This window comes from Anguilla rostrata, chromosome 3 (genome assembly GCF_018555375.3).
Source record: "Anguilla rostrata isolate EN2019 chromosome 3, ASM1855537v3, whole genome shotgun sequence".
Lineage (NCBI taxonomy): Eukaryota > Metazoa > Chordata > Actinopteri > Anguilliformes > Anguillidae > Anguilla > Anguilla rostrata.
This window is the reverse complement of record NC_057935.1, coordinates 51,270,591-51,847,306: the sequence shown is the minus strand read 5'-3', so window position 1 is coordinate 51,847,306 and position 576,716 is coordinate 51,270,591. Positions and strand designations below refer to the sequence as shown.

Below are 576,716 nucleotides of genomic sequence, written 5' to 3'. Positions count from 1 at the left end.
GTCTGATTATTATTTGGGTAAATGTTTGAGCTTACAACCCGTAAGCACTTATGCATGTCATTTTATTTACAGTTATTATTTTAATATGTAATGTTGAAATTCATAATCATGTTTTGAAATTTTATTTTATAATACTGAAAAAAAATTGATCACCACATGAGGTAATATAAATATGTATATCCACCACATTCCTTGGTACCTACTTGTGAGAACTGTTAAGACAGACACGTTTTAATTGTCTATCAGCACCATTCTAAAATTAGTAGAGATGTTTTCTAATACAGAACTGCAATTATGGCAGACCTTAAGGCTAGTTTCTGTTTTACATGTTAATGTTAGCCCATCTGCATAAATTCCAACATTAAATCTGATGATATTTCTCTTTCTTGTTCAAGCTAAGTTGCCCAGTGAATGCATAACAAAAAATATGTCTTTGGTTTAAACTTGCATTTTGACTACACACAATTTTTATATGATTTAGGTTATATCAGTTCATTCATAATTTGTAAATGGTTAAACGAGTGATTCTTCTCTCTCAATGATAATGAGTGAACATGAATGTGAAATACTAAATTACAAATACAAACATGCTTATAAAAAACAAATATAGATAATAAAGAGAAGTGAGCTTTGAACGTGTCAGCTCATTGTGTCATTAGTTGCAGGGCTTTTTTTTTACTGGTGACATAGGTTTACTTCACTCTGTAAAATGAGTTTGAATAAATAAGGCTATATGGTATTGAAAAACACATTTACATCAGCCACTATCCAATGCATATGAAAACAGTATTGAAATAATGTAGATTATGTATGCATACAGATTATCAAGTTTCATAGGTGCATTGGTAAATTTATAGCATAGAAAATGTGTTTAATCAAATTTAGTGTTGTTTCACCCATGGGTAGGGCAGTTTAGAATTGCAGATATGGATGGACAATGGGGCAGGTTGTGGGTCTACTGAGTTCAAGTTCATAGCACCATGGGGGATCCAGTCAGTGCTTTTTCAGCACAAAAGAACACTTTTCAGATGAATCTGGACTTTTCTTTGCGCTAACAACCCATCTGTGAGATGTTCTCAGATGTTGTACACTGCTATATTTGGTCTATGGCTTTGTCTGAAAAGATCAATCAGTGCTGGCTCATAAACCTGGCACAGAGTTTCCAGGAGAGGGAAAAATAATGTCCTGCCTAATGTCAGTGCCCCAGCTGCAAGGTGAACACCGCTTTAACAGCACAGCTGACAAATTGTTGTTCACTGCTTTGAAAGAAAGAAAGTTTTAAGATTGTATTTAAACCACATTATTGCATTTGCTGATACTGCCATACTGACCCAAAACCATAATATGCATTCATTTCAAGAATAGAGAACATTTTGTCAATGGTAATAAGAGCGGAGGGTCTTCAGGAGGGTACTGAAGAGAAACTAACAAAGGAGAATAATTTGTCCTCTCATTCTGTAGCAAATGCTGGTCAGAGATGATTTGCACCATTTGGCTTTCCAAACTAATGGTTGTGCATGCTCTGATTAGCAAAACGAATGTGGACAATTAGTCTACTCTCCCTGGAGATCCTCCGGGACATATTACTATAAAGTTCACCAAGATGGTCATTGTGGTGAATCATCTCTGACAAGGAAGCAGGGACAACTGATTTCGGGACCAGCAGAACCCTACAGCGCAATTACCACCAGCAGTTCTGTAATTTGGTTATGACTTTTATCGGTCTAATCTAATATGCATATATTTTCCACTTAATCCAAAATGAGGCAGGGGTAATGAAATCTGTTCTTCTGGCAAAGTACCAGAAACGGAGCAAGCTTGAGCATTTCAGGTCATCAGACACCATTGCACAGTCCAAGAGCCTTCATATCCCCCCCTAAAAAAGTGTGTTCATCAGTTTTACATATTATTTTATTGTAATGTTATCGCTGTAGCAATTCTTATTAGAAATGTGCCTATTGTAGACTTTGGAGAGTATGACACATTTTATTCAACTGTTGTCTCATATTGAATAGCTGTTTGTCTTATTTGCAGTGTGTGCTCATTCACTGTATGGTATAATAAATAACACTTAAATAAGATAAAGCTAGACTTTCTAGTGCATGTGTTGTAATGTAAAGGTGGTGTAACTGCACATAGGATAAAATCTAAATCTAAAATCGGTATTATGACAAAGAACTGTATGAATAGCTGGTATTATCAGGGTGTCAGATTTCATTGCATTGAATGTATTTATTATATTTTTAATTTATTTAATTGTATGCCCTTGTACCTCATTCCTTATCTACATCAATTTCTCTCCATCAAAGCAATTAACCAGCAATTACGAGAGCCAGTAACTATGTGTCATGCTACAGGGCACACAGTAGTACACACGAGGAGAGGCGTATCATTCACTGATGACTACTGGTCAGAGTCTGGTGCATTGTTAGGTGGCGCTAATATAATTATAGCTCAACTACCCCCCAGCTCACCTAAATCCAGCATTCCCCTCGTAAAATGAACTTTGTTCCACTGCAGGCATGTGGCTGGCATAATCCCAGGCTTGAATCTAAGACACCTAAGCTTTAGGGCCCAGTCTACCCCCATGAAAACGTGCTGGTTCTTTTACTGACTGAGTCAATCTGGAGCCTGATATAACTCTGCTGTTTTGCTCTCAATATTGTGGAAGTACATTGACTATGATGTGCTTGTCATGCAAAATCTTCATGCCCATCGTTTGTATTTTTTCTTCTTTTTTTTGTTTGTTGCCAAATGTCTAATCTAGTTCCCTGTGCATATAAATGTCTCATAACTCAACAGCTAATAGGTGAGTTCAAAACTAAAGCATAAAGTTGAAAAAAATAATAAACTGGTTTGCTGTTCCTAAAAGAAAATCTGTTTTGCAGCTGTTTTGCTGGCTCCAAGGCCATGCATCTCATCTTGTCATGATATTTGTGTAAGTATATAATAATAATAATAATAATAGTAATAATAATAATAGTAATTATTATTATTATTATTATTATTATTATACACTACTCAGAAGAAAAATCACAGTTTTAGCATACAAAAATTGAGCTCTGATCTAAAAATACAGCCCATTCTATAAAAATGTGTGATGGTGTAGCTCTTTAAATACACTTCTTTTGAAAGAAATCAGGAAGCATGTTCTTTCTGCCTCAGCACCTCTGCTATGGATGATCAACCATTCCTCAGAGAACCAGCACATCTGATGCAGGCTGCCTGAGAATCTGAGTTTAAACTCCACATGGTATACAAGGTGATATTGACTCCTTCTGCCTGACTTGAACTGAGAAAGATTGCCATTTAATGATGAAAAGGAGGTGCCGATGCTCATCATCTGCAGACACTATGAATTCACTACTCTAGCAAAACCTGAGATTCATAAAGAAAAGATAAATACATGTTAATAAATGAACCAATAATAAATGTTCTTGAGAAAAAGGAGAAAAAAAGGAGAAAAAAATCTAAATTGGCACTTTGTTGGTATGTAAGGGACTTAAAGAGAAGAACTTTTGTCAAAATGTGCCACTATCATTCAAATGTGAACCGTGCACATCCAACATTACTTGTTTTAATGTTATTTCCCTTTCCAGCCATCTTTATAATACAACACTGTTCTAAAATGATTTAGATCGGTGGTGTATGATGATCAGATATAAAAGGGCTAATTACAAAGGAGACCAAAGCTGATATTACCATTAATAATGTAATATAATTATTATCATCATATAATTACATATGACAGTAACATTTGCAATTAACATACTGCTGTAATGTTGTTTAAAAAAGAGCAGTTACAACAAAAAATGGTATCAGTAATAGAAAAATCTAACTCATTTGAGAGCATGTATATTTTCATCAAACTAAAAATAAAGCCTATACTGTTGAAACTGGCCCATTGATAATGGGCAAGATTAAAATTTTTAATAAAAAATATTCAGTTGTTCAGGTGTACTACATCACATCATTGTACAAGCTGTATTTTGGTGTTACTTGTAATGTATTTTTGTTGCTTTATGAAACCTTCATGGCAAATGCCTCATAATTGCCATTGTAAAGCCAGCTGGCCCTCATAAACTATACTGTAAATATCAAAATATATTTCATTGCACTGTGTCAATTTAAATCATATACAAAATCTTTTTTCTAATCCAGAAAGTTATCAATTTAAGCATTTTATTCAGAATTACTCTCAATAACAATAACTTGAACTTGAATATCATAATATACTATTACACATAGCAATACAATTCAGGCTTAACACTTGTGTTGGTTAAGTCCATTGTTTTTTTTTTTTTTGTTTCATATATTTCTTTGATCTCCTTGTTTTCACACCAGATTTCCCACATCACATTAGAAAAAAAAAAAAAATTTGGACCACCCATCAGAGTAAATCTATAGCAGATCTTTACAGAAGAATTAAAACTAAAAAAAAATAAATAAAAAAAAAAAAGCTTACGCATAAAAAATGCACATTTTAATGGTTCACATTCAAAGGGTCAACGTCACAGTTGTGGTAGTGGTTACACTTGATTTTTAATGTTTGCATATCTGATCCTGTGCATTTACAGTACACTGAGACAATTTCCATTGCTGTACCCAATGTTCCATCTGATCTGACAACCAGCTCTACAACAGGATGCCTCGTGACTCCTGCATGCTTATTATGGCATGTGATGTGTCAGTAGAATGTTGCTGACATGCTGCAATGTTTAGATTTTGATTCCGACCCAGACTACCTCCAGATGTGACTCAAACCGGATTTGGACAAATCCAAACCATATCCAATTTCTTGTGTTTAGACTATAGTTATTGTGTGGCACATATTCGGATTTGTCTAGAAATCAAATATATTTGAAAAGGCAAGTGTAAACCGGTCTATAATAACTTTTATTTACCTTGGTATAAAGATATTTCAATGGCAGCAGTAAAATTAAAATGCAGCAAAATTATGCTTTTTACAACATAACCACCACTATCTATTTGGCTCAAGATTAAATAGAATGAATGTTTATTCATGCAAACTAGTCCATGCATTAAGGTTTGAAAATTGTTGATTCCCTCCCAAAAAATTTTTAATATATATATATACAGCCCTTATAAGGTTGTAACCTGCAAAAAAAAAAGAAAAATGCATGTACATTTACATTCTGCTCTGACACATTGCTCAATAATATGAGCTCTCCAGCTCACCATGGTGCCAGAGGATCTGACTCTCCATATTGACTGTAGCCTGGCTGATAGAACATTGACCCACATAAAAGCTGGGAACTTGCTGCTCTGAGTCTTGCTTGTTGCCTCAATCAGCATGATTCTCCTTCAGGTCAATCTCTGTGGTAAGAATGTTTGAATCACATCACAAAATTCAGAAAATTCCTGAAAGAAAATATGGTTATTTATATACACTTACACTACACTTTTAGGTACACCTGTTCAACCGCTCGTTAACGCAAATATCTAATCTGTGATGTTCTGTGCAAGGACCCAAACGCAGACCAGGGAAATCCAAAAAACATTGTCTTTATTCAGTCCAAAGTTCAAAGCCAGGTAAGAGAGGACGGTACAAAATCGAGTTTCCAAAAGAATAGTGGTAAACGGGCAAAAAATCAAAAACCAGGAGATCAGATAGGCGAAGGTACAAAGGAACAGGCAGAAGAGAAGTCAAAACAAAGTGAAGGTCAAACCAGAAAGCAATCAAACAAAAGGGGCAGGCAAACTCGAAGTCGTACGGAAAAGGCATCTCAGGAATCTCGATAAACAAAGGCTTACAACACATCGGCACAGTGAATACGATCAACGTTCTGACAGGGAGCTAGAGGAAAAGACTGACATTTATACACTGGGGAAGGTAACAATCAAGGAGGGGTTACGTGAGTGAGGGCGGAGTAACAAACAACATCCAGGTGAAGAACATTAGGATAACTAATTAAATGACAGGGGACTGACAAAACGCGGACTGGAATCACATAGACAACAATGATAACAGACGGCCTGGGTTTAGCAGGTAAAACACGTGCAGAGAGAGAGAGGTGCAGTTAGAGCAAGAGACAGGTGCAGGCAATTGCAGAACTCAGCGTTAGGGCAGACTAGAAAGAAAAGGGGCAGAGCTACAGCGCAGCATGGAAAAGGGGAGAATGGTTAATGTATTAGTATAGTGATTTAAACTATCAAAAACCCAAAACTAGTGTTTGTTAATCCATTAGTAATATTAACATGTTAGTATATTAATGAGGTTAGTACTTTACAATCTATAAGTTAGTAAGGATTAGTATAAATTAGTAAAACTAGATATAAGCAGGAAGTAAGTAAAACGAGACTGGAAAGAAGGGGGGAAACCACGAAGACCCGGAACCACCCGAATAGTGAAATCACGCAAATACAGGGGAGTGAAGCAGCTCAGGGAACACAGACACAGAGACGGCACTGGGGAGACAAGTGACCGGGAGAATGAAAATACTGGGACGGAGGATGTGAAAAATAATAAACTTACAGAAACATAAAATAAACACTAACAGCAAACAGATACTAATACAGACTACAATACAGACTACAACATAATCAGTCAATCACGTGGCAGCAACTCAATGCATTTAGGCATGTAGACATCAAGACTATCTGCTGAAGTTCAAACCAAGCATCAGAATGGGGAAGAAAGGTGATTTAAGTGACTTTGAATGTGACATGGTTATTGGTGCCAGAGTGGCTGGTTTGAGTATTTCAGAAACTGCTGATCTACTGGGATTTTCACGCACAACCATCTCTAGGGTTTACAGAGAATTGTCCAAAAAAGAGAAAATATCCAGTGAGCGGCAGTTCTTTGGGCAGAAATGCCTTGTTGATGGCAGAGGTCAGAGGAGAATGGCCAGACTGGTTTGAGTTGATAGAAAGGCATCAGTAACTCAAATAACCACTCGTTACAACCGAGATATGCAGAAGAGCATCTGTGAACGCACAACATGGTAAATGGTAAATGGACTGCATTTATATAGCGCTTTTATCCAAAGCGCTTTACAATTGATGCCTCTCATTCGCCAGAGCAGTTAGGGGTTAGGTGTCTTGCTCAAGGACACTTCGACACGCCCAGGGCGGGGTTTGAACCAGCAACCCTCCGACTGCCAGACAATCAGTCTTACCTCCTGAGCTATGTCGCCCCACAACACATCGAACCTTGAAGCAGATGGGCTACAGCAGCAGAAGACAACCCGGTACTAGCAAGGTGTACCTAATAAAGTGGTCGGTGTGTGTGTGTATATATATATATATATATATATATATATATATATTATTGTTTTGCTTTGATGTAAATGCAAATTACAATGATCTCATTGAAACCTTTTACAAAGTAAAACCAACCATTCTGAATGTATTGTACTTTCCCATGGTTTACTGGAGAAATTACACCTGAATTCACAGGCCCAGGAAGCCAGGTTTCTTGATACTAAGGCATCCAGTAGGAAGCAGCAGTTCAAATGAATATTTGCTCCTTTTCAAGCCTCGGGAAGTGGCCTACTGCCATGCCCTAATGGCAGCCCACTCTTGGCCAGAACAGGAAATGCCAGCCACATCACACAATGAGGGAGGGAGCTCTGATGGACAGGCAAACATGGCCATGCCGCCGTAATGTTTCACTCCATTATCCGGGAGCCGACAAGCTTTCAGTAATTACTACAGATGATACAGCCTCCGGTGTAATTAAATAACAATTATTTGGAGTGGACCGTGCCAGGCCAAGATCACCCTCTGCTCCCCAGGACCAGAACCTGAGAGAGGGCTGTCAAGGAAAATGGATGCCACTCGCTGGCTGGGGCACAGGGAGCAGAAGGGCCACGTAACCAGAGAGGAATACCTACAACTGTGGATATTCACGGGACACAGCCAGCACCAGGAAAACCAGAAATCAATGCGACTCAGGCCACATTATTTTCTAACTCTCCCTTTTTCCTTGCTGAAGTCAAAGTGATTATGTATTCAGGATACAATGCATGTCTCGGCCACTGAATCACCTCACCCCAATCACATCAACACTCAAATCATCCTTCCTCAAGCACCTTTCTATTGTTATTCCATGTGTACCCATTGCCCCTGAACTGAAAGGCAAATTTGTTCTGTTCTGTGAGCAAACCCAGGTTTTTGTTAGGCTTCTCCTGCAGTTCAGGGCTTATGCCTGCCATATTGATGAGTAACACCTCACTTAAGTTTGGCAGCAAGTGTAGCATACCCATGAAGAAATGTAATTATGAATACGCAAACATTTTGCAAGTCCAGCATGGGGTCAGTTCTTCAGTCAAGGGGCATAGCTGTATTGCGTGTATGTTAAAATTAGTCATTCTGACAGAGCGGCAGGACAGAATCCCAGGAGTAAAAGGCAATTAGGAAATGAGGAATCCAGAGCCATTTGGCGCAACTTACATCTGTGTGCATGAAAAAGGTTGATCTATTGCATTAATTAAACTTTCAATGTGTTTTGTAATGACTGTTGCCCCCTGGGGTAACCACTAAATTTCAAACAGAAGTTGTTGTGGGTGTGTGTATAGCTCCATAATGTTTGGGACAAATTCTGTCTTGATTTGGCTCAATACTCCTCATATGGTTAACGTGCACATTATCAGCTTTTATAAAAGGGTGTTTTTATACATTTTGGTTTCACCATGTAGAAATTACAGATCTTTTTATACACAGACCCTCCTTCAAGAGCACCATAATGTTTGGGACAAATGGCTCCAAATGTGTTTCTGATTAGTTTGGTGTGTTAAATTGCTTCCTTAGTATTGGTATAAGAGAGTTTTTCATGTCTTGTCCTGATTCTAGGCTTTTGATGGCCTTTGGGATTTGCTATTGTCATATGTCAACATGAAGACAAGAGTTGCGCCAAGGAAGTCAAGGAAGCCAACATGAGGCCGAGAAATAAGAAAAAATCCGTCAGAGACATAGGTCAAAGAGTCAGAGACATAGACCAAACTGTGAATTTCGAAGTTGTTAAGTGCTTTTAAAAAGTCAGTTGCTATATTAAAACTACAACTTACTTTTTTAAAGCTCATAACACCTTGAAATTTACTGTTGAGATACTAATGGGTGTAATTTATAGCATAGAACAAAACGTGAAACTTTTCTTAACTGTAACATCTTATTGTAAAGGGTCTGGTAGGTTTTTTCACTAGATACTACGTTTACAAATCACTGGTTCTCAGTGAAATTAAATGGTAAAATGGTAAATGGACTGCATTTATATAGCGCTTTTATCCAAAGCGCTTTACAATTGATGCCTCTCATTCACCCATTCACACGCCAACGGTGAAAGGCTGCCATGCAAGGTACCAATCAGCAAATTATATATCCTACAGTTTGGTTTTGAATACTGTGCACTGCAGCCTGTGCCTGCCAACCTCAGGACAGTGTACAGTTGGCCATAAAGTCACTTACCCAGGGACTGAAGGCTTCAGTCTGTGCTCATTGTGCAAGAGGGTTGATCAGGCACTTCTGCGCACAGTACTTCTCTGAAGTAATAACTGCAAAGCTCTGCTGAATGAAAATAAGTGTTTCCTTGAAGACGCTGTGCAGGATTATCAGGATTGTCATTAATATTTATTCGTATAAATATATTATTACATATGATTTTCTTATAGTTCTAAAAAAGGTATGAGAAGAAACAATGAAGTAGCAAATACGCATTGGTTTTAAAGGCAGTGACAGAAAAATAATATTGTTTTATTAATTATATATATAATATAATTGATTCAACACAAAGCGTGTTGTTGAACGACCCCAGCAGTGACTTGTGTAATACTAATTCTAATTATTAAAATAAATGCTAATTAAAATACAAAAGAAGCACATTTGCCCTTTCTGTTTTAAATGCACAAATATGGTTTGCAGACTATTCCATGGAACTGCCATACATGTCTGGAACCAGATACTGATGTATTGGTTAAAGAGAAGGACTGTCATGAGTATGAACTTATGTCATCTGTACATCTGAGACAGCTCAGGTACAAATAGAGTTAGATAAAAGGAAAAGTGAGTATGATTCACTTAACTTATTTAGCTGTCATTTCTGGCTAACAGTTTCTCAAAATATCTGTTTGTCTGAAATACAGTACAGAGACTTGTAAAACAGCATTACAGAAGTTGATTTTACAATAATTGTCTTGATGGGTACAGACCTGCAGGTCATTTTTTATTGATTTATTTTTTTGCATCTCAATACTACATTTTTTTTTCATTCTACACTTGCTCAAAGAATAATAAACAAAAGTATGTATATAGAGTTTTTTTGTTTATTTCTGGCTGAATATAATTATCTTTTTTGTATCATAGATACAACAAGAAAAGCAAAGTATACTGTCTCCACATTAGGCCTGGGAAATTTACAGCGTTGCTCTTTAGTGCAAGGTTTACTCACTCTTCCTGTCCTCACTGTATCACTCCTTACTGACATGCAGAACATGTCTGCTGTTCAGTTATATATGTAACACACCACATAGCTAGTTGAGCCAAGCAGTTTCTGACATCTCACTGTACCCTAATGTAATATAATATTGTTAGATTAGAAATGGATGAATGGGAAAACATTTATTTATTTGTTTATTTTTAATTTATTGTCACTCTTGAGATGAGCTACACAACTGTTTAAGTATTTGTGTTCTGCCATTTTATTTATTTATTGTTCAGCGGCCAAGAGCCAGAATAAAATGTAGTTTTTCTCCAGTTGTTTGGGGTACAATTAATGCAATTAAATATTACAGAAATAATACAGGTTAGAAAGAATATGCATATGTGTTTCAATTTCTTAGAGAAAGACATGCGTGTGTAACAGTCTCAGAAATATTGCAGTCTATATTCACTTAGAAAAAATCCTTACGCAGCATAATGTTAGATATGTTCAGTACACCCACCTCCTCCCCCCACCCTGGTGAATATTTAGTGACCAGTAAGTCATGTGAAGTGTCTTTCTCAAGACTACATGGATATTGCCTCACCAAAAAATGTTATATACAGTATATGCACCAATAACTCTCTGACGATGAACGTCCACCTCCCTAACCAACATGCACTATGCACCCCCCCCCCCCCCCCCCAAAAAAAGGAGTTAATTTAACCAGTCTTTGTCCATGGCAGATCTTAGATTTCAGATTCATGTTTCCTCTTGCGAGCTGGAGATGCTCTAATGTGTTCCATGTCTAGACAATACCATGACAAAGAACAATTATAACCACTTGGGCAATCAACATAAGTCATGGTAGATAATAAATATGGGATTCCTGTGCCATATAAAGATATTGTGACTACTGTTTCCGTTATTACATTAGCAACTGAACTAATAGAGATAAGTATGTCTGGCTTGCTGATTGTTTTTTTGTTTTTTTCTGGATAGAGTTAAATGAGAGACTTAAGTATTATTCCCTAATACTGCAGTGCAATACACACAGTAAGCTCCACAATATCTGGGACAAAGACATATTTTTATTGATTTGGCTATGTACTCTACAATTTTAAATTTGTAATCAAACAATTCACATGTGATTAAATGCACACATTCAACTTTTATTTAAGGGTATTTTCGTACACTTTGGTTTTACCATGTAGAAACGACAGCACTGCTGTATGCACCACAATGTTTGGGAAATATTAATGCTGTGTAAATGAAAGTAGTCCTGTTTAGTACTTTGTCACACATCATTTGCATGCAAATGACTGCTTTAAGTCTGTGACCCATAGACATCACCAGGTGATGAACATATCCTCTGGCGATGCTCTGACAGGCCTGTTCTGATACCTTATTGAGCTCCTGTTTGTCTTGGGGGCTAGTTGACTTACATTTTCTCTTCTGCATGTGAAACACACATTCAGTTGGATTCAGATTGAGTGAATGACTTGGCCTGTCAATAATTTTCAAATTTTCCAGGAAAATTCCTTTGTTGACATAGCAGTTTGTTTGGGATCATTGTCTTGCTGTAGACTGTCCAGTGAGTTTGTAAGCATAGAGTTGAACTTGAGCATATAAGATGCTTCTGTACACTTCATAATTCATTCTGCCGCTGCTATCATCAGTTGCATTATCAAAGAAGACAAGTAAGCCAGTACCTGTGGAAACCATACATGCCCACACCACAACACCCTTCGCCACTGTTTCACAGATGAAGGTGGGTGGGTGCTTTGGATCTTGAGCAGTTCTTTTTGGCCTCCACATTTTGCTCTTACCATCACTCTGATACAAGTACAAGAATATTGGTCTCATCTGTCCATGATACTTTGTTCCAGAACTCTGTAGGCTCTTCTGGTTACTTCTTAGCACACTTTAACCTGGCCTTCTTGTTTTTGCTGTTAACTAGTGGTTTGCATCTTGCAGTGTAGCCTCTTAATTTCTGTCCACAAAGTCTTCTGCGAACATGAGTCACTGACACATCCATGCCTCACCAGCGCTCTCTTTCAACTTAATGATTTTCCAAACAGCTGATTCTGGTAAGCCAAAGGCTTGGCCGATTGACTCTGACTATTTCTCATCCTTGTAATGGCTTCCATGACTTTCATTGGCACAACTCTCATCCTCATGTTGACAAACAGGGATGTTTTCCACAGGAAAAAAACCTTCATTCATGAACATGTAACAATGTAACTATTGACACATGCATTTGAAATGGAATATTGTATTGAGGGTCCTTGAGCATAAATACATGTGTTTATGAGATGCCCAAAACATATTTCACCACACTGAGGAAAGGTTACTTTGTTGACCCCCAGTCTCCATTGAGGAAATAAACTGCATGTGTTGCAGTGTAAACTCACTATGCAAAACAGATCACTTGCATTGTGGGCTCTGTGAACTTAGAGAGATAGAGGATCAATCAACAAGTAAATTACAATAGTAACTGAGGTACTGCTGGGGAAACAGCAGGGCTGAGACAGTTTCAAAGTGTCACTCTTTTGAGCAACTGACTGTGACCTTGGTGCCTGTCTTAGTATTGTAAAATCTGATTGAAGATAATCAATCCTTGCCACTTGCTACTTCTGAGCTGGATGCAAGCTGCATGCAAATGCCATATTTATTGATTTCAGAAGTAGAGGAGAAGAAAGATTTGAAACCATAATTATGTGCTTATATCTGAGCGAGACTTTGAATGAGCAGTGGCTTACTTGTGCCAGATGCACTGTATGATGCCAGCTCCAGCAAGCATTAATTGCAATTTGAATTGTTTTGAAATGTCAGCAATGCAGTTTACCTTCAGAATCCAAAACCTTAAGAATGGCTAAATCTACCCACAATCCATCATTAACCTCATCTTTAAATCAGTCTATCTCACTATTTTATGACAAACCTTATTAGTGTATCTGTATAATGTGAATTATGTTACTAATTCATTTTAAAGATCTTGATCCAACAAATAGTGTATTATGGTGACCTCCCTGGAAGTCAGAATTGCCTTCCAAAACTGCTGATATAGCAAACATTCAGCTCCCCTGTATAAATGAGCATTTGCCTGTTACATTACAGGATAAGATATATGTAAACAGACACTCAAAAACTTTGTTAGAACTACAATGGAAAATTTTTAACTTAGTGTATGAGTACTAGCACTAACTCTAAGTGTAGTGATACTCCCCACCATAGCCGCGGGAACATGTTTTGAATAGGGGGTGCTGCGCTATCGACTCGACCATTTGAATAAGAGTGAAACAAAGAAATGCATATTACCAGCATGTTAAGTGGACCATATGTGACAGAAAAGAACAAGACCGGATGTGTTAGTTTCCTAGAAGTGAAGCAAGATTGATCAAAAACTGAAAGGCATGACTGTATAATGAGCCCTGTACAACTTAAGAGTCTGAAAAATGTTGTCCTTGGATGAAGTGACTATAACAAAAAATTAAGTGAATTTCAGTGATAAGACAATGTACAAGTGAAATGGCATTCTAGTATTAGTGCTTATAAGCTATGCATTAATATCCCTCAGAGTATTTAATCACATTTTTTAATTTGATATGGCAATATGTGGAGCAGTCACGTGTCCAGACCCCAAGGGGCCAAATATATATTGTATATTGTAGTCAAGTTTATACTTGTATAAATTATACAAGTTTCAGGTAAATTTGTCACTCCAAAAAAAAAAAAAGGAAAATGGCCACTGCAGTAAGAATAAATCTGGACCCTGGCTCAGTACACACTGCCAATAGTATGTCAAGAGTCTGACTATATTGCAGTGTCACACATCATTTAAAAAAATAAATAAATAATTATAATTCAGAACTGCCTGTATCTTCTGGTAATGGGTTACACCGGATCCTTTTTTTTTTTTTCAATTATTATTATTATTATTTTTTTAAATAAATAGCACATCTTATACAACAATTGCAGTTTATTGTGCTATACATAAAATGAGAAAAAAAAGGAAAGGAAAGAGAAAAAGGAAATAAATACTTTCTTTTAAAAAAATAAATATTTATTAAATAAATAAAAAACCTCCCGAGCATGTGGGATATACTAATTATAATCACTTATAGTAGGAACATGTTGGAGGAGCAGCTAATAAGTAGCATGGTAAAACATTTTTGAATTGTCTTTGTCCTGTGGAACATATTTGTGTCATGGTCAGATCCGATTGATATGTTCTACACAGTGATAGGGTGTGGGGTCTGTGGACAGCAAACGCATCCCTGTTTCATCGCTACTTGCTAGCTACATTCACTGTGAGGAGAGACCCTCTTGATTATTTTTTGTGATATAACTAATGGAAAGTCGGTGCACATCCTTGAAATGACATGGGCAAATAAATCCAAAATATATGAAATATGAAGACATATATGCCATGTAGAGAAAGACAGCAAGATCAAATGAAAACCTTGCAGTCCTTCCATGCGTGATGATATTTATTAACATGTGTAGTGGGTACAAAACACCCTTTAAAATGACCTTCAAAGCAGCAATGCTTAATCGCATTAATAAGTCTATTGAATTTGGAGAATGTGCCGACAGGGTGTAGGGTGCTGAAAAGCAAATCTCTCAGGATGGAGAACATTACCTCCAAACAATTCACCTGCATATCATCCTTTTGGCAGTCTCATAAAGAAGACACCTTTGGTGATTTACCAAAAAAATAATAAATCGTCATGCTCTATGCTCTCATTTCAGGGCCCTTGCAAGGGTTATATGTCACTGGTTATATGGCTGGATTCCACAATTGATGTACATAATTTACTTTTAATCTTTTTTTTTTTTCCAATCAGGAAAATGAGTTTGACACATTTAAATGAGAGCTCACACTCCTAAGTCATTAAGCTTGACCATAATGTGAATTTAAATTCTGCTGTTGAAGCCCAAACAAAAGGATGCTGTCACATTTCACTGTATCAGTCTCACTTCTACATGCTTCTATATCCAGATCAGTCTTAGAGTACGTTTTAGTGGACATTTACTGGCATTCCACTAGTCAGGTACATTCCATCAATATCTGCAGTGTCCTACCCTGAATTCATCCTAGGAATTACCTGGCGTGACCGTGTGCCTCACTCTGAAATACTCACAAAGACCAACTGCAGAAGTATTGAGGCTATGATCACCCAGCACCAGCTACGATGGCTGGGGCATGTGGTAAGGATGCCCCCAAATCGGCTGCCTCGCAGAGTGCTATATGGCCAGCTACACCATGGACGACGCTCAGCAGGAGGGCAGAGGAAGCGCTACAAGGACCAGCTGAAGACTGCGTTAAGGAAGTGCAAAATGAGACCCGAGGACCTGGATGATGTTGCTGCTGACCGTAACAACTGGCGGCAGCTGTGTCTGGATGGGATCTGCATGCTGGAGGAGGAAAGGACAGCCAAAAGACCGCAAAGGAGACTCAGGAGGAACACACCCATGGTTGCCACTACTACTACCATCACATATACATGTTCTACCTGCAATATGACTTGTGGGTGCAGGATAGGACTATTCAGCCATAAAAGAATTCACCAATAAAAGACAGAAGTGGACGTCATCATCAGATTCGATGGACAACCGAGAGAGAGAGAGCGTGCGCGCGCGTGTGTGTGCGCGCATTCGTGAGTGTTAGTGTATTGGTGGGGGAAGGGGGAGGGGGATTTTGTGAGGTAAATAAAACAGTAGTATAGGTGGTATATTGCAGATTTGTGAAATCATGAAAAAGTCACGAATGATGTTACATTGACGGAGCTCTAACAGCTGCAGACTGACTGAAGGGACTTTCTTACACAATGTGCTCATGCATTTGGGTGCCTTGGCTCGCAATAACTTTGCAAGAACTACGCTAGTACTTGTTGGACACAGACAGTGTTGTTTGGTATGTTCAAGTAAGCCTATGTACCAATATTTGGTATGTAAAGTGTGTACATTGACAGGGATTGGACTTTTTGGCCATTTGAATCAACCTCTATATACCACAACAGAAAATAGCAGTTGATTAAAAAAAAAAAAAAAAAGATCTTATCCGGCAACTCTGAATTTCAATACTACCCAGAAACAGCAATACACATTAAAATAAATAAATAAAACATTAACACCCCTCTTTGTTGAGCGCGTCTCCCATAAAACTTCAGGATGTCTGGCCCTCCAGCATTGTGGAGCTTGTGATTTGCAAAGTCCATTGGTTTATTACACTACCTACCAAGTTTAGTGTCTTTTTTTAATTAAAACTCACATTCTGTGCTGCCAAGCAATTGCACTGCAGCAACACTGCCTTGTAGCGATATTGTCTTCATCAGAATATTTTAATTTTGAATGCAACCACTTGCCATCGGTGCTTTGTGTGATTAAATGACAATCATCTGCCAATATCTCGGTGCATTAATTAGACTGCACCTGACTCTAGCCTGATAACATGAGGCACAAACGGCTCCCAGAGACAAGTCCTGGAAATGATGTCACTGACTGATGTGCTCAATACACATTAGAACAATCAGAAGGCAGACTTGTCAGAGCATGCCACATCCCTTTGTAACTAAAGGAAGTATACTTAACCTTCGGTCTTGGCAAGGGGGTGACAGGCAAGGGCACACTAACACACTATTTAGCAATTCACACAATACCTCCGGAGAATCAAGTACATGCAATTGTGTGTGCAATCTCTCCAATCAATCTCACTCCTTCAACAACAGTCAAATAATGCAGCATACTCCTGTACACATCTTTACACTCTACCATGGTGGTTTTATTTATTTTTCCCCAATGTGCTCAAATGCATTGTTTTTTTTTTTTGTTTTAGTTTTTATTATTTTTTTTTTTTGATTAATCAAATTTACTGCACAACAGCACACTAACATGATGCAGTACGTTGAAAATGAAACACTGCAGAACAAGGGCACACGAATGATTGTGTAGAAGATTTGGATTCAAAGACAAAAAATTAAATAAATTATTTTAGCCCAACGTCCCCTTTGTTGTAAAGAAAATCAATACGGTCTCTGTTCTGTCTGCTTCCCTTTTGCCGAGTATGCTAAGCTCAAGATGTTCTCAATTCTCAGTGGCTTTTCAATGACAGCGATACCCAGTCACTTGAAAGTCTTAAATTGAAGAAAGGAGCCACAGCTGTGAGCCCCACTAACGGGCAGATAATGGCCATGGATTTGAGAATCAGTGGAAACGGCACAGGTCGATATCAGATAAAAGCTAATACAGTTGAAGTCCATCCAAACATATTGGCTCCCCAAATATTGTTATTTATTTCTTTCTTTAATTTGTGGCTCGACCTACTGCAGTTTTCTTTTTCTGCCCATATGAACACAAAAATGATCACTCCCTTCATAACCTCATAAATATTGATATCTTTATAACTTGTATCCTCCTGGGATCCAGCTTGACCAGTGCAGGCTACTTGTACTGACGATTTCTATAGGAAAGACAGGATGTACAAACTACATTCAGTATGAAACATACCATAAACAGCTTGTAGGTCTTTATGAAAATAATGACATACCTATGTACTAGAATCCAGCATTCATCAGTCATGAAAGTCTTGTACTGAAGTGAAAGGGCTATAAAGTGCATAAGAAGAGAATGCTATTTTCCACGCAGCCTGCAGACTAGCAAACAGAATAGAATATTACATTAAATTTCACAACATTCTAGTGTGCCTTTGAACCTGTCTTAAGTCATATATAACCTTCAGGCACAGGAACAAGGAGTAACAAAGCAGAACACTTGTTGCCATGGAAACTTTTTTCTCACATAAAAGAAGTGAAGAAATGAGGAGGCACCCAAAAGATGAGTTTTTATTTTATTTATTAATTTAATCATTTATTTTTGAAGTAGTATACAATAAACAAAAACAAACAACAACACTGATAAAGTGTACAGTGGGGCAATTCAATTAGGTGTTACATATCCCTGAATAAAAGTGCAAAGGTCAGGTTCGTTGTCGGTAAATGAGACAGAAGAGCCTGAACAGAGCTCGACATACCCAATATTTAATATCACTAGGGACAGTATTCTAAATCAATAAAAGTACCATTTTATTCATTCTTACATTTATCTGAGCATTCTAATTAATCAATTAATTAAATAAATGAATGAATAAATAAATAAAATGTACAATGGGAAAGCTACGGAATAGTTCCATAATGGTGACATATGCCACTTTAAACCAGTTTTCATATTAATTACAATCACAGTTATATGTAAATGTATTTAAACTTGTACTTAAACTTATAGTAAAAACTAATAAAACCTGCAGTCATTACTGACATTTTGCCATAAAGTCAAAGAGGAACCAGCAAAAGCAATTAGTAGCAGGGGAAAAGTATATTTGGAGAATAGTGTTGGTCAGGGGATTTAGAATGTGCAGTACAATGAAACGTAAGTGCGCAATATGACTTTAATTTGTGATGCAGCCAAGATCATACCAAAGCCTTTTGATAGGCTACACATATATTACCGACTGCAATGTACAATGTAATTAAAACCATGAAAGCTGATAAGCTGTTGTTGTATTGCACACAAGATGCAACAGGGAACATGTGGCAACAGTGGTAAATACCATTTTGTTGCAATCTAAGGACTACTTGATAGCAGATCTAAATAAGCACATACATACCTATCAACACGTGGAATGACATTGTTTATATAAAAAAAGGTTGGGCATGACTTGATACAGTAAATCTGGAAAGACCAGAGACAAGACTATTTGGAGCAGGACTGAACTCATTGCACTGTGGTGGAGCTATACCTTCTGCTTGAATGACTGCAGGACTGGTTCCTCTTTGCTGTCATGGTGCGTTTTTCTACATGTCAAAGGCAGCTTACCTTGCAGTTTCTGACTCACTATATACACCACCCTGTCCTGCCAAATATTCTTGTATATGTATATACATATTCTTGTATCCAGGTATACATGTAAATTTTATTTTAGCAGACATTTTTATCCAAAACAAAAACCAATGTAGAGTATGTAAATGCACACATCTTTCAGTAAATGCAACCCTTTGGAATCAAACTTACAACCTTTGCAACACTCTAACAAATGAGCCTCAAGACAACGACTAAGATGACTAAGATGTAATGATACAGTCACTACATGATCTAGAATTATGAGCCAAATGCACTATATTCCACTGTATGTATGTCATGTGCAATTTAAAACATACAAAGCAAACATGTTCCATGGTTCTTCAAAGCTGAATGACTTTGAAATAGACCAATGCCACTTTACTGATTATTATCTTCTATTTTTTAATATTTCCTTTATTGACTGGCTAGTTTTCAAAAGGAAAAAAAAAACCTTTCTGAAGTATGGAAAAGAGCTTGTGTTGCAATTGGTTAAATCCATACTAAGGTCTGTTTACATCAGGACAAGTTATCAGACGTTAAATAACAAATATTTCATTGCAATGAGAAAAATATGGCCATTGCAGTATAGTCTGGACCTCGATTGTGAGTAGGCTCTAAATATGTTGTTATGTCCACACTTCTCAAGGATACCATCTTTTTTCTGAAAGGAAAGTTAATCAGAAAAGTGAATGAACAGGGCACAATGTCTTAATCCAATAACTAAACACACAGCAGGATACAACAAATTGAATAAATGGAAGCTGATGATACAAGTTATCCATTTACTTCACAGTCAGTTCCTGCTGTATGGAAGTAAATACAATTACAAACCATTTTGGAAAGAGCATTGTGCAACATCAGTCGGCATTTGATAAATTAAAAACAGCACATTTTCAAGAATAACAAAATCATTCGGCTTTTTTCACATAAGTCACACAATATATTTAATATTAAATAAATAAATATTCCACTTGAAACGAAATAAACATTGGGAATCAAACTAAAGGTGCTGTACAGGCTGGTACTTATTTGCTGCGAATATTTAATGCTATGTTTAATATTATGTATATTTTAGATATTTTTTTATATATTTTAGATATTTTTTGATATTTTTGCTCTTGCTCCTACGTAGTTGCTGCCTGCCATGTCATAAGAATTTCTTTGCTCAGAATGACCTGTGTTATACTGTGCACTTGACAAATAAAAAACACTTTGACACATACTTTGACACTTTGCATATTCCTGGCAAGTCATTTGCCTCCACCCCTCATTCGGCTCCCAGTAGTCTTGCTATGACATTTTAGCAATGTTAAATTTATGCAGTATTTTGAAGAAATTATACATGCTGGTTGGGTTAATTAGAATATCTGATGTAAACATAATTTACAGTTCTGCTGACAGCAACAGAAAAGATAAAGCATTGTTTGCTCTTAACATTTAAATTCCCTTTGCTGGTGTACAATACATTGGCTAAATGCATTTTGTTGTCCATTCTGCATGAAGCAAGTGCATTTTCAGAAGATTTTTATATTGTATGCAGTATGTACAACATAACTCACAAAAGCCATCAGAACATGAGGTGGAGAGGCAAGTCTTACGGGAATATTGAACTACAAACACCCAATGGCATCGATGTGATATTGCAGTTGAATGGGATCCATTGGTCTGAGGAGCCCCAGGTGATCTGGAACTGTGGAGTAAGAATGCTCCAACAACACCTTAACAGTATGTAACCTTTTTTCCCCCATTTTTTTCCTTTGTTACATTTGTTTTTGGATCAAGGGTGTAAAAAAAAGATTTCTCTGGACACCAAACATTCTAACTGAATGTGTGCATGTGTGCACATACAAATAGTAAACATCCCTCGATGTTTTAAGCAATAATGGACACTCAGTATGAACCAGATACTTAAAGCATTACCCTAGGGCCAATTTCTAGTTACAGGCACTTCCATATAAACAATTTAGTTCTCTTATTTAACATCTCTTAATACAATTTTGTGATTTGATTATCATTATTTTTCATATGGTCAGAATTATAACAGTTAGCTGGCACCTGAATCTCAGTAAAGGTCCAGTGTTAATTCAACTCATACATATGTACATATGTGCATGTAGTACATATGAGTGCAATAGGGCCCACATTTACTCTGTAAGGGTTCATTTAGCACTGGATATTTTATTGTGTAGTTTTTTTTGTTTTTTTTTTAACATACTGTATAAAAAACCACTTACTTTGCATAAAATAAATAAATATTGCTTTTAAAAAATTATAGAGTATTACGTAAGGATAGTAAGATAGTTGTTAAAGATAGTAAAACACTGAATAAAATAAACCTATGATCTCTAGCTGCTTTAACCAGATAATGCAGCCAATTCAATTAGCCTCTTCATATTTAATTGCCATCATCTCTTCGTATCCACTTTGCCTTTAGTGGGAGATAGGACTTTGTCTGTCATGACACTTCAGAACGGAAAGTGTTGCACTTTAAATGGATAAAGCTAATGTGACCTATTTTTTTATTGTTGCATATATTGTTAATAAAGATATCGGGCTCTAAATCCTGCAGCCTAAAGCTGACTGCAGTTCTTTATTCAGGATCTTTAGTTTTGTCTCCCTTTCGAGACAGTGAATGATAAAAAAGGCTTAATGTATGAACCTTTAAATTGTGTTATACTTCTTTCAAGGACTTTTCCTTTGTAATAATATGAAATCTTGGCAATGCTGCCTGGATGGCTTTCAAAAGAATTTAATAAAAAGCAGCAATGATAAAATTAGCAAATGTCCATTGGCATTTTATCTTGGGTTATTATTGAAATAACTATATCCAGTTATGTCATATTTTCCAATGCTGGGAAATGACAGTTCAGTTTTCTGATTCTTTTTTCTAATGAAATATTAGTGATAAATGAACACATGAAGAGTACGCCTTGTGCAAAATGCCTCCACTCTGCCTAGGTGTTTAGAAAAAATTTGGTTAAGCCTGCTTGTCTGAGGGATAGGAAGTTACTGAAATGTGCGGTATTTTGAGGATACCATGCACATGGTGAATATTTCTTTCTTTCTTTCTTTCTTTCTTTCTTTCCTTCAGAGCTTAAAGGCAGCATACTGTGTAAAGTTTAAACATGTTACTTTATTTTTAAGTGAATAAATGTCACTTTTGCTGTCGATATCGTTCTTGGTCAAAACATCATTGCATTCTTCTTCTTCTTCTTCTTCTTCTTCTTCTTCTTATTATTATTATTATTATTATTATTGGCAGTAGTAGTAGTAGTAGTAGTAATTGTAATTTTTAATTGTTGTTTTTTTTATTTCTTGCTTCGCTTTGCTAAAGTAGATCAATATACATATATTTATTCATTTATTTTATTTTGGTTTTTATTTAAATGCTCTGAACTCATCACACAAACTTTAACAATGAAGAAAGATGGCATTCTAAAATGCAGAAGTCTTTTTTTATCTGAAATTCTCTGCAAAATAGAAAGAACAGTAGTGCAAATCATTTGCTTGTTTTACATCATAGAGGATGTCAGCTGTAATGATGGAGGCCCACGCAAGATACATGCAGACAAAGAGTGCCAGCTGTATGTCTTCGTAAGCCCATGAGAGAGTTGGCTTGTGAAGCAAAAACAGCTTTCGCTTTCATGTTTTCTTAAAATGTATTTTACCGAAGTTTTAAATAAATTCAGTATTAGAATAGTATCATGAAACACAGTTCTGTATGTCTCAAGCCATTTGACGAAAGTACATTTGCTTTAATGTTAGATGCATGTGCCTTTCACTTGAAAAGCCAACGTGCAAACACGGATGAAAGTTAAGTTTGAAACAGCACTGCCTTATCTGATGAACATAATATATATATTTTGCTTATTTTTTAATCTAGGTTTTCCCTGCCTCATAAATGACCAAATTTACATGAAGCAGGCTTTGGCTCCAAAAGCTTTGGCAGTTTAAGTGAGACAAACCTGCGAACAAGAAACAGGGGAATCAACTACTTTTGATAAATTCCCTAGATAGCACAACATTAATTTGAGAAACACAGTGTAATGCAATGGAGAACAAAATATAACCAGTTTATAATAATAATAATAATAATAATAATAATTAAAGCCGCAAGCGGCGTTGGGAGGGGTCAAGCATTGGCACCATCACGCCCCCTATGGAGCGATTTTAAAATGGCTTTGTCCTCATGATCGTATGCCTTCACCCAACATATCTACTGAATATCATGATGATCGTATTAAATATTGATGACTTATGGCCAATTTTGTGCTAAGAGACACTGTCGGATGACTTAGTTACGTCGCCATGGATATGTCTTGGCCGCTTCCCGTAAAGACCGTTACTATGTCGTAACACTTAGATGGCATGTCGTAACACTTAGATGGTCCGGCGTGTATGCACAGCTGCAGTGTTTCTGCGCCGCAGCTAAAAAAGGCGTCACACTAGTGTTGTCACGATACCAAAATTTTGACTTTGATACTGATACCAGGTTTAGTATTACGATACTCAATACTGAAATGATACTTAAACTTAAATGAAACTTAAACGATGCTAATTCGATACTCGGTACCTAACGATACTGAAATTACCTTAATAGATCAGAAACGTAATGTCCACAAGGGTTGACCTCATTTTCGAATTCATGGTTTATTAACAACCTGGTTCATTAATAACCTTTAAGTTGAAGCCTCTTCAACATATTAATATGCATAGGCCTATAGTGTTACAACACTGAACAATAGAATGTGTTAAATATGTTAAATATATTTCAAAAATTAAACAGTTGTAAACTAAATAATCTTTAAAACAGGTCTTTCACCTTTAAATAGATTTAAAAACAGCATATTTTAATAACAGTACAGCATCTATCTATAATGAAATATTTCCTAATTGGAACACCTATTGCTACTGAAGTGAACTGAGTCAAAGCTTGCGCTGTATCAAGGAGCTGAGTGCACAAGCGCAAGTCACCTCACTTGGCAACCTTAGTTGCTACTGCCTTATAGTGAAGATTCTGACAAATTACACTTTTCATCCTCTCAATCAGTAATGCGGGAGACAATTTTCCCTGGCTTTTACATTTGACTCAAAACTACCGAACGTCGGAATATTCTAATACCGAACAGTTTCTTTTTTAAGGACCGAAAAAGTGCTGAAGTTTCGGTATACGGTGCAACACTACGTCAGACACATATTCCAATCCATTGCTCAGCTTAGCAGAGAATGCACATTTCAGAGCGCCTCAGAGACAGATAGAATAATAACACATGAATACGCATTTCAAATAAAGACGACATTGAGAAAAAACGAAACAAAAGACGAAAGAGAGCCTACCATTTTATTTATTTAGACATTGGCAGATGAGAAAATGTTTGGTTACGCTGACCTATAAAACGCTATTCCAAAAGCAAAATCAGACATGTTATACATCGTTAGAAAGCTTATACTCTCACCTACGGAATAAATTAATTGTCAATCAAGCCAAATTGCACTAAAAAGGGCGACAATGCCGTAAGCAACAAGTGTGGTATTACGCACAGCTATTTATGAAGATATCCGACCCAGGCGTCACAGTTGCGGATTGTCCAAGACAATATATGACCACTCGTTCGCAAAAGGGACATCTATGCGTAAAACCAATGGTAAGATTGTATATTTATAAAATGTTCAGTCCCAGATATTGACTGTAGAATGACATGGTATATATATATTTTTTAATTGTCTCGTTTATTTCGTTATTCAGTGAGCAGCGTTTTCACTGCTGTATTGACATATTTTAGGGCTAATGTCGGGTTTATCTTGTTGCTACGGAATATTGCATTACATTACATTACAGGCATTTGGCAGACGCTCTTATCCAGAGCGATGTACAACAAAGTGTTTAACCATAACCAGGAACAAGTATGTTGAAAACCCTAGAGGGCAGTAGCCTACCGTTCCATGTGCAGGGAACAACCGCATAGTTCAACTTGGACCCTGTATGTTAAACTGATTAACACTAACACAAACAAGAACAGCAACAATGCAGTCTATGCAAAAATACAAGCAATAGTTAAGATGAGTGCATTAACTAAGTCACCTACGAAACAGCTAACAAGTTACAACCCAAAGTTTATAGTCAATGTAGAGATTAAATTGACAATACGATTTCTCTCAGCATAATAACGGATTTAAAAATTAAACGAACTCACCCGATATTGTCTTCAAATGGATCCATGCCAAAGAAAAGAAATGATTCATCCTCTCAAAGCTTTTACTAACAAACTTGTAGTAGCAAAAAATATCAACTCGCCATCCATGCTAACTGCTTCCTACGCTAAGAGTACCGTATTATTTATTTAGACATTGGTAGAGTACAGCATAAATTGCGTCTTTTGTTTATATTCAATATTAGTAATTGCAGCGAGAAACTGCAGCTGTAGACACAAGATAGTCTGTTATGTTATGGTAGCAACGGAATGAAGCGGACTATATATGTATTACCGTCATTGTTTCATTATACCAGCGTGTTTCAGCGCATTTGCACAGAAACTCAGAACCTATCAATAAAATGGTTTAGCTATTTCTCAGCATAATGACAGATTCAAAGACTAAACGAACTCACCCGATACTGTCTTCAAATGGATCCATGCTCAAGAAAAGTAATTATACATCCTCTCAAAAAGCTTTTACTAACAAACTTTTGGTATCCTAGCATGCACTCTGGGTGGCACTGTCTTCCATTCCTTCCCCGACGGTCAGACCCTCCCCTCACTGATAAAAACTAGACCCTACGGTGTCGGATTACTTGCATCGCCATGGATGTCGCTTGCCGTAAAGAAGTTTACTAGATGTCGTAACACTTAGATTTGGAGCTCCAGCTCTTCCGCACCCCAACTAATAAAAAAGTCCAAATGGTGGGCAAACAATATGGCGGGCATAGGTGCTCCCAAAAGCAAAGTTGTAGAGCACATTCAGATGCATCAGTCGATATATTTTTGTGTTGATCTGACGTATGGTGTAGGAGTTATGGACTTTTAAAGTATGACCCTTTGTTATAGCGCCACCATCTGGTCGACATAGGTGATTTTTCGTGCCTGAGTAGTGGGGGGCCATAGGAACCCACCTACCAAACTCGGTTGGTCTACAACTTATGGTTGCTGAGCCTCAGTCATTTTAGCGGAGAAAACTTCCACACCCCAACTAAAAAGTCTAAATTGCGGGCAAACAATATGGCGGACATAGGTGGTGCCAATGGCAAAGTTGTAGAGCACGTTCAGATGCATAGGTCGATGAAGTTTTGTGTTGATCTAGCTTATGGTGTGGGAGTTATGGCCTGTTACGCATGACCCTTTGTTATAGCGCCACCATCTGGCCGACATAGGTGATTTTTAGTGCCTGAGTAGTGGGGGGCCATAGGAACCTACCTGCCAAATTTGGACTCAGACACTTTTAGTGGAGAAAAATAATAAGAATAATAATAATAATCCTAACAGATACAATAGGGTTCCACCAGCTTCACTGCTTGGACCCCTAATAAATGTATCATTTCTTAATCTGCATAATATTAATGGTGGCTGTGGTGGGTATATGCTTGATAGTTAGCATTGTAGCTGCAGCAAGATGGCAACTGTGCACATTTGCCTGTATTATTAATCGTTTTTTATTAGGGACATTTTTATTATTTGTTGCATTTGTTTTGCTATGCGTGTGTTGGTTGGGATTAACAAATTCCTTGACCATGTTGTTTTACATTGTTATAACATTTTATGAGACTGATTAAATTAACGAATCACTTAATACAAAGTAAGGTGTCACTAACCTATTAACAAATTACCCATCACAGAATTATCATTTCCTGATGAAGAATACTATAATATTATTCCTTATTGTGGCAGAGCTTGGTTTGCGGGAGGAATTCAGGACAATTAGAGGACCTTAAGTAGGCACACACCTGGATCATGAGACCAGGTATCGCCCATGACCAAATGGGAGAGCACGGCACGAGAGAAGTGAGATAGCTGAGCTACGATTTGTAATTAAATTTATTTTGTCTTTGTTGTTTTAGTTTTTATTTTTACTCCGATCTCATGAGGGTGACGGGCAAAGTCTTTGCATTGTTTTATTTGCTTGTATTGAGAACGCTCTATCTCACTCTGTGTTAATAAAAATAACCCGGAGTAATCCGGAATTCCCACATTTGTGTCCAGCTCTTCTGTCCCTACCAGGGTGGTCATGGTGTGTGACACTGATATTATGCAAATTATTGTTTTAAATCAGCCTTAATTCATTATCAAAGCCAATAAATACATATTATTTATTTCCTAACCATCACCATGTCTGTTATTTCACTAAATTGGGCTCTGCAGACTTACATAATTCTAATTGGTTATTGAACTCACTTGTTCTGAATAAACTTCACCTAACCTCAGAACAGATGTATATTTACTTACATTTATCAATCAATGTATGACTACACGTATATGCACTATATGCCCGCCAATGGTTCCATTAGAAAATAATATTGAAATTATTTAACTATTGCTATGATTTCTCCCACAATGTCACTGATTTTTATCAATACCTCCTTGATGTAAAACCTCTAATAACTGCCCATGCTGTTTTTGATTCATTCAAATGTGCCATTGCTTAAAATACCCATGCTTTCCATTCTTTTACAAGGTGAATAATCATTGTTTCTTCCACAGCAGAAGCAACCCATGTACTCCTCTGGACTCATTCACAGAGTGAAATATATTTGGATGACTTTATAAAAAGTGACAGGGGAATTAATTTTGACATTTTGTTCTCTGAATGGAATCTTTGTACATAGAGGTCTGCCACTGCAGTGCACATATTCTACTTCACTCTCGCATTGCATCAGCACTCCCACCCCTGGCCTGGGGTTGCCAGGTATTATTATCCAGTTTTAAACTGGAATGTCAGGTTTTTAAAATATTTGTATGGGTATGGGTTGTGATCCTGACCACTCAATGTAATGATTGGACAATTAAATTTACCGGTAGTTTGTAATGAAGTCGAATGTCAATGACTCCCTGGTCTGTCATCGGCTCCAAGGGACCCCCCACCCGCGGGTCTGACAGCTTCTAGCCTTGTTCACAATTATACTTCCAGCTGTGGATGTTTTGACAAATTCTAGGTCTGGCAACCCTACCCTGGCCCCCACACCACCGAACTTCCCGAGAAAAACACTATATCTGTGAGTCACAAAACAGAGTCAACTTGCTATTTTGCATAGAAAGAATCAGACGTTTTATCCCAGCATGATGCTGAATGAGTAAAGGATGCTGAAGCCTCCATTCTCAGGAGGCAAATGGAAGCGATAACCCCAGGGACGGGTGCTGTGGGCCTGACAGTTTTTCTCAGCCTGGTTGCTTTATGATGGGTAGAAACCATCTGAGATCACCCATTAACCTGTATTTTTATAATTTATCACCTGTCAGGAAACTACAGGACAGTGTTACACACCCAGTAACAAGGCATTCCTGTTTCCATGGACACAGAGAGGATCTGCATACTACATGTTACTCTGCAAACTCAAACTCCGACAAAAGGACAATATTTCCCTGCCCCAACTTCTATTTCTTTGTCTACTAATGTACTCCAAAACCTAGATCTGTACACTCCAGTGAGTCAATGATTACATTAATGAAAGGGAAAAATCTTTTAGGGCATCTAGATGAGTGGAGCAGATGTCCATGTATCCTGGAGGCTGTTATGCTGTCGATGGTAGATTATTTGCCGTAATAAATTGTGGTTTGAAATAAAAGCAGCAGGTTTTGGCCTATGGTGTCTTCTAAATAAGGAGCTGGGATTGATGTATCCACGCCTGCTATAGGGGGTTGGGGGCAGTGTTTGTGTGTGTCTTTGTGTGTGTGATGAGAGGTGGGGTGATGGACTTTGGTGGCTCCACGTACTCCACTTCTGAAGTGAGGTCTGGAAGGACAACCAGTGGATGAAACCTTATGTTCTTTCAAACCCTTCAACTGCCCCCACCCCAAATCCAATTGAGATTTCCCTCAGAGCATCAAAGCGCTGCACCTTGCCCCTCCAGTCAGAGGATCAAATGCATCCTCCCTTGAACAAACATGGAATGGTAGGCCTATCTTAACTTCACATCAAGGCCCAGTTGACCGCCAGCAACTGGGTATTCTGCTTATCTTATCACTTTGTTGGTCAGTGGAAACATTAAAAGTGTATTTATTTTATACATCCCTCCCTCATGACAGTAACAAGATGCCCTGTTTTTTTTTATGCTGGTTCAAAGCAACAAACCCGGGGAAAAATAAAATAAAAACAAACAAAAACATTTTTCTGTTAAATTATTTTTTGGGGAACAGCATATTCGCCAAAAATGCATCAATTTGACCCATCTACTGGCGTAGCATATGTGTGGTGCATCAAAGGTAGAACGCACGATATTAAAGAGTAATTACCTACAGATCATGCTTTTCTGTTGCAGTAAATATGTTTGTACTACTGTAATGAAACATTTTATTCCATGCTCTTATTTCAACATTTCTGAAATCATATTATTTGGCAGAAATAACTGGTAGGAAACATTGAGAATCATGCAAGAAACACTTGTATGGACAAATTTGTTCTTATGTGGCAGGTAAAAACAGTGTCTGATTTTGTGGAATTCACCAAGAAATTTAAGACTGGTAATGATCTCGTATTAACGGCCTGTTATTCACCTAAGCTAATAAATTATATTTTCCTAAACTGGATTGTTCTAGTAGTGATGAAATATTAAAAATAATCATATCTTTTTTTTTAAACTAACAAAAAAAACATGCATTTGTGAATTATATGCCATATGATCTCATAACCATAATGCATTTGTATTGTTGTGATTTTCTTAGTAAAATTATATGATTGAATTATTTAGGCCTATTGTATACAATAAAATAAATTATCTGCAAAAATGTATCAAAATGATATTATTGAAGGTCAATTAATCACAGTGTTTAAGGGCAATGGCCTACATGTCCATGCACAACACCAACAGTCTTCTGCTTTTGGATTCCTTGGCTTGCCAAGCCCAAGGAAAGAACTTACGTTCAGAGATTGAGCTGATCTGTTTGTGGAGATGGATGAATAGTTATTGTTCACATTTTGTTAGCCATAATGTGCACTTCTCAACCTGCACCTGTGTTGGAGCCACAGTTTAGAAGAGAAACATTCAGATTCAACCCTGTGGTACCACATCTCCAGGTGCTCACCACTATTGGCTAGCTAGCCACAAGAACATTTCAGAGAGCGACAGGGGACAGAACGGGTGTTGCACAGTCCTTCATGAGTCATGTGTTGCTCTAGGTCCTTTAAGGTTTCATCAAATTAATACCTCAGTATATCAAATTTCCATAAACCATGGACCAAAAAATGCAAATAAAGAAGGACCTTCATGCTATTTCCGGTCTCTCAAACATCATTTGAGCTAAAGTGCCCTCCCCAGATCCATTCCTCTTCCTACATCAAAAACAATACCACTGCATCAACATCCAAGTTATATCACATGCAAAATACAACCTTTTAAATGTCCTTGCTCACAGTGCGATGAGAATGTGTCTTGAGCAAGGTTCTCGTGAAGACGGATGACTTGTTGGTAAGTGACTTGTCAGCTATTAAACAGGCTACCTCCACACACTGACTAAAACAGTTTATTCACAACCTGGAGACTGCTATTGGTTTTATATTACGTTTTATTAGATTAAATTCTCAGAACTTTGTTTATGCTTTCCAGACTTTTCCCAAGTTCAGTGCATATAGTTTACAGATATTTAACAAATGCTCCTTGATTTCTTAGGACTGCATCAGAAAGTACTTGTGTGTAAGGAGGTTGACGATGATGAGTGTCAGGTGGTTCCAGCTGTGGTGGGGATATGCCATCTTGGATCTCTTGTTCCAAAAATAAAATATATATTTAAAAAAACACAACCATTTGAAAAGGAATATCAAAATCAATTGTATTGAGAACATTTGGCATATATCTGGCAGAAGCAGATATATCCTACCAGAAAAGCATGTAGCGTACTGTAGACTGCAGCTTTCATCAGATTTTGTTACAGTGAGTGTAGGCTACAGTTCAGTTTATTGATATGATGGGCCTATCATGGGTAGATGGGTCCAAAATAAGATAAAATAGTCTTCGGATTTTAGAATATGACAAACCATGACTTTCAGGTGATGCAGCAGCTTCAGGTACATGTAACTCTCTGTCCAAAGGAATGCCCTCTGCCTCAGTATGCAACAGTGCTCCCTTGCGTATTATCGTGACTTCATGCCCCCTACTGTGGCAGTCATGGATGTTGCATTTTTTGTCATCCAATTTCATGTCAAAACATTTATTTATTTATTTTATTTCACACACAGTGTGCCCTTCTGGTGACACTGCATCCGTTTTTTGTTTGCTATTCTTTAATTTGGCTGGTCCTTTAATTCCATTATGCACTTGAAATACATTTTCACTTGGATATCAATAGAGCATCTCTATCTTGAACGAATATTCTTTGCTTCTAGAGTCATTTGAAAAAATTTCGGTTAGACAATCAAACACTGGCATATTGGCATTTTTGGCTTTAATGAATGGATAGATTCACCTACTGTGCATTCAGTTAACCTCTGTTGTCATTTGTAAAAATGTTCCGTCAATCCCCATACAGGGGTTTGCAAATACATGAAGACCATTCATTTAATGTTGATAATAATTAAGGCCAGTAGAAGAAGTTCAAAACTGAAAATAATTTAAGCATTTTTCCTAGATTTTCAAACTTTAAAAAGGGTCAATTTGACCCGCAACATAACGGGAGGGTTAAGAACATGTGGTACTCAGAAAACTTATTTGGGTCTGTAAGAAGGGTTTCTGGAGGTTAAGAATGTTTGATGATTCAACATGAAGCCCTCATACAAACATCTCTGAAGATTATATATGAAAGAAATTTAAGAGAATGTTATGAGAATGTTCTTGGATGAGGCCCATTGTCTCATGAGTATAATAGCACAGAAATTGTAAATGGTTAAATGCATGACATTTTACATATGGTCTACTATTGGACTGATTTAAACAATATCCACCAAAGAAAGTGCTAATATGCATAATAAAAAGGTCAATCGCTTAGGTTTCTATGACTTCGATGAAATTTTTTTATGCACATATTCCATCCATGCCTGTTGGACATGCATAATTCACAAACTGAATTCTTATGCATAAAATCAATGCATAATGTGAAATGTCAAATTTAGCATGTTTTTTCTTCCTTAATCTGAAAAAATATAACTTTTTTTCTTTTTTTGAATCACAGATTTGCAGTATTTCTAGTAACAATTGAACCGTGTAACAACTGTAACACTTTAATTACATGTTGGTTGACATGTTTGACCTTCACAAATAAGAAATTAAATACAATGCCATTTTTAAACCCCATAACCATATATTATCATTGTCGATATGTCAAAAACAAGCAAAGCGTCATTGTACATCACGCTCTGTGTTTTGTCAACTGTATCAAGCAGTTACTACAGACTGCAAGGGTTCATCTCCTTTTTTTATCCTTTTTGTATCCTCAGTGGACACAAAAAAAAAATTGTATGGGCCATGTATTGATGTGTCCTTGATGATGGAATAATAATCATACAAAGACCAATTTTTTCAATGAGAAAACGAGAGAGACAGCAATAACATTTTGCCATTCAGGGCAAATATTGACTGTTCTGTCTCTTTTATTTCTTCTGTAAACCCAAGTCTTTTTTGACCAGGTATTTCAGATCCATTTAACATTCCAAGACTGAAACCATAAATGAAATCAAACAACCTTAAATGGCACTAAGAGTAGGTTTCTGGTCATATTCCCTTCCTTGTGAATAATTACATAACTGGATCATAACAGCCATCAATGCAGTTAAGAGTTAAAAAAGAAATACACTAAGAAAAAAAAAATAAAGACTTTGATTTAGAAAATGTAAAAAATATGGTTACAATGTTAGTTTGTCATAACAGAATGGGCTGCCCATAGCTCAGGGATATAGCCTTCATAATTCTGGGTACATCAAATAGAGCAACACTGAATTTCTTTAAAATGTGTCATGTGTCCCTCTCCTCCACAGCAACCATTTTGGATCTAAAATGGATTTTACAGTGGCTCTGTGCTTCCAATCTGATGTCAGGAGGAAATCATTATCAGGGCCTGCTCATCAATTGACTTGGCAGGTTTACAGGGATGAGTAATTTTAAAACTAGTTATGGGAGTTTTCCCAACCAGAGCAGCAGCTGCTCGTGTAGGCAGGTGCTCCATTCAGTGTGAGGTGATAGATTTACTATCACAGTAATCCGAAAGCTGAGGACGTATTCTACCATTATGTGTCAATGAATCCAATGCTAGTGCTCCCTGGCACATCTTCATAAGTTCCAGCATCCCTTTTTCTCATGATCCTAAATGCGGCATATGAATAATGCCAATAACAACCTGACACCTGCATTCATAGTGACAGGGGCACATGATTGCTGCGACTCAATTTGTTGTGAATGATAATGATACATTTGAACTACTTTCTGTTACTGAAAAAAATACTATATTCTACTCAGTACTCAGTTCAGGTGTTGTGACTTCATACTAGAGTAAACACAAATGTTTCATGGACATTATTTGAAAAAAAAAAGTTTTGTAGTAAAATTTTGTATATTGAAATGTATATTCTTAGATGTGTGGATGAAAATTAGCATGTGTGCACATGCTATATAAAAATATTGTGATGTAATAAATGTTGAAACTGTTCTTAAAAAGACCATTGAGATAATCAAAATCTTGCATAATGACAATGTAAGGACAGGGCGCCATGTTGGATGAACAGGTCAGATGGATGTCAAGATCAAACATCATCATGATAGGGACTGGATGCAATATGTCACTTCCTTTTCTATAAAACAAGCCCTCCCTGCCTCTTTTGCCTTGACTTCTTGATGCTCAACAAGGCACTTTTTAAGGCAATGGTAACCCACCCTGTTCCTGGAGATCAATCATCCTGCAGGTTTTCATTTCAACCCTAATTTGGCATACATGATTCTACTGATTAACAGATCAATGGGATCTCCAGCTGTTGAATGATGTGTACTTTGCTAGGGCTGGAGTGAAAACTAACAGGATGGTAGATCTCCAGGAACAGGGTTGGGTACCACTGTTTTAAGAGCACAAGCCCCAAGAGAGCAATGGCCTGCCTGTAAAGGAACACTCGTAGAGGCGCAATGTCTCTCTTGGGTTATAGCCACGGGCAACAGTTTTAACTCCCAGTAAACATGTTAGCTATACTGCACGTAAGCTAAAGAAACTTCCATCTCTAGAAATGACAAAAGGGTGGGAGGAGCAACAAGGAAACCCAGGATGGAGACTGGCCTTTCTGCAGAGAGGGCAACAGAGATCTAGAGACAGTGCCCAAGTCCGAGGTTCCTTGGAGAAGCCTGGACCACACGGAACCACGTGATCCATCTATTTTCTAATCTACAATTTTTTTCAGTTGACAGCAGCAAATGAGAGTCCAGGCATTTAGACCTAAATTCAACCAATTTAAATGACAGTCCTTGCTCTTAAACAATACAACAGATTTATTCAAAACACATTATTGCTTCTACAGAAGTAGAAAATAAATAAATAAATAAATAAATAAATAAATAAATAAATAATTTTGCATTTGATCCAAACTAAGTGCCATTTAATTTCCGCGCTAATTGCTTTGCCATTAACAAGCAAGGGTTTGCTCTTTTTGGCGTGCTGTGAATAGAGCCATGAACAGCTCCCCCGCTGAAAAGGTACCCATGTGTCCATGTTGGTGATCTGTGTAAATCAATTCTCTTTATTTTTATTTAATTTATTATGAGAATAGAAGACAGTGCAGTTTAGTTTAATAAGAAACATGTGATTTCAGTCCAAAGCGCAACATGCTGAACCTTGCGTTACAGCCGAGAGAAAATAAACTAACCCCAAATATGGTAAATGAGAATATTTACAACACTTTTGATTGACTGTCCTTGAACATTTTTGTTTTAGCCTGGAATCAGTTTTTTAATTTGTTGTGTGTGGAAGTGTGTCCGTTTGGTTATATGTGTCTTTCTCTATTGAACTGTATTTGTTTGACTTATATCCATTTTTGATTGTCAGGATCTTTAGCTTCAAATATGCTATCTCTATTTTTGGTCCGTTAAATTATTGTAAAGGAAATGTCTTCATTGTTACAGATTCGATGAATTAGAATAGTTTGGATTGTTCCCAAATGGCTTATACCTGGATATTTCTTCAAATTGTTCATCTGTTTTGTTATAGTTAGCAACTGTTCTGCACATTGGAGATGTACTATGGAAACACCAGTCACATATGAAAATATTTTATATTGTTGTTTCTTTATCCAAAAATCTTTTATTTCTGTTTTAATTAAAATTTTACATGTCAATGATTCCAATCTAAGACTGAGTAGTAATGGGGACAGGGGGCAGCCTTATTTTCTGTTGCATGTTGTATGAATTATGCCTCATGATGTTTGTAATCAGAGTTTAGGCATAGGCAATATACATGGTTGGGTTCCATCAGTTGATAAACATTTTTGTCATAGTTTCTGTCTATGAAATGAACAGGCAATGTTTTATGTAAATAATGTAATTATGTATGGTAAAGGGCTTTTCGCACATAGCAGTGCATAAGGTATAAGGGATTTCTGCTTGATGTAACAAGCTAAATGGTTTTTTAGTATTACCTGATGAAAAAAAATTTTTTTTTAATGAAGTTAGTTTAGACCAGGATTGATTTGTGCAAGAGTGTATAGTACATAGATCTTATACACACATAATTCTAATATTTTTAACAATGACCATATTGTCATGATCCACGACAGTGACTGGGCAATAGCTTATACATAACAATGGGTCCTTGCCATTTTGACTATTGCAGAAATTTATAATAAGAGGTTGAAGATGCGGTTGACCGTGTTTTATGAAATGTTTCTAGTAGGACTGGAGACTTGTTTTGAAGGCTTTGTAGGATTTTACTGTGTAGCCACCTGGTACAGGACATTTGTGCAAATTATGCATTTCCTGTGAACCAACTGGTTATTTTAGTGGAGCTCTTTCTTCTGAGATGAAGTGATGTCATTTAATGTCCTTGAAAAAAAAAAAAGATTTGAATTTTAAAACATTTATTAATTTCTAATGTGTGTAGATCAGGATCAAACAAAGTAAAATACAAATCAAGAGATGAGATTATGTTAGGTTTTGTCGTGTTCTGATGTGATCTATTCTAATGGTAGCAATGCTGTGTTGGTTGCTATATTGCTGTGTTGGCTGCCAAGTCTTCCTGTCTTTTCTTTCTCTTCTCTGAATTTCACATGTGCTTTGCTAATTCTATTTTCTCTCTCAGTAGGTCACCATACTGAAGTTTTAATTTACACATCTGGACCAATCTGAGTCACTATATTCTTTGGCGGAGGCTGGCTTGTTTGCTTTCACCTCCTGTTTAGCACCACTGCCTCTTTATCCTTTTTTAGCGGCCTATTCTTATTATCACCTCTAAAGCAATGCTTAAGATCTTCCCACACCATCCTGAAATTGTTGACTGCATTTTTTCTTTAAAAAAGTTGACAATATAGCTCAGTTTTTTAAACATCTGTGACGACATGAATGTAAGCTGAACCAGATGCAGTGATATGGAGTGATATGACAATAGGGTTAATGCATAATGAGCTTGAACTGTGTTTTGTAATATGTCAAGAGTCAAATATATAATCAATTCTGGAAAACGTATAATAATAAGAAGAAGAAGAAGAAGAAGAAGAAGAAGAAGAAGAAGAAGAAGAAGAAGAAGAAGCAGAAGAAGCAGAAGAAGCAGAAGAAGCAGAAGAAGCAGAAGAAGCAGAAGAAGCAGAAGAAGCAGAATAAGAAGAAGAAGCAGAATAAGAAGAAGAAGAAGAAGAACGGAAACGCTAACAGAAATTAAAAAGGAGGGGGGTGGGTGAAAATGCATGTGCCCATTATCTAAAAAGGCATTCAACGGTCAAACTCTTTTTGACTTTGTGTGGTGTCAGTAGTTTCCAAAAACATACAGTCTTTCTCTGCTGAATCCAATGCATGAAATAGCTCTACATGTATGTTATATTCACTGAATTTTAGGACATGTTAAGGTTAAGGTTCTTAGATCTTAGATCTTAGTTTCCATTGTCAGGAATGTTTGTCAGCAGTTCCCACAAGGATGAATGTGTACCCATAATGTGCAGATGCATACTGTAAGGCTACAACGTCCAAGTAAAATTCTAATGGGAGTCTTCAACTGAGTTTTCATTGGCTTATGTGTGACATCTGTGGTCATGATGCATGTAGCCTATTTCTAATTAGTTAAATTGTACGCTATTTGTTGTTCTTAGTTCAGGAGCATAGACTCATTAGCTTTCCTCTGGGCGGTCGGAAATTGTCGAATGCTTTGTGCTATTGTGTACTGTTGGGTTTGTCGGCAATGTGGGGTTGCCGTAGTGCTGTAATTCCTGTTATTATGCCTTTCCTATTTTCTAGCCTCTCTATTCAGGTGGCTGATTTTAGGAAAGACTAAATGGTGTGGAATGGTGTTTTTTTTTTCTTTCTTGTAGACAATTTTTTCCTCCTTTCTCATCATTGATGTTTGTGAACTTTCTAATGGGCATTGCTAAAAGAGCAAAAAAAAAAATATATATATATATATATTTTTTTTTTTTAATTTCAATGTGGTGTATTTGTATATATGAACATGAATACAAGGAGACTGGTAAAATACTAAACTGACTTATTCAGTATTTAATTAATTGATGACTTTTTTTCTCCATTTTTCTTCTGGTATTAATACAGGGTGCAGGTTAAGTAGCGCCATGTTTCCTCTGGTAATGGCAATTTATCATTTCTGGTATTTTGTTAGGATTTCTACCTGCCTGGCACCCCTTAACCCAGTGGTAACCAACCCTGTTCCCCTAACCAATCTATCATCCTGTAAGTTTTCATTTCAACCACAATTTGGCACACCTGAATCAACCAATTTGCAGCTCAACGCAGACCTTCAGATGTTGAATAAGATGTACTTTGTTAGGGTTGGAGTGAAAACCTACAAGACAGTAGATCTCCAGGATCAGGGTTAGTTACCACTGCCTTAACCATTTTATTTTTATGCAACACCATTACAACATGAGATCAAAGGGTCCAGAAGTAAATGTCTGGAATTAGTGAGTATCTGTGGTTATTTTACTTTTTCTGTGGAAAACCCTGAAATGTGATGTGTAAGAGCTGAGGTTATGTATGCTATTGGGTAAGGAACTGTACTTGTAAGCTAAAGGTCACAAGTTAGATTCCTGGGTCTGACAATGCCGTTGAGCAAAGCATTTAACCTCCACTGCTTCAGGATCTGGCTGTCTGAATGGATGCAATGTGAAATAAAAAATGTAAAAAAAAGTTGTGTAAGTTGCTCAGGATAAAGATCTGTAAAAATAACTTTATCTTTTCTCTCAACTGTTCATCATACATTTGACATCACTAGCTTTCATATTATTATTTTTATGTGAATAAAAGTTTAGAAGAGAACACTTTTTTTACTTGTATTAATATGCAAATATGATCATCCAGCCTGTCCTAATTATACTGATTAATGTGGAAACATACACAATTTAATGACACCAGCACATTTGTAACATTTTGTGCGCAACAGTCCAACAACAGGCCATTTTCTTTCTCTAGCATACCTTCCTTGATGGTTCATTAAAGCAGATGGATGACATTCAATTCTATGCTCAGCTGATTTGAGGTAACATTTCAAAATCTTGACAAGTTTCATAAAGCCTTGCTATAAAGTCTGGCCCTGCAGGTCTGTCCTTGCATGGAAAGACCAATTAGCAGGTTGAAATGCCTCAGATCTTATAATTGAGCTGATCTTTGATGAGAACATATAAGGGGGACATATCATTTAACAACTTTTAAGGGAAAAAAAAGAAAAAAAAAAACCTTGGTTTTGTAATGCACTCTTTTAATGTGCTGACAAATGTGTCCCTGTGCCTTGGAGGTTTTTTTCTGTTCTATAAAATTAGTAAATGCAGTGCAATAGGCTATCTTTCAAACATTTTGCAATGCATTTACTAAATTACAGTATAGTAGGCACATTATGCAAAGCTAAGCAATACAGATTTTAACATTCAAAACCTGATACGTAGTAAATTATATGACATGCAAGGCTTTTGTTCAATTCATATTCTGCAAGTTCCTATCATACACAAGCATGGTGAGGTAAAGGCTTTTATCGTCTGTCACTGTCCCATCTTTGATGGAGAAATTATTGAAATGCGTGATAATGATTTGTGATTAATAACAGCAGGCATGTTATATGGACAACCACACTAACACACACAAACTATTTCCTGACAAATGTGTTATTCAGGTCATTGTTGAGATCCCTTTTTCAAATGTCTTGATTACTTTCAGAAAATCTACCAGCAGTATCTGAAGGAACAGAGCCAAATTGCAGTGTTGACAGTTGCAACAGTAGTGGAGGACACCAGCCTTGAAGGTTTCAAAGTTCACAAGCAGACCATGTGCGCTAGAATGTGCCCTTCTCACTGCCAACAACCTTTACATATGCTTTGAGGTTTTGGCAAGAAGGTGCTTTTCAGCTGTAACCCACAGGTGGAAAGTGGGGGCAACTGCTGGGGATCAAGTGGGGAATGGACATCTGTGCACAAACCAGCCAGCTCTGTGTGTTAATTGAAGTTCCTGATGAAAGACTGGCAGGGACAGTTTTCACTGTTCTTTATTTATTTTTTGCTATTTATATATTTATTTACTTCATGGTTCAGATACTTTCCCTTTTAGTCCCTAACAATGTAGAGCCATGCTATTTGGATTTACCTGATGGAAATAGGTAGGAAAGAACTACGTTTTTTGGCAAGAGCGAAAATAAGACATTGAGTAAGGATTAGGAAATCCTGTCCTGGATGGATTTTAATTTAATTATTTATATATAATTGTTTAATGCCTGGTGCATACTACAGGAATTATCAAATCCTAACAAATATTTATAATGTGGGAAACCCCAAACATATTGACAGAATTGTTTTCCTTTGTCAACCGACTACTAGATGATATGGCTAAGACTGAGCATCACCCAGTTAATGTTCATACTCATAATCAATCCCAACACGTCAGTACCTGAGATTTTGCAGACACTCACATGATCAAACATAAGCATAAAACAAAAAATTTCAATCAGACACAATTTGTTGTGCTTGTTGTACGTGCATTAATAAGCATTCGTATTGCTTAATGTCTTGCTGTTTTACTGTCTACCTGGCTCTGGAAACAACAGAAATCCTCTTTGTATTTGTCGCTATGTATCTGTAGTGAGTTCCGAAACTTCCAGTCAGCTCAGCCCATATTGGCTATTGCGGATTTCTGTTCGAGATTCCATCACTGTTCCCTTCACACTACAGTATTTCTGTTCATAGTACATTTACAGCTTCTGTCTGTAAGCACCTCATACTACAGAATCATTTGGGTAGATAATTGTTCAGACCAACTCCAATTTTGGAATGCTCTTGCCCCCCATGATTGTCCGGAGGGCCCCAAAATCAGCCCAATTATCCAGTAGTGTGCACCAGGCATAACTCAGCTTGTGTTCAGCATTACACCATGAAATAGTATGCAGGCAGACTTGTAAATGGCAGCACATCAAATGAAATTTTTAGAAACCGGGGGTTATTCCTGGAACACATGGCAGGCAGTGTGGCACTGTGGTTAAAGAAGCTGGATTCACACTCGCACGCATGCACTCATGCACGAACACACACACACACACTCATTATATTTCCCTTATCAGTTGAAAAAATAAATCAATAAATCAATAAATGGCATCCTGCCAACACAATAGACAGACCCCCCCCCCCCGCCCCCCCCAAAAAAGTACTAAATAAATAAATAAATAAATAAAATAATGCAGATGACAATTTGATGCAGCAATTATGACTATGCAGGAAAATAATTAGGGACACAATTCCAAGTACTTCACTTCACTTCACAGATATGTCCTCCTGGTTTCAGGCAATGTATTATGTTCATATTAATTAAAATTTAATTAATTGTAGCCCTGTACGACATCAGAGAAAATCGACTGACTAGCTGAGAATGGGACTGATAAGGGAGGCAAATGTTGAAGTGAGTCTGGAAGTATCAGACTTCAGATCAGTCGATAGATAAAGAAGGGGAGGGGATATCAGGAAAAGAAATGGCCTGTGGGCAGAAAGTCTGTTTTACACTAGCAGAGCCTGCAGGTCGCTGTGGGCAACATCCGCCGCAAATGACAGGTTTTGACTGTTTCCTCCCAGCCACTTGTTAAACTCCAGAGACCCGGCCACTCACTAGGCTGGTGTCAGCAGAAGCTGCCACTGCCCACTCCACCAAATAGGCAGGAAACACCACAGATCTGAGCCTCTTCTCTTCTCCTCTCCATCATCATTGTTATAGTGCTGTTTTCACACATTTATGCCCGAGCATAGTTTCACCTTGAAAAGAGAACATCTCAGCTGCTCTCTCACAGCGAAGCTTGAAATGTGTCTTCAAAAAAAAATAAAAAAATAAAAAAAGTAATGGGAAGAAAAATGCCTGCAAGCTTTTACGTTTTTGTCTTGAATGCATTTAAACTAGTTCTTGCTCAATCAAAGGAAACAGAACATCCCCTCCTTCAAATGAAACAGAAAACCAAAGCAGCTGTCTGGTTTGGCACTAGTCCTGGAGTGATTTATGTTTAACTAGTTGTAGAGAAGAAGGGACACTGACTAGTTTGCCCTTGAAAACTCCCTCCCCCTTTCCCCCCAGAAGAACCTTTCAGCTTTTGTTACAACAAAGGCTGGAAACAGATTATGTAGGTCTATTATATGCATCTTCAAGGCTTTCAGTTGAATTACTGAGTCACTGGAATAAGTGGCTGAAAAATATCAGCAACAAAAAAAAAATGTTTTGTTTTTCCTGATATTTTTCCCCCAATTTATTTATTTATTTATTTTTATTTATTTATTTATTTTTTAATAAATGCACCTCAAAAATAGATTTTGGTATCTTTGTCTCATTTGTTCTGAATTAAGTACTAATGACAGACATGGGGGATATTTAACCCCTTATGGTTTTCTTCAATAAAAAGTGTCTTGTTATTTGTCAACCTGCTATACCAGGACATATTAATAAAGTGATGGGTTATACAAATGATGTGAGGGACAACCAGAAGACGATCTGAAAAATGAAAATTGCCAGTCATCAGTGACATGTTCTGTTTATAAGCAAATGTTTGGAATTATTATACAATGAAAATAGTCCACAGGCTTTAAGGGCTTTATTACATAAAACTGCACATCATCTTTACAAGGGTGTAACATTTATATAAAGAAAGGGGGGAATCCTCTATCTGTTCAATACTTAATTATTTTGTTGCTGAATTACAGCAAGCTCCATTATTAGCTTATGTTTGCAACATTCTTCCAAGTTTGTGTGTGATGTTCTGTGTAAGGACCCACACGCAGACCAGGGAAATCCAAAAAAACGTTGTCTTTATTCCGTGCGAAGTTCGAAGCCAGGTGATCAGAGATAGTGCGGTACAGAATCGAGTTTCCAGAAGAAAAGTAAAAAGACAGGCAAAAAGTCAAAAACCAGGAGATCAGAAATAGCGAAGGTACAAAGGGGCAGGCAAAAGAGAAGTCAAAGAAAAGCGAAGGTCGAACCAGATCAAACAAAACCAAAAGGGGCAGGCAAACTCGAAGTCGGGCAAAGGGGTGTCGCAAGAATCTCAAAAAACAAAGGCTTACAAATAATCGGCACAATGAATCTGATCAGCGTTCTGACAGGGACATGGTGGAAAAGACTGACATTTATACACTGGGGAAGGTAACAATCAAGGAGGGGTTACGTGAGTGAGGGCGGAGTAACAAACAACATCCAGGTGAAGAACATTAGGATAACTAATTAAATGACAGGGGACTGACAAAACGCGGACTGGAATCACATAGACAACAATGATAACAGACGGCCTGGGTTTAGCAGGTAAAACACGTGCAGAGAGAGAGGTGCAGTTAGCGCAAGAGACAGGTGCAGGCAATTGCAGAACTCAGCGTTAGAGCAGGCTAGAAAGAAAAGGGGCGGAGCTACAGCGCAGCATGGAAAAGGGAGACTGGTTAATGTATTAGTATAGTGATCTAAACTATCAAAAACCCAAAACTAGTGTGTGTTAGTCCATTAGTAATATTCACATGTTAGTATATTAGCGAGGTTAGTACTTTACAATCTATAAGTTAGTAAGGATTAGTAGAAATTAGTAAAACTAGAAATCAGCAGGAAGAAAGTAAAGCGAGACTGGAAAGAAGGGGGAAACCGAAAACCCGGAACCACCCGAATAGTGAAATCACACAAGTACAGGGGAGTGAAGCAGCTCAGGGAACACAGACACAGAGACAGTACTGGGGAGACAAGTGACCGGGAAATACAGACTACAACAGTACCCCCAGGAAACGCCTCTTGGCGTTTTCACGGTGGTACAGGGTGTTTGACATGAAAGTCCTTAACCATCTGCTTATCCAAAATGAAGCGAGAGGGGATCCAGCTTCTTTCCTCGGGGCCGTAGCCTTCCCAGTCCACCAGGTACTGAAGGCCGCGACCCCGACACGAACATCCAACAGTTTGTTCACGGTGTAGGCATCACCACCATCAATGAGTCGGGGGGAGGGGGGCTCAGGGGCAGGGCAGAGGGGATGGGTAACAACGGGTTTTAAGCGGGAAACATGAAAAGTGGGGTGAATTCTGCGCATGGTGGAGGGTAACTTTAATATAACAGCAGTGGGGCTGAGGATTTTAACAATAGGGAAGGGGCCAATAAAACGAGGAGCTAACTTCTGGGACTCAACACGTAGGGGAATGTCTCTGGTGGTGAGCCAAACACGCTGTCCAACTCTGTAGGAGGGGCTTTAGAGCGGCGGCGATCGGCCGTCACCTTCATCCTGGCGCTGGCGCGAAGCAAGTTGAGGCGAGCGGTCTTCCATGTTCTCCTGCAGCGGCGGATGAAGGCTTCAGCTGAGGGGACCCCACCTCCTCCTCCTGACTAGGGAATAGAGGCGGCTGGTACCCTAGGCAGCACTCGAACGGAGAAAGTTTGGAAGCGGAGGTGTGTGAGTTAATGGCATACTCTGCCCAGGGTAATTGATAAGACCATGAGGTGGGGTTCTTGGAGCAGAGGCATCTAAGGACAGTTTCGATCACTTGATTGGCCCGCTCGGTCTGGCCATTGGTCTGGGGGTGAAATCCTGAGGATAGGCTAATGGAGGAACCCAACAGTGAGCAGAAAGCTTTCCAGAAACGTGCAGTGAACTGGGGGCCTCTATCGGAAACTATATTAGTGGGGATGCCGTGTAATCTAATAACGTGATGAATGAGTAAGTTGGCAGTTTCTTTGGCAGAGGGAAGCTTGGTGAGGGGAACGAAGTGAACAGCTTTAGAGAACCTATCAACTATGGTGAGGATAGTGGTGAAAGTGTTGGATGGGGGTAAGCCTGTGATGAAATCTAATGCTATGTGAGACCAGGGGCGGTGTGGGATGGGGAGGGGCTGTAACAGACCTGAGGGTGGGTGGTGAGAGGGTTTGTTCTGGGCACAGACCAAGCAGGCAGCCACAAAGTCCAAGATCTCTTGTTTCATGGAGGGCCACCAAAAACGTCTCTGAATAAATGTCCTGGTTCTGGTGGCCCCCGGGTGGCATGAGAGTTGCGAAGCGTGGCCCCAAAGGAGAACTTGAGAGCGGACTTGGGCAGGAACGTAGAGACGATCCGCTGGGCAATTACTTGGACCAGCCTCATCCTCCTGGGCCTTACGAACCATCTCCTCGATGTCCAAGTGAATGGCATTGGTGGGTGGTTCAAACCGGCGGGAGAGGGCGTCAGGCTTGGTATTCTTTGACCCGGGGCGGTAAGCAAGGGTAAAGTCAAATCTGGAGAAGAATAGTGCCCATCGGGCCTGGCGAGAGTTGAGGCGTTTGGCTGTGTGAAGGTACTCCAGGTTCTTATGATCAGTCCACACCAGGAAAGGTGTTTGAGAGCCCTCAAGCCAATGGCGCCATTCTCCCAAAGCCATCCTCACCGCCAACAGCTCACGGTTCCCAATGTCATAGTTCTGTTCTGTGGGTGTCAGGCGGTGAGAGAAGTAGGCACAGGGATGGATCTTATTGTCCCTGGAGGAACGCTGAGAGAGAACGGCTCCCACCCCAATGTTGGAGGCATCAACCTCTACGATGAACTGAGCCGCAGAGTCAGGATGAACAAGGATGGGTGCAGAGGTGAAGTGGTTTTTGAGGGCTCGGAAGGCTGTTTCAGCCTGGGCGTTCCACTGGAATCGGGTCTTAATGGATGTGAGGGCGGTGAGTGGGGCTGCCAGAGAACTGTAATTACGGATGAAACGGCGGTAAAAGTTGGCGAAGCCCAGGAAACGTTGCAGTTCCCGACGACAGTCTGGCTGAGGCCATTCCACAACCGCCCGGATCTTCTGGGGGTCCATCTGAATGCTGCCGGCGGAGATGATGTATCCCAGGAAAGAAGTGGTGTTGCAACTAAACTCACATTTCTCCGCCTTGACAAATAAGCGGTTCTCCAACAGTCTCTGGAGCACCTTGCGGACCTGGATGATATGTTCCTCCTTAGTTTTGGAAAAGATCAGGATGTCATCCAGGTATACAAAAACAAACTTATTTATCCAGTCCCTCAGAACATCATTCACCAGTGTCTGGAAAATAGCTGGTGCGTTTGTGAGCCCGAAGGGCATCACCAAATACTCCCAGTGTCCGGTAGGAGTGTTGAAGGCTGTCTTCCATTCATCGCCCTCTCGAATGCGCACCAGGTGATAGGCATTGCGCAGGTCCAGCTTGGTGAATATGGTGGCTCCTTGCAGGAGTTCAAAGGCGGAAGCCATGAGGGGAGTGGGTAACGGTTCTTGATCGTAATGTCATTGAGGGCTCGGTAGTCGACGCAAGGCCGGAGTGAGCCATCCTTCTTCCCCACAAAGAAGAATCCAGCCCCTGCTGGTGAGGATGAAGGACGGATGATGCCGGCAGTCAAGGACTCCTGGAGGTATTTATTCATAGCTTCCGTCTCCGGCCGAGACAGAGAGAACAATCGACCTCTGGTGGGAGTGGTGCCGGGCTTCAGGTCAATGGTGCAGTCGTAAGGGCGGTGAGGAGGCAGAGAGGTGGCTCGGGACTTGCTGAAGACCTCTTCAAGGTCCAGGTACTCGGGAGGAACCGCCGACAGGTCCGTCGGCTTCTCGGGAGGAGGTGACTCAGGAACAGAAGAATGGGCCTCTCGCAGACAAGATGCTAAACAGAATGGGCTCCAGCCCAAAATCTTGTGCGAGTTCCACTCCAAGGTGGGGTTGTGCTTCTCAAGCCAGGGATGCCCGAGAATGATGGGTGAGTGGGGAGATTCAATGATGTGGAGCCGAAGCTCCTCTTGATGGTTGCCGGAGAGCCGAACCTTGAGAGGAACGCTGGTGTGAGTAATATTCGCCAACCTTTGACCATTGAGCGAGTTGGCCACTAGGGGGCATGACATCTTCTCCAAGGGGATCCCCCATCTCTCGGCGGCCCCAGCGTCCAGGAAGTTCTCCTCGGCCCCGGAGTCGATGAGGGCGGTGGTCCCCTTGGTTCGTCCATCCCACTCAATGTTGACAGGCAGGCAAGTCCGGTGTTTGGAGGAGGATTCGGTTGGAACCATACCCACTAGTGCTTCTCGACACACTAGCGGGCGTTGTCTTTTTAGCGGGCAGGCTGCGACATAGTGGTCTGGTTTCCCACAGTAGAGGCATGACCTGGTGTGCATTCTTCTATCCCTCTCCTCCTTGGTCAGGCGAGCACGGTTGACTTGCATCGGCCCCGGGTCCGACATCATGACTGGAGGAGGTTTGAGATTGGTAGAAGGTGCAGCAGTGGTTCTGGACCTCTCAGTGACTGCTCGGTTGTAGACCCCTTGACTGCGAGCCCGTTGGCGCTCTCGGATGCGTGAATCCACGCGGATAGCCAGGGCAATGAGATCGTTTAGGTCCTCGGGCAGGTCCCGGGTCAGCAGCTCGTCCTTCACGCTCTCAGACAGGCCATTGAGGAAGGTGTCGTACTGAGATTTCTCCTCCCAGCCACTGGCGGTAGCCAGAGTACGAAAGTCGATGGCGAAGTCCGACACCGTCATTCCCCCTTGGCGCATGCGCAGGAGTTCTTGCGCCGCATCATGGCCGTGCTTGGAGCGGTCGAAGACCCGTTTCATCTCTTCTGCGAGCAGCGTGGAGGTCTGCACGCAGGAAGCCCCTCCTCCCAGGCAGCCGTTCCCCACTTCCTAGCTCGCCCGGTGAGCTGCGTGATGATGTAGGCAACTCGGGCCTGCTCAGTGGGAAGGTAGCTGGCTGTAGCTGGAAGATCAGCCGGCACTGGGTAAGGAATGGGCGGCAGCCACCAGGTTCTCCGTCATACTTCTCCGGAGGAGGAAGGTCGGGCTCACGAGCACGTACAGGTGGGATGTCAGGCGTAGCGGGAGCCGCAGGTTGCTGGGGAGCGAAGCCAGGCGAGGAAGCCCGGAGTGCAGATATCAGCTCCGCCACGCAGGAGGTTAGGGTCTGCAGCTGGTGAGAGACCGACTCCAAGTGGGACTGGTGGCGTCCCAACATGGCTCCCTGCTGCCCAAGTACAAATTGTACCTGGGCAGGGTCCGTTGGGTCCATCCTGGTCAGAACGTACTGTGATGTTCTGTGTAAGGACCCACACGCAGACCAGGGAAATCCAAAAAAACGTTGTCTTTATTCCGTGCGAAGTTCGAAGCCAGGTGATCAGAGATAGTGCGGTACAGAATCGAGTTTCCAGAAGAAAGTAAAAAGACAGGCAAAAAGTCAAAAACCAGGAGATCAGAAATAGCGAAGGTACAAAGGGGCAGGCAAAAGAGAAGTCAAAGAAAAGCGAAGGTCGAACCAGATCAAACAAAACCAAAAGGGGCAGGCAAACTCGAAGTCGGGCAAAGGGGTGTCGCAAGAATCTCAAAAACACAAGGCTTACAAATAATCGGCACAATGAATCTGATCAGCGTTCTGACAGGGACATGGTGGAAAAGACTGACATTTATACACTGGGGAAGGTAACAATCAAGGAGGGGTTACGTGAGTGAGGGCGGAGTAACAAACAACATCCAGGTGAAGAACATTAGGATAACTAATTAAATGACAGGGGACTGACAAAACGCGGACTGGAATCACATAGACAACAATGATAACAGACGGCCTGGGTTTAGCAGGTAAAACACGTGCAGAGAGAGAGAGGTGCAGTTAGCGCAAGAGACAGGTGCAGGCAATTGCAGAACTCAGCGTTAGAGCAGGCTAGAAAGAAAAGGGGCGGAGCTACAGCGCAGCATGGAAAAGGGGAGACTGGTTAATGTATTAGTATAGTGATCTAAACTATCAAAAACCCAAAACTAGTGTGTGTTAGTCCATTAGTAATATTCACATGTTAGTATATTAGCGAGGTTAGTACTTTACAATCTATAAGTTAGTAAGGATTAGTAGAAATTAGTAAAACTAGAAATCAGCAGGAAGAAAGTAAAGCGAGACTGGAAAGAAGGGGGGAAACCACGAAAACCCGGAACCACCCGAATAGTGAAATCACACAAGTACAGGGGAGTGAAGCAGCTCAGGGAACACAGACACAGAGACAGTACTGGGGAGACAAGTGACCGGGAAATACAGACTACAACATTGTGTTTTTCTTTTCTACTGATGTGAAATGTTCCTTAATCAGATTTACATTTTCTCAATTAAATTATCTCTCCAAGCCTAAAATGAAAGTTTTATTTATTTTGTTCTTTTCATTTTTTATTTATGTATTTACCTTGTGATCAGTTGTTAGAACATTCGTGTATTTTAAAGACAATTTACCCAGAGAGGGAAGAGTGACATTTAGAATATAAATGACAGCTTTAAAAAATAAATAAAAAATAAATAAAAATCTAAGTTGAGGTTTTCACTGGCTCAACCGAAAAATGACACTGAAACGAATACGTCAATTAAATTTAAAAAATGCAAATTTGTATGTAGGCATAAGGACCAACAGAACCAGTGTTGGGGTGCCCAAGTTTCACCTGTTCCTGCCTGCGCATGAAATCACTCTTTCCAGTTTGTTGGAGGAATGGGAATATCAGATCCCTTATATTTCTACCTTTGATTAAATGTGAGCTTGTCTTTGACTGTGTCACAAGGAAAATGTGAACATCATAAAAGAAAATAGAAAAAAAGGCTCAAATGGGAAAATTGTGTACTCGACCAGATATTCTCAAATTACAGCCAACAGTAACAAAAAGAACACCACTGGCCAGTCCATGCCATATTGTGAGTGATGTTGAGTTGATATGATGAACGTATTCAATGACACCCTGTCTCCTCAAGCAGGAACGAGTTATTTCCATTGAGAAAAACAAATGAAATGACACATGATCAGTAGCTGCTGAGCATTTTGTAGATTTTCAATCGTAATGGCGTTGCATGCTCAGATTACTCTTATTCTTGTTATGAATAAAGTCACTCCTAAATAATTATTGTGTGCTGTTCATCATATCTTTTTTATTCATTTAGCAAATAATGTTATTGGGGGAAAAAAAGACATATATTCATATATTCTGATTTCAAAGGCCTCAGTATTACACCATGAGTAAGATTATCTATTAATCAAAATTAGCTGTCGTTGATCCACAATTTTGAAAAAAAGATTGTGGTTACATCTCAATTAACCAGTAGCATTGAAAGGCCTTGGAATTCATCAATCAAACCTGACTATGATGCATTTGGCTATGCTTGCAGCATGTTGGAAAGCATTGTCTGGCCCATTTTTCAATTACATTTTTTTTCTATAAGGTCCCACAATTGGGAGAGAGTGCCTTTTTCTTTTCCTGCTTAGGCATTGCAACTAAAACCTTAAGAATATTCTATATTGAATAATATTCTTTTATATGGGTTTTCCACCAAAAAAAAAAAAGTTCAATAAACTACCGAAAATGGCTTAGTAGTATCTTTATACCTTTACCTTCATTGAGAAAGCCAGAATATGAAAATTGGCAACGCCACCATGCCCTCAATGCCCCCACCCCCCTCCCCATGCCCCACAGCTAAGCCAGCTAACTGTGCACTTCATTCCATGATGGCAACAAGAGGCAACATTGGAGAAATATAGTCATAGATGTTCAGTCTGACTCAGAGTTTGAAGACGCTACTGTTCACCAAGATTGGAGACTCGTGGATGCATCTGAATTGCAAGTTTATTTTTCAGTTCGTGTTTAGTGATATTGTTCACTATCGGCTTGCAACTGACAACTACTGTAGCTATCTAGATAGTAAGGTAGCATTGGTCATAGGTAGATGGATTTCAATATCAGAGCTGCAAGTGACTCAGATAACAACAAAGACTTTGCTGAGCTTATGATAGTAGATCTATGTCTAATAACTGTTAGCTGCAACAATAAAGCTCTTCTCTACTAACGTTATCTGCACCTTGCTCAGCTTACCAACAGCTCAAATCGCGGTGCAGCTACTGCTATCCAATTTGTGTGCACCTATGACCAATGTGTTTTGTGGGTTTGGTAGCTACTCACCTTTAGTAAACGACAAGGTAAGTGTAGGTATGGTAGTGGGTACTGTACTTCTTGTAGCTAATAGGCTACCGACTGTTACTTGTTTACAGTACCCTAAAGTTGGAGTTATACCTGGTACATTTACATCAGGTATTTACATTATTTGCAGTGTGCAAGGCAAATTGTCACCAACGTTGTCAGTAACATCATTATAAACTTCCCTGAGACAATATTATTCAAAAACATATATGCTTCCTTTGCCGAACATACCATTTCCTGTTTCTGTTTGTCTCGCTGCTACTCGCAGCAGGCATTTGTAGGCTATGTACTTTCGAGTTTTCATACCAATTGAATCTTTCAGTACATTTCATTCATTGAGTCTTTCAGTACATTCAGTACAATCAGTACATTTTGTTACTTTAGTCCCTTCAGTACATTCAGTACAGTTAGTACATTGTGTACGAAACATACGAAAAGACTGGTTTGACAGGCTTGCACTTCAGCACAGTCTACTATGTCGCCATCAGCATAGGGGCGATGTTAACTAGTCGGAGCATGACGAGGGTGAGGTAGTTCAACTCATTTGGCAAACTGAATCAGTCCAGGAGCTGTAATTTAGTTTCAGTATGTTCATTGACCTTTCGTAGTGTACCAAGTTTAAAAAGGAACCGTTAAAAAAGATTTGTTCATTCAATTTGGAGCAACACTACTCCATGTCAAACACGTCCTAATGCAATGTTTACAGAATCACACTGCATTCTGTTATAACCAGCATACAATCCACAAAAGATGGTTTACAAAAGATGTAATGTTCATGTAAAGCACGACTGACCTGGATTAAGTGAATATTGAGGCTCAAAGCTGTGCTGTCAAAGGACTGTCAGGAACACGCATTGTTCTGCCCTCTACCTGGTGTAAGGTCACACTGTCAGAAATGCAGAAGGAATCATCACACTGCATTACTCAATAATGCCTTGCTTGTCAAAAGTATGACGGAACAGACAGAACAGACTGTCACAGACAAAGTTGTGAGAATGTGGGATGAATATTTTTGTGGCCTACCATAGTGATTCTGCTGCTTGCCTGGCAGTACATACAGTATATGCAGAGAAAAGTGAATGCACGGATGAACAAATGGATAGGTACGAATAGATTTATGTATACATTTTAATATTAGTCTGAATCGAGGCCTAGGACACAGCAGCAACAGATGACAGCAAAATGGTGTCAGAAGTCGCTTGGCTACTGATGTTTGTTCCACTTCCTCGATTCAAACAAGAGGATTGTGGTCCTGTACATAAAACTATAACAATGTTAATACAGTGCTGGGAAGGGAAGCACAGCTGTGATGGAAGCAAAGGGCTCAGATGTGCAGAGACGGCAGAGACACTCCATCTCTCAGCTGGGAGGGGAAAGGGGGGGTAGGCCCTGTGGGAGCACTCTGTAAACCACCCCTGAAAAGAATGCACGAATGCACATCTGTATCCCAGCAGGTGTGCCTCCATTTCCCAGGATAGACTCTGGCTCCTTGGGAGGAGGTGGAACCTGCATCCCTGGACACCTCTGAACAGCTGCTGTGCTCGCTACACTGTGGAGCTAAGAGAAGTGATGGAGATCAAACGCACAGAGCCGTGTATTGTTTAACTTTTGTGCCTGCTGTCCGGCGGAAAGTGTTAGAGTCAGCAAGCCGTTATTGCTCATTGCTCATCCAAGTACCGGCTCCTTCAGCTATCCAGGGTCCCTCAATCTCTCTCACATCTCGCCCCCCCTCTCTCAGCCAGTGTGTGTGTGTGTGTGTATGTCTTGTCAAATAGTCTCATCTTTTTCAAGAACTTTGCAACAAACTGTAAACATTAGTGGGAAGGTTAAATCTGCACTGGACTCCAGAACCAATGACAGTTCAAAACCAATGGCCTGGATAAAGTCCATGCTAAAACAATTAGATGTGTATTTATTGTCTCAGATAACAGTTCTTTTTCATGTAATGCACATGTATGTCATAAAACATGACAACCGCACTAGCCATCATTGAAATCGTGCTCTGACACCTTACATTTAACTTATTTTATTGAAGTGAAATATTTGCGTACTTTTCATTTCTGATACAGCTGTATTTCTGATGTTAAGACACTGACTGCTCTTTCAGTGTTTGCATTTTTGTTTCATGATTTATCATAAGACGTGAGAGGACATTTTTTCTGCACCTAAACCCACTTATTGCAGAGGTGATTCTCGTGAGTAGCTAATGATGTGTTTGAAGACCTTGGCCCCATCCTGACTGACAGAGAGGCAGACAGGTTTTATTGACTTTTTAAAAACGAATGGGATTTTCTCACCAAGGGAGATAGGCTCACCGCCACTGGGGACACAATTTCTGTCACAGAACCGAGGAGGTCTGCTTTGATAAAGCTGGAGCTCAGCTTGCCGTCAGCCCAGAGTCATTTGGCCCCTCTGCCGAAAAGGTTATGCGAAACATCCATTAATTTCACTTGTTTCAATATGATGTCTTCCGATTTACTGAAAACTACAAATCAAAATTGAACATGATCTGTCACTGCGTCATTAACAATGAATATATTATTAATAACATTATTTTTTTAAATTTCAGTAGAACTTGGAAGGTATGTGGAGTATATGAGTCTAGATCAAAACTTCAACCAATGAATAGAAGAAAATAAAGGCATTCACTCACCTGAAAACCATTATTTTAGATAGTTATACATGCCATGAAAAATAAAATTTTCATGATAATATATTGCAAACAATACATGAGAAAAGTTCATTTCTTTTGGATGAAATGAAAGATGGGTTAATAAATAGGCTTGTAATTAGGTTTAATTTCTTTCCTATTTATTTATTTTTTTCCTGAAACTTATTAACACATTTCAGGCTCGGCTCATTACCATTTGCTTTGTTTTTGAATTATTCATTGTCTTCCAGATGGTTACTTTTATTGGGCACATGTTCACCAGTAAGGAGCCTATTGATTCACCTCAGTCTTTACTTTGATCAGTTAAAAATAATTAACCTCATTTTTATGTAATTGTTTGCAATGTAGTTCAACAAGTACAATATGAAAATAGTCATTTTAGTCATTATGGCATGCATTGCTATTTCTGACATAATGTGGTTTTAGAGAGTAAATAATCCCTCTGAACATGAAAAGAACCTAATTAAGAAAAGTTAACAGCTTGTTAAAATTCTGGGATTGAAACTGTGATTGGAAGGAAAGCCTGCATTCACTAGGGGGGATCCAGTGCCAAAGTGAAACAGTAATTGATGGATGATGACAATACAGTTACGATAATAATAAGCAGAATTGTTTTGCAAATTTAACTTGCTTCATGTTAGGAAATAAAATGTGAATGATACCCATCCCGAGTCATGAAATGACCTTATGTGTGGTGTGCATGGGAAATGATAGAGAATGGATTTCAGAATTATACATTGATTTCACACAAAATTATGCAGCTGTAAAAGCAATAGTTTGAATGTTTTTGCATATAATTAGTTGGCAAGCAAGCTAGCTTCCACACAAAGATGGCAACTGCAAAGGTAAAAAAAAAATGAATGTCCATTTCACGTGTGTATCTGATATTGTCATTGGCTGATGTAATCTAAGAATCCAGTGGGGAGAATTATTCATGATGGCACTGCAGTATTTGTGATGATGTAATTGGCAGGAAATAAGAAGAAGGAAAAAACACAAAATCTTGGGGCTTTATTGTGTGGACATGTGAAGTTGTTTGTGAATTCACAAACAGGAGATAATGTTCGTAAGGACTGTGGTCATTGTGGTGATTTCTGTAGGAAACTCTTAAAAGTGACAAACTCTCGGTGCTGTATAGGTACAGGGCATGCTGCCCCACCAAGGCATAATTCTGAGCCTGCATGTATTATAAATGGTTTATGAAATAAAGAATTCTCACTAGTTTACATCACAGCCTGGTCGGAACTGCAGCAGCAAGGAAAGGGAGATGACTAAACCCCTACAATTTTTCCATAGATTTAAAAGCATTGGATAACCTTTTCCCTCTAATTCACTCCCCTGAATATATATTGAAGGGCAGGCACTCCTCTGACAAGCTTCATACCTTTATTCCAGACAGGCACTGTCTCAGCCACTATCTATCCGTCACATAGTTTTTGCTACTTTATACATTTTGGAACAGACATATCCACATTGGCAATGCCATCACATAACACTCAAATTATACAATTCAATTCTGAACTGATACAGTTCACAACTCCCCTAAAACATGCTTTTATATTCAAAAATGTGAAAGAATACACACTTTCACTTCTGATTATAAAATGAAGTAGAACATTATTTATTATGAGATAAAGGGAAATATGACACTATATTGACATTGCATGCGACATTGCAGTGCCTCAACAGCAAGGGAGTCCAATTTGCAGGGTGTATTGTGCAGGGATGATGGAGACAGGGGCAAGGAGACAGCCCACATCTTTCAGAAAGGATGACAGGCGACAGCTCAAGACAGTTATAAACGTTCAGGGCCGATTCCCTTCATCAGCAGTTGTTCACAACAAGTTGGCGGCAAACACACAACTGCAACTGCTTCATGTTCCCACGTTGATCTACATTCCATGCGCTTTGAGAAGTATGGACACAACAACCATAATAGGCCAGATTTATGTACATAAAATTAGCAGCACAAATTGTGAGCTGACGAGAGTATGTTGCGTATCAGGCACATCAGAAAAGGTTCAGTTCAATTTTAAAAGGTGCAGTTTTGTGCATTGAATTCTGAGGAAATGTCCAGTGTTAATTTTATTCTTACAGAGTTTATATAAGTCCACTCTGGCCATTGTGAATTCATAAACTCTGTAAGAGTTGATTTCACACTGAAAATTGTACTATGTATCTCAACTGGATGTAGGGAAATGTATGTATCCCCTGGTGCCACGTAAGAGTGTATCCAGCACTATATATAGCGCAGAACAAAATGCGTAAATTCCAGCTGTAGCAGCGATTGCCAATTGAATTTATCCAGATACAATGACTATTGCCAGGATGAAATGCAAATGTTGTGTGGATGGTTCTAGGTCATCTATTATTTCTTCCAGAAGAGTAATTCCAGAAGGCTGAATGTATGAGTATTTTTTTCAAAATATTTGTCTCCACCATGTGACCTGCAGGGAGTTAAACTTGTATTTAAACTGTTATTCTTCAGGGGTCCCCATAGGCACTTCAATGGCACAGTCAAGTGACAAATCATACAATTGAATTTATAAGTGAGACATTCACCAAAACAATTAGTTGATCTATAATGGGGAGAGTTAGGAAGGAATGTACGGTGGCTCTGAAGTGCAAAATACAAAAACAAAAAGAAAACACAAAAACAAAAACTTTCTGCCCAGAGGTGCAGATGCAACATACAAAAACAAAAAGGAGTTGTCCTGAGGTGCATATGCAACATACAAAAACAAAAACATGCAGCCCTGAAGTGCAAAACACAAATACAAAAAGAAAATGCAAAAACAAAAAGGAGCAGCCCTGAGGTGCAAAGCACAAACATACAAAAACCAGCAGCCCTGAGGTGCAAAACACAAACATACAAAAACAAAAACATGCAGTCCTGAGGTGCAGATGCAACATACAAAAACAAAAACTAGTAGCCCGAAGTGCACTGTTGCACTTCGGGGCTACTAGTTTTTGTTTTTGTATGTTGCATCTGCACCTCAGGGCTGCTAGTTTTTGTATGTTTGTGTTTTGCACCTCAGGGCTGCTCCTTTTTGTTTTTGCATTTTCTTTTTGTATTTGTGTTTTGCACCTCAGGGCTGCTCCTTTTTGTTTTTGCATTTTCTTTTTGTATTTGTGTTTTGCACTTCAGGGCTGCACATTTTTGTTTTTGTATGTTGCATCTGCACCTCACGACCACTCCTTTTTGTTTTTGTATGTTGCAAAGTTTTTGTTTTTGCGTTTTATTTTTATTTTTGTGTTTTGCACTTCAGAGCCACCGTAGGAATGTGAACATTGATGGAAGTTTAAATCCTACGAAAAGCATGCCTTTCAGCCAGTGGTCCTCACTCCTGGTCCTGGAGAGCTGCAGGGTCTGTTGGCAGCACTTCAACAGCACAGCAATTTATCAGTTAAAGAAGTTAATTACACAGTTAACTCAGGTCACCTGGTTTCTTGTGCCTGATTCAGTCACTGATCTTAAGGGGGAAAAAAAAATCCAACATAATCTGTGGCTCTCCAGGGCCAGGATTGAGCCACAAGCTTCCATGCAAGTTAAATGTTATATAACTGCTCTCATTTTTAATGTGGGCATTTCCAACTGCTTCTAACAAAATCATTCCCCTGTACAGCACTTAAAAATACTGCAGCATGTCCATGCTATTGAGTAATCAAACTGAATTTAACATGAGTGTTGCTTGTAAACTTCACTGTCAATCATTGTCTGAGCTCTATTAGTGGCAATTACTTTATCAAATTAAATTACTGAGGTGGTGAAAATGGGATAATTGTTTGAAAAGGGGCTTGACGAAGAGACTGTTGTGACCTCTAGCCAGCGGAGGACTAAAGTACCATGCGAGAAAACAAGAGGAGAGGAGACAAACTGGTGGTTCTATTTACGTGTTAAGTGTTTGCTTGGTTGTTCATATTTGGTGAGAGTAATACCACAAATAATTAAATTGAATGTTAATAGTGGGCATGCTTTTAGTGTGTTTTTGTTGGTCCAGTGTATATTTGAATTACCTCAAAATATACCTGCTTGTATGGTTGAACTTTAAAATGGCCAATTTCCCCGAGCAGTTTAATAAGGTTGCTTGGTGTGCTTTGGTGTTTGATAGGTAGTAATGAAAAGAATAAAATAAAAAAAAATTGTATGTCAAGAATTCTGATCTTGGGACTGAGAAGATTAGAACCCATGTAACGCCTACCTTCGCTGATGTTAAGCACAGAAGGGTTTTTCTGAAACATGGATGGATTAGAGGTTAATCTTCTTTGACACAAGGGGTCATTTCAATTGATTCTCATTGATGTGTCAATATGGTGTGGCTTTATAAAATAAAGTCATGCCTGTTGACCTATCTGGATTCTCTAACTTTAGCTCCTCCATCTATACATGACATATATTAAACTGCTAATATTATTATTATTATATCCATTTCCATTTTAAGCACACTTAAGCCCAATTTAGATCATAGATTTGAGACAGAACAAAACCGTTTAAAATGTTGCAGAGAGGAGTTGTAGCAGTGTTATATACCGTCTCAGAATGTCTGATGCTGGTGTTTGCCATTGCAAACTTAACTGCAGGCAGGAAGTTTCAGAGTTCCCAGTTTCAGCTCATCATGTTGCAAATCTTTGGTCTGAACTGGGCTTTATTTTTGTTTTATTTATTCAGATTTTTTCCCCTGTACACAGTCCACCAGCTGACCTGCATAGTCATTTCCATGGAGGATAACCCTTCATGCACAGCTGGTGCAAGCAGGCTGCAGATGTCTGGCCCACCAGGGGAATCCCTGGGGCAAGATGGACAGCCCCATGGACTAAAATCCCCCCCTCCCATGGTGGTTTTGTGAGTAGTTTTGTGCCAGCAGTAAGGGATTGCCAGCCAGCCAACACTGAAATGGTCAGGATTCAATTCCAGACTTTGGTGCACACACTGGAATCCATTATGTTTTTGTTTTTTTTTAAACAGTATACAAAGGTATGAGTTTGAAAAGGCATGAAATGGCAGGTATCCCGACTCAATAGCTGTTTTCAGGGAATAGTCTTTGAGTTTCATTAATTGTTTCCTTGGCTTAAATTATCAATAATTGCTTGTGTGATGGTCCTGTTGTACAAATTGATGTTTAATCATGCAGATTACTTTAGATATGGTTGTATGCTGAACAAACATACACATGGCATATAATAACGGAACATTTCATGCAAAAGCTTGCATAAATACGCAGAGCTTTGGTTTCATGGTGCGTTGTATGGAGCAGTTTCATTTGATCATCTTAAATGTGGTTGTTATTTAATTTATTTTCCCTAATAGGTCAGATGTAGGACTGGCTCTTTCACTACTCCCTGAGAAATGGTAGTAAACTTTACTTGCAAACAACAATTGTCTGCCCCTGCTTGGAGAGGCGGGCAGACAATGGCACAAGATGAGCATTGAAGCAAAAATGCAGCAAGATAATAAGTTAAGAAATCAAAGTATTGACATGCTGGATGGAAAGATTCACAAACACTCAGCATGTCACTCAGACCTACACTTGCTATCTCCCATGTAAAGAGTTGTTTGCAGGTATATATCCTAGCTAGAATCCACCACTAGGCAGAGAATTTGCTTTAGCCATGCTGATGATTTTGCAAAATCAGAAAAATTTTCAAAAAACTATTACACCTCAGCAAGTGCTAATATATTACTGCATAATGATATGGTTTAAAGCACAACTCTGTGCTGAAGCAACCACTCAAGCAGTGGGGCTCTCACTATTTATAATAAAATTTGAATGAAACATTACACACACCATTGGAAACTTGTACTGTCCTCTACACGATAAAATAGCTATCAATCAAATCAGAATTAACTGAAAGGACTTACGACAATGAATTTTGATAAAGACGTGTTTACGTGCAAAACCAACAGTAAGATTGCATATTTATTCCATTTTTAGTAGCAGGTCTTGATAGTAGAATGATATGGTATAATTCCACCAAAATCCATTTTATTGGGATGGCAGCACAGAGAGTTTGGCACTTTTTAGGATTCCCTACAGAAATAACCACAATCACCACATACTCTCAGCCGTTAAAAACATTAATTTCTATACCTTCTGACCCCATTTCAACACAGAATTCACAAACAACTTCACATGTCCACACAATACGTCTCTTGTTACATTGCGTTCTTCCTGTAGTTATGGTGCAGATTTACAACTGATTATTTTGCTAGGTAACAAAATATTTTTCTTCTGCCACTTGATCTTCCTGGTCTTCGGTGTTAACATTATTGTCCATCAGCAGGACCCTTCTGAGTGTGTACTGAACATTGCACCTGGAAATCTTAAGCTTATTTGCAAAAAAAAATAAATAAATAAATAAATAAATAAATAATCACTGAACCAATGACTGGGATATTTAAGATGTTGTCCCCTAGTACTTTGATTCTATAGGTAAGTACAGCTTCCCAGAGAATTCCCTAACTGATTTCTGTTTGATACATCATTATTTTACACTATGTATAAATCATTAACATGCCATAATTACAGTCTCTCTCTCTCTCTCTCTCTCTTTCCCTCCCTCGCTCCCTCCCCTCTTCTTCTCTTCTTTAGCCCTGAAGGGTTGTTTCACAGAGGCATTGGTTGTTGTCTTGAATGAATTAACCTAGTTTTATACAGACTTGCCTAAAGCATATACAGATGTGTGACACTCTTCATGCAATGCTTGAAAAAACAAAATTGAGACGAGATGGATGTCTCTTTATCAGTAAGTAATGTTCCCATAGGAAACATTACCTCGGAAACATGCAAATGAAATCACATATTTCTTCAGCAACATCCCATAAGCTTTCACAGGGGAATGGGCAATATCTCTGCTTTGTGGTTGCTCTGTAATTGGGAAAGCAAAAGTTTATTTTTATTATGATATGATGGATTTGAAAAGGAAACATATTTAACCCAAAGTCAGGACAAACTGAAAAGCTAGACCCCTCCCCAGTTATTTTTATACTTGTCTTGAATCCACATTTTTAATGCAAAATTGAATAGGAAACCTACTCATTTATTATTTCCTTCCCCTCACAGAATAATATTGCTTTGATTATTCCATGACCACACTTTGTTAAACTTATCTTCCTTCCCAGATTTACTCAAACTTTGAAATGCTTGCAGCCATCTAAAATTTGCATTGCGCACATACCCCACTGCACCTTGGGGAAAATAAGGGAGTAACTGAAAATTCAAAGCATCACATATGGGATTTCTGTTATAGCCTGTTAAACATTAAATTGTGTGTGCATGCGTGCGTGCGTGCGTGCGTGTGTTTGCGCATGCGTGTATGTATATGTGCGTGGTTGTGTGTCTGTGTGTGCGCCTGCATGTGCATGTGTGTTTTGTATTATTACTAATGTTATTATTGTTCAAAGCTGAGTCTTGAAGGATTTTTGCACATGGGGTCACCAGACTGCGTCTATAATGAATGCCTAGAAGAAAAACACTCGTCACAATCCACAGAATTTCTGGGTCACGGAATGATTATCTACATCAGTGTTCACTTTTGTGAAAGTCTTTTGATTCTTGCATACTGTGTACTGTGTACCTTTCCTCTTTTTGGTACAGATTCACACATAAAGTGGCCCAACACACAACTGATTGAAAAGTAGCTACTTATTAGCTAACCATTAAACTATTTAGCTGTTCTGCATGGTCAGTAAAGTTATTTTATTAAACTTGGCTGTGTCTTTGCTGTTCAATGAGCTGTAGTAAATGTAAGTCTATGTGATACAAATTGCGCTGTAATTGATTTATTTTTCTTATGAATGGTATGTATTTGCTGCACTAAGTGCATGTTGATGCTGATAAATATAAAAACTGTTTTGGAATGTTCTACAACATGTATAAAAACTACAAATAATCTATTTATAGCATTAATGTAAACAATGTAAAGTGTAAAGAGCGCACATTTTAACTTTTATTCAGAGTCATAAACCAAAATTTTTGCTTCGATATATAGAGCTTTAATTACCCTAGTAATTGCTTTCATTGAATTTAATAATTCAAATGGACCTAAACTTATTCAGCCTTAAATAACTGATAACCATTAACTGCATCAGATGTTCATTTGGGAATTGCCTGAAAGTACTTGTTACAGCAGCACTGAGTTGAAATGGTAGAGAGAGAAAGAATCTGTCTACACTTGACAGGTCAAGGCGTTATGACCATTCAGATGTGCAGACAGCAAAAGTGAAAATGAAGCCTCATGCAGAGATGGTGCCTAAAACAGTCTTAGTTTTAATAGAAGGAGAGGCCTGCGAAAAATCTGAGAGAATGTACGTCACAGTAGTCCTGACTGCTTAACAGAAAACGTTTTACAGAAGACTGCAAACAATAGCATTGCTTTAAAAAAAAATAATAATAAATAAATAAAAAACCCACACAGATATATGCACGATGTGTGTACTTTAACCCATTCACACAGATGCCAAATCTGGCCAATCCTCACCTTTAAGGGGGGGGTGTATAACCACAGATGTGAGCGTCACAGAAACTTGGAAAATGTCATAAATAGAGCACGACACCTGTTTTACATTAGATTAGTATATATTCATAATTAATCACAAAAAAATAATGTTTAAGCAAAATGTTTGCATTTGCTGACAGCCTTTAATGGCAAGAAAAGAAATTGATCTGCCTTAATGCTAAGATCAGCCTGCCCTCCATCATGGTGTATCAGCACAGATCTTTGACAACTACTACAACCCTAAATATGTCTACTGTACTTCAAACAGAAACACTCTGTTCTGGTGTGGATGTGTTTGTGATTACTGTCCACAGAAGACTTCACAAACAAAACTACAGAGGCTACGCCACACGATGCAAATCACTAGTTGGCTGCAAAACAAGATGGCCAGTATGCAGTTTGTTAAGAGGTACCTAAAAGAGCCTGCAGAGTTCTGGAAAAAAAGTTTTGTGGACAGATGAGACCAAGATTCACTCATTGCAGAGTGATGGCAAGAGCAAAGTGTGGGGGCCAAAAGGAACTGCCCAAGATCCAAGACAATGACTCCAAACATATTTATAAAGAAACAAAGTAGGTTTTCAAAGCCAAAAACTGGAAAATTCTTGACTGGCCAAGTCATTCACCCAATCTGAATCCAATAGAAAATGTGTTCAATATGCTGAAGAGAAAACATTAGGTAACTAGTCCCAGAAATAAGCAGGAGCTGAAGATGGAGATACTCAGCACCTGGTGATGTCTATGGGTCACATACTTCAAGCAGTCATTGCATGCAAATGGTATGTGACAAAGTACTATACATGACTACTTTCATTTAAATAACATTGATATCTTCTAAACAATATGGTGCCCTGAAATAGGAGGGCTATTCTAAAAAAGTGCTCCGATTTCTACATGGTGAAACCAAAATGCATTTAAAAAAATGTAATTAAAAAGTTAAAAAATGATAAAATATGTCTTTGTCCCAAACAGCTTACTGTATAAACTGCATGTCACTTTGGATAAAGAAGTTAAAAAGCACATACAAACAGTGCATAAGTGTTTTGACAGTGCATAATATTTGTTGTTTTGGCAGACTGACAATGTTAAACATAAATGTTTATGGGTTAGTGCTATTGGATTGTGCTAGCTACACCATGCATCATACTAGACTCATATAGTGATCAATAAAAGTTAACAACATGCCAGCACGTCTTGTCATTTTGATCAACACTGCAGTGAAGTTAGCTAAAACAAATCAACAAACTACATTTTCTGTGAGAAATATATTGCCAAGCACACATGCACACTCTGCTGTCTACATTGTAAAGCTCCATTTTCCCTCTGTACTATAAATTTGCATTGAAATGGCAGAGGTTCAAAAATATTAGTTATATATTGGACAGCAAACCAATTCAAGCACACTATATATATATATATGTGGGTGTGTGTGCAGGTTAGACTGCCTAATGTGGAATGGAAGGATTGGGCATGATAACTGCACAGCAGCTCATCTTGTGGACTGCAGAATGGAACCAGATGAAAACGAAGAGGAGTGCACTCAGTAGAGTGCAGATCTCTGCCAGGCGTGTTAGCTTTGCTGATGCAACAATAGAGGCTACACAATCAATGCAACCAGACAAATACAATATTACAAGTTTTTACCATGTGCCACTGAAAATCCCAAAAATGCCAATTCAGTGAAGTAACGCTAAAGGTGGTGACATGTTAGCTAATTTCATTCATATCAGCCACGATGTGTTAGACAGAGCTAACGTTGACATCATAGTCTGGCACTTTCATTTCGAATCTGGACAGCGACAATCTGGACAGGAACAATTCCAAAAACCAGTAATGTAACATATCAATTTCAACGTGAAAATGCCAACAAAATAATTGCCACAGATTCAATCATTAACGTACCCAGTTAGTTGGCGGATTATTTTTTTGGCATTTTAACGTTGACATTTTACATCGCTGGTTTTTCATTCCAAATGGAAGCAGCTGTTGATCACTTGCGGCCCCTACTGGCCGGTTAGAAGGAGTGAGGAGTTAGCAGTCAATGTATTTCAATGGACAATGATGGAAATTAATTCAAATAAAATACTTGTCGTTGACCAATTTGCAAGATATCCGAGAATTCAGGTCCTTGGCCTGCTGTCAGCATGCACAACAAGTATTAGGCTGATCAGTCCAGTAGTATGCAAGATTAGCTGTAGACAGATACACAAACACACACACACACACGCACACACGCGACCAAACACATAATCCACACCAGGTTCTCGCCTGAAAAATCTGATATTATCAATTGCATAAATTCATATTATCTATTATACATATGCTTGCTTCAGTAACAGGTTTGGCTTTATTTAATCTTATATTTTATGCTATCTCAAAATACAATAAAAGCAGCTATTCTTGTCACATTCTTGTGCCATTAAAAAAAAAAAAAAAACATTAAACATAAATCTTGTATTGTTATTATGTGTGACCATAACAGCATGTATTTTGAAGCGTGAAGAGGTAAATTGTGTGTTGTGTACAAAACACATTGTGCTTTCCTGTCCAGATATATAACCTAGATAACACTGAATTCCCATTGAAAATCACTGCTCAGCAGGAAGATAATTAAGAAAAAAGCTTTGTTTTACAATAGATGTACTCATGGATTTCAAATGTAACTGGATTGTGTACTGGGTAGTTTATTGATCTGTACTTTAGATGTGCCAAGAACTGTTCAAATAATGTTGGCAAACATGTCTGGCAAACTCTGTGATAGAAGGTGAATTTGAGGCTAGTTTCTAATTTACTGAAATGGAAGAATTGAAACATTGGTGAGTTATGACAACAAATGCAGAGCACAACACTACAAGTGAAGGGAAAAATGCATTAAAAGCATAGTTACCAAGAAAAGTAGGTCAGCAAGTAAATAAAACCCATGTCATGGTCTGAGGTGTTGATTATTTGAAAGGAGGTTCATACCCCAAACTAGTTCTTAGTTCTCTAACTGTTTAAAAATAGTTAAGGCTTATTGTTTTTGGTTTTTAGTTTTCAAAATAAAAATAAAAAATCTAGTAATGTATCAGTGTTTATTTTTAATATTAGAGAAATATGGGTGAAGTCTGCTTGTAAAAATAGCCTAATGCAAAAATCCAGGTGAAAATATGAGTGTAAAAATAACAATTCAATGATCAGGGTGAAAATTTAATTCCAATTGATAATGTACTGCTTTTCATTGCATAATCAGCAGCTTGTTTGTGCTTTCTTCACATTTTTTTCTCCACTCTCTATTTCTGGAAGCTTGTTCTGAGCTGTCTTGTATACCTGGGCTGCGTTTCCCAGAGTCTCCTTAGCGCTACGTGCGTCGTAAGGTATACCTTAAGCTCTTCCTTTAGGTCTCGAGCTGTTTCCCAGCGTCTCCTTAGCTAAGGTATACCTTAATTAAGGTATACCTTTAAAAGGGTGGTCTGAAGCTGTCCCTTAGCGCTGCGCTCCGGTAATCCTGTCACAGTTTTGCCTTATTATGCCAACATTTTGCTTTTCAAATCGACAGTTGTACTACAGTGCGCATCTAGTAGCACATCGGCATGCGAAAATGAGTTTAATATTAACTTTACGAAAAGGAATTATCCAATCAACGTGTCTGTGCATAGCACGTCGTGAATGTTGTCGTTTTACCTGTCTATCCCCATCATGATGGTAACTAAGTATAGGGCCTATCCATGATACTAATCCAATTTGTGAAAAGTAAAAAAAAGTTTTTTTTAATTTATACGTAGTGGCGCTAACTTAGGATATGGCTTTTCTGACTGCATACCCTGTAGTTAGTTTGTTTGTGTGTGAGTCAATGATCACACTGACTTGGAACAAACCGCCGGTTTATTAAGAATATAAAACCTGTGTGTGCAAAAATAACGTTGAGTGAGTCTACTTGCATGACCGAACTAGAGCACGTTGATTGGCCTAGCCATAAACACACATACAGGTACAGTGGCTCATAATGGACAAACATAGCCAAATGAAAAAAGCCAATCTACATCCCCTTCCTTTAGCTCACACCTCCTATATAAAACAAAACAGCACTGGGTAAATATCAACATTACGGAACATTTTTCTTACCATGTTGTTTTACGATTTTTGGTAAACAACCCAATAATGATATTCTTGGTTAAACTTAAGATTATCCAACAGCAAATTAAGGTGGATGAACAAATCACTTTAACAGGTAGACCTATTCATAAGGCACCCGGTATAGAATTCATCATGATCAATTTCCACAGGCGCGTGTTTGCCTTTCATCTACAATCATTTTTGTAAAACTAGAAAGGGTTACATTTGCTGAAGAAAATGTATGTGGGAAGTATAAAGTACAGTTGAAGCTAAAGGTATTCAAACTCATATTTTCACAACTCTGCACGTTTCATGTTACCATACGTTTCTTTTGGCAAGTCAATTAGGGCATCTACTTTGTTCACATCAGAGGTAATTTTAAAACAATCAATTAGAGACATATTTATTTCAGCTTTAATTCACTATATCAGAATTCCAGTGCATCAAAAGTTACATACACCAAGTTGATTGTCTCTTTAAACAGTCTGGAAGATACCCGAAATTGATGTAATGACTTTTTAGAAGCTTCTGATTGGCCAATTGTCATAATTAGTATTATGGCGTCTTCCTTATTCCTCTTTATCTTCTCAAAACACTTTGAAAATGCTTTATGGTAACAAAGATCGTGACTTTCTGTCTCTGATGGCAACTCAAATTTCTATGTCATAGATTAGGCACAAATGCAGGAAGGTCAAGGTGGAATAGTCCATTAAATGTGAAATGTGGGTGATAATAAATATTGGCAAATATAGATATCTAATTGGATAGGCCCACATTTACATGTAGACAGGTTTATTTTTATTTATTACAGATTATCATTCGTTTGGAGTGACAAGAAAAGAAAAATGTTTTATAAATTTAAAAAAAAAAAGGAAACACAAATTCACGAGGCCCCTTCGGTGGACGAGGCCCCAAGCAATTGCTCTTTTAGGTAATTCTTAGCAAACTGTAACCTGGCCATCCTGTTTTTGCAGCTAACTAGAGGTTTTTGTCTTGTAGTCTAGCCTCTGTTGTTGTGTTTTTTTTAAGTCCAGCAGACGGTAGTCAGTGACACATCCATGCTGGCCTCCGGGAGAGTGTTTCTCTTCATTATGGTGAAAATTCTTGGTGATCATCTGTGGAGGTTTTCCTTTGCCTACCCGACCCTTTCCAATTCCGTATTTTTTCAGCCTCATAATTGCTTCCTTGACTTTCATTGCTACAACGCGGGTCATCATGTTGAAAAACACCCATAATTGACTCCAAAGGCAATCAAAAGGCTAGAATCAAGACTAGATACTGAAGGCTCTGTTATATCTGCACTAAGGAAGCCAATGAATATACCTGTCTAATAAGCAACACCTGTGACGCCATTTGCCCCAACCTTATGGTCTCCTGATATGGCCACTTTAACCACATGTGAATTGTTTGATTAAAAGTCTAAAATTGTGGAGTACAGAGCCAAATCATTAAAAAAAACATCATGAACCTCTCTCTCTCTCTCTCTCTCTCTCACACACACACACACACACACATATATATATATATATATATATATATATATATGCAAAAAAGTTATATAAACCAAACCCAGTGAAAGAGAAATATTGTATGATACAAATGAATATAAATTAAATATAATTAAAAGAGTTTATTTCTATTATTTTATACTAATATAAAAACTACAACTATTAATAGAAAGTAATCATGTTCTTTGTCAAAGAAAAGTTCATTTGTTTATTTTTCACGTCTTTGGCCTGCATTTTTGAGAAATGTGCAGGTTTTTTCAATTTGCTTCAAGAATAACTTGACTCATTTGTCAAGGTTCATCTCCTGGGTGAACCAATCAATCCTTTGTTGCTAGAATTTGATTTCAATTCACTTCTTTTTTCAGTCAGTGTGTTTTTTTCTTCTTTTCTTTTCACTCCACTTCTGAGGAGAAACTAACAAAGTCTCACCTCAGGCAACCATGTCCACCCAATCCAGGAAAAATCAAAATAAAGCTGGTGAGGTAGTAGGAAACTCCCGCTGGTAAGTACTCCCCTCTGTTAAAAAGGAGATGAACATCTGTAGGATGCGACTCCAGCTAAAGAATGTCAGCCAGGTCAAACATTGTCAATGGGTTGAAAAGAGACTATCAGGGACTATTAGAGCTGCCTGATGCCAGGAATAAAGGCTTCTAAACTCTCAACGATGGCACTGTTCCGAACATTCAGCTTGCAGGAGCCAGTTCTCCAGTAGTTTCCCTGCTGCCGTTCAGGGGAAAAAAATAATAAAATGAATAATGATAAAATTTGGAATTCAATCATCCTGGAGAGATTAAGATTTGGAGAGATTATTTTCCACCTTAAAATGCAAATTGCATTAACTGATCACAAGCTCTATTATTAAATCAACACCCAAAGGGTACAGTATCAAGTATCTGCAGAAGGCAAAAATGTCAATGAAATATGGATAAAACAGGTCGAGGAAACCAAGCCAGAGATGTGGCCACCATGCACCAGAAAAAAACTGACCCCGTAAAAGCAATTTATATTGCTGTCCATTTCATGATCAGTTATGAGACAAGGTCAGCGCAGTGGTGTCTCCTCAATAACTCACCAAGACTGACCCAAGTAAAGCCAAAAAGTGCTTTAATCCTACTAAGTGTGTGTGTGTGTGTGTGTGTATGCACACACACATACTGTACACCCACCCGCACATTCACACACATATGTGTGTGTATATATATATATACTGTGTATATATAATATTATTTTAAAATAATATGTGTACATGCGGGGGGACATTTGAAAAGCACTTAAAACAAGAGACTGAGCTTAGAAAGCCATTAGGGCGTGGAATTGTGTGAAGGCTCAACTCCTGCCAACTGAAGTGTTTCTCTGTGTCACACAGGCTTATTGGCGTGTTGCATGCCAATTTCAATGAGCTTACACTGCTAGCACCACTGAGGGGCCCTGTCTGCTTTCCAGCATCGTGCGCACAAGCCGAGAGAGATCCGTCCCCGGAGCCTCTGTTTACCAACCAAGTCGGATTTACTGGGCGTGCAGACGGGCAGGCTCACCTTACCCTGGAGCTTTTCCTTTCGTCTCACATCCAGGCTAGCTCGGCTATAGCCTGAATCCGCTCAAGAGCTCCCCAGACTGAGGGGGCTTCTATGCAAATCACTGCACCAAAAATGTGGTTACAAGCCCATTTGATATTCAGACAGCCCGGAAGAACACTTCAAACAGAAACCATTTAATTCTCCCACAACAACATGGAGAACATTTCCATCATGGCTCTAACCCCCTCCAGCTGGTGGCTTATAGAGTTTGTTCATTAGCACTGCAAAGGAGAGAAATGTGCAGCTTTTCTCCTTTATTTCTTCAAGTGGATTTCCATCAGAAAGCATGAGAGCAAGATAGATGTGGATTTTGTTAGCCTGAAAATAAAGGAATATGTAAAGATGAGTTTGCTACATATTGTTATTATTAGTATTAGTATTTTTTTTTCCCAGAAAATACAGTAGATTAGAAAATATTGGAGTTATCATGTAAAAACAGTACAATGCACATTGCATATGACTGCACATTTTAAAGTGTTTGGACAGACCTGAATCTGGAACCAGGGTATGAATTTCCAAAAATGGCCACAAGGGGAAGCCTATGACTTTTGGTTATTTTTTAAAATGTGGTTTGGAGTTCAATACCCAGTTTTTCCACAATGGACAATTCAGGCTTCTGGATTACCCTTAAAGCATTTATTTAATTCATAATTTATATGGCCTTCAAGCTTTCAAAATGTTCTGTCAACGGCCATGCTTGCTACTGAGGGATTCTCTCTTTATGCATAAACTTAATGTTTCAATAAAATTATATTAAAAAAATAAATGCTGTGCAGTTACACACATTTCAAAGGAATTTTATAGTTCTGATGAAAGAAAATAATAAATAAAGAAACTATGCTGAAAGGAATTTAGGAAAGAGCTGATAATTATAAAACTATCATATCACTGTGTTTCAAATGTTAAAATCCAGCTTTTTTCCTGTACAGTCTGAAATGTACATTACCAGTGCTGAAGGAACCTTATATAGAGATGGCACAGCTGATTTTTATTTTTTATTTTTTATTTTTTCATGGTCATTCTCTCCTGGTCTGTCACGGGGGATGGAGAATGAGACAGATCCTGTCACTCTTGGCATAGGCTCTTCTGACCCTCAGACGTGAAATCAATATGGCACGCTCCCCACCTGATGGACGGGTACAACAAAAGACAATCTCCACCGCCGAAAAACTGCGGCTGATTGTTACAAAATTCCTCTTAGATGGATAGACTGACTTAGTCGGCTAAGTCCATCCATCTATCTATTGCCTGTCAATGCTTCAGTTCACGTCAGACAGACCAGGGATATCACAGATTGTGTGTTTTATCCACAGTGTACAAACACTGAGACACCATGAAACCATTTCTCATGTTTGGCATGAGAAACGGCACATGGTAAACAAACAGGACTGTTTTCAGGAGATAAAAATATGTTACATGCGAAAACAAATGTGTGACAACAAAAAAGGTTATGATTATTCATGCTCGTTGTTCTTTAGATATAGGCACATCTGTCGCTCTGCACCTTAATATGCAAATTTATTATAAAGCACATGCACGGATACCTGAGAGGTTGCGTGCATCAAGAAAATAACAACCAAGAGAACACAAACATCCAGATCAAAGTCCTTTCCCAATCCTTTGTGGATTACAGTATTCAGGGAGAAGATAGAAAGGACTGATGGTTATTGCACCATAGGTCTAGCTCTGTCAATAAGGAGTCTCATGTCATCAAAGGTCCCGACTGCCACACAATTTAAATCAGTGATAACAGCGATGCATAGACCATCACATGGATAATTTGATTCTAAAGAATTTCTTTGTAGCAAACTCAGTTTTGGAATTGGTCAATTCCCATATGCTGGAGATGAGTGGAAGTTGTGTTCGCTCTTGACTGGAGGCCAGATGGAATGCCAATCATACTCACATGGCTTGGGAAGTATACTACTTTTTGAAACCCATAGTACTGTAGATCAAACTTTTATTATTAATAATAATAATAATAATAATAATAATAATAATAATAATAATAATAAGAAGAAGAAGAAGAAGAAGAAGAAGAAGAAGAAGAAGGAGAAGAAAAAGAAGAAGAAGGAGAAGAAGAAAAACAACAACAGCAACAAAACAACACAAACGTATTATTATTATTATTATTATTATTATTATTATTATTATTATTATTTCCAGAAATTACATTAGATTAGAAAAGATCTAATAGTGGCAAGGATGCTAAGCAGTAGATGATATTGCAATTGCTCAAGTACCTGCCTCTGAAACATACTATGCAGTATGAGGTTTCCTTGGCCCGGGCCAAACAAGAAACCTATGCAAACAAGAAAAGTATGCACTCCTATGCAGTGGTGCATTGGCCTTAGTGGTTCTGTTGTTTCACTCTCTCCTTTCCCTTACTGAACCTGTCACTGGAATGCTTTCAAACACACTGCTGAATTACAGCTGATGCCCTGAGTAATCTGTTAAATGTTTGCCGCGCACTTGTTGTACCTGTGCCAAAATATTTTTTGAAGGCAGCCTGCCACATGCTGCGCCGCAAAATGTTTTCGAGGGTGTCAGCGAGAAAGAAGTTGCACAGAGGGGTTTTCATCCAACCAGCGTGAGTGAGTTTGTAAGACATGGAATCTGACAGAGCAACATGCTGGGGAAACAACCACGGGGAATGATCTTTATCAAAAATAACAATTTTAAATGCTAAAACATTTTTTTTTAGTTTTTTCTTTGAAATGAACAGATGATATTTTCCTTTTTTAAATGAAGCATAGCATCATCGTATAACAACACATATTTTTTTTCACCCTTCATTACACAGCTCAACTTCATTCTAATGCTATATCTATAACTGCTATATCTATCATTGTTTATTTATTTATTATTTTGTATATACAGATGATTTTAATAAATATAAAACTTTCATCAGTAGTTAAATGTTTTCTCAAACATGAAGAAGAAATATGACAACATACATTCCACAGGTAAAATCACAAGAAATGATGACACAGAAATATATATATATATATATATATATATATATATATATATATATATATATATATATACACACACACACATACAGACGGGTGAGAAATTAAAAAAAAAACCTGAATAAATGAGTGGAGAAACAAAATGAATGTAAATGCTTCCATACAGGCATACTGCATGATACAATTAAGACATTGAAATCCTATCATACTCTGTGGCATGTATCAAAATGCTGAGCAGCCCCAGACCTTGATTTTGGATCACGACAGCAAGAGGAAAAGATCTAAGTGACTTTGAAAGAGGTTTCATTGTTGGGGTATGGGTGGCAGGAGCTTCAGTCACAAAGACTGCTCAATTGGCAAGTGCTTCAATAGAAACGGTGACTAAAGTGACATCTGCATTTAGATCTATGATACAGACATCAGTAAATAGTTGGACATTGTGGTCAAAAGCGCACATTTGATGATCGTGATGCTCATGCAACTCTTCTTCAGTTGACTGAGAATGTCAATGCAGGGTGTGATCAGACTGTCTCAGCAAGAACAGTCTATCAACAACTACATAGAGAGGGATATAGTAGGACAGCAGTGCATAAATCCCTCATGAAGTGAATAATATACTATGGCCTTCACAGTCACCAGATCTCTACCCAGTTGAACACCTACAAGAGATTTTGGACCAAAGTGTGTGACAGCACTCTCCAACACCATCATGAAAACACTGAATGAGGGAATATATTTTGGGAGAATGGTGTTCTACTCTTACAGAGTTCCAGAGACTTGTAGAATCTATACCAAGGCGTAATTCTTTAATTCACACAAACAGTACATGCATTTTTCCTACCTGAAACTAAAACCATGACATACGTTAATTGATATATGTAATTAAATATATTAAAAATCTTAGTATACAGAAATATACAGAAATATTAAATACACACGTCAATCTAATCAAAAGGAAAAAAATTAAATGTCATGCAATGTCCCTTTCACACCACAGAGAAAATGTGCCTATGCAAGGTCTGGAGCAGTCATAAATATTTAAAGATACATTCACTTTCGTATTGAAAAATCTAATACTTTCAGTGAAACTGTGGGTACAACTTCTAAAAATCTAATTTCATTGCGCTCAAGTCTTATAAAGCCACTATCAGTTTTTTCATCAAAAACTCAGTCTGACAAGTTCAGCAATGACCAAAATGAACGCACCAATCAGAAATAGACAAAATAAAATACATACTGGTAAGTCAAAGTCATTGAAATAAAGGCAATGTATATTACATTTTCATCATTTGACAATCTTATTCACAGAAACTTTAAGTGAATTAAACTCCTAGAAAAAATATTTTAGACTATTGGAAAGAATGTCTGAAGTAACACAGAACAAATACAGCATATATATACATATACTGTATATATATATATGCTTAATGTACAGTAACAAAGTTGTCAACAGAATTAGACACATTTTTTTTTATGACACGGGGATCTACCAGCATGGTCTCTGCGATCGACCGGTCGATCATGGTCGACATATTGGACACCTCTGTATTAGCCTATCATATCATCCTAAAAAAGTTAAATGAAATTTTTATTGAATTAATCCACTCTTCATGCACATTAAAATTTATATAATGAAAAGTAGTGCATAAACTGTCTAATTAGGGGGAAGGTATTTATTTATTTATTTATTTGAAGGGTGGAGAAGAGTTTTATTAAGTATGAACTGTATTAGGTTCTCAGACCTTCCATGACGGCTTCAGGCTCCAGGCACTGAACTTCCCAAGGACAGAAAGTTAGTGTGTGTGTGTGTGTGCGCGTGTGCGTGTGCGTGTGTTTCTTTCTCTCTTATACATTCCCATGTCTCCAGATGGGTAAGCTTAGCCCTTCCTCTACCCTGCCCCTTGTTATACAAGGGAGGAACCGTGCCTGATTTCAAGTTCCCTTGTACTCTCAAAACTTATGTTGGATAAAGTCAAAATGCTGGCTCCTCAACATGTTTTGTTCTTATTCAATATTCATGATATGCTAAACATAGCCAATCATTTACTTTGTTAAATTTCACTATATGCTTATGTATTAATTATTTGCCAATCATGTACTTGTACTTTTCAATTTAAAGAACCAGTGACTGCCCCCGGCTTTCAGTTTGGGTTTGTACACTCTGCTGTGTGTAAGTGCTAGACTCTTCCTGCAGAAATAAATCCTCTCGTTTATTGATGTACATTGTTTTCCTGGTCATCATCGGTGGAGTTATGAGGGGAGACTCTCTCCCCAACACTTTCTTTCTAAAATGGTCAGCTGTTCCCTTAGATAATTCATAATAATAATCAAGGCCATTCACCTGGTAGTAATTGCAAAGCTATTGCTGCTAGGGGTGACAAACCTTGGCCCTTTCCTCCAGCCTTCCTGTTATGCAGTTAAACATGGGCCCTGAACTTCTTCAGTGCAGACAAAGAACTTGATAGACATACAGGCCAAAATATACAAAACAGCACATGCTTTACCCTCTTATAATAATTTAAATTATAAATGACCCATCTGCATTCATGTTTAATTAAATATTTGGAAATTAATAACAAAAACTGAGAGCCACAGAATGATATTTAAAGAGGGTTTCTGAAAAGTTTCCATAAATGCCAACTTACTGGATCTCCTTTTCCTGGATATGAAATCTCTGTGTAAATTTTCAATAGCACAGCAGTACAAAGTAGATATTTATCATGGGGCTATTCTGCCTGAAAGAGAGAGAATAGCACCTTTCTTGGCACTCTATTGATGAGGCTCATCCTGGCAGACCAGAGCATATACAGAATCATGTCTTCTTGCACCAGAGAATGCAGAGACAATGAATCCCTCAGGCGAGAGTAAATCTTTCCAAAGGTCATGGAAGCTACCGGGGAAATAAATATGCCATCAATTGCAGAGAGGGAGAGAGTATTTCTTTAGATGATGGTTCAATAATCAGCCTCACCCACTCAAAGTGAGGAGGATGAAAAATAAATAAATATATAAATGAGAAATCCTTGGGTGAATGAAAATGGCTAAGTGCCTTGATGGATTTGAAGGTACCTCCAGAGGCATGGGAATTCTAGCAGATGAGTTCAATAAGGCATCTTAGAATTGCAGTGCAATATGGTATTATGAGAGAAAAAAAATAATGTGCAACTAAGGTATTTTGAACCAGCAAACATATTTAAGGCAAACAAAAGACTGCTTGAATAGTTTTTCTTACTGAAATACATGAAAAAAAAATTATTGTGCTGTATACTGGGTGGCCACTTTATTAGGTACACCTATCGAATACCAGGTAGGACCTCCTTTTGCCTCCAGAACAGCATGGATTCTTGCAGCATGGTTTCATTTAGGTGCTGGAAACATTAGGGATTTTGGTCCATGCTGACTCAATCGCATCACGTATTTCCCACAAATTGTTTGGCCACACATTCACGATGCAAGCTTCCTGTTCCAAAGTTCTGTATTGGATTGTGTTCTGGGAACAGTGCAGGCCATTTGATTAAACTGTCACTGTCATGTCCGTGGAACCAGCTGAGATGATGTGTGTTTTGTCACATGACACGTTATCCTACTGGAAGTACCCATTTTAAAAAAAGGTTGTGGCACATGGTCAGCAACAATGCTTAGACATGATGTGGCATTCAAACATTGTTCAGTTCGTATTAAGGCATTAAGATGCCTAATGTGTGCTAAAAAAACCTTCCTCATACCATTATACCCACAACACCACCAGCCTGCACCATTGACAGAAGGCAGAATAGATCCAGAAAGAAATTGCAAAGAAGCTTAAGGTTTCCAAGTGTAGTGTTCAGTGCACACTCAGAAGGGTCCGGTCGATGCTCAGCAATGTTAACAGAAGACCAGGAAGAAGAAGGATAACATCAGAGGCAGACAAAAATATATTGCTGTGTCTGTCAAAAGAAACCATTGTACAACTGCACCACAACTACAGAAAGAACTCATTTCCATACTTCTGAAATGATTCCGGTGCACGTGTTGCAGAAGAGAAGGTCTATGCTGTGATATTGATGCATTTATTTAATTATTGGAAAATAATGCTTAAAAAAATTCTTTCTTTCTGTCTTAATACAATATAGAAGTTTTACAATTTTATGTTATTATCAAGCAATATAATTGATTTGTGGGAAAAAAACAAAACAAAAAAAAACTAGTTACATGGCCACAACCCAGCAATTCCTTTCCATCCCCCGTAGAAGACATGATTCCTGGTCTGAATCTCAAGAACCATGTATTGTACTGTGCTGAAACACTATAAAAGTCATACTAAAATAAAATGTATTATATTTTAGAAAATATTTTCATAGTAACAAAAATTAGTAAAATGTTTGTGTAACTGACAAACATGTGATGTGGTGAACAGGCCCAACACATTTTACAGGTTTTAAAAACATAGCACATTTCAAAACATAGTTTTTAAAATATATTACATAGACTAAGATATTAGTGGTGCTAGTAGGCAGAAGTGTATTATTATTATTTTTTAAACTGCACAATTTTCAGTTTAATACAGTTTAACTACTTCATATCTTTTATCTATACAGAATGCATGCTTTTTTACACCCGTGCCCTGTAACTGCGCCTACGCAGGTAGCCCAACCAGCATGTCTTTGAATTGGAGGATGAGACCCACACAGACAGGGAGAACATGCAAATTCCACACAGAAATGACCCAGCAGGAATTTAAACTGGCAACCGTCTGGCTGTGAGGCGACAGCACTATCCACTGCCATTTAATTCCATTTAATTCAATGGAAAAAAAATGTTATCCTTACCATTATCTTTGTTGTCTGTTGTCCCTTTTTAGACATAGGTTGGTAATGCATCATTACAAAAAAAAAAATAAAAAAATCATTACAGCTCAGTAATGCTGGACTCTTTCCTTATTCTTAATAAGACATTTCCTTGAAGGAATGGATATTTGCCTGTAACTGTAATTTGCCAATATACAGATGAAACAAAATTATTATCATTATTATTGTTGTTGTTGTATAAAGATGAAACCTTAACACGTGTAAGTAATTGGGAGTTGAGGATAAATGTAAGATAATTCCAGTGTTGATATTTTTCAATGCATTTTTAAAGTATCACTTTCAAATTTGGCATTACAAGTTAATGGCTGCTGTCAGAATTTGCACTTATTTATTTATTTCTAGGTGTGAAATGTTCTTGATATTTCCAGAAGTGGCATACATTGCATCATGGGATTTATGTTTTTGACATAACACTTTTACAATATCAGGGGGTTGACACACTACAAAATTCTCAGGCAAAGCATGCGCTCTCCAGTCTTGTCCATGTGCACTTAATATGATTAAATGTGCAAAACAGAAAGGTTGTCAGCTATGGCATCCTCTTAACACCATTTTAGAGGAGCAACTCCATCATGAATTGCCATCTGCTGACATGTATTACCAGCTTTCACACATGTAAATCTCTGTGGGAGTGACTGTGCTCCAGTGGCTGTATTATTGTTTTTACATTCATGTATTGTATTGTGTTTCTCAGCAATAATCACATAGTAAATACATATGAGCCTCAAAGAGACACTGCTGATGCAAAGGATTGGAAGATTGGACAGGCAGCAAGTTAATACTATTTTTGCAAAGTGTGTGACTGCACAGCAGGGAACTAACTTTTGCAATGTGAGAGCTTTACTCTGAACTGCCATGGAAGCACTTTTACATAGGAATTGTGTCTGAATTGAATGGGTTTTCATTAAAATGCAGAGAGAAAAGAAAACAGGTGTATCATTTCACTTATCTGAGATCTGTTGCATTACATAAAATAGTCACTGTAAGTTATGGGGCAGGGTGAACCCATTGAGCTATAGGAAGAGTTTACTTTTGATTATCTGATGCCACAATGCAACTATACCCTTCACATTACCCTGAATGAAGGTCTCTTAAAATATGAATGATGTTGGGATACATTTGCCATACAGGAGGAATATTTATGAGGAACATGGATTAAGATAAATGTTTTCATAATGTATTTTTATCACAACCAAGTGAGGTGTTTTGAGAGTTTGTCAGATTGGATTCGATTTAGTATTGAATAATAGTTAATGTTAAGGTTTAATGTGCGATTCAGGGATTAGGTTGGGGTTTAAGACTGGCATAGTTTGTATATCCATCCATCCATCCATTATCTATACCCGCTTCTCCTGAGCAGGGTCGTGTGGGGTGTTGGAGCCTATCCCAGCGTTCATTGGGCGAGAGGCAGGCATACACCCTGGACAGGTCGCCAATCTATCGCAGGGCACACACACCATTCACTCGCACACTCATACCTATGGGAAATTGGGCTATCTATATGTCTTTGGACCGTAGGAGGAAACTGGAGTACCCGGAGGAAACCCACGCAGACACGAGGAGAACATGCAAACCCCACACAGAAAGGCCCCAAGCCAAAATTTGAGCCCACGACCTTCTTGTGTGAGGCGACAGTGCCACCGTGAATATGTGAATTTTACAAAAGTTTAAATCTTGCGTTCTTCATATTTATGATGCATTTTAGTGGATTACATAATTCCTTATGTACGGTTATAAGACGAGGCATTATAGATGCAATAAACAACAGCAGTGCTGTGTAAAAATGGTCTGCAGGACCATACATGTTGCAGGTACATGTTGCAGCTTGGTCAGTTTTGTCTCTGTTTCCCTACTGACTGAATGTGACTGAAAGGTATTTTACTATGGTGTCACAACAAAGGATTCAGGATCTAAATGTGTCCACAAAACATCTCAGTCTTATTGACAAATCTGATTTGCATAAAACAACTGAAATTTTTTTTCCAGGAACAAGCAGATTCAACATATAATGTTTATGAACAGAATGCAGGCATTGTTATTTGAATGGAAATTTGCATTTCTAAGTCTTATCCTGAAAATCAAGCACTGATAAACTGTCAAATGGGTTTGAGATGGCTTCAACATTTGGATAAAAAGACAGGGTGGTTGCAACTAAAGAGTATAACAGGCAAATTAGACCAACATGATTAAGCTTAACTCCAGAAAGTTGCAAATTATCTGATCCATTATGTATGTGCATTTATTTTTGGATCATTCAGGGTATTCAGAAATTCTACATAAACCTCAATAAGAATAATAAGGTTTCTTATCATCCATTATAGCTATTTTTTTTATATTTCTTGATATGTCTTTGTGTAAGGTTGCATTTTTGATCAGCCCAGTCAACAACAACAACACATAAATAAATAAATAAATAAATCAGGACAGCCAAACATCTCAAAGGTCATTTTATGAAATAGTAAAGAAACCATTAATGCAGAAGAATATCTATCTCCCTATTACTTTCATGACAGAGTAAATGCTGACAGACATTGTTAGCAACAAACTTGATGAGTGTCAACGGAACACTATTTATTAATATAAGACGCATGTCCCTTCTATTTTCTCTCTATATCATCTAAAGATACAACAGACCTTTCTTTCTGTAGAACATAGATTACATCACTATTTGTAACTATGAATGTGAGCTCAATCTGTAACACGCAGCTCTATTCTCCATGCATGCGCTGTCACTATAAGTATGCATTAATTCAGGAGTCCTCAGTCTTATCCAGAAAGGGTCAGTGTGGGCGCAGGCTTTCATTCCAATCAAGCAGATACACACCTGTTTCTATGAATCGACCACTACAGTCGTTGCTATGGTCCTTCATTAGCAAAACCCTGCACCCACAACCAGCCCTTTCTGGATAAGATTGAGGGCCCTACATTAATGAGTCAAACCCATTTGGATATTTGTTACTGTGTCTATGAGACAAGAAATTCTGGCAACACGCTTCCATCAGAAAAATAAGGTTACTCAGCTAACCACTATTTTGATGATCCCCTGTCAATGGACGCAATCAATTTCTGCAATGGAGGTAGGCAAAATTGTACTATAATAGAGAATGAGTTTCTGTTTTATATTAAGGGTGATTCAAATGCAATGAAGAACCTGAAAGTTATGTTCAATGGCACACCGTGGGCCAGAGCCAATGAATACTTCAAGTGCTCTGAAAGAGAATAGGAAAGGGCTGATTACAATGCACCAATACAAACAAGGAGCTGACAAAATCTTCCAAGTGTTAAACTGGGTTCGTGTCAGCTAATTTGACATGTGATTGACACAGAAAGCAGTTAGATCTCCCTGCTTTGCTTCAAAACAACAAAATGCAGCAAATGAAATCCAGCACTGCACAGCCAGTACATATAATGGGAACACATTACATATATTTTCTGTTTGTCTTCACAATCTTTTTGTTTTTTAATCAAGTGTATCTTTTTGTACAAAATATGAACCAAACCTTTCCACCCTCAATTTTGGGTGAGCTCTGTCACATTGTAACATGCTCTGAAGTGCATTCTGCTGGCTTTCCCCCAGCTATCTGCTGGCAGTTTAGTATAATGGTTAAGGAACTGGTCTTGTAACCTAAAGGTCACAGGTTCAATTCCCGAGTAGGACACTGCCGTTGTGCTCTTCAGCAACTTGCATTCCTTCAGTGTTTACCCAGCTGTATAAATGGATGCAATGTAAATGCTATGTAAAAGTTGTGTAAGTTGCTCTGGATACGAGTGTCTGCTAAATGCCTGTAATGTAATGCTGAGAGGCAGCACAGGTGAAAAATGCAGGAAAGGTGAAAAATGTTGCAAAAATTACTATCTGGTCAAAATGATGTTACCAGAATTGTGTTCCTAACAATCAAATCTACCATTTGCCTCAAAATTTCAATCATTGTGTGAACATGAGAAATATTAGAAGAGATATGTTAAATATTGGGACTAACTCACGATGAGCCTCACAAGTGGTTAAGTGATTGCATACCTCAAGTGAGGCTGCGTGTATCTCAGATGCATCTGAGCCCTGCTCAGCTGGGAGTCTGCAAAAAGCAAAAAGCAATTAAGTTCTTCAAGTCAGAATTATGCCCTGTATGGGTAAAAGTAAAGACACAAGAGGGTGTGCTATATTGTGAATAGTGTCACAGTTAAAGGGTGTTGCTAGGCATAAACACAGCAGAGCAATTCCAATGACAAACTATGTAAAAAGGCACTAGAGGCAGAAGTCCACTCACAGACATAATCTCCCAAGCCTCCAAACCTGAGTCTGACAATTTCTGCACCAGGGTGCTGAAGTGGAAGCGATTAGCACTACTGCACGGCCTGGTGGTGCCCATGGCTTTACAAATCCTGGGAAACATAATAAGGTAATTTATCCCTATAGGACGTATAGTGCAGTGGTTCCCAAACTTGGGTCCTGAGGGACCACTGTGTATGCTGGTTTCCGTTCCACTCACAATTGCAACTACCGGATTTTAACAACCTGACTTCTCTTAATTATGTACTTTTTCGTTAAAGGGACTGTTTACCCTCTTAAACCATATTATGCCAGAAACAGCTATGCATGTCATGTAGAATACAATATCCATGTTCACATTGTACATACTGTGCAACTAATTATACAAAAAGACTAAAAGAGGTGTGGATTTAATCAAAGTTGTTAAAAATAATTCCTCTACACATGGAAAGCACCTAATTAAGGGAAAAAACAGCTTGTTAAAGTTATGGGATTGACATCTTGTTAAAATTGTGGGATTGCAATTGCGGTTGGATCAAAAACCAACCTACACAATGGTCCCCACAGCCGAATTTTGACCTACGTCAGTTTAAACACCATTATTATGATAGCTAGCTGGCTAACACAGGCATTTTGCCTACTAATGTTGTTTATTCAACACACCTCTTCTGTGATTCCATTTGAGGTGCAAACTGGAAATTTTACCTTGGCTTCGAATAGAGTATGACCAATCAGAAAACAGAACTGGAACCATCTGCCTCATAAATGAACATTAAGTCTAGAAGCCTAAAAAAGTAGACCAACGGGAGTTCCACAGCCTCTCAACAGTGACCAAATGTAATGGGCTCTGCTCACAATTCAAGCTTTTAAAAATGAATGTTGTTATTATTATTATTATTATTATTATTATTATTATTATTATTATGATGATGATGATGATGATGATGATGATGAATAATAATGATAATACTAATAATAATAATGTCTTTGTTTAGGCTGCAGCACCTATAAGATGGTTGCAGACGAAAAACCTGAAAACAAATTATAGACAATAAAAATTACTGACAAGGTATAAAAAAAAAAGAAAAAGCGTCACAGTGGTAAAAATTGAGTCTACGGTTGAACAGTGTAGTCAATCCCCCCCGCTCAAACAGGGATAAATGGTGAATGTATCCACATATACTATCAATATCACCTCAAATATTTCACCAATAACTCATCCTCCACCAAAAGCTTTCATAAACGAGAGATGGAACAGTCACCCATCAACATATCACCATCTTGAGTAAAATAAAGCAAGCACTTTGGGAACAACATCAGCTGATAAGAAAGTATTTGGACTCTATTCTGACACCTTTAATTACCTCTTAAAATTGACATAAATCCCATAAACTAAACTGAACAATGACAACAGAGCTGCTGAATCTCAAAAGTCATTACAGAATTGAGATTCCAATGAGATTCCATTCACTACAGGCAGCAGCATGCACTCAAACATTGCATTACAGAGTAAAAGGGAAGCACTGACTAAACTGAGGCCAACATTTCTGAGTTGGAAGAATAATCATTGGCTGGTCGGGCTGGCTGACTCTTCAGAGAGATCCGATTCCATTGGTTTCCTATTAGTTAACATTCCCCAATGGATTACCTCTCTAGCTGGCCATAACATCGAAATTGATTGTGCCCATCACCTGTGTGATGACAGTACCACTACAAGGGGAGTGAGACTGTGCACATCCATTTTCGGGCTCCTGAGATATACCGACATGCCATTTTAAAAGCCATTTTTAAAGAGGGCCAGGGATAATCACCCACTGAGATTTGGCCAAGCAACTTTACTTTTCTTCTTGGACTACAGTCCAGGGACAGAGTCAGAAAAAGTTACTCCGGTAATCAAGGGAATGAGCACCCTTACAGCCATTCCTCACAACCTTGTCTCGATTAAAATTTGGCACAGTGGTTAAAAGTTTACCAGAAACATCTCTCGCAAAGATTTAATCTGAGTGAATTTGTTCTCATCCAGCCATAACCAGAACTTCCTGAAGAATCATGCTGTTAGGGAAATGAATAGTTTTTGTTCAGGTACTAAATTTGTAGGCTATTTCCAGATTGTACATGTTTGTTTTTTGCTCTTCTTCTTTAGATGTGCTTTTTGGCTTTCAATACTTACCAATGTTATTTTTTTAATTTCTTTTTTTTTATTAGCTAGCATTATTTAAGTTTTACATAAACAAAATAACATTGAACTACACCTCATGTATGATGCTCTCTCTTTTAATATATTGAAATACAACATGTTTTATTTGTGTAATCGAAAGGTCATGTCTTACTATCTGGTGACTTTGTGTGGAATTAACAGCCTGTGTTGTAGTAGACAGAATCACTGCTCAGAAGGTCATTATGTTCTACAGGCCTGAAGGAGCATTATTTCCTTATGGTTTGATGTCCTTGTGGCATATATAGTTTTGTAACCTCTCTCTAGTTTTAATTACGAAGATGGCAATAGTTTAATTCAGTATTTGTAGAATTAGCTTCATGTACCCCATTGACAGTAATGGTGATACCTTTTTTTTCTGTCACTTTGTTTTCTCATTGCAGTGTGACAGCATGCCTAGCAAATCATTTATGATATCATGGAATGTCCACAACCTTAATTCACAAGTTAAGGGAACTAAAGGTTTGGAATTTTTCCATTTCAACTAGACTCTATATCCCTGAATCAGGAGTCATGTTTTACGGATTGCAATGTATATAGGCTTCAGAATTGCTGCTACATCATTATACCCATATTTCCACTGCTGGCATTGGTCAGTTTTATACTAGCTAAAATAACCATTAATCAGTTTAACATTGCACTGGTACCAACATATGCTCAGACTAATTTGATTGGGGTTTTCTACCTAAAATTTCACACCCTGAGAATTTTTCGTGTTAAACCCTTAAAGTATGTAAGGATCTGTTTGTGAACGAATTTTAATGTAGGGTTAGTTATCCGCAAAGTTTGGGGGGACAGAAGAAACATTACCCCAATGCCAATGATGTGGCTGTTCAATTTAACTGCAGTAAGTTAGTAATTTTGTAAAGGAGGTAGACATTTTCACTGAAGTAATTTACAAGACATCCCAAAGGCTGAGTTTCAGACATGCATATTAGATGCTTATTGCAGTTCTATCCATACATTATTTTCAATTATTTACTTAAGGATGTCTTCTTTCCTGTGGCTGGCAGTACTGAAGTTAGGGAAATGCCAGAGTGGATGCTTTGTGCTTAAGGGAGACCACTGTGTAGTGCTGAAGTGGAAAAAAAATAAGTGATGGTACTCTGAGCAAAACGAAGAAGTCCTTATACGGCATACTGGCCTGTTCCAGCTCAATTCAAACAAAAGTACTGCCACTGACTACAACAGTCTTTTACTCGGGAAAATATGGTTAGACCGTGGCAGGAAGGAGTACTGGGAGCTTAAAATAAGTGCCAGTACGCAAGAAAAAGTCACAGTACTCCAAATAGCAAAATGTAGAAGTGTTGGTACTGCTTACTGGTGAGTACAGCCCACTTGAAGCACTGCTGCTGTGAGTCACCCCCTCGGTATCCACTGGCAACTGAAATGGCAGAGCCTTCAATGTAGAATTATTTATATCATCGGTTACTTGTAGGGAATGAACTTGTTGAGGTGGGGACTTGGGGGTTCTAGGGGATGTAATGACCATCAGAGGAACAAAGCAGGGGGTGAAAAACGGTCATATGTTATTTCTGGGTTAATTCTATGAAGCATTTGTTTGAAATTTCAAGGAGGAGGGTGCAGTTAAACTTGAATTACTCCAAGAAGCAGGAGGAGATATGGGCCTAAACATGCAGATGTGTGATTACCCCCATCACCCCTCCCTTCCAACATCACCCCCACCCCCATCCCCACTTTAGTTCACTTTCCAGTGAACTGCAAAATCATTATGCATGCTGTGTTGTCAACCCCACAGTTCCATCTAAAGCCAGCTGCCTGTGGGACAAAAATCACCCAGCAAGTACATCCTTCTTCACACGGCGTGCATCGTCCCTCACCCCAGCGTCAGCAATTTACGAGACTCGCCTTCACTTTTATTCATTGCACAATGGCAGAATTTAGCTCAGGCTGATTTGAGACAAAGGAAACGCAGACGCCCCGTGATGCGAATCACAAGCATTGTTTTAATCTCGGTTCATTTCTGAAGAGTCAATAATCACCTTCTTCTCCTCTCCACAGTGTCAGTGGCCACATTTTCAAAAGCTGTACCTACGTGTTAAGAGCTGAAAAATACAAGTCATACCTATATCAACTCATCTACACCCTGCTCTTTTTTTGGGAAATAAAGAAAAGCAAAATAGTCCTTTTTGGCAAGGTAACATGGCAACTTTTTATGACTCTTTTTGGGGAAAAAAATTAATAATGAACATACATGTTTAATGAATTCTCAGCTTTAAACACATGTTCAGGAAAATCCCATATGGATAGAGTATCCTGTGAGGATATCCAATTTAAAACCTTGAATGAGATTCCAAAATGATTAAAATGAGAGAATCCACCACTGACATCAGAGGAATCCCCCACTTTGTTTATATAGAATGCTTCCCAAGATGATGTCCAAGCCATCCTTGCTCAAATATGTCTCCATTAACAGATAATTGCTGCATTAAGATACAGTAATGTGGTGGAACCTGACTGTGCAGGGAGTACCTAAAGCCTGCATTCCTCTGATGAGAAGTTGATTGCTCAGCGCCTTGAAAGCAAATAAATCATAGCAAAACAGTTCAGTTATGGAACAGGGCCTATAAACTTAATAATTAATTAATTTTCAATTATATTATAATAGCAGTCTACCAGATCACTGAATGATTTGAATCTAGACTAAAATATCTAAAGGTTGTGTTTATTTTGTGCAAAATATCAAAGTCCTATGAAAAAGAGTGGTAATTTGTCAAGGAGATCTGGCCATTACCTCAATTTTTGGGTACTTAAGTCACTGTATGGTTAAAGATTAACCTGACACTTATAGTTTACCCTCAATATTTCAAATAATTCAGAGTGGGGGAAATAAGTCACTATCCATCATGAATGTGTTTCACTTGCTATTGCATTTCTTCATTTCAGGAAAATTTATTTTCACCAAATATTTTAAGCCTTATTAAGAACACATATGGATTAGTCCTAAATTCATAAACATAGCAACACCTTGATACCAATAACATGAAGGAGAATCTGCTCAGACAAATTTAAAAAATAAAATAAAATAAAAAGTATTGCTACACAATGTTTATTTTTCTCACTTCCAGAAAACAGTTATATAAATATGTGTGTTTCTATGGATTTTTGATGGTTTATTGGTAGGCTGCATTTGAATAGATGCTGCAAACTATCAATGATTCAAATAACAAGAACTTTACTGACACTTAAAAATGGCTGCCTGCATCATTCGTTAGATTCTGAATCTTTTAACATCCATGACCCAAAAAACATTATTATTATTTAAAATATATTAATGGCCCACATGCACACTGCAGTATAGCTTTTAAAAATACCGTTTGAAATGTTAAAGCATTTAAAAAATAAACCACTATGGGTCCAACTGTTGTAGATATTCCAATAGATGTCTCAGATTCTTGACAGCAAAGGGAATTTAAATTTAGGCTTGAAAAAGTCATGCCTTAAGGACACCACCCACATTATCGATATTATATATTTTAGCAAATTGAATCAATATTTTAATTCATTATATGTCTACACACAATTGTCTTATTAAATAAGCATGATAAAATCCCTTACATCTAAGGGCATGGTAAATGGCATAATGATAAATTTCCTTGATCTGTGTGCAGTATTCCAGATTAAACAATTGCTGGACAATTGGCAAACCTAGCGATTGATGTAGATACTGACTCAGGATGTCTGGCCAGGCTAATGACATTTGTTACCTTATGATTTATGACTTTTCAGTTCATTATTACCTATAGGCATATGGACATGAATGTGGATATGTGATTCCCAGTTAAGTTACATTTTTAGGGCTCCCCTTCTGCCTCATGCAATAGTTTCCATGTGTAGCCCATCTCAACACATACACACAATAAAGGTCAAAGGGAATATGACTCATAGTAGGACACAAAGTTTGCTTTCAGACTTGATGTACATAATAGTATATTTAAGTCATGGTATGTCATGTATGGAAACGTATGAAGTCATGTGTCAGTGGAACATACTACATGTTTATTTTTATTTTTTTAAATTATTATTATTATTATTTTTTTGTTTTGTTTGTTTTTTCCCTACTGCATATAACTAGCTCACAAAATTCTGCAAAAAGGTTTCTGGGATCCTTTTTTTCTGTCCTATTTCAATTAAGAAAAAAAAAAAACTGTAATTGTGACTGACAGCTAGATGACAAGTGAACCCTGGTACATTTTCCCAATCCCCACACCTGATTCAGGTAGGGATGAAATAACTTTATTCCCACAGTCAGAGAGACAGAGCCATCAAAATAAAGAAAACAAACATTTGCATCAGCCTTTGTGTTTCTCAAATGGCAAATATAAACAGTAAACTTTGTTTCCAATATGAGTCTATTGTCCCTGAAGACATGAAACACGTTTTCAAAAAAAGATCTTTAGGTCCTAAATATAGACACATTCAAAATGCCATTTTGGCCAAATTTTACAATAGTGGCATTTGGAACAAAATCTAATTCCAGGAGACCTTGGAAACAAACCATGTATTATGTTATCAATTTGAACATAAAATAGAATGTGTTCACTGTATACCTGAGAACCAGAGCGTTCATCTTCAATTGTGGTTTGTATCAACAGCTGCCCTTACTTAATGAGTAATTTTGTATTAATCCATATATTTATTTTCTTAACTTTACAACACACATTAAGATCATACTAGGTTGGTATACCTAATAAGCAGTTCACACTAATGTATTCTGTTTACCGCATAAGTAGCATGCCTTTTTTTAACACAAGCCCAAGAATGACATATCCTAAAAAAAGAAAAGGTTATTATTATTGAACCCTTTTGACTTAATTCTGGTCTCTTCTGAAAGGTAACACTTGGGAGTTTGTTTTCCAAGAGTTCCAGAATTACACTAAATGCTACTGGAACAAAGTAACAGAAGTTCAAACACAGTGGACATTTTTTTTTCTCACCTTTATTTTCTTCTTAATATAATTAGAACAAAATACAAATTGATAAAAAACTTAGGCTGGGATTCAATCATCATTTGCCTCGTTTGTCCTTGACTAATTATCATCCATCAATCCATTTTCTAACCCGGGGTGCTAAAACCTATCCCAGCATGCATTGAGCGAGAGGCAGGAATACACCCTGGACAGGTTGCCAGTCCATCACGGGGCAGACCATCCACTCACACATTCATATCTAGAAGCAATTTAGACTCTCCAGTGTTTAGCAGTTGTCTATGTACGTCTTTGTACGTCGCTTTGGATAAAAGCGTCTGCCAAATAAATGCAATGTAATGTAATGAAACTGGAGTACCCGGAGAAAGATGTGGGGAGAACATGCCAACTCCACACACAAATGCCCCAGCCAGGATTCAAACCAAGGACCTTCTTGCTGTGAGGCAACACTGCATATTCATATATTTATTTGTTTTGTCGCTCATTGCAAATACAGGTTGGCAATTTCAGAAATAACTAAAATGAAGTTGCCAAACTTTGTTTATGAAACCATCACTTGTGAGCCTTCACTTTTAAGTCAAATACAGTAGCATGAATTTTTCCCCCACAGTAAATCCATATTTTTATTAAAAATGTTTATTTATCAATATGAACAAAAACGTACTTATGATCAAGTACTAGACAAGTGCTGCATGACATTCATATTTTACTGTGTGAACATATACAGGTAACACAGCAAACATTTTTGCTTCCTAATGATCCTATGTCTTAGCCAAGATGAAGTATATACAATTAAAATGTTTAAATTAACAGAATTGACTCTCATACTGAAATTCTCCATGAATCGTGAGGCCAACAATATTCAAGCAAATTAATAAAGTGGCTATGTACTATGCACTACTTTTCCACACGTAATTTGCTTCCACAATGGGAAACAGACTACATTGGAATACTATTGGTGTAAAATGCCTGTAATAGGATGTGTAATTTCATGAAACGAGGCACAGTATCCAAGCACCACTTTCAGTTGTTATCAAAACTTACAATGGATTTTCACAGAGAAGAGTGAAATGAGATAACTCGTGTCTTTCACCAAGCATGCAGATCTCACCCTGATCAGCCCCACAATGAGGACAATTCCAAAAATATAAAATCAAATCATAATTCACAAAAATATAAAATCAATTAGTACCCTTTATCAGTACTTCGGTGTATTGTATGCAAGCATTTGCCAATAAACAAATGAAGCTCCAATAAACAATTGATAAAGTGCTCGCTAAGCGTCCAATCATGCGCTATGCGAAAACACAAAAAAAAAGAAACTGGTTAGAAAGCAGCATAGCTAAGACATCATTTAAGCTAGAAGAAAGTCTTGAACTATGTTCAAATGCTATGTAAATGAGCTTGGAAAAGACGACACTGTAAGGTTATTGCAAAGTATACAGGGTTTCCAAGCAGGGGTATAAGTCATGATAGCTAGATATAGAGATGGTCAATTATTTCAGGTAGTAGCTTGCTTTTTGGTCATTTGCTCGACATTGGAATGTGTAATTGAGATCATTTTCTCGCTGTTTGCAATGTAAGAAGTTATTTTTTTGCTCCTGAAAATGCTTTCAGCTCAATAAAAATAACGCAAAATAAATAATAACTTTTGTTATCCTCTATACAAAGACCAGGGCTACGTTTCCGAGTTTCGATGTACCTTAACGTTTTACAAAGGTTCCTAAGGTATACCTTTCAAAGGGAAACTGCTTTTTTACAAGTGTTTCCCAGACTATACCTTAACAGTTGCCTTAAGGGACACCTCAAAGGTATATCGTAAGTTGGAGCTGGCCTTCACTGTGGTGCTGAAAAGTTTATCAATCGATGCCAAGCGAATCAATTGTCTCACTTGTAAAGGCTTATGAATGACGTTTTAATATAACAAGTGTTGTCATAATCATTTTACATCAATCTAATATTGCAGAAGAGGAAGCTATACCTACTAAAGATCATCTGCTAATCTCTTTAAGAGTCGATTAAGACGAGACCTTGTGATAGTTTCAATAAATACGTACATATAGGCTACAAAGGATAAAATAAAAAGCATCAATCGGGACATATAAGCCATAGTCTGGGACTTTGTGGAAGCCCAGGAAAAAGGATATAGGCTACATATGGGTGAATTATTTTGTTCTTATTGAAACAAAGGTCTAATGTTAATTTGTTTTTGTCACAATATATAGGCAACTAGCAGCATATCCACTGATTCCCGCAAACGTTTCTCTGCAATGCAAAAATGATCGTAGATGAAAGGCAATTTGCGCGTCTGTGGAAATTGATCATTATTAACTCTATACCGGGTATGCCTTATGAATAGGTCTACCTGTTAAAGTGATTTGTTCATCCACCTTCATTTGCTGTTGGATAATCTTAAGTTTAACCAAGAATATCATTATTGGGTTGTTTACCGAAAATCGTAAAACAACACGGTAAGAAAAATGTTCCGTAATGTTGATATTTACCCAGTGCTATTTTGTTAGGAGGTGTGAGCTAAAAGAAGGGGATGTAGATCATTTGGTTATGTTTGTTCATTATGAGCCACCGTACCTGTATGTGTGTTTATGGCTAGGCCAATCAACGTGCTCTAGTTCGGTCATGCAAGTAGACTCACTCAAAGTTGGCTTTGCACACACAGGTTTTATATTCTTAATAAACGGCAGTTTGTTCCAAGTCAGTGTGATCATTGACTCACACACAAACGAACTAATTTCTACAGGGTAGATTTTTTTTTTCTTTTCACAAATTGGATTAGTATCATGGATAGGCCCTATACTTAATTACCATCATGATGGGGATAGACAGGTAAAACGACAACATTCTCATGACGTGCTATGCACAGACACGTTGATTGGGTAATTACTTTTCGTAAAGTTAATATTAAACTGTCATTTTTGCATGTCGATGTGCTACTAGATGCGCACTGTAGTACAACTGTCGATTTGAAAAGCAAAATGTTGGCATAATAAGGCAAAACTGTGACAGGATTAGCGGAGCGCAGCGCTAAGGGACAGTTTATGAGTGCCTCAGACCACCCTTTTAAAGGTATACCTAATAGCTAAGGAGACGCTGGGAAACAGCTCGAGACCTAAAGGAAGACCTTAAGGTATACCTTACGATGCACGTAGCGCTAAGGAGACTCTGGGAAACGCAGCCCAGATTCATTGCTTAGGGATCAGAGTAAGCTTTTAGCAAAATCAATGCCATCACTGTAGTATTAGCAGTTGTTTGACTTGTTGTGGACAGTTATTGGATTATAAAATACCATAATCATCAGCCTGGGGTGTCAATTTCAGCCATCCTTTGGGGAAAGGGACTGCCTTATTTCTTTTGTTATCTCTAGTGGCTTGTCTGATTGAGACAGGGTTTTTTGCATCGAAGTGCAAAGAGTCAAAGCTTTACAATGGTGTAAGTGTTACAGCAGAGCACCTTGAATCAGTGACCGATAAACGCAATAATTGGAGAATGATATTTTTAGATACCACCATCTAATTGGGGCTATAATAAATTGAACAGGTTTATCCAATAGATAACAATAGACTTGTTGCAACCCCTCATTTTTTCACAGGACTTGTCCCTATCTGGAAATGTCAAGTTTAGGCCTGGATATGATATGGATTAGTTGGTAGACCCTACTATAGGAGGAAAAATCATTTTCACTTACAAAAAAAAAAAAATTTCACTTGAGTATATCTTCAAATCCAAACATGCCAGTTCAGGTATATCAACTTAAATTGCAAGAATATGTTGTATGGAGTAAGCACATCATAGAGCCATGCCAATAGGACATAGCATTGCTTTATATTGTATAAAATATCAGCAGAGTACCTGGCAAAAATATGCTTAGAAATTGTTAAATTATATTGTTTTATTTTGATGACACAACAATCAATTAAAACAATAAATAACTATGTATAACAATAATACTGTAAATATTATTCTGTGGTCCCAGTCCTATGTCTGCGTTGGCACTTTCCTCATCTTTTCTCTCTGTTGTAACAATGTCCACAAAAAGCTCTGAGTCAAAGTCCTCATAATCTTTCTCAACAGTGTATATATCTCTGTACCCTGTTCTACTTGGAGTATGAAACTTTGATTTACATGCTCTTGCAAAGTGGTTGAATTTTTGGCACTTTAAGCACTGTTTTCTCTTTGCTGGGCATTTTGTTAGCTTGTTGTGGTGCCCTCCACACGCACTACAGGCTTTGTTAAACGTCTTCGGGCTTTCGTTTGGCCTGCTAACGTTTCTCACAGCGCCTGGCTTTCCCGCCTTGCAGTGTACTGTATGCACTTCATGGCTGTTGTTAGCCATAGCCTTTAGCTGCACCTCTGCTAGCTCGTAGGAGCGACTATATCGATTGCCTTATCTAGCGTTAGCTCCGGTCCCTGACTAAGCAACCTTTCACGCACTCTAGGTGAGTTGGTAGTGAATACTTTACGGTCCCTGACCATTTCTTCACTATTTGTATAGTCACAGTCTTTAACAAGCAGTTTGAGCTCCGTTACAAAGTGCTCAAATGACTCACCACTCCCCTGCATCTTCTCATGGAACTTGTACCTGGGGAATATGGGGTTATCTTTCAGCGGGAGGTATGCAGAAAATCTGTCGTAGTACGTTTTTAACAATTTCGCATTGTCCTCCGTTATTGCCCAAGTGTTACTCATGTCCCGTCCTTTGTCCCCGATCCACAGCAGGAGGAAACTGCATTTCTCCCCCTCCGTTTTGTGTTGAAGCGGGCCTGTGAACATGAGCTCGGCATGTTGTTTGAATCATCACCACGCATCTGGTAGGTTGGACGAATCCCAGTCCATCCGCAGGGTAGGGACACCGAAAGCCTCCATTTTCTTCTTTTTTTTTCAAAGTGGGTTCGTAGTCTAACTATTTATTCTGACACCATGTTGTGACTGACTGTCGAATATAAAAATACCACCAGGTACACACAAATGTCTGGGAGAGTTTTAGTAGCTTTATTCCTCATGCTCTGCATGGACCATTCTGCTGGCAAGGTTGAGTTTTTCTTACCAACTCCGGTTCAAGAGCATTTCATAATAAAGGTACTGCTTATAGCAGTATTAAACATTACAATTATACTTTTCATTTGAACCTCCTTGTATTTGTTACACTTATTAGTCAAAATACTTACAATACAAAAAGCCATTGTTCTCATACTTGCCATTTATAAATTAATTAATAAATGTAACCAAGCCCCTTTTCTTTGTTTCAGTGAAAAGTAGGAAGTTATGGTTGTATAATACCAAAATGACAGATTTATGTCAAACTATTATAGGGACATGACTATTTAAAGCTGGCTTGCTGCCGATACACAGAGCGACAGATGTTTGAAGAAATTAGCAGAAAATAATTTCCTGAACAGTTCCTGTGCAATACGGAATACTGTGTTCTAGAAAACAGGGAATTCTGAGTAGATTTTAAGGGTTTATTTAACAGAGCCTTGCACTGAGCCCCAGTTTCAGAATGCACCCACATTATCACATGCCTATAAGGCTAGGTTTTTAATGCCATGAAGAGAATTTCCTCTACAGAACTCCACCGAACAATGCCATCCTGTTTGAAAAGCAATGATTGCTACAATAGTAAGTATCTTATGATGAATGATGAATAATACATTATAAAAAATATAGCTTTGTAACAATAACCACAATTTTGGGCTGGCACTGCAGTTTCCATGAAGTCTTTTTGATGAAATATAGTCTAGGATGGAAAACATAATTTTGTTCTATACATCTCATTCCAATCATGGCATAATTTTTGCTCTGAAATTGTAGCCCATGTACAACTGTAGATCATGTTTTTTTAAGCTGTAAATGTGTTTGTATGCCCACTTTATAATGAAGCATTTAAATCCATGCCATTATTTCAACATTTCAGAAAGAATAATCGCAAAGAGAAAACTAGTAGAAAAGCATATTTTTACTTCCCTCTAACATTTGAACATTTTTTTCTGCATTCCACTCTAGCCCTGCCTCAATCGTGATGTCAGTATACCTCTTTGGAGGTACTACTACATCATATAAATGTCAATCAAGATATCCAGCCGGAAAATTGTTGCTGCACACAAATGTGTCCATTTACTTTCTAAAGGGTAAGCACCAGATATGGTAAAAAAATGTAATACACTAGCCAAATGGAAGAAGTTGTACTATTTTATAATTCACATTATAAAACAATTTTATTGACAGAGTAAGGAAGTTAGAAACTGTCAAATTAGCTATAGCTAGCTATAGCTCCATTAAAGAATAAAACTAGTGTAACAACCCTAATAGAAAATAAGTCAACATACACTACATTTATAAAATTTAATTGCACAATCTACATCCTGAAATAGCTACTGTAGCAGCAAACATGTATTGGTCGAGTTACTTTTATGATGCATTGCATGTATACCAACTTTCACCTAAATCCTAAGTAAAACTAACATGGACTATTGTTTCACAGTCTGACCATTCTATGAATAACCATTTATAAATGTAAATTTCACTCAGATACACACACAAATGTCATGGGTAACAAGAATAGCTTGTCCCTTTTTACAGGTTGTCACTAAAATGTATTTTCCTCTCGTTCCAGTTAAAATAAGAGCAGCGGTAATTTGACTGTAAGCCACCATTCTAGTTCATTTATGAGTCCTGTGGTCGACGAGTTAACAGCTAGATATGGATTTTAGTGCTCACATGGTTGTGCGAACAATAAGTAATTCCTGTATATTTCTATATGTATATATATATATATATATATATATATATATATATGCAAATTTGCCTCTGCCAGGAAGATCTCTCAGGCGGCAGCACCAAATGAAACCTTCAACCACTGTAAACAGTCCATTGAAATATGTTTCTGAAAACATTTGAGAAATAAGTCATACATTTGATCTGCAATGCCTAGCATTACAGTTTGTTCCGAGTTTCATAAGCCAGGCGCAGTAAGGCTGTACAAAATCATTTGCATGGGGAATACTTTATACAAACGAGATGGACACACCTACTTCACCCACCTAAGGAAGCATTTTTTAAAACTGTGTAGTAGGCAGAGCCAGGCTGAAACAGTGAGTGAAATTACTCTTTAAAGCTCATTTATATTTAAACATTTACCAATATCAGCAGATATGAATTGGAGGTCAGATTGCTGGCGTACGTATACACAACAATACTAATTCCAGCTCATATCAGTGACATACACAGGGATACATATGGACATTTTAATTCTCATGATACATTAAACTTTACCTATAGGAGATGGATTGTGAATTTAACTGATTATGCAGCTGCACACCCCTCCTCCACTGCCCCTCCTCCCTGTGTGTCTCTCTCTCTTCTCTCCCCTCCCTTTTAACAAGCTGGAACACATTGCCTGCATTACCAGAAGCTCAGCATCAAAATTTTTAAATAAACATGATTTTATATTTAAAGAATATATTATGGTAAAACTCTATTATCAGCTATAGCCAATGTTCTCTGGTGCGTTTTTCATTGTTACCAATTTAATCAGCAGCATTTTTGAACTGCAGCGCTCATGTGGATGATTCTCCCTGCTTTCGAGAGACCGGCTTTGTTTGTGTCTGGTGACTGCCCCACAGTGGCACAGCAGAAACGGAAGAAGCTCATGCCTGTTTACTTCAACTGCGTGGTCTGGTTCCAATTTTTGTAATGCATGACCTATCAACATGACCTTGTAAAGCTCTTTGTCTCTCTCACTATCTGTCTTTCTGCTTATCCATCTCAATATGTTAAAAGATATTTTAGATTAAAGGCTATTTGATAAACTTAGAGCTTTTGTCTTAACTTTGCCACACAAAGCAGAATGAGAATGAAGTATTTTCACACAGAGAAATGTTTATTCCTGCTTGAATGCCAAACTTAAATGTATTTTTGTAAATAAGAATAAATAAAATCGAAATGTATGTAAGAGATGTGTTGGTCAGTATTTCCCAACTACTTTGCTGAGGTAGGGTATATATAAATATACACTGTATATAGTTAGTGTAATGTTAGTGACAAAGACATATTTGTTCTTGATTTGGCGCTGTACTCCATAGTTAGATTTGTAATCAAATAATTAACATGTGGTTAAGGTGCATAATCTCAGCTTTTATTTAAGGGTATATTTATGCACCTTGATTCACCATGTAGAAATGACAGCACTTTTTTTACATACTGTAGCCCCACCCATTTCTGGGCAATGCAATATTTGGGATATAGTAATGCATTGTAAATTAAAGTAGTCAAGTTTAGTACTTTGTCAAATATATTTTGCATGCAATGACTGCTCACCAGGTGCCAAGTTTCTTCTCTGATGATGCTCCTGGGGGTCAGTTGTCTTTCTCTGCAGCATATGAAATGCATGTACAATTGGGTCGGGTGAATGACTTGGCCTGTCTCAAACTTTCCAGTTTTTGGCTTTGAAAAACTCTTTGTTGCTTTAGCAGTTTGTAAGGGATCATTATCGTGCTGTAGGATGACATACCTTTCAATGAGTTTGGTGGTATTTTCTTGAACTTGAGCAGATAAGATGCTTCTGTTCACTTCAGAATTAATTCTTTTTCTAGTATCTGTAGCTACATCATCAGTGAAGACAGTGAACCAGTACCTGTGGCAGCCATTCATCCCAAAACCATAAAACCTCTCCCACCATACTTCACAGATGAGGGGGTGTGTTTTGTATCTTGGGCAGTTCCTTTTGACCTCCACACTTTGCTCTTGCCATCGTTCTGATACAAGTGAAACTTCACAAGGTCTCATCTGTCCATAAGTCCTTTCTTCAGAGCTTTGCTGGCTCTTTTAGGCACCTCTTAGCCAACTGTAACCTGGACATCCTGTTTTCTGTGGCTAACTAATGGTTTGCCTCTTGCAGTGTAGCCTCTGTTGATTTCTTTGTGCAGTCTCCTGCGGAAAGTAGTCACTGCCACACTTCCACGCCTGCCTCCCGAAGAGTGTTTCTGATCTATCAGAAGGTTGTTTGTTTTGTTTTTTTTTTTTTTTCTTCATTATGGCGATAATTTTTCTGTCATCAACTGTACAGGTCTTCCTTACTCTGCCAGGTCTTTAGCGATTACTGAGCTCAGCAGTGCTCTCTTTCTACTTAATGATGTTCCTTTTCTTTTTCTATTTCTCAGCTTCATAATGGCTTCCTTGATTTTCATTTGAACACCTCTGGTCCTTAGGATGACACACAAGAATGACAGATAAAGGTAATCAAAAGCCTAGAATCAAGACTAGATACTAAAATATCTCTTATACCTGCACGAAGGAAACAATTGAGCACACCAGACTAATCAGAAATGCCTGTGCAGCCATTTATCCCAAACATTATAGTGCCCTGAAATTGGTGGTTATGTATGAAAAGTGCTGGTTACCACTGCTCTAGAATGGCTGTTATTTGCCCTATTATTTTACCTTATAGGGGTGAAACTGAAACTACACCATATTTCCAAGTAAACTTAAGTTTCACTCATTAACAATCATTCCTTCCTTGCTAACAAGGAGGACAAATATTTAATTTGTTTGATATATTACACTCCAAACCATGTGGCAATGCTAAGGGGGTACAAATGCAGGGTAGCTATGGAGGTACTGAGACTGTGGGGAAAAGAAGGAGACACATGCACACCAAATCACTGAACCAGTGATATTACTGACATGAAGCCATGAATGTTTGGTCCACATGCACAAAATATCACAAAGGCTCCTCTCCAAATGGATAAACTGTCTGCTGATATTTAAAGCATGAAAAAACAACACATTCCATATAAAATTAGCATTGGCGTTTATTTACTAGTTTTGGCTCCTTAGAAACTGGCAACCAGTTAAGGGTTATTTTAAATTTAATCAGTTTGTTGTACAATATTTAGATATTTCTGCCCACTTCCAAAAATGTCACATGGGACTTAACCCCATTTTTAAGAAATAATACTTATAAAAACAATAGCATTTATAATTGTATATTACATTTTCACACTAGTTTTTGTCAACATTCTGTGATGGCTAATAAACAGGCCTGGATGGGCTTAATAAAGGAAAAGGTGACTGGAAATTACAGTACTCTGAGGCCTACATTCTAATTTACCTTTTTAACCCTCACTAACCCTTGACCAGCTGTACCAGACCGATAAGGCTAATTTGTGTGTGTGTGCGTGTGTGTGTGCCTGTGTGTGTGCGTGTATGTGTCTGTTTTCATTTTCCTCCAGTGGTTTCTGTTTTAAGTATAAATAATGAGTCATAGATCCAGTGGGTAAAACTAAAGCATGCAGATTAAAGGCAGCAGAAAGGAACACCCCATTTGATCCTATCTGGCAAAACAAAAAAATCCCTCCAGGTTTATGAAGCACTCATATTGACCTTTTTCCAGCTCCCAGTTCAGCACTTGTTTGGGTTTTTTAAAGGTAGGCGTGAGTCCTTGGTTCTCTGGCTTGGTATTTTAAGAGAAATGTTTAACATGTCACTATTCCCACGATGCACTGTGCTAAAGAACTGTTCATCATGCAGATTGCTTTGGGAATGTTTTTACCACATTGGGATAAAAATAAAAGGGCTACATGTGGTCTCATGCAAGCATGTCTTCTTTTTTCCCAGCAGTCTCTTCAACACATGAAAGATTTGCTTGCTGCTACTATACATTCATGTGTCCCTAGACTTTGCAGTGCTTGTTAATCACAAGTTCCACACTGGTTTATCAAATATACTGTTTAAAGGATGCATCACTTTGATTCCCACGCCTGACATTACTGCAATTACAGTTCTCTATTTAATGGTTTCCATAGCTCTGGTGGATAGAAGAGACAACTAAAGAGGATCAATGTAATCTCTTAAAGGTTATTTCTTATTTTATAATTGTGATCCTAATATATAGGTTACTGTACCATAATTATCATAATTTGTGGTCAACCTCATATTTCCATATGCAATACTTTATACACATTCTGATAGCTCGTTCACCGATCACTCACGTATGCTGAAAACACATGCTTGTGGAGTTCAATCTCTAGGTTTATATATATATATATATATATATATATATATATATATATATATATATAGAGAGAGATCAAACTCCACAAGCATGAGTTTTCAGCATGCAGGAGTGATCAGTGGGCAAGCTATCAGAATGTGTATAAATGTGATCAGGTTGTCTGTAGAAGACATCAGAAAGTGATGAAGGATGATTTTAAGAGTCTTTAAAAATCTTGAATTGTCAGCTTCAGTAATTGCTCATGATTTCCATATATTGGGGGTGAAAGTATCGCAGGTCACAGAAGAGTGCACAGAAGAGAGAGGCAAGTTACATAGGCTATACTTTCAGATGTAAACCTCTAATCAGCTCCAAGATCAGAAAGGCAAGACTGGAATTAGAAAAAAAAATGCAAAGATGATTGTGATGCATTTTGGAAAGAAGTTTTTTGGACAGATGGAATGAAGTGAAGAAATGCACAAGTCTATTAATGCACTTAGTTGTGCTTTTTTGCTAGCGACAACTGACCACTAATTATTTTTAAACTTCAAGAAATTGTTACTGTTGCTACAGTTGTGCATATTATTTCAATCACTCCCCATTGTCGTGCAACCTATGGTTAATTAAATACAGTAATAAATGTAATAAGTTATTGTCTTTTTTTACACACTCTCATTTCTGGCTCCATGATTTTAACAACTTTGCTGTGACCGCTCTGTGAAAATATTTCCCATGACAACCACCCAGCCTTAATTATTGCATGACTGCTCAATCTGTACCATTTTATGATTTCTTGCTCAGGGAATTGAAATAGTGTGAATTTTGTTGCAAAGATTATCTCAGTGTGTCTTTGAGGCCCATACCTGTTTCTGTCTTGCTTTCATTTTGATTTACGCCTGCTAATTAGAGGCAGAGAAATTTCACACAAAAATAAACCCTCATTAATTGCGTGAACATTAGTAGGTTAAATAGAATACATAATCAGATACACTAATATATATGCCTGTCAATTGTATGATTCTCCCTTAAATACATAAGCATTAAGGAGAAACGTGCACCTTGTAATGACTAACGTAGATGACACGTAATCTGCGCTTCCGGACCCATGTGCCTATTTGACAGTACACAATTGTTTGTTGCAGTTTTGTTTGTATTGTTAGTTGTTTGTTGTAGTATTGTTTTTCACTGTTTGTAGATGTTCTACCGTCATGTTTTATTAAGTCAATTACATTTTTCTCAATCTGTGATTTGTTGTTTTTGGTAAGTAAAATGTGAAATTTTCAGTTACGTTTTTTTTTTTTTCTTTTCCCATTTGCACTATTTTCATCTATTATGTTGTATAGTGCAAAGGAATAACTGGCATCCCCATTAAGCTGAATTTGTGCTGAATCAGTAAACATATCAGTAGGCACAATATATCGCTACTGTACAGTCAATAAAACAAAACATGCCCAAACATCCACTTGTAGGTTTGGGTCATAAAGGGTGAAAGTGTTTGCCAGTTTGAAAATATAAACGACCCTTATGAAGGTGTTATGAATACTTTATATGAAGTGTTAGTAAGACCTATGTAGACCCGCTTCGAGTTAAGTGCTATTAAAGGTTGTTTCTATGTGATAACTACTCCATATAAAGATTATCAAGGTCATTCAAGGTGTTATGAATATTTTATGTAAGGTAACGCAAAAAACAAAAAAACAAAAACAAAAAAAAAAAAAAACAGATGTGCCTGCTTGCTACAGCAAAGAAAGACTTCCAAAGTGGACTGATTATTGGAAAAGGTGGAGTTGGAGCACTCTTTAAGACAAAAGCAGAGAACAAAGTTTTCCAGGAATCAGTCCACTTTGGAAGTCTTTCTTGGAATCCTTTTTGTCTGTTTTATGTAAGGTGTCATAAATGATTATGTAAAATATCCCCCCCTTTTCTTCCATGTTGGCGTTCACTTCGATAGGTCTGCTAATTCAATATCCAACGCAAGCTAGCAGCCCCTGCCATTATCACCATCTATGGCTTTTGGTAGATGCTCCAACCTTTTCAGAAATGCATAACTAGTTTCTTACAAAGTTCATTTTCAGATGGTTTCCTGAATTATCCATGAAGCTTGTTGTGACTTTTCATACCTATTTAAGGTTCAGATCTGCATATTTAAGACCCACTGTGAAAAATCCTTCAGTTGCATACAATACAAGATATTCTTCCACGGCCATTTGGGCATATTATTTTACCATTGTCAAGCAAAACTCTCGTTGGTAGTTCTATTTGGACTGTTGTTATGCACAAACTCTGGGCTGCGTTTCCAAGTTTCGATGTACCTTAACGTTTTAAGAAGGTTTCTAAGGTATACCTTTAAAAGGGAAACCACTTTTTTACGAGTGTTTCCCAGACTATACCTTAACAGTTCCCTTAAGGGACACTTCCAAAGGTACGTCGTAAGTTGGAGCTGGCCTTCACTGTGGTGTTGAAAAGTTTATCAATCGATGCCAAGCGAATCAATTGTCTCACTTGTAAAGGCTTATGAATGACGTTTTAATATAACAACTGTTGTCATAATCATTTTACATCAATCTAATATTGCAGAAGAGGAAGCTATACCTACTAAAGATCATCTGCTAATCTCTTTAAGAGTCAAGACGAGACATTGTGATAGTTTCAATAAATACGTACATATAGGCTACAAAAGATAAAATAAAGAGCATCAATCGGGACATATAAGCCATAGTCTGGGACTTCTTGGAAGCCCAGTAAAAAGGATATGAGCTACATATAGGTGAATTATTTGTTCTTATTGAAACAAAGGTCTAATGTTAATTTGTTTTTGTCACACAATATATAGGCAACTGTAGCAGCATATCCACTGATTCTCGCAGACTTTTCTCTGCAGTGCAAAAATGATCGTACGTTGCCATTAATTGCGAAATTGGACATTGAAAATGGGAGGGGATGTAACTACAATTCAAAATCGAAAGAATAATGTTGCTGTTTAGCTGCTTTAGAATGCTGGATTTTGTAGCGCATTGATTTTAGAACTGTTAAAAGGCCGAGGTTTCCCTTTACTGAGAATTAATGCCCACCCTTGGACCAATCAGAGTTGAGTATTCAGCCAAGCCATTGTATAAGCTTCAATAAGGGTGTCAGCTAAGTGCATAAATAATATAATGCAGATGAGTGTAATTTTATTTTCCATTTCCATGGCAATGAGCATATGCCCATAAGAAGTTATTTTATACTTTGGGTACATTATTTGGAGTTTTCTTGTCTTAGTGCGCTTTTAGTTACCCTGTTTTACTATTTTTTTTTTTTTCCTTTGAGTAGCAGGTTTTGTATTCGGAACTGCCCATGCATTCTTCGACTGACATGGTTCCATGACTTTTAAGTGAATTTCTCTGATGGGCTGTCCTAAATACAACCTGCCATCTTTGTAAACAACTTTAGTTTTAATCTGACCATTGGAAGTCTGACAGAGCACTGGAGTATTTTTTCTACAGATGATAGAATTTAAAAAGTAAACTGAACGTTAATATGGCACCTTGAAAGCCAACAGAAATATCTAGAATTTAGTGTTCTATGAGTCATACACCTCCTGTCATATTACCTGTGCAGTCATATTTCTGAAAGAGACCAAACCCACATGGAATCTAGGGTACTGTTGTGCTCTTTCAGAGAGCTTCAAGAAACCATGTTGTCTGAGGATGTAAACAGGGCTTCGTGCATACGGTACAGTAAAATCATAGGTAGATGTTTAGGAATGTTGTTCACAAAATCACAAAACCAATGTGATACCTGATGTTCCAGTAGTGTAGTATTGAGCAGTTGAGTCACTGGCAGTGCGTGGGATGAACTGATAACCCTTGTGGAGGTTGTGACCTTTGAATGACCTCACCAATACACAATGCTATCTTACTGAAATCTCAACATTCCTGAGACTGGAAATCCTAAAATCTCTTAAAACAAAATTGAAGGATCAACAGCATAATACAAATTAAAACAAGTCAACTGCCACTGGACTATGACTTTAATTATTATTAGTATTATAATAATAATTATTGCTCTTCCTGGGCTTTTAAAATATCCTCCTCATCATTTACAGTTTAATAGTCTGAATTTTCATGGCCTTGTAGTTTTGGACTGACATGTCAGCTCTCTCTTTCCACCTTTATTTGATCTTAGTGTTGTCCACTTTTAGTTATGGAGGGCAATTACAGATGGCTATGCTAGATGATGGTTACTATTCGCGGAGAATAAAGCCCTGCCTAATAGACTACTTAATGGACATCTACTGAGAACCCATGGGACATGCTTAACCATGATTACATATGAACATATGAAACGTCGTGCGGATCTTTCTTTATCAACCAAACGTCTTCTTGTTTGGAAGGATAAAGGACTTTCTCACACAATCACTGATAGTCTGAATGTGCAGGGAGAGCAATTACTATTGATCCATTTGCATGGTGGTACAGATATTGTATGCCAGCATAAATTAACCTGAGTAAATATAAGAACCATGTAATTCCACTTTGAAAAAAGAAAGCATTCTTTATATGTAGAAAGCGGCAGGGGAAACATCACTACGCAATTCCGGAAGCACTCACATTAATATAAAACATGGGCTATTATATATATATATATATATATATATATATATATATATATATATATATATATATGTATGACTGTACACAGTTCTGTAACGCTTCTGGGATAGTACCTCTCAGTAAAAAATAAAAATAAAAAATGCAAATAAATAAATAAATCACCATTTATTTGCAAAGCGAACAGTGCCCCCTCTAACTCACAGGCGCCAGTTGCATCTCGCATACTACTCTCGCTGAGACTCAGCGCAACCGGCCTACCAACGGCTAGTGCGGCTTTAAGGAAAAACCCATCATTTGTATTCTGTCCTAGGCTCCTCCTTCCACAATGATGTCAATCGGAGGTGGAGTGGTAGGCAGTACTAAGGGGCTGAGTTCATTCGAACACAACTGAGAGAGCTAGAGATTTGCGCACAGCAACCTCATAACGCGTAATTCAACAACTTCTGAGAGTGATGCTGAACCAAGCCATACTCGCATCCTACTTTTTCGGGGAAGATATGCAGTAACTACAGCCCCCACACATTTGTTTTTTTCTTTCAGAATAACTCTGGGCTGTGTCTGCCTTACAAATTGTTAACGATAATAATACCAATAAACGGCGGCAGTTATTAGCAGCGATTTCAGACCGTAACATTCTTTCCTACATGAGTCGTGGATCTAATACAAGTGTGTTCTAGTAAGAGAGCTGGCAAATGTGCAGATCGATGAAAGGGACTCTGTATGACAGATTTCACAATTTTGAACTCCTAACAAGAATATACAGTTGAAATCCCTCATATTGCGAAAGAGACGACTTGGACCATCGGTGTCATCATTCCGTTGGAATTGCACAGCAGCTTGCCCAAGATATCTGAAGAGGAATTATTCTGTTTCTCAAAAATATAACAAAGTAACTGAATAACAATGTGTTTTTTTAAACGGTTCGGACCACAGACTGCACAAAGCAAGGATAATTTCCAGTAGTCGGATTTAATTTGATCAATACGTTATTATATTTCGGTTACCGGAGGAAATTTTTTTCTCACCCCCCCCCCCCCCCATTCCTTCCTTATCCGTTCGATTCATGGCACATCATCTTCTAAAGCACTGATGTCGCTACGTATCGGGATTTGCTAATAATTTCGCATTTTGCTTCAAGGAATTAAAGGTAAGGTGAATTCGTTTTTGTCATCAAACTGAAAAATAAGAGGCCATTTGACGACATTGCTACACATTTCAGAATGTATGTTTATAGAATGTGGTCGTAAAAACCACCGGTCAATGTGCGTGTGTATGTCAAATTTACTTTAAGATTCCGCTTATCAAAGTTAATGCGCCATTATACCATAACTTCCATGGTTGGAAATTGATTTTCATAAGCTTCGTGATCCACGTAAATGCAAGTAACACTTTTCAGAGGTTATCGACTTATAAGAACAATCAAGCAAAGAAAGTCGTGGTAGGAGTTACAAATGCATCATGTTGCAATGGAAAAAATAATTAAAACCATTATTTATCCTACACGTGATTGTAGGATATTCGGATAGCCTACATCGCAACGCTGCGATACAGGTTAATCGTAAGTGCCGTTTTAATTACTGTAATTAACCATGCATTATGGTATTTTAGGGAATTCATATTGCCAGTCTAAATCATTGCACTGCACTGCGTGTTACAGCCGACAACGCAACGGCGTTTCAGGTTCGAAGTAGAACGAGCACATAGCGACAACTGAAAAACCAGTTTTCGCTCCATAAATTTCAGAGTGTATTACACATGTGATTGTAGCCTACAAGTTGGTTCCGTAGTATCTGTTACAGAAGGCCAATTATAACATTTATCGTCCGGATAAGCGTATTAGCGCTACATTACGCAACAAATACAGACGCACATTCCCAGGTAATTCAAACATGTTGAAAATATATTGTATATTGTTTCCAGTATCCAAAAGCCTTTATTAACATAAAAAATACTGCACGGTCAAACAAGAATGCTTAATTTCTTTTGAACAGTTAGACAGTGCGAGGAAAGGCTATTGACCGGCACTCGCGAGGCAACTTTGGGAGAATAGGGAAGATGATTCCAGTGGTGCGATATTGTTCCTTTTTATGAAGTAGAAGGCGGATTAACGTGCCATTCCATATCATCTACATTCCTAAATTCAAGCAGCAGAAACAGGGAACCATCCACTTGACACGCATACCTAGGAGAGTATGTAGACCGGTGATAAGATGGGGAACAATGTCGGCAGCGTCTTAACACTGAGAACTGTAAGTGCGAATAACCGTGATGACTGATTGTTTTTGACAATTCAGATAGTGTTTCTGACAAAATGTAATTGGCATACTCGTTGGACTCTACTTCAGGGAGATGTACTGGCCTTTTGGCTGCTGAACATGTTTTTGAGCATTGCACGGCAGTGTTTAAGTTGCATGGCCATACTTGTACTAAGTAGGATATAAGGCAACACATATAGTAGGCTATCTACAAGTTAGCATTTTCAGTGCGGTATTTGTGAAGTGCTACGTGCTTGGAATGATGGCAAATCGGATCGGCTTAAATACATATGCAACTTGTTCCTGTTAATTGACCGACAGGTTGGGCAAGGGTTACGTTTTGGTATTGCTAAGAAAATAATTTTGAGCTTACAGCTCAGCTGCACGTGATCTACTTTTGCGTGTTTACTATGAACACAAATAGTGAAATGCACCTTTTTACCATAGCAACTTGCACAGTTGCCATATTTTAGCTCAGTTATTTTGAGAACAGTAAATTTCGGCCTATGAAGAAACTACTAAATTAGTCTTAACTTTGCTATTTTGCTTATCAGGGTTGATTATTTATTTATTTATTTATTTATTTATTTATTTATTTATTTATTTATTTATTCATTCATTAATTCATTAATTCATCATTCATTGCCTAGCCTAATATAATATAAGTACTTGCATTTAGTCTTTAAATAAGTGGATGAAAAAAAAAATCACATATAAAAAAAAATCACAAATAATTACTGGTCTTACAGCAAAGTGGAGTCTGATATTACCCCTATTTTTCTTTTATGTATTCTTAGCATACCCTGATGTTTTTCTTTGTACTCAGACAAAATTGATTGTATTTTATACATAATATATGAGGAACATTTTGCTAAACAACTTACATTACAGCTCCTGAATTCACTGAAATAGATAACCTTCTTTCAAGATATTTTTGCAGGGTCATTTTACACAAATGCCCATCAGGTCAGAAATCCCTGGGTATTAATGTAGCTAGTCAATTTGCAAAATATTCTGTTTCAGATTGCTGATACACTTCTACTTTTCAGTACGGATAATTAAATCCTTAACCGCTACAGTTGTAAAGAAGTAAATAATCTCATGACAATGTTACCTTTTGTCAATTAATCATATTTTCTGCCTCAGTTGAACATCTGAAGCCTGGATGTATTTCATGAGATTGTTCTGTGAAGTGACCTTTACCAGAAGCTTTAATCCGGAATTATATTTATTTGCTAAATGTATTCCAAAACCATGTGTACTTTCACAGTATGTTGATTTTAAATGATACTGTTCTGTGATCTTGACTGTTAATCTCAAAATCTTTGTTTCTAGAGATGATGCTTGTCATTAACTATAAACTGGTAACAAATTGGAGAGGAAAGGCTCCTGGTTGGAGCATTGATTTGCTGCAACTACTTTTCCACTTTTTGTATCTGTAATTTCAGCCGAATTTACGAAGGTACATTCACTTTGTTACATTGAATATAGAAATCAATTGGCCAAGTGGCGAAACACTAAAGTGGTATTATTTTAATTGTATTTTACTCATTGCAGTATAATTTTCTTCATATTCAAAACTTACCGTTTTTACATTGCCCTGAAACACATCCCATGTAAATGACCAGGATTTGAGCAGCGAACATCATGGTCATCTTGGGTTGGTTTTCTTCAAGTATATAAGGAAGGGCTATTCTGCATAGCAAGTATGAAGTAAACTGTGAATTAACACTGTACAAAAATAGAGAATATTGACAACTGGTTATTCCTGGAATATGAAGTATACATTTCAGTTTAAATGGCTTAGTGTGTGGTGCAGATAGCAAGAGTTCTGGAATAAAAAAAATTAAAAGAACATTCGCTTGAATTTAACCCAGCACTAAAATTCACAGTACTTGGATGTGTTTAGTCGATAAATGGATATATGTGGATATGGACAAATTGATACGTTTCATGACCATGAAGTCATAGTTCAGTTCATGCATTTAGTTATTTTATTGTGATTGATCAAGGGTACTGAGGTGTAAAAGACTATGCAATTGTAGTCCCTTGAATGGCAATGCATGACATTTACCAATTTGCATGTACAAATTTGAATACAGACATTATTTGCAAAATGGCATCTCAAGCAAGTCATCCAAGTTTAAAAAACATATTATTTGACTCTCATTTCGTTGTTGCATCGTTTGGTGATGTACTGTACAGTCGAAGGTATACACTGCTGATTTCATGGTTTAAAAAAAGAGTTCAGTATGTTTGGGTTTCTGCATAAATGTCTATTTTGATTTTATGTTGATACATCATTTTCATTGTAAGTACGTCCATTGTGATTGCAGTACAATTTGAGTTAATAATGGCCATTTGAGGCATCTGGTGTTCAGTGTCGCTCAGATATGATGGTAAAGGCAATCTCTATTACTGTAATTTAGTGAGTAGGAGAGAATCTTAATTTTATGAAGCCACTGACTGATATGTCAGTATTTAATGTTCTTGATAAGGTATGGTTTCTGAGCCTGTTGACTTCTGTAATTCCTTGGATTTTACGCATTCAGCCCTTGAGATTTCCTGTCAAAATTACCACTTTTAGACTGCCCTCTAGGGGTAGTATGAATATTGTTGCTACCATTTGGGCGCAGGTCTCTCAAATGAAGGTTGTAGGAGTTATGTGTGTAAAAATGTAACGGCAAATTATTGTATTTGCATGTTTCAAATACATAACGTCTGTCAAAGAGGTAATATAGATTTTAAATTTGAAAGATTTTTTTTATTTTTATCATTGTATTCAGTTGCAGCCCACAGTTGTGTGCCCTGTAACTGGAAGCTGCACCAGTCTTTTGAAGTGATTTCCAGTTGGCTTATATATTTATGAAAGGTCAACACTATTCGTTCTCTATAAACAAATGTGTCTGAGGTAGAATAAGTATGACACATATGACAAAAATCCTAATTTCCTGTGTACTAAAAAGTACTGGCAATGCCACATTGCTGTTCAGCATATTTAGTATCAGTCCTGTTTTGTAAACATAATGAATGCAGTTATGTATAACTGAGGCAACCTTTGGGAAGGGGGGGGGGGGGGGGGGGGGGGGGGAGAGTTGTTAATCAATTAGCTTTTGGCCGCTAAACAAATGAATCAGTGTTTCTTTTTTTTCTGAATATTATTCTTGTTGTTGAAAATTAAAACTAATTAAAATGTATCCCACTCATATTGAAAGCAAAGAAAAATTGAGTGCTCTCAGGACAGGTGGGACCATTGCTGTTGGAAAGTATTCTGGTCTACGCTTCTCAGGCAGATCCCATCGCTGTCTGCCGCAACATTGGTGGCAGCCAGTTTAAAGACCGTGGTCAGTATTACAGAGCTAAGGCAGAACCAGGAATTATTCTTTCCTGACAGCTTGATAAGGCATCTGCAAGGTCATAGATCTGGAAAAAGGATTTAATGGATCACTGTGGTAGGCCTGTCTCTCAGACTGCTTGGAAACACGAGAGTCATCCTCATTGTCAGCCATCGACTCTGAGAAACCCTGCCTTCAGCTGCCTCAATAAAGCAAACCCCCAGTATCTTGCAATTCACATCTGCGTCACATTTCATGTTCTGTGCTCACTAATTGCCTTGTCAGTTTGTGAATCTCTATAAGCAGATTATACCTTACCTCAGACTGACACAGTGCTGTTTGAAGATTTTTCAGCTCATGATAGCCAAACAAACTAAACTGTATGCAGATGCTCCATTTGCAATTAATGTGGATTACTTCATTGTGAGGCCATCATTTTAAAAGAACCCCCCAAAAAGGGCAGGAGTCCTTTTTCTGTGCGTATCATATGTTGGACAAGGCAAATGGGGAAATAGATAAAATTAGCATAATTCATATTTGTCTGAATATACTATGTATCTACCCGCTGGAAAAGAAAAAAAAGTGTACAACATGAGTTGTCATGCACATGAAAACTACTGCAATGCCCATGAAAAGCAAAGCCAGCTCATGCCCACATTCTATCAGAAAAACACGGAAAAATACATTTGCACGCAACTTTAAAATGTGAAGGATAAATACATAGTTTGGCAGAAAAAAGGTTTGGGGCTCCCAAATGTTAAGCTCAGGAGAGTGAAAGGGCGTGCGGTGAGATTAAAGCAAAGCGACACCTTGTTAGCTGCGAAAGGCTGCAACAGGACACACGAGTAGTATGAGAAATTGTTTCTTGGGGCCTCGACGGTGATGCGTCAAGTTAATTCTTTCGCCCTAGGTACATCCTTGCACCCCACGGTCTTGAATAAAATCCTGAACATGCCATTGCCAACTGGGGCCAAGAGTCCTGCCGGGAAATGAACAATCAGCCAGTGTTATCCAGAAAGGGTTTCCATCAGCAGAGAATTTTCTGTCTCACCAACTCACCTCTGACTTCTATAAAATGTCACAAAAATTTCCCTGGAGAGAAACTCCCCAAAAGAAGATCCCCCCCCCCAAATGTGAGTTCAGTACATTTGGTGTTTATTTATGCTGAAAATTTGCGAGATCGTAATACTGCACCCCGCTTGTGCATTTGAGCGTGTAGATTTAAAGACAAACATGGGGTAATATTCACCTACTCTGTGAATCATTCTGCGACAATACCTTTGCTAATGGTGCAATATAAAATTAATATCATTGATTGACTAATTTTGGCAAGTTAACTACATTCTAGGATGGTCATAACATTTGAATATCCCATTGACAGCTATGTCCGCCTTTTTGTCCCTGGGCGTAGCTCTGTCGGTTTGATTAATTTAATTTCATACATTAACATGATTAAACTGTATATCAAATGAACTGATTCTTTTTTTCATGAAGAGGATGAATTTAATACACACACACACACACACACAAAAGCGTATGCAGTATATACAGTAACTATACATTTTCCATCCAGATTGACACCAACCAAACCACCTCTTTCAATAACGGCTGTGTACTTCTTAAAGTGTAAATAGAGTTGTTTGTCCACATTATACTAAAGTAAATAAATGAATAAATGAATAAATTAATTCACATTTTAACTTATATCTGGCCACTTTTCAACCAGCGGTGGGTCACAGAAAACATATTCCCTCATTAAGTGGGCTGTGGGCTCAGACAGGACGGGAATCACTAGCTTAGAACATACTGTAATTAACTTTAATGATGAGAACAACCATTCAGCCCATCTTGGCTCATCGTCTGTTGTCTGAAAGCCCACTTGTGCTCTTTGTTTACATTGCAAAATGCACATGACTGTGCTAAGTACAACTATAAAACCACACGTGGTTTTATAGTTGTACTTAGTACTACACCCACACTGACATGGTTTTTTAGGCAAAGGTATTGTGCTGCATGCAGCTATACTTTTTATTCTTTACCTGTTTTTGGACACAAAACTCTGAGAAAGAATGTGCTGTTTGATCACATAAAATAGAGACTTGGTCCCCAGCGCACTACTTTTGATGGTGTTATTTCAGATTTTAGTGTCACTCGGCTGCCATGCAGGATGCTAAATTGATAAATGGCCGGGATATTTCTCTTTGGGGGTTAGCTATTTTTTATTTGTTTTAAAGTCAGAGCTTCATCAGAGATTGTGGTTTGTAGATTAACAGTGGGACAAAGGTAGTATTTGCATCCAGAACCCTAGTTTAGTAAATAAAGACAGACGGCTCTGTCCATCATTTTTTCGTGTAAAGTGAATTCAGCTTTGGCTTCTATTCTCAGTCCTGACTCCTGAGAACGGAGGCAGGTTTTGTGCCTGCTGGATTAAATCATCCGTCTACGGCTCAAAATAGCCTCCTGGAGACCAGGGAAATGTAAGCATGGAAGATGGCCTCAAAGGCATTTGTGTTTCTTTTCTCTTTCATGCTCCATTCTTCAAAATATGTCTTCCCATACATACCACTGTGCTAGCCGTTCTACCGTTCTGCCGCACAACATGTTTTTGAAAAGGCACCCAGGGTGGTTCCCTGAGACAATAAAAACCTGGTGAAACTGGTCGGATGTATTAGACAGTTATGAATCATCCTCGTAAGTACTGTTGATTTGGTACGTGTTTGATATGTCCAAGTAAGTGTATTCCTGGGGATTCTTAAAATACATACTGACCTTATCTAGGAATGTTAACAATTAAATTAATGTGAAATGTGAAATTACATATAGAATTATGCATAATATATATATATATATATATATATATATATATATATACACACACACACACTAACTTTATTACTGTGCCATTGTGACATGGATGGAAATCTATTCATTTTGTGAAGAGAGGATAACAGGTCTTGCCAACAAAATATCTGTGATGGATTCTACTGAATTGCCATATTACTACACCATTTTTGCTTTGTTTATATTTTTGGATGTTTTTTTTCTATTGTTTTTTTTTTCTTCTTCTCATTTTCATTCTTGTTCTAATTAGTTCAGTATCCAACACACCTTGCAGGACTGGTGCTATTACTTCCATAAATCATGGCATGGCACAATGGCAGGCAAAGCTAGCCTGGAGGCATGTTTAAATACCGTCTTTAAGCCAGTTGTCAGAAAGTGTTTTCCATGAGGGGGGGTCAAAGGGCAGGAATTGCAAGGTTCCTGATTGAGTGAGGTCAATAAATTGTCGACACTGACCAAAGAGCTGGTCACGGTTAGCTGCTTGGGCCACAGGGTGCTGCACCTTTGCGGTTCATCGGCATATGATCCAATACTTAGATTTCTGAGCATGACAATCTGAAACATGGCCTTCTGAGCTGTGAGTGGAGCAGTGTTAACAATAAGATGATTTATTCACAATATTTCTAGGTTCTTTCAATGACTAAGTATGTACAGCACTGGAAAAAATTGTGGAAAAGCTTCTGCACGAAGAAGAAGACTGGTGCAATTAAAACTTATTTGTGCCATTTGCTGTTGTTGCCATTTTTGTCTGTGAAAATATATTTGAAACAGTTATTTTCATGACCACGAGTGGTAATATCGTGACCATCAATAATTTTAAATATAGTATAAAAGCTGAAAAAAAGGTTTGAGTAATGAATATTATCATTTTATGTCAAAGAAATATAATTCAAGCTCATTATAAAATGTCTAAAACAGTAGGGTATATTAGACTGCTTAATGATGTAGTTATTAATTAATACATATAGGAAGGTTGATAATGAATTGTTTAATACCAATGCTAATTATTTCTTTTTTTTGTTTTATGTTGATATTACATTTATTAGATATCACATTGATTGTGCCAAAACGAGAAATTGTTGCAACATTGCATTAATCATCAAACTGTTTATAAATTCAGTGTTTCCATAATACGTGCCAGCAGCATGTGCATGTTTGTGTGCGTTTGTGTGTGTATGTGTGTATATATATATATATATATATATATATGTATGTATATATATATATATATATATATATATAATAGCACTGCTAATGTTGAGATAATGAAGCATTAATGTAATGGTTTTACATTGACATCAATGATAATCCAGTTTAACAACAGGTCAGGTGATTTTTTTTAAATCTGTATGTAACAAACAATGACATATATGTCATATGGCCATAACAGCTCTTATAATACTGAGGCAAACAGTACAATCTAGTTTTAGAAAAATGTTTTTATAGATCAAAACTTTGTTATTCATCCTTACTCTGAACTGCATAGTGTGAACTGCATGAACTCCACCATCACCCCTACCTGAGGGACACTGAAGTCAATTATAAACTGAAAAATTGCTTTTATAATTAAAAAAAATTGTTCCTCATCTTCATTATGAACAATTGTATGCTCTGAACTCCTAATGAAATAATAATAATAATAAAAAGTACAGCATGTATGGCTAACATATTTTGTTGTTTTTGTTTGTTAATACTTTTTTTAAAGTCCCAAAGTCCCACTTTACCTGTATGTTTGATTTGCATAAGCTTGGATAAATTAAAGAAAAACAAAAGCTTCCCTAGGAGGAATACATCTTCAGCTATTATGCTCTTACTCTAACTATCCCAAGTTGTATTTTGTGGAGACAAGCTCCTTCCTTGAGCTGGGAGCAGTCTAGAGCGCTGGGGAGACACAACATCCCCTGCTACACACTTTTTGGGGGGCAGGTCAGATATTTTAGAGCCACATGAGCCAGTGCTGGGTGTGTTATTAGCCAACAACCTGTGTCTGTAATGTTTTAACTCTAGAAAGGCCACGTTTTTTACTACTTACTAACACATCTCTGATGTCAAGCATTCTCAGATGTATCCAGCATTACAAATATTTTGGAAAGTAGAGGAAGGAGGATATAGCATTTACGGCATTGAAGTAATTTGAATTGTTGTCACTCTGTCTAGTGTTAAGGGAAACTTTCACTCTGACTTACTATCTCATTGCATATATGTGCGTGTGTGCGTGTGTGTCTAATTAAGAAACTTAGTGCTGACTTTTGAGCAAATCACATCAAAGAAACAGGGAAAAAAAGATCAGAATCCAAATAATGTTGGCCAAATTCGAGATGAGAACGCATTATCTGAGTGTTGCCGAATACGGTATTTGTATTCAGCACCACCCCTAATATATATTTATGGCAAGAACAAGGTGTGGAACCCCAAAAGGGACAATCCAAAGCACCCCTCATCTGTGAAACATGGTGGTGTTTTGGGCATGTGTGGGTGCCCCAGGTACTGGCTCACTTATCTTCATTGATGATGTAACTGTTGATAGCTGCTGCAAAATGATGTGTATTACAAATACTGTAATGTCTGCATGGTGAAACCAAAAAATACCCTTAAATAAAAGCTAAGCATGTTCAGTTTAATCACATCTGAGCCGAATCTAGAAAAAAATACAATATATGTATATTTATATGAGTTAAAGATGTCCTTGGAGTCATCTCTGTACTTTTGGAGGTCAATCTGACAGCTTCCGTCTCTGTGACTGGCAACACTAAGAAGGATATATTTTGGCTTTTGATCTTATACCCAGCTCGCTAGATTTCTCCTTAGCAAGTGTGTTCTTTTCATTACATATTATATGGTGCAGCAAGGAGTTGCCAGGACCAGTGTGAGCTGTGGAATAGTAATTGCCCACACAATCTTTAAAAAGGTAAAACTTGAAAGTAAGGCAAATAAGGAGCCATGTCTTTTCAAAGGGCAACACAACACTTTGTGTAATGGTGCAAGGAGCGACTGGCACATTGATCACTGTCATGTAAATAACTCTGCTGGTTTTCTCCTGCCCAGTGGACCCATAATGAGTCTCTCCTGAGTTTTCCCTTCTTGAAAGCATTGCATTGTGACAAATGGCACGGCACATGAGGATTAGCATTAACAGTGGATGGCACTGCTTTCACAACTGGCCTAATCAAAACATTAGCTTTTTAGTTATCTCCTTTTAATAAGTTGCTCCTTTAAAAAAGGGTAATGTGAAGGTAAATCACACTGCAAACAGGGCAAAACGTGCCCATTTTCAGTGAGCAAAAATTATATTCAATCCTCAAAAGAAATTATATTACGGTTTTTCTTTCTTCTTTATCCACACACAAACACATACACACACACACACACACGCACACCTACACACACACACACACACAGGAACTAGGAACTACGATATGCTGACAATTGATGATTTTTTTAACAAGGCCGCTATCAACATTAAAAACTGTATTTGATGGTTAATGGAACACCTTACATTAAGAGTTCTGCTCATTGTGGGGTTTGTAATGCCTCATTACCAGACAGGTGTTATTCTAATAAATATGCATTTGTCCTCCCAGAAAAGGCGAAGGCCTAATTTTTGTTTCCAAGAGTTGATCATTTTAATTCTTCTGGAGTTGGCGTTCTGTGTTGTGATAAAAATATTTGACCAGATAATGTGTCATGACTAAAATAAATAAATAAATACAAGTGATGTTTGAGCGTGTCAGTTGTTCGGGGAAAAATCCCTGGAGGTTGAAAAATGCATTTAAAGATGCATAAAGGAAACCAAGTTTAAAAATTTAAATTTCCCTATGTATTTGTTTGCAAGAAAATAAAATAAAATAGGATGGCATTCCAGTGTGTCTTTGGAGATGTCAGAAATGTTCTTTCATCTAAGGATTGATACTGCATTACTTTGTAAAGTAACAGTAACCAGCTCTGGAAAATGCCTGACGTCTCATCCACCATTTTCACAATGACCTACTTCAACTTTTGTTGCTCACTGAAGAATTCAGCCCTTCAGCCATTTTTATTTATATTCAGCCAAAATTGGATTTGCATTGCTGTCGAACAATACAACATGTGACAGCCAACCCTGAAAATTTTTTAATTATGTCAGATATGACAAAAACCTACAGGCTCTTAACATGGAACTTTTTGCACTTCTTATCAAATTTTTTTTTGGCAAACACATTAAATGTGAGTTAATTTCTCGTTTTTAGGGCACTACCCAATGCAATAATGGAGGTGTAACCTACACATTGTAGACTATGTTCTTTTTATGGGTGTTATAGAGTAAGCCTGCCATTGGTTGATAAAGTCAATTATTATAGATTGAACATGAAGGGAAATATGCCAGTGCTAATAAGAAAACACATTTGATCAATACTTAAATACGTGTAAGGTTAATGGTTAATGGCATGTACATGAGGCAGAGTGATCAAAAGTTTCTCTCAAGGAATTCATGTCACATTTTTTGCAGTGAAATTGAATGCACAATGTGTAAAATACATTAACCATAAATAAAAGTGAATAACAATCTCTCATCCTCGCCCATTTATTGGAAAAAGCAGTGTGCACGTGCCAGTGAGCCAATGAGCTGTGTTTCCAATGACAACTCCATATTGCACTGTAAAATAAAGCAGTCATTTACAGAATATCCTTGTGTTTTGCATCACTGATGAGTGTGATGAAGCTGTGTCCCAAGGTAACATAACTCTGAAACCATTTTGTTGTTGAAGGAAGCATAATTCGCAAGTGTGGATTGTTGTCATGCATATTCCCCCAGAAGCCGCCAAAGTCTGTCCACTTTAAAACTGAAACAGTGTTTCCATGGGTACCCTGGGAGAATGAGAGGATGAATAAACATCAGAACGAGCCAGTGACTGAATAAGTGAACTAATTACTTTTTCATGCTGATGCAGTCCATAGTTGCTGGCGGACAACAGAGGTTAATTGTGTGAAACCGCGCCGTAGCCTCGCGCCACAGCCCTCAGTATGCTCTAGAGTGGAGCTGACTGTGACAGAGAGCTGTTTATCATAGACCTAGGGGGGTTCTGGCTCAACACCGGTTTAGAAGGAAGGGGCCAAGGTCAAAGGTCAATCCTGTCACAGACAGGATGTGATTGTGCTGTGGGGAAGCTTAAACTCATTGGAAGAGAAAAGGCAGAACTGTGTTTTAAATGATTTGTATCACATTGGTAACACATTTTGCTTACTCTTTCTTCCTAAAATTTTGTAGGTTTTCAGAAAGAACATTTACCATTATTGTTTCTCTGTCAGTCTTTTTGTTATTTTTGACAAATCAATTTCTCTATTTTCTTTGTCAGAGCTGCAGCCTTACAGTGAAGGTCCTCCCCCATACTGAATATGGACTTAGCCTGTGAGGCGCACCTGCTGGTGGTTCTGATCACCTGCCTGGCCTTGCAGTCCTGGGCCCAGGAGAAGGACTACACGGTGCGGGAGGAACTGCCTGAGAACGTACGGATTGGAAACCTGCGCAAGGACCTGGACCTGGCTCTGGACCCCAGCTTTAAGCTGTCATCACCGTTGCAGTTCAAACCTGTCTACAAGACTGGTGATGTGCCTTTAGTGCGGGTGGAGGCCAACACGGGAGAGATCTTCACCACCTCCAACCGCATTGACCGTGAGAAGCTTTGCTCGGGCATCTTCAACGAGAAGCGATGCTTCTACGAGCTGGAGGTGGCAGTGCTGCCCGACGAGATCTTCCGGCTGGTAAAGATCCGCTTCCTGATTGAAGACATCAATGACAACGCCCCCTTGTTCCAGTCCACTGTCATCAACATCTCCATCCCCGAGAACACGGCCATTAATTCTCGCTATCCCGTCCCGTCTGCTGTGGACCCAGATGTGGGGATCAATGGAATTCAGCACTACGAGCTTGTGAAGGTGAGACTTTTGACAGATTGTCTTCTGGTAAATTAGACCTGTGGATGAGTATCATTGATCCCACAGAACACTTTCAGCATAGACCATCAGGATACCATCACAAGACATCAACAGAACAAGATTGTAGCACAGGTGAACATCTCATCAGTATTTCAACAGAAGCTTTACCATTTGATACCATTTAATAATGGGATGATTTGCTAAGGGATATCATTCATACTTTTGGTGCAGATTTTCTCAATGTCTTGACATGTCAGGATTTGCACCTTATGCATATTCCATGATGCCCTGCGGGTCACTTGAGATGCTTTAAAGGTGCAGCTGTTGTGTTGATCTTATATTCCTGGTAAGATATTGTACACACAAGAGAATAGAATTAATCTTCTTGGATCAAAATTTGTGATCTCTTGTTTTTTCTGATATTTATTTATTTACGCGAACACGGGGGAGGGGCTGAAGGCAGGATTGGGGGGAAAAAAAAGTAACGCTATGGATTCTCACTTTGTGGTTGTCGTGGTGATACTATACTGTGATTAGATTAAAGCATGAACAGTTTTTTTTTGAAGTATTATTAGTGTATTTATTGGGACCTTAATAACAATGGTGGCTGCGTGCAGCCATATTATTCGAGATTCTGACCACCACTGTATGATAATCATAATGCCTCTTTTTAAGATGGGAGAAAGGTCAGTGATAAATGGTTTAAGGTAAGTTTATAATTGGGGCTGAATGGAAAGGAAAAGATAAATAGATGCTGCACAAGGAGCGCATTTCTCTCTCATTGTCTAATTGATGTTTTAAATAGAAAAAAAGTAGCAGAAAAGACCTGGCGCAATATTCTCATTAACTAATATTGTCCAGGAGCCCAGAATGAAGCATAATGCAGTACACTCCCTATCATGAATCGCATATTACACCAGTTTCATTATGGAAACAGAACATTGTAGTTTGACAGAATTCATTCATGTTGGTTTTTAAGTTTCAGTGTACATGGAAAGAAAACACACGTGCACACACACCCACACACACATGCAAACGTGCATACACACAAGCAGACACACACACAAACATTTAAACCCAAGGTAGGCTTTAAGGCTTTTTGAAATAAAGGCTTTTTCAATAAAGGCAAGCCATTTCTGCAATGTTGTACGTCGCTCTGGATAAGAGCGTCTGCTAAATGCCTGTAATGTAATGTAATGTAATGCAATGACAATAGCATATTAACTGAACATGTTAATAGAGAAAAGCAGTTAGTGCTAAACAAATTGCTCACTGCATCCAGTTCAAGACTGCACACTCTTTCCAGGGATGGGTTTTTTTTATTTTGAAAGGAAACAGGGATTCAAGGAAGTTCTGGATGCATCTGGATAAAGGTTTGCTGTAGCTTTTTTGGCCAGTGGTCTGCTTACTATCAAAAATGAATTAGCAAATATATAAATAAGTGCAAGACAAGTTCACTGTTTGAGGCTGAAGAGTTATTTGTACCTTTTTGGGGGGCAAATTAACAGAATTCCCTTGCTTTCTGTGTCTGACTTGATTACCAATTTGCATTTTTAAAGAGGTTTATCTCAGCCAAGGCCTCTGCTGCTCTGACCTGAATTGATGAGAAACCGACTGGAATTGTTTATTGCTGGAAGATGACCAGCTTAATGCTTGTAGCATCACAATGAAGACGTGGCACCATTTCCTCAGCCAGTGCTGTCATTTTATTTAATTATTTTACCCGTCTGTGTCACAAGAGGGCATTTGAGTGGACTAAACATATAGTATATGGCTATAATGATGTTAAAAGGCGATAAGAGAATTTGTGGGAACACGCACAAAAATGTTTAGTATGCATTTGTAATTTTCTGTGCCTTAAATATCATTGCCACCAATAATGCAGCTAGGTGTGCTAGGTCTGTGATTAATGTTTTATGAAACTTTGAAATGTCACAGATAATAAACAATCTACTCCTTGATTTTGAAGCCTATAGTTTTGCAGTTCACTTTTTAAGGTTATGGACTTTCCAATATTTTGAGTTACTAATGTGTGTGTGTGTGTGTGTGTGTGTGTGTGTGTTTGGGTGTGCTTGTGCGCATGGATGTGTGCACGGACGTGTGTCCACATAGTGCTGCTATTTTTAGCAGAGCATAGCTAACTTAAATATACTTTTTCTTTGCTACCTGGAATGGTGCACTTTCTGCACCTCGGGAAACAGCCAAGGTCATCCCAGGGAAAGTAATACCATGCATGGCTAGAGCAGGGCATTCCATTAGGAGAGATTTTATCACTTAAAAAAGAGACCCTCTTTACACCTTTCATCTCAGGGTATGGGGCAGAGTGAAGCTCAGGGCCAGAATTATTGACTGTTTTTGGTCTGTCTTCTCCTTTATGTGTGTGTGTGTGTCTGTGCATGTGTGTGTGTGTGGTTTTAACAATAACTTTCTTATAACAATAGTAGCTTTTATGTACCTGCCATTCGTGTCACTATGTATTGAACATGAAAAGTTGTATTTAGTGGTGAATCTGGTTCATTTCTGCACTTGGGAATGCTGGAGAAATAACAGTTCCATTTGTTACTCCGGCAGTAGTTTTTTTTTTTCTGCTCAGTCGCATCAGCCTGGCTTTGGCAGTAGGATACACCGCAGTGTTCGACTGTGTTGGTAGGTCAAAAATGTTATCCATCAAACAGAGAGAGAGAGAGAGAGAGAGAGAGAGAGAGAGAGAGAGAGAGAGAGAGAGAGAGAGAGAGAGAGGAGAGAGAGGAGAGAGAGAGAGAGAGAGAGAGAGAGAGTCGCAGTAGCTGGCTTGGAGTAGGAAACGCAGGTGACTGTGTGGTAGGTCAAAATGTACATCAGAGAAGAGAGGAGAGAGAGAGAGAGAGAGAGAGAGGAGAGAGAGAGAGAGAGAGAGAGGAGAGAGAGAGAGAGAGAGAGAGAGAGAGAGAGAGAGAGGAGAGAGAGAGAGATAGAGAGAGAGAGAGAATCGAGAGAGTAGAGATTAGAGAGTCACGAGGAGAGAGAGAGAGTCGGAGAGAAGAGTCGAGAGAGAGCAGAGAGAGAGAGACCACAACTATAAGCTGCAGTGCCCCATCGGGCTTGGCCTGTTAATTCACCGCAGCCCCAATCTCCTTTAGCTTCTAAAGGGCACGGATTGATCGAGAGTGCTTCACTGTAAACTAACTATGAAGTGCTGGATGGGCTTTGAGGTTCCGCAAGCTAATGCCACCCAGGCTTCAGCACTGTTGTTCAGAGGGCTCACTGTATCGTCACCAAGTGTAGGGCTTATTGAGTGAAGGCAAATGTTCATTTCAGTTACATTTTATCATAGATCCTTGTAAATTTAAGAGTTATTTTTCTATTTTGTGAGATAAAGAGGGACCTGGTTCTTTGTTTTATTAAAATGTGTCTCATTGTGCTGCAGGTCAATCAAATGTATGATTACATGAGAATTATTTTATTTCTTTTTTTTTAAATAACTTGCTTCTTATTTTAGAAGAGATAATGCTGTCTGTAGTGGCTGTCACTTAACCTTATAGCCAATGATTCATGTTCTCATTCATTTATTTGTAAACCTGCCCAGGAGGTAATCAAAGTTGTGGAGGATCTGTCAGCCTTCTTTGGCATGAATGGCAATTTAAAGGGAGATGATTGATCACAAGCACAGGCTTCAGACAGAGCTTGTATTGGCTAATTAAACGCACCAGGGGTGTCATCGAAAGTCTGTAACTCTGGAAACAAAAACTGTGAAAAATACATCTTGTTACAATGCTGTCTCTCTCACAATGTGAGAATGGGCAAGGTTTTTCCAGCATAATGATGGGTGTTTCTTATTTCTGTGCCAACTTCCATATGGATTGAGTAATATAATCAAATTGTTTTTCAATAATTTTCAGCATGTGGCCAGTATGGGAACTGTGGATTAGATTCAAACGTACCTTTTTTTAAAGTGAAAATGCACATATTTAATCTAATTTGAGAGCTGTACCCAGGACAGGGTAATCTTTTTTAACATTATGTGGCACACGAAGCTTATCTCCTGAGAAAGATGCGCTTTCTTGTTATACCATGGAAATGTTTCTGACTGAAACGGCTTCAAAGAACCCCTTTGTACCATACATGTGTATGAGTCCCATTCACGTTCAGAGCCCTTTCTTCCTTCTTGTCTCAGCCTCACCCTACATCAGAAGGACGGAAAATGTGCCAGGTGCTAGCTTTACCGCATAGTCGGTCTGTAATCGTAAATATTAGCGCTAGTTTTAGGGGGGGGAGGCAATTACTTTGAACAGTCAAAGCTGGTTTCCCATGGGGATTACATATGCATTTGTTTTTCCATTTGCTCAAACTGTGCTGTTGCCTAGCCTGAGCTCTCAGAAGAAAAGCTTCTTTCTTCTTTCTTTTTTAATGCACAATTTTTTTTTCTGTCTCTCCTCCCCCTCCCCACTTTAATCTATGACGCTCTTGCAGCATATTTTAAATTGAAGCTTAGCTCTTTGGCTTCTCTTTCAACACTCCCTCACACATATGACCTGCCCTTGAAATCCTGTGAGCTCCCTCCTGTTCATAGTAGCTGCCATGAGATAGCAGGGGTGAAATGAAATCTCATTTTGGGTGAGGCATTGGAGAGCCAAGTGGAGAAGGTACAGTGCTGAAATCAGTCTTTGATTAAAGGGCCACCATTAGATAAGGTATGGTGGCTTTGTACTGTGATTTGGCTTGGCAAACTCTTTGCTTTCTCACGACAGTATGACATCAGTTTTAACTGCTGTATATTGGACCCTGAAGTGCGTCTCCAGGCATCAGCAAGAAGCTAAATGTATTTCACAGGAGGATGAAAAATGTTCAGAACAAGGAAAGCAAGAATAAACAGCCATACTAACAGATACAGAAGAAAAATAGGACACCAGATATGGGTTAGGTTTAAGATATTTTTCAAAACCCAGATGTTCATTGGGAAACTACAGAATGCACATGCAGTGTGCACATACATGCACACACACACACTCACTCACACACACACACGCACACACACGCACACACACACACACACACACACACACACACACAAACGCACAATTTGTTATGTAGGCACCTACATTCTGGTTAAGTTTAACTTTCTTACATAATGAACCAGCAATACTGGGGACTCAAATATGCCGTTTGAAAAAAATTAAAAATGAGAACAAAAACAACCATGCCCAATAATTATAATTTGAAAAATATGTAAATGTTTAGGACATATTTGGGAACATAAAAATTCACTCTGTTTTCTTGTGTTTCCATCTACTATTACATTTACACCATCAGAGATGTGTATGCAATTTAAAGTAAGCTATACAACACTGAGCTGTACAAATATATGGACCGGCTTTTTTCTGTTAATGCAGGGAACTGTGTGTTCTTTTATAGGGATTAATGTTTGCTTGAGTCATCACTTTTAAGTGGGTAATTTCCTCTGGTTGTGTTCTCTAAGTCAATATTTTGAAGACCTTATGCATCTTTTAATAGGATTAAATAACTTTCACCTCAAAGTAATTTGTAGCAAAAACAACTGTTTAATGCAGAAATAAACTTGAAATACCTCATTTGTTTTGTTTGAAAGGCCAAATAGCTGTTGAGATTAGCTGAAAATACTGAGAAATGTGTTTTTTTAGCTCACATTTTGGCTCAGGTCATCACTAGCTAGTGGATTGAGGTTTGCTGTAGAGTACACATCTCATTCCACATTCAACATATACTGAGAGGACATGAGCTTTATTTACAGCCAGTTAATTTGTATCAGCATTTGTAGCAACACTACTAGCTGACAAAGTAAAAAAATAAAAAAACAGATGAGAATACAAACTTACTCTTTGCCCATTTTTATTGTTTCTCTTTGTAGAGTGTGAGTGAATTTGGACTGGATATCATCGAGACCCCTGAGGGTGACAAATGGCCGCAGCTCATAGTCCAGCAGAACCTCGACCGTGAACAGAAGGACACCTTTGTGATGAAGATCAAAGTGGAAGATGGAGGGACTCCTCCAAAGTCCAGCACTGCCATCCTACAGGTCACCATCTCTGACGTAAATGACAACAGGCCGGTGTTCAAAGAGAGTGAGATTGAGGTGAATATTCCAGAAAATGCACCCGTGGGCACGTCAGTCACCCAGATTCACGCAACGGATGCCGACCTAGGCTCCAACGCACAGATCCACTTCTCCTTCAGCAACCAGATATCCGCTGCCACCAAACGACTCTTTGCAATTGACAGCAACACTGGCCTGATCACTGTTAGGCAGCCCCTGGACAGGGAGATGACTCCAGTTCACAAGCTCATCGTCCTGGCTAGTGATGGAAGCTCCACACCATCGAGGGCAACAGTGACAGTCAATATCACAGACATTAATGACAATGTGCCGTCCATAGACACCCGTTACATAATGAACCCCGTTAATGGCACCGTCCTACTATCTGAAAATGCCCCCCTTAACACTAAAATAGCCCTGATCACTGTGACAGACAGGGATGCTGATCTGAATGGGAAAGTTACTTGCTACACTGACCATGATGTACCCTTTAGGCTGAAGCCTGTGTTTGACAACCAGTTTCTGCTAGAAACGGCAGCTCCTCTAGATTATGAGATTACTAGAGAATATGCAATTAAAATTGTGGCCTCGGACTCAGGAAAGCCTCCCCTGAACACTTCAGCTATGGTCCTCATAAAGATAAAAGATGAAAATGACAATGCTCCCATCTTTCCTCAGCCTGAAATTCAGCTGTCCATTCCAGAGAACAATGACCCTTCAACACAGTTGATAAAAATCAGTGCCACAGATGCGGACAGTGGTCGTAATGCTGAAATAACTTACTCCCTAGGCCCTGACCCACCTGACGGCTTTAACATCGATCGCCGGTCAGGAATCCTTTCTGTTGGGAAGAGGCTCGACAGGGAAAAGCAGGAGAAGTACACATTCATTGTCATTGCACGGGATAATGGCTCCCCTGCTCTACAGAGCAACGTGACGGTGAAGGTGATGGTCCAGGACATTAATGACAATAGCCCAGCCTTCACTCACCCTGAGTATAACTTTTACGTGCCTGAAAACCTGCCACTGTATGGTACAGTGGGCTTGATCACGGTCACGGATGCAGATGCTGGCGACAACGCGGTGGTCACCCTCTCTATTCTGAATGGCAAAGACAATTTCATAATTGATCCAAAAACTGGTGTGATAAAGCCAAACATTACTTTTGACAGGGAGCAGCAGAGTTCCTACACCTTTGTGGTGAAGGCAGTGGATGGCGGTAGGCCGCAGAGCACCTCTTTTGCCAAGATCACAATAAACGTTGTGGATGTAAATGACAATCGACCTGTGTTTGTCATACCTTCGTCTAACTACTCCTACGACCTGGTCCAGTCTACTACCAGCCCTGGGTCTGTGGTGACAAGAGTCTTTGCCATAGACAATGACACTGGAATGAATGCAGAACTACAGTACAGCATTATTGGTGGGTCTCAAAGGGGTCTGTTTGCTATAGATAAAACAACTGGTAACATCACGCTGCAGGAGAAGATTGTTGCTGCTGATCAAGGCTTGCACAGGCTGGTGGTACAGGTCAAAGACCTGGGACAGCCGGAGTCATTGCATGCCATTGCCCTGGTTCACCTATTTGTGAATGAAACTGTGTCCAACGCTTCCTTCATCCAAGAGCAGCTACGCCGGAGCATGGAGACCCCGTTGGACCGCAATGTGGGGGACACTGAGGTCACACCCCAGGCCAATGGCTATGTCATCGTGGTCATTGCCATTATTGCAGGGACAATGACTGTCATCCTGGTCATTTTTGTGACCGCCCTGGTGCGCTGCCGCCAGACACCCAGGCACAAGGTGGTTCAGAAGGGTAAGCAAAGCGGTGAGTGGGTGTCGCCCAATCAGGAAAACCGTCAGATCAAAAAGAAGAAGAAGAAAAAGAAGAGGTCGCCCAAGAGTCTGCTGCTGAACTTTGTGACTATCGAAGAATCAAAGCCAGATGACCCCACCCACGAGCACATCAATGGCACACTGGACCTCCCAGTGGAGCTGGAGGAGCAGACCATGGGGAAGTACAACTGGGCCACCACTCCATCCACCTTCAAACCTGACAGTCCAGATTTGGCAAAGCACTACAAGTCTGCTTCTCCTCAGCCTACCTTCCAGATTAAACCAGAGACCCCCGTCGCCCCCAAGAAGCACCATGTCATCCAGGAGCTCCCCTTGGACAATACCTTTGTGGTGGGCTGTGACTCACTTTCCAAGTGCTCCTCCAGCAGCTCCGACCCCTACAGTGTATCTGAGTGCAGCTGTCAAGGGGGCTTCAAGGCGCCTGGGCAAATCCACACCCGACAGGTAATGCACTTCTTCTCCTGTTTCCTTTTTAAACCCTGCACACTGCTATTGCTCACCCTCACCTCTGCACTATACAGTTCCTCTGTTGAGGGGGGTGGGGGGGGTCTGGGGATTTCACCATCTCCCGCATTTGAAATGTGCATGAAAATCATCAGCACTGAAAGAGGAAGGAAGGAGGTTTGTAGTGAAGCAGTTTTGGCATCCTCGACCGTGGCTGAGAGCCAAGCATATGGGAATATCTGGAAGAGACAGAATCCGTAGGTGGCACTGTGGCACTTTTACCTGCTTTCAGGAAATATTATGAAATATTGAAATGTACTAAATACAAAAAAGATGTTAAAAAGGAAAATAAGAGGGAAAAAATGTTTAAGCCTGTGTCAGCTCTGCCATTTGTATGTGTGCAAGAATTTTAGATAATATAATCAGGCTGCAGAGTAATAACACATTTCAGGATGCATTAGGTTGGTTGTGATGTTAATAGAACAGTGTTTGGCTGCATTTGCCAAAGAAGGAGTTCAACCTCAAGGTCTAATGCAGGCCGACAAGACGATATTAGAAACACATGAGAAGGCTGGAGGGTGACAGAAAGATTACAGCCATGTTTAGGCTTTCAAGAACCGTTTGATTGACACTTTAAAGACAGCCGCTGTCAGACAGATGCAGTAATGTGATTCGACAAGAGACGGCTTAAAAGAGGTACACTTGTTTCTCATGCAAACCGTGAATGCAGTTTGGCGGGACTGACGCTTGCAGTCTCGGGACGGAACAATGCTGACTGCTTTGTGGTGCATTTAGGCGTGCGGCCGAAGTGGGAGATTTATACGCAGGAATCCGTCTGGCCGAGGCACCGGCGGTTTTATGAGAGAGAGAGAGATTCATTTGAATACCTGTGGCACATAGCTCACGCCTCCCTTTGCCAAGTGCCAAATGCAAAGTGGCTAATAAATAAAGGAGGAAAATTAATGTAAATCTGGGATGAGGAGAGTCTGCTTTTCTCAGCGGAGATGAGCGCCGCCACTCCGCATGGTAGAGAGTGAGGAGTGCTACGTATCTCCGGTCACAGGGATCAAGGTGGAGCCAGGGGGACCAAGACACTTAATTAGTTTGAGAGAGAAGATGGAGAATAGGTAATAGCTTTCCGTGCTAACACATGCCATCTGTTTAGACCTTGCATTACTATATTTTTAATGAGCAGATTAATAGCTTGTTGTTTAACACAGCAAATGACAAAAATGAATTTGTTCTTGATATAATCAGAAAACGATGCTTTTGTACACATACCCATGGCTATTCTGGTCACCTTTAACAGGTAAGGTCATGGTCATGTGAATATCTGTGTAATTAGAAAAACTGGAAATGCTACATCAGCCATTAAGTGTGTAGCTAAGTATAATTAAAAGAAAGAGGTTAGCACACAGAAATAAGTGTGACTGATGCAGATACTGTGGAATTCCACAGACACATGGAACATGTACGAGGCCATGTTCTCCTAAGCACATCTGTAGTATGATTGCATCTGAACCCATTACTGAAAGTGAGCTTAGCAATATATAGTATGCATTTGATACATTATAATGTTTTTATAGCAAAAAATTTGAGTTTTTCCACTGCAGGTATTTGTATTTCATTTGCACCAGTAACTGGACAGGGTTCGTACGGTCATGAAAAACCTGGAAAAGTCATTGAAATTTAAAATGCAATTTCCAGGCCCTGGAAAAGTTATGGAAAATAATATTTTTTGAAAAGTTTTGGAAAAGTAATGGAAATATAGCTAAAGTTGCATCAAATACAATTGCTAATTAATCCAATCATAAAAATGGTATGTATAGTAATAAAACGTAAATTGGCACGTAACCTTTGCGGTATTTTGGTGGTGTGAGAAGTTAATTCGGTCTGGCTCAGTCTGTTTACACGCACGCCCAACAGGCACGCTTCTCCTAATGTAGCAGTTAGTAAACGTAGGCCCTACTGTGCCAACAATATGCCAGGGAAGTGCAGCTTCAATAATATATCAGGGCTTGAAATTAACTTTTTTTACTTGGTAGCACTGGTGCTCCCAATTTCAAAAAGTTAGGAGCACCCACCAAAATGTAAGGAGCACCAACAATATATGCAATAGATTTTTTATTGATAAAAAACGACGATATAACAGTACGGTTTAAAAGTAACAGTTAAACTGTCACGCCTAAAATGTGTCGACTCTTCAAGGAATTGCGTGTTATGCATTCAAATGACAAAGCGCTTCTCGTCACATCAATACCGCTAATTAAATCAACCGCCAGTAAACTGCATCGGAGAAATTAGCTGTTTCAACCGGGTCGCTACACAAAACACCGTAATGCCGTAATCGTTCGCTTCAACTTTTCAGCTTTCGATAACGCTAATAAATTGAACATAAACTTTTGTCTTCAGGTAACATAAGTAAACGCATTAGCTCTCTGTGTTGCGTGACAGTGGAGTGCTGCAAAAGGGAGTGATTGAAGGCTAATATTAAGCAATTTAAAATCAGCATTAAAGGTAAGAATGTCAAGCTCACGATTAGTTAGAAGGGTCACCGTCAGCTCACAAGGCACATACTGAGTGTACTAACTAGCGAATGTACAGAGGAAGAGACGTTCGACTGGAAAAAGAAAAAAAAAAAAGTTGTACCAGAACAATTATTTGCACTCGCACAAATGCTCCCAATTATATTTCGAAGTCGCACAGATTACATTTTGGGAGCATATGCGACCAAAATGGTCGCAATCTCGAGCCCTGTTTGAGACATTGACAAAATGTTAAACTATTCGAATTAAAATATGAAAGAATGTATCTAAGTGTGTCTGTCTGGTGTTTATTTGTTTTAGAGAGGCACCATATGTTTCAGATGCAGACCTAATTTTACTTAGTGTTACAATAAATAATTTTAAATCATCCCACTGAGATAAAGTCATTTGTTTTGGTCATGGATATTCAGTTAAAGGTTGTGGAGAAGTCATGGAAAAGTCATTGAAAATCATTGGTGAAAAAGTGTATGAACCCTGCTGGAACAAGGCAGAATATAGTATGGGTCTGGAGGAATGCATGGTATAAATATTTAATTCAACCTACAGTATCTTCTGATAGAAGATACCTTGAACCAAGTGTATATTGGAAGCTAAGTGGTATTCACTTAGTTCAGATATGCGAACCGTGAATATATTTGTGCTTTATTTAGATAAACCTCATTAAAGGGCAGCTCACTCAAAAAATAAATAAAGCTGTTTATACTTACACAGAGTGCTATCTATCCGTCTAAATAGTTGTCCAGATATCTGCTGCAGCTCACCATTTTACAATGGACATCAACAAGACCAATGCACAATGCACTAAAAATTTACATTAGAAGAACTGAACAGCAATATATCTTTCCAAATATAATGCAATGGTTACTCACAAATATCCACAGACCTTTTTGTGCATGGTTTCACAAATGTTGTTTTAAAACAATGTTGACACTATGCCCCAGAATACCTCTGTGCTCCGGTTGAGACTGCAAATATAAACAGTTAAATTTGACAGAAAGTAGTTTTCAATGAAACCATGCACAGCAAGATCTGTGAATGTTCGTAACCGTGTCATTATGTTTGGAAAGACCTTGTTGTTGAGTTGTGCAATTGTAAATGTTTGCCACTTTGAACACCAACTTGGTCTCATTGAGGTCCATTGCATCAGAGCGAGCTGCTAGAAAACTCATTAAAAATCTTAGTTAAACTATCTGGATGGATGGATAGCATTCCAGGTAAGTAGAAACGGCTTTATTTTATTTTAGATTAACTGCCCCTTTAAGCTATTTCAAATTTAGACTGAATTTGTAAAATATAAGGACACAGCTATGATAGTATTGAAATGATGTTGAATATTTTTAAGCTCTGAGTGCCATTGTGACAAATATTGTTTCATATTGTTGACATTTGGGATGAATTATCATGGCAGAATTCGTTTTTGGAAAGCTTCCCTAGGGCCAAAAACATACATTTATATTCAGTATGGATAGAACCTGTAAATAGGAATGGGTAATCAATGTCATTTTATTTTTATGGGCCAGGAGTAATTTAGTGGCATAGAGCTATATAACAGAATGAGATTTTATTGATGAATATCAGCATAAAGCTTAATATAGGTATTGCTTAATAGACCCATAAAAACCAGACCTTTTGCATTACAACCAAGATTAAACTCTAATAATTATGACCTCTAAAGGCAAATGTGATATCATACAACAAACAAGAAAAATGTCTTGGCGATATCTTATCGTAATATTAGGTAGCCTTGCTCTATTTCATGGGATCATTTCCATACAAAATGTAATATACTCAGTCCAAAACTGCCGTCATCTGTTCTTCAGTACTGACCCAGATTTTTCTCTAATGTCTGAATCTACATTTATGTTCAGTATATGCTGTATTAATTAGTGCTCTGCATTGTTAGAGATAAGCAGTGACTTGGAGACTTAATTCATTCATATTTTGTTGTGTGTGTGTAGTACCTGTTAATGTCCACAAATTAATTTTTATTTTTATTTATTTTGTTCTTTTTTGCACCATTTCTGGGTACTTCAATTCATTTTGCGGGGCATTTAAAACTAAATCAAGGTTCAATGAAACGTTTTTTTTTTCTCTCTGTACAACTCACTGAATCAAAACCTGAATTCTTAACTTCTATCCTCTAATTATTCCATCTCCTTGACTTCTCGTGCCTCTTGAACAGTAAATCCTCTGCATATTCCAGCAAATTACACTTTAGCCACTGATATGTTGTGTACATGGTAATTTAAGGTGACACCCACACAGAGTTGAAATTAGTGTACCACATCCACCTTTTATTTTTAAACCATAGCTAAAAGTCAACGCTGTGCCTTGGCACATTACCCATAAGCCTTTGTACAAACCCAGATTATGAAAGAGCAGATGATGTAACTCAGTGTACATTTACTATGCTCCTTGTCAACTTGTCAGAGTGGCTTTCTGCTTCATTTCTATGTCTGTCTTTATATATATATATATATATAAACATGCAAAATACATTTACAATGAGCACACTTGGCACTTTACAATTTGGAGTTAAATCTAAATTTCATAAGATCATTACTAAGATCAATACAAAGACAAGAAAATGGTTTATCAAAATAAATATTGCTCTTCTGAAAACGATTTCCATTCCCTGTTCCCACAAAAGGGTCTGCACTAATCCAGTCAGTTCCAAGGCCATTAGGAAATGCTTTGAGACACTGCTATATTGCTTTTTTATTTGTTCGGTTCTCTTTTTTTCACGTCACCCAGTGGCAATGCCTGCATTTGGGTAAAATATTTAGAGAAAATTTAGAAATGTGTTGCTTGATTTTAACAGTCATTGTTTTAGAGCTTCAGAGTAATATTGAATTGTTGTTAATCACAGTGCAGCGTAGTGGCTAAGTGCCGTAGATGGGTTTGCTTCCAGAAGGTGGCAGTTTAGATTTCAGTGTGTTGCCTTCCCATTGTGCACTTGAGAAAAGCACTTAACCCCTAATGTTTCAGTATTTTCTGTATATCGAGCTGAAAAATAAGTTGAGTCTTGTTATCTACAGTGCTGTGAAAAAGTATTTACTCCTGATTTACTATATTATTGCACTTTTGTCACACTGTTTAGTTTCAGATCTTTAGACAATATGCTATATTAGACAAAGGAAACCTGATTTCCACTTTTTTCTCTAATTTTTCAATAGAACATTATCCCAGAAGACTTGGGGATCATCCAGGTGCTTTTTTTTGGAAATATGAGATAAACATTGATGCTTGTCTTGGTTAGAAGTGGTTTCTGTCTTGCTCCTCTCACATTAATTCCATTTTGCCCAGCCTCTTTCTAATTGTGGAGTCATGAACACTGGCCTTAGCTGAGGCTAGAGAGGCCTATGATTCTTTGAATATTCTTCTGGGATCTTTTGTGACATCCTGAATTAATTGTTGGTGTGCCCTTGGTGAACTTTTGGAGGGCCGGCCATTCCTGGGAAGATTCACCACGCTTCCTAGTGTTCCCCATTTAGAGATAATGGCTTTCACTGTGATTCAGTTGAGCCTTAGATATATTTTAACCTTTTTTTCTCATCAATTCTGGAATTCCCTTACAGCATGGCATACTGTGATTGTAGAAACCTTATGGTGACTACTTCACTCTGATGGTAATGTTCAATATGAGTGAGGTGTAGATTCAACAAGGCTGGATGCAGTCAAGCCTGCATGTGTTCAATCATCTGAATACAAGTTCCAATTAAATGTGGTTAATTGGTTAACTGAGTAACTAAGGCGGCAGTTACTTTTTCACATGGGTGATATGGGTGTTTGATAACTTTTTTCATTAAATAAATGTAATAATTTTAAAATGTGTTTTGTGTTGATATTACATTTTGTCTAAAGATCTGAAACCATTCAGTGTGACAACTATGCAATAACTGAGGAAATGAGGAAGAAATACTTTTCATGATATTGCACTCTAGATGAAGATATATAATAAAATATCTGATTATTATTACTTGATGCATCTTTTTAATAAAAGTGTGATTAATTTCTTACCTGGAAACAATGCACTGAAGGTCGTTATGGAGGTATTCACTGGAGATTTTATTTATACAGTAATGATATCATTCATATATTTCACATCTGCCCAAAAGCTGCAGATTGACAGCAATATATGCTGGACCAATTTAAGTAGTACTGAGTTTACTACTCTGATGACCACCGCATACTATATCACTTACTGTATTCAGTAAATCCCACTTATTGTTGTAAAGCTGTCAAGAGGTTTACAAAGGCTAATAATAGTCAAAGACCTGAAGGGTTTGGTTATAACCTCTGATTTGTAAAACACTAAGAGGGTGGGGACCTCCCACTTCTAAAATGATTCCAGCGCCCTTGTTGAGATGTAAGGTCAGTGCTTGAGTCAATCAGAGACTCAGTTTATCAATGTCAGACTGGTCTGGAGGTTGAGAATTTGCGGGAAACATTAGTAATGGGAGAGTTAGACCCTGTGACTTTCCAGATGTGGGGAACCATTATGTCACGGAATGAGTTTAAATGAATCAGGGTTTTCTTATATGAAGTAAGTATTTACAGCAGATTGAAGCACCACACTTTGTAATGTAGGATTAAGGAACATCAACCTCCTGTCATTTATAAAGATAACCTGTCATGTCCCTGAGCAGTTCCTTTGTGACTCTGAGATTCAATCAGACCACTATTTGCCTTTTTGTGAATTGTGACAAATAAATTGTATGACAACGTACTCCATTAATATTTACAATAGTCAGAGGAAAATGAAATGGTTCATTTGATTTTTTTTTTTTTAATAACACCTGTTTACCTGTTTCTTAAACATAGCAACATATCAACCCTGTAATGGATACTTGTTGGAAGGAGTTATCCTTAATGAGCTTAAACCCAAGCAAGCATACTCCTACAGGAAACTCATTGTCTTTTGGATTTATGTGTACAACTAGGGCTATGATCTTAGAGCCTGTAATTCCAAGAGGTGGATACAGGACACTATGAATTTACATGTTAAGTGATCAACACATTATGGTACCTTAATCATCTCATTTAATCATTCAGTTTCCACAGGGGTGTCTAGTATGATCTAACTGGCTGGTGTGGGTGCAAGCTTTTGTTTAGGCTAGCACGGTTACACTTTAATCAGCAAATTTAGTTTACAAATCAGGTAATGAACTTGATTAGTTGAATCAGGTGTTTTGTTGCTGGAATCCAAAAAAGGGGAAACGTGTTCAGATCGGACATTTTTGGATCGGATGTTTGGTATAGAGTGCCAGAAATCTCTTTTGCTTCTCCACTGTGTAACTGGTCACATTCCTTCACCTGTTTTCACTGATCACTTCAATTAGCATCTATACTAATGCCTTGAAGTTAAGGGCTGAAAAACAGGGTACATTTATCCGAGGACACACTCCTGATCTTTGTTTCATCACCCACTTGGCACACAATGTGTTAGCACTACTGTGCATTTTCAGATGTCTTATATTAATATAGCCATTTGGATTTTCAGTTTTCATAGACCCTCCTCGAGCCATAGAAGTCCATTTTGCTTCCGAGCAAAGTGGCAGAAATCCAGCCTGAGGATGAACTCTTTGTCTCCTTCTGAACTCAGATAATCTCCAGTCCAGCGGCAGCTAAATTGCCTGCTTTTAAGATAGAGTGTCTCAGGGCTTCTTTCCAGTTCAGTATTAAATAAAGAAACCAACTCGCCTTTACAGGGCCCTACCAGAAAGTTCTGCCAACCTGCCTCACTGATTGTAATGCCCCATAGTATTTTATTTTGTATATATTTCAAGGAGGACTGCCAACTGATAACGGCTTCATTGTCACAAAAATCCCATTATATAAAAGTAAACCCTGAGCTATGAGAACAAACCTGCTGTATACCCTGGCCCTAATACTGTATGTGGTTTATTTTTTGAATACCTTTTCTTATTGGTTTAGTTCTCTGCTTAATCATAGTGCAGTTTCAAAAAAAAAAAAAAGGCTATGTAGGCTTTACATGCGATTTTAAATTAGACCTGCCAAGATAGCATCAAAATTTATGCAGACCCCACCTTGCTGGCCAGACACAGGAGAAATATTGGTTTCACACATGCGAAGCCACGTGTGTGTTCTGATGGAAGAAAAGTGAGAGGGAGTTCAGTGTATTTATATGAGATATTTGAGCACTCTCCATCAATGTTTGTGGGCGACCTTGTGCTGAGAGAGACTGAATTACAGGTAACGCTGCATCTTACCCGCTCCTAGTGAAAGCCAGTAGAGGAGGCCACTCAAAGGGCTCTCTTTGGAATTCAAGGAGCATTCTGCTTATTTTTATCATTGCTAACGAGCCAATCAAAAAGTATTAATTCTACGCAGTTTTGTTTAAGCTATGAATAGTAAAGAGCCTGATTTACTGTAAATTGAATTGTACTATACATATAATGAACTGCATTTAATTCACTATTAATATGGCACAACTTTCTACATGGACACTAAACTACCGTGCTTCATTACTTTGTAATTATTGTTATCAACAAATGTATGATCAGATGAAATTTAAATATTATGCATATTTTGAAGGTAGGCTTTTCATACGTATTTGCCCTAAAGTCTATTTATGGCAAGCAGCTTGCTACTATTGATTTAACATCCACTCACAAAAACAAAAAAGAAGAAATCAGGTACGGATATATTGCAACAAGTAATTATTTAAATTAAGACATACGGACAGTAGCTGTGGCAATAGCAATATTTAAAGGGAGAAGACAGGTATGTAAACATGAGAGAAGAAAGAGATGGTTTTTAATTTAGGAAGTGTGAGCGTACAAGGGAACTGAATGTTGTAAAATGTGTTCAGGTTTTCTAAAAGCAAAAGCTTGTCAGAGACCTCAGGGATTCCATATTTATGGCCCTATACAGCTCTCAATGCTATAGGAGTCCATTTGGACCAGCAGCATAGATGTGTACCACGCGCTGCCCCGTTGGAGTGGAGTTTTACAATCATTTCACATAGGCCTGCTTCTTGCTTGATTGGGACTAAGTCCAGACTAACTCCCTGCCCAATTCAGTGCCTGTTGTTTCACTGCTGGGTTTTCTTTTCATAGTCATGGGTAGAAGTAATGTTCTCCCCTTAATAGTTGGACGTGTGGCAGGCTGATCAGGATGGAGGCAGCTGATCAGTATGCAAACTCGTGCTCTGAGTCTGTGAGTGTGTGTGTGCATGTGTGTGTGTGTGTGTGTGTGTGTGTGCTCCCATGCATGCATTGTGTGCATGTTGGACATCTTGTTTATTCTTCCTTATTTATACTCAGTTTGATAAACTCATGTCATAGCATGAAGACGGCAGTAAATTAAGTAGTAGAAACACATTGTTTTTTTCTGTGGAACATTCTTCTTTGTCCTTTATCTTCTTTATTCCATTATAAATACAGCCACATACATTAGGGAAATCTATTGCTACAGCAATGAGCAATTGATAAAAAAATGTGCATCCATAGGTATGTGAAAACAGATGGGAGGAGTGAGCACTTTTGTGCCCATTTCCTGGACTGTGTCTTGGAACATTTGATGACTACCATGATATGTTGGATTGTGCTCCAGAAAAGCTAAATCTTTTCAAACTAAAAAATGCATGTTAGCTCTGACCAAATTTATTTTTTTAAATTGAAAAGACATGGTATAAGCTGCTTTCTCTGTCCCATGTCTTTTAGAGGTCATCATATGAGCCACACTTACTCCCTCTTCTGGCATTTGGCATTGCGTGTATCTATGTGTGTGTATATATACACCGATCAGCCACAACATTAAAACCACCTACCTAAAATTGTGTAGGTCCCCCTCGTGCCGCAAAAACAGCTCTGACCTGTTGAGGCATGGAATCCACCGCTGAAGGTGTCCTCTGGTATATTTGGATTTTTGTATATATTTGTATCTACTCTATATTTGTATCTGATATTTTGTATCTACTGTAAATTTGTATTCGATTGTGTTACTTTGTTGTCTTTGATACTGCAACAGTGCAAATCCCCCCCCCGGGATCAATAAAGTACACTACTACTACTACTACTACTACTTATTACATTATTGGTTTTTATTACATAAAAAATATAAAATGGATTACATTATTTGGAGTTATTACACTATTGGTAGTTTATTACATTATTAGTTGCTACAGGGCTATAAAAAGCTAAGATATTGTTAGAGGGTGATTTATTTCCACATGATTTTAAAAACTCTCGACGGGTCAGAGCTGTTTTGGCGGCACGAGGGGGACCTACATAATATTAGGCAGGTGGTTTTAATGTTGTTTCTGGTCGGTGTATACATACTTGTTATACATTGTCTCCTCATTTCAGGGCAGCATATTGTTTGGGACACATTAGTATGTTTAGCACTTTGTTACATATCCTTTGCATGCAATGACTCCTTGAAATCTGTGGCCCATAGACATCACCAGATGCTGAGTATCTTCTCTGGTGATGCTCTGCCAAGCCTGTACTGCAGCCATCTTCAACTCCTGCTTGTTTTGGGGGCTACTTGCCTTAATTTTTCACTTAAGACTATGCAACACATGCTTATCTGGATTCAGATTGGGTGAATGATTTGGCCAGTTTTTAACTTAGCAAAACTACTTAGTTTAGCAGTATATTTGCAATCATTTTCTTGCTATAGGATGAAGCGCCATCCAATGAATATGAAGGCATTTGATTGATTTTGAACAGATAAGATAAGCTGTGTGCCTAGGGGGTAATGTTACCTCACATTATAGACGATTCTGTGCTTCCCCAACAGTTTGGGGAAGGCCCTTTCGTTTTTCAGTGTGACAATGCCCCCGGGCACAGAGCGAGGTCCTTATAGAAATGGTTTTGTCAGGATGGTGTGGAAGAACTTGATTGGCCTGCACAGAGCTCTGACCTCAATCCCATCCAACACCTTTGGGATCAGTTGGAAAGCCAACTGCGAGCCTGCCAATTGGTGCCCAACCTCACTAATGCTCTTTGGGCTGACTGGAAGCAAATCCTTGCAGCAATGCTCCAATATCTAGTATAGAGCCTTCCCAGAAGAGTGGAGGTAGTTATAGCAGCAAAGGATGGACCAACTCCATATTAATGCCCATAATTTTAGATGAGATGTTGGATGTCAGGTGGCCACATACTTTTGGCCATGTAGTGTATATAGTGCAGTATCAACTTCAATTTTAGGATATTTACATTCTTATTCAGTGACCCATGTAGGAATTGTACACCTTATTATACACAGTCCCCTCATCTTTGGGGACCAAAAGTAATTGGACAGATTAACATAATCTGTATATATACAGTCACAATAAAGAGGTTTATGAATCATTTGGAATTATCTGGATAGTTGCATTAATTACTCATTAAATGTTGTCTGATCTCCATCTATGTCACAATAATAGACTAACACAGTCTGCTTAAACTAAGACCAAACATTGTACTTCTTGTCAATACTGAATGCATCATTTAAACATTCATAATCTAGGTTGGAAAAAGTATGTGAACCTCTAGGCTAATGACTTCTCCAAAAGCTAGTCCAGTGTTCCAGTCAATGAGATAAGATTGGATGTGGGTTTTAGGTTCCCTGCCCTATAAATAAAGCGCACAAAGTTACCATTACTGAAAGAATCTGCTCTTCTAATGAAACATCTGTTCATGTGAATCATACCCTGAACAAAATAATTTTCAGAGGAACTTAGAAGAAGAATTGTAGAGATGCATAAAGCCGGAAAAGGCTACAAAGGCATTTCTAAAGGTCTGGGTGCATCAATCCACAATAAGACAAGCTGTCTACAAATGGAGGATTTCAGTACTGTTGCCACTCTCCCTAGCACTGGAAAGCTTGCAAAGATCACAGCAAGAGCACTGCATGCAAAGCTGAAGCAGGTCAAAAATAACCCTAGGGTAACAGTAAAAGACCTGAAGAAATCTCTTGAACTTGCTGGAGCCTCTGTTCATGTGTCCACTATAAGAAAAACACTAAACAAGAATGGTATTTCTGGAAGGACACCACAGAGAAAACCACTGCTCTCTAAAAAAACATTGCTGCGTGTCTCAAGTTTGCAATGGACCACCTGGATGTTCCACAGTGCTTCTGGGACAGGTGAGACAACAGTTGCACGCTGGGCAGAAATGAACTAGGGAAGGAAAAAGCACTGCTCACAAACACCAAAACCGCAGCCTAACTGTGAACCATGGTGGAGGGAGCATCATGGTTTGGGCTGCTTTGCTGCCTCACAGCATGAACAGGTTGCAATTCTTGAGGGAACAAAGATAAATTGTATCAAGAAATTTTACATGAGAATGCCAGGGTAGCAGTCCGTCAAATTAAGCTTATTAGAAGTTGGATAATTCCACAAGACAATGACTCAAAACATATGAGTAAATCAACAACAGAATGGTTTAAACATAAGGAAATTCATGTTTTGGAATGGCCAAGTCAGAGTCCAGACCTTAACCCAACTGCGTTGTTGTGGCATAACGATGGCTGTTCATACAAGAAAACCAAGAAATGTCAATGAACTGAAGCAGTTTTGTAGAGAGCAATTCTCTAAAATTCCTCCTAACCATTGTGGAAGTCATTGCTGCTAAAAGGTACTACAACTATGAATATTTAGACAATGTGTTCAATAGAGAAATTAAAAATCCAATTGATTGTTATTAGTTTAAGCAGAATGTGTTTGTCTGTTATTGTGACTTAAATGAAGATCAGACCAAATTTAATGAGTAATTAATGCATGGATCCATGTAATTCCAAAGGGTTCACAAACATTTTGTTGCAACTGTATATATATATATATATATATATATGATTAATTTATTTGTTTCAAATAAAAATAAAATTCAGATTAAACTAAAATGTATAAAATTCTTAGGCTTTGTGCATTTATAAAATGTAGAGCAGTAGATGCCTATTTTATTCAGATCTGTCCTAGATAGCTTTGCAAGTACTCAGCTGCAGTATTGTATTTTTTATTTTTTGTGAGAAAAGAGGAAAACATAGAAACGGCAATATGTGTGCTTGAGTGCACAGGATGAAATCACAGCAAGTGTTGGTGCGAGTGCCTAGAATTCAAAGTCAGCCTCTATTATGAATCTCATTAAGAATCTAGCAGATATGCAAATTCATGGCTGGACGGAACACAACTTTAGAGTACAAGAACCCTCTGTATGTTTTCAGAGCATTGGCATTAATTTCCCCTCGGGCCTTCTAGATACGTAGCTTTTTTAGCTGTCTTGGACATGCAATTAAGCACACTGTTTGTTTTCTGATGCTACACTTTAGGGTTCTCCTTTATTTTATTTTGAGACAATTTTCAGGAAACCATATCTGCTTTATTATGGAAAATCGCAAAATTTCTCAGTTTGCAATTATTTGATTTATACAGGGGCACCAGATTAAGTCACATTTTTCAGAGCAAAAGGTGGGTTGTGCAATAGCGTGGTGGATGCAAGACAGAAATTGGAGCACAAAGCAGTAGGATAAGTCTGCATGCTGTCAAACGTAAAAATGTGCAAGCCTAGCACGCATACAGCCTTCTTCAAGGAAACCTGACAAACAAAGTCACCCATATAGAATCAGAGTGCCTTGAAGAATGCTCTATTCCTTCTCTGTTCATGTATCTCTAGAGATTTGTTTTCACTGATATGATTATTTTTTACAGTAGAGAATACACACTCTGCAGCTTAGCAACTACCCAGAGCTCGGTGATAATGTAACCACAATCTCCCTATATCTGTCTGTCTCTCTATATTACAGGAGACGGCACTGAAACCACCACTCTATGGCACACTGTGTGGCACAGGTACAGCTCGCTCCCACAGGATAAAAATCAATCTCTAGCTGCCAATACCTAGAGAGGGAGGAGGTCAAAGACTGAAGAGGTGAAACACACACTATACAGGTTCTACAGCCTCAGACAAGACCTAGAGAGGATCCCCCCTTTTTTTGAAACAAAAGAAAAATAAGAAAAATACCTGAAACAAACATGTCTTGCTGCCTACTTGAAGCTTTTCAAAACTCTTATTGTGAATTCATAGGGGTCTTGAATAGCCCTGTTCAGCTTCCCCTATGCCTCGCTTTCCTGCGCCATATCAGTTGGCACAGGAGAAAAAATAGCCGTTTTGACCAGTGTTCACACCCAGTACAAATCAAACATTACAACCACAATGATGTAAAGATTGTTTATATGTATGTACATATGTTTGTATGTATGTATATTTACCACAGTCATAGTTGAAAACTTGTCTCTCTACCCATGGGTTTTGCTTTTTAACTTTGACCTCTTCACCTGCCTTATAGACACTTTGTTTTTGTTTTTTCACCTGTCCATTCCCATGGGACTGGCACTCTAACTCTTGGATCACATGAACACATGACCAATGATGTCACACATGGCCCACATGACTGCTCTGTCTGTATGTGTAGCCCCACTCTCACTATTGGTGACACTGTTCTAGTACTAGTGGATGGTGCGGTTAGCATTAGTATGCATAGCTTTCATTAGGAAGTAGCAACTGACTACATTAACCTAACTGCTGTGCCACTGGTGGTCAGGGAAGTCTGGTGGGGACTCACAGGGATGAAAGAAGTTGTAATGCTTTGAGCTAAGCCATGTTTTGAAGCACTGCAGGCTTGACTCGGAAAACAACGGATGTCAATATATGACAGTAGAGCAGGTTTCCTAGTTCTATGTCTTCACAGTATCAAGAAGGTGCTTCTTGTACATGTGATGTAGACAGCCGCCAATCCAATTGCCAAAAATAATCTAATTCAATCAGCGTGATGTTTTTAATGATATTCAAGATCAAGGCATTCATTCTGAATGGAAAAACTCAGGCGGTCTGTAATGAGATGCTGTATGACTCAAGCATAAGGGCCTGGTTGTGTGCACTTATTTACTCATTTATTTATATTGATGTATTATTTATTCATTTTAAATAAAGATTTTCAAATGATATATTGAGCACCAAAAAATAAAATAGGCACCCAGGCTCCATATGACAGCAATAAGTTGTGTTGGTGAGGATTCATTATCAAAAATATAGACCAGGTACACTTATAAACTTAAGCTTTCATTTTGAGTTTGAGATTTGTGCTTTTATGAATAAAATAATGAAATGATTTACGTACATAAATACAATATATTTTATGTATATAAAGGCTATCTTTACACATCAGAGAAACACACAATCATATGCTACTTTTGAGACACCAAACCTCATGGAGTGACAGAATTGATTAGTGCACATGTAACTAAATATGCTTGATTTAATGGGGCCACATTATTGTACAATCAGTAATCAGTTTATCGTGGCCTACAGACTGCTTTGGTAGAATGGCTCTCTGCAGCAGTACAATGGCTTCTTGTGAAGTGAAATAGATTTAGGGAGAATGGTCTGTATGTTTCCTCTAAGTAGGGTTTCAGCTGTATGGCTTTTGCATAGGAGTAACTATGTGTGTCCTGTCAGGGCACTTCACTGTAAATTACATCATGGGATTTGCCTGATATTGTGGAGAAAAAAAAAACCCAATGAGAGCTTTTTTTTTTTCCTTTTATTTTCATTGTTGTTGTTGTTGCATAAGGGAGAGGAAGGAAGGATCCTCACCCAGGTTTCATGTGAAGTAAAATATGCACCTTAAACAATCTTTGTATATGACTTTGATTTGCCAGTGTGTGAAGAAAACATGAAATGTGCTTAAAATGTTTTGTTTATGTATGTTTGGGCTTACAAATTTATTAAAGTCTTTTGCATTGTATAATACATTCCCATGAGTCTTTCTTTATGACTCACTGATAGTTCTTAAGTACACCCCATATCCATGCACATTCAATCATATCAGTCAAATTAACCTTTAACCAATGAAAATGTGCTCTGCTCTGTAAAATGTTTACCCATGGTCTGTTTTTTTTATAAGAGGCACAAGGGTTAACAGTACCTGTTTGCGTAATGCTCATTCACAATCTTGAGATTTAAATATAAAAAAAGTACTGCATGGCCAACTATGAGTCATACTCTCTCTCCCTTTGCAGTGTAACCTCAACAGTATATTGGAAATTTAGCATGTTGACCTGGCTAAATAAAGGAAAATAAATGAATTGACTGAATTTGAAGTGAATATATTGTCCCAAATTTAAAGTAAAGGCAACAATTTAATATAATAATAATAATAATAATAATAATAATAATATATTTCAACAGCAGTTATATTTTATTGTATACAAGGCCTTTGGTCATTTAAAAATCTTTCCCTTGTGACACTCTACCCTTCAAGACAATGCAGTGGTTATTACCTCTACTGATTCTCCATTGCTTGATTATCTGTACTGATTCTGCTCAGGATCTCTGTGACTTCACAGAGAAAATGGCCAATTGTTATTTTTTTTAGGACAAATATTTTCTCTCCTCTAAAACTGTGGCTCACCAGTTATTACATTTTAATGTTTATGAAGGATCAGTCAGACTCCTGCTATTTGCCTAAATATGATGTATGCTTTACAGTTCTTATTATCACAGTAATTATTATATATTAATCTAATAATTAATATTAATTATATATTACTATCATTATAATAATTTTTAGGTCAAAATTGAGTTCTGATTGCATTGAATACTTTATGTTTAGCCAATACTCTGTTTTAATATATTTTGGGAAGTTTTCTGTTAGAATTGCTTTCTTACATAATAATAATAATAGTAATAATAAATTACATGGTCACTATCATCTATGTCTAACCCATCTTTTTCAACTTTGATCACAATTACGCAAAATATGGAGAGCATACCTTCTCACACAAGCCTAAAATGAGTGATTAGCACTATGTTACAACTTCAAAAATAAGAAGACCTTGTGAAGGAGATACTTGAAAACAACTAAATTGTTCTTTATTCTGTAATATAAAAGCAAACGTTCCAAAAGTGCACATGAAAGGGAAATAATCTGAGAGCAGGAATGGAAATAATTTAATGACTTATCAAAGTTCCTCAAGATTTCTACACTGGAGTGCTAATCATTTCCCTTGAGGAAAGGATGTCCTTGGTGATTAGAAAGTACAGAGCACAGCACTACTGAGCACACACGGAGGGAGAGCAAATGTCAGACTTCTATACATAGCTTTATGCAAACCTGAAATTCACATAGATGGTAATTTCTTCTCTTTTGAAACATTCAGACGGCACTGAGTTTATTCCAGCTTGTTGTTTTCAACCAAGAAAATGGATGGTGTGTGATGTTCTCTCAAACCCCCGTAGATTATTTCTTCTGTGTATGTGCAGGAGCTCTGCTTCTCCAAATGTGATATTCTCCGATTCTCCTTGTGGTGTGATTGTTTTGCTGGAGGAGCATGCCATTACCTGGAGGTCTTCAGAGCGACTGTGTTTCTGAGAGTAATGTGTCCGAAGACGCCATCGAAATGCAAGGACAAGGTTTAGTCTGGCATTCTTTCAGTCCGATGAAATCAGGTAGAAGAAACATGCCAGATTGGATTTCTCCAGGGTGTCAGGGATACCAGGGAAATTTATGGGGTGTTCATTACAAATATGTAGCTATTATAATTTTGAGCACAGGTCGCTGAGCATGTGTTGATGATATACATCTGTCGTCCTGCTATGAGTGTAAATTTTCACTGGTTTTCATCCGATATAGGATGACATTCAAAGGTCGTCTGCTGGTGGTTTTGTGCCATGGATAGGGAGTTGGGGGTAGTGGAGTGTGATTGGGAGTAGGGATGGTGTGAGGGTGAAAGTACATTTTTGAATCTTGTGTTCATGACATTTTTATCCATAATTTATGAGACACAAGCATATAGGTTTCCAGCCCATAGAGGTGGCCATATATTATTTATTCATATCTGTTTAATTACATACACTGCATTGATCTGTCTGCTCATCTATCAAGAAATTGATGAAAAAATCTTAGCAACATATGATTTTTGTACCAGATGACCACATTGATGTGAACACACACACGCGTGCACACACACACACGCACGCACACACACACACACACACAAAACATTTTTCTTTTTTTCATATCATACCCTTACTGTATACTCTTAACAACTATCAATAAGATCCTGTGGACAATTTCTATTGGAAAGAAAAATAAGTAGAAAAGGTTGTTTATCATTAGTTATGGGCGAGGATCTTCTTGCAGAGCTTGTTAATAATAGCATAATGCATATTCATGAGTTCCTTTCTCTGAACACGTTTCTCATATTAGGGAACTAATGTAACAGTGGGAGTGAAAAAGAAAATGTATTACGCATGCTGGCATATTCCATCGGTGAAAATGCACTTTAATTAAAACCAAGAGCCATTAACCTGTAATAACCCACACGCAGCTGCAGTAATATAAAATCTGTGCTTATAATATTTGATGTGACTTGACAGTTTTTCTTTCTTTTTTTCCCAAATTCACTCACATTCATTCATTTACAGTTTGTTAATCTGGATTTTTTTGTGCTGAATGCTTAACAGTGTGATGCATTCAAACATGTTGGGACACTATAAGCTTGTCAAAACAATATTGCCAGTAGACAATAATCAGTTTGGTTTTATTGTATTAAGATGCATGCTAGCTGGTGCCATTTGTCTACACATCCATTTAGTTACAGTGAATAGATTTGTTATTTTACGCTCATCACAGATGCTATTTTACCAAATGTAAATCATCTCATAATTGGATAAAACTCATTTTTATGCCAAGCCCATTAAACGCAGGTGAATTAATGGTTATCATAATGGAAGGACCTATATAAGATGACTTCATTTTTATGAGACGTTACGGCGCAGATGTCTAAGAGCAAATTTTAAAAAGTGAAACAGTCAGAAACACATAACACATTCCACATAATATGTTATTTTTTTGTTAAGGTAGGCAAGGCAAGGCCAGTTTATTTATATAGCACCTTCCAAACACAGTAGCAATTCAAAGTGCCAGGTAATTGATTTTAGCATTTTTAGCTACTTGGCTCTAAAAGTAACTCCCAGTAACTTGCATTCATTTCAAGGAGTGATTCATTGGCAGATTGACAGTTGGATTGAATTATTGTAGCTCATCTGTGGAAAATTGCGTTGAATGGGTCAACGGTGCTTACAGTTCACACTGAGTGCCCTCACGAGCCCCATCACTCTGTCATTACAAGGGTAGGCTGTTTGCATCGGTGCCCCTACGTTCTAGAGTATCCCAGGTCACACACTGATAAGTTGAGTGTTTCAAAACTGAGGTCAGGGATGGAGTGGCCTGGTCCTGAAGCCCACTGTTGGTCCGCACGGTACAGTATTTTTGTGTGTGTGTGTGTGTGTGTGTGTGTGTGTGTGTGCTCTGTGCCGTGGTGCAGGAAACAGGAAGATGCTGTCTTGCTGCTGCTTACACTCACAGCACAGCTCCACACAGTCGCTGCCAAAGTGAATAATTCAATCATCCCCTTTGCTGCTGCGATTCTCCTTTGTGTGTGTACATCCTACCATGGTAATCAAATTGGTAAAAATCTAGCAAAGGGTTTGCTGTGACACTGAGTTCACCCAGAGGACCGGGGGCTTTATTTTTTAAGGACAGATGAAGCAATTGTCTTTCAAGACAGAACACTTCTAACCTCTGCTCCATGTCTGAATAAGACCTTAATAAAAAATGAGGTTTATATTTTACATTATATTTTACATTATATATAGTGTGAGAACCATTCATTTGGAAAACTATGATTTTGAGGTAGTTTGCATATTATGCTACATACAATTATGTCCTTGTGAAAGCAGGATTTTGTGATTTACTGATCATTTTGATGGTGTCGGTGTATCAAAATGCCAACAATATTTGAAAAAAGAGAGGTCAAATCATTTTCAGCTGTCAGACTAGGCAGATAGATAAGATCATAAAAGTACAACAACAAAAAAAAGATAAAGCAAACATTTTTATTGTAATTCTGTTCTCATGAGCTCAAATTCTACTTTCCAGTAAGCTGTAAAGCAGTAACTGGTATTTCTAAATGTACAGTTTTACTGATCTCATAGCTACACATATTTATGGTTTTGTTTTTATTTTATTGTTTCCTTTTGACTCCAATACATAATGAAGTAAAAGTCCAAAACATTGCATTGCATCTCAGTTGGAGGTACCACAAATGTTCAAACTACTTTTTTTCAGCAGCAGGATTAATGATATTATAAATTGTTTTTGAACCTCTTCCTCTGTCCTCTGAACCACTGTCTTTAAAAAAAATGTTTCCCTTTGTGGATTAAATACACCGAAAGTGAAACTGAACGAAAATTTTTGATTGACACGAATGGTCTTATGGAAGAAACAAACAAATATTGGTTAGGAAACCACACTTTAATGTACCGATAATAATTTCCATTCTCTGTCTTGAGTTTTCTTTGAGAGAGTGCTGGCCTTAACCAATAGACCTCTGGCACATGACTGTTTTATGGTCATGACCATCTGGGACAAGGGGAACTACAGAACCAGGTTAGCTTTTAAACATAGAGAACATTGCGTGCTTTTTCTCCCTGCCTCATTTTACCCTTGATCAAGCAGAAACCCTTGAGTTGGTCAGCAATCTGTCATGCGATAGGCTGATTGAGGGAGTTTTCGCTCTGGCTCAGTTTTCCCATAGGTCAATTGGCTTCACATCATAACGCTGAGGCCCCTGCTCCAAACCACTGAGTTCTCGGCACCAACTAGCAGCCTTTTGGTTCAATGTCTCCTTTCCCATTGTCCTTTAATGCGGCAATTGTGTGACCTTGACACATCCAGTGGCCCTCAAACAGCAGAGCATACCGACAAGGCTCATTAATAAAAAATGTTACCTTTGGTTTGGATGCATTCTGGTCTGTGTGAAGTTCTCACAGATCTTTGCCTGTTCTGGGATATGCAGCACAGTGGGTTGCACTGGTTGATTTGATGAAAAAAGTAAAAAGTAAAGGTCAGAAGCAACAAAAATAAATAAAATAAGAAACAAAAACAAAAAGTTTTTTACCACGTTTATTCGGAACGTGGCCCTGTTGCCCGGAGGATACTTTGATCTGACATTCAAGGGAACACAAGCAGCCTGGATGTTTGTGAGCACTGGATGGGATTTGGATGATGAAAAGCCGGGGAAGCAGGAGGAAGCCGAGCTGAAGCACGGCGACTTAGAGATGGAGCTGAGAGCCATGTCTGCTGCCGTCCTAATCCCAGTAATCCCATACAGAACTCTTGATTTGCTTTTGCAAAAGAGATTGGAAGACGATAAGATCCCTGGCCCATCTTGGAATAGCTGGTAATCTGGTTTGGATCGGGGACTCTGGGGTATTTATACTATCCTGACATTTGTAGAAGCAGATGGTGGGATAGGGAGGGGGTAGGTGTGGGCCCGTCCAAACTTCTCAATTTATGTACAAGAAAAAAAAAAGAACAGTGGGTGATAATCAATGTTGTTTATTTTGCTGCTTGACTTCTTATGTACTTTCAGCCAGATTATAGGCTTTCCTGAGGATAATCGGAGACGGCAGACAATTGCCTTTTTTTCATCCTGCAGCTATCCCCTGTGAACACGTAAAGAGGGCGGTTTAGAGAGGATGTCGGCCTCTAATGCCTGATTAGTCCCGTTCCAGAGCCAGCTAAAATTAAACGGGCAGGGTGCTAATCACCGCGCTTCAGGCACCCCCTGCCCTGCTCCTTCGAGGAGCAAGTGTCCCGTGAGAGCTCAGAGTCCCGTCGAGGATCCATTACAAAACTGTCCCGTAAAAGAGCCGTCCGCTCAAGGGACAAGTGATCTGACCATGCACGGATTTCCTTCTCTTTTTATATTTTTTTCCTCAGTTTCCTATTGCAATGTGTCCCCCATTGAGGTGGTCATGGGCACGCCATACATGCAACAGTGCCACTTGTTTCCTATGGTGTGAATGCTTGGTGGAGACATCATTACTGCCCTTTCTCTAATGTCATGCATTATTTCATGGAAATAGCCATGAAATACCCATGGGAACCAAGTAATGGTATCTTGATGTTATATTGCATATCCAAGAGCACATTTAAGTGAATTAAGATTTTCCAACCCAGTAGTATTGTATATTGCCACTGTTACAGTGCACAGCAGAGCTTCTACCACACACTGATACTGTATAAACATGATGGCATGCAGCCTAAAGCACGCCTCCTCCTCCTTCCCTGCCACCACCTCACTAACCTAATGCTGCTGGCAATCTCTACAGTCAGAAGCAGACCTCTGCAACAAAGGCATTTTTCTCTAATTAGTTTGGTGCATTGAGTAATTTGATTTTGCGTGGCAACTATGTTGGCAGTATTCTACATATTTCCTTATTGTGTCATCCTACTCAAATACATCACATAATGGTACCATACCTAAACATATTGGAAAAAATACGAGACAGCGTTTTACTGTTGTAGCACAATGGAGCTTGTACATTGGAATCATGCATTGTGAACATGTTGCCAATGGCTGCATTCCAAGAGTTTATTTTTACCTGCTTAGACAGCGAATTACAGTTTATTTTTAATAATTAGATTATTTCTGCAAGTTTTTTTAATCCAAAAGTATAGATTTCAAAAAACCATACCTTTGTTTTTGTTTTTTGAAAAAGATTTGTCATTGATGTTTACCAAAAATAAACAAGTAGAAATATTTAGATGTATACTAGTCTTCTATCATATACCTGTTTTATTATTAAAATTGTTGGTAAACTTCTAGGACCCATGTGTAGTATTTGTTATTTACTTGTTTCATTTTGTTTGGTTGCTGGGCTCTATGTATGTACATGTTTCATAGTTGAATATGGAAAATCCCTAATTATTTCTATATTTTTTCTGCAATTAAAAAAATGATCTCCTTACTTCCTTTCCTTGCGTCCTTTTTAAGCTCCTAGGTCCACAAATCGGAGGACGCAAGGAAAGCAAGCAAATAAGGGTGAAGCCACACATCCTCCAATGAGAAGATAATTTTATTTATTTTCAATGAACGATGGTTCTTCGCATCTGCAAGGCATGCTGGGATACCTGGTGATGCAAGCCGGTGGAGTGGCCGGAAGGATGGGGAACATGGTGCAATAGGCACACATACTCCGATGAGTTCACCTGGCATTGCTCTCGCCTCCCACAGTCTGCTGCTTGTGGCCATGTTTTCTCTTTTTAAAACAGTGTTTCTTAAATGCATATCGATTGCATATTTCAGAAATCCCCACACAGCAATAATTAATGAGTCCTCCATAACAGAACTATGGGGAATGGAGAAATAAAATTTGAAATCGGAGACAGTTTACGATCTTTAATCTGATTGGTTAGCGCACCATGTTCTCTGTCCTTCTGGTCGCTCTGCCAGCCCACCTCACATTGCCAGCTATCCCAGCATACCTTGCGGATGCAAAAAATCAGCTCCCAGGTGATTACGACATCACCCTTCGTTGGAGGATGTTTCAAGCATCAGTATGAAGCCATGTCAATTGCAGAAAAAATACTTCCGCATAGGATGCACTCATGTTTTCTTGCTCCAGCATCCTTTGGGAGACTACTAGCTATTGACTCCTAGCTACTTCAAGGGCATTTAATGGGTTGCAATGTACTTGAAGATGGTGGAACTCGATTGATTACCCGGGTCAGGCAAGGACTGAGGGGGCAATGACGAATAAAATAAGCGATTGGAATGAGGCCCAGACGTCAATTTCGCATATTTTTTACCTGTTTGGCCTACCATACTGGGAAAGGATGCAAGGAAAGGAAGCAGGAATGGATGAAATAAGTGACTGGAATTAGCCCAATGTCTTGGCATTTGCCTCAGTCTGGCATAGACTGCTTTACACGTTGTAGGCATGTAAATGCATCTGTTAATTTAAAAAAAGCTGTGGTATCAGAGAATTGACAAGAAAAAATAAATCCATGTCTAAATATTCCGGAAGCTTATATTATCCATTTGGACCTAAGTTGTACAAAACAACAAATCAAGTAAATTTAAATCTGATAACTGTAGTTTCCCTTGAACGTTCAATAAATCTGGGGAAACTAATTCTTGAAAGTCACCCAATGAAAAGCCCGTTCACCTGTTTGTTTAACACAGTTTGAGAATATTGCCAGGACTTTTAAAGCTCTTCGAAAAAGTCTTATTTATAGCTCAAACACAGAGCAATGATCTAATAAACTATGAATATAAATTCATTGAGCCAAGAAGCAGTTTTAATCAGCTGAACTCAGCTTGACAGGCAGCAAAGATATCATCAAGCTTGTGGTCTAGAGGCTTCACAGCATACTGTTGTGAGAATATGAGGGGAGAACAGATGTACTTTTCAAGTACATACAGAAACCACCCAAGAGATGTCAAAATTCTAGACACAGAATTATCAAAGTATTTGTACGTGTGTAAAATAATTAGGTTGGATGCATATCTGTGAATTTTGTGCATTGAGGATAGATACGTGCACAGTAGGTCATAATATATAGCACACAAGACTTATGCTGGAATTAGAAAATGTTCTAAAAGAGTCTCCTTTGGCTGACCTGTTCTTCAACCCAAAATGGATTGCATTATCTCCCTTTAAGAATCTGGCCACGTATTTTTGAGAAACAGTTTTACTTTGAAGATGTCTTAATGGAAATCGGTCCTGACTACACCTTGGTTTGCCTGTGGAAGACAATGCATTAGCTGTGGCATGATTCCCGGAGGTGGCAAAACCCAAACAGCCCTTGCTGAGACAAAACCCCATCAGTGTCAACAGCCCGACAGATCACTACATAACCCCTCGAAAGGCTAGAGTGACACTGCAGGTGATGGGTACGGTATGTTTATTATAATAATAATAATAATAATAATAATAATAATAATAATAATGTGTGTGTGTATTGTAAGCTCCATAACATTTGGGACAAAGTAATATTTTCCTTGATTTGGCTCTGTACACCTTAATTTTAGATTTCTTATGAAACAATTCATAACACTTTTTATACATAACCCCACCATTTCATGGCACCATAATGTTTGGGACAAATGTAGAGGTTAAATATGATTATTATGGTAAAATAAATAAAAAAAATTCAACTTCAAATTAATTAGGAAGATGTCTGCAATGCTCTAGGAACTTCCAAAAACCAATCCTGTACACATTTATGGCTAAAACACTTTTGATCCTATCGCCAAGGGGTTTTAAACTAAAATATTTTGAAACCCCTGGTAGTGTGGATTTTATGGTCTTAAGGAGCTGAAATGGTTTTCGAAATGTGTTTTAGCCCTAATGTGTATGAGGCCTAAGAGGGCTTTCAGTATCTAGTCTTGATTGCCTTTGGAGTCTGTTATTGGAGTCTGTCAGCATAAGGACCAGGGTTGAGCCAGTGCAAGTTAAGGAAGCCATTATGAGGCTGAGAAATAGTTTAAAACCTGTCAGAAACATAGGCCAAACCATAGGCTTACCAAAATCCACAGTTTGGAACAACATTAAAAAGAAAGACAGAACTGGCGAGCTCACTGTATATACAGTATAGGCCAAAATTATTAGGCCACTGTGATTTTTTAAAGAACAGTGAATAATTCAATCTGTCTGATAGATGAAAAGGTTTTTTTTTTTAGAAATGAGCATATTTTTCGGTCATCCACTACTGTGGTCTTCCATGGTCTAAGAGGTTGTTTACTATTGCTGAGCTCACCAGTGCATTCTTGCTTCTGAACAATGTATGAAACAGTTGATTTTGATTTTGACCTGATGCTTTGGCTCTGATGGACATATTTGATTTTTCAGCCTCATGATGGCCTGGTTTACTGGCATCGACATTTATTTGGTTCTCATTTCGAGAAACAACGGCAGCAGACCCCAATTGTAAATGCCACACCTGCATTCAACTCTAGACCTTTTGCTAGCTTTCTTGTACATGAACACCCTGGACAAAGCCGGTGATGCTTTTTAAGGCAGTTGATCAGACACACGCAAATTATTAGGTCATATTGATGTACTCTGCTGTCATGGCCATGCTGTTCAGTTGGCTGGATGTTGATTATCTGGTGATATGTATTCACCTCAGGTGTGGGCTGCGAGAATTATTGCCTCTTACAAGCACGTCACCACCTGATTCTGGCACCGTCGAATTAGCATTTTTCAAAAAGAGCTGCCATTCGTTGGTGTGAAGCAGGTTTGGCAGTGAATACAACGGTGATCCAAAATGAAACATGCCACAATAGACGATGCAAGAACATAGACACATAAACAAAATACATAAAAGCAGCCTTTGGCTATCATTAATTGAGCAATGTGTTTTACAATGGCACCTGAAACCTTTACAGTATGTACAGACCTTTACATACCTGCAGTGGCTTCACTCACAGGCATTTTGGAGCAAGAACACCCCCCACACCCCCTTTACAATGGCTTTGGCTAATTAATTACCAATCTGTGGTAATTAAAAAGGAAAGTTCTGGGTTTTACCAGGCTCCCATCAACTTGGCAGGTTTATCTTACTTGATTTAAAGCATAGGCCTACTGCTTTCAGTGGCTGGCTTGAAAGATTGATCAGAGGAAGGAAATCTGCATACAAGATACTTCACCTCAGCCCCTGAGGCTGGGCAATAAATAGAACTGGACTTACAGAGACCAAATTCTGGTACAGGATGTCAATACTTTCATCACAGAATATTGTGATAAGAACAAGAGGAATTGTCTAGTGAATATGTGATGAATGCTTGATAAACAATACTGCCAGCAGTGCTTCTGTTGAGATGGAATGCAGCAGAACTCTGAAGCTGGATTCTCAATTGATTAAATGTTCACATGAGTTTCCTTAAAGCAAAACTTGAAACGCCCCCCTGAAAGTAAAATCACTAGCAGGATGTCCTTCATAAAGTTTGCCCTGAATGATAGCTGGTAGGACCACTGGCCATTAGAGCACTGCAAATTCAAAAATGTATATCTCTGAGTAACACTGAGCATATATATATATATATATATATATATATATATATATATATATGCAGAGGTTAGAGCATCATTGTGCCTACAAAAGACTTGTTTTGCAAGGAGGAATCCATTGTACTCGTAGGCCATACCTTACTGTGAATATACCCCTGCGTGCATAATCCAAAATTGCTATTTGTTAAAATATGCTAATTTGGGCCATGTTTAATATAAATAAGGAGTTAAATAATTGGTTTATCCATCTAGCCGCTGTATTTGCATGTCTGTACAAGGGACATTTCCTTCAGATCGTTTCGCTGCATAGATAAGCACACACAGGGCCCATATCTGCAGATACTTGCAGCTCAGGGGAGCCGACAGCACTTTGCTTGGTTTCCAGCACCGGCCCCACTTTAATGTCCTGAAAATTGTTTTCTCCTCCTTGAGATAATGACCATGACCTCCTTTGTGTTTGAGGTGGTGACCTGAAGCAATGCTGTTCGGGTGCAACCGGAGTCTGGTCAGACTACCGACTGATTAGGGTCACCTACAAAAATCACATTTGTACGACCTTGTACTCACATCAGCTGCTGTTTGAATTCACAGGGGTGGGGGTGGTGCATGTTGGGGGAATCGTTTATGTTATTCTGCCCAAGGCAAATAGTGGTCATTGATGGTTTGTTTGTAGGTGCCACCAGGGCAAAATGCTCTAGGAGGACTAATTTCAGATCTCTTTGTCTTTGTTATGAGCAAAAAGTCAAACAAATGTATTTCATAGCACCTGCCTTCTCATATTATTGGAGACCTAAATCACATTGGAAATGCGAGTGGTGTAAATAATGCATTACCCCTAATAGAAATACACATTCAAGGTCAAGCGTCTGAAATCGAACATGGCTGAAGTTACACAAAGACAAACTTATATCCCTGCGCACCTCCATGTCCTCTGGCAGTAGTCAAAGCTTATAGAGCTCAGATCCATCATATAGGTTTATCCAGTGTCAACAGACAGTGTCCCCTCATGATGCAAACCAGCAACCAAATTGATGTTAGGTGTGAGGGACGATGTCTCAGCACCCTGTCTGTGTCCATTATGGTTTCTCAAAGGCCTTCCGTTAATGATCCACTCCTCATGAGACTTTTCTCTTTGCCTGGTCCCGTCTGCTCTGACCTAAGTGACTGATGACTCTCTGGATCTCTGTCTCAGTGTCATATTCTTCCCATCCCTCTCATCTCTGCTGACATCACAGGGGACAAATGGTGCACAGAGGCATTTGGACACATGCCCCTTTTGCTCTAAGGTTACATCGCTCCATGAAAATGAAAAAATAATGATATAAATGAATAATTAAATGCACAACTTGTAACTGATAAGCAATCAACGGCCAAACAAACGGCATGCCTGCAAATCGAAGTTGTGTGTTAAGCAAATGGGCATATCGCTGCGGGCTATCAGAGAAAAATGCTGTGTAACCGCTGCGCCGACTGGCAGGCACTCCCTGGGCCGAAGTCTTTCAGAGTGTGTCATTCCGTACATGGTAGTTCATTTCACATTAGGCCCACTCAGTTGTATGGTTAATATTTAATTAGAAAGTCTTAAAAGGGGGATTTCTCTGTCAGAGTGACATGGTTCTGGCTGCTTGTGTGCTTGGGGGAGAACATGAATTGCTGCAAAATGGAAGCTCATACCTTCCCCTTGAGGCTGCTGAAAGTTCAGTGTGGCTAACACTGGGGTTTCTCTTGTATACTGTTACTGTTAGCTTCACCCAACATAAATTGCTAAAATGTTCTGTGAGGCTCTCGTGTATTTAAATTATGTGTCTGTGTGTGAGTGTGTGTGGGTGTATGTGTATGTGCATGTTTATTAAACATTAATTTTGTTTTTGTTAGATTCCTTGTTAAATGCTAAAAATATCAAAACACAAAACCGACCAAGTTTTTTAAGTCTTTAAGAATGACTTTAAAGCAATCACATGCACATTAAGACATTATGGATGGCTCATGAAAACTTGTGTCAGAAACAAACCTTTAAAAAAGGGGCAAAAGCTGCACCATCAATAACGAAATAGTGTTACGTTTTGAGATATTGAACATATATGGTGCTATTTTTCATTTAGACAATAGAAGGTAAATGTAAACCTAACTCAAATGTTAAAGAAATTCTGAATCTTGTGCAGTGTTAATATTTAACCTGTAATTGTGATAGTTACTGGATTGACAGACTTAAAAAACATGACCTGATGATTTGACATTTCAAAGTTTCAAAAGCAAATACCTTCAATGTGTCATATACAATACATTGTCCTTGCTTATTTCTGCTTCTCTTTGTGGAGGTCATTTTTTCTAACAGTTGGAAAGGACATTTGCCACAAATTATAGGAGAAAACAATAGCTGTCATTTCACACAGTTAAACAGAATTCTGATATCCAGCTGAAGAACCTTCACAAACTCACCAAGTTACCAAATGGAGTGAAAATCGATGTGGACCTGTCTTACTGTCACTTAATTCACCCATTTTAAGTCTGAAGGGTATTTGAACCAAGAGTACCAAGAAATCTAGCTTAGAAAAGACAGCTTCCATACAGACACACGATTAGTCTCCATGGTGCTGGAGTCAAGAAGTTCAGCCAAGAGACATCTATATACAAGAAGTGCTGCAATTTTTAGTGGAAGTTTGCCATTAGTGAACAAGGTGTAGAGACCAAGAAATGTTTTACCAGTATCAACCCGACTCCCCAGGTCAAGGTCAATAAATTGACAATTTGACTGATTGGTCTTAATAAGTCAGTTGTTCTTTGAAATCAGTTGAATGGAATTCTACAGCTCTACTTATATCTATGAGCCCACTAATCCTACTATCAGCACACTTTGGTGAAACTTAAATTCCTTTATTGTCTACTCAATTATGTTGCAAGTTGACAGTAATCATTTATCAGTTGTGGCGAGCTTGAGCTTGTTTTACATTTCTTAGGGCTCAGAGTTCAAGCTTTTTTGAGGCAGGCCACTGAAATTGACACCAGAAGAATGGATAGCTTAATAGTTTCTTTCTCGTAACATTAACAAGAATAATTGCAATGGAAAGTAAAGCACTTTTAGAGATTCATTGCCCTGCAGTTTATTTTTTCAGTTAATAACAAAAGCCCAATTTAATTTTCATTTTAAATGTGGACTAAGGTGCATTTTGGTTCAAAAACAGTTTTACAATTCCCAAATGTAACCTTGTAGCTATGGTCTTACAAAGGAGCAACAAGAAACAGTATCAGAAACAAAACATAGGCTCCCTCTTTTTCTATATATATATATATATATATATATATATATATAGTGTCTGTGTGTATATATATATTTATAACAACCTATTCTTACGAGTTTTCAAATCTAACCGTCCTTGACTGTTTAACTTAAAAGAGCTGACATAAAAGGCAGATTGAGTCAAGACACAAATTCTCTCCAAAGTGAGGAACTCTGCCTCTTATGTGTTTGATTTTGCACTTGGGGAATTTTTCTTCATCTCTTTCTTCTAACGTCAAATGCCAAATTAATTTACATGCGCTGGAGGCAATGGAAGTTAAAACAAAGGATAGTAACTTAGCATGGCTAGCGACAGATTGGTTGGGATGATGTCTAAAAGGGGAGGAGGCCATGGCAAGTACAGGGAGGCGGGTCTACGTGAGAATGCATCACAGAATTTGAATGCTTCATTTGACTATGTCAGCATTTCACTTCTCCAGAACTGAGTAAACTGGCCAGGCCAATGGATGTGAATTTGCATTCTCCTAGTGCTGTGAGAGGACGCAGACTCTATGACAAAATAAAATTGTTTTGATGATCAAAAATCAGCTTTAATTTAGTCTTACATTATTTCTGATATCTGACATAAGTTAATATATAATTGGTTAGGTTTGCCGTCTTTTGAATGCAAAAATGTTTAAGTGTTTGGAGGGATGTGAGCTGATTTTGACACTTAATTGAATATATATTCAGTAATTACGGAATCAGATTAGAGTTTGCCAAAATAAAACAATAAAAAACTTGTGAATTTTATGGACAGATGAGACCAAAATAAACCTTTCCCAGTGTGATGGAAAGCCAGAAGTGTAGAGAAGGGAGAAGGAATGAGAAGGAGAAGGAGATGGAACAGCCCATGATTCAAAGCATACCACTTCATCTGTGAAATATTGAGGAGGTAGTGTCATGGCTTGGGCATGTATGGCTGCTTCGCGAACAGGCTCACTTGTCTTTATTGATGATGTAATGGAGTATGGCAGCAGTGGAATGAATTCAGAAGCGCACAGACGGATTTCCTCAGGCTATGGACAAAGAAATTCAGCCGGCACTTTGTCCTGCAGCAAGACAATGACCCTAAACACACTTCTTCTGCAACCAAGGCATTTGTCAATGGGGAAAAAAGCACAAAGTTTTGGACTGGCTAATTCAGTCACCTGATTTAAATCCAATCAAGCATGCATTTCACTTGTTGAATAAAAGACTGAAGACAGAAGCCCCCAAAACAATAATCAATTGAAAGTGACTGCAACACAAAAACTGCTGTTTCTGTAAAAACAATATATATATATATATATATATATATATATATATATATAGAGAGAGAGAGAGAGAGAGAGAGAGATGCACAGAAGAGACAACACTATGGGATACAGTGTTATTCTATATAAAATAGCGACTTCCTACTCAAGTAAGATGGAGCATATATCCACAACCAGTGCAACCTCATCCCAGATGACCTTTACTCTTTAAAGCTTCTGGCAGGATTTAAGCAATAGAGGTGCTGGATCACCCCTTTCTCCATCATGTACATCACTCCATTATTTCCTATTCAGTTTCTTATCATCAAATGATTCTGCCTTTAACAGAGCCGTGTTCGTTGATCTACATGGCTACTGATGGCTCTTTTTGACCAGATGAAACACACATAGAAGCCAGAGAGAGGCTGGAATGAATTTTGAGGCTGTGTGTGCGTGTGTGTGTGTCTGTGTGTGTGTGCGTGTGTGTGTTTGTGTGTTGGGGGGAAATTCTCACCACCTGGCTCAGAATTTCTATTGTTGTTCTTGCATGTATGTGGTATGTGGGGCACGCTCACTAGCCTAGGGGTACAGGCATTTCATCTGGGAGAGGAGCAAATATTACTTGTAAATGCTGTTTAGTAGATGATGTTTATCAGATTGATAAGATGGGAGCGAGGCAAAAGAAACATTCTCTTGCCTTTCCTTTCCATCCTTCCATGAATATCTAATTCATCAATTGTGTTTAAAGAGGCATGCCATGCATGGAAAAGAAACATTATGGTGCTGGGATAATCCTTTTGAAGACGGAGCCAGAAGTCGCCTGGGGGGGCTGAAGGAGAAATAAGGGAGCAGAATCTTTCCTTCTAGTTCAGTTCACAGCCGTTATCTGGGTTCCCCGTCCTCTTGTTTAGTCATATTGTGTTGTGTTCTTTGACATGCTTGTTAATCCAAAAAAAAAGAAAGAAACGGGGAAAAAATTAAACAGGAGATTATGTCGTTCCTCTGAACACTGGATGATATGCAGTCTCATGCCTCAGGCCACAGAGTCTATCTCATCATTCCAAATTTTCAAATCAATAAACAGGTTCTGTATTTTTCCCTCTTTCTTTCACCTTTATTGTAATTTCACTCGCTGCGGAATCATCTGCTTTAGAAATCGAGGAATTGATTTGATATGTAGGATAGAACCATGTGCTATGTGTATGGTGCATAAATAACTGAACTGTTGATTAGCATCAGTCATTTTTTGTGATTAGTGCATTCTGTGTTGAAATAGGGATCACAGAATCCGCTGTTACTCGTGAAAAAAATCAGTTTTTGCTTATTATTGATCTAGGTTATCAAAAATGCAAGCCAATACCAAGCTGATGACTGTTCTGTCATCACAGTTACAGTCTGATTAAGGACCCAAAATAGTTCTTGGGGAGTCTGTGTATTACGTGTGACATGTTGGCAATGCTGTGTATTGTATAACGTATTGTAAATAGTAACAAGGTGTTTCATTCTCTTCCTAAATATGGTCTTCAAATCTCTCTCTTCTGAAGGATATACTAAACCCAGTACCTGACACACTGTCAATTACCGATCTCATACCTCTTATTACAAAGAATAGCGGAGTCCCCGAGGTCCTGGCAAAATTCAAAACTTGGCTGTCTCTGTCTGTCCATTTAATCTTACCACAGATTAACTGTCTTAATAACATGATCCCTCACCCTTTTAGATGATGTGCACTGAGTGTTTTTGTACAAAGTGGCTCACGTGCTACATCCTGCTTGGTGCTACTGGTTGATAGTAGTACATTCTTCTACTACATGCTAGCTGTCTTATTTGCATACGCTGCTGTGTTCCATGCTCTATGAGTCCTTCCTAGGCTTCGCTTATTCTTTGTAAACAAATGGTTTGGTTTTTACATGGTTATTTGGTCAGTGACAATGTATAATTAGCTATAGAAACTCGTTTTTGTATGTATAATGTATTTATGAAAACTGTAGTGTTATATAATATATTGTTTTTGAGAACTTTGAAAACTCCAAAATCGTAATCCCAGGTGGGGCAATCCCTTTGTACCCATATGCACCAACATATACTGAAGGATATTCCCCATGCCCCATGACAGCAAAAGTGACCTTTTGGCTGCAGTGGTTAATTTTATTTTATTTTTTTACTTACCACAGGTGACCTTTTTGATATTAAGCATATGCTCCACAAAATGTCTGTGCACTGCCATGCCCGTGAGCAAGGTATACTTCCCCTGAAGTGCTTCAGTAAATATTCAGGTGAATAAATGGATAGACTGCACAAAGAATAAAAGCTCTGCGAGTCACTCTGGATAAAAGTGTCTGCTCGAGGTCTAAAGTGTAAATTCGTCATGATAAAACAGACAAAAGAAATACTGCAAAGAGTTTTTTTTTTTTTTTTTTTCAACAGATAGCTGCTAAATACAGTTTCCTTCTCCTGCTGGTTGGCTTAGTGCCAAACCTAGGCCAAATTAACTCTCTGAGAGTAGTGGGAGGAAATTATTTTCTTCTGCTCATTCAGTACCAACCCCATCAGGCTCCATGCCTGATGTGTGTGCATTCACATAGCCATGGCCAGGCCAAATCAACATGAGGACCTCCTGGTGAGTGAGAGGGTGGACCAACTTCTCTCCAGCAGTGTCCCTTCACATAAGCAAAGTGAGCAAACAGAATGTCTGACCCATTTCTGCTGATGGGAAAATACCATCAATTACGTTGTAACTCAGTGGTTGAGTGTGTGATCTGAAAGTTTCATACTGGGCATGCTATAGCACTTTTATTTGTAAATTGTAATTAGCCCACTCTCACATTGAAGAGAGTTCTGGTCGGCTTCCCTCATAGTTTCATAATCCCAAACGTGTATGAAAATTCACAGCTACCTTAACAAAATGCTAATGATGATTTTGTTTATTCATTTATTGTGGCAAAATGATGAACATCAGATCCTTTTTTAGTGTTTTAGTATTTTAGAACATCTCGGTAACTCCCCCAGGGGTTTTTGTTTAGTTTTTTGAAATGTATGACCTGACATCCTTTTGAAGCTGTTTACTGAGAGAACATTGGTAACTTCAAGGAAAATGTAGAATTTATACTTTATGTGAAAGTAATGATAAGCATAAAAGAAGAAAGATAAAGGAATAGTTTTTATATTTTTATTTATTAGCAGCATTAAAATAACCTTAAAACTGAACAGCATATTTGCTGTATGTAAGTTCAGCCAAATATTATTTTCTGAATGTGAAAACAGGCCATTTTCCCTACATTGTTAAATACTTGTCATATATTATATTACATTAAGCGCAGAACCTTGATATGTCTGCCATTTCAAAACCAATCTCAATGCCATTATGGGGGTCTGAAGGGGAAATTCCCTGCAAAACACAGTTTTTTTTTTTTTTTTTTATGTAGCTACATTGCATCATTACTATGTTGTGGATACCATGTAAGAAATATCATGAAAAACTCAATTTAAATCCAATGGATCCTGACAGATGACCCCTCATTCAGTCGGTCATTTTGACACATGCTTGCTTTTTATATTTTCATGGCTGTAGACTATTAAATTTGAATGAAAAAAAAAAATCTAATTTTTGATGATGAATTGTCCATAGACTTTACATAGGCACAATGCTAACATAGATCAGACTAGCTTCTTCAAGTTAATAATTCCATCATTCTAGAGTTCTAAATGAACATGAGAGAACAACATGAGACAGTAATGTCTAGTGCCTCAGTTTCACCAGTAGCAGATAGGCACATCAACAGTAGCAGCCAGTCAGACACACAATGGCAATGCCAATCAGTCAATTCAAGATAATGTGTTGGAACCAGTAAAGAAAGGGGAAAAATGTGGGCAAAACCATGTAGCTAATCAGTTCTATTAATGTTAAGTACTGTATTGTCTTTGATGCCTGTTAGCTAGATAATCACAGCTGGGGTGACTAACATTATCCCTCTAGTAGGATCTCTATTGATAAACTGTCTAGCTAGCTAGATAACTGTATAACTAATCTGATATGCCGAGTATAAATGATGAAAGTTAAAAAATTGTTTTGTGTATTTAAATTGTGTTAACACTAGAAAGGCGTTCTTTACTATCTTAAATGCCCAGTGGCATCCGGCTCATCCAGCATAAAGGCATTGGTTTTAGCACCCACGGCCACCTAATTTCATAAAGATTATGGAACATTATGTTGCAAATATATTTTCTTCAAATAAAGGACATGACTGTTTTAATTTGCATTTCATTACATTTCATTTATTTGGCAGACACTTTTATCCAAAGTGACGTGCAATAGGTGCATACTGAAGGTCATTGGAACAACTACAAAACACAGGTCCGATAATGTACAATACTCATCATTTTATTTACGGTTGTGTGATTTCTCCATCCTGTTGTCTATTCAGAGTTTATCATCCAAAGTCACCATTTCAGTGAAAAACTGAAATTATCTTGGAGGCGTTATCTCCACAAAGTTATAAACCCATCATTTCTATAACTACAATGCACACAATTATTGATCCCCATGCTGTAGTCAATAATCAAAGTAAATCATCTTTATCTTTAACAATTGCAGTGAATTAATTTTATGTGATTATATGTGCAAAATTACTTTCAGTAGCGCTTGACCATGACTTGATTTGTCTGTCATTTAGTTGCTGAATAGCATGCCGGAGGAGAGAGCAACCAAGTCACACCTGGGTATTTGTACCTGCCACCTATTGTATAGTGGATTTTGTGAAGAAAATGGCACAACATTACTGTATTTCTTTAATGAGTCTATTTTTGTTAATACTAAAAATGCAGTTATTTTAAACCCAGCTAATTAAGAAAAGTTGTGGAAGGAGGAGGGTATTGCATTTGAAAGTCCAAATAGCCAATGGCTTTGGCTCTGGCCTTTATATTGTTAAACTGGTCTGCATTTGTTCAACTAATTGCTAGGCAATACCAATGTGTTTCATTCATTGTTGTCACTAAGAACATAGCTAGCTACTGTAAGTAGCTAACTTTCCATTCTAGCTAGCTAACATGAAATGCATGGTGATTACATACTAACATGTAACAGTTTCAGATCATATTACTAGCTAGCTAGTTTTTGGAGGTGGTAGAGCACTGAATTGCACAATCCTGAAATGGCTATGGTAGCCCCATTGAACAGTAAGTTATTGACCGTGTTTCCTTTATCAAGCATTACATATATGGTAAATGGTAAATGGACTGCATTTATATAGCGCTTTTATCCAAAGCGCTTTACAATTGATGCCTCTCATTCGCCAGAGCAGTTAGGGGTTAGGTGTCTTGCTCAAGGACACTTCGACATGCCCAGGGCGGGGTTTGAACCGGCAACCCTCCGACTACCAGACAATCGGTCTTACCTGCTGAGCTATGACGCCATATATGGTGACTCTTCGCTATATCTAGCCAGGTTTTAGCTCTACCACACCCCAGCTTGCACTACTGAATAAAATATGTTTTTGGCTTTTACTCCACTTCAGAGAAGTTTTTATTTTTATTTTACCTTTTCTTGGCCATCTTTTTTAATTGCCTGCAATGAATTCCAAGCTCCTTATATGATATTTTAGGGGGGGCAATTCCAATCACAATTGGCAATGTTAATCACAATTTCGGTGAGCATGGTTTTCATTTAGGATTAATTTGTATTGATCAACGTACGCACATGGATATGAAAAAAGCTGTGTCTACGAGCATTTGATAAATATAGTGGAATTTGTTAGTTCATTTCTGATTATGCGTAAATTTAAACACAGTTTTACGAAAATATTGATAAATGATGGCCATTGTTTCTCATTTTGCTGCGTTTCTCTGTCAAACAAAATATTTAATAGATACTGTTATTTTTCTACTGCTATTTACAATATATCACTCCCTATAATGATAAAACTAAAATCACATTGAATTAAAGCCGCAAGCGGCGTCCAGGCAGTTGGGAGGGGGTCATCACAGCTTTTAGGCCTCATCCAATCCTTTTGCGCCCGCTGATGAGAGCTGACTTTATAAAAGAGGACTGTGTCCCCATCACCATGGTCATACGCCTTCACCCAACATATGTACTGAATATTGTGATGATCGTATAAAAAATAGATGACTTATGGCCAATTGTGTGCTAAGAGACGCTGGCTGATGACTTAGTTGCGTCGCCATGGATGTGTCCTGACAGCTTCCCGTCAAGGCCTTGACTATGTCGTAACATTTAGATGGCATGTCGTAACACTTAGATGGCCGAGCGTGTATGTACAGCTGCAGCGCTTCCCTGCCGCAACTAAAAAAAGCGCCACACTAGTGTTGTCACGATACCAAAATTTTGACTTTGATACCGATACCAGGTTTAGTATCACGATACTCGATACTGATAAAATACTCGGTACCTAACGATACTGAAATTACCTTAATAGATCAGGAACGTAATGTCCACAAGGGCTGACCTCATTTTCAAATTAATGGTTTATGAACAACCTGGTTCATTAACAACCTTTAAGTTGAAGCCTCTGCAACATATGAATATGCATAGGCCTATAGTGTTACAACACTGAACAATGGAGAAATATGTTAAATATATTTCTGAAATTGAACAGTTGTAAACTAAATAATCTTTAAAACAGGTCTTTCACCTTTAAATAGATTTAAAAACAGCATATTGTAATAACAATACAGCATCTATCTATAATAAAATATTTCCAAATTGGAACACCTATTGCTACTGAAGTGAACTGAGTCAAAGCTTGCGCTGTATCAGGGAAGAGAATGCACAAGCGCAGGTCACCTCACTTGGCAACCTTAGTTGCTACTACCATCTAGCGAAGATTCTGACAAACTACACTTTTCATCCTCTAAATCAGTAATGCGGGAGACACATTTCCCTGGCTTTTACATTTGACGCAGAACTACCGAACGTCGGAAAATTCAAATACGAAACCGTTTTTTTTTTTTTTTTTTTTTTTTTTAAGTACCGAGAAAGTGCTGAAGTTTTGGTATACCGTGCAACACTACCTCAGACACATATTCCAATCCATTGCTCAGCTTAGCAGAGAATGCACATTTCAGAGCGCCACAGAGACAGATAGAATAATAACACATGAATGCACATTTCAAATAATAAATACGACATTGAGAAAAAACGGAAGAAAGACTGAATATCAACTCGCGAATTGCGTGCTGCTCGCAAAGAAGCCTACCGTTTAATTTATTTATTTAGACATTGGCAGATGAGATTAGTTTTAGTAACGCTGACCTATACAACGCTATTCCAAAAGCAAAATCAGACATGTTATACATCGTTAGAAAGCTTATAATCTCACCTACTGAATAAATGAACTGTCAATCAAGCCAAATTGGACTAAGAAGAACGACAACGCCATACGCAACAGGTGTGGTATTACGCACAGCTATTTTAGAAAAAATCCGACATTTCACAAACGGATTATCCAAGACAATATATGGCCACTCATTCACAAAAGGGACATCTCTACGCGTAAAACCAATGGTAAGATTGTATATTTATTCAATGTGTAGTCCCAGATATTGACTGTAGAATGACGTGGTAATTTTTGTTAAAAAGTTAGTCTCGCTTATTTCGTCATTCAGTTAGCAGCGTTTTCACTGCTGTATTGGAATATTTTAGGGCTAATGTCGGGTTCATCTTGTTGCTACGGAATATTGCATTACATTACAGGCATTTGGCAGACGCTCTTATCCAGAGCGATGTACAACAAAATGTACAACCATAACCAGGAACAAGTGTGTCGAAAACCCTAGAGGGCAGTAGCCTACCGTTCTAAGTGCAGGGAACAACCGCATTGTTCAACTTAAACCCTGTAGGTTACACTGATTAACACTAACACATACAAGAACAGCAACAACGCAGTCCATGCACAAATACAAGCAATAGTTAAGACGAGTGAAGTCACCTACGAAACAACTACATAGTTACAACCCTAAGCTTACAGTCAATTTAGAGATTAAATTGAGAATACGATTTCTCGCAGCATAATGACGGATTTAAAGACTAAACGAACTCACCCGATATTGTCTTCAAACGGACCGTATTACTTATCTAGACATTGGCAGACTACAGCATAAATTGCGTCTTTTGTTTATATTCAATATTAGTAATTGCAGCGAGAAACTGCAGCTCTAGGTCGTTATGTTATGGTAGCAACGGAACGAAGCGGACTATATATGCATTAGGCTACCGTTATTATTTCATTATACCAGCGTGTTTTCGCGCGTTTGCACAGAAACTCAGAACCTATCAATAAAATGGTTTAGCTATTTCTCAGCATAATGACTGGTTTAAAAATTAAACGAACTCACCCGACACTGTCTTCCAATGCTTCCCGACGGTCAGATAGTCCCCTCACTGATAAAAACTAGACCCTACGGCAATAGTTAAGACGAGTTAAGTCACCTACGAAACAACTACCTAGTTACAACCCTAAGCTTACAGTCGATTTAGAGATTAAATTGAGAATACGATTTACAGCATAAATTGCGTCTTTTGTTTATATTCAATATTAGTAAATGCAGCGAGAAACTGCAGCTGTAGGTCGTTATGTTATGGCAGCAACGGAATGAAGCGGACTATGAGGCTACAGTCATTGTTTCATTATACCAGCGTGTTTTCGCGCGTTTGCACAGAAACTCAGAACCTATCAATAAAATGGTTTAGCTATTTCTCAGCGTAATGACAGATTTAAAGACTTAACGAACTCACCCGAAACTGTCTTCAAATGGATCCATGCCAAAGAAAAGTAATTATTCATCCTCTCAAAGCTTGACCGTAGCGTATTATTTATTTAGACATCTGCAGAGTACAGCATAAATTGCGTCTTTTGTGAATATTCAATGTTTGAAATTGCAGCGAAAAACTGCAGCTGTAGACACAAGATAGTCTGTTATCTCATGGTAGCAACGGAACGAAGCGGACTATATATGTATTACAGTCATTGTTTTATTATACCAGCATGTTTTCGCGCGTTTGCACAGAAACTCAAAACCTACCAATAAAATTGTTTAGCTTTTTCTCACCATAATGACAGATTTAAAGACTTAACGAACTCACCCGATACTGTCTTCAAATGGATCCATGCCAAAGAAAAGTAATTATTCATCCTCTCAGAAAGCTTTTACTTTTGGTAGCCTATCCTAGCATGCACGCTAGGTGGCACAGTCAGACCGTGCTTTCACTGCTAAAAACTAGACCTACGGTGTCGGATTACTTGCGTCGCTATGGTTGTCCCTTGCCGTAAAGAAGTTTACTCGATGTCGTAACCGTTTAGATTTGGAGCTCCAGCTTTTCCGCACCCCACCTAATGAAGAAGTCCAAATGGTGTGCAAACCATACGGCGGACATAGGTGCTCCCAATAGAAAAGTTGTAGAGCACAGTCAGATGCATCAGTCGATGAAGTTTTGTGTTGATCAGACTTACGATGTGGGAGTTATGACCTTTTAAAGTATGATCCTTTGTTATAGCGCCACCATCAGGCCGACATAGGTGATTTTTAGTGCTTGAGTAGTGGGGGGCCATAGGAACCCACCTGCCAAATTTGGTTGCTCTAGGACTTATGGTTGCTGAGCCTCAGACATTTTAGCGGAGAAAGCTGCCACGCCCCAACGATACAGTTAAAATGGCGGGAAAACAATATGGCGGACACAGGTAGTCCCAATGGCAAAAGTATAGAGCACGTTCAGAGGCATATATCTATAAAGTTTTGTGTTGATCTAACTTATGGTGTGGGAGTTATGGCCTGTTACGCAAAACCCTTTGTTATAGCGCCACCATCTGGCCGACGTACGTGGTTTTTAGTGCCTGAGTAGTGGGGGCCCATAGGAACCCACCTGCCAAATTTGGTTGCTCCAGGACCTATGGTTGCTGAGCCTCAGACACTTTTAGCGGAAAAAAATAAGAATAATAATAATCCTAACAAATACAATAGGGTTCCACCAGCTTCGCTGCTTGGACCCCTAATAAAGAGGTCAACCTATGTTGATTGTCAATGCACCTCTCATCGATTGCATGACTGCACTATAAATATAACTGACTTGGTGAGGTTCACTACTGAAACAGTACATGAGAACTGTCATGTTATCATGAAAACCAAACAAGTACTCATGGAACTTTGAGATTAAGATGTTAGGATGAAAAAAATAAATGTGGAGAAGATTCTTAGTAGATTGGCAAACGTTTCTATGAACACTGTTACAGCCATTGTAACAAAATTGAAAAAAATAAAAAATGTGGTCAAATACAGACACTTCCAACTAAACTGAGCAGCCTGACGAGAAGGACAAATTGTGAGAAAAATCACCACGAGGGGCTGACTACAATGCTTAGAGAGTTGTTGATTTCATTGGCTGAAATGGGATCTCTTCAACACTTCATAAATCTGGCCACAGATTTGGGAGAGTGGCTAGTTGGAAGCTAATTCTGAAAAAGACAAACATTACCCAATATGACAGACCCTAAACCTTCTGGAATATTATTTTGAGGTCTGATGAGACTAAAGTTATTCTCTTTGGTCAGAAGGAAAAGCACTATATGTGGTGCAGACACACACCCAGGTAATGCCATCCCTACCATCAAGCATGGCAGTAGCAGTATCATGCTATGGGGTTGCTTTTCAGCAGAGGTGACTGGAAAGCCTGTTGCCATCATGGGCAAGATGGGTTAAAATATCTCCATGCCTGAATGGAAATGATTAATCTCTCCCTTTTTATCTGCTTTGCGTGTAAATAAATAAACACTAATTTAATGTTTATACCAATTTTATTCCTCATAATTGAAAGGTGAGCATTTATAAACACAATCAAGTGTAGCCAAGTGGTGTAGAAGTCACATTTAAAATTAATAAATGCATTAAATGTTTTGTTTGAAACCGATTCACTTTAAACTGAAGGCATATTTCGGTCTCCTGTTTATTAGTATGCTTTCTTGAGGAATGCAAATTTGCAGACTGTGATTATTTGCAGTTTGATTTTTGAGCTTAAAAAGACCCACCTTTGCAAGCTACCAAGACTGGGATTCACATGGATTTATCAATATTAAAGCTTATTTTTTGCGAGCTCACACTAATTAGTACTTTGCATGCTTTATAAAAAGTAATTCAGGAAAACCTTTGTCTTTATTATCCAACTCTCTGATTTTGTATTTGATGGTAATTACTCAGAAATGTCAATTTTCACATGACCAATCCCTTTGGAGGTTTATTATTTGCTGCTTTAGCGCTTTGCGCAACACAGTATAATAAGTGTGTAGCCCAATAAAATATTAATTGACGTTCATTCTTTCTATCAATGATTTATCAGGTTAGGGTTTGAAGAGACATGGTCCACCATCTCATTTTCAAACGTTCCCAGCATGAATAGGCAGTCGTATCATTTATACATATCTTTTGGTTGCCCCACCTCCTATTGTTTTGTTTTAAATGATGGCATTGCTGTCAGTAATTGATTTGAGACAAATTGGATGAGAACAGAATTTAGTGAAAGAAAAAAATTTAAACCAACCGGCTATCATTCATGAATAAAAGTTGACACCTTTTATCATCACTGTTATGCATCATGTAGATGACCAGAGGATTGAACTATGTGGCTATTACAGTAAATATATGGAATGTAAAAGCACTGGCAAGGTTCCAGCTGAGGAGTGTCCGTTATGGAACTAAATAAAGGCTTAAGACCGAGAAGTTTATTCCCAGTTCACTCTTAATTTCATGGTTCATGCAGAAATATTCTCATTCAACACGTTAACGAGATGCAGATTTTGTAACAGTGTGGTGTTCAGGGTAATTGCATGAAAACTCTTGCCAAATGGTGTATGCAATTAACAAGACTCCAATGCAATAACATCAGTACAGTATAATTACTTTGCATCACTAAATGAACATTGCTGAACAAGCAAAAAAGAATATATCTGCATCAATATTGCATATATATATATATTATATATATATATATATAGAGATAGATAGATAGATAGATAGATAGATATATCGATAGATGGATAGATATCGAGTCTGCACTGCACTTTTGTATGCTTTGGCTAGCTGAAACCAGAGGCTTTTCCAACTTTGCCTTCTTGAGTACTGTCATAGGTTATTATGGATCACTGCTTAGCAATTGCAGATTTGAAGTTTGAAGAGCATTCCAGCGTATTAGTGGCAGCTAATTGCATTACCTGCAGAAGACGGATGGCGCCAGTTAAAATGGTTGGCTAGAGTTCAAACTGTGCTGAAGACAAGTGCATCTCTACAGCCTTTACATCATGTCTCCGACTGAGATCTGTTATTGTCAGCTAAGTGATTTTCTGGCATGTTTTATTTTCCCCACCCCCACCAACCACAGCAGCACACATTCTACCAATCAAAAAAAAAGAAAAAAAATGATGTCATTTTTACTTAATATCACAATTGCATTGTGCCATGAAAATGCTGATGTGTTTACAGCATCATTCTATTGGAAACTTCCATTAATGAGTACAATTGAAGCTAGATTTTTTATAAAAACCTGGTAATAATAATAATAATAATAATAATAATAATAATAATTTTAAAGTTCAAGCAGTTAACGCTACTGTGCCACAGCTATATTTAAGTGGTCAAATGGTTCAAAATGAAAACCCAATTGTTATGTGTTCATGTGCGTGTGTGTGAGTGTGTAATAATTCTGAAAAAGAAAATTCAAAAAAAGTTATTTGTTTTAGTAAACCCTTTATGACACCTTTACATTATTTTTTTTTTTATATGCCATAATTATAATTATACAAATTCCTTCTCTCTTTCGTCAATATCCATTTAATGTACTCATTGAGGGGATAGTGAAGCTTATTACTTTGATTTTACGGAAACACATCCATTTCATTTCCTGTGTGCTGTTAAAAGGTGATGCCAACAAACCGAAACTGCCTGTGGCAAGGAATCCAGGTCAAAATCATTTTGTATTTCAACAGAGATTCACAACTGAAATGTTTTTTGACCTTCCAAAGCAGTTGAAATCGAACAGAAAGACAGATGTTTCTCTGAGCAAACATCAGCAGTGACCAATGTGACCTCCTCTGTCAACATGGTAGCCTCTCTCACATTAAATCCTGAACAGGTGCTCTATATAAAAGAGGTTCAACAGGCAATCATTATAGCAGAACTAGTTCTATGAAAGGTTCCAATCTCCTGAGGATCAAGCCTAGTCTTAATATTCAGAAAAAGGATTCTTTCAGATATTTCCTGGAAGGAATGCAAAACTGACCTCACAGGCTAGGCTATGTTCCCATTCTCATCCATGAATGAAACCTAAATGAGAGAAGATATTATGACAAGAATAAATTCCAAAGAATTTGTGCTAGTAAGAAAAGGAATAATTTATCATTATTATAATAAATAAATATGTTCTTAATATGTATCATAGAACAGCCTTCCGAGGATTGTTTTTCTTGAAACCACTTCCAGTCAGGTTCTAAAAAACATTACTGTACAACAAGGGACCAGTTTCCATGGTGACATATGTCAGTTCAGCTCTTTATTAACTTTGTGAACTGCTGATACCATGAGTAGTATTGAAGAAAATAGGGCACTGGGCAATGCTCATTCTAAGCAAAATTAATGAACTTTGTATTATTATTATTATTATTATTATTATAAAATACATATTAAATAAAATATATATATTAATATATATATATATATATATATATATATATATATATATATATGTGTGTGTGTGTGTGTGTGTGTGTTTTTTTTTTAAATCCTCCCTCCTATTGGCTCCATCAATACACCAAAGACCAATGTTTTCCCTGGACACAGTACCCTGGAGTCCCCTCATTGTTTAACTGACTTAAAGATGTTGTTATTAATGGATTTACAAAATAATTTGTGACTGAATTTTGTTTCATCAGAAAGATTATTTTGTTTTTATGACAGGCTGAATTTGTGAAAGAAAAACTGCATCAGAATGAGGTTGAGGTGCTGGGGGTGAGGAGGCGTTTTCCAGTGCATAGTTTTATCCGGTGGTTTGGACAAAAATAGCAGATGCTAATGTGGGCTTAGTGGGGGGGTGGGGGGGGGCAACGGCTCATGGTTTTCCAGAGCTGAGAGAGTGCTACGACTTTTCAGCTGTTGTGATGATGCTCATTTGTAGAGTGGAGCGAAAGTGCCGATTCCTGGTGAAATTGGTCCACTGGGAATGCTACCTATTGGGATTGTTAACCTTCTGCCATTCAGCTAAAAAGCCAGTGAGTTCCATTAAAATATATAATTCATGAAGTGCAGCGATTGTTTGCGATTGATCAGCACTTGAATAAATTGAGTTGCCGTCATTTTAACATACCCAACAATGCTTAAATTGAATTGTATATTTACGCTTAAGAGTAACAAGTATGCGTAAATATATTTACCATCCTTTAATGGTATTTTAACAGCTTAATGCAGCAGGCAATAAGCAAAGCAACTGGTTTGGTTGCTCTGCTGAACTGTGTAAATTTTAAATTAAAAGCTATTTAAAATAGCTTTTTAATAATAAGAAGCGTGTGTGACATAACAGGGTTTTGATGTAAACTCTTAATTGATTGCTTAATTAATTCTGTGAATTGCTTAATCTGTAACAACCAACATGGACACATCCATTAAGCCCACACACTAAAAGTTCATGTAGACATCACATTATATTGTGCTTCATTTTGACTTTCTTTTTTCATATTATGTGGGACAAGCTAAGTGGTGACACTGCTCCAGTTCTGTATATATTTGTCTGCAGCCTGAAATCACAGAGAACATTTCAACTGAACCTCTCTCGAATATGAGTGGATATTAAATCCTTGGCATTTTAGCTCAACGTGTAGCTACTTGTTGTTTTTTTTTTTTTTCCATTTTTCTTGCCGCACACTGTCTGCGCTCTGGTTTTGCTGAGTAGGGCAGATAGCTCATTTAGCAGCAGGCAGTGTGCTACTTTGGGCTGGCGCCTGTCTCCTGCACCACAGTGTCTGTAGGCCTCTCTGACTGACTCACTTCCCCAGTGGCTGCACTCTTTTCATTCTTCACAAAGCATTTGCATGTACTCGCATTTAAGCAATTAGGGCCCAACCTGTCATTCCAAGAGGCAGTTTCTGTGCGCTTTTTTTTTTTTCTGTGCACTGTCCCTAAATGCGCTTTCAGAGAATGCGTCTGTGCCGAGTCATCATGGGACGAAGCCGGCAACCGAACCAAGAATAATTAGGCCAATTAATTCAGGCAGATACCCATTTGCCATGTGTTTTCCCGGTCAGATCCGGCAAGTGGTATGTCACATTGTCCCGTGCGGACTCTGCCTTGACCCAAATTGAGGTAAGGAAGCTTTCCCCGGCAGCTTTTCCTGCTCCTGGCTTTACCGCTACAATGCCAAGGAATGCTGCCAAGAGAAGAAACCCTTCATAAATAAGTAATGATAATAATAATGCTGGCACTACTATATGTTGTGTCCCGATTTATACTGCAGAGAGGACCGCTCCATGAACTGTTCTGTAGATTTTGACTCAGAGACAAGGCCCTTAAGGGTTCTCAGTAGTTCTTTCTGCCTGCTACCGTGGCACCATCTTACAAATGTAAAATTCTAACATCTCTTTTTGTGGTTTTGCATTGCAATCTTACAATAACCACATGGTATTTTTTTACGTGTCTCTCAACATGCAGGCCTTAATATGAAGCTCCAGTCCTTTCAGGAGGATCTGAGAAGCGATAAAAAGCTATCCTGAGATTAATAATTTATTCTTGAACATGAATTCAGCAAGATGGGGGTTGGCTGAGCACAATTAGGTCCCTAGACCCATCACACACGCATGCAACACACACACACACACACACACACACACACATACACAGGCACAGACACACACACACACACACACACACACAGAATGCCCCAAGTTCTATCTGTCACAATATTACATTTGTTTAAAATGGTTTAAAATCAAATGTATTGCCATATTGGCCTCTAATGTTCTTTAATAGTTTGACCACAAAATAGGGAAAACAAAATAAAAATAAACTGGAAGCAGAATTGTGAGGTAGGCTTCCAAGTGGCACAATTGGTTAAGCAATTGATCAAGCCATTGAGTGCAAACTGCAGAACATGACTGAATTGGGCTTTGCTTTTGCTTTTTCAATAATACTCAATTCTAAGGAAACACCTTGATGTTTAGTTATACCACTGGGGGCGTGGATGTATAAAAACAATGGCATCCAAATGGCATCTCTGTCCATTAAAATATTTACATTAAAAAAATAAATAATTATACCATGATAACTTTCTCCTTATGTGGTATTTCGTAGAGTGATATAGTAGATAATGTGACATAGGTACGTCCCCCCTCTGTCTACCCACATTATGTTGGAGGCTGGAGATTCAAGCTGCAGATGACTTCATAGGCCCTCAAGAAGGACAATGTTGAGCCCATTGGGTTGCCGATTAAACAAATTAATCTGGTTAATGAAGCGTATTAATTTTGCTCATTACCTTATTTACCTGCAATACAAAAAAATGACAAAAAAAATAACTATACCACAGGTCCATTTATGATAGGCATTTGCTATCAAGATCATTGTCATGATAGTCATTTGCTATCAAGATAATTCTAATTACTGAACATTGGCACACCCCGATTTACATCCTTGAAGGAGTGTTAATCCTTGTCCCTGTTACACATTTTGCGTGCTGATTTTTTTTTTTTTTTCAAACTTCATGGACGTAATAGGGTATAGTCTAATTAAGATATTAACTGAACAATGTTCTGTATTTATGTTTTCATATTTATCTGTTCAGTTAATCTACTACAGGGCCAGGATTAAAGAATGAAAGATGAAAGAATTGTTATTTCAATTATGGTTGTGATACACTGGGTTTGTTCAAAATTATTATTTTTTCAATGGCTTGCTCAACATTATTATTATTATTATTATTATTATTATTATTATTATTTCAAAGTTAAAGTTTGGCCCTAAACCATTTCTGGGGATTTGTCTCAAATAGGCATCATTCAATGAAGCTTAATACAGATTTTATGAGTCATTTCTTTTTAGAGGATCACAGTTGAACTGAAATAAGTGGAAGAATCAAATTTATTTTAATTCTTTGTTTGGCATAAATACCCTTGCTTCAGTCCATTTTTTTCCTCCTAACACATGACACATGATCAAGTTTCAGTTCCAGGTTTGCATTCTGTTACAGAAAGAGCTTAACCGTCCTGTTATGTTGCGGGTCAAATTGACCCTTTTTAAAGTTTGAAAATCTAGGAAAAATACTTAAAATTATTTTTTCAGTATGAAACTTCTTCTACTGGCCTTAATTAGTGTAATCAACATTTTAAATGAAAATGGTTCATTTCATGTATTTGCAAACCCCCCCTGTATGGGGATTGACCCGGGAACATTTTTGCTGTACCTAAAAAATGAACAGAACAGGAGGGTTAATTAAAATTATCTAAAAGCATCATACACTGTGTCAAGTATTGTCATATAGACCCAGAATGAGCAGCCGCCAGCTTTAGGTTTCCTGTTGGAAGTGGTCCAGTCAGACACTGCAAAAGAGCAGATTTAGTAGATCTTTTGTCTGTGGCGACTGTAATCTGGGAAAGCATTAATGTCACAGAATTAGAATAATAAAAATAATACATATCTCAATAACATGCCATAATCTCCCGTAAACCAGAGGTCCCTGAAAGCATGTGGCATGTCTGCTTTCAAGAAATCCCACCAGATGACCTAAACCTGACCTATTATTTTACAAAACAATACATCTCCAATTTATTATGTTTTTATTATTATTGTTTTTTTAAATGTAATAATAATAATAATAATAATAATAATAATATTAATAATATCTTCTTGGATATGCAAATAGTATATCATATACACAATCTATAGCCAGGGTCCAAAACAAAAGGTTATATTTACATTTGATATTTAAAAAAAAAAATTGAAAAAAGAAAGTGTCATTTTTTTCCTTCCAAAAACACAGTTCAGCAGTCCACAAAATTAACTCACCTAGCTGCATGACGGAATTCTTGCATTTGTTTGTCAATCAAAGCTATGTATGTATGAACGGCACTGTGTCTCCCACACACTGTGTGTGTGTGCGTGTGCGTGTGTGTGTGTGTGTGTGTGTGTACTACTGGGAAAATGGAAATATATCATTTATAAACAGTTTTCTTATTAATGCAATATCTTTCTTTTTTGCCATAATAAATGTAATATGTAACAAATGTAATATCAACACAAAACAAAAAATGAAGAAATAATTAGCATTTGTGTAGAGCAAGTAATATATCATTACACCTTCCTATATCCATGAGTTCATACCTAAATAATTGATGCAGTCCAATGTGTCTTAAAGCTGAAAATTTTATAATCAGCTTTTGTATTTATGTCCAGTATTTTGCAAAGAAAACCTTTTTTATTTTTTGTATACTTTATTTCACATTACTGACAGTTGTATGTCATCATCACTTGTGATCAAGAAGATAACTGTTTTGAATACAGTTTTAGAAATGAAAATGGCTCTGAAAAACATCTGAAGAAGAAAGGGCCCATCATTTTGTAAGGTGTGCCAGTACTGTGTGTGTGTGTACGTGCATGCGTGTGTAATTGTGAAGAACACTGCTTCCAGGAGATGATCATATTTTGCCTGGAATGAATATGAATTTTGAATTTGCATCAGAGGCTGAATTATGTGGGGTTGTGAATCTCTTGGGTGGACAGGACCTGTATGAAACACAGATAAGAATTCAGGTTCATTCCCTGGAGTAATGTCCTTGTCCATAACCTCTGATTCTAAAAATAGTTGTCATCATTTGTTTGTGCTGGCATCATGACATTTTTATGCTGGTGTTTATTTACTTGTGCAGACAAATTGATTTGCGAATTTGAGCTTACCAAAAGATACCTGCACGCTATAACAATCTCGGCAGCATGAAACATTAAAGGTTATACCACGTGAGAGACGATTCATAGTTGCCATGTGCTATCATACTCCTCACTAAGAGATGTATATTAAAAGTTCCTTGTACACTTTTGAATACTATAGCACTAAAGCTTATAGGTTTATTCATATAACTGCCAAAGGAATGCATCTCACAGAGGAAAACTTTAAACTTTTTCAACTTTGGCAGGAGCCACCTTTTGCCTTCCCACTGCAGGCAAAACAAAACAGAGCATGTCTCTGCAGTTTGTTCGCACAAAGACAGGCTACAGAGATAAAGGGACCTGAGAACATGTTGCTTATGTGAATACTCATCTTACTGCTCTGTTTCAGGAAAGAAAAAGACAGAGACTTTGAACCTATGTTTTTTTTTTTTCTCTTGTCTGTGTAAGGCAGAATCTGAGCATGCGATTCTGATTCCCTAGGCTACTGAAAGCACAGGTTTCCTTAACTGTGTTGTCTTTGTGTTCACCAAAAAACAAAACAAAACAAACAAAAAAATCAAAGTGGATGCCTCATCTTTAACTTTTCCCTTTCTGGACAGAGGTTGCTGCTTAAGAGTGAATTTCAAGTATATCAGTAAATAACTAAATAAATAAATACATTCTGCCATTAATTTACTGGCAACAAGGAAAAAAAAAAAACAAACTCATTCCTCCCATTCCTGACTAAGTGAAATACAATTCCAGACAGCTGATAGCTGCAGGTGTATGGTTCTACATGACCATATCACTTAATAAATGACATAGCATGTACTTTTTTTGTTTAACCTCCATTTTTGAAAAAAAAAAAAAACATTTTAAAAATGCATTTGCAAGCGTGGTCTTTTCTGTATTACTCTATTACTAAAACTATACTGATTTGAATAATTGATGAATTAATTCATAAAGCAATATTTGGATCAGAGCAGGACCCCTCAGATTAACCTTGAGAAATGTATCTTGATTAATAGCACAGCGTAATTTATATTTGCAAGTAACATTTGTTAAAACAAATGTGCAGACAATAAGTAAAACATTCAGTACCAGCAATTACAATGTGTTTTACCCAGCTGTGCTGCAGGTCACATGAGGATACTTGTTATCTTGCACCTGGGAAGTAGGCTAGTGTACTTGTACTTCCTAGTTTGTGATTTGAACTCAATAAGGACAAGTGCCAAACTGTACTACAACAACTAAAATTATTCACGTGAGCATTACCACTAATCATTGTCATTATCATCATTATATTAGGAGGATGTCTCATATCATTGTATCACTAACAAAAGTAATAGTCATGCTGCCATCAACATCATGAATTTATGCAATTTCATAATTGTTATGTATAATTTCAACACACATGTTCAAATTAAAGTTAGTCAACCTTAACCCTAACCCTTCATGACTATCTTCATAACTTCATAACTAACATTCTTAGGACAGCTAGTCAGCTTCAAGGAACATATTACTATTTTCATTAAATCATAGTAAAAAAAAACTTCATGATAAAAAAAAAAAACTGTTTGGAAAAGTTTTACAGTATTACATTACCGTATGATAAGTATGTGAGTAATGATTTCATGTGATGCCATGACTAGAGCATACAGTACAGTATAATGGCAGTATCCCATGTTTACATTTTGCTTGTGTGTGGAATTACTATAAACAGTAGTAAGTTCTCAATAGAGATAACCCAAAGGAACTATTTTATCTTCTTTACCTGCATTGTGGCCTTACAAAATATATACATCAATTTGGTCGTGCGAAATAAGATTTTCAAAATAAGGAATTTACACCCACCATCCACCAAATACGGGTGATTTTTTTGCATTGGAAGGTAAATTTAGTAGGCGTGCCAGCCACAGTGGCAGGTACCTTTTAAGAGGATACAATTTAAGAGGGTATCTGCATTGCTAAATAGTGAAAACACTGGTGCTGACAGGTTAGCAACATACACTGTGTAAAATAACCGCAAGAAAATGTTAAGAATCTATGCCACTTATTCGTTCGATATTGCATGCGTGGAGCTGTGAAATGAGCGCACAGAACAGTATCTGCACTTGTGTAATTCTGAAGCGAGCGAGGAGAGAAGCACGTGAGGGAGCATTTCTGTTTTGTGTACAATACCGCAGTGCAACGAGTACAGAGTTGTCACATGCACAAACTTGCTTTTCTCCTTCTCACAAGTCAAGGAGATTTTGAGACTTTGGGGGCGGGAATTGAATAGAGAGAGGCTGGAACTTGAGCGGCAATCTCAGTAGACAATGTTCAAAGAGAAGTGGTGACATGGCAAGGTGGGGAAGTTGCACAAATGGCTCGTTTACGAGTCATGTACTACATCTAGCTGCCGTGCTGAGGTTTTGTGCCGGTGCCAGCTGAACTGTATCACCTAGGTGTTTTTGTTGTCAGTGCGAGGGGGTGAGGTACTGGATGTTTTATACATATAATACATATTATTTATCAGAAGTATTAAATATGTGTATGCATTTTCTACAATATATCTTAATCCTTTTTTCTGATGTCCATAAAAAAATATATAAAAAATTTTAAGTGGTTATACATGGATGGCTGGTTGGTAATATTTGGGCATCTACCAGCCACTATGACTGGTGGACCAAAAAGCTTATTTCCCACCCTGCTTACAATTGCTGCTTACAATTTCTGCATTGCAATTGTAACAGTAGCATGATTTGATTTGGGTGAATTAAAAGAAAAAACAATTTCTGAGCTAATGATGACATTTTTAAATGTTTTGATGAATTTTTTTGATTTTGAGAATGGGGATCGTGGTCTTAAGGACCTTATTTCATTTCACTAATTAGTTTTGAGGATTCGGGTCAGGTGTTGTTTTGAGTGAAATACTAACCGTTTTGATAATGAGTGATATCATGTAGCAAGATATCAAGAAAACAGTGCGAGCCATTAATTTGGGGGGGAAAAAAAACAAAACAAAAATAAATGTCTAAATCTGTTTGAAACCAAATGGAAAAAAAGTTTTAATTCATGGTTAATTAAGTTGTCACTGATCAATTTAAATTGCTCAAATCACATAATGCTACTTTTCTGATAAAATGCGAACAGGAAATACCTGTCCTGGTAGGTGTTTTGTGCTCAATGACATTGTCATGTTATATAAGTATTGACGAGGTACTGTATATTGGGTGATTGGTTAAAATGAACAGTCTATCCATTAATTTCAAATGATTATGGCCCTCGGATTAATTAACTGGATTGATTTTATTATCAGTCATAACAGGATTATTTGGCTGATATATATTACTGTTTACTGTTGAACGCGATCTCTGACCTTGGCCTGCTTTTTCGCTTTGCAGGAATATGCAAGAATATACAAATAATACAAATTATACACATAATATAGAGTTAGCTCCATAATGTTTGGGACTAAGACATTTTTTCTTGATTTGAGTCTGTGCTCCACAATTGTGTTTTGATCTTTTGAACTGATCAAATTGTGAAAATTCTTTGGTCATCAACTGCAAAGGTCTTCATTGGCCTAGCAGGAACTTTGCGATTACTGAGCTCACAAGTGCCCACTTTCTTTTTAATGATGTTCCAAACAGTTGATTTTGGCAGGCCTAAGATTTGGCCTATGTATCTGACTGTTTTTTTTTTCTTCTTCTTTTTTCTCAGCCTCATAATAGCTTTCTTGACTTTCACTGGCACAACTCTGTTCCTCAGTTGACAAACACTGATAACAGACTCAAAAGGCAATCAAAAGCCTAGAATCAAGACTAGATACTGAAAGCTCTCCTATACATACACTAAGGAAGCAACTGAATACACCTGACTAATCAGAAACACCAGTGAAGCCATCTTTCTCAAACATTATGGTGCCCTGAAATGGACGGGCTATGTATAAACAGTTCTGTCATTTCTTCATGGCAAAACCAAATACATTTAAATAAAAGCTGAGAACCTGCACTTTAGCCACATGTGAATTCTCTGATTGCAAATATAAAACTGTGCAATAGAGACGAATCAAGAAAAAAAAAAGTAATTGTCTCAAATATTATGGACCTCACTGTATATAACACATTAGTGTCATAAGTAATGTATGCATTGATGGGAGAGAGCAGTGGCAGCTGGTGAGTGATGTACGAGCGGGTGAACACGCTCTGTGTTCAGTGGGGAATCATGTAGCAATCCCCTCTGTATGCTGGCAATGCATTAAAACTGTAATTTTAAATTGAGAGTTGAAAGTACATAGATTGCAAGGCGTTGAAATGTTTTCAGCTTTCACTTTCAACCAAAGCCGGCTGTAGGAATGGGCCCAGGGGGGAACCAATCACATGATAACAATTAAAAGCTGAATTGCGTGCCCCACAGATGGCTGTGGTCCTAAACCACTGCATAGACCTGTTATGCCAGCGGCCGGTTCTGCTTTCAGTTTCGATGACAATTTGCTGGATGGGATTAAGAAACAAAAGTTATCCTTTCCTGGGCCTGTAAACACTGACCAATCCCAAGAGAATGTGCATATATTGCATTCTGAAAAGCTGTTTAACAGTTTGACTACCCGTCTCTCTTTGTGTTTTGTAAACAATTACTTTCTATTTGTCTTCTGGCAGGTAAGGGATCTCTTTTACAAGGGACATAATGAGGACACCTAAAACAAAGCATGTTGAAGAATACATTAACATATCCTTGACAGCCTGTTGTCTTTATGTCCATCATTTAATTTCTTCTGCCCAGGGAGGTAAGGGCTATAAGGCCTACATGTAGGAGATATCTAAACAAAACCAATCTCTCCTGTATATACAGTGGTACTTCTGTAATGTTCATGTGAATCATTTATTCTTTACAATTAACTCATAGTATGAGTTATGAGAAAGTACGTTTTAATTAGATAAAAATAAAGAAATTATTCAAAGATCAGACAATGTTGAGCACATTTGTTCCACGGATGGAGCTTATATTTAAAGTAGTTCACTTTCTGGGTTTTCAGTTTTAGTGCATGTTTTTGATTGGATTTTTTTCAATATTTAAATATTTAAAGAATTACTCTTCAAAGATAATAATAAATTAGTAATTAAAATAAAATAAAAAATAAAAAGACAAAGTGACATAACCATTTAAAGGGAACTGAAAAGTTTTTTTTTTTTTTTTCCGTTATGACAATATGATCATGCTATTTAGCTTGATGTGCCTTCATGCTTACTATGGAATTAGTCAAAATGATGGTCAAAGCAGTTTTATTAATCAAATGTTTATAAACACTGTCTATGGACATAGATCTATGTACTGTATATGTAGTGCAGAATTTGGACAGTTCAGCACATTGGATGAAACAATCAAAATGAAACCATGCATGTGGGCCTAAAGTCTGTCAGCTTTAATTTGGCAGTATTTACATATTAGGTGATCCATGTAGAAATTACAGGCTTTTTTATACATAGTTCCCCCATTTAAGGGCCCAAAATTAATTGGACAATTGGCTGCCCAGCTGTTTTCTTCTGTCATCCACTACAAGCACAAAATATGTAAATAATAATCAGCTCTTGTGATACTATTGCAGTCACACTACTTCTATTTCTCATAGTACCTCCATTAACTCCAATGCTTCTAACAGCATGAATAAATCTGTCTTTAAGACTGGTGGATTCATTTAATGTAATGATAAGATAATGAAAATTGAGTCATTAAGCATGAAGCAATGCCCATTGGCCGCAGTGACTTTTTATCATTTCCCTTTATGGAAAATAGCGTGTGCACCAATACGTGGCTGTCGCCCTACATGCGCAGTCGAGCCTCATTTGTAAAATGGATGTGGATGGCTATGCCTCAGCCCTCCGAGAGCTTGACCGTCCTGAATATTGCATGAATACATAAACACTGCAAACTGGTGCTTAGTTTACCATTTTGACCGGATCTGTTTATTTATTCCCTTTATACGATAACCCAGACATATTTGGAAGAATATTTTGTTTTCAAAGCACCTCCGCTACTCCAAATTATTCCACTCCATTCCCCTTGCATACATTCCATGGTCAAAAAAAAAAAGAAAAAAAAATGCTTCGCTTTCTCGGGCTTGATTGGTCTTTCTACAGACTCCAAGGCTTAAAATTGTCTGCATTAAGATTGGGGTAACATTGAGCGGCGTGTCACAGAAGAAGTACAGAGACTCCATTGTGCATGAGCAAGACCTGTAGCAGAGTAAAAGGGCATCTTCCTGAACATGGGGCCTCGGCTCTTGAGCTTTGAGTAAAATGATAGTGGAGAAAGGTGGATGTGTGTGTGAGTGTGTGTGTGCGTTTTCAGAAGGGGGTTCTGTTGTGAGGGTAAGGTGCTGTGGGATGGAGGAGTTGGTGGGGGCGGGGAGTGGTTGTTAACTTTATTGTACAGATCTGTCTTCTCTGTTTGCTCTTTATCCAGCATCTCGAATGGGGGAAACGCTGCCTAATTAGGCTATCCGCGTGACAAATTGGATGTGATGAAGCTGTCGGAGCATCCCGGGAGGGCACAGCACTAATCACTTACAGAGTTTAGGGGCAGTAATGGGAGTGTTGACACTGTGAGGACACATTATCAGCTGGGTATTTCTGTTCACTGTATTTAACACCCCCCCACCCCCCCCCCCCCCCACCCCCCCAACACAACCCATCCCACCCCCCCACAAACAAATGCACTCCTTGATACTTGCCACACTACACATATTTTTAAAAAGGGGGGGCAGCACATTCCTTTATTTTTAAAAGCACTGTCTGCAGGCTCCTCCAAATTAAAAGCTCTATGGTCTTTCAAAGTCCTCAAATGCAATTCTCATTCCCACTGAGAGCATTAAAACAGGAGTGAAATGTCTAATTGATTTACTGCAAGATCTTATATATGTGTCAGGGTGTGTGTGTATGTGTGTGTATGTGTATGTATGTGAGGAAGCATGTGCATCAGTTTGTGAGCATGTGCTTTTGCCTTAAAACAGACACCTTTGATATCAGACCTACTTCACTTAGCTGAACACCATGTCTATGAACGTCTGGCTTAGCTTAGCATTTAAATCAAATTAACTGATTGATTAATAGGATGAATGAATCAGAACAGGAGCGTAGTCATACTATAGCTTTAAATGTAGTGATTTAGATCTTGCATGTGACAGTGGCTGTCTGTCATCAGGGATTACTTTATTTCCAATTTAGAAATGTTTTCCCTTGATGAAGAAATCAGTTCACTTAATATACTTTCTGTGAAACTGCCCCCTTTTGGAAATTCAGTGAATTGACTGTCTCCACAGATAACAAGATAAAGTTCTGGAACACTGACCTCAGATTTCTCCAAATGGATGTTTCAGAAATGTGTGTCTTTTCAAAGATTTGACAGTCTTTCTTCTGATTGTTAATTGCTAAGGGGATTATAAAATGTGTGTATCTCACAGTACACTTGTGTGTCTAATGCAAGTTATAAATAGGAGGGCTGGAAAATATGACTACTTACTCTACACATACGGGGATAAATAATACTTTTGCTGCTGTAGTTTGTTTTTATTACTTTTTTTAGTGCCATTTAAAGTCACTTAATTTCAGCACTGGGAAATTGGAACCTTGCTTCCCTTCTTTGAAACAGCTGTGCATATACAGCTTATAGAGAGTTTACAGACAGCTGTGCAAATACACACTGCAATAAAGATTCTGAATGCTCAGAAAAACCTCTTTCCTTAATCAAGCTAAAAAATCATCATGTCCCCAGTGATGGTCAGATTATTTGCAAGCTAAACTATTTCTGGGAGTACCCAGCCAGAGGTGTCAGTCACTCAGCAGAATCTGGAATGTGGAATTAAATTATTCTCTAATGAGAAACATTTAACAAGAGTGTGAACTTAAAATAATTTGCTACTAAGCAAGACATTCTGGCTACATTAGCTGTGTATTACAAATTATGTTTTTTTGTGTGTGGGATTATTATAACAACAACAACAACAACAATAATAATAATAATAATAATAATAATAATAATAATAATAATAATAATAATGTCTTAAATTTATTATTACACTGCCAGAAATGCTAAATAGTGGCAATTGAAAACAGATTTCTAATTTCTAATTTCTGAATCCTTGTTCCAATGTTTAAAGGAATACAAAAATACAATGTCTTTCTGTGTGACAACCCTATAAGCAGTACTAGATTCACTAATTTTACCATTCATGTTTTGCTCTTTCACTTAAAACATGAAACTGCTTGTTTTTCTAGTTGGCAAAAACATTATAGTAAGTTACTATAATTTTGAGAATTGGCAGAACTTTGCTCAAATTCGTGCCCTTGATGATAAAAAGAATACATGCTTGCATTTCTATGTGCAGCAAAGGCAAGATATGTATTGTCATACCTCTAATTCACCATATGGTCTGTTCTGAGCCCTAGGAAACTTCAAAGGGCAAACCCAGAGTGGCCTAGAGATAAGATACTGAGAGCAGGACCCGGGGGGTGGGGGGGCTGGGGGCTGGGGGGGGTGGCCATTACAGGTGCGTGTGCGCGGTTATGGGTCTGAATGTGAATGTATGTGTGTCAACAGGGGTGTCCTGGGAAGCCTCTTGCTGGTCTGGGAAACCTCATACTATTTAGATTAAATATTGGTTAAAAAAAACCTATAGCCACTATTTTAGAGATTCTGGGTCAGCCCATACTAGAATAAAGCTGACTGCTGGCTTTGTAACTTGGTCTAATTGTTTGCCTGATCTAGTCTTTCCACATAGTAGTGCACAAACATTTCAATAATAGCTAAAGCTGTCACTCACAAAAAAAACTCAAAATCATTAATATACTGTATAATGTGACTATATTCCTTACTAGGAGAGGGTTAATTTCCCTAATGCGTTTAAAAAATATATTATATTTGACCCAACAGTAATATATAAAATGGAAGAAATCAGTACAGGGGATCCTCCCCTGATCGCTAATTAAGTATGCATGGTTCAGGAGAAGAGGGCTAACCCCCCCCCCCCCCACACACACACACTTTCAACTAGATAAAATCTAGTTAAAAACAAAAACATTTGATAAAATATTTTGTCATTAAGTGGGAAGTTGGCATCTGAGTCCTGCATGTAGTTCTAGCATTCTACACTTCATCCATTTTTTGATCTACAATTCACAGAGGTGTTTTTCCCTACACATGCATTCATTTATTTTGTGGCTGTAACTTGTTTATGTCTGTTATATTCATTGTTCTTAACATAGTTAAACCTTCAGCTTTAAATTAGACATTGAATATTTGTAACTTAATAAATCTCTCATTTTCATTGGGTTGGGAGTTGCAGATTTTTGATTGATCCAACTGATTCAATTTATTGTACCTGCAGGATACGCAAAGTGTTTTAACTGTTGATGCAAGTGTGCTTGGTATTCATTGATGAAGTGTTAGTTGTTAAAACTCCTGGATTCAGAAATTAAACACATTTATGTAACCCTCACTTCCCTGACAGTATAAACCTACACCCTAGCGATAAATTCCATTAGACCTTGCAGCCTTGACATAGGGTATATCCACTATTGGCCTTCAGGTAAAATAAATATCAAGCTGACCGATGCATTAGCAAATAATGTAAATGACTTCAATCATTAATTCTGATGCACAAAATGTAGTATATGGTATCAATATATGATATCAGAAACACTTTCTTATAATATTTCCATATTATCTTGAAATGTTATCTGTGCGAACAATTGTCAAACAAATTCATGGACAATGTATAAAGCCAAACCATATCTTATCATTGTCTATTCTCCAAGTGTTTTTGGAGGATGAGAAATGTATCTGACTAAAAGAATATTTAACACTACGTATCGCTGTTAGGCCTTGTATGCAATAGGATTAAAATGTGTTTCAAAAACCATATCAATTTCTTAAAACCATTAAATCAGCAATGTCAGGGGTTCCAAAAATGTTTTAATGAAAAATTCCTTGGAGGAAGGATCAGAGGCAACCTTAACTGGTTTTTGCTGTGAACGTGTACAGAATAGGTTGCCGAAACCTACTTGTAGAATCATTTCAGACTGTCAGATAATTTAACAGCTGAACTTTTTTTTATTTTTTATTATTATTGTCATGTTTTATCTCAGTAGCAGCTATAGCTGCCAATCACGGTACAACTTGGACAAAGGAGAAGGTGTATAGCCTCTGCATAAACACTTGGAAAGCAGAATATCAATCCATATTGTTTTTTTTTTTTTTTTTCCAGCTGTAAACTATGAATACTAAGGAACATGACAGATCAAATCTGCTCTCAAGGAAAAATGCTGTGTGGATCACATTCTGGGTTTTGAAAACAACAGAATGCATTCAAGTAATCTGTATGAACAGGTCCAGGTAATGAAAAACTGTAAACTAAAACGTTTCCGAAACTGTAACCAAACCAAACCTGCCAGTGTGTACGATTCCTTACTCAGCTCAGAATTTTATCAGCTGGGACTGTGCAGCCGCTTCTTCATCAATCTCCAAGGCTCTTCTGCTTTGTAGGATTAAAACTGAAACCAATCCACGGCAATATTAGTCTAATTACGGCCGATGGAGATGAAGGGGAGGCGCGGATGGTGACAGGTGTCTCTGATTAAGGTTAATCTGCCGGCCCTCTCTGCGGTCATCTCTAATCTTAGCACGGTGCCTCTGGCTTCTGAGGCTTGGTAGCTGACTGCCGTAATGAGCTCTTCAGGCCTACATGGGAGGCCCTGGAGTGCAGTCCCTACAGAAGCGTAATGAGCACTCCAGCACACCATTGTGTGCTCTCTACCACTGAGGCTGAGCCCTCCCCTAGACGCTGGCACACGGGCAGGCACAGCTTGTTCTCCACTCGCCTGGTGGTGGCGGTGGGGGAGGTCGAGGGTGTTGCAAAAGGGGATTTCGTGTGAAGGGTTTGGGGGCAGGCATTGTGGTCCAAAGGAAGGAGAGAGAGATAGAGAGTGAGAGGGAGAGAGAGATTTTAAAATGTACCCAGCTGCCAACCCTACATCTGATTCAGTGTTTCTGTGTGCATGTTTCATCAGCCTGCCTTGGTCCTGCTCTCTTGAGCAACCGGAAGGGATGCCTTAGGCTCAAAATTCAAGCATGGTGGCCCTGGAAGGACAGGGGGCATTTACCTGTGTAATGCAGTCAGCATTAAAGGAGCAGTGAATGGCCATGGCAGTTTGTTTTTAGATTGCATAATTACTCCTTCTATTGCCACATATGGGACAGTACATTTTGTTATTGTCCTCATGATTACATTCATCATTATTTAATAGATTGGAATCGGAATGAAGTGGGATTCATTTGGCAGGAAAAAGCACTGCACAATCAGTGCAGAGTTGTTGCAGGGCACTTAATTATAACATTGAATATTCACAAAACAAATAAAGCCAAACATAATTTGCATGAGGCTTTGCCGGAAATGAGGAGCCACTTTGAGGAGACATCTCATTAACAATGCAGCGTGCACGTCTCTGTACGGGGTCTGGGTGCTCGCAGAGCGCAGGTTATCTGAGCTTCCTCCAGCCGCTCACATTCAGTTATAAAGAGAGTGAAATACGATCACATTATTTATGCATTAACATGCGCGGAAATGGGGAAGAATCTGCGCTGTTTGTCTTGTACTTTTTCCCCCCATTCGTATTGCTCTACGTTTTAATGAGTTCACCTCTCCTCTGCATGTTAAGCAAAACCTCTGCTGGCTAGAAACAGCCATCCTCAAACTGCCCCATCTGGGAATAAGGATTACAGTGTTATTATCTTCTGGGGATTAGGGATTTGTCTTCACCGCAGAGTGGAGTGTAGAGAGAACATAAGCAAATCACAACACAATGCTAGAACAAAGCCTTTATTGTTCCTTTCAAAATAAAACAAATAAATAAATAAATCCATAACAAGTGGGTAATGCCACAGAATGATGAGCATGTATTGTTTCATTATAGCAGCATGTCAGATTTTATGGATTTAAAAAAGGAAACATCAAACCCTAAAGCAATATATTACATGCACCAATAGCATTCGACAAGATTTACTTTATGTATGAAACGAATGATTTTATGGGAAATACAAGTGCTTCATGGAAGGGAAGAATGGCGGTGGTTCTGATTTGGACACAAATATTTACTTTGAAGCCGATTAGAAATAATAACAAAAAAACATGCAATACATAAAGTCACCAATGAGGGGTGGCATTTCCCGTATGCTTAAAAGGATGCAGAGAGATACAACTTGAGTAAAGTTTAAATTAAAACGCCTATCTATTGATTTATCTATCTATCTAGCAATTTTAGATTTGTAATCAAACAATTCACATGTGGTTAAAATGAAGATTCTCAGCTTTTATTAAAGGGTATTTTTTTACTTTCGTTTCACCATATAGAAATTAGAGAATGCTTATTCAGGGCACCATAATGTTTGGAACAAGTGGCTTAAGAGGTGTTCATGATTAGTCAGGTGTTTTCAATTGCTTCCTTAGTGCAGGTATAAGAGAGCTTTTAGTATCTAGTCTTAATTGTAGGCTTTTGATTACCATTAGAATCTATTATCGGCATTTGTCAACACAAGGATCGGAGTTGTGCCATTGTCAAGGGAGCCATTATTAGGCTTCGGAATAAGAAAATTTTAAAAAACAGAGACGTAGGGCAAGGAAGACCTCTACAGTTGATGACTGAACAATTGTCACCATAATGAAGAAAAAAAACAAACACCTGTCCAAAAGATCAGAAACACTCTTCAAGAGGTATGTATGAATATGTCAGTGAATATTGTCCGCATCTACATGCACAATACATTTACAAATGTATGTGGCCAACGCTTCTAATTAGCCATGCAATCTCCATTGACAAACATTGGCAGTAGAATGGGTCGTACTGAAGGGCTCAGTGACTTTCAACGTGGCACTGTCATAAGATGTCACCTTTCCAAGTCAGTTCATCAAATTTCTGCCCTGCTGGAGCTGCCCCAGTCAGCTGTAAGTGCTGTTATTGTGAAGTGGAAATGTATAGGAGGAACAACAGCTCAGCCTCAAAGTGTCGGCTAGAGTGGTGTAAAGCACAATGCCATTGGACTCTGGAGCAGTGGAAATGTATTCTCTGGAGTGATGAATCAAGCTTCACTATCTGGTAGTCTGACAGACGAATTTTGGTTTGGCAGAATGAATAGTACCAACTGGACTGGCCCGAATAGTGCCAACTGGTGAAGGAATAATGGTCTGGGGCTGTTTTTCATGGTTTGGGCTTAGTTCCAGTGAAGGGAAATCTTAAAGCTGCAGCATACATTCTTGAGAATTGTATGCTTCCAACTTTGTGGCAACAGTGTGGGGAAAGCCCTTTCCTGTTTCAGCATGAGAATGTTCCATTGCAAGGACCATAAAGAAATGATTTGTGGAATTTGGTGGGGAATAACTTAACTGGCCTACACAAAGCCCTTACCTCTACCCCATCAAACACCTTTGGGATGAATTGGAATGCCGACTGTGAGCCAGGGCTTATGCCCAACATCAGTGTTCAACCTCACTAATGCTTTTGCAGCTGAATGGAAGCGAATACCCGCAGCCATGTTTCAAAATCTAGTGGAAAGCCTTCCCAGAAGAGGTGCGGCTGTTACAGCAGCCAAATGGGGTTCAACTCCATATAGTCCATGGTTTTAGAATGACATGTTCAGAAAGTACATCAGGTGTCCACATACTTTTGGAAATGTAGTGTACAATATATAGATTATATATACTGTTATGAACCAAAACTCACCTGCGTTACAATAACCAGGTGTACACTATCGGATGTAACACAAAGCCACTTCAACAGTCACCACAACCCGAAAGAAGACCCAGTTAAACACAAAGTGATATATAAAACGGAAAGAAGGCGTTTATTATACAGCAAAGCAGGGAGTTAGATCTATTTGTCCTAACGGTGTTCTAAGCATATATACAGGTACAGCGCAGGTTGCAGGATCTCACTAGACAGGTAGATGTAACCCACACCAGAGTTAAAGATGGTCCTCTTTTCTAAAAGTCTGTCCTCCAGTTCCTTACTGATGTTTCATGTTGGAAACTGGGGTAATTGCTGGCTATCCTTACTATCTGCACTCTTATCTACAGTAGCATGCAATTAGTTAGACTGTGTGCAGGAATGGTTCTTTTACACGACAGACACCATTTACTGAGGTTGTATAAAACAACTTTCATCTCCTGAGACTACACGTCACAAGATTGGCCAATAATTTGACTTGATTTCTTCACACATAGCCACACAATGACCCAGATTCTAGCTTTTCATTTCTGTTTAAATGTACTGTATAAAGTGTAGATTAACATTGATTTGGTGGTATGGGATAAGGTTAATTGAATTGTGGCTACTAATGTCCAAGTAATTTTAACCAATGACTTAATTGACTAACTGAATCACACTCAGTTACTGTACTAATTTACTGGTGCATCTGTTATTATGAGGTTACAGAATTCAACTCAGTGATAGCATTAAGGACTCTGTACTAAACAAAAACTGCTGTTTGATAGTCATAAAAATGTATGAAATGCCTCATGGTTTCATGAATCAATTGATTATCATAGGAGCTAAACTTTTTTATTGGGCATCCAAACTCAGTTCTATGTCACTTTTGTCTGTCCTACAGTATGCACTTTGACTGAGAGCTGCGATACTGATTCAATGGGACTTACTGGACCTCATGTGTCCCACATAAACATCATTCCTCCAATGGCAGACAATTCTATCCACAGTGACTGACATAACTTTTCATTTCATTCATTTATACAACTTGGTATATATGGAAGAAATTCAGCTTAAGTACATTGTTCAAAGGTACAATGACAGTGATGGACCCTGTCTGGGGATCCAACCTATACCCTGTGGGTTACAAGCCTAGTTCCCAAATCATTAGACGACATTGCCACCCCAATGCCAAACTTGCAAAGCCAATAAAGTGGGCATCTCTGAAAGAAAGTTGGACTTTTTATCCTGAATTCTGACATCCGACATTGCATTCAAAATGTATTGCCTCTGAGCCGCTCATGTTTACTATGAATTCACGTAATTGGCTGTTTTGAAATGTGCAGTGGGGCTCTGAAGGTTGTCATGCCACGAGTGCCGCAGGGCCTAGGGTGATCTTAGATACCATAACAACCTATTCCAATCATTTTTGCTCATCCTGATGGACAGTGTGCTGTCTCATTCTCCCATCTTTTACCTGCACAGTCAGTCCTTATGTGTTTATGTGTGTCCATTATAATCAAATAAAAAGCATCTAAAGAATAAAAAACAAAAAAAAAATAATAATAATTTGCACAAATTATATAGAGTAACAGAAAAAGCATATTGCAGCTATATACTGGGGTTTGGTCATATTATGCCAACAGCAAATTACAATCTTTTTTATGAAAGAAAGCTACTCCAATAAATAAATAAATAAATAAATAAATAAATAAATGTCATTCCAGGTTAAGAGACCATTACATGGCATCATAATTACACAATTACAGTAACAAACAGATATGTATTCATTTTTTGAAAATATGGATATAACAGTCAGGCCAGATATATTACAAAGTTGGCATAAAAAAATGCAAATCAGTCTTTCTAAAATTATGATTTCTTTTTTTTTTTATTATGTAACCCAAAGGGTAGAATGCAATTGTCTGAAGCACACCAATACCAACTGGTATATAATTTAGAGAACAGATGATAATTTGCATATACGGCTGCCAATTTCACTTCCAAATGAGGTCTTTCCCTTTGTTCCCTAATTGAAACCTTTACAATTCCTTTGCTAATTAGTTAAAACCATAACCTTAAAAATCTAACTCACTACCTGGCAAACTGCCACAGGAAGGTTGTTGATTTGTGCATAATCAAATAGGGTTTGTAGCAAATAGTCTCTCACAAGGTCTGACTTGGGCTTTTCATTTTCCCTCACTGTATTTAAACCACTGGCCTGCTTCCCAAAACAGCTGAAAGGCACTTTTAAAACGACCCAAAATGCACTGCAAATCAGCCAGAAAAGTTTCTACTAGAGGAAGTTGTGGGGTCACGATTTATCTTAAGTCAACTTCATTTCTCACTCAGCAGGAGTTAAGGCTGAAAGAGATCTGTAGTTTTATTCCATGTTCCCTGATGCATACCGTATTCCATTTGCAGTCAAAATGCTGTACCATTTCCAAGTTTATAGATGAGAAATTTTATTTATGTATTGTAGTGAGGTTTTGTCTGGTTTATTCCGAATAAATTAAGTTCAGCAACCAAACAGAATTCTGTCCATCTGCAGGGCTCAACTTAGTGAAATAAAGCAGATATGACTATGGTTTGGAGGAAAAAAAAACATTTCAAGCCATTTCATCAGTCTCATAAAATGAAGTTTTAACTGGGTAAAACAACAAGATCAATAATTTGCTATTCTAGACCAACACACGCACAGCAAAACAAAACACAACAACGAACAGCAGTAAAATGACCCAATTGGGTATTACAAGTTCACCCTATCCTATTGTTTGATGGCAGAGTTAAATAAAATTCATTTCAATACTCAATGGTAATAGAAGGGGAGGCCGGTCCTTAATTCCTTTAAGTAATGCATTAGCTCATCAGCTGGTCTCAAGTCACTGCAGGTGCGTGATGACTTCTTTGAAGTTTGGGTCATGATGGGGTTCTTGTAAAGACAACTTGGATGTGCACAGGGCTTCAACTGGGCCCGACCACGAGAGAGATATTGGAGGAAAAGTATGTGTTTGTTCCTCAAAACAGCTGTCGAAGGGAAATAAACCAGCTTGGTTTATTTCGCTGATGGTGGCAGACTAACTGTCTTGGTGATGAGGTGATGTGAAGGATGGGATGCTCAGCAAACTTCATCAATGAGTGCATCTGATCTGTTAGGCAATGTCCTTACACTCAGAGCAAAGTTGTTAAGTTTATGTTCAGCGCGAATATCATTGATGCGACAGAACCCCACGTGCATTCCATGGTGAAGGGGACAGACCAGGGTACCAGGGATTGGCATTCTCTCTGAAGCTTGCTAGTCCAGGGGTTACTTAAGGTATTGCAGATTAGTAAACCTCTCTTGCCAAAAAGCAAATTTCCCTATTGAGGTCCATTTAAAACTAAGAATTTACCCTTGCCAAATAAAATTATTTTGGACAGTACTTTTAAACTCAAATTTTTTCACACTGAACTAATTACCTTCCAGGCACCATTTTTTTCTGATCCCCACAGAAAAAGATATGATTTATTTCATTCCAATTTTGTCTGCATGGTTTTATATCATAGTGCGCGCAACTGCTTACATGGGCACACCCGCACATGAATGAGTACAAGGCTTTGACTGACTCAAGTGACATCAAGTGAAAAGGTTTGAACTGAGTTGCCTGCACAGAACTGATGTATCAGAAGACGTTGAGTATTAAACCTTGACCTAGAATTATATGAATCCTACAGCAGTATCGTTTTGATCATTGTTATGTTGATAATATTACTATCAATATTACTAATAATGTTACCTGCAATACCGTTCTTGTGTCCATTGCTCATGGTGCTGTATCGTAATGAATAAATTAATAATAAGTAATAAAGCTGGCATAATTCGCTAATAAATTAAGATGCTATTATGCTGATTCCACCATGTTATTATTTGGCCCCATCGTTATTTTTTATATTGCTAATGATAGCCTACTGCTATTAAAAATATTATCAGTTGTATTTCTGCCTTTGCACGATAATGGTGCTGATGATAGAGTAATCACATATGAAAAACAAATAGGCCAATATAAATAAATAATGAGATTAGCTTAATATAGGCTATTCAGTTTGCTTTTAAATTATTTTTGAGACAATTCTATGGCGCTGATAGGTGAAGTAGTGATGATGGAGATGATAAACATGTCAATTACAAAGATGACAACTGTAGAATATAAAATATAAAATAATACATACGTGTAAGGGTAGCACCGATGAGCCAGAGGCAAACAAAATGTGGCGAAGCAGCAGTGAGGTCAAAAAACTTGCTGAAGTAATTTTTTTCTTTTTTTTCTTTACAGTACTGGTACCGGATAATGCACTGCAAAATATGCACACTAAAACAAATAATAAATACTAGAAAATAAGAACTGCAACAAACAAAGGGAAAAATAAAGAAATAAAAAAGAAATGCAGCAATTTGCTAAATTTGGGCAAGCCTTGTGGCCCAAAGTTTGCTATGCAGGTTGAGTCAGGAGGAGTTCATTTGTTTTATACCACGTAGCTCCTCCCCCGACATAAACCACCATGAATTTAATCAGTTAACTACAATAAATGAACAATGCAGAAACCATGATACCAATTACAGAAACAACATAACATAAGAAAAGAAAATAAAGCCACTCAAAATTATTTACACGCAAATGATAAATAAATAAAAAATCCCCCCCTACAAACCTAGACTGCAGTGGTAGCTACCATGTACACGTACACCCGTCTATTTTAGGTTGGTTTGACCCTTGCTCCGTTTGGCGGTTCCAGCACATGTTGGGATCAAGGGAAATGAAGCTGTGGATATATTGGCCAAGGAGGCTTTAGCAAATGAGGAGATACAGGTAGCAATTCAAATAAGTAAAGCAGAAGCAAACGGTGTAATATGGAAGAAAGGGATACAGAAATGGCAGGAGTGGTGGGATAGAGACATGATAGGTAGGCATCTTTACCAAATGTGACGGGTGCTGGAGAAAAGGTCCGCAAGTCGCAAATCTTGAAATCGCGCTAGGAGGCAAAAAGGGTTTTTTAAATTTTTTTTACTGTTTTCCTTTTTTTTCATATTACGAAAGTTAAAGTGTTGAAGAAGTCACTCAATAGAATAAACAACATTTTTAGGGTCACTAAATACTTATAATTTGTCAGCAAAGTCGGCTTGTTTTAGTGATTCTTACAGCCGGGTTTTGGAGGCGTGATGGGGGTGCAGTTTAATTAGCATGTTTGATTTCGTTGGCTATTGTCACTTTGTTTCGGTCAAGCCACCGGCCATAAATAAAGCCGTGTGGTAGTAGTATTTTTTTACAGTCTCTGGGTAGTTGCCTATGTTTGTTTACTGTGCGAGGTTGCTAAAATGGCGGACGCTCAATCAGTAGGTGAGAGTATAAGCTTTCTAACGATGTATAACATGTCTAAATTTGCTTTTGGAATAGCGTTTTATAGGTTAGCGTAACCGAACATTTTCTTACCATGGCATTCGCTCTATATGGTAGCATTAAAAGACGTTGCACCTAAAGAAACGTTGTCAACGATTTTTTCGTAATTCCTTGGAAAATACCATTATTATTGAGGACTTTTGGGCATAGCTAAGCCATATGTTTGCTGATAGACCTATCTGATATCGTTTTCTGGAGCAAAACAGAAGCGGATATAACTGTCATTGATTTACTGTCTCTTGTCTCCATCTACTGAACATAGATAAGATTATCATTGCTATGTAAGTATTACTGCTCAAAATATTTTGATTATTACGTTATTTTAGAAATTGAGTGTCTTTAAATATGTTAGTGGTATTATGTAATGTGGATATTTCACACTGTAATGTAAGAGTTAGTTAGTAGTGTAGGCTAATGGTTTTTGTGACGCATACAACAGTGATGAGGAGAGTGTTGAAACATTGCCAAAACGTGGTGGACGGCTGAAAAATGTTTTTATATCGTCCCATTCCCATACAAGAAAACACAGGAGTGTACAGAGTATAGAAATAGTCTACATACAAGAGTTAATTGTTACACATTTAGGTACTGTGCAGCATTGTGTGACTATATGTTTGCATTATGTTTAAATTATATCTATGTTTCATCTTGAACCTTCATAAGGGGCTCATATGCTTTACAATGGACAAAAAGCATTATATTCCTTTTTGGAGAGATTTTGGATTTGTTTCTGGACCCTTAGCTATTTTAGACCAGTGTTAATAATTTAGACATTGTGGGTAGATTTGGATATGCTGGGTACACTGCTTAGTTTTTGCTTCATAGATCTTTAGTAGTTCTACATATCCACCCTTAGATTTTATGAACTTGTGGTCAAGAAGTTTGGACCCAAGAATGAAGGAGTGTAGCACAGTGGGTAAGGAACTGGACTTGTAACTGAAAGGTCGCAGGTTCGATTCCCGGGTAGGACACTGCCGTTGTACCCTTGAGCAAGGTACTTAACCGAAAATTGCTTCAGTATATATATCCAGCTGTATAAATGGATACAATGTAAAATGTGCTATGTAAAAAAAGTTGTGTAAGTCGCTCTGGATAAGAGCGTCTGCTAAATGCCTGTAATGTAATGATCCAGGACATGCCTACTTTAACCCGCAATCTCCCAGTAGGTCTATTTCATTGCGAACTAAAAAAGGAGCAAATTCATTTTAGATTTTTTGCCTTGACCATTGCATTTGTAGCACTTCATTTCTTCCACAATTATGAATATAAAGTAATCTACAATAGTAGGCTATTGTAATGGTACAAATGTATTGCTTCTTTTAAGCCATTTTTCAAGTCTCTGTAGTGTTCACATCTGGAGTTAAAGCTTTAAATAAGGTACCCCCTAAATGGGCAAGGATGGGCCAGATTTGGCATGTGCGCTAAGGGGTTAATGCATCAACTCAGGTGTCTGTGATTTGATATCAAGAGGAGGATGTTCCACTGGTAATAATGTGATTTTGTGATGAGGAAAGACAGATATAAAAGAGGTTTCAGTCTCTAGTTTTGATTATAGTCTTTTATCCCCTTCAGAGTCTGTTATTGGTGTTTGTAAACATGAGGACCAGAATTGTGCCAGTGGAAGTCAAGTAAGCCATTATGAGGCTGAAAAATAACCCCACATTTCAGGACATCATAATGTTGGTGACAAATGGTTTTACAGGTGTTTCTGATTAGTCAGGTGTGATCAACTGATTCTGTAGTGCAGGCATAAGAGAGCTTTCAAATATCTAGTTTTGATTTAGCTTTTTGATCGCCTTTGCTGTTTGTCATAATGAGGACCAGATTTGTGCCAATGAAAGTCAAGGAAGCCATCATTTGGCTGAGAAATAATAAAAAACAAACTGTCAGGTACATAGGCCAAACCTTAGGCTAACCAAAACCAATAGTGTGGAACCTCATTAAGAGGAAAGAGTGCACTGGTGAGCTCAGTAATCACAAAGAGCCTGGTAAGCCAAAAAATGAACAACTAACTAAAAATAATAAAAATCTTTGTTGCCCTTATTACACCCAATTATGAATAACCAATCATGTTTATACAAATCCCATTTATTTTCACTCCACTGTCCATCAACTGTCATTTTAAAGCTTGGTTGCTCAGTCATGCTAACTTGATTTACAAGCACATTCAACAAAGCTATAATTAAAAGCAGGATGGATGTCTTTAAGCAAAATATTCTGATACCCCCAATCACTGTTCTGAGAACTGCTATCCCAAACCAGATCCTAGCAGAAGCATTGGATAAAAAATATGTAACTGTTCCATGATCAGCACTTAGCCTACTGCCTCTTTGGCAGGCAAACTTTGACTTGAGCCTTGGTACCAGTATGTTCCACCAGCTTACTACATTGTCATGGTAACCCATGCTTAGGATGCATTTGAATCAAGGGGCCAGCTTTCGGTTCTCAACCTTAGGACCGGATGCAATATCTAATGATATGTATGATTTTCGCTCAAAAAGCGAGTTTCCCCATTTGGCTCTATTCATTTTTGACAGCGAAAATAAAATACTTCCACTCAAATGTTGATGTTAACTCATTATATTAGGAAGAAAAATCACTTATTATTTTTTCAATGTAAATTTTTTTCCCCCCTAGCACACAGAAAAATATATGATTTATTTATTTATTTTAGCCAATGTCTGTGCTATGCTTGTTGTACATGTGATTTAGGCATGTGACCAAGGGCACAACTGAGCATGTCTGTTGAGTGAAAAAATTCTACTTCCTGGTTCTGATGTGCTCCCCATAGGTTTCTATTGATTTTGCTGTCTCTACATATTGTATAGATACTCTAAGATCTGAATCTTAACCAAAATGTCAGACGAGCATTGATGCTTCTCTTGGTTTCCGCCTTGCTAATCTCCAGTGAATCCCATGCATCTTATTGTCTTTCTTATTATGATGTCATGAACACTGACCTTAGCTAAGGCTAGAGAGGCTTTCAATACTTTGGATGTTCTTCTACGATTATTTGTGTGCTGTACCTTTGGTAGCCAATTAGTCTACAGTAGGCCTATGCTATTATCTGGGCTGCGCTGTAAGTGCCAGGGAGCAGAAAGATTTCTAAACGGAATAATAAAATAAAGCTAGCTAGAATGAAAGCACCTATTATCGACCACCGGGGAGGGGGGGGGGGAACGTGTATCGACCACCCTAACCGGTAGTGTATTTACTTCGTATTTATTAGAGAGAACTGGACATTGTTAAATTTAAGTCCTGTAAAAATACACATAATAAACTGTCTAAATGTAAAAACAGCTTCATACATATACATTTAGTTATATTAATACAGCCTTATTTACAATATCAACTTTTGGGGGCGATATAGCTCAGGAGGTAAGACCGATTGTCTGGCAGTCGGAGGGTTGCCGGTTCAAACCCCGCCCTGGGCATGTCGAAGTGTCCTTGAGCAAGACACCTAACCCCTAACCTCTAACTGCTCTGGCGAATGAGAGGCATCAATTGTAAAGCGCTTTGGATAAAAGCGCTATATAAATGCAGTCCATTTACCATTTAACTTTAAGATAAGCAACACGTTCGGAATAATCTCTTCCCGACCCATTAAATGCAATGGCGCAGAGGTTGCATCATAATTTCAAACTGCTTTCCTAACGGCTATTTTGCGTCTTGCGACTTGGGTTACAACAGTGAATATGTACGGATTTCTAGATGTGCTGATAGCAACCACCTTTTCTCATATCTCATATTAACCTCAAATGCGCAAGATAGGACACTTATACAGTATGCTAGAAAATTTATGTCAAGTTCCATTCATTTATATGGGGTGGTTGATACACGTCCTCTTAGCAACCAAAAGCTAGCGCAGGACCACCAATTACTTATTTGCCGACACAGAAAAAAATCGCTAAAGTACTGAAAAAATAACCACTGGAGGAAAACAATGACATTTTTTCCTACATAACTAGGTACAGGTTGTTACCGATATTTCGGCTATTTCATATATAGTTGCAAATCTGTTTACGTTTTCTTGTCTGTCAAACGAAGGTGGTAGCTAATAGGTGCTCTCAATCTAGCATTAGCGATAGACGCACATCAACCGATTAACGGTTACGTTTATTATATTTTCGTGACCTCAGGTGGCTCGCCTGTTACTAGGCAGAATTCGTAGGGGCAGAAACATTTCTGCCCCTCCGCCCAACATAATTTGCGGGAGGTTTTCTCTGCTTACGCAGATCACGCTTACGTGGGGCAGAGTGCTCCGCTGCCCCACAGCAGAGAGATAGGACAGGGAGCACAGTCCACAGCGCACGCACACGCATACACACAAGGGAAATTACTCCAAAACACCACTATAAGGATTGTGAGTCAAGTGTATTATATTTATACACGCCTGTTTCACCATTGAATCACTATGTTGCATTAAATAGAAAATACATTAAGCCACAACGTTCAGATGTTATGATAATCTTGCACCACAGCGCCACCTTTGGTGGGGCACTGCCCCATGTGCCCCTAATGTAAAAACACCCCTCAGTGCACTCATATAAACTCTGTGGTGACTACTTCACTCTGATGGTAAGGTTAAATGTGAGTGAGGTTTAGATTCAACAGGGCTGGCTACAATCAAGCCGGGTTGAATATAGCAGTCAATTAAATTAGGTTATTTGGTTGATTAAGTAACTAAGGGGGCGATTATTTATTAATTATTTGTGAAATGGGTGTGAAATAATTTTTTTTAATGTGTTTTTTGTTTTGTTTTGTAATTTTACATTTACATGTTGTCTAAGGATCTGAAACCATTCAGTGTGACACATATGCAATGATAAAAGAAATCAAGGAAGGGGGCGGGGGTACTTTTTCACAGTACTGTATCACAGTATGCCCATACATACACAACAAATATGATTTTTTCCCCCCCATAATCATCTCCTGTCTTGGTCTCTGTTATTACCAGTGCATGGATGCCAGGGTTCTGATAGCAAAATCTTAACACCCCTTGAATCTGTAAAAATAATACTGCCCCATGAATTTGCACCAATCTCCACCCCATATGGCTGACACAGCCCCCTTTCCACCCACCCAGGACAAGCACTCAAAAACATGGTTGAAAATAACAACCTAGGTGCAAGGATGACATCCTTGTGTCTCTTTGTGATGCTCTAAAGCTTCAGTTTGCAGTTGAAAATAGCTGCAATTATGTTAGCAGGAGCATATTGCATCCTCAAAATAGAGCCCTAGATGTCTTTGTTTCTCTACAGTAAATATTGAAAAACCACTACTTTGCCTTGGATACCTTTTCTGTTTGTGGCTAGATGGACAAACAGTAAGGTGAAGGAATGTCAGGGGCTGTAGTACCACATGACTTTATTAAAGAGATTAGCCATCAAGCTCCTGTGATCAGCCACATTGCAGTCTCTCGTTTGATGTCTCGAAATAATTTCAGCACATTAATGAAACACTGTTGAGCATTTTTAAGATGTTCTCATTTTCACTAGTTCATCTTCACAGTTTTATTTCACTCTGACATTGTTGATTTTTTTTCATGTAGATCAAGGGTGTGAGGATACAACATCGAATGTTAAAACAGACAGCCTCCTGGTGCTGCCTGGATCTGAGCTCACCCAGTGCAGGAAAAAAGGATACTCGGTAACACTTTACAATAAGGTCATATAAATGTAATTGTTAACAGTTATTATTAATGAAGAAATACATTAACAAATACATTAACTAATGCAAATTGAGGATAAATGTATAAATAGTTAATACATGCATTAACTGTTTTTAATTCCAATATGAATTGGGGTCAACTAATGCTGTTCTTAACATGAATTAATGATGTACAAATACATTAACTTAAAAGTTACAGATTTGAAGGAATATAAATATATTTAGCCTTGTGTGGTCCTGTGTTTACAGTCAAATAAGTTGTCTCCTCTGTCTTAAACCCCACCCACTTACCCTGAGTACCCGACTTTGACCATCTAACTACCTAATGTAGATGGTAACTTGTCGTTTTGCTTCACTATCTGGGCTTGTCACGTCCGCCGTTGCAGCAGCTAGCTTGCTGACAATACCAACAATCTGATCCCACACTACAGGCTCTGTAGCCGCACCCACCCCTCCCCACACAGAAAAGGGTGCCACACCCAGAAACATCCGGAACACATTTTAGGAAGTGCGTAAGAACAGATATTGCCGGTGCATCATAGATATGCCTTAGCATTATATTTTCAAGGTAAAAATCCAGCATAGTTTCTTCTTGCTCTCCCCTACATGTGCACACTTTCACCAGTCAGGGGCCTATTGATTCACTTAAGTCTATAATTTGATCAGTTTAATAATTGTGCTACTTTCTATGTAATTGTTTGCGCAATTGTAGCACAATAAGCACAACGTGAACATGGGACTTTTAGTCTTCATGCCCTGCATAGCTATTTCAGACATAATGTGGCATAAGAGGGTAAATAATTCCTCTAGACATTGAAAGCACCTAATTTATAAAAAAAATGAACAGTTTGTTAAAATTATGGGGCTGCAACTGTGGTAGGAATGAAAGCGAGCATATACAGGGGGTCCCCAGGACCAAGGTTGGGAACTACTGTCAGCGAACATGATTCCATAACATCTTCAATCTCTGATATAAATTACAATCGTGGATACATGGCTTCTGCCAGAATAAACAGAAAGGCAATGAACAGAGCTATGCTTCAGCTGGCAGATGGGAGATCACACTCAGTGAGCCCATCGTGGGAGGTGGTGTGTGGCTGCAGTCCTGTTTGAAGTAGGCCCTAGCAAGGTGAACAAGGCCTCCTCATGGAGCTTTTTAGTTAATGAACAGACCATGGGAAGAAGGTCTTATGGCCACAAATATCCTGTAAGAAGAGAAGAGAGGCAGAAAGTGAAGGGGGTGTGACTGAGCACTGCGGTTTTGCATTGAATGCATGTTTTGATTTAAAAGATGTTGGAGGAAATTCAGAAATGGGCTAGCTTAAGTGTAGGTGAGAAACAAGAGAGCAGATGGGCCTCTGGCTGTAGATGACACTGGCAGAGAGGCCAGGACAGGATGACAGTTTAGTATAACATTATAACTTGGAACTAGTAAATGCGTTGAGTAGGCAGCATGTAGGTGGATTCTCCTGATTTTTAGCCATGAAACAGTGGCTGGACTGGATCAGCACAGTGATGTTGTGAGGCCAGACACACACATTTTTGAAAGTAACTCTGAAGTTCTGGCAAGTTGGTTTTCTCTTGGGTGATGCTGAGATCCAGGGCCAGTGAGATAATTGTATATGTGTGTCATGCAAAGTCAATGAGCTCCTACCTGATCCGCATCAGCTCTCACAGGGTAAACTGGATAAATCCATATCCCAGAAGTGTTGCGCTTCTGACCTACATACACTGGAAGTCTGAAAATTGACTTTAGTGATCTCTGAAAGCCAACAATACAGGCAGAAAACTCATACATGGACATGAGCAAAAGGAAAATAGCTTGTGGTGGACATTACATCTGAGCCCTTTTTGTTTTTGCATTCCGTTTATTTGAAGGGGGAAATTGCCCATTTAACCAGTGCATTTAGAGAAGGTATTCCTTAATTCCTTGTAAAAAGAAAGGCCCACTCAAATTCATGTTCAAAGTGTCAAATATGTCAACCCTCAGTAGTTCAAAGTTCCCTGTTTCAAGGCTCTAGACCAGAGAACTTTCAAGTATATAGTGAAGCTTTTATGCCAAAGTATGACATGGCTTTCAGTATTTCCCCAACATTTAGTTTTTCATAATTTTATGCATCTATGTTATCACATCAAAGATAATAATAATAATAATAATAATAATAATAATAATAATAATTATAATTATTATTATTATTTCAGATTGAAAGTAAAAGAATCTGGATCTCAAACACAAAGGCTTAGAGCTACCACATTTAGTGAATAGGTTGGAAATGAAACCCACTACCCCGGCAATGAAAAATTATACTGCCTGGCCGTGATAAACATACTATTACCACTTTTATATTTTGGCCTATAACTTCTGAACCATTTTTTCTGCTTGATCAACCTCAGGACCGGATGCAATATCGCCCCCTAATGATATGTATGATTTTCGCTCAAAAAGCGAGTGTACCCATTTGGCTCTATTCATTTTTGACAGCGAAAATAAAATACTTCCACTCAAATGTTGATGTTAACTCATTATATTAGGAAGAAAAATCACTTATTATTTTTTCAATGTAAATTGGATCAAGTGAAATCAATCCATTTAAGCCACATCCATCTGCACCCGAGTATATTTTCCGCCATTTTAATTTTGCACTCTTTGACCGTTCATACAATTACCTCCAAATTTGGTGGACTCCTGTGACTAAAAGTTGATAACACTAGAAAGGCCAAATTTTTTACTACCTTCTACCGCAGAACCCAATATTACAGCATCGATTTCCACACTCACAGTGACCTAATTCCATACAGATTATGAAACCGTACATTGCAAAACTATTTTCTTGAAATAAAGGACACAATTGTAGCAATTTCAACATTTTAATTTCTAAATTATAGTGTTTTTTGTTATATAGGGAAAGTGAGGCACGGTATATTACAGGCACACTAGGAAAAACACTTAAGTGCACAAAACAATGCAAAATACAAAATGGAAAAAGCAGTTCAAGACATAAAATGCAATATTAAAAAAAAAAAAAAAAATTTAGTCATAAGGAATTCAGCTCACTTCTTCCTTCTTTTTTGCAGTGTGGACTGTCTCTCTCCTCTTAGTCATCAATTCCACAGGGAACACAGAGCTTTGGTTGTTTGTGTGAACAGGGACTGCACACAAATCAATTGCATTTTGCACAGTTTTCTTTAGCCAAAGTTGCAGTTTCAGTGAAAAACTGAAAGTATGTTAGAGGCTTTATCTCCACAGAGTCCTATAATTTCTATAACTAGAATGGCCACTATTATTGATCCCCACACTGTAGTCAATCATCAAAGTTAGTCATCTTCGGCAGATCATTTGCAATTAATTAATTCTGTGTGATTATAATAGCAAGATTAGTATCAATAGTGCTTGATCAAGCAATTTGTATCAAAGCATCCGTCATTCAGTTGCTTTCAGCTGCTGCAACCTGCAACTTATTCAAAATTGGGTACCAGCACCTGCTACCTATTTCCTGGCTGGGGTTTTTTGTGAAGAACCTGGAACAAACTGCCTGTATTTTTTTAATGAGTCAATTTTTTTTTTTTAATTCTGAAAACACAGTTATTTGAAGCTCACATATTTAGGGAAAGTTGTGGAAGGAGGAGGGAATTGCATTTGCGGTGTTGGAATAATTTTCATTTTAAAGTTTAAATGCTTGATGATGTCAGCTCCGGCCTTTCTAGTGTTTTTGGTATGCCTTATTGTTTGGCTGAATACATCTGTCATAATCTATTTTTATTTTCAGAAAAACGTACTCCTTCAACACTATTTGACCAGTTGTCACAATCTTTTGGATTCTGCCCCTGTAATGGCTGAAAATGAAATGTTGTAAACCTTTTGAACATAATTTATAAAATATTTCCAATGGGCTCACAACCAACTGTTACATCAAACTAGGCTTTGCATGGTTGATGTTACCCTTGATATGAGTTCTGGTTATTATTGCAATGATAAGAATAATAATAATAATAATAATAATAATAATAATAATAATCTTACCCATTTATGGGGAAGTTGTCATACTGCCACCATATCAGCGGATACCGGCTGTCATCACCCCACACCATGTGACCACATGGCTCTGCGCTATATGTAGCTGCTTTGTTTAGTAGCTGCTGTTTTTAAAACTCTGACTTTATCTTTAATTTTGCCTGCAATGGATATCTGAAAATTTCAAAAATGGCCCATGTTCACAGTACAAAGGATTCTCACCCTTTGGAGTATGCTGTTAAAAAGCCATCTTTTTTTTTTTTTTTTTGCAATCCAAAGTGTTTGACCACAATGCCCTTTTAAAATTTGTGATGAATAGGGGCAAAGATGATGTGATGTACAGGTAACCCAGATCAGATACAGGGTTGACATACAGTTATGAAGGAGCATGATAACTAACCAATCATTATTTAATGCTCAAGACAGCTTGCAATGGTTTTACCCAATCAGAAGGTTAGGCTCACCTCTGAGTATCAATCACCATTTTATGTTTCTCCAGTTCCCAAAACAGTCATGTTAGCAACATAAATTTTAAATGAATAAATTCTAGTTAAAGTTTCTTCAGAATTCTGGCTTTATTCACTAAGTTGTCAAACAAGTGGGTCATTGTGTTTAAGTAATACATTTGAGTTTTTAAATAATATAGAGAGAAGCATTGACGCTATATTCACAATAATGGTAATAAATACCATTGGAAGTGAGCTTATGCTACAACAATTAGCATTCCACAGGGGACTGTCTAAAGCTAATTTAACAAGTTTGAGCAAAACGTCTTCATTTTGGTTAAAGCATTTCATGTTTGTATATTACTGTAACATTTTGAATTTAACCAGAACATATTTTGCTCAGAAACTATGTTTGTGCAGGCAAATATAAGATGCCATTACACAGAGCAGTCACATACAACTTTAGACATGACGTACAGTTACTGTTATTGTTGCTAGTAGCTTTTAGCTTGCATGAAGCAAGCTAAAATAAAATAAAACCATCAATAATTACAAGAATTTTAGCAATAAAAACTATCATAGTAATAAAAACAAGTTAAAAAAAAAAACAAGTATTGTAAATGTGCAAGTGTCTTGACTAGGTACTCAGGGTAAGTGGGTGTAGTTTTAGATAGAGGAGGCAACTTATTTGTAGACACAGAACCACCCAAAGCTAAAAATATTAATATGCCTTCAAATCTGTAACTTTAAGTTAATGTATTTGTACGTCATTAAGACATGTTAACAACTGCATTAGTTGACCCCAATTCATATTGGAATTAAAAACAGTTAGCCTAATGCAAACAGGTTAACCTGTTTACTATTTCCAGAACGTTGCCTCTAACTCCTCAACTATTTGGTCTACATTAAGAAGCTCTCAATTCCAAGTTTCATCAGAGCCTGATGTTTTATGTCATTCAGTTCATTCTGATATATGATACATAAGATTTTTCAGCTGTGCACAATTTTACCAGTAGTGCTTGGACTATGCTATTTGCTGCTCAGGTTGAAGTTTTGTATCCTACACCGCTATAAAAAAACCCATAAACAAACAGGACATAAACCGCTTTTGTTTTCTAGAAGTTCAAAAGAATTATACGATCCACTCTCATGAATCAATGTATAAAATGAAAGAGAAAACCCACTGTTAGGCAAGAAAAAGGATGTTGATGTTTCACCCGTTGGCTTCGTCAGGTCATAATCTTGGAAATTTTGTTTTGGCTGGGTACATATCCAACTGTGCGTCACTCAGATTGTATTCCACTCCCCATATATAGTGCTATCCCACAATCTATTGCTGTAAATTTTAAAAAAAAAAAAAAAAAAAAAAATCAGTCGATGGGGGGAAAAAAAAATTATAATGTTAAGTCAAAAGTTTATATAATGAAAACCTCACACTTAAAAAAGTTAAAATATGCTACCCAACCTGACTGGTTCCTCCACAACTTTTCAGGTGGTGTGATCTTCTGATGTTTTGGAGATATTTATTGTACAAATATGGCCATTGACAGTATGGCCCTTGGAATAAAACTGTAGAGTGATTACAGTTAAAAAAATGTGATAACATTTTTGGTAGTCTCTTTATACATTATTCATCTTGTATTAAATATGCATAGAAAGAACACACTATGTGCTGACTCCGACTGAAATGCACCCAGATATACTTTTTAACAAGCAGTAATTTATTTATTTTTTTGGGGGGAAAGAAATGTCTATAGGATGTGGGAATAATAGTATAACTATGTACGAGGTGAGAAACCTGTACTTACATGCCATTATTCCACTTTTATTTTTTCAGGGGGTGGGTATTATTAAATATTATTGGACTCTCACTGAAATTATACAGAACAATGTAAAGACCATGGAATAAAATAGAAACAAGAACTAGACTGCTTTGGTTATTTTGCTTTTCGGAGGACAAATTGCTTTGCCAGTATGCAGCATATGCCAGTTATTGCATTTAGAAGCTAATGAAAGGAAATTTTCACCACATTTACACTTTCTTCTTTTTTCATTTTAATGATTAATTAAGAGGCCTGTACAAATGTTTTGGGTTATATACCTAGGAGGCAGAGAAATTTAATTTTAATGAGCTACCAAAAACTGTTGCTAATCTGTGGAAAGCTATCAAAGAGATATGTTAAAACTTCCTTAAGGCTGTGTAGGTTTTATTTATTTATTTATTTATTTGTACCCCAAGACACATAAATCAAACATGTCTGAATTTCAAGCTCCATGCTTCCTACTAGATCTCATGTATCTACATTTATTGGATTTATATGTAATCTACCTTTCAACTAAAATGAAAAGCTTGTGGACAAGTGTCTGTTCTTATATTGTCAAAGCAAAAGTGACATAGGTATAGAATAATCATGTCAAAAGGTAATACAAAATGCTAAAATTCATTTATTCAGTAACTATAACTTACATGAGGAATGAGTTAAATGTGGAAGATATGAACCACAGTACCAAAACCATATTAGATAACTGGACTGGTGATATTTTATTCACACATAATGTGCTTTGTACTCTTATAACGGTCAAGTGCAGATAAGTGGATGATCCATCTTACTTTTGCAAGTGGTATAATATTTTAATATCTGTACATACTAAATATTATTACATAGTTCTTACAGTTTAAATAGCCATATGCTGTAGTTCCAGGTATATTTGTACATGTTAATGAATAATATGAAAAATGTGAAACAAAAGGTATGACACTCGCTCATAAGAAAATACACAACAACATACGTTATTGCTTAAATCATGACATTTCGGCTACTTGGCTTTCAGGAATACTAAAAATAGCAACGGCAAAAAAAATCTGTGCCTGTCATGCAACGACAGTGAGAAAGTAGACAAAAAAAACACAATTAATTAACCACCAGCCTGCTGCTGCCTATCAAAACATGGTTTTTGATGTGACACATTTCATTTATACATCATGATTATCCAGCTAGCTTTTCCTTTGTTTTTCCAATGTTCTTTTTATTTCTATCAAAGTAAATGAGAATGACGGGGCACCATTCCGTCATGTACTCTTCTTTAACACATGGATGAGGCGGTGGTATTCCACACAAAGGATGAGAGCTCTCAGGCTGCAACTGATCCAGGTACACCAGCTTATTGATCCCGACACCTAAGGGGAACTGCAATACAGTGCTTTCACCACAGAACATCGCATCAGTCCTAGTGACAGCCTCTGTAAGCAACTGGCATAAAAAAGCATTATTGTGAAACATAATCTTTTGCTCTTTGTTGTTTTATTTGAGACAAAGGAAATCATAGTTTTGTGTTTAATGTAAAATTGGAGGCCACTTTTGTGTGTGGATGTGTGTGTGTGTGTGTGTGTGTGTGTGATGGTGGGGGTGCATGTGTGCGTACTTGCATGCATGTTATAAGTAATGTATGTAATAATAACACCGATACATTATCATATTATCTCTCACCCAAGGCTTCTCAATGCCTTGTTTCAGTTTTCCCCCTTTAGGGACTTTGCTTGCTCTTATATGGAAACATATTTTGTAACAGCACTTAGATTGTTTAGAGATAAATCCCCTAACTGATATAACTTTGTACTGTTTACTTTCATGGTGTCTTTAAACAGCAGCATACTGAAAGCCTGTATTCTATCTAATCATAGATCGTATGAATTTTAGTGCTCAAATTAAACAGGCATTTCAGAGCCAGTGTTTGCTACATCTGCAATGACTGCAGACCCATACTTTAGTCAGAAGTGCATTCCAAGGATCTTGTGACCACCCTTGAAATATGCATGTCCCCATGCATCAGGTCCCCATGAAGGTGAAACATAGTATGAGCAGTGAGGGTGTCTCCCAGTGCAAAACTTGTTAACATGACTGTGATTAACTTAACACCAAACCTGTTTTTTCCCCTTCTTTTTTGTCTGAATAAAATAAGAAAGTGGAGGCAATCCAAGGAAAAAATGCTTTTCTCTTCTTCTGCATTTTCTTTTTGTGCTTTATTCCATTTATTTGTCTGAAGCAAGACTCCGAGGACCAAAGCCTTTGGCCGTTGCCTTGTGTAAATCAAATGTGTCTTCCAACAGAGCTCTCAGAGCCAGCAATGTAGAAAATGGCTGTGGAAGAGACTAAAGTGGGGTGCAAATGAAGTGCCTGCCTTTTAGTTAATTATCTGTTATTTATTACAATCACACAAACAAATAAATAAATAAATAAATAAATGAGCCAACAATGAGCACTGATAATTTGAAGAAAGGTGACAGCTGACAGCTACATTGAAATATAATTTTGCTTGTTTTGGTTGCTTTTTTAAAGATGTTAAGTGAATCATGCATGACTCACAACCAGCTGTTTTGATCTACTGCCATGTATAAATGTAACATACTTATTAGCTGCGACCACAGCTCTATAGCTCCTGACTGCATGCATGTTTTGTGTTTTAGTTTGTTTGAAACCCATGACTTGAAATATTGACTTGAGTCTCAACTTGAATGTATAGATATCTTGATCATTAGCTAACCCTTGCTGCTTTCTGAAATTCACTGCTGTAGCCCTGAGCGCTATGTATGTATGTATGCACATATATATATATATATATACTTTTTTTTTTACATGATACATCCAAAGATGTTTTTTGACTGACACAACCTATATACAAACATGACAGATGGACAGCTTGACTGCCTTGCAGGGTTTCGTTATTAAAATGATATACATTCAGCATTTAATGGCTTCTGCCTGAAGCCACACCTAGCATTGTCTTCAGGTAGGCCAATCAAATCAAATAGTTTTGTCCCCCGAAGCAGCATCAAAATAATTATTTTGATATAGTGTGGTTTTATCTGCCATTGAAATTAATTGGAAATGAAGCAAGGAAAAAAATCAAAATCATTTTCAGTAGAGAGCATCTAAAATGAGCCATGAATTTTAGTTTAATTTCAGCTTAGCATCAAACATATGCAGAAATCTTACACTTGAGAATGAGATGAATTAGAACATTGACTGTGTGCCCAGCCTTATCGGCCAATATCTGTGACCGACCTTACTAATGCTCTTGTGGCTGAATGGAAAAGAATCCCTGCAGCCATGTTACAAAATCTATTGGAAAGCCTTCCGAGAAGATTGGAGGCTGTTATAGCAGCAAAGGGAGGACAAACTCCATATTAATGCCCATGGTTTTGACACATGGGTGTGATGTTCGGGTGTCCACACCTGACATCCAACATCTCCAAAATGATGGCCGTTAATATGGAGTTAGTCCAACCCTTGCTGCTATAACAACCTACACTTTGCTGGGAAGGTTTTATGCTAGATGTTGGAGCGTTGCTGCAGGGATTTGCTTCGAACAGAAGAGCATTAATGAGGTCAGGCACTGATTGGCGATTAGGCCTGGCTTGCAGTTGGCTTTCCAATTGATCTCAAAGGTGTTGGATGGGGTCCACACCGACAAAACCATTTTTATATGGACCTTGCTGTGTGTCTGGAGGCATTGTCAAGCTGAAGCAGGAAAGGGCCTTCCCCAAACTGCTTGGAAAGCACAGAATCATCTAGTGATTGAATTCTGTAGCATTAAGATGTGCCTTCACTGGAACTAAGGGGCCTAGCCCAAATCATGACAAACAACCCCAGATAAATTGTTTACCGATACTTTGTTTTTTTGTCATATTGTGTGTGTCTATATATATATATATAGCCAAGTTCTTTGAGATAATTTCTGAACATGACAACGATTGAACTTGTATCTGAGTTGTGTTAAACAGGCCTGGATCTGAGGGTGGATGATGAGGGAATATGAATTAGAATTGGGAACATTCTTAATTTTGATAAAAAATTAAATACAATATTTTTCATTTAACTTGTGATGATGTGCAAATATATTTAACTTAAGACTTTGATATCTTTATTGAAAGTAAAAGTCAAAGTAAAAACATTGCCTAAATATTCTTTTTACAACTAGTTTAGTCAGAGCAGTGAAGTATTACATTCCCCTGCAGAAAGTCCCAGATGTACAGTGATATTCACGACTGCAATACTGTTTAGTAAAAGCAGCTGCTGAAAACATTACCACTCTCCTTCTCACCAAACACATATATGACATTAAAAGCATACATTAAAACAAAACGGTAACAGTTGCTGCAGGTATTGCTCTGAGCATCTTGTAAAGGAAAGTAAGCATCTTGTAAAGGAATATGCCCTCAAACTTTTTTTTTTTTTTGCTTGCTTTTAACATTCTCCATTCTCACCAGCTGTCATCTCCCACTGTCATGCTACAAAGTGCCCCTGGCAATGTGACTCACAGAGATTGGGGGAAGAAAAAATAATCTGCAATGAGATCAAAAACATTTTATACACATGATCAAAAATTCTACACGTTAAAAAAAACAAAAAAAAAAACGCCTTCCTTTTTCCCAGCACAAGAAATACAGGTTTTTTTTTCATTGTCGTTCGAGGGGAGAGAAAACCCAGAAGTAGCTTACCCAAAGTCAGGCCCGTTGGAGAAGCTGTCAGGAAGTAGACAACATAACGTCCCCTTGTGAGAGTGAAGAATGTCACTGGAGCAGGCTGCCACCCAATGCCAATGTGCCAGCATGCCCCGTGCTTTTCACTTAGGGTTGAATGAGACGCTTGTTTGGTAATGAGTCCGCCACAGCTATAGCTTTTTCTCCCCACCTGGTGAATGCTGGGAAGGACATACCAACATGCCTTCGCAACATTGGCAGAAAGAAGGTGAGGTGCAAAAGCATGACATAGGAAAGGCTACTACCTAACCTTCTCAGGCAAACAGGGTATACTAATGTAATCACAAATTACTCAAATATATCCCTTGTGTCTGGTTCTGGCTCTCTCTCTCTCTCTCTCTCTCTTTACTTGGAACAAAAAATGGCAAAAATAAAGTCAGGAGACACATTACACCCAAATGACCGAAAATTATGTTATTGCATGATTTAAAATCATCTGTTTTTTTGATGGCATGGGAAAATGTAACTGGGCAGCAACAGTAAACATAATATCTAATAATATTGAAAACAAAACTATCACACCATGTTTATAAGCAGTGCAGTTAGTATGCTTATACGTAGTATATTGTATTATGTATGGCAATTTGTTTGCAATTGACCTACCTGTTTAAATAAATAAATAATTAAATAACAATGGGGCACTTGTTTACCCTCATACAATAAAGCACAAGAACCACTGGGATTTTTATTAGGGGTGAGGCACAGAAGAACATTTTTAAATTACATTGCCAAATTGCTGGTATTTTTGCAATAATGGTTTTAAACTATTGAGCACATTAGCTGAAAAAAAAACTTGACATAAGTAATGCTTATATGTTAGCATTCATGCTTTATCAAAAGAAAGATCTGTCATAGTTTCAAAGCGATTGTCACAGACTGTAATAATAGCCTACTGTTAAATACCTCAGTTGTGTGTTTACTTTGAAGAGTGTAGTTATTTTTGGCTGCGCAAGCAAGAGCTGAATTTACACAGCATACCAACAGTTCAAGCTCTCGAGGAACGTGGCCTTTTGGCATATGCTTTTCAGTCTGGAAACATTGATGTGTAACTGCTTAGCAAGCACATCTCTCCCGCCTTCGCCCGGTTCTCTTTTCTCGAAAACCGCTGGTTTATTCGCTTTGTGTTCTGCCAGAGCCCTTTTTCTCTCTGAGACCAGAGCTAGGCAAATCCCTCTCTCAGGCTAATCTGTAGAGAGACAAAACCCTTTTCATCCGGTTTCTTGTTTTCTCATTGCATTTGTATGGACAGCTATTCATGATCTGCATACCAAGGGGTATTCGTGTTATTTAATATAATTATATATTAAATAAATACAAAATGATTGAGGTATTTAATTTTCACAGCAAAGTTGAATATAGTACTTGGTTGGCCATTTAATTCATTAATTCATTCATTCATTCATGTATTCATTCATTCATCTAGAGTTCTGAAAGTTCCATGCAAAATCATACTTAATTTTAACCATAGTCACCACCCAGCCGGAGATTCGGCTAGGCCTGGCACTTGCTCATTCAGATACTGTACGGAGGCAAGCTGATATGCAAGTCAATATTGCGAAAGCCCCTCAGGTGACATTACCAATTTAAAACTCAGTCATTCTGTTCCAATTTCTGAATTAATTAATGGACACATTTGGAAACACAGTCCACGTCTGGTCTTGATATTTATGCATTTGTAGAAGATTACATATATGCTTTTCCACTGTGGTGATAAATTAATGTGTTTTTGTGTGAACAGCTTTGTTTGGTTTTGTTGTGAGAATGAGATGTGATTTTAAATGCAGTTAATCCTGTTAAAAGACATTGCAAATAAACTCATTACTGCCAAAGGAAAAATAGAGGTGGAGGGGGCCAGACTGTGCTTCTCTGCTGTAGGTGGAAAGATTAAGCACAATATGAAATACAGCATGTCATTTTCTTTCAAGACGTGAGCTCAAGACACTACTTAGATGTTAGTTCTTTTGTCATATTTGTGTTTGTCTACCTGCATTTATGTGGGATTTGGTCTCCTAAAATCGGGGGACTATGTAAAATTGGCTGTAATTCCTGGGTCAATGGACGTGGATGCACATAAACTGAAATTAAAGCTGACATTTTGCGCTTTAACCTCATATTCATTGCTTCGTTTCAAATCCTATGTGCTGGAGTACAGAGCCAAAACAACAAAAATGGTGTCACTGTCCAAATACCTGCAGACTGCTCTGCATATACAGTCAAACAATCCATGTGTGCTTAAAGTGCAGATTCTCAGCTTTTCTTTAAGGATATTTCTACACTTTGGTTTCACCATGTATAAATTACAGCACTTTATATACATAACCTGCCATTTCAGGCCACTATAATATTTGGCACATACTAATTTTATGTAAATGGAAGTAGTCATGTTTAGTACCTTGCTGCATATCCTTTGCATGGCTCACAGGTGTTTCTGATTTATCATACAATTAGTTGGATGTGTATTGCCTCCTTCATAAGAGCATTACGTAGTCCTGATTCTAGGCTTTTGATTGCCTTTGGAATCTGTTATTGGCATTTGTCAACATGAGGACCAGAGTTGTGCCAATTAAAGTCAAGGAAGATATAATGAGGCTGAGAAATAAGAAAAAAAGCAGTTGGAGACTTAAACTTGTCTGACAGATCAGAAACACACTTCTGGAGGCAGGCATGGAAGTGTCGGTGACTACTGTCCACAGAAAACGTCACAGACAAAAAAGTGCTGTAATTTCAACATGGTGAAACTAAAGTGTCTAAAAATACCCTTTTAAAAAAGTTGGGAATGTGGTGCTCTTCAGCAACATCTGAATTGTTTGCTAATTAATCTAAAATTGGACTACAGAACCAAATCAAGGAAAAAAATATGTCTTTGCCTCAAACATTATGTAGCTCACTGTGTATATGTTGAGATCAGGGCTCTGTGCAGGCCAATAAAGTTCTTTCACGCCTTTGTCGACAAAACCATCCCTATATAGACCTCGCTGTACGGGGCATTGTCAAGCTGAAATAAGAAAGGGCCTTCCCCAAACTGTTGGGGAAACATAAAATCATGTAGAATGCGATTTAATGCTGCAGCATTAAGATTTGCCTTCATCAACTATGGGGCCAAGTCCAAACCACGAAAATAGCTCTTTCGGCCATGTATATATATATATATATATATATATATATGCATCAATAGATGTTATTCTGTACATGTGTTCTGAAAGTGTTGTAAATTGACTGGCTTCACATACATTTTGCTTTGAGATATATTACATTACAGGCATTTAGCAGACGCTCTTATCCAGAGCGACTTACACAACTTTTTACATAGCATTTTGCATTGTATCCATGTATACAGCTAGATATATACTGAAGCAATTTCGGTTAAGTGCCTTGCTCAAGGGTACAACGGCAGTGTCCTACCCGGGAATCAAACCTGCGACCTTTCGGTTACAAGCCCAGTTCCTTACCCACTGTGCTACACTCCGTCCTATACTCAGTCATATAGGTCTCCTAAACTCCTAATGCCACATTATATCATAACTTTAATTGAGGACTCTCACTAGTGCTCAAGACCACAGAAAAAAAATATTGGATTCAGACAGCTTAGCAAATGAGCTCACTGCAAACGATGTCTCAGTGCCCCATGCTCTTGTGGGTAGCTGTCATCGTAGAGAGAAACCCCTTGTAACAAGAGCACTCTGAGTTCTAGTCACGGTTCTCTTCACACTGCAAGCAGAGAGAATATTGTTCTCTGCAGTCTGCAGCCCTCCTCCAAAGATACTTTTCTGATGTGACTGTAAAGGTAGAGCCCCCCGCATTTACCAACTGCCTGAAATGCAGGACGGTGGGCTGCACTGGGATGGCCAATTACTGGGAAAACCTTTAAGGGAAATCCTGCAACATGACTTGTTCTGTTGTACTGTTAAAAAGCCAAAAGGTTTTAGAGAGGTATTTAGTTGTGTATAGTTGAACTATTTTTTGCATGTGGTTTACAGAGCCAAAAGATTTGAAAAGGCTTCTACAGAAGCTTTTAGGGGTTGATTGCTAGTGGTATGTCTGCCCAAGCTGTTTGTGTTCTTTGGGCACGCTATTATGACTGCATGACAATATTAAATCACTGGATAACGTATTAACCTTTCTGGTAGGCCTGATTGCCACAATCTAATGTAAAGGTTCAAGAAACTGGCATCATTGTCAGCAATTCAAAGTCAAATACATTAACATATCAGATGCTTAAAGCCACCTAAATATACAGAATTTGCTTTCAAAACTTGTGAAACTTGAGGAGTTTCAAAATTACATTTAATTGCATCATGCTCTTTACTCTCCATGAAAGAGAAAGAGAGGCCAATGCATATAAGTCAAGAATTATTAAATCATAATATTTCTTTTTAACTGCTTTGATCAATTTAGGTTAACATAACCCAGTAAAAAAATGCACACATGAAATGAATTAAAATCAAGAAGTGCAGATTAAAGGATTAACATATGTCTGTTGGATTGTGGGGCAGAATTCATGAGGTTTCAAATTACTCTGAGAATATTAAACTACTTTAGATATGCAAAATTTGGATGGGTGGAGCTTCAACCATGTTCTATCAGTTGCTATGAAAACGTATGCATTATTTGATTTCATAATGTGACTGCCAACATCTGTTTTAGTTAAGTTGCATATCTTAAAGTGTACTCATGTCTGAAACTAATTCAAACAGAAGAATTAGTTTATGATGCATTTGTGTCAAGCATTTATCAAGTAACATTTCATCTTTCCTTGTAATTTTGATGCCAGGGATGGTCACACATGACTAGAGACAAAGACTTTTGTTCTCATTAAAAGCAAAGAAAATAAGACGAAATTGCAAAAACCAGACAAGGCCTGGTTTTTCTTTAAAGGGTGGTGTGTGGGTGGTGCTGTTAGTGAGGCTGTATTATCCAACATTTGGTGAAAACTCTTCCTGCCTTTAAACAGAGATGAAATATGGACATTGAAGCCTGGACAGTTCAGTGTTTCATCTTGTTCACTGATACCATAAGGAAAGCATTAATAGTGTCAGGGAGCATTAGCCATGCCACAGGAAGATAATTGGATATGGAAGTCTGACTGGCGGCACCTGCTCAAATTCTGTGCTGTATCGAGAGAGAGAGAGAGAGAGAGAGAGATTGCATATTGTCACATAGACAGTTCAGCACACATATGCTCTACTGCAGTACAATTATCACTTATCTGGAACAATAATTCACATGCAATCCTAGGCAACAGGAGATTGTGACATCATATTTAGTTTGTTAGAAATTATAATTATTTGAGAGAGCAATGCATAACCATTGAGTTCTGATGCATAATAAAATCATATGCAAGAAATGGTATAGTACACATAGTTTATAATATTATGAATTCAGGATGTGGATTTATTCTGTTATATGTATAGACAGTAGTAGACCGTGGGGTCAGAGACAGGGCCTTCAACAATGCAACAACTCCCCACTCCCACCCACCCACAGAAGCACACTCAACCGAGCTCAACCTTTATAGCAAATACACACAAGCATGTTGCTCAATGAGATGTCAAGGGTACATGTCAATACAAGTCTTATTCTTATGGCATGCCAAAGTCTTACAGTGATCACTCTAGCCAATGGAATTCTGAATTTTTGGAAAACAGGACATTTAAAAATCTTTGTTTTACACTAATTCACTTGTGTTCTAATATAAAACATATATATATTTTTTGCTGTTATTTGTCAACGATTTGTCAGATTTTATTGTCACTCTTGTGATAGAAATGGGATGAAATAGTGGGATTAACGGGATGAAGTAAAATACAAATGTTTTTGCGTTATGATCAAAACAAAATTTTTCTTTGTAGGCTAATAATACTAAAAAAAACCCTAGCAGTGATTTCCGTTTTAATTTATTCATGCTGAGCAAGCTAGCTAGAGTGTGACATCTCGTTTAGACTTTTCGTTCAGATTGAGCGCTTTCTCTTTGAATCTTGCAATGCTGACAACAGCTGTGTGAATATGATGATCAATGAACAACACTGATAGGTCAGACACCAGGATTAGCTCAAAGAAACAATTATTTTATTGTGGTTATCTTGTAATCTTTAAAAAAAAACTTTGTTATATCTGGGTTTATAGAATGTGATTTGATAAATCTGTCTTGAAAATGGGACTGGCATTAAATTCACAATGAGATGAAGTTCTTCATTTTTTGTTACCTTCGACTTTGAGAACTGTACATATTCACTTGTCTGAACAGCTGTTACTGGCGCAAACATAATGATATCAAACAGTGGTGGCCGAAACAGAGTAGGTGACCTGGGGATGTTCTAATCATACACATCAAAATTTGATTGGCTGATGCATCATCACTCATTGTCTGAATCCAATATGAAATTATAGAGGAGTCTGACAGTCAAAATGTGGCTAGCCCTCAAGAGACAGGAATGTCAGAAATGTGACGCACCTTCTGAGATCACAGTTTTGAACTAACAATTTTCTGATAATATGGAAAGGAACCCATTCAAATGTTCCTATAAAATTGGCTATATATGAACTCAAAATTAAATAATTTTATCAATAACCACAATCAAATTTTTTTGCAATTTTTCTCCCATTTTCTCGCCAATTTAGTTGTTATACCAATTCCGCAAGTGGACCAGCCACAGTCCTGGTCGATGCGCTATCCTCTGTTGGTATGGGGAGGGTGTAGACTGCCACATGCCTCCTCCGATACATGTGGAGTCGTCAGCCGCTTCTTTTCACCTGACAGTGAGGAGTGTCACTGGGAGAGCGTAACACACGCGGAGGTTCACGGTATCTCCCCTGGATCCCTTCCCCGCTGGCGAGACAGCGGATCGGGGTGGGGTGGGGGGTGTAATTAGAAATCGGCAAGTGTTAAGTGTGGGGTGGGGTCGGGAGATAAGTAGCGATTGTAAACTGGGGACATTTTGCTAACTATCATGAATGCAAAGTGCTCCATTCTCCCAATTTTTTCCCCCATCATTTGGTACCCCTCCCAGAGAGTTGGTATACCCATACAGATGGAGCCCTAGGCAACAGCCTATATCACCTCTGCCTACAATGGCCCTGCTGTCAGGCAGTCATTGACAATGAAGCTTTTGTATTCCATTGCATTCAATCATTAATACTCATTTTTAGTAACAACACAAGATCGGATTGTATGTCCCCCATTTGTGGCCTTACATAAATATATCATTTGATAGCTATTCGGCAATACCATTTTCAAGCACACTAGCTTCATGGCTACAATGTTCACTATGCATTCTGTGACCCTGACTCCTCAACTCCCACTGAGCAATGAAAGAGTCCATCCTTTAACAGTCATCATACTGACAAAATATGAAATAGGATTATTGTGAACAGGTCCTTAACCCCCCCCCCCCCCCCACACACACACACACACACACACACTCCCCCACACACCAAAAATGGAACAAAAATAAAAAGAACACCAACAAATTAGCTAACTGGAGTCATGATGGTAGTAGCTGGCCCCCTGCTGGTATGACCACAGCATCCGCTGAGGAAATTGTTCTTGACATGCTATTGTGTTTTTTGTTTTTTTTCTAGAATCAGAGCCAGACCCCTGACAAGTCATTCAGCTCAGTTCCGCCCACGTGTCCACATAAGGTGAGTGGTGGCTTATTCTGACTTATTCTGACTTGAAACTATGAAACTATATTCCATGAAGCAATATTTACAATTCGTATTTAAAACAATATGTTTTTAAAGTATTTTAAAAGAGATATGCCATCCGTTTTGAAGAAAATAAAGCAGGCTAAATGTTCAGATAATAAATTAAAGGACAAAACGTGCTACTATGACTAAATGTAGATTGAGAATGCATTTCACTTTTGAGGAGATAACCTAGATAAGCAGGTAGGGAAATGAGTCACCAATCAAATGCCAGTCTAGTCATGATGTGGGTAAAACATCTCATCTTAAAACTGAAATGTACTGCAGGATGGTGCCCTCATCTCTAGACACGGGGCACTGATTTTTAAGCCCACCAAAATCATTTTCATTGGTAACCTGGTTTTCCCAAAAGGTGTTCCATTCTGGTATGGGCTAACCTAGCCCAGCCAAAGCCCTAGGCCCACCACTCTGAACTACTAGGCTTTTTCATTGATTTTAAGGGATACAGAAAACAGCATTAGACCTTAGGGTCAATAAAGGATCTCAATGTGTTCCTGAGGTGAGGGATCTGGGACTTCAGCTTAGTGAGATCACCATGTCACTTGTCAGGAATCATGCTTGGTCATTATGAAGACTGTGGGGTTTGATCCACAAGCCTGAAATATGATTCACATGTCAATGTGTGACATATGATGAGAATAATGTAATAATGCTCTCACCATTTTATGAGGAGCCCTTTTGGCATTCAAATTTTAAGCACTTTGAAGAAGGGATTTCAACTAGTAATGTGTGTATATACATATATATATATATATATATATATATATATATATATATATATATATATATATATATACGGTGTAGTGTACCATTGCCTCTTAAAACTGAGCGCCAGTGAGAACTATTTCAGTTCTATTTTGATTTTCATCCTGCTGCCTCAGTTTGCCATCTGTAAATGTGCTAAATAGCAACGTCTTCACTTGAAAAGTTTCCCTTTTGGCAACTCCAAAGTGCTAAAGTGTTTGTGTCCTTTCATGGTTGACTAACAGGTCAATGCGAAGAGTGTGGCACTTGGTAAAAAGGCAAGGTGTCACATCTGAGTGCCTGTTAGTAATTGGTCAGCATGCATACTGTCTGGAGACAGCGGTCAGTGCATTACATGTCTCCACATCACTCCTGTTCTTCAGTCCCAGTGAGTCTGTAGCATTAGAGCCCACAGAAGACATTGTCACAATGGCTGAAGTATGCAAGATGACATTCCGTTTCCTTGTAAAATAAGAAAAAAAAAAGGCAATCACCATCGTTCTGACCGAGTCAACACAGAAAAAAGGGTCTAATTGCCAGTGAGTCCTTCACATGAACCTGAACTGTTCCCATTAAGATCACCTTTAATGAGGTGTTCCGAGGAACGGCGGCGTGGTCTGGGTGTGCCCACACAACATCTGAGCAGACATCGTCCTTGGAATTTAAGGAGCGTTGCAGTTCCCGCATTATCTTCAGCTCATGTGGAAAGAACTGATCTGGACTGGCATAATGATTGGATGCCAAGCATTTGCAATGATGATTAAAAAAAATTTCCCTGCAACCAGTACGACATAATCTTTCTGGTAGACTCACATTAGTGTCCATGGGCTGTGCAAACCAATATGCATAGAAAAAAAAAATGGGGGCAGTGAAGTAATAATTTAGCATGTTACTTAATGCAGGATAAATGCATATGGATAAATGTGTGATTATCGCAGGATACAAAACAGTTTTTAATATGTTTTCATAATAGCAATGTGCACTTATGTGTGGCATGGCAGGGTGGTTATATTTTGAAGGGGAGAGTAAGCAGCACAGGGGTCTTTTAAAAACATACATATTATATAAGATATTATTACATGCAAGAGAGCAAGCAAGCGATTGGCAGATATATATATATATATATATATATATATATATATATAGAGAGAGAGAGAGAGAGAGAGAGTGAGTTAAGTGGAAGTAATTGCACATGGTGTCACACTATACATGGGCCAGATTCTGCTGTGCTGCAACCAGACTGGGGATGATTAAGCAGCAGTCCAAGTGGGCCAGCAGCTCCTTCTCTCCAGAGTCCCCAGTCTCCAATAGCAATTCCACTCCAGTGGCAGTACTTCATATTCAAGTGCTCCCAGGGACCTGTGCATTGCAAAAGTCCTCAAACACAAACAAACACTGTACGCTCGCTGTCCAGGCACTATTGGTCACCAAACATCACTGTAGTGACCAGAATCACTGGCTGGGTTTACATGGAGCCTAATATTCCAATTAAAATCAGTTTAAAAGCCCAAGCAGAATGAAAATGCTCCATATAAACACCTCAATCAGAATAAACAGGCCCAAACCGATTGAAATTTCAGTTGGTTGCAGAGGGGTAGTTTAAACCTTTTCATAAACCGATCAAAAGAAAAATTATACCATGTAAACGATTAAACTGATTATTTTCTGGCTGCGTTCTTTATGCGCATGCCCACCGTGTTGACATAAATGCGTGGTGACGTATACGTTTCTCTCCACTGATCAAACATGTGGTGTAGGTGTGGACGATCATAGATATATATGTGGGCAATATGTCGATATTAGATTGTGAACGATTAAAATGTCTCCACGATCTGCCTTTCCAGAGAGATCGGGAGTATCGGGCTACAGTGAAACTGCACATTCTATCAGTTGCACTGACAGCGCTCATACAAGGCATCTAACGTTGTTTTCTCAGCCAAAACTAAAATCTATGTTTTCAGTAGCCTACTTTTGAATTTCTTTTCTGTGTCGGCAAATAAGTCAGAGGTGGTCCAGCGAGCTCTTTTGGTGGCCAAGGGGATGTGTATCGACCACCCCATATAAATGAATGGAACTTGACATAAATTTGCTAGCATACTGTCTAAGTGTCCTATCTACCGTATTTGAGATTAATATGAGAAAGGGTGGTCGCTATCAGCACGTCTAGGAATCTGTACATATTCACAGTTGTAAGCCAAGTCGCAGGACGCAAAATAGCCATTAGAAAAGCAGTTTGAAATTATTAAGCAACGTCTGCGCCGTTGCTTTTAATGGGTCGTGATGAGATAATTCCGAGCGCGTTGCTTATCTTAAAGTTGATTCTGTAAATAAGACTGTATTAATATAACTACATGTATATGTATGAAGTTGTTTTTTTACATTTAGACAGTTTATTATGCGTATTTTTTTACAGGACATTTTAATAGGTAACGATGTCCTGCTATCTCTAATAAATATGAAGTAAATACACTACCGGTTAAGGTGGTCGATACACGTCCCCCCCTCTGGTCGATAATAGGTGCTCTCACTCTAGCTAGCTATATAGATAGTACAGGTGCGCCATGCGGCTGGATGGCTGACACTACGGAGGAGTTTGTCCCTAAAAAAAAATTTGACGTCTGTGATATGGAACTGGTTTGGGTTTTCCAAACGTGTAAACACCAGACCGTATTAGATCACATCCCATGTAAACGGTTGACCCGAAATCTTCAATCGGAATGATTTCAATCAGAATGAAAAAAAGTGTGCATGTAACCGCAGCTACTGTGTGCCTGGTCTTCAAGAATGTCTGTGACATGGCCAGCATAACTACTATGTTGACCATTAAAGAAGACCCTTTGGATAATTGAGTGCCCGAAACAAAACTGTGCTGTTTGCTTCCTAGCCATCATAACCACTGAGAACACACTTTGATTGCCTGTACCTCTATGCTGGAGTGTGAAAATAAGGCAGATGGAACAGGAGTTTACTCCCCCCTCTCTGAGACTTTTGCATGCTGAATCCTGGCACTGCCAGACATCCAAAATTGGTATGACAAACATGCCATTCCACACTCCCTGGGGAGGGGGGGGGGGTGGGTGTTCACTGTAGTGTTGTCACTTCCCCCATACCTACAGGCGTATGAAAACATCATTTCACAAACTCAAGGCACCAAGCTGGGAATGTCATGCATTGCGTCATTGGTAAAATGTTAGGAATTTGGCATCACTATATATATATATATATATATATATACACACACATACATGCATACATACTTACGTACAGACGGGCAACTAGTTCAAGGAAAAACCAACATAAAGTGTATTAGTAAGGTGCTGGGCCACCACAAGCCACCAGAACAGCTTTAGTGTGCCTTGGAATTGATTCTCTGGAACTCTACTGGAGCAAGAGCACTAACACATTGGTCCAAAATCTCCCATAGGTGTTCAGTTGGGTTCAGATCTGGTGACTGCGAAGGTCATGGCATATAATTCACATCATTTTTACACTCATCAAACCATTCAGTTGACCCCTCTTGCAATGTGGATAGGGGAAGTGTTATCTTGGAAGGGACCACTATCATCAGAATAGAAATGTTTCATCATAGGATAAAGATGATCACACAGAATAACTTTTTATTGATTTGCAGTGATCCTTCCATCTAAGGGCGAGTGCATGTGTAGTGTACACCAAGTGAACGGTACCTGCCTGAATCCTTGACCCACCGGTCCGGTGTCTCTGTTATGCTCTGGGGGAATTTTCCTGGCATGGTTTGGGTCCACTTGTCCCCTTTGAGGAAATAAATTAATTACAATAAAATAGGAAAGGTCATTCCTTGTTCCATTGGTTTCTCCCACAGTGCGACTGTCATAAAAATGTATCATGGGATGCCGGCCAGCCCTGCCATACTGGCTAGTGTAGGACAGCTACATTTTCCTACAATGAACGCCATGCTTTACAGTACACACGGGAAACATGTTTTCAGTGAGATAGCCAGATGTTCAAAGATCTTAGTGTACACATAACAAAGTCATTTTCAGTTTATTAGAGTGGCAAGGTATTTTGCACATTTACACTGTAGATTGGCATATTGTAATGATAGGTAATGTTCTTTTTTCTCACCTCTTTCTCTTTCTCACACTGCAACATTGCAATTTTCACACTTCATAGTAGTCCTGTATATATGTGTATTCTTATAAGTAGTATACACTATAATTAGTGGTATAATTATGCATGGGCAGCACATATGCAATTCTATCAGAATTATGCCCAAAGGAAATCAACAAAATAAAAGTATACAGTTACGTCAGCAAGCTTGATAGTACTTAGTTGAGTTGTTAAATTTAAATTAATTTTTCGGTAACGTTGTCGTGTTGTTGGTGTGTTGCAACGCCATAGTCACAGAGGCCGAAAAACGTCATTGGGGGGAGGGATGTGTCTGGAGGGTTACTGTTGTTGTTGGGAAGCTTTCGTTTGGTCATATCTAGTAACCCATCTAGTAACTATCTCAACAAGGTTGCTGGGTACCGCTCATAGACCATATAAAAATATGGACGAAGTGCTTCATGACATCACCCACTGATCTGCTATGGTTAGTGTTCACTGGCGCATGAAGCCCAAACTAGGGCGCAGCTGCATTGCCCGTTGCAACCAATGCAAGCGCAGTGGAAAAATAGATAAAATAGATCACTAGCTAACTAGCTAGCTAGTTATATAGACAGATAGATAACAGAACTCTAGATAGCTAGACAGATATATCACAAGATAACTAGCTAGCAAGTTAGCTAGATAGACAGATAGATCGATAGCAAGACAGTAAGCTTGCTCCCCCTACCTAAGTAAATCGCATTAGATTGTCTTCTTAAAGAAGCTTCAAAACTGCTTACAAATCTGATTTCACCAACAACATATACAAATTATAAAAGAGAATCAACTGAAACCCTGAAATGGTCAGAAATCGCATTCTGACATAGAACCTTGTTTATCTGAAAATGTCGCAAATGTATTAACCGTAAGAACTGGAGAGAAGAATCCTTAGAATAGCGGTTAGTACAGTTGAACGCAGCACACAACATTTTTGGACCTTGGACTTTTAAATGGTGAGATCGTATGTACCTAGCTAATCGGAATAAAACGACACGGCATCACACCTGCCGCTGAAGCACTTTGCCTGGCTTCAAGGATGGGGAAATCCTTATACGGTCATACGGTAGTAGGACAAGCCACATTGTGCGCACTGAAATTAACCAAGATTTGGGAATTTTGGGGGACTTATTTTAAAAAATCAGACCCAGGGGAGACATTACAAGGGATGGGATTAACTACTTAAACCATCATTTCTTGTGAAAAACATTTATTGACTTTATATTTCCTCAGAGAAAATTGGCCTCTTTTCAGGCTTTCCCCATTGACTTAACATTGGGTGGGCGGGGTTTCAAGTTCTTTTTGCAACCAGGTGTTGCAGTTCACACAGTAACCACTGGGGTAAAAGGCTTCTCTCATAGAGGCGAGTTGTTGCCCCTTGGTACCGCTATGAACGCACTATGAACTAATACAATTATACGCACGTAGCATATGATTAGTAGGTGACAGACAACAATCAGTTACACTTGACTCATAACACAAATGTTTTAGCCATACAACTAGATTTACAGTCCGGCAGCTGTCTTGCTACTGCTAGCCTTGTACGGATGCACGCATAAATAGCTAACGGTAGGTTAAACTTCGAATTATGATGTTACTTAAGTCAGAGTGTGGAGAAGAGAGGAAGAGAGGAAAGAGGACGGAGAAAGTTATCCCCGAGACCCAGCTAAGTTCAAAGCCGGAAAATGCAGCTTGAAATGGAGTGCTTTATATTACAGAGCAGGGGCGTCCTGCAAGCCAAAATTCTGGGCACAATTAGAGTGAGGGCCATAGGGGTCCTTCCCCAGAAAAAAAAGAAAATAATGACGCAATTATTATTATTATTATTATTATTATTATCATCATCATCATAATCATGTTGTTGTTGTGAGAATCATCATTAGGCTATTCACATATCTTTACCTGCTTCACACAGATCAGCAACTTTAACTGCCTGATTATCATCATCATCCCTTGATTGGTCTGAAATGGTCATATGAAAGAGGGAACACATCTTTCAATTAAATCTGCATACATTTCCATGAAGGAAAAATAGCCTATCACTATAAATCTCACCTAAGATAACCTACCTCTTGCACTATCAACCTCCTGACTGAGGACAGGGCTGGGGCTTTCTGTTGTTTTTGTAAAGAATGACGAGATTTTCCTCTGCATCTTGACCTGGAGATATCAAATGGAATTCAGTGTTTTGCTAACCATAACCTGTGATAGTGGTGGTAAAAACTATCAGCTAACTGCCATAAGATTCACACAGCTCTCCTTTACCAATGTTAAATAGAATGCTATGCTAGCTAGCGAGCCAGAAGGCTAAACAACCGGATTGAGGGATGGCTACTAACTTTAGCTGGTACTAGCCAACTATCTTGCAAAGCAAACTATGCCTATATTTCTCAAATGCAGCTAAGTGTGTATAACTAATTGCATTTCATTTTCACACGTTTGAAAAAGGGATTGATGCTCTTCTGACCACTTCAGCAACACATCGTTAAGCTGCAGCCTACATCTCCTCCGGCATTGATGCGCAACAGAGTGCTGTGCATACCTGCTGTTGCGAACCAATTTCATCCTCCAACTTTTGGAAGAAACCAATACCATAGGGAAAGGGGGTGTGTGACTTTTTGAGGTATCTATGACATAATTAGAAGAATACGTTTGACTCATAATATAAAATTATCATAACTACATATTATAATAATAATAATAGTAATAAAATAAAAATATAAAAAATCCAGATATCAAAAATCTGGTGGGGCACTTGCCCCCCCTGCTTGAATGGGCATGACGCTTGAAATAGAGTGCTTTATATTACAGAGCAGGGGCATCCTGTTACAGAGTATTCCAAAAAGCATTCAAATTGGAATAGTTTCATCCCATGGATTTTTATAATTGCATCAATAGAATATTTTTACATCAGATATTCTTGTAAGATGGTTGCACTGTAGCAGGAGTAGGCATGCCACCTATTTCTATCATAACTACTGTGTTGTCATGCAAAAGGGGGAAAAAAAAAAACTGTTGCACTTGCTTCATTATTCTTATAAATGAACAAAATGGATGGACTGTTAACTAAACACAACAAAATATACATTGAAAACATTGAAAGCTTCATTTAGATTTTGAAAGCTGTGATGTTATGAGACAGTTTGAAAATTATATTCACAAAATCACAAACATCAGCCAAATTCTTCCCAAACCCCTCTGGTTCACACAATTCCTTTTGGTAAGCAAAGAAAAATACAAACGACATAGTGGTTAATGGAAACATATGTCAGTCTGATGGTTTGCCTTCCTTAAGTTAATTATTTGAATTTCCTTACTCTCTCATTAGGTCTTCAATCATATAATATATATTGTCTTACATTGTTTATATGATTAGCAGGCCATTATATGTTGTGATACATGTAGTTAATATATTTTTACAGCCATATTTTTACCTGTTTATAAATGTATTTGATTTGAATGTGAAATTTTTTTGCAAGCCCAGTTACTTAACCATTGCACTACCCACCCATGTGAGAAAGTGGCTTTCATAAAATTCCTGGATTTTGTGGATCTGTGAATGTAACTTTTTGCTACTGCACGCAATTCTGTTAGCACTTCCTGTTTTTAGCACAACTGTTCTCTCCACAAGTATAAATACAGTCCTGTTTTACAGCCTGTTGTTTTTCTCCCACCTGAGATGTCAAGTATAAAGCTCAGTTGGCATGATAATTGTGTTTATTTGACAAATATGAAAAAAGTCACAGCAGCAGCTGAGCTTATGTGTTTCTCTTACCCGTCATCTTGTGGGGGTCAGACATGATTTATGTTTAAATAAACAAATCACTAGGACTTATGCAATAGAAGTTCTTTGCCATATGTTTTGATTTCAGAAAGGACAGGAAGAAGTATTTAGTAGTGGGGAAAAAATAGAATTGCACATTACACAAGATAGTGTTACTTGGGGTGAAAGCTGATATTTAAATCCTCACATTTTGCCAACATGGTTTTAATAATGACTCACACAAATCAATTCAACAAGCAAATAGAAAGTGTAACATTTCCATTCAGCTCATGTAAAATATAAATCTGCTCATCTTAACGATGCAAATCTGCTCATTGGTATTCCCCATGTATTTAGCACAAAGTGTGTGTGTGAGAGAGAAAGATAGAGAGAGTATTAGGAAAAGGAATACCAGCTGCCCCCCTAAAAAAATGACAAATGAAAAAGCAGGAAGAGGCAGGAATATACTCTGGACAGGTCGCCAATCTATTGCAGGGCACACAAATCATTCACATCTATGGGCAATGTAGTGTCTCCAATTAGACTACCTGCATGTCTTTGGACTGTGGGAGGAAAACAGAGTACACTTCATGCTGTGAGGTGACAGAGCTACCCACTGTACCACCGTGCTGCCCAATGATATATATATATATATGTGTGTGTGTGTGTGTGTGTGCGTGTATGTGTGTTTTGAAGCTTCAGAGTCTCTGTTTTGAAGATCACACAAGTTTAGATAATTATATAGCTCCCCAGTGTTACTGTGACCATCAGGAGCAGCCTTCCATGTTACTAAGCACATAGGCTAGTGGACAGCAGAACTACTGTCTGGAAACTAACAGATACATCTAGCACACAACAGTGACAAATACTCTTGCTAGTAAGTCCCACAACAGTAAATAGGGAATACTGCTCACTTTCACAGTTTGGCACAAAGCAAAAACTGCATAGCTGCCATGACTACTACTATTTCTATTTGCAACCAAAAAGCCATTGTCCCCCATTAATTACATTGCCTCATCTTTTGTTAACGTTTTGTCCATTTCCCCTGCCCTAATTGGCTCAGACACACCATATCTTTGACAAACCATTAAGAGTCTGGCCATAGTGCACTGCATTTATTGGGTCATATGTTTCAAGGTCCTGTGGTCATGTTTGATCCAGATAATTAAAAGTTGAGTGGAATTCTAACCATGGTTGTGCAGCAGTGAACAAAGCAGACCAGATGATTTGTAACCAGAAATCCAGATAAATTGCTGAGATATTTTTCATATTAAGGACATTCCACTGTACAAATACTTATACCTGATTTTATAATGTAGTTTGGTCAGGGTGTTCGAGAATACTGATATTCTTGAACTCCTGTGTATCAGAATCGTGCTCTTCTATGCCAGGCATTTTTTATCTAATAAAATATATTTTATTTAATATTGTTGCACTGGAAATCTCACATTATTGCAACATTTATCTATAATAGAAGCTATTCTCACAAGAGGGGTACAAACACACCCACACGCACACACACACACACAGAGTAAAAATGTATGTGCAAAATGTTCTCCACATTTTCACAATAGTTACTTCTCCCCAAATAACTTGATTGTTCTGAATGTCGATTTGCATGTTTAAATAAAACTAAGAATGGACTTTATGCCTCAAATCCAATCAGTTAAGCCCAAATCAGTGCAAGCATCTGTGATGATGAATCATTACTCAAACTGCTTCACAGGGTTGAGTCCAGATACAAATTCCTCTCCATCTGGAAATTTCAGTAAACTCATGGCATTCTCTTCCCTGGTTCTGGAGAGCCATTGTGTGACTATAGAACGTTTCACCTGAGAACAGTTTAATATGAGACATTTCCCTAACCATTTTACATCCTGCAAATAATTGCTGGTAATTTGCCAAAATGTATGTATTTCTTGAATAAATATAGCATTCCATATAATGAAAAGAGCATACCCAATTTTATGGATGCTTTAGCTTTCATTTGTGCATTGTATAAATAGCAGCCTGGTGTCCATTTTAGCTTTCTCAGGTATCACCTGCCAGCACTGAAACCTCAGCCAGAAAGACATCAGCTCGAATGATGTCTGGCTTCATCCTTCATGCTGAATGGATCTATACCTCGACTAACAAGCCTTTATTTCATAGGCCCTTGTGTCAAATGGTCCTGTCCTTATGGAATTTTTCAGGCCACTTATTTGTGAGCCCTTTCCTGAAAGGGCATCATCATAAATGGCATTATCCAAACATCCTACATTCACACACACTTCTTCAAAACAGCCTCATTAACAGAACTACACAGCACCCTCATATTTCACACTGTGCATACTTATTGTGAGATCAGTTGTCCAAAGCTCACATCTGTGTTTTTCAACACGCATGCAGAATTCACTTTTTAGCTTTATGAAGGAGCAACTGGTTGTTGAAATCAATTTATACTTAATATTAAGTTTTAAAAAATCTGAACTTACACCTTAAATGGATAGTTCTCACTAAAAATGTAAAATAATAGTTCATTTCTTTCCTCTGGAAAAGTGTTTTGACCCAGCAATGACAGGTCTCTGCAGAATATTTCCACAACCTAACAAAAGGCCTCTGCTGGGCCTCATTTGTAAAATGAATAGAAGTCTTAGGGAGAGGAAGACCCACCTATGGTTCTTCTTTAAAATGTCATCAAAACACTAAAAATAATAGAAGATCAACGCCAGTGTTTGTGAAAATTAGTCATTCAAAGACTAAGTGTAGTTATGATCACGCCCAAAATTATTATTTTTATATTATCTTGTTTTCATAAGAAGTGGCAAAGGAAGTCTCATTCTCATTCTCAACCACAGCTAAATCTTCTTTAGCACCGCTTGAATTAACTTTGAAATGGGGCCTTTTTTGGTAAACAAATCTGCAAATAAGAAATGCTGTGGTGTACTGTCATTGGTCAAAATACAATTATTGAGGGAGAATCATAAGTCACAAAATATTTATTTTTACAAGCTAGGATAACTGTCAAACTGTCCTGTTATTTAATATGTTACGCAAATGAGGTACAAGGGTGTTGTTGATGCAATGAGAGAAGCAATAAGATAAGATAGGGTGACTGCTGATTTCTGTTGGCTGAGGTTTGAGGGCAGCCAGTTGATACCCAAGGGGATCCTAAAATTGGCATTGTAGTGCATAACCTATTTAGCAGCTACACAAATGAACCATAAGAAATATAAGCTTAAACCATGGACTGGGGTAATGTGCTGTAATTGTACCCTCAGAAAAGTGGGCTAATTGAGGTGTTCACATACTAATTGAAAATGTTTCTTGTATGCATCTGGTGTTATCAATGCTTATCAATGCAAACGCCACACTTACTATGGAATTATTTATTTATTTATTTATTTATTTATTTATTTATTTAGTTTTCAAAATGAACCATACAGACTTGACATACAATTAAGTGCACACTTATATATTAATCATATTCATACATTAATCATATATTAATGTTCAATGCAAAATGTTTGCATTTGCCAAAAGATGGGAATTGAAATGTAAACAGCCCTTATGCTAACATGAGCCTGCTCTGCATCAAGGTGTATCAGCACAGATATTTGACGACTGCTACAGCCCTGTGTATGTCTACCGTACTTCAAACAACATGTACTCACCACTGGGCAGTTTGCTGAAGACTCAAACCTTCTCTCAAAGTGCCTTGTTGGTGTCGTGTGAACAGTGTTGATTTTCCATGTATGCAGTAGCGTTGGCAGGTGGCTGGGCTAAGGTAATAGTGAGTGGGCCAATTTATTTAAGACTGAGATAGTGTCACATTCATTTAGTTTAAATAGGACAATCCTCTGGTAGTGTTAAAGTAATAATGTCATTTTCGGAATACAGAGACATCCTTTGCTCAATTAGTCAAATAAAGGCAAACGAATGACCCATGAAAAAACGCTAACTATTTGGAAGTGAAAATAACTGCAGACTAGCATTACGTCACAAATAAATAAATAAAAAATGCAAGGAATAGCTATCGTTGTTTTTATGGAAACATGAAATAACCATAACAATGAGATAACAATCAGCTAAATATAGATTTATAGATATTCTGCCGTAATTTTTCAATAAAAACAATTCATTAGTCAGTGCTACACTGGATCAGTGTTGTCGAAACCAGGCAAAAGTATGTTGTAAAAACTTTGTGGTCACCATCTTGGTTCTGTATGGAAGCTAGCTGGCTTGCTATCTAAGAATTGCCAAAAAAAATAAATTATGCTTTTACAGCTGTATAATGTTTGTAGGAAGCTTATTTATATTTCATTTAAATGCATTCTGTATCATTTCACATGAAAACCACACATAATATTGTTTCATGACTCATGCAGGTACTGTACATGACTTCAAGGTACTAAATTTGTAGCCATTAACTTTATTACTCTTTAAACAAAACATGGTGTTGCCAGCAGCATAACCTAGTTTGTTTAATTCATACAGTTGGCTGGCTACTTAGCTACAAAGCGTGATTAAAGCAGCTGCATGGATAGCTAGCTTGCTAACTCTTAAACTCAGCTTGGTTAAAATGAAAAATCTAACTAATGTTACTGAAGTTAGCAAGCTAGCCAGCACTGCCATATGGCATCACTATAATCATTAATAACTTTAGTCTAGCTGGACAGCTATATATAAGCTGCCTGCTTAACACTGCAAGCTACCTTCTGTGCTGTTAACTTAAAAAAAAAAAAAGAACAGTAGCTAGCTAGCCAGTGACATTAACTATAGTTAAAAGTTCACTACTGGTAACTTGCTAGCTGCCAGCAGTTTCCACTCGTCACCCATAATGTTCAGGTTAGCTAGCTACCTATCTAAAATGCTTACATCAGGGGGTAATAATGGGGGAGAAAACTGTATTTATGACAATGTTATCATTATCTTTGTCATCACTGATCATGAAGTTTACCCACCTAAGCTATTGTTGTAAGTTACCCAAACCCAAACCAACAGTTGTAGTCTACAGTTTAACTACTTTAACTAGGCTAATGTTACTGTAACTACCTTGCGAATGCCACAATTAATGTTAGCTAGGCCTACATATCATCTAAAGACACACAAACAATTAGGTCCATCGTTTATACAATAAGACCCATGGAAAACACACTGTAATCCATTTAAAACTAGACAGACACTTACCTTTTTTGTAATTCATGGTAAAGGAAAAATGACTGAATCCGCATCTTTGTGTTTCTTTGAGCTAGGTTGTGTTTTTTTTTTTTTTGTACTTGTGTGTTTGCATGCATTTATGAGTATGCATGTCTCTATATGTTTCATTATCTCATGATTCACACATTTGTATGCATTACTATCCGTTACTCATACCACAGAACACAAATAAATAATATCTCAACAAAAACACATTTTCAACATAAAAAAATGCCAAGTTACGCATACAAAGCGCTGTCTATGTTCAAATGGTAAGATTAAAAAACACAGGGCCAAGTTACATGATATAATTTAGAAAACATTGGGAATGCATTGCTTTGGAATAGAGCTTGTTTAATTTTCATGAGCTAGGGTAACTAATATTGTTTGTTGTAACTTTGCCTCATTTTGATATCAATACTTTGAATTGCAGGCCTACATTTAGTGAGTTTATGACTTATAGACAATGCTTTGTATGCATGAGTAATTAGAAATTTTTATTTTACATTGAAAAATGTGTTTTTGTTTAAATATTATTTATTCAATTCTATGTGATGCAGATAAGCAGACTAGTAAATACATCCAAAATAAACTTATAGGCATTGATCCAATGATTGTTTTTCTTCTTTTTTTTTTTTTTTTTTGCTTTTTCTTAATCTTGTGTATATGTGGGGAAAAAACAGTTTGTTGGAATAAGGACCAATAAATGGTGCGTATTCATCTCCTATACTGTTCACCTATAATGGGCAATTGAAAAAAATGGATCACATACCTCCATCTAGTGTTGCTATAGTAAGTAAGTACAATTTAGTCTTCAACTGGGTCAAGGTATTAATATCAGTTTATTAAAATAAATAACTAAAGTAAAGCTGAATCATATGCAAATTTTATTTAATCACTTCTCTTGATTATAGTTAGTACAGGACCAGCTACTATTTACCATACATTTACAGTGTATAATTTGCATTTACATATAGACAGAGCAAATGATAGCACAAAACATACAACAGGTATGTTTTAAATCATTGAATGCATACTGTACTTAGCACAGAAGAAAATCCCCCCAAACCCTGCATTAATAAACAAACAAACAAATAAATAAGAACATACATTATTATTATTATTATTATTATTATTATTATTATTATTATTATTATTATTATTATTAGAAGTATACTTTAAATCTACCATTTACAATTTAATCCATATGCTAGCTGCCCAGAGAAACTGTCCTCATAAGCTGCACAGAAGTGTTAACAAGGGACTCCCACTCCTCTCTGCTATTGGTCACAAATATGCAGAATTTTTTTTAATGATTTTCTCATGAGCTTTAAGGCAAATTAATGTTCCTCACCTTCTTATGACCTTTGTGCTTTCTTCTCCATGCCATTATTCATAGTTTTCTGCACAAAGTACTGCAATCATTTGTGAACTATTATTACACCTGCTAAGTCTTTCTCAAGGGAGGCTATTGATGGAACAGATAACGGCCTTGTTTGCCACACTATTTAATACCAATTGTTGTGTGAAGCAATTGCTGTGCTTGGTTTAGTTTGAGAAAGCTGTGATTTCTGAAATATTTCTTCTGAATCCAATATAAAATGACTATGAGAGGAGGCAGAGGAAATTGCATTAGTAAGATGGTCATTAAAAGGATGCAAGTGTCCCACACCAAATAATGATAGCAGACAATGCCCCAAAATATTCCATTTCATCTAAATTAGTTATTTTGCCATTTGTAATGAGGGAGCAGCACCCATGGTAAGGGAATTGCAAATTCTGAAGTTAAAAGAAAAGATAAAAGCATGATCACATATTATGAGAATAATAATAGTGACCTCATTTCATTCATTGCCTTGCTATCCAGAGCCGATATTGCCTGTGTATATCATTGTTAACATTTGCCATCTTTGCTGAAGGTTGCAGAGGAAGTGGTCCTGTTGATGAAATTATATTCTAATCAGATATAAAAGGAGGACAAATGGCTCATTTTCTTTTCTGCAGTTAACCTTTAAAAACAAATACTATAAATGAATTTATTTCAATGAGAATAAATTTACAGTCAGAAAATATTGAATGATACTACTTTTATTTTTATATTAGCAATGACAGGTCCACCCAATAAGAAGGATCAATGATTTTATATTTTTTAATACATGTTATATTTTGTACAAAATATGGGAGTTACAAATCAGAATGAAACTCCTGTGGCCCTGTACAATAATAATAATAATAATAATAATAATAATAATAATAGTGTGTGTGACACTTAAATTTGTCTGACATTGACACCGACTCTTCTGTTCTGCTTATGTTTTGTAATCTAAAATATACACAATAATGATAAAAATCATCATTTTTGTATGGTTTGGGGTGAACGACTACAAGTACTTCCCTGAATGAAAAGTGAAATGTTTACTTGCAAAACATGAACCATATGTATTAAAGCACCTGGAAAAGCTTTCTCTCAAGACATTTCTTTTAGCACACAGAATGACTGTAACCACTGGTTGGTAAGGTTTGACATTTTTAAAGTTACAATATGATTAATTTTGTGATACATAATAGAGTGTTTAAATTTATCCCTTGTCTCTGGTTCTGGCTCTCTCTCTCTCTCTCTCTCTCTCTCTCTCTCTCTCTCTCTCTCTCTCTCTCAAATTTAAAATGCTTTATTGGCATGAAATACATTTGCAGATATTGCCAAAGTGTACACACACTCTTTCTCTCTCTCTCTTACACAAACACACACACACACACAAGCACTCTCTTAAACTGCCAAATTCATGTTTTAACAGAGATATGCAAAAGTATTGGGATGGTAACACAATTTGGTGATATTCATTCTGATTTGTGACATCCAGCATGTATGTATGTATGTATATATATAGTATATAGACAAAGACATATTTATTGATTTTGTTCCGTATTCCACAATTCATAGGTGCACACTTCACATATTCACGTGTGGTTAAAGTTCACATTATCAGCTTTTGTACATTTTAGTTACACCATGTATAAATCGATTTATATGTATGGATGTATGTATATACGCACTACACTACATGGCCAAATGTTTGTGGACACCTGACATCTAACATCTCATCCAAAATTATGGGCAATAATATGGAGCTGGTCTATCCTTTGCTGCTATTGCAACTCCAGTCTCCCGGGAAGGCTTTCTACCAGATGTTGGAGCATTTCTGAAGGGATTTTCTTCCATTCAACTGGAACAGCATCAGTGAAGTCGGGCACTGATTGAGTGATTGGGCCTGGCTCACTTTTGGCTTTCCAGTTGATCCCAAATGTGTTGGATGGGGTTGAGGTCAGTGCTCTGTGCAGGCCGTTCAGGTTTTTCCACACCAATCTCGACAAAACCTCACTGTATGCCCAAAGGCATTGTCATGCTGAGGCAGGAAAGGGCTTTCCCCAAACTGTTGCCACAAAGTTGTAAGCGCAGATTGGTCTAGAATGTCATTGTAGTAAGATTTGTCTTCACTGAAACTAAGGGGCCTAGTCCAAACTATGAAAAACAGCTCCCGACCAAGGGGAGTCTACTTTTGTGTGTTTGTGTGTGTGTATATACAGTATGTATACATGTATATTCATCCTATTGGCCCCTGGTAAACAAAGGGTGTTTTTCATTGCCTGATGATGATTAGTATTCTAAAGATTCTTGTTCTTTGTTTTTTTGCCCTTTGCTATATTTAATGCCATTTTTGCCCACGTTGCAGTCCCAGGTGAAAGATAACGGCATTACAGTTCTGGAATTTTTTGCCAGGAAGAATAAAGATTTATGGCAGATGGTGACTGTTGAACATTTTCCAAAGCACTCCCTAACTTAAAACCTGAAAACAACTTTTAGAACAAGCTTGCAAAAAAATAAATTACGCAAATGTGAATTATTTTGTTCACATTGTTTTGTTCACAGTTTAATTCCATAAAACCTTAGTAAACATGTGTAGCGTACATTATCGTCATAGCCAGACATATTCATATAGTTGGGACTGCGGCAAACTAGGTGTGCGCTCACAGTTGGGTGTGGTGGTTCAGCTAAAAGAAATAGATGGGCCGGGATACAGTTTAGGTGGCTGGGGACCACCCTGGCCCACCTATCCCTACGTGGTTGGCATACCTTAATACATCCAGTAATATCTTCACGTCACACATCTTCAAAGGTTGACTACCTTTTTTAAGAAGCTATTATAAGCGTATGGTTATTTTACAGCACCGAACATGAAATACCACTTGTTAAATGTGTCTTGTTATCAGTGTAACGCAGGGCATCACTCTGTGTTTAATTTTATTAGGCGCTGCGTTTGTTTATAAATAGCTTATAAAGTACAATTGCCAGGCTGTCAATTGTGTTACTTCTTGTTTTATGAAAGAAGAATATGCTTTACATAAGAAAGTGACCTGGCCCATTTTTAATGATAAAAAACATCCCCACCATTCTTCTTTTATCCCCTGTTATTATACTCATCCTTCTTGGAGTCACCATTCAATCTGGAGATACAAACATTATCACTGGGCTTATGATTTTCACAACCTATTATTTTGGTTGGCAACAATACTAAATATACTTTTAAGACTGGGAAAAACATATTGCTAAATAGTGAAAGAGGTGGCTTTCATTTGTGATGAAATGTTATCTTGGCAGACATCAATTACTTGCTAGTACCTATTATGATTTCTTAAATATGGCTTAGGATAATGATTTAATATGAGGAAAATTCCCATTTATGGAGTTTTTCATGTAAGCAAAGGTGAATTTCTGATGTAATTAGAGGATAGAGGAAGTTCCAAAGTCCATTTCAGCTGTAAATCTGTTGTGTAAATTGTAAAGCCCTGGCTGTTTGTGCACATCCTAATTCAAACTGGCCACTAGTACAGCTATTATTCTGATTGAATAATCACTGTTGGAGGCTATAGCTTAGGGCAGACAGGGCGTGACCTTTGCTAATGTTCTGGCTAGCTGGCTAACAGTGCCAAATATACTGAGTGAGGGTATTCATTGAAAATGTACGAGGTTGTGTTTCATTGAAAGGATATTGTGGGGAGTCTGGGGGAGGATGCTAAATGAATGATACATATCCAAAATGGCTCTGCTCAACGGATTGGAACCGGGCAGAGCAACACACCAAGAAACCAACACCATTAGACAGCTTAAAATATTGACCTGTGCTAACCTGTAGTGAAAAGCCAAAGCATAGTTGGAAAAATACGGAGGAAAGACAACATGCAAATTGGCAAGAAGATTACAAATTACTAAAGAAAACCCAGTCAAGCAGGCAGTAGTTGAAACAGCAGGCAGGTAATGCTGACAAAAAGACAAAAGTAAGTTCAACCCAAACAAACAATGTTGAACTGATGACAAAAATAAACGAAAACAAGAAATCATATTGATACAAAACAACGTGTGCATAAAGTGGCAAATATGACAAGCTGTCTGAATGTCACTACTGAGCTACATGCATGAAATGTGCAGGGCAAGTTTGGTCAAGCAACCACGTTCTCGTATCAGCCAATTACATACACACATTAGTACATGTCCACATACTCAACCTATCATTTGCACACACCATTAATTGAGGTACTGGGGGGTTTTGGTATTTCTCCCATTTAGTAGAGGATATGCATTCGATAGGATAGCACACAGATGCACCTAAAGCAGATCAATTCAGCACCAAACCTACAATAATTACTTTGCGTATCCATTCATATATTTAAAAATAAACCAGCTTAATTTTAGTCTAATAAGAACGGGCATGTGGCAGTCTTTATATTTTTCTCTGAAATGGGTACATCATGACAAAATGTTCTACGGTGAACGCCTCCACATCTATTGCAAATGCCACAGTTTCAGCCAATATTTAAAATTCAAGACACGGATGTACACCAGAGATACAAATACACATTCCAGGTCCATTTGGTCCATTGTACTGTGGGAAGGACACCTGTTCAACTTTAAATCTGTAGGTATTTGCCATTAAGGTAGCTGCTATTAAGTTATTTGCTGATGATGGGTTACATTTTCTTTGTGGCACCATCTGTCAAAATAGTCTTGAATGTCTGCATTTTAATTGTGGGTGACATCCAATGCCAGGGGATTACAAAGACAAATACTGCAACATTTGAACTTTCACTGCAGAGTCAAGTCAATGTTGTCTGTGACAGACTACACCCACCAAGCTATATAATGTGGTGCTAAGGAGGTATGTATCCATGCAATCCACAGCATCCCTATACCACACATCTTAGATTTATTAAATTACAAACATAATGGTTAAGGCAAGGGGCTGAAAAAATGTTAGTATACATTTTATTTTGTATATATATATCATAAATTGACTGTATTTCTGTATTTCTGTATTTAATATACTTGTGGATATTCTTATAAATGCTTGCATATATCTGTGCATTGTAAACGATGACCCTGTTTTCCAAAAACAGTTTACCCTAGTTCTTCTGTCCCCACCTTGTTCCCACTCCTTCCCCCAAAGAGTAGATTCAGTACTTTGACTGGAATCCACATCTCAGTTGTGTCTCGGCAATCCCCTTGAGTTTATATTGATTACTTTATTTCTTTCTTTATTCTTTCAATTCCTTTCTTATTTTCTTAGTCATTCTCTTTGATTTTTGAAACTGAAATTGAAATGGAAATTATGATTATAGAGCCAAAGTGATCATTAAGGCACACATTTTCATGAATGTGTAACTATAGCTTTGAATGCGTCTTTTAAAATGGTACCATAAGGCTTAAGGCAAAATTAAAAAAAAAAATAAAAAAAAACTCTTTTATATCAACACCCATCAGCTGGAACTTGACATTTTAATATGAATCCCAGTGAAAGTTTTTGGATGGACAAACCAGGCTTTTATGACTCAGTCATGTAAAAATGGTTGGATTCAATTATTGTTAAATATTCTTAAATAAATCCCTGAAATATATTTTCACACAGAAGAAAATAGGTGCCATTTTACAATGAGATGCATTTTCTGAGAGTCCATGGTCTGAAGCCGCCCATTGTTTATCACTGGCGTACATTGTGTTCATTTTTCTGTTCAAATGAATATATGTATCATTGCAAGATGTATTAAAAGCCTACTTATATGAAGGATATCAATGGTAGTGGATATAAACAGAGAATTGCATAAGCCTGTGTGTCACTTCTGGTTTAAAGTATACCCTCTTCTGGTTTCTATCCAAATACATATACTTTGATCACTTTAACAAACACAGATACAAATAGCAGCATATCTGCACACCCATTTAGTGCAGAAATACGTTTTTATTGGTTTGGCTCTGTACTCCAGTACATGGGATTTGAAATACAGCATTAAGGTTAAAATGCAGACGGTCAGCTTTAATTTGAAGGTATTTACTCTCATATTGGGTGATCTGTGTAGGAATTAAAGCCCTGTTTATTCATAGTCCACCATTCACGCTAAAATGGTATAAGCATTGTTTATATTAAAAATCTGAATAATTATTTTAATATTCAGACATATTTATTATTTGTTACAATATCATTATTTGTATGTTCTTGAAAATGTTATAGTGATTGGTCATCACTGAGCTTGTTAAATTGTTTGTGATAAAAATTGTGAATAAATTTAATTTTGGTGCAATTGTTTTGTTCATTTTCTTGGTGAAAAAATCCTTCCTGACAAAACAGGAATTCTTGTATGAATGGGCAAACAGCCTACAATAATGATAAGTAACTCTCCACTTGTTTCCTACACGAGAGCCAGCATTACCAGTCTCCATTAGGTTAAAAAAGTACAATGCACCTGGCCTTTTCTTTTCCGTGAGCAAAAGTGTTAGGCAGTTCACTCCACAGGCAGATCAAGCACATTCACAATTCACGTGTCACCAGAAACCTGTCATTGTACACTACCATCAAAGAGGGAAACTGCATTATCTTTTTTTCCCACTCGATGCCCCCAGTTGAGTCCTCCGGCTAATAAATAAATAAATAAATGCAGCCTGGCTGGCTTTGCTGCGTGACACAAAGGCTAGGTGCCTGTCTCCCTCAGGCCTCTGAGTGGGATGCTGTGCCACGCATGGCATCTCAGATTTGCATAGATGAAGGGAGCTCTGCTCCAACAGGACTGACCCGTGCTTTAATGAAGCCTCTTCAAAACATCTCCCCTGCGCTAGAGGTGAGGGGGGCAGGTGTGTGTGAGAAACAGACAGCCGCAGAGGTTCAGACACTACTTCCGTATGTCTGAGTGTAGGGCTCTCTTTCAGCATTGCACTTTCACTTGCTGAATTTTAACAATTGTCTACTGACGACTCTGGCCAAGCAAAGGAGTTTATTTTTAAAAACCTACAAGCAAACCTTCATTATATCACTTCAGACTAAAAAGGCATGAGCATACAGCCTTATTTCTTTTTTTGATTTGCTTCTTATGTCGACAGCTCCAGTGAAAGATGGTTAAGTCTGAGATGGCGTGACTTTAAGGGACCTCCCTGAACTGTGTCAGATTTCAAGGGATGGCTCAGCGAAGCTTGCTCTCCACTTTGTGGAAGGCATGCCTAATTGAATTTTAATACATAATTAAATCAAGCAATAATTCAGTTCAACTCCCATTGGCTTTTGCCTGTTCAAAACTCCTGAGCACCACAAACCAATTATTATGAACTTATTATCAGAACTGGTGAGATGTCAAAGATATCTTGTTGCTGTTCATCACATTCTTTTAAATGCGGCAAGCACATTTAAGTGATGAGAGATTACTAGTTTTAGTCCACTTATTTTCTCTTCACATATAAACAGTAACTATGTAAATAAATGGCTAGATGACTATATTGTATGGGCTGAATAGCACTTTCATGTAGTTATGTGTTTTACCCTTAATAAAATAGCAATGTATTGAAAATGCAGTTTATACAGATGGTCGACTAAGATTTCACTCCTGAAAAATGGCAGTGTAGTTACACATTTGATTTGTATTAAAGCACTGTTATGAAACAAACATTTTTTATTCGTAATGGGATATTGAGTCAATCCGAAAAAAACAGGTAGACTGATTGTCATGTATGAGTGATTCATTCATTTTTGCAAATTCAAAGCATTTCCTTAAATGCAACTTATAGATAAATAATAGTTTCTGGCCACACCATGTGAAGAAATGTTAACACTTTTTAACCCCATGAATTAACTGCTAGTGTCTGTCAGTTTTTAAGTCAACATGTTTTCTGTTTGTCAGTTTGTCAGTGATTGGTAACACATGGTAGTTCCACCCATTATATCTTTAATAAAGCTTCTCTTTCAATCAGTACAGTTTAATACACAGCCTTGTTAAGAATACAGCTGAACCACAAAGACATAACCCTTAGTGTTAAAGACTGGATAATCAACCCAACGGGGTATGAAACTGAAAGTAACATACAGTGTTATATTTAGCTGCTTATTGTCACAAATACAAAAGGTATTAAGCAAGTTACACATCCATTTGAAAAATATGACAATGGGGCTTAAAAGACCAAAGACAGTAGGTTAGAAAGAGTTCTGTCTAAGGGAAGTCAGTGGGAAAAAAAGAGAACTCACTGGTTTGGTTTTAGGTAAAAAACAAACAAACAAAATAAAAAGATTTTAAAAGATGTATGGTGTATTTTGATGTCACTTTCAAAGCTGTGAAAAATGTAATTGTTCCTAATGACCTCCATTCCCACCGTGTTTGTATTTCTGAGGTTTAACTGTAGTTCCTGTCACTGAGTTCTAAGAAAGTAAGTGAGATGCCAGTTTGGGAAATATACCTAGAGAAGTAATGCTCCTTTTCATTTCAAACTTGAAGGTCAAACAACTTGAAGGTCATGAAATAGAAGGTTTATTTTTATTTTATTTTTATATACAATCATAACTGGGCAGTTTGACAGCCAACTGACTAACCACCTTCCAGCTTCACAGATATCTGTCCAGCTTCTGACATTGTCAGTTGGAAGCCAGATTAAATCTTTGTGTTTGTGATGATTTTCACTGTCCCCGGTATACATTTTCTCTTCTTAAATGGCTGTAAAAAATGGCCGATTTAAAAATACCACAGCACTTGAAGCATGGCAAACCATTCTGGCCTCCCTGTGTAAATATTCATATATTGTCCCCTTGTTCCCCCTGTTTAATTCAGCCAATTTGTTGATCATAATGAGAGACTGAAAAGTTGGAGTGTGGGGTAATTAATGGTGCCGGGGCCTAATCAAATCAGAAGGGAATGGCATGCATACAGGGGATCGATTGAGTGGCTGGACAGGCTACAGAGATACTAATAACACTTTATCTCTCAGCATGCTTGCTAAAGCTGGCGAAAAGACAACAAGACCATTGACATTAAAATAAAATCAGACTGAGAATGAAACTGTAAACTGAGAATTTATGCAGAATGAAGCACGCAGCCTGTGTCTCTTTGCAGTGGGAATAATTTTTGCAGGTTGTTCCATCCTATGGTATTTCTAATGATATGCCAAAAGTTGTGGCACTTGTTATAATGCAAACCTGAAAAGCAAACTTTGTTTCTCATGTGTAGACATGTCACACCTTTGTTTTACTTGTGCTTTTTATTTTATGAGCTGTGAATTCAGAGATAATGAACACCCTTTTTGAGTGTTTTTTACACCTTAATGGATGGAAAATGAATATGCCAGCATATACTTATCAGACTGTCACATGTAAGTTAGGGAAATTATCTTCTGATAGTGGTAAAAACTGTTAAAATGAAATAATAATGAAGTGAAAATAATCACCTAATATTTTAGTGCAAAATAATGAACAAAGGTCTTGTTGTACATGATATACTTCTGTCTACTACCTAAAGAAGGAATCCAGTCTAAATGACATCTAATACAATGTATTGTGCTGTGACAGTAATTATGAGTGAGGTTTGAGTGTGAGCATTCCAAACCGCATCCTGTAAGCCTAGATCCCAGTGCTCTGCCTCCAGATAATGACTCACACCAGCCTTAATAGCAACTTGCCCAAGGTTTGTTTATATATATATATATATATATATATATATACATAATCTAATTCTTGCCCAGCTGTCACACATCACAATGGAGTTTTTTCATTGTTAGGAACTATGTGGAAAGCAACCTTGTGTTGCATTTGTGAAGCACCATGTAAACAACCCTGCAACTCACTTATTTTCAACTCAGCTACAAGAAGTTGCGAAAAACCTCAATCTTGTGAGAGTAGTTTTATGCAACAGTCAATCAAAATTCAGAAACCATATTACGTCAAACCTTGTCAGTGAGAGCTGACCTGTAGCCAACAGACTACAGCTACATTGTCAGCAGCCATACCACCATGCACCCTGCTTCTGCTGAATGGCTGAAGCTAAGCAAATGTGGGCTTGGCTAGTACTTGGATGGGAGACCACCAGGGAATACTGTGTTACTGCTGGAAGTGGTGTTGGTGGACCAGCAGGGGGCAATCTTCCCTCTGGTCAAATAAACCCCACTGCCCCAGTGCAGTGATGGGAACACTGTACTGTAGGAGATGCCGTCTTTCGGATGAGACGTTAAACCGAGGTCCTGACTCACTGTGGTCATTAAAGATCCCATGACACTTGTTGCAAAGAGTAGGGTGTTCCCCGGTGTCCTGGCTAAATTCCCCTTCTGGATATCTCCAACTTGCCACCTAATCATCCCCTGATTTAATTGGCTAAAAAATGTTCACTCCATCTCCACCTTAGGTAATGTGTGGTGAGAGTTCTGGTGCAAAATGGCTGCCGTGCATCACCCAGGTGGGTGTTACACATTGGTGGTGGGTGACGTGAGTTCCCACGCATCACTGTAAAGCACTATGAGCGTTCGTAAAAGTGCTATATAAATGAAATCATTCATTCATTCATTCCTACATTGAAATTGTTGAAAAAAGTAATGGACAGAAGCAATGAAAGAAACAGACAAGTGATTGGTGCTTTCAAAATGGAGATTACAATTGTTGAGTTTATGCAAGATTTGTAGCCTAAATACAGTCATACTTTTACTTAGATCTTGTGTGAACATCTGCAAAACTAATGAGCCAATGGTAAATTAGATTAGATTTGCTGAATACTCAATTATGATTGGTCCAGGGGTGTGCATTCATTTTCAATAACGGGACACCTTGTAAAATCAATGCGCTACACAGTCCAACATTCAAAGCAGTTAAACAGCAATGTCATTCTTTCAATTTTGAATTAAGATTACATCCCCTCCCCTTTTCAATGTCCAATTTTACAATTAACGGAAATTTCACAATTAACGGCAATGTTTTAAGAACAAAAGTATGAATACTTTAAGAGAAGTCTTTTGAATAGGGTCCAATTTCTGTATTTTAACTGATTAGTGAATGTGTACAGTGAGCTCCATTATGTGTCTTTTGTTTTTGTTTTTTTTCTTGATTTGGCACTGTACTCCACATTCTAATAAAACAATTAATGTGGAGATAAAGTGTAGATTTTACTAACATATGTTTTTGTACATTTTAGTTTCCTGTAGAAATTGCTACACTTGTTATACTTAGACCCCCTACTTCAAGGTACTGTGATGTGTTCCTGATTTGTCAGGTGTGTTCACTTACTTCCTTAGTGCAGGTATAAGAGAGCTTTCAGTAACTAGTCTTAATTCTAGGCTTTTGATTGATCATTGATTGATTGTTTGGAGTATTATTGGCATTTGTCAACATGAGGACCAGCATTGCACAAATGAATGTCAAGGAAGCCATGATAAGGCTGAGAAATAAGACAAAAACAGTTGGAGACCTTAGGTTTACCAAAATAAAGTGGAACATCATTAAGAAGACTGAGAGCACTGGTGAGTCCAGAAATCGCAAAGGGAAGGATGATTGAAGAATTCTCATTATAATGAAGAAAAACTCCCAAACACCTGCCAACAAATCAGAAACACATCATGAGGCATGAATCATGTCACTGTCTGAGAAGACTTCATGAACAGAACTGCCGAGGCTACACTACACTACACTACTGCAAAAGGGCAAGTCACAGTTTGCTAAAACGTTCCTAAAAGAGCCAGCAGAGTGCTGGAAAAAGGTGGACAGATGAGACCGAAATGCACTCAGAGTGATGGCAAGACCAAGTTTGGAGGCCAAAAGGAACTGCTCAAGATCCAAAGCATCCCCCTCATCTGTGAAATATAATGATGATGATGATGATGATGCTGTAACTGTTGATAGCAGCTTTCGAATGAATTCTGAAGTGTACAGAAGCATGTTCTCAAGTTCATGAGAATGCCTCCAATCTTATTTGACGGTGCTTCATCTAACAGCAAGAAAAGATTCCAAACACACTGCTAAAGCAAAAAAGCACTTTTTCAATGCCAAGAACTGGAAAATGATTGACTAGTCAAATCAAGCACCCAATCTGAATTCAATCAAACATGTATTTCATATGTCTAAGAGAAAACTTAAGGCTACTAACCCCTGAAACTAGCAGTAGTTGGCTGCAGTACAGGCCTGGCAGAGCATCACCAGCAGCTAGTGATGTGTATGGGTCACAGATTGCAAGCAGTCATTGCATACCAAGAATATGCAGCAAAAGTACTAAACATCACAACTTTCAGTTTCATAACAATACCTGTTCCCTCATGCCACCTAGTGGTATGGGTACCAGCTCCCACAGAATTTGTGGCACTTTTCCTCCGCATGGTACTGGCTCGACTCGACTCGACTCTACTCTACTCGCTTTTTTGGATTTCCATCAGGAAAAAGTTGTGGATAGTACCTGGTACCTGGTACTTTTTTGGTATCACCTCCGTCGAGGTTCCAAGCGAGCTGAGGCGGTACCAAAAGGTGACGTGAAAACACAGCAGATCCACTGATTGATCAGAGAGAATCGTCACTAGGTTAGCTTACCCTCTTGCGTTGCCTTTTATTCTAATGAGCAACCAGAGCAACCTCTCGTCGTCTGAGCTCTGATGTAGGATTTCCCAAACTCTCCTGTTTTTTTTTCAGAAGGCTTTTGTCTGAAACAAACCTAAAGCAAACCCTTCTTTTCCCTTCCCTTTCTTTCCCTTCCCTTTAGCTCAGTGCAATAAAACAAAAGGTGCCTCCCTGTCCCCCAATGGGTCATTGCACCCAAAATCACATCATAAACTTATCTTTTAATACTTTCTACAGTTATCTTGCTGTGTATGACTTTACATGAAAAAAATCTTATACTGCACATGAAATTGCAAAATATATAATTCATTAAAATAGTTTTAAACATTCATATGTAGTGTAATTGTTCTCACTTCCAGTATATCCAATATTTGGATCTTTATGGATCTTTTGTCCACATGAATGTTTTTCTAATCCAAAATAGCTCAGTTTGTTGCAAGCTGTCCCTAATTTAGAGCTCAGATTCCATTTTGAACTCAATCCAATACGTATCAGCTTGAGAACATTCCAGAGAAGCAAGTCGGTAACTGGTCTCTAATCGAAGCTTGGTGATCAGCTGATTTTTGCGGTTGTCTGAGAAGCTGTTAGTTTCCTTACAAGGAAACTGAACAGGGGGGCAAATTGCAGAGGCCTTTCAGTTTTAAAACAAGCCCTTATTGGAGTTTCTGTTTGAGGGCTGTTTAAATATAATATATTATATATGTATTTAAAGTGCTGTAATTTCTACATGGTGAAACCAAAGTGTGTGAAATACCCTTTAATAAATGTGTGAATGTGCACTTTAATTGCATGTGATTTGCTTGATTACAAATCTAAAATTGTCGAGTACAAAACCAAATCAAGAAAAAATGTCTTTTTCTCATGATGGAGTTCACTGTTTTTAAAATGTCCTTACTTCATAAAATTGTGTTTGAGTGCATACACCATAGATGCCAGTCGATCCAGAGAGACAGCATACTATATATTTTTTTACTTTTTTTGAACAGGTAAATAGGAGAATGGTGGTAATAAAAACAGAGGTCAATATGATGTCATCCTACCGATAGTATCCATCACAAAGTCCTTTCGAGGACATTAAGAATGAGAGTTTCCTTGTTCAATTCAATATTGCGCCACAATAGAAAACAATGTGCCTGTTATCCACCTCCTAAAAAGAAATACTTGTTTGTCAAGATTTAAAGAACGTAGTTTTCTTTCCCCTTACCAGTATCTGTTCTGCCCTAGACTTCTTGAAGCTCCCAGCTTTTCCCAAAAGACGGTAAAAAAATCCTCTGTTGCCTGAGAACAATGATGTCATTCCACTGAGTGTCCTCAACACAGTACAAGCCAAGCACAGGGGAGAAAAATGAAAAGAGGGGAAAAAATAGACCCATTCCTGGCTCTTGTCCCTCTCTTCTATCATTATATTTTGCCCCATTGAATTTAACCTCACCGAAGTACATGTACTTTTATAAGAACAATCTCAGCACTTCTTAGCCTGCCCATCTCTTCACAAGCATTCACAATAGAAGGGGATTGCTGACATGAGACAAGGCATATTTGGTGATTGTGTTTGAAACCAGACAAGGACGTTGCCTTGCTCCTCTTTGACAACGAGATGTTGTTTCTCACAGTGCCTGTCACTGGTAATGGAAAGCAGTTAAGAAATAATGATACCAATGACCTTCACATTTATGGAAAGCAAAGTTATATATTTGTTTTTAAATGATTATTTTGCAGCAGCTGACAGATAGTTAGCTTGCTAGCTAGCCACTGCAGTTTGTTCTCTTGCAATGCACAAAGTTTACTTCCTGGTTCTTGTCTAGCTAGCTTATTAGTCTGTCCAGCTAGATAGTTATTGGTGATTTTAGAGCAAGTCATTTTTGCATGATGGCCTTGGGTGCTGTACAGTATAAATAGGGCTCACAGCCACAACTTGTTGGCCGGTCTTGCGCATATGTTAACATGGTTATATTTTGCTGATAATAAACTTTCTTTTGGCTTCAAAAAAATATTTGCCTGGTCTGTCTGTCTTGGAAATTGTGACAGTATATATGGCAACGTATTGCTGCCACAGTGAAACAATATATTTTCTACTCAGTTTCTCATTATACTGAAAAAACTTTTCGAGAAACTTTTCTTGTCATAGCAAGAAACTTTTCTTGTTATAATTAAAAACATTTCTCATTCAAATGAGATCATACCAACATATCTGCTTTTAATGAGAAAAGGATCTCATTGTAACGAGAAAGCTTGGACTCTATTATCCGACCAGCACAACATGTGTACAAATGGCTGCTTCGGTGAAATGGTATTTTCGTCAGGGAAGTCGTTAGGGCAAGTCACTAAAGTACCTGTTGGTAATTGCTGAAGTGCTGAAGTGAGAGTAAAGACGCTGTTTGGGGTGTGTCAGTGAAGATCAAGCCGTGCTCTGAAATTTTGCTGCAGTCAATTGTAATTTTATGTGTCAGTGTATTCTTCCATGGTCTATGGCACCAGTCACAGCCCAGTGTATTGTGAGCTGCTAATTTTGGGGTTTCCTAACCAATGCATGCAGGATCATAACCTATTCAAAAGCCAATCAACTATTTTTGAGGATCATATGCTATCCGATTTGACTTTGATATAAATCAAACAGGAAAAATGAATTATTTTCCTTTATCATTCATTCTCTTTTTTCCCACGGCACGCAGGAACTGCCGCGGTGGGTTATGCATGGCACTCACTCACTCATGGATGACCTGAGAGGGATGTTTGGTGGGACGCATGCGCAGGTGATGCTTCGTTTAGTAGGACGCATGCGCAGGTGCATCTCCCAAAATCATCACTTTGAATGGCACCAGATCTTTATGCACAGCTTTAGCGCCTAACGTTACTTTAGCTAACCCTAAACACCGGTACAGATGTATGGACACACGGAGGACAACAAATAACAGTACAGAAGTGAGGACATGCCATAGCTAGCTATGTAGCCTATATAGTTAGCCACATTTTACTCATGACACTTTGTACATGTGTGCCGTGGCTCTGCACGGTTTTGTGCTTGTTGTTAATTTCTGCATTTTTTACATTGCATATGGTAGTACTTGTACTGCAGTGTGGTCCCAGATTTCTGTGGTCCCAAATTACGGTGTTCCATTCTTTTTCTTTCACACACCTGTAATGAGAAGAATGACAATAAACGATAAATGTAAATAAATTATGAACAATTAACTTCCCACTCTCTCTAAAACACTATTTTCTCATTATGATGATGTATCTCAACATATCTAATAAGGAGAAAAGGATCTCTTTTTAGACAGAGAAGTCTCTTGTTTTAATGAGATTCTGATACCATTTCAGTACACAACAACATTTTATGTTTTTCTTAATATTGCTGTCTTTATCAGAATAATTTCCCTTCCATTTTCATTGTATGCATTATAATGTCAATTATAAAACAAAGTAATGCAATTCTACTATCATAGCTGGCTTTTCTGTTTTGTGCTGACCTTAAAATACCTTGTGGAAAAAAAGAAAAGAAAAAAAAATCTGAAACACTGCCTGGCTTAATGTTTTGATTAATAATGTATTCTCAGCTTTCTCCCTCTTTGCTGAAATAACTTCTGATATTTTGTCTTTGCTGTAACATTTCCTCAGTCATAACATACCTGATTTTGGGTAATATATCAGACCTGTCCTGATACATTTCTCTTCACATCCAGGGACAATCCCTGTCACATTAGTCCCATTCCGGATCCTTGGGGACCCATGGGGAGGCTTGTTCTCTTTCAAACTATAGCCTCTAATAATTTGTTGTGATTGAGCCTCTAATAATTAGCTTTGATTTCAGAGATATTGATTTGAATACAGATCTGGGAAAGATGACACAGTGAAGTGACACAGAGAAGTCTGCAGGACCAACATGGTCTAACGCTGGGTTGTATAAGACCAACATGGACACATTCATATTATTCTCCAGGAGGCGCTGCATGGAGCAAGTCTCCTGGTCTTCTCTTCACTTTTTTCAACAGAAGCACAGAAAGTTTCAGTCCCAGCTGGTATGACATTTTCAGAGCACTGAGCTGCCACCGTGGGTTATGCCCGACCGTATGTTTCTTGCTGACCGCAACCACACACACTTCCAGAAGGATTGTGTCAAGCCCTCAGTCATGTGTAAAGTTCAGCAAACCTATTGCACCAGCAATAGGGGGCAGACCTGTCAGGATTTCCATCCCTCGCTTGCTCTGTGGTGAGTGTCAGGGGAATAGACATTTAAGCTGTGACAGGTGATATGCCTTTTAATGTCTTTCCTGTATGGCCAACAATGCCCTGTGCTTTGAGTGATAACAGGAAGGCTTCGGGTGAGAGATCGTCTGTCACAGGATGTTAAATATTTCCCAGCATAGCAATTAGATAAAATCACCTGGATAATGTTGTCTGTGGAGAACCTGCTCATGATTTCAAATGGCATTTCAAGTGCGGAACCTGGTTGACAGTCTGTAGCTGGAAATCAATGTTACACAGTTACAGTAATTAAGCATTATTGGAGGGATTGGATTATTCTTAATGCAATAAACGTGGAAGCAGCTTGAATGGGGATGCTGTCAATTTTGGGAGAACTATTTAATTTATCTCCTTGATGATGTCTCTGTTGATTGATTTCTCTAGTGTGGAGCAGTGTAGGAAAGCAATTGTTTGTGCCTGCCATTGTATAAGCAGGTGTTATTGTGAAAATTAGGTGACTGGGAGTTTGCTGTGAATTTCACAATGCTGCAGATTGCCCTAATGTGAACAGAACAACACGTCTGCCAAGGCATAAATATTTTCTGCAAAAATTTGATGCATAGTTCCTGTCCCTCCTAATTAATTCCTGCATGGCTTTCTTTTGAACTAGTTCATTTTTCATGACTAGCTGTAAAATATTAGAATTCAGTAATGTGTGTCTTTCCACACCCAGTGCTGATTCTGTATTTTGTTTCTTGGCTAATAAAAGGCTCAGAAAAGAGCAGACAAATTAGAAATTAAAATGGCGTCTTGATTAATGAAATGCCATTGCAGCAATGGAAAATTTTATATCATTTATACAAAAAAGTTGATATGGTTTGCTCTGTGTGTACTGTAACCAACTGTGTACTATTGACACAGGTAAATGCATGAAGACAAAACTGGTTAAAATGAGATTTGGCCAAATGTATGAGAATTTAAAAGCTTGTAAGCCCTTTGGCTCAGGGCACAAAGTTCTAGTCTGAGTCTGGGGTAGATGGGGTAGATCCAGGGCTGGTTCAAGGCAAAGGCAATATAAATGATTGCCTGGAGCACCTACCATCTGAAGGATGTGAAATGGGGGGGTGGGGGGGGGGAGGCCTAGTGTCCATGATAGAGGGCCACGCAAAGGCTAGGGCCTGGCTGGTCCAGAGGCCCACAACATTGTTCGGTTTGTTTGACACATAATAGCCAACAGTTCTGTGTCGGTCTGTTGCTGGTATGAATTCAGATCCGGATCGCAGAGTCCCTTGCTGTCTAGCGTATCAGCTCTTAAGGCCTGCTTGTGTGTGCGGGCACCTGTGTGGATATGACTGTGGTTCTATGTGTTTTTGTTCTTATATGTGGGTTTTTTAAAAGATGTAAAATCTCAAAGGCACCACATAAGAAACAACCAAATATTTATTCATTTGAAGGTGAAAAAAAAGTCTCAACACTGAAATAAATTGGAGTCTAGAGATAGAGCACAATAAGCCCTGCCGTTTTTAATCAATTATTAATATAATATTTTAATGATCAGAAAGCCTGGAATGATCAAAGCTCCCTCTAGTGCATCACTGCCTCTGCTTACTGAGACACTCAGCAAGTGAAGACAAACTAGTCTTTTGAAGCAGCTCACCTACACGTGTCTGTGCATCCAAATTTCTCTTTCCGGCTTGCTTGTGTCTAGAAGAGGTACAGCTGCTTTTTTGAATACTGGCTGTGTGCAGGAAAGGGTTCACGACCTCGGGGCTCATTTAGTGTAGTATTGATAGATATACTGTTAAATATATTGGTAGTTATATTCAGATAGACATAGGTTACTAAGGCTATGAAAATGCTTGAGGGGCACCTTCCTTTGACTTGCCACATTATTTACCCTAAATTTCAAAGTTTAATTGATTGTAGAAAGATGTAAAAACATGTTAGTATATATAGTGCAGTTTCCAAGTATTTGTAATTATTATTTTTATATTTGTACAGCGGCATATTTTTATTATTTTTTGCTTTTATTTATTTATTTATTTTTGCTCTGTACTCCCAATGTATTTGAACTGAAGGACCTAAATTTTAATTGAAAAAAATAATATGAGGTTAAAGTGCAGACTGTCAGCTTTAATTTCAGGGTGTTTGTATTCAGTTCAGGTGATCTGTGTAGGAATTGAAGCCCTTTTTATACAGTACATAGCCCCCATTTTAGAGTACCAAAAGTAAAAGTTTGATTCTAGGTGCAGAATTTGCATTTGGAGTCTGTTGCTTTTGTCTCTGAACATGATGACTAAAGAAGTGTGAATTCCAGTATAGCAGGACAACGTGAGGCTGAAAAATCAGAATAATTGGTGAGCTCAGCAATAGCAATCAACCTGGTAGCCTGGAGAGGCCCACTATAATGGATGACTACAGAACACTTACAATCGTGAATAAAAAACAATTTTAAATCATCAAAGAACACTCAAGTATGTAGGCATAGATGTTTCAAAGGCTACCATAAAGAGAAGACTACACCAACATAACATCAGGGCATTCGATGTGAGATGCAAAGCACTGGTAAGCCTCCAGGACAGAATGGTCAGGTTAGTTCATGGCAAAGGTTTGCTTAAAAAAAAAAAAAAAAAAAAGTACATGAAAACTGTTCTGGAACACAGTCTTATGGACAGATGAGAAGAGTGTATTATCCACTTTTTCCTCTTTCTGTTGTGATGGAAAGAGGAAAGTGTGGAGAATGAAAGGAACTACTCATGATCCAAAGCTTATCACCTCATTTTTTAAACATGGTGTAGGTGGTGTTATGGCTTGGGCATGTAAGGCTGCCACTGGAACTGTCTCATTTGTCTTTAACAATGTGACTGCTGAGGGCAGCAGCAGGATTAATTTTTAAGTGTACAGAAATATCTCACCGCTCAGATCCAATCAAATGCCTCACAACTCATTGGACAGTGCTTCACCTTGCAGCAGGACACTGAGTTCAAACACATTGATAAAGCAAACAGATTTTTCAGGGCCAAAAAGTGGGATGTTCCTGACTGGCCAAGTCAAACACCCATCCTGAATCAAAGTGTACATGCGTTTCAATTTCTGACCAAAAGACTGCAGGAAAAATGCCCCAGGGACAAGCAGGAGCGGAAGATGGCTACAGTACAGGTATCAGCCGGGAACATACACAGTATCTATTATTATTTCAATTCGTGACCCACGTACTGTAGGGACTATGTAGTGTGTATGAGGACAGTAATCTTTACACCGATCACCCAATTTGTTTTTAAATACCCTCAAATTAAAGCTGACATTTTAACCTCATTGCTTTTTTGTATGTGCCTGAATACAGTGCCAAAATAACTAAAATTGTTTCACTGTCCAAATACTTTTGCATTTAACCCTATCTCTCTCTTTGAGAAAAAAATAATTCAAGCCCCCTATAGTGATTTAGGAGCTAATTAATTAATTTATTATCAGTAATAGTCTCTGGAGAGATTGTCAGTTGGCCATACCCAGTTGTATTGCCCTTCGGTCTGGACATTTTAGTACTGAACACAATCAGTATTTACAATATGTGACTCTCAATGATGTTTTAAATCGTCTCTAAAATTGGAGTGGGACATAGGAAGTTTCAATCATTTTTCTTTAAGCATACGATATACAAAAAGTCAACATACAACGTGATGTGTGTGTGTGTCTGTGTGTGTGTGTTTGCCAGTATCTTGTGTGTTGTGAATATGGCCCAGAATTAAGTGTTTCAAACTAACTTACTTGTTTACAGTACAGTAAGTGTTGTCCACATCATTTGTGCCACTGCTGTATAATGAAAGATTATGTCAGTCTACCTGTATACATTCATGGCCTGTTAAATAATGTATTAGTATTCCACTCACACTGACACTAGAAGCACCAACAACCACAATATGTGTAACAATATAGGCCTATCTAAATAAATAAATAAATAAATAAATGACTGGAAGGCAAAGTACAGATTGACTGAGAGTTGTCATCTATTATGCAAGGATACAGGGAAGCAGCAGATTAAATAGCACCGTTCTCTGAGGTCTAATAAAACAGCTCTTAATGAGGCATTTAGCGGGGTGTCGAGCACAGAAACAAATAATTAACATAATTACCTTCATGGATGCATCAGTGGTAGCTCCTACTTCCTCTTCTGATGGAGTGCTGCTTGCCTGGGCGTACACTGAGGGCTGTCACGAAAGGCATGCTGGGTAGCAAAGGAGGAACGCAAGCGGCAATTGCTTTTCCTGCCTGAACAAATTGCAATCGGTTTCCGCATCAGTTAGGATGAGGTTGCTTACAGGGGCCACGGTGACACGGTTATCATTCTGTGCTATGTGAGACGGCGCTGGTACGGCGCATAGCCTAAAAACCTTGACAGGCCGCATCACTCAGGCCCACCGAGACGCTCGTCTCCGGAGCCTCTCCTCCCTCGGAGGGGAATCGACTCTGAACATTTTTATGTGATTTGTTCATTCGCCGACATGAATGCTTGCTTCCTGTTTGCCGGTAGATCAAAAGGTATAACCATCACTCCAACATTTGCAGCCATCCTACCCTCTCCCTCCTCGTTGGTCCCCCCCCATCAGATCTCTATTTCATTTTTTTTTTGCGTTCAGTGAGATGCAGCTGTATTATTATATTGAGAACAAAGAAAACAAAGTCAGTGATTAAAAATTAAATACTGTTATTTCTTTTGGAGCTATTATGTAGTTCCCATGAGAGACGATGCTATTTTGCTGCCTCTTTTGTTTCCGATTTTGGAGGCTTGTCACTATTTATTGTTATTTTCCAATGGCTCTTTTGATATGCAGCGCTCTGTTGGTGGCATGCAAGGATGTCTTCATCTGTATGACGGTTATTGCTAACCATTCCAGGTTTGAATTGTGTCAAGAATTTGGAAGGAAAAAGGTGTGAAATTGGCTGAGTTGGACCGTATGGCCCAGATTCAACATACCCACAATGTGGCTACATCTTTAATTGTAAATAATGTCATTAAGCAAGTGAAACTTTCACAATCCTTCTACAAAATTCAGTTAAAAAAATATGCCAGATAGAAATTTAATGAGGCGTAAATTTAAAACTGATCTCTGCTCTGAACTGCTCTTTGTTTCTCTTCTGTATGTATTTCTTGTGTTAACATTTGTTTTCTTCAAGCTGCATTGAAGTGTAAACATTAGGTACATTTATTTGGATCAGGTTAAATGATCATGAAGACAGTACCTGTAACTTAAGAAAGCAAATCATCCTGTAGTTTGAAAGTATGCAACCTTCAGGATGAAGAGCAACATAATTGTAAAAGTCTTTTGGATATTATATTGGCTACATGACATTTGAAAAGCCTGATCGTGCACACATTCACATATTTAAAAACAAGCGCAAATTTGCAATAACTGCGACCGCCCACGCGCATGCAACCATGTGTGCATGCATCCACGCACACTCCCTCACACAAACACGTGACCTCTTCTTTGGCTCATGACTAACCTTTCCACAAAATCTTGTGCAAATCTGTCAATCCATTTGAGAGTTATGCGCCTTTTTGTGATAGGCCACACCCAACGTCACGCCCCCTCTTGGTCAATCGGCCTGAAAGTTACTCAGCTCTACCTTCGGTCATGACCAACCTCCATGCCAAATTTCAGCCTCCTGGAGTGAAAACTGTGGCCGCTACAGGGTTGGACACTTTTGTGGACCAACTAACCGACCGACCAACCGACCGACATAGCTCTAGAGCTGCGGTCGCTCTATAGAGCTGAAAATGTATCTTTTGTTTTTAATAAAAGCTCTTATGAAAAATCAATGTGGGATTCATGAAACATGCACAGAGCCAGGGACAGTTCTCGAATGCATTGACAGGCTGGCCATTTTGAAATATCAGTAGGGCTTCTATTTCATTTGATGAACATCTCTCATGCATCAATTTTAATTTCAGCGCTGGTATGAGCCAACAACAAAACAAATTAAAGAACTGAAGGCCAATAGCTTCTTTCTCAGAGGTTGTAACTTTAACAGAGAGAAACTGATTTTCCATTTATGTCTTCAACAATGTCCTTGTATGACTTTGCTGTTGTGTGAGGGGAGTGAGTGAAAATTGGCACACTGTCGTACCGTACAATCTAGTTTTCAAATTAGATTGACATCTTGTCAGTTGTGAAATAATGTAAGTTAAAACTTTATTTTTATCATTTTTTGATTGGTTGGGAAAGACAGAGGCTAGGGTGAGCAACTTCCAACCCCGAACCCCTCTGTCTCTGCCCTTGCACAGAATGAAGATACGCACAATTTTGTGCGTATCCAAGGTGTTTTAGGTGATGAATGCCAATTCTTCGTAAACTGATGTCTGCCTGTTCATGTTCATTAGCATAAATAAATACCCTAGCAATGCCATAAAAGGCATGCCGATCTAAGGGTCAGCAGTCATAAAAATGTTCAACAAATCAGCTATTCATCGCACTCTGCAAGCGTCTGTACTGTTCCTAATGACACACTCTCTCCCCAACCCAAGCCACGATTAGCCAAGTAAACAAGCAAACATGCCATTGTGTTAGGTCTGGCTGCGTGCTTGTGGGACTTTGTATATCATATATAACTTTTATCAATACAGAAAATTAATTAAATATGTTCCCAACAAGGTTGATTCTCATAAGCTAAAACCAAGATGAAAACTGTGTAATTTTTTAATGAAAATGAGTTTTTGAAAAAATGAAAATGAAATTAAAACTAGAAAACCCGCTCTTAAAACTAACTGAAACTAAACTGAAATTGAGATTGATATTGAAAACACATATATGACTGCAAACATTCATATGAATGTTTCGTAAATGAGGCTCAATGTGTGTCCAGTTGTGTTTACTATTTCTGAGTGAGGAAGGCTGCGCTTTTGTTAGTGTCAGCTGAGCTGCTATCGATTCTCACTTGTATGTCCTGTGCACCCTTGCTTTCATGACAATGGCAATAAAGTAGGCAAAGAAAGATGCATATTGGAAATCAGTTGGTCAAACATTAGCAGTTACAGTTTGTGCTCCCTTTCAGGCTCGGGATAGTGAGCTGCTGGCAATCAGGCACATTTGTCTTTTATGTCAATGGCTTTTCTACAGTTTAGATTTTCTGGTCAATTTCACTCAAAGAATGAAGGCCGTAGATCTACCACAGAAAAACACTCATTACACTGTGTGTGTGTGTGTGTGTGTGTGTGTGTGTATGTGGGGGAGAGGGGGTGGGGGTTGCTATAACCTCAGGGAAATAAGAATAGGGAAGTCTCATGACAGCACTTCATGCTTCCAGTCTGGCCTGTAGTGCACATCCGACCCCCTTCTGAGATAAGATCTCTCTCTCTCTCTCTCTCTCTCTCGCTCGCAGACTTTTGTCCCCTTACATTTGATTGACTGTCAAAATTCTGCCGCGTGATTTGCCTTCAGTTAATTCTGATTTGTCTTTGAACTGTGTACTCATTCTCATGAAAATGATGTCCTCTTGAAGAAGTATGTAGTGTAGCTTTTACCATTCTTTTTAGATCTTGGAAAGAAATGCAGTTGTCACTGTTGATGGCTGACCATACTCTAAGAAGTATGTCACCACCTGCAGCCCCCATTGTAGACCTGCATCCAGGGGGCTTGCCTGAAGTTTCCCATTGCTGCCGTGTATTTAGTGACAAAGCTGCTTTTTGTTCTTTTTTTTTTAATGGGCTCTTGTCAAACCAACTACATGCTTCACAAGCAATTTGTGTGATCGCACTGGCATCAAAGGCCCTTTACTTTTTCTAAATGTCACTCTGAAATTCACTGTGCATTACAGTGTTATGAGGACCTGGGGGCTTTTCTTTTTCGTTTTTTTTTTTTTGTTTCCCGAGTTCCCAGTGTGTTATTTGTATGGTTCCTTAAAGGGATATTTCACCCTTTAATAACAAGTAATTTTGTTGAGCCTACCCCATTGTTTTTGCATAGCAAGAATACTTGCACCATCAGATGCTCCTGTTGACCGTTGTCAGCATCACCATTTCTCCTCGTTGTCAGGCTTCCGCTTCACTAGTTTATTTTACAGATCTTGCCAAAATCAATATTTTGAAGCACAAATATTTGATCAATGCTGTTCTTCTGTCTTAATAATTTTGAGCTGATAAGCTGTTTTCAGGTTTAGGTTAGCTCTAAATAGAGAAACATTTTTTATATAAATGAATAGTTTGATTCATTTCAATACACTTGCCCATATAAATCTCTAATTGTGTACAAGGATACTGTGATGCTAACAATGTCGAACAGGAGTTTCTGATGTTGCTATGAAAAAACAATGGGGTAGGGCCCCAAAAATTGCTTGTATTATAAAAATTAGCAATATCCCCTTAAGACTGATTTACAGCTGATGAGAATGCTCTATAATGTTGTCATGACAACTGAGCCAGTGACAGGGTAAAAGTTCAATATAAATTAAGTCTCAGCGATGGGCACGACTGTAATTGTGACATTGATTGTGGAAACAATTATACATTGCCTAGCTGTGAGTTGCCCTTTATTTATATGGACATATTAGTAATCACTGATAAATATTAGACAATAAAGCCATGATAGAATGGAGAGTAAACATTCACTTACATATAGAATGTGTGGTACATCTGATTCCTATTAAATTTGATAAAAGCTAAATGAAAATACCTATGCAGCATGAGTACTGGCTGTACGGTTTTCTGTCTAATCAGTCACCATAATACATTCCATTTCTTTACAGAAAAAATCTGGTCAGTTAAATTTCAGCATTAAAATAATTTATGTGACCATTGAACTTGAAGGTTGTGCCTTCCATTGTGCATATTTCAGGATTCTTGAATTTAGTGAAATAAGTGTCCCATTTACAACTATTGTTGTAAAAATAATGTGATTAAGTTTTCAAAATGACCCATTTTCTTTTTTGTGTCAGTCATTTGGAACAGAAGAAAAAAAAATGCCATAAAACCTTTTCATTCTATTTAAAGCTACTTCAATTTCTTTAATCATTGACCAACAGTCAGCTTAGCTAAACCAGTGGGGATGGAACTAAATTATACGGAACTATTTGAATCAGTTGATGAATTAGTGGGAACTTTCCAACAAGGATTGTATCGGTCAGTATGGTTTATGTCTGTATCCATAAGTGTCAACAACAAAGAAGAAAAATAAATACTACAAGAAAAGGACTAATCTTGAGGTGTGTGCCTAACAAGGTCTTCCAATCCCTTGTAAAATTGATGTATGAGTTTGTTTTAATGCCTGAATGCAAATATCTCTTAAAGCAAATGACGTATTGCTGTAGTTGAACAATGCATGCAGATAAAGGCATTGTGTCATTGTCCTTCAAGCTTTCTACTGAGTTCAAATGGCCTGCCACCATTCACTGTGTAGTAACTACCAGGTTTTTCCACTAAATTACGACACTCTCATTGCCAGCTGCTATGAGGAGATGATACAAGGACATTGATTTGTACAGCTTTTCTGCAGTTTCCAGGTCTTTTCTAATAATACATTTGTGACCGACTGAATTATTATGTGCTGAAAAAGTGATTGGAAATCAATACATCTGTGTATTCATAAGGGAAAATATCCTTCCTCCATACCCTCCACTTCCTTGTTGAACATGTATTTTAATGAATGAACAAACAAGCAACTAACTAAATAAATAGATATTTTATATATACAGTAGTATCCAGCTATATTGTTCTGAGGTATTTCTGCTGCAAAGTTGCTACTGCCAAGCCACCCTGCAATCATCATTAAACTCACACATGGACCTTAAATTATTTCAGACACACATGTAATATGACTGTATTTAATCAGATATTGCTGTACATGAGAAAAAAATAACACAACCTTTACAAGGAGTGTGGGTTGCAGTCTTACCGTGGAGTTGCAGAGATCATTCAAAGTATACTTTTTCGAAGCTGATAAATCTGGGGATATACAAGTCCATCTTTGTAACTGTTTTTTTTTTCCTTTCATGCCCAGCCAATGTACATTTTAAGCCCTTGTGCTCTGTGCTAACTGAGCCAGTTTGGTCCCATTTGGAAAAATGTAGACGCAAATATTTGACCGTGGTCAAATCAAAGCTTTCTGGGCAAATCACTTGAACTTATTTTATATTAGGTTACACAGTAAAATGTCCAATGTTAGTTAAACTCTGACATATAACATTTGGTCCCCATTTTGTGTGGTGTTGTACATTTACATAGCAAGTCATTTACTGAAGTATTTAAAGTTAACATAATCATGGCTTCACCAGTGACCTTCCCAGAGATATGGACCTGTAATGTCCAGTCCACACTGCCACCCTTCTATATTCGCCATCATTCCGCCATTGAGCTCAGTGATCTTCTCCGCATTGGTCTCTGAGGACAGTTGCCTGTCTAAAGCTGCCTGGGTCCCTATATTCTGGTACTAACCCAACCTGCACCATTTGTTTGGTCTTTGTTGCTGCCAACAGGCAGCAACAGGCAATTCTACACAATTCCCGACCATGCCTACTATAACATAGCATGTCCTTTTAATAATCTAGTAGTTTTATTCTCAATATGGGTAGGAATGAAGACATACATTTAATTGGTTTAAAAGTTCTATTATTTAACTAATCTGCCATAAAGATCTAAATCACAGCTTAACATGTCTTTGCATTATAACCCTAGTAAGCTGTGTGCAAATACCATTATTTCCTTTTTACAGTTAAATTTTTTTCCCTCAAATTCTGTTCTGTAGAAATATTTTGTGATCTGAAGTTTCTCTTTGGTGTGGCGGGCTGAAAATAATGCTCTATCAAATAGAAAAAATAATGAAAGATATCTCATCTTCATTCAGTTCAAACGTGACCAGCAAGACCTCAAAACAGAAAAAAAATAATATTTTTCCCCTCTTGACATGTGACTCATTATTGTTTACTATTAATTGCATTCTTTTCTTTGATTGGTAACTTGAATACTTGATTAATCACCACAAAAAGTGCATGAAGACCATTTTGCACCACCACATTCAGCATTGAATTGCATTGTATTTTAAATGCACTATTTTTAAAATTTTATTTGATTTTATTATTTTTCCCCTTACAAGACGTGTTGATAACAGTGAAAAGAAACTAACGCAACTATAGACTTGGCCTTATTTTTTATTGGAAATATTTTGTTTGCCAGGGATACAACATGCACATTGATCATATCTGGAGCATACAGTATATGGCTTTGGGCCAAACAGTGGAAAGTTGATGGATGTTGCCGCCTTGCTGGCTTGCAAACAACAGGCAAGGCGATTGTGAACCCACTACAATTTATTTGCGGTCACTGGTAGGTGGGCATTCCAACCACCGAGGGACAATCCGCACAAATGCTTTTCTCTGAGTCAGCTTCACAACTCCCACACAAGTGGAAGTGAAAACCCATATAGGCAGCCTTGGATTGTGCTGGCACGGATGCCATTATGATCCCAGACTCAGCTGGGTGTGCAAAACTGTAATGGCACAAATAAAAATAAAAAAGTCTCCATGTGAATCCATGCCAACCATAAATTATTTAGCACGCTGTGCCTCTGTCAAAATATAACATCACTATTCACAATTTCCTCATAGTCTAGTGGTGAAAATTCTGCACTACTTGTATTTTTACCTTTAAATTGGGTGTTTGATTTATTTAAAATGCCAAAGGAACAGTTTAGCAAACATTAGATAATGAAACCAAGCAAATATGGTTGGTTTAATAAACACAGCAAAATTGTCAGGGTAAAATCAACTCTGATAGAGTACTTTTAACTCTAATAAAGTGAATCTGGTCCCTACTGGGCTCATATTTCACTAGAACTGATTTAACGCTAAGAATTCTTCTGTGTACCCAGCATGTATTGAGTAGGTGATCTTCAATGTGCAGTAAGCTTCAATGCTTTTTAAGATAAACTCAACCATAACAAGGTAACTCTCAAAAGACTTGTTAAGAGAGACATGCATGCAGTGCTGGACAGCCACCTAATTCAGATTTCCATGGCTTGCAGCGGATGGCAAATCTCACTTTACGCTTAATCGGCTTTCGGCAGGTCCAGGTGGGCCCGTGGGCTTGATTTTCATCTACACTGGCAGAACAAATCTCTTGTAAACCACTCTTTAGTGGTCACTATTTATAACTCTGAGAGAAGCACACCGACTATGTTCCCTTACTATGCAGTTTACTTGCTCTCTTTCCCCAATATTTCTTGGGGTACCTTTTAAGATGAGGCTTTAAGTTGTGTAACTCATTGGTCTGTGACTCTGGCATCTTCTTCGGGGGGGGGGGATGCCTCACCCATCCCTTCAATATGTTTCAGTCTGGATGTCTACCAATAAGGTACTTTGCATTAGGCTGGCTTGCACAGAACTGTTTTTTTTTTCTGTAGTCTTTTTTTTTATTTTTTATTTTTTTGTATCTTCATGCTCATACTTTTTTGATGACAGCATATTATCTGGTTGGCAAGGCTTTGTTTGGTCTTGATATCTCTTACCGCAGCCTGTGTTTGCTTTCTGGATTACTGGACATATTCTTTAAACATGTGATAACGCCTCACAATGCCCACGCACCTTGATTTTGACTTGTGTATGGCAATAGATTTGTTTTGTATTGCCTGCTGTGTATTTAAACCAAAATACAAAGAAAGGGGTTCACAACATTCGCACGTACATGGAATAAAGCACCATGGGTGGTAGAGATCCATGTTAAAACGAATTTGACAAACAAATAATTTTCTATGGACATCTTGCACTTTGTTTGTTCAAACATGAGAAATAAATATGTACTCTCAATCTGACTGTTTCCACAATTTGATATCTGTTTACATTAATACAAAGAAGCGTGGCTGGATTTTACAGGCAAGGCTTTACCAGAAACAAATTCCATTGGTTGCAAATAAATTAACAAATGATTTTTCATGTGCTGTCTGATACATATATTTTTCCCATACGTATTTGCACAGTTATGTTTCTGATGCTTTTTTAAAAATTGAGGCATTGCTCCTCCAGTTTCTCCTCAAGAAACAACCCTGTGTTGCTTGAATTCATTGTAATTTTTATTTTCCTTTTTATTGAACATCCACTGACGCAAACAAATTTCACCAAGTTCACCTCCTTTGTGTGCACTTACACTGTATTTTCGTGGTTAAGCCTATGTCAAAATACTATGCCTGTCTCTTGTAGGCATAAACACAGCTACAAGTCTGGACTTAATTGTCTTTCATCTGGATAAAACATAAGAAGGACTGTCAGACTCATGATCATTTATTTAAACATTCAATCAACTATTGTCATTCTGGATGTGATTTTATTAACTACCATTACATTCTTGCCCCAGCCACACTATTGTTTCTTATATAATTTGTATTCACTTATCTTGTTCTTGTATTACCATGTAATAAAATGGTCCTTTTGGCAAATACTGCCCTCCTCCTTCCAAAGCATGACCTTCACTGAAAGTCTAATGACAATCAATTTGAGGTAACTGCAAAATGAAGCTTTGTTATTAACTACCTGGAAACCTGTAAAAGTAATTCTCTAGATTGCATGGCCCAGTCTCTGTGATTTATCAGGTGGCCGTGCACTTTTTCACAGCTTCTTCATTATGACCACAGTATGTCTGAGCAGCCATTTTAGACACGTCTACAGGCTGTTGAAATTAGCTGCCCTGTACATGTTATTAGCTAAAAACGCCCTCAGAATTATTCACTTTGTAAAAAAACAAAAAGTCAGCATAAAAATGAATACATAAATGATCAGCGATAAGCATGGCTGAAAAATGTAGACTAATCCGAAACCCCTTTATCCCCAATGCTGTCAAATTTTCATTACTTAACTTGCGCTTAAGTTCTGAGGAAACTTTACCTCATAGTTAATTATCCAAAATGGACTCACCCTATATAGACTTATTCTAAACAGTAGAATACAACCGCTCTTTCATGCACCATTGACTTCACTAAAATGCTGGATGGAAATAACTTCAACCCAGTCAAGTCAAGAGAGATGGAGTTGTGAGTAGATAAATCATTCACAAATAAACAAATCAATTGAACTGAATGTAGTGATGCAGTTTCTTCAGATGGTTCATTCATTCACTCCTGACCCATTTGTTTGGGGCACATATGATCAGTTGTTGATTTCTCGCTATAGAGAGGTGCAGCCCATCCTGACAAATGCTCTCTATATCCATCCATCCATCCATCCATTTTCTAACCACTTGATCCAGATCATGGTCGCGGTGGCAACAGGGCAAGCAGAGCAGCCCAGATGTCCCTCTCCACAGCAACTTCTGCCAACTCATCCCGGTGGATCCCAAGGCGATCCCAGGCCAGCCGGTGGATCTAATCCCTCCAGCGTGTCCGAGGTCTGCCCCTGGGTCTGCTCCCTACATCCAGTACCCTTTTTATTGGCTTTCTTGGGCTCATTGCTTTACTCAAATTATTAAGTAAATGAGAAGCGACTGGCTGTCATTTGAGTGAGACTTTTGAATACGTAACAGCCTGAGAACAGCCAAAGTAATACATATAGTGTATTATTATGATTTTCTTTCTTCTTTCTTTCTTTCTTTCTTTCTTTTTTGATGGAGGCAATCCAGTTCATTGCATTCAACTAAAAGATTACCTCAAAGAAAAGTGTTAGTTTGAGAAATTGTCATCCCTACAACATATGGCCATACACCCAACGATTCATCAAGATGGATCTCTCATTGATTGTGACAAGAATCAACAAAGAAAGAAACATGCTCAACTTTATGGAAAATTTTAGCTTGCAAAAAGAAACAGCTAAGTTACATGAAATCACAAGTGCACGAGAGAAAGTTTGGTGCAGCCAACGGACAAATGAGATTGAGGTTAAGGTGACACGTATCCCTGTGGGTGCTTCCCTGCAAGTGACTACATTTTTTTATTTTTTTTATTTGTGAGTATTTATGCAACTAAATGTAAATCTATATGTATATATGTAATAAATAAAATATAAACAGAAGCAGAAAGAATGGACAAAATTATTATTATTTACTATATTTTAGGCAGATAGAGGATTCATTCATTCATTCCTTCATTCATTCATTTATTCATTCACTCATTTTGCAAGCAATTTCATTTTGTCTAATCTGAGACTAAAATATAACTGGTGATTTTTTCTCCCAGGGTATGGGAGGGGTCCACATTAATCGCTATCTAGTTTTTGAGGAGAACCAGGGATATCTACAGTCTCCCAAAACAGCAGTGAGTTTCACGCCTGAATGTGGCTGCGGTTGCAGATAATTGGCCATTCCAAATTAGGGTTGGAATTACACATGCTCAGCCCCATATTGATGGAGGGACAGTTAAAATACCCATTGTGGAATGAAAGTATCATGAAATTAAGAGTATCAAACTGATTTTAAATTAAGAACAGGTACTCAGTCAATAAAGGTTACTTATTGTGTAAACTTTACTGAAACTAAGGTAACACATCTTACGCTGTCCATACATAGCTGACTACTACCAGATGCTATGTCTGTACCCATAGTCATTGTACTATTGTGGATGTGATTTCTTTTCCACTTTGATGCTTCATAAAGTTCATGTGTTTCTTTGTAGCATCAATGGCATATGGATGTTTATTATTTCATCAATAAATTAATATTTTAAAAAAACTGATTTCTGAAAAACAAAAAAATTAAATTTCTGCCACATTTTTCAGTTTTCTATGGCAACCTGGCCAGGAATGCTCTGTGACATTAGCCAACATTTTCCACAACAAAAACCTAGCTCCTCTGGTTTGGGGGCGTCGAAAGCCACTGTATTAATAAACAGTTGTTGAACTCAGCGAGCAGAGTAATAGCAGTACTGATCCACAATGTTTACTTTTTCAGGCTCAACTGATTGGGCTTCTTTTGGCCTGTGAGTGATAGGATTTGTCTGATTTTTTATGTTTGTTTTGGTGTCCTCCATAATGTATTCAAGTAATTTTACTTCTTTTACAGTATATACCCTTTTAAAGAATACTGAAGGCCTTGCTGCCAGCATCTATTCTAATTGATACGCTTACCTGCTCCCCAAAATTGATCAATGGTTTCTTGTGGTAGCTAGCTAAACTGAATGGCTCTGTCCATTTTTCAGAAGCTTCACTGATGTAGCAGCAGTGAACAAGCATGCCCGGGGCTTGTAAATTTACGATATTAGAGGAATATGAAAAAATGAGCATTATAAAACAACCTGAAAATAAATGAAGTGTTTTCTGTGGTGGGATTGTGGCATTGTTTATAGAACTTGCTGTTCATTTATAACGTTTAATTGAAACAGGCTGCCGAAACACACTAAAGGAACACTTTTTGTTTCCATGTGAACATTTGCGAAATGCAATTCCAAAGCTGGGAAATGTTCAGGGGCACTGATATAGTATGTCATTATTTGTGACAGACGCAGCGGCGCGTGACCTTTCACCTCCCAGACGGCTCTCAGGAGAGCTGCAGTGACAGCGGCTTGGGCGACCCGGAGCCCAGTAGCAGCGCCAGCACCACCCAGCCTCTGCCCCTGGGCTTCACGCAGGAGGAGTACTATGAGCAGACCTCTCCCAACAGTCGTACCGAAGGAGACGGGAACTCAGACCCCGAGTCCAGTGAGTACTTCCAGTTGCATTGGATCATGGGAGCGGGATTTGGGTGGAAGTGTACACCTTGGTATCAACTCTACCTAAGCCTTTGTGCATGTACTTTTACAAGTCACTTTTTGGATAAGGACACCTGCTAAATGTGTAAATGTAAACATAAAATGAAGAATAGAGAGAAGGCAGTTGTCTGCACTGATTTACATCCAAACAGCAAAGAATATTGATTCTGGTTCTATTTTTATTTCTCTGAGACAGTTTAAGTTTTTCCATCAGATATGAATTAATCAATATAAGTAAGGTGTGTTTGTTCTTTTTTGTTTGTGTGTGTGTGTGTGTGTGTGTGTTTGTGTGTGTGTGCGTGCGCACGTGCGTGCGTGCGTGTCTGTCTGTCTGTGTGGCCATGATGTTAAGACACAATTAAGCTTTGAGCATAGATGCTCACAAATGTCAAATGTCTTAAGCAAAAGGATAGAAAAATACACTATGAATTATAGGCTATAGTTGCATTGCTGCAAACATATTTACCATAAGCCTTAGCTTAAATGAACCAATAACCAACCAGTGGTAATTGGGATCTTATTAGAAAACCTTCTATGCTTCTTTCCAAATAATCTGTGTTTCAGTAACTTGGTACCTTCTACCTCTTTTTACACCCTTCCAAACTGTTTGATTTTGTTTCAGTCTTTTATCAAGCATTGTTTTTTCCACATAATATCCTTCAGAAATAGTGTAAGTCATATCCATAATTTTTAAAGAGAGATTTATTTCTACTCATTGCCATCATTTTTTCATCACTAATAATGAAGGGCTTATTATTGAAAAAAAAACATTTCTGTTGGTGGTGGGGGTGGGGTAAATGCTAATTTAATTTGAACTCAAATTGTACTAAATAATCATACCGCGTCTGAAAAAAATGCAGCATTTTGAACATCATGTGCAAACACATTTCTATTTATAGAGTTCTGACAACACATGATGGGTCCAGACAAAACCTTAACAGTGAAATTATATTCAACACATTTAAAGGTGGCTTTGGTCATGAAGAAAATTAATGTCCCTTCTCCATTTTCTGCGTAGGAATAATTTATATCCATGAAATTTATTTCCTGCATACAATGAGCTTCTTAGTTTTATTTTATTATTTTTAAAAAGTGATTTATAATGTCCTCCATTTAATTTACGTCATTTTATTTTTCCACAGCTTTTCAGGGCTGATATGGCACTTTAATTTAATTAGTCTGCTGATACTTTAATGAAGAGAATTCATCGGTTCTTTCAAATTGTTATAGTTCAATGAACCACACAGGGAAAGCTTGCAGATATTCTCATCAAGTGTATACAGTATCCCTTCTCATTGTCTACTAGTGAATGGATCAACTGCCCCTACTTGAAAAATATACTGTCACAGTTCATTAGCCAATGTCATTGGCTGAGGTTAGGTGATCCCTTGTCCAGTCTTCACAGGGGAAGTCTTTTGGCAGCTAAGTGTGATGTTGACATGGTAGGGTCTCCCATGTCTTTGGAATTACTTTAGACTGTCATAGCTTTTAAATGTTATTATTTTTCTTTACTTTTTTTCTGCAATATTTCATTATAATTATTGTGGCTAACTGTACCATTTTCTGTTCTGATAGAACTGAATTTCTCCAGACTGGCAGAAATGTCTCAGTAGAAATAATAATAATAATAATAATAATAATAATAATAATAACAATCATCATCATCATCATCATTGTCATTGTCATCATCATCATCATCATCATCATGGGGGGGGAGGAGTTGTCTATCCCACCTCCAGCATTGGGCGAGAGGCAGGAATAAACCATGGACAGATGACCAATCCATCGCAGGGCACCATCAGCATTCACGCACTTACTCATACTCAGACTCTAACCTGCATGTCTTTGGACGTGGGAGGAAACCCACGTAGACACAGGGAGAACGGGCAAACGGCACACAGAAAGGCCATGGCTGGGATTCAACTCCAGGAACTTCTTTCAGTGGTACAATGCTATACACTGTACCACTGAAATATTATTATTATTATTGTTATTGTTATTATTATTATTATTTCACAGTTGTATATGGGTTCACTCTTTGGAACTGTACTTCCCAGAATTGTATTTCATTAATTTATTTTGTTATTTTTGCTGCAGATGTCCTTGCGGCCTTGGTCATAAGTAAGGCAAAGGGCTCTCTCTCATCAGTTTCAAAGCACAGCTGCTATAATGAGCATCAATGAGCATCAATACATTTATTAAACATTAGAAAAGGCAGATGACACCCTCAATGTTGAGAGAGCCTCTATAAGTTATAGTAACATTATTAATTGGATCAGAGCTCTATTCACGCTTATTATTATTATTACAGATTTGAAATATTATTATTATTATTATTATTATTATTATTATTATTATTATTATTATTATTATTATTTGCAGTAGTAGTAGTAGTACAGAAAATGTAATGCATCAAATGAAATTTGGGACTGAGTTTAGACTGAATCCTAGCTCTAGTTTTCACAGTGAGGTGGTACTGTAATAGCAACAAGCAGGAGTCAGCAATACTGGGGGAATTTTTCTCAGTTAGCTTATTTCTTTTGATGTATGTCAGCCATACATTCCAGGTTTATTTAAAGTAGTAAAAATCACCAATTATTTAATTATTTAATTATTTAACTTGTTATCATTTTTCTAATGTACCATAATAGAGATATTTCAGCAGTCTGTCCTTCACAAATACTAACATGACAACCATATGTCAATGGCAAAACTGTCAGAATGAGAAATTAGCCATGGGTCTCAGATAACCATCAGAGCAGAGTGTAGAAACCACAATTACCAATTATTCATACTTTAATTAAATTATGGCAGTGTGGAAGGCTGATTTACAGATTAGGAAATTAGCTGCTAAACTTGCTTGCTAATATTTACATATACCTAAAAAACCAAAAATAATACTATTATTAATCCTGCAAATATAATAGTAATCCACATTTCAATATTACTGTTCTGCAGTAATACAATAATTGTTATACTTTTTTCTTTAAGGATTTAAAGCACAAAATATGAATTACCGATGCACTGTGTACAAATGTACAGTATTACTGAAAACAGGCATAATAGTTCCTTTGTGGTGACATATACAAATCATTTGTTGTAAACCATAATCCTATCTATTTAGATTAATTTCCAGTACTAACAAATGTATCCAGAAATCGATGAAAATAACAGAGCAAGACCTCACTATTGAAGAGAGCAAGAAAAAGATCACTATTAGACTAAGTTAGTAATTAATTCAGTCTTTCACCTGTTCATTCATTCAATTACTCAATCTAATTTTTTTGTGCCCAGTTTAGAAAGCCCAGTCCACACTCTAGACATGTCCCATCACAGCAAAATCAAGAAAAAGTCACACATTTGCACACAAGTTCTCTGAAAAGCAAGCAACCAGCTAACCGCTTCTTTTCACCCTGTAATTAATCTGCCACCCAGGCTGTTAACCACAGTTAGCGCTGACGCAGTTCACATTTAATCTGGGCTGTAGGGTGTACCTGCTGCTCAGCCTCAGCTTGGTACACCACCTGAGAGACTTCCTGATGGGTCATGATCAGAGTCTTTCCAAGAGATTCATGAAAAACCCAGATCATGTTGTTCACATTTATGAGACTGCAGCCCTGCTGAAAGAGCCCACACCCTAGGGAGAGTGGGGCCTTGGGGGCATGCCAGTTTTAAATACACAATAAAATAACATTAATAGACAAATTCATTGATAATCTAGTGCTATTGGACTCATAAACTGTTTGAATGTAAGCAAAACTTCTCACTGTTTGAGTTGTGCCCAGATCTGCATGTGTCAAGTATAATCTGAAGCAGAGTGCTATTTATGGGGGATAAATGGGGGATGCTGAACACTCAGTTAGAAACCCGGAAAGCTCCATGCACACACTCTCAGGGGTGGTGGCAGTCGACCACGCTGCTCGGCTCGCTCCCAAAAAGCTCGCAGATAAAAAGCTAACGCTGTAGCATGGAGTTGAGGCACAGAGACAGAGTCTTTCTCTGTTGACAGTCACTGAGATGAGCGCATCAGAGACGTAGGGAGCCCAAGACGGATTAGACATGGTTTTATCAATGAGCGGCAGGCAGCTGCGTCCCTGGCAATCGCTTATCTTGTCGTCTCAATTTGAAAAGAGAGAGAGAGAGAGAGAGAGAGAGAAAGAGAGAGAGAGAGATAGAGAGAGAGAGAGAGAGAGAGAGAGAGAGAGAGAGAAGAGAGAGAGAGAGAATAATAGTAATAATGACAAAGAAAAAACACAAGCTTTGAGGCTGTTTCCACGGCCATGTATGAAAGTTGGTGTGGAAAGGTCGGAGATGTCAGCTAGCACCACGTAAAAATCCACAGAAACGGCAGAGGATATCAGCTCTTCTCATGACAATGAATTTTGGGTCTTGTCTTTTTTTCATAAAAGAGGCATCTTTATTAGACCATCCGCTCTTGAAATAAAGTTCATGTGACATTTACGATTCTATTATTTATGAGGTTGGAGGCAATCCATTTTACAACCTTTTTTTTTTTTTGCTTCCCCATCCTCTGGCTTACTTTATCAGCCTGTCAGTGCTCTTATTTGATTGTCTTCACTTCAAATGCATTCACTGATGATGTCCGCAAGGTTTGTAGCCATTTCTTTGAAAAGCTGACCAATACAAATTTAAATGACCACGAACCACAATTAGCATGTCCATTGCCAGCTTCTCACTGAGACCCATTCCCCAACGTAGACAAAAATCCATCTCTGCTGAAGAATGGATGACTGTCCATTTCTGCCTTTGAATTTGTGCATATGTATCAAGATACATAACGTGCACTGTCTATTCTTGCCTTTGGGAAATAAATCAGGACTTTGTATTTAACTTGAATATATGTTCTTGAACTGTCACCATAGAAACAGGAAGGAATGGTGATGTCTTCTTCCCCATTGGGTTTACCTAATACCTTGTGTCCTCCCAAGTTATTTCATTTGTACTCCTGAACATTTGAAACAACAGAGTGATTCTGACTGCCAAGTAATGAAAAAAAAAATACTTCGAGGGGGAGGTATTTTCACACTGTGGATGTCCCTCCCTAAAGCACACATTTGTTCTATCTTCCAAAAAAGCCTCCTCATTGTTGAGTTGCACTACAGTGACTAGATGGGGTTGATTTGTGTGCAACAGAGTAAGGAGGCAAAACTATTAAATATCTAGAACTCTTCAGAAGGTTGCGGGTTTAGTAAGTTACCGTAACTGAATTTCTTCAGTATATGTCTACACATACTATTGTATCATACACAGACAAGAATCTATTTGCTCACCATATATATGTATATATGATATCATCATATGTTGAGAATATATTATTATATAAATTGTAGTAATTGTACTGCATTGTCTTTTGTTATTGTGAGGTTGAATTAAAATTGTGCTCGCACAAGAAATGATTGGTTATTAGGCTTCGCAGCCTCATCAAATGCCCACCAACAAAAAATAGTCACACTTGTGAAATGTTCTACAATCAGGCAGCTACAATCACGGACAGACTAAGCTGGCCTCAATTTTATTTGGAGTGTTGTGATCGCTAGGGTCACCCAGCCTTCAGAAAAAAGGGACCACATTCTCAAGCTAATTTGACTTAATTACATACCTCCTAATTGTCAGAGTCCTCTCTTTTTTTGTGCATTTACAGTACCAATAAGATTTTTAAAGGGTAATCATAGACAATTTGCCCTAACGAGAGAGTGCCAATTTGTTGATTTCCTTCTTCAATTAATATCTAACATGTCCTGCAGATGATTAGATGGGAATTATTGACATTTTTGTCCTGAGTAAAATGGTTATTCTCATGATTGAAAATATATTTTAAAAAAAGAAAACACAAAGACATAGTAATTAAGTGTTTTGTTCAGAATCAAGTTCTGTTTGCTACATCTCAAATTTTCTTGCTATTGTTAAGTATTAGATATATAATGACATAAATTATTTAAAGTAAATATATATTTTTTAATTATTATTATTATTATTATTATTATTACACTGTTTGTTCTTATTTTTCCATCATTGTCTTATTCTATTTTTTGTTAGCTACTCTTAAAAATGTACAATCCAGTTATAGAATTAAATAATTGTATTTTTGCGTAAGGATGCATGTATGTTTAGGGAGACCTACAGTCAAAAGCTGGTGGGCTGATGGACACTGGAGTCACACATTGGTCACTAAGAGTTGAACATCCAGCTTTTTCTACAGCATATGGCCTTTCATGAACATTTTATGCTTTGCATTTCTACAATCTAGATCCACTAGGAAAAAAAAAGATCAATCCTTTGTATATGCTGTAAGTAGAATATTATTACAGTGTCAAGCTAGAAGACACTTTCCAGGAGTGCTTTTTTTTAGGTAATTAATATTTCTATCCCATACAAAGATTCTGCATAGAGATATGGCCTGTCTATAATATTTTATGGCCTTGGTAATATTACATTTTTTTCAACAAATTCATAAATTGGCCTGAAAAAAGGAAAGGATTCATAATGGGGTGTGCACTGTATACCCCAGTCATTTAAATATTGAGGCAAATGAATACAGTTTTTTTCAACATAAAATTTTTCTGAAAATAATGCTTACCTATTAATATTGTAAGCATGAGGCTTGGGTTTAATCAAATCACATTTACCCTTAATTCTGAATAAAATACAATAAAATAAATTCAATTTTGAGAAAAGAAAAATAAAACATTTTGGAGGGCAGTGTAATTGTAATTGCATTTTTTTTTTTCATTTACACATTATTATCATACTAAAACGATGCCATTTCAGTATAAGCACTCATCCTTTAAGCTATAATAGAATGAAAACAACAGTGACTACAACCCATGACTGAGTGGTCTGTAATGACATGCTTTGCTAGAATAAATTAATAAATATATATTTTTTTATTTCACAATTATATTCAAAGAAAATGAATTTCAGATCATCTATTATTTAATTCAATTTGTTTTAATTACTGTGGAGATTATTGAAAATAAGTTGTACAAATCTGTACATCCCTTCTGAATCTTTCCCCCGTGCTTTGATGTGTTTACTTACACACTGTGACACAACAGATTCAACAGATTTGAAAGTCTGGGGCCTTTTAGATATTATTATTATTATTATTATTATTATTATTATTATTATTATTATTATTAATAATAATAATAATAATAATAATAATAATTTCTTCTGTCAAGGAGGTTATGTAATGACATCTATCCATGACAGACATATCTGGAAAAGTAATGGCCAGATTGGCATGAAATTAGCTATGCACATTTATGGCAATTAGGAAGAAAATAATTGATTTTGGGACCCCATGACCATTCCTGTAGCATCACCAACAGGCCAAACTTATCAAGAAATGGACACCCTAGACATTTATTGTGTACATTCAAGTGGAGATTTTTGTGCCTTAGCAGATGTCTGCACTCTACTGAGTGTATTCTTTCTAGCTACTACTACTATGATTAGTAGTAGTAGTAGTAGTCCTCGTCACACACCACTGTGTGCTAAATTTATTTCACAATAGTTATATAGCAGTGACTTCCTTTTCGCTGTATTATTTACAGATTATGCTCCAATGTAAACCCTGGTACAATTTCACTGCATTGACCATTGTACCATTTATTGGGATAACAACAATTAGACACTGGTTATGATTTCATTGTAGGGTCCCTTTAATAATAAATATGTATTGTTCTATATAAAAGGTTCAGAATGCCATACAATATTTTAAGGTACTTTTCTATCCTGGGGTTTTTTCAAATATTGTGTTGAGACATGATTAAATATTTCATTTAAAGGTATGCCTGATGATAAGAATTTTTTTTTTCACATCTGATATGACAATGTGTATTATTGGCAATGAAATAGCTGTACAGTGGTGAGCTTATCTTAATTCATTGCATATGCATGTGGAAAGCAGTGGGAGTGGAAGTAAACGTGGAGCAGTTATTCAATATCCTACAAACGTAACCAGCCCTCGCCCCCACACTAATCAAAACCCTTTCTCTAAAATTGTATTTTCTTTTTTAATGTGTGTGTGTGTGTATTCAATGTGTGATGTGTTCAGTTGTAGAGGGTGGGGGATAGGATGGGACTGAAAAATGTGCTTCATCAATATAATTACTCAATGGAGCACTCCTCCATCAAAGACTAAAGGCCATTCACACCCTTACCGAGGAGGTTGAATGTTCCAGAACAGCGATAGAAATCAGGGTTCTCTGTAAATATTTAATAATTCAGAAATGGCTTTAAGACAATGTTCTTCTGACCTTCTGTTGAAACAACAAGGCTATTTAAACACACACTGCTTCGTCTTTGAGCTGTGGTGGACAGAAGAATTCCATTTTCAACTGATTTGAACAGAGACTTTATTTTGTGTTACATGTGATGTTAAAGGGCACAAAGAAAATGGTCTTTAAAATACTTAAAGTGGCACTAAGAGAAAATGGAACCAAATGAATACCTGGTTGATTTTGCCAGTGATTTATTAATACTTATTAATAGCATTAACGTGTGCTTGCCTCATGTAGCTACTGGCTTAAACGTTTCTGCTGGGATTTGCATTCGATTTATAAATGCAAAAGTAAACATAGCTGATGCCTAGTAATGGCAGAAAAACAACTGACCATTTATGTACACAATCCTTGTTGTCTTTTTAATTTTTAATTTTAATTAGGTGTGTAGTTACTTTGAGACTAGTGATGTTTATAAACCTTTCTGTTTATAAACTTCAAGTTTTCATAAAAAAATGAATAAATCAAATAAATAAATAAAGAATTGCATTTGTATACAACAGTCTTTTAGAAATTTTTGTTCCCTAATCTTTTATGCAGCCAGAATGACTGTGGGGGACCTGGCACACAGTTTTCCTGGCTTTCAGCACGACCAGACACACAATTATAATAAAATATCTGGTTAAAGTAAAAATTCACACAGTGCCTCATTGCCTTGTTTGTGACATCATGTGGGCATTAAGGCAGATTTACAGCTGACCCCATGATGATCCCATAGGATTACCACGGCTCATGAGCTCTGTAATCACGTTTAAGCATGCTTGCAAATTTATTTACAAATAAAACATGCCATGCACATAGCCACACTGAAACCTGCTCATAATATTAACTCTAACACAGCAACATTTGTGTTCGACATAGTCATTAAAATACACAACCCACCGGTCTCATCTGTGGACCTTTGACGTCTGCATAATTGCATAGCTCATTATCAAACAGTTTGACTTGAATTATTGGTGCATAATATGCACACTGCTTTATAATGTTTGAATCAAAATTTCAATTGCAGAGAAACTTGGTTCCCCTCCCCCTTATTTTACAACAGTGTGCCCTCATTCTGGCTACAGCAGAACCTCCAATGTGAGCTCACACGTTCTACTTTAGACTTTTACACTAGTTTTGTGAAGTTTCAGCTGCCTGCATGTCCTATGCATGTTCTAGTCATTAAAGGTAGCTACCATTTTTTTTAGCTAACTACATGGATCTAATTCAAACAATCCAGAACAACGGTTAATAATAATACTCTGCTTTTGTCACACTTTTTAAACTTACTTGTAGATGACTGTAACAAGTAAGATACTATTTATTTATTTATTTACCGTAGTATCCACTAGTTCTATTATTTATTTTATTTTATTTATTTCACCAAGCTAATTTAAAAAAATGGTAATACTTGAAATTACACTCATTTTGTTTTGAAGGTGAATACACATTTAAATACAAAAAAAGTCTTTTCACATATGAAAATAAATATCAGAGATGTGCCCTAGCAAATGCAAACACTTCAGCACCAGGTTAGCCAGCCACAATCTCTTCTCTTACAGCTCAGAGGAAGTGAGGAAATAAAGACGCTTCACACAGACCAGTGGGTTTTAGCCATAAACTGATCTTGTTAATGTAAAATTTATGAGCACACAGCCACATTGGAACTTTAGTTCAAAATGTCTTATTAATGTGCCAGAACTCCAGGTTTCAGATTGCTTGTGACATTATATAAAGATCCTTGATACTAATGGCAATAAAATGAACCTTTGATGCCAAAACTTCACATTGGATTCTGAAAGCTTTCTTCGGACTATGTCTACACTGGCTATTAAGTCTATGCTGCCAGTGAACTGAGTTGTCATCTGTCTTTAACAAGGACCAACTCTAATGGGGACACGTTTAAAGATCTTCACCATTAAATTTGTCAACTGACTGTGATAACCCTCACTGTCATTTTTGCTACAATTAATGTACGCAGAGGTCAATTTACTGAGCAATATTTCGCAATTTACTAAACCTGAATAATGTGATTGATAGGATTCTAGGGCCCACGGCACTTAGCTGACACCTTCTTTGAAGTTGAACAGCGGTTTATGATTATTGAATTGTTAGAATAAGCAATTACTGCCTGGAGAAATTAGAAAATTTGTCTCAAGGACAGGTGGTCTTCCATCATTCTCTATTAGTCTATGCCAGATATTTTATATTTTATTGTTTTATATAATACCTTTACTCTCAACTCGCATGTTGAAATCTACTATGTTTTCAAACACAATTTTCTATGTTGAAATTTACTATGGGTGCATATGTTTTTCAACATACTGTATGCAGCCATGCTTATTCTGCATGTATTCTGCCGTACCCGCATGTGATCCACACTAATAATCCACCTTAACTCTGTGTAATTTAAAGGGCAACCTGGTAATAAATTAATGGATTGGTGCTACACACTCCCAGAACTTTCGCATTGCCACAGTGGGCCATGGTGTCGTGCTAAATGAGGCAACAGTGAAAATTAACCTACATACTTTGCGTGTCCTCCTTTAGCTGATTTTTAGGTAACTTCTCTCTCTTTCTCTCTCTGTTTCCTGTTTCTCTCTCTCCCTGTGAACTAGATGAGAGAACCTTTTGACTGTTTCAGATCTCAGCTTGAGCTGAATGGGATTTGAATGGTCTCATCTGTGTATCCATCATAGCCAGTGGGTTTTTGTAGAAGTATTCAGTTCTTAAAGGTGACCTGGAGGGTAACCCGTGTTCAGTCTGGTTCAGATACTGTGACACTTATCTCAGAGAGACAGGCTATTGATCTGGTGAGTCGATTCAAATCACAGAAATCGTCCTCATTTCCTTAAAGAAGAGACTGGAAAGTGCCAGGGAACACTTTCCCTCCTCAGTGTATTATGAGTTACTTCCTTGTCGCCTGGGCTCATCTGGAGTAAAGAGAGAGTCCAGGTAAAAATCACAACCCAGCAGACAACTTATTTGAGCATTTAATGGTCCCACTTTTACCTGTTTGTTTCAGCTGGTAATGGGTGCATTCACATATTAATTTATGATTTTTATTTATAATTTTGTTGACATATTTGAGTTCATTACAAAAACAGTTGTAACACAAAATTACAAAAATAAGTAACAATTAGTATGGAGACATGTTGAATGTTGTTTTCACTGATTAAATAATTGTATGTATACAGCGCCATTTCCTTCCTTCAGGCTACTCTCTTTACCTTGCTAATTTATTGCAATTATTTAGCAGGCAGTTGTATTATTCGTTATATTCTGTGTCATGATTTGCACAGTAAGGTTCAGTGATGTCTAGATTTCCACACTGCAATACCATCCTAGAAAAATAGAGTGCTATAACAATGTTGGTTGGGTTGTATGAACACAAGTAACTTGCCATTCATATCTAACCACATTGTTGCATGCACTTACAATAATAGCATTTGGGCTACACGATAAGCCAACATCAAAAATGCTCTTTTTTATTTGCCACATTTCAAAAAACAATTTCTCATTATTACTAAAATTTATTTGACACTACAATTCCCAATAGAAGTTTTCCAAGTTCTCATAGAAATATCTTTTAACAAAAGCCAGTAAAGAATAAGAGAAATTCATCAAATAAAAATAAAAATAAAAAGATTAAAGTTTATAACTGTCACAAACATATTATTGTCACAAACTTTATTTATGTTTATTTTGCCTTTGTGCAGGATTGAACTTGAACATGTATGCATGCTACTTATTGGGAGTGGTATGTGTGCCTATGCTGTTTAAAGAACGCAGAACAACATAGTGGGATCGCAATACAAAGACATTACATGCCTGGGTGCAAGGGACTTACTGCATAGGCAGTCATTTGGAGCAGACAGTCATTTTTTGCCTAGGCAGCAATCTCACCACCTCTCTCTTCTGCTGCTCTTTATCATGTGACATACACGTGCAGCAAATTTACACATTGGCAGGTCTGTGCACAGGAAATCTCCCTATTTCAGTGGATATTCTTCAAACACTAGAGCATGGATGTATGATTTTATATTTATGATTGACAAAAATATAAAAATATTAATTTTATACCGTTGCATATGGAATGCCCGGTATAGTGCCCAAGCCTATTGTGCAATTTCACTTTGTATTGTTTTGCTGATTAGCTAGATTTGTTTCCATGGCTACACTGTTTTAGTTACCATAGCAGTGGTGTTTCTTAATCATCTGAATTGAGCAACTGAATAGAAGATGGCCTTCACAGCAGCATTGTTCAATTAGCTATTTAGTAGAGCTATTTAACTGTGTCACAGTGGCAGCCTCTTCTGGAGGAAGACTCAATTGGAATGAAATATGAGCGCCTGTCTATGAGTGTCATTCGAGGAAGGCTCTATGTATCATCACATGAATGATGTATTATTGTGTATTATATTATTGTGATGTTTCACTCACACCATATATTATGGTTCAAGGTTGGTACAACTCAGCTTACATTTACACAGGTATAGGACTGTTGATTATATGGTAGATGCACTTATGGTCTCTTTCATTATAAATGTCTCTGTATAAGAATGTCTGCTAAATAAATGCAATGCCATGTTATATAATGTAATTCAGCTTGCAGTGTAACTTCCTGCAAACCAGCATGTAATATTTAAAATAGCAAAATATTTCAGAAGCCAAAACACTAGTGAAACATTGTGAAATGAAATTATCCAAGGATCAGGGCTATTAAAAAATGGTTTTGATCCTAAGGGTCAGGTGATTGAAAATAAATGGACTTCAAGTTGAGTGCAGAACAAGAGTGTGAAGAAAAATGGTGATCAGTACTTTTTTCAACATTCCCTTAAAATAATGTGTGATCAGCTTCAAAATATGCACTTCTTATACATTGCAGCTCTGGAGAAATGTTTAAAAGTATGCAATAAAGCAGCCTATCATAATTTTCTTTTGAAGACCTGTTTCACGTTCATTATGAGTGGATCACGCATTCTACTCCTAAGTAAGGAACAGCATCATAATGTCTACCTCAAGCATACAGAATAATACAAACACCAACGTCATCTGCTTTACTGGCAAGATGTATGAGCATGACTCCAGAAAATGCGGAGTCTAGGTAAAAGTACCTTACTGCAATTTATTGCCAAAAGGAACCTTGATTATGTTGCAGGGCTCTTTGAATCATTTAGTGCTACAATTCTCTTCAAGTTGCAATCACTCACTCCCAACACAAAAGCAAAATTGCTGATAAACAACCTCACACAAGACTTTAAAAATTCACCAAGAATCCCTGGAAATAATAGTACATGATGAAAGTGGCAAGCAAGGTTAATATTGATGGCTCTTAAAGTTAATAAATGCTCCATCTTTAAACCCTCCTTGTTCTTGAGGATCAGTGCAATTTATTGTAGTGATTTTCCAGTGTGTTTCCTAAAATAGAATTGTTAAAATTAGAATCGTTAAAATCTGTTATTTGGAATTAAATTACTTTTTAAATGAGGACCTGACACCTGCCATTGATAATGTAGTCATCATTGTCAAATGGTAGGCTCTCAAAGGTGCAGCTAGGAGACAGAGGTCAAAGCTCAAAAGAGGGAGGAGAAAGGAGTCACCCAGCAAGCCTTTTTATATGCATAGCTGATTGTCTAACTTCTTCCCTATAGCTGTTACAGGAAAGGGCGCTCAAATATCTTTATAATTAAAACAACCATTCTCAACTTGTTAACATGTTCATTACGTCTCATCTCTGGCCTAGGAACAGATCAATACCTGCCAAGTTTGATCATGCCTCTAGTCGATGAAGCAGTCAGAACTCTGTGGGGTAAAGGCTCCCGCATGCTTCAACTGAACTTGTTTTCAGACGTTGGAGAGCATCAGAAAGCCCTTTTCCGTCATTCAGATAGGGGGGTGGGCCTGTGTCTGAAATTCCGAAGTTCACACCCACTTTCTGCAGCGATTGGAAATGTGTGCAATGGGCAGGGTTTCCGGTGGTCTGCAAATTCTCAAATGTTGTTTGTAGTGATGGCCATTCTGGCTTGTTTCAGTGAGTCAGATAATTTGGCTCAGCTTACCAATAAGAGCACCAACATTGTGCAAAACTGCTGCAGTCAACTCAGAAATAAACTGGCCAGTTTTTTCTCTATCCTTCAATTATTATCACTGATACATTATTTTCTCAAGGTTCAGGGGGTTTGTTTATCTGTATGTATCATTGTTGACTTTGTGTCGATTCTCTTTGATTTAAAATAATACAGCTAATAAATATTTCCAGAACATCATACAAATAAACATATTGTGATTTAATTCAAATGGCTAGGCTAGCAAATGAGAATTGTTGTTGCTCAGTTCAAAACTTGTTCAACACGTCATCCATCTCTCTTTCAGGATGAAACTGTGTGCACTGATTTATTGACTGATTAATTTAATAATACAGTCGGCAGAGGAGATTACAACATAACACTTCAATGCAGTTTATTCAGTCTATTCAAGACCACGTATATCATCAGAACTGCAATGCAATCTGACCATTATGCTCACATTGCCAAGACACACAGAAGGGAGTCAAAGACATGCCTCGCCATTTCTTTCTAGATTTGGCTCTAGTATAAATCGTCATTATTTTGTTATTTTAACTGCATAGCTTATTTGTCTATCATTATTACCATAGTCAGACGTCATGCGATTGTTTATCATCTACAACAAAAAAATCAAGTTGGCTCCCAACGTTCACCTAACGAGCAGGCTCAAAGAGCTGACTCATTTGTGAAGGACTACTAATTTGAGAATTCATAATGTGTTTGAATAACGGGAAGAAGAATTTGAGTGTGTTTGCTAATAGGCATTTGTATGACTCTTTGCATCACGATTATGGGCACACAGATGTCGCTGAATTTAGCTTAAAATCCCACCCCTCTCTATGACTCAAAAACACTGTCCAACATGGTCGGACCCTGCATTGTACGAACCAGTTCAGTCAAAGCATGCTGAAGCCTTACCTAACAATTCAACATTGTCCAGCACATGTTTCTTTTCTATGTTGTGTGGTGTTTTTTTATTGCAACAGCAATTGCATGTCAATATTATCTGGGAGTGAGGGGGTTAAATAGTTTCACATTTGAATACAGTAGTATTTGGCATTGTTGGCTTGAAAATTGCATGTCAAGAGTAAGAGATACTCTTATTTCTAAACCAGCACAGCTCAGAGATTGCTCTCATTGTTTTGAATGGCATCCTTCTATGTCATTTGACCTCAAGTTTGTCAACACTGTCCATCACTTCCCTTTCTATTCATTCCATAGTGCTTTTCTATAGTGCTTTCTGAAATGAAAGTTTGACCGCAGATTTATAATGTGACTGGAAAAATTATGTCACTACTATAATAACATTAATATAATTAAAAATATGTCTCTTGATAAACCACCAAAAAAAGAGAGGTTGAAAAGTTATTAACTACAGTAGATGACAGGTAACAGAATTTACTGAAACTAAGAAAGTTTCATGAAACAGAGACACTGGCAAGTCCAAAAAATATAGGCATGCAGTTCTTCTCATAACTAATTCAAAATGATGTGGCTTCACTTGGTTTAGGGCACTTGCTTATTGTACATGTCATTAGCAATTTTTGCTATGACTTGAATGCCAGTGTTCTTGGCTGTTCATGTCATATCTATTCATCAAACTAAGCAAATTCAGCGACTAAATAAAAGATTTGGTCCAGCGGGCAAGATATTATTAGCAACACAAATTCTTCATTTCCAGAATGAAAAAAAAAATCATAATACATATCTTCCCCTTCAATGCAATGAAATAATTTCTACAAAAAATGCTAATAAAAAAATAAGTGAAAATAAAAACGAAAAGGCCCAGGAAATACTCCAGTCTTGTGGCACCCTGGGAGACATGCTAGCTGATGTCACATTCTCACATCAGGGGTGTCTAAACTAGCCATCTGCTCTGTTTTACAGACCAGATCAACTGTGTGGTGGGGGAGATTTGGACTTGTTCAGAATGATACAAAACTTATTCTCTTCAGTTTATTCTGCCATTGGGTAGATGTCTTCATCCTCCTTTTTTCCCCTAATCAGGAGCCCATCACCTCGCCGATAAAACTCCTTGTACTCACATTGTCAGAAGGTATGATGTCTATGTACCGCAGCCTTTTCACAACTCTTACATGCAGGGAAAAACTGTATGCAACAATACATTTGAAATTTTGAGAAAGGGGATGTTTTAAAAAATCCCTTTGAAGTCAAACATTAGGCCCTGGGACACCAAACTGCTGAGGTTACTGTGTTTAATCAAGTGTGGTGCTGTATTGATCAGATTAAATGCACAGCTTAAAGACAAGGCTTATGAGAGGCTGCAATCACAGGCCAATGAAAGTTACTCGAAAGTGCAGCAGACCACATCAAGTGTGGTTGCATAAAACAATAGGCAGCAGAGAGTTTCTATCTTAAGAACACTGAGATAAAAACTGAATGGCTGTCTGTGAAGCCTAATTTCCTCTGGATGCCTTTTTTATTACTCTTATTTGGAAACATGCTGGAATCCACAATCAAAGCAACATGCAAATGTAATTTGTGAGACACAAATCCTTTTTGTGAAGGAAGGAAATTGTCTTGCCTTTTTGACACTACCCAGTGGGGCATTTAAGCTTAAATAAACATAACAAGTATCCAATCTGCAAATTAGAAACAGAATGGATCCAAATGGCCTACCTTTTTCAACTGAATTGAAAATTGAAGACCCTCAAGCATAGATTCCCTCAAATCTAGGACACGTATTGCATGCAACAGCAAGACGTTGTTTGTAAGCACCTTCGATCAATACAGATATTTTCCATTAGTCTTTGTGTGGCACCTCCATATCAATCCTTCATTCTCATTCAAACATAATGGTATATTGAGCCTGCCAAGTGTCTTCTCTTTCTGTCTTCCAATGCAAGCCAACTCCCACTCCACAATGGAAAACTGTCGGCCGGCACAGCTTAAAATTCGCTCTATATATCGGTTGTTTATTGAATTGAATGAGGCTGCACTTTCTTTAACGATGCCAAACAGCTCTAATGCATGGCTGTCCGGACATGTGCACAAGGGGACCAGCTGCCTCACCTTCTGTCGTGTGAGAAGCATCAATATTCAGTACGGCGACAGAGCCCAGGGAGCTGGCACTGCCCCTGCAGTCTCAAACCTATGCCTCAGAGTGGAGGAAGTAAAGCTGGCACAGGTGTTAAAGTGCCCTCTGCAGCAGGCTAGCATAGGGTAAGATCCGTGTACCCCACTGGGAAATACCGGGGTCCAAATCTAGATAAAATAAAGATCTATATTGAGTACATGATAGAAAGACTACTATTCTACAGGCACAGGTCTGTGGCAACCTAAAATTATTTGAATGTTATAAATAGAGGAGACAAGAAATAATAGGGAGGAATGTTGTATGGACAAGCTGCATTCATTTTTTCTTATTTATTTAGTTAGCATTTAGGATAAACTTTAAGTGTATGCACTTACTATACGCTTGTTGTTGACTGACTATAGCAATGGTGCTGAGTTTATTGTTTCTTGATTGAATACTGTGGAAGCAGATACTGTCAGTCTTGGTAGATACTGTCAGAGAACTGATAGAATGAAATGCATTCAAAAAGAAGAACAGTCTCCAGAGACAGTTTCCAAATGCAGTCTATTCAAGTGCCTACATTATCAGACTTAACTGTTTTTAACTTAAAAGAAAATTCATTTAAATGTTATTTACTCTGTCTTTTTATGCACAAAACATATATTTGTGCAAAAAGTTTGATGTTTTAGTTATTCCACAAAAAAGTAATTTAAAAACATTGTTGGAGATAAAAATATGCTTAGCCAAACAATGTTTGTCTTTGTTCTACACAGGAATATAGAAAAATTGGAAGTAATGAAAGAAAAACAGTTTTTCAAAGAGATTGTATTCTGCATGTGATCTGTAAAATGATTTTGCTGACAAAACAGCCATTGATATCACATCATCCATAGCCTTTGCTTCTGCAGACCTGTCTCACATTCTCCCTTCCTGTAAATAAACAGTATACATCTTACGGTTCAACAAAAACATGAACCATCTTCATTCATTGGTCATAACTACAAAAAACTACAACAAATCTACTGAAAAGGCTGCAACAAATCTACAGCAATTTGAAACATGTTCTGAGATAACTCTTTCTTGCCTTCATTGCATTTATTGTTGATGTGTCACTTTGCCTGACAGTTGTGGACCGTTGCTGGATTTATTCCAATTTCAGAGTAATTATCGCCCATTTCATATGTTTGTACAAAACCATGCATGGGGCACAGGGTTGTGCCATTTTTTCAGACAAAAACCACAGTGATCAGAATGTGTGGCATGCACGGCTTTTTCTCATCAGTCTCTTTCGAAAGGAAGCTCGGATGGAGACAGTCTCAAGGATAGAAAGGAGTTTCAAAGCCCATCTCCACTGAACAGGGGAGAAGTGGATAATTGACCAAAACAGCTGTCTGTATATACCTGTCATTCAAAGGTTGAACACACTCTGATACTGAGGGGTTGTGCTGTGTTGATTCAGAAATGTAATACTGTTGACCTGCAACAGCCCTTTCTTATCCAGTGAAAAATGTGATTTTCGAATCGGACAACACATGTTGAAGGTCCTTTACTTAAGCTTAACTGTTATATAGCTTCCTTTTGCTGCGTGGGCACAACAAACACAGGGTCTGCTTGCCTATTAAGTCTGAATCTTGTCCTGTTGGAAGCTATCACACACAGATGACAGACTTGCTGTTGCCATGAATGTCCAACAGTCTATTCTACATTTTTACCAGGAAACACATAAGATGTAATACATTTTAACATTCTCCTTTCTAAGTACAATAATAATAATTACAACCACAATTTACATTCAGTATTCAATCTCCAGGTTTTTATTCATTTCCAAAATTACCACAGGAGCTTTGGAATTTTTCTGATAAAAATCATTCTAATGGATTATCATTGCTCAATGTCAGCAGTTCCAGTTTCTCTTTATTTGTGCATCCATCTCTGAATGGAAATGTTGTGATTACTGCATTGCCATATCTGAATAATATCTCAAAGGTGGTGACCCTTTAGAACAGGTAGAAGAAAACAAGGTAGACATCAGCCACACTAACTTTAGAATAATGTAATGGTTGTGCTGTGACCTGGAAACTGTTAGAGAGAGAGAGAGAGAGAGAGAGAGAGAATGCCAACAAATTTTTTAAATGGTCTATTTTTTATCTTGTTTTTGTAAACACAACAGTGTCTGAATTGATGGCTCAATCTATGTTCAGTGACAAGGACAAATCCTGTGTTATTACCTTCCCACAATTTCTTTATTAATTTGTTATTGCCTTGTGTTCTTTATTAGACAGCATTATACATATGCCAGGGCTTAAAAAAAGACCATCCTGAGTGAAGGATTATCTCTATCAAGTCTTGTTTAAAATCAGCACTTCACCGTCTGATAAGCACAAATTGATTCTATCAAGCCATTTTATCAGAAAAAAAGTCATCTCACACACTATCTCACATGGCCAGAGGTAGCCTGGCCAAAGAGCTTGGCATTCATCATCGCTCTGATCTGTGATCACTCGTGCCAAGGATGTTGGATAGTAAAAACAGGGCTTTGGTCACTGGAGGCTAAAATGGCTCACCCCTCAAAAAGCCAAAGCCAGTGCCTTCTTGCTATGGTTTCAATACCTTTGGAAACCTTTGAAACGTTCAGTAATAAATAATCAGTAATACATGGACAAATCAACAAAGTGGCAGTCTGACCAGGCTCTGCAAGAAGTGGTTCACATATTTAACAATTAACTAGGCAATTTTTTTAAAATATTATATTTATTTATTTTTATTTTTGGATGATACAAAGCACAGATCTGCTTTGATGTTGTGGCTTTGTCTGTGGCAGTGGCTGACACAGACTGTCTCAAGGAAATGTTTCACTGAGCAATTTCACCTTCAGTGTTGTTACTCCAATAGACAGAACCTAGCATGCATTAATGGAAACATACAGTAAGTCCCCTAAAGTTCACTAGCTGGATGGGCTTTAGTGATATTTATTTCGTATTACATTCCAAGCAGATCATCAGGCCTAACTCTCTATCTTACACAGAGAAAATGGCATTTAAGGCTTCTTGTTAGGTCAAGATAACAATAGGATGAATTTTGAAAAGGTTTTAATCAATACTTTTTTTTTCTTTAAATTTATTTATTTTAATTTATACAGAGCCAGTGGTGGAAGCAGGACCCTGTGCAAATTTTTTTACAGGCCGCCTCTTGCCCTTAGACTCACACGCACACGTACGCGCACTGCCACATTAGGCTTAGATATTTTTCAGTAGACAATGTGTTAGGTTGTACGAGTTAGGCTATCGAGAAAGTAGGTCAAGGTAGACTTCAGAACCACGAACAGCATTCAGCCTGGACAGTGCTCAGCCTCAGGCTGGTAGAAATGTAAACAAATGGTCACTGAAACAAACAACATCCCAACCAGCTAGGCCAATAACTTGCTTAGGCCAGCACAACACAACAGGTCAGACACAAAAGCACAGAAAAGTGGTATGGTTAGGCACGGAAGCTAACATTGTAGCAAGCTAGGCTATGTGTACAATGCGTACTATATGTTAGTATCCGGTTGCAGGGGGAGTCAACAGTGCAGTTACGCGTCTGGTTTGATACAGTGCCGTGAAAAAGTAATTACCTCCTTCCTGATTATCTCTATTACTGCATATTTGTCACACTGAATGGCTTCAGATATTTAGACAAAATGTTATATTACACAAAGGGAACCTGAGTAAACACAAAACACATTTTTAAAATTATTACTTCATTTAATGAAAACATTTACCACACACCCATATCACCCATGTGAAAAAGTAATTGTCCCCTTAGTCACTCAATCAACCAGTTAACCTAATTTAACTGATAATTAGATTCAGCTGATTGAACAAAGCTGTGCTTGATTGTAACCAGGACTGCTGAATCTAAACCTCACTCATATTGAACCTTACCATCAGATTGCACAAAAAGGTTTTACACAATCACATACTTTTATTATACAAAGAATGCATAATAACTATGACAGAGATGAATTTGCTTATTGAAGCATATATAAAACATATGGAACCATAGAATAAAAGTATGTTTTTTTTTTTTTTTTTTTTTTCGAGGCTTTGAGTGTCTCCAATTTAATGGACTGTACACAAACAGGTTTTTTGATCGAGGATCCACTCGCGATGAGATCTTGGGCTCCCCCAGCCTGCAGACCCCAGTGCTGCTGCACTGTCTGCACTGCCTATATCTCCACCACTGTTCAGAGCATATGTTCTTTTATGTTTTTTTGTTTCATTCTCACAGTATTCATTCAAAAGGCACTCATACATGCTCACACACATGTACGCACATGCGTGCACACATAGCCTACATGTGTGCACACATACATACACAAGAGCACACATGCACACACACGCACGCACACACACACACACACATTCCACTGTGGTGTCTCCCACTGCATCAGTTCCGAGGGCAGACTATTAATGGAGATTTAGGGCTGTTTTTGCATTTGCGCAAAGGAATGCTCAGTGGTAGACAACTGCTGATCAATGCGAGTGCTGATTCTGTAATAAATTGGTATTTGGAGACAAATGAAACACTTGAGAATGAGCTTGCGGGCCTGTAACACAAATAGATGAAGTACATGGAACAGACAGCTTTCCTGAATGAGAAAAAAGGGATTTTCAGTTGGGACATCCAAAGAGGATGGATGGAAGGGTCCTGGCAGGAAATGTTCAGGCTAACAGAAAATGACATAAGCTTTCGGGGGCTTGACTCTGAACATATAAAACCAGCCATGGTGATCCCTCCAAACAGGCAAATTGCAGCATTCATCACATTTGCCACGGTCAAGTTCACAGGCCCCGCTTCCGTGAAGCATCTGCCTCACCTCCGGGCAATGTAGCTGAGCAGGGAGGTCAGTCAGCTGTCTGCCTTTCCACGTTTCGTGGCTCCAGACCTGGCCATTTCCCTTTGCCAGAAACCATAATCCTCGGCAATGAGTGTTCTTCTGCCCTGCTACCTCTGGGCACCCACTTATGTGTGGCTGCGCACATGCACAAGCACTCAGGCTCACACTCCTCTTGTTCATCATTAACTCCTCCTGGATTTACCAGTCAAACATCTGTCAAACAGTTTCCTCAGAACATCAAAGTCAAAACCATATTTTATGTAAATCTTTATCACTGTATTAATGATTTAATTGCATCTAGGCCTACAGGTCCCAAAAGGTATACATTTTGAAAGCTGTGGAATAGAACATGAAAAACCAAAGAAAAATATGCAGGGGCTTAGCTTTTCACTGATTAAATTTGAGCTTGACAGTTAAAATGTCTTCATCAACACAATGCATTGTTTCCATCACAGAGCAGTCTATAGCAGAGGGTTTAGAAAGCACTTATATGTAATTGTTTTCAAACAAACACTTATTCTCTGAATGGCCCAGAAATCAGATGAACTCCGTGACTGTGCAAAATGCACACATAACCATTTCAACTGTGCCCTAAGATTACTACCAATTCCAGATGGCTCTACTGAATAATAAGCGTCTGTTGTGAATTTACGACGAGCGCTTGCTTTTTCAGACCAAAAATAAATAAATAAATAAATTATAAAAGCATCTCTGCAATGTGTGCCCTACTTTGTTCTTCAAATAAGAATATGGGGAGGATTTAGAAGTTCTACACCTTGCTAGGAAATCATTGTGCAAGCATCCCTGCTAGAATCAGCCCTGCTTTTGAGGTAGATGTGATGGACCAGTTGTCATGGAAATAGAAACCCCTGAACGAGTCCTTGTCACCGTGGTATGCTTGACTTGCCCGGTCGCAGGGGAAGGCAGATGTTCTCTCACGGCACAGCTACACGGCACACGCGTATACCGGCCGTGCCAGCGGGCCTCATCGGGACATCAGGTACGCCGTGCCGCAGAGCCAGTTCCCTCCCGCCACAGGCCAGAGCTGGAAGCGCGGAGAGTCGAGAACTACCCGTTTAATCCCCTCATGTATGATAATTGATGATCAGCCCTGCTGTCAAAGCAGGAAGAACTGCTGGTCCGTGCTTTAATCCACAGCTAGGCCTGCACACTCCAGACTGCTGGCGGAAACACCAAAAGCTCCCTGTCACCGACTTCCAGTGGGCTGCTGCTGACCCTCTATGCTGCACCACCAGAGGAAGCACCTTCCTTAAGATATGTGTCTGTGGCTGATTTCCATTGATGTTAACTACCTGAAAGGTGGCTCAGACTCAACTCGCAATCCTTTTCTGAAGCATACCTGTACTACATCTGCCCTCCTTCACACACAGCAGCTACAGGCATTGCCACACTCACAGGCCTGTCGCACCTCGACCCAAGCCCCGCCTAGCTTGAGAGTGTCATTCGCTCCTTTCTCAATGAATGGGGTCATTGTACTCTTGCACAGGGTAGACTCTCCTCAATGAGTCTCCCTTGGTTGCTTGTCTCTGGTCGACTCAGAGATGAAAGTGCTTTGTGAACTAAAGCAGTCAGCTCTGTTTTTTTTTTCTTCTAATAAAGTTGTGGTCACTTTGATGGGAATGGTGACTAAAAGGGATTTTCAATGCAAATATGTTAGCATTGCACATTCGGCAGGTGCTCCAGTGTGAATCTAGCATTTGAAATGTTTCAATTTCTATTCTTCGGTGCTGCTGCCTGACTGGTCAGGTTGTAATGGATTATGGGCTATGGTTAACCCTGCTCAGACCCTTGCAGCAATTTGAAATGTGAAAGGTATTAGAGTACAGCTGCTTTGCAACCATGTGCATGTTTTCACACAGTGAAACTACACACATGGTGAGAATGATAAATTTCACAATTTATCATTTATTGAAAAGGCTTGTTACATTTTACAATGATGCCATCACTAAGTTTTGTAGACTGTTATTTAATAACAATATCCATAGCTGAAGATAAGCAGAAGAGAGCAGCTGCAAAATGTTTATAGACCGGCAGAATTATGCATAGACATGGCAACCTAATGAAGCATGTCCATGCTGTCACAATATTATGTGTCACTATTTTACATTGTATTTCGGCACTGGGTCAAACTATGCAATAAGAATATGTTAGAAAAAAGCATTGAAACATAATCTGATAACAGAAAATATTATAAAAAGGAACAAAACTGTAAAATATTTAACGCTTGGATAATTAACTCACAACGGAGTCATAAGAACCCAGTAATAAGAGTGCATGAGCACAAAAAATATCTTTCAAAGTATAAATAATCACATTTTTATTTGCATGTGCTTTGTGTCTCACAATCTGGGGTGCATATGATTTTGTTCCCCTACTTAATTTCCTTCACGCGCATGCAAATTAACCGCGTGCATCATGGCTGAATCCCGGGTTATGGTTTGGATCTGTGTACCCGTTTTTTTCAATCCCTGAGGCCGGGTTCAGTGTGATATGTTACCCTTCACTGGAGCGGACCAGTTGATTGGCCCAGTCAGGCCTGAGTGTTTTAGGGTATTGTTAATCATCCGGAGCAGAAAGCAGCACATTCTTTGACCTGCTTCCTTCACTTCACTGAATATATCCTCCCTTTTTTACCACAAGGAAGGCTTGATATAGAGCCAGAAATTCTGCACACTTTGCACAGTGTCCAACATTAGTCTTTTTTTAAATGATTATTGGTATTATTAACCTGCCTGAATGCTCACGGCTGCATAGCACTGAAGTACATCGCATCTGTTTTACCTTATGAGCATCTGCCATGGCTGGCAGAAATGTCCACCTCACAAGATGGGGAAAGTTTGTGACATCTGTCCCAACAGATCAAAAATCAGGAGGCTCAATCCACTCTGTCGGTTCTCTGCCTGGCTTCCCGTGTCCATACAGCCTGCCAAGCTAACAGCAAGCATTAACCATAAACATTTGTCTTCTAGAAAGTTCTGAGTGCTGCTAATTTATTTGTTTTTTTCCAAGCTGAAAGAGACCATGCACTCACCCAATCGCCATCGTAATGGGGTTGATAGGTCAGAATAATTTTGTCACTGACAGCTACCTGAGGCATTGAGACAAAAATAGGAGAGAAAAAGAAAGCCACAGCATGAGGGCACTTCTTGCTCTTTGTGAAGGGCAGTTTGACTATTAAGAGGAAATATGCATTATTTAATATGCATAATTCTTCACTATTTCCCTCCCCCCCACCCCCCTTCCCAGCCCAGACAATTCTTGTAGATTGTATGAAATGTCTTTCATTCTAGAGACCTTTTCCACTTGTATTTCTTTTTCAAAGTTGACATGTTCTATTACCTCTGGGCAGATGTTGGCATATATGTATTTAAAAGCCTGGCTTCATGTGATGTATTGCTGTAGTTGTGTACATGTGTTCAGGAGGTAACCTGTCAGAAATACAAATGGGCACGGAAAGGCAGTGTTCAATGTGGACTTTTGGATGGCAAGGCTGGTTTGGATTCATTTGAGTTAGCCGATTATTTATTCTCTTTTTTTCCTTTGGGAAACACATTTATAGCCTTTTTTGTATTGGTTACTGTTGTTGTTCTGTTCACCTACAGGCTTGTCCTGGCTCTTGCACTTATTAAATCATCTGCAGGGAAAGAGAAAAATAAACTCTTCATGGCCTGCTCTGTCCCCACCCTCTTCTTACTTTTAGTGGAATCTAGCTCATATTAGAACATAATACCTGTCTCTGCCAATATGTTAGTGGCAGCAAGCACATTGGTCTCTGAGAGTTTTCTGGTATATCCTTCAGAATGCCAAGCTCTTCACTCATGAATAAATAAAATAGCACTTCACAGGTAATTATGGTGACTCACTACCAACAGTTGAGGATGCATTTTGTGCTGGAGATGTTTCCCAGTCAAGACGGGCATGAATCAAAGAAGACCATTTTTCAAAATTATGAGACAGCAGCCATGCCATGACTTGACACCTTACAACAACTTTTAAAATGTACTTTTAAAAATTTGTTGTAGAGGGAAATGCCTCTACTCATGATATAATAGTGAGTATAAATAATTAAAACATGTCAGTCTTAACAATCGTCACACATTGGCACCAAGGAATGCAGGGGATATAAATGTATATTACCACATGTGTTGCAAAAGTTTAAGTCTTATAATTAATCAGTTTAATAAAATTAATTGTTAAGCCATGATTACGAATTTCAACATTAAATATTAAAATAGTAACCAATAAGGTAACAACATGCCTAAGTTCTTTAAGGTGGTAGGCTTTATCCAAATAATAATCAGACTGACAACATGTTTTAATAAAATATAATTTATTAAATAAACAAACACATCTAACTAAAATCCTAAAGGACTAAACAAGGGAGGATATGGAAAAGGGGCCACAGCATTACGTGTGTGTTCACTAGCACACGTGGTGCAGGAGATAACAAAGAATACTCGGTTCGGAGGGAAGTATGAACCAACCTTCAGAATGTGATGCTAACAGAGGGCTAGGCTGCAGGAGTTAGCCTAGTACACCTTGCCATTATAAATATAAGAGACCATATATTAAATGATTTAGATATTATTGCAGGGGAGGTTGCATGCGCAGATCTCCGTTAAAAGAAAGGAAAAAAATTGAGTAATAGAGTAGCATGAGAACACTATTGTTCAAGCAATAGTCGGCAAATGTCAACATTTTTGCAAGCGTATATAAAAATATGCTAAATATTGGTAACACCCTGTATCTAGTTATGTATAAAAAATGTCCTTGTTATCCTCCGGATAAATATTGCATTAGGTGGCAAGCATTTAGTAAATATTGCATTTAGATGGCATGCTCGTATTGTATTGCTACACTCATAGCCATATTATATTATATTCATAGCCAAAAATTAGCACACATAAAGGACTTCACGACAGGCTATAAATAGCTAGGGACCATAGCAAGGTCGTTTAGGGCTTCAGAAAAGACCTGCTTTTGTTAGACCACGATCGAGTTTCCGACCAAATTTCTATTTGTTTTAGACGTCACTGTCTATTTCCTTAAAAACAGTAGCTAGCTAGTTAGCTAAAATAACACAGAATGGTGGACAGTGCATGATGGCTTATTGACTGTAGGATTTCAAGCAGTCAGAAGTTGTGGCTAGTCTGCTAGCTATAACTACTTATTATGTTATAGTGGAGCACCACTCAATGTTTATATTGTTCTGTAAAGTTAGTTAGCTAGCTACAGTACGACTGTTCCACTGTCTAGCTCACTGGATAATTGTAGCTTGCCAGTTAGATAGATTGACAGCTAGCTTGTCAAACATAATAGTCATTTATTTAGCTAGCTAACCAAAACTTCTGACTAATTCAATCTAGCTAGCTTGCTTTCCTGCTAGCTTTAATGTTACAGTCAAGTGTACGGTCTTGACTAGCTGCCATGCTTCTATATAAATATCAACTGCCTTATTTAATACTTTAACTTGCAGAAACGTTAGAAACCATGTTAGAAATGTCCTTGTCATAATGAGTCACTTGTTTTCCTCCACTAAATCCCATAGCTAGCCAGCTACTAGATGCAAGTTTGTCACAGTTTGTCAGATGATGTGAAAGATTTCTCACCCCTGCTGGTTCACACCATTGCTCTGCGTTTACCGGTTTACGGTGATCCCTCATGTTTAGTTGCTGACTGCACATGCTCTAGTGTCAAAAAGCCCTATATTCAAACATGGCCACCTTCATGAATTGGCTTCATGCTCCAATGCGCACCTCCCATAGTTCCCCCAGTTCTTGTATATCTCGATGGTTTGAACATAGCCAGTAAAGAGAACTGGCAGTGAAGAGAATGCACTTTTATAGGACAGGAAGTGATGTATGATACCCAGTCACTATGAACAGCATATATATATACACCTTTCATTGTCATATTTCAAAATGGGCTATTTGTACAGGTGCCTGTTTACTGTTTTGTTGTAGAACTGGAACTGCTTTTTCAAATATTATTTGGAAAACGTTGGAGACTATATACTTTTACAGCAGTATATCACTGGTAACAGTATGCCCTTTGTTCTGTAGATAAATCCCCAGGATTAGCTACATTGTGTTTTAAAGCATGTCTGGATGTACTTTGCTAAAGTTTGCCAGCTCTTCCTGGAAATGATGAAAAAGTATCAGGCTGCTAGACATTAATTAAATGCAGAATTTAAGGCTTATGCTTCAGGTGTAGTTCATCCCCCAAGGATTAGGGTTGTGTGATAGTATATATTTTGCTGTCTGGTGCTATCACATGCTAAGCATAATGAATCCTTATAGACCATAGAAAGAAAGTGAAAATATTATGTATAGCTTTGCGGTTAGCTATGCCACGAATATCTTCTGCAAAAGAACTGAGAAACAAAATGTCAACCAGTAATTGCAGTGTAATTGTAGTCATCTGAATGTATCTATGTAGGTGTGTGTGTGTGTGTGTGTGTGTGCGTGCATACATGCATTTGTGTGTGTTTGTGTGTGAGAGCATTTTTTAAAACTCCATGAAAATGAAGGTTGTTGCGTGATAAAACTTTAGCTGTCAGTCGACCAAAGCATTTTTTATACTTATATTCCACCACAGAAATTAATTTTCTGCGAGCTGAACTTTTTCATCGCAGCCAATGTATAGTACCACGTTATGAATTGTCAAACGGTGACAGCAAAGCTGAAACAGAACAGACTCTAAAGAGAAAAGGAGGATATATCTTTTCCCTTCCCAAACAGCCTTTTTTGTGCCTGTGGGAAACCTCAAAGCAAACAGAAAGTGCCAAGCCAGTGTAAATCTAAATCTGCTGTTGAACACAGCATTGTTGATAGTCAACCCAAGGCGAAATGATCAGCGGCACATAAAAAGTCACCTGCGAATGCGTGGAGAGAGGTGTACACAGATGCATGTTGTTGTGAGTTCAGGACCATGCATGCCCCAGGCTTTCCCAGTGGCGTGTTGCCCTAGCACCGGACGATGTGCAAGGAACCATGATGTGTTGATGTTGAAGGTGTGTATATCAAAATGTGTTGTCAGAAGGGTGGGCCAAGGCTTTTAGCATTAGATTGGTATATTTAAAATGCAGCCCATGTGCTCTGGGCCATCTGTAAACAGTTGTTGCCAGTGCAGCATTTTCTTCTTCCTGTCTTCTTTTTTTTCCTCTGCCTACAATGGTATTTACTCTCATAAATATAGCCTGGCTAACTTTGAACTGAAACAAGAGTAACACCTGGAGCTTTTCCCCATACCTATCACTACCAATGCACCCTAGGCTTATGTGCTACCATATTGAACAGAACTAAATGTCACACGCAAGCACATACAATAAGCTGAACGCTGTTCCTATGCTGCATATGACTGCATATGCTGCATATGACTGCAAGAGTATGGGATGATGAATTAATAAAAAAAGTGATCAGATGGTTTATTTTACCCTGTTACTCATTGCCTGCTTACACATTTGCAATGATGTCTTTCCCTGCAAATGTTGCAATTGAGGAAAACTTGAGCATTGATTGCAGGAGTCTTCCCTTGCCTGCACCCCCCGCTCCCTCACCCCATCTGTGCCCTTGCGCCTGGTGCTTGACCCACTTATTTTCTCATCTTTCCCTGTTTACTCGTGGGGGTTTCGTCTGCCTACTGCTTCCCCCCATTATGCGGTGGATGCCTGCCAAGGATCCCGGCTGCCCTCTCCCAAAATGAGTTAGGTGATACCAGCTTAGTTAGTCAACATCATCAATCACCAGGTAAATTGACACATGTGGCACGAGAGAGGCAAGCCTTAAAAGAGTCTGAGGACTGCGTACATCTAAAGTACCCTGCGATCAGTGGGGATATCCAATGCTTATTGACAAAAGCACTTGGGAAAAATCCACAGTTTCAATTCTAACCCATTCCCCCTTTCCTTCAGGAGTACTGTATTTAAAATAGTTTTCTCTTATATTGAAAGTAATTGATTCTCTGCCATTTGTGGATTCTGAATGTTCATACCTGAAAAGGTGGCTAGGATATGTAGATAATTAAAAAAAATATATATATATATTTTTTTTAATTTTCTTATCTTTATTTAATTTTATTATGTGCAACAAATATGTTTTTTTTTTTAATATTTTTAAAATAGAGATTTTTAAATAGAACATTTTTTTGAATAGAAAATGTATTTTCTCACATGTGTGTTCTATTAATGTATGCCACATGCAGAATAGACAGTAAACAAAACAGTACTGTTCGCTATAAATTAATTAATGCATTTAATGATTTAAATAATTTTCCTTTTTCTCTCTTTCCCGGTATTTTGTTGTCTCGTGCAGTGATGCTAAAAACGAGCAATGTGCATTCAGAAACGAAGATTAAATATTCCTGTGGAACCGGCACATGCAGTGTAATGACATATTGGGAGAAAACAATCAGCGACTCTCCGTTTATGTCTACTTACCATTGATTTTATGTCATTGTTCCCTGTCTTCCATATATTTCTTTTACCCCCTCAGAGGCCTTACAGTTTAAATGAGAGTTTGCAATCTTGAAACGTGCACAAAAGATTGGACCTAAAAAAAGACTCATACAATTCATCCATGTATCATTCCACTTTGATGGCTGCATTGTAGTTTTGGTGGTTGTAGTTTTCTGGAACATAACTAGGCAGACACCAGTTTCAAGTCAGAATGAGAAGGACATAGGTAAAAAGACAAACTGATGAACAGGTGCATGTGCCAATTAAGAAGAGTCATTAAAAATAATTATTGTCCTTTGGCTGTGAAAGAAGACCGAGGAGGAAACCCACACATGGGAATGTATGCAGGGTCTAGATATTTAATGCATGTGTGTAATTTCTCTAATGCATGGCAAAAGAAGGGAGCAGGTAAAATGTAGTGTTTATTTGTTTAGCTATTTGATGAGTGTGTACCAAAATGATGACATTTATTCATTTGTAACAATGGCAAGGACAGAGAGTACTACAATCAGGTTGAAAGGAGTACAGTTAAACTTGTAATCAAAACCAGACCACTTTACTGAACTGTTTGTATTCCATTGTACCCCTAACTTTTTGTATTTTGTTCTGTGATTTTCTCCCTTTTATTTCTTTGGCAAGAATTCTGATGTTGTCCCCAATGCAGTACATTAAAAAAAAAAAAACAACAACAACAACAAAAAAAAAAAAACACCAGCTCCTTTAGTGTATGTTCATAGTACAATTTAACCTCTGAGTGAAATAAATATATTTTATCCACAACCAGTTCATTCTTGGTGGAGAGATGTTGTGTAGTGGTCCAACACTTTATGTTTGTTGATGCTCACTGAAATCATTTCTTCTCTGTTGTTTTGGAAAATATACGTGGAAGTAGGCTCTTAATTAGTAAGAACGGTCCTATTAAAGTGATTACACAGTTGTTAATTAATGTGATGGTTTGAAGCTGAAACTCCCACTCTCCCCAAGCTTGTTTTGTCTGGCTTGCAATTAATGTGGAGATGGTACTACCGCTATTTCATGAGCACTTCAAGATAAGCAGGAAAACAATGCCTTTGTGAGTCTGTTTTTGAATAAATATGATCCTTTACAATGGAAATCATCCAGTGGGTTTGTAAATAATGGAGAATGCCCAGAGTAGTGTAAATGTATTGTGATAACTAAGTGTAGAAGTAGGGATAAAGCATCAGCTATAGAAAGCCAAAGAAACCCCATAGCAGCGTGAAGTGATATGGATATTCAGATTAACAAATGACAACCAATTCCAATGCTCTTAATTCTGGCTCATCAGTTCTTATAACTCAAATGCCGCAAGTACAGCTTTAATAATATTAATGTTTGAAGAGAATAATATTATGTGACAAGAAAGCAATAAGCATCATCCATAGTCTGAGGTTGGTTTGCTATAATCAAATGATATAATGTTCCCTAAAGGAAGAGAAAGGCTATCAGTATCCATGCACCTGTTTTTTTATGGGCCAGATTAGAAGTACTGTCAGTCAATGTAAACTAAGAATAAAACATTAGCTGTTTTTTTCAGTTACTGCTTAAGGTCATGATGGCCTATCACTATTTGAGAAGAGCTTTCTTTTTTTCTGTTGTCACTCTTCAGTAATGAGAAAGGATTTATTGTCCCCAATGCATTCTGCTAAGAACAAGAAGAAACCAGACTTTTAAGGTCAGGCAGAAGATAACAAAAAAGTCGGTAAGTCACAGCCCCACAGATTTAATGAAGGCCCTCGGTCCTAAAACAATGTATGAGCCATTATTAAAACAAAAGTATGCTTATAATGCACATCTCACATTTACTAAAAAAATTGCACAGAATTTCTCTCAAACCTTTGTGGGGTAAATATATAAATCATTTGTCTACCATCTGTTGAATTAGTAAAGACAAAAGTGCTTTGATTGACATCTGCCCAATGGACAGAAAGCCGATCTGCCTTACAGGAAGGTTATGTAATAATTCACATTGTTTTTGAATGCATGCTGGGGGCATGTCTATATTGATTCACTCTTCCACATCTAGATTATCATGTTTAAGAACTGCAGGATCACAGAAAAAAAGGAATTGCCGACTCATTTTCCTGTTTTCTTCAGATTTTCACATTAAGTGAAATAACAGTTTTAATCTGCCGAGCTTCCCTGTTTTTATACACAACTACACAAGACAGAAAATTCACTATTTTTAAACTGTACAATTTGTTTTGGAAAATATTTTTTTTTGGCACAACGGTACATCATTGCCAGAACATCCACCTTAACATATGCGATGAATCCAGATAACATTTATCACAGGTGTCATCCTCTGAGCAGTTCATTTAATGAGAAGTGAATTAGACGACATCTACAGTTTTATGAGAAGAGAAGAGATCAGGCCGTTCAGCCCACCTAGTATCATCAAGTGAAAGCGCTGGATGATCTGTAAAATATATTTGAACAGCAGTGTGACTGTACACTTAGCAAAGAAGGAGGAGAAATATTATGTTCGGTCAAGACCATCGGAAGCTTCTCTGTGTTCTGCACGCTGTGCGCCGACAACATTCCTGGCAGCCTTGTAGAATACTTGTACATGCTACCTTTTTATTTATTTATTTATTTATACTTGGGTCTCTTAGAAGGCATCCTTATAAATATTTTATGCATATGTATCACATGTGCATGATCAGTGCAGCAGTAGGTTTCAACACCAGTACGACCCTCACACCGCATCCAGTTTCGAAATCTGAAGCCTTGATGTTTCCTTGCTGCTGTGGATGTAGTGTAGTACAGACTATCTGTAAAAAATGTATTTTTTTTGCCAATTTCAGGTGTTCCACTCAATAGCCCTGCAGAGGCCCACGGTTTTCATCTGAAAGCCATGTTTGTGCTGTATATTGTGTCCTGCTAGGTAAACCAATTTCATGTAGAGACGCACAGAGTGAAATATGTCAGCATGTTAACAGCTACCATTAGTGAGGGATCACACTTGGTCTCTTTTAGGTCATTTGCAGTCCCACTTTGCTAATTAAATACACTATAATGACTGGTCCCCTGTATTATATTGGTTGCTGTTGTTTAACACTTTTATTCATGTGATAACCCTTGGCAAATGTATGCAAATATTGATATATTACCAGGATAGGCATTGAATGTCTGAATGTCGTTTTGGGTGTTCTTGTGCTCCCATTGAATTGATTGCACAAAGCCATTTGTAGTAGAGATTGGAGAGCGAGGCATCATTAATCTCAAAATGGGAAGAGCTTCCATGTGGCATCACTGATTCATGCCAAGTAGTGTTTTGCTACAGAGAACATAGTCCTTTGCTGGATGATAGGACTCAGCTGAAGTTGAAACAGCAGTCGATAGCAGTTGGAACCCCACTGTTTATGAGCTCACTAAAGCCTTGCTGTGTCATCACAAACATTTACTACCCATCTACTAACCTTAAATATCTCACACCTCAGAATGGATTAGACAAATAGATGAATGAATGGGTCATTTAATAGGTCTTTACAACAGAGTACGAAGACAGACGACAATAACATAAAAATTAGGAGCGCTCTATGTGCCATTCTGCATCATCTATTTACTTTTCATGCTGCCACTGGGCCTCCATTCTTAGAAAGAGGGATTTATGCAAAGAGAATGACGGCTGTGTTTTCCTTGGTTCTGTGTTTGAAGAAGAAATGCACAGTAGCACTCATCCATATGAAGCTTCTGCAGTAAAGATAAATAAATAATCTGAAAAGACAGGCTGACACTCCACTCTCCATAAATCCAGGACCTTTCCAAATCTCCACCTGTCAATATTAGGAATTGTAGGGAAACAAAACTTTACTTCTCAGTTCTGTGCGAGGATTTTGAGCTTTACTTTGAGCGCTTCACTAAAATGAAATAGAATCAAAATAAATGCAGCTCGCGTCAATTTCCTTACCCTGATTCTGTAAGGCATGTGGAAAGGGATAATGAAAATTCTAGAAGACCACACAATACAGGTGTCGCATTTGAAATCCTTGCACTTGAAAGGTACTGAATCGTGAATGGGATTTAATCTGAGGATGAACTGTAGTCCACTTAATAATATCCAGCAGAACACTGACACGGCGGTTTTTATTCTGACAGAGTATGTCAGTTTGTACATAATTTACTTGCAATATAGTGGATCTGACAGAGATTTTGCATTCAATTGTGTTATGGATTTCCTCAACAGAATGTAAATTTATATTCTCCGCTCCACGTTATTTTTGAACACTCGTGAAATCAGATTATTTTCTGCTTTATTTCACTTGAGAAAAGAATAATTCTTTAAAAATATTGTTTCATCTCTCTAGTCCTAAAATCATGTTTTCAGGGTACATTAGTGTCTAGTAAAATTAGTATTCCAACATGTATCCAGGGTACTGTCACATTAATGCGGGCACAGCATATTCAGTTATGAATGGTAATTTATTCGAAATTGGAATTTACACAGTGTGCAGCATTGATGCTGCAAATGCACTCCTTTCAACATTAAATTCCCACATATATGAATACAGTCTCTCTCATTCCCTGCAGAAATCAGTGTGTAAAATAGGTATGGTGGTGTTAGAACAGGCTATACATCTGAAGGCATTGTGACATGCACACTGAATACAGATTTACACAGTTGGCTTTGCATCACTTTTGATTTCCTAAAATGGTGCCTCTGGTCTGTTGAAATGCCGGCCTAATTTTCATTCCCATTAAGTTTCACCATGTAAATGGCATTCCCTGTCCTCTTGCTCAATGTCGCAGTTGGAACTCAAAGCACACTCTTATTTAAATGGGTGGAATTCTCATTCCTGCATTCTTATTCCTCCATCTCTGTATTTATACTAAGGTCTTAAAATCTTACAAAAGCCTGCAAATAAATAATTTCAGGCTCATAAAATTGATAATGGATAGTATTTTCATAGTATCTATAAATATGCTGTCTTTTCCTTACAGTCTGAGCCTGTGGAATGCAAATCAATAAACAGCACTGTGATGTTACCATTGTAGTAATAAGGTATCAGCGGTAAACAGGAAGAGCCACATATATATTTTATCTTTAGTTCTCAAAATGATTAGATCCATGCGCTACGGGAACAAAGGGAAGACTTTCATCCAGTTAACAAATTTCAACCTGAATTGGGTTAGCATACCAGAGTCATTCCTTTCAGCACCCCATACCCTCTGTGAAAGATGGAGGTGATGAATCAGGTTTTATTGGTTTCCATGATGCCACAGGAGCAGCTGTTGAAATAACAGATCATATGATACGTCCACTCTAACTAGTTCTGAGACATGGAGTACAGCAACGCATTTGCTCTGAATGGACTTCTTATATGAAAATACTGCACATTTGTGTCACACACCCCATAAGTCTAAGGGCTACTGTTTTCCATTTCTCTCCCTACTGAAACTCTGCTGTATCCCTTCATTTTGTTAAATAAATTGGCATAGTTTAAATTTCCCCTTTTGTCCTCCTTTACTGATGACTTATAATGAAAACAAAATGGCGACATTAAAACATTCCTAAATACCACAGCTGTCATTGTCCTTGTCTGTATGTATCCCCTTTGAAACATTAATGAAAAGAAAATTTGGGGGAAAAAAAATCTAAATCAAATTACTGAAAGCTTCACTCTGAGATATGATGTGCTTGAAGGAAAATGTGCCAACTCATTGTTGTGTTGGCCGGGGCTGATGAGCTAATCTCTTTGAAGTCATGTCCCTTTCATCATTAAAGCCTGTGCGCTCTGCAGGTGGTCAAAATAGACATGGCCTAAGAACCACACCAAACCTACGAATTGAGGATGTTAATATTGAATCGTTTAAGTATTTAATTGAATACAAACTGTGGAAATAATAATTATCTCTTCAATGGAATTTAAACTAAATTATTATTAAAAGCTGTGTGACCTACTATTTTTATTTAATTAATAATTAATTTATATGAGTTATTTATGATTTTGTGTTCCAGGTATGTTTTTATTTTATTTTATTTTATTTATTTATTTATTTATTTATTTATTTTTATGTATTACTTAGGCCATGGTGATTTTGCCAAGTTATTAATAAATTGCATAGGCTGCACTTAAGATTTGATATACAATATGGGGGAACAAAATAAACGCACACACAAGTTGGACTGCAATAAGCAGATTTTTGTTTTCATTAATGTTATGAACATAAAGCCTGAATTCATTCAATAGCCATTACTTCTTTTTTTATTTTTTGGTGATGTATTAAAGTTCGGCAAAGTAGTTATTTGTAAGGTGAAATATCAATTAAATTTTATACAGACAAAAGTCCTTTTTTTCCATTAACACTGGTTTGTGAAAAGAAAAAAATTAGAATTGATTATAAGACAACTGCACTCTAAACATCTGCTGAATTTAGTGCACAGGTCGCTTTTTTATTCAACTATGCCATTGGAAGCTGTAAATATATAAATATCATAACCCTTGTCAAAGGAATGGCCGAGATGAGTTAACTGACATGAAGGATGTATTGTAATTCTGAACTTCCGATGTCATAAACACAGTACATTTGTTAGCCTGACTGTAGCATTGTGTTATGTTTGGCTATCACTAATTATAGATAATCAAAAAAATAAATAAATGTGCTTCCAATTTTTTATATTCATCAAGCCAATGAAGAACAAAACTCTGCACCATCAAAAGACTCTTTTTTCGAGAATACATTGGCTGCAAATTTCCGTATATAAAAGTGAATTGTTTATATAGCACAGATTCCGAATTCCTCCATTGCTGAAACAACATACATACATTATTTTATAAATTTTCCCTCGGTTCTGGGTTGCATGGATCACCATTTACATTAAAACAGGATATCAATAATAGCGACTCATCCCTCTGCTAGCTAACTGTTTTCTTGGAATATCATGCTTATAGCCAGCTATTTTTAGATCCCATTGGAGTGAATATGTTCAAGGTTTCTTTGCTTGCTTCCAGCTGGCTTGACATTCTTGTGTAAACAGCAGTCTACATGTCTTGTATACATGCTGTCAGTTAAAGTATTAACATAAAAGTATTTGTAAAAAAATATTAATATAAAAGAAAACATTTAGAGCTTACAATATAACAATGTGTGTCTGTGTATATATATATATATATATATATATATACACACACACACGCACACACGTTACCTGTGTTTTTATACAGCTTTTTTTTGTCTTTATCAAGAACACCAATCATTTTGGACCTGACTGTATACAAAACTTCAACCATCTATACCTCTCTTTTCCTACCTTTATTGAGGCCAGGGGGCTTTAACTTTAATTTGTCCAGAAGCTAACCAGACAGGCCTACAATGTCCTTATTCATTGTGAAAGCTGCATACGGGGATATATGATGGAAGACATAATGGAATATGAGCACAGTAGAGGAGAGGGTCAGGAATGTCTCAGAGTATTTGGTGCATGGTGTTTCAAAATAGCTTGCAATGATGAAGTCTGGAGAGGCAGAGAACTCAGCCTCTTGAATGAATCTTTGCAGAATCGGGGCTGCTGTTCCTTGGAGGTAATTTGGAATCCAAAACTGGACTGAGGGATGCAGTGCCATGCAAATATATGGCCATGGGCTGATGAAAATGAGGTTACAATTGTGATCCAATTTAAGTTTTGATTTGATTTCAAGCGTATGTGATTTTGCATTACCTTTGCTTTAAAATGGAACTGCCTGGGAGTAGAAATCTACTGGAATACCCAGAAGTCCACTTTGGCAAACGGTGCTTTTTCCACATGGACTGCTGGAATATTTAGGCTTCATGCAAGATCATTCTAGCTCACTACCTCACATTCTGTCTGGCCCACTACAACTGTGCTGCAAAAGTTTCTTCATATGAACAATGTACACTTGCAGAAAATGTCAGTTGGTTAATATGATATCCTGCTTTCACAAATGTGCAACCAATCCCTCAGAGCAAACTCGGTGTGACTAATTAGGATTTTCCTGCAGACTGATTGTTTTGAATTGATATACTACAGATTGAATAACACAGTGACTGGAAAAAAACACCCAACCTTTTTGGAATGTACAGAAAGATTCATTGCCTCACTGATGCAACATTTATGATCTGAAATGGAATGTTCTTTACTTTTATTATGTGTTAAACATCCTGTGTAATCTGGCTTCCATTTTAGTCGTTGCTGGCCAATTATTTCTGATACAATGATAAACAATGTCCAGAATTATTGATGTAAGGTTCTGAAATAGCTTCAGGATTGCCCTGAGCCAGGAGACCTCTTCAGGTCTCTGCAATACGTCTGTGATTCCATAAGGTCTGTAGGAACAGATTCAGTTGAGTGGTCATCTCATTTTTAGATACAAATCTTTCTCCTCGCCTCAGGCTGTTCTCTGTACAAGTGAGACACATGCTGTTCACGACATAATAACAACACACCCTCTCATATTTGCTTCTGTGGTGTGTTGGATAATTTTAAATGCCTGCATTGCATTTAACCCAGCTACAATATCTGTTTATCTCAATGTCTCCTTTAATTCCATAATAATTGCATGTTATGAATTTCCAATCCGTTAAAGTTCCTAATTTCACACTGCCATGCATTAAATACAATAATATACATAGCATCATATGAGGAATGTGGAAAGTATCCATTTTCTGGGAATTCTACAGCCAAACTTAATTACTTAGAAAACTAATTGCAAAGCTTTCCTGGGAGTATTTTTTTATCAGCTCCTAAAGCTTAAATTCATAAATGTATTGGGACTCCCGAATGAAGTTCTATGTCCTATTTAGAAACTCTTTTCACTTGAAACTCTTTTTCAAAACTCTTGTCTTGAAATTCATGAAGTTGGTTTTAAGAAGGACCGCCGTAGTTTAATCTGGAGCCACCATTCAGAGCCAGATAAAGCCCCAGGCTCCTGACACTTGTGGATAAGTGTGCATGATATCTGTAACATTTCTCAGAGAAATCAGGAATAAACTTGCCGCACAGCTTCCCCTTGAGCAGTTCACTAGGACCAGTTGATCGTTCTCCAGCTGCTAACGGCATCTGTACACCAGCCATATGGTACGCATCAGCATCACAACATGGGGCAGTGGATTATTAGAAGTGATCTAGCCACACTAAGGATGATTTTTTTGTCTTCTGTTTAATGCATGGCATTTCCAAAATGGTCACTCATTGTGTCGTTCCCTTTCTTTCTTTAATCTGTTGGTGAAATTGCATTTTATGATTCTGACCAATATGCCAGAGTCAACCCAGCAAACCAAAGTTCAAAAGGTTCCCTAGGGCAGATAATATACACATTCACTGTACAGGAAATTGAGTAAGAACACAAACAACAGCATGTTGTATCGTTCTGTCCCTGCTCAATGATTGCATCTAGTCTCATTAGTCATTAGACAGATGGTGGCCTTACATTCCTTTCTTTGTTCCTGTTTCAGTTAAGATGATGGTCTTCCTTTAGGATATGCAATTTGAATTTTATACATAGTTATGTGGCAAATTAAAGGAAAAACCGGAATAAATTAGTGGAGAAACAACAAATGAAACGCTTCCATACAGGTGTACTGCATGATACAATTAAGCAATTAACATCCTATCATGCTCTGTGGCATGTAGAAAAATGCTGAGCAGGCCCAGCTGACCTCGATTTTGGATCAAGATGGCAAGGGGAAAATATCTAAGTGACTAACTTTGTAAGAGGTTTCACTATTGGGGCACAGATGGCAGGAGCTTCAGTCAACTGGCTAGTGTTTCAATGGGAATAGTGACTAAAGTGACATCGGCATAATGGAAGACATTTGTAAATAGGATCGTAAATTGTGGTTGAAAGTGATATGGTCAGATGAGTCAAGTGGGTGAGCCCATGTGTTGCGTACACTAAGAGAAGAGAATGGTACAGGCCTGAATACTTGACCCCTACAGTGAGGGAGTTCGTTGGCTCTGTTATGCTGTGGGGGACATTTTCCTATCATGGTTTGGGTCCACTTGTCTCTTTAGAGGGAAGAGTCTCTGCAAATCAATACAAAGTTATTCTGAGTGATCACCTTTATGATAAAACATTTCTATCCTGATGGAAGTGATCTGTTCCAGAATGACAATGCCCCCATCCACAGGAAATGAGGGGTCTCCAAATGGTTTGATGAATATGTGCCAAGGCATATTGAAGCTGTTATAGTGACTCATGGTGGCCCAACACCTTAATTTGACACTTTATGTTATATATAATATGTGTGTATTAATCAGGTCTCATTTGTGTATTGATCAGGTAATTTGCACTTCATTGGATAGAGCCCATATCATACCGATTTTGCATCTCTGGCAGAGCTGGGAATACAGTATCTTTATAAAAATGTATTGTTAATAAGGTAAGAGTAGTTTTATGCTTGTATCTAGATGTGGTGTGTAACTCGATTTACACATTAGCTGTCTCAGACAAAATTCAACACAAAAAGGCAATTATAAAGTGTTACTTATTCTAGTTATCTTGCTTATGCAAATATCTCCCACAATTAATGTTATTTTGAGTCTCTTCTTATTTGCACAAAGTTAAGTATATCTGAGCCTGTGTAATGCTTAGAGACTGTGATCTAGTGGATACCCAAACTGGTTAATTAGTTTATTAATTAATTAGATTAATTAGTTATGCACAAAGTAGATATGGTAACCCTCAGTATTTGTATGGTTATCATAATAATATTTAATATTATTTGTTCTATAATACAGACAATGCTAAGATACTGTGCACACTCAAATTTATATATATATATATATATATATATATATATATATATATATATATATATAAGTGCAACTCGGCCATCATGCTTTTGTGGCTTACTAGTTTGCATCTTGCAGTGTATCCTGTAGTTCTGTTTGACAACTGCTGACAGTAGTCACTGACACATGCACGCGTGCCTCCTGATGAGTGTTTCTGATCTGTCTGACAGGTGTTTGGGGGATCTTCTTCGTTATGGAAAAAATTATTCTGCCTTCAATAGATTTCTTCTGCCATGTAGACATCTTCCTTGGTCTACCGGGCCCTTTGTGATTACCGGGCTCATCAGAGCTTTCTTTCTCTTTAATGATATTGCAAAGAGTTGATTTTGATAAGCAAAAGGTTTAGCCTAAGTGTTGGCCTGTCTGTTTTTTTTTTTTTCTTAGTCTTATAATGGCTTCCTTGACTTTCAATGGCACAACTGTGGTTCTCATGTTGACAAACGGCAATAACAAAGACAATCAAAAGCCTAGAATTAAGACTAGATATTCAAAGCTCCCTTATCTACAAACTTCACAAATCTAAACTTGTGGTGTTAATTTTTTATAATAAAAAATAAAAAAAAATAAAAAAATGAAATGTCTTTGTCCCAAACATTATGGACCACGCATTATGCACACACACACACACACACACATACACACACACACACGCGTAGTGTAGAAACTGGCCAAAAATGACATTTTCTCAGTGTACTGACAAGCTAATTAGGCACTTTGTAGATCACATATTTTTTATTGTGTCCTCAGTAAAATATTGGCAATGGAATACACAGAGACACAGACATAAATCTATGGGAGCAAAATCCATATTTCCTCCATGGTGGTTTGATGAATGATTGTGTCTACCTATAAATACAAGTAATAATCAGAAGTTGCCTAACAGCAACTGACACGTGGGAGAAAGTCAAAAATCACACACAATTCCATAGTTGATTGTTTGAATAGTCAATGGATGGTATGCACTGCAATTATTGCCTTTACAACAGATCAGTTGCTCATAGCATGGTTTGAAAGCAGCTTCTTTTCATTAATGGGTTGTGAGTCCCATGATGGCTCTTGTATAATAATTACAATGAACAAGGAAATATTTTCAGAAGGCGAGGGGATATGTGAATGACAGCTATTATTAAAAAGTACCCTTTATGCATCTTTTAATGTTTCTGCCATGCAACAAAAATAAATGATAATGAATGATAAACTGGATATTTAAGAAATACGCAGATTGAAGAGGTAAATCAAATTGCCTTAGGTTGTCTTTAAAGGGGTATGACAACCAAAATGCATGTTTTTTGGATGTTAACAAATATACAGCTGTTCCTTTTTATAGAAGGTGATGATATATGTCAATTTATTTGTGTTTCTGTGCCTGTACAGATTACTTCTCTTTTAGGTGCTAAATCAGGTGATTTTCCTTTTACTGGGTTGAAATAAAAAATGGACAAACGTCACCGGATGTTACGTTTTACTGTTCTTTGGTACTATTTGACATATTTTATTTTTAAATCAACTTAGGTTGGTGACTAAAACTGAGGGTTTCTCATGCGTTTAATATGTGTGAGCCAATTCAATTATTTATCTTCATCAATTGCTTGGGACTACTAGAATTTAGGAAAAGAGGAAATAAATGTCACCTTTCAAGAGCTTATAGGATTATATGGAAACCATTACAATGAATTGTGTTTTCTACACCTCCTCCAGTGTCCAACCATGACCTTCTTTCCACTGTGATCACCCTGCCTGATTCAATATCTGTTGCATCACTTTGTGATCTCTCTATACATGGGAATCAATCATAAGTGTAATCCACACACCTGCCCAGAAGTTTGCAGGAATGCAATTCCCTTGTGGAAACACAATGTGACAGTTTTGGGGATAACAAATGAATCACCACGGCTGAACTTTGCTTTGTGAGATGTATTAGTCACTGTCCTTACACCTGGTCAAAGTGCCGATCCTGGGACATGTGATATGGTGACAGAGATTCTCCTTCATCATCTGTGTGTTGACTGTTTTTTGTATACTACATAGATTGATACTCCCAAATGTGATCTAACAACCATATTTTTGTCTTGCAAAAATATCTATTACATTGTACATTTATAATACCATTTCATATTGTGCAATGTTATATTATACATATCATTCTTACTGCGCGATGAAAGAATACTTAATACAGTTCAAGGCCATTCAACTTAATTGAACTCGCATGAATACAATATATTTTACAGCACAGTAATTGCTGATAAAAAGGCTTTTTAAGAGAAGAGAGAATACAATAACAGTAGGAGCAGAATAAAGAATATATTTGACTATATTTGACTAGCATATATTTGAATATGTTTGATTATGTTCAGGTCACTCTGACTATTTTAAACCAAGAGTTGTTGCAAAACCAATTTAAATAATTTTGTTTTTTCAAATAAATTATTTTTTTAAAAATTCATAAGGCTTCTACTGTATATTATACCATGCAATGGTTGTAATAAGCATTTTTTCTTTCTGATATGATTTACTGCCAAATTATGAATGCTGTCGTTTTTTCCTGTTTTTTTAAAAGCATTTTGTGATTTCCCATCCATTCAATGAGGAATGAGAGATAGTTTCCATCACAATTGTCTCCTCGTTCTCTTTGTTGTGGATAAAGACTGTTGTTTTGTGCTTAAATGGCAATAAGACTGGGTGTATCTAATTGTAAATAGTATTCTCCCTCTATATATTGGGTATAATCTTGCACCAGGCATGCTCGATCACAACACTTTCACTCCCAGAGAGTGAACACAATTAATCTGAGCTATAATTATGCACAAAAATCATTGGCTGGCACAACTGAGTTTATTTGAATAGGCTGCCTGGTTGTGATTATAAGACACATAACCCTTCAAGTATCACTGAGTAGAGTAGCACTGTTATTACTCCGAGCGATGCCTCATGCAAAGAATCAAGGCAGGGCCATTCCAAAGAATGAATTGTCCTATCCTTCTTTAAACCCCAGTGTAGCAAAGACAACATCTTTAACCAGGACAGCTCTATCTGGGGCATTTCTCTTCCTGTTTTTTTCATGTTTTCTTTTTCCTCTGTATCTTTTAAACAATATCTCTTGTCTGTTGAGGGCTGTGGCCGGCCGGCACTTCTCCTGAAATAACAGCTGTTTCCACTTGCGTAACGGCAGTGAGATGTCAGACAGCGGCTCTGCCGGCTGGTGAAGCTGTCATAAGTCATTACTGAAGCCCCTTCCGCGGGCTACCCTGTTGAGCCATGCGCTGCCGTGCGGCCCACGCTGGGGGAGGCTGTCGTTAACATCCGCGGTAAGGTACTGGCGAAGGGGGGAATGCAGTTGCGGCGCGGAGCTGACTTGTCAAAACCGCACCCCCTCCCTCACACTTACAGCCTTACAGCTAGCCCAGAGCACACTGTGAAGCCTCTTAAATACCTATTATCAACATACAAACAGATTCGCCGCCTTGTTTACAATGCAGCACCGGTGGCTATGTGTGCACCCATGCATGTGCATTGAACGTTTAACCTAAATTAGGGATGCTTGCAGTCAGATCCCTATGGGGCTCAAACCCCACACATCTTCGTTAGCACTGGTCTGAGAACTGGGGCCAGATGAGCAGCTTTTGTCAGTGAGCAGGCTCATAAGTGCCGAAGAACAAGGAGAGCATGCTGCCTCCGTCGAGCCTGCTCATCCAGCTCCAGCCTTTAATGAAGACATATCACGCACGTCACCCATAGCCGCTTTAAAGCCGTGTGGTGCACGTCCCAGAGTCAAACAGGCTTGATGCCTCTGGCAAGCGCTCTGCAAGGCAAGATGCCTTTGGGAGCTCCAGAAAGAGATTATACACCCTCTACTGGCCATGAAAGCAAGCTTATGAAAAAGTAAAATAAATGATGCCTGCATAAACCAAAATCTTTGTTCATATACTTGATATTTGTGTTCTTGCAGGAAAAAAAATAAAAATAATTAAATATAGAAATAAATAACCATCAGCAGCTTTGGTAGAAATTAAGTCTTCAACAATACTATAAGTGTATGTATTGAGTATGTAATTTGAATGAAAACCATGTGGCTTATGAGGGAGACTGAGGAAGTCGGGGGGAGGGAGGAGGAGGGAAGCAGTGTATGCGTGCGAGATGGGGGCATTGGGGACAGCGGGTAGGCATGACAACACCACATTCTTTTATAACCATGCCACCCCATATTGTTATAGCTCCAAAGATAACAGGATAAAAGTTAAATGAAACAAGGCATGGACAATGCTGGCACTGCACTATTTCACCAAATCCTTTTAAGCCTCAGTGCTGAGGCGACATAAATTAACGCCGTGCCAGTGGTACCTGAGATTCCTGTGTCAGTCCAGGATACACTCGCGCACTTCTGACTCAGTTATGGAAGAATTGGGGCTTTACAATATATCCTAGGCGCAGATTAATAGCATAACAAAGTTGGAAAGGTCACAGCAGGGAGATGTTTCATGAGGCGGATGTTTCCTGCAGATCCCTTTAGTGCTATCAGCAAGTTTACAGCTCCAGACTAAAGCCCTGTGATGTTTTTCACCTTTGATACAGAGTTATCAGTTATTTTTGTATCAGTCGCTGATTCAAACCAGCCACTCCAAATTGCTCCTGTTTTTTGTGTTATTAGCAACATAACATATCAATTTAAATGTAATATTGGAATGAGATCAGACCTGAGAGGATTTTTTTTTTGTTCAAAAGAATAAAAACTTTCACCAGTTTACTTTCCCGAGGAATACTGCAGTTGCTTTGTGGTATTTTAGAAATTTAGGTTGTAGGTTTCAGTGCCAAAATTGAAAATGCAAAAATCAATGTGAAAATTGTCATTGTAGTCTTATTACCATTGATTGCTTTGGGATATATACATGGTTAATGTGAAACATATATTGGTACATCTCCCTGAACATGGGTGGTAGATGAGTGAAAATGAAAGTTTTAATGGGCATTATCCAGGTGTTACAATATAGATTTTAAAAAAAGATAACTGACATTAAATTCATTTCAAAATGGATACTACTCAAAGAAGAAAGATTTAATTTAGATATTCGGTTTTAAAAATTGATTTGAAATTGAGAATAAATGCTGATTACAATTTTTAACACCCGCCCAGTCTTCCAGGTTGTTAAGTCGAAAATGAAATCCATTTGTTGAATAGGGCTGCTGAAGGCTGCAGATGGTTAAGGACTTTACAGTAATTGGATATTTGGGCATTCCAAATTAAACTTTTTTTTTTCTTTTTAACTCAAAAGCAGTTTCAATCAAGTAGAAAGTTTGATAGTAATTACATGTGTATTCAAGTTTGTCTGAGTCTGTGTGTGTTGGGGGTTGTGTGTCTATTTGTACATGAAACTGCAAAATCACTACTGTATGCATGGGTATACCCTTAGAAAAGCAAAGATAAATTGTCTTTGGGAAGTAAGGGTTAATGTTAATGTTAATGTTCAGGGCTCACATGATGCAACTGAAGTCATTACATTATGTTTAAAGTTGCTACTAATTATTTTAGCTGCTGAGGATGGGTTTGATGTTATAAGTCATGACTTTTAAGGGTTCACCCCAGAGAGCACAATCAACATTCCACTTACTTAACATGTACTTAAGTCAACACTTCCCTGCTTATTTATACTTGACACACCACTTTTACTGCAAGTCCTCTGGGCTCATGCTAACCACTTATTATTAGCAGTGATACATAGCAGGTGAAGCCAAAGCAGGCTAGCATAATTTTCTTGATGCACTGTCCACCAAGAACAGTGAGAGTGGTGGTAGGAAGATGCCAGCTAAATGGAGCTGTTTCAGTATAAACTAGAAAGGGTCACATTTTCAGAATGAAATGTGCTTGCAGAGCGGAAAGTGCTGAAATGTTGTGTAGACAGTATGAACGAGTGGGAAGTATTGAATGGAGGTTCTATTAAAAACCATGAAGGAATAGAAAATGCACAAGCTTCCCCTGGCCAATTACTTAAATACAGAATACATTTTCAGGGGAATATATCTTTAATTGTATGAAATCTTTGAAAATGTATGAACACTTAAGGCATGATCAGAGCAGTTGGATGTATAAAGCTGAATGGAAGTTCTATTGCAAAATGTGAAAGAGTAGAAAATTCTCATGTTAGCTATTTACATATCTTATTAGTCAGTTCTGTAATTTAGAGTGGAATGAATTGCAAGTTTTTGTGTGGATGTTCATTGTTAAGTTTGATGAATAAAATAGTGGCAATTATTCCTATTGAGTTAAATACAGTTGAAATTTTAGTGGAATATACGAGTACTTTCTTTAAATTGCTTTGCTTTGCTAGTAGCTTTGGCCAGCTTGAAAGCCAGCAGGCTAGCTGTGACATAAATAACTTTTGCAGCTGTGTTAGCTTGCTGTTAGCAAAATACTCAGTTGGAAAGCAGCATCAGAATTCAGTGGATCCAGTGTCGTTTCAGAGAGAAATGTGTCCAGGTAAAAAATGTTCAAGTTTTAAACGCCAGTTTAAAACACAGACTGTGATGGAGATGGTTATGTGAAACATCTCTTCAGTTTCTCCATAGAGAAATTATGCTTTGATCCAGAAATCCATATATGGGTACAGGTTTTCCTCTGTTATGCCAGACTTTTGAGGCACATGGGGACATCATTAGCTGCAGGGGCTATAATACAGCTGCTAGGGGGCTACAGTGTATTTTGATGTTGCCATTCAACATTTCTGGACTTTCTGAAAAAGTATAATTGGCACAAATACCAAAAGTGATAGCAATATATACCAAAAAAACTGAACATTTTGATGTGGTATGAAAATTGTAGGAGATAGGTATACAAATAATAATAATAATAATAATAATAATAATAATAACAGCACAACTTGCCGGAGGAATAACTATAGTGTGCTTTTGCATGAATGGAAGCGCACTAATGATGCCATGAGAGAAAAAATGTACTAAAAGGCACATAATATCTCTTTACTGTTATTCTGTGACAAAGATGTGTAAACATTTAACACAAGATTTTTCGTTTCCACCTGTCTGCTAAAGTGAACAACACGTCAGTATAGCTATACTATATTTAATCTGGAAATCCATTAAACCCGTCACCTTACAAGTAGCATACACTACTGGACACTTTCCCACAAATGAGCTCTTGCAGATATAAAGCCATCATCAATAATTACAGTAAAAGACAAAGATAGTGGCTACAGTGAAAGTCCATTATTTCACCATTAATATATTTATTTTTACATTAGGTATTCATACACATTATAAATATGCATTGGGAGTTACCGAGTTTCAAAGACAGAGTAGCCTTGAACCTTTCAATGTTCAATATGTATTTTATTTCCTGCTTGTTTGTTGTTTGTTTGTTGTTACTGACACGACTGGCACATACTAGTACTAGAACCTTTTAAAAATGATATGCACTTAATGGTCATAACTGCTGGTCATTAATTTGTCTATCAAGGGGATGGCCAGAGAGGAGAGGAAAATGGATGCACATGTGTAGATAATTTATCAGTGTTCAATTATGAGAGAGGTGTGATCCATGTATACATTTCTTAATTGACTGGCCTTATTAGCTTTGGAAGCAGTGAGCGGTGTGAAGACCCACCATGCTGAGACTGCAGCCTTAACGAGTTGATTAGAAATTTAAGGGAATGACATGTATTGGGCCGTTGGTTTCCTAACAAGGAATGCATTATGTTATTGACCTAATTAAGATGGAATGCCTGCTCTCATTCCGGATGCATGTACAGTGATGTACTCATTACATCCAGACTGGTTTGTGAAAGATTCATTTGTATTGCTTGACCTTTCCTCAGTGGCCTTTGCCAGACTCTTGAGCAAGCATGGGTTTCATGGCTGAGAGGAAATCATCTTCATTGATCAAACTGAGGCTGGTTGGGGGAGGGTGGTTGTGGGGTGGGAGAAAGGGTACCAGATCCTTTCCTACGGCAATCAGTCAGCCAAAACCGCAGCATCATCGAGGCTGCCAGCCACTCATGTGTTCGGTGTGTGACTCAGTCCAGCTGCAAGCACATCTGGCCTTTAATGTGAAACTTCAAATGAACGAGCAATGAGACTCAGAAACAAAGAAAGAAAAAAGCTTCACCTGTTACATCCAGCTGTTGTTTCCCAAAATAAAATGAAACAACCTCGACCTGCTTTGCCCTCCATTGATGAGAGAAGTACGCTTATTGAAATTTCTGTCAATAAGTGGATGGTTTTTCATTAATATTCACATGTACGCGAAAGATCCTTCTATGTAATTCCAGTATGTCCTTTATTTAATCTCCAACAATAAAATAATATACATACATTTTCAGTCTTTATTGTGTTTTAAGACCCTTCTGTATGCCTTGCTTTTCCTCAATTCTATTCATATATATATATATATATATATATATATATATATATATATATATATATATATATTTCGTATTCATTGAGACAAAGAGAGAGGAAGAGACAGAGAGAGAGAGAGGGAGAGAAAGTCATATTATCATGACAGTGCAGCCAGTTCTGCGCACACCTAGAAAGCAGTCAAATCAACATAAGTAGGCAGAAAATGAATGTGCTTCCAAAAGAAGGATTTAGCACTTCACATGCCTTTTAAGTTGTCAAAGGACAACAAATGCAGAGCCAAAAAAAAAGTATTATAACATGAAAGCTTCAGCCTATTGTTTTTGCTTCTTTGGCTATTTGTTTGTTTCTTCTTTTGAGGGTGTTGGTGGTTGAGGTTGTGGGGGGTTAGTCAGCTTTGTATGGAAAAGTAATTGCCCTGCTTATAGTCAGAAGAGTTAGGGCAGGATACCCATCTAGACAATGCTTTTAAGACAATTGCAATACTTTTCACCAAATTGATGTGTAATTTTGCAGTGTTTTTCCCTTGCCCAATTTTCCCTCTTCTGAAATAAACAGTCTATTTAGACCTTTGGAATGACAGGTATTTTACAAAGGAGATGAAAGCATTACATTTGCCCATCTTTGCAAAATACTTTTTTTGTGGTATGAATACTAGTGTGGCTTTGTAACAAAACCTCTTTGCACTAACAGGACATTGCTTACTGCTGTACTGCTGGGTGCAGTGGCTTAAGGTCTGGTGGGTCAAGGCCGACACAAATTGCTGAAGGTCAATGTCAGTATAAATGTTTACAAAGGATATACCTAAGATTTAGCATAACATTGGCCATCGACCTTCAGGAAGACATTGCCTCATTCTGTGCCAAGTACCTCACACTGCAGCATTACAAAATTGGCATATCAAATTATATGTTTGGTGATGGCAATTTGTAATATGTTTATTAAAACAGGAATAAAAGGATTCATACATTCTATTACTGTATATGGTAATTACACATTGCTCAATTTTCTAAAAAGTAAAAAAACAGAAGGTCTGTAAATAAGATTCTTCATCCCTTGTCAATGAGCACTTGTATTATTCAGCCCCTGCTTTTAACTTTAAAGAGTTCCTGTCATGATACCTACCAATTCTTGAGTGCTACACAACGTTCCTCCTCTTCTCTGATAAATAATTCTTCATCACTCCCTTAAAGCAGGGTTTGATGTCTGAATATATTTTACTAATGGATCATAAATAAAAATGACCTGGGTCACCTGCAAGCAAATTAGTAAATTAGTTTTCTGCTTGGCATAAGGATGGATGGGCCAGAGCTTCCCTCTCAAAGCTTTGCTACGCACTGTTCAGCTCAAACAACTTCCTTCCAGAGAACGTAAATAAATAATGTGAGCTATAAAGAGAGTACGAGATAATGGACTGAAAAAGTAGCCTAAAAATGTCCAGTGAAAAAAGGCAACCATCACACTCCCATCCCCATTTCACTAGTAACCTCTTCTTTTTAATAGCCTCCCTTTCTTTCTTTTTGGACATAAATAACCAAGCTGTCACAAAAATAGTTCAGGGTATTTATTTTTAATTTCATAATTAGCGCCCTTGACATTTTCTGGCCTGTTTCACATCTCACTTTTGCTGAGACTCATCCAAGGCATTCACTGCAAAAAAAGTCTTGGCAACTGTTTTAGCCTTGTAGTGAGACTTTTTTTTTCTCTCATGTTGGAAATATTAGCTTAAGTTTCAGCTTGCTTGATAAATGAAATTTTCTTACCCCATTGGCAAATCTTGAAATGAGTCAAACTGTCTCACCTCATTGGCAATAGGTTTTGTCTTATAAAGCAAAATAGTAATTAAAATAAGTTTTTTAGTCTAAATATAAGACTTAAAAGTTTTTTTTTTTTTTGTTTTGTTTCTGCAGTGTTGTTATTAAAACAGGGCAGCTCACATACGACCTGTGCTATATTGCAGAAAATCAGTTATTTTTCAATCCCGTATTGTGTTTCTGCATGGCACTGTGACATTTCTGGGTTACAGGATGTCTATTAAGTCTCAACTCTGCCTTGTCCCATCTGAATTCACATTAACACATTTCCGCAGAAACGATCACATTTTCTCTCAGCAGATGATCTTGTTGCATTATTCTGGTAGTGAAAAGGGCATCACAGGTATAGTGTGAGAGAGGCACAGCACAGAGGGAAACGTGAACACGAAATGAACATACATCATAATGAAAGTACCAATCCAGGTAAGATACATTTTGTGAACTGTTCTGAAAGCACGGCTCACAAAATCCCATTCTTAATCAGCACGGCTTGCTATTAGCCTTATTCTGGGGTGCTGAAGGTCATGCGATTTTCCATTATGGACCAGAGAACGAGTGAACATTCATGGCGGTGTACAAAGAGGACAATGAGGATATTGAACATGAGTCTACAGAGAAACTACTGAGCACGATTAGTCTGATTGCATCATTTCAGGTCACGGCACTGTAGTTAGCAAAAAAAAAGACTGTTGAACATTGATAAAAGAGACTGCAGATCTCAGCGAGTCCTTTCAATGTTGGTGAGATACAGTGAATTACCTTACAGGCAAGCATGAATTATTACACGGGAGGGTATCAACATTATGTTGTCCTAGTTTTGGTGGAGGGATAGGAGGCCATCCCTGCAAGATGGATAGTAGTCTTTGTGTGGTGGAACCAAGAACTAGGTGGGCCACCTTGCATGTGTTCTGGTGAGGGGTTACCCCTCAAAAACCTTGAATAATGAAACTATTTGGTGATGACGAGTTCTGTTTTAACAAATGAGTATGCATACTAATAATGTGCATATTTGTCACAACCCAATAATTCAAGAATGATAATCTGTGTTTTAAGGTCCTACTAAAACTAAAAAACACAACATTTACATTGATTACAATTCTGTCTGTGTCCAAGTAGCCCTGGAGACAGTTCCATCCTGAATTTACTCATTCTGTTTTGGCAGTGTGCTACTTCTGAAAAGAAAAAGCACCATATTTATTGATTTGTATTAAAAAGTCTAGTTGGGAAAAAATGATCAATAACAGTATAGTTGTTGTTGTTGTTGTTGTCGTCGTTGTTGTTGTTGTCGTTGTTGCTGTCGCTGTTGTAAAGTCATGCATTACTTGAATAGAACCTGGGGGGCAGAGGAGAGGTGGGAGGGAAAGCTGAAAATAAGCATGGCAGCTGCTGCAATTTTAAATTGTGATAATACAAATTTGAATTCATTCAATAATTTTCTTGACCTTTTTTCCACAGCGTGGAAAGCATAGACAATCAATCATAATGTGGCAGGGGAGGTCCCATAGTTCTAGTTTGCACCAAGGGTGTAAGTCTGGCCGAACCAATAATGTACTGCGCTCACATAAAAGTTGAAACTTGGCCAGGCTGTCAATCTCTATTATAAATTGATATTGATATTTCAGTGAAGGTGTGGAATAATCTGGTAGGTTGTTTATGCTGGGGGAGGTTATACACGATGTAACTCCATATGTATTATTATTATTATTATTATTATTATTATTATTATGTAGTGACCAATTGGTTTTCATGTCTTGAGCATGAAACATCAGTTTTCCTTTGTCAGTCACTATCAGATAGTGAAGTAGCCGGTTAGGTAAGTCAATTACCTAACTATATAAGCACATTGATATAGCCAATGAAGAGTGTAAACTATAATTGCAGGCCATGTCTGCAAACATTCCCACAAATCCTTATGACAAGGTTAGCAGTTATGTCTACAAATTGATCCATTTTCATGGCACTTTCATGACGTTTTCTTGTTTATGATAACATATATTGTGCCATAATACCACAAATTTAATTGTGGAGTAAGCTGCCTATGAAAGGGCATGTAGAAACTGGTGCTGTACAGAATATAATAACAAACTTCACGAAGAAAAGAGCAGTAAACTGGTTGCATTTTAAAGAGCCAGATATTCAAAAAAAAATTCTTCAGACCAGATGTTTCCACATCATAAATTATAAACTGAATATTAGGAGAAAATGTGTTAAAAGTGATTGAACACATTCTTCATTTTTTTCTAACACAGCCTGGTGTTATTGTTTGCACAGTACTTAGGTCTGAGAGACAGTAGTTCACTTGAAGCTGACATAAAACCCCTTTTCATACTATACCCTTCATTTTGGCAATACTTCCTCTTTTGCAGCAATTGTGCAGCTATGCTAGCTAACAAATTGAAAATGTATGTGTCTTCTGTATGTGTTATGGTGGGTACAAACATAAAGCAATGTTCCTTGGTGGCAAGACTTGCTCCATTCATTTTCAGTTAGAGGTGGTTGGCCACGTCTGTAAGGCATGTTAGCTGGTGGCACAAAGCTGGAGGGGTGGAGGGGAAGATCTAGTTCCAGTTTAACTTCAACCCTGAGGCAGGACACATTTGCAGTGCGATAACCAATAGATTTGATCTTCGACATGTAAATTGTCCCCTTTTTTCAAATTTTTGTTCCTCATTCCATAGTTCCACCGTGGAGGACGTTAATAACATGGCGACAATGACAATATTTACAAATATAGTCCTAATATATGCACTATTTAACAATAGGTTTGTGCTCCTGTGAATGCAAGCAACAAACGTTTTAATGTCATGTTTAACAGAATCTTAAAAATAAATAAACAGAAGGAAAAACAGCAGTAAGTTCACTGGCCAGTCTGTGTGATCAATGCAAATAGCTACAAGTTGCTAGGAGAAGATGGATGATGCCCACAAGCGGCCGTTTATGGGATGCAGGAATGGTGTCAGGCAGTCTGTGTTTTCAGCATTAGGGGGAAACTGTCATTGTCATCAAGTGTAAGAACATAGATACCAGTATTATATGCATACTTGTAGCAAAGCAACTGAATTGTGATATGTTGCTCAACCTAATTTGATCTCTGATCAAGATTATTCAGCTTTATTCAGTTGAGAAAAGTTCAAATGCATGTAAAACTGTTAAAGCCATAGCAAGGAAAAAAAGGAAGAGAAGTCATACATTGCCTGGTGCAAAAGCTATTATGATAAGCTCGAGCACACATAGTGATTGTCTGGCAGAATAAGAGGACAGTAAAAAAAAGTGAAAATTGTATTATATGTAATGACTCATGTAGCACATTGGGTCCAATGCAGAGTATCACATATGGCAAACTGTATAGTGGTAATCTTTGAAAACAATGTAAAAACATTGTGACATAAAACTATTATTGTTATTTACTACCAAAGTAAATTTAAGTGTGAACTGTCCACGTCAGTCGTTCTACCATCCTTTGCTCATTTAAATGAACTTGTACACACCCTGTTGTGCACAACAAATGTATTTATTATACTGTGCCAACACATTCTGTAAAACTATTCAGATGTCCAAGCCATGACTATTTTTATTGGGATCCTTAAGTTTCTCCTAGCCCCAATGTCAAAGGGACCTAGATCAAATGATTGGCCTTTTTTGGTCTGGACATTGTGAATTCAGATACATTGCCAGGCTAACTTCAATTTAATTTAACATCTTGGATGTGTTGTCATGATGATAAGCCTGACTAGATGCTGCAAGCTTAGATTCTTGAAAGCCAAATTTATTTACAAAAATATGTTTTTATTTTTTGTGTTTTGTATTTGGTAGCACAATAGTCCCTTTAAAATATCTCCTGATGAGTGTCAAACAAACAAACATATAGCTTAATAAATAAATAATTAAATAAATAAAACGAACATGCTTGCCTATTTCTGAAAATGAATAGGATATCATATTTTCTTGTTTATTTTGTTTTTAACAATGAATAGCTCTGTTAGCTTATTTCAGTCATTCAATCAATGAAATATAGAGAAAAGCTGTGGTGCCTAATCAACCCACTCTCAGGCAGGTAATTAATAGCAGATTAAAAATCAATTGTCTGCCTACTTCATATTTCAATAAGCCAGCATTACCTTATTTATGTCCCCTTGAATAGCTTTTGAATTTACAGACAGGAAAATGTTTGCTGTGGGAGCCCTGGGCTGTACAAATTAGATTTTTCGATAACTTTCTCTCAAGTTGGCAATAAGGCCCAATTCTACGCTTAGTCTTAAGATGCATGCCAATAAATATAACCTCACTCAAGCATTAACACTGCCAGCAGATGGCACGCTTACAGAACCAAGGATTCCATGGCCTTCTTTTATATTCTTTTGAAATGCCATATTGCACATTTCCAGAGGAAAACTGTACATCTCCTTTCTGATATAAAAGGGGCTGGCCAGTGGGAGATTTCTTGTCACCTGCTAAAGCAGAAGACAGAGAAGTATGAGTCAGTTTTCTAGACTTATTTTGGAGGTGTTATACAAGGCAGAGGTCTTTGAACACCCATGGCTTCATTTTTTGGAATCACATTTGTTTCTGATATTGACATCATTATCTTCTCCTCACTTCTTGGCTCACATCCTATTTTTGGAGGTAATAGGTGAAGGGAAATGTAAGAATTTTCTATCAGCTTTTGCTGGAGCCCAACTGCCCTAAATCCACTGTGAGTTTCAAGTGAAAAGTGAGAGTCCCCAGAATAACCATCAAACTGATTGGCACCATATTGACTCTGTGGCTGCTTTCATTTCATAGAATGTCAATTTAATTGTACACTTTCTTCTGTGTTTACCCCCCATCCCCCAAACCCCCCCCCCCCCCCCTCAAATAATTGTCTCAAATAATTGAATATTTTTGTGGTGATGTGGCAGATACAAGTTGGTTGTTCCACCAATTGCTGCTTTCAATATCATTCTCTCTAGTATTACAGGGGCAGGTATTAATTTCATATTTCAGAATAGTCCATAGGTTGGTATAATAATAAAATATGAATTTCCTGTACCCTAACAATATACTTAGGACAGAAGTGCAAGTGTGTGTGTGTGTGTGTGTGTGAGAGAGAGAGACAGAGAGAGGGAGAGAGAGAGAGATGTCACTCAGGCACAAGGGAATACTGTAGTACCCACTGATGTTTGAGAGGGTTAATTTGGGTCACTTTCAGTAATCGCAGTAAATTACTGGAAGGAACATATCCAAAAGCATCTGTCTTGTCTGAGTGAAGGGTGGACACCAAAAGCTTGGTTGCAGTATGGTTCAAATTAAATTAAATCTCTTTTTAAATGGTAGCCACCACTATTCTGAAAAACGCCATCGTCTATAGGGGTATCCCTGTGCTCTATCCAAGGTCACCTGAGGAGACTAGTTTTAATTGAAAATTAAATTGTCTACCTGATGGGCCCACCTAATTATGAACTGTTAGATTGGAGAGCAGAAGGTTTAGGATACAGCAAATTATAAAGGGGTCACCTTGGTTATTACTTGGAGGTTAAAGTGTGCTCACAACTCATGGACAGGCCTGAAGCAACTAACCTTTATGCCAACATACTTCTTTCCTTTTGATAAATGTGCATGTCTGGTAAGATGGCAATGTAGCGAACCTGTGAAGTCAATTGATGTGACAACTTATTTATTTATTCATTTTATTTTGTCCTGTTTCTGATGTAATTTGAGATGCAAACCATCACATTCATGGTACTGGTTTCCTTATACATATGTTTATAGTGATTCACATAGTGAACCATAGCCAGAAAACAGAGAGCAGTCCAGGCCATACCCACAGGCTGTTTTGTGATAGGAAGTGATGAGAACAGGGAGCCTGGCTCCACTGTCTGATGACAAATGCTGTGCGACTCCTTGACATTTGGTCCATAGAGTTTTTGTCTGTCCATGCCATCTCCAAACTGTGTTAATGGGCCTTGACATTACAGCTGTAAGAGATTCCAACCAGAAAATGTGACAAACCTTCGTTTTAGAACAGGGTAGGGGCAGGGGGAAGGGGAAAAGAAAAAAAAAAACATAGCTACATGTAACGCAGTATCTTGATTGTTCAAGCACTGCGGGGCACAGAGCACAAATTGAGCATGTTAACATTCAATGGTCTTCCCTTCTGGCAAAACACAAATGCTCAAGGCAATGGGGTCAGTGGGTTTGGGGCAGTCTTTTGAGCTCAGGCCTTGTGCCCAGTTCTGATCCTTTTCCCTGTGTCCTTGTCTATCCTGTAGACCCCTCTGCCCATTATTCATTCACTGCTGATTTTTTAAGCTATGGCCATGTTAAAGATCAGCTTGAAGAATGAATTTCTTTATTCTCAAGTCCTATGTATTCTATTGATGTTTTAGCATCTGTCTTAACATTGAGGTGACAGACTGAATGTGTTAAATCATACTTTTTTGTCAGTTTGACTGACGTATAGTAAATGCAGACATTCAGATGTTAGTCATTCCTGAACTTTGATAAATTATATCATAATTAATGGGAATTGTGTTCAAGACCTCCTGTTTCAGCTAATTTAACTTGGCAGTTTCCCAGACTCACTCTATTCTGAGTCTAATAATCTTGTTGTTACATGAATCATTCGCCAGATGTTATATATAGTGTCAGAGGATACTACTAAGAAGTTGTAGATGTGACCTGTGGCAACATTTGGAATGATTTGTTACATTAGCTGCCATTGATGAAAGGATATAAGTATAGCTTTTTTCCACAGAAAAGGAAGACCGTGGTGTACTAAAAGCCATAGTAGAAAGCATAGTTTTGTGCTGTGGGAACATTATTTTTTGTTGTCAGTTTAAAACATGTCACTGGCAACTACAGCAGTAGCCTTTGTTAGAGTTGCATGAATGTGTCATTATAGTTTTAAATGCTCTCACATTAAGTTTATGTATAGAATGCCCTCAGTCACAGTTTCGTAGTACACCCTGTTGTGTAACTGTTCTACCTCTGCCATTTATATTCCATTTTCTATTTTTTCTTTTTTTGCACTAAAATCCAGCAAGCTGTTGATGTTTCATAAATATTGGCTTAACATTGCACATAAAATCTCTCTTCTTGCCATGCACGGTTCTCAATTTTCAACAATCCATTGTGCTTCTTTTTAACACCAACAAATCTGCTTGCCACCTTCACACATGCACAGTGTAAATTATAATAGTTTCACTGAATACAGTAATCATTTGTAGATTCACAGTGCAGTTCAAATGAAAATTTGGCAAAGAATGTAAGTAGCAGTGCAAGGCAGGTGTATTCTTGAAGTATTGAGTATTCAGTCTTTTCCTCTGTATATCTGAAATGTTGTGACATACTTTAATTGCTTTGCTACTTTGGTCAAGGTTTTGGCAAGGGACTCTGACCCAAGTGGAAATTAAGGACAGAGAAAGTGAAGTGAAAATCCAACATGTCAGGCCCCTATGTTGAGAAAATCATGGAAATAACTGGAAGTCTGACAGGAAAAGATTAGAAGTACTCACCCAGATTGCTGTCGCTGGAGCCTGGGTTAACAAAATTAACTCTATCCATCCAGTGACTATGGTGAGTGTTTATAGGCTTCAGGAGAGCAGGGCTGGGAACATCAGCTCCCTTTTCATTATGTTAACTCATTTCTACCGCAGCTCTAATTAATCTGGAATCCAAATCCATATTTTTATTTGAGATTTGCGTTGGTTTCTGAGGATCATATGTCTACAAATAATAACAAAATTGCTACATGAAACATGGGATGGATATTCCTCCTCTGTAGACCCACAGATTGGACAACACTGGCACAGAGGTGAAGAAACCGATTTAGTAAACAAGGCATGAACACAGTGCTGCACGCTTGACTCCCTTGAGCAAGGCACTAAACGTGAAGCACTGATAAATACCCAGATGTACAGATGGATAATGAGTAGCATGTACGTTCTGTAAATCACACTGGATTAGCTTTATTGCTAATAAAAGTGACTCAAATGTACTCTTCAGCACAAAGGTGCTATGCGCTCCTCACATTCACACCTCAATGTGATTCCTTCCTCGGGAGAGCTTGTATGCAACGCAGTTGGATGAGTTCTGATGTGAGCTTATTGCACACAGCATCATGTTGTAGTGGTTCTGATGAGCACCAGGTTGGCCAGCTTTGCGCCTGCCTCATCCAGACGAAATTGGAAGTGGCTCCATTTTGGACGCAGCACAGAGGCCTGCGACGGCAGCGTTATCCCCACTCCTGTACTTTGACGGAAATGAGAGTGGCGGCTCTCAGCAGGGGAGCGCGGGTGAGATGCCGCACTGGGGCAAGGAAAACAACCTCTTTGAGTTTCCCCATGCATTGCATTGATTCTGGAAAGAGCATTGCTTTGTTGCCGCTCCTGGTGTAATGTCTCAATACTGCTAAGGGCAGGGCATACTGTATGCTTTCATCTAAACTGCATGTGTTTGAAATGAGGAAGGATGCTTGACTGCTTTCATGATAATTGCCAATCACAAGAAACATTTTGATAATCACCTTTCAAATCATACTGACTTTGTATATGAATAAGAAGATACCACTTTTCCAGAGTGATTTCTATATTATCACTCTTAACCTAAAATGCTATGCAAAGCTGAATTGATTAATCTGTGCCACCTGTGCCATATTGAACCACACAGTCTACGATAGGGATAAATTAAGTAGACAGCAGTATATCCCATTGCCAACTGGTTAACCACCCCATCCCCTGCCACTTAGCATAAAAATCCTTTAGGCCATAACTGACTCTGTTTGAGAATGTCATACTGTATAACCTCTAACACACAAAGTTCATTGGCAAGACTGGAAGCACTCAGGCATTAATGCGATTTGAAGTGCCACAGCATTCCTTGGAGAACTTTGCCTTCCTGCCAGGCACTCAGATTATACCCATACAGATTTCAGTTTATGTTGAACACTACTTGACGGAGATGTCTTTTATTTTTTTCTTATTTTGATAATTTATTTTGTAAATGTCTAGACAAGTACTTAAAATAGCATCAAAAGTCAGCTGGATCAATAATTTAATTATCTAACAGATCAGCGCTATGACTGCTGTATGTGTATTGTACTGTATGCGATGCTTTTATATTATATTTTTAATATTTATAATTGCATGAAAGTGGATAATATATTGAAGCTTTAAAGACTACTCCAATGATATTTATGTTTTGCTGTACTCTTTGAGTCTGATTTAATGTAAAATATGAATACTTTTAAATTAGGGTATAAAACCTATACATCATTCTAAAACTGGGAAATTAGCTACATGCAATACCTTGTCATACTTGCATTCTGAGCACTGCCTGCCGTCTGCTTGATTCAGACAGTCCATTCTGGTGTTGGTATAGATTGCATTGTCTTCACTTCATCAGTCATTCAGCTCATTCCGGGTCTCTGAAAAGAAAATATGACCACTAATGTGCAGTAAGCAACAGTGTGCCAGTACAAAATATTGGTTCATCTGCATTGATTTATCATATACTCAGCTGTATAAATCAATATCGTGCAAAAGTTCTGTAACAAATGCTCTGATAACAGCGTCTGCTAATGTCTAAAATGTCATTCAAAACAGGATTTCTGAATGAAATCCAAATCAGATGAGTCAAATATTTTGTAGAGGAAGCTAGCTAGGATTATATGCTAATTCCGAACCATTCCAATGTTTTTGACCCAAATACAAAGCCAAGAAAGCCAGCTCTCTTTCTAGGCAAGCTTTAACAGATCATGGTATTATTATTATTATTATTATTATTATTATTATTATTATTATTATTATTATTATTATAGTTAATACAAGTTGAAGTATGATTTGGTTATGATTGAGTTCAGTACAGCCACTACCTCTGGATCCTCTTCCCTGACTAATTCAATTTGTAGTTCTGTGTTTTAGCCTCTGGTGCAGGATCAGTTGGCAGCATTCCCAAAATGGGTACCTGTTATATGCTGCACTAGCTGTCAGCTTTTAGGATTTAATACTGAGTAATATAAAGACATCAATGTCCTTTTTCTTCTCTCTGTCCAGGTGCCCATCCTTTTACCTTTGTCTATTCATCTCTTTCATCTCCATTGTGCTTTGTCCTTTTTCTTATTCCTTTCTTATGACTCCCTAACTGGTGTTAAGGAGAACCATGCCTTGTGTATTACGGAATTGCATCAATTTCAGGATCCATTCTTTTTTGTCAAAATGACCTTTTAACTCATTATTATTGGTTGTTTTGCCGAAGGCATAGTCAACGACTATTCTTTGCATTTTGTTATTCCACATTGGGTTTAAAAAATAGTTGCTTTTTGGTTTAACCCCTTAAGTTGTGTGGGCCAGAGTGGGTTTATTTGCATTCATTCCATTTTTTTATGGTGAAATTTGCAATCGGTTTAGTCAAACGATATGCCGTTTGGAAGTGTTAAAGCTCATGGTCCTATCTCTATAATCTATTTTACAGTGCCAGTGTTTTACAACAGTTCCTTATTTTGTAACATGTGGCGTAGCAAAACAAGCATGGGGGTCCTCACCTTCTATGCGTTTGGAAAATCCACAGATGACATGAATCAATGCAAAGGTCCCTGAGAAGAAAATCCACGGTAATTTTTGTCCAAAAAACTTGATGGACTTGATCCAATTTTATATCAGTGAGCATCTAAATACATTCTGTAAATATATGTATTATTATTCAGTGTGCTTATAAATAATGAGTTGGCCTGATTTTGAATAATACATGCCACATATGAAATCGGGGGACATGTTTGATATGTTGTGGGGGTGGGGTATTTTATAAAAACTTCAATCAATGGACCTCAATCAATGAATTGGTAAATGTTAGTTTGCAAATGTTGTTATTTTCCACAACCATCCAGAAAATTCTGCTGCCAGAGGTAGCAAAGGGAGAGGGTAGACAGGAAGGAGAGGGGGAAAGAGGGTGACAGGGAGGGGAAAGCAAGCTAATTTTACCGATATAGCAACAGGTGGGACAACCAGTGATTTGGGAGGGAAACGTCATGGGGTTTGAAGAAAGAGTAATTGTTGAACTTGTGAAGGGAGAAGGCTGCAGAGTGGTTGAAGATAAAAATATTCACTATACAATTCCGTTTAACACAATACCCTACCAAACACAAACACAAGAAGGCAATTGATTAAATTCAGAACTGCATTTTTATAAGAACTGCTAACTGATGACAGTACTGTTATGAAACAAGAATAGTATTACACACATATTATTTGTGTTATTCATATTTGGATTGTGCTTTCTTTTTAAGGGGAGGCACCACCGTCAAAAACGATGATTTTGGTTCCATATGTCAATTTTGATATTTTTTGATATTTTGCTTCTATAACTTCTATAGTTTCATAAAATGAACAAACTAAAGGTAAATAATCGTTATAAGTAGTTTATTTAGGTGATAATAGAACACCATCGTCAAGAACGCGAAGCATAAAATAAGCTTATGATAGCATCTTTTATGATTAAATGCCTCCGCGGTTTTAAAACTGACCTGGTTGAATCTTATATCATTAAAAAGCTTGTTTCCTGGAACGTATAGCCAGTATGACCACATGTGGCTATTTGCTTTGCTGTCACTATGAGGATGGACGAAAGACAAGCAGAGCTCTTCGATTTCATTTACATTAGCAAATCTTTAACAGCCATTTCCTCAAAACTGTATATTGCCCATAGGGTATTCAATTTATCTCAACTTTAACAATAGATACAGCTACATAATTTTACATACTGCTTCTTAAATGTTATAGCTATGGCGTGTCAGAGGCTTTTTTTGATATTTTTTGTCATTTTCTTTTTATGTGGCATTTTCTCAGTAAAAATAGGTTAAAAAAAAAACATTTTTTTCAGCATGTACATATTGTTTTTGGAATAATTCATTTAAAAAAGAATATTTTGACAAAAGCCTCTGACAAGTCTTAACTATTGAGTTATTGATCACATATATTTAAAAAAATCAGTTCGTATTTTATCTGTTGAGCTTAAATATTGAATACCTTATATGCAAATTAGCACATATTTAATAAGCAAATAGATCATTTGCATATTTTAAAAATAAAAAAATGAAAAATCATAATCCCAAAAACTTGTATTTGTGTGTTTATTCAAATGGTAAAATTTAATTTCGATATGAATGAAGGAATGTTTTTTTTTCCTATTAAGGGGTGGTGCCTCCCCTTAATATTTCAAGCTTTCAGAAGTAGGCTGGGGCAAGATTGAGGCACTTTGTCCTTCAGACTTTTTGGGTCAATTGCAGTCTGCATTGGAATTTAAACCTCAGGTTTACAAACCCCGACACAACAGAACTGCATTATGACTGGAACAGCTATCCAAATTTGTGAATTAAGGATTAGCTGTTCTAATTGTAATGATGGTCTGTGGCCCAGGGATTTAAAGATGAGCTTTAAACTCCAGCTTAGCACACTGCAAATGATCATTTTTATTATTATTATTATTATTATTATTATTATTATTATTATTATTATTATAAATTCACTCATAACCTCAATGGGATCAGAGGAGATATGGATACAGAGGGCGGAATAAATAAATATAGGATGTTGTAGTATTATTCTACCATAAAGTCACACCTATAATATGCACATTTCTTTTAGTTTAAATTGTATTTTTGAACAGATGAAAAACATACTTTGCCAGTAGTAATGAAAAGTTTAACTAGACTGTCAGTCTGACCTGTGTGCTACAAGAATGAACATTTTTGGAAGTTTGTGTTCAGTGAAATTCACAAGGCCAGTTTGCTCCTTCCATTTGATCATAAGAGCATTTTTTGAGAATCTGTATGCAGGCATAGAGAAACCACAAGTTTGAATAAATTGATCTGGGGTGCTGGCAGAAAGGAGGGGGGCATTTTCTTGAACTACTTTTGTGCTTAGATGTTAAATTTGAGTTATGCATTTCAAATAGAGCAATTTGTTTCAGAGCAGGTTCATAGATTGGTCTTGCCTGACAGATAACCTGCCCTACTATGAATCTCCAAGTAACGCCACAGAAACCAAACCAAGCTGTGCGATGGCGCAAAAGAGAGAAGTCACTTGATTAAAGGGGGGGGGGGGGAGGGGTGTACTATAGAATATACCATTGACTATAACATAGTACTTTTCTTCTTTTTTTTTCTTTAACCCAGCACAAATCACATGCTGTTCTGGAAAGCAGTGCGAAAGTCCAGGACCTTGGTTTGTTTGAATGAAATATTGATGTTTCAATTCATGCAATGGGGAAGGGAGTGCCAAGCTTCCCCACTGTGCAAGTGTCATCATTTCTGGAGCATGTGTCTGGATACCTCTGAAGCTGAGAGGGACAGGCCTTTGAAAGGCTGGAGCTGAGTCCACCACATGCAGGGCTACGTATGAAATCTGCCTTTTACAACTACAGAGAGAGCAGCTCTTTGTTCTCAGGGGAGAGGGGTATGAAGTTGAGAGATCTGTTATTAAAGAAATAAAGAAATAAAATATTATATTGGCTGCATAGTATTGTTTACATACGTGCAGGAGTATCTCATGCAGTTCTTCCTACTGTGTCCTATGGATCTGTTATTTATTACTGGTCTGGCTTCCAACCAAACACATCTACTCAGGATCTTAATTGATTACTTATCTTGAAATCATATCATTTTGACATATCTTTTGTCATTGCTAGAAAGTACTTTGTGACAGAAATGTAAAGTCTTTCAATAGTTTAAACTACATTCAAGCCTGTAAGAATTTTTTTTTCTCAATTTACTTTTGTTGAACACTTTAGTGCTACAGAACACTTCCCAGTAAATTCATTATGATCCATTTGTTGTTCAATTAATTTTTAAAGGGCCTTGAACAATTAGGCAGCTAATGAAGCTTAATCAATTGAGACAGCTAGGCTGCGTTTGTTTACAGGCAAACATTAATGAATACAAGTACCATTAAAAAAATAAAAATAAAAAACTTTTATCTACTTTTTAGTAGTATCTCCACTGACACATTTAATTTACGAAGGACTGGGAAATAATTACTAAGAGATCCTCACTCAAACAAGTCAGTCCCTATATTGGAATAGAGTGTTAGTGTTCTAATCAACCTATATACGGGCTTCTCAAATAAGCATCCTCCTTCCTTGTTAATGTTTTGTAAATCACAGGTGCATATTTACTTCTTCTTATTATTTTTGGCTGATGTCTATTTCCAGTGTGCAGCACGCATAATGCTAGTCATATATTGCTGAAGGATGACAGTGTGTCAGAGGAATAGAGCTATTTTACCATGATGGGATCGGGTGGGAATGGTATTAGGGGAAGCAGAGGACCTTGGGGCAGCAGTAGCTTCTCCACTGATAACTCCTGACCAATAAAAATGAAGGGGTTTTCTACTGTCTGGTTTGGTTTTCTTTTTGGGAATTAATGGGTATGTCACTGATGGCTGACACTCAGAAAGTGAGCATGTATGCATCTGTAAATTCACCACTCTATTGAGAGCACTGCCTCTGTATACTCTGCCTCCTGTATATTCATTAAAAAAAAACACTGAAATGCTCAGAATTTTGCTTCATTTTTACATTGATTATAACAAAAAATGATTTAGCATGAGAGCATTTCAGAATATACACAGTAAAATGATGTGTTAAATCAACTCTTACAGAGTACATATGATCACTGTTGGATTATGTACTCTGTTGGTTGTGAATTATTATTTTACTGTATAGTGAAGCTTAAAGAATCATGGCATGTTTAGTTTAGAGTTGTGCTTTTAACATATATTAATAGACTGATCACGCCTGCTGTGAACAGAGCACACATGAATATTTAGAGAATTTATGTTTGCTGATGTTTTTTATACTATTGCTATTATTTTGATGCACGGGTTGTAAGAGATGAAGACATGAAATTTTGAAGAGAGGTGACTGAATTCTCTTTTTTCCTGAACATGAGAACATTTTTTCTGTGTTGATAAGGAGCTTTTAAGCTTGCAGCTGACAGGATATATCAGAGTGTATAGATAGTAAAATTATTCATTATTCATTGCTAAGATTTATTTAAAAATGTATGACTGTCCCCTTTCTTCTGGGATTGGTGTATGGTCTACTGAGTTAAAAAAATCAAGACAACGGTAAAGTGAGGGTAAGAACTCAAACACAACCTTATATGGCAATGAGAGAGTACTTGATGCTATGAGACATCTAACCGAAGGCTGCAGGAGGGCGGTGCTTGATGTCAAACCCAACCCTTTGACATCCTACCCTTTCGTCCAATCCAGGGCTTTGAAATGTGGAATTGTTTTTGACCAATTGCATGTCTGGATGGGTAAGGTTGAACAAACCCATCGACACCCAACCCCACCCCTCATACATCCTGCAGTCAGATGTACTTGTCAATGCTTGAAACATATAATGTTATTAGCTACAGTACTCTCAGCCTGATCTCATCTCTAGAAAAAAGTATATACAGCATTCCATCATCAGATCATGGATGTGTTCAAGGGCAAAAGTCATTTCAATTTCATATACATTTCATACAACCATAGATTTATATGGCTGTATTCAATTTCAAAACCCAACCCTGCCCTCCCTCATTGTATTTTATTCTGAAAAGCTGTACATTTTAAAAAAAAAATCAGTCTACTTATATTGTACTTGTACAAAATGAAGAATGTTGCATGAAAAAAGCTAAACATCATAGATAAATGAGCAAATCATTTTGAATTCACCTCAGGTTCGGTGGCCAAACTGTCTTGTCTTTGGAGTCATTGCTCTTTCTTGTTTTAATGGGGATCAAAGATTGAACTCCTTGCCAGCATGTGGTTCATGGAGGATATGCAGGGCACTCTGTCTTCTTTAATTCTCCAAAATGAACTCCAGATTAGTTCCCTTTCCCTTAAACACAAAGAGGGGCCTTCAATTCAGTATGCGGCTGTAAATCAAACATTGATAACAGTTAATTAGCACTACCATTCATGGTACGCTGTAAAAAGATTTTATTGTTTCCAAGGTCATTAATTTACAAAGACAACGAATAAGTAGTGGCAGCTGGTGTGCTGGCCTACCGGTTAACAGTTGAAAGATGGGTTCCCTAGGGCCATCATATTCAGTGACTATCTGCCTGATCACAGGAGCGGTAACAATAATATATAGCCAAGAGAACTAGAACAAATCAAACCTGACTCCCAGATATATGGCTTTCGCAGTGGCATCCAGTTTCTTTTCTATTCCCCCCGTGGAATTCGGCGAAAGCACAGATTGCTTCAAGTGTTAACGGGAGGGCTGCATTTCATTAGGGCAGCTCTCTTTGTAAATCCAGCCCAGCCTGACGTTCCTTCCCTGCCCAACCTTGCACCGTAACTCATCCTAAGTGCCAGATTTTGCACGATCCACAGTATAGCGGCGCACGAATGGCAGTTTAATATGTACCATTCGACAAGGCAGATGAAGTGCATTTAATTTGATGGTGTTCGATTTCCTCTGAGAAATCGTATCATCTCTTAAAGTGAACCGATTGCCATACAGATCGATATGGGGAATAAAACATACTTCATATGCAGGGAGCATTTTACAATTTCATGGGCAAAGGCTGTGAAGCTGTCAGTTCCCATATAGCTGTGGTAGTACAGTAAAGTAACTGCAAATCCTGGCTAGACATCTCTTTTGAGAATGAGGAATAGTTGTACTGGGAATCTAAGCAACTGTGCGGCATCAATGCCTTTCTCCTGCACATCGATCTGTTCGACCAGTGCACTTCCTTTGTATGATTTATTTTTAATTCTTTAGTATGTATTTTAACTGAATTGACATAAACATAACTTGACCCATATTACTGACATGCCCTGATACATGAAACGACTTAATTTTTAAAAAAATAATTAATTAATTAATTGATCACACAAAGACATTACATAACACATTAGCTAACGTATTCTAAGAAAAGTGTAGACCAGGTTCTGTAATAACCAGCTGATTAGTGCATAAAAACTACCAACGCTGCTATATGACTGGTTTGAAAAAAATTAATAGTCCTGAGCCATCTTTAGTTGTGGAGAAAATCAAGGAGCTGAGGGGGTGCTGATAGGTCTAAGGCTCTGAGTTGTAAATATTTCAGTAGAAACAATCCACACTGTGCTCAGAGCAGATGCTGGAGGGAAATATCGGGGGGGGGGGGGGGAACCATGAGCTATTCCGAAACCAATACACAACTGTACATTACCAAGGCTAGCTAATTTACAAGCATGAAAGCAGTGAGGCTCATTTTAGATGATCTGTTTTAATAAATATTTATATGAGCTAAATTTGTAAAGATCTCATAAATAAATAAATAAATAAATAAATAAAAACAAAAAAATTAAAAAAATTATGTGATTTCTATTGTGTTATTTGTTTTCCCCATGCAAACTCCAATACAGAAAAGGACTCCTTGCCTTGGTGTGTCTTGTACTGTAAATAATAGTAATTAGCCCCAAAGAAACAACGGTCCTTGCTTCATTGGGTTGTTGAATAGAGGGCTTGAAAATGAATTGTCTGTAGTATCTTAAATGGTTACCCAGTGCATTGTTTTATAAGGCCTGTCCTGTCAGTGCTGATAACTTATGATTCAGGAGGAGGCTGAAATGTGGATGAGTGCCACACTGGCTCTGGATTGAATAAAATGAGAGAAAAAAGAGAAAAATAAATAAATAAATCGGCCACTTCCTTAATGGAAGACTGATCAACTTCCCCAGCGCTCATTACAGCCATTCGGAGTCCCTATATAAATGTTGGAGTAGTTAGAGATTGGGTAGCGTGCTACTCCATCTTTATCCTTACCTTCCTTGCACTTTTTAATCTGTCTCCCCCAGACATCACTCCATCCATCTCCGTTATTTCTGCTGCCAAGAACCATCCCTGTATCCATCTTTCCATCATCTTGTGAAAGGGAATCACTTTACACATTGAATTTCAATTGTGCAGGCAGATACTTTCCATTTCTCCCCATCTTCTTGCTGGCACTTGCAGTTGGACGCTTTCCCAAAAGAGTCACCATTTCATTTTATTTCTTCCACCCCATCTTTCCCCCTTTTTTTGAACCCCTCCCCTGTTTTTTTCACCAGCATACTTTGGTAAATAGGAGTCTTGGTGTTGATGCTCAGTCTAACAAACATCTTTTCAATCTCATATGCAGAACCAATGAAATCGCGAAAGCAAAAAAAAAAAGCATGAATATGGTTCTGTTTCAGAAAGATTATAGTACATCCAGACTTTTTTTTTTTGTTCTTTTCTATCTTTATTCTTCGGGGTGGTGTAAATACATCGTTTCTCTCTGCTTGCGATCGTGCCTGAAAGATAACGGCTCTTGGCAAGACGCAGAAATGCATGGCGTGGATGTGGGAGCGCTTACTGTGTCATTATCATTATCAGTGCTGATTGCTGATTGTTATGGTGTTTGCTCCGCTCGGCTCTCGAGCGCATGCTGTGTGTTTGGCCAGCGCTGATTGTGCGGCTGCCGCCGCCCCCCTTCTCAGCTCCTAATGGAAGACAGGCTTGTGGCTTGAGCTGCTGCCACGAGGAGTGGGGTAGTGAGCAACACATAATAAATAGGCTGCAATCAGAAATAGCACAGTAAAGAACATGGCACAATAGCCAGGAGGCTGAATGCGCCACACTCATGCTCTCCATGGTGCACCCTCTGTTTCTGAGGGGTGGGGGGTGGGGGGGGGCACAAAGATTGAGATGCATGCATTTCTACCTCTGAAATTTGGGTCAAATGCATAATAGTATTGCATAAAACAAAGCGAGCAATAGTGATTTGAATTTATATGGAATTTTCTATGGGCAAGGTCAGTCTGAATGTGTGTGTAGCAATGTGAAAAACAATAAATATATTTGAAAAATCGTCAGTGCATAGCTTTAAAAACTCAACAGACAACAGACAGTTGTGAATGAATGCACGGCAGATACATTCATTCTTTGTGCACTTTGCCCAAGATGTCACATTGTGATTTTGCTGTTTTAATCTCGGAGCAGTCAATAATTTTCTTTGCAGTTGAAAATTGTGTTTCAGAATCCTCCTTTGGTACCTGTCAGTGACTTCTCTTTGTTGGTATCTCAAATAATCATTTAATGCTGCACTCTGGCAGTTACTTTTGGTCTTATATAACAGGCGAGAGGAAGAGAGAAGCAGGAGATGCGTGTGTGTATGTGTGTGTCTTGTGTATGTGTGTATTTGTGTTTGGGGATGGATGTTATTTTTTATTTTATTTTTTTTTTTTGGCAGAGCTGGGGGTGGCTGCGGGGGTTTAGATTTAGGCACAGCACAGCCATGTCCTGCTTTTTGAAGATGTAGAACACTAGTGAGAGTTTGACTTTTATCAAGAGTCTCCATGTAGTAGCAGCAAATTGGATTAGAAAGACTACATTTGAAAGGTTTCCCTTTTTCAATTTCATATTTCAAGCTTTGGAAATGTCCCTATTCATTTCTGCTGGAGAGCACAAAACCTTCAGCAGGATCAATCCTGCTAATGCACTTGTGCTTCTTGTGTCATAAAAGTACAATACTTCTTTTTAGCCAGCATTAATACGTTTATTGAAGGCTTTTAATGGGTAGCATTAGGGATCAAATTGTACTTCTGTGATGTTATAGTCTCTTGTAATATCCGTTCCACTTATTTTGTAATAAAGTCAAAACAGCAATATTAACAATTGAAAACGGAGAGAATACTTGAACAAAGCTCTTGATCTTGTTGATATATAGTCATATAAGAAATCCAAATTTAAATACAAATCCAGTACTGTAAGTAGCAATGTAACATCTTAAGGCAATGGGGCTGTCTGTAAAAGGAGGATTCTGTGCAGCTGGGCCGTACTTTTTAATTGACAGTTTTTTGAGTGTTTTGACAATTTTTAGCTAACCTGGGAATAAAGGAATTCTGTATGTGGAGTTGGAGTGAAAATGTCTTGTGTCACAAAAAAAATCTATCTCCAGGAAATAGATATCTCCAGGAAAAAGCCCAGATGGAAACCTAAAGCTGTCAATTTAAAGCTCTCCTCATACACTTCATTTTGCAAGGCTCATGAAGTGGAAATCATGTTTAGTAGTGAAAGATATCCCTATATTACAACACCAATTAAACGTCTTCACATATTTCACCAACAAAGTCCATTCTTATTTTTTCTTTTCCTAATAATAGTCTGCTGTGTGCTTCCTGTGAAACCTGGTATTAAGACGAAGGGAAGGTAGATAAAAGGCTTTTAGAGGCCTAGTGTGAGAGGTGCTATGGAGTGAACTAGGAAAGTGAATTGTAGACGAGCCTTTTCACGTTGGACTGCAGGAAACTTATTTTTGTGACAGCCTTTTTCTGAAAGCAGCCTTCTGTGGGGTTGTAGCCTGCAGTGTCTTTGAAGGCCAACAGAGCACTCGGCCAGCTAGTTTTCACCAGCTTGAGGGCAGGCTGTTCCTCAGCACAACACTGAGAGCACTCAAGAGGCATTGGTGAACATGTTTTAGATGTGAATATCAGGGACATGGGAATCTTATTACAGGATTCTACAATTACATTCCAGCTTTTGGAATATTCCATTCTGTCATGTCACACTTGAAAGCTCAGTGCTGGCACTTTTCAACTGAATGACTACTGAACTATAAAGTACCAAATTGTGCCATCTCTTGCTACTGTGCAACCTAAAATTACTATGTAAACTTAACTGAAAATGTAAGTGTATGGAGAGTGTAAACTGTGAAAGTAGACAAGTGCAGGAATTTTTGGGATGGATATACAGTAATAAACACACTTCTAAATCAGAGGGTAGTACGATTTTCCCCTGGAGATCTGGCTATCATTACACTAATTGTGCACCACTAACTTTTGTTGTAGTTATCTAAAGATGGACCAAATACAAACATTTTTTCTGAGAATATTAATGAGAACTGAAAATTTCTAATGTGTGTACTGCTGCCTAAGTATTGCTGCAAGTGTAGTATGTTTTTATTTTACAATACTGCATCTTAGTCACGGTTTGATATATATTTTTTATAGGTTTTATATATAATTTATTTGATTATTTTTTACTTCCAAGTTGTGAAGTAAGGGAACTACATGAAATGCAGCAGGACAGTAGCTTGGGCTACTGAAAATTTGGAAAATGGGATGGATTATGATGATGGAACTGCTAAAAAAAAAACACTTATGTTGCTTGCTCGCCATGAAGAAGTGTAGGCTGTGAACATTGAAATTGAAACGCTGTGGTATTCCAATTAGGGATGTCACTGTTATGAGATTTTCAACAGTATTTTTTTGTCTGAGGAAATATCACGGTCTCGCCATTTTATTGGGTTTAAGTATTATGGGGTCATTTTAATGCAACACTATGGAGGGAATAAGCAACCATTTTATTATTAAATGTATGGCTGCAATATTTGGGCAAATATGTTAGGGCGATTAGCATGTTGGGTATTATGATCACGATATGACATGCGTTGAGACAAATACGAATAAAGAAAAATATATAAAATTCTAAATATTTTAAATATTAAATAGCTAAATTCTTTATTATTGTTATATAGAACATATTTATACATATAATAAAGAGTATATGTGTGAGTAACAGATGTCAGTAACAGATATTTCTGATATCGCTAAAATACCCCTCTGTGCCATATGCAGTCAATCTGCTCTTTGTACGCAGGCTAGCAAAAGTAATTATTCATTAAGCATTATTTCCATTCAGCTGAAAGTGTTTCCAGGAGCTTTTGAAAATGAGCATCTCTATGTACTGTAGGTACATAAATTTTCAATGCAAACTAAGCAACTACTACCTGAAAAAAATTACCCTCTTTATGATCTACCTATTGTGACTTTTGCCCCTGCTTGGAAATCCTGTATACGTTAGAGTAGCCTTACAGTCTCACATTTTTCAAGCACATTTAGATTGCTTTAAAATGTAGTTTACTGTGTGTTTCTAGCCAAAATAATGGTGTAACTATTCTGCTGCATACCCAGTTACTGTATGGGCACTATATTATTGTAAATTGCTTATGATTTGATTTTATAGTTTTCATAATTTTCCTCCTTGTGCTATCTTACCCTGACTGCTGGTGAAAGACATGAGTAAAATCGCTTCAAACTTCCCTGTGAAATGCCTTTTAAAACTTTTAAACTAAAGCTGCGCTGAGAGGATGTGCCTCATTTCATACAGCCCCAGTTTGCATATGCAAATTACAGCAGCCTACTTACTGCTTACAAGCTTGATATACACTAGCCTGACAGGTGAGCACAGGTTCGAGTACCCAGCAAGGTAAAACCATTATGAACACATTTTGTACTTAGAAGCTCTCCAAAAGAATACAATTTTACTGAAATGTGGGCCTTAGTCAAAAAGAGAGTATGGGTAAATAACAAATATTTGTTTTGCAGGGTTCCAGATGGTACAACCCTCAATGGAATTAGCTTCTGGAAGTTGGATATGGCTGAGGAAAAATGTATACACAATATTCCAATTTGGAGAGGTTTGGTGCCATTAGGAGAGGTCTTGGGGGTACTTGGGCTCACCTTTGGGAAAATGAATGTACAATTTTACTGCTTTGTTCAATCCACTCAAAACTGTTATCCTGGTGTAAACTTATACTTCCTGGGGTATGATTGGAAAAATAATTCTGGTTTTGTCCAGTATCAGAAGTACACATAATCACTACAGATTAAAGAAACTACAGAATGGTTTTTAGATGTCTTTCAGAATATGAATGAATGAATCATTGCATTTATATTCCAGAGATGAATGGGAACTCATCTCACCCACCACCAATGTGTAGCACCCACCAGGGTGATGCACGGCAGCCATTTTGCGCCAGAACGCTCACCGCACATTAGCAAGGGTGGAGAGGGAGTGAACTATTTTTAGCCAATTTAATCAGGGGTGGCAAGTTTGAGAGAGCCAGTTTGGGAATTTAACCAGGAACACTCTATTCTTTGCGAGAATTGTCATGGGGTCTTTAATGACCACAGTGAGTCAGGACCTTGGTTTAACATCTCATCCAAAAAATGAAAGTATAAACATGCCATGTGTGTTTACGGAGTGAGATTCCCATAGGATCAGGGGACTTGGTCATTTTGGTACGAACATGCTCTTTATTTCAGGCTTTAAACCATTTCTGCACAGTACACTATACAATGTTGGAGCTAATAGGGTTTACTTAAGACGGGGGATTCTCACAAAAAGCCCCAGGCTTTATGTGGGGTTTAAAGGGTTACTCTGCTCCCTACAGTTGGCAGTAAAATAAAACCATGCTAGCCTATTCATTAATTGGAATATTGTTAAGTGAGTGACATGTACAATAGCTTCTCACAGCTTATTACATTAATTAAACATCTATGTGTCTTCTTTTTTGGGAACACAATTTGCACAATTTGTACAGCCTCTGAAGTTATCTGGTCAAAAATAATGATGTACAAGGCACAAGGACACTTGCCCTTCTCTGCACATCTGAATAATCAAGACGGAATTCAGCCAGCGTATGCTTGCGCACAGCTTGTGGTGTGAATTAAAAGAAATTAGCCCTGTTTTTAAAAAAAACCCTGCTGTGAGAGTTAAGACGATTAGGCTGCTCAGTGCTTCTTTGAGTGGATGTTCTGCTGTTTTTAATTCTCCAGTAGGAGGCAGCGGAGAGGGCACTTCAGGTCTCTGCTAAGATGAGCTCAGCTTCTGAGTTTCTTCTTAATCATTTGTAGACCAGGCAGGCAGTATCAAGGGACCAGCACAGCACCTGGAAATGTTACATAAAAAGCTTGTTCAAGAATACCACAAAATGTTTCAGCCCACTTAAATCCGACATCAAACCTGACTGCAGAGCCTGGTCGGTGCTAGCCTCATATTGCCTGTGCTCATGCAAGTATACCAGCCTTGCACCAAGGGGTTCATATCTGCAAAACAGATAAGAACAGCCATTGTACAACAAAGCAGTAGGGGAAAAAAATGACTTGTACTTTTACCTTTGCCAAATATGAACTGAACAAGGGTGGAGGAATTGGGGAGATAAGCACCTCGAGATGCACATGGCACTCATTACACAGTAATTGAAATATGGTGAGATGGTGGGATTGCAGTGAAGTCACAGAGCACACAGCCATAGCCCTTTCCTCAGACTCAGGAGAATGAAACATGAGCCTTTCATTCTAGCTGATGGTTGTGCCCAGTCCTCTAATGAAAAATGGCATCTTTCCCCTTGTAAAACGCCCATGGGGTTAAACCGCTTCATTATTATTAATGACCAGCCATTTGCCTGTCCAGATGTAAGGTTGGAGTGGGGGCCAAGGGGGAAGGGAAATAGAATGATAAAGTCTAAGTAATTACAAACTCAATTATTTCCTTTCAAATTTCATTTGTGGGACAGCATGAGACACTGTTAATCACATGTCTCTCTCTCTCTCTCTCTCTCTCTCTCTCTCTCTCTGTCTCTCTCTGTCTCTCCCCCTCTCTAAATACCACCTCAAAGTGTTGGGAAGGTATGCTGTACATAGATGGAAAGAGGACTCAGCATTCATCCCAGAATAATATTTAATCACAGCACAATCAATGAAACCAATCCAATTTTATGTATATAGCAGATTTTGCAAATGATTTGTCACAATAAGTTTCACAATTTACCCTGGCCTAAACCCACACAGAGCCGGCCGGAGGCAACAGTGACAAGCAAAATCTCCTTGGAAGACATGTACTGTAGGAAGGAACCATGATGAGTCAGAGGAGTCATTCTCATCTGGCGACTCAGGGTATAGGTCACAAATACTGTATAAAGCCAGTCACTTTCGGGCAGTTTGCTTGAAGCACCCAGAAGTGGCGGTCCAGGGGTGAGGTTTCAGGCTGGAGTGATGGATCTGCATACAGGGGACAGACAGCAAGCTTGAGGGGACCCGGGCAATTGCCCCATTGTGGTAAGACTGGGAAACAAAGAAAAAAGTTAGGCAAGTCACCTTTTAGGGAAAGGTTAGAGTGGGCGACATATAACCCCCACAAGTTTATTTCAGAGACAAAGAACCCACACAGGCATGAGAAAGCCAAGAAACCTACCCACCCTCTAAGAGCCTGCCTGTAAAAAAGGGGTAATGACTGTTGAGAGGGAAAATAAAGTTTGTCACCCCATAATACTCTAATAATAATATGTCTGCATGCTTTTCCAGCTCTGTGTCAAGACTATAATTGGTCATAAGATTGACTGAAAAGGTGTGTTTTTAATGTTCACATAACATTAAGACTATGTCTGATTCCCGTACAAATTCAGATGGTTATTCCCTAGTAGGAGAGCTCTAGAGGAAAGGGGCCTACCACCTCTCAAGCTCTTGAGAGATTGACAAATGCTAAAGATAAAAGCAGCAGCCATGACTGTTGTATTGCAGACAAAGTTCCAAAAAAAGACTACGTAAACAATTCCCAGTGCATGGCAATAAAACAACAGCATACCTGAGGCTTCTGTTAGAGCCAATAATGTTTGTCTTTGGCTGAGTTTCTCATGTCTGCTCTTGAAATATACTTCTTGGGCATGAAATTCATTCAGTGTGCATAAATCTGTAGACTTTTGGCAGCTATTTATTTCTTTTGAGTCACTAATATCATATTTTTGGCAGTTTACTGCTAATTACAGAAGTCACAAAAGATAAGGTCTCACGCAGTGAGTGTTTCCCTTGAAATCCCCCATTTCAGCAGTTGTATGTAAACAAGTATTGCTCTCTCCTTAAATTGTATGAGTTTGTTTTTAAATATTGGAAAATGCATGTAAAATACATTAGGCATTGTTTTCAGAAATTTGCTTCTTTTAACAGTCCTCGCTGACCTGATACATCTGGTTTGCATAGACCCAATTACAAAATGCAGCTCTCATTGTTACATATTCTTGTAAAATGGTACTTAACTTTAGTAGCTGAGTTGGTTTCTAGTTTGATATGTTTTCTAAAAGGCATCTATAAATTTAGTAAAAATGCATAATATTTTACTTTTATTAACAGATATATGTTTATGAGAATCATTTGAAGTAGAATTTCAATGCTGGCTTGATCTTTGGGGGGAAAAAATCTAATACATTTTAATGCCTTTTTTATGTCAATACTGGTCATAGGTGAAAGTACACAAACTTAATTGATGTCTGATTCTGTGCATTTTTATTATTTTCACATTGGACTTGGACACATGTTTCCCTGTGAACACACTATGAGAACTTTCTAAAACAAGAGAGCATATCCTCATTCACTACTGTGCTATTTTTGTGGTTGAGGATTGAGGTAGGGATTAAAACATTGCAAAGTCTCAATATTACTGAAATTATTCTTTACAGAACTAAATTAATAGTGTTGTGGCAAAGTTGTCAGCAATTATCCCTTTAATCACTAATAAGTGGTTCCTTCATACAAGGCCAAGAATAATTACCTCTTTGCTTCTGTTAACCTAAAGCATCATCCTGGGTGTTCTTCATTGGTGTATCTGTCAGTGTCAGTCGCCATAGTTTCACTGCCTAGTTATATCGATAGCCTGAAGCAATGTTGTGTACTGTTTAAGAAACTGTACTAGAGACTGAAAGGCTATGGGATGGAGGTTGACTTCCACCCATGAATGAGATACAGAATCGACTCATTTATATAGTAGCCTTGGACAAAGGCATCTCAAGGGAAAGAAGAATGTTTATATTACTAATCTTTTATTATTGTATGCCCTAGTCATGTCAGAAGTGTAATGAGGGTTCTACACCATTCACCTCCATTATCACCAGCTTTGTCTTTACTTATTTAATTATTTTATTTATGTATCAAGACATGGAATGCAAAACATTTATTGGTAACACTTTTAAAACTTTTGTCATCCTTGAATTTTTAAAAACCATATATGATCAAAGGAAACACTTTAGGGTGTTTAGCAATCACAGATTGCTGATGGATGACAGATGGATTCTGTAGTGTATGTATATCTAGTACTATTCTGTACTATCTGCAACATGCCATGAATATACAGTCATGAATGAATACATGTACTCATAATAGGACAATAGGAAGTGGCATCAAATGCAGTCAATTTAATCACTTTACACTGTTACCGTCAAATGTAAACTCATGTCCAGGTAAACCTTAAAATGAATTATTCCCTTTGCAAAAAATGTGCATAAATAACATATATTTGCCAAAAGATTGAGAGCAAAAAATTGAAGAGGAATCTTGTTAGGTTATGTTTTATCTGATCATCTTCTTTGTCTAACTTTGTCTAGAAGTACATAACATGCATGTGCAAAGGTCAAGACCTCTACAGGGATCAGATGGGTTGAAACCTTGCCCCAAACTAATGTTCTGAGCAGAATTAATAATGCTGCCAAGAAGAACTATTCTACAGCAAATATAAATCACAAAAGAAAATAAATACAATATCACAAAAGCAGAATGGGGAGTATAATTAATTGAAAAAGCTCTCAGAAACGCGGTTATTTCGTTGAATTGAAATCGACTCTGAAACAGCTTCAGAGGCTGCACCTTGCCTTTGGCTGACAAAGGCAGTCAAAGCTGTCATCAGCATCAGTCTAGCACAACAGGTCCCAGAGGACAGGAAACAGTTACGGGCTACACCTTTTGAGCTGCTTAATGTGAAATATCACATGCAAAAATAGTAGCACTCCTGGCTGTTGACACAGCAACACTGACAGCCCGTGCTGTGAGTCCATACAGATTATACCAGCAAGCACTGCGGCATGAAATACCCTTCACACATTATATAATTACAAACAGTTCAACCCTCTTTCCCTCTCAAACACTTCGACATAAGTTATTAAATACATTTCAGAGAATAATTTTAAAGCTACAGCACAAAAACAAAAACTGTATTATTATATGCATGTGGCATTTGTTTTATGAGTATTGTGTCTGCATGTGAGTTTTGGCCCACAACGGAAAACACTGCTATCATGTTTATCAAGGAGATGGGTACAATCTCTGGTTTTAAACCAAACTCGTCAATAGGGGTTAAGTCTAGAAAATTCAATCATTGGACTTCCTGGATATGGCTTGCATTTTCTGGCAATTGTCTGTAATGGGAGACTGCTTTCTTTGTGTTATAAATGTAATTAGTCATAACAGATCTTATACGAGTGGCATGGGAATGTTAAGTTTGTGTTCAAATTGTTCTTTTTCCTCTATTTGTTTTTTTTTTTTTTTGGAATATCTCCCAACAATGTAATATAAAAACACATGTAAGCAGAAAAACACAATGTCTCATGACACATGGAATTGATAGTCCCTTTCAAGCTGTACATAAAAAATAAATAAATGCATTTTTTTTTTAATTAAGTGATCTAACAATAACCAGGAGAATGACAGTGACCCAAAAGCAGGACAGGCAGACAAAAAGAATGAGCACAATGCCTTTTTACCTGGCACAAACAAAATCACTTGACAAATCCTGTTAGAGTTGTCTGCAGTGGGCCGTTCACTTTGAATGCTATTACCAAGAGTGACGACCTTCAATTTAAGGGATTGGTAGAAGCACATAGGGCATTCTCTGTTCACAGCTAGGTTTGTTACTAAATTAAAACACCAGTTAAACTCAATGGATGGGCTGTTTCCTCAAAATAAAATTTAATGAAGCAATTGAAACTATTTTGCACTACTGTGTAGGCCAGTTTTTGCTGTGTGAAATAACCCTAATTCACTGTAACTTAAAACATGAAAGACTTTACACCAAGGAAAAGGTTTTTTTTTAATGCTTAACATCATACTATTGAATAAAGGTAAGTAGCCTAGGCTTACAATTTCATTTCATCTGAGGCTGATTATTAAGAAAAGTAGCTGCATGCAAGCTAAGTGATACATAGTGTAATAAAAAATTCAGATGCTGATCTTTGATTATATATATCTCTCTAAGTCTATTACATTTGGGATTGTATGCAAATAAACAGCTCCATGTACCTATATTTAATGTATAAAATAGCATGCCTTAGTTCTCTACACCATTCCACCATTAAAACATAGTTTTAAATATTTTTGATACAGACTTCCTGGGAACAATGTTTTATTCCTTATATTTAAAATAGACAAAACCTCACTCACCAATGTGTGCGTTCGCATACATATATGCTGTATACATGAGTGTGCGCATAATATTTGTATATATCTCTTCTCCATCAAAAAAACTGGTACTTTTAGATAACTACAGCACATATGAAAGATTCCAGGAGACAGAGCTCAGATTCTATTTTTATTTTTTCTGGCTCATTCTTCTTGCTGGTAGCATAAGTGAACCACATAATTTTTTCCTTAATGAAGCCACTGACCCTGTGAAAGGTCACACGTTTACTGCTCTAGTGATTTAGTCACTAGTGCTGGAAGGCTGAACAGATGAAAAGCTGAGGTGGAAAACAGGTGAAAAGCCAGCTTTACATTTCTCCAGATCGGTGTGTTGTCTGTCTGGTCATATTCCTGTTCAGTCAGATCAATGGATATCTGACCAATGGTCAGGTCAGATAATTACTTGAATCAACTCAAGCAGTACATCAAGTAAAAAAATATGAAACCAAATGTCTGTGTAAATGTAGCTTCTAGATGCATGTTAGTGCATGTCATAGGTTACCTCAAAATGCGCATATTTACCACTCTCAATATGAATAAGACATATAGTGCTCACTGGAGAGACAGAATATCTCTAAGATGTTTTTAAAGGAGGATGAAATTGACATGCAAGTCTTAATCCAGGAATAAAGTACAGTGCGTACGTCTAAGAAAGTCAGCAGTCAGTCCCCCCCCCCCCCCCCGAAAGTAAACCTCTAGCCAGCAGCATGAGAATTAGACCAGGCAGAGCATGAAAAGCCAGCAATGCAGCAAAAATCAGAAAATGAGTTGCATTCAATTATTGATAGCATTCTTACTTATGCAAATATGCTAAATAATTTCTACATGACAGCTTGAAGTGCAGGCCTGGAGGACTAAAGTGATGTTCCTCTCCCTTTTTTATTGGGTTAAGGAACATAACATTGTGGGCCTCCAGCCAATCCTCTTTTTGCCCCCCCCCCCCATTTTTGTGCACACTGTTTTACATCCTAATTATCTGCTTTATTACTGGGGGTCGATGGCAAGGTCTTTTCCTACACTAATTTTACATCTAAAGTGAGAGCTGTCCATGTGTCTTGCCACTGCGACAACTGCAGGTCTCAAAATCCATAGCTTATAATACATATTATATAAGTACATATTACGAATTCTGTGATGTTGGATTAATATAAGAAAGGAAAATTGGAAATAAGAAGGGGAACACTTATGAATGTAAAAAATTAAATAAAATCAGGAAAGAGGGATGTGTTTCCAGAGTGACAGTGATTAAAGTAAACAATAGTTTGTTGAGCAGCTCATTAATTATTTAATATGATAAACCTGATCACATGCACAAACAAGAGAATGCTTTTTTTTTCTTTGATTTAATTAAACTACTGGGAGTTCACTTTATGTTGGAGGTAAACAGTAGGAACCAGGGGAATATAGACCAAAATAAAATGTGCTGTTGTATTTTTCTCATTAATGCATGCATTAAACATTTACTTATGCCTTTAATTTCTTTAAAAGGTAGACGTCTCTAGACCCACAGCATCATTTCACTACTATACTGTGAATATGTACCTGTATATACACACAAATTTGAGAATACTTTAAATGTATATGTGTTTTAATAATGTATAGTGATTCAATATGGACTTACAGTATAACTAAACTAGGCTCATGACTCCCCTAATTATTATATAATTACATAATCAACTTTGTAATGGCATCACCTTGCTTATACCCAAATAAAGTTTTGTATTAAGAAAAAAAAAAAAAAAATCCTGAGGTGCACATCAGCACAATATGCATGCATAGAAGAAATATAAGCTGGTGCTTTCAGGAATGCAGTCTATAAAGTTAATTTTATTGTATACTGAAATAGAGGAAATGCTGTTTCTTCTTTTCTTTGTGCAGCCATTGAAGTGAACCTGCAGAAAGCCCTAGCTGAAGCTTCAGAGACCTGCACTCAGGAATGCCTGATACTGGGCCACTCCGACAGCTGTTGGATGCCTCCAGCATTGACCCAGTTCCAGCCATCCAGCAACACCACAGTGCCCACCTTCAGCTTCCAGCAGGCCTGGGCCCGCGGTGCCAAGCTGGATGGGCGTCACACCCTCGGCAGGTCGGTGCCCAAAGACGATCTCGACAAGGGAAGCAACCGGCCGCAGTTCTACAACACACTGGAGAGACACTGCGGGAAGAAGGAGGACCCTGTCAAGGTCATTCCTCTGGCCAACTTCAACCCATCTGCCCAGCAGACAACGGCGACTGGGAGCACTGCTGGCTTTGTCCATGAGCATCAGCTATAAGAGCACACTTCTGGGAAGCTCGCCCCCTGCTGGAGTGTATGACAAGTGTAAGACTTGTCATTTGGTGTCTGTGCCATGTACCAGGTAGCGGTGTATGTGAGTGAAGGAAGATTCAGAAAAGAAAAAGAAAAGCTTGCCAATGTTCACATCAAAGTATATTTATGGCAAATATAATGGCAGTATCCATGACTCTAATATCAATGTTACCGAATAGGAAAAAAGGCAGTGTTATTTGAAGAAAAAAAAAAAAAAAAACTTGTGGTTTTGTCATATGCTTCGAAATCAGTTTCTGTACATAGAAGGTAGTTCTAAACCAAAGTAGCTCCTCAACTGAAGAACAAAAGAGAAGTCATGAATGTTTGGTAGGTAGTGGCTAATATAAAAAAGCTACAGAAATATTTATTTGAAATGATAGTGATGATATATATGGGAAGACTGTGTATGTGACTTTAAAATGCAATTTGTTGTAGTGGGAGTTGGGGTGTTATGGTTATTCAGTTTATTAACTTTCATGTTGCATTATCTTTAATTTTCACAGCTTGAGTAGTCACTACAATTGAAATTGAAGTGTTTTAATTACAAATGTTAGACTAAGGACAAAGCACCATTGTGGTCAACCTCCATGCCCTAGTTTTGATCATTTGAGAAGTTCTCAAACTTTGAAATTGACTGGCTTATTTTTTGACATACATTACCAGCTCTAATGATGGGGCAGGCTAGTTTCCTTAGATCCTTGGCACGTTCATTGCTTTCACACTTTTGACACCTCCACTCTTCTCCCCCTATTAAGAACCTGCTCATTTCCAACGTTATCTCATTAGCATGGGAGTCATGGAAGTCACAGGCAAATGAACAAAAAAAGAGAACAAAAAATAAAGCAATTCTTTTGTTCCAATTCTTTTCCACATCAAGGTTTCCTTTTTAAAAAGGGGGAGGGGGGAGAGAAACATACAATTTATGCATCATAATAAGTGCTATGGAGCCAATTATGAGAATCTCCCCCTTGTATAATTACTTTGATCTGTAATCAACGGAACAGTCGTAGTTGTGGAAGACTGCACTTTGAGACTTTAATTGGCTCAGAGTTTTTTTTTTTTTCTACCTTTGCTGCATGCTCTGCTCCTCTCCGTAATAGTGTTGAGTGATAGTCACTGGCTCAGAAGCTACTGAAAGGACATAGCCACTTCCCACAATTATTCAAAGAGTAAAAGAAGAGACACATTACACTTAAGTCTTTATCATTTCTGTAAATATGCCAGAACACTGAAATTTAGCTTTGAATCCTGTTCTGTATTTAACACCTTTTGTGAAAAAGAAAGTGATGTTTATTGCATGACCCCAATTAAGGGCCAACACAAGTAATTTTTGGAACGCTGCACTGTTATTATTGATCAATCTCCAAATATCATGAGATAGAGGCCAGTTTCTGGAAAGCTGCTATCATAAAGGTATGGTTTCCAACATATATATATATATATATGTGGATATTGTATTAATAAAGGAAAGATTCACAGTAACCATGCAAAACATTTGCCCATGTGAAATGACCACTGTAAACTCTTGTAAATGGAAATGTGTAACATTATTACGCATGTAGCTTACTCTTGGAATATCTGACTTCTTCTGAAAGACAGGATCCAGAAAGCAGTCAGTAGCACTTCACAGCTCTGATACCAATTTCTCTGTGCCTGCTGCTTTGTCCTTGTGCCTGTGTAATAAGCTTTGTAAAAAGATATCTTAAATTGTTACCCCTACGTAAGAACACAAATCTGTTCATTCGTACTTAGAAGTGACTCATTGAAGGTTCTTTCTCACATGAGAAATTTAAGAAACATATAATGCAACATTAGAAATGCTATGTCCACATCAAATGTGCAGTACAAGATTAAAAGTGAGCGAAAATGATCTTAAACATCATTACATTTTTTTTTTCATATACTAAAATAGCTAACGGAACCCCTATGTTATCACTCACAACATCAGTTGCTTTTTAAAATTGATGTTCAGAATCAGCATCAGAATTGTAACACTGCTCTGGAATCATTTATCATGTGCAAGTACATGACATTTTGCATTGAGCACATGTCACAAAATTAATATGTGTAATAAAATAAAAAACGCAGGGCTTTGCAAAAACAGTTTCAGAGGGGACAGGCAAGTACAACTATAAATAAGTTTTTTTTGTTTTTGTTTCTCCCAACACTCTCACTTAATTCCAGATTAAGAAAAGGTGGACTCCACTGATCCTAATTCCATTCATCTGTACTGCCTTTTTTTTTTTTTTTTTTTACTATTATTTACAGTAAAAGTTTCATCATTTTTTATTCAAAACTTAAATTTCCAATCGGGCCTATTATATTGCTTCCCATTTAACAACAAGAAAACAAATAAACAAATATTATTCAGTCAATCAAACTAATATATTCTAGTATTTTGGAATGTGAAGTGGTTCTTGTGATACTCAATACTCTCTTAATGTAACAAAAATGCAAATCAATATACATACATTAATTAAATAGCTGGACTATTAATTAGCAAAGACAGGGCAAATGTGTTACTATTTTCCAGTTCTATCAGTAAAATTCAAGCAAATTTGTGAACTGTAGCACACAGTGTTAGCACACATCAGTGGTAATGCTGCTTAGTATGTTTTGCTGACAGTCAAGGTTTTTCAGGTCAGTGCTCCAAATAATGACTTTGTTATAAATTAGTCTAAGCACCAGTGATGTAATATGCACCATAATAGTGTTATGTAGAAACAGGGTGGACATTTGCTTATTGAAGCAGGATGGTAGGTACATTCATGTCTAGTGATAGTCACTCAACTGTCTTTATAATAGTTTAAAATCTGGTTACTGCCTGTGGATCGAAGTGGTTAAATTGTTAAATCTTTCTACCCTTTAAAATCATTAATTCCGAAAATGCAGACTATGTTTTAAGTATCCCCACAACTTAAATTCACCAATTGTGGCACCAGTTTGTGAATGCAAACTAAATGTTTCAGCTCAATTATCAAAATTCAACTGATCAAACAAAAAGTGTCTGGTTATTGTGTATTGTTATTTATCAGCAGTTTTAAAATGAAATACAAATGCTATCAAATTCCGGCTGTAAAGATTTTTTTCTCAAATGACAGATATGAAAGATGGGGATTCCAGGCTGATCCTGTGCAACATTCTCATTAAACTGTGGATAAACAAACTGCATATGCGCAAGCATACATGAAAGTTATTTTTAAGTCCGGCACTGTAACAGCAGACCTATGCACATTGCCATATGTACAGAAACAATCACTGTCATTTCACACAAATTATATTTAGATTTTATTTTTTAGTCTGATTCCTTTTCTCACATAACTACTATTTAGGTGCAGTTATTGTAGTGAGTCAATGATGAACAAATATGTGCCAAAGGTTTAACTGATGAACCAAAACATGTCAGAAAAAAGATAAGATCTACATGCAATGAAATTATTTTTTTATAATACTATCATATGCATGGCCATTTTTTCCCTTTTTGTCGTCTGAGATTTTACTTATCGAATAAAGAAAGTTTTTTTTTTTCTTTATGCAACTATATTTCAAATGGTGTCACAGATTGTAAAAGTTGGTTAATACGATTCAAATGAGATAATTAGCTCTCCCACATCCTCATCTGCATGTGCAACCAGCAATAGCTATAGCCTTTAAAATTACTACTTACTCCCTTGATGTTCCACGACAACTCATTTTTCATCACATGGCTGTCACTTTATTTTGTTGTAGTTATATTCCCTTGCAGGAAGGAAGGAATGATTGTTTTTGCAAACACTGTCTGAATTGTAAACTTGTCTTGGGACTGAGGAAGTATATGTATATATATATATATATATATATATATATATATATATATATATATATATATCAAGAACAGTAAGAAATGAAAAAAGCAAAAAAAAAAAAAATCTATAAAATCAGTTGCATTTATTTAAGATAAAATGTTAACAAAATACATGGTTAAAAAAGAAGACAAAACTGTAGCATCAACCCCAGGGAACTTTAAAAAAAATACTTTCCCGTTAAAATGCTTACATGTTTTAATTTTTAAATGAATAAATGACAATCTATGTTGTAATATTAATACATATGCATATATTAATGTTTGTGTGCATGTGCGTGTACACATGTACACACAAATACACACAGACAAACACAGACACACACACACACTACCAGATTATTCTGTACATATGCACCATGTATCTTGTAAAAAAATGGAAGAAAAAAAAACGTATTAAATTATTGCTATAATATTAACTGCTTGTGAATCGATATAAATGGCTAGTTTTATGAGTCAGTGGAATTCAAATTTGCTTTGAAGGAAAGCTTTCTTGTTCGCCAGCAGTTCAATGTACAGTGTTGGTCATTCAAAGTATATATTGTCACATTCTTGTAAAATATCCCATCCACAATCAGTGGCTTTGATGTGGAAAAATGAAAAAAACCTAACCATATGCATTTGGTGTGATTATTTTTATTGTCATGAAATTTCCTTGAACCATTAAATATTGTGTACATTTAAAACATATATACATATATAAATATATACACTTGTGTTTGTCAGGTTATTTTTCTCCTGTGTTTTATCTTTATAAAAAAATAGGATATCAAGGGCTTTGGCATCACAAAAAAACTGATAAATATCTTCATTTTTGCCCTTTTGGTTGGAGATGAGTTCAGTTAGATACATGCATGCACATGCACACATGTTGGCCTCCATAATGTTTGGGACATATTTTTTCTCTATACTCTGAAAAGCTATAATTGTCATCTGACAATTATATCCACTATATCCACATGTGGATATAATGCCGATTCTCAGCTTTTATAAAGGGGTATTATTATACATTTTCATTTTACCATGTAGAAATTACACCAGTTGTTTTATACATAGTTCCCAATTTCAGGGCACCATAGGACAAATGGTTCAATTGAGCCGTTGGTGCAGGTATAAAAAAGCTTTCTGTATCTAGTCTTGATTTTAGGAGTCTGTTATTGGCGTGTGTGAACATGAAAACCAGAGCTGTGCCAATGAAAGTCAAGGAATCCATTATGAGGCCGAGATATAAAAATAAAAAAAATTAATTAAAAAAACCGTCAGAAACATAGGCCAACTCTTAGGCCTGCCAAAATCAACCATTTGGAACATCATTAAGAAGAAAGGGGGCACTGGTGAGTAATCACAAAGTTCCTGCTAGGGCAATGAAGACCTTTGCAGTTGATATCCAAGAAATTCTCACCATAATGAACTCCCAAACACCTGTCAGACAGGTCAGACACACTGCTGTAAAAGCCCTGCTATACAAGTATGCCAATTATCTTTGAGGCTCAAGTTTTTTGGTTTAGTCTGGACCAAAACATTTTTAAACCAGGCAGTCATGCTTTATTGCATGACACTTGTGGAGCCGTAAATCAGGTACAGGATTTGACAGAACAAAAGGTCCCAGGCATGTGCACTGATGCTTAAGGCACCAACATGCTTAAGCAAATACCCCCTGCCCTGAGACAGCAAAACTGCCCTTTTGGCTGCAGCAATTTTTTAAAAATGATTTTATTTAAGCTTATCAAAGGCACTCTGGCTGGATGCAGGCAGGAACATGGAGGTATTGTCTACCAAGATATCTCTACTCCTACTCCTACTCTACTTCTTTGACTGCGTGTTTGTATCTACTTTTATAAGTGAGAGAGATAAGGAAAAATGCTTCGGCCAAAGCCTTTTTTGGGGTCTACTCAAAACCCCATACCTGTATTTATATAACACTAATGGGTTTATTCCAACAACGCACCATATCCAGCAATGAAGGCAGACAAACAATATGCATGGTTGCACCAATATGCACCAGTGTTCATACACTAAAAAAATGCACGAGAAGTCATAAAACAAGTCTAACATTACAGTTGTCATAGTCATTATCATAGTATTCTTACACAATATTTTCCATATTTTATAGATCAAAATATGCAGTTATAGCAATAATCCATTATATAATATTAACAAAACTTTATAAGCATAATTGTCATAAAAGTAATTGTCCTGTCCCACATGAGCAAGAAATCTGAATTGGGTCACTTTTACCAGGCAGTGTAAACATAAAAAAAACTTATGCAGCGATTGTATTGCAAACACTATTACTTAAATTATCTGTGGTACTTTATTTTGGTAATGCCTTATTTTCTGATATGCAAAGATTGCTAGGTAGTTAAGCCTGTGTTTGTTTGTCCAATGTCCTGCATCCATTTTATATCATGTCATGATGCAGAATGATGGCGGTGAAATTTAGCTAGTGTTAGTTTTGGTGAAATTTAAACGGTAGCAGTTAGCTAATGAGTTAAATAGCAAAAAGGAAATCTAGCTCCAAAGAAGCAAATCAGAATGCCTTATAAACAGCAAATTGTATCTAATATGAGACAGGAGAAATGAAACCAGCAGAAAACCTACCGCGACTCAACATCAGGGCTCCAGAGCTGAACTGGAATGAATTGGAATGGAATTATTTCTAATTTAATTATTTATGGTTTTGCACTGCATATGGCTCATCAGAAGCCCTTCAAATGAGTGAGCAGACAAAGAGCTTTTCAAGGAGATTGGTGTGTGGTTTCTGATGGGCTGCAGTGCCAGCCGGTTATAATATGACTTGGGCTGCTTCTGTGTATCTCAATAATTGTTTTTTTATTGTGCCACCATGCTGAACATGGAATTTCTTAAAGTGAAAGCACCAGACATTTTACACACTCAATCTTGAGTTTACACTCATTTGCTTTTGTTGCAAACCAAAGTTGCCTGTCCACAGAGGACTAGTCTGATCCAAAAGTGCACACATTAAGCGTGTTTATACTTAACTAGGTGCCAATACTGTAAACTGTGACATCCTAAACATATTGCATAACCTAGCCTACCATTCCTGTGACTAGCTTGATATGTTACTGTCAATAAAACACATGCACCCATTATAGACATGATAACAATTACCTAGCCCCTTAGTTGCTAGTAAGCTCCGCTACCCACAGCTACATACTATATTTTCTTTGCTAGCCGTTAGCTAAATAGTAGGGGGTGAATAACGTTATCAATTTGCTAGGACTTTCCTGGCTAATTTGTGTGTCTAGCTAGCTAGATAACTGCCTAACTGATTTGAAAAGACTAGCACAAACAATGAATCCCTTTCACAACTGGTTTTGTGCATTTAAATTGTGTTAAATTGGTCTGCCTTTGGTGAGCAACCAGCCAGCTAATACCGTTGTGTTTCATTTATTTGTATGATTGAGAGCATAGCTACAGTAAGTAGCTAGCATTAGCTATAGTTGACAATCAAGCCATTCTAGCTAGCTAACTGAATGGATTTTAACCTATGTCTTTTTTAGCACGTTACTGTTTTGGATTCAAACCAGCTAGTTAGATGTAAATACACTGTTAGTAAGTGGAAACATATAGGAGCAAGTGTTAGGCCACACAAGCTCACGGAAGGGGACAGCTAAGTGCCGAACCACATAGCACAAAAAATAATCGGTCCTCGGTTGCAACACTCACTTCAGAGTTCCAAACTACCTCTGGAAACAACGTTGGCAAAATAACTGTTCATAAAGAGCTTCATGAAATGGATTTCCGCTGAGCAGCCATCCACAAGACAAAGATCACCATCTGCAATATCAAGCGTCGGCTGGGGTGGTGTAAAGCACACCGCCCTTGGATTCTGGAGCAGTGAAAACACATTCGCTGGAGTAATCAATCGCACTTCACTATCTGGTAGTCTAATGGACGAATCTTTGGCGGAATGCATAGGTCCAACTGTACTGGCCTGAATTGTGCAAAGTAAAATTTAGTGGAGGAGGAATAATGGTCTGGGGCTGTTTTTCATTGTTTGGACTAGGCCCCTTAGGTCCAGTAAAGGTACATCTTAATGCTACACCATACAATGTCATTCTAGTGAATTGTGCACTTCCAACTTTGTGGCACCAGTTTGGGGAAGATTGTTTCCTTGTTTCAGCATGACAATGCCCCCGTTCACAAATGAAGGTCCATAAAGAATGGTTTGCTGAGTTTGGTGGGGAAGGACTTAACTGGAATGAAAAGCGCCCTGACCTCTACCTCATCAAACACCTCCGGGATGAATGGGAATACCAACTGTGAGCCAAGCCTTACGCTGAACATCAGGGCCCAACCTCACTAATGCTCTTGTGGCTGAATGGAAGCAAATCCCTGCAGCCATGTACCAAAATTTACTGGAAAGCATTCCCAGAAGACTGCAGGCTGATACAGCAGCAAAGGGGGGTCCAACTCTATATTAATGCCCATGGTTTTGGAATGAGATGTTCAACAAGTACATATGGAATCGCAATATTATCTACCCAGCACATCACATTTTATTTTTATCTTCGCTTGCATTTGGCAATGAAAACCTATGGGGTCCCTAGCAGAGCTCCCTACACATACAATACATGTCATGCTGGACAGGAGAAATGGAACAAGGGGTTTAATTGCCACTCTTTACACATTTCTCCTTAGAGTGTCCTATAAACCCCTTGCAATTCACTCTGTGTGGGACAAAGATCTATCTATTAGTGATGATGAAATCCTTCTGGATACTATTTGGAGTAATCTTTAACATTTATCTAAAAATCCTGAGTACCAGTCTATGCATTCTAACTTTCTTCATAGAACATACATAACGCTGATAAAACAACACATAATGAAATTTGAACATTTTCCGATTTGTGAGCTATGTTCTCGGGTCTGTTGGCACCTTCATGCATACAGTGGCTTAGGGTTTCATGTGGCGCTGCTGCCCCAAGAGATCTTCCAAGTAGAGGTATACAGTATACAGTAAAATTTAATTATTGTAGTACAGAAATATTTCTTTATATATTGATGAATAATTATAGCTTTTTTCTAGGCATCTTTGAGAGGGACCAGCAAAGATGTGTGCAGAAAAGAGACACCACGAGCGAGTTAGGGGATAGTGAAACCGGACACCACAATATTTTGAATAAAAAGTAGTTGTAGATTTTGTATTCAATGGTTTTCACTGGCAGATGTCAAATAAAATACGTGTTTTAACTTGTGCAGTGGTTTTAAAATTCTAATAAATCACTTGTGTCTTTTTGTTTACTTTAAAGTAAGGGGCACAAGTGACCCTGAGGAGCAGTTGTCCCTTTGAACATATTCTGTTTGAAGTCAAAATGTGCCTTTCACGTTTGCAATTGAATTAAATAATCACCTAAAGTTAATAGACAGTACCAAGTTGTTCATTTGAAAACACTGCCATTTGTGAGTAAGTGGTCTCTCAGCGATCATGTAAAAGCCTAAATGAGGCGCAACCAACTAACTGGTTTCTCCTACAGTCAGATAGCAAATACTTTAACACTAGACAGGCCGGAGGTGACGCCATTTGGCATTTATACTTTAAAATTAAAATTACTCCAACACTGCAAATGCAGTAGCTACTTCCTCCTTCCATGACTTGTCCTAACTATGTGGGCTTAAAATTACTGTGTTTTTAAAATGCTAAAAAATCAAATCAGTAAAGAAGTACAGGCAGTTTGTCATTTTCTTCACAAAAATTCCCCGCCAGACAATAGGCAGCAGGTTTTGGTACCCGGCCATATGCAAATGTATCGCCCTCTCTGCTGCCACGCCATTCATACATTTCAATCTTGTGACAAAATTGTTGTGTCTGCCATATTGATGACCTACTGATATTTACTGCTTACCAGTGTAGACAGCAGGTGATGGCGACCTAACTTACTTCCGAACAGTGATACAAATACAAAATCAACCTTCTCGGTGGATGTGATCCATACTATTTGCCCCCTGAGCTTTTAATCTTTAGCTGAGCTATATTTATCTTTACCTGTTCCACAAACGATCGCCTTACAGTGGAGAGAGCCTCAAGAATTTTAAAAGTACTGTTGTCAACCAGTTTTTTTCTTGCAGGCTGGGTACATGAACCACAGGTATCACATATGAAGGATAAGAAAATATTCCTTACCATTGCAAAGATAATGTTTCATTTCTCAATTTTCTGGTTAGCAGAACACTACTAAGACCTATCTAGCATTAGATCAGTGAGCTAGCTATATGTACACAACATTAATGTAACGGAAGATGTTTGACAATTATATGTTTCTGTTTTAAGACACTCATAAATCATTTTAATTTTTTTATTTTAAATAAATAAATAATGGAGCAATGGTCTTCTTTATTTATATAGTGTTTTACTTGCCTACAGTAATGTTTTACTTAGATGGGACAATTGCAGGACACACATTGCACAGGGCACAACAAGCATGAACAACCTTGTCCGAAGCACTGACGTTTCTGGGGGTTGTTGTTTGACAAAGAGGAATGTGAATTGTTCCCTAAAGGATTGTGTATTTATTCCTTACCAGCCCAATCACTCTTTCCACATGGATCCTTACAGAGGCCAGACCCCTGGTGGGTTCAATTTCTGTTTGATGCAGCTGTGTTTTACCTCTGGTAAAAGCTGGTATTTTAGATGTGCATTCGCCAAGCCCATTGATTCTCTTAAATTAAAGCCCCTGTCTGCCAGCACAACACCTCCTGGAGACAGTTTGTCTAAAAATCCAGTTCTCAGTTACATGTTTGTCACTTCTTCTGCCGCCCCAACCTTTTTAAACAAAAGAGATGATTCCTTGTGGAGTTATATATCAAACACTTGACTGAATTATGGTGTTTGTATTGAGAGTTAATGTTTTTGGTTCGTGCTCTCAGGTTTTTGGGTTTTCAATGAAAATTTCAAAACAATCGATTATTGAGCTACAATTTCTGAAATTGTTGTGGTAACATATGGTTAGACTTATGATTTTAACTAGATTAGGCCACACTATCAAAGGGGACAATCTATCATACATGACATTTAAGGTGTTGTTGAAAAGGTGACGTGCATTTGTTAAAGAAATGTGGAAGACATGAGCCAAAAGTATAGTAGCATATTAAATTTCATCTGCATAATGGTCAACACAAGATTCTGGAAAGGTGTCAGTGAGCTAGCCTTCAGGAATGAATAGTGAAAGTAAAGATTACCATCATTTTGGCAAATGATATTACACCATTTAACCACTGCACATTGTTTTCCAAGCTTGCTTGATTGAAGGACAGCTTATTCACGTTCTCTCTCAAGTGATGCACCTCAGCCCCTAAAGCGTATCATTTAGCCTTTATCACGAACTGGCAGTTAGGCCATTCACTGGGGGTGATATCTACCTCAGCTGGTGCAGCTCCCTCAAATTCCAGGTGTTTTGATGGTGGGGCATCCAACTGTTGTGATGATGGGACATCCTCAGCCTCTAGCTGGTTTGAATTGGCCTTTGCTCCTTTTCTCTCTCCCCTGTGTTGCCTCAAACTTAGCTAAACTGCTCACTTTAGTTTACCTCTGAGCAGATGTAAGGTACGTGAAGATCGGGACAGAATCAGGACTGAGTGGGTTGTTGCTCCTCCCTGTGCATGCTGTGTGTTAGCTTGGCAGCTACATTAACTGTTGAATTTAGGAAAGGTTTAATGTGCTATTTTTGTTGGCTGGGATGCTTATAGTTCAAGAACATAAAGGACATACTATGCAGGATTCTTACCTTTAAAATATTATAAAACCCCATTCACTATTTATGTCAACATAATTCCTTTAGGATTTTATTGATCTTTAATTGTGTAGAAGACAAGCTTATGGTATATGTCATGTTTCATTTGAATTTTAGAAGAAGTATAAACCTTCCCTGGAACTAAGGGGCCTAGTCCAGACCATGAAAAACAGCCCCAGACCAAGGAGTGTCCAGACATTTTTGGTCATATAGTGTATATTGTTCATAGTATTACCATTTGAACTGAAAGGGAGAGAACATTTATGATAAGGCATACCTTTATTTGTTAATGTACATTTTCATCTTAACTGTGCTCTTTGTTCAGTCATTTTGTTGGTCTTACATATTTATATTCGCCAACTTCTGTGAATTATGACACAGCCAATTGATGTCACCAGTTTACTGCAAAGTATTTAACCCACTTAGCACATAGGGGAATGCATTGTGGGCGTACAGCAATGAGCTTTTGGTTTATTTAATCAAAAGTCTGTCATCTTTTTGAAGAACTCAGTGGAGTGACCTTTTTATAAGCCTAGTAGTTTAGTGTATGACAGCTTTGCAGCTGTAAACATTGTTTTCCTTTGGCTCTGCACCTGCTGAAAACACAGTAAATAGCTGCCTTCACAATTTTGACATGTCACTACTGCAGAACTTCTCTTGTTGGTTTGTGTCCCATTACCTTATAACGTGCAGGTCTGTCGTCTTGTTCTTTCCATAGATTTTTACTTTTCTTGGGCGGTCCATTTATCTGCCATCCACAATGGCTCTTTTACTCATCGATTGGCCACTCTGCCTTCCCAACCAATACAGAGGATGATGCGTCATGTCTGAAAAACTTTTCTGTGCATGCTTGATTTAGTGTGCCACATAGAAAATGAACGTCTCGCCTAACAAATTGTAACACAAGGTTTCACAATAAAGGTGGTGGAAATTGCTTGCCTGGCCAAATCTAATGTTCTTCATTCTGAACAGGCATATATAACAAAGGGCCCCAGTGGTGCAAATCAGAACAAGGCTGTTTTTGTCTGGGATAGAAAGAAACAAACCCCTTGGGATTGTACTATAATGGACTGAAAGCCTCTTCTTCAGGATGTTTTTTCTTTGCCTTAGAAAGATATGTGGCCTGAACAAAGGAATGAATTATGACTAACATTATTATCTAATGCTATTGATTAATCTCTCCTACTGCAAAGCATCCTCTTTATATGTTGAGTGTCATAATAGCATTCTGTTAACCATACATGTGGAGCTTCACCTTCAGAAATGAAGGGTGGTGAATACTATCCTGTTCTTTCAACAGGTTTATCAAATGGAAACAATGCCACATAGGGCCTGTCTGATGAGCTTTTGTTTATAATGGGGACAGCTTGACATACCATTGTTTTTATACTATGATGTGCCTTCGTCACAACAATCTTTGATTTCCGAGTTAATACCTTTATTTTTTAAATGTTGGACATTATATAATTTGCAATATATGCAGCGAGCTCCAGAACGTTTGGGACAAAGTCTCTTTTTTTCTTGAGTCGTCTCTGTACTCCACTATTTCAGATTTGGGGGGTGGAGCATGTATATAAAGTGCTGTCTTTTCTACATGGTGAAACCTAAATGTATAGAAGCACCCTTTAATAAAAGCTGAGTATCTGCTCATATGAATTGTTTGATTATGAATTTAAAATTGTGGAGTGCAGAGCTAAATCAAGAAAAAAAAGTCTTTGTCCCAAACATTGTGGAGTGTGTGCGTGTGTGTGTGCGTACGTGCATCCGTGCATGCAACAAAGCACATACTTTGGATACATGTTTCAAATTTATATTTAATTTTTGCATCAGATGTTAAAATACAGAATAATAGCTACAGAATGAGGTATATTTATAGAAAAATATTTGGAGATGTGGCTGTTTCTGTGTCTTGGGAAAACTGGCTTTGTTGTGAATTTTTCCCTTTCCCTTCATAAAATACACTGTCAAACCATGAGCTATTATATTAGATTGTTATTTTTGTGTAGTTCCTAACCCAGCGCTTGCTATGATTTATACTTTCAGTGGTTCTCAACCTCTTTGCCCCCAAGGCCTGGCATATACACAGAAATATTCTAGCCACCCCGTTAACCCCCCCCCCCCCCCCCCCACACACACACCTTCCCCCATCGACAGGAGACATGGTAACCTGTCTGCCTGTCATCATCGTGACATCTGTGCACACTCCAATGCAGTTAGTCAAGCTTATTCCATTTAACCCTATAAATGCATAAAAGTGATTTTAAAAATTTGCCATTGTTGTAATTCTCAAATATTCTTCTTTATTTCCTTTTCCCCATTCATAGCAAACATGAGAATTGTGTTATTTCACTGAATGATTACTTATGTCTTGTGATTGAAGCGTTCATTCATTTATATAATCTCAAGGACCCTCTGGCAGGTCTCTGAGGCCCCCTTTTGAGCCCTGGCTCCTCTGTTGAGAACCACCAATTTAAACAATAAATTCTTGAAAAAATGTAAAAAGACATATCTCATTTTTGACAAGATTGGCAACCTGTCCAGAGCGTATTCCTGCCTCTTGCCAAATGTATGCTCCAGCACCGCCCACGAACCGGACCCAGCATGCATTGGGCGAGAGGCAAGAATACACCCTAGACAGGCCTCCAATCTATCGCAGGGCACACACATGATTCACTCACACACCACCGTGCCGTCGTAATATTATTTTCTTTTTCTTATTTTCTTTCTGCCTAGAGTTCTGCATGCTACTCCTACAGCTTTTAAACCACCAGAACCTCCTCATGAAGTCCATAACATACTGACCTCCCGCGTGGCCCGTCAGGCGAGAGGAGTGAGCTCACTGAAGAACCTGGGAGCGTATTGCACTGTGTACAAATAGATGCTTAGTCGGAACCCCCTACCCCCCTACCTCCCCACCTCGGGTCAGGCTCTCTGCAGTGAGCATCCCTCAGTCTCGATACCGCATGTGAACAGGTCAATGATGAGGGAGCTCAGGATGACGGGTTCAGGGTGCCTCTCCCACTCAGAAAGGTCAAACTGCTGGAAGAGGGCATCTGGCTACTGGTTCTTGGACCCTGGGCAGTACGAGATTTGAAAACAGAAGCCGTTAAAAAATGGAGCCCACCTGACTTGGCAAGAGTTGAGCCTCTAGGCGTCTTGAATGTAGGCAAGGTTCCTGTGGTCAGTCTGGACCACAAAGCGATGTTCAGTCCCCTCCAGCTAGTACTTCCACTCTTCAAGGGTCAACTTCACAGCCAAGAGCTCACAGATCCGAATCTTTTAATTCTGCTCCTCGGGACTTTAGCATCTGGACAAGAAGGCACATGGGTGAAACTTTGAATTCTTGGTGGAGCGCTGAGGGAGGACTGGTCCTACTCCCAGGCATCGACCTCAACTGGGAAGGGCAGTGCCGTATCTGGATGGATGGGCACCAGGACTGAGGAAAATCATGTCTTGAGCTCCAGGAATGTCTTCTCTGCCTCAGGAGACCAACAGAACCAGGTTGAGGTCATTGTGAAGGCCGTCGGGGGAACCGCCAGAGAACTGAAACCTCTAAAAGGCGGTAAGAGTCTGCAAACCCCAGAAAGAACTGGATCTGCTTCACCAAGGTGGGCTGGGGCCAGTTCAACACTGCTTTAATCTTCTGGGGATCCATCTGCAAATCCATGTTGGACTCTACAAAGCCTAGAAAGGAGACCTTGGAAATGTGAAACACACATTTCTCTGGTGCTTCAGGATATGAGCGAGTACTAAGCGGACATGGTTAATTTGCTCTGACAGGTTTTTTGATAAGATAAGTATATTGTCCAGGTAGATGAAAACAAAGCAGTTGAGCATCTCCCAAAGTACGTAATTGATGAGGGCCTGAAAGACAGTGGGGGAGCCCGAAAGGCATCACCAGCTACTTGTGGTGCCCAGCAGGGGTGTTCATCCCCCTCCCAGATGTGCACAAGACAGTCGATGCTGCACAGGTCCATCTTGGCAAAGATGGAGACCCCCTGGAGAGGCTCAAAGGCAGAGGACATGAGCAGTAAGGGAGAGCAGTTAATTACCATGATTTTATTAGGGCTATGGTTGTCAATACAGAGCTGCAGACAGCTGTCTTTTTTCACCACAAAGAAAAGCCTAGCCTCGGCAGGTGAAGTAAAGGGTCGCAGGTGTCCTGCGAGGAGGATCTCTTGAATGTAGTCATCTATGGCAGTAGTCTGAGGAGCGGACAGAGAGAAGGGCCTTCCTCAAGGTGGGGTGGTGCCCAGCAGCAGTCGTATGGTGCAGTCGTAGGGCTGATAAGGTGGTAGCTCCCTGGCTAACTTTTTACTGAACACTGAGCCAAGATCCCAGTACTTAGGCGGATCCAGTGAGAGGTCCGGGTGCTCCCCCTCAACAGGTGCAGGCTGGGGTCCTGGAGACACAGACACAGGGGAGCTGGGGAAACTAGCTAACGGAGTTAGACAGTGAGATGTACAGTTGCCCCCCCATGTTATCACAGTACCCGCAGGCCAGTCAATGTGGGGGTTGTGCAGGGTAATCCACGTATGTCTAAGCAGCAGTAGGACCTGTAGTGAATCCTAAGGAGAAACTGGATATTCTCCTTTTGGGAACTGCAAACCGCCAGCAAGAAGGGAGAGGTGAGTTGTTTGACCTAGCCTGAGTTGAGGGGTCTGCTATCAAGGGTGACAATGGACAGAGATTGAGGTAGGTTGATGAGTGGGCCCTGAGTCAATGAAACTGGGTGGTAGAACAGTGATGGTACGCTGGCAATGGGGTGCAGGAAACGGAGAGATCGGGAGAGGTGTGTTGACTCTTCAGAACTCTCCCAGTCCCTGATGAGTCAGCTCATTTTCCCAGAAACTCCAGACAGGATGCATGGAAATGACCAGGCTGACCACAGTAGATACACCGTCTGTCTTTCATATGCTGTTCCCTGAGCTGCAGTTACAGGTTCTGATTCTGATGAGTAGTGCTGGGATGTTCACGGAGATTCACGCTATCTCCCCCAGATCCCCTCCCTGCTGAACAGGCGCCCCGACCAACCAGTAGGAGTCGCTAATGCCACGATCAGAAATCATACCCTCACCGGCTTCCTACCCACGAACAGTGCCAATTGTGTTCGTAGGAACGTCTGACCAAGCCAGAAGTACCGCTGCCGGGGATTGAACCTGGGGATTGTCTGTGCGGTGGTAGGCGAGTGCTTATACCGCTACACTACCCAGACAGCCCAGTGAGCACTATATTTAATAAATTCTAAAGTCAAAAACTTGAGTTTTATTAAATAAAAAGTCAGAGTAGTGGGACTATATTTGATGTGTATCCTACAATTTTATGTATGTATTTATTTTTGTTAAGGGGTGCATTGTCTATTATGCTTTAAATGCTCTGCACTATGATTGTTATGATTATAAAATGACTGAGCGAGAGTGAGTTTTTGATGCATGATCGGTTTGATCTAAATGCAGTGACAGCAAATAGTCTTTTTTTTTCCAAAGATTTTTTTTTATTTTTTTATATAAATTTGTGCCACCCTGGTAACACATTTCTACGATTGCAGGTCAGGCACTCTTTGCGGTAAGAAGAAATTTTAGGACAGCACTTCTGGCATTGCTTTTATCGAAAGTGCTGCAAGGGGTCACAGCGATAGATTCACTTGCAGTCACATCTGTCCAGAAAGTAAACAAGTCAGGTTAGAAGAAATTTTACCTTCCACTCATACGGCTACAAACTCACAAAATCTTGCAGTGCACGATTTGAATTTGGGTGATTTTTTAAAAGATTTATACTGCACCCATTCAATCATTTGATTGCAACCTACTGAGCCTACTGGTTAGTAGCTAGAGACTACCAACTGCATGATTTGAAAGGGGTTGGGGTCTTTTTTTAAAGATTGAGTTCCATTAAAAAGAACGATATCTGCTGCATTGGGTTGACTTGTTGATTGCGCTCTCCTAGCATGCCTTTCAAGTCGATGGTGCACGTTTCTTTTTTCGTTGCTAATGTTGTGGTGGGGGGCAGGGGGGTGAACTGTTTTCAATATTTCGGGACTCTGGTGGTAGGTAGCCCGAGCAGAAGTCATACAATCTCAGTATATATTCTGAACTTCTGAGGGTGGTAACCAAAGCTTGGGGCAAAGCCAAGGGCTTCATCAGCAACCAAAGGCTGTTTTTAATATTAATATGCAAGTGGATATTAAGTTGTTTTTTTTGTTTTGTTTTTTTCATGATGTCCGGGCAAACAAGAACATTTGTTATTTGTGCAACCATACTGCGGAATTTAAGGCTCACTTAGTTTTGAAAGTAGCATCTGTTAGCAGCGATAGGTGAACATAGTGATTGTCAAACAGCAGGCTCATTTTAAATTGTAATTAAACTGGCCATCAGGTACCTTGAGGCTGTTTCGTCAACAGCAGGATACTAATTACTGTAAGATGACCTTTGGAATAATATCTGGTGAATAATTCATAATTGAAGACCATGCTTTAGAGTCACAGGAAGAACAGTCCAAGAGCACATCTGAAAGTACAGACAGACTTGGTGGCAGACCATTCCAAAGCCATGTGATCCTATCAGCACCATATAGCCACGCCATAGAATGGGTAATGAGGTATTTTGACAAATCCACAAGGCTTTGAATCACAGCTTTGATAGCAACCTGTGGGATCCCTCAGCATTTATTAGAGCATGAGGAGTTGTAGGGCAGGGGCAGTACTGTGCAGCTGTCACTCTGCCGCCATGCCTGCTGGCCCAACGCAGTGTCATCTGAACGGGAGATCCACCAGGGAAGCAGCTTACTCTCAGCTGTGAAATTGTGTGTCACTTTGCAAGCAGTGTGACACATTTTGGGTGGCATTCCATTTCCGGGACCTGCTTGTTTAAGTGACTGCATTGTACTTCTGGATGACGTCTGTTCTGTTTCTGTTTTATGTTTAGTTGCTCTTTTTTTCCTCTTTTCATTAAAAGATAATACATTTCAGCCATGTCCAATTCCCTGACTCAATGTAAATTTTGTGGAAAACAGGCCTATTTAATTCATGTAATGTTCCCTGGTAATTTCAGAGAATGCAGAGCATGTGTGTGCCACCCGGCCATCATGTCTTTCCACGCAGCAGAACACCAGCTGAGCAATGCAACCGTTGTGTCAGAGGAATACATTTCATGTACAGCTGACACAGGCAGACAGCGGGCACCTGACTGCCCTGAACACTCGCTGGTGTACAATGAGACAGGGACATTCCCGCCAACTTAAATCCTTCCTCCCTGGGTGAGACTAAAGTCAATTATGTGCCTATCTGCCAGATCGTCTTCCTCAATCGGCACTGGCACAGTCAGGATTAAATACCAGGCTGTGGGGCGCCTCATACCCTGAAGCCAAGTGTAAGTTCTGCAGTAGCCAGAAAATGATTGTGTGTCATCCAGAACTGATTCAAGTCAAGGCTGTCCCTTGTTAAATTATTCTCTGCATGTGCAAATTCCAATTTTGATTGACTCATATTAGAAAATGCTTCCGTTCATGATTCATAAAATTCATGCTCATATTTGTGTACACAGAAAAGGAGCATTTCTCTGTTATGTGGGCAGCATTGCTGAATTATTATTATTATTATTATTATTATTATTATTATTATTATTATTGTTATTATTATTATTATCATCATCATTGATTTATTTATTTATTTTAATGCATTTTTTTCTGAATAATGTATGGTCAGTAACACCCATGAGAGAGGTGAATTAATATCCAAACATTTTGATGAGTTTTTTTTATCATATACGTTACAGTCACAGATCGCTGAGTCTGCCTTTTAAAGTTTCCCCTGTACAGACAGTTGAAAAGAGGAAAGCTCTTGTTTCAGTGAAAAGTGAGTTTTGTGTGTATGTGTGTGTGTATGTGTGTGTGCGTGCGTGCATATGTACGTGTTATGCCTTGTCATCTTCCACCATATTGTATGTCATTGTGAGAATTCAGCCTTTTCTTCTTCCTGTTAATGTGATATTCTGGAAAGATGTGCCCAGGCACTTCCAACTTATTCTGTTCTATGAGAATAATGCATTCTTACCTATTCTTTGTAATATGTACATATGAATAGTTAAGTATTTTCCAAATAAGTAAAGTCACGGTTAAAACAGAGCACACTTGATGGCCATATAATAAAAAAGAAACCTATTTATTATTATTATTATTATTATTATTAGTATTATTATTATTATTGTTGTTGTTATTATTATTATTGTTGTTGTTGTTGTTGTTGATGTTCTAAGTTTTTTTAATTCTTCGTAGTTGCACTAAGTGTAACACAACCCTCCTTCTACATGGGCTGAGATAAGTCACAACAGTATAGATACGGCAAGACAAAACCAAATAAGTAAAGTCAGGTTAAAAGACAGCATTTGTCCAAACAATCATTTTTAAAATGTAGAAATCACTGGGAGATGCATGAGGCTAGTGGCTTGATAAAGCCTTGGACCACATGAACACTCCCAGTTCAGCATAAAGCCTGATTTATACTTCTGTGTTGAATCTATGTAGAGCCGTAGCCTACGCAAGTGGCCTACGCTGTTGTGAGCATTTACACTTGTGCGCTGGTCTGTTTGCGTCGCTCTGCAATATACCGCCAAAACGCTAGTTGAAAATGCGAAGGAGGAAATGCGATGCTACCAAGCGGACCAATCACAGTTGTTGTGGTCTGCGTCACCGCAACGTGTAGTTACATTTCTGGGGAGGTGCACGTCAGGCTACGGCGTAGGGAACGCGGCGTACGGCGTAGATTCAACGCAGAAGTATAAATCAGGCTTAAGAGTGGAGAGTGTAGTACCTTATTTTAAATAGGCTGTACGATTTTGTAAATTCTATAGTTTATGGTAATACCTAATAATCCAGTCAGTGAAAATAAAGATTCTTCCATTTTCCCCCTACAAAGGCCTTCAAAATCATACATCTGATTTTCAGGGATACTTACATTTGACTTCATATACAATCAATTTAATTTTGTTCCCAGGTCTTCATAACAAATGTTGTTTCCCACTTTGCGTTCAAAAAACAATGCCAAGAAATGTCACTTTGTCTAATTATGATATTGAGGTTTTTTTTTTCTTGTTCTTGTTCTTTTTTTCTTTTTTTCTTCCAGTGTGTGTGTACAGTTGTATTCTACCTCTGATTTCAGAACTATTTGATTGACAGGTCAGCCATTAATTCTGCAGTTCATATCTCTGAGGTTCTACCATTCTACAACTCAATTTAATGTTGCACAACTATGCAAGAAGGCTATGCGATGTGGTCTTTACAAACATGACATTGACTCACCTGTATGTTAGAAATATAGCACGGTGCTGCCAGTGCCACCCACAGTGCCTTTGTGAAATTCTGATGATCTGAAATTGGGGGTAAGTGTTTCTAGTGGTCAAAACGATTACCGCCAGTACAGCGTGATAATGAAAATGGCATCTTGGTATGCCTACCTGCTTTCTGTGAACTAAACTGATCCCACTGAATGTTGTTAACATTTTGGTGTGAACTTTACACTCGTGAGAGGGAAAAAACACTTCACAACTTCATGGAATGTAGTTGTATTAAATATATTCCATTAGAGGGTTAAGTGTACAACTGAGTGTGATCAGTTGGAGGTTCAGTATCTGGACAGTGCCAGTGAGTGAGATCAGCAGTGTACTCATGCAGCCCCAGCTGCCAATAACTACTGCTTCAGCACCTGAGGCCAATGGTGAGTGTGTGTGTGAAAGTCATGGGAAATTAAAAAAAAAATGCCTAAATGACCTGGAAAACAATTAGCTGTCCTGGAAAATATTTTTAGCATTAAATATTTTTTGTGTCATAAAAGGCCTAAACCCAAGCTCCACTCCTCGGATATTTTTCTTTATTGAATAATTCTGTGGAGATAGACAGTGCTATCCAAAAGCTTTATAATAATGGCCATTAAAAAAATAAAAAAAACAGATGGTCAGGAGAGGTTATCATCACTGACCATGTTCAGTCAAAAGCAACAATTATTTTTCTAGACAGACTTTAATTCAGCTACAAGTGTTCAACTATACAGTATGTGTAGACACAAAATGAACAGAGCTTATCCAACTGGGAAGGTTATTTTCATAAGCACCTACATTTTCCTAGAATGAATGGATGTCACATATAGTCCTTTTTTCTTTTAGACAGTAGTATATGTACACCAGAGAACCATGGATTTTCCTTTTTCCAACACAGGTCCTTGCACCTTAATTGGAGCGATGGTTAAAGGAAAGTTGAAACTCTTGGTATTCTGGGTGTCAGCTGGCTACTCTTTCATTGACATCTCACCACTACCTTACCATAATGAAGATTGTGTCTTAATTGCAGTATACACAGCACAATCATATTTTTTCCCAATCTGAACATCAGTGAACCTGAAATGTGTCAGACAATTGATGTTGAAATGCATATTTGACTCTCCTGTCTATAAACTATATTTTTGGCATCCTGAAATAACACCTGATTTCCATTATTGGCATGCGTAATTGCAATTGATTTTCTCCTTCTGCTTCTCTTATTATCAGTTTGTGTAGCACTGTTAATTTTTGTCTGAAGTGACTATCTTTCCTGGTGATGAGCAGTGCATATTTCTGTTTCATTGTACGCTGGACGCTGTAATTACAGGGAAGTGAACGGCGGGCTGATTTCTGTCACACACGCAGTCTTTTGACTCCTGGCTGCAGTTCAAATCTGCTGAATTGGATACAGCAATAAATATAATTACTACAAATGTAGTTCCATTCACTGTTGTTCCATGTAAGCACATAGTATTTATTTATCATTTGTTTTGTGACACAAATAGCTTTGAAGGTAATAGTGTTGTAATTCAGCTTTTCAGTTAAATAAAAAGGATATTTGGAACACTTATTGAGGAAGTATCACTGAAGGAAAATTTGTAAACACACATGTTGAACTGTTCTTTCTTTATTTGTATTTTTTTTCTCCCTTTTTTTCTTCTTTGTGAACCTTGCCCTTTATGGGGCTGAGCAAATTGAATTATGTCAGTGAAGTAAGCTGGAGTGGACAACATAACAATATTATTGTACCAGTGAATTGTATATTATGATATAATTAGTCCCTTCTCTCCACTTATCATACCATCAAGGGAAAAAATTATGAGATGAATTTGCATTGGTCAGATTTAGTTCAGATTGGAAATGTGGAAATAAGTCACACATTTTTATCTTTATATTTTCCCATTCCATCCATGTGCCTTTGACAAACCCCTGTGTGTGCATGCATGTATGTGTATGTGTGTGTGTGTGTGGTGATTTAAAAAATTATTTAACTGATAAACCGCTTTGTGTTAACAATCCACATTTTACATTTTATTGACAGACCACACTAAATATGTTAATGAGGTCCATCTGTGTTTATTTCAAATTTTCGATTTCCTGAATGAACAATAAATATCACAGACTTTGCGTCTCATAACTAGGGCTACCAGTTTGAGTCCACCATGTGACCTGTAGGGATTTAAACTTGTATTTCAATTGTTATCCTCCATATGCACTCCAATGGCACAGTCAAGTGACTAATCGTACAATTTAGTTTATAACTGAGACAGGTATAGCATGCCAAGCATGGTATGGCTAAAGAGCAAGCACGTTATGAGCCTCTCTACAAACCATTTGTGATAATAAAAACAAAAGTGAGATTTTGATTTTTTTGCTGTCAATTTTGGTTTAAAGCCACTATCTGAGGGCTGTATTGTAATGTACCACCCGACCGGTCCAATCATCTGAAACACATTTTTTACATTCCAAAGGCTGACTCAATCATTGACCTAACCCTGCAAAAATGCATACTTAAAAGTCAGCAGTGTGTTCTGGGCTCCATGTATAGAGTAAGTAACCACAATTTTAATGGATAGCCAATGTCTGTCAACAACAGCCATTGTAAATGTGCTGCCTGTAAATATTCTGTAAATATTGCATAGCGCCGTCTCATACAACATCCCATTATGTACTCCATTTGATTGCAGTGACAGTTAAAAAAAGAATGCAACAAGGACCAGTGCACGGACACATTTCACAATCACGTACCTCACACTATTTTATGGGTGTAAAGCTGGCCTCCCACATGTCTCTCATTCAAGAAGTTTACTTTGATTAACTCAATACAGGTACAATGCCAAAACAGCTGATATTTGGCTACATAATCGAACATAGCTTGCATATCAAATAGTCAAATTGAAATGAAATATTCCTCGCATTTGTGTTATAGGTTTCATAAGTGTGGTGCATTCACAGTGCCATCAAAATATTACAATGCAGCAGTGTTTGCATTTAATCCTGGTCTGGGTTGGCTAAGATTGTTGACCACAAAACTTGTACAGCACTGAATGTTTCTATTGACAGACCCCCTAATGTGCCACCCAACCCATGTTGATGCAAACAGGTTTACTGCAGAATACAAAACTACCAAACCTTGCACAGGCAACACATTCTATCTGCATGAGTCACAACTAGCAATTCCACTTGTGCCCAGATGCATTTGCAATTACAGTACACTGCCACGCAAATAGAGCCCACAGACATTACCAAGAAGACTCATAGCTGTAATTGCAGCCCAAGGCAGAACACTTTTGTACCTGAGAAATTCAAGTCTTTTGTTTTTGTTGTTCATTTCATTCAAGTTGATCAATAAAAAATTGCATTATAAACATTTCTGCATTATATATGTGTTGATTTATTGTTTTTTTGAATGAGAAAACATGTCAATGCTTTAAAATTTAAGGTAAAACAGAATAAAATATGATAAACTTAAAATGAGGTACATATTTTTCTGAAGGCACTGTATATATGTGTGTGTGTGCGCATGTTTGTATATGTGTGTATATACATACAGTCAGCTCCATCATGTTTGGTACAACAACATTTTTTTCTTGATTTGGCTCTGTACACCACAATTTCAGACTTGTAATCAATCAATTCAGCTTTTATTATCATTTTATTATTTTAATTGGTTTCACAATATATACATGACAGATCTATACATAGCCCCCCATTTGGTCTGGTCTTATAACCTAGGTGACAGGTTTTATTCCCGAGGAAGACACTGCCATTGTACCCTTGAGCAAGGTACTTAACCTGCATTGCTTCAGAATATATCCAGCTGTATAAATGGATGCAATGGCATTGGTTTGGTCTGGCATTTTGATTGGCGGGGGCACTCCCTCTCTAAGAAAATCTTGCTGGGTGGCAACAGTGTCACAGAGCTCTTGGACTAAAACAATTCCATAATCCCTCACAAAAGTGAAAGTGGTGGTTTTTCTTTACCCCTACAACTTTACAGAAGTATGTGCCAATTAAGCTTGTCCAGCCATATGTTGCTACAATGACCTCTCCATTATGTTTGGATTGGACGAATATGTTGTGAATCGGTGATGGGTCTTTTCTTTTTTTGGCCAATTTAGTCCTTCATTTTTTTTAACCTGCAACCAGCAGCTAGTATAAACCACTCTCTGAGTCTGTCAGTCTCTGTAGATCGGTCTGCTTGTCCAAAATTCTCAAGTTGAACCACATGTACATGAGCACTCAGTATTGTCACTGCTGATTGGATGAGTCAGCGCTATCTAATCTACATACTGTGTATCGTCCATTATCTTCTAACCTCCTTGGTACCTGTGTGCATTTGGACTAAATGCTGAAAAGAAAGCACAGTCGATAAAGTGACATTGACAGTAGGAAAGTGGTCTGGAATTAATCATTTAGGAACTTTTAAATGGAATGTTGCAACAAGGCAAATCTATATCTTTATAGTTTTGGCAGCAAACCTGCAGTTTTCAAATTGGACATTCCAAATTCGGGTGGAATTGGAGACGCTACATAAATAAATAAATAAATAAATAAATAAATAAATAGGCCACCATGTGGAGCTACACCACGTGGAGCCACCAATTTTGACATATCGTCCAGTCATACTCTCCATTTTCCTTGCGACAGACTTCAGCAGTGTTGATATGGGAGGATTTCTCGACCACTTTGACGATGTCATTCTGAACAAGCACTTCACTAGACCAAAGCACCAGTACTTTTTTTTTTTCCAACAAAATTTGTTGCGTCCAGTTAGCAGGAAGGAGAGGGTGATGCCCTGTTAACATCCTCCACATCAAGTACGAATTCTTGTTTTGTCCACTGCAGGTATCTGCATGTAAATGGATGTCTTCTTCACCCATGTCATAGTGCGCAAAGAAGTAGTGAAGGAGTGACACTACACTGTTGGCACCTTTCCCTGACTGGCAGCTCTCAAGTGGAAAATTAACCTGCTTTGGCACAGCTTCACATTCCACCCTAAAGAGACCACATTTCCAGGGTCACTTAAAGTACTCTGGACCAGGCTGCAAGGGGCCTGATGCAAAATGGACCTGCTGTGAAAAAATCCAAACTGTAATGCATCTTCCCCAGGAAGCTGCAGGCTGGATGTGGTCCTATTTAAGCACCACAGGGCATCTCCTCCTTAGTTGTCTTACAAATATTCTGGTAGAGGGATCTCTCCATTGCAGCTTTAGCCAAGAGGTCTACGTCACAGACTGCTGTCGTTTTCTCAGCCTCTGGATGATTGGCAGCATGTGTAAGTTTAGCTACGTCTGACTGGCAGTACCAGCACAGGTCAGTGGCAGGGCACATGGTTGACACAAATGGCACTGACTGCTGCCACAGTGTCCAAAAGGTTCTCAGGAATGGAATGCCAGTATTGTCCACTGCTGCACAGTACTTCTCGTATATCTTCCTCTTGCTGCAGTTGGTTGGCAGCAGTTTCAGTGCTTTGGTGTTTCAATGCTTCTAAGGGTCTTCAGCTTGTGGACCCTTGTTTCCACCCCAACAGCCTTGTAATGCTTTATTAATGCATTCAATTTATCCTGCCCAACCCCATGGAGATACTTGAATACATCACAGCAAAGCGTATGCCCATGATAGAATTAAGGAGTATGTTGGGCTACATAGTCTGTCAGCTCTCTCGTCCTGGAGCCGGCTGCACCGCTTGAATCTTGATGTTGTGTCAGGAGTTGCATTCCATAGGCAAGCTTGGGGAGAATGGCAATGTCAAGCGGTACATGGGACAGTTTGAGGTACTGCAGACAGACATAAAGGAGCTCCTCATTGAGAAATCTGGTATAGCTAGGCTTTCCTTCATTGAGCTTGCAGCAATGGTCACAATCTACTCCAGGAAGGCTAACAATGCCATGGTCAGGAGGACTAATTTTATTGGCCAGGTTTTTGAGAGTTGGATGTGGCTCTGTTTAAAAACGAAATTATGGGCCGGTGAGCAAACACTCTAAATACTATGTTGCGCCAATGCATTTGATTTCATTGTGTAGATATTGACAACCAATTGATGACATTCTCTGCACTTTGCTAACTGTCAGTCACAACACCATCAACAGAATGTGTCCGAAATTAGTTAATGGAGAAAAAGTTAGTACTTAGTACTTTTATCTATAGTCTTCTGTTGTTTCTCAGAACCATTTTTGTCTGTAAAAATGTATTCAAAACAGTTATTGACCAAGGGTAGTAACATCCTTATATGACCATCAAAAATTCAATACAACTTTTGCAGTGGATATCATTTTATGTAGAAAAATACTGGACAGAGAAATACATGCTCAAGGTGATTATAAAATTTACAACAGTAAGATACATTAGACTGTTTGATGCTGTATGAACTATGAACTATTACATATGAGAAAGTGTAATGATTATTACTTTTTTAACACAAATGCTGATTATGCCATTTTTGTTTGATGTTTGTTTTATGTTTATTACATATCGCATTCATTATGGCAAAAAGATAAATTATTGCAAAATATTGCATTGATCATCAATATATATATGAGAGAGAGAGAGAGATACAATGTTTAGAATGAAATGTCGACCTGACTTCATAGTCCAGAAATGAATTTTCTTCTGTCTGATATGGTTTGGCCAGAATGAGCAGCTAGGTCAGAATCTCGACATAAATAAGGAGGTAAATATCTATCGCATGCATTAGTCTGTGGAGTTATAAAATTTATAAATATGAGAGCAACATTTTCTCCCTTCTGTGTGTGTTATGAAAGGTCACCTTTGAAATATTCAGACCAGCTTTGACCACAGCAGGTGGGTCTGCGATCTCACTGATAAGAAGCAGGAATGGAGCGAGTAATGAGTTGTCTAGGTTGACAGCTCTCTGACAGCACTCATTGAGTGGTTATTAATGAATGACAGCCACATTGCCTGGCTTTAATAATGCAAATCTAGCATTGGGATAATGATGCTCAAATGCACCAGTAATCAGTGGCAGAATGTAACGAGGGGAACAATCAGGTGTAAACAAGCCATTTGCTGTAAAACAACCATTTGTCAAGCTCCAGCTGGTATATTCTGCTCTGGTGCACATGGACGGAACCGTTACAGGACAAACTGATTTGCAACCTGGTTGATTTATTGCGCTCTTTGACATTTCACAAGTCTCAAGACGGGTCACTTATATGCATGAACCCACGAAAGTGCGTATGTTTGTGAATACACCTGTATACATTAAAGCATGTGTGCTCATATACAACCCAAATAGATGGACAATACTTAATCTACTTATGTTTTTCCTTGAGATTAAGGCCAGTACATGACAAGATTTAAATATTATTTAAATGATGTTTATGCAGTAAAAAGCTTTTATTTTCAATTGCAGGTATTTCCAGAAAGTAAACGTATTGTCTTATTTGCTTCTTCACTTCTTGGGTTTGCAATAACAGACAGAATAATGAGAGCGAGAGTGTAAGCCTTGTTCAGAATGTAATCATTGTCGCTGTCGGAAGCAAACCTCTTAACTCAAATTTTTATTCATTTATTTTACACAAAACAGCAGTAGTAGTTCCCTTTTAGGTCTGTATCAAGGTTCGGAGGCCATTTGAACAATAAAGCATATTCAAAATAGCTTGTGTGTTAACTTAATTGGCTCTGAAAGTTGTCTGTCAAACCACATATCTTCTCACTGCATTCTGAGGACGTTTTCTTTTGTGTACTGGAGATTTTTGTTTGAGTACTGGAGTGTTATCTGATTTCCATACTTTATCAGTGACATTTTCATAATAATTTACACTTAAATTTACACTTTCATTATAGGTAGTGTGTATGCTTTTTCTAAAGAAATCCTGAGGTATCCTGAGGTACCAAATGGAGAACAAGTGAGGCAGCACAGTTAAGTAGATTGACAAGTATTAAGATCAAGCGTTAACAGTGTTATATGCACTCAAAAGAGTAACTACACATAGCAAACACAGTATTCATGGAGTTATAACAACATTAATGGGAATCACAAATAAAAATTGGTATGCCAGCAAACTTTTTAAAATGATCACACAATTAAATGTTCTGACTTTAATCAAACTATGAATTACCCTGCTACTTGTCAAGTGAGGTGGCAAACCTATTGTAACTTGGCATTATTTTGCAGATGTGTTATTACATTGAGTATTACAGGGGGGTTCTTTTATGGGGTAACAGAATCCCTCTGCCACAATGTGTAGGGTAAAATATTTCCAGTTTTCTATGTGAACTGAACCTCTGCAAACAAGTCTGACATTCTTGCTTTTAAGGTAATGAAAAAGGAATGCAGAAATATCATTGCATTCACTGGGGCAGACACAGCTCATTCTAATCAATGAAAACAAACCCCCATATCTTGAAATATGACATGAACAACACTCATAACTCCACTATTCTTTCTTTTTTTTGTTGTAAAATATGGTGTGAATAACTGCGACTAGGTGTAGTCAAACTCTGAACTTCATGACACTGTGTCTATTTATGTTCAAATTACTTTTTACACTTCCTGAAATATTGCCATTTTTGAGATACAAGGTCTGCGCACCAAACAACGATATGCTATAACACTGAACTGCAGTTTCTCAATAAGTAGTGTAATCGCATATGTGACCTCCAAGCATTAACGCCCATGTCATTGCCCACTGTATTACTGGATTGGTAAGATAGTTTTTAACAAGTTAGACAGCAGAGATATTGCTTTCCTGTCCCTTTAGCCCTGCAACCCAATGAACCCTCACTTTATAGACTGCACCACTCTTGAGGTTATTCCTTAGTTTGTTTCAAATATTTCAAAGATATTTGCAGATTGGAACATGCAACCTTTTTTCAGGCTGATTGAATAAAATGATTGAATTTATTTTACACAATCAACCGGTAAATGAATGCATTACAGAAACAAAATGCAGATTGATAAACCCATTTTATAAATTCGTCTAAATCAGCTCACCTTTATTTATTAATGTATTACTGTTCCCCGTGGGTTAGTGACTTACTGGATCAGTATGTACATAACCATTGCAGAATCTCCAACTGAAAAGGTATGTACATACAGTATGAGTGTCCTGACGATGTGCAAAATGCTCATGGACAAATCTACTCACACATTTTGGTTATTCCAGTCTCAAGCCTGGATCCATGGGGGTTTTCACATCATTGTTTTCAGTATTCATTCAAGGAGTCATGGAGAATACGGAGGATACTTCTGACTCATTATAACAGGTTGATCATTTTAACTAGTGGAATTGCCAGTCGCACATTGTGCTTCCAATTAGGCACTGACATCAGTGCAGTAGAGGCAACTGCACAAACTCAAAAACTGTATCACATTACACACAAATTTCTACTGGCTCCAAGAACAATGTCAGCTCCCACACAAGTGCTACAATGTCCCAAAAGGCTTTGGGATCATCCAGGTTCTTTTTTTTCCAAATGTAAGACAAGCATTGATGCTTTTCTTTGTTAGCAGAGGTTTACATTTTGCTACTCTCCCATGAATCACATTTTTGCCCAGTCTTGAACACCGACCTTAGCTGAGGCTGGAGAGGCTAGAAATGTTCTCATGGGATCTTTTGTGATTTTCTGGATGAGTTGTTGCTGCGCCCTTGGAGAAATTTTGGCAGGCCAGCCACTCCTGGGCTTTGTTCAGCTGAATCTAATTATAAGTTCAATTTGGTTAATTGGTTGATTGATTAAGTAAGGGGGGGGATACTTGTGACACATGGGTGATATGGGAGTTTGATACTGTACCTTTTTTAATTAAATAAATTAAATAATAATTTCAAAAATGTATTTTGTGTTTATTCAGGTTTCCTGTCTAATAGTATAGTTCATCAAAAGATCTGAAACCATTCCGTGTGACAAATATGCAATAATATAGGAAATCAGGAAGGGGGCCAATACTTTTCATGGCACTGTATTATTTGGAAAATCTTTTGCCAATTTCAGAAGAACAGTCAGAGAAGAGGCAAGCAGCAGCAACGGTTATTTTCCCGTGTATCTGCAAAATCACCTTTAATTATTCATTTTAATTTACATTTTTTTAAGTTTATATTTGTTCATGTATTGAGTGCTATTCTCAATAATCCCACTATACATTTTATAACTTTGCTTTGGTTGATAAAATTGAAGTGTGATTTGAGTGTGATTTATACCCCACCAGTGCCATACCGGTTAAAAATATATCTGAATCCAAATGTTAAACACAGTCTTGTCATACAAAGCTTCCACTGGTATTTGACACAAAGCAAATAGGAAAGCCACTGAGTCGAGCAAGAAGACTGCAGAGCTACAAGATTAGTGTCAGTACAATTCCCTTTTCATAGCCTGACTTTGATTATGAGGCAGGAACTCAGGCACGCACACACACACACACACACACGTGAGCTCCATATTGTCCGGGAAAACTTTTTTCTTGATTTGACACTGTAGTTTTAGAGTTGTAATCAAACTCAAACTGGTTAAAGTGCAAATGTTTTTATACATTGCATATGGTCAGAAGATCTAAGGTGACCTAGAAGCAAAAAAACCTAGCAGCATCATTCTGAACTTGCCACAGGCGAGATGAGACACTGATTCCTGTATACAGCAAATTACAGCAATCAATATGAAATGATCTGAAGACACGGATGACTTTCTCGAAATCTTGGAATGTGAAGATTTTTAGCATATGACTAATGAAGAAAGTGACTCTAGGTGGCCAGAGTGTGGCAGTATTGGTGTTTGTCAACATGAGGATCAAAATTGTGCCCATGATGAAATTTAGGGTACCCATTATGAGGCAGTCAGAGAAATAGGCCAAATCTGACGCTTACCAAAATCAACTGATTGGAATATTGTTAACCCTAAAATGCAGGACATGGGTAATACAGGGGAATGGGGAACTACCAAAAAACTCTTCTGGGAGAAATAAAATATGGCCTAGAACCTTCCACACAACATTCCCATTCCATCCTGGCGATTGTCAAACTCCTTGCAACATCATACTATCTCATATCTGGATTAGTTCAATCATCAATTGCCAACTCAGCTGGAATATCAGTCTGTAATTTGTCCTGCGTTGTTCTGGGTGCTGGATACACTCTTACCTCATACCAGAAGACATCAATTTCCCCACATCCAATGGAGATATCAAATACATTACGCAGGAGTTTTCGGAACTGTGCCTTATAAGCTCTGCTTCATACGCAAAATGCGACGTCCCATTCACTAATGTGCATGCATAATTAGCTGTTGCCTTAGTAAATAAGACATTCATTTTATATAGAATACATATGCAGCAACAGACCCTCATCAGGCTGCATTTTGCAGTCTGATTTTATGTATGTACATCAGAGTCTTAGTGAGAACTCAAATAACGTTCCAAAATATGTTCCAAATACCCACAATAATGAAAGTGATGTTTGTTGTTCTAAACTATTTAACAATTAAACAAAATAAGATAATTCACAAGTGTTAGATATAAAAAAAATTAAAAAAAGAAATATATATATATATATATATATATATATATATATATATATATATATATATATATATATATTATTGTTTAATTCATGCTTAGGCTGGGTATGACAGCTGCTCAAAAGAGAAATGGGAATTAGATGCAAAAATCTAAACTCAGGGAGGTTTTTTTTTTTTTTTCCCTGCTATAGCTGCCATTTGAAAACAGTCAGGCCCCAACAGCAATCCATCCAGTTCTTTGCTTTGGCTTTTCCTCAGAGATCGCCAACTCCCTCTATCATCTCTCAGTTTGACTCGTTACTGTGCAGTACATGATCATGCTCCAACAATCAGAGGCATCTCTAAACCCTTCTCAGGCTGACATGCATTTGGAGATGAGAACTCTCCAAGGAGCTGATCAATTTTGCATCTGGCTACAGTGCAGCTATCACAATAACTTTTATACATTTCAAGCAAGCTGCCCTTAAAACATACTGGCAGAAATCTAAAGTGTAATGCTTGTCAACATCACTGTCACTACCAGCAAATGCTTAGCATTTTGTTGCACTCAGTTGCATTTACCATTTCCCCCCTCATATTATGGTCTGTTATGCAAGGGTGAAAGCTTCCCAGGTGTATACTGTTCAGATTTCACTGATTTGTGTCTTCTTTCAGGAAATAACATGAAATATGTAGCAAACTAAAGCAATAGTTTTCTTCGCATATTCAACAGCAGAAATAGTATTCAACAGAAAAAATAGTTTTCAACAACAAAAATGGTAAATTTCCATTTATTATTTTATTTTTTGACAGACAGGAAACAAATATCAAATGAAATACATGGTACTATCTTCTGTTAAAATATAGAATTTATGTTTTATTAGCTTTATACAGAAACCAAAAAATAAATAATTCCAATAAACAGCTAAATTCTCTCAATGTTATGAGTTTACTTTAATCTAAATTTATGTTAATACATCCAGACTCCTTGTTGACATGGCAATTACAGTCATATATATATATATATATATATATATATGCCAATGATACTTTTTCTTTCAGGGACAATACTTGACAATTTATTTGTTCATTTTTTTTAGTTTTTGGAAGCCATGCATATATTACTTTTTAATACAGTACAGAAAAGCTAGCAATGCAGTTTTTTGTGTGGCCCATGGCTGTTTCTAGCTGTTGATCTAAGAAATACAGGCGGTTATACAACCACGCTTATTTCAAATACTTTATCAAATACATAGAAGAAAAAAAGTGAAATGTTAATGATTGAATAGCAAATGTAATGAAGAGAAAAATCCCCATGTTACACTGAAATGCCTCTTTACAGTATAATGAACAGCAACATAAATAACAAGGTAGGTGTACTATGGAAACAAATAAAATGCTTGTTTGTTCTAAAGAGCTCATCCTATTGCTAATTTGATGGTTTGGCTTTTGTTTTCAGTTGCTTTATTTATTGAGTTATTTGCAACATTGCATCTAAATTGCTGAATTATAGATTGTGTTCTCCACAAACAATAACCACCTCAGTGTAATGACATTAAACAATTTTGGATGATAACAATATCTAACTCAAGTAAATTAAAATATGTGGCACAGCATATCCATTTTGCATATCAAATAAAGGTGTAATTGTCAATGACCAAAAAATAAGTACCATCTTTCAGACAGTTATTGCTAATACACTTCCGGCTTATACAAATTAAATGAACCAATTTGTGCATACACCTTACAGCCATCTCTGCAGCCCAAATAAGGTTGTATGAAAATTAGCCCATATATATATATACATATATACATATCCCAAATACATAATTTTTCTTTTGCACATATTATTATTGTCATTATTGATGTTGTTGTTCTTGTTAAAACTCCAGAACGTGAACAATTCCTTTGCAGGGGTTGGTGGTGCATGATGTGTCTCAGGCAACTGAAACCTTTGCACCCCTGGGTATTAGCACAGCTAATCATGTGTCACACTGTGGAGCACCCTGCCTTGACTGGTTTTGATTCAGTACCTGACTGTGGCTCATCTATGCGTTTTAACCATGCCTTAACAGGATAAGCTACCCAGCAGCCCTTACAATACATTTTCAATAACCATATGATGTGTATTTCACATTGTGCAGAGCACTTAACCTTGAATCACTGACCGATAAACGCAATAATTTAAGACAATGTTACTGCTTGATGCCGGCGTCTAATTTAATGGTCATTGGGGTTTACGGTTTAATAATTACAATTTTTTAAAAAGGTGTAAGATATGTAGTGTTTTCAGACTGCAACAAAGGCTCTTTTCTTTATCAAACCAGAGGAGAAAAATAATCTGTAATTCCTTGTGTATGTGAATGTTATACAACGATACTGCAGCACATGCTGATGCAAGAATAGTATTCACAGAGGTTTAACTAAATCACAAACAAATGTCTCAAAATACCAGTGCAGCTGCCACAGTACAATTAGATCATCACAAGAACATTTCACGGTTGCTATGGTTTTAGAAGTTTGGCCTTGATACCCATGTATTGTTAGCAACACACTGTAAGCTGCGTATGTTTATAAGAATGCTGAGAATATTTACAATTGTCTACATTTATTTATTTATTTATTTATGCAGTTTTACCATGACCCTGCAACACCAACATGTCCATTCTGTGCACCTTATGCATAATTGTGTGCACTATTATGGCTATTATACATCTGTATGTATGCTTCCTAAAATCACTGTGCTTACTAAATTATTAATGTCAAAATGATACCAGCTTAAAATAAACACTTTCACACATATGCTTCACAGAGACCAGACAAGCACTGTCCAAGGGTGTCGAAAGGAATAATCATATTTCACACATTTACAGTGCATCCAGTTACAGAAACAGCTTTTATTGGGAAGTTAAAAATGTTAGGTCTGTGCTGCAGTCAAATTAGCTATCTGAGTCACAATAAAAAAATACTGTCACGTAGCAAATGTTGAGTGAAGCTTTAAGTCAGCAAGTTGGGAATCCACCTTGATCCAGTGCTAAAATGCACTCGGCTTCATTTCTGGTGATTCCAAGTGAGGTGTATTATGTTGAGTGAATGAACATTTGTGTAATCTAGGAGCCAATGTGAATATCTGTCCTGAGACTGATGACAGTGCAGCTGCCTTCTTGCAGTTTAACTGCTGATGCTAGAGTTAATGTGTCTGTGTTGTTGTTTTTTTAATTGGCATTGTAAAATTATCATAAAGACGGCGCTTGATGACATTAAAAATCTGGAAAGGAGTGGTTTGTAGACTCCTTGATAATGACTCATTATTCACAACCTGTATTTGGCAATAAAACTTTGTCAACTCACAAACTGCTTGATGTGAACACGTCTGACTGCCACCAAATGACTACAAAATAGTAATGGATATTTTTTATCCATAAATGAGCTATATTGCCTCTTTTCTGTTGAAACCATATGATCAACGGTGGGAATTCCCCTTTCTGACAATCAAGGTTCTACATTAATTATGTAAAATTAAAAACGTTTTTCAAGCATATCATGGTCAGACATGAATGATCAAATAAACAGACGGTATTCCAACAGTATGCAAAATACATATGCTTGAATCATTCCCTGATGAATGTACAAACAAAGTAAATGCATACACACATACGGACATACATATAGTACAGGCATCCAATCGTATATACATACATGCAAACATACAGCAGCCAAAAATGAAAAAAAAAAAAAACTTGGGTGAATGAGGGATACAAAGTGCATTGGAAGCAGGTACTTGGAGCAGTTCAACAATTAGCATCCCAGCATGCTCAGGGCTAAGAACAGAAATGCTGAGCCAGTGTAGTTGCCTATAATTATGACTAGTATGGCTGGAAAAGAGACCTTGCTGAAAGAGGGGTGATTGTTGCGGCACATTTTGCAGGAACTTCATTGATGAAGTCCAACTTAACTTGCTGATCCTGCATGAGAAACAGAGTCTAATATTATGTCAATACTGGGGAAAAGCCATCATCAACTAAGTGCAAATGTGATTAGATTGTGATGTCCATGTATTAGTACCAGGTGCAAGTCTAAACAGGCAAACAACTGAATCAACTGACTGCGAATCCTGGTTGCGAGCAGGCAGTTTCATCAAGAATGGTCCATTGAGAAACCTACAGAGCAGGAGCATTGTTGGGTTGCAGTGCACAAAGCATTCATTACACCTCGCAAAGTATGTTTTGTGAGTACAGTGATGGAAAGAGCTCAGTCATATGGTCAGATGAATCATCCTTTGCCATGTTCTTAACAAATGGACAGCCACACGTGTGGCGCACACACACGTGTGGCGCACACCTAGGAAAGCTTACAGGCCTGAGTGATTAGTTACAACGGTGGAAGGCTCTAGCGGTTCCATAATGGTGTGGCATGTATTTTCCTGACATAGTTTTGGAGCACTCATTCACTTACAAGGCGAAGGCAATATGACAACATTTCTTTCCAGCTGGGTGGGGTGTCTGCCTCAGGGTGACAGTGCCCTTATGGAAGTTGCTGTGATGCAAAACATTGCGTAAGTCCTCTAGGAATGAAAGGCAAAGAAGTAACAGTTGTATTGACTTCAATGCAGACAAGTAATTTGTAAAATAATAAAATAATAATTTGTAGTTAATTTGCAGCATTACATTTTGTTAGGATGCAAGTAATTTGAAAGTAATGATACCCCTCAGAATTCAGCTAATAGAGTAGCATTTCAGCTAAGTTTCTTTTCAGCATTTCATCACTCAAGTGCATGGGCATAATGATAGCTATAATTAGAATGGAAAACTAGATTTGGCAAACATTGTTTTCCAGCTTTAAAATATTGGTGAAATATTGTCCTATTTTGGGCCTAAACCAAGAAATGCCGCTTCCAGGTTAGGTCACCAGTAAGCCATGGCAATACAATTTTTGTGTATACAATGTTCTATATATATATATATATATATATATATATATGTGTGTGTGTATATATATATATATATATATATATATATATATATATATATATGAAACTTGAGTGGTGGTGAGGTGACGTTGTGGAAAGCAACCGTTTATTGTAGTTTCAATATAGCAACGTGTTAGCAGCTCGCTTTATAAAAGCACATAACAGCTTCTAAACTCATGGCTGAGACATATGATGTAAATTGCACCCGTTAATACAAACAAAATTTGAAACTCACTTAGGCTTTTGTTAACTACAGACACCTTATTTTCTGCATGAATAGAAAAACCTATGGGTTAAAAAGCATGGAAAATCTGTATAGGGAACCCAGGACTCAAAAATGCTAACTCACTTCCAGGTTTTAAGAAAACACTTTCTGGCATGTTTTCTTTAAAACTTAGAAGTAGTAGTAGTAGAACTAGGTAGAAGAAGTCGTTCTTGATGAAAAGGTGCACAAATTATGCTCTGTGGACATCCATGATTAACCATGGGATTATATTTGGAGGTGTTTCTGTTGAACTTTTATAATGTAAATTTGTGGCACTTTGAGCGAATATCTTGAAAAAAATTCATGAAAACTATTTTGATCGACAGATACTACATTGGGTAAGTGGAAACATACTTTAATTTCCTTTTTGGGTGAACTGCCCCTTTAACCACTGTATCATCACCTTGTCTGGCAATGAAATGAGGTTTACCAAGTCAGTGAAGGATATAAAACCTACCCATGAATAGAAAAATATCTTGAGGTCATCTGCACAAGGAATAAACCCTTCTGTATATCTGTTCCTTGGCAACACATGCACTCTTGTGTCACAGTCTACGTCCCAGCCTACAGTTTGTCACAAGTAAGAAAATCAACAATTATCAAGAGGATGCAATAGCAAATAAAGGGAGCTTTCAAGGAGTTGATGTTCTGAGATTTTATTTTAAGATTACTTGGTGAAAAGCAGTAAGCTTCACATGAAGAAAAGCCTTTTGTATGTTAAGAAAAGTTTCAGAAGAAGAAAAGAAGGAGCACAGTTTCAAAAATGATGTGAGATGTATCATTTATACATGTAGCCAGACCCATGATCTGGAAAATATTGAATCTGTATTTAAACCTGTATTCTCAAGGCACCAATGTACTATGGGCACTCAAATTGCATCTGTGGAAAGAAGTCAAAGACCGCGACCAATTAGACAATTAAGAATCAATTTAAAAGCTTGTTGGCACAAGGATGTATGTCTCCCAACCAATGATACCCAATCTTATTTTAGGCTTTATAGTACTGACTTAGCAAAAATAAATAAATATTAAGTTGGAAAATGTGAAATAATACATGTTTTAGTATATACATAATACATCTACAAATCTATATACTGATGGGTACATACACTGTGATGCCTAAATAAATAAATAAATAAATAAATAAATAAATAAATAAATAAATAAATAAAACTAATCTATCTAAAAAGTATTATGGGCCACTCATACAGTCAAGGTAACTCTGCTGTATTAACTGGTGTCTCTCTGCTTTCCCCATCCTCCAAAATGATATTTTCTCGTAGGATGTTAGGCTTTCTTCAGCACTCTTCCAAGGAGGGAACACACTGCAATTCCGATTGCTTCATTTCATAATAGTACATGGTGCAAACTCATTCGACCATAGGTGCATATATATGTTTATTTTATGAAGAAACATAAGCAGTATGGGATATATGTCAAAATTATAAATCTGAGTAATACATTGATGAATTTGCAGCCACATATTCCTGATTGCTATCAGGGGTGTGTAGTGAGGTGTGGTAAGGTTTATACAGAAAAAAACATCATCAACAGCCAAGCAGAATTATTTACGCCTGTACAGCCAAACTTGGTGAAATAATGTAGACACAAAAATGGTTTGAAAAATGATATATATGTATTGGCTATAATCATAGATTTCATAGAAAATCATAGGAAAACAATTGCATAATATGAGAAATACACGATTCTTAATCAGAGGAAATGTTAACTCTGCGACGGCTAAGCATAGCGTTTATCAGTACTACTATTTAACCAAGGTTAATTAGTCTCATGGGTTAGTGCCACACTACTCTATATCATGTGGTTAGTTTGTTTAATCAGTCTCATAAAATCAAGTTTTAACAATGAACAAATTACAACTTCCCAACCTCTAAGCCTTAATGGGGGCAGAGGCAAAGCACTGTCACAGGTCCTGCCTGTTGATACACCGGGTAGGGGCTTAAAAGTGGGCAGTATTCTCCTTATGATGTGCAAACTTTTTGAAAACAAACCACCGGTGAATATGTTGCCAAACACGTGGTTAGTACTCAAAATGAATGTGTTCTTCATGATCGATTCAATAGAGTAAATCATATTCTATAGTGCAAGTGGTAGGCTATACATTTTTAAAAATAGTAGCAAGTTCACAACTTTGTCAAGCAGGCCTCTTGATCTCCAGCAACCAAAAAGTTTAACATGGATTGCAGTGCTAAGATATCCTCAACAAAAGACTGCTGATAGGCTACATTTCTTAAGCCTATAACATATTGCACAAATATGAACAACTTTAGCTTGACTATAAGCTATTACCTAGCTTAATGCCTCAGCATTTTTGCCTAAGCTCAATTGTTTATATATGGTTAATGTTCGACGGAATGTAGTAATATATTAAAGCATTGCATAAGTGTTAGGGTAGTTCTAAATACAACATTGGAAGTACAATGAATGCTTGCAATACTTGTTAAAGGTTAGTCTAGAAATTTGGCTGCTAGATTAGAGTATTAGCTGTATTAGCTGTCTGTTCAGGACCATTGGCTTGCTGTAGGATGAAGAAAGGTACAATGAGTTTGGAGTCATTTGGTTGAATATGAGCAGAAGAGATACTTCTGTACACTTCAGAATGGAAAGTTTAAAAGCTACCATTTTCTGTTAATTGTAGAGTGAAGTGCGTGCTTCCATAAGAGAAAAGCCGATCTCCTCAAACAAACCTAAGCTTATTAAATGTAATAACAAAACAAGGGGGAAATGTGTAAATATTGGCACCAGAAACAACCTGGTAAGAGACAAAGAGTTGTATAAGGTGACCTCAGCAAGCACACCTAAAACACATGGAAATTCAGGGTCACAAAGGTCCACAACACACACACACACACACATTCATGGACACGGACAGAAAACTAATCACAGGGGTATCCTCAAGTCTGTTGCCTCTATTGAATAGAAACTATCTGGCATGCTCACCTGGCTCAGCAGTGTTGTAGGTTGGCCGGATTTCCTGGAGGATTCAGTGAAAGCATCAACAGATTCTCCATCTGCTACGTGCTCGAAGATGAAAGTTCTATGGCAGCAACTTGATCTGATGGAATGCAAAGCCAGATGGAACAAATTAAGTTTTTTGGAGTGTTTCTTTCCAGCCCAAAAGATTTATAGAGTGTGGATTTCCCCAGAGGACTGTCATTTGAAACAGCACACAAGTCTATACGAGAAGGGCTGTTAATCATCACATGAGGATGATAATGTTAAGATTACTGAACGTTCGCGACCGAAAACACATTATGAGAATAGCTAGGAAGAAGGAAACAATCCAAAGGGGAAGCCATGAATTAACAATCTTCCTCAAATTCTCCAAAACAAATTATTCAAAAAATAAGATCTTAAATGAATGCAAGATGAGGTTCACCTAGTCATTATTTGCTTTGCTCTTCCCCTTTGTCTTGGTTATATTTTAGAAAGTGAAAATAGAGCTTTCAAGATTCCGTTGAAATCCTAGCTTTAATTGAACCATTCTGCCTGAACAGCCGACCATAGATTAAGGTATGAACAACTAACTTTCCACTCTGGCTAATGGTACCGGAAACTCGATTCAAATTGTGGTTATATTCCCCAGGAGTGACAATCGATTGTCTTTTGCATATTTCTTTCAAGTTTTTAACCCAGTTATAACCATTCAATTGTAATAAACACTATTAGATTACTGTGACTTGTTAAGCAGATAAGGACACGGTGGGTGTGTATCCTGCACTTATTAAGATTCATATCATGTCATATGTAAAGCATTCCTCATAGCTAGCTAGGTTAAAGCTGATTAGAACAGATTGTCCCACGCAGTAACCTTACACTACAGACAAAAAGAAAGATAGCAACATAAACTAGGCTTTACCATCACATAGTTAGTTAAACCTGAAGATCAATGAATGTGTAATTATGTTATGACACTTAGCTACTGTACACTATCATTAGACTATATAACAGTCTCATTCTCAGGACATTACACCTGAATAAAGAAAGTCTTTGATTCCACATGTCTAAGCTTGAAAGTTGCTAGCTAACGGTTGGCCTACTTACCGATCTGCATCATTCTGCAACACATTCTGGGCGAAAATGGGCAAATACTAACTGTAAGGGTTATTGTAATGTTGCAGTGCCCAACCTCCATTCACACGTGGCTTTTTAAAATTGTCTGCTGGCTTTCAAATTGTTTTCTGGTTGTTTTCTGGCAGCTGGAAGAACTAGTTGTGTCTGAGTTCAGTGTTGATAGCCTGCTGTGCAACTGATGCTGATAGTGGGCATTAAGGCAGTAACATTTTCTACCATTATTTAATTGTCCATCCGAGGGCAGTCATTCATTTATGTAGTGTTGGTGGTGGTAGTAAAAGACAGGAATGTGTCAAAATTTGGTAATAGGAGCCTGGTCTGCCAACAAGAGATTTATCTTCTTTCATTTGTGACAGTGAGTTTGTGTCTGACTTCAGTGTTGACCAGTTTGTCACGCGTTACTGTTTGCTGTCACTGTTACTGTTTGATGTCCCACTGGTGTTCATTATGAGGCCTGATCCCTGGACTGGAGTCACATTCTTATGTAATTGTAACCATCGTTTTCCCAATATTATACAGTGCTGTGCTGTGAAAAGGTACCCCCCCCCCCTTCCTGATTTTCTCTATTATTGCATGTCACACTAAATGGTTTCAGATCTTAAGGCAAAATGTGATATTAGGCTAAGGGAACCAGAGTAAACAAAAAAAAGGGTGAATGGAAAGATATGCTATGGTTTTCCTTGTCAAAAAGTATCACCTCATGAAAACTGAGGTAGAACGGCTGCTGCTCTGTTATGTGACCACACATGACTGGAGTGAGTGAAAATGGCGCATGGTCCTACTCAGCAAGTTTAGTATTCAAATTAGTTTGACATATAGTCAATCATAAAATAATGTAAAAGTTAAAACTTTCTTCTTCTCTTTTCCTGATTGGTTGGCTAAGTAGGAGGCTACGTCCAAAGTTACACCCCCCTCTCTCCACCTCTGGTGTGACTGCAGCACGTATGAGCGAGCACATATACAGAAACTTATGTGCCACACCCACCCACACACACACACACACATACAATGTGGCATCAGCAGATTTTTTCATTTTTTAAAATTGTTATATTATTTGCACCTTGTAGATTTCATTATACAATTTATTTCTGACGACAGTTTTTTCTAAGCATTTCATAATCTGCTGGCAAGCACTCCTTTACTCAACTAAAAGGTCCCACCCTTTATATAGTACATAGTTTTATCATTTTCTCAAGCAAAGTCAGGTGGATTCTGTTTATATACCTCTGAATGCAATATAGTTTATTGCAATAACAGTGCAAACAATGCAATATTGTATCCCTTATGCATCACAATCAGTTATATTTACTGTTTGTCTTCGAAGAGAACATTGCGGCCCTTTACCTTCAAACACTGATGTAAATAGAATCTCATAAAAAACACGTTTTCAACGTACAAAAATGCCAAGTTACTCAAAAGTATTGATATCAAAATGACGCCAAGTTACGGTACTACAAACAATATAGGCTATCTTGCCTCACCGAAATTACATAAGATGTATTTCAAAGCAATGCTACCCAATATTTCCTCAATTCTTTCAAGTCACTTGGCCCTGTGTGTATATAAGCGTGCAGTACATGGACAGGCCAAACATATGTGTGGATGGCTTTCTCACAGTCAAGATTGATTGAATAGGCGTCTATATGTCCAATTTGTATTGGTATGTATGTATTTTGGTGCCTAGCCTTTCTGTTGCGTGAATGATTGTATGTTTCTTGGCATAAATGTCTGTTCGTAAATGTGAATGTAACATGCTACGAGGGAAATGTCCCCATGGGGATAAAGAAGTTCTCTATGTATGTATGTACAATATGTATTTTACATGTATTTATTGTACGTTGCAAATATACAATCACTTGTACATTTACTCAAATTCAGTTCAGAAGCAAGTATAAACATATGTTTTCTGGAAAAATAGCCTATGCTTCCTGTAGTGACTGACCAGCAGTTTTCTACATGAATTTCAAAGTGTTCCATGAGGCAATACGAATTTGACACTTTGATCTGACACAAAGTTTGCATGACATTGTAATATGGTAAGATTACAAAACACAGGGCCAAGTGACTTGAAAGAATTGAGGAAATATTGGGTAGCATTGCTTTGAAATACATCTTATGTAATTTCGTGAGGCAAGATAGCCTATATTGTTTGTAGTACCGTAACTTGGCGTCATTTTGATATCAATACTTTTGAGTAACTTGGCATTTTTGTACGTTGAAAACGTGTTTTTTTATGAGATATCATTTCTTTTTGCAAAGCGTTTTATTACGAGAGTGAGAAATGCGAAGTCACCCTGTAAGAAACGGTTGTGGATTATGCCTTGTGTGAATTTGTACAGTCTGACCACTCCGTTTAGCAGTTTCGGTTTGCTTTATATGTAAAACAGTGGCTGTGACAAAGGGTGCGGTGGCGTAAATGTAAACGCATCAGAAAAGGTGAAATATGGCCAGTGTATGTAGGCTACTCACGGATTTGACGGGCATCCAACAAGCCTTGATTGACAAAAGAATCAGCAAGCCCGTAGAATTAGAGCTGCCTAGGTCGGAACTTGTGTACCCTTCTGTCCTGCTCCGTTGTCTGTTATTTCGTGAAGATGCACTTTTCGTGTTTGTAAGGTTTATAAGGCATTTTGATAGGCTTATCTGCAGGTAGGAATCCTCTTTGCTGTTTTGTTAAGCTAGAACCAGAAAAGTTGATAGTGGAGAATAGGAGCAGACGCATATGTCCCAGCAGGCTTTGTATATGAGAATATAACAACAGTGGTGAGATAAATTAGGCGAAATGATGAAATTGCGTAGTTGAAACAATATGTTTTTAGCAGAATGGGCATGTAGGTGAAGGTTGACATGATCACAGACTATAATGCGAAGTAAATGAAGTGACCATGAGCAAGCTTAGTTTCCTTATCAAATCGTATATATAACAGTCTGTATTTAATGTTAATTGTTAAAGTGGAGGGTTAACGTGTGAAATCTATTGCACTGCTGTGTTTTTCTCATGTTCAGTGCTAGTAGTTATAATTATGAGTGAATCATGATTTTAAATGTAATGTTTTAATTCGGAGTTGCAGAACGTACATACGTAGTAATTGTTTGTATGTGTCTAGATAGAGAACAGGGCGAGGTAACATGAATGTAGAAACGTGGCGTTTGCTTATAAGAAGGTTTTGTACGGTAGCCAAGTGAAGAAATATAGTTAGTAGAAATGGCACAGTGGTGAACTGGTGTAACTTTTTAATAAAAGGAATACATTTGCCGTCATGAAATGCATATGGGTGGCCGTGAGTGAGTTTTGGTAAAGAAAATATAAAAGCGTAAGAAAACGTTAGTGTAAAGGAGGAAATTATCTGCCTGAGGGCGAGGCGGGATACAATCCTTCAACCGGAGGTTTACCAGTCTGTGACTTCGTTAGTGCAGCACCATGCCATAGCTATGCAATGCGTGAAATATCATTAGCAAACCTGCCGGTGGTTTTAAAGAAGAACACAGGCCAGTAAGCACAGAAGCACAGCTATATGTATGCCTGTATTTGTTTTTTTGTAGATGTATTTTTATTTATTCTTTTTTTTTTTTTTATCTGCTTGCTTGCTTGTTTGCTTTTAACTACAAGAACTGGTTTGCAAGTTTGCTGGTCAGTGGAAAGATCAAACATAAACTAACCCTGCTGTCCTCATAGAAAAGCACTTTTTGGACTAGGACTAAACTCCAGGGAAGAGAACCTTTTTCAAGAATTGCTAAAATGCTCACATGAATAAAGAAAAGGAACTGTCAATGGAATATATATATATGCAGTTTGAAACATTATGATAATTTAAGAGGAATTACCGCTTGAACATTAACCGCTTAACCCCAAGCATTTACACTTCTCTACCTGGTTTGCACTACTCTTAAATAAAGCTTTACAACTTAGGTGTTTGTTAGTATATGAAAAAATAATGTTTTTCACCATGTTTTATTGTTGAATAAAACATGGTGTAATAAATTTTTTTTTTTAAATGAATTGTTGACGGTTATATCATTAGCCCAGCCATGATGACCCCTCCCACAGTTTCATCACACACAGTGCTGCCATTCACATGCATAAACCATTTGCAGTTTCTTGTTATTGTGTATTAAATTATCCATCAATCCGTCCATTATCTGTACCCACTACTCCCGGTCAGGGTCATGGGGGGTGCTGGATCCAATGCCAGTGTGCATTGGGTGAGAGGTAGGAATACACCCTGGACAGGTCACCAGTCTGTTGCAGGGCAGTAATAAATTACACGTTTTTCCATTTTGTACAGTCCTATATATCATTGCAAATGATTTGCAATTAAAAATCTTTTTTGTTGCGGTTGTTATTATTGTCTGTGTTCTCTTGAGTAGTTTATTTTAATTTCTTTGCTGGCTTACATTAGCTTTGCTTAGCTCGAAAGGCCTTGTCATGGAAACTCTAACTATGATTTAACATGGGCAGCAGTGTTAGCTTGCTGTTAGCAAAATAATTATTTTGGTTGGAAAGCGGCATCAGAATTAATTGGATCCAGTACCATTTAAGAGAGAAATGTATGCAAATGAAAACATCCCACACTTTAAACCACAGCTTAAATCATGGACTGTGACAAAAAAATAAAAATCATTTTTTTTTTTTAAATCATGTGAAATTTTCCTTTTCACATTTGAAAATCACACTTTCACATGTGAATTTAACATTTTCCAGTTCATGTGACATTTTCAATTTCACATGTGAATTAAAATATTCACATGGGAAAAGAAAGTGTCAACTGGACATTTTCACATATGATTGGCTTTTTTCACATGTGAATGGAAATTCCCACCTGTAAAGACAATAGGCCACACTGAGTCGTTTGCATATTCACATTTTCACATCACTGACTTTTTATAATGTGACTACAATTTTCACTTGTGAAAACAAAATGTTACTTTAAATTCCATTTTACCGCTCTCGTCTTATGAATTAGGTTATTTTTATTGTGTATTCTTGACATTGATGTAAAAGTAAAGGGGTTGTTGTGATTTGGTCAAAACTTCACACATGATGGTAGTCTAATCAAATGGTATCTTTCTTTTTTTCAGAAAGGAAGAGGACATTTTTTAAAATTCAGTCTTTATTGTTCAATAAAAGTGAAAAATACCGTGTCCTCGCAGTTATTCACCCCAGGACCACCCACAGCACCGTGCCTCAAGTTCCAAGCATTAGCACAACTGCAGTGCAGTTGTAAAAATAATAAATAAGCTGGTTCAATAAGAATAAGTAAACTGTGGATGTGGTGGGGGTTTGGTTTCATTACTGCCAATCAGATAGCCCACTTTATTTCCCTTTAAAAACAGTGCACTAGCGCTACACCCAACTACTGTAATTTTAATTTTAACATTTATTTTCCCCCTCAAACAAAGTTTATTTTCCACTTATATGCCACTGCTAAAAACCATATTGAATGGTTCCTTTTAACAATTCTGCAGGGTGAATATTCCCAGACTGGCCAGGAGCAGGAGGCAGGTGGCAGAGACACACTCCAGTTGGCCTCTCGATCGTGCTGCTAGCGTTACTGTTTCAACTTGGCACTCATTACACTTAAGAACCAGAGGACAGGAAAGAAGACGGAACATTTAGTTTGAATTTACTGTCGCTTTTTTCTTTATTTGCTATCAACTTTTGTTTAACACTATTCCAAATAAAAAATCTCACCACTCCAACTTCATTTAAGACATCCACTTAGGATGAATGTACACTCTCTAGGGAAACAGCTCTGCAGCCAACCAGTCCCTGCTCTCTCATACACTCTGTGCCTCTGTGATCTCCATGGCAATCATTACATGTGACTCTGCCTTTCTCCATATGAGAGAGCTGTAATGTGTCCTCAGTGAGGCCTATGTCACATCTAATGTGTATGGCTATTTAGGGTAGAACACAGTACACCACAAAGAATGCACTGACTCTCTGAGGGATGTATTGTATTGTACAACCCGACCCATCCAAACATCTGAAAAGCATTTTTTAATATTAATCATTGACCTAGCTCTGCCAAACGTATGATTAGAAGCAAGTTGCCAGCATGTTCTGGGCACGATGTAAGGAATAAGTAGCTAGGATTTTAACAAATGTGTATCTAACCTATTTTATGGCTGTGCAGCTGGTCTCCCATCTTCCTTGTGTCTCTCATTCATATAGCTTACACTATTAACTGCATTGCCTAAACAGTTGGCATTGGGTTGCATAACTAAGCACAGCTTGCATTTCAAATAGGCAAATTGAAATAAATGAAATATTTCTTGCATTTATGTTATGTGCTCATGCATTCATATGTTCTGCACATTCATAATGCCAGCAAAATAGCACAATGCGCCAGCATTTGAGTTGAAACCTGATCTGGGTTGGTTTAAACACCATTACTCAACATCAGACTTGCACAACACCAACTGTTTTTTATCGACAGAACCCCTGGTGCATCATCCAAACCCTGTTGAGGCAAATAAATTTACTGCAGACCTTGAAACTACCAAACCTGGTGACCTAGTGATGACAAGAAATATTCTGTTTGCATGAAACAACTACCAATTCCCCTTGTGCCCAGGTGCATTTGTACTTGCATTGTCACCCTTTTTGTGAATTTGTACAAAATATTTTACATCCTGAAATTTTCCTCCTTTCATAACAAGGATGAATATATCAAAACATATTTGCAATTTGGGTCATAAGTAGTTTTAGAGAAAATCGTGCAGACGATATCTTGTTGTCACAATAAGGATGACACCAAGATGTCATCAGTATGATGTACAGGTATGGTTGAAATTACATGGTCTTAAAGGAGGTGCCTATAAGGCCCAAAATCCCCCCAAAATAGGCACATTCATCATCAATTCTGTTTGAGAAACTTATAATCAAAATGCTAATTTCTTTACATTTAGAAAATTAAAAAAGGGCATTATAATGGGGCTGATCCATTTGACTGAGGATAATCAACCAGGAGTTACTTGAGCTGAGCAACTTGGGCAATGCCTCCAGCAATATGTTACTTAAGAAAGCTTGCCTCCATACATGGTTAGTACATGGCACCCCTTCTGCAACCTTAAGATGTGTAACCTCACTGGCAATGCTGAAGACGGCTGCATCCAGTTGGAAGGGAGGCACAGATCTGACAGAGACCAGGTGTTAGGGGGTCCCATTTGATGCATCTGACTGGAAACAACTGCCCCCTTGGACCCTGCATATGGCACTTAATATTCACAGGACTTGCAACTCATTAGAAGCCCAACAGTCAAATGAGAGCCAAAAGCATCTGCTGCAAGACTCTGATCTCGATTTTGTCAATGTCTCTAATCAAATGCTGCAGATGTTTCCTGTCCTTTAAAATTAAATCAGAATAAATATATATGTATACTGTGTGTGTGTGTGTGTGTGTGTGTGTTTGTTTGTGTGTGTGTGTGCGCATGCGTGTGTGAAAAGTAAATAAAATTTGTGAAATTTAAAAGATGAAAATAAAGAAAAGTTAGTAGTCATGGTAATGTTTGTGACTGTGTTAGACCCCCTGGATCTGAAAGTAGGGATGAAAATAAATAAATAAAATCTTTAAGTTTCCAATTGTGGTCTTATTGTCATATAAATGTTATTCATATTGAAAGAACACTGCTTTCGACAGGCTTGTCAACCTTTATCTTTGCAAACATCAAAATCCCAGTACAAAAAAGGTGAAAATGAGATATTGATTTTCCTTTCTTCCTTTTTGTCTGCTTACCCTTTTTCCCCTTCAGAATTGCCATTCTAGAGTCTAATTGAAGGTCAGTGAAAGTTCCCCTGTCAAAGCCAGCATCCTACTATTGTGCATCAGTCCAACACAAATCACAAGCAGATACCTGTTGTGGCATAACATAATATTTGTATTCAACAAAAAATGGCAACATGTGAGTCCTTTCAATTGGAATTCATGGCTGAGCTTGGTAATGCAGCCTCCAGTGATGCCATGGGCCATAAGTAACCTTGAAAGTCTGTGCATATTGATATAACCCATAGTTTCTACTGTGGCTGGCTTCAATTATAAATATTATGATTTATTGTAAAATTAAAATAAAAAATCAACTGCAAGCAGTTCCTCTTTTATTGTTTTATGGAAGTTTCATTTGAATTTATTACTGCTATCTTAACTGAAGAATACATTCATGTATACAAACTGTTACATTGGGACAAGCCTTCATAATACTACCTGCTTACCCATGAGGTACTGTACGCATTTCCTAATCTACAGCCAACACAAAAACTGAACCTATGGAATTATTCAAATGTGCATATAATATATGTGAATATTTTTGTGAAATGTTCTGAAGCAATACAGAGAAAAAGAATAAGCTCCTTTTGTTTTCATTTAAATGCAATGCTGCGCATATTGGCAATGATATGTAAGCTGCAAGCCTCATGTGAAAGCAGAGCAGCAAAGCTTTAAAATGGACTGAAGTCCCCCCCCCCCCACCCCCAACCTGATGTTCACACTGAAAACAGGAACGACTCATAGCAGGCAATGCATATGTTTAAGTGTATCAACCTGTCTCCCTGTCACTGTCCGGAGCTGCCAAATATTACAATTGCAGGAAAATAGTGTTAAAGGTATGCTATTTATATAATTATTTATAAGATGGAACTAGTTGTAAATATTAGCTACCATACCACATTCTTTTGACCAAGGTACAACATAACAAAATCAGTCAGCTAAGATCAATGCTGCACTTTGACTACTTTTTTTTTTTTTTAATTGTGACATTTCCCGTTCTGTTACATGATAAAAAGTGTGTGTGGTTATAGGCAGGGCAAAATTGAGGTTTAGAACAAAGAGAGCAGTGCATGCATGTGAGCGAGACAATGCAATTCTCACAGAAAACCCCAAACTTTTTTTTTTTTTTACTTCTGTGTGAGTTCTTGCTAGTTATTAAATCTGTACTGACAGCATTTCTATGAGGCACTATAACCACAAAACTCATGACTACCAACAGCTAATAGCACTAGCCCACAAAATAACATTGTTAACATGGCTTTATGCAATCGAATGTTGAAAAAGTGAAACCGTTCAATTATGGTCAGTGGCTATCCTTCAAATAAACAGCAAAAGTCCGAGGATAATATGGAATGAAATCTTTAGAAGTTACAGTATGTACTTTCTGAATCACAATCAAATGTGTGAAGTTCAAGCAAAAATTTCAAAATTTCAGAACTTCAGTTTGAACAAGCAACTGCCAGAAATGAGACAGCTGACTTCTTCATAGCTTCATAGAATTGATTTTTAATGTTACTTGCACAATCGAACATTCAACAAGCAACCCAAGCAACTGGTAAACTGAGCAACTAAAGTTGCCCGAAAAATGGTTCATCTTTTAGCAGGCATTGACCGTCAACAGCTAATCAGAGTTTTAGGCTACCTATTTCCACAACCAATATGATTCCATTACATGGATAATTGTTCCGCTCAATGAGGGGAAATGGAGGAATAACTTATCATTAAGATACAATCACACCTGGTACGGGGACAAACGTCTAAAAAGTGACGCTTGGATGGCAGTTTAAACTTGCTTGCTAGCTAGCTAGTGAGAGAGAGAGGTTTCTCTCATTTGGTATTTAGTTATAGGCCCAGTTTCACAAAGCAGGATTTCTGATTTACCTCCCAAATTATTATTATTATTATTTTTTTATATGGTGTTTTAATTTTTTTTTTTTCTGAAGACTCAAATATTCTTCATACAGTGATCAATTAAACAAAGACATTGAATAAAATGTATTGCAGGTGGGTCAATTAATTAAAATGAGGTGTAACATGCAAACTGAGGAAAAGGGACTGCAACCTGCCAACAAACCAGCTGCAAGATGTATTAACCAAACAAATAAACCAAGCATGTGCAGTTATTCAGCCTGTGGTGAAACAGACAGACAGATGGACAACAGCTAACTAACACAATTATTATTTAAGGTTATTTATCAGATTTTTTTCTCGCGCTTTTTTATTCCATACACTACCGCACAGACACAGGTTTGCACTGATCACACCAAGGGTACTTAGTCCAACTCATTATCAAATGCAGGCCAGATGGTGGAAATACATGAGCATTGATTATTATTTGTTCTGAATTATAAAAGACATGCATACAATTCGTATGACAAGCCAGCTGAAAAGAAGCCACCTTACACAACATGTGCAGGAAATATTTTCTGCCTTGGCATGTCAGGGACTTCAGAAGCCATGCATATTTCAATTTATGTACTACAGCGTGAAATTATTAAAAAAGAGGAACTGATAGCAGACTAAGGGACCCTGTTGTTTCTTTGGTTAGTTATACCTAGAGCCAAAAGTAATAATATGAAGAAAGATTATTTTTTAAATCATAAATGTTTTTTTTTCTGCTTTTATGTAATGCTTAATGAATGACTGTAGATGTAAACATAACATAAATATGAATGCACAAATGTTCTTCCTTGTACATTAAGATACTTGGTAAAACTGTTCTGGGAGTTCTGTGGTTGTCTTGTGAATCTCATTGTCCCTCAGTGAAAATCATAGTAATTTTCTTCATTTGCTTATCAAAAAGGCAGGTGCAACTACATAATTACTGGCTAGTGATCACAGTCACATTGATCACTGGCAGTCAGAATTCACATGCATATAATGTCATCTGCCCAGTCATCTGATCTGCTATTTCAATCCCATAATTATTTAATTATCAAAATGAATCTCCGTCTGGTTTATGATCTTTTTTATTTTATTCTTTTTTTCTCAGTTTCTAAGCATTAAATGGTAAATGGACTGCATTTATATAGCACTTTTATCCAAAGCGCTTTACAATTGATACCTTTCATTCACCAGAGCATTTAGGGGTTAGGTGTCTTGCTTAGGGACACTTCGACACGCCCTGGGTGGGGATCGAACCGGCAACCCTCCGACTGCCAGACAACCGATCTTACCTCCTGAGCTATATCGCCCCTGTGTTGTTCCTAAATCCTATGTTGTTCCTAAATCTTTGGAACACTCCCGAGCATCTTGATACAGTACACCACAAACATCAGAAGTTGAACTAAAATATAAAAATATAAAAAATAACCGGGATATGTGCATGCCTACGAAATATAGATATGGAAATATGTCATTATCATCCGGGTATACTGTATATAACTACACATATTTTGCTAAAGTATACTTCTGCAGATCATAAATTGTATTTTATTAAATTGTATTTTGAATTAGTTTCTTTACAGCTCAGAATAGATTTCTCTTTAAAATAAAAAAAAAACAAGTATTTTAAGAAACATTTATCAAAAGTCCATTGGTCGTGAGTTCATTTTAGTCTAACTGACCAAAAATGTGAATTGTGTGTAAGAATCAACTGTGTTCAGGCCACAAACTGGAATTATGCTGCTAATCTGAAAATAAGAGTTCACATTGTATTACTGAGATGGAGCTTTCTCCTCTCATATGAAACAATATTTTATTTTGAGACAGCTGCTACTTTAACCAGTATACAATATAGTTACACTTCTTATGAAACCAAATACATACATTTGCATTTCACTCAATTTTTTTTTGTTTTGTTGCATAAATATGCAATGTGTTGATCCAGTTTAACAGGTTGTAGTTTGTCACCTTGAAGAACTTCCATGCTATGCACAGTGGGAATACTTGTCATGTACAGGAAATAGCTACTCCTGTAGAAACAAGACAAAAAGAACAGTGACTAGTGTGAGCATTGCCCTCAATGACACTGCATTGATTTGTACTAAGGCAGGATCAAGAGTGAGATATGTTTTCACAATCAAGCTCCCCAAGGAACCTTGTAACTGGTAATGACTGTCAACTTATATAATTTGTCAAGTTTGTTCTCCCTTAATATAACGTGTTCAGCTTTATTAAGGCTCACTATTACGGAAATTCCCCTTCCCCTACACAGAAAGTGCTATAGACCTAAAGATCCATGATTCAGAAAAGTAAGGCTTTGGTTTTAGCTAGTGATCATGCTACAATATTAGTACTATGAAACTGTTTGCCCATGCAACAGTCGTGGAAATATATCATTTTAATATCTAGTTTCATAAAAATAAAATAAAAAATGGTTAAAAAATAAAACTCCTAAATAAACAAAATATCTGCTCTTTTTATATCTTTTCAAATATAATGTATTCTGCTTCACTGTTAAGATATGTGCAAGTGTCTTTCTGCAAGGATTGCAACAATTATAGGCAATGAGGATAGAATAGCCTGTTTTGGGATGGGGTCATAGTACATGGTGGTCTTTTTTATTTTTTTTTCTTGAATTTCATGCCATTATCCATATTATATACTGAGTGTATTAGTAACTACAAGACATTGTACTGTAAGTATATTGCCCCCTTGTTGCCATGTTTCCAACGTTTCACAAATATTTCTCACAAGGTGAAAAGTGTGTCATTCACTTTGCTGATTTTTCAAACACCTGTGACTCAAGTGTAGTGACTGAGCCTCAACAGCAAACGTTACAAGCTTTTTTATTTTTGTTTGTTTCTCCAAATTTGTGAAAAAAGTGGCTGCTGCAGGTGGTGACCATTCTGGTGAAGAATGGCTGTCATCCACCAAGTGGGTGCTACACTGGTAGAGTTGGAAAACGGAAAAACAATTTATTCAGTGAAGGTAATATCTGAAGAGTATGTACTGAGGTCAGGACTGCCTTGCAGAAAAATAGCTCTGGAAATGCTGTGTGAGAGGGGACAAATTCACTTGAGATGAAATTATCAAAACACGGTATGTGATTGGGAATGTGTAAATGTACTGCCTGCTTTTTGATACCATTGTCTATTCAACTGGAGAGCCATTCTGGCAGGCAGTCAGATGGCAGGAGACGTATCTGAACATGATTGTAATTGGGAACACAGTTGAGGAATGTCTGGTAAAATAAGCCAGGACAGACACAGCAGGTATTGTCTCCCTGGGGGGAAAAATGTGCATAGATTATAATTGACCCATTCTTACACATCGTGCAGTTAATTTAAAAAGCTATATCTCTAGACTGTAGAAAAAATATTACATTGTGACACGTAATCTGTATACTTCAATGACAGCTTTTGTAATGGTATGCTGCCCAGATCACTTATGAATTAACTGATACAATTATGATATTTTCACAATTCAGAGTTTAATTTTTAATGCTTCATCAGATTCCAGGATATGTGGCATTTTAATTCTGTTAACATAACCACGAGTCAATGCTGACAGGAAAATTGCACCATTGCCTTCCACATACTGAAAAACAACTGGCAAGGCATTGTGTTGCAGCAATAAGAGAAGTTATAGATGGCCTGCACAGAACTTCACAGGGCTTTATAAACAATTAATGCTATGAAAGTACTATTAACACGAGCTGTGTTTTGATAGCATTCAATTGGTAATTGAGAAAATATAGGAACAATAGACTGGCTTTAGATATACTTTAGATATTTCGAACTGAAACTTAATTAGACTTCACCCAAGGCATGGTCTCTCTAAGATAGGACTGCTCAACATGTTCAGAGGAATCTGGACACATTATATGATATCAGTATACTAAACACTGTACAGTACTAAATAGTGGTTCTCCGCATGTGCAAAAAGAAGGCATTGCTCGCATGTACATTGTGTCTAGAGAACATAATAATTATCATGTTATTTCTATTCCAAGTAGCTTTGCTGTAGTTCAACTAAATGGTAAATGGTAAATGGACTGCATTTATATAGCGCTTTTATCCCAAGCGCTTTACAATTGATGCCTCTCATTCGCCAGAGCAGTTAGGGGTTAGGGGTCTTGCTCAAGGACACTTCGACACGCCCAGGGCGGGGTTTGAACCGGCAACCCTCTGACTGCCAGACAATCGGTCTTACCTCCTGAGCTATGTCGCCCCGTCATAACTACCATCAAACTACAAACTACCATCAGTGTGAAGCAATTGGTAATTTGTACAACTACATACTTTCCCCAACACTGTTCTTTTTGTTTCTTTTTCAAATCCAAGTTCTCTAATGTACAAAAAACATTGTATAAAACAATACATGTTTCCATCTTCCTCTCTTACTAATGTACGTGCAAACACATACATTTTGAGTGCAAACTACAATGAAACATTGAGACATAAAATTATGATATAAATGTGATGTACAAAATGCTTCTTCAACAGAAGTTGAATCACTAAGATTCCTGATGTGCAATGTAGGCAAAGGGAGAAAAAACATATTTCAAACAGAAACAGTGACAGAAATTCTCAACCTGAGGACTCTATAGGTTCTGTTGTAGTCAGCAAAAACTTCATTAGAAGTGGAAACAAATGTCCTCAAACAATTGTAATCATACTACTATGATTGAGCCTGGCAAATTCTGTAAAAAAAAAAAAAAAAAGATAAAGGGATAAATATTTAGTTTAAAAAAATGCATGGAAAATAACGAGACCTAATTTTACAGATTTACTTATTTCTTTGGTCAGGTTTTATCACATCTCATTATCTGTATTATGAAGACTAAAATATTTTCCCTAACTAGAGCACCAATGCTACAGTATATCTAATATAACTTCCATTGTCTCTTTGAAATCCAGTATGCTTTGTTAAGAATGTCATCCTGTTTGATATATAGGTACAGTACATAAATTCATGCAGAGCCTTCAAAATTTTCTTCACCTGTTGTGACTAATAACATGAATCAAAATCATTTCTTTGAAGGGACAGTTTCCAGTGTAAAAAACAAAAACAAAAACAAAAAAAAAAACATTTCAAGCCCTGGCCATATAAAGCATTATATATATATATATATATATTTTGTCTCATCCTCCCAAGAGGGATATTTTAAAAATACATCCCTTGTGAAATGGGTTGTCTGTCATTTAAAAGCCCTAAGTGACTGGCTTTTCCCATCTGTCCATGCCACTCTGTCAGGCTTGCATATGGTTAGAGGTTAAACACACTATCCCCTGAGTGTGTTTCAGGTGCCGGTTCATGCTGTCAGCCAAGTCAAACAGGTGTAACCTCATTCTATATTTGTGCGCTGGGTATGCTGGTGAGCCTATGCTCTGTAAGGCGATATTAGAGCTGACAGAAACAGAAACAAAAGGACAAAGTAAATAAAATAAGTAAATAAATAAATAAAATGGAAAGCTTCTAGTGCTGAATATGTTGTATGATTATCATTTTTTCCCATAATCATGAGTATTAACGGTGGCACATATCTATACAGGTATATAGAACAGAAATATTATTTTGTTGTCACCGTTTCTCAGATGACATTTCGGTAAATCTCATACAGTAACTATGAGCAAGGGGAATTTGCCTTAGGCTGCAAAGGAATGCTTTAAAGTTACCATCTTAAAGGCTACACTGTGAGAACACTGCTGTATCACATACATGTGTCTCTTTAAGTGTTGTTTTCTCTTATGCAGACCTGTGCAAAAACATGAGGAGTTCACTGAATTACTATGCCTAAGAAATGACAAGGCTTTGAACTGAAGCCTAAATATTTAGAATCCCTGCACTGAGACCCTTGGAGAAACACAAAAGTCCCATGGATTTGTAGCTTCTTGGTAAAAGTATAAATAGCGATCATCATCATTGGTCTGTATATCATTGATAACCCGTGGCACGAACAACTTGACAAGTACAAATTGCATTTGTTTTGTACATCGCTTATGCACAGAGGGCCCATGGAAGTGGTATCTTCTCAGCATTAAATTTTTTTAGAGCAATGTGAACACTGTACGGTACAATTTAATTCATTTTCAGATAGTGTCGGTGGAGTGGCTCCTGCAAATATAACATCTTTTTTAACAAAATCGCTTTTCATCATTTTTTTTTAATTAAATAAAATAAAATAAAAAGAAAAGGGATATGGAAACAAACTGAAAACTAATTTTTAAAAATTGCAATTATATATATATATATATATATATATATATATATATAATAACCAACATAATCCACAATACCATTATTGTTAGTGAAGACAAGTTGTCAGTAAATCAAAAAAACGTACTTACACTTCAACAAAAGCTATTACATCGTTTTCAAAATGTGCCCTGTTATTCATGGTTGGTTGGGCAGGTCATTTCTCTGCTTGCTTTTGCATATTTCTCAAACTCATGACGTTATTCATGGTTTGCTGGTCAGGCTGCCTCCCCCGCTTGCTCCAACAGCTGCTTCATGGTGACCCCTCCCCAAAAAAAGGTGGCTTTTGAAAACAATGCAGTCTGCTTGCTGTCAATTTCTCCACACCACATGAGGATTTCAGATGGTCTCCTATTCAGCCATAGCTTGGGTCACATGAATATTGTATTGTGCTGTTAGCCTGGCCTTGATATTTGAATTTTGGAAAACCAAGGGTTTACTTTCCATTCTGTTGACAGTGATTGTTCCTCCTGCACTTCATCTAAAAATGTTGGGAGTGCAGTCAGTGATCTTGAGATAATGGCTTTCTCTCTGATCCACTTTATAGCAGAAACAGTTGCTGTATTATTTTCCAGGACTTTAGCTGGATCATAACTGAGATGCTGACAACTGCCATTCTCCTAGAGGGGACATGCTGGTCACATATGGCAATAAACTGCATAGTAATATCCATAGCTTGGCATACCGTCATTTTCATAGTGATATTTTTTTCATAAATTTTTAAGTTCTCTTTCTTTATATGTTTGGCCCTGTTTTTAGACACAGGTAAAAGTCAAAACCTCTTGTTTTTTGGTCCTTCATGAACAGCTTGTTTATTGACCTCATCATTGTGAAATATTGCTTGTCACCATGCTTCATTGTGATTCTTCTCTTATTCATACGCAGAAAGCAGCTAATTTGTCAGTACCCCAGAATTTAACTGCCTGAGATGAAGCTAAACTAATTTAATTGGTTCAGTTCAATAGGTTCGACCCATCTGACACTGTCTGTATGGGGTTGATTCTCAGAGTCCCTTCAGCCTTGGCATCTTTATTGTCTCCAACCTTTGTTTCGATTACAGTTCTGAAAAAAAAAAAAAAAACATTGGGTAAGGAAGCACTATTCATTGTAATTTTTTAAACATGTCTTTTTTTCTTCAAGGACATTCTTCCTGCTGCCAAGAACTGTCAGAAGGGAGCATCTCCGTATAAAGAGGTGAGAGGACGCCAATTAAACGGCCAGCCCCGGCCAGGAGAGTCAGCGGCACAGCTTGCCACAGGAAGTGGGATGCCCGACTTCCTGCTTGGGGTCACAGCTGTTTGTGGAAAGACTGATGCTGCCAACCAAAGCGTGAAGCATTTAACGTTGAATGGGGTGGCCTTAATCTAAATTGCAAACGACCCTTTCAATGTCACAAATGCATTTGCATTGTCTTACGCATCTACCTTGAGGTGAAGCAGCTGGGTGAGGTTGGGGATGTCACCAGTGTTGTCCTTGCCCAACCAAACTTTGTGTCACTGTTGCTCTGAGGTGATAAAAGTCCACTGATGTACCTAGTTGTGTACTGTTTCTCAACCAAACAATCTGCATGCAGGACAGAGAAGCAAGGAGACAGCATTAAGATTGACTTGAGAAATTGATTTTACCCTTTGATTTGATGAGACCATAATGATTATCAGAGATTACTTGGCGAATTAGTGGTGCTGGTACATTTATCTGTGGTTTCAACCACTCACTGTATTACAATTTAAAAAATATAAATACATATAAAATTTAAACAGCTGTTAATTTAACATATTAGTGACTGACAACTGAAGTCAGTTATAATAACAGAAATATACTGCACACACAAGTAACATGGCTGTGCAGCTAAGATTCGATTATAGTTTGTGTACTTATACATAAATTAATTTTGTGCTATAATATGTACAATTGTATTGTTTGTATATACAGGCAACACAAATAATACAATTTAACAATAGAATTGTACAGATGATAGACAAATAACATACACTATATATGCCACATGCCTCTTAAAAACAGCACACACCCTGTGTAATTGCAATGTGGCCCAACATACAGTGAATGGCAGCATTTTTGTTGTCAATATTTCTTTGACTACATGTTGCATCTCCAGTCAAGGTTAAGGAATTTAGATTATATATGAAATTCAGTATAAAAACTTATATAGAATCAGCCTTCAAATTGCATTTTTTGCATATGTCTCAACACCCACAATGCAGTCAGGTTGGGTTACTCATTGGAGAGGACTATGATTGACAGTGTTATTCCTCAGATGTGACAACTCTAGTGTTGCTTTCACTTAAGAACTTTCACAACTTGAGGACAACTGAGAATGACCAAGAAAAGCTTACATTTTAGCCCTCAGCCATCAAGATAAGACACTTGGCAATATCAAGCAATTTTTACTTTACTTTAAAATTGAGATTATTGCAAACTTTGAAATATTATTTTAAATGGGGACATAAGGAACAACTGAAGCAAGAAATGTGTACACACCTCTACTGAAAACCTTGTTTCTGGCTGAACTTTGATTAAAAAAAGAGCACAATTAAATTGATTTGGCCGGTTTGACACCCACTGATCCTTTTGAGAACTTCTAACCTCTTCCTACTTTTCCCTAAAGGTACTTTTTCAAAAATATTTGCTCCCCTCCATCTGGAGGGCATGAATGTTCCTACCCATGGTGAATAAATTACCCACATTTCCATGACGTCTGGCATAGACGAGGAGGTGCTATCAGCTCCCGCTGTGAGCAGCTGTCTGTGTGCACACCTGCCCCAACCCAATTACACCCGGCACACCGCGGTCACTCTGCTGCCACCCAGCCAAATCCATTCATCTCTACGGCTGAGCGTCCCGCCATGTAATAAGCAGGCTGCTCGCACCACAACCCAACTCCTTCGGCCTGACACATCCAAGGGCCACAGAACTCATTCATCATTCATTCATCTCCCAGTGCCCGTTAAGGACCTGACCATCCCACCCTGTTACAGGCATGAACACCCCCAGTGCATTATATCTCAGTTAAACATCAGCCCACGCTCGAAATAAGTCAGTCACAAACACAACTTTGCAAACTGCTCCCATGTAGACAAATGGGAATGCTTGAACCTTTGTTTTCCCAAGAACGGGTGGAGATGCAACACATTGGAAAGTAGACAAAAGAGCCTTTTGACTAGATGCAAATCAATGATTAATTGCATTGAACAGCTCTACCCAGAAGTGGGTTTCATGAAAGTTTCCCAACATATACCTCTCTGGCACTGTTGCCAACTTAATGACATTGTTGCAATATTTAGTTGGTTTTCAGACCCCTTTAGCAAAGCAACAAATGTAGTGGCTTTTTGAGCAGATGTCAGCTACTTTCCTTGGAAAACTCACCAACACGTCTTTCCTGCACTCGCCATTGCTCAACAGCTCAAATAACAGTGGCTTTTTAGTGAGTGCAGAGAGAAGCTGCCCACCAGTGAAAAGGTAAGTGTATCTACATTTTAATGTTGAGGGTTCCTGCTTGATACTTATGGACCATTGATCAAAGATAACAGATACATAGTTTTCCCCTTAAACTTAATAGTTAGTTGCACCACTTTTAGCAGCAATAACTGCAACCAAACCATATATTTTCATATCAGTTTTTAGCAACACTGTGGATGAATTTTAGTCCACTATTCTTTGCAGAACTGCTTTAATTAAGACAAATTGGTAGCATGAACTACCTGTTTCAGGCCGTGCCACAGTATCTATTGGATTCAAGTCAGGACTTGACAGGACAGGCCACTCCAAAACAGTGTTTCTTTTCAGCTCTTCAGATGTGTACTTGCTTTTGTGTTTTGGATCATTGTCTTGCTGCTTATCCCAATTACGCTTCAACTTCAGCTCATGGACAGATGACTGGACATTGTCCTTAAGAATTTTCTGGTACACAAGCAGAATTCATGGTCCCTTCAAAAATGGAAGCTCTCGAGGCAGCAAAGCATCCCCTCACTATTTCACTACCACCACCATGTTTGACTGTTGGTATAATGTTCTCACAGTGAAATGCTGCATTTGCTTTATGCCAGACATAATGGGACCTGTGCAGGACAAAAAGGTTCCACTTTTGACTCATCTGTCCATATAATATTATCACAAATGTCTTGGGGATGATCCACATCCACACTTTTTTTGCAGATGTGAAATGAGCATTGATGTTTCTCTTAGAAAGCAGTGGTTTCCACCTTGCAACTCTCCCACGAATCTAATTTTTGCCCAGTGTCTTTCTCATTGTAGAGTCATGAACACTGACTTTGGCTGCGGCTATACAGGCCTGCAGTTCTTTGGATGTTCTTCTGGGATGTTTTGTGACTTCCTGAATGAGTTGTTGCTGCGCACTTGGATAAATTCTGGTAGGCTGGCCACTCCTGGGAAGATTCACCACTGTTCCAATTGTTTTCCATTTGGAGATAATGGGTTTCATAGAGGTACGGTGGAGTCCCTGAGCCTTAGAAATAGCTTTGTAACCCTGTCTAAACTGATATATTCCTAAAACTTTTTCTCATCTCTTCTGGAATTTCCTTTGAGCATGGCGTAGTGTGGTTGTAGAACCTCCATGGTAACTGCTTCACTCTGATGGTAAAATTCAATATGAGTGTGGTTAAGATTCAGCATGGCTGGCTGCAATCATGACTGGCTGTGTTCAATCAGCTGAATATGATCGTCAATTAAATTTGGTTAATTTAATTATTGAGTAAATAAGGGGGCAATTACCTTTTTATATGGGTGATACGAGTGTATTAAATACATGAAAATACTAATTGTTTATGTTTCCTCAGTTTCAATATTGTCTAATATCACATTTTTCTAAATATCTAAAACCATTCAGTGTGACAAAATGCAATAATAGAGGAAATTAGGAAGAGGCTATTTTTTCACAGCACTGCACTTAAGACATTTGGAAAGAGAAATATGAGCCAAAAGTATAAATAATTAGCTTTTTTACTGGTATATCAAGTCATGGTAACTGACTGGCCAGTTCAAAACTTTCCACGTTTTTCCATACATTATGAATGCTTTGGTTGTGTAGGCAGTGTGTTTGGGGTCATTGTCTTGTTCAAAGATGAAGCACCTGCAAATGAGGTTGGATGAATTTATTTGTACATAGAGAGGCAAAATCTGTCTGGACACTTCCAAATTCATCCTACTGCTGCCAACATCCATTACATCATCAATAAAGACAAGTGTGCCTGTTCCACAAGCAGCTATATATGCCCATGCCATTACGCTACCTCCATATTTCAAAGATGAGGTGGTACACTTTGAATTCCATCAGCTTTCCATCACTTTGGTAAATGTTTATTTTGGTCACGCTTGTCCAGAAAATGTTGTTCAGTTATTCTTCTGGCATGTCTCTGTATTTTTGGCTAACTCTTATCTAGCTTTTTGATTCTCACAGGGTTAATCTCACTGCAGTTTTCTTCATTGGCCAACCTTTACAGTGCTTATTTCAGAGTCCAACAGTGGTTTCTTTCTTTTTCAGAACTGCTATACTTGATTTACCCAGTTTTTGTACTATCCTTCTTAATGAAGCCTTCTGTTCTTTCAGCTTCCATGCAAAAGGAAATGTCTGAGCAACAAATAGCACGTCAGTCATCTGTTAACTTAATTTGCACAGCTGAAAATGGGGGGAATCAACACAAAAACAGATGTTTTTGTAACATGGTAGAACATATATGCATGTAAGTACCATGAAATAAAAGCTGATTGACATGTTTTGTCTCATAATCATGTTTTGTTCTCAAATCCAAATTCAAATTCATACACATTCCATTCTTTACCACACACTTTTGAAGGGCACTGTATATTGTTTGTGGTGTCCACTATGAATGTAGTAGTCATCATGCAGAAATAAGTTATGCAGCACAAGAAGGACTTTGCCTTCTGATGGGGTGACAGCTCATAATGAACATAGTCCTTAGGCAACCGACCTAATGTTAATTTAGGTGCACTGGCTTAATCGGGGTCTGCATAACAAGGTCCCTGAGATACCGGATGGCAATCTTTTTTGTTCCATGAGATTAAGGGAGAGTCAGACGTTGCAGCATTGCTCAGTTGGGAACAGAAACTCATTTGCTAAAATGAAGAGTATCTTGCAAGCATAAATCATGTTTCCTAATCCCTCCACTAATGCCACATAATGCAAATTCTATACTGCAGGACTCCTGCTAAATGATCATACAAAAAAGTCAATGAAGGAAGATGTCAGCACACAATATTTATTCTTTTAGACCGGTGATGAATAGGGAGCGATTTAATAGGATTCCAAGACTTCATTCATTCACACACCTGGCCTGTACATACATAAATAAATAAATAAACCCCATGCAACTGTAACATTAAATTCACTTGAAACGTTCCACATACTGTGCACAGCAAATTTCTGGAATTCCAAATACCGGAGGATACAGTGGTCGACCAGGACATAGAGTTGGATGTCTTTCTAGACATTGTAATAGTCAAAGACGTGTTTCATCATCCACACCAATTATGGTAAGTTATGTGTAACTCATTTTTAAATAACTCTTACTTTTTAATCATATTACTTTTTGAGGATTATATTTTGATTGCAAATGAGAGAGAGTATCCATGTGTCTAATGCTAACCACTGTGCTCATAAAAGTATAGTATAATATTTTGTTGCAAATTGTTGTATATTTACTCTCAACAGCGCAGTAGTATGTGCATTTCAGAACTTCCACTGCTCCATCTGTACCTGGCCAGCCAATGAATCATTCTCAGGGGTAACTTCACGGGAACCACACGAAAGGTTAATGGTGGTACTATATCGTGCTAAATGGGATAACCAGAGCAGACCTGTCTGAACATTAACTTGGTGCACCCCTTAGCATGCTAGCATGCTAAAAAGACTCATACCTTATTAAAGCAGGATTTTTTTGTGAAGCTTAATCAAAGTGACATGACCATCACTGACAGGCTTAATGACTGTCACATGAATACATCAATGATCCCAGTACATTTTTAATTATAAAAATTATACTTTACAGTAGAGTACAGTATGGTAGAACACTCAATACGACATGGATCTTTTGTTAATGCATATGCCTGATTAGATCAACAAATTGCTAGTGTATTATTATTATTATTGTTTTTGTTGTTGTTGTAATGTCATGTTACCAACATTTTTGTGTGTCTGCATCCACTCTGAATGCATGGCTGTTAATGATGCCACCCTGCCAATCCTAAGAGTTGGGCACAGTTGAGGCTTCCTCAGTGCAGGAAGCCCCTCCCAGCACACGGTGTTAATAAGAGGTTGATGAGTTAATGAGCTTATACATAGGTCACACATTCCAGCAGTTAACAAGCATGTGACTAAATGCAAATATGCTGGTCGAAATATGAGAAAAAAATTTCCAAAATTAGATCTGGAGTATAGATTAGGCTCCATTGAGAAACATATGCAGTAAATTGCACCAATATAATTGCACCACAAACAACATTGTACCTTGATTCCATTATAATAAACTTGCATTAGTATGCCTGGAATAAAGACATGAAGCATATCAGTTTAATCCATGCCCTTTTCTGGCTTCCTCTAACAAACTGCTTGAGAACAATAGTACCAATAGGACAGCAAAAACTCTTTCTGTGTAATCCTTTTATTTTCAAGGTATGATTCTTTTGCGTTGAAAGTCACGTGACGTGAAGGATGTGAAAGAAAGTGCAATCTCATTATTCATTTTCTTTTTCCTACAGGCATTTAAACTCAGTTCCATCCTTATCTAAATGCATTAAGAGGAATTTAATGTTTAATACATCATCTCTCATTACGATTTCTGTAGACCCCAGCTAATATCTTCAGTCATATAAATTACAGAAGATGGAGGAAAAAGTAGCGGTCTGAATATGTAATGTAATGGGAAGTGGAAATTAACATTGTCAAAACATAATTTTTACTTTATTCTCATTTGTTTTATTGCATGCTCCATGCACACAGTTAAATCCATATTTGATAACAGCTTGCAATGTGACTGAGAAAGACACATCTATTCATTGATCTTCTGCTCATATTACATTTGAAGCATTTCATACATTCATTGCCCCCTTACTGAATACTTAATTTTGATCATTTCAAACTATTACATATCTGCACCAAAAAGGGCAAGTTTATTCCATTCTAACAAGGTAGCATTTAAAAAAAAAAGTCTACACCTTATAGTTTCCAGTCCATGACTCCATTATGCCATTTGCTGATTAACAAGACCACTCATTCACAATGGTGGGAGACAATTGGCCTTATCCCATCAGAGGTTGACTGGAGATAAATTGGTGAGGGGTTCCTTCTGGCACCACAGAATAATTTCTTTCTAAAAGATCACCAGTTGTCACCAGTAAAAGATATATCTCTCAGTACTAGCTCTCTCACAGTACTGTGTAGCTTTTAAAGTGGATGATGGGCATGTGTAGAGTTAAGCATTGTTCTGTGCAGGGGTGAGCAGAGTAACAGTGACTTGAGAGCTGCAATTGGCAGGTTGTTTAAGTATGTCGCATGACTGTAATGCTGCGATAAACATAGTATATGTGTTGATATACTTTAAAGACCCTATATAATCCTTTTTTTTTTACATTTTTGGCTGGACCGCAACAGTGGGACCAGCCCTACAAACACGAATGTATGTGACTGAGTGATGAAGTTACACCATTGGTCGGCCAAGTTATGAAGTTACACCATTAGTCGGCCGGTCCAGCCATATACTAGGTTTTGACCTGGTTGTGTTAAATAGTTCATTAAGCAAACTGAGCATGTCTGCTTAGTTTTTCAAAAAATCTAGGCAAGAAAACAATGCTGTATTAGTGCGTTGTTTCTAAATGCCAGAACTAGAGGTCTCGCATGACATATCCATCTTGTAAAGGATATTCACTTCAAGTTCACTTCAACTGGCAGCCCACTAAACAGATGTTTGGCTGATTTGTTGAAATGTAAATCACCAGTTTCCTTGCACATTTGCAAAGAATAGTGCTAATTAGTGCTGGAGAAACATGCACTTGTACCATAAGTACATATTTTCCCATTTGAGAGGGTATTTATTAAGGCAGATTATGTAAATGAACACAGACACAAGTTGTCTATTTGAATAGTGCCACCACTATACTTATACAATGTTTTGACTGATAGTAAACCACATCAGTGTTGTTCCAATTGTTTTATTTTGATCTCACATTGATTAATTGAACTTGAACTTAAATGTACTACCTAAATTTAAATTGTAGCACTTATGAAGGTATAGAGCTGAAAGAAATTGGATTTATGGAATTCTTATCTCAGTTACGGCCCCTATTTTTCTACATATCTTGGTAGCAGAGTGGAGTAGCACTAGCACCCCATTACCAAGAAACCAGAATTCTACATCGAGTGAAGGAGGAAATGTGCATTTTTCCTAATCAGATGTCTTGCAGTCTTACAGTCTTATACAAATACATACAAATAATAATAACACAGTCATCTTGAAGATGGAATTGAAATTGAACTGGAAAAGAGATGCATCATCCAGAAAGCCGACTTACAAATGACAAAATATTACTTGTTGTAATCTGTACTGCCAATGGTTTTATTATTGATAAATTGATGCAGACGTTGCACCCCTGCAAAAAAAAAAGAATGAATAATGTATTTAAATAATAAAAATGGGCACATGCTTGACATACAGTTTGACATTTGAGATTTCTAAATCATTACCAGTGCCAGTAAGAACTATGCACTATGTTGCTTTCAGAATATGATAGTCATTTAAAATTCCAAGTGTTTAATACCATTGCATGTTTCCCTTGGCTGTTTATCTATAACATAACTGATTGCAAAAGATCTTTAAGATCTGGACATGTGACATTTCCACAATCAAACGTTTGAGATCTTTATATATAATATAATATTTTTTTAACACAATAAGGAATTTAAGGCTTTGGAACGGCATTAATATTGGTTCAGTATGTTAGCTCCTAATATTTGCAAATGTCCACTAAAAAAAGGTCTTAATATTCATGGCACACCATGAGCATCTTTAGTGCTTTATTGCTTTTCCAAAATTAGGAACTAGTAATTGAACCATTTATTTTAGATATCCTATCATAATCTGGTATAATAAAAGTGTTAAAAATAAACTTGTTTCATATTACCTTCATATTTATCCACCAATCAAGTTTGGTTGCCATCTGATTAAGATTTATCTCTGACTAAAATAGAGCAGGAAGAATAATTGATTGGAAATGATTGTTTTTTTTTTTTTCTTTCAGATGCATTACAAAAACATTTTTTGGAAATTTCTGACTAAAAAATAATTCCTTGGAATAATAATAATAATAATAATAATAATAATAATAATAATAATAATAATAACATGTTTTATGTCAGGATGAGGGTTACAATGAGCTGGTGGGGGAGCATTTACATTTCATGTCAGAACACTCACTAAACATCAGCTGAGGTGAAGAAGGAATTACAATTAAAACAACATGACAGACGATTAAATGGTAGGCCAGGCCCTAATTGCCATAGAACCTTTAAAGACCAGTGTGCCAGGATCTCATTACTAAGTCGCTGCACAGGAGAACTGGTTGTTTGTTTGCTCCAATAGGAAGATCCAAATACTGGCCTGACAACCAAGTTCACTGCGTGAACTGAACTGTGTTCTTGGCTATAAATAGAAGTATGAAATGAGTATTGTACATGATATGCACTTTTGTACGTCGGTTTGGATAAAAGCATCATTTGCCTGATGAAGACCATGTTAGGTTGCTTTGCTTTTTTAGTCAATAAAGTATTGGGAGCTGTAATACAGATGTAAACACACCCAGTAAGTTTTGGTGGTGATTTGTATGTCCACGATGCAACTGATTCATTAGGTAGTTGCGTCAAAAAAACCTTTCCAACTTTAATCTTATTACTGTGTATGGAAACATTAACATTTCATAATTTTTTCCCCTTTTCAGTAGTTAGAAACTGCAGAGAATAGATTTACATCTGTTTTGATAACTGAAAATGCATGCTGATTTGAAATCCTTACGCTTTTTTCATACTACATCGGGTACAAGGCCAGAGTAAATTTCCCTTACCTTTCCTCATCCGTGTATGTTTGCATTGATCAGCTCTCCCATGTAAAACAGTGATATTTGAACCCCAATATCTCCGCCGTTTCAAAACCAATCTCAATGCCAAATTTTGCATTATTATGGACCTTGCTGTGTGCCTGGTGACATTGTCATGTTGAAGCAGGAAAAGGCCTTCCCCAAACTGTTGGGGAAGAACAGAATTGTATAGAATGTGATTGTATGCTGTGACATTAAGATTGTCCTTCACTGGAATGTAGGGGCTTAGCCCAAACCATGAAAAACAGCCCCAGACCAAGGGGTGCCCAGATAGTTTTGTCATATAGTGTACATTGTTATCATACCAAAGAAATAAAAATTCAGATAAGAAAAAAAAAAGATGAATGCTGAAATGTTTGTGGAAATGTTCTTAAGTACAATTTATGATCTGAAATGCATGTTCTTTGCAGGAGGCCCAATGTTTTTGTTATATACCCCAGTATCCTGTTAGCTTTTTTAAAAATTGATTGATTGTTTTGTTTTTTTGTTTTTTTCTCCTACCATATATACTATGGGACTATGGGGTGTCACTTTCTTACTTGATCCTGTTATTCATGAAAATATGCAAGTATAACTGAAAAATCCATACAATATCATAGAACTGAACAGAAGCCCACATGGCTAATTTGAATAGAAAATGTGACCACCCCTGTTAAGTATATAATTTCACAGAGTGGATAAAAGCATACAGAATGCTTTCCAATGTCTGAATTGCTTTGTGTTGCATGTAGAGGGGATGAACTTAAATCTCAAGTTTTAAATGGGTGGTATAATAAAAAGTTGAACTAATTTAGCTCTTAAATGGAGCATAGTTCAGCTCAACAAACCCATGCTGTGCACTGTAGCAGTTCAATCATTTATAGGTCTGAAACATTTAAGCTCCATGATGAGAAGTTACAGTAGTATGAAACTTTTTCCTTGTCTTCTTGAAAATTTTCCAGATAACGAACAATCTGATATATTTGTGTTATCTCCATTCCCAGGACAAAACATAATAGTAATACTAATACTACTACTACTATTATTATTATTATTATTATTATTATTATTATTATTATTATTATTAATAATAATAATAATAATAATAATAATAATAATAATAATAATAATAATAATAATAATAATGATGATGTAAGGACAGGGCACCATTATGAATCACTGGCTCAAACTGACGTAACGATCACATGATCACGGACAGACTGTGCCCAAGTCAGAGTTTCCTTAGAAAAGCCAGCACCACACAGAACCATCTGCACTCCCACAGTAAGACTGCCAAACATACAGCCATTATCTAACTCAGGAAACTTCTGTTTGTTCTTTGTTTTCAAGAAAGTGTTATCTTTTGTATGTAATTAGATCATATCATGTTGCTTGTTCGCTGCAGCCGCCTAACCAGTATATATAACATATAGACAGGTGACACATTAAAGGAAAAAACTGAATAAATGAGTGGAGAAATATAACAAATGCAGGTGCTTCCATACAAGTTCACTGCATGATACAATTAAGGAACTGACATCCTATCATGCTCTGTTGCATTTATAAAAATTCACAGCAGACCCAGTTTACCCCGCTTGGATCAAGATGGCAAGAGGAAAAGAACGAAGTGACTTTGAAGGCGGGTTCATTATTGGGGCATGGATGGCTTCAGTTACAAAGAGTACTGAACTGGCTAGTGTTTCAATAGGAACCGTGTCTAAAGTGACATCTGCATTTAGGACAGAAATAAATAGAGAAACTGTGGTCAAAAGCGCACATTCGATGACAATGGTACTTTTGCATTAGTGTGATATGTAAGGAAAAACAGAAGAGCAACTCTTCCGCAGGTGACTGAGAATGTGAATGCAGGACATGATCAGATTGTGCCAGCAAGAAACTAGTCCATTGACAACTACATTGAAAGGAATATTACAGTAAGGTTACAGTGCATGAATCCCTAATTACAGGACAAAAGCACATTTGAGAGGTCAGGGGTACAAAAACCATAGGCACTGGTCTACAGAGATGTGGAAAAAAGTGGCATGGTCAGATGAGTGATCAGCTTTATACTACAATGAAACATTTCTATCCTGATGTGAATGGTCTCTTCCAGGATGACAATGCTCGAATCCACAGGGCATGAGGGCTCACTGAATGTTTTGATGAGTAAGAAAATGACATATAACTGGACAAACTATACATGTCCTGGAATTATTTAATTATTCTTGGCTAACTGTAACCTGGCCATTCTGTTTACGGCAAACTAGTGGTTTGCATCTTGCAGTGTAGCCTCTTTAGTTATGTTGTGAATCTATGGCTGCCTCCTGTTGGGTGGTTCTGATCTGTCGGACTGGTGTTTGGGGTTATTTTCTTGATTATGGTGAGAATTATTCTGTCATCAACTGTAGAGGTCTTCTTCGGCCTACCAGATCCTTTGCAATTACTGAGCTCATCAGTGCTCTTTTTCTTCTTAATGATGTTCCAAACAGTTGATTTTGGTAAGCCTAAGGTTTGCCCTGACTGTTTTATTTATCTTATTTCTCAGAAAAAAAAGTCTTTTTCACTGTTATTTGCCTTTCCCCGTGCAGATGGATGAGAAAGGGATTTTGCAAGTGTATTTCCATAACTTCCCCAGTGAAACGGGAAGTTATGAAAAAGCTGCAATACAGTTCCTGAAGACTGGGATTAAGTATGCTGCTGCTGCATCATTGATTCTGAATGCTGCTCCTGCCCGACTTGTCTTCAGACTTCCCAAGTTCTCTCATATCACTCCCCAGCTGAGGTCACTCCACTGGCTACCAGTCACTGCCAGGATCAGGTTCAAAGTCCTGACCCTCACCTACACTGCAGCCAACAGGACAGACATTGCCTACTTACAGAACATGATACAATCCTACATGCGAGCTTGACCACCCCGCTCTGATGCAGCAGGGTGACTCGCACTCTCCGCCATCCGGGTGAATGGTTCTCGCTCATCCCTACAATGTAGCCTCTCCACCCTAGCTCCTCAGTGGTGGAACAAATTCCTCTTTCCTCCACTAACCACTTTTGCCCATCTTCCGCCGTGGTCTGAAGACTCATCTCTTCAGTCTATGCCTGGACTATCACCACTCGGGGGGGCACTTCCAATCTTGGATCATTACATTACATTACATTACAGGCATTTGGCAGACGCTCTTATCCAGAGCGACGTACAACAAAGTGTATAACCATAACCAGGAACAAGTATGACGAAACCCCTAGAGAGAAGTACCGGTCCAAGTACAGGGAATAACCGCATAGTTCAACTTGGACCCTGATGGTTAAACTGATTAACACTAACAACGAGAACGGCAACAACGCAATCTATGGAAAAATAAAAATAAATAAAAATACAAGTAGTACAAAAGGATCACTTTTATCATTTAAATCCCCCTCTTTCATGATGCACATGTACCTCCTGTGTCACTTTCATGTTACATGTACCTTCATCCATTGTACTTTGTATCATTTTCTTGATGTTGTAGCTTATCATGCCTCCTAGCTTGACTTAGCATAGGTTAGGGCAGAGTAATGTTTACTGCATGAAGTGGACTTAATGTGTTCATGGCTATGAATAACTGTTACAAAATGAGTATTGTACCTTATTGTAATGATCTTTGGTATGCACTTATTGTACATTGCCAAATAAATGTAATGTAAAGTAGACCCTTCTTAGAGATTAATTTATTTGAGAAATAAAAATGAGGAAAATACTATTTAAAGTTAAAAAATAATAATAATAAGACATGTATTAGAATATAATGATAGTTTTTCTATATGTTTAAGCAAAAGTATAGCTTATTACCTGGGTTGTTTATTTTTACACAACTTTCTTTCTCATTTTTCATCAAAGGTTCAAATAATCTGGACTTGACTATATAGCCTCCCACCAAACATAAATCTAAAAATTGCATAATATCTGTGTATCTATGTGTCCCAAAATAAATTTTCTGATTCAGGGACAAATAATAGAACTGCATTTTTAATTAATACATGTTCATAGTTGAAAAACTGACTATTAAACCAAAGCAGGTATAACTTAATTACATAACTTACATTATGAGACATATTAAATATGAGATGGGCAGCATGGTGGTGCAGTGGGTAGCACTGTCGCTTCACAGCAAGAAGGTTTGGGGTTTTGAATCTCGGCTTGGACCTTTCTGTGTGTAGTCTACATGCTCTCTCCGTGGCCACGTGAGTTTCTTCCCACAGTCCAAAGACATGCAGGTAGGCTAATTGGAGACTCTAAATTGGCAATAGATATGAGTGTGTAAGTGAATGGTGTGTGTGCCCTATGATAGACTGACAGCCTGTCCAGAATGTAATCCTGCCTCACTGAAGGACAAAGTTACACGCTTGGGCTTCTTTAAAAAAGGACAAACACCACTTGAGACACCAACAGGATTGCTGTGGAATAGAGTTCCAATTGCTTCAAAGTGAGAAACGTATAAATAAAAATGTGTATGGATAGTCCTTCATTTATTCAGTAAGCATTTATTCTGCATTTTTGAAACACTTTTATACTTTTAGCGAAAGTCTGTAATACCAATGCAAAGGGCATTCCTTAGGTGAGACTTCTCTTCCAAAAAATAAAAACTAAATCTGCAATTTGTTTTAATCCAGCACACTACAATTCACTGACGTACCTGATGTTTCATACAAATGCTGATACAAATAGGATAACTAATTTTACATGTATGTATGTATACTTCAAAGACAAGGACATATACAAAGAACTTCAGTCTTGTTAGACTCTAACACACTCCTTTGTTCAGTTTCACCGCAACTACAGCCACCATACTAATCATGCAGCACTCTAGCACCAACCTGATTCAAGTATGCCATTTTTTGGGGGGTCTAATAGAAAATTAGGTAAATTATTATGATGCGAAATGAGGATGTGATCCTGCTATGCCTATTCATAATGCAGATAGTATCCATTCTCACCATAAATGAAAAGACCAAAAGAACAAAAAAAGCTTTAGTTGTGACACAGAGTCACATTGGACTGACATGGGGTAACACGTTAGAGGCCACAGATAGGGACTACTGAAAGGCAAACAGATAGGGCAGCCCATTATTTCTCAGTCCTGGCTCATTATGCCTCGATTCCTTTCAAAGTCCGCCATTGGATTCACAATCCAAATCCACGGCAGCTAACATCTCCCCTCATTAAGATCTCCAGTGTGACAGATGTAACCAGGGCCACTGCTCATTAATTCAGATGTTTTACTTATATTGCACTCAGACCTTGTCCAACAAACCAGTTTTTAAAAATCTCTTCAAATTTTTTTTTTTTTTTTTTTTGCATCCATTAACCCTGCACCAATTACAGCAATGCTTGTCTTAGCTTGTTGGCTAACTCTTTTGGGAGATCAGACAGGAGTCTTGGCCTTTGCCTAGCTATCAGCCAGATGTCTCGTTCTGTGAAATGGAATCTGTCCACCCAAAAACTTTGATGATGTATTATCTTCTCAGATCATGTTGCATGACAAAGTCCAATGGCGGCAGCTGAAATGAGAAACAGATACCAATTTAATTATATTAATTGTAATCACACTGGACACAAGAAGGGATGTGGCAATTACTTCTAAATCAGCATTAATTTTAGCTGGGGCTAGTTAACTGACAGTCTCTAGACAGAGCATTGGCTGTATTAATCGGCAGTCTGAAAGCCATAGATCTTTGAAGCCTGTAATGTTTAATTTCCGTCATATTGTTGCATTATCAACCAAGGGTCACTGTAATGTCAAAAGAACTTCCATATCCATCATATTTACACTGCTGGTACCATTTGTCCTGTTGAAGGGCCACATGACTGCTTTTGGCATGTGCAGTTTAACTCTTAATTTGTTGCATTGAGTCAACATAATATACACAAATCTACCATTATATATAGCTCTTAAATTCAGTATGTTCAAGTCATATTCTGTAATGTGAACAATGTATTCGCAATGCATAGCAATAGGGGGGTATAGGCAAATACTATATCTAAAAGGATCTTTCTTATACAGAATTACAAAGAAGTTGCATGACAAATGGCAGATAAATAACCAATTGGGGGTCAAGCAGCGAAGCTGCATAGGCACACACTGTGTCTCTACCTTTTCTGATTATTCATCATCATCATCATCATCATCATCACCTTTTTCTTCTGGCTAGGGTGTCTATGGCAGCCCCTAGAACCGTATGGTAAAAAGTTTTTAAATTTGGCACACTGATTGGGGACAGTCCTATGATTCTTTTCACCAAGATTCATGTCTCCACCTCGAGCGCTCTAGCAGCACCAACGGGTCAAAGTTGGAGGTACGTTTATGCATGTAAGTTTTGAGTCATTTACTGTTGGATTCCTTGGATAAAGCCGAGTTCAATGAACCCATTGACGTCAATTTCCACGGTTTAGATCCGGGACTGCTACCAACCTTACTTCAGAAAATGTATTGTCTAATTGCCTCATCCGCATCCCGCCACCTGCTGACCCATGGCTCGATTCAGGCTCTAACATGCATGCACTAATAGACAATAGACTAATAGTCAGATTATGACTTGAGTGTAGAGATGGAGATATACATATGTGAACCACATATTAAGGGATACTGGCCTGCTTAGAAATAACATCTCATTTTCCCGCTTAGTACAGCATATATCCTCTCTCTCCACAAATGCCTTTTCATATTGTAATATTGCCAGGCCATAGACTTCAATCGTGGTGAGTATGTATTTTGATGGATCCCCTGTCTATTTGTCATCCAGCATGTCAGAGTATTCTGGCTAGGCCTCAAAAAAACAGCCATTTATCATGCTTTTCAAATGCAGCTATAGGCGGAGTTCAAACTGTAATCCACCATCTTCCAGGGTTGACCCAGGAGCATGCACTTGAAGTTACTGGAGATGGATGGGGAAAAATGGCCAGTAACCAACAGTCCCTTAAAGGGAGTTAGCTTAAGGCAGATGGCATCATGACGCATGAATCTGAGTAAAGAGAAACCGATGGCGATATTTTGAAAAAAACAGAGTTTGGCTGTCTTAGAAGGAAACAAATTCGGAGATAAATGCTTTTGAAAATGGCTCCTTCTCTGCCCTCTAACTAAAATGCAATGAGACCATTGTACTGTCACACATGTGATGGATGATTGAGTCTTGGAGATATCACCCAGATACTTTATTTACTGAACAGGTATTCAGCTCTGTATATTTAACACTGAACAATATGTCTTACCCATTGCTGAAGTTAAAAATGTTCTAATTTGTCTCCCTGTAAATATCCATTTCAACAACATGCACTAAGATTCACACTTATTACCAGCCCTAATCCACTTAACATTAAAGTTTAACAGATATACGGTCCAATGAGTGGACATCTCCTCTTATACTGCCAACACAGTGTTTGGGGTTTTCATCAGAAAAGGCACTATAAAAGCATCAGTGTTAGGGCAGTGCAGGTAAATGGTTTACTGAGTAATTGCAGTAACATTTCCCTATGACAGAAAAAAACAATTAACACTTGGTCAAGAAAGGTAAATAATTGATTTATTTTGCGCCTACATTAATGACACGTTTATTGTCAACAAAGTAGATTATATTATTCACGTCAAGTAGAAATGTGACTGCTCAGAGCCATTTATTTGAGGCAGTAGTTCTGTTTACTTTTCTAGTTTTATTTGGTTTTATAGTTTTATAAATCACCTGTGTGGCATGTTTGCACAACATTGTTGTTTACACTGATTTTAATGGGAAGTTACCTATGTGTAATTTAAAAAAGTAATGAATGTGTCCAACACTTTGTGTCAATATTTTTCAGATAAAAACTGAAGCAAGTGAAAATGCAGGTTTCATTCACCCCCCAGTTTAACCGTTTACCAATGTTACTTTAAAGACCTCCTCCACTCAAAAACATCTTTTTTTAAAAATAACTCTTTGTGAAAGCATGACTTTTACTATACAGCTTGATTTTTGGGCAGAACTTCAGAGCACTTTTTTCACATCTTTCTAACATAGAGAGATAGCTTCTCCATACTTCCCTGAAATTTGAGTCGGAAATGGATGAGCAAAATTTACTAATCTAAAATCTAATCACAAATGTTAGGTTATTCATTGAAATAGTATGTTGAAATTTAACTGTTTAATCAATAAATTAATCTATCAGCATTATTATTAACGATTAACAGTGAACAATTAACTGTTAACATCCCTAGTTCCACTTGTTCAAAAACAAAAATGGGTGGAGTTTGTTTATAAAATTGCAGGGATATACATGACAGGATAGAATTAATCTGGGTTTGTAGTGCACATTTTGCAGACCACTGCTTCCAGAACCTCATGCAAAAGTCGGGTTTTGTGAAGAAATTGCTTTTGACACCGGATTTCATGCCTACTTTTAATCCTCGGACCAGAGCAGCAAGTGGGAATACACATTTAATTTTCATCTATTTTATTGACGGATGTGTGAAAAGACAACTTTCGCTATCTACACATTTCCGAAGGTATCCTTTGTAGCTCATTGCTGAATAAGTTCTCATTGGCTAGTTGTCTAAATCTGTCTGTATGTATTTACAATAGTACAGACATCTATGATGATGTAAGAACTTGGCAAATGTAATTTAGTCATGCGCAACTATAAATGCATCAGGCATTACACAAACTTTAGGTTACTGTAAGCAAGTAATAATTGATACCCTATAGGCTACAAGAAATGCAGTACCTACTACCCTACCTATGCTTATCTTATGATTTTATAGCAATCTTAGGTTGGATTTGTTTACTAAAAGTGAGTAGCTACCAAACCCAAAAAAATACATTAGTCATAGGTGCACACAAATTGGACAGCAGTATCTGCGCTGTGATTTGAGCTGTCGGTAAGCTGAGCAAGGTGCACATAACATCAGTAGAGAAGAGCTTTATTGTGGCAGCCAATGGACATTAAATACAGGTATACTATCAATAGCTCAGTGAAGTCATTATTTTTATATAAGTCACTAATGACACAGATATTGAAATCCACATACCTATGACCAATACTACCTTACTACCTACTTAGCTACAGTAGTTGTCAGTTGGAAGCTGATAGTGAACGATATCAGCAAACGCAAATTGAGAACTTTCCATTTAGAGAAGTTTCCCATTTGTTAAGGTGCGTTTCACCTAAAACATCTCAAAACCGATATGAAATATGATAGTTAGAAATTAATCCATATTTCCTGACTAGTTGGCACACTCTAAGTGGTTTACTTTCAAGAAAATAAAACAAAGCTACTGGTAACTGCATGTTATCCTGGTGAATTATATATACTCCTAAGATGGTGAGTTGTAAAACCACTATAATTTGGCAGTCATCTTTAGAACATGGAATGAGTACTAGTTGTATGCACCCAACCAATGCATCTGCTTACATATTCTTTTTTAATCTCTTTTTAGTGACTTCACGATGAAGTAAATATTGAATGAGTCAATGTTTTACAAAATGGATGGATGGATGGAATAATTGGAATCTTTTCAACATACACGTGTGTAAATTCCAAAATATTCCACAACATAAACAAAGTATATAATTATAAAGCATTTAGACATTCCCACTTATTCACTGTAGACTTATAATGCATCATGTCATATTTTGCATGTTTGAAAAGTCAGAATCTGTGCAATATTACATTTGCAAGATAAATATATTGTCAAATTTCTCAATTCCCTTGAGAAAATAAGTTGTCGAAGCTTTCATTTTTCAGGGACAATGTGCTAACAGGATTTCACCAGGGAACTGTGATTTCCAGCTGATACTTGTGCTCCCTGAACAAGGGAAAATAAATGCTTTCATAAGGTGAGACAGAACCTTAAGTCACTGTAGTGGCATCAGATGTTGGCAATAAAGGTTCAGAGTGCTAATTGATGCTAGGAACAAAGGCAGTTACCTTCTCTGGTCTTGTTCTAATCTCTGTTGATAGGTGACAGACGTGTTCTGAGCCACCATAAACAAAAGCAAATGTGTTTTTTTGAGGTAAATCCAGACCAAAGACCAAAATGCCTTCGCCTGAATGTCAAGGGGCCTCCTGAGGCTGGATCATCTCTTCAGGGATGAGAAGAAGAGTCTTCCGAAGAGTATTGATGAACTGTGGCAGGTTGCCGTAAAAACAAATGACAAAAACCAAGCCACATTGACATTGTGACATTGGGATGGGTTCAAGGGCCAGTGTGAAATGTTACACCAAGGAACGCATCGACCTGCATTATAGCTTCGTAAGCTAAAGCTATGGGGGCGCGGGGCAGCTTGAACCTGCAAACTTTACTGCAAACGCATCATCGAAGTACATCGAGACAATGGAATAATACAGCAAGTGATACAGCTGCTGATTAATTTTAGTGTTTACCTGATATTGAAGTGCTTATGGCTGTGTACATAAAGATGGGTGACAAATTAAAGGAAAATCCTGAATAAATTTGTTCAGGAACAGAACTGTCATTGCTTTGGCCACACAGACGTGAGAAGCTCGGAGTGCAGAGCACGCCAAGCTCTAGCCGATCAATACTCTTGTTGGTTAATGTCTACTACAAACCAAACAGTTAAATAGGAGGAATATCTGCAGCTTCAGCCAATGGCAAGTTCCCAATTTTACTAACTAAAAGCTGAACAAAAGGAACAAATCCTTACATGGAGGTGAGTCAGTTCCTTTCGTTCACCAAAAAGATTTGTTCAAAAGGACCGAATTGTTCACAAACGACACACCACTAATACTCTGTTACTAACATTAGCTTACAGTCTGCCCTCCTTTTCACAAAAATCTGTGCATGCAATCCCTCCTGCACTAACATACACTGCTCCGATAATGGTCTTGTATATTTAGAATGCCAAGGTGAACTGAAATTAGCAAGCTGTGGCTAACTTCAGAAGCTCTTCGTACCCCTGGCTTCCAGGCCACATTTAGCACCACATGCTAAAAGCTGATTTATAATTCGCTCCACGAGAGGAGCCATTGTTCTCTCAGGCATCATTTGTGCTGGTGAACACACACAGCTTGACACATACACACCACACAGTAGCCCCCTTTCATATACTTTCTTATTTAGCCTTTTAGGATTTTAGTTTAGATGTTTAATAAATTCTATTTTTTAACCAAATTTTATTTAACTTCATTGTGAATCTGATTTACATGGATAAATGCTGGAGTCTACCACCTCAAAAAAAAAAAAAAAAAAAAAAAATGTGTACCTAATAAAGTGACTGGTGATATATATATATAATATATAATATAATATATATATATATATATATATATAGTACTTATTTCCTTGTGAAAGGCAACCCAAGATCATATATTACATCTAAGAGGGGGAGGGGGGAGGGCGTGGAAAAATGTGGGTTTTTTAAAAATCAATTGTGCGTACAAATGATGGATCCACACAGAATCTAATTGAGACATGGTGTAAGGGGATTGTGGGCAAACGCTTCTGTCGATACCTATAATGTTCCATATCCCTGTAGATAAACAGCCATCAAATATCATTGCTCACTGTGGGCAAACTGCAGCATTAAATGGTGTGACTCAGTTTTAATAGGCCTTTTTTGAGTGTTTTTGTTTTTTTCTCCTTCTTTAAAATCTGTCCCATGAGCCGGCTATAGGAATTTGGGGCCCTAAAATCAACTTCATATAGGATAGACAATGGTTATACTTGAAGTCAGCTTCACATGACTCCAAAGAATAGTCATTGCTAAACAGTTCTGAGAGCTGGAGAATGTAATGCAAAAATGGTTACAGAAATTACATATTGATACTTCAGTGATGCGGACAGCTTGGATTTCAAGTCGGCACCACAGCTCTATTCCAACAATTTTTCACACATGCTGTACAGGGGAGGACAGGGGTTTGACAAATGTGATTGTACTGTCTTTGTATGCTTGAATGTACCACGTGTCACCTTTGTGATTACTCCCAGGGAAAGCAAAAACAGAATCGCCATCAAAATAAATAAAAAATAAAAGTACAAAAGCACGTTCACATTTATTGTTTGATTATAATTGTTTTTGACTAGTAAACTGCATGGTTGTTCTCATTCAGTTTATTTGCCAGCAGAGTGTCAATTAAAACTACTGTCTCATTTGGATTTATGTGGGTGGCTGGCAATTTGCCAATTGAAGCAGATTGATTTTCCATACAAATTTAAAGAGAGCTGAGCAGTTGCAGCATAATAAATAATGTCTTCCCAAGTTAGTGGCAGGCTGGATAGATTCACTGTGGTTTCAGACAGTGCTGGTGCCCTCAGGTCGAAAACGTTACTGTCTTCACATTGCTAGTTTCTCAAGCACTGGTATTGATTATTAATCTTACTTTCTACACTTGCCTAAGCTGGCGAAAAGAGAAAACAAATGCTGCTAAGCAACCCTAAATAATTATTTCCTCTTAACGTCTTCTCTCAACATCGACCACTCACTAAGTGAATGCCATTTATGCCTATATTTAGACATGCATACAATTAATGAATGATTGCTCAAGAATATATGCTAACATTCATCATTAGGCGACCACATAATGCGTGTTTCACCATAAGGATCATGTTTCGTCACTGTAGAATTTAGAATTAGGATATGTAGGTTCAGGTATTTATTAGATTGGTGCCCTGGTGTGTCTGACTAGTTATTACATGCAATTAATTTATTATGTTCTTATGAATTGGTACATCCAATAAGAGAAGCTTCCTTAAAGTAGTACACTTGAAATACAGGATAAAGCAACATGAGAAAATATACACTTCAGTCAGTACAACTCACATAATAAAATATATGTTACATCACTGCAATATGTAAATACATTCTTGGTTTGGTGCTGAATGGACGTGCTTCAGGTATTAGTGCACGCACCAGCATTCACTACCCTATCTAACAGGGAGTACTGTACATCTCCCCTACTAAACAGAAGAAACTAATACCAGAAAACTTCCTGGAATCTAGAAGCAGATCCAAACAACAGGTGGTGCTGGGGTGGTGGAGGGTGAGCACAATTCTGAGCAGAAACAGTGGAGCATGCAGGTGTAACCCGGTAGAAAATGTAGGCTACTAATATTTTTTTGTTAAAAAAGAGGTGAGGTTAAACCTCTGTTAGGCTATCCAAAGGGAAAAAAAATAGGAAAGTCCTGCCTTTAATTGATTTTTAGTGACACTTATTGCATGTGTGCACTGCGTGATCAGCAGAGTAGTGGTGGGCGGACCGATTCTTTTCACAGTATCGGTTCCTTCGAGTTGATACATGTAAATGCAACAAAACTTTCGAACCTCTTGAGTTTTGATAGTTTTTCTAAAAAATGGCATCAGTTTCTCCGTGACACTCCGTTATAGTACATGCACGTTCGACAACTAGTGTTGCACGCCCCACCAAACTTCTCTTCAATGCATTACCGTTTCATCATGTATAAGTTTATATTAATAAAGATAAAATATTAATTTTAATATATTGATTCTGCATCCTACTTGTATGTAGGTAGGCTATGTACGCTCAATACGATGTTACAGAAATGTGACAGACCAACGATTAGTCGTTCTTTTTGAGGGGCAAGTAGCAGACGTCCTAGTTCGAGAGAACGGTTCATTCGATCTCGTTCAGGCTGCCTGTCTCGACTCAAGTCCGATTCAACTCGCTCATTCATTGACATCCCATAGTTCGAGAGAACAGTTCATTCGATCTTCTTCAGTGCGTGCAGGCTGTCTGTCTCGAGTCAAGTCCGATTCAACTCGTTCATTCATTGACGTCCTATAGTTCGAGACAACGGTTCATTCGAACTCGCTCATTGGTTGTTCTACTTGCTATGCTTTGGGCGCTGCATCTACCACAGTAGGCAGCAGTTTTGAGTGGAAAAATGCAGGGAGAGTCCGATTCGTGAGCACTCAGACATTCGACAGGCTGACCCGGTACACACCGGGCACTAAAAAGAGTCCTTCAAAAAGATTTGGTCGTTCATTTACGCCCATCACTACAGCAGAGCAGTGAGACCAAACAAAGAAAGAACATTCCGTGAGTAGAATGTGTTAAAATAAGTTCATAATTTGATCAGAACATGATATAAATGGCTAAAACCAAATTCAATCAAATTCATTGTAGGAAGGTTAACTCCGGTTAGTGGCGCCAAGTTAAATTCATGCTCAATTCATTAAATAGGTAAATGTAGTTGTTTATTTGAGCTGCCACGGTATAAATATTGGTACATGTATTCAGCAGAACGTGTGTTATGGTTACCATTTGATCATTTCATCGAATTAACACAGTCGTTGTTCATGGATTTGTAATCTAAACTGTGCTGAGCGTACGCCATGTTGAAACTAGCCAGTGCCGCATGTATTTGGTTAAAACTTAAAAATGTTTCATGTCGGTGACTAACTTCCATTTTAATATAAATTGAGTTGAAGCACTTAATATAGCTGAATAAGCTAATCGAGTTTAAGCACTTATTCCTGCTACATAAGCTATACTGTTACTCAGTTTTATTTCATGCGTTTGAAGGAACTTCCAATTCATTCTCTTCCAACTTCCAATTGAATATTATACTGTACAGTTAAAAGGGATGTTATTTTAAGTTGATACTTGAAATTATTGAACTAGAGTATAACAGAAAGGGCCTATACTGGTATTATCCTAGTATAATATTGTATAAAACAGAAAACTGTGTAAGCCCTGTTTTGTAATACAGGTCAGGTATTTTGGAGACCCCCAGGTTTTTGGAGACCCTCAATCTTTGGGAGACCCTGGTCTTTTGAGGAGACCTTGGTCTTGGTGATCTTGTGATTGTGATGATCCGATCTTCTGAGGAAGGAAAGGAGTCGAGTGTTAAAGAAATCAGTCTATGGCTGGTCCATGATTATCGATGGCGAGCCACCCAGATTGTCTTCATTGACAACTGCACATAGAGGACAGAAACTTCATCTGCTGGAACGACCAAACGTCTCATTGTCACCACAGTGTGGTAGGACTGTATCCGCACAGATCCGCATAGATATTCACATTAACATTAAATCTAAGGGTGAACCCAAGACAAAGACTTTCAAACAAACGCACACACTGAAAAAGGCCTGTTTATTTTCTTTTCTTTAAAAGGAGTTTATTGATGCGCGCTCAGTACTTTTGTATATTTGTACGAACCTTGTTTTCTAATTTCACTAAAGCAAACCATTTTCTATACAGTTTACACGTTGTGTCACCTCCATTCATTTATGGTACATTGTCTACTCCCATTGCTCCTTCCCAAACCTAGCTATATGGTGTACATACCCAGAAGTGGGTTACACAAAGCAGCACAGGCAAGCAGCAGCACTGAGGGGTCTAAAATGTGATCCATTGGTGATGTGTGCTTGTGATTGAATGAGTAAGAGAAAAGTGTTGTATGTATGAAATTGGTTGATTATGGAAACACGTGAGTATGTGGTTACTGGGCCAACTGGTTGGCTGCAATTTTGAGTTTCCTGACAAAACTTGCTTTTCACATTCCATGGGTGCCGCTCCTTTGAGCAATCTTGTCTGAAGTCAGCAAAAACACAAAAGTGTTAATCACTGACTGGTTAATTAACTCATTTCTTCTTAAAATTTAGACTTGCAGATAGCAAACAGAGGAGCGTCCAGTCCTGTATTGTTTGTTCCATCTGAGCTGGATATGCTGTATATTAAGTAGCCAGCTAACTAGGTATGCTCTTCCATCCATCAAGAACAAAATGTTGTATACAATCGGTTGCCTTTGTGACACATTACTGAAGCTGTCTTTGAAATTGCCCAAACACTGACCAACCCAAATGGAAGATCAAACACTCCGGGACCTAAAATGTAATAATATTTCTATTGTGCAGATGAGGCTGAGCAGAGACATGTTCCAGTTGAGTTAATATTTGACCACTTTCTGGACATACTCTTGAAAGGGGAGTAGAATCAGCACTCAAATACAAAGAATGAATTCAGAACAAATGGTATGACTGCAAGCAAAGCGTTTCTTTAAAGTCAGCTCCAGATATGAACTGCGTGACTAGAAAAGTTAACATTTCTATTTAGTAGAGATACTGCAAAAGTACTATAATCTGCAAGTTCTAAAATGCTCCATTTATCTGCTTTAGAAGGGCAAATGTTTTAGGTGTGATATGGTCACAGAGTCTACAACTGCACTTAGTATTTAACTGCAGAACAGAATTGTTCTTTTGCTAAGTGATTTGCAAGAGTGCAAACATATTACTTAACATGTGATCCTCATCTGGTGACTGTCCTCAAATTTAAGTATTAAAATTTCTCATTAGCTTTTTGGATTGTAAAAAGTAATGCACCTTACACCTTGCACTGTAAACACTTTTAAATTTAGATATTTTCTCAGTGCTACAGTAATTAAACTGGCTTGTTTCATTTCAGAGAATCATTGGCCTTCCCTTGTATTATTTATTGAACCAAATAAAAATCACTGTTCATTCAGACCTGAATGAATTTGAAAAACAGCCACAGACCAAGGGGTATCCAGAAACTTTTGGTCGTACTTTTGTGGTTTTATTCCTAACATGTTGAATATACAAACATGCATGATATTATTCTATTCACTAAATTATTCTTAAACTTCTTTATCAGATTTTGTTTTATTATTTTTTGTTTGAAATTTGAAGCAGGCGAACATACTACTGGCAAGTTAAGTTGCTCTTTTTGCCATGGTTACCAACTTTCAAGTGCCAAAAGACTGGGTGAAACAATTATTGTATATAAATTTACTGTACAAGTTAGGTAGGACTGACAGACCAAATAATAATTGCCTTTTTGTTTGAGAACATCCCTACAACATTAATAAATGTCTCATCACACATAATTTTACTGAAGAAAATAAACCATCTAGTAAGCCATGATTTGAGGTTAAAGGCATGTACATATTTTAGCAGATAGTATTGAACTGAATGAAAGCACTTTTTCTCTGCATCAACCAGTTCAGCTCACTGTTACTGTCTCTTACAATAGAAATTATTATATTGCCCCTTAGAGGGAAGCAAAAGCCATGTATTGCAGTCTGGGAGAATGACTCAGTTGTGAAAATCAAACAATGGATCAGTGTTTTATGTAAAACAAACAAAAAAAAAATCTAAATCTAAATCAGCATTGCGATATAAAGGGCTTAATGCATCTGTGATATCTGTGCTTACATTCCATGAGACTTTGCATTGAAATACAAATGTAAATGCAGATACCGTCTCTGTTTCTATCTGTATTTCCATATTCCCTTCATGTATTTTGACGTAATTTGTCAAAATAAATTAATAAAAATAAAATTCATATTCGTAGGCAGAATAAGTTTTATTTTACATTGGAAAGGATGGGATGTTAGAAAGTTTGTTCAGAAGTTTATCATGGTCAGTTTCATTATTTTATAGAATTTTCTTTCAGAATGATATTGTAAGAAAATGTGTTTGAAGAATGCATGTTCTTACATTTACTTTTCAAAAATTTCCATCCAAACTCTTAAAATGTAGCATTTCACAATAGGGTTTTCAAGTCAGTATCTAAAGTGTGATTACCTGAACAATGATCAGTGTCTACTCTCCGTGTATCTAACCTTGTAAAAAATGTTTTGCACCAAAAAGCTTGTAATGAAAAGACTCACTTTATATAACCAGCACAGGCAAAAGCCACAACAATACAATGTGGAGAATAAAGTTTCCATAGCAACTGATAACAGCAGAAACAGCACCAAGGAACAAATAAAAGAAGGCCAGGGTGAGCTGTTTGTACCTGGAAATTGACTGCATCTAGAAGTCTACAGCCTTTGGAAAGGCTGGGATTGTTTAACTCTGTGATGAAGACAGTGTTCTGTATTTTCTCAGACCAACACTATCATGGGAAAAGTCTGTCTCTGACCATTCTCTTGCAAAGGTGGGGATACTGTTCAGCACAGTGTAGTTATTTATCTCTTGTCTTTGTTCCCCTTGTACCTGTGACATGGAAATGGAGGATTATTCAACCCAGAATTAAAACTGAAATTAAAATGAAAATTTAAATTTAAAAAGCAAATAGGTATGGAGGATTATTCATTTGCTTGCCTTTTATTTATGAGGGGGCCACACCCCTTCATCGACAAACTGTTTATACTGCTTGAAAAAGAAAATGAAAAGAAAAAGAAAAAAATATTCTATATTCTACTTTACCTCTGGGCTGAATAATCCCCCATACCTATTTTCTTCTTCCTTTTCCATTTTCATTTTCATTTTGATTTTAATTCTGGGCAGGCTTATCCTCCATACTCTAACCCTTCCCTGATGATACAAGGAACCAATTTGGCATCAACATTGGGGATGGGCAAAGATAAAATAATACAAACAGCAGATAATCCATATTTTACAGTTACCTGCTCAGTTGTAGTGACATGGGTCACAGGCTGCGTTATTTGATCACAAATGATAGGTGCACATTAAATAACGTGCATACTTGAGCACTCTTGAAACAGCTGAATGAACAGTGACCTGAGGGAGAACCACTGCTGCTGCTGACAGCAAACTCACTGACTCAGTTACTAGAGATCCATCATTCAGAGGATCAGACCCTTTCTCACAAGAGAGTCTGCCCAAGTCCTGATCCAAGCTGTAGTCATTTCCAGATTGGACGAGTGCATCTCCCTCCTTGCATTTATTTGGTTCTGCCGTGAAACCCCTCCAACTCATTCAGAGTTCTGAAGCCCAGCTGATTCTCAACCTGCCCCAGTTTTCACACCCGGCAGTTCTCATTGCACTGGCTCCCATTTGCTGCTCGTTTCCACCTTCAAACACTGGTGATGATCTGCAAGTCCCTTAAAAGTATTTAGCTTGCTAACAGCAACAACTCTGGCAGTCAAACGTGCTTACGTACTTAATTCACTTGATTTTATCAAAATCCGTGTTGCATTTTGAAATGTCATGTCCTTACGATTCTTTTTTTTTTTAATGTTGACATAGCATTTTTTCATGACAACATGACATTCTTTTTTTTCCTTATGTTATTTACATCACAATACATATTTTGTTGTACCCTTGGGTACCTCCATTACTGCAAACATTGTTATTATAATAATAATGATAATAAACAAATACAAACATTTATTTAACAATCCAACCTCCCCTATTAAAAGCATTCATGTTATTTCATGATTTCATGCTTGGTGAAAGTAAAAGAACTACAGCACATCACTAGGGCAAACCACGGTAACTGTGATTGCTACAAAATGACAATTTGCTACCCGTACTTTTGAGACCGGAACCTTTTTTTGAATTTGCGTATCATCAGCATGTTTATACAAAGGGTCATTGAATGGCATTGGTACAACCTCTGACCCCTATGTGTGTGTCTGTCTGTCCAATGTGCCCTGCAGTTAAAGTGAGCATTGTCATTCTATGTCATCTTGTAATTCAGATTTACTCCCTGACTTTGCTAATTTAACCCAGTATTTAATGAAGATATGAAAAAAAATCTTCTTTGTGATTTACACTGTGCAATAATAAGGAACAGCACTTTATTTTATACATATATGAATAGCAAAAGACTAAAATAAATATCATACTGCTGAACTCAGTGGACAAAAATAATCTGTAAAAATATATTTTAAAGTATGTATGATCAGACAGGGCTGTAGTGATAGATCTTCAGTACTAGAACCAGTTAAGGCACAGAAGGGACGTCTGAATTTAATAATTATACTTAGAAATTGCTGTTCTGACAGTTGGGATTAGTTTCTAGCAGATGCAGTACATGTGCTATATGATTATAAGAGAGAATGCATGTAGTGAGGGGCCTTTGGGTGCCAGGAAGCTATGGTAACATGACAGTCTTAAATTTTATTGAAACAGTGATTAGAAGCCAATTATAGAAGAAAATGGGGAAGCAAGCTAATATCACTGGGAGGCATGATCATGGTCTGAGTCATATTGTACCAGTGGTGGTTGTTGAGCTGAAAATAGATGGGACAGAAAATTTAAACTGATCATTGGTTTCGACCTACATTTAGGAAGGAATGTCTAAAACAGTTGGCATGAGAAAGAGGTACTACATGTATAATCATAGAGGAACCCGGTGTAGCGGGTTAAGGAAATCGTGGTAGGGTTACCTATAAATTTCTCTCCCGAGCCTGTATTTAATGACAACAATCAGTGACATGTTAGACTATGTAACCAAGTCCTAGACTTGTAGATTTACCGCATTGCTTGTTTAGCTAGTTTGCAGGTGCTGCTGCAAGATCAATGTTTGTCAGGTAATGATGGGTATATAAAATATCTATATAATAGGTAGCATCTGACAAGATTTTTAAAGCTAAAAAACAACCGAAAAGAAGGTTAGCCTTTTCAGCACCACACACCTTTAAAAATAACCCAGCTCAAAATAGCTTACGGTGTACTGGGCTGGGAATTGTTACAAAATAAGACTTGAAAATTAACATCCAGAAACAACTATAGCCTTACAGAAAGAAGGTCCTGGGTTCAAATCTTGGCCTAGACCTTTCTGTGTGTAGTTTACATGCTCTCCCCATGTTTGTTCGGATTTCCTTCGGGTACTCTGGTTTTCTCCACAGTCCAAAGACATGCAGGTTAGGCTAATTACAGACTCTAAATTACCTATAAGTATGAGTGTGTGAGTAAATGGTGGGTGTATGCCCGGTGATAGATTGGCGGCCTGCCCAGGGTGTATTCCTGACTCTTGCCCAATGCATGCTGGGATAGGCTTCAGCACCCCCTCCAGCGGCCCTACCCAGGAATAAGCAGGTATGGATGCTTACATCAGCCTCCTCACTCCTCAAAATCTTGACAGTTCCAGCAAGCTGAATTTCGTCTATGGAACATTTTTTTTTTCTTCAACGGAAACAGCATTGTACTCTACAAAGACCATTTAACCAATCCTGATGACATCAAACTTTACATACTGTAGATGCTGCCAGTTTTGGGGAGAAATTCAGAGCTGTGGCCCCACATGCAGACAAAAATCCAACACCAGTTCCACCATTCTCATCCACGATATTAAACCTGATCTTAATAGACCTCATCAATTTTTATAAATTACCCATCATATATAATGTGGCATATTGGACAACAGAGAATTTTTACGGCAACATATATGTGTGTCCATCACAATCCCTACCGCTAAAGTGGATTAAGTTACTTTTCCAAATCCTCACCCGAACTCCCTGTTCTCTTGTAATGCACAGCCAACTGTCGTTACTTATTAGAGGCCTTCAGTGACAAGCTTCTATGGATGTAATGAAACATGAATGCATCAATGCATCGCAACTGAAATGCCACGATACAGCTGCATCAATGTGCCATGTATGAATCGATTTGTATTGTGATGAATCATGAATTTACAGGCAGACTTTTATATAGGCAGATTGAGGTACTTAAGTTGATAAACACACTTCTTAACTTTGAAGGTTATACTATTTGTTACTTCAATAATCTCTTGCGCGTCATGGGGTGGGGCTAATCTGTCAAATCCAATGGTCACATTCACATCGCAGCTAATCTCACCATGATTAATATTTATTATTTATATCACATCGTTATAAATAAAGTAAAATTGCGTAGAATCGTATCATCGAGTATCCCTATCATATCGTGTCATTGTATCGTATATCGTATCAAGTTGTATCGTTACACCCCTAAAAGCTTCCCAACCAAGCACCTATTGACTCCCTTTAACTGCCTATCTACTTTTCTGTTGTGTCACCACCCTCTGTTCCTGCTACCTGTCTCCTCTAGTCATATGAAAATCGAATGGAATCCATGTTCCTGCTATCTTTATCAGCTTCTTGCAATAAATTGTCTGATCAAACATGATCAAACTAATGGGTCGCTGGTCAAGTCAAGCCTATGAACTCTACATCCACTCAGATCTATGGGATCTTTGAGTAGTGCAGTCAGCGCATTTTCTTTAGGAAGTCTGAGCCTGGGAGCTATGTTGAATCATTCGGCAAAGTCTTTTCCATACCACAGACTTGTCGTCCATAACTTCACATCCTCTATCTGTAATGTAGTGCTTTCAGTTGCAAACACCTGCTCAATAAACATCATTGTTTGTTTTTATTTGATGGAGTGGTCCTTAACATGTGAATTGGAGCTACATTAGCTGAGGTTCAGGAGCAGGATTACACCTCAGACATGCTCCTTCTGCTTTTTCCTGTAAGAAACCTTCCTGCTCACTGTACCTGTTTGTTCTTCTTCATTATAGTTTTACATGCCCCACCCTCTCAGCCCTCTTTTTCTCTGTGTCTCTCTTTGTCTTTTTCTCTTCTTCTATCTCTCCCTCTCTCTACTACAGGGTCCAGTGGGGGTTCACCAAGCCTGGGAGCTCCCTCACTCCACAGACTTGTCGTCCATGCCTTTTCATTGTCTATCTACCAATTTATTGCTTTCACTTGCAAACACCTGCTCAGTTGCATCCTTGTTTGCATTCAGCTGATGGTGGGGTCCTTACCTTGTGAATGAACTTGTGGGTATGCATAATCATTCATTTCTTTATCAGCTGATGTGTATGTGCTTCAAATCTTTTGAATCATTTCAGCAATTCATTTTTTTTTTTAAAAAGAGTGTTGAAAATTTAAACACACTTGCTTCTGAACCATCACTAAGCTATCCCACCACCCTTTTACCACGCTAGCTTTCTGAATGGTGGGGGCTGATGTTGCTTGTCACAGTAGTCCACTGGGGGCAATCAGCAGTGATGTCCCCTACGTGGCTAGCAGAGCACAAGCTCCTGGGCTTTCTCCTCCTTTCCCTGGCTCCGAGGCACAGTTAATGACTAGTTAGGGAAGAGAGGCAGAGTGTGTGTGAGTGAGAGGGAAAGCGTGACTGCGTTGCACTGTGTGATACTGAATATTTGATTGGGATTGGTTGCCGCATGACAGAGCTGCTGCTCCCTTTGTGAACCTCTGAAACATCCCTGGATAATTACTCATTTCATTGTTTTATATATATATATATATATATATATATATATATATATATATATATTTTAGCTTTTTCCCTATCTCTCATGCGGATAATGATTATGCTTGTAGCCATGGATCATAGATTGGTGCACTATGCAAGGGAAATTAACTGGCAAAGCTTGTGGAACCTTCTTTGTAGTTCTAGTTTATTCAATATTGAATTTTAAGTTTGATATGTAATATTTCACAGTCATATTTTTTTATGATTTAATTTAAGATCAATATGATTATTTGAGTTTATTAGAAAATTCACTATCTAAAGATGACCTGAAATGTGTTTTAACCTCCTTATGTTCCTGAAAAAGTCTTCCTTGGAAAAGTCTTTGTTCTGCTGAAAAAGGTTGTGACAGTAGTGTAGGACACACACCCTGTCACCATGTTGTTACAAGGCTATGAAAAGTGATTTATCTTGTTGCAGCTTAAATAAGTAACAACTGGCCTAAGTCACTAACTGTGTAGCTTTTAGGCACAACTGAATGCTTTTTTCTTTTTATATTTATGAAAAATATGACAGATATCATCAGAGCACCTCAATCAAAAGGAGCATTCAATGTTCAGCCGATAATTCCTGACCAGACAAATCCTGCCTCTTTCAGTGTTCTTCTTTACGTGACTGCAAATGTTAAATATTTTTTGGAAAAAGTCATATAACAAGAGAACATAGAATATATATATTTTTTTATTTAAGGAGATTAATTGGATTTCACAACTTTTTGTATATTTATTTTCTCATATACATTATTTTTTATGTATCTTGGGTGAATATAAAATCAACAGCAAATTCAGTCACTTTACTGTGATTCTTCACTGTAATTGTGATAACATTAAATTTATTTTAAAAGCAATACTCTGATGTTGTATAGACTAAGATTTACCTTAACCCAAAGCTTTGTTACTTAGTATAACAAATAATGTTGAAAATATTGGCTCTTACATTAGTTACACCATAACATTGCAATGATTGTTCAAATGTGAATCACAGTATTGTATGCACAATGAACACACACACGCAATGGATGCACACATACACACACACACACACACACACACACACACATATAGCAGCCATGGAAGGCAGTCACATTTTACAGGCTTTGCAAATATCTTTTGACCATCAGAGGACCAACAAGGCTTCTTTTATCTTCTTGTCCCCACAGGTACTGACTGAACAAAGTCTAATGTAATACACAGCAAAAGATCCTTTTCTGTTTATGACTGTATTGCCCCCTGTAGGCCAAAGCATATCTCCAAGAAAATATAAGCTTTCAGCTCTATTCTGGAGCCTGTGTGACTGTGCCTTAACAGAGAAAAATATGTTTGCTGATATAAATTAATTGCTGGCATCCACTGTTGTGCACTCTTAATCAGTCATTGTGTACAGTGCTGTTTAAAACTTAAAGCTGCATCTATAAAATTATGCATTATATTGCATTTTCAATTAACAAGTATGTATTATCTTTATTTGTCTGCAGTCATTAAATCTTAGGTGCCTTAGGTAATCTTAGTAATATGTTTAATGAAGAAGCTATATACATCATATCTGTAATATTTTTTTTAAGTCCATCGTTCCTTTTTCTTCTCTGTGGACAACACATTTTGTTCTGGTCATACAATATTGTAACTATATTCACTGGTGGGAAATAGGCCCTGACAAAAACGGTTCTTTAAGACTAAAATATTGACATAAATGTCAAGAGGCTAACAATGTTTATTACTGCATGTACCATGTTTATTGGGTTTCCATGTTAAGAACTATGCCTGGCTGGATTAGTGCGCTGTAATGTATACGTTTTCATAACATATAATTAAGTTGAATTTCCACTTCATAAATGATTGCAGGAATCAGAACAGTACTTGCTATAAATTAGTTTCTGGGGCAGGCACACTGCAGTTTTATTGTGGAACAGTGGAAAACAAACAGCAGTTCACCAGCATCTGGAAGAGACACACAGCAAGAAAGTTCTTGGTTCGAATCCCGAGGCTGGGGCCTTTCTGTGTGGGGTGCATGTTCTCCTTGTGTCTGTGCGGGTTTCTTCCAGGTACTCTGGTTTCCTCCCACATAAGGTAATTGCCCCTAGGTGTGTCCATTCCCTGACAGTGAATGGTGTGTGTGCCCTGCGATGGACCCTAGAACCTCCTGTGACCCTGACCTGGAATAAGTGGATATAGATAATTGATAAATACATGAATAAATAAATACATACTGGCTAATAATATATCATTCTATGTTTTCAAATCATTGACTACCCTATGTGTGTTTACATATGTTTTTGTTAATTTATTTTAGGGACTGATCGAGTTTGTTCTGACCATACTACTGATTTTAATAGTGACTTATTCTGGCATTATGCTTACACATTTTTGAGTCAATGATAATACAGGACTTTATATTGATAAGGAATCATGCTTGCCCCCCCCATATGTATATTTGTATACTTCATTATTATGATAATTGTGGTTTTAAAATAGTTTTAAAAGTAAAAAAAAAATCAGCAATATTGTTAAACATCTCTATGTATCTTGCAACCATTGTCCAACAAAGTGATGAAAATAGTGCAAACTCTGATATATTCTTCAATAGGGAGCATTCCCAACTGGATTGTTTGCTTGTTTTTATAAAAGCATGATTGCAGGTGACACTCTCCCCAAAGCATCAAGGCAGTTGTTTGTGTATATCTGTTTTAATAATTAATGTGGGACTTCAATTAGAAGGCTGCATGCAGGCTTGAGGTTTGCCCTATAGTTAAAGGTTGAAGGCTGAAGGCTGAAATTGCTCAGCATTATTTTAAAATCTTAAATGTATAGATCATCATGTTTCACCTTACATATTTGAAACTTTACACAGTGAGTTGGTAATCAACCATGATTATGTAATGTAATTAATTATATAATATTATAATTCCAATGTTGTGAAGTGGTTTGTTTGCAATTATGATTTTTAAATCATAATTTTTTTATTTTTAAATATAATATATGCCGTAATGTATGGATCACTCCTGTATTTATGTATTCTTAAAATTCAGTGTCAGTACCAAATTAATATCAGTTATTATAAGCTCCAGTCTCATCTTTTCAATAAATTGCCTGGGATTCTCAGTAGTCCTCAGCAACTGATACACAGGGCAATCTAAAATTCCTCCTGATGTCTCCCTACAACATGTGTTTCATCTGCTTTTGAATCTAAAATTATGAAAGGAAAGTTCATCGAAGGTGTTTTCGTGACAGCAGCTTGGCTTTCAAAGTGTTCGTTCTTTTTTCTATGAAAGTATTAAGGTATCTGAGGTTTTATTTGCTATATTGCTGCATATACCCTTCTCAGCTCACAAGAATTCAGCACAGCCATGCAGTAGAACAAGGCGGTGTGAATTCTTTGGTCTTTGGTCGGTCTTTTCATTTCATTGCTGCAACAGAGGATGAGTGTGCTCTGTGAAAAGCAACCTGGAGTGGTGCAGAGTTTGTGTCATATGGTTGACAGGATTATTTTTTCCCATAATCTTTTTTTCCTGCAAAAATGTAGCTAATTTTCTGAAAATTGGATTCAAGCGCAGTCATTAAAATTTTAATTTTAGTCTACTCTAACTGAATTTTTAATAGGGTTTTAGATTTGGCCATTGTCCTGATGTTACACTGCAACTGCATTTAGACAATATGCATTTCAGATATGCATTAAATCAAAAGCATATAGAAAAATTTTGTCAAATGTCAACCTCAGAGAAGAAACCACGTAAAATGCCCAGTATACTGAAGACTGATATACCTCCTTTCCTAAACCTTGCTTTGGTCTCATATTGGGTATGATGCATTTTTCCAAATGCTTTTATTACATTACAGTGTGATTGAGATTTCCTAGCCCCATAATAAATAAATTACACTTTACAAGGGAAACATGAACAGGAGTTGAAGAAAAGCAATTACTTGCATCTTTATACCAGCAAACAAGTGCATGCTTTTCACAGACTAGCAACAGATATCCAATGAATGATGTCAAGCTCAGATCAGCATTCAATTAACAACTCAATCAAACCTAACTAATTAAGAGCTCAGCTGGGGAAGGAAAACCATCATACACAGCACACCCCAGGACTAAGCCTGGGAGAAGCTGCTCTGCGAGAAAGGTGCTTATGAGGAAACGTGTCATCTAATCAAAATGAATGTCATTCTGGCAAAGTTCATCAGACCAGGGTAATAGGTTATGAAGTGAACAAGCTATTTACACGAAGCCTCCAAATCACCATTTAGAATTATTTATTTATTTATTTATTTATTTATTTATTTATTTATTTATTTATTTATGTATTTATCTATATATTTATTTATTTAATTATTTGTTTTTTGTTTGTTTGTTTACCATTGGAGTAACACACTACCCCCTGCAGTGAGTGATGACAATTCACACTTTCCACTTGACTGAACAGATTCACTTATCTTTGAGAGCAAATATGGAGCCCCAGTCTGCTCATAGAGAAAGGACATGGGGATCCAAATCCATGCCTTTTCAAGGTAGCACATGGAAGTCTAGCACTACAGTGCTGCCCAGAGGGGAATACGTCAGGATAGAAAACTGTACAAGAAGTGAATTAATTCTGAAAAGGACCCTTTCCAATGAAACAGAGTAGCTGATGTCTAACATGTCTTGACAAAAACTGCAGGGCCAGGGAACAAAGAGATAGATTCTTAATCATCTGCATGATTTTTGACCATTTTATTTGCTAGTTTTCTGCAAGTATTCTCCTAAATTTTGAGCAGCAACATAACAATATGGGTGAGACGACTGGGTGTTGGTTAGTTGATATCTCTCCAATCCAACCCTCTAAATGTCTCCTTTAAAAAAATCACTATACCTGCCATGTAGTTAGTGGGCTTGCTTCTGGCATAAATATATATATATATATATATATATATATATATCATATTTATTATCTGCACTTTCCTGCCAATTTTTCTAGCTCTAAGTAGTCCTACAGTATTTACACCATGACCGGCTAGTTCCAGACATTGCTTCTTGTATTCAGATTTTTGAAATATTCAACATTTTTGTGGTTACTCCATAGAGGGTCACTCATGGACGTTTAGCAGAATGCTTTAGAGGGACGCTTTAGTAGGACGCATGCAAAGGTGGTCACTCACGCACTGATGGACGTTTAGTAGGACGCACTTCGAACAGCACAAGATTTTTAAGCACAGATTTATCGCCTAACGTTACTTTAGCTAAGCGTAACCCTAACATGTTAGCGTTTCGCCTACTTTAGTTAACCTAGTTAGCGTGTACGGATGCTATCCTGCACACATGAGTAGGAGCTATGGACAGCTACGACCACCGATACAGATGTATGGACACATGAAGGATAACAAATAACGTTACAGAGGTTAGGACATGCCATAGCTAGCTACCTATATAGTTAGCCAAGTTTTACTCATGACACTTTTAGGATATGACTAATCCCTGGAACATAATCGCTACTTGCTGATCTCCGGCTGTATATGTAACGCTATGGTGCGCCGTGGGTCTGGACGGTTTCGTGCTTGTTCTGAGCTATGTGCACTCATTGAAATGCATTGAGGCTTGAGGACAGTGCCAGTTGGAATTTGAAGCAAGCCCACACAATTCCTTCAGGAATTGTAACCTTTCTAGTTTTCCTTGAACTTTGCATGTTACCTTTTATCCCCACGTCAAAACCTCTTTAACAATTCTAGATTTAATCAATAAAGAAGTATGTGCATTAGCGTTATCCGTAGAGTAACTGTAAAGTATGTCTGGATGGGTTCCCAAGGATTATTTATGTCTGGACTGGGTAAGAAAGCTCTGAAAGGGGAACTCTCTGTTGTGATTTTGAAAGCCTCAGTAGTACATATATGTATATTTTCACTATTTCTATATGTAAAGTGTTGCTATTTATTTACAGTAATTATTTCAAGCAAAATCAATGCAGGAAATTATATGAAAGCACTAATAAGCACATAGGTCTACAGCATACACAGCATAATATACCCCCATTACCTGGCAAATATGAGAAGTTCAAAATTCATAATTAAACAGCAGAAGCCACAGAAAGAAGATAAGCGATGATATTTTTTGTTAATAGTCCTAAAAGAGCAAAGCGATAAGTTCACAGTTCTCATTTTATTCTTTCTATGTTATAATTTCACAATTATGCTATGATTAATGGCTGCTGCCTGGATAGACAGCCATGCAAATGGCTGCCCATTTGTATCTGAATGTCTGGTCCATTGATCGTAAATGTCAATGGCAATCATGTTATCAGTTATCTGTGAGAGAATATTGCAATCCATCCATTTCAGCAGCAGTTTGGACAAGACCCTTTTTAATGCCCACAACTTAACAAAAGTGGGATTTTTGGTATCCTGTTCATTGATTCTCAGTCTTAATTTTTATGCAAGCAGCACGGGGGGTTTGATCCTGCTTGGATCTCTGAATCTCTGAGGCTTGAAATGGGCACTGAGATGTTTTGGCAGTTCTGGTATCAGCAGGGTGCTGGGGGGCTTGCTGTGATACTTTCATCTTTAAATATACCCCCTCTCCAATCTGCTCGTAATTGCAATGTGGAGGGAACTTAATCATGGTCTGAGAAGCTGTTACATTGTTGAAAATGGGGCCTTGAATTAAGCAATTTTTCTGTGAGGGGAGGTTTATAAATGTAGAATGGCTGTATACAGGTTGCCAGGCAACTAGGAATCCACTGTCTCCACTACCATGAGGGTAAAGTCGGATTAGTAGGATGGTGGCTCTGCATTGTCAGTGTCAAAATCTAAAAATGTAATTAGATTTGGTATTTTTATACGCATATTGGAATGTTCTCATCCAGCTCTCTGTAGGCTTTCTGTAAATGTCTCATAGATGAACAACAAATAAAGTTGGCCTCAAACCTAATGTGACAAAACCATAATGTTGTGTTGTTAACAGGAAAAACTAAAAATAAATAAATAATTGCATTCCTGATAATTACATTTTTTGTGATGCTCTATTTTTTTTCATTGCTCTGTTTATATCCAGACATGGCACTAACTGATGCTATTAATTTTTCTCAGGACAAGTTTTAAAGTATTTACTTGTGGCAAAACTTTAGGCCCCTATTCCCATGTTTGTATACAAGTTCTGCACATAATACACAAAGTAATATGATGAACGTTGTTGCAGGCATCATATTACTCAAAGTTAGTCTCTTCTTTCAGACAAATGATTTAATGCAAATTAGCACAGTAATGCTTTATAAATCATTATTTTTGTTGAAATTTATTTTATGTATGACTTCCCTGATTAAAAATGTGAAACAAGAATAGGCCATGAATAGGCAGCCAGGTTTGGTATCTTCCAGTGATATTAATACATTTTATTAAATCTTTAAACTCAGATTGAAAGCATGTAAACCTTATTTGCTGAGCAAATATGTCTCTCGTTATGTTCTTGTAAATAATTGCATTATTCCCAAGATGTCTTGGTCTAATCCCCAACCTGGATATTGCAATTTAATCCTTTATTCACCCCACCGCATTCATTTGTTTAATAACTCCTTCCCACTCCACCTGAACAGTGCGGTGATACTGAAGCAAAATGGCTGCCATGCAATTTCAGGTTAGTGAAGGAAATGAGCAGCACTTGAGTCTTGAGGACACCACAGACCCCCATCCTCATAAGTTAGCTAGCAGTGAACAGTTTAAAATGTTTGTTTTTTTTAAAAATATTTTTAATATAATTGATGACTGAAATGTTAAACCTTTGGGCCCATTATGCCAACCATGCATGTATAGTTTTGGGCTGGGCTTGTTTTGCACTTGGATAGGTACCTGTGTTGTTTGATCAAGAGAAAAAAAAAATGTTATGCATTAGTGTTGGGTACATGGAGTCAGATAGATTTTTAAAGGGCTTTGAGCCCTTTGAAAAGAGATTACACACACTAAATTATTGTTATTATGTTTTAGTTCAGGTTAATAATTGTTTTAGATGCGTTCCCTCTTGTTACACATTGACATAAGGAAAAATATATATATTACATGAGCAAGTGCTTGCATTGGATCAACCATGGGCTCGCTATAGTTTTATTGTCAAGCTGAATTTTTCAGTGTTACCAAAAGGGGGAGCCACATAAAAAAACAGTACCTTGTTGTTGATATTTCCATGTTGGCTTACTCTTACTGTGTTTGGGGAAAGTTTGTTGTAGATTCTTGAATACAGACATTTTGAAGACACCACAAGAGATGCAAACAAATTGGATTTTCAGACAGCTCATGCCCCAGAGCTGTTGCAGTGTACAGCAATCTTCTCTAGTTATTAGGTCAGGTCTTCAGTGAGTGATGCTGTGCCCTTCTGCTCACAAGAAAATCCTGGTGTGTGTGTGTGTATGCGTATGTAGGTCTGAGTGTGTGTGTGTGTGTGTGTGCATGTGCATGTGTGTAATGTCCTGATTTTTTTTTCCCACATACCTTTTTGCTGCATTAGACAGAGAAATCATTGTCATTGTGCAACAGGTTTTTTCAATGTAGCAGTCAGACCTAAAATTTGCATGGTGCTTCTGCCAACTCACTTTAATCCTCATAAAACCCAATTGTCTTAATTTGCCTGACTTAGTTGGCAATGTGTATATTTCAGTTTGTCAGGTTGTCCTTTGGTAGAGTTCAGTGTATCCTCTCAAAAACAATTTTATCATACCCCTGAAGTAGGAAATTATATTTCCTTTGAAGGGAGGACCAGTTCGTGCAACGTTCAGAAGTCCCATTTCTTAAATAAATGTGGACCAGACTACTCTCTCATTTTAACCACAGGATTGGAATGTAAGGAAGTTAGGGAAAACAGTTTGAGTGTACCTCAATTTTACATTTGAATTTCTCAACCAATTACCTGATGGATGTTTTCTAATGGGATCTCAGAGGAAAAAATATATTAAATATAAGTTTTTTATTGCACAATAAACATCAGACACACAAGTATATGTCATTAAGCTGCCAAGTGTCTTCACTATTCCAAGATTTTTTTTAACTCTCTCTCTTGAAAGTTCATGGATTCGTAATGTATACTTGATGTATAATACGCAGAGCGTTTTAAAAAGGAAGTGAATAACCTGCATGATAATGTGGATATGGTACCCACACCCTACTACCATTTAGTTACACATTACGCATGAGGGCTCTTTCAGATTAAACATTAAATGTTGGATGGCATTAAATGTTGGATGACATAATGGTGCAGTGGATAGCACTGTCACCTCATCGCAAGTTTCCAGGTTGGAATCCCAGGCTGGACCTTTCTGTATGGAGTTTGCATGTTCTCCCTGTGTCCATGTGGGTTTCCTTCTCACAGTCCAAAGACATGCACGTAAGGCCAATTGGAGATTCTAAATTGCTCGTAGGGTGAGTGATTAGTTTGTGTGCCCTATGATAGATAAATTGGCAACCTGTCCAGGGTGTATTACTGCCTTTCCGCCAATGTTTTCAGGGATAGCCTCCAGCCACCACCCCAACCCCCGACCCCCTCCCGCCGCCGCACACACAAATTAACATTTTTTTTCCCATTGATAAGCTACATGACAGCCAAATGCCCTGAATTCATATTGATAAATGTCCCTCAGAGCGAATGTCAGCTAATTGACTAAATAAAAATAAATGTTACAGCATCACTGTGCAATAAAATTTCCTGTGAATGGTTCACAGTAGTATCGAGAGGCCAATCTGATCACTCGCAAACAGTATGTACTTTTCAAGCATTACCTGCTCTATCATAAAATGATTTTACCACAGCACTATTCTTGAAAGAGACATCAAAAGGAAAGCAAAATACAGTTGAACAAAGCCCTAAGTCTAGAAAGGCTGAAAGCAGGGCCATCAAGTTAGCAGTCAAATATGTCTCATAGGCTTGGGGACTGTTAACATACAAGGAAACCTGGAGGTGCATAAAAGAGTTCATGTGGGACCAAGCTTGCTAGACAAGAGGGCCCACAAGCTAGCACAAACGCAAATCAGATAGTGTGTTCTAGATGTCAAATAACCAGTGGGGAAAGCACCCATTCATAACCTGCTCTGGAGATCCAGGGCATCTGCAAATGACACATGAAAGATTGGGGGGGAAAAAAACACTGTACAGCATCCAGGGTGGAACAAGTGGACACTCAGACCCAATGGCGAGTCCTTAAGCTTCTCTGTGATATGCACTGATGTGAATTGACATAAGAATATCTTATGCGACTGCCAAACCCCGAAGGTGAACAGCAGTCCCCATGTAAAATGGCATAAGGGAGAAGAACGCATGACCTGGCAACTCTGCCTGTTGATGGAAGAACCACTACCTTACCGTGGGTAATTTTTACTAAAGCTTATTTTTGATTAAGAAACATATTGTCGTTCTAGTGCACTTTATAAAATTACAATTCTCTTTCAGTTTTAAATTAATTTCACTTAAATTCTGAAATGGAAATGTCAACTGAACTTGAATTAATACACATAAAAGAATACACAAATTGAACTAAACAAGTACAGGTATGTGCTATTGTACCTGTGGACTAGAATTTAGGTTCAAAAAGTTTTATTGCCATTTACCTCCCGAGGATTTCTATGGAATGCTTGAAGGAGAACACGTATTCCTACAGTACATGATATGCCCTAGGGCTTACTGTGTGCTATTAACTGGTTTTACCATGCGCTTCCTCTATTAACTGTACTAGAAAGAGAATGTACTGAAATAGTGATGTATCTCTCTGTGAAAGGCACTGTGCTTTGGAAAATAATTGTCAAGTCACATCTGGAGAGGGTGAGGCAGCTGATGTGAAATAAAATATGTTACTCCATGCGATATTACATCTACTATGTAATGCCCTTTTTGAACTGTTTGCTTCTCATTTATTCTGAATACATTAGCTTTCATACATAATAGATGAATCACAAATTTAGTGGCCGCACACAAAAACTGCTCTTCAAAAACTGCACTGCACTTCAAAAGATGTTCATATGAGAAGCAGCATCTTTATATATTTCTATAATGTGAATTATCTGAATTTTATTAATAATAGATATGGCCAGAATTTTTATATTTTGTCTTACTTTAATCCACATATTGTCTTCTCACCTATAGTCGGACAATTCCCCAAACCCGGACACACTTCCTTGTGGCATATGTCCCATCCTTCTCACTGAACATTTTGAGAGGACGTGGGCAAAAAAAGTAGTTGTCCGGTATTTTGGGTAATTAAACTACCTTCGTGTGAAATTTCATGTCCATCCAAACATACATAAGCATATTAGGATGAGCTTAATAAACATTACCCTGACCGAGTGTATAAAATGGGCCAATTCGGCACTGGGCGATGATATTGGTAAAGTTTACTCTCTACTCTCGCAGGCTTTGAATAGGGGTGTCCGTCTATGGGTAGGGTAGCCATGCGGCTAGGCTAACCAGTGAAGGTCTTCTAGTTTTCCCACAAGGAAGAAAAATAAGGTTAGCTGAACTTACAATTCATATATGTACAGTATGTGTTTGTGACAAGCTGTGCTTTGTTTCAAGCTGTTTATTTATTGGGAAAACGGACAAGGAACAATGCCGGCACATATTATTATATGAAAATAGTGAAAAAGCAACCGCCTATGAGCAAACTGATGATATATTCACTGGAAATGAATTAATAAATATCCTAGCATAAACTGGTGGTGAGGTTGCAAAAGCACTTAAATCACCTATTGTGCTTTTGTAAGTATTTCCAGTTTGTTTATTGAAGGAAATTGTGACATGTTTCTGTTTAAAGACATGTTTGCATCATTGTTTATAAGATACTTGATAGGTGTAATATGATTTTATATTTATGACCTATCTATTTTTTAATACTGTTCTCCATTTCATTAAAATTATATCAGTATATACAAAGCTCAGCTGATGGTTTTGTGTATTGAACAAGGTTTCAATAATTGTAATGTGAATCAATTCACCATCCTGCAGAGTTGGGGTTAAATCCTATGGAACTGATTACTATGACTGGGATGTCAATTTAACAACACATATTACTCCATTAAAGGAGGAATTCTGATTAGCCAATGAGTGACTTGAGAGTTTTCAAAGTGAACAGAAGGGCACCAAAGGGCTATTGATCTTGTACCTTAATTAAACAGGGCACATTTATAATAAAGTGAAAGCTGCTATGTAATGCATGCAGTTCTTGAAGGATTCAGGAAATATTGGTTTTAACTAGGAAGTACTTGTTGCTCTGTGAATATGATGATCGTTGACCCCTTGTTGCTATAATAGCCTTACTGTAATATATTTTCTGGTTCTTACAGTTAGACCTGAACTTATAAGTTATAAATGAAACTGGGAACACTTGTTTGTGAAAGAAGCTCTTCCTTGAAATACCAGTTGTAATCCATTTATAAATCTACATCTTTATCCATGTATAGCTTTAAAATATATTTGCAATTATATTCTAAGTTTGGATAACGCAGCTTGCATATTAGATGAGAAAGCAGTGGGATTTTACATTACGCTTTGTTTCTGTGCGTCACCATGACCACAACAAGCTGCTGTTTGGGCATAGAGGCTTTCCGTGGAAAAATGAAAGGTTTACCACTGTGATAACGGATTCTATTACATGCAGCATAAAGAGAAATCACAATGCATCAGTAAGGTGCTTTCTCTGAAACAAGTCAGCAAGCTATCTGATATACAGTGAGCTCCATAATGTCTGGGACAAAGGCATTTTTTTCTTGATTTGGCTCTGTAGTCCATTATGATAAAACAATTCATATGTGGTTGTAGTGTACATTTGCAGATTTTTTTTATTTAAATAAACAATGTTTGGGACAAATGGCATCACAGGTGTCTCAGATTAGTCAGGTGTGTTCAATTCCTTCCTTAGTGCAGGTATAAGAAAGCTTTCAGTATCTAGTTTTGATTCTAGCCTTTTGATTGGCTTTGGTGTCAGTTATTGGCATTTGTTGGCACGAGGACCTGAACTGTGAAAAGTCAAAGAAGGCATTATGAAGCTGAGAAATTAGAAAAATACAGTCAGAGACATAGGCCAAACATTAGGCTATGCAAAATCAACTGTTTGGAACATCATGAGGAAGAAAGAGAACACTGGTATGCTCTGAAATCACAAAGGAGATCTTAAGCAAAACAGCTTTATCTTGCAGCAGGGCATGTCATTCTTTAAAATGATCCCTTAAGCATACACAGTCTGCCACAGGCTTACGAAAAAAGACTGCTGTGTTTTAAACAAAAACAACACTAGTTGCATTTTGTGATTAAAGAGAACAGCACTCAAATGCACAGTGCCATGAAAAAGTATTTCCTGATTTTCTCCATTATCTCATATTTGTTGGACTGAATGGTTTCAGATTTTTAGCCAAAATGTAATATTAGACAACGGGAACCTTAGTAAACTCAAAAAACATTTTATAAGCTATTATTTCACTTATATAATGAAAATATCAGAAACCCATATCATACATGTGAAAAAGTAATTGTCCCATAAAACGTAATAAACATCTTTCGCAGCAAAAACTGCAACCAAACACTACCTATAATTTCATATCAGCCTTTCACATTTGCCATAGACATTACTATGTGGTATTGCTTTGTGTTTTGAATAATTGTCTTGCTGCAAAACTAAATTGCACTTCAGCTCAGATGACCAGACATTATCCTTAAGAATTTTCTGGTACAATGCAGAATTCATGGTTCCTTCAATAATGGCAAGTCATCCAGGTCTCGAGGCAGCAAAGCATCCCCTCACCATCATACTACCACCGCCACGTTTGACTGTTGGTATAATGTTCTTACTGTGAAATTCTGTATTTGCTTTATAATAGGACCTTTGGCATCCAAAACGTTCCAGCTTTGACTCATCTCTCTATAGGACATTATTCCAAAAGGCTTGGTGATCATCCAGGTGATTTTTTTGCAAATGTGAGATGAATTGATGTTGGTTAGCAGATGAATTTCATGAATCCATTTTTTTCCCAGTCTCTTTCTTTTCTGGAGTCATGATCACTGACATGAGTTTAGAGAGGTCTGCAGTTCTTTGGATGTTCTTCTTGGATCTTTTGTGGCTTCCTAATTTAAAAAAATAAAAAAGTGTTTTGTGTTCACTCAGTTTCCCTTTATCTGATATTACATTTTGACTAAAGATCTGAAATTATCTAGCATGATAAATATGCAATAATAATGAAAATCAGGAAGGGGCAAACACTTTTTCATGGCACTGTATCTGTATCATGTGCACTGCATGTGCTGTCATCACATCATCCGATATGCCCTTTATATACATACGTATGCAAAAGTAGTTTTGCACCCAGCCAAAGCATTCAAGTGACTTGTTCAACATGGCCATGGCATTTTGCTAATGCATTTTCCCTGCACGGCAAGGGGCCTTTGTGTAGTATAAAACAGGATGTATGAAAATAGGACAGCTTTCATAACAACCAGACTACATTACTGCAAGGCTTATTTGCTCTTTGATTGTCATTTAATGTGCCTCAGTGATGCCCCATTGCTTTCCTTAAATAATCTAATTTTGCTTCATTGTGCTCACACCATGTTGCGTTGCACACTTTTACAGTATTTAAGCGCAAGCTCACCAAATGAATGACATGAATGTTAATTGAAGAGCTGTAAGAACAACAACTCTTCAATATGTAATATCACAATAGGGAAAAATAATAATAAAATGTCATTCATCAAACAGTGAGCACTGTAGAATGTCTATCCCAAGATATATGACTTGGGTCTTTCTATGTACTGTACAATCAAAATGAAGAAGACTTTGTCCGTATCGTACTAGATCTGGAGGTCTGCAAGGGACTACACTTCACTAGTTAGAATTCAGAATCCCAATTGCTGATAGAAACAAGTGCAGCAGGGAAAATAAATCTACATATCTTGACATAACAGAAAAAAAGTGATAAAAGTAAGTAATGTGAACTGTACCACCTTTTCTTTTTTTTTTTCCTTTTTGTGTGTGGTCACTGCTGGATTTGTGGATGAATGGAATAGTGACATTTTATTTCCCTTTAGTTTTTCCTTGGGATGAATAATCTTGGAATGTCCAGTAATTTAAAGTTCTTAAATCAAATAGTATACCTGATCTATTCTCAATAATAATAATAATAATAATAATAATAATAATTATTATTATTATTATTATTATTATTATTATATTGATAAATTCCTACAAAATGTTTAAATGCAATGTTTAAGCAATGCAATGTTTCATGAAATAAACAAGTACATTTCAGACAAATTTGATTATTGACAATTTATTTGGGTATGGCAAACTCAAATAATGACTTAAGTGATCTTCAGTAACTTTATTAAGACAGGGTAACTTCTTTATAATTGCCACATTTACAAGGTCACTGGATGGATTATTTTTGTGTAGATGGAATGTAGCCTGCTAGCTGCTACATGTAAGTGAAATAAAGAGTTGCTATCAGGAATGCATCCAGCAAAAAAAATAAATGACATGGCACAGATGTCTTTTTGAGTACATACTGTAGCAGCAGAAGTTAATTGATCTCAATTTTGTAGGTAGCAATTTAATAGGTGATTATTTAAAGAGACAGGACAAATTGGAAACACTGTTTTGATTAAAACCAAACTGCTATCAAAAGACAGAATAAAATTGGATAATTATTGAATTTAAAATGATCCTTGACCAAAAACTGCATAACTAGAATCTGGCAGTTGATCTGTCTACAAAAGCTGTCACACAAAGAATGTTACCTCCACTTTAAATTTAAATACTCCATTTTTTTTTCTTGACAGACACAAGTTTTGAATGCTTTGTTTGAATTATTCATGAGTACCCACAAAATATATCAAATATTATATCATATGATCCAGGAACTGTTTATTTTCCTGTGATACGTAACATATAGAAAGTTCATTAATGCATCAAATTTCTGATTTATTTTATCGACACTGAATATAATTGTATATAAAAGTTTTACCTGATAAGACTCAACGTATGTAATGTAATGTAATATGTAATGTAATAATAACTTATAACTTCAAACTGAATTCTGAACTTTCCAAACTGTGTTTGTGAAGTAAAGAAAATGTACCCTTAAACTTTTCTCAAGTTTCTCAAGAAAAATGATGATTGAGTCTCATTATATTATATTACAGTGAGATTTTCTTATCAAGCACTTACAATTTTTGATTAATTTTATGAATATGCATAATAGTATCCAGCAAGGCTCAAGAATATCTTAAATATCTGGAATTTGGTTCATATTTCCATTTTAAAATATTTCTGGTTTTATAACTGGACATTTTTATTTTTTCATAGCATCACCATGGGACTGCTTAATGATCAATTTAAATTCAATCAATTTACTTCTACAATGAAGATGGTATTTCTTCTTATGCCTATTTATTATGTCTCTCAGCAGATAGCAGAACAGTCATGCCGTTAAATTGAAGTATGCTAGTAGGAACATATCGGCTGAAACCAATTCTTAAACTCAAGCTACAAAGATGCTTTTAGTAAGGTATTATGGAGAGGACTTGCTGTAGCAGACATCCTTATTAAGCACCTTTGTCTTGTACACAATACCAAGTTTGTGGCATGCAGCCATATTTCCAGGTATCCGAGAAGTTACTTGAATAGCTGTTGATATGACAACACAAGATAAATAGGCTCCTTGATATGAAGGAACCCTATAATTAAAAAAAAAAAAAAAAGTTTAGATAACAACCTGAAATGTTCATGGGAATAATAATGTGAAATCACACAGTTCATGCCTCGATAGCATGGAAACCTCTCATGCCTATTCTGGGATTATTATTTTATTTTTTTCTTCTTCTCCACAGTCCAGCCTGTTACACAAAAACGTGCCTTGTGCATTGGAGCGAAACTTGCTGTATCTCATGGGACATTTTAAGCCCTTTAATTAAAGTACTGAAGCATATACAGTACAATTTGAGCCTAGTTTTGAAAGAAATACATGTTCTGTTCATTTCCTGGTAGTTCATTGTTTCTACACCTTCACTTAATATCTTCACTTCCTTCTCCACTCCACTCTTAATTTCCAATCTAATGATGTTTTGGATTTATCCTGCACTCTCATATAGCTAATATACGCTCACTGGCCACTTTATTAGGTACACCTGTTCAACTGCAAACTGCACCCGTTAATGCAAATATTTAATCAGCCAATCACGTGGCAGCAACTCAATGCATTTAGGCATGTAGACATGGTCAAGACGATCTGCTGAAGTTCAAACCAAGCATTAGAATGGGGTGATTTAAGTGACTTTGAACATGGCATGGTTTTTGGTGCCAGACTGGTTTGAGTATTTCAGAAATTGCTGACCTACTGGGATTTTCACGCACAACCATCCCTAGGGTTTACAGAGAATGGTCAGAAAAAGAAAAAATATCCAGTGAGCGGCAGTTCTTTGGGCAAAAATGCCTTGTTGATGGCAGAGGTCAGAGGAGAATGGCCAGACTGCTTCGAGCTGATAGAAAGGCAACAGTAACTGAAATAACCACTCGTTACAACCGAGGTATGCAGAAGAGCATCTCTGAACGCACACCACATCAAACCTTGAAGAAGATGGGCAACAGCAGCAGAAGACCACACTGAGTGCCACTCCTGTCACCTACTGAAGTGGCCGGTGAGTGTATATATATATATATAGTGGCCTTGTAAATGTGACAATAATAAAAAGTTACACTGTCTCCATAAAATATCACAGAAATGATTATTTCAGTTGGCCATACCCAAAACATGGCTAGAAGTCTCACAAGTAATTTTAAAGTTTGAAGTCTAACGTTTATTAATATTTTATTTCATGGGAAGAAATGAGGATTTGACAAACAAATCACATACTGTATATTGTTAAACATTGTGTTGGAATTTACTTAATTCAGATTACACAAGGTGTACAATTTTATTTAAGCTTGAGCTTTAAATTATTATTTGTTGCAAGTCAAGATTATTCATCCTGAACTTAAGAAAACTAAGTAGACATCTGCCGCTGTTCTAGAGTTAGTGCCACCCACTTTGCCACAGTTCTATACAGTGCCGCAAAAATTATTTTTAAGTTGCGAAATGAATGTTGTTACAGTTGCTGAAAAGTGTGCTTAGCAGTAGCTTCAGTTCAGATGGTTATTGAGTTATTGGTGAATTTACACTATGAGGAAATTTGCTGTGCATGGGAAGGATCTCCTTGCATTGTGCTTAGCCGCTGCACTTCTCATTTTGCTAAAAGATTGCACGTTTTTTAAGAGGTAGTAAGAAAAGAGTAGTGCAGTTTGCCCAAACTGTCATAGTGTTATCATAAGCATACAGACTTTGCAATGGATGTGGCATATTAAGAACAAAACAACATACTGATTAGGTTTTCTGTAGTATTTACTTCTTTGCATGGTACTAACTTTAATTAATCAGGACCAATTCAAATTATCAGTTACATTTATTCCATCTTTAGTGTATATGTAACATGATTTCAAAGATTTAAAATCAACTGAAAAAATGTTACAGCAATAAAATTTTGTAAATTGGAGTTTAGGTTTGTAGTATGTAATGTAGACAATGAGGGTTTAACTTCTGGTATTTATAAATATCTTACTTCAAGCACACCATCTTCATCACTATTAGCTTTTTCATAGAGCCTATGCTACTGTTAACCGATGCTTTGAAATTAAACTCACATTTTTTTGTTTCATTATATGTACTTTTCTCTTTGTAAATGTTACCATTTGGATGATTTATCCTTTACTCTGTAGCTGTTCATGTTTTTGAACAATGAAAATAAAAATATGGATATTTAAAAATGTTAAAACGATTAAAATGCATTAAAATTTTAAGCTGTACCATTCAAGGGCTGACTTTGACAGTGCAAAAAAAGTGCATGGGCTGGGGGGAAGAAAGACAAAGTCACAAAGGGTATACACTCACACACACAAAATCACAGGCTATGGGTAAGAGAGCAGAGGTGCACAAAGGCCTGGATCTCAGAACTGACCTGGATCTTCTCAGTCCATTTGGTGACAGTCATGCAAGTTCCACATGAGTGACGAGGGCAGGTCGGGGGTATATGGTGTAAGCGCCGGTGCAGCAGGTGTCTGGAGGAGACAAGGCCCGCCGACAGATGTGAGGTTTAGGTTTTGCTGGAGGTGAAATTCAGGGTGAGTGTGCACAGACCTCAGGCCACAGCTGCTTTGAGCTTCTCTGCATATGACAGTTTCTGATACCCACCTGCTGACTTCTCTGCCAACATTACAAATCCCCACACAGGCATGGGCCACATCTTGGACCACATATTGTAAGAGATGTGACTTGCATTTCATTTTTCATTTTTTTGGCAGATGCCCCTATCCAGGGTGACTCTAAGATGTGTACAATTTTTATGCATCAGCCATTTACACAGCTCAACTAAGTAGAGCTGACTTTCACAGTGCAAAAAAACCATGAGAAGAAAAAAAAATATATCTGAGCAGCATCCTAATATGGTGTGGTGTGGGGCTCCAACCCCCCTTAATAAACTGGCAAAAAAACTGCATCTAATTTTAGCCCAACTACATGAAGCAGCAGGTCTCACAGTTTTTCCACTTCCGAGACAGAGAGTGCACCACAAATCACTCCCCAGAGTTTAGAGCGTAAAGCAGGAATTTGGTAGGTAAGGGATAAACCATGTTTTGTTTTTTTTTTTTGTTTTTTTTTTGATAGAAGAGACTTTAAATAATTAGAATATAATATTAATTATGATAAAATGTCATAAATCTTCTGACATTGTTATTTGGCCTTTTATTAATAGGCATTTATGGTTCAATAATTTTTTCATCACATATTTCAATGAAGGACAGTTAAAGGGTTAAGCATAATCCTTAAATTACTCAGGCACCCACTGTAAAATTGATTTTAATGTGCAATGTAAAAGGTAGTTAGAAAGTGGATGAAAATCTGTAATTAATGCTGAAAAGTAACTCCAGAAAGCAGGGCTGAGTTTTGTTACAAAGCTTTCCAGAAATGTATTCCAACCCTATTCAGTCTTCATAATCAAAGGTTTCAGCATCGATACGTCTTATGAATTTCAGCCAGATTCCTTGGAAGTTTCTTCTTTTGATTAACATACAAGCTTGTACTCACCTGTCAGCATTAGCCAAATATGTATTTATTCATTTTTAATTGGTCAATAAGCAGAGACATTTGTATCAATTTTGAGGCTAGGTGTCCCCTGCCACCTCTCACAAAAACAGCAACACATGGTTCATTCAATCCACAAAGTAAACCATGTAATAAGCAACAGGAGAAGCCCATAATGCATTAGAATCAAGAGTAGTGTTTGCTCTTAGACAAGTCTAATTGTAGGTCAGAAACAACTGCTGATATATCAAAGCCCAAACAGAATTTCCATTACACTTCAGCAGGTAATTTGACTGGAAACAACAGACAATGTGCATTGTTGTCCTTATGAATAGATTTTTAAGATGGATTCGGTCTGAACAGATTGTACATGACAGGTGATAATATTTCATTTATAGAGCTATATCACAGGAACACAATGCAATCAAACAATTCACAGGAGAGCTTTATAGTTGCCTTTCATGCCTTTTGGAGAAAAGCATTTTGTTCAAACCATACTTATTGTACACTCAATAAGAGTGATAAGAGGAAAAGAATCCATCCAGCTCTATAATTTACATGTATTACAGGTAGACTGTCCAAAAGTTTTGAAATCACCAAAACTCTGATAAATAGGTAGCGTTTGGTAAACGCCAATTTGACATTTTTCTGTTATGTTTTGATTACAGGAATCATAATGTAAAACAATGTTTGTCTCCAGACAAACCAACAGACGTCACCCACTGAACTTGATGAAGTATTCAGTGCTGGAATGATGTGCCAGCTGGTATCAAATTCCATGCTTGTGTTTTCACTGTGTTTGACTTGCAAAGTCATTTGACCACAATGATAAAGTTAAATTCCCCCTAAAGAATATAAGGTTAGCTATCCTTTGAGTTAACATTCTTTCTTTCTTTGCAAAACATTTACAAGTGCACAAATGTGTAATTTTTTTTTCCGCATATCTTATGAATAGCTTCAGACTTACAAACATCCTCTATTATATACCTCAATCTAATTAATTGCACATATTCTGAGTAATGAGACTGAACAATGACCCTGTAAACAAATTTACAAAGCTAATCTTACATCATCTATTGTACCAAAACAGCCACAGAGCAATAGAAAAATAATGTGCTAATAATGTGCTAATCTGAATGACATAAAGGTGTTGTGAAACATTCTGTACCAGAAGAGGGTATAGCTCTCAAATACAGTTACTTAAGTACAAGTTCTGTTACTTTAATAAAGACCTACTCAAGTGAAAGTTTTACTCTTAAAAATGACTGAAATTCAGTGCAGGATTGCACAAAATGTTAAGAATCCCGTATATATGTCTGCAAAAAATTCCACTGATTAAGATGAAAATTGTTTTTTGTTAATACCCTATTTGTACAATTGAAAATATAATTGTGAGCGCAGTTCTGTAGGCATGCTGAGGCAATTTCATGTAAATAATGAATATGTGTGCGAGTGCCCCATTTGCATTTGTGAATTGCAAGGAAAAATTATAGGGGAGAGCGGGGTCAAATGTAACACGTGGCAAAATGTAAGACTTTTTAGGCAGATGCATTGAGCTTGAATGACATATTTCATGTTAACCACTTCATTCTTTGTAACTTCAGCATTTTTACATTGTGCCTACCAACCCTGTGTTGGGGCTGGTCATATATGTCAGATTAGCTTAGTCTGATTAGCTAATTGGCAAGCCATACTGCTTGAGAGTGGTCGCTTTACTTGTCTATCATAGGTAGCGTTGGTATTCCTGTAGCCTATACATGCTCTGTCCTGAGGTCCCATCGGGGACAGATGAAGTGGCTATGTCTGAGGAGCCCTCCTCAGTGAAGGGTGGTCAGTATCATGATGAAAGTCTAGTGTAGAACTGGAAGCCAAATAGTTTGATTCAGTTGGTAATCATCACACTTTTTAAAAAGCAGAATACTGTGAGTGGTGTAAGTCATGAATTAAAGATGAAACTTTGAGTGATTAAAATGTTAAAAAAAAAAAAGACAAAAAGAACTGGTCTTATAAAGGCAATCTCTTTATAATGAATAGTGACAGAAGGAAGTGCGCATTTGGAATATTTTATTTCAGATGTTCTCAACCTGTTTATCACCCATGCCCTCCTAACTTTTTTACCCATTTGGTACCGCTCTCCTCTCAGAAAAAGACTTGATTACCCATAGTCTCTGTATGATTTTCTTTTTTCTCCAACAGACTTGTCCAACAGATTTGACTGAAACACATATGACATGAAAACATTTATCAATAAATCTTTCATTAATTATGTTCAATAAAATGTCTTTCTGATGCTACTTTATTAAGTTTTCTGAATAATCACAATTAATATTTAGGACTTATTGTGAACTGTTTCTCCACCGCTCTCCTTTAAAAAAATATATTTATTTTTTTATTTCTTATTTTTACTGAATTGCATATTTTGGTTGTGTATGTATTGGCTGGTTAATTGAGAGAACATTTCATCTCTTGGTATTATGTTGAAATATATTTTTCTATATTTATATGTTAGACCCACATTTTGTGGGTTATTCAGATGACATTCAGCCTTTCATTGCCTGAGAGAATCATATGCACCAAAATTGGAAAATTAAATTTTGATTCCTGTTTTTCACTCCCCAGCACCTTCATTTCTCAGCTGAAACCATTTCGGTGTTGTGGTAAATGTAAGCAATTAGTAAATCTATGCTAATTCAATAAAGAAATATAGCTGTACATCCACAGCCTCAGCCATAAATCTATGTATTTCCCAGCAATATGGGGACATTGTAAACCCTCAAGTAAACTGCCTAACAAAGCTTCTTGTACTAAAATGAATAGGAAGGACCCAAAAAAATTGCAGAGCTGCAATGCAGAGAATATTTGCATGAGTAGTAACGGTGGTCAAAAGGATATAATACAATGAAAAATGTATATTTTCCTGATGAACCACACTTATTATTTTATATGTTTACATGTATGTGCTTTTGTTGTATAAACGAATAATGCAGGTAACTAACACATTAAAATGCAATAGTCATCTGCAAACTGATATTTCTTGCTCACAGTTAAATGTATAGTGCACATCATGTTCACCTGAATCCAAGTTTCTTCGTGGAGGTAATTTGATCCAGAAAGAATGACCCTCACTGCAAATGTTGCTCTCACCTTCACTTGTTCTGCAGTGTCTGCTGTCGACTCATCAAGAACAACAACAAAAGCTCTGCAGATGGACATTGGATGACTTTGCTCGCAGTGCACAGAGGAGCAGAAACCATCTAGCTCTCAATAAGGATGCAAGGCAGTATTTCCAGCGGCTGTTTTTTTTTTGTTTTTTTGAGCTGTTGGACATCAATAAGTCAGAGGGGCATCCTATGGAGGTTATACTGATGCATTTGCAGATCATATCATCAAGGGCATTGGTTTCGTTTGACAATTGGGAGGGACATTGCCTCTGTCCCTTTAACCCCCACCCACCCCAGTCAAAGCCAGCCTAATGTTATGGCCCAGCATTCGAGATTTCAACCATTTCAAGCATTTCTATGCTCAATCAAACCCTTATCTCTCAGAAAACTCAGCATGTATGAGTCTGAAACAGAGATGCTGAGGGGTGACCGAGCCTACACTCAACACAGAAAAAGACAATGAACTCAGGAGTGGATAACTTTACATGCATTCAATAGGGAAATACTGTCAACGTGGGAACAGTTTGAAATTGCTAGCTTGTCTCCAGAAAAACTGGCAGACTGTCTAACTCTATTAAATCCCTTAAGGCAGGCTCCCTACGGTATGGTATTAAATATGAACTATGCAAGTGCTGACTGCAGCCAGCAGCCCCACAAAGCAACACACTGCTGGCTCTAGCATCATCCAGGGAAGGAAGAGTTTCAGTTGGCTGGAATGACACCGTGTCATCATGTTTAACAACACCTGTTGGTCAATTGGGTGCTTATGTTTTCTCTCTTTGGCAGCAGATAATCGTCCTACAACTTTAATCTTCCTACTACTCATGTCCTTGCAAGCCCTACTGGTGAAATGAAGCAGAGGTAACATCATTTCAGAAGAGAGCACATGTACTTCTTCTGCTCTCCCAAATAGACAATGGAGGTGGCAATGACAATGGGGGTGGCAGTGTTGCAGCGTGAGCATGATTAGACATTCTGAATTCAGAGAAAAAAGGGGTTAAGCTAACAATTAATCTCTCATGGTACAGAAACAATTTATAATGGGTTAACAAGCAACGATAGCTTAACTTAACTCTAAATGTTTATTGTCACTGCTACAGCAGTCATTTCTGCTTGATGTCAATTTAGCTGGCTTGCTTATGTTAGCTGATTATTTTCAGATCTCATTTAGGAAAAAAAGTGATTGCAGTAGTAATCCAGCTGATTTTATCTATATATGAGTTCAACCATTTCTTTATGGAGCTTCCTTTGTGCACGACGGCTTAATCATGCTGAAACAGGAAAGGGCCTTTCTCAAACTGTTGTCACAAAGTTGGCAGTGCACAATTCTCTAGAATGTCACTATATCCTGTAGCATTAAGATTTCCCTTCACTTAAACTAAGGGGCCTAGCCCAAACCATGAAAAACAGCCCAGACCATTATTACTCTTGCACCAAACTTTACAGTTGGCACTATTCGGGCCAGTACAGTTGGCACTATGCATTCCGCCAAACCCAGATTCCTCAGTCAGACAGCCAGATAGCAAAGTGTGATTCATCATTCCTGAGAACAGGTTTCCACTGCTCCAGAGTCTAATGGCCATGTGATTTACACCACTCCAACTGACGCTTAGCATTGCATATGGTAATCTTAGGCTTGTGTACGGCTGCTCGGTTATGGAAACCCATTTTATGAATCCATTTCATTTCATTTCTTGATGAACAGTCCTTGTGCTGAAGTTGTTTCCAGAGGTAGTTTGGAACTCTGTAATGAGAGTTGCAACTGAGGACTGATGGTTTTTACATGCTACACACTTCAGCGGTATGAGAGTTCTATGAGATTGTTCTATGAGATTGTTCGATCTACTGCTTCGCAGCTGGGCTGTTGTTGCTCCTATATGTTTCCACTTCACAATAACTTACAGTTGAATGGGGAAGCTCTAGCAGGGTAGATATTTGACAAAATGACTTACTGGAAAGGTGGCATCTTATGACAGTGCCATGTTGAAAGTCAATGAGTTCTTAAGAATGACCCATTCTACTGCCAATGTTTGTCAATGGAGATTGCATGGCTGTATGCTTGATTTTATGCATCTGTTAGCAATGGATGTGGCTGTAATAGCCAAAACCACTTCTTAGAAGGGGTGTCCACATACTTTTGAAAATGTAGTGTATATCATCAGTATGCAATTCAAGATGTCTAACACATCCATGAGGAACCAATAAAAAATCAGTTCATACCAACAAGCTGAGGGCTTTTGTAATTGCATTGTAAATGCATGTCTTTATTCCATTTAGAAAATATCTGTGCAGCATGCCCAAAAAGTTCCATTTCACAGATTTCAAAACAAAATGCCAATACAATATTGGAGAGTATGAATGAGTCTGAGAACAAGGAGGTTTCTGGATGGGGGATCCTCAAGGGGAGAATGGATGTCAAATAAATCAAAATAACATTCTCAACTGATCAAAAAGAAGATAAATAGGGCCAATTCAACTGCACTTCAAGCAGGACCTTTGGGCTATAGAAATTCAAAGCCACCCCCTCTCCAGTGAGCTACAAACAGATGAATAGATTTCATTTCTATCCAAGTCTACTTTTTGCTGACAAACTATAGATTACCTGCAAAGTAAGGGCACCCTATTTTACAAGCACTGTCAAACCTCACCCTTCTCAGACCAGAATACTATTCATTAGGTAAGGAAGACAACCACAGGATCGAAACCAACCACTGGGAACCCATAGCAGGATGCAATCGCGGAAGTAGCACTTGTTTGCATACATATACAGTACAAGACAAAAGTTAGCCTCCTGAATTTTTATTTTTTTTATTTTTTTTATTTTATTCAGGTAGAGAAGAATTCAGTTAATATATGCACATTTGTTGAATAACAAAACCAAAGCACAAACATCGAATCTTTTTTTTTTCAAATTCTACCTACAATGACACAAAATCATGAGTTTTACATAAAGTATTATTACGATATTGTCAGCTTCATCATGTTTGGGACAAATAATTTATTTTTATTTTCCTTTCCGGTGGGGCTTCTGCTTCGAATCCCAAGAATGTTGTCACCTGGACTCACCCACTGCTGCGGTCTGGCCACTCTTTCATCGCCACCTCCACACTGCCCATTTTAATTTCCACCTGCCACTCGCCACCACCGCCACCCAGCCCCGCCCATCATCCAAGCACCTCCCTCAGGATTGTCACTTAGCTGCCACTAATTTGATCAACGTGAACATTGACTGACTGATCATGTTGGTCACAAAGCTAAACCCTGAGCTGACCAGAGGAGGATGGATTCCCCCCTTGAGCCTGGTTCCTTCCGAGGTTTCTTCCTATCTGCCACAGGGAGTTTTTTCTTGCCACTATTGCTCCAGGCTTGCTCCTGGGGGTTTAGAGCAGGGTTGCTTGTGAAGCGTGTTGTGACGATTGTTTGTGAAATGCCCTACATAAAATACATTTTGATTTGATATGTCACTGTACTCTGTCACGGCTCTGGTTCCTGATCACTGAATGCCCACCACCAAATTCTCACTCTGTTCCTTTGATTTTCCTGTCTTTCGTTGTATCATGTCTCGTGATTTCTGTTGGAGTTTTTTTTGTAATTGGATAATTGGTTTTCACATTCTGCACTTGTCTGCTTGTTTTCCGTGATGTGCCTCACTATGCATTTAGGTTCCTGGTTTTCTTCAGTTCTGTGCTTGGTCTTCATTTTGGCCAAACGTGTTTTACTTACTTCTGCCTCTGTGTTGATCTCTGCACCTCCTAATTCTTTTGTGTGCCCTGACAGAAGTCTACATTTTATATTTGCAATCAAACAATTTACGTGTCATTAAAGTGCAGATTTCAGCTTTTATGAAAGGAATTTTTTGGTAGAATTTGACTTAATGTAGAAATTGCAACACGGTTTATACATCGCACCCCCATTTTCGGGAACCATAATGTTTGTGCCATATTAATGTTATATAAATGTAAGTAGCCAAAATAGCATATCCTTTGCGTGCAATGACTCCTTTAAGTCTGCAAACTAGAGATCAGCAGGTGGTGAGTATCTTCTCTGGTGATGCTCTGCAAGGCCTGTATGGCAGCCATCTTCAGCTGTTTCAGGGGCTAGTTGTCCCAATTTGTCTATTCAGCATATAAAATGCTGGTAGACCATGATAGACCACTGTGGTGGATGACCAAAGAAAACTTTCAATTTTGAGGAATAAACCCCTTTCAACAGTCACAGATCACAAAGACTCTCCTGGATGTGGGTATTGATGCATGAAACAACCATAAGAGAAGACTACACCAGCATAAGATCTGAGGGTTCACCAGAAGAGGCAAACAACTGTTAAGCCTAAAGAACGGAATGGCAAAGTTAGAGCTTGAAAGGTCAATTAAAACCTTAAAGTCATGAAAAAAAAGTCTAATGCACAGATTAATATTAATCTTAATCAAAGTGATGGAAAGCGGGTAGTGAGAAGAAAGAAAGCTACCGCTCGTAATCCAAAGCATACAACCTCATCGTTGAAACATGGAGGAGGTAGTGTCATGGTCTTGGCATGTATGGCTGCCACTGGAACAGGTTCACTTGTCTTTATTGGTGATGAGACTGCCAATGGCAGCATTAGGGTGAATTCTGAAGTTTACGGAATCGTTGAATCTGCTAAAATCCAACCAAATGCCTCAAAGCTCTTTGGATGCTGCTTCACCTTGCATAGAATTGAATGATTTTGAGAGACTAAGGCAATCACCCGACCGGAATCCAACTGAACATGTGTCAAAGGCTGAAGACAAGACCCCGAAACAAACACAGAAATGAAGATGACTGCTGTTAAGAATTGGCAGAGCATCACCAAGAAAACAGCAGCTGAGCAGCCAATTGTCCCACTACTTTTGCTCCCCTAAAATGGGAGGACTGTGTATAAAAAGTGTTGTTATTCCAACATAGATCACATATATGGATGTAAATGCCCTCAAATGAAAGGTGTCAGTCTGCACTTTAACCCCATATTCAGTGTTAAATTTCATATTCATTCTCATTTCAAATCCAAATACTTAAGGACTGCACTGTCTGGGACATAATTTTTCTTAATTTTGTTTCTGTGCTCCACAATTTTTTTTTACATATACATTCCAGTCCATAAGTATTTGGACAGTGACTATGTTTATTTGTAAAAATACAAATACAGAATTATCATTTGCCTGGCAAATGAACGGTTTATGGATATTTTGTTGGCTTCAGATAATCACTTGAGTTTCAAACAGCTTGTCAATGGGATGCATTGTTGTAAATTAATTTGCAATAGCACAATGTCACTGTGAAGTGGGCTTATTAATAGCCTTACTGTGGCTGACTCACATGCAGGATTAATTTATCTGGTAAAGTCTTAGTTATTTATTTTTTCTTCTTTTCTTTCTTTTTCCTATTTTGAGACTCTCTGATGCATCATTTCATTCCATTGTTTCATGTGATTTCTGACACTAAATAAACAAAAAAAAAAACATTGATATCTCTAGAAGAAACACACACGAGAGAACTATCTGTGCTGCTTGTATCTCTAAAAATAGTGGTAGAAAAGCAAAATCTTTTAACATCAAAATAAATCGTACTCCTAGGAATAAACACAAGGGTCTGTGTGGTCGTTTGCCCCAAATCTTACATGCATAAGGCTGTCATGAGTAACAGGAAAAATAAAAAAATATAAAAATAATAGCAACAAAGGAGCTCTGAAGGACAGGGGAGTATTTGATATTTCTGGAAAACTGCTCCAGCAATATACTGGGACACATTAAGCATCTGCACGATAAACTTCTATTCATTCTCCAAGACCCAATTTGTACATACAACAGTAAAGTCAAAACTCACTGCTCCCCTGTCTCCAAAATGGCTTAGATCATGTTTTTGAGAAAATATAAGAAGCTCGTAATACAACGTCTTTGTTCATATTGCTTGGGTCAACTATGGACGCACAAAGACCTGATCCCTAATATGCCTAATATACTTCTGTTTAATGCCAATGTGGCCAGCATGGTTTTTGATCATTATTGAAAGAAAATGAATATGAGAGACACTCATCTGCTGTGGTCATCTGTGGACAAAACAACTTTGAAGACAAGCTCATTAGGTCAAAGAAAGAACTCTTGTCTTTCCACAGAGAACAGTTAGTTTAGTAGTTACTGGAGCAGATTCACTTCTGAATGATGAGTAAGCTCTGTGACCCAAAGGCATTGCCAGGCTTTATCAATTGAATAAATTGGATGATTTTTACTTGGTTATTATATCGTTCAAGGCAAACCCTTTTTTTAAATATATCATTGATTGCCTAGGGCAATACTCCTTTTCTTTGATCTACTGCAAGTCTCTGCATAAAGGATCATAAGGAATTGTACCATTAGTATGTGGAGAAAAGGGGCTTTTATCAATTACATCAAAGTTCAGCTGGTGCCCGGCCATTAAATATATGCATATATACGGCTCTGGGAAGCAAAGAATTGTTAGCAGAAACAAGGATCGAAAGCAATCTCTCAGTTTCAGCAGAGCTAAATGGGTCATTTTAACCTTGAACTAAAAATCCAGCTAATTTTGCATTCCAACACTGCTAAAACAATTTAAGAACCTAATTATTTCTGTGGAAGATTTTTATGGCTGTATTAAATAAAATACTAATAATATGTATATCTATATTCAAACATTTTAGCAGTAGCTGTATGATGCCTGGGAAGCTTTCATTCTTAGTAATCATTTCTGACCACCCCTGATGTATGGCATTTTATAAATTTATATCCTTTAAAGCACCTGTAGCACTAGAGTTGTGGCTACATAGTTAGCACTGTTAGTTGTATTCCAGCATTGTGTCTGTGTTTGATGAATTATTGAAATTGTGCACTTTTATCTCATTCATGTGGTTTCAAAGGTAGAGACTGACACATTATTTAACATACTCATTAAAAACTCAATATTGTAATAAACACAAATAGATTTTACTATTTGCTTCGTGTTTATTATTCAAATTGAAAATGAAAACAAATGTTCTGTATCTGTAGACATGCACCATGTCTGGCTCATATTATTCAAATAATAGTTGGAGTGCTATTGTATTAAATTATTATTATTTTTTGTATCTTTTTTTGTTTCTCAGGAGTGTGAGTTGGCTGAAACATGTTTCCCCCCCAGTTGTAATATTCTCAGTTGAATGTTTTAATGCATGATGGTCCAGTCTTTGCTGTTAACCTGTTGTGAGAATTTTGAGTTTTATGTTTTTTTGTGGGTTGTGATTCCCAACTTTCCAAACGATGGATGAGGTCAATTATATTCTTGCAATTTTGCATAACAAAAAAGATGTTTCTCCATTTTGGTTGCTGCCCAACAGCTATGCTGTTTTGCTACAATGGTATTCAGCATAATGTTCATCTCCCCAAGCCTTAAATAAAACCTGATGTATTTCAAATGGTACATTGCAGCACATCACCAAGTTCCCCAACTGATTTTCCATAGATCCGGAGGCAGTGATCTTATTAGTAGTGAATAACCTTCCCATTCAAATGTGTCTGTTTGTTTATTTGGACCTCCATTAGCTGCGGTAGATGCAGCAGTCATTTTTTCTGGGGTCCACACAAACAGAATAAAGTTGCGTTCAGTACATACACTACATTTCCAAAAGTATGTGGACAACTGAACATAATACCTATATGTGCTTGTTGAACATCTCATTCCAAAACATTCTCATTCTTTGCTGCTTTAACAGCTTCCACTCTTCTGGTAAGGCTTTCCACTAGACTTTGTAACATGGCTGCAGGGATTTGCTTCCATTCTGCCGCAAGAACATTTGTGAGGTCACCTGCAGAGGGATGCTAAAATAATGCACAATGGTATTCACCACATTTATCATGTATTGCTTCTAAAAAGCTTATCTTTATGGTGGACCTGAGGAAACCTCACTGTCTCAGCTCATCATACTTATCTCAACATCCATCAGCCTCAGCTATATTTTTACCAGTATAAGCTGCATGTTGTCAGCCTTTGCTCAACATTCATCAGTTTAACCAATAACTTCAGTCTCAGCTGTGCTTTGTTAGTGCACTAATAGTAGCTGTAGTGTGCGAACTGCCACCACCCATTTTGGAATGGCCTGCCTGATTTGCATGGAGTCAATTTCTGGTTCATGTGCACAGTAACAGCAGCCTATTAACAATGGGTAGCTGAAATGGATTTTTCAATATGATTCTGAATATATGCTGCCACACCTCCTTGACCATTTCTATCTTTTCTGTATATATTGTTGCTCCATATACCCACCTTGAGTCCCCAAAGGAGGGATCTAAATGACTTTTAGTAATGGTAAATATGTGTCTATTGCAGAGATGGAACATCTAGGTTCGGAAAGTAAAAGCCCTCTCCACTATTTTGTTCCACTCACCTGGATCTGCTAATTGGCACAGTTCTTCAGACAGGAGGTAGAACTAATTTGTGAAATCAGCTGGCTGATGGAAGGACTTTCAAAACCGTGGACATTCCACCTCCCGTATTTTCTGACAATGTCTGTATATTGTTAGATTATAACCGTTCACTTATTTCTTGTACTTTATTTCTTAAGCTGCATTTGACACCGTGTATACAGTATGTATGTGTGTGAATGTGTAAGTGTGTGTGTGTGTGTGTGCATGTCTATCCATTAGAATATGCAAGTTTTTATGGCAACTTCATTTTCAGCTACTTCCATGAGGGAACTTGTGTGGGAGTGTGAGGATGTGCAATCAGCTGATCATACCTGAAATAAGCTAAGTTGCCATTGCTACGTGCAACAAAGAGATGAGGCAGTAGTTCTTAACTTCTTTCAAACCTAGCTTCAGTCTTTCAAAAAAGTCCCCATTGATGAAGATCTTCATTCCCTTTAGACACTTTGACCTTTTAACAATCTTGTCCTTTAAAGGGGTATTTCACCCTTTTATGGAATAAGTAATTTTGTGGAGCTGACCCCATTGTATTTGCATAGCGTGAATATTCACAACAGCAGATGCTCCTGTTGACTATTGTCAGCATCGCCATTCCTTCCCGTTATCAGGCTCCTAATTCACTCATTCATTTTCGGGATCTCACTTAAATTAGTCATTTTAAAACCATAACTACGAAGGATGTTTGATCCATGCAATATTTTTGTAATAAAAGGCATCTGTTTTATTTTGAGTTGATAAGCTGTTTTAAGGTTCAGGTTAGCTCTGAATAGAGGAACTATTTTCAGATTGGTTACTACGTAGGAACACAGAAAGCCATAGTTTGACTCAATTCAATGCAAACACACATGTCAATTTGTTATCATACACCAGGATACATCACTTATTTAAAATAACAAAACTTTTTTTGCTGGTTCAAACAGATACTTTTTGGCTTTAGTGCTTTATTTTCTGGATCCATTATCTACTGTAGTTAGTTTGTGTTATTCATTTTGGCGAGGTCCTGAAAATGAATGTGAGTGAATAGGAGACGACCGGGAGAAGCGGTGATCGTAACAGCAGTCAACAGGAGCATCTCATGTTGATAGTATTCACACTATGCAAAAAGAGTAGGCTCCACAATGTTACTTGTGTTACAAAAGGGTGAAATATACATTTAAGATGTTCTGCATCCCTTATTTCCTAACTTGTTTTACCACGTGTTCTTTAAAAATGTACTTCATTTTGGATGATACACCTAGTATGACCTTAATTTAAATCATACTGCCTCTCTTGTGTATATCTCAGTCTGTTGTCTTTGTGTTTGTATTTGTAAGTGTTGGCCTATTGTAATCTTTGTCCTGCAGTCTAAAAACAATTTGCTAAAATAATTAGTAAATAATCTGTCAGCACGCAATGTACCATTAGGATATTGTTTTACTCTCTGTTGTTGTTTGTGTCCATGTTTCACTTCCTCCACACTTATTCATGTCAGCATCATTTTAGTGTTTTGCACTGCTGAACATCTTGTAATCAGCTTCAAATTATAACATTAATCATGTATTTGTGCTGATTGCCAAATTATAACTGAACTCTGAGTGCCCAGAGGGAAAACTGGAGGATAACAGCTGAAATTCAGATTGACAGCTCAGAAGGTCACATGCTCAAGATTTTCTCTGGGCCCTAATAATAATTGGACTTTTGAATAAGACATTTTATTCAAATGACTGAATGAAAAACATGAACATATTTTTTTTAAATAAACATTTTAACCACTGAGCTATTTATGTAATAACAGCTAAAAATACACAATTTTGTGACTTAGGCCCACCTTCTGGTAACCATTATTTACCCAAAGGAGAAGCTTATCAGAAAACGTTGATCCACATGGAGGTTTCTGAGTAAATATGATATAAACAGTGACATTTTACAGAATGATCCTGCTTGTCTATTATCAGAGAGATCCTTACAGTAAACAAACCTTCCTTCAACTGATCTTTCAACTCTTGTTCCTCATCCCTGTTTCAGTTGAGGTATAATGGAACATGATGATTCTCTATTGATAGTATTACTGACAGAAACCACAGAAATGATGACAAACTCTGGCCCATATTTTGCCTTCGTGATATATGATTGCTGCTGTGAAGACACCAATCCTGACTTTGCAACCCCTCATGTTGTTATTGAGCAATAACAGCCCTGATGCAAGAAGGGCTTATTTATGCACATCCCAGTCCAAGTGTTAATTGTGTTGTTAGTTTGTTATACCTGCAATGTACTATGGGAGAGGTGGGATCAGTCAACAGGAGTGGCGTATTTCCGTTTGATTGCAACTAGTACGTCAGGGTGACATAAGGAGCCAGGTCATTTTGAAATAACTCAACATTGCTGATTTGATTTCATTTTGGCCCTGCTGCTGATGATTACCAAGTAATAGCCTAGACTAATGCTATAATCCAGATGTAAACCAGAAATGATATGGAGCTTGTGTGTGAGCCTGTTTACAGGCACAGCTTCTTTAAAAAAAACACACAGTATTGCCTGCTTCAAATCAATGCTCAACTAACTTGTTAAATGTTTATACAGCTGTATTTGAGCTTTCATGCTTATGTTTTCCCTTATGTTTTTTCTTCTGTTAAACTTGACATTGAGTTTTTCACATGCAGCTCAGCAACAAACAGCAGAAAGTATGTGTTTGCATGAAGTATGTTTGTAAAATTCAGGAATTATTTATATTTTAGACCCTATAAGGATCAGAACAGGCTAGCCAGCTAGATGTAGGGCTCTATTTTCCGTAATCGACGTTACACGTCGCATGGGCTCAGTCAGTGGCACAGTATGTAGGCGCACTAGCCGTGGCTAGTGAATGTTGGTATTTTCAGGGCCAAAGGTGTGGAGCACACTGCGCAAAACGAGAGGCACACCTGGAAACAGGTCTGCGTAATATCGAATGTCAGTCAAACTATTTAATTTCAAGAAACCATTGAGGAAGAATCCTCATTTACAATGGTGTCCAATTACATACATTAAAACAGTAAAACTCAGAGATCTGAATTTTGACCTGGTGAAGTGGCAGCAATGATTTTACATTTAAAGTGCTCTATATTTGATTTTATTCCAAAGGTTGGGTCTCACTGGTCGTACATGCAGGGTAAGCATACCATGACTGTTAGTGTACCGGATTAAAAGAGATCAGATATATAGGTGGCTGTTTATTGAATGTTTTATAAACAAATAAATAAAAATGATTACTGATAGAAATGACCACCAAACCTTTGCATACAAGAGACAATTGTGTGTGTTATAGCTGTCACCGGTGATAAATTTTAGTGCTGAGTGGTAAACAGCATCTAGTGGTTTCAGGGTAGTAGCAACAACTCGGCCATAAATTATATCTCATTACTCCAGTGATTCTACTATTTTCTTCCTGTGGAGCCAAGGAAAACAGCATTTATTTCTGTACAGAAAACTTTGTTACTATTTTGTTAATGTCCACAACACTATATCCCTTGCCCAGACATTTGAGGAGCCCTCTGTGTGTTCAGTGCTGCAACCACTGAGAGTGGGGACTGTGGGGGAACACGGGTTGTGAGAAGATAAGGTAGTGGGGAGAAGAACAGAGGACATTGTCCCCATACCATTTTCTTGGATAGTAGTGGACAGTTCACGTAACTCCGTGTGTGTGACCTGTCCACATTATCATGCCAACCATTTTCATTCTCAGGATATGACCATTCCTCGCCACCATTGATTAACAGCAGGTATTCCAGGCCAGTTCTGTTTCCTAACTAGCTGGGGTTCTCCCATTCTAACTGTAACCTCATGCAGAGCCCTCTGCTCTTGACCCTGTTCCTCTAGCTTCCAATCTGCACCCGAAAAACAAAAACATGGTCATTTGCATGCTGACATAATGCACAACTCACCAAATAGAGTATTACTCATTACAATGTTGAATTTTATGTTTTGAAGGTAAAGAAAATTACATTACTATTACTATACATAAATACCCTAAATCAATTAGAATACCTCCACACACAAAATTATGCAATAACTCACTCACCACTTTCTGTTACACTCTGAAAACTAAAGTATTTCATTAGATCTCTGTAGGTTTACCACAGCTTGAATAAAGAATACATAAAGAACCAATAAAACTTAAAGCTAGAATCACCACTACCTTGGCTGACTAATCAAATCATTAGAAAATAGAGAAAAATACAACAAAAATTCTGACATTTATTATTGACACTTGAATGGTGTAGTCGTTTGTTGTGACATGAGAACCAGCCTGTTCTCTGTTAACAAAGTAATGCACCATAGATACATTAATTCCCAAGGTGATCACAGAAGTTAAATCTAAACTAGAACGATTATGTGAAGAGAATGCCCATACCTCATTAATTCAAAGCTTCCAATTAATAAAAGATGACCTCTAATTAGTAATTTAAACCCTACATTATTTGGCCTGTGCACCCACATGAAGCTTCAAGGTTTCAAGATGTATGTTTTGACAATGTGCATTAGATGAAACATGCTGTTGTTCAATCTGTACTTATTGCTTATTGATCAGATTGACTAGATTATATATATATATATATATATATATATATATATATATATATATATATATATACAATGTCTGCTTAACGTTTCTGGTCAATGATGTTCACCAAAAAGTTAGCTAAACCAAGTTACTTTAACCCACAGTTTACCGACACAAATTATGGAAACGCTGTGCTTAAAGAACAATTATTATTATTTATTAACAATTTACAAGTGTTTCAGAGATCTCTGAAAATATGAAAATCTGCAGAGAGTGACTAACTCATAGCTTATAGCCTAATCTGATTTTTTTTCCATTCCAACATAAAAACACTGAAAACTGAAATATGTGAATTATTTGCTGTTCTGTTGTTTTAATACTTTTTTGCATTCACAAATGACCAATAAATATTTTTCAATGATTCTTGCGAATAAATAAATAAATAAATAAATAAATAAAAGCCTGAGCCAAAATTGGTTCAAAAAGTGTTGTTGTGGACCCACATACTTTTGACCCAACATATTAAAGAGTGTTTAAAAGACAATAAATAGTGCACTGTATCACTTGATTTCACAAGATATGAAACGTATCATAATTAGCAGCATGTATGCAACAGACATTATGGGAATAGGCCAGACAAGTGCTGGTTAAGCCTGAAAAGTAAAGTGTACTTACCATCATTATTCTTAACAGCATGTGAGAGCAGCTCACATACTCTCACTGTTGCTTTCACTCTGTTACCTCTGGGTAATTCTGTCTCATAAGAATGATGGATTTCACCGTCCTCACCTCCCCCTGCTTCTTTTCAGCTGCAGAGAAGGGTAGTGATAACTTGGATGACTTTTGGAATTCAGAATTATTTTGTTCTGGTGGATTTCTGTGTCACTTCTATTGCCTCTCATACTTTTTTCAGCCTCACCCAGCACAATACAATAAGCAATAATGCAAGCAGAGGAAACATTGCCAATCAGTATAAATGTAAATGGTTGTAAAATACACGTGACTCAGCAAGAGAGGTGATTTTCTTATGTGAGTAAAATAAATTTTATATATGGCATATATAATTTTTATGTGACATTTATGATCACTCTCTGACACTTGAGGTTACATACAGACAATCATGATTGAAATAGAATATAATAAGAGCTACTCATTTGACAACCTTTCAAAAACAATGGTACAATTTGATTGCCATGAAAGATGTTTCAGGAGTATATTTGACAGAAAAATTTACTCACTGAATAATGCTTGTAAAGTGAAAAACTAAAACATGTTTACATTTATAAATATATATTCAAAGATGAAGACAAATGTTTACTGAATCCATGCTGGACTTTACATTTGCGATAGCTGAAGTTGCTAAACTGTTTGTGAATCCAGGCCTTTCATGGAAGTATGTGGTACAAAGCAATAAGAATCAGGATTTAAATGTGAAATTAAATAGCATCAAATGGAGACTAGAGACTAGATTTTAATAATTATTCCAATCTTGTCTGGTAATTGGCTACAATAAACAGAAAAAAACTATTAGCTGAATCCCTTGAAGTTCTGGCTTTATTCAAATGAAAAACAAATTGGGAGGGAATCATTCTATGTTTAGAATAGTTTGAAATTTAATTTTATGTGTTTAAATTAGGTAAGATGGCACAAACAGTATATAGTATAAAGGCTGACTCCAGGGTCATTATAGTTGCTTCTGTGAGAAACCATGCCCAATCTGCCCACAAGTGGATGGATCTGGATGGCAGGTATGTCATCTGCAAATTAGGCCATGTTGGGGCATGCCAGATACATATACAACACCAAGTGTTTACCACATTTTTGAAACTCACGTAGTTGGTGCACAACTTTATACAGCCACATAATTAAGCCCCAAACATTGGTCATCACGTGTTTTTTCTTTATTGTAACCAAATGCAGAACAGGAAGGTTACATGATTGATATTAATATATTATATTACTAATGCTATTCATTCAAGTAATGTTATTTCAGCCAATATAACAAGTTGAACATGCCAAACTATCACTAACATTTTTTCTCCCCTTCTGTTGTTACTGCTCTCTTGCGAGCTAAAGGTGACTGAAAGATTAATACTATCAATATTTATCACAATTTCACACACAAAACTTGAATTAGGCGTGCATCATATGTAAAATCAATATCTTACCTAATTAAGCAGAAAGAATGTATCTTGAGAGATAATATAAGAGCCTCTGTATAACTTTGATTTTGAGTGTGGCTGGTAAAAATGAATAAATAAATACATAAAAGAGCTTCAGAGGTCTATGATAAGTCTGCTTTTTGAGCAAGACATTTTTGACTGATTTTACAGCTTCAGTGGTGCATCAAATGCATTGCCTTACTGGTGCATGTATATTGCATCTTTCCTCTCCCCTCCTCGACTTTTCCATTTCCTTAGGGGACACCGTAGTGACATCATCACCCTGCGCCAAGAATCTCGGAGTGATGATGGACAACAGGCTGTCCCTCTCCAACAACATTGCAGCAGTAACCCGGGCATGCAGATTTTTCCTATACAACATCCGCAGAATCCGCCCCTTTCTCACCACCTACTCAACCCAGCTCCTGGTCCAAGCAATGGTTCTATCCCGCCTGGACTACTGCAACTCTCTTCTGGCTGGACTACCGGCATCTGCCACCAGACCCCTGCAGCTCATCCAGAATGCTGCGGCTCGTCTGGTCTTCAACCTCCCCAGACACTCCCACGTAACTCCCCTGCTCACTACCCTCCACTGGCTGCCTGTTATAGCTCGCATCAAATTCAAAACATTGGTTCTAGCATACCAGGCAGTCAAGGGATCAGCCCCAGCATACCTTCACAAGATTTTCAAACCCTACATGCCAACCAGATCCCTCCGTTCTGCTACCTCAGGACGCCTAGCACCTCCCCCTCTTCGCACCTGCACTTCCAGAACACGTCTCCTGTCTGTTCTGGCCCCACGATGGTGGAATGACCTCCCTGTGGAGGTCAGAACAGCTGAGACTGTGACCCATTTCAAACGACGACTGAAGACCCACCTCTTCAGGCTGCACCTCTCCCCATCCCTCCCTTCCCCCCCTGTAAATGACTAAACTTAGGGGTGTAACTAGGCAGATTTTTAATAGGTGACTTAGTTGATGCGCCAGTCTTAACGACTACTTGTATTTTTATTTATTTTTATTTTTCCATAGATTGCGTTGTTGCCGTTCTCGTTGTTAGTGTTAATCAGTTTAACCACCAGGGTCCAAGTTGAACTATGCGGTTGTTCCCTGTACTTGGACCGGTACTTCTCTCTAGGGGTTTCGTCATACTTGTTCCTGGTTATGGTTATACACTTTGTTGTACGTCGCTCTGGATAAGAGCGTCTGCCAAATGCCTGTAATGTAATGTAATGTAATCATCATATCAACCGATCATATTGCCCATACTCTTAGCATCAGGCCAAAACTGATCAGTTTGTTTAAAGTAATCATCAGTTGATATGAGCCCTATAAATAGGCATCCATACCCAGCACCATATTGCTCTGTAGTTCATGTGTACTCAGTGTAGTCCCCAGGAAAGATACCTCCAAGCTGGCACCAGAACTAGGCATAGGCAATAAGGGCAATTGCCTATGGGACCATCCATCTTAGGGTAAGTAAATAGGGGAAAAAAAAAAAAACATTGTTGAAACTGAAGGTTGACAATTTCACACTTTCTGTCTGGAATGCACCCAGGTGTGGTACTACAACTGGCAGAAACCTCTACACTGGATGGCCCTACAGAAAATAAAAAAACAAATTATGCATAAAGACTGACTTTTTTGTTTGTGACACAATTTAGCAGCTGATGCTCTGATTTCCTAGAGGTGGCTGTGGCCTTTGGAGAACTGTTAGATGAGCTGATTGCCAGTAGTTGAGGAGGAAATGCATTGCAAGTGTTCGAAGAGCAAAGTGCTTTGTTGCTGTCCATGGTTCTGAAGCATGATATGACACCTGGGGCCCTAGTCCAGTCACCACAACCACTACTGAGGCAATACTGAGCCTTGTGTGCTATGGCTATCTCACCATGGAGTAGTATTGCAGTCTTTTCTGCAATACTGCACTTCTGCAGTGGCTGGACTGACTCTATAATGGAGATGTGTTGCCATGACAGCTTCAGGGCTTGGGATGTGAACAACACGCATCCTTTTTTGCCGATTAATGTTGGATACCACTAATAAAAACATGCCACTATTTGAATCGTGGAAGTCACAAGATTGAAACAATTTAAAAAGTAAAAAATAAGCATTGCTATATTTTTTCCATAATGATTGTATGCTTCTTCACTCACTGCTCAGGTTACAGAGAGAGGCGGCTGTTTTACTATGGACTGCATTTATATAGCGCTTTTATCCAAAGCGCTTTACAATTGATGCCTCTCATTCGCCAGAGCAGTTAGGGGTTAGGTGTCTTGCTCAAGGACACTTCGACATGCCCAGGGCGGGGTTTGAACCGGCAACCCTCCGACTGCCAGACAATCGGTCTTACCTCCTGAGCTATGCCGCCCCAATTAAATTAAAGTTGAGCTGTGATGGGTTTTTTGTGCAATGGTGTATCACACAGGAGTATATTCTGGTTCAACAAGTGCCAGTAGGTCCCGAGACCCTTTGCCCTTTACTATGTTGATGGAGACCATGTCTTTCACTACCATTTTAGTAAAAGCAATGTAATCTGTTGTGGTTTTAGCTGGACAGTTGTCACACTAATGAAGTCTCACTATGAAGTTGGGTGTTTGGTTTCAATTTGCCATAATAGAGTGTGAAAATCATCATCTCGTGTCAGCAGTGGAAATCATTATTAGGTGCCGCAATGGGAGTCACGTGGTCGGTGAGTATTACCAAGTCCGGCCGCAAACATTAACACTGACTGTGTCAGCATTCACAGCATGAGTATCAGAATGACTGGAAAACATATCCCTTCGTTTGGTGCAATAATTAGTATTGGGTTTTTTTTTTAATCTTTGTGTGCTTATATTTATCCTTGCCATTTAATTCTGCAGAATCATTTTCTATATTTATTATTATTATTATTATCCTTTATTTAACCAGGAAGGTCCCATTGAGATATAATATCTCTTCTGCCAGGGAGTCCTGGTCAAGATGGCAGCAGGAAAATAAAAGTTTCATATTAAAAACATACCAAAGAAAATAAAAAATAAAAAAAATAAAAAATAAAAATATATAATAATAAAAAAAACAGACATACAAGGATCAGGAGCTAAAAGGCACTTGTTGCTAAAAGCAATAACATTGTTCAGTAAAAGCAGATTTTAACATATTTTTATACATGTCAAGAGAGGGTAAGGATTTTAGATTAAGAATGCCTTGTAACTCATTCCAGACATGCGGGGCATGAAAGGAAAAGGCTGATTTACCCAGTTCTGTTCGAATACTTGGGACCATGAGGAGAATTTTCTCTGAGGATCTAGTGTTATGGCTACTGGAGTAATATTTCAGTAAGCCGGATATGTACTGCGGTAGTTTACCCAGTAAAGCTTTAAAAATAAAAATTAACATATGGGTTTTTCTCCTTGTATACAATGAAGTCCATTGAACCATTTCATATAAGTTACAATGGTGCGTATGTATACTTGCACAAGTTACAAACCGCAGGGCAGCATGATAGACTACATCCAGTTTTTTCAACAGAGATGAAGATGCATGCATATAAATTTCATCACCATAGTCTAATACTGACAAAAATGTACATTGAACCAATCTTTTTCTAGCAGTAAAAGGAAAACATTTTTTTAATGTTTTCCTTTTACTGGGTATATTCTTTACATGTTAAGATGAATGTGTAGCAGTGAACAATTTCAAGCAATTAGAATATGTAGTTACTGAAATAATCATATTGTATGTAAATGTAAATTAGCAAATGATTATCAATAAAAACAGAAATAAATAAAAAGATACTTCTGAAATTCATATGATCTGTAAAGTTGATACTCATATTAATAAGCAAACCTGATTTAATGTCTAATGCTATACACTCCTCAGTATAATGTATGTAACATAAAAATGATTAGTAACTGTGTTTTTGGTTGTTGGGCATATTATTTATTTAAGGGAGTCACATAACATGGCCTTAGTCTCATAGGACAGATTTGGAAGAGTCAACAAATTTCTTCCCTCTCTGATTTATGCCATATAGCACCTAATGCAACTTACTTATAATTTTTTTTTTCTAAACATTTTAACTGTGTGCACTATCTGCAATCTATGTTTTTCAATGGAAAATTTTTCTGACATTTTCTCTTACATGACAAGAACAAACATGCAATATAAAGTATGTAAGTGAACAAAATTTTTGCCTTTAATGGCTGTTCTGTATTTCGTCTTGCAAGTTATTCATGATATTGCGGCCAGACCTATACTTTATCTTCCTCATAAAAAAATAGAAATGAGACATTGGGTAGGAGTGCTGAAGTCTCATGGCTTCCCCAGATCACAAAAGCTTCATAGGCAGTCCATGAAAGCTGTTATTCTGCTTTATATTTCAGCAAACTAATTTTATTTAGAACTAAACATTAAGAGGACTAAAATAATACTGCACCTTTGGGGCATGCTCAGAATGATATTGTGACGGGAATTGTCTGATCAAGGCCATTCTGTGAAATGGCAAACACAGTCAGTAGCCAAGTGAGACTTACAACAAAGCTGGCCCCATGCCTCTTACAGAGCTGTGGATCTCTTGAAAGGCCAGCTCATAACAGACAATATTGGGGACCTTCTCTCTGAGATTACTTTCATCAGGGAAAAGCTGGGATAAAGCCACTAGATCTCCTTATAAGGCCATGCAACCGCAGAGGGTGCCTTTCATTCAGACAATGGTTTCTCCCCTGTTTCGCTCTGTTATTTGTGGCATTCCATTACTGATGTGATGCAATTATACTTCTAGAAACAGCAAAAAAGTTTCTTCAGCATCAAGATTTTTTTTTTTTCCCCATTTGGAGGGAAGTCCCATCTGTCCTTCTCACCCTCCCTTATCATGAAAAAACAACCAACACAAATGACATTCTTCATCCAACAGTGACAGATTTCTGATTAAGGCCATTCTGGGAAACCCTTGGTAATATGCCTTAATCATTTTGTGCATGAGAAATAGAATTGCATTGACAGCACACATTAGCTCCACTTGCAGTTCAATGCTATGACTGTTTGTCAGAAATGATGGATTTTACCTGACTTTAAATCAAATAATACAATCGGACATGAATGAATAATTAAGACAAACAAGTTTTGCCTTCCTTTGAACAAGAGCATTCGTCTTATGAACAATTAGCATGAATTATCCTGACAAATCCCGCTCTTGAAATCAAGTTCCTTTGTAGGATGAAGAGGTGTTTGTTATAGCTGACAGCTAGTAATACACACAACATGATGAACAAGTACATTGGGAAGACTGAATGATAAAGAAACCATTCATTGCTAAAGAATCTAAAACCCATTCAAGCAGTCCAAAATTGCCTTGATTTTGAAATCCACAATCACTTCAAAATAGTTCATCTGTATTGCATGTTCACTAAATAGAAGCCTATTTATTTAGTTAATTTACTTCTTGTGTTCATATTAAATCCTTTTTATCTGCTCTGCTTCAGGCCTGGATAATTAATTTGTCTTTTTTTCCAAAGCATGTATTTGTCTCTGGTTATGGGGGAAAGTTTTCCATTGCGCATTCTGTTCACTAATGCCTAATCGTACCAATGCCGCAGGAGAATTGAATATCCACACAGTAAGTAGCGGCATCCTTTGTCTAGATCCATATATAATCTCTTTGATCCTAAAACCATTGTCTGAAAAAATAGGGAGTTTTGGTGGCCTTTTCAATGCTAGCAAATGTACATATTCATGAAATAAAAATGAGATTTTAGGAATTATACAGTATATGCACGTGCTGCAAATGACACGTCAAGTGGATTTTCATGCACTGTAATGAACAGAAAGTATTTTTCTTTTGGTTAGTCTCAGATATTACTTTTTTTTTTCCATAGTAAAGCTTGCATGCGAACAACTCAATTAAAGTATATACAATTTGTTATCAAAACATTAGGATTCAGCCAAATGCATATACAGTGTTAAGCTGCACTAATTAGAACACAAGCCAACGGCATTGGTAACACGTTTAGTGACACTGAGATGGCTTTACATGTCAGAGCCAGCTTGCATAAATGCCGAAACATACTGTAATAGAAATAGCACAAAAGGGGAAAAATGCATGCATCATACAGGATTTTCATTGGCCATGGATGAAATAGCTAATGTGTTTTACCTGGCTTAAAGGATGTCCTTGACAGCATAATTTTTTCCAGTGGGTGATTTTAGAGACATTTTTATATAGCATTTATTTAAAAAATGTAGCATATATTTACAGATTTTAATTAATATTAGTATATTTTAAGTAAGACAGAAATGCTGCAAATATAATTGACATGTGGAATGCATTAAACAAAAATGACCAGTATGACAGTTGGATTTGATGGAACATAATATGATTGGCAGAGACCACATTCCACAGTGATTACAAATCCGATGAAATAACAGTTATTCAAACAGCCTGTTTATAAATACTATCACTCCATGCACAAACCATTACAAATAATGTCCCAAAATATGCAATATTGTGTCATCAATTAATTGTTTGCAACCGTTTTGTAAATGCAATACTGCACTGAAAGCCGTGCTGTATTGTGAATACAGTCACGGCTACAGGGGATTGCTGGCACTATGCTTCGTGACATGCCTAACAACACCCCTGTCACTGTGACAGTATTCATGATACAGCATTTCCTCTCATGCCGTATTGCTTAAATGACATTGCAATGAATATTTGATCATGGATATATATTCCCTCCCAGTGTCTTCTGGCCTTTACTTTCATTTTCAGTTCAGGAGATGTGTTAAAGTAAATTTTAAAAATTTAAATGCATTAAGTTGAGTATTGTGGGTATCATGTTGAAGCTTGACACAAAAGGTAGCTTCAAGAAAATACACTTCAGCTCTAAAGCAGCTTGTACAGCAAAGTTATGTTTCCAATGGTTGTACATGTGTATATTACCCACTTCTTCAAATAATTACCTTAATTATTTGTGGATAAAATTACTTCCAATGGCTCATACAACTTGAGATTGCTGTGCTTGAGGAAAGAAGTGCTGGCATGAGATCAATAAACTGATATGTATTTATATAACTGTGGAAAAAAGTATGTACAGCCTCCAGAAACATATACATTACACTTCTGTGCACGCTGCTTTGGAGTTACTTGAAATGTGTTTTCTTGCTTTAGACCACAAATCCAAAATTCCAGATAGCAGCCTTGGCAAAGCTAGTAGGTCATCAGAAACATCTTAAAATATTTAAAATATCCTTAATCACATGCAGGGACTGCACTAAAATTGAAATAATTTCAAAAACCACAGAACGTGAACTGTCCCTTTAAAATGAAAACTTTATAGTTTATTAAGTTTACAGACATGCATGCTACTTAAATAAATCTGGGCCTTTCATCAGCTTGTGAAACTCTGTGGTGGGAGGCGGAGCTGAGATAAAGATCTCCATGCAGAGAGCCCAGCGACTCAAATCCCTGCAGTCTTGTTAAATGGTATGGCAGCTCCATAGAAATATGGCCTGCTCTAACTAGGCAGATGTCATCGCCGTCAGCAACAGGGGCCTTCTGAAACAGTTTGATCCTCCAGGACCAATCAAAACAAACAGAAAAGCCTTTCATCAGGGCTGTATTTGTTCTTGTTTGGCTGTGTTGGACATACTGGGGCTCAGTGGTTGAGAATCTGTGGTAGGCCTTTAACTGAAACAAATGCTTTAGATATCAATCTCCCAGCATCGTAAGCAAGAAATTGACACAATGCAGCCAGTCACTTGCCGCAAAACTAGCCTCAACTGGTTCAGGAACACTGTTCCTCCTGTGTGATATTTAATGTGTTATAGTTTGCATTGTAAGGTGCACTGTTCTGCAAGGTCAAACAATCTGGGTAAAAGATACAAAGAAACAGACACCAGATGAATGCCATTTTATTAATAAGAATCTATTGAATCAGAAAAAATACAAATACAAAAGTAGCAAAAATGGCTTTTCTTAAAAATAAATAAATAAATAAATAAAAAACAGCTAGCATTTCAACAAAGCAAATTTCACCCATTCAAAAGCACAACCTAAGCCACTGTTCCTTATCAGTTAATCAGACCAATTAACAGCATGGTCTTGAGAGACTGGATGTGAAAAGTGAATGTAACATATCAAGAGAACCAAAAATACTCAAAATCTGTATTTTATCACCCAGTAAACAAACATAGCCACAACCTACACACCTGTTTCTGTTTCTTTTTGTTGCATTAATCCCAACTGATAAATACTTATGTATTGATGAACTCAGAATATTAGAAATCAGAAATATTAATCAACATTGTTTCATATACTTGTTTTCACAGAACATGCAGTTGTAAGTATGGAAAATAAATTATGCCTACGTGTCAATATTTTTAACCCCTTTTCATCAAAATTTAGAATCAATGAACTCATCACTGAAGTCACAACTCTTACCACCCACAGCTGCACAAGGAGCACTGCACCTGCAGTATGAAGTATGCACTCCTTCAATGTATTTACAGATGAGCTAGGGACTATTTTCCACACAATGGGATGCCTGGAGGGCCTGACAGATCATTTGGAGGATCTAATGCAGCGAAAACCAGAGGAACGCTGTCTCATTTAACCCATGCTACACCAAACCCCTGGCGTCCCGCCACTGATAACTCATAATAAATGGAGGCTAACGACTTACCCCAGGACGAAACCTGCAATGTCCCGGCTTTTAAAGTCTAGAGTCTGTACTCACAGCAAACACCTGTACTGGCTAAGCAATGCGAGAGCTCAATCAAACTGAACTATCTTTTTTTTTTTTTTTTTATCATGGCTTTGCTGGGAAGCCAGGTGCAAGGAGGTGAGAAGTTGGCATTTACATGCCCTTGCAAATTTCTTATTCCTAGGCAACTCGAACATGATCCAGCACTGCAATTTTCACAGCACATTGCATACAAATACCTTTTCAGCTTAAGCATTTAAATAATGTATCCTCCTCGCACTGGTCAGAGTGGTAAGAGCATGAAAGACACTGGACAACTCCTGGACACAACCCACCATTTCAGCAGTACTGGCCTAGTTCCTGTGTTGGGGTTTTTCCATCAGCACTCCACAGTCATGTGATTATTTATAGTTGTGCTGCCTAGGTGATGACCGGTCCCTCACAGGACTGCAGGAGATGCAGTGTAGCCGAGCAGTCATTTTCACAACCACATGCTGAATCCACGATGTTTGTCAAATTGTCATGTGTTTGGGACATATGGAAGATAATTGTGTGGGCTAATGTACTGTACGTCCACACGCTTTTTGTGGCCTTTTTTGATTTTCAGCCAAGAAACAGGCACAGTGACATTAAATGTTTCATTGGGATGCTCCACCTCAATTCAATTCAGTTCAGTTAAGTTCAGTTCAATTCAGTTTCTGTTTAGTTCAGTTAAATTCAATTCAGTTTAATAGGTCTCCACACTGTCCTTGATGGGCAATGTGATATAATGCCTATTTAGAAATCACAACACAGGAAACAACAACACATGGACACAATACCAAAACCTAGCCAAAGGCAATACAAAAAATAAATACAAATCTATTAAAAATGTAATATAAACAGCTTTTGAAATTATACTTGCTTCCAAGTATTCTGAGTTTAGTCACTGATGTCATTGATATTACTGCATTGTGCCATTTAAGTTAACAACCTTTGGGTTTATGAGAGGATAGCTTAATTTAGGTAGAAGTCTAGTCATCAGCAGAAATGTGTCCTTTGGGTGATACTCCATCCATCCCTTTTTCCAGGGGATCTGGGTCTCAAAGGGCACTGAACTGCAGGTTGTGTGCATGTAAAACACGTTTGTAATGCTGAACCAAATTCCCCTGTGGCACCAGTTAAAACCACTTTTGCTCCTAAAGTGGCAAGACAACTCTGCTCAAAGAGGCCGCACTTCTGAAAGGGTTTTGAATGCTTTGTTTTTGTATCCACACCCCCCCCCCCCCCCCCAATACATTATCTGCACTGTTTACACCAGTACAAGTAAACAGCGGATGGGCTACTTATTCTGTTACAACAATGTAATCCTGCCATAATTCCCTGCCTGGAAAAAGGCCACATACTTAATGTGATATCCCATATCCTGGATAATTCCCCTCAGAACACACAGAACAGCCGTGAAAATGCTTTGATAGACTATGCACCCTACATGGGATTAACACAAAAACCATAATATGAATTACAAAGCACAGTAATCAGCACTGCTTAAATCTCAGTAAGTACAAATACCACCTGTCATAGACAGTGAATTATTTTGCGATGTCATCATCAGTGTCATAAATTACCCTTTTTTACATTCTGGTGAAGAAATAGTTGATGCGTGTGGTCATACAACACCCTTATTAGTCTATATGGTCTGTAATCATGATTTATCTTTGCATAGTGCTTACAAAGGCTTGTCAAATATTTTATAGGACCCTTAATAAAAAATATATCTTAAGGTTTTTCTCAATTTATCACATGTTATAATTATAACAATCTAAAAGTGAAACTGTACTGATTAAACATGAGTGTCTAATCTAGATTCATCCCTCATTTTTAAATATGTGGGTATTTTAAGAATTTCTCTTCTGAGAACAGTAAATTAAGTGGAAGTGGAAAGCTTAAAATAACATGCCATTCCGTCCATTATAGAGAATAGTGTCTGCAAAATAGATTTAGCCATTAAAGCAATAATTTACTGTTTGAGAAATTAGTTCTTTTTACATGTAGGATAAAATTTGCCTATTATTATTCCTGCTTGGCAGTGGCAGAGAAGTCATTTTGAATTGCCGGAGGCTGGAGTTTATGGAGAAATATGGGTGAATTTCATCAGATGCTGCATCTCGATAGGGTTAAAAAATGTGCAAGCAGGATGGCGGTGGCCTGCCTCTCTGCAGAGGAAATGAATTCCACATGAATAACAAAGCTGTCTAGTGAGAGAGAAGGAGAGACACACGAGCCTTCCAGCATGGCGAGAAAGAAGTCACAGTCAACATGGCTTTGCACTGGAGAGGGGAAAAACATGGAGGTGAGTTACAGTAATGAAGACACGGGATAAAAAGGTACCACTTTGGTATTGGCCCCTTAAAAATAAAAATAGCTTGCTCTTTTTTGTCTTGGCATTTCTCCTGCCATCAAAGCCAGAAGTTAAGTGGCTGACTCCCCCCTGTTTACACTGTAACATTGACTGTACTTAGACAATTCTCAGTGCTGTGTATTGATTCTGAAAGGGTTTTTGGCCCCATTTTGATTTCTCTCTTTTGCAAGCTGGGCCAGTGAAAATTCAAAGGCTCGTCTCCAAACAAACGTTCCCCTGCTTGCGACTAGCGCTGCACAAACCCTCCATCCGGGAGAGGTTGACATTTCAGTGTTTATTTTCAGTGACAGCCTCTTTAGCACATAATTGGGCTAGTGTGAGGCCTCTCACCTGCGGCTTTGGTACCAACAATCTCTGTCATCAGAATCAGCCATCTCACACAATGCACTTGATTGCTGGGAGACCACAACATGGCTCAGACTTCTGCCACATTAATCCTTCCCTTTCTACAGCCCTGTGAGAACTGCTAAATGTAACAGTGACGCATAATGTAGCAACTGCACATAATGTAATAAAAGGTAATGCAAACTCATAATGTAATAACCTGCCGATAATGTAATAAAACAGCTGAGCAGATAATGTAATATGTTTTTCTGCATATTGTGATAATGTACTACATTATACATACGTTATTACGTTACATTAAAGCAAGTAAAATCTTTTTGAGTTACTAGTGCAATAACGTTATTATATTATAAAAAAAGTAAATAAATAATGTATTAACAGGGCAATTCATCCAAGGCTGTGTGTAATAACACAATAAAATCACTCTTTTAATGGCTTTTGATGTAACTCAAGACCCAAAATGTAGACTACATACTCAGATTGATACAACCTTAAAAGCATATTATGGCTTGGACTTGGATTGTGCTTTTAATCACACAAATACATAGTGGCAAAAATGGCGCAGTACCACAAGGAGCGAGGTACTAACCATACAGTATATATACACACCACCCCATTCACCACTAACCACCACCACACCCTCCCCAAGCTCTACACATCATTCATACACAAGCAAATCACCTTTCTCTAGGTTCTAGGTGTTTTATTGCCTTTGGAGTATGTTATCGGTGTTTTTCAATATGAGGGCCAGAGCTGTGCCAATGAAAGATAGGGACGCCATTATAAGGCTGAGAAGAAAGAAAAATAATCAGAGACATAGGTCAAACCTTAGATGTATCAAAATCTGGTGAGTTCAGTAATCAAGGGCCTGGTAGGCCAAGGAAGAATTCAGTTAATATACAGTATGTGCATTTACTGATTAAGAAACCAAGGTATAAAAACTTGCCTTTTCGCAATCTTCTTTGTTCAGTGCTGATGGTGCTTGGCCCACTGGAATCTTGTCTTATGGTTAACAGCACATAGCAAGGGCTTTTTCGTAGATACACATCTTTTCAGACCAGCAAATCGTAGGTGCTGTTTTGTCTACCACCTCTTGATCTTCCTGGTTATCTCCTGTTAACATTACTGCCCATCAGCTGGAACCTTCTGAGTGTGTACTGATCACTGAACCTGGAAATGTTACAAAGGAACTGCACCAAAAATATATATTTTTGCCATTATTCTATAAGCCCATCATGAATATGTTCCCCCCAAAAAAATGTTTTTATCATCAGCTGTTTTTGAGAAATTCCAGATCTCTGAAAGCAATATTCGCCAGCCTTCTCCTGTTTCTGCAACATTCACAATGCACTGCTCTACAACTTGATTTGCTGGGCATTCCCTGGGGTGGAGAGGGGTGGTGTGAAAATAATTTTAGCCATATCAACAAAGCTGTTTAGGAAGCTGATTCCAAAGAAAAGTTGCTTGTTTGTACGAAACAATTGTGCATGTTTATAGTTTGTTTTAATTATAATGTAATTAATTGGTAAAATTATTTAGTAATGTTGTAATCATCTGTCATGTTATACTACTATTATATACTACTAAACTATACTATTTTATTAATTTGTTTATCTTAATTTATTCATCTCTTACTTTTTGAATGTCTAACAAAGGTTCAGGCCCATTTTATAATCTATCTCTTTTCTCTTTATACCTCTGTTTGAGACGCCTCATAATTGTGCTGACATGAAGTTCAGGGAGGAATTTTTCTTTCAGTATTTGAACGTTTGACCTGCATTATGTTCGCAATTCTTCTGCCATTCTTCTAGTATCTGGATGCTGGGTATATGGTCTGTATTTCACCATAACACTGATTCGTTTGAATACCTGTTAGCTTTCTGGGCATTTGTGAGCTGCAAGGAAGTCGATATGCTTTGTTCAATTTAAGTTCTGCTCCTTTTTCCTCTGCTTATGGACACACTTACCGAAATGATCACGTGGCAGCATAATGCAGAATATCACTCAAAGTAAAGGAAAGGATGCATGTATGTTGAATGCTGGTTATTTTGTGCAGATGTTGTGCATATAGAAAGAAGTCAAGCAGAAACTGGAATAACATTTCCAATTCTTTTGGCAAAAAAATGACGGAGGCAGATAGGAAAGTAATCATGACATGCAGTCTTCTTCTGTGTGTGTGTGTGTGTGTGTGTGTGTGTATGTGTGAATGTGCATGAGTGTAATGTGGAATAGATATATAATTTATCTTTTAGCAAAGTATTTCACAATTTAGCCAAATCTACTGCAGACCATGGAGTAAGCGTTAATCCCCATAGTACTATACAAATTCAGTTTGCAAAGCTTCTCTGTGTCCAACTATTTCCAACTGGGTAGCAGTGTAGTATAATGGGTAAGGAGCTGGTCTTATAATCTAATGGTCTCTGGTTCAGTTCCTGGGTGGGACACTGCCATTTTACCCTTGATCATGGTACCGAACCTGCACTTTAAATACTGTGCGAGACAAGAGGAAAGCTGCACATAAGTGAAAAATTAAATCTATGTCAGGGGACACATAATTTATTAATGTACCCATCAGATTTTTTTTTCCCACAGATGTCTACCGATGATGCACTATAAAATTATAGAGAATTCTATTGCATGTTAAATATGATTGATTATACCAACTAAGAGAGTTTACATGGAGAAACTACATTTAAATAAAAAATCACTTTTACGCAGATGCTTACTAAATAAAACTCTTGTCTCAGCTTCAATCTGTTCCAATAAGTTTTCTTCCCTGTACAATGTCCCTGCTAACAAGTGCTCTCATTAAAATTTAATCAGGCAATTAATACATTTACAATAGATCACTCTGAATAGTCTGTTAATTGGAATATAAATATACACCGATCAGCCACAACATTAAAACCACCTGCATTCTTCTGCTTTTTTTAAAATATTTTATTTTCTCTGTTTGTAATCAACCAATTCACACGTGCTCAAAGAGCAGACTCAGAGTTTTTATTAAAGGGTATTCTGAGCCTAAAACCACCATGCTGCTGCCAGATATGCAGTAGATACTACAAGCATTGTTTCTCCTGATTAATTTTCCTGTTGAACTCAATGGAAAAAATATTCAGGAGAAACAATGCTTGTAGTATCTATTGCGTATCTGGCAGCAGCACGGTGGTTTGAGGCTCATTTGATACCTTGGACCCTTGATGACTTAAAGCCATTTAGCCAACAAATGTGTTCCATACTGTATCAGCATAAATTACAGCTGGATCTAGTCCAACCCCCCACTTCCCATAGAGATCCATTCAAATGTGAAGAGTTTTTGTGTCGCTTGTAGGACAACTTGACAATAAGATATCCAGACTCTGATGATGTTGATAGGTCACAAACATCAGGAAGTCATGGCATGCAAAGGATATGCAACCAAATACAAAACATGACTTTTATTTGACATTATGCTAATTTGTCTAAAGCACTGAAATTGGGGACTACGTATAAAGATTGAACAGTATCTTTGTCTCTTCTGAGTATCTTTTCTGAGGCTGGTTAGTACAACCAGAAATTAATCTTGCAACTGGAGGGGTCATTCGGAGTATGGTTCCACTTTGGTGGAGGTGGAGCCTGCTGTCAATATCTCATGGTTATGTCCATGTTCTCTTTATGTGCTGTATGAAGGCTTGTAGCAGCCAATAATGTAATAACTACCGTTAATGTAATAACTGCCAATAACATAATAATTTTTCTGTTCTTAAAGTGACAATCTCGAAGATTTCAGTTTCGTTCTCTATGGCGGTACCAATGGCGAGAAGCGGTAATTGCAGGTGTGTTTTTGGACCTCACTTCCCATAGATCCAACCGGATCCAACCAGTGTCGCCTGTGTGACGTCAGTCAGTTGGCACGCCAACTATAACACTTACTATTTACTGAATAAAAAACGGTTGTTATAAAAGTAACGTTATGTACATACTCGTTCGTTGTCTAACATTAGGCTAACTCAAGATGTCTTTACACTGCCGAGCCGGGTTAAAATGCCGTAGCAAACCTGGGGTAGAATTAGTGATGATCAATTTCTGCAAACGTTCTTTACCCACCTTTTGCCCGGTATGAACATCTTTACACTGCAGTGAAGAATTTGCGGGATTCGCTGTGGCTAGTGCAATTATGTATCTCGTGCACAATAAGCAGTCTTTTCGTGAATGATTGTTGTGTGGTATTTTTGAAACAACTGCCTTTCAAAATGTTACCCCTGGTGTTTCTGGTTTTGCTAGCTAAACTGTTTGAGAATAAAGCTGAGCTGGGTGTTAAATTAGCAATCAGAACAAGAAGAATAAAACAAAAACAAAGGAGATTTCATCAAAAAGGGCATAAAGGCTGAAGGAACATATGAGGAAGCGTAATAAAATAATAAGAATGCGAATCCATACTGCCGTATTCTTTTATTTAGTTTTCTCCTGCATGACATCTTAAGAAATCAGACCCGGCTCTGCTCCACATACCCCGGCTTTATTCTGATCATTATAATATATTGATGAACTCAATGGCAATGTAAATAACGGTAACGTTAAGGCCAGTTCAGATCAACGATTCGCAACGAGGCAAAACGGTTTTAGACTGTTGCAGAGAAAATTTCAGCGGTGTGAACTGGCTAGTAGCAGAGCCGTTGCCTGCCCTGAGGTTTTAAAAGACCGTCCTTGTCAAATCGCCAAGTGCAGTTTTAGAACGTTTACAATCAGACATCGTGGAATTTTACAAGTTGCACCCAGTCTCGTTGCGAATAATTGATCTGAACTGGCCTTAAGTTAGCTACACTGCAACTTTGCAACAAGGTAGCATTGCATTCAAGAGACAGTTTGCGAGGTCGGTACCGGTCGGTAGCGTTAGCTAGCGTTTTTTTCTAATTGTTAGCCGACATTAGATTGTGTTAATTACATTAGCTAGCTAGCTAACGCAACGTTACCTGATATGAGAGATGGATACTGTGCGCAACGTTGTCTAAACTAATGTTGTCTTTCTTGACATGGTCCGGTAGCTAGCGTTAGCTGTGCAAATAGCTATGTAATTTAGTAAAGTTACATTGTCATTAAATGTAATACGAAATCTACATCAACAAATAATATGATCTCTCATGTTACACAAAAACTTTTTAGAGTTCCATAACTCCCCCAACCCCCCCTTTCTCTATTTTATTGTAACGCATGCAGACACCAGAAAAAACAGTATGCCGCTCACACACAAGTGAGTTGAAGAGCGAGCCTGTTGCGTTAGTTCCGCCTACCCTCTCTGGCGGACCAACCACTGATGGGTGATGACAAACGCATCACTAACTGTGTGCCGCTTGTGATTTTTTCCCGGGAATGTCGCCACAGACACCAAGTTTTTAAATCATGAATTATGATAATGATAATAGTATAAATTAATATAAAAATAGGCTCAATCACCATTGTGTTACCCAATGCAGTGATAGATAGTGACTTAAAAGACATTTATTTTAATGAAAATCTTCGAGATTATTACTTTAATGTAATAAAAGTCGATAATGTAATAACTTACCAATAATGTAATAAAATTTCTGAACCAATAATGTAATAACTTTTTGCACATAATGTAATACGTTATTAGATTATTGACTGGTTATTACATTATTAGCTGGGTTAAAAAAAATCAGTAAAAATGTAATAATAGGAGCCGATAATGTAATAATATACTTGTATCACTATGTATAAGTTTTATTTATTATCAAGTGTCAGACTTCCATAACACTTAGGCCTACCCTTACTGTTGCTTCTTTGAAATAGCTGCTCAAAAACCAGGCCAATCCTGACCCCTGAATCTTAGTCCTAACTCTGAGAAAACACACACACACACACACCTACTCTCTCTCCCTCTCTAGGAATTCATTGTTTGTGTAACTTGATGGTTAGACTTATCTCCAGCCCTGCCTTATACTCCTTTGCCATTTGAGTACCAAATTAAGTGGGAGCACACATGTTTGCAAACACAGACAATTACTCTTATGTTGTATAATATTAAATCTATACCTCTTTGAAGATGCTGTGTTCTCAAATAAAAAAGACCACCACTTCTTTCCATGAAAAATATAATATTTAATCAAGTGTATTTAAATAACTTCTTCAACCAAACTGGCACTATTATCCATTGTGCTCAACTTTCAACCTCTTAATGCAAAATTCTAAACTGTAAAATATAGTATATAACATGACCTACAAAGATAACTTTGGTAACACATCTTTCAGTTTTATCATAATAATAAAGGATGGTTTACCGTCCCTTTTTTAAAGAACTAAACATTCTCTTGATACACATTACATTTACAGTACCATTGGTCCCAGCATCATGTTTTGTCTCAGAAAACTATACGTTTCATTTTATCAACAGTGAAACAATACGTTTCATTTTATTAACTATTTTGTTAAATATTTTTTGCCCAAACTAATATAAAAGTAGTACTGATAATTCTTTTAACAACATGTATTTTGCACTCCAAATTAGGAAGTACCGATAAGAGTATTGATAAGTATTGGTATTGATAAGCAGTATCAATAGTGGTATTGGTATTGATAAAATCCTAACCATGCCCATCCCTAGTTGTAGAAAAATGTGCAGTTTTCTCATGAAGGCTTGCCATTGTGCCCCTTTCTTTCTTGTTTTAAGCACTTCTTTCATGGTGACTTCACTTGTGACTTGCTTGACCTGAGCAATGACTTGACTTGTCTTGTCTTGCTTGACGTTTACTAGTGACTCGACTTGACTTGTTTGAGTCTAAATACAGTGACATGGGACTTGCTTGAGACTTGAAGGTTAAGACTTGAGACTTGCTTGTGACTTGCACAAGTGTGACTTACTCCCACCTCTGCCTCACTGTCAGGTGAAAAGAAGCAGTTGGCGACTCTACATGTATCAGAGGCATGTGGTAGTTTACACCCTCCCCAGACCAACAGAGGATAGTGCATCGACCAGGACAGTGATACACACAGAGAATTGGTATAACGACTAAAATTGGAGAAAATGGCAAAAATAAAAAAGAATGAACTATAGATATAATTTGCTTCGGTTTTAGACTCTTTGTTGAGCTTGTCATGACTGCATGCAAATAGCCAGGGATGTCAATAGGGCAAGGATTCTGATTTGGTAATACATTTTCATGTAACCTTTCAGGAGTCAAGTTTGGTATATATACATAGAGAGAGAGAGAGTGCTGAATAGCTATAATAGTGTGGTTGAAACAGTTTGCTTGAAAAAGTTATTTAAATACATTTAATTAAAGATGACATTTTTCATGAAAAGAAATGGTGGTCTTTGTATTCATGGACAAAGCATCTTCAAAGAGGTATAGATTGCATATTATATGACATACGAGTAATTGTCTGTGTTTGCAAACATATGTGCTCGCACTTCATTTGGTACTCAAATGGTTAAGGAGTAGAAGGCAGGGCTGAAGATAAGTCTAACCAAGCACCACAAACAAATAAATAGTCATAATTCCTAGAGAGAGAGTAGGTGTGTGTGTGTGCGTGTGCGCGTGTGGTCAGGTTTTTGAGCAGCTATTTGAAAGAGGAAACAAGGGTAAGTGTCATGGAAGTGTGACACTTTATAGCCAATAAATAAAACTTAAAGCGATGTAAGTATTACATTATCAGCTCTTGTTATTACACTTTTTATGATTTTTTTTAAAAACCCAGCTAATAATGTAATAATCAGCCAATAATGTAATAACTTATTACATTATATGCAAAAGGTTATTATGTTATTCGTTCAGAAAATGTATTACATTATTGGTCAGTTATTACATTATCGACCTTTATTACATTAAGAACGGAAAAATTATTACGTTATTGGCAGTTATTACATTAACAGTAGTTATTACATTATTGGCTGCTACAAGGCTGTATAAACAGTACAGGTAATGAATATATTGAATGGAAAAACATGGGAAAATGACTTTTTTATATTAATACATTGCTATGATAAAAAATATTTTGTTATGAAGGTATTTATTTTCTGAAATTATATTTCAAAAAGATTTCACATTACTGTTTTCTACACTCTGTGCACCCTCCCTTCAGAAGGATAACACTAAGTCTTCTGCTGGATTTCTTAATTAATTCTTTCAAACAGAATCTCTGAATAGAACCCTCCATAATCTTTAAATCTTGCATATCCCATCAGATCATTCAGTCTGTGGTTGTGGACTACCTTCTTCATTTAAAACCACACATTTCAAATAGTTTTCAAGTTTGGAGACTGAGATGGCAATTGCAAAAAGGTAATTGGTGATCAATTTACCATTGATCACCAAATTGGTTGATTTTGATTTTGAGATACCCTTGGAATCACTGTCTTGCTGAAAGACTGATCTTTGCCCAAATTGGAGCTTCCTTGGTTTTTGGCCTAAATAAATAAATAGAAAGAAAAGAAACTCTCAATCCCTATAAAACGGAATACAAATTGATTTTTTAAAAATTTATTTGAATGATATACAATACTTTTTTGTGTGCTTACTTTCTAAATGCACTCAAAGCAGGATTATTGTTTGGTAAATAACAAACAGTAATTTAGGTGAATTGTAAACAATATCATTATGCAAATGCATGCTATTAAAAACAAAGCATTTGAACAAATAATTTAGACTACAGAGCTTGTAGCAAATTATTGTTCATTAACATAATTTAAGAGGGCATGACCTTTAAGCCCCAGTACACCATTCTAAATTGCTGATAAATACACAGCTGAAATAAGACCTCCCTCTCAGGCCTCTGCAAGTGTTTTACATCGATAAACTATCATTCATGAATTGGAGACTTGTATGAATCATTCAGTTCATATTCAGGCAGCTAAATCGTGTATCCAGTTTTGCTTGGTGTATAAAGTTACCTCTGCGTGCAACCAGTCAGCTAGTGCAATGCACAACTTCATCATTTAACCTTTATTGCAAGAGTCTGTAATGAGATTACCTTAAATGAAAATGCCGAGATGCAAAACACATGACTAATTTATACTCTCAGGGATAGCCCTGCAATTGTCTTTGAATATTGTAATTTAACTTTGCACACTTTGAAGTTCCATGTATGTGTGGCTGCTAACTATAAAGTGCAAGGTCGTTCTTTGCTGGTTTACTATTATGTTTGGTGATTAAATTTTTACTTTTAGTGCACAAAAATATATAATTTGGTGCATCCTCACAAATTTAGCCATGATTTACAAACAAGACACACAAAGCTCGTTGGCCAGGTCACGCTGACCCGAAGACATAATGGAAATGTTTTGATGGGATTACACATCAGAATGACAGGAAAATGAACCCCCCGACTAATGGAAACACTGTAAGCTTGGGGAATGATTTCAATGCCTCCTTGTGTTTTCTTTTCAAGGTCATTGTATATTAAAATAGACATAACTCAAATGTAAAGTAAACCTGCTGCCTGTATTAATATAAAATCATCTATGGATAACTCTGGCAATATATACATGTTACATCATCCATAAAGTAAGCAGCAAGAGTAATTCACACCAATGATAATAGGTCTCTTGGCCCAAATTTTGCTGACATAAAGATCGAGTAAATTTGAGTGCAACAGCTGCCTCTGTTTCTTCTGGTCTGTAACAAATTTGTTGCAGGTGCTTTAATTTATTGCTCTGACAAAGACTGGACTCTCTCTACTGAATCCATGCATCACTTGCATCTAAATTGCTACTTGCCTACAAAGATCTGTATGTTCCTTATGTAAAACAGTTCTGGATAGTTTTTACAGGTGTTAATGAGTTGTGGTTTTCGGGGTGGCAATGGCAATGACAAAGAAAAGGCATTAGTATTTTGCAGTAGATACTTTCCATCCATTTAATATATGATTTAACTCTGTATGTTGTGTATTGCAAGGCGTAGAGGCTAGACTGCCCATGCACCACAAATATCTTCACACAGACACAGACTTGCCACAAAATGATTTTCCCAATCCTTATTGCCACTTTCAGCCAATGCCACTGCATTTTGGCACAAATGTAATATATTTACAAAAAATACGAAATCAATTATATAGATACTCATTTTAAAGATGCCTAACTGGAGTATATGAGACATGGATGGATCCACCTGTTAATCTGGATTTATTAGGTAGCACAGCCCATATGGAACAATAGCAAGCATCAATTATTTTGTAGCTTTTTGTGATTAAGAAGTTGACACAGGAAGATCTGTCTTTTGTTATGCCTTTGATTCAATCAACTTCCTGTTCACACACAGTAGGTGTAATCACAGTTCTCACTGTAATTCATGTATATGTGTATAAAAGTCTGGTGAAATAATATACAAGGAAATTGTACAATGTCTCACTGTCTCACTGCTTTAATCAAGCAATTGTGTTTTGTTTTTGCTTATTTATGAATAGTTTACAGAAACATTAAGAAAGCTAGAAATACCGCCTCTCGGTTGTATGCCTCCGCCAACCAGTAGCCAGTTTGGATATAAAATGTCATCACTTCATCATTTTATCCTATTTATGTGAAACTTTGTCATAATTAGCACATGAATTGTTGAGTTGTGGCCAAAAACATGTTTTGTGAGGTCACAGTGACCTTTACTTTTGACCACCAAAATCTAATCAGTTCATCCTTGAGTCCAAGTGAACGTTTGTGCCAAATTTGAATAAATTCCCTAAAGGCGTTCATGAGATATCGCATTCATGAGAATCGGGACGGATGGACGGATGGACAACCCGAAAACATAATGCCTCCGGCCACGGCTGTGCCGTCACCGAGGCATAAAAATTTCATTTCAAAAACATCAGCTTAATTTCATAATTTACTGTTTGTGACAAACTGCTTTGGTGTTACATTCAATCTTGAAAATTAACTTAAAATGCAGCTTAAAGTAAACTATACATTTGTTTTGTTGGGGGATAAAACATTTGCTTATAAGAGAAGTCAGTGTTTTTTGTTTTTTTCCCCTCGTATATAAAACCTCAAACTATATCTTGCACAATACCATAAATGCAGAAATTATGTTTCTTTTTGTGTCTTTTTAATTTCACTAGTTTTGCACACAAGAAAGCCAGAGGTCCACAACCCTTGCCCCGGTGAGCCACAGAATGTGCTAGCGTACCTTGATGTTCTGCATGTTAAATGGATTTGTTACACAATTACCTCACCTGTTTTTATGTAGGTTTCTTGTTTGCAAATGTTTTGGTGAAAACAAATCAGCAGACCTTGTGGCTCTACTGCAGCCGAGCTGGTGAATCCTGAAGTAAGCTTCACAAGCCAGCTTCCATTGTAAAAGTAATCAATACCAAAACAATGGATTCTAGTTCATCAATTGCTTCATTATTCACTTTAAATGGAGCTCTAATGTAAGTTCTGCCAATCAGGCTTACATGTCACTTTAGTCTCCTTTTAACCAATAAGTGTACATTGTAACCTTGAAAAGGCCACTCAGAAGTTCCAATCCTAACTTCAGTGGACCATCACTGCCACCAAGCAGATGCAGAACTGTTCCTGCCAATCCAAGACTCCTGGAATAGAAGGTCCTTAAAACAGATTTTTTTCCCCCTTAAAACCATGTAATTCCTTGCCTTAGACGCTTCCCTGGTTGAACCATGGGTCTTTTTTTTTTTTTTTTCACATGATACATCCATTTGTACATTTCCATTGGGTGTTGCATAAAATGTTTGATTATATGTTGGTTTTTTATCATTTTTAATCAGAATATATGTTTAAGATCTATTTCATTTTTTTAACTTTAAATTGTTCATTTTTAGCAGGGAGAACCACCTTAATTGTATCTATAGCTACACGTCATTTCCAAAATTAAGTGGACACCTGAACATCATACCCATACGTACTTGTTGAACATCTCATTCTAAAACCATGGCATTAATGACCCACATTTGCTGCTGTAACAGCCTCCACTCTTCTGGGAAAGCTTTCCATTCAGCCACATTTGCTTCCATTCAGCCACAAGAGCATTAGACAGGTTGGGCACTGATGTTGGGCATAAGGCCTTGCTCGCAGTCTGCAAGCCAATTAATTGATGGGGTAGAGGTCAGGGATTTGTGCAGGCCAGTCAAGTTCTTCCTCACCAAACTCAGCAAACCATTTCTTTAAGGACTTTGCTTTGTGCACGGGGGCATTGTCATGATGAAACAGGAAAGTGCCTTCCCCATGACTGCCACAAATTTGGAAGCACACCATTCTCTAGAATGCCATTTTTATGCTGTAGCATTAATATTATCCTTCACTGGAATAAAGGGGCCTAGCCCGAACTATGAAAAACAGCCCCAGACCATTATTCCTCTCTACCAAACTTTACAGTTGGCACTACACATTCCACCAAATTCAGATTTGTGTCGGACTTCCAGATAGTGAAATGTGATTTATCACTGCAGCAAACATGTTTGCACTGCTTAAGAGTCCAATGGCGGTGTGTCTTACACCACTCCAGCCAACACTTGGCCTTCTGCATGGTGATCTTAGGCTTGTGTTCAGCTTGGAAACCCATTTCATGAAGCTCTTGACGAACACTTATTGAGCTGATGTTGTTTCCAGAGGTAGTTTGGAACTCTGCTGTTAGTGTTGCAACTGAGGGTAGATGATTTTTATATGCTACTTGCTTCAGCACCCAGGTCCCTTTTAATAGCTGAGCTGTTGTTGCTCCTATACATTTCCATTTCACAATTACAGCACTTACAGTTGACTGGGGCAGCTCTAGCAGGGCATGAATTTAATGAACTTGTTGAAAAGGTAAAATACTATGACAGTGCCACATTGAAAGTCACAAAGCTCTTCAGTATGACCCAGGATACTGCCAGTGTTTGTCAGTGGAGATTCCATGGCTGTATGCTTGATTTTATGCTCCTGTTAGCAATGGGTGTGGCTGAAACAGCCAAAACTACTAATTAGAGAGGGTGACCACATACTTTTGGAAATGTAGTGTATATGGCCAGCACATATGTGGTTCAGTGTTTTCAAAAATCAAAACAGTTCTAACAAAATGAAAGACTCACAGACAAACCAACAAAAGGCGCATAGACCTTACTGCTCATCTTTGTTGAAAGAAACAAAACCAGTTAATTAAATAATTTACATTTATTAACCTTGCAGATCTACTTGGCATCTGGCTGGGGGTTGATTAATTATTGGAAGAGCATGGCTCACTGGATTAGAACTTGCCTCAGGGCTGGAGGGAGACTTTGGCACTGTGTTGATATGCTTAACGAAGAGGAAGCTCAGGACACCTGGATAATCATTTATAGTGGTGCTGGAACACCAGCAGTATCTGCAACATCAGGGCAAGCAAATTAACACAATTTCTGCAGTGCACAGATGAGCAGACAATCTGACAAGTGAATAGCCCTATTAATTATGACATGCTGCGTGACTCCAGCTCACAAATTAAACAGCGAGGTCTACTGAAATGAATTTCCCTGTAATAACAACGGAATTGTTATCATCCACCACAATAACAATACTTATAACTAATCCTGTACTACTATTACGTATATTTCACATTTTCTAATTCTGACACACACACACACACACACACACACATATATATATATATATATACACACACACACACAGTGAGCTCCATAATGTTTGGGGAAATTGAAAATTTCTTTTGATTTGGCTCTGTACGCCACAATTTTAGATTTGTAAACAAACAATTCACATGTGGTTAAAGTGCAGATTCTCAGCTTTTATTAGAGGGTGTAAAAATGACAGCACTTTTTAAACAGTGCGTCTCCCACCCATTTCAGGGTGCAATAATTCACACCCTTGATAAATAGAAACTAAATAGAATATTTCTTTCATTCAATTTAGATAAAAAATAAAGGTAAATTAAATAGAGCAGGTATTGGGCTATATTTGAATACTCAGACAATAACACCCCCCTCCTCCTCTCCGATTTTCAAAACTTCCCTATTTCAAAGGCCCACGAGAAGACACACATTTTATAAGATACCTTGAAAATCATCTTAGCTCAGGAGCAATGCTACTCCACAACCTGATGCATTGTGTATATTTGCACTGGACAACTCGAGGAAGAGAGTCCATTGACAGAAAGACAAAGAATGCTGTGTGGTGGCTTTCAGAATTTTCCACACTGGATGGTACAGCCAGAAAAATATGTAACTGATACAGTCACAAACAAAAGGTTGGAGGCCTAAACTAAAATTTGTACAGAGAACGTGTTCCCAAAATAAAGTGATATAATGACACCAAAATAACACTTTTCTCATGTTACAAATGTATTTCCCAAAAAGGCAGTAGTGTCACAAGTACCTGTCATCAGCACTGTATGCACCTTCCCATCATAAGGATAACACTAATTCTAGTGTTTTATGAGATGGGTGAACATTGGCTCGGGGGGGAACTTCCTCCAGATAAAATTTCAGACACATTAAAATGCCTGGTGTTAATTTGACTCTAAATGAGTTCAATAGGGACCATATGTACTCTGTAAGACTTAGTTTAACACTTAATATTTTACAATGTATCCTTCCACTTGCACTTGTGGACTATCCTCTTCAATTCAAATCACAAACTTACTGCAAACAGTAATTATGTGGCTAGTTAATTTTTTAGCTGATTTTGAAGTCTGCATGATACAAGATCTATTAGAGGCCACACTTCCATGCAGAGACCACCAGGTTATTTGCCAAAATTTACACTACATGACCAAAAGTATCTGGACACCCCTTGGTCTGGGACTGTTTTTCGTGGTGTGGGCTAGAGCCCTTAGTTCCAGTGATGGAAAATATTAATGCTATAGCATACAATCACATTCTAGATCACTATTCTTCCCCAACAGTTTGGGGAAAGCACTTCACTGTTTCAGCATGACAATCCCCCCAGGCACACAGCGAGGTCCATATAGAAATGGTTTTGTTGAGAACAGTGTGGAAGAACTTGAATGGCCTGCACAGATCCCTGACCTCAACCACATCCAACACCTTTGGCATCAATTGGAAAGCCAACTGCAAGCCAGGCCTAATCAATTTTTAAATTTGTTCTATTAATCAGTTTTTCATGTTCTATTAAAATGTACATCTCTCAGTCTGCTTATATCATTAGGTATCATGTAACATGAGACAATTGAGGCAAACCTCCTCTAACTAAGCAAACAAGCATGATAGTTGTTATCAAACAAGCATCCGACTAGCAGGGAAATGTGCCATGCTGTGCATGTTGGTAGCAACTGGCTGAAGTGAACAAGACAATATTATCATTCTTGTGAATAGCAAATCCAGTGATTAGTAACACACTGTGTCAATGAATTTTATATATATATATATATATATATATATATATATATATATATATTGCTGTTACTGATATGTGACACTTTTGTATGAATTTGTTTTTTTTATATATAAAAAGGTAATTAATAATACAGTTTTAATAATAGACCAGCTGTTATGTTCCTCTGTCTCGCCTGTCATGCATTTTGTTTTGATGCTGCTCTGTGTTTGTTTTTTCTTCTTTTTTTGTGAATGGAGCTGAGGACACTGGTGAGCAACCAAGTTTGAGGATGCTGTGGAACTGATGACACTAACACTCATTGCAGAGCAGCTCGACTGGATGATGCCATGGTATAAAATGGATAATCTGCATTACCATTTTCCAGCTCACATCTTGTCACTTCTATGCCTGTTTAGCCTTGGCATACTACTGTCTCAAATGTTTTTTTTTTTTTCATTAATTGTCTTCATAGTTTCACTGGTTGCAGTAGGCAGTCAATCTTTTAAAAGATAGGCTTTAATAGACTTAGGTTATGTTGCATCAAATTATTTTACCTTTTTAAGGAAGAATAATCCTTATCTTTATCTGACAGGCTTCATCGCTTCCCTGCCTGCCTAGCATCATCCTGCAACCTGCATCTGTATGTATATGAACCTCTATGTTCATTTCATGTTTTGTTTTGTTTTGTAAACAAACTGTTCAATTGCTTTCTGCATTTTGGTTTGCTCAATTAGGTCTTCAATTTCTGTTGATGTGGCTTGTTTTGTGTTATGTCCATTGTTTCCACAGTGATTTCCTTATTTTTCCCATACAATGTCATTGTAAAAGGTTCATTAATGGAAAACTAGAACCTCATGTTCTTTCTCTGTGAAACTCACTCTACTGAAAGTGTTCTCACCATTTTACATCACTACATATTTCCCACACCTTTGTTCCATTCATTAGATTTGAGTGACAGTGTTTACTTAGATCATGCTGCTCCACTCGCATGCCTCTGACTTATGTTTGATAGATCCAAATGTTAAGGGGGCCAGTGAGTTGTTTCTCTCCATCAAATGCACCAATAAACCAAGTATGTACCTAATAAACACTTCTCAGATAACATCTACAAGTCAACTAGGCATCAAAACAGTCTTATTATGCAGTAAATATTACACTGAAAAATAGTTGTAGAATGAGGTGGTCGTGCCTGCATTTCTTTAAATATCCCATTGAGGCCATTGCATTTTACACTCAGCCTGTATTAAACTTTCTGGAAGCACAGAAGAGTTCAAATGTATTTCTCACACATATAAATAAATACTAAAGAGGGAGGGAGGAGCACAATGTATTTCATACAGCTTATACTACCAAGCTAGATGATGTTTCACATGATTCTGACATACAGTGCTTTCACATAAATTGCAGTTGACATTATTCAAGGTGACTTATATAATGTGTAGATCACCCATCACCCAATTGTAATGCTGGATAATACAAGTGTGAAAGCAATTTACTTTAGGTACTCCACACTAGGGTTCAACAGAATTGCCTGGAATTTGAAAATTTGCTCATGTCAAGTTACAGTAATGACTATAGCACAATACCACTCCAAAAATACAAAGTCCCCAAAAACATATTCCATATATTGATGTAAAAAGTTGCAAAAAAGCAATACATTAGAAAGCAATTGGACTAGCATGTGGCTGAAAATATTAAAGGTGATGTTTCAATGAGGAAGTGTAAATAATACCCATATTCACATTGTAGTGGTAGCACTCCTGTGGAGTTTGTGTAACATGTAACACAAATCTACAAATTCAAAAGCACGTACATATGCTACAATCTCTTCTGATAAAGATCGTATACTATATTATTGTTATTTTTATTGGTTTCTTAGTTGTAAGTTATATAGTTTTTGGTTTGGGCTTGATTCTACAAATTAATTAATTAATTAAGTTTGAGATTAGGTTCAATTATGGACGGAAAATCAGGAATATTGAAGAATCAGAGAGAAATAACACATTTTTGTGAAAATATTTTTAATTGTTGTAGTAATAATGGGGGGACAAAGCAATAATGTTCATTAAAAAATTAATGAGCAGACAGTCCAACTCAAAGCAAACCGCAAACAGGAAGAGACAATTCAGAAATCTTCATTTTACTGTATCATTGAGACCTACTTCAGAAAACCTACTAAAGTATTAGCAAGAACTATGCTCTGGTGACAAATATATTGCTGTTGTGTATTTGGATAATGTATTTTACCTGGATTAAAGACACATTTCATGTTTTGCACTCAGTGTTAAGTGAACATATAGTACATAGTTCAAGCAATGAGGGAAATATGCTTTCATAGCATTCATGTAATTATAAGCATAGCATCGAATTGTAGACCTTAATGGCCAATACAATAGAGCTCAAGGCTGATGTTTGATTTAATGCTATTCTGTTATCTAGTAATATAAGCTTTTGCTTGAATTACAGTATTGTGTGTGTGTGTGTGTGTGTGTGTGTGTGTGTGTGTGAGAGAGAGAGAGAGAGAGAGAGAGAGAGGGAGAGAGAGAGAGGGTGTGTGTGTGTGTGTTTATGTGTGCATGCACTTGCACACAACTGTGTGCGCATATTACATATGTTTTCAGGTATTTGTATGGTCATTTTTCAAAATATATTTTTGTTTAAGGCTAGAGGAATGTTCCTCCTTTGGTCAAGTTTAAATCAGGCTGTATGAGCAGGTTACATTCAATATTGTTACTGAAAGTATACTTTTGCTAATTTCCCTGTGATATTCTATAAGGTTGAGTTTGCATGTCATCATGTGCCAGAATAGGAAACAAGAAGTTTTAAAAGAAAAGTGAACAGATTCATAAACATCCACTAGCAATTGGTCTGAGACAATTTAGAGCTCATTTGTGGTGACTCAATATACTTCTTAGTTATTTTGGGTTTTTGATTTCATGTATTTGATTTTATGTATTTCAGTGCTGCCTACTATTATGCAATTAACAATTCAGCAGATGCTCTTATCCAGAGAGATTTAAATAGTAGAGCACCAGGATTTTTCCTCCTTAGGGTTTGTGACAACAACTCTATTTGAATAGGTCTGCTATTCAATTTCTGTTCTCACATTTTGTGTCGTAAATTTTTGATTAGATGCATTTTCTTTTCATCTGAATAGAAATGTAAACACCAAAGTGACTTCTGATTCACTGGTCTTACTGGTATTGTGAGGGAGGGGAAGTGTGAAGACCAGACGCGACCAAACAGGGGATCTATAAGTTACCAAAGGGGCACTCCAGTAACCACTGAGTCTCGTGAGAGACGAAATGAGAAGGGGGTGCTATACTCCTAAGGGACGTATCCCAAAAAATGAATAAACCCCTAAACGGGTAACTGAGGAAGAAGGAGTATATAAAGAAAATAAAGGAACAGGGAAAAGAAAAGAAAAAACGACTTCGACCCGAAGCAGAGAAAAAGAAAATGTCTTTTCAAAAAAAAACAAACAAAAGACGATCTGAGGCCCACTAAAACCAGGGGGGAAACTAGTTAGTAAGGGGCAGAAAGGTTTGTGCCCCAACGGTGACACAATAACCCCTTAAAACCGCCAGCCTCAGAATCTGGACCTATACCGTCCTAATACCTTTTTCTCAAAGAAAAAACAAACAAACTGAAGTCAGAACTCTTTTAAATTTCTTTGTTCTTATATTCCTTACACCTTGCTCAGAAATACGACAGGGAACTGGCTAGAGCAAAACACGTTACACTCAAGCACCGTTCCACTGCCTACTGACGCTTTAAATACCCAGCCACAGGTGTGGCTGGTAATCAGCGGAAGATGTGAGCAACCCACAGGTGAAACCGATCAGAGGTAACCCTGCAGGAATGCATGGAATGTTCAAGCAGGAACAATCCTCCCACAGGAACCAAAAATAACGATTAGCCGAGTGGCTAATCTGCAAGCTCGAACTAATCGTCCCCACACCCCAAAATAACGATTAGCCGAGTGGCTAATCGGAATGCTAACCACTGAGCCGGTGCAGGCACAGAAAAATGATCTACCTGCACAGAAACCGTGACAGTACCCCCCCTCTAAGGACCGGCCCCAGACGGGCCCTCGGACCCACGAGAGCGGAAATCCCGGATCAGTTCAGGATCCAATATGTCCCTAGAGGGAACCCAACAACGCTCCTCCGGACCATAACCCTCCCAGTCAATGAGAAATTGTACCCTACGGCCCACACGCCTCTCGGCCAGAATGCGACGCACCGTATAAACTGGTTCCCCATCCACGAGTCTAGGCGGAGGTGGGGGTTTGTCCACAGGGGCTAACGCGCTTACTAGAACTGGCTTAAGACGAGAGACATGAAAGGTAGGATGAATTCTCATGGACCGGGGCAGCTGTAGGCGAACCGTGACTGGGTTAATTCTCCGAAGGATCTTAAATGGGCCAATGAAACGAGGAGCGAGTTTACGAGACTCCACTCGTAGAGGGAGGTCACGAGTAGAAAGCCAGACACGCTGACCCACCCGATAGGAGGGCGCAGGTCTGCGGTGTCTGTCGGCAAGCCTCTTTTGACTGGCTGACGAGCATAGCAGTGATGTACGAACTCTCCTCCAGGTGGACCGACACCGCTTGACAAATGTCTCTGCGGAGGGCACCTCGATGTTCTTCTCCAATTCTGGGAAGAGTGGAGGTTGATAACCACATTGAGCCTCAAATGGTGAGGTCCCCGTCGACGCGTTACGTAGCGTATTGTGCGCGTACTCTGCCCACACGAGTTGACGGCTCCAGGAGGTGGGATTGGAAGAGACCAGACAACGGAGAGTGTTTTCCAACGTCTGATTTGTGCGTTCCGTCTGTCCATTGGTCTCTGGGTGAAACCCTGATGAGAGACTGACAGACGCCCCCAGAAGCGAACAGAATGCTCGCCAAAAACGCGCGGTAAACTGCGGGCCCCGATCCGATACTACGTCTTGAGGTAACCCGTGTATTCGGAAGACGTGGTTAATAACTAACCGGGCGGTCTCCAAAGCCGACGGAAGTTTAGGCAACGCTATAAAATGAGCCGCCTTCGAGAATCTATCCACGACGACTAAGATGGCCGTGTTGCCATCAGAGGGTGGCAGCCCAGTGATAAAGTCCAGTGCTATGTGACTCCAAGGGCGACTAGGAACGGGCAAGGGACGTAAAAGACCCGACGGTGGAATGCGAGAACCCTTGTTCCGAGCGCAAACCGAGCAGGCCGAAACATACTCCCGCACATCCCTCTCCATGCCAGGCCACCAAAATCGCCGGGATAAAAAATCCTTAAATCTGTGGACACCCGGATGACAAGTCAGATGCGTGGAATGTCCCCAACGCAACACCTGGGCGCGTACCCTAGCAGGGACAAAGAGACAGTTAGGCGGACCTCCACCCGGATCCGGCTCAGACCTTTGAGCCTTCCGGACCACTGACTCAATCCTCCACATAGCAGGAGCTACAATCAAAGTGGGGGGAACAATGGGCTCTGGGGAGCGGTTGTCGTCTGATTGGTCATAGATTCTAGACAGGGCGTCAGGTTTGATATTTTTTGAACCCGGACGATAAGTAAGGATAAAATTAAATCGGGCAAAAAACAAAGACCAGCGACCCTGCGCGAATTCCGTCTCTTAGCGCTCTGAATAAACTCCAGGTTTTTATGATCTGTCCAGACCGTGAAAGGATGTTCCGCCCCTCCAGCCAATGCCGCCACTCCTCCAGAGCCAGCTTGACTGCCAAAAGTTCACGATCCCCGACGTCATAATTCCTCTCCGCTGGGGAAAGGGACCGCGAGAAATATGCACACGGGTGCACCTTGTTATCTACAGGGGACCGTTGAGATAAAATGGCTCCCGCGCCAAGCTCAGAGGCATCCACCTCCACCACAAATGGAAGTGCCGGGTTAGGCGTGATGAGAATGGGCTCAGAACAGAACATAGACTTTAAAACCCGGAAAGCCGCGTCGGCTTTGGGTGTCCAAGCAAAATGAACACTGGCCTCCTTTTTGGTCAGCACAGTGATCGGTGCGGCTACTGCACTAAAATTGCGAATGAAACGCCTGTAAAAGTTGGCGAATCCCAAAAACCGCTGCACCTGTTTAACTGATGTGGGTGGGGGCCAATTCTTAACTGCGGAGACTTTATCAGGGTCCATTTTAATAGTTCCCTCAGAAATGATAAACCCCAAAAAAGAGACAGATTTAGCATGGAATAGGCATTTCTCGGCCTTCACGAACAGTTTAGCCTCCAAAAGGCATTTCAAAACCTGCCTGACATGACTGACATGCTCAGCAGGAGTGTTGGAAAAGATTAAAATGTCATCTAAATAGACGAACACAAATCTCTCCAACATCTCCCTAAGAACGTCATTGACTAAGGCCTGAAATACCGCCGGGGCGTTCGTGAGACCGAATGGCATGACTAAATATTCGAAATGCCCGTTATGAGTGTTAAATGCCGTTTTCCACTCGTCTCCTTCTCTTATTCGCACTAAATTATAGGCATTCCGCAGGTCAAGTTTGGTGAATATAGTCGCCCCCTGGAGACGTTCAAAAGCCGAATTCATAAGGGGTAAGGGGTAGCGGTTCTTGACCGTGATATTATTAAGACCTCTGTAATCTATACAGGGTCGCAGACTCCCGTCCTTTTTCTTAACAAAGAAAAACCCTGCCCCCGCCGGCGAAGTGGAGGGTCGAATAAAACCATTGGCCAGGGACTCTTGAATATATTCCCTCATAGCCTCGCTCTCGGGAATAGATAAAGAATACAAGGAACCCCTTGGTGGGACCGAACCAGGAAATAATTCGATAGCGCAATCATACGTTCTGTGCGGAGGTAAAGTAGTGGCCTCTTGCTTACTAAATACCTGCGCAAGATCTGCATAATCGTTGGGGACATTGACTGGTAATGGAATAGTGACCGTACCCACTGTAACCAGATCCTCCATGCTGGTGGAATAAGGGTATTCCATTTCATCTGCCGTATCTTGTTCGCTGTGGCTTTTAAAAGAACACCCCTCACCTGAGAATTCCTCTGTGGCATAATCGCAAGGAGAGAATGTGTCAAAACACGGATCCCAGACTAGGCTCTCCTCCCTACCTGAAGGGGGCGATGCCGCAAACTGACTGATGGGAGTAACGGTCTCCTCATCACAGTACTCAAAACTGGGCTGGGAACTAGAACCAACCCCAGGAGCCTGCGTAGTCTCCTGCTGACAGTGAGACACGCATTCCAAACCCCACTGAAGGATGGCCTCCCCAGTCCCGCCCCAGTTGATGTAAGGTTTATGCCTAACCAACCAGGAATGCCCCAACACAAGGGGAAAGGTCAGCGATTCCACCAAAAAAAATCTGATACGCTCCACATGTTCACCAAAAGGAACGCGCATCTGACTAAAAGCGGTGGTTCTTTCCACTAGGCCTGTGCCTAAGGGACGGCCATCAAGCGCAGTAATCACCCGAGGCTGTGGCAAGAGACGCACAGGTAATCCGCGTTTCTTTGCCCATTTAATGTCAATAAAACAATCCACTGCGCCTGAATCTAAAAATGCATTAGTGTCAATGATCTGTTTATTCCAGGAGAGTTGGACGGGGATACATGTGCGAAAGGCTGATAACTCACGTCTCGCCAGTGGCTTACGCTTCACTGACGAGACTGATCTTTTTCTGCTAGCACTGGACAACTCTTTATGCGGTGCCCTATCTGTTTGCAATAGTGGCACCTCTTGGTTCTTGATCGGAAATCCGAATCCCTGCGAACGTCCACACTGTCCACCTGCATAGGTTCTGACCTAATTCCAGTGTCTTGGGAACGAGTGGAGAAGATGGGCGTACCCAAGATTGGTGCGACATAAGGAGTTGTTCGACCTCTCCTTTCTTCCTTCTCTCTCTCTCGTTCCCTAACCCGGTGATCAATGCGGATAGCTCTCGCTACCAATGCCTCGAAAGTAGCGGGTGGCTCACTCGCAGCCAGTGCATCCCTGACCGGATCTGACAGGGCGTTGGTAAAGAGTGTCATAAGCGGTAGTTCAGGCCAGCCTGATTCGCCAGCTAACGATCGGAAGGCTATGGAAAATTCTGCAACACTATTCCTTCCCTGCCGAAGACGGGTTAACCTAGTGGCTGCCTCGCTGCCCGTAACATCATGGTCAAACACCCTTTCCATCTCCTCAATGAGGCGGTCTGAACTTGTCATTATGGGTGAGTTTGAACGAAAAAGTGGGTCAGCCCAGGCCAGGGCTTGACCCTTAAGGAGACTAACAATAAACGCCACCCTTGATTCGTCTGTAGCATATCGTGAAGGATGAGCTCTAAACTGTATAAAACATTGTGTTATGAACCCCCGGCATTTGCCGGATTCACCTTCGAACGGAGCAGGGAGCTGAAGTTTAGGTTCCTGATTATTTGTGAGTGCCGGTGTGTATGTCTGGGAAAGAAAGGATTGTGCTTGTATACTGAGAGCGCGAGCATCGAGTCTCCGAAGAAACTCAGTTTGGAAACGCCTTGTCTCCTCGCGTTCAAGACGTCGCTCTTCCTCTACCCGGACCCGGTGTTCCTCGAAACCTCGCCTAAACTCCTCGGAAGCCACCTGCTGGCGACCCATAATCTCTAGCAGGCCGGTCAGTGTAGCTTCCTGGCGGCGTGACGCCTCCTCTTGTAGGGCTAAACGCTCGCACAGCTCTGCCTGTTGTGCAGTGGTGTTTACTTGTTGACTGTGCAACATGTGTAGACCCTCTGTATGGGCCGTCAGGGCGGCTTGTTGAGCCGTAACTGCCTGATCCAGGCCGATGGTCGCTGGTACTTCCATTTGGCTTGAGTGTTCTGTGAGGGAGGGGAAGTGTGAAGACCAGACGCGACCAAACAGGGGATCTATAAGTTACCAAAGGGGCACTCCAGTAACCACTGAGTCTCGTGAGAGACGAAATGAGAAGGGGGTGCTATACTCCTAAGGGACGTATCCCAAAAAATGAATAAACCCCTAAACGGGTAACTGAGGAAGAAGGAGTATATAAAGAAAATAAAGGAACAGGGAAAAGAAAAGAAAAAACGACTTCGACCCGAAGCAGAGAAAAAGAAAATGTCTTTTCAAAAAAAAACAAACAAAAGACGATCTGAGGCCCACTAAAACCAGGGGGGAAACTAGTTAGTAAGGGGCAGAAAGGTTTGTGCCCCAACGGTGACACAATAACCCCTTAAAACCGCCAGCCTCAGAATCTGGACCTATACCGTCCTAATACCTTTTTCTCAAAAGAAAAAACAAACAAACTGAAGTCAGAACTCTTTTTAAATTTCTTTGTTCTTATATTCCTTACACCTTGCTCAGAAATACGACAGGGAACTGGCTAGAGCAAAACACGTTACACTCAAGCACCGTTCCACTGCCTACTGACGCTTTAAATACCCAGCCACAGGTGTGGCTGGTAATCAGCGGAAGATGTGAGCAACCCACAGGTGAAACCGATCAGAGGTAACCCTGCAGGAATGCATGGAATGTTCAAGCAGGAACAATCCTCCCACAGGAACCAAAAATAACGATTAGCCGAGTGGCTAATCTGCAAGCTCGAACTAATCGTCCCCACACCCCAAAATAACGATTAGCCGAGTGGCTAATCGGAATGCTAACCACTGAGCCGGTGCAGGCACAGAAAAATGATCTACCTGCACAGAAACCGTGACAGGTATATACTTGTTAATTTTCATGATCAAACATGTGGAAAAAAAATCATAATAGAGCACAATATACCTATCTGAAGCCTGCACTTGTGTAGTTCACACTCTAGTTTTCACCCTCAGGGTATTGTGTATGGAGTATCCATGATTTGCACTCTGTAGTGAACAGTACCAAATAATGATTTGCCATTTGTACCATATACAGGAATGCTCATAATGATGTTTAAATTAGTTATTTAACTTGGGGGACCAATTAATGAGTTGTATCTACACGGGACCATGTGTGTCGGAATATAATTGCCAATTTGTAATGTCCTGGGAAGGCTGCGTGTGATAAACCACTTTAGATTTGATTAGAACAGTGTTGAATCGTGGTTTATCCAGAGAAAGATGAATCAATTCAATCATGTTTCATGCATTAAATTACTTTATCACTGAATTTCATGATGCATTTTTAGTTCAATTGACTTGGTGCTACATTTAATTCACTTAAACTGATGTTGTGAATATTATTCAGAATTATTTTCTTCATGCTTACATTATGTTAATAATATACTGCATTTAAAATAAAAATGTTTAAAAACAGATCAAATCATGAGAGATGGATGAGTGTGAAGGATTTGAAAGATGTTGGACTGACATATGTGTCACTACAGTATGTTTAAGGCTCCTAACATCATGAGAAAAGTAATTGTATGATTCATATGGTTTTCCTTCTCCAAAGTGATTCCACACTGTCCCTAAAGGGTTTCTGAATGTACTTACACACCTATTCATACCACCTAGCAAGTTAACATTTTACCCCCATTCAATTGGATTCTTGACTTAGCCAGATTTGTTTTAGCAGTAAGTTTGGGATCATTGTCTTGCAGTAGGACAATGTTGTCCAATGATTTTGGAGGCATTTGGTTGAACCTGATCAGATAACATGCTTTTGTACATGCTGAATTATTTTTGCTGCTGATATCAGCAGGTACATAATCAATTAAGTCAGCTAGTAGCTCTGGCACCCATAACATGTCCAAACCACAACACCCCCCGCCACCATGTTTCACAGATGGGGGGGATTTGGGTGTGCTTTGGATCCTGGGCCAGTTCCTTACAGCCTCCACACTGTGCTCTACCCATCACTATGATACAAGTGAATCTTGGTCTCATCTATCCAAAAGCTAGAGCTATGCTGGCTCTTTTGGGTACTTCTTAGCAAACTGAAACCTGGACATTCTGTTTTTGCAAGTAATGGTTTGCATCATGCAGTGTAGCCTCTGTAGTTCTGCTAGTGAAGTCTTCTGTAGACAGTAGTCACTGATTTTGGTAAGCCAAAGGTTCTGACTTTTCATATTTCTCAGCATCATACTGACTTCCTTGACTTTCTCTGGCAATACTCTGATCCTCACATTGACAAATGGCAATGAAATACTGCAAAAGCAATCAAAAGCCTTGAATCAAGACTAGATATCGAAAGCTCTTATTGGTGCACTAAGGAAGCAATTGAACACACCTGACAGATCAAAAACACATATAAAGCCATATGTCCCAAACATTATGCTGCCCTAAAATGGGGAACTATGTATAAAAAGTCCTGTAATTTTTACATGGTGAAAAATTAATAAAAATACACTTTAATAGAAGCTGAGAATGTGCACTTTAACCACATGTGAAGGTTTGATTTCCAAATCTAAAATTGTGGAGTGCAGAGCCAAACCAAGGAAAACATGCTCCAAACATGATGGAGCTAACTGTATATATCTATACCACCAATTTTTCTTCTGATTAAATGAGTCCTCACAGATGACTTTTGATCAAATAATTATGTCAGGAGTAGGCTTCATAAGCGCGCATTTCCTGGTGATAGAAAGTGGAATTGCATGACATTAGATTGTTTGGCCTGAGCACAAGTGACACATCAGGGCAGCGAATGTCAAAACTATATTACCAAAAAAGTACCCACTGTCTACTCTAAAGTAGGACTCTCTCAGTTCTATATTTTAATTTATAGTAGGGGTTTATTTATGAATATGGCCTCAGGTTTCATTTTGAAAAAAAAGTAGTATAACGACAAACATGTCTTTCTCTTTTTTTTCCCAAATTGCCGTAAGTGTCAACACCAAAGTAAATGTAAATGTCACTGAAGCCATGTGGGAAAATGAGACTTTTCCTTCCTTGTTTGACAGTCTTTCAGTAATAAATTGCACAGCAATAGCTACAGTAGCAAGCTAATGACTACCACTCAAGTCCTCTTCAAGATCTAAAAAATAGAGCCCCCTTTATCACTATTTGTCAAACATGTGCAAGGGAGCAGGACATTTGACATACAATTGACATAAACAAACAAGGGTATGCTAAGCACAATGCTAAATTAGGTTGTTTTTAAGTTTTCAATCCCCTATCTTTCATTTTCTTATGATATTAAATGCCAAATTGTATTCTTATTTCGGAATGTATATGGGCACAACCCCCAAAGCAAATGCAGCCAGCCATCTCTTTATTTCACCCTGCTGTCCATACAAGCAGGTGAACTGTCTAGTCATTGATGCAGGAAACTAAACTTTATTTGCAACTGGTGCAGGAAGACAGCAGGCACTCAACTGACCAGAGGCACTGGGTGTGTCCCATTATTTTTCACTGCTGAACTCCTTTCCTCCACTCCCCACTACCAGTCCTCCCCTACCCAGAAGGGGAGACAAGTTTGAAACTGCTTCACCAATACAGATCTGTGCACTTCCATCATCTCCTCCAATTTTGGGACACTGGAGGGAAAAAGGACAACAAAGATCAGTTTCTGGGGCACGGAGGAGATGAGGTGGAACTGGAGGAAAGGAAGATATATTTTTTGAGTATTGGGATGCAGGCATCGTTGCGCAATAAGTGAGGCATAACCTTGCTTGTCAGCACTGGCACAGTCAGGGTTTAATTCTAGATGATGTTTGTCAGTGCATCTGGCGCTAGTAATTTAGATGCACCCCCAAAATCAAATATTTCTAAATGATATGCAATGCTGCAGAGTTGGGGTCAATTCCATTTCAAATTCAGTCAGTTCACAAAATGAATTTAAATACAGTTCAGTGGACTGCACTGTTTTTTTGAACTGTTTTGCTACAAATGGTAGTATCAAGCTAGCATTTAATATTGCCAACTTTTTGCAGTCCATATTTATAGTAAGGGTAGGCCTCACAAGCTATTTCAGTTTTCAATATTTAACTTTCAGATCTTGTTGGCACATTGCATTGCTGTATCAGAGTTCTTGGAGTAGTAGTCTACAGTACTATTAATAGTAACCATATAAATATATATAAATAAAATGTTTTAAAATTTGAGAATTTCATCAAAATTTGTGAACTTCATGTGATCAAAAGTATTAATTGTTTGCAAGGGCAAAATTAATGGACTGTAGGTAGTAGTGACACATATTTAAAAGTAAAAAGGACAGCTACCTAATATCAGTGCAATTATTTACAGTAGAAGATTTGTTGTTAATTGCAAGTTAAATCAAGAAAAATTGTACCTTAGTCTTGAATGACAACCTGTGTGCAACATTAAATATGCAGTTGCTATGACTGTATAGAATGTGAGGGCTGATATAATGAATTTTGCATTATGTGGTTATATATATTTTAAAAATCAAGAAGTATAAAGTATTAAAGTATTTCATGTCACATTTTGAAAAACAAAAATGTTCAAATACCAGGAAGGAATATCTAAATATTGAGAGGTCTTTTTTAAATGTCCAGAAATTTAGTGGGTACAAATAATGTGCATCCACCTGTATTTGTAAAACAATGATTGCATGAAAAATAGAAATGACATATGTAATGTTTCAGTAACTCATAAATGAACCAAAGTAAATTGATACTATTTTGACTCAATTAATTATTAAGAACTGCTGTATTCTTTAAAAATGTACTTGTTAGGACATTGAATTGAGTTGAACAAAGTGTGTTTACCAAAAACACAAGATATGATATAGTGATACATGTTCATGAAAGAACCATGTGTTTTGTAATGTTCAGTGAAGTAATATGTATTTCCACTTTACACAAATAACACAAATATGTTACAGCAAAATAATAACCTTATCCAAAAAAAAGATCCAAATAATCAAATAATAAAAGTTTTCAAGTAAATGCATTAAGATAATTAATGTATGTATTTAGCACTAATTAAATCCAACTGGAAAAACAAGGCCATTATTCAACACATTAAAAAATAAATTGCCAATGTAATTATATGGCTGAGAAAATGAGATATAAACAGCTTTCAAATGCCTGAACCAAATGTACCTTCTAACTGGAGATGCTAAGCATGCCTCTTAGCATGTCAAACTAACAGGTGGAATGTTTTACTGTGATCTCTGCAGCTGTCGTCTAATCCCTCAGAATATATTCAAAAGGAGTTTATTTGTGGCATAAGTGTCAGCCCAATCAATCTTTCCCAACCATGTTATGAAAATTGATATTCCTATGAATCTTTCTTTGCCCCCTTATGTGGATACTCATTAATGGACCCTGACAGCCGTGTGGTTGTTATTGATGGCTCTGTGGAAGTTAATGAAAGTGGAATCACACCACAACAAAGGTGGCAAAGCTAAAGGATAAAAATATTCACTCACTTTGACAGTTTAACAAGCATTAACCATTTTGCGCAGATGCCAAATCTGGCCAATCCTCACCCATTTAGGGGGTGTTCTATTTAAGGCTTTATAACTTCAGATGTGAGCATCACAGAGACTTGGAAAATGGCTTTAATGAAGACAGACACATGTACCATGTACAATACTAACATTAGATTACATTATTTCCATAATTAAATGCAATTATCTTGGTGAAAATTAAAAAATGAAGTTGTTCTACTTGTTCTATACAGCAGGTAAAACTATAAACTATAAACTCCTTGACCACAAGTATGCAAAAGGTTAATTCACAGAACTGCTAAAGATATATGTAGCAAAAAATTAAAATGTGTTGTGTCCATGTCTAAACCAATAAATGTGATATAATATGCATCCGGTAAATACCAAATTCAAAATGAAATAATGCATTAAAACATAAATGTGACACCATGTGGTAGATACACATATCCATAAATAACTGGAATCAATTTCACACTTGTATGCTTTTCTGTACGCTACAATATGTAATCTTTTGTTGCATGGGGATGGGACGACATGATTCTGTTAGAAGCACTCCTATGGAATTTTACGTTCATCTAGCCCATTTCATTTAAATGAGCATTTTCCATACCATTCCCATTTCATACTAACTGTTGGAGTTGGTAATTAGTCCTCAATACAAATGAAAATACAACAATATCAAAAATATGACACAACATAAATCACTGAAATGTTACAATCATTAATAAGTAATACATACAGATTGTTCAAGACAATAAATGACTGCTGAATCCTGAGGGAGACATCTTTATGTGTAAAACCAATGGCAAGATTGATATATTTAGTCACAGATATTGATAGCAGAATGACATGGTATAATTCCACAAAAATCACTCTTGTTTATTTCGCTATTCAGAGAGCGGCGTTTCTCACTGCTATATTGTCATACCTTCCGGCTGTTGTTGGCTTTATCTTGCTGCTATGACAGAATACAAAATAATATATTTTTATGAACTCCCAGATGGATGCTGTTCAGTGTGTCATGCTTGGGGGTATTGTTGCAGATGAGAGTGCAGGGAGGGGGTTCTTGTTAAATGGATGAGCTATGCAACAATGGTGGCACTTAGAAATGTGTAGATTTATTGTAGAGTATATAAAGCTAAAATATAGAGTCTGTTGTTTCCACTCATAGTTTAGTTACAGGAGCAATGAATGTCTGATTTGAGCAATAAAGAGTTAAAAAAAAAATCTGCCAGAGTAGGGATCAGCTTTCAGTTGACCATGAGAAAACAATTTGATAACCAGTATGGCTTTTAATTTCAAACCTCAACCAACGCTCCCTGCTCCTCGTTCACCAGGGATTCAAAGCAACAGGTAAATGAATCATTATCCAATAATACCACTAAGGAATAAAATGTTGAGACGTAATTGGAAATGAAATCATAGCAAAGCATTATGAAAATAAATGCATTACAGTCATTCTCCAGGCTTCAGCCTTTTTTTTTCTCCATTAAGTTTTTACAAAAGTAGATTTTGAGCGGACGGACATTGTAATTCTGGTCAGTTGTACTTTGTGGTCATCATTAATTAAGACTCTGGCACTCTGGCTTATTGACCTCTGTGGAGCAGGGGATTTTGATGGGGTGCGAAGAGCAGAACGTGGCCGATGGAGTTTGGCCAGTGGCCAAGTTGTCTTCCACTTGTCCATAGTGCCTGATGCATGGCAATTTAAATCCCACTTCCAATTAATTGTGATCTGCACTCAAGCTAAATGACATTTTTACAGAGCAATGTCAGATGTTTTGAAGACAAGGTGACATTCCACTTTCCAGAGCAGGGGATTATTATAACAGACGGGTGGAACGACATACAGCAGGACAACCTGGGACACATTCTTGATTTTTCTCTTTTTTTTAAATCAGTTCCAGAGATGTGCAGGCAGCCAGGGGGAGTCGGAAGGATTTGGGCTTTAACTCCCAGCTTAGCCAACACATCCACAGTGTCAGCACAATGCAAAGTTCAGGTCTGGATCATTAATAAATAATCTTATCTGTTCCAGTCAACTTCATTTTAAATGGTCTCTGCCTTTATTTCAGAAAAGAGGCAATTATAAATGCACGGAATATTCATTTCATTACACCAGTTTTTAATGACTGAAGATTTATGTTTTATGTTTGAATGCTTAGAATAGTAGCAATAAAATGCAGTAAAATGTGTATTGGATTCATTAATTGAGCAGGTCATGGAGCAAAAGGTATTGGCCTATGATACTCACTGGTACTCACTATGTGGTGGCTTTGGTACTTTGGTAATGCTTGAAGGATGAAGAGGTCCTAATACAGACGCTACATGCACATTCTTCATTGATCTAATTGATCTGTGCAAGTCCCATGAAAGACAGGCTCAAGAAAACTCAAGCAGATATTGATCGGTCTGATTTTGAATGAGGCAAAGGGTGAGCTTTGAAGGGCATCAGTGGTAGCATTAGCTACTCATTTTAGAGGTCAGCACATCTTGCTGGAGATAAACTGTAATAATATTGATCTTTTTATTTACTGTACATTTCATGATATGCCACGCTCATAGGTTTCATGGCATAATAAAATATTTTAAAATGCTAGCTCTTGGCTGGATTTTGTGTAATTAGGGACACATTTGTTCAAATGATAAGCAACTACTTAGTTTTTTCCCCCAAAGGTAGACCCAAATTTATGTAGTCCCAGCATATTTTCTGCTTTCTCTTTTTGTTTTGCAGAAAGAGAAAACATAAAATGTGTTCGATAACTGACAGATTTTGTATTTATATTCAAACATTTATTGTGGGGCATGTGAAATGTGATGTGTCTCTTTTTAAACCCTTTACATTGTGGATCAGAAAATTTTCAACCAAACTGGCAACTATTGTATGTCAAACTGAGAGAAGGACTGACATCACAGTGGGTGACACCACTGTGCTAACATAACCCAGTGTACACCTCAGCTTGGCATAAGGAATTTGTACTGACCTAGTGACCAAAGTTCCACAGTGCTGTTCACATGCCTCCAGACAAACTGGCAAAGAGCATTAGGCTGTGTGCATACTGTGAAAACTGTGCAATAATAATATCAGTGCTATGAAAGCAAAATATTAAAATTGACCCGTCCTCTTTTAGGTACCACGGGATCATTACGCACATGGCTGTGTATTTCTCTATTCAGTTAAAGTAGGACAGTATGCTAGTCCTGCAAGCATGGGCTTGACAGATGTATTTCTCACACTTGTGTTTGTTTTTTATTCCTTCTGTGTCACATAGAAATGGAAGCTCCTCCTTTTGTCTGAAATGGTATGTGTTTCTGACTGGAAAAATGGTTTTCTTGTAATAAATAGTCTGGGGTGGCGGGAAGAGCAGTACCGCACATGAACAAGAAAGGATGTTTTGTCTGAGTTCAAGCATGAGCACACACATTCTTTCTTTCACACTGTGTGTGTGTGCATGTGTGCATGCTCACATGAATGGTCTAAGTCTGACACACGTGGGCAATGATTCACATGAGAAACATATTTTTGTCTAATTTAGTTTTTAGTTCAAGTCTCATTTGAGTGACTGCCTTTACATGGTTTGTGTGCATGTTTTTTGCATTTGAGTGAGAGTCTGAGCAAGTGTGAAATGCTGAAATTCCAAATGATGCTAGTTTTTTTTTTTTTAATATTTGCTCCGAGCAGAATTGGAATTTTAACATTTCTGTTATTTTGTTCTGCCCGCAACATAACATTCTAGAACTGGTTAGAATGAGAAAAACAAACTGCTAATTTTGTTCCTTTTATCCTACATGGTTTACATTGAAACAGTCTAGTAGCCTGTCTCAAAATGTACTTTGATCATGCTTCCAAAAATAATAAACACGGGTTAAGTGAACAGTTAATTTTCAGTTGTGAAGCAGTCGTTCTATGAGATGCATGTGGCTTTTGACTGCTGTGTTAACCAGGGCTGCCTACATGGAAACCCATCACCACCTGCCCAGTTTAGAAAAAGAAACCAATGGATGATGAAAAACACAGCTGGCAGACAACATCACACTGTGTTAGCACTGAATAACTTGGCTTGGCTAATACAGCACAATGACCAAATAACCATGTTAGAATTGCTTTCATATAGGGAAATGATGGGGAGAAATCCTGTTGGAGAAACAACTATCAAATCGCTCACAGCAACACAAGCAAATAATCAGATCAACAGGCATGTACAGGGTGTCGTGAAGCACAGAGGTAATAGATATACAAGCTTTATAAACTGTATAAATCACATCCAACAATTGACATGAACATAAACGATGGCAACATCAACATTGCCCATGTTAAGAGATAATAACTGCCGTCGTTTGCACTAACAAATCCACTGAGATAATTTACACAGTAGCCTAAAATAAAAAATGAAATGATACCAACAAGCTTTATTGTGACACAACTGAGCAACAGTGTGGCAGCTTGGAGCTTGTAGCAATAACATGCACTGACTGGTCTACTCATTTTCATTAAAAGAACCAACAGCATGACAAAGCATTACCAATAATATATTAATCTATACAAAATACCACCACTATGATATAAATTAAATGTGTCTCAGCCTTGAAGGTCTTCTTCCTCCTACCAAAAGTGGTCACAGAGGCTATCCTTGAATTCCAGCTTCCTGACAAGGTCCGACTTGTCCATCGGTGAACTAATGGCATTGCTGTCCCATTTTGGTTTGTGTAAGCCTACTAATTGGCATGCTAGCAGCAGTGGCACGTCTTGTGGTAGCATTAGCATGTAGCAGCTGCAACTAAAAAAATTTTTAAAAAAGAAAAGAAAAACAGCTGATCCAGGGTTAGGTTCTGCACCATCTGCAGAACTGCTGGTGAGTCAATTTATACTTTGCAGGCCCTCTTGAATGATACCGATCCATTGTGTCCAGCAAGCCAGGAAGTCAATCTTGCCAAATAAACCTGTGTAGCAATTGAGAAGTGCTTACCCATTTATAGTAGCCTACATTGGGCAATATGAGTATAGCTCATTTATTAATAAGTGGATTATATTCAGGTACAATGAACAATCACCTGGCCTTGATATCCATCCTTGACACCAAGATATGTAAGATTATATAGACTACAAAAATACAGTATCCAGGGCTTTCAGTATGATTTGCAAATACTAGAAACCTACAGACATTTTTTAAGAAAAATTTAATCTAAATAAACGTGGCTTACCAAAGAAGAGGAATGATCATTATGGTTGCATCTATTAGAATGCACAGATTAAATTGCATTTAGTTATGTCTTCCCATCCCAATTTAGTGAAACATTCTGACAATTTATGTTAATAGAATTTGTCTTCAACATGGAGCAAAGCCACAAAAAACATGCAATAGTGCATGTACATCATGTATGGAAGAACTACAAGATAGTCTTTGGAGATTTGGAGATTGATATTCACAATTATGTAATTTCCTGTTCCCTACATATAGAACTGTTGACACATTTATGCACAGTTAGTCTCATTTCAAGGAGAAAATAAGTTTTTGTATCACAGCCTGTTTTACTGTGTCAGTTGGTTCTTCAGCTGCTTTTTATTGCATTCCCAATGAGACCTGAAGATGTTGTGCCAGTTTAGGAACTAATGATGACTGGATCTAGGAGAGATTAAAATAAAAGTGGTGAGAAAACATGCATATCATATGTTTCACCTTGCGGCAAGAAATGTGATTTCTATTTATTTATCTATTTAGTTATTTTGCCATTGCAGGGACACTGTGCCAATCTGCTTTTTGACACCAACCTCATGTGTGAAAACAAGGAAATAAAGGTTTCTTGCTTCAGCAAGCCTCATTAAGACAGAACAAGTGACTGTCCTTACACCAACAAGGGAGACATATTCGCTCTCCATGCAGTAACACTCCACTGCTGGGTCACGCCTCCTAAGCGCTTAATTGCTTGTCTTGTGGGAGGACTTTAAATGCCTATTTTAAAGTGAAGTGCAAGGGTAAACTTTTTTGCCTCTTGTACCTTGTTTAGGTGTTTAATATGCAAGGAAACATTATACTGTAACATGACTTGTAATGTAAATTATGCTGTAACACTTGTTAGGCAGATCATTTCATTAAACGACTCTTTGACTCAGTCTGACTGAAGTGCTTGTGGGAGCAGACTGCATAATGTAGATCAAGAAAATATATAAAAGCCAATAAGTGATGCAGTACCTTATTTACATATATTTCTCCCTCCTCTGTTGTGACAAATGAGGGCCTGTGGTTAAGTACCTTGTATGTGCTTCCACGTAATTCCAGATGATGTTAATACATTTTCTGAATGTCACTTACTGTAAGTGATGGTCATGTTTCCGTCACAGTAATGTTGACTATCTTACATCAGCGTACAGTATACCTGCACTACATTTCACTTTTAGCACATGGTGAAGATTTTTTACAATTGTTTGTAAGATTCCTGAATTTTATCACAAATCCACATGATCAGGTAACAAAGAGATATCAGAAACTCCCCCTAAGGACACCCCCGCCCCCCAACCCTCCCCTCCCATCCTCTAGCACTCCTCCATCCCCCATCGAAAGGCTGCCTGGAAAGCCTCTAGCTTAAGATAAGACCGTCACATGTCCCTAGGGTGGAACATAGGAAGAGAAATGCTCTATCCCTGTAGGCAGAAGAGATTGGGGTAAGAATACCGTCTCCTGCTGAAAGCTGACATTTGATCTTTTCTGAAATCCAAACGATGGATGTCATGTTGCATCATGTGAGATGGTGTTCTATCAAGAGAGGAGCGGTAAGCATGAATAAAGGTGATGAGCTCAGAAATCACACTCAGTTGAAACGCATTCAGTACAGTACTTACTGTATTTGTGTTAAAAAGAACATGTCAATCATTCTAAAGATCAGTCCCTTCCACGGGCTGTTTGCTTTCTGAGGTGTGCACTGAATACAATGGTTGTCCTTGAGATTGCACGTTGGCCAAACGTTACATGAAGGGATCAAGCTGCAACATTTTGACCTTCTGTGTACCCACAAATTGATGTCAAATGAAATGCCACAGCCAGCCCGCAGGCAGAGCAATACGTATGCTCTCTGTCTTATAGCAGTTATAGTCATTTTCAGGAGTGGCACTTTCAAACATTATGCTACTGATGCCAGCTAAGTATGCACTGATGTTTTGACAACACATGTTTTGAATTATGGTGCCAGGAATTCAACTAAACACACAGAAAAAAGTCCTTCCCAAGACCTAAGAATGAGCGCCATGTACTGTACAATTACACCAAATCATTTACTTTTAATTGAAAATCTTTGAAAGTGGGCCATTACCGTGTTACAGTGATCTATAAGTATTTTGCACCTGCTACTCTACAACATTGCATATGATGTTCCACAGGATGTTTGATGTGGTACACAGGATGTATCACATCAAATAAGCATCAAAGCAAACTGATGTGCTCATGTCTTATATTACCTCATGTATTACCTATAATTCTAATTGTCATATACGCAAAAGGTGTAACTATCAAATTATCTTCAGGAGGTCCATTTTATTTGATTAGGACCTTGAATGATAATGTGTTTGACAAGGTTTTGGAGCTGAATACCATAAATGTAAAATGTGGGTTATCTTTCTTTGGGTCCCTTACGTGCCTGCGGGGTGGGTGGAGTTGCGATGACGCCAACATACCTGAGGATCACCTGGACCTGTCCCTAATCAAGAGCTTCCTACTATTTTTCTCATAGGGGAGAAGGTGAAAAGGGAGAAGAGTTTCACCTTGCACAACATGCATTATGTTTGCGTGTTTAGTTGGTTGTAGTTGCAGGGTAGAATAACTTAGTTTAGTCCAGTGCAGAAGATGAGGCTGCGGACGACTCTGGTTGATTCATAGGTAAGTACAATATCTTATAGTAGTACCTTTATCCTTCTTTGGCGCCGCAGATGGCTGCCTCGGTGTGTTGACCAAAGCAAATTCCTCGTATGTGTAAATGTACTTGGCAATAAATTCGATTCTGATTCTGATTCTGATTCTATACCTGTCCTGAGGTCTCTTGTGTTAAAATTTAGCCTTCTATGTGATCCTGACTTGTGGTGTGCCATCCTACGTTTGGTGCTGTGATACCTTTCCCGGTTATTGTAACGTAGGGAGAGGCGTGGGCCTTAACATATATGCATGTAAAGCATGTTAAACAAGTATGAAAATCCTTTCAGATTCAGTAGTAAACTTTTGATATTAATAGAATCCCACTGGAATCCCCCCTGCCCCCCCCAAAAAAATAAAAAATAAATAAATAAAAATGATAATAATAATTATCTGACTACAGCAGTTTCAACTATTTGTTTTTTTAAAGACAAGGTTTGTTTTTCTTTGTTCTGCAGTTTGTTCTCAAATTTACTAACAGGCCTCATGGGGCAGTTCCATCAACATATTCATAGTTAATTCAGAAAAGCACAGACATGCTGACCTCTAAAACCCATACTGCCAGATCCTGGTTTCTCACTTTGTGATCCCACAGGTGAGATCCACAGTAAGTTATGTGTTGGAGGACTGCTTCTTCATATGCATAGCTGGTGCAGGGTGACTACAGGCATGTGACAATCAGAGGAGTTGTTGAGTAACAGGACTGTTCAAGTAGCCTCAATTTAACATCAAACTTTATGTGCATTATCAATTCTGTGAAGGCTGTATTGGTAGGATAGCAAGCAACAATGCCTAGCCTAGCTTAGAAACCACTGGATAAATTTGGATAACAAGCTAGCTATCTATGAGCATTTTAGAATAAATATGTAAAAGTCTTATCAAATATATTGACTTTTTAAAAATGATGTAGCTTTTTTGGGTTTTTGTAGATTGATTCAGTAGCCTGCAATTCAGTGGATATCCATATGTGCTGTAGGAAATTAATTGACTTTGATAAACATGTGATTAATTACACTAAGTGAGACCAATCACAATGAATTTGTGCACCCTAATAAATTACCATGTTAACTCAATTAATTTGTTTGGGTGAGTTGTAAAACTTTGAAATAAAATACAAATGGCTTCGTTTGGAAACTCGCCAGCATCAAATAAAATGTAAAATATGTAATATTGAATGTGCACTGCTCTGTGAATCCATGTGCAATTGCCATAATTAATAACACTGACAAGACTAACAGAGATTCCAGATGTGATTACTCTTAATGATTGCTCAACAGGGGACTTGCATCAGAGGAGCTGCATCAGCATCTTGCTTCTAGATGACTGAATTACATGTTTTAGAAACTGGTTGCAGAAAACCCAAGGCCATAATTATTAAGGCATGCATAATTCTATTGTGTTGGGAGAGCTGAATCACTCCCCATTACATAACTCAATGCTTTCACCCTTTGGAGCCATGTGCAAAAGGGGAGTTGCCTTGTACCTCTAGATGCACATAAAGCCCACACTTTCAGAAAAATCATGAGGGCAGCAAAGGACATTTTGCATTAAAAAAGCCCTCAGAACAACGCTCTAGCAGGTAGTGTTGTAAAATAATGAGACTGCATATCAATGAGTCATGAATTTTAAAAAGACATGCCATGAATGGGATGGTGAATTGTTGCAAAATGGGGAAAATTGAGTGCAGTTCTGAAATATTTGATTCCCTCCCAGTGGAGGTTTATACAGGACTGACTCTTTCTCTTTTTTTTTTTTTGTCAAGCTCTCCATTAAGGGTTCACCTATTCTTCGCCGACCACAGAGAAGTGACATTTTCACTGTCCCAAGTTAGATGCCTTTGGCATTGTCACTCACCTTGCTTCAGTTAGATTTTAAAACCATGTCACATCCCAGAAGTCAGTAGAGACCTTTATTTTCTATTATATGTTGTAGGGCATGTGACAAAAAATGACTACTATTTGGAGAAAAATCAGTTTGATTCAAATTGTGATTTACTTTTTTTCTTTTTGGAACAAAGACATTTTATTGATTTGGCTCTGTACTCCACAATTTCAGTTTAGGTGCTAATTCTCAGGTTTTCTTTAAGGGTATTTTTTATAGATTTTGGTTTCACCATGTACACATTACCACACTATTAGTATACTATTAGCAGTTTGTTTCCATTCCTGGAAAGTGTACTATTATTACAGCCCTGTTGCCTTGTTTATTTGTATTATTTTTGTTTTAATAATTGTATTGTTATTTTGTCTGTAATCATCAATCCTGGTTTTATGTATTTCAAGTATATGCATATTGGTATATGTATATATGTTTTTAATTATTAATTTGAGGAGGATATAGTTGTGTGTTTCTCCTACTTGAAGTGTATTTGTAATGGAACACAATGGTTCTACATGTTACCAGAAAAAATTATGACATATCAGACAGACAAGTCATGGTGGAGTAGTTGGTAGCACTGTTACCTAACTGCAAAAAGATCCCAGGTTTAAATCCCAGCCTTGTTTGGCTGCTAATTGATTCCTGTCTCTCTCCAACCCAACAATGTACTTCAAGAGGTGTTCTACTGTATAGTATATAGTATTGTGATATTACTACACTATAAATACACTTTGGTACTACCATCAAATTACCTTAATGCAATTTAAAATATATTTTGAACATAGTAGTAATAAATTAACATGGTACTAAATGTGTATTTCCAATACCGATAAATCATCCTTTCATTACATTACATGACCTTTATTTGACACTTTTATCCAAATGGACGTACAAAAGTGAATATACTTTGGATTAGTGTGTGCTTAATATACTTTAAATTTGTCTACAAATGTATTAAACTTAAGTAAAACTAAGTGCACTAAATCTGTAGAAAAGTTGCACAAGAGTACAAATTTCATGTACTGTATGTAGTACACTTAAAGTGCAGACATTATAACACAAAATTTGTACAGTTAGCACGTGATCACTACATATGTATTAGAAGTATACTTAGTGTATTTATGTCTTCCCTATGGCAAAAGAGAACAGAAAATTGATGGAAGTTAAAGTAAAGCATGAAAAGTGAAAGTATCTAAAGTAGATTAATTATAAATGTAAAGTGAATGTCTAACTTTCTTTCAATAGTTTTTTTGTCCTGTGCTATTTCTCTCTCTAAATATTCATTAATGCAAGATCACATTGAGTATATTTTGGAGCCTTAGCAATGGTTTTTGAATGTTGGAATAATACTTGAATCATGCAGTGGCTGAGGTCATTGCCAGTAACCCAGTGAATGAGGAAGGCTGTGATTAAGATCATTCCATGGGATGAAGTGTACCTGATGATGTATCAAGGGCTTTGCCCTTGGCAGATTAATTCATATGCATACCGTGGCACTCTCATCCCTTTCTAAGACACAACCAAAAACTGCATAAGATCACATTCCTTGAGGCCCAAGGCATTGAAAAAAAATATTCCATGATTTTTGCCAGCACTTCAGTACATGCTGTGAAAATTCATGTGTATCTTTGAAAAAAAATACTTTTGCTCCACTTATCAATGCAGTGTTTTAGACACACAAATAGATACAAAATGACAATATAGAATATGATTGGCAGAACCATGTCTTCCATTTTGAGATGGGACATTCTTCAATCAACTACTCATTATGCAAGGGAAATTCCATATTGATGTGATCTAAACTTCACTTCCCTGAAAGGAAACTTTAACAGTCTGAAAGGAAGGATGTCTGATGTTTCACTTCATATGTTCACAATATAAGTGTCAACCACAGGGGGATTGTCCCATCATTAAGTAGAATGAAGAGCAATGTACTGTAAACAATGCTCCATTGATGCGATTTAATCAATGCCTCCAGTGATTCTTAAACATTACATTGTCTCATGGGAAATTAGCATGTAGCGCCAACAACAGTGCCATGAAAATATGGAGACATTGTGTGTACAATTTCAACATTTTAGAGATGCACTTCAGAGTTTCAACAGCAAAAACAATGATCAAACTGAATGTCATACAATGGAATAAGTCAGATATCCAGGTCATTTAGGCCCTTAACAACACAGACACGGGAGTAAACGTAAAAGATTCCATCATTGACTTATATGAGGAAATAGATATGTTGCAACTGGCATGATTATTAAAAGAAGACTATGCATGATTTTTTACTTGAAAATATTATAAAATGACCATGCTTAGGCATATTTATGATGCACTGCCAATCTATGTCTTTACTTAGTTTCATCAAATTCCTGCACCTTTTGCCTGTATGTGTTATTCTAAAATGTGTTCAGGACACTCTTTTCTCGCCAACTACGTAAAAAAACTACTACTACTCCTACTACTGGTACTACTACTACTGCTAATAATAATAATAATAATAATAATAATAATAATAATAATAATAATAATTTGCATTTATATAGTGATTTTCTCACACTCATAGCGCTTTACAGTTATGAGGGGGAAACTTGCCTCAACCACCAACAATACAGTACCCACCTTTTTTTTTTTTTACAGTAGCCATTTTGTACCGGAACGCTCACCACACATCAGCTGAGGTCAAGACAGAAAGGACAATATTTTGCTAAATAATTTGGGATGATTAGGTGGCAGGTTGAGGGAACCAAGTTCAGCCTGGACACCGGGCAACCCTCTACTGTTTGCGATGAGTGTCACAGGAGCTTTAATGACCACAACAAGTCAATCTCCTACACCACAGTGTCCCCATCACTGCACTGGAACATTTGGCAAGTGCATAATGCTGGCTCATTCAGAAAAAAAACAAATAAAAATTACTGTATTTCTCAAAAAAAAAAAAAAACTGCAGTTGAATTGTGCAATTTTTACCCTTGGATTATTGGTTTTATAGTGAAACCCTCCTCCTAGCATGAGACTGTCACCTTAAATTCTGTATGCCGACTAAACTGAGCGGTGGGAAAAGACGTATTGGAATTTGGCAGGATTATCTGGCTTTCCCAACCACATCAGATAGGGGACATAAACTCTTGATATTATCAGTCAGGGTGTCTGCCTCTTGGCCTCAGCATTTAAATCCATTGATGATGCAATTCACAATATAGGGTCAGAGGACCGGCGCTGGATAGTATAGTTGAAAAAAGAAGTTATCCAACAGACCCAGATTAGCATACAAACAATATGAGGTCTAATGGACATACAGTTTTTAAAAAATCATCTAAAGCATTTTTAACTTGGCAGACTCTTGTTTATATATGTTATTGATGCTGAAAGGGATAGTAGAAGTTCTGTTCACATATGTTAAACCATGGCTTGATGGGGAACAACAGGTAACTCTTGCATGTATGGAAAGTGCATGCATTTAAGTGGAAAATGAACAAGATAAATAACTCACCAAACATATGGCATCTGCATTAGAGCTTTGCATCCTTACCCAAAAAGGATGGGGTATGCAGCAATCAGGCTGGGTATTGGGCCTATTTTTAGTTTTGTGACATTGGGTCAGATCGGATATGGGCCTGCTGCCAACTCGTAGGTTTACAAAGAGCAATTGACATTGTTCCATTGCTGTTTGTTGCAGAGGTGGATTTGACTAAAAGTCACATTTAACCGAAGGGAAAACGTGTTTAAAAAAATAAGTGTGAAAGTGCATATGGCTGTTTTAATTCAATAATTGAGCATGACTCTACACTATAAAACTAGTTAATGTTTTATGTTTTTTTTCTGGTTGAAACATGGTTGTGACCTCGGATAACTAAAATGCAACTAGTTTTCAACATCACGTACAAGACCTCAAAACAACGACATCTTAGAAATGCTGTATCTTGGTCAGTTTCTACTAGTAAGCTGTCATAAAATTGTACAACTTCTCCAAAATTCCAAAGTCGCTAAGGTGGCCAGTTAACTAAAAGCTCCTCTAAACAGTTTTAAAAAAGTGAATCCAGGTGACATAGATATTGATTGAAGAAATGTAATTAATTAAATTATTAGGACATGAAAATACAATGACATTTCACTAAGAATTATGGGAACTAAACATCTGCTATCAAGAGCAGTTATATACTTAAACAGATGGCAGGTTATTTCTTTTTATTTTCATATACAACTAATGTCTTAATTTTTAATTAAGCTACACTATTTCTATTTAGGAGAATTATAAGTGACCGCTGTTAGCATCTATGTCATACATTAAGAAATATTTACAGTAATATGCAGAGTTGAATACGAAGGTGATATGTTACCAGCTGTTTAATCTGAACAAAATCATAGAGGTGAGAAATGAAATGACAATTTTGAAATACAGTATATTGATTGTATACTATGTATTTCACTCCTGTAGGCTTACCATTGAGTTATATTTCATATGCAGCTGTTCATATGCTTAACTGTTAATGTTTCTTACACAAGACAATACGTTAAATATCAGTCTAAATCATGACAATATAAATACCTGAACAGAACTCCATAAGAAACAAAGAACCATAGATTGTGACCCGAGGGATCTTGAGGTGCAGCCCCAGATCAATCCCCAGAAGGAGACCACCATTAACATGGAGAATGATGGAAAGGATATATATAAGAAGTAAATAAGTAAATAAAAAAATAAAAGTTAAAAAAAACTGTTTCACTGAAGTAGGTCTAAAGCAATGTTTGCAAACAGTTACTTCACTAACCCAAGATCTATGCTTCCGTCTAAAACCATTGTTATTTTGATGATGTATGGAGGGACTACTGACAAATGCAACCCTTATCTTCAAGATAGATTTCCTTTAAATCACTTCAGCTATCTATCTATCTATCTATCTATCTACTCACTCAATTTATTTGTATATCTGTGGATTTTAATAAACGTTAAATCATTTCTAGGAAAGGTAGGGAAACTAATTGCATTCAAAGTTATTAAACGCTCACTTCAAAAATGGAATAGTCATGGAAAAGGAAAATGGATTGGATTCAAAGTCAGAATTTAGCAAATAGTTCAATGCATAGTAACATACTCAATTTTCTGTCTTATGTTGACATCTTAAGTGTCTTTCTCATACATGTAATGTGTATGCATAAATGACCGCTCTATACATTATTTTGTATATTTACACCACTATGATTACAAAAATATATGTTGAACTCATTCACAGACTTCCCCAGGCCACCACACACATTTTCAGTGAATTTCTAAAATTACCCATTCAGTTTCTCACTGTGCATTTAATCTGTGAACCCACATATCTGCACACATACATACTGCAACTGTATGATATATACAAATATATATTTGCAGGCTGATCACAAAGGTTAAATGAATTGTGTGCATATGCACATCCACTTAGTTGGCATTTATTTTTTATTTTTTTTATTTCACTTAATATGAAAGACATACAATCAGAGGTAGACAGTACATTTCCCTATATTATAGCAAAGAGATTGTCTATAATTTTAAAAATTACTACAAAGGGTGCACTTCAAAGAAATAATTTACATGAACCTTTTCAGGAATTCTGTTAATCTGCTTCACAAGGAGCACTGAAATTTGTAACCTCCTGAGGCTGGCATGCTGCCAGATGGTAGTTAGCTCCAGTCAAGATTCTGCTCAGAGGCCAGAGCATCTGCTTGATGTCATATGCAGTGGGAGATCTTTCCACAAAGATAGTTTGAAGGTGTATAAGACCTTCTTACACTCTCCAAATTCTGCTAATTATGTTTATCAGAATTATATTTAAAAAGAATTAATTAACCCAATAAATTTTAATGGAGAAAAATGAGGTAGAGAGACAGCAAAACACTTATTTATACTCATTTATGCCTTGCACAAATTACACATTTCTGTTGAATGCATGTTTCTGTGTGTTCTGACAACTGGTGGAGTCTCCCTTCTAACATTATTGCCACATTTACTGATATGGTTGAAAAAAAAATGTTTGTGAACCCGTTGAAATTACTTGGATTTCTGTATTAATTACTCATTAAATGTCATCTGATCTTCATTTAAGTCACAATAATAGACAAACACATTCTGCTTATACTAATAACTCACCGTCAATTGCACTTTCAATCTTTATTGAACACATTGTCTGAGCATTCACAGTTCAGGCTGGAAAAAGTATGTGAACCTATTTATCTAATAACTGGTAGGACCTATTTAGCAGCAATAGCCTGCACTAAATGTTTCCTATATCTGCCATTCAGACTTGCACAATGGTTAGGAGGCATTTTACAGTAGACCATCCCTTCTTACAAAACTGCTTCAGTTCATTGACATTTCTTGGATTTCTTGCATGAACAGCCCTCTTCAGGTCATGCCACAACATCCCAATTGGGTTACCATCTGGACCCTGACTTAACCATTCCAAAACATGAATTTTATTCTGTTTGAACCATTCTGTTCTTGATATATTCATGTGTTTCGGGTCACTGTCTTAACCCCACTGGCATAACCCAACTTCTGTTAAGCTTCAGGTGACAGGTTGCTGCCTAGACATTCGCCTGTAAAATTTCTTGATACAATTTTGAAATGTTCCCTCAATGACTGAAAGCTAGTCAGGCCCTGAGGCAGCAAAGCAGACCCGAACCATGGTGCTCTCTCTACCATCCTGTACTGTTCGGATACGGTTTTGGTGTTGGTGAGCAGTGCTTTTTCCCTCTGTAAGGATATTTTTTTATTGCTGGTGAGACAGAGTTGTACAGCTTTGAGTAGATATATTGTGTACCTATCATACATCGTGTACCCTGTGTTTACTGAGTACATACACCTTGGGGCTGAGTAGTATATATGTGCCTCGAAGCCCTGGCCCCGGCTATCTTTCTTTGCACCCTGGTCTGATAGGTTGGAGGCTTGTTTTTAACTTGTGAGGAACTCAGAGGCCTAAAACGTGTTACGGGTATAGATGTCATAGGCACACTTCTGCAAAGGATGCACTTGTGTTTTCTTATTCAAGCATCCTTTGGGAGCCTCCTAGCTCATGGAGCATTTAATTGGTTGGAATGTCCTTATAGATAATGGACCTCTACTGAAACAAAGTCTCTTTTTACCAAACTTGAAATGATTAAGCAACTTGAGTCTTTCCTCATAACATCATTCATACAAGGAGCCAAATTTAGTTGCCCTTCTTTGAAACTTTTCTAGAGCCTCTATATCTTTAGTATGGTTCTTAGAATGTCGCACAATACTCCACGTGTGGTCTGATGATAAGTGCTTCCTTGGATTTACACTCAATTGTTTTGGCTATATATCCAAGAATCATGTTTCCCCTTTTACTGCAAATGCACAATGCCTAGAGCCTCAATGGTTCCGCTAAACTATTATACCCAAGTCACATTCTAGTTTTTGTTTATCAAATGATATAGTCCTGCTTTATGTTTTAATTTTGCACGTTGAACTTTACATTTTGATATATTGAATTTAATTTGGCAGATTCCTGCCCACTTTTGGATTCTACATGTTAGCTCCAAGAAGATGAATCTAATTCTAGAATGTCATTCAAAAATTTACATTCCCAAGTATTGGCTTGCTTTTTGAATTAGACATATCTGTAAAGAATATTTTATTTTCCCATCCTTTCACCTGGAATTAAAAAAAATGTATTTCAGCAGTGCAATACTATAGCACTTATGACAGAATACTTCAAGTGAGGCACTAAAGGATTACCAAAATAAAGATAAAAGTATGAAGATCAAAAGATCAATATAATATTCATTATGCAATTATAGTACCCTCAAATGTATCAAAATTTAGTAGAACTTTGCCTTAGGATCAGCAGCATGGTAAACGTGCATATGGTGTTTAATAATATTTCTACAGATATCTGTATAGTCCAATGATATTAATTTTTATCTAATTATTCTGATTGTGTGTTCATTTATGACCCAATAATAAAAGAAAATATCTAATGCTGTGTGCATATATATATATAGACGGGTGACAAATTAAAGGAAAAACCGGAAGAAATTAGTGGAGAAATAACTAATTCAGATGCTTCCATACAGATGTACTGTCAGGAGGTGAGCCTGACAAGCCGCCGGCTTCGCTGTGTTGGAATCACAGAGGGATTAGTCAATTGGGATCCGCGCGTGGAATGCACTCCAGGGTAATTGATTGATTGCTGGTTGCACTGGCGGGGAAGCGGCGCAGCTGGTTCTCATTGAAATTAGTTAATGGGCCAGGTTATAAAGAGGGGAGGTAAGAGGCAGAACACAAGAGAGACGCTGGATGAATGAATGGGTTTCTGCGTGAGAGGATTCTAGCGGCGGTTTTTCACCTTTAGTTTTGGTTTTGCTTTCTTTGTCGTTCATTTCGTTTGTGTATGAGTTTGTTGTCTCTCGTCCGTCTGGCGGTGGCTTGCTGGAGGGCAGTCCCGGGGGGAGGAGGAAAGCTGCACTGGTCCTGTGAGAGGCGATGCTACGCTGGCCCTGAGGAGGGTGGTGAATGCAGCGAGTCTCCCGCTTGGCAGTACCGACGTTCAGGACCGGGCCAGAGTGCAGGGTACAGCGGTGCAGTCCAGGACATAGCCGAAAACAGACCAGGACTAGAACCAGTGCCTGCTCTCTCCTGAGCAGTGTGGGGTGCAGTGAGATCCTCGCGTGGCGGTCTCTGTGACCAGGTCGGAGTACAGCATGCAGCAGAGTGTTCCGGGACGCAGCCCAGAAGCCTAGTGACGAAGTGTGGACGGGCGGGAGGCAGCGTGTTTTTGTTGTGTTTTGGTTTTTATTTTTGGGATGTAGGAAGGCCCGGCATAGACACGCGGGCCAGACTACATCCCATTTTTCTTTTTGTTATTGTTTAATGTGTGTTCGTGTTGTGCGTGTATGTGGGAGTGAGGTGTGGAGTGTGTGTGAGAACCCCTTTTTGCGTTGGTAACTCCGCTGCACCCCCCCACCCCCAGACAGCTGAGTAGGGTCCCCCCTCCTGGAGTGGGGCCATGTGCAGGGGAGCCAGATTGGGGAACTCCAATTGATGTGTGGAGTGAAAACGTGTGAGGAGAAAACCTGCAGTGGCCTACGTGTGTGTGTGTGAGGGGAATGTGCTCTTACCTGTGCTGGGGCTCCGTGGGAGGGAAGGGGGGCCATCGGCAGGTAGCGGGATGTAGGAGCGGGGGGGAAAGCAGTAAGGGCAGGGGTTAGTGCGAGATCGTGGCGTACCCTACTTGTACAAACTGAAAATGAGAGAATTTGCCTTTTACCCACCTCGTCCTGGTTTCCTTGTGGTGGGTGGGTTACTGTTGGGTGGCAGGAGCTAGCATGTGCGACTCCTGACAATACTGCATGATACAATTAAGCAATTAACATCCTATCATGCTCTGTGGCATGTACAAAAATGCTGACTAGGCCCAGTTGACCTATTTTGGATAAAGAGGAAAAGATCTAAGTTACTTTGAAAGAGGGTTTTATTGCGCACAGATGGCAGGATCTTCAGTCACAAACTACTCAACTGGTTAGTGTTTTAATAGGAAAAGTGATTAAAGTGACATCTGCATTTAGATCTATGGGAAAGACAACAGTAAATGGGATTGGAAATTTATGGTCAAAAGTGCACATTTTATGACTGATTCTTGAGTATTTGTGCGATATGTAAGGAAAAATAGCAACAGCCTGTCAACAAAGCAACAGTCCGTCAACAACAGGGCCGGCCCATGGCATAAATGGTCTATGCGGTTGTTTAGGGCCACAACTGCTGGGGGGGGCCACACGATCCAATTTTTATTTAAAGTAAATAACGGAATTTTCGCAATTACATTATTCATCCCCTATCGCGGAACTAGCAGTATTAATTTTAAACGGAATGGAAACCAAACATTTCAATGTAATGTAAGAAGGATTTTACCAAGCGAAATGATGTAGGTGACCAGTGGCCGGAAGTCCATCCTTTCTCTATGAAGCTGAGCGATGGCCAGCAACTTGAGCAACTGGGCAAGTGAGCGACAGAATTTGCCTGAGAAATGTTGCCCACAGTTTATCATTTCATAGGCATCGCCCATCAACAGCCAATCAGAGTGTTGGGTTTCCTATGATACCATTTTGTGAATAATTGTTCCGCTCGGCTTCACTCAATGCAATGAAGGTGCATCTAAAAATGATAGGCAGCAGGCTGTATGGCAAATAGGTGCCTTGTTCTATCTAAATCAGTCACATTGTCACCAAAACATGTACAGTTGTATACACCACTACAGAGCTGCCTATTGCTAGCAATTTATCTTTCTCACTAGTTAGAGAACGTTACAACCAAATGCCTCAAAACTCATTGGAACTTAACTTACCGCTAAAGCACCCAAGGAGTTTTTCAGGGCCAAAAGTGCAATGCTCTTGACTGGCCAAGTCAATCACCCAACGTGAATCCAGTTGACCATGCGTTTCTCTTAATGAAGACAAGACTGAAGGCAAGATGCCCCCAAAACAAACTGAATTGAAGATGGCTGCAGTACAGGCCTGGCAGAGTATCACCAGTGTGTCACCAGACATCAAAAGCAAAGGATTTGCAACCTAGTACTAAATATGATGTTATTTGTCCAGTTACCCTTGCTCCCATAAAATGGGGTCTATGTTTAAAAAGGGCTGTAATTCCTTCACGGATCACCTGGTATGGTATAACTTCATTTTGACAGTCTGTATTTTATCTTCAGATTTGTTTTATTTTGAATCCAGTGTTCTGGAGTACAGAGCCAAAAAAAATGTATGTGTTACAATACTTTTGCATCACTCTCCATTAGCAGACAAGCAAAACTTTCCTCACGGCTCACTGTGCATCAGCTTGTTGTCTGGCTAAGTGTCACACTTAACCTAAATGAAATGATGGTCAGACCCCCTGGCTGGGACAATGGGAAGGTTAATGATCTGGCCAATGGGAGAGGAGAACCACTTTTCTCACAGAGCAAAGGTCTTCACACAAATTATGGTATGACAACTAGCTACCGGTCTTGTAAGTTACTAAAATCATTGTTTTTGGCTTGTGCAATAAGGAGATGAGGAAGAAACAGGGCACTGGATATGCATGTCTCTGGCCAATGAGCAAATCGGAGAAGACTCAGTTTGTTCATTTGAAAGATTCATTTGAAAAGATTTACTCTTTTGCAAACTACCAGCAACATTCACTGAGCAGTGACTAATGTTCCTTTATTACATAAAGCAAATGTGCATACCAGAAACTGACCAACTATATTTTTACAAGCACATTTTTAAGTAACCTGACATACCAGTTAATTGAATACATGGTTCTATAAACAATGAAGGGCTGTTTTTGGTTTTCTAAATCAATTATTGCTGCATTAATTCTTCCCAACACATCAGCCAAACGAATAACAGATGACATCACTGAAGGATACACTTCTCTTCCGATTAGTCCAAGCTTTGCCAAAGTACTATACCATGACATATTCTAGATTTTTATCAGGGTAACAGCGGCATTAAGTAGTGGTATCACATCCATTATTCGTTACAGAGTTTGGGCCAGTCTGAAAGAGTCCATCTCAAAGCATTGGAACTGAGAACTGCTCAAGGGACACTCTGCTAGTGTGTCTCATCATGAGTCCTCAGGGGAACAAAAAAGTCTACAGATAATGTATTCTTTTAGTTCTCAATTGCATTACATTACAGGCATTTAGCAGATGCTCCTATCCAGAGTGACTTACACAACAGTTTACACAGCATTTACATTGCAACCATTTATACAGCCGGATATATACTGAAGTAATGCAGGCTCAGTACCTCGCTCAAGGGTATAACAGCAGTATCTTGCCTGGGAAAACTTGTGGCCTTTAGGTTACAAGACCTATATGTGATCTTCTAGGAGCAACCCATCGGGAAGTTACTGTGAACAGGACAAAAATGGCATTAGATATGATGGAAAGAAGAGGCTTTTAGCTAAATTGAATTTAGCTTGAATATGACATTCAGGAAAATGTAACTATAAAATTGTATTATTGTTTTTTAAATGTATTATTATTTCTCTTTCAAGAGACCAACTATTCCCCTGTGGACTAGTTGGCCAGGTATAACTGTTATTATTAAATAACAGAATGGCATTGTGGGTTTTGTAAACATAATTCACAAAAGAAATGACAAAAATAATAATTTGTGAGCATGAATTGGAGACCATATTTTCTTAAATACAGAATTATGCAGGAGCTAACGATTGTGGAAAATGGCAGAATAGGTACTGTGTAATTATGTGGTCAAAAGATATTTCATTTTCCTTCACAAAATTTCCTTCAAATTCAATAAATACATAAACAAGGTTGCCCTGATGAGACATTAACTTGTGGAAAAAAGGATAGTCAAAACACAAAACACAATGATAATAACAACATACACATAAATTAGTTTTACTTGTTAATTTAATGTTTATAGCCTGTACTTCCATGCTTTTTCTATGTTATGGACTGTATTGTCCTATCAGCTTGTCAGCGTTCTATTTTCCTCACTTTTTGAACCTTTTCAGACCTTGACACAGCCACCTTTCAGCAACAGGAACATTTTATCAAATACAACAACATATCACACTTACAAAAAGGCATAAAATCTCAAATCGGGTTATTGAACACTGAAAACAAACAAAAATATAGTCAGCGTGTGTGCAGGGTGCAAGTCCCAAATAAGGATTCAGGGATTACAGGTGATAATGTGGGACAACAAGTTGTATGAGCTACATTATATGAAGTCATTACTGTCTCAGCTGTGTTGTTCATTAGTCACTGAAGGTGTAAAAATAAGTCACTGCTAAACACACAGGGGGGAATGGAGAGGGGCAATCTCAGGACATACTGTGATAAAGATGCGATCCACTTTGTGTCACATTCCTTTCTGTGGCAAACATCCATTCTTGACCTTGGGCCTACTGCGAGGAAGGGGGTGGGGGTAAGGGAGCTGCTTATTTGTTAAGTAAAACCCCTGCAGTTTAATTAATCAGTCTGTAAAGTTTCTACCGGTCTTTCTGATTGTTTTAAATTGGGTAGCTGTGAAGACCATCTGTACCATGCCAAGTAAGAAAAGAGAGAACCACTCAGCCTTTTATTTACCTCGCTCATGGTTTGTGCACTGTACATTCTAAAATATAGCTTTATTATATATGTATATACATACATTTCACTAGATGGCAGAAGATATACCATAACAAAATTCCCTTAGCTATGGATTTGTTTATGTGCATTGGCATCCCTAGTTCTATGGTGATTTGATTCCAGGGGTTTGATTTATCCAAAGGTCAGGTACATACACTGTATGTTCAAATTATAAAGACTATTAGGGCAATAATAATACTCTAAGAGTGGCCCAATATATGAGGAACACATTCTGACATTAAATAGGGTTTCCAAGGATTATAACTGAAGTCAAGGTAACTGTCAAACCATCAAATTATGGACTGTGTGAAACATCAGCTCTGAAAGAAGAAACTGTCAATTCTGTGAAAAGCATAATGATAATTTGGCACTCGCTCAAATGCTCCTGCGATCTTCCAAAAGGAAAAGAAAATCACTGTCAAAACAAGTCTTTGACTGGTGAGACAGTTCACTTATAACCATATGATTTAGAGTGGTGGGAAAACATTGAATGAGAATAGTTCAAAGCAATGTCTGTAATTGACATGCTAACAACAATATAACTGAGCATAAACTGTGTGTACCATACTCGTTTACGGTTGTCCTAGCATTCATCCATTACTGTAATTGCTCACGTGCAACAATGGCTTTGTCACTTTATGGTGAAGGCATTCTAATCAGTACTCAATAACTGAGTCACTTGTCCTTTAAGGAGCATTTAATGGCATATCACTTTTAATGTCAGGAGACAGTGGGACATTACAAAACCATAATCCCAATGCAGGCACCAGAATAGTACTGGTGCCTGCATGGTTATAGTTATCTCTGAATGGAAGTACCTAGTGCAGTATGTTTAAGTTCTGTGTGGCATCTCCCTAACCTGCGCCCACTATGTTAAATGAATCAAGGTACTGTATCCAATTCAGTTTCCACTGATATTAATTAACTAGGAGAGCAATGTGTTCCTGGGTTTATGAAATACCAGTGGCCTTTTTGTAGATTTCTAAATGTACAAATTTGCACAAATACATTTGGCACTGTTCATTTCCAAAAGGAAAAAAGTAGTAAACTGCAGGTATGCTGCAAAAACATGGATATTAAGCATAAGCTATTAAATTTAGGAAAAATGTTGCATTTTCTGATTGGGGAATAAAGGCAAAGTATTATCATTTGTCTCTGAAACAGTGTTTGTATATAATAATGTGTATTGTCATGTGTGCATACCATGTTAAAGTACATTTATCAGCATATGTTTTGGATGACAAAACCTGTTTAACATGAGAGTTTAATAGATGGTATGATAATTACATGCAGACATATGGAATTTGTTTTGACTATTAATGTGATTCAAATTTTATTATGATTTGCTGCCTCAGGCAAAGAAAGACTCATTTGGATTCTGTCCTGTGACTTCATTTTTCTTTCCAATCAAGAACTCCCCCAAAAATATCAATGGAATATTAACATTGTGACATGTGTCCTCAAACTGAGTAAGCTTTTCTGAATCTGAACATATTGAGAATGGGGTATATTGACAAACTGTGATAAGGAGTAGCAGTAGGAGTAGTAGGAGTAGTAGGAGTAGTAGTAGTTGTCGTCGTCATCATAGTAGAAGTGTCATTCAACAAACCTCCAGTTAGTTATGTATGTTAACAATATGAATTGTGTCAAAAAATTCAAACATTGTTAATTTAGTTTTATATCCTATACTCTAAAGAGAAGAAACATATTCGTAGATTCCATGCATTAACTCCATTTTGTCATTTAGCGACAAGCAATTATCATGGCATAATTATTTTAAGAAGCAGAGAAATACATTTTTTACACAAATTCAATTTTGTTTCTTCTTTCCTTTACAAGCAAAAAATGTATGGGGCTGTTGCTCACTTTTTTTAAATGTGCTTATGAATTACTATTGCAAAGTTTAAAGTTCAACTTCTGGGTCACTGATCTGGCAAGTGGTGCAGTGCTCACAACATATCAGATGGCACTGACCTCATGACCATTACAGCATTTATCAATGATATACTCTGGTTAACAGCTGAACAGCAGTTCTCTTTTTGGCAGTGGAAATATGAGATTATGTATGGCCGTTAGTGTGTAACATGCTGCTATCACGTCAGTGTGCTGTGGTCACATATGCATCCACATATGCAACCTTGTAAATCCATCACTGGTGTTCATTAGCAAATAGACATATCACCCACAGAGATTATGGAGATGTCTTAAAGCAGGTCTATTATTCTGGCAGACTGGGGGGAAATGCAGCCATCAATTGATGCACTATTGGGCATTGAGAATAAAAACAAATAAGTAATAATACAATTGAAATAAAGGGCATTTCATAATGTCCAGGTCTGCATCTGCACAATGAGAGCAAGCTTTCTACTAAAAATAAGTAATGTATGCTTATTTTAAACTCCTGAGACTCTGTGTCCCAACATGTTATAAAAGGACATAACATGTTGGCCTTCCTGAGCTCTATACAGTATTCCTCTTAATTTACAACTGTTTTACTCAAATAAGGGTGCTTTGCACTATTGATTACACTAGCTGGCAGCACAATTCATGGTACTGATTGAAAACAAGATGCCCGCATATCACAGTGCATATTGTATGGGAGAAGAGTGAGGAAAAGTGCAAGTGGTAAGAAACTCCATCAAGTTTTGATGTAGAAATCATCATTTCATCAATCTTTATTTTTATTTTTTTTTTAATTATAAATATAATTATTAATATTTGTTGTTTGGTGTGGCATGCAATCTTGTTTTATTAATAGTCATGAGCCAGCATGCCACATGGGGACATTGGGTCTTTATGATCATGAGGTTCATACATAGAGTGCAAAAAGCATGATTAGCCACTGTTTTTTATCATGCTATATATTATTTTGAATGTAAAATTAGTCTACATTGATTTTAACATTTAAATAACTCGCTGCTTGAACCCATAATAAAAAGCTATGTCAAAATAAGGCCATGATCTTAAGTGTTTTCAGTAGGCGTGGCTTATCACAAAAATGCTAATAATTCCAAAACTGTTTGACATAAAGTTTTCCATCTCAAATGCACTGCTGAAATGGAGGAATTTTCAGCTAAAGTAGAGGAGAGACACCATAAATGCGTTATCCATCCATCCATTATCTATACCTGCTTATTCTGGGTCAGGGTCACAGAGGGAGCTGGAGACTATCCCAGCATGCATTGGGCGAGGGCAAGAATACACCTCGGATAGTTCACCAGTCCATCTTAGGGTACAGAAGGCCATTCACTCACACACAAACCGGTGGAACCTGGGGTATCCAGAGGAAACCTATGCAGACCCGGGGAGAACTTGCAAACGTCACACAGAAAGGTAACATAAATGTATCATTTTTTTGGATTTTGCTCATTAACTCAGAAAATATTTGGCCTAGCACAGATTAAACAGTGAACATTTTCCTGTATGGGGAGAAGATCAATATGTTATTGTTTTACTTTTCCCAGTTTGATAGTAGGGCCTGGATTCATCAATATTTATTGTCTGGTCTTGACAAGCAAATTCAAGGATTTGTTTGTTTCTTCTTTATATTTTACTCACGAATATATGAATGAAAAAGTAGTACTTGAATTAATTCAGAAGAACAAATGTGGATTGAATTCAGCTTGACATCCTTAAACCTGTTTGTACATTTAATTGGACTGCCCACAAAATATTGTGCATAACAGGAAATTTACATTTGAATACATAACTGAAATGTTTTTCCTGTGCTTTTCTTTTTCTTCTTTCTTTTTTGATAAAAGATTCCTGTGTAACTTTATTTTCAGGAAACTGATAAAGGGAACTATTAACTAATATTTTTTTTTTTTTTAAACAGAATGAGGTGTGCTTCAAGTAGCATTACTGCAGAGCAGAACAACACGGCTTAACTTTGGACAATCCAAAGGCCTAGGGCAGTGTGCAGGAATAACTTAAAATAAGGAGATAAACAATCAAATGTCAAATCAATATTTTTAGAGCTCCAAATCCCTCTTGTAAATATTCCCCCCACATCAAAAAGCATATGAAAAAGTGCCCAAATCTGCTGTGAATAGAAAACAATAACTCTCCCGAGACCCACAGTATAAATGCAACTTTAAGCATTTACACTTCAGTTTCCCCACACTTAGACATTTGAAATAATGAGCATGCAGAACTGCAAGAATTTTTTTATGTATTCATTTTTCCTTAAGTTGGAAAGAATGACTGACAAGCAGACACTGGAAAACACTGACATTATGTTATATAACTGCATAATTTGCTCTCAAAGTACAGCAGTTGCAACAGCACAAGTGTACATTGAGAGTTCGGAATTATAGCATTATCTTATAATCACATTGCATACATATTAAATAAAATTTAATAGAATAGATTTTAAGCGTGCTATCATACGAGACCAGAAAACCTTTTCAAAATGATATGTGTGAACATATACAATCCACGTGCACATATTTATTGCATAAATGTCCTGGAAAACCTGAATTAGTAGAGTTGAAAGGATGGAAAGGATTATGGGGGTTTATTCATGAATATTAATACGAACAACTGTTTGGCTCAGAAAATCTCCACAGCTGTTATGTTTGCCAATTCATGAAGGTAGCTTTTCAATAATCTGTACAACAATGTCAGCTTTTAAATACATTGTTTTTATTGGCCAAATAGTGAACAAAAAATACAAGAAATTAGTAGAGTGCATATATAAGAAAGTAATAAAGAAAACATTCGGGAGTACCAAGAAACTGGCAGATCCAGGTACAGTACAGTACCCAAAGATTGTACACAAGTGAAACTACTATATGCTTTCAAAGTAATACTCGAACATATAAATACCTTTACCGTTTGATTTGTGATATATGGAGAAACAAAACTATTCCATATGATTCCATACAGGTGTACTGCATGACACAATTAAGATGGCAGGAGCTTCAGTCACAAAGACTGTTCAACTGGCTAGTGTTTCAATAGGAACAGTGACTAAAGAGACATCTGTATTTAGATCTATGGGACAGACATCAGTAAATAGGGTCTGAAATTGTGGTTGAAAGTGCACATTCAATGGCCGTGATGCTTTTGCAGTTGTGCGATATGTAAGGAAAAACAGAAGAGGAACTCTTCCTCAGGTGACTGAGAATGTCAATTCAAGACGTGATCAGACTGATCAGAATGTTTGACCCCTATATATGAGGGTGTCTGATGGATCTGTTATGCTGTAGGGGACATTTTCCTGCCATGGTTTGGGTCCATTTCTAGGAGGACAATGCCCCCATCCACAGGGCAGATCAGGTGAATAGGGAGGGTGGTCAGGTACTGCAATGCGTTTCTCGACCAAAAACTGCTGGCGCATTGTCCTGATGAAGGATTCAACCATTTTCCCACAGCTGTGGCCTTTTCTTCTGACCCTTTCTTCTGACCCTTTTAGAGCAACAGTGAACCAGCACTATTAAAAACAGGTTCTAGAAACTTTGCGAGAAATTGTCAGAAGAAAGAGGCCTGGAGGCATTGTCACACTGAAACAGGATACGGCCTTCCCCAAACTGTTGGGGAAACACAGAATTGTCTGGAATATCATTGCATGCTGTAGTATTAAGATTTGCCTTCGCTGGAACTAAGGGGCCTAGCCCATATCACGAAAAACAGCTCAAGGAGTGTCCGGATACTTTTGGTCATGTAGTATATGTCCTGTCAACTCCCTGTACATCAATGGAAAAACATTAATATACTTCAGGAAAAGTTTGTCCTTTTTAGTTTGTATTGTTTTCCAAAATATCACAAGTATGAATTTTAGGTTTTGTTTTCATGGCACTCATTGCATGATTAGCTAAACCAAAACAGTGGGAAATATTATATTGAAAAATAGATAAATGCATAAAACATGCACATGAGCACACACACACACACAGACACACACACACACACACACCAATCCATCAGAGTCAGCACATGTATATACATGATCAGGTGATTTGGTTGTGCAGGCAGAGGTGGAATTTGAGTTACTGATGAAGGAACATGAAAATCTGGAAAATTGAGGAAAAAAGGTAATGCTTTCTTTAAATGGGTAATCAAAATGCCATAGCTCTAAAGCGATCGGGATGCAATCAAGTTTCCATGGTTTGAGTATAAGATTTTTGAAAGCACCAGGTTTTTTATGTTAATCAAATTTGACTACTATCATCATCTCCTCGCTTTTATTCAGATGACGGTCGGCCTCCTCATTATATGAACATGATTGGATTTCTAGTTTCTCTTATTTTGAAATACTATCTCAAGATGTGAAATGAGCCATAGATAGTTACTATCTACATGGAAAAGCAGCTGCTGTCTGCCCCCACCCACCTCAGTTATATCAAAGAATGAGAAGAAATGAGAACAACCAATCAGAATTAATCATAAGGTACATTTTGTGTGTGCTATATGAAAATTGTTCAGAAACTAAGGCTTAGCTTTAACTTTTGCAACAAGTTATGTAACTGTTTGCCACAGGTACCAGGAGTATCCACATCTCTCTGAACTGGTATGCAACCAAATTCAGGCAGTTTGAACAGCCTTATTGTACTTTTTTGTTTTTGTTAAGTTTAGTCCATTTAAAAAGTCATTTTGTGATTTGAGACACAGAATTTCTTTAGTAGTGGGGTAGGAATACATGCAAATCTCATTGTACATATACTGTGGTTGTGTGTTCATTTAAAGTATCAAAAACATTTAAACTAAAGTTTCATTTCCATTCGTTGAGATTCAATTTTCTCGCGGAAGCTGCAAATATTAAGTAGTTCTAAGTATTCAAACATTCCCATTTGATTACGAATATCTGGAAGCTGACTACTGAAGCGGGACTAGTCCTAATGAATTAAAAGTGGAGAGAGAATTACTACAATTGGTCCTGGAAGGCTTTGTTAAAAGAAATAAGAATATCTCACATACAAATAGAATGTGGGAGACTAGTTGAACATTACAAATACACATTTTCCTGTTTTGGTTCCCCCATCCATCAGCAGTGTTTCATGCAATCAGATGCATATTTCCTTTAATATGGTACAGTGAGCTGTGGTAATTGCAGTCAATGTGAAGCTTTTCATTGCACATAGTATTTTTGATGCTTTTTGTTTTTTGTGCACAACAATATTATAACATTATTAGACCATTATAAAGCAATATCATTTTGGACTGTTGTGGATAACAACATGGATAACAAAAGACATGACTCTCCTTACCATCTCACTTCACCGACTACCTGTTGCAATTCACATAAATGTGAAAACCTTGGTAGTAGCCCACATGGCAGCTCCACCATATCACCAAACGATCTTCAAACCTTACATGGCAGCCACCCTATGTGACTGGCTATTTGCTCCCTGCATAGTTTCTCTTCCCAGTCACAATCCCTATCTGTAGTACATGGCCCCCGCAGTGGTGGAACAACCCCCTCCCCCCACCCCATTATGATCTCAACAGCAGCATCACTGGCCATCTTCCCACACAGACTAAAGACCCACCTCTTCAGACAGCACCTTGGCTCTGCTCCCATTCCCACCCCCTAGCACTCCTACCTTATATAATTAATAAAGCCTATTATGAAATTTATGTTGTTTTTATGGAATGTTATTGATGTTGTCTGTAATTAGTCATAATTTGCATCATGGTTCTTGGTTAACATGGTTGATTTAAGTTATATTTAGAACTTTACGGATGTTGCTATACACTTGCTGATCTGAGAATGATGTTAGCCAGGCAGTGTTACTCATATTACTCAGGTGGATGCACTAATATGCTCTTGCATTTTATGTTGCTAGGGTTAACAGCATCTGCTAAATGAATGTAATGTAATACTGTATGCTTCTTAGCAGGCAATTCAAGGCCATGAGTTTTGGCGGCATCTGTGACAACAAGACACTAGACTTAATTTCCATTGATCACATAAGGTAACAAACACTGGCATACACCTACTTCCTCTTGAGGACAGTTTGTGTATTTATTTATTTATTTCCATTTTTAACACACTGTCAAACACTTGAACTACATAGTGTGCAGTGTGCTCAGTTTGGAAATTGGGGACATTTTACTGATCAGCAACTCTATATTAAGACAATTGCTGTACAAATGCTCCAATTAAAATACTTCCATTAAGAAAACAGTGATTAGCTATGCAGTTCATAGACATTCTCCAGCCAACAGGTAGGCAGATGATTCTCAAGCCATATATGATTCCCCCCACCTGGGTATTCAGTTCCCCACTAAAAAACCCTTTCTTTGTCATCTTTACTTACCCTCTTTTCTGAGGCTCTATTTGAGGGCTGGCTCTGAGCCATCTCATTTCGCTTTCACAAAGACTAGAATATCCATAAGTGTTTAATAAAGTTTGCTCATTTTTATGTCAGTTTTTTCCACCTCAAAAGAACAGGTGTAAATCAAACCGCAAGTAAGTCGGAGACACAGGTATACTCCTCATAGATGCATTGAAATAATCTTTGCAATAAGAATCACATTATGTTGATCGATTAGTAGTATGAATTATTATTAATTTACTATTTCAGCACAGCAATAAAGGCTGGATTTAAAGAAATAAAGGCATGGCAAAGTAATTTAAAAGACTATTTAAAAACATTAATTCAGTAGTTTCCAACCTCAGTCCTGGAGTACCCCTGTGTGTGCTGGCTTTCGTTCCAAACACAATTGCAATCCAATAATTTTAAGTTTAAATTCTTAATATTTTTTAATTAGGTGTTTGTGCATTTATTACATAAATGAGGTAAACTTTTTGGACCAGCTTGAAAACTTTTGGAAAAACTTGTTGAAATTCTGGGATTGCAACTGTGGTTGGAACAAGGGCAAGCAAACACAAGGGTACTCCAGGACCGAGGTTGGGAACCACAACATTCATTTATTAAGTTAACCAATAGATCTTACGTGTAGCAGTGGGAAATTTAAATAACATGTGCAGATGTAGCAACAGTAACAAGTGCTTGAAGTTTTTTTATTTTTTTATTTTTTTATTTTTTTTAATCAGTGGGCAGTTGCCGCTAGTAACTAAATAATATGTATAAATGCATTAATATTCTGGTGCATTAAATTGTATTTGTCCATCATAGAAAGAAAATGATTTTTGCCTTTAACAGAACATTGCATTTCAAAAATAATAAAACACAGGGTTACTGTGTATTTGCTTTTATTTATTTAAAGTTAGATTTGGTACATATTGCAAGATGTGTGGCACCAGAAGATACGCAAACTATGAATAGTAGGCAGTACCATTCGCTGACAATACAAAAAGAAATTATCCCCAGCCTTCTCGTTCTTTGTTTCAGGGTAACACCATCTTATTCAGGTTTTTAAAGCAAATAAAACCTCTGTAAAGGTTTCATTTGCTGTAATAATTCATTACAAAGTAAGAGAGTGATGTGGCCACATGTGCACAAAGATTACTGATGTATGTGACCAAAGGCATGATGTTTTCAGGTTTACTCGGTCAATAGAAAAAAGAAAAACACAAAGGAATCACGGAATTCAGTTGTAGTGGAATGTTTTTAATCTATGCAGGAATGTATGTGAGACTGTTATGTGAGGGGAAAAACATCTGCACCAACAATGTAATAAATGTCTTGTATTTGACTCATTTCTCATGAGATCTTCATCAACAGATGTTAAAACTCCTATGAAATGAAAGCATGTGTTATGGATGCATGTGGGAGACATGTTTTGTTAATGTTTGAGAGAAGTGTATTGAAAGAAACTTGAATTCATTGTTAAAAGCAAAGAGAAATACATAATGTAACTATTGATCCCCTGAAATACAGTTAAGGTTTAATTCACTCCAAGAATGAGGTCCGGAAAAGTTCATTTTTTGATTGTGAATAAATGCCACAGCAATTCAAAGTGTAGTTGCAATGTTGAACAAAACTATTCAATGGTGTCCTATTGCTTTAGCAAAATTTGCGACAGTTTTAGATGGGAGCTCTCTGTTCTCATGCCTTTGTTGAATGAAATTGTTCTAAAAGTCCAATAGACTGGTCTGCGAACTTCAGGAATTCTGATGTATGAGTGTAAGACAAACTGCAGGTGTCTGAACTATTACTTGATATAATTACAATTCAATTCAATTGTCTATGCACTCTGTTTCATGTGATCAGTGCTAGCTAATGAGCATGTTCGTTGTTATTTTTCAACAAGTAAATACTCAAAAGTGGTGAAATACATTTTATGCAATGTCTATTAGAAATATGAAGATAATGTAATATCATTGTATGTTTTTTTTTTTTTAAACTATTTAAACTATAAAAACAAAGTACTAATAAAGATATCCTGAGTTTGATATCATGACTTCTGCAGAGACAAGCAATACACTGAACTAAAGCCTTAGCAATGACAACCAGAACATATTTAATGCATGTGGTTAAATTAAATATAAGTATACACAATATTCTGTTAAAATAGGAAATTCAAAACAGGGAAGTTGCATTATTAAAGTAAATGGTTCTGTATTGCAAATCATATTTGCAGCAACTTACGTAAGTTGCTGGAGGTAATATAGAATTTCCTAATTTCTATGTAACAACATTAGTGTTCTGGAAAGTTCAACTAACATACAAACTAATTTAAATGAATTCAGATTAGAGCTACATATTTCCAAAATTGCTGCTCAGATGTCAATTTGCATAATACAATTGTTATGCAAACTAGAACCATTATTTCCTTCCCCGCTTCAGGGTCTGATGATGAGGTGATAGTTTAGCAAAGCAGGGTGAAGGAATTGTCTTCTGAATCATACTACTCTTTGTGAAAGAGTTGGACATTCAAGTCCCCATTGCCTGTTTCATCTGTAGAATTGGTAACCAGTGTACCATGACCTGCAGGCCGCTGATGTGCAGTGACTTCAGCCAGGGGGAAGATATTTGCATAGCTGTGGGGTCAGGGACAATGGGTGTGCCTGCGACCTTCTATGCCTCCTCACACGAATGACTGATTGGTCGTGCGTGCTTCTGCTTTCTCCTCTTACTTGGGCACACGAAGCATTCTTAGGGTACTTGACCTTTGCAGACATTGAAGGGAGCATACTCTTATGTGTGAAAGCTACTTAGACAAATGCTTGGGCTTGGATTATCAACCGCAGTAAATGTTTATCTTTATAGCAGTTTAATTTAACACGTGCTTATACAGTCTTATAGATTAGTGTATACATTATGTATTGATGAACAATAGCAATTATGCACTACTTGTCTTGGCCAAAAATGAAATAAGGGGTTTAAAATGATGGCATGGTAAAAGTTGTGGCACACAATTCCCACAGTGATGGGCACAAACTTAAAAAAGCAGTAATAGCCATATTTCCTATTGTGTCAATCACATAGTGGACCAGATACTGTAAATATGATGTAGATGTTCTGCCTAAAAATGCACTGTAACAACGGATAATGTGAATAAAAGGGGAGACAGCTCTTGAGCATAGGGCCCGTGTGATGGCTTAATATTTGAGGGAGATGTTAATGTCCTGGCCATGCGAGCTGCCTGTGTTCATACTGTGTATTCTTCATCAGTGAAACTTTACTTGTATTTAGGAAAAGGGGAAAATAGGTAAAGTGTGGCCCATCAATCAGGACAAAAGTTTATCTATGGAATTTTACTGAGATTCACAATTAATTGCAAGTGTTGATTGTTTTCCAAGATGATTTTACAACTGAGGCCATGTGTATTAGTATTATTATTATTAGTAGTAGTAGTAGTAGTAGTAGTAGTATTGTTGTTGTTGTTGTTATTATTATATACACAAACATTGTATAAGTAGTTCATAATGTTTTTCCTAACAAAATAAGTCAAGAAGTACCAGCTAGCGCAGTCTTGCCTTTAATTGATTTTGACAGATCAGTGCAGCCAAATGGAAAGTTTGACTTTTTATTAGTAGATCGTTGCCAAACAATTAAGATCATAAGCTGAATAAAACTTCATAAAAGTGATTAAATGTACCAAATTAATTGTAGGAAGATTAATTCCAACAACTCAGCATGAGTTCTTCAGGAGCTCTGGTTTTCTGTGTTTTGCCTGGGAAAACATTGGTCCATTGTTCTTGGTGAGCAAGTTTGATTTTAATATGCTAAAATTTTTGATTCTTTAAATTCCTGTTAAGTAAGGGATAATGTACAGTGAGCAAGCCGGTTGTTCAAATTAAACCACACCAGGATGATGCGAACAATCTGATATTTCCATATAGACGGGGCATCTTTGGAGAATAATTGTATTTGGAAAATAACAATTTATTTGGAAATACTAATAGGATATAATAAACATGTATTTTATTTTTTTTTTTATTTATGATTTGTTTTATATGTTGTAAGTTATAGTATACACTTCAGAATTAATTCTGCTGCTGTTATATCATAAAGGAAGATCTTTGGTACCTCTGGGCAGCCATACATGCCCAAACCATAATGCCCCCACTGCCATGTTTCACTGATGAGGGTGGGCCCTTTGGATCTTGGGCAGCATATATAGGAGGATAGGCTTAGATAAAGAAGATTGGTAAACATACTGCTGCTGCTCTCGCCCTGCTAATGCTGCCATAAAAATTTACATCAGAATGCCATTTCAACCCACATGCTAATTTTTCGGACAAAATCTCTTTTTTTTCTAATAGCCAGGGACTTGACAAATTATATTTAACATTATTTCCGTATTGTTTTTAATTGTTATTATAATTGCCTGCTGGCCTTTTTAAAGCCTTTTAAAAGGGGCATTACCAGGCGACAGGTGGCAGCGAGCCAATCTGTTCCCTGCTTACTGTGATAGGTCATTAGGAGCTATTGTTTAATCCTTTCCAGAGGCGCAAATACATCCTAGTGATGGCACATTGCAGCAATCAGCACTCCACCCCAGCCTCTCTCTAACACCAGTGCCATTCCACACTCAGCTGGATGTAATCTCTGTTGCTTAAAGAATGAGAATGCAATGCAAACTGAATGTGCCATTGATATTACTGCACTACTGAATTTTACGGAAGTGTATTGCTGCCAACGAAAAAATGTTTTTTTTTTTTGTTTTTTTCTTACAAAATATTTAGCTGCTAACGGGGGGGAAGAACTATGGAATAGTAGTCTCTAAACCTGATCTGCCGGATCATATGGCAATCCATGTTGCTTCATAATTATGGAATTACAATGTAATTATTGGGATGGAAAACTGCCTAACATGATTGATCCTATGATGAAACTTGTCTTTACGAGCACACCCTCAGTTAACAATGGATTAATATCTGGAGCACCCAGCTACAGGAAACCAGCAGATTCAGTAGCTATTTTGCCCCAGAGCTGTAAGCCATCTCACTGTAACAGTATCTGCAGATCACACTACCAGTGATCTGCTGGGGGTATTTTTTCATTGTAGCATTCGGTTTTGGATTGTCTCGGCCATGCCTACTGGTGGAGAGGGCACACGTATGTGTTTTATTTTTGTCTTTGTTATTTTAGTTTGTTGTATTAGTGTTGTACATATGAGAGTTTATAGTCAAATATAACCTTATCATTAAGATTAATCCACAGCACTCATCTCTTAAGAGTGCTATGGAAGTATTATAAGATAAGTAGTTTCAAATCAGACATTAGGAAGTATTTTTTTTCACACAGAGAGTGGTCACTGTCTGGAATAGCTTGCCAGGACATGTAGTGGAGGCAGAAATGCCGGGGGTTTTCAAAAGCAGGCTTGATACGGTGCTAGACACTATTTAGCTTTTAGGCAAACAAAGCAGTAGGCACACTTTAGTGGTAGGAAAAGGCGAGCATTGTTGGGCTGAATGGCCTGTTCTCGTCATTATGTTATGGTCCTTGGGCCCCAGAGAGGTTTGTTCTAGCCCAGCACTAACACATGAGGCAGCTGATCACCTATTCATGAAGCCCCTGATTTCTTCAATCAGGTACCATCACTAAAAAGTAAAGTAACTATCATAATTTTCCTTTATAAACATAAACACTGCCTCAAGCGATTGTATTGCTAATCAAGCCACTCCTGTGTGACATGCATGCCAAAGGACATGGAGGAATAAGTATATGCAGGAAGCATAGTGCATGTGTGACGCCCACTAAATGTATGGTCACATTTTTGTGATATAGTGAATTAATCCTGGTCTGAATGGAGTTTGCGCAATGTAGTATAGGAAACTATTGTCTTGCTTGAGATGCTGACGAGCAGAACTGAAGAACACAACTAACAACTCCCTTGGCGTCATTTCTCCCTTTCCCCCTGTTAAACAGGCTATCTACAACTATTACCTGTTCATGGGCTCCCAACCCCTTGGGACCTGTAACACATGTAATGTTTAGCCCAAATGTGACAGCTAATATTTGGAATTTTTTTTTTTTTTTTTTTTTTTTGGTGACAGCAAATATTTGTAACAATTATTATTTTTTTTTATTTTTTTTTTTTTTTGTCTTAATGATTTGCTACCAGGAGATTTTTTTATTTATTTTTTTGGTGACAGGCAAATATTTTGAACATTTTTTTTTTTTTTTTTTGTCTTAATGATTTGCTGTCAGGAGAAGAAAAAAAAGGCTAGGTTGGTAAGCTGATTTTTATTTAGTACATTTTTTCGTTTTTTGTGTTACTAATTGTGGAAAAAAGGCGTACTCATTTCCTGCTGGCTAGTCAGCTGATCATGTCAACTGACCAGAAACAATCACAGTTGGTGCAGAATTGTTAGCTGGTAATGAGAGCTTTATCCAAAAGCATAGCTAACAGGTATTGCTTTTGTTTAGAGCAAGTCATTGAGATCGGTCATTAGTTACAAACCACGGGTGATACTGCCCTGTAAATTCAGTTTCATTTTATAACTAGCTTTGACAAAGACAACAGAGGTAGGCAGTACAATTTTATACCATTACAGCCGTTCTGGTAACACGTGTGGGTTCACATGACATAGCCAGGAAGCAAGTGTGACGTTAGTTCAGCTTTTGCCATGAGCTATGCAATCTACTGTGTTTTGTCCGTTAGTCTGGCTAATTTAGCTAGCTTGTTCTTGCATTTGTAATCCTAGCTAATCTTGTTAATTTGGTTAATTCATTGACAGTCACGCCATTAGCCAAGTCTTTTCGTGTTTGCCTAGTGTAAGTAACGTTAGCTATGTGATGTATACAGTCAAGTGAGATCATTGCATGTCTGATAGGTGCGTTACAGTGGCTATAGCCAAGAAAAAAAACTATAGCTAAGATGTACTGTCTCTTGGTTATCTCTTTAGTTAGTCAGCCATCACATACACAATGCTAACAAAATGAAAGGAAACAAGCTTGTTAGGAAACATTGCTTGCTAGCTAGTTAGCTAATTTCTAACAATAGCTGGTTTCATTTGTCATATCTTGACCACTGTCGCCATAGTATGCTTATATAGAATCTCATGACATTACACTGTACTGTGTATAGTATGTACTCTGTATTTTGAATACTCTATTTAAACTCTTTACACCCTGTCCAGATTTTGACTTGCTTTGCATGCAACTGAAGTTTGAATTTAAACTACTGCTTGTTTTTTTCCCCCCCGTTGGCAGCAAAATATTTTGTAAAAAATAATAATAATAAATTTTGCCATTGGCAGTAAAATATTTTGTAATATATATATATATATATATATATATATATATATATATATATATATATATATATATATATATATATATATATTTCTTTCCCGTTGGCAGCAAAATATTTTGTTTCAAAAAATAAATAAATAAATAAATTTTCTGTTGGCAGCAATAAGCTTCAGTAGAATTTTATGCATTTGTAAATAATAATAACAATAATAATAAAATCTAACCTTCAACAAACGCACACACATACACAGACATGCTCACATACATGCACGCATGCACACACAATAAGTTGGCTTTATTATTTAAAGTATTAAAGCATTAACGGGAACTAACTCTTATGAGGTATCTACAATACAGTTCATTATGTCAAACGACAAATGTCATTTGTATTAGCACATGCAGTACTTTAAATGATTCTAATTATGCACAGCAACTTAGGTATGTAGATTTGTCTTAACTTCTTTTCATATTAGATTTGATACATTTTATGATAGGACACACACTATCAAACTTATTTTAAAAATTATACTTTATGCCTTTGCCGAAGCAAAAATTTCACACAGATGAACTTCAGTGGGTCATAACTGTAAATGTAAAACCTGCATTCCCAAAGTAAGATTTCCTGTGCTCAGGTCTAATCAGCACAAACAAACTCATGACAAGCCTTGTATTTTACACAGGAACTGCTCCTACCAATAGTCAATTAAATCGGGGTCATGGACAGAAACATTTTAATGGGCATCCGAAAAGCGGCAAGCCAAAAATCAATCTTCCACAAGCTGATACCTGCACAGCTGACAAAGCCAGCTGGCCTTTTTTTCAAGTCTTCCTTTATAAATTAGGATGTAATGTGGCCATAGGTCGAGGCATCGTTCATTTTTTATGGAACAACCTTAATGATTAGTGACAGCACTCACACATATTCACCAGCAGCAGGCCTGACATGCATGGATATAAATGGTGGTGATGGATCCATTCTCAGCAGGGAAAGAACGGAAGCAGTGCAAGTTCAAGGTATGGCTCCCACTCAGCCTAAGAGAAGGACTAATGACAGGTGAAGGGAGGTGGATGATTGCACTTTACATACTAACCTTGGCTACTCGCCCTGTCCTTTAATGACACCATAATTCAGTGTTCACCTTGGGAGACTGCAATAGACTGTGCTTTATGAGGTCATCAGTGTGACCTCAATCACTCAAATGCATGCTCTGTCTCTGCGTTACCATCTCCTAGCATTTTGGTTGCTGTGGAAATCTATGATGAAAGAGAACGCCAACAGACTTTAAAGCTGACTGCTTCTGTATGTGGGCTTGCAGATGTGCTTATCTGTGAGAATTGTGTACTGTCGGCTCTGGTATGAGATATTTCATCTAGCACTTTCATGTTTGCACTTGTATCTTCATATTGATGTTGTAGCTCTTGTCTAGTTTATGACTTGCCATAACTTTACTTACTTAGGCAATGCTTATTGTGTGAACTAGACTTGATGTTCATGCCTATGGAGAACTGATACTTTATGAGAATTGTACCTTATCTGACCTGTTCTGTAGTTTTTCCGATTTTTGGTTTGCACATATTGTATATCCCTTTGAATAAAAGTCTCTGCCAAATAAAAGTGTAATGATTAAGTAGGCACATAGGAAGGTGATAAACAAGTGGTCATGAGTATATTTAACGTATTCGCTGGAAAAAGATGTGACTTGTCAGAAGCCAATTTTCTTGGTATTTCCTAAAAATACATATAATGGCATATTTACGGTGTAGTACATGAATGTGTGCGTAAGCAATTTGTACTATTAACATTCTTCAGAGTTTTCATTAATGGACAAATAATTCTGAATTTCAACATACAAAACACAGTCTACTTTTTTGCCATTTATTTTCTGAATTAATTAAGGTGTTGATGAACATTTCATTTACAGTGTACAACAGGTAAATAGGTGATGGTTTTCTATGCAACAGGATTATTGAACTAAAAAAGTGTGTTTATTCAATTATTGCAATTATGTAATTATTGCAACTTGTTCAAGAGTGCTTAGCCATGGAGGGTTCATCAATCGGCCACATTGTGCCAGGCTTAGTGTAAAAACACTAGCAAACCTGATATTTTTTTGTCAATACTGTCCACAAACAAATCACAGACTATGTTTTCAAACAGATGTGTTACATTTAAAATAAGCAGGGTTGCTAGTGTTTTTACACTAAGCCTGGCACAATGTGGCCGAATGATGAACCCTCCCTGGCTAAACACTCTCTCAACTGGTGCACTCGCAGCAGGTACAGACAGGACTCTCACTGCTACTTGATTGAGCCTTGGAAATGCTTTCTTGTGGCTCCTCAAGAAATCCAAGGAGTCTTGGTCTTCCTCAGAAGCTGCATGGATGTCATGAAGAGGACCTCTTCTCTTGCTGTGGTGCCATCTCTTTTGTTGGTCTTGTAGGTGGAGAACAGTTAGGAAATTTTCCTTGGTGGCTTCTACAGAAGCTCTTCACTGTTCTTGTTTGAAGCAATGGCGACATCAGCGAAAACCATGGGGATTTGTGTGCCTCAGATAAAACATGGTCTGAAAGAGTTGTCGAAAAAAATAATACTAAATAAAAATCTCAACATATTGTAAGTGCTATAATGAACCTGATTCACTACCTCACAAATTATATCTGGTGAAATGAATTGATCATTAGTAGCTAATGCTTAATTAATCTCCATAGGTCAAGTCTGCAGCATGGGCGAAAGGCTCCAAAACCCCCCACAAGCTCCAAATTTGTATGTGTAGACATCACTTATTGTAATTTGTATAACGCGTCTGCTTGTGGGTGTATGTAAACACCTGTGAGCATAACCCCTTCCATGAATAAAATGGTCTGCATTTGATGGTTAGATATTCCAGATTCAGTGAACATGGATCAACCATTACTCCCAGGTCTTTTTCAAATTGTGCACATTACAATTTTGTACCTCCCATGAAGTAATCCTGCCTAATGTTTATATTTCCCGCATGCAGAACTTTAAATTTGGCTGTATTAAATTTCATTTTCCAGGTTTCCGCCCACTTCTGGATTTTGTTTAAACCTTCTTAGATTACTTAGTAGATTCCAAACTATTAGCTGGGCCTCCCAGTGTTGTATCATCAGCAAATTTGACAGAAGTATGTATACATGAATGAGGAAGAGCAGTGGTCCCAGCACCAATCCTCGTGGGACCCTATTTCCCACAGCATCCTCCCATGTCTCGTTGTGGATAGAGTCGACACTTCAACTTGTTCATTTTGTTGTTTACTAATTGAAAATTGGCCAGCAGAATGGTAGGCAAAGGGGTGTGTGAGTAGTGTCATCTTAGTAGTTTGAGTGCACTGCTTTTCTTCTGTCTTTGCCCTAGCATGAACTGAGGATCCAGATTTGAGAATTTGAGAGAGACTCTCTGCACCCATCTCGGATTTGCATTCTTCAAATCACAAAATGAGATGCATTTGGACAAAATATGTGGAGATTAGGGTAATTAAACTGTGTAGTTCAGCACAATTTAAAGGAGAGCTGTATCTGATTGATTGTGAAATTGTGAGGATAATAACAGGTTAGCATAGCTGTCTGCTCACCAAAATAAGCTGTTTTATTTTGTGTTCTAGAGAAAATATTACACAATATTTAGAATAGATTAGTGGAAGCTACTCAAAAATGCAGGCCACTGTATTTAAACTTGTAGTGAACATGTCTTACTGACTAACATGGCACACGTATAGTCACCCAGGTTCATGGCAAACCTTTATTTTTGTTTACACAAATAAATACAAAAGCAAATACATTAAATGACCTGTTAGATATCTGGTGATCATAGAAGGCTATTTGTTTAATATACAGGATGTTAGTATAAATAAGAAACATCTAACGGTCCATTAAATCGAATCACTAAGCTGAGAGCCTGTGAGAATCTGATTCCTAGAGACTGAAACCACATGGAGTCTCTGCTCTGGGCAGGGTCACTACAGATTCCTGTCTGTGAAAAAACACAAATTGAAGCACAGGAAAGAAGGAAAGACTAATGATGGAGTTTAGATGCAGGGTATGTCTGCGAGAAAATGTAAATAAGATACGTAAGTGTATGTTTTGGCAATTCGACAGAGCCTTTCTATTGAAGTGTAATGCAATCTTAATGTTGGTAGGCTGGTCATTTTAGTCAATTTTGTGTGTGCCTGCGTACATGTGTGCATGCACATTTGCATGTTTTTTTTTTTACCTTGTGTATCTGCATGTGCATACACTTGTGTGCAGGCCTTCATTGGTGAATGTGCATATGTGCACTCTTTCATATGTGTGTGAGAGAGTGTGTGTGAAGAGGATTGCTTTTTGAGCTTGACATTCTTAACAATTTTATGGCCAGTTTTAGATGGCCACATTACTGTTGCTGAACCAAGATGTCCAAATCAAATCCGATTGCCTGCATGCAGCAAAGCCATCTTTTCACTTCAACCTAGAGTAGGTCAGTTGGTGGTGGGGGTCCTTTGGCATCTGTCTGTTTCACTACTATAAATAATTACATACCGTGTGCCTGTTCTGACAACATTGAAAACCCACTGAGAGATCCACCTTGTGCAACTGCAAATCAAACTAACTTATTGTACATTGGAAAAATGAGAGTCTGCGCCAAAGCATCACAAACTGGAGAACAGCAGACGGTAGACTGTTATGGATGGGAGTCCTACTGGGCCATTTCAAGAAAATCAGACAAAAAGCAGTCCTAGGAATGTAAGGTCTATTAAAAATGTATTATATTTTATCATTCCATTTGCAAGCATAGTGTGACAGCAGCATCAAGAACACAGCTCTCTATTAGATCTATCAAAGAAAACACGTTCTTTTGAAAATTATACTTTTTATTCTTTCTCACACTAATTTCATTGGTGGAAGCAGTGGCTCCAGAGTGAGTAAGAGACAGAACTGAAAAAATAGATAGCATGGTTTTACTTAAAATAAATATTGATTTCTAAATGCAGGTAAATTCTATGTTCTCATTGAAAATTTAACATGAAATCCGAAAGGTTCCCCCTCCAACTGATAAATAAACAATTTTAAATTTGTACATGCATCCCGTTGATTCCATTGATGTTAGGGGCTAAGAGCTCAAAGATGTGATGTGGGTGAAGGGAGCCAAAAACTCACAGAAGCATTTCATAGAATCCAGAAAGCCAAAAGGGTTACTGGAGGAAGGAAGGCATGATTAGTTCAGACTTATGGGGAGTATAACATCCCAATGCTTGTTCACTACTGTGAAATAAGTAAAGAATTTTCTCCCCTACAGAAATCTGTTTCTGTCTGAATCATCTGACACACTGCTTGTGTTGAGGAGGAAACATCATCTGCTCAACCCATTTCTACACTATTCCACATGCATAATTTGATGTTTAACTAGAAAATGTGTGAGGGTAAATGAGTTGGGAGAATCTTGTCAAGGAAAAAAGTGCATTTACAGCATTTATATAAAAATGAATTGTCCACTTCATTCATGAGACCTGCAAAGGTGACATGACCATTATTCACTCTTTTATTAGTTCTCAACAGCTGTTCATGATGTCTCGATGAAAATGGTTGTTACAGTGGTTTAATTTTAGCCAAGTGGGGAGGGGCTTTGAAAAAATAAACACTGATACTGATAAATACTTTAGAATTGCTGATAAGTCCGTGAAGGACTAGTTTTGTGCTCCTGGAGGTGCATGATACATGAATAAATACATTGGATTGAGAAGCAGAATGAAAAGCAGAATGAAAAGCTGCAAGCTAGTGCAGGCTTCTCCTAAAATTTGTTCTCCCCTGTATAACTACAATACACCATCAAACCGCCTTCATGGTGAGAATTGATCCGTCTATGATTGCTTGCAATAGCCAATGTAACAGTCAATGAAAACATGCTGCATGAAAAACAGCATGAGCGTGTGGGCCAGTGATGGATCTGTTCTTTCCATCTCTGTCACTGCTGCTGACTGTCCACTCATACCACACAAATGTGCCAGTACAGAATGGCAGAACAGCAGAGGCCTCATTAAAAGAAGCAGCCCTGCTGGGATGTTGGGTAGTCACTGAGAAAACAATGGATGACTGAAGAGCAAACCCCAGGATGTTTGTATTTATGTTTCATTTTATATAATTAGTGGTCACAAAAGCCTTCACAAATGTGGTTTTCAAACCAAGTTCCTCTCTGAAATCTGAATTATTGTGCCACCAGTTTGCATAGTTACGCAAAACAGTGCAGTTTTGCACTGTTACGTTCATGGAACCAGCTTGAGATGATGGTATTAATGAGCCTAATGTGTGCCAAGATAACATCCCTACACCATTACATTACCCTTGCCAGCCTGCACCATTGACACAAAGCACAATGAAACTATGGATTTGTGCACAGTAAATTGTCCTGTGTTGATTCACATTACATTACATTACATTACAGGCATTTAGCAGACGCTCTTATCCAGAGCGACTTACACAACTTTTTTTACATAGCACTTTACATTGTATCCATTTATACAGCTGGATATATACTGAAGCAATGCAGGTTAAGTACCTTGCTCAAGGGTACAACGGCAGTGTCCTTACCCGGGAATCGAACCTGCGACCTTTCGGTTACAAGCGCAGTTCCTTACCCACTGTGCCACACTCCGTCCCCACCTTAAACAGACCATATTCCACAGCCCAATAGGGACCATATGTACTCAGTAAGAGCTGATTTAACACTGAACATTTTACTGTGTGCAGCGTGCCAAATATTGGCCCGCCATTTGCAGAAGAAATCAAGATTCATCAGACTAGGTGATGTTTTTCCAATCATCAATCGTCAGATGGCCTATAATCATCAGCAAAGACATTTATATTGTTTGTGGGTGTCAACTGTCTGCTCTGATATACCTTTTTAATTATTTTTATTAAGTAAAAACCTAAAAGGGTTGTGCCCTAGTATTTTCTACTATATTTGTCATACTCATGCAGGGCAGACTTCCATGAGCATGACAACCTTGGGCAAAGGGGCATTATTCAGTTCAATGTGGTGTTGGGATGTCAAAAATGTTTTGATCATATCTCTGTGCCTTCTCCCCATTGTGGTTAGTGTCAGTTTGAAATGCAAAATAAAAAAAAGAAGAAAACATGACCTGCTACTTCAAGGAGTATTAAGGTTTTCACTGCATGTCACTTAACATACCAAAATGTTCCCTAGGCATAGATAGTGGGGAGGCCTCCCATGCATGTAACAGTCTGAATGATATTCCCTCTTTTTATGGACTATAGGGGTTTGTTCTCTTTTTCTGGGACATTTGAAGATCCTCCACAGTGCTTTTGATTCCCCCCCCCCCCCAGTTGTTCATCAATTCCAGTTGTCCATCAACAGTCCTCAGAAGATTCAGTGAGATGGCACTCCTTCAAACACAGAGACTTCACACCAAACTTGGCTGTAGTACTGCACCAGCTATGAGGCTTTTCCCCAAACCTCAACATCTCTGTGCCGGTTTTACTTGTGTTCTCCCTCATCATTGTCCAGTGTGACAGGCCTACAATGCTTTGTAGTCATCCCCATAGCTGAAAGGGATGGCATCTTTACTTCTGTTATATTATCAAGTGCAAACTACAAGATTCTTTACTGGATGTTGTGAGACCAGCTTCCTCCAAGCACCAATTATGACAGTTAATACTCTGTGAAGATATGACTATAACAACCAAACATATATGATTAAATATTTATAAATATTATTGAAATATTTGGTAGAATGCCATACAGGCTGGGATGTGTGTGCCAGTATTGTATACGGTTTTCTACTTATAGCATGACATACAGTAGACCCAAAACGGCAAAGCAGTTTTACACAAAATCTATTAATCTAAATAAGTGTCTTACTAAACTGGGTCCCACTTAAAATTAAGTGATTCTAATAACTGTGTAATACAATGTAACCATTGTGTATGTACACATTGTTATGTTTCTAACAACTAAATCCTATTTACTGTACTTCGAGTGCTGAACTATATTGCAGTGAAAAATTGACACAACGTTCTGCACAAGCTTGTTAATTCATTTCCTTTTCCCCAGCAATTATGAAAAGAACAGCAAACATGGATGTTGGAATATGAACATGTTTACAATTGTATTACATAGTAATGTGTATATACACTGCAATAGCTCTGTATATTCCTCTATAGTTGCAATTTACATACAAAGGTCAAGGAAATTTAATATAAATTAGGAACCTGTTATGAGAGTTTGTCATCTGCAAACCTTTTCCTTCTATCAGCACTACCAAGATGTCATGTTCTAGTGTCCTTGCTTGTACCCACAAACTTTGAAATGACAAATGGTTATTTAAACTCTTTTCATTTAGGAACTGTGAAGAATTGATTTCTCTTCTTACGGAGGCATGGCTACTTGATGTTGAACGGAAATAAATTGAAACAGATCAGATTTAATGGGTAATCGTTTGCCAAGCCTTATGTTGGTTTCTCATAGGTAAATCATGCCAGCAGCCATGCCATCGTGTAGGCGTCCCACACTGTACAGTTAAAGCTAAGTGTTAATGGGCTTTTTTGTACTTGGATGCAAGATCTTCCAGGAAACCAGATTTTGGGTAGCTGTGTGTTAAATTGGCCAGTAGAAGGCATGCTACCCAAATAAAAATACCATCAGTGGAGCATTATTCGCCATCCATCACCGATATTATATCACCTTTTTTGCATCTACGAAACTTAATCCACTGTGTTTAGCCCCCTTAATTAATAATAATAATAATAACAACAATAATAATAATAATAATTAATAATCTGGTTTGACACTCTAATATGAGTCATATTCTGGGAAATAATCATAGAATGTATACAGTGCCCATCCAGCATGCAGTATTACACCAATAACATCCATGTTGCTATTGTATTTGCATGAGCACTAAGCAGTACAGATGTAAATTTTGTTCATCTCTAGGCCTATGCCTCAGAAAAGGCCCCAAAGTAAAAATGCAATTTTATCTTTATAAAATGTATTACATGACTCATTTTTGTAAACAAATATGTAAGTTTAAAAAAATGTTCACAGTGCAGCAGCAAACATTTCACATGATTTCTTCAATGCTTACTTATAATAGGCATTACTTTCAGAATATGAAGAAAGATAGAAATTATACTGCTGTATTGTGTATTGTGGTCAGTAATCAGGCTCAGGGATGATATTACCTCCCTTTTTTACCAACACAAATAAATCCACCACTGCAGTGGCTTTCCACTTTCTTTTTTCATTATATAAAGGGGGGGAAATGGTTATTAGTGGTGTTAACTAAATGCTTCAAAGCAAACTGTATTTACATTTACATTGGTGATCTCAGAAAAGGATATTTGTTTTGGAAAATGAATTGCAACTGTTAAAATGTGAACAATGTATTTCTTGAGTGAAGCGAATGAAAAATATGTATATATATACAGTACAGAATAAGAACATATTCCGGATTCTGTCCACAATAGCAGGAGAGAGTTAAGCACAATCAAACAAAGAAAGGCCTCACCAAACATAATACACTGAGGCCAGATAATGGGGTTAGCAACAGCTTATTTTTTTTAGACTGCCCTCACCAGTTCAATTTAAATGTAAATTTTCATGTCAATAACTACTTTGAAAAATAATGTTTAAGGTTTGGTATTGTGTATTTAAAACAAATAAGGCAAGGTTTTTTTTTTTTTTTTGAAAAGAGTGGCAGGACAACAACAAAATAAAACAAAACACATTTTTATTATTTTATTTTTATTATTTGAAATGCTCAATTACTATAAATGATCACAAATTATCCTAGTTTATGCCAGTTGTGTGCATTATTCATTGATTAATTAATGAAATCATTTTCCTAAAGGAAGTAAGTATAGTAAATTAAAAATCAAAAATGTACCTATCAGGAAAACTCCCAAAAGTCTAATCATGTAGTCGGACATATGTGTGCAAACAGTATGTTTAATAAAACAGAACAGCGGGTGAAAGAGATGTTTGATGTTCCTGCGTCTTTGTCAAGTCTAAGCAGAGAAACAGGAGAGAAATAGCTTCCCGTCAGTTAGCATTATGTACTGTCACACAAAACACAGAAAATCACAATCAGGATAAATATGCCAAGGCTGCATTTCAGGTTGCAGCAACTGTTCCCTGTTGTCGCATCCCCAATATATAATATTAAGTAGCATAAAGCCTGGCAATTAGGTGTATGGTAGACAACTTGTTTGGAATGGTTTTACCTTTTAAAATGTAACATTTACATAAATGTCCCCTATAGGATATGCTGAAGGTTAATAACTGAGAGGCAGGACACTCCGTGGCAAAATAAAATGAGTAGGGTTCTTTCTGCATTCATGATATACCCATGATATAAAACATTATCAGTTTAGAATGTTTTACAGTCGGCAATTTATATATCATATCTGACACTAAAAAAATGTGAGAATAGGTGCATGTTTGTGCTGAATTACTGTGTATTCACCTGCCACAAATAAATAGATACATGCTGATGTGAATGATGCATTTCACAGATGAAAGACCCAAGCTAAGTGGAAAGTAATTGAAAATAATTTGACATTTTCTAAAATGTGGGATGCTTTATGTTTTATACTGAATATTAGAATGCAGTAGTGTCATATCTGGATATAAAGTATAAATACATTTGCTATTTTTTCATCTATTTTGCTACAGGTACAGAAATATAAACAACATAAATTGATATTTCCTTTTGTTCCACAATTAAACTATACACAACTTAAAACTTTCATTGTCCATGTGTTCCAATGTTCTGCAGATCATCTGAAATATGATCAGTGACTTGCATGGCCATGAGCCATTCAGGTCAGAGCCATTTCGAATTCATGGTGAAATAAATGGACAAGCAGACTGCATTTGCTTTTGTTCTCCCATTTGCCTTGAATAAATATGGGGAAATGAAACATGATAAAATACAACTCAAGATAAATCTCTCTTTCTCTGACTCTCTCTCTCGCTCTCTCTCATAAAAATACTGGAGAGCCCATGTGTATTAATGATTCATTTGATTGTCCCTAATTGAGTAAGTGCCTTATACATAAACAAGGACATTGCATTGGGAAAGGGCATCTAAATTATACATGAATGCCAATGTTTCATGTGTAGGGAAGAGTGGTGTGAATTCGTACTAACTCATGCTCATAATAAAGAGAAAGGCTTAAGCAATCTGTTAACAGTCCTGAAATCAATGCTGTGGCTGAAATCCTAGAAGCAACTGCATCTATAAAAGTGCAAATAGAGTTGAGTGAGTCTCACGGGTTGAGCAACAAATTTGATTAATTAATTGAAATAAAAAAGATTCATTTGGTTATCACTAAGTAGCTGCCTTAGATACAAACAAGGACAGAAGCATTCATGAAGGGCATCTAAATAATGCATGAATGGCAATGTTCCATGTGCAAAGGAGGGCTGTGTGGAATTACAACAAATTTGCGCTGATAATAACATCTTTAGCAATTTGTTAACTGACCCAAAATCAATGCTGCAATTCAAATCTGAAAAGAAACCATATCAGGTAATATACACACATGGTTATTCTCAAGGGTGGGTGATGTAGCTAAATTCATTTGTTATGTAAAATGTATGGCCACAGCAATTAATCTTATTACGGGGCAAATTAATCAACTAATTATTTATTCTGGTTTTTAGTTGTTACTTCTTCAGGGATTGTCTGAATTGTCTGGCAAATAGAATGAAGTGCCAGATAATTGATAGCTAACGTTCAACACAATGTAAACATTTTTTTACATACCCAAAGCAATAACATTTTCTGTCAAAACCATGATTAAAATGTTTCAACGATGGTGAGTTAAAATCAGATTTTTTTCAGGAGCACGTTTATGTTGCAGCCATACCACCACACACTCTGCTCCTGCCGACTGGTTGAAGCTAAGCAAGTGTGGGCTTGGTTAGTACTTGGATGGGAGACCACCAGGGAATACTGAATTGCTGCTGGAAGTGGTGCTGGTGGGCCAGCAGGGAGAAATCTTCCCTCTGGTCAAATAAACCCCAATGTTTCAGTGCAGTGACGGGGACACTGTGCTGTAGGAGATGCTATCTTTTGGATGAGACGTTAAACCGAGGTCCTGACTCACTGTGGCCATTAAAGATCCCATGACACTATTCGCAAAGAGTAGGTGGTTCCCCGGTGTCCTGGCTAAAATCTCGCAAAAACTTGCCACCTAATCATCCCCTGATTTCATTGGCTAAAAAATGTTCTCTCCCTCCAGTGGAGCTGCTCAGTGGCCAAGAATAGAGGATTGTGATTGTACTGGGCAGCTCCCAGGTGTGAATGTGTATGAGTGTGAAGCAGGGCGTTGCTGCAAAATAGCATCCGTGCTCAGCGAACCTACCCTGGGTAAAAAAAAGGTTAACTAAAAAAAATTTTAAATGTTGAGATCAGGATAAATGCCTACTGTTTTGTGCTATGAGGCTTTCGATTCATGTTCATCAGTAGGTATCAGAGTTCTGATTCATTGTGCACAGTGTGGTGCATGTTGCCTGGCGTACAGCTGGCAGTTTCATTACAGGGAAAGTACCTGTGTGCTCTGATTGCTGAGGAGAGCAAGTCTGCCCTGTTTCATTAAACTTGGCTAACTTTGACTTCTCTGCACAAACTTGAACTGAGGCCCACATTCAGTCTTATTGAAGTTTGCTTTGCACTTAGACTTGCGTTAAGTTTTTTTTGTTTGGTTTAATACAATTTTATGATGTAGCATACATACAATGCATTCATTGTTGAACAAAGTTTATTATTTGCTCCCACTCCCTCCCCTTGTCAACATAAGGAAATTGAGAACATGTTATGACTCAGTGAAGTAAGGACATCCTCTCCTCCAGTGCACTGGAGTCACAAACTAGTGTGACATCAGAGCTGACCAATAGCTTTGAATGTGCGATGGACTCTTTGTTCTCTATCAGTCAATCAGCACTGGTTGACCATGCGGATATAGAAGTCCAACACACAGCTTCTCAGGGTTATCTTCTCTCTTTACATTTTTTCACTCCCCTTTCACAGAATGTTTTGCAGCTCTCTTTCTTCCTGACTGGAACAGACTCCAATGCACTGCACCAAACAAAGCCTGCCCTTGTAAAGAGGCCATCATACGAGTCATTGTAAAATAAGCTGGGACTCATCTATCTCTCTACTCCATTATTCGCGATGGAAGATTCCGAGTAAACCTAAGGTCGAGAAATTGTTTTCAGTGAGAAATTCAAACCAACAGGCCTTTGGCAATGAAGCCAGGAGAAAGGATCTACCTGTGAGTTCCTGTGCAGCCTAAAGACACCAGACAAAGTATATCACCACAGACCACTTCAGCTCTTCACCAACAAGACCGACTTGAGTGTAATAACCTCAAATTTGGAAATACTTGAGAGTAATAGATAGCTATAGTATGTGATCAAAAGATATATTATCTTTACTTGTATCTATGTATTTTGTTATATATTTGTAAATAAATGTTTTAAAAATTGTGTTGTCTCTTTTTTCTAATAAGTGGAATCTGCTGCTCTACTAAACAAACTCAAATTAAAGGTATTGTAAGGTTCCTCCTAAATTATGAATTATTTACTGTTAATGTGAAATTCATTAGCTGGTGCCCTGTGAAAGGGGATACCCTCTCTAACATAGATAACTCAGATGGGTGAAGCAATAAGAAACATCCAACATCATTACGTTGAGTTTGTTGGACAATTGAAGTTCATTATAGAAGATAATTACTAAATTAAAAAATGAATAGAATAAGAAATCAACCCCCCTCTTCCATCAGAGATGTTAAAATTAAAATTTAAAATTAAAAGTTGAGCTCTGTGGTTTGATTGAATTTAAGACAACCTTTTTAGAAAGTCATTTAAATCAAACTATGATTGATTTGCTTGAGAAGTGTACTGCTCGGTTATAGATGAATATTGCCAGTGGGCAATGTTACAAAATGTGGGATGCTTGATTGCTGCATTCAAAATTTAGGTGATGGTTTGAGATTCTGGGACTGATTCTTTATTTAAGAGGTGACTGGAAGCTTTAACATTCCCTTTGATATTCGCTAACCACTTCTCTTTCACTGTCGAGAGCATGTACGTTCACTGCTTTGTTTATCAAATTTACCCTCAGCAGGGATTCAGGAGAAATGCTCCCAGGATCACTTACTCATGTTAAAACCGGGAAAGAATTAAGAGGTCATTTCTCATCAAAAATACATGGATGGTCACTGTGTGCATATTTCAGTTGCCATCTCATTCTTCACACTGTTTTGTAGTTAATCATTTAACTCTGCTATTTTTTTTTATTTTGATTTAAGGAAAACTATGATTATGAGATATGTTGCACTGCATATTGTAAAGTTGTACAGGTACAACTTGCTTTTATCCAGATGTTTTTTTCTGTTGCAGAAATTGATAACATGATTTTGATTT

The 576,716-nt window shown here is 37.8% G+C and overlaps 1 protein-coding gene across 4 annotated transcripts; it reads left to right on the top strand.

Annotated features, from left to right (window-relative positions):
* Positions 1-104,542: 104,542 nt before the first annotated feature.
* Positions 104,543-356,947, top strand: pcdh11 (protocadherin 11). 4 transcript variants are annotated; one of them, XM_064328153.1, is made up of 7 exons: positions 104,543-105,312; positions 117,930-118,509; positions 124,373-126,859; positions 221,111-221,170; positions 267,336-267,473; positions 269,515-269,713; positions 352,378-356,947. In XM_064328153.1, the coding sequence occupies exons 2-7, from the start codon at positions 117,970-117,972 to the stop codon at positions 352,770-352,772; spliced, it is 3,819 nt and encodes a 1,272-aa protein (XP_064184223.1). In that variant the 5' UTR covers positions 104,543-105,312; positions 117,930-117,969; the 3' UTR covers positions 352,773-356,947. The 4 variants fall into 4 exon arrangements, with proteins under 4 accessions (XP_064184223.1, XP_064184224.1, XP_064184226.1 ...); XM_064328154.1 differs by lacking the exon at positions 267,336-267,473; XM_064328156.1 differs by lacking the exons at positions 267,336-267,473; positions 269,515-269,713; positions 352,378-356,947 and adding an exon at positions 228,554-230,390.
* The last annotated feature ends 219,769 nt before the right edge of the window (positions 356,948-576,716 follow it).

Coding starts and splice junctions, on each gene's coding strand:
- pcdh11 (XM_064328153.1), top strand. CDS start 117,970: ATGGACTTAGCCTGTGAGGCGCACCTGCTGGTGGTTCTGATCACCTGC. Junction 126,860..221,110: donor GGCAAATCCACACCCGACAG/GTAATGCACTTC, acceptor TTTTTTTTCTAG/AATCAGAGCCAGACCCCTGA. Junction 269,714..352,377: donor GAACTCAGACCCCGAGTCCA/GTGAGTACTTCC, acceptor TTCTTTGTGCAG/CCATTGAAGTGAACCTGCAG.